At 45.2% G+C, this 553,042-nt stretch overlaps 1 protein-coding gene across 1 annotated transcript; it reads left to right on the top strand.

Moving 5' to 3' along the window:
* The first annotated feature begins 66,592 nt into the window (after positions 1 to 66,592).
* LOC144786057 (cytochrome P450 3A21-like) lies at positions 66,593 to 332,632 on the top strand. The gene is made up of 13 exons (XM_078665003.1): positions 66,593 to 66,877; positions 105,589 to 105,682; positions 132,316 to 132,368; positions 173,331 to 173,430; positions 186,615 to 186,728; positions 194,783 to 194,871; positions 211,453 to 211,601; positions 220,050 to 220,177; positions 252,983 to 253,067; positions 266,894 to 267,054; positions 276,530 to 276,756; positions 318,836 to 318,998; positions 329,532 to 332,632. Exons 1-13 carry the CDS (start codon positions 66,633 to 66,635, stop codon positions 329,628 to 329,630), a joined length of 1,707 nt encoding a protein of 568 aa, XP_078521129.1. The 5' UTR covers positions 66,593 to 66,632; the 3' UTR covers positions 329,631 to 332,632.
* Positions 332,633 to 553,042: the final 220,410 nt, after the last annotated feature.

Raw genomic sequence — 553,042 nt, 5'->3', positions numbered from 1 at the left:
TGCTGTGCTTTACAGTGGGGGAGGTAGTAAAGGGGATTCAGGGCCTGACCAGCAATAAAGCTCCGGGCCCCGACGGTCTTCCTCCCGACCTCTTTAAATCAGACATTCAACTATGGGCACCAGTCCTTACCGCAGTAATAAACGCCGGGATCTCTAAAGGTTGTCCAAAATCATGGGGGTCCTCGACCATAGTGCCTGTATTCAAGAAAGGGGATCGCAGAAGTGTAACATGTTACAGGCCAATATCACTGATCAACTCAATCGCCAAGGTGGTGGGGGGCATTATTCTAAATAGGCTAGTACTTTGGGCCAAGGAAAAAAACATTCTGTCACCCATCCAATACGGGTTCAGACCAGGTCATTCTACGATAGCTCAATGTCTGAACCTGTATCTAATAAATGGCAAATACACCTTGGCCAGAAAAGGGTCCATCCATATGGCCTTTATGGATTTATCATCCGCTTTCGACTGCGTTGACAGAGGTAGGCTTTGGGAGGTTATGCAAAAAATGGGTGTGGAGCAAAATCTAATTAACCTTTTAGCAGATCTACACTCGGACACCAGAGCAAATGTCCGCTTTACACAGGACATGAAAGTAACTAGGGACTTCAGGATAAACCGGGGGGTTAGACAAGGGTGCATCCTAGCCCCGTTTCTTTTTAATCTTTATATTAATGATTTGGAGGAACACCTACTAAAAACCGGCGCTGATTACCCATACATAGGGAGGAAGGGCGTGCCCGTCTTGCTATATGCGGACGACGCCGTCCTAATCTCTAGAACGGCGATCGGCCTTCAAACCCTGCTTGATTCTTTTTTTGTATTTATGAATTCCCGTGGACTGAGCATTAATAATTCGAAATCTTTCATCATGATGACTGGCTCAGGTCCAAAAAAAAGATATCCCCACTCTGTAAACAACGAAAAAATACCGACAACTAAGACCTTCTCGTATCTTGGTGTCCTTTTTGACCACAAACTAACCTGGGCACCTGCAATACAAAAGAAAAAGGGTGAGGTAGTGCGCGTAAACGCAGGTATAATGGATTTTGCAAAGAAAATGGGTAATAGCCCAGTGGCCGCTGTTCTAAAGTTATACCAAGCTAAAAGCATTGCAGTTGCATGCTATGGGAGTGAATTATGGGGATCCGAACCACCAGACACCCTTGAGACCACTGAAAACAACTTTTTAAAGCAAGTCCTAAGGCTCCCCAGGGGTTCAGCAAACTTTTCTGTCCACACAGAACTAGGTATGTTCCATCTAAGCGACAGGATTGCTGTTAACCCCTTGCTATGCTGGCTAAACAGTTGGCTAAATCCAGATATACCCCTCACCAGAAACATCCTGCAAGAGGCATTAGTGTGGGAAGGGAAGTATAAGATCCCGTGGCTAAAATATATTAGTAGATGTCTCTCCGAATTAGGCCGGCCTGATCTTTTCCTAGACCCTGCGAAAATAACTAAGTCTGACGTTATCTATGTAAAGAATACCTTCATGACAACTAGGTACCTAGCAAGGGAGGAGAGAGAGTATGAGAAAAAAAGTGTGAGATTGCATGCTCTCACTAAAACGACCCTCCACATAGAACCCTACCTTGTCTGGCCCTTGTCGGGTTATGAACGATTTCTGCTTACAAGGTTCCGATTTGATATGTTTCATTTTTTGCTAGCCGTACCAAGCGGGGCACACAGGGGTCAAGTGTTGCCAGCTTGTGGCTGCGACAATAAGTCTCCACAAGATCTGGCACACTTTTTATTCTTCTGTTCATATTATACAGTCCCTCGCAAATTGTTTTTAAAACCTTTACTACAACGGCTCCACTTTGCACAATACAGACCAGCACTTTATTATCTTCAAATGTTAAATAGCGACAGCACCCTGTTTTTATGTAGCTTTTTAAAACTTGCACTTAAATACAGGAAAAGCATGGAAGGCTAACTAGCTTTGTTCCTGATATGTATCTCTTCTTTTAACAATGTATTCTTACTGCTTTTAAATTATAAACTTGTCACTCTTGCTTGTGCTCGTGTTTACGTGGTAACAAACTGTACTTTGTGATAAATGTTTTTGATATGTACTTTTATGATTGTTACATGTAAACAATCGAATAAAGAGATTTTACTTACTTACTTACAATAACTATATAAGCAGATTATCAGGGCCAACTCTAGGGTGGTGCAACTGGTGCCACTCCGCCTGGTGCTGACTTCAGGCGGCGCCGAGTTTGCCCGTTTATTTTGCTTTTAAAATCACCTGCTGCAGTGTTTCTTGCCTCCAGCAATTTCCAGGCAACAATAAAAATGTCAAGCTAACTCCAGTGATTAATGTCCTTCCTGAAGAGAGAATGGAGTTTTGTCTAGTTGAGGTTTTGACTATTCATAAAATAACACAGAGGGTTAATGTGCCTGCTGCAAAGAACGTGTACCATGCAGATCACAGAGTTCCCATAATGTAACTAGGTCAATAGGTTACTGCCTTTCTAAGAGACATCCATTTGTTACTTGCAGTTTATTAGTTAAAATCATAATATAAAACAATGAATTATATTAACTGTCATCAAAAAACTGCATGCACACTGCAAAGTATAGATTAGAGCATAGATTAATGTTTCAAAAAGTTTTCATTTGGATAGAAACCGATTCTTATTATTAAAGAGAACGCCCAACTATGGTTTTCCGTTTTCAGTTCTGAGTTTGTGCTTCTCCAGACCAAGGACTCCTAAACTACACTGCAGTAGGGATGATATGTCACTCCTACACCTTGTAATCCACTATTTTATGTAACTTTTCCTAAACAGTAATTTGCACATGTATGATTGGTTGTCTGAGTGTAATGTGTGTGTGATGCAAAGTGTTCTGACACACTTCACTTGTATGAGTGGCACTATATAACTAATTAGGTGCATCTGAAAGAGAGTGGTTAGGGAGACTTGAGGGGCACTGTTAAAAGGTAGTGGTGAGGGAATCCATTGTGGAGGTGGTCACCACCTCCATCACGGATAGCGGGGTGCTAACAAACATTGTTGCACCGGGAGCCACCAGTGCTAAAGCTTGCCCTGCAGATTATTGATATAGTATGGGTCTCAAAATGCAAAGAGTGTTTTTTTTAATTAGCAGACTGGCTTCAGGTTTCTTACTTAGAGCACTGGTTCCCAAAGTTTTTAGAACCACGCCTAACTTTTTAGAATGTCAAACTTTCATGACCCACTTAGCTTTAATAGGCATGAGTCGGGCGTTTTTTAAATTGAACTAAAGCATCAGGTGGTAGCACATTGTCATTAACAGAAAGCTAATTTTTCATTGAAATAGCCTCTAAATTTGCACAGTTTTACTGATCATACTAAGCGTGCAGATGTCGGGTTTCTGTGAATATTTACCATTTGTGCATCGCCAAGTAAGTGTCTTGATTTGTTTTGATCCCTTTAAAATCTGTTTCCAGCACACTTCAGAATTGCAAAACAAGTGATTCATTTTTGCTTTCCTAACTGCTGGATGCATACATTTTTTTACAGGTATTTACATTTTGCTGTGTATTGCCAATAAAATCTCACATTTTCCCATAGTTTACTTCACAAACACCTCTCTCTTTGCAGCTAGAGAAAGTAAAGTAAACACCAGCCCTCATGTTAAAAGAAGAAAGCAGCCTAACATGTGACTCCCTCTTTGCATCACTGCAAGTGTGAAAAATTAAACACAGAATTGAAGGACATCTTTTATTATTGCTCTGACTTTTGTGACCCACCAAAAATCCACTCATAGCCCTCCAGTGGATCGCAACACACAGTTTGGGAAACACTGACTTAGAGGCGGACGGAAGGCTCTGGCTCAAGCCTACGGTCATACTCGACCGAGGAGCTGAAAATGAGCCAAGACTTTTGTGCTTGCACCTCATTATCCAAACCCCTAACTTTCCCGCCGCTCACCTGTACAGCAGATGAAATTCAGGCCAGCACTGGTGCGTTGAAGGATTTCTGCATTCTTTTATTCCACCCTGTGGGGATTCAGATGTGCTTACTGGAAAGATGCAATGAGGTTCTGTGACTAGGCTGTTCTCCACAATTGCTCATGATCGACCCGTCTGCCACTGCCCCAGTGAGCAGGGAATCAAAAGTGTAAGTAGCTGTATGTAGCTGAGGTCTGCACTTCACCTCTGTCTCAGTGAAGAACCTTTAACTGCGGGAGAGACCATTGTTTTTCGAATAGTTATAATTGCCAATACTGATGGTACTAAATCCACCCCTGAAGTCTGCATCTTTGTTAAGTAGGGGAAGTCATGGACAGCAAAATAATAAAAAAACATTACATCTCTGGATTTTACATGTGATGTGTGTGTGTTAATTTAACTCAGTGTGTTAATTTATTTCCTGAAAGAAACACAAGACATTGTGGGGCATATTTACAAGCCCTCAGAGCCACCTGAGCGTCTCTTTTTTTTTTAATCTTCGGTGGAGCAGCACCATTTTGCATATTTTCAAGGTGGCGCTAAGCCACTTTGCGAGGCTTAACATCACCTTGTAAATATGCCCTTTCTGCTGCGGCCCCCCTGCTGCAAAGGGGCGTGCAATGGGTGTTGCTCTGGGAGTTTCACCGCAACACCCAATGCTTTTTTAAGTTGCCCCACATTTAGAAGGCTGAGCCAGCACCAAAAATTAACGCCATGGAATACCTAGCAATTAGAATAGTTATACGAGGAGAAATTATTAACTTCTGCTTGTATTCTGCTCTTTCCATGTGTGCTGCATTCTGCAGTATACATAGAAGGTGCAAATCGCTATCGTTGATTGTTTATGTGCAGAAAGGTGCACTTAAACAATTGTCCCTGCAGCATAGCACCCTTGCAAAAAGGTCAGAAGGGTGTTTGTTATGGCATTAAGGCAACTTTTTTTGCTCCAGCGGAAACACAGGGGTGCGTTGTATTCTGGTGAATATGGCGCATTCCTGCATTTTTTTAAATGTCAGAGCGTCGCGCTGCCAAATTTGCCACAGGTCCACATTTTTTTGTAAATATGCCCCTGTGTTTGGTGTTAAACAGAAGAGAAGGCAAACTCATTCTATGGCTGAATTGCACAGTGTTTGTCTAGAAAACTCGAGTTCAAATCCTATCTTTTGCCCTTGACCAATTTCTGTGTTACCACATAAGCATTGTTACTTCACGTACAATGAAGGCGCACCCTCCATATAGCAGAGGGGCGCCCTTAGTTGTGGTACGGGCAAGAGCAGCCAAGGGTGGAGAGTCGTCCTTCTTTGGTGTCGCCACAACAGAGGGGTCGCGCCCATGACGTCATCGGAGGGCGCCCATGGGGGCAGCAGCTTATAAGGCCCGCAAGGTGAGGGATCGGTCTCTTTTACCCTTCACTGAGCACCGGAATCCATCACACCGGACTCGCACAAGGTCCAGATTTGTGTGCATGGGGCACAAAAGGGGAGCCCGGTAGATGGTGGGGCACAGTGGGTGGGACGACCAAGAGCGTAGCCACGGAGACGATGAGTAATATAGCTTTAGTTATATTATTTAGTTGTTTTGGTAGACAAACAGCTTGCAGAGCAATATGCAACTGTCTCATGACCGAGGATAATTCCTACTTTATCTTTGTTTCATGTCGGGACCACCTCGGGAGATGGTGATAGCACGATTCCAGGAAGTCGACCGGCGGATTCGGAGGATGTCGGCCAGCAAGAAGCGAGAGGCAAGCGAGCTGAAGAGCGTCAAGGCGGCCGAGAGACATGGTTTAAGACACCGAGGTCTCTTTGGTACCAGCAGGTTTGTTGTGTTCCAAAATAGGGAGGACCCGTCCAGGGTTAGGCAGGGACGTTTTGGCACAGAGAATGGAGCCCAACAACAGGGGTAGGCATTAAAAGCATCCAGGAGACAAAGTTACAGTTGTCAGATAATATAAATATATATATATTGGACATAATGATTTATTGAGCCGCATTCACTCGTGGGTTTAGATATGTTAAGGGAAATTACAAGGCGAAGTTTTACATTTCGGGTGCACCCATTCCGTACTAAGATAGAAAGACCATCTTCTACTTCAGTGACGTAACGAAACATGAGGGGGCCCCCCTGCAAACTACATGGAGGGGGCCCCCCTCCCATCCTCCGTGCCAGTCTAGAGCTCTCAGGCCAGCGACCCACCATACTACAGGGGATGCGGGGCTATTGTTACGCCACTGTCACCAATGCAGCCGTTATAAGTAACACTGGATGGTGGAGTCAAAGGTTGGGCTTAGTCTGCCAGCAGGCTATCATAGGTGGTGGCTCATTCATTACAGGGTCCCTGTCATCAGTACGCCGGGGAAGTTTGCCTAATTTTAGGTGTGCTTCCTGATGCAGACTCCTGTCATGATATACAACGTAGGGCCCACTCATCGTTCAGTTTTGACAAAAGTGCATCCAATGCTCCTTCTCGTTTCCGTTTTAAAACATTAGACAATGCGACAATGCAGTATTTCAAAAGCAGATGTAGCTACAAAGAGCACATTTTGATAATACATTTTCATTAGTAGACAATAGCAATCTTAAGAGGCATTGCATAGCTTCATACACACTGAGACCCCAATTCCATCACAGTCTCTCTCTCTCTCTCTCTCTCTCTCTCTCTCTCTCTCTCTCTCTCTCTCTCTCTCAGTGAGTCAGTCTCTCTCTCTCAGTCAGTCTCTCTCTCTCTGTCATTCAGTCTCTCTCAGTCAGTCAGTCTCTCTCAGCCAGTCAGTCTGTCAGTCAGTCAGTCTGTCAGTCTCTCTCTCTCTCTCTCAGTCTGTCAGTCAGTCAGTCGGTCTCTCTCTCTCTCTCTGTCAGTCTCTCTATCTCTCTTTCTGACAGTCTGTCAGTCAGTCAGTCTCTCTCTCAGTCAGTCAGTCTCTCTCTCTCTCAGTCAGTTTCTCAGCCAGTCAGTCTCTCGGTCAGTCAGTATTCAGTCTCTGAGTCAGTCAGTCTCTGCTCTCCCCCCTCCACTCTCTCTCTCTCTCCATTCTCTCTCTCAACTCTGTCCACTCTATCTCCACTGTCTCTCTCTCCACTGTCTCTCCCTTCACTGTCTCTCTCTCCACTCTCTCACTCTCTCTCCACTCTCTCTCCACTCTCTCCCCACTCTCTCTCCACTGTCTCCCTCTACTCTCTCACTCAACACTCTCTCTCCACTCTCTCTGACTCTCTCTATACTCTCTCTGCACTCTCTCTCCACTGTCTCCCTCTACTCTCTCTCTACTCTCTCTCCACTCTCTCTCTCCACTCTCTCTCCACTCTCTCTCTCTCCACTCTCTCTCCACTCTCTCTCCACTCTCTCCACTCTCTCTCTTCTCTCTCTCTCTCTACTCTCTCTCCACTCTCTCTCTCCACTCTCTCTCTCTCCACTCTCTCCACTCTCTCTCCTCTCGCTCCACTCTGCCACTCTCTCTCTCTCCACTCTCTCTCCACTGTCTCTCTCCACTCTCTCTCTCGCCACTCTCTCTCTCCACTCTCTCTCGATCACTCTCTCCACTGTCTATCTCCACTCTCTCTCCACTCTCTCTCGCTCTACTCTCACTACACTCTCTCTCTCTCTTCACTGTCTCTCTCCACTGTCTCTCTCCACTGTCTATCTCCACTGTCTCTCCACTCTCTCTACTCTCTCTACACTCTCTCTCCACTCTCTCTCCACTCTCTCTCCACTGCCTCTCTCTACTCTCCCTCCACTCTCTCTCCACTCCCTCCCTCAACTCTCACTCTACTCTCTCTCTACTCTCTCTTCACTCTCTCCACTGTCTCTCTCTCCACTTTCTCTCTATTCTCTCTCTCTCCACTCTCTCTCTCCACTCTATCTCTCCACTCTCTCCACTCTCTCTCCACTGTCTCCCTCCACTCTCTCTACTCTCTCTCTCTCTCCACTCTCTCTCTCAACTCTCTCTCTCCACCCTCACTCTCTCCACTCTCTCTCTCCACTCTCTCTCTTTACCCTCTCTCTCTACTCTCTCTCTCCACTCACTCTCCACTCTCTCTCTCTCTCCAGTCTCTCTCTCTCCACTCTGTCCCTCTCTCCACTCTCTCTCTCACTCCACTCTCTCTCCACTCTCTCCCACTCTCTCACAAAGTACTGTGCGTTGCCATGGGCGTCTGCAAAAATGTTTCCGGGGGGCAAATTTGTAACTTCATCACCATCCCCCTTACACCCTTCTCCCCTCAGCCTTGCACCCATCTTGCCCTCCCCCTTGCACCGTTCTCCCCCTCCGCCTTGCACCCTTTTCTAACTTGCACCCTTCTCCCCTCTGCCTTGCACCCTTCTCCCCTCTGCCTTGCACCCTTCTCCCCTCTGCCTTGCACCCTTCTCCTCTCTGCCTTGCACCCTTCTCCCCTCTGCCTTGCACCCTTCTCCTCTCTGCCTTGCACCCTTCTCCCCTCTTCCTTGCACCCTTCTCCTCTCTGCCTTGCACACTTCTCTCCTCTGCCTTGCACCCTTCTCCCCTCTGCCTTGCACCATTCTCCCCTTTGCCTTGCACCCTTCTCCCCCTCCCCGTTGCACCCTTTTCCCCTCTGCCTTCCACCCTTCTCCTCTCTGCCTTGCACCCTTCTCCCCTCTGCCCTGCACCCTTCTCCCCTCTGCCTTGCACCCTTCTCCCCTCTGCCTTGCACCCTCCTCCCCTCTGCCTTGCACCCTTCTCCTCTCTGCCTTGCACCCTTCTCCCCTCTGCCTTGCACCCTTCTCCTCTCTGCCTTGCACCCTTCTCCCCTCTGCCTTGCACCCTTCTCCTCTCTGCCTTACACCCTTCTCTCCTCTGCCTTGCACCCTTCTCCCCCGTCGCCTTTCACTCTTCTCTACCTTGCACCCTTCTCCCCTCTGCTTGTGCCCTTCTCCCTCTCTGCCTTACACCCTTCTCCCCCTCTGCCTTGCACCCTTCTCTACCTTACACCCTTCTCCCCTCCGCCTTGCACCCTTCTCCTCTCTGCCTTGCACCCTTCTCCCCTTGCACTCTTCTCCCCTCTGCCTTGCACCCTTCTCCTCTCTACCGTGCACCATTCTCCCCTCTGCCTTGCACCCTTCTCCACTCTGCCTTGCACCCTTCTCCACTCCCCATTGCACTCTTCTCCCCTCTGCCTTGCACCCTTCTCCCCTCTGCCTAGCACCCTTCTCAGGTCTGATTTACACCCTTCTCCCCTCTGCCTTGCACCCATCTCCTCTCTGCCTTGCACCCTTCTCCTCTCTGCCATGCACCCTTCTCCCTTCTGCCTTGCACCCTTCGCCCCCTCCCCGTTGCACCCTTCTCCCCTCTGCACCCATCTCCCCTCTGCCTTGCAACCTTCTCCCCTCTGCCTTGCACCCTTCTCCCCTACGCTTTGCACCCTTATCCCCTCCGCCTTGCACCCATCTCCTCTCTGCCTTGCACCCTTCTCCTCTCTGCCTTGCACCCTTCTCCCCTCTGCCTTGCACCCTTCTCTTCTCTGCCCTTCTCCTCTCAGCCTTGCTCCCTTCTCCCGTCTGCCTTGCACCCTTCTCCCATCTGCCTTGCACCCTTCTCCCCCTCCGCCTTGCAGCCTTCTGCCCTCTGCCTTGCACCCTTCTACCCTCCGTCTTGCACCCTTCTCTACCTTGCTCTCGTCTCCTCTCTGCCTTGCGCCCTTCTCCTCTCTCCCTTGCACCCTTCTCCCCTCTGCTTTGCACCCTTCTCCCCTCTGCCTTGCACCCTACTCCCCTCTGCCTTGCACCCTTCTCCCCTCTGCCGTGCACCCATCTCCTCTCTGCCTTGCACTCTTCTCCTCTCCGCCTTGCACCCTTCTCTGCATTGTACCCTTCTCCTCTCTACATTGCACCCTTCTCCTCTCTACCTTGCACCCTTCTTCCCTCTGCCTTGCACCCTTCTCGGCCCCCCCTTACCCCCCTCTGCGGATGCCCACATGGTGCGTTCTAACAAGAGTGCTTACCTGAGGGCACCATTTTGCTGCCTCATCCCTTCTCATGAGCTTTGCCCTGGAAAATGCTAACTCTGAGGGCCCCCACTCCCACCCTTGTCAGGGTCCCGAACAGTGCTCTGTGCTACCTGCTGCTCTCTGGGGCCTGGAGCTCAGAGCGAGGGGCTCGGAGCAGGCTGCAGCCAGCCTGCACCTGCTTTAGAGGGAGAGAGGCTTGCTTTAGCGCAAGCCTCTCTCACACCTCTCACTGAAGAGCTGAGGGTGCTGGGGCCCCCTTCATTTACTGAAGAGAGTGGGGCCCCCCCCGCAACGCGGGGGCTGCGGGGGCGTTTGTTACGCCCCTGTTCTACTTGGCCCCTTTTGTTTGGTGAATTAGCTTGAACAGAGTGTATGATCAAATGTTCCATATCAAGCCCTTTAATAGACAAAAATGAATGGTGCAGCTAGATAAAGTAGGGATAATTGTTTGTTCAGAACGTGAGCTCCGGGGGACGGGGAGGGGGAGGCCGCGTAGCAGACTGGGGTCCCCTCAGAGCTTTCCCATGGCAGAGCCGAGGGACCGTGGGTTTGGTGGCGAGAGCACCGCCGATTTCAAGCAGTGCGCCCACTCTACAAAATCCAAATGACCCCCATCAAAATGAGCTGTTGAAGGTATAGGTATGTTAGATAATTTTCATCCAACAGCGGATAGCGCAGTGTATTAAGGCATCGTTGGTAGGAAGAATAAAGTTCACTGGTTTGTATACGGGAGTGAACATGCAATCTTTCGGAGGCAGTGATAGGTTGTGAGGCACTTCGGCCTTTCCTGCTGTGCAACCGTAGAAACGATATCTGCGCAAAGGCTGGGGATCAAGTCCCCATGCTTTCTTCAATTGCTCCAGGGTCTAATATGGTGGCAACAGTTAGGCACGTGTATTTAAGTTGTTTGGCCTGTAGGGGCACAGGGGTTGGCACAATGCTCCTTCGCCGTCTCTGAACTACAATAAATCGGTATGCAGGGCTTAGAGCGACTGTGGGCGTTGCTTGGGAGTATTGATATGCGGAGACTAAATAAACCTACCCCTAGGGGGCACCAAGGTTTCTCTCCACCACCCCACGCCCACCTCCCTGACAGGACGCTGGGGGCGGCGGCTTCGCCCTGTGACGCGCTAGGCGTCAGTACAAAAGAAGCTTCCTGGTGCGCAGGCGCCTACTAGGAACACTCCTGAGGCGAAAAGCCGGGAGCGTGAATTGCGTATGCTGCTGATGTTTTTAAAAATTGTTTCTTTTGGATACTGATCCTTTTGTGTTCTTAAACTGCACGTACCTGATTAGAGGTTTGCTGCTCTTTGCTCCGCCGATTAGGTGGGGAGTTACCACCTCGCTGTGAGCCTGCCGGTGCACCCCACGCCCACCTCCCTGACAGGATGCTGGGGGCGGCGGCTTTGCCCTGTGACGCGCTAGGCGTCAGTACAAAAGAAGCTTCCTGGTGCGCAGGCGCCTACTAGGAACACTCCTGAGGCAAAAAGCCGGGAGCGTGAATTGCGTATGCTGCTGATGTTTTTAAAAATTGTTTATTTTGGATACGTATCCTTTTGTGTTCTTAAAATGCACGTACCTGATTCGAGGTCTGCTGCTCTTTGCTCCGCCGATTAGGTGCAGAGTTACCACCTCGCTGTGAGCCTGCCGGTGCACCCCACGCCCACCTCCCTGACAGGACGCTGGGGGCCGCGGCTTCGCCCTGTGACACACTAGGCGTCAGTACAAAAGAAGCTTCCTGGTGCGCAGGCGCCTACTAGGAACACTCCTGAGGCGAAAAGCCAAGAGCGTGAATTGCGTATGCTGCTGATGTTTTTAAAAATTGTTTATTTTGGATACTGATCCTTTTGTTTTCTTAAACTGCACGTACCTGATTAGAGGTTTGCTGCCCTTTGCTCCGCCGATTAGGTGCGGAGTTACCACCTCGCTGTGAGCCTGCCGGTGCACCCCACGCCCACCTCCCTGACAGGACGCTGGGGGTGGCGGCTTCGCCCTGTGACGCGCTAGGCGTCAGTACATAGGCAGATGGGTACTCCTCCGCGCAGCGGACACAGACAGCGGGCGCTCCTTGGGCGCGCCGAAGGTGTGCCTAAGGTAAGCCCGTCTGCGCCCGTCCGAGCCCCGAAGAGCCCAGAGGCATGACCCCTGCCCGATCACAACCTGAGACAAATGCCCAGATGAACATAGCGTAATCATCTATGGAACTCCGTAACATACTGCACTCAGCATCTACCCCACTTGCTGACATACTAGCCTGCCCAGTAAAATTTCCAGACTGTATAGAAGGTCCGGTAGCTTGCAGAAACTGTACCTTCCAAAACAACTAACTCATAAGGGAGATCCCTTTCAATCATTCCCTTAGCACTCCTCCATTACTGGGGCTATCTTACATTTTATGTAATGTGCAATCTCTAGCTGGGCATCCTCGGGAAGTCTGGGATATGATACACTCCCAGGCCCCAGAGATATGCTTTTTGACGGAAACATGGCTGAACCCCGCTAATCTGCCAATGATACACTTGGCTATACCTGATAATTACAGTCTTATACAGTTGGATAGGGAGGGAAAAACCGGGGGGTGGCATCGCCATAGCTTTTAAAAAACACCTCAAAGTTACCTGGGTGGAAACTTTCTCTGATAGAAGCTGTGAGCTGGGTCTTTTCAAAGTTATTTTTTCGCCATCGGAAAGCTGGTCCGGAGCGCTAATCTACCGGCCACCTGGCCCTAGGATGGACTTTACAGACAGATTGGTTGACCTTATAGCGATTCATGCCCTGTCCTCTAGTAAATTCTTATTATTAGGTGATTTTAATTTCCATGCTGAATTACATGCATCCCCGGATGTGAACAAACTAACCACAGACATGGTGCATTTGGGACTTTCACAAAAAATCCTAGGAGCCACCCATAAGGGGGGGCATACTCTGGACTTACTGTTCACGAATATCGCTACCCTCACGTACGACACGGCACTGCCTCTCATGTGGTCGGACCACTTTATGATTAAATTCATGAGTCCATCTTACCTGTCGACACCTATGGGACAGCCCATTGGTAGAGTCCAGCGAGGTCTCCAAAGCCTTGTCGAGCTTTACTACTGAATTGGGGAGAACTCTGGACTTAATTGCTCCAGTGAAAATGAAATCCAAACCCTTGCTAAACCGTCGCTCAGCACAGTGGTATACGTTCGAACTAAGACAGGAGAAATCTGCCTGTAAACGCTTGGAGAGACTTTGACGCCGAAGTCAATCCCCCCAGTCAAAAGCACTTTTTAAACTTTCACAGAAAACTTATCATTTCAATCTGAAGGCAGCAAGAATTACGTTCATAGCGAATCAAATTGAGAACGCTAATAATTCGCCTAAAGTGCTATTTGACATTGTGAACGAGTTTGTGTCACCAGCGGCATGTAAGCAACCGTCTACATAGAGACACAAAGGCAAATGTTAGATACACCATAGATCTTAAGGTAACAAGAAATTTTAGTACCAGCCGGGGGGTCAGGCAGAGGTGCATTTTGGCCCCCTTCCTTTTTAACCTTTATATAAATGACCTTGAAGAACTATTGGTTGAGACAGGGGCTGACTATCCCTATGTGGGACGACGGGGACTGCCCGTTCTGCTGTACGCGGACGATGCTGTCCTTTTAGCCCGCACCCCGAAAGGGCTACAAACCATTCTCGATGCCTTTCACGGGTTTATGGCTAGTCGAGACCTATCCATAAACAACACAAAATCCTACGTGATGCAGGTGGGGAAAGGAGCTAAAAAACAGTACCCCTTTAAGGTTAACGGTATCAGAGTGCCTACATGTACTTCTTTCTCCTACCTGGGTGTTCTCCTAGGTTATCAGTTAAACTGGGCCACATTCTTGAATAAGAAAAGGGGAGAGCGCAGCGCTCTTCGATTTTGCCACGAGAATGGGTAACAGACCGGTGGCGGCTATGTTGAAGGTTTATCGTGCAAAGAGTATCTCGATAGCCAGCTATGGGAGTGATCTATGGGGATACTGCAACCTAGAGGGCCTCCAGGTGGTTGAAAATAAATTCCTAAAGCAGCTCTTGTGTGTCCCTCAGGGGACCCCGAACATATCTGTGCATGAAGAGACTGGCACGCCTTTTATTAGTGATACCCTGTCCCTGCGACCCCTTATTTTTTGGCTACAATGTTGGCTTAATAAACAGCTTGGCCTTACTCACAGCCTCCTAAGAGAGATCTTGAGCCTAGATTGTATGACCAAAATCCCTTGGATGAAATATCTTAAAACTAATTTTAGCAAGGAGGGACGCTTGGATTTGTTTTTAAAACCGGCAGGTATCACTAGTAAAGACATAGCGTATATTAAACAGTCCTTTACCACACGCAAAATAATGGAAAGGGAGGCAAAGGATCTGTTGAAGCCCAATGTGCGTCTCCATTTGATGCTCAAAACCTCGCCTGATGAGGAACCATATCTACTTTGGCCACTACCAGCTTATGAGCGTTTTTTATTAATCAGGTTTAGGTTTAATTTGTTTCATCTTTTATTAGCAGTCCCAAGGGGGTGTCATAAAGGGATAGTGTTAGCACCCTGTGGCTGCGACAATTTGTCTCCACAGGATTTGTTGCACTTTATGTTTTTTTGTAAATATTATGAATTCCCTAGGGCTTTTTATCTTAAACCTATTTTAAAAAGGTTGAATTTTGTACAAGTTCGTCTTGCATTATTTTATTTACAACTGTTAAAACCTGATTGTATACCTTATGTGGCCGGTTTCTTAAAAATCTCAATGAAGTACAGAAAAGGTTTGGACACCTAGAACTGAATAAGTAATCCCCAGATTGATGCTCTCCTTAATGTGCAATAGTTGAAGCTTAACGCTATAATAAATTCGTTCTTTTTTAACTGGTGGACCTTGTATTATGTATTTTAACTGAAAGCTTGAAACGTATTTTGTTCTAAGAACTTTAATGGTTTTGTATAAGAAAACCGAATAAAGTATTTTGAATGAATGAATGAGTCGTGTTGACTTCAAAGCTCTCTTCTTGGTATACAAGGCATTGTTCGGAGGTGGTGCAGATGCAATGAGGCCCCTTTTCACTTTCTATGTACCCACCCGCTCTCTGAGATCCGCCTCCCTGGGTCCGGTCAATACTTTCAAGCTCAAAAGGGCAAGATGGGGCAGCAAACGCTTCTTTCATCTAGCCGCCAAGCTGTGGAACAGGCTCCCTACACATCTTAGGCTGATACCTAACCATCAGCTTTTCAGTAAGCACATCAAGACCTGGCTTTTTGGACATATGCTGTAATCTCGCTATTGTCACACACTACACAGCGCCAAGATGCCTCGGCATTAGTGCTCTCTAGAAATACCCAGTCAGTCAGTCAGTCAGACATGCATTAATTTTGGTACTGGATCTCTATCCTTAGCCTTTCTTTATATATATAATATCACAAACAACATTTGTATTTAAAAACACTCAACTGCCCACAATACGGTGAAGGAGATCTTTTTTTGTAAACTTGATGTCCCCAAGTTGAAACATTAATGACAGTGTTCACTGAGCCTTTCATGCTTCTCAGATTGATGAAATGAGTACCTCTGAGGTAATTGTATCATCTGGTTTGTACAATAAGAGCGTTTTAGGAAAAACTATTATTAAGGCTGTATTCTTTTCTAGAGATCCAAATGGCAGTTTAGATTTGCACTTTTTTGAGTGCAGGATCATCAAGAGGCCACTGCAACTTGCACCAACCACCCATTGCCCCAGCGAGCCCTGCCAGTGACAGTAACAACACAACTACTAACCGTTGCACTCCTACAAGAGTGACAATTCAGACTATTCCAGGTTCCCAAATCTATGAGAATGGCTTAGACAGCAGGAATTGGTCCTATCAAACGCACAAAGACTTAAAAAAAATTGTTTACATTATCTTATGTTGTGGCCAATGCAAAAGATCCGGTTTTACTGGCAGTTCCAGCTTAAGTTTCTCACGCTTCACAGGGGTTGACGTCACAATATTATTGACAACCACATTGTAGGTCTGACATAGAGCTCAGCTATTGGAGAGTTTCAGCATTAGGGAGAAGAGAAGCTCTTTGACAGAATGCATACCTCCTCCCAAACCACCGCCACGCTGTTTAGTATACAAATTGCATGACAGCACAGTGCACTTGTTCAGTTTGTATGTGTGTGTTGAAGCTGTTATTCAGAGGGACTGCACCTGTTCTTGGCACAGCGCTAGACAATACCAGCAAAAAATGAAGAGCAGCGCCAAAAGCTTGAGCGGACTTTTGTTTGGTTTAGAGTGACAGGAGGTCCCAGGCCGGAAAAATATGGCCTCCAGGGCACAAGCCCGCCAGTAAATGGCCTGGTGCCTGGTAAGACCAATCCGCCCATGAAAGCCAATAAGTCTCACCTTTGTAATGACAGTGCTGAGTTATCGGTTTCTCCAATGTTTTTTTGCAAAGTACTGTTTACAAAAGTAAAAGGCCAACACATTTCATAATACTGGGGGAAAATATTGCATTGTATCCCAAAACTGTTTATTGAATTCAGTGTTTTCAATGTGTATACACAACATGTTTTTTCCCCAAAAATTAATTTAGAATTCCTGAAGATATTTTTTTTAAGAAAAACATGTTTTATTGAGAAAGTACAACACAGTACAACAATGGGCTGTGCGCCACATATTTCACCATCAACCCGAACCACCGCCCCCCATAGGGAACAGCATACGGAGATACCTGCCCATGCGGGCCAGCAAAGTAGCATTATGGTGCATGTAGAATCGTTGTCCATACAAGAGTACTGTATCCATAAGCCATCCTGTCTTGAAAATAAAACATACAAAATACCTAAAGAAAAGGAACCAAGAACCACCCCCACCCCACCCCCTGAAGACTCGATAACACAGAGAGCATATCCTCAGACATCATTGGCCGCCGCCTCACATTCCTGAAGATATTTTAAAAAGAATAATGTTTCCAAAGTTTGAAGGGAGCCCCTTGCCAAGGCCTAATTTACTTTTCACAGGATTGAGTCATTTGCTCCTCTGCAGTACCACAGAGCTGATTATGGCACCCAGGGGAAATGTGACGCTAAGTACACCCCACATCGCTTTAAAGGCTTTGTGTGTCAAGGCTTGTGCTTTCATGTAATGTGTGGAATCATCATCTGAAATGCATTCCCCTTTGAAGATAATCAAGTATCATATGTACCTTTCTTATGGATTGCGAAGAAGTGAGAGAAGATAGTTATAATAAAACCCCAGTGGAGTTTCAAATTACCTGTAAATATGTTATTTGAGAAATGTATCTTATGGGGGATTTTATGTTCCATGCACTACTCAAAGAGGTGATTTTATCAATTTCTGAAGTATATATGATGTTTATTTAGGTACACATGGGGGCTATCAATTCGAACTTAAGTAGAAGACATTCAAAAGTCTAATAGAAATAGTTTATCATTGTTTGTGTGTATGTATAGGCATTTATATAGCGCACTACTTACCCGTAGGGTCCCAAGGTGCTTCGACCGCTGCGAAACCCTTCCTGGCTTCCCTGAGAGATGGTCCCTTAATGGGTATCTCCAGGGTGAGACCAGGCATCCCCGGCGGTCTGGTGGGGCCATTAGTGAAGATGAGGCAAGCTAATGCCCAGAGTTGCCGAGTGTGATCGCTGATCAGAGTGGGCACCGAGGCGAGAGAATTATCGAGTCCGCTGACCCTGGTCCAGAAACCTGCCGCGCCGGGAATCGAACCCTGATCCCGGGCCGTCCTCTGCTCTCGGGTCTGCCGCCTCTAACCAGTGAGCCACACTACTTCACTTTGTGGCAGATGTTGTTCTTGTGAATCACAGTGACCCTACCTCTTTTCCTGGCTTTGGTGTTTAGCCGAATGGTTCATTATTTTGGGATAAGAAATTCAATGATTGTTGGAGATGGTTTATTTAACTGCAAAAGATTAAAGCTCTAGGCCTTAATTATATTAGTGGTCAGAAGATGATCTTTGGCCAGTGATTAGAATGTCCATCTGGGCTCTGAGGAATGACCTCTACTGAGATCACAATGAAATGTATGGAATCAATCTTCCTGCTATGTCACTGTTAATGTAATGGTCTGTGCCTGCGTTGGTGCATATGTGTGACAAAGGGTAGTGTAAACATAGTAAAAGGGCCTCTTTTGGAAGTGTTGTCTTCTAATAGGTAAAGGAGATTCACAGAGCACAGAGTAGTGGGAAGCCAGTGATGCTGAAGATAATTCTTGCTTCTGGGTATGGTGTGCATCACCCAAGAAGTAGTTGCAGAGGAGTAATATATTAGGTCAGAAAACAGTTTGATTATATCATATTGATTACCTCAACAGCTTTAGATTAACAAAGGAAATTAATCTGTTAAATGTATCCTTTACTCGATTAGAGAACTAGGGCCTCGATGTACAAAAGATGTTTGTGGTCACAAAGTCTTTGCTGTGCAAAATTGAAGGGTTTTAGCAACCGCAAGAACCCAACTTACAAATGCACAAAAGGTACATTACATTTCAGAATTGTCTTTGCGACTCTTGAAGTACATCTTGTGACTCTGTCCAGTTTGAAGGAAGAGGGGATTGTGAAAGGTGCATGAAATTAAATGTATTAATAGTTTGCAATTTTAACAGTTTTAAAAAAGCACTGATACATTTCAATGTGATTTCTAACGGGGGTGTCCTTTCTCTGCCCCTCACAAATTTCAATGTGTTGCAATGTTGATATTGATAAATGCAAAGACATTTGTGACTTATAATGTAGATTTTTTACACTGAAACGTAGGATCTGGCGATTGTCAAGCCTGTGATTTTGTAAATCGCTGGGTTTGTGAGTACAAATGTTTTAATAAATCAAACCTTTAAGTACTAATGTCTATGTGTTATGTGCAGGTCATCAATTCAAATCCTGGCAGCATCAACGTAGTATTCCCTTCTGAAGTTGATTACCTGATTACCAAAAACAGTAACATCTTTTACTGAAGCTCGATGAAATGCCGAAACTTTTAAAGCAATCACTATATAAGCATATTATCAGGGCCAGCTCTAGGCTGGTGCAACTGGTGCCACTCCGCCGGGTGCTGACATCAGGGGACGCTGAGTTTGCCAGTTTATTTTGCTTTTAAATCACCTGCTGCAGTTTTTCTTGCCTCCAGCAATTTCTAGGCAACAATAAAAATTTCAAGATAATAGCGATTAATGTCCTTCCTGAATAGAGGATGGAGTTTTGTCTAGTTGAGGTTTTGACTATTCATAAAATAACACAGAGGCTTAATGTGCCTACTGCAATGAACGTGTACCAAACAGATCACAAAGTTCATATAATGTAAATAGGTCAATAAGTTACTACCTTTCTAAGAGACATCCATTCGTTACTTGCAGTTTATTAGTTAAAATCCTAATATAAAACAATGAATTATTAACTGTCATCAAAAAATGCATCACACTGCAAAGTATAGATTAGAACACAGATTGATGTTGCAAAAAGTTTTCGTTTGGATAGAAATCGATTCTTATTATTAAAGAGAATACCCAACTATGGTTTTTCATTTTCAATTCAGAGTTTGTGCTTTTCCAGACTAAGGACTCGTAAACTACACTGCCTAACAGTATGGATGACATGTCACTCCTACACCTTGTAATCCACTGTTTTATGTAACATTTCCTAAACAGTGATTTGCACACGTATGATTGATTGTCTGGGTGTAATGTGTGTGTGATGCAAAGTGTTCTGACACACTTCACTTGTATGAGTGGCACTATATAACTAATTAGGTGCATCTGAAAGAGAGAGGTTAGGGAGACTTGAGGGGCACTGTTAAAAGGTAGTGGTGAGGGAATCCATCTTGGAGGTGGTCACCACCTCCATCACGGATAGCGGGGTGCCAACAAACATTGTTGCACCGGGAGCCACCAGTGCTAAAGCTTGCCCTGCAGATTATTGATATTGTATGGGTCTCAAAATGCAAAGAGTTTTTTTTTTAAATAAGCAACCATTCTTTTTCTGGACTGGCTTCAGGTTCCTTACTTAGAGCACTGGTTCCCAAAGTTTTTAGAACCACGCCTAACTTTTTAGAATGACAAACTTTCATGACCCACTTAGCTTTAATAGGCATGAGGCGGCCGTTTTTTTAATTGAACTAAAGCATCATGTCATTGTCATTGTCATTAACAGAAAGCAAATTTTTCATTAAAATAGCCACTAAATTTGCACAGTTTTACTGATCAAACTAGGCGTGCAGATATCGGGTTTCTGTGAATATTTGTGCATCACCAAGTAAGTGTCTTGATTCGTTTTGATCCCTTTAAAATCTCTGTTTCCAGCACACTTCAGAATTGCAAAACAAGTGATTCAGTTTTGCTTTCCTAACTGCTGGATGCATACAGTTTATTTACAGGTATTTACATTTTGCTGTGTCTTACATTGTTCCATAGGTCACTTCACAAACATCTCTTCCTTTGCAGCCAGAGAAAGTAAACACAAATCATCATGTTAAAAGAAGAAAACAGCCTAACATGTGACCCCGTCTTTGCATCACTGCAAGTGTGAAAAATTAAACACAGAATTAAAGGACATCCTTATTTATTGCTCTGACTTTTGTGACCCACTAAATATCCACTCATAGCCCTCCAGTGGATCGCAACCCACAGTTTGGGAAACACCGACTTAGAGGCGGACGGAAGGCTCTGGCTCAAGCCTACGGTCATACTCGACCGAGGAGCTGAAAATGAGCTTTTGTGCTTGCACCTCATTATCCAAACCCCTAACTTTCCCGCCGCTCACCTGTACAGCAGATGAAATTCAGGCCATCACTGGTGCGTTGAAGGATTTCTGCATTTTCTTATTCCACCCTGTGGGGATTAGGGCCCACATGCATCATTGTGTCTTTTTGCATTTCTTAATTTGCGAAAAATAAGGAATCGCAAATTAAGAAATGCAAAATGATATGCATCAATATTTTCGGTATTCTTGTGGGATTCGGTAAAAATCGCATTTTTTACCGAATCCCAAAGAAATACCGATTTCTTAACTTAATTTTCGCAATTCCCATTGATTCCTATGGGCCAAAAGGCCCATAGGAGTCAATGGAAATTGCGAGTGGCACTTAGAAAATTTCATGGGTGCAGGGGGGGGTCCAAAGGACCCCCCCATGCACCCCTGAAATGTACTTTTCAGCATAAGTTACATACACACATGTCCTAAGGACATGTGTGTGTGTAACTTTACAGTTTAAAAAATGCATTTTTGTGCATTTTGAATCAATTTCGCAATTTACCACGAAGTTGAACTTCGTGGTAAATTGCACTTCCAATTTAAAAAAACGCATATTTTTCTATAATGATGCATAGCATTTAAGAAATCGCACAATTGCGATTTCTTAAATGCTAACGCAATTTTAGAAATCGTAAAAAAGATGCGACTTCTAAAATGGCATGATGCATCCCAACAAGCACTTTTGCATTCGCAAACGGCCGATTTTAAGGAATCGCACCGTCTGCGACTGCAAAAATGCTTGATGCATGTGGGCCTAGATGTGCTTACTAGAAGATGCATTGAGGTTCTGTCACTAGGCTGTTCTCCACGAATGCTCATGATCGACCCGTCTGCCACTGCCCCAGCGAACAGGGAGTCAAAAGTGTAAGTAGCTGTATGTAGCTGAGTTCTGCACTTCACCTCTGTCTCAATGAAGAATCTTTAACTGCGGGAGTGACCTTTGTTTTTCGAATACTTATAACTGCCAATACTGATGGTATTAAATCCACCCCTGAAGTCTGCATCTTTGTTAAGTAGGAGAAGTCAGGGAGAGCAAAATAATAAAAAAACATTACATCTCTGGATTTTACATGTGATGTGTGTGTTAATTTAACTCAGTGTGTTAATGTATTTACTGAAAGAAACACAAGACATTGTGGAGCATATTTACAAGCCCTCAGAGCCACCTGAGCGTCTCTTTTTTTTTGACTCTTCGGTGGCTCAGCACCATTTTGCCTATTTTCAAGGTGGCGCTAAGCCACTTTGCGTGGCTTAACATCACCTTGTAAATATGCCCTTTCTGCTGCGGTCCCCTGCTGCAAAGGGGCGTGCAATGGGTGTTGCTGTGGGAGTTTCACCGCAACACCCAGTGCTTTTTTAAGCTGCCCCACTTTTAGAAGGCTGAGCCAGCACCAAAAATTAACGCCATGCAATACCTATCAATTAGACTAGTTATACGAGGAGAAATTATTAACTTCTGCTTGTATTCTGCTCTTTCCATGTGTGCTGCATTCTGCAGTATACATAGGAAGGTGCAAATCTCCATTGTTGATTGTTTATGTGCAGGAAGGTGCACTTAAACAATTGTCCCTGCAGCGCTGCACCCTTGCAAAAAGGTCAGAAGGGTGCTTGCTATGGTATTAAGGCAGCTTCTTTTGCGCCAGCGGAAACACAGGGGTGCGCTGTATTCTTGTGAATATGGCGCATTCCTGCATTTTTTTAAATGTCAGAGCGTGGCGCTGCCAAATTTGCCACAGGTCCACATTTTTTTGTAAATATGCCCCTGTGTTTGGTGTTAAACAGAAAAGAAGGCAAACTCATTCTATGGCTGAATTGCACAGTGTTGGTCTAGAAAACTCGAGTTCAAATCCTATCTTTTGCACTTGACCAATTTCTGTGGTACCACATAAGCATTGTTACTTCACGTACAATGAAGGCACACCCGGCATTTAGCAGAGGGGCGCCCTTAGTCGCGGTACAGGCAGAAGCAGCCAAGGGCGGAGAGTCGTCCTTCTTTGGTGTCGCCACAACAGAAGGGTTGCGCCCATGATGTCATCGGAGGGCGCCCATGGGGGCAGCAGCTTATAAGGCCCGCAAGGTGAGGGATCGGCCTCTTTTTCCTTTCACTGAGCACCGGAATACATCACACCGGATTCGCACAAGGTCCATATTTGTGCCCATGGGGCACAAAAGGGGAGCCCGGTAGATGGTGGGGCACAGTGAGTGGGACGACCAAGAGCATAGCCACGGAGACGATGTGTAATATAGCTTTAGTTATATTATTTAGTTGTTTTGGTAGACAAACTGCTTGCAGAGCAATATGCAACTGTTTCATGACCGAGGATAATTCCTACTTTATCTTTGTTTCATGTCGGGACCACCTCGGGAGATGGTGATAGCACGATTCCAGGAAGTCGACCGGCGGATTCGGAGGATGTCCGCCAGCAAGAAGCGCGAGGCAAGCGAGCTGAAGGGCGTCAAGGCGGCCGGGAGACATGGTTTAAGACACCGAGGTCTCTTTGGTATCAGCAGGTTTATTATGTTCTAAAATAGGGAGGACCCGTCTAGGGTTAGGCAGGGACGTTTTGGCACAGAGAATGGAACCCAACAACAGGGGTAGGCATTAAAATCATCCAGGAGACAAAGTTACAGTTGTCAGATAATATAAATATATATATATTGGACATAATGATTTATTGAGCAGCATTCACTCAAGGGTTTAGATATGTTAAGGGAAATTACTAGGCGAAGTTTTACATTCCGGGTGCACCCATTCCGTAGTAAGATAGAAAGACCACCTTCTACTTCAGTGGCGTAACGAAACTTGAGGGGCCCCCCGTGCAAACTACATGGAGGGGCCCCCCTCCCATCCTCCATGCCAGTCTAGAGCTCTCAGGCCAGCGACCCGCCATACTACAGGGGATGCGGGGCTATTGTTACGCCACTGTCACCAATGCAGCCGTTATAAGTAACACTGGATGGTGGAGTCAAAGGTTGGGCTTAGTCTGCCAGCAGGCTATCATAGGTGGTGGCTCATTCAGTACAGGGTCCCTGTCATCAGTATGCCGGGGAAGTTTGCCCAATTTTAAGTGCGTTTCCTGATGCAGACTCCGCTCATGATATACAACATAGGGCCCACTCATCGTTCAGCTTTCTTTTTCAGAACAAAAGTTTTATTTTATTGTTGAAGGACTACAAAGAGGGCACTGCTCTCCGGGGGCCGGAGGGGCAGTGAGCAGATAGGTAACCATCACTTACAAGCAGTGCAATCAACATTTTGATATAAATGAACATCCCCGAACACCCTTCCCCGCATTCCCTCCCCTTTGTCCCCCCACCCGGATCCCACCCCCATCCCCGCACAGTGTCTACGTGGTCCAAAAGTAAAAGCATATCAAAAACACAGTCAGTGTGTACACCTTTTCACCCAGGGTCAACCAGCAATTGTCCTGCATCAACATCTCGTTGCGCTGGCGGTTCCAGCCACAGTACTCTATAGTCTGCCCATCGCTTCCATATTTTAAAATGTTTTAGGGGGCAGCCTCTGGCCTCGAAAACTGGGTGCTCCAGCCCCATACAAAAGTCCAAATCCCTCTTCCACACCCCTACCAAGGGAGCCTTGGGGTCCTTCCAGGCCTGAGCCACATCTCTTTTGGCCACCGTGAGGCCCAGGAGCAGCAGATGACGTTTATAGATATTTCCCCCACCTGTATCATAACATGAAGAAGGTCCAGTTGCGGCGAGTGGGGGAGGTCCCAGCCCAACACTTCAGACAGGCAATCCCATACACCAGTCCAGAACCTCGTCAATTTATCACACGACCACACCGTATGTATGAATGTGCCCACCGCACGAGCACACCGCAGGCAATCAGGGGAGGCAATCAGACCAGCTCTCCACAGTCATTCCCTAGTATAGTAGGCTCTATGTAAGTACTTGAATTGAATAAAGCGCAGGCGCACTGCAACAGCCGCCCCCCTCGGGGCCTCCAGGGCTTCTCTCCAGTCTCCCTCCTCCAAGTCGCCTATATCTCCCTCCCACACGGATCGTAACTTATCTAGGGGAGAAGAACAGTGCGTAACCAGTGTCTGATATATGTTAGATATTTTCTTATTTTCCAATTCCCCCATAAACACTTTAGCCTCCAGGGGGCTAAACTCAGGCAAAGAGTCGAGGCCGGCCAAGGCGGGGGACAAGGCGTGTCGAAACTGCAGGTATTTAAAGAACTGAGTTCGGGGCATATCATATTCTTCTCTCAATGCTTGGAACAATTTAAGGGTCGTGCCTTTCATTACGTGGCCCAACGCCGATATTCCAATCGCGTCCCAGCCGCGGAATCCCTGTAAGGACGCCAGTGCCGGTAACCGCCCGTTTTGCCACAATGGGGTTTCCCTCGTCAATTTGTTCCACCACCCCATATGGTGTAGAGCTCCGCGCCATACCCGGAAAACCACCTGAGTAATCACTGAGAGCCTCTTTCTTATGGCCGCCGAATACAAAATGGTGTGCAGCGTGTCTGGGTCCATCAGGTATATCTCAAGGGCATAGGCCGGGTCGCCCCGGTCCCCATACCACCATTCGTTCAGTACCAAGAGATGAGACGCTTGATAATAGGACAAAATGTCTGATGTTGCCAAGCCCCCACAATAAGTGGAGAGGAAACAAGTGCGGAGTGCCACTCTCGCCACCCCTCCGGCCCAGAGAAACTGGCTCAATGCCGAGTTCACCTGTCTGAACCACTGTGGAGAAATAGGATATGGATGATTTTGCAGTTGGTAGAGGAGACGCGGGAGAGCCACCATCTTGAATATGGCCGAACGGCCATATATATTCAGGGGCATTCGGGACCATGTCTTCATGTCGGAACGTACGCGGTCCCAAACAGGCAACACATTGCGTACCCAAGAGACCCCAGGTACATCCATTAGGAATACGCCTAGGTCCTCAATGCCTCCAGCCGCCTCTTGCAACGCTGACGCCCAGGATCCTAGGCCCCCGCGCTCTCCCAGCACCCACAGCGTAGATTTTCGTAAGTTTAAATGAAGGCCGGACACCTCACCGAATATCCGCATTATTTCGAGGACCCTGGGCCCCGATCTATTTAGGTCTGTGAGGAAGAAAAGGACGTCATCGGCATAGAGCGCAATTCTATCGGACGGTCCTGCCTCCCACTCAATGCCTCGCATCTGCGCGTCCATTCGTACCCACACCGCCAGCGGCTCCATTGCCAGGGCGAATAAATAAGGTGAAAGGGGGCAGCCCTGTCGGGTGCCCCGGCCTATAGGGAAGGGGCTGGACACCGCTCCCGCCACTCTCACTGATGCCGTCAGATCCGTGTACAGCAACTGCAGGTACGAAAGGAAATGGGGTCCAAGGTTCAGGCGAGACAGGAGCGCACGGGGATAGACCCAACTCAACGAGTCGAATGCTCTATCAATGTCGGCCAGGAGGAGTGCCGCCGGAATCTTGGCAGCTCGAGCCGCCTCCACCACAACCTGCGCGCGTCTGATATTGTGTCTCGTCGCCCTGTGGGGCATAAACCCGGCCTGGTCTGGGTGGACCAGATCAGTAATGTATGGGAGGAGGCGATTGGCCAGGGCTTTCGCCAGTATTTTCACTTCAACATTTAGGAGTGATATAGGCCTATATGATCCGTGCTGGTCAGGAGGCCTCCCAGGTTTACAAATGACCACGATTTCAGCGTGTCGCCAGTCCGCCGGGAGGCGACCACACTCTCAGGCCGCCACCAGTGCCCTTCTGTAGTGCACCCCTAACTGGAGATGAAATGTCTTCATGAATTCACACGGGAATCCATTGGGCCCGGGGGCCTTACCAGTGTTCAGTTCTCCGAGCGCCGCGTACAGCTCCTCAGCCGACAACGGGAGCTCAAGCCGAGCACGCCCTTCATCTAAAAGCGCCCGTGGCGGGAGGTCCGCAAGGAATTTGTCAACATCTACCGCTGGAATAGACTCCCGAGGGATATATTGGGCCGCGTAGTATTCCGCAAAGCTGGCAGCCAGATCTGCCGGGGCCGTCACAGGGTCCCCCGCCTCATCACGAAGTCCCGGTAGGGATTGCGCCTGGAAGGTACCCTCACAAAGCCTATAAAGCAGTGTGCTGGACTTATCACCCCACTGATATATTCTACTTTGTGTAGCCAACCACAACTGACGACCCTCATCCAGCAGCAGAGAGGTATATGACTGTTTCATTAGCAGCAGCTGCCCAACGGCATCCGCATCCCCCCCTGCACTGCACTCCTCCTCCAGGTCCCGGACCCGGACCCGATTTGCTGCTTCCTCTATACCCCCCTACGGGTCCTATGGGCTGCCGCACACCAGGCAATATCCACGCCGCGGAGCGCGGGTTTTAGAGCTTCCCAAAGGGTCATGTCATCAGTTTCGGGCCTATCATTGTTGTCCCAATACTGAGCTATGGCCTCCCTCATATGTGACTGATAACTGTCCTGTTGCAGATGCCACGTAGATAGGCGCCACCTAAAAGGCTTCCGCCTCCTATCTAGATGCAAGTCCATTGTTATTGGGGAGTGATCCGACAGGCCGCGTGGGAGCATGGACGTGGAGGCCACCCTCCCTATCCAGGTATGGGGAATAAACAGGTAATCAATTCTGGAAAAGGACTTATGTACCGCAGAGACATAGGTGTATTCGCGGCTATGTGTATGTTGGTATCGCCATGCATTTATCCAGCCCATCCCCTGCACCATGCTGCTCAATTTAGTGGGAGCATCCGCTATCAGACCCCCTCCGGGTCTATATCGATCCATTCGCCCTTTCATGACATCATTCCAGTCACCGCCCACTATCGCCATCACATTCAGGACCTCGGCCCACACATCAAACAGCTTTTCTATGAGGGCCTCTTGCAGCGGGGGCGGGGCATACACACTACCAAAGACCATTGGTTCATCACCCACCCTCCCTTTAAGGAAAACAAATCTGCCATGGGCATCAACCCATTGTGTTTCATGTACATAGGTCAATCTGCGATGTACCAGGACTGTGACCCCCCGTGACCCCCTAACAAAGCCAGCATGAAATACCTGCTGGTAGCCATAGCGCTGCAAGCTAATGGTTTTAGTGCCCAGGAGGTGCGTCTCCTGTAAGAGTAGCACATCCGCCCGTTCTCTCTTATCTAGCATCCCCCGCACATTCCAACTCACAACACGCAATGACGCCCGTGGAAGGCCTGTCTCGTGGGTGTCAACCGCCATCGATGGGCAGATAGATCAGGGCCCTAGGTGTCTGGGCCACACACACACATTACATTCCATCTGGACTCGAATGGACACTGTGCCGATACAAACTGCCCCAACCCCACCAACCCTCCCTCCAACCCCCTCCCCCCACCTCACCCCCCCAACAGCCCCCCTACCCTCCCCTCACCCCAAACCATGCCCACAACTCCCCCACCACCCCCCCATACCTCAGCAACATTGAAGTACCTGTCGCGGTATAGATTATCTCCAACCCCCAACGGGAGGCTAAAGACCCACTAGTCCAATGGATCCCCACAAACTACCACCCAATCCCAACTTACCACTTACCCAACTAACTTCGCTAACCTCGGGGATTATGTCCGCCCTCCCTCAGGCATCCCCCGACCCACGTCCCACCTCTATATATTTACTGTTAAGCAAAGGTTCTGGTGGTGAGTCTCAAGAATTGTCTGCGCCCCCGATATAATCATGGTCCGTCAGCAGCCATCCGGGGTCTTGCGCCAGAGAGTCGCAGAGTGGCACGGGGCCTCATGGCTCCAGAGTTTGAGTGTCAGCAGCATTGGTGTCCCTCGTCGCCACATCACGGGGAGGCGGGCGCTTCTTAGAACGTGATCTCCAGTTGCTCCTGCTTCGTGACCTCCGAGGAGTCCTCGGGGGCCCTGCTGTGGAAGACGAGTCGGAATCGCGGCCCAGAGGGGTATGCACCCTGATCCGGACTGTCTCGTCTGTCCAAGTAAAGATCTCCTCCGGAGTGTTAAAGAACTGGGTCTGGGACTGGAATACCACCCGTAGGCGAGCTGGGTAGAGCAGGGCGTATTGGATTTAAGGTCTCGCAGTCGCGCTTTAGCTGCAGCAAAGGATTGACGTTGTTGCTGCACCAGCTTAGTGTACTCCGGGAATATCAGAATTTTGTGGTTCTCATACATCAGGGGCTCCTTTGCTCGCGCTTGTCTCAGGATAGTGTCTCGGTCATGATAATTGAGCAGTTTGGCTATTACTGGTCGAGGGCGAGCACCCACCGGTGGCTTTGGGAGAAGTGCTCTATGCGCTCGCTCAATTACAAAGCAGCACGAGAGAGACTCCGGGGGGAGCCACTCCTCCAGCCACTGGGACAGGAATGCCTCCATGTTGCCCTTCTCAATGTCCTCCGGGAATCCCACAAACTGCAGGTTGTTTCTCCGGGCCCGCCCTTCCGCATCCTCAGCCCGGAGTGCAAGGCCCTTCTGTATCCCTTCCATAGTGGCCACTTTCTTCTTGAGAATCGCCACATCATCTTCCACCCCTGTGATTCTGGTCTCAGTTTCAGTTATACGGGCAACAGCATTACGCAAATCCTGATGGAGCAAGGTGACATCAGCCCCAACTGCCTCAATTTTTCCATCCAGCATGTGTCTAGATTGCGTTATAGCTGCCATAAGGGCCGCATTATCCGGTCCCGGTCCCTGTTGGCCTCCGGAGGCCCCCGCTCCACCGGTCGGCCCTGTGAATTTGTCGATTGGGCCCTGTTTCGCAGTGCCGCCACTGTTGCCGCCCCTCGTCATGATGATCTACGGGCGCGGGTATAGGGCCCAACATGGCAGCGGGGGCGCCGGGCAGTAGCTCTCTCCGCCCGGGGTGGGGATCGCCGACAGGTTCTCTCTCGCTCTCTCTCGAGACCAGTGGGGGGTCGCGTCTCAGCTTTCCAGGAGGCCGGTGTGGCTATACGTGCCGTTTCACCATCTCACGCCACCACGGCGACACCCCATCCATTGGCGCCATTTTCAATATGATGTCCCCCAGCGCCGGACTCACACCCAGCTTCTGTCCGAGGTCTGATGGCCATCTTAGAGAGTTGTGCGCCCCCCCGTCAAGGGCCTTCACCGCAAAGTCGTGAAGGCACGCGTGTTCTGCCAGCTCCAGGGCCTGCGGGAGGCGATCTGACCTCGCCTCGGCCGTTCCAATCGTCGTCGCCCAGACTACCATTCGGGCCCAGGTGTCTGTACCCAAACACTCTCACTCCCCGGAGGGGGGGTTTGCCCCACGGCCCCACCTAGCTGCCGAGTGAGGGGCACCCGTAGGTGTACAGCAGCGGCCCACAGCCCGGACCGGGAATATATCGAGCCGCCACCCTCAGCAGCAACACACTTCGTCCCGGAGCCCAGGCATCCGCCGGGAGGGGGGGGGAGGGGGGAAGAAGAAGAAGGGGGGGAGAGGACAGGAGCCCCCGCGGTCCGACGTGACCGCCGAATGGAATCGGCCCGTTTCTGGGGGAGTTTCCCCTCCCCCCTCAAAGCCGCTCGCCAATGGCGGCTTACCCTGCTTCCGCCGGTGCCCCAACTCCAGGGCAGGGCCGGAACCCCTCCGCAGCCTCTTACTGTGTGCTGTCCGCCCGCCGGGGTCCGCGGCTCTGGATCTGCTATGGCCGGAAATTCAAGTGGGCACACTTCACTCCGTCGTCCCCAGTGCCGCCGCACTTCCGGCCGGACCTCACCAAACTCGAGGTCCCGGCTTCCACATGCGCACAGGCCTCACTGCAGCCGGACTCAGACCGCTAGAATTCACGCTCCAAGGGCGGCCACATCACTGCCGGGGCTTACTCTCCACCTCCAACAGTCAGTCACCCAGCTTGGACGTCTTTGGGTCGGGGTGATGCAGGATAATTACAAGGATATTTCGCCGGCGGGACGGAGCTCACTCAGGCTGCGTCCGCCATGCTTGCCGCCTTGGCCACGACCCCACTCATCGTTCAGTTTTGACAAAAGTGCATCCACTGCTCCTTCTCGTTTCCAGTTCCAAACATTAGACAATGCGACAATGCAGTATTTCTAAAGCAGATGTAACTACAAAGCGCACATTTTGATAATACATTTTTATTAGTAGACAATAGCAATCTTAAGAGGCATTGCACAGCTTCATACACACTGTGACCCCAATTCCATCACAGTCTCTCTCTCTCTCTCTCTCTCTCTCTCTCTCTCTCTCTCTCTCTCTCTCTCTCAGTGAGTCAGTCTCTCTCTCAGTCAGTCTCTCTCTCTCTGTAATTCAGTCTCTCTCTGTCAGTCAGTCTCTCTCAGCCAGTCAGTCTGTCAGTCAGTCAGTCTGTCAGTCTCTCTCTCTCTCTCAGTCTGTCAGTCAGTCAGTCGGTCTCTCTCTCTCTCTGTCAGTCTCTCTATCTCTCTTTCTGTCAGTCTGTCAGTCAGTCAGTCTCTCTCTCTCAGTCAGTCAGTCTCGCTCTCTCTCTCAGTCAGTTTCTCAGCCAGTCAGTCTCTCGGTCAGTCAGTATTCAGTCTCTGAGTCAGTCAGTCTCTACTCTCTCTCCACTCTCTCTCTCTCCATTCTCTCTCTCAACTCTGTCCACTCTATCTCCACTGTCTCTCTCTCCACTGTCTTTCTCTCCACTGCCTCTTTCTCCACTCTCTCACTCTCTCTCCACTCTCTCTCCACTGTCTCCCTCTACTCTCTCTACTCTCTCTCCACTCTCTCTCTCTCTCTCCACTCTCTCTCACTCTCTCTCCACTCTCTCTCCACTGTCTCCCTCTACACTCTCTCTACTCTCTCTCCATTCTCTCTCTCTCTACTCTCTCTCTCTCTCTCCACTCTCTCTCTCTCTCTCCACTCTCTCTCGACTCTCTATCCACTGTCTCCCTCTACTCTCTCTCTACTCTCTCTCCACTCTCTCTCTCTCTCTCTCCACTCTCTCTCTCTCTCTCTCTCCACTCTCTCTCTCTCCACTCTCTCTCTCTCCACTCTCTCTGCACTTTCTCTCCACTCTCTCTCCACTCTCTCTCCACTCTCTCTCCACTCTCTCTCTTCTCTCTCTCTCTCTACTCTCTCTCTCCACTCTCTCTCTCCACTCTCTCTCTCCACTCTCTCTCTCCACTCTCTCTCCTCTCACTCCACTCTCGCCACTCTCTCTCTCTACTCTCTCTCTCCACTCTCTCTCCACTCTCTCTCCACTGTCTCTCTCCACTCTCTCTCTCGCCACTCTCTCTCTCTCCACTCTCTTTTAATCACTCTCTCCACTGTCTCTCCACTCTCTCTCTCCACTGTCTATCTCCACTCTCTCTCCACTCTCTCTCACTCTACTCTCTCTCCACTCTCTCTCACTCTACTCTCTCTCCACTCTCTCTCTCCACTCTCTCTCTCCACTATCTCTCTCCACTGTCTCTCTCCACTGTCTCTCCACTCTCTCTACTCTCTCTACACTCTCTATCCACTCTCTCTCCACTTTCTCTCTCCACTGCCTCTCTCTATACTCCCTCCACTCTCTCTCCACTCCCTCCCTCAACTCTCTCTCTACTCTCTCTCTCTACTTTCTCTTCACTCTCTCCACTGTCTCTCTCTCCACTTTCTCTCTATTCTCTCTCTCCACTCTCTCTCTCCACTCTCTCTCTCCACTCTCTCTCTCTCCACTCTCTCCACTGTCTCCCTCCACTCTTTCTCTCTACTCTCTCTCCACACTCTCTCCACTCTCTCTCTCCACTCTCTCTCTCAACTCTCTCTCTCCACCCTCTCTCTCTCCACTCTCTCTCTCACCACTCTCTCTCTACCCTCTCTCTCTACTCTCTCTCTCCACTCACTCTCCACTCTCTCTCTCTCCACTCTCTCCCTCTCTCCACTCTCTCTCTCACTCCACTCTCTCTCCACTCTCTCCCACTCTCTCACAAAGTAGTGTGCGTTGCCATGGGCGTCCGCAGAAATGTTTCCGGGGGGCACATTTGTAACTTCATCACCATCCCCCTTGCACCCTTCTCCCCTCTGCCTTGCACCCTTCTCGCCTTCCCCCTTGCACCGTTCTCCCCCTCCCCCTTGCACCCTTCTCCCCCTCTGCCTTGCATCCTTTTCTACCTTGCACCCTTCTACCCTCTGCCTTGCACCCTTCTCCCCTCTGCCTTGCAACCTTCTCCCCTCTGCCCTGCACCCTTCTCCTCTCTGCCTTGCACCCTTCTCCCCTCTGCCTTGCACCCTTCTCCCCTCTGCCTTGCACCCTTCTCCTCTCTGCCTTGCACCCTTCTCCCCTCTGCCTTGCACCCTTCTCCTCTCTGCCTTGCACCCTTCTCCCCTCTGCCTGGCACCCTTCTCTTCTCTGCCTTGCACCCTTCTCTCCTCTGCCTTTCACCCTTCTCCCCTCTGCCTTGCACCCTTCTCCCCTCTGCTTTGCACCCTTCTCCCCCTCCCCGCTGCACCCTTCTCTCTCTGCCTTGCACCCTTCTCCTCTCTGCCTTTACCCCTTCTCCCCTCTGCCCTGCACCCTTCTCCCCTCTGCCTTGCACCCTTCTCCCCTCTGCCTTGCACCCTTCTCCTCTCGGCCTTGCACCCTTCTCCGCTCTGCCTTGCACCCTTCTCCTCTCTGCCTTGCACCCTTCTCCCCTCTGCCTTGCACCCTTCTCCTCTCTGCCTTGCACCCTTCTCCCCTCTGCCTTGCACCCTTCTCCCCCTCCACCTTGCACCCTTCTCTACCTTGCACCCTTCTCCTCTCCGCCTTGCACCCTTCTCCTCTCTGCCTTGCACCCTTCTCCCCTCTGGTTTGCACCCTTCTCCCCCTTGCACTCTTCTCCCCTCTGCCTTGCACCCTTCTCCTCTCTACCTTGCACCATTCTCCCCTCTGCCTTGCACCCTTCTCCTCTCCCCATTGCACTCTTCTCACCTCTGCCTTGCACCCTTCTCCCCTCTGCCTTGAACCCTTCTCAGCTCCGCTTTACACCCTTCTCCGATCCGCTTGGACCCCTTCTCCTCTCTGCCTTGCATCCTTCTCCTCTCTGCCTTGCACCCTTCTCTCCTCTGCCTTGCACCCTTCTCCCCCTCCCCTTTGCACCCTTCTCCCCTCTGCCTTGCACCCTTCTCTACCTTGCACCCTTCTCTTCTCTGCCCTTCTCCTCTCATCCTTGCACCCTTCTCCCCTCTGCCTTGCACCCTTCTCCCCTCCGCCTTGCACCCTTCTCCCCTCTGCCTTGCACCCTTCTCCCCTCCACCTTGCACCCTTCTCTACCTTGCACCCTTCTCCCCTCCGCCTTGCACCCTTCTCCTCTCTGCCTTGCACCCTTCTCCCCTCTGGTTTGCACCCTTCTCCCCCCTTGCACTCTTCTCCCCTCTGCCTTGCACCCTTCTCCTCTCTACCTTGCACCATTCTCCCCTCTGCCTTGCACCCTTCTCGCCTCCCCATTGCACTCTTCTCACCTGTGCCTTCCACCCTTCTCCCCTCTGCCTTGAACTCTTCTCAGCTCCGCTTTACACCCTTCTCCCCTCCGCCTTGCACCCATCTCCTCTCTGCTTTGCATCCTTCTCCTCTCTGCCTTGCACCCTTCTCTCCTCTGCCTTGCACCCTTCTCCCCCTCCCCTTTGCACCCTTCTCCCCTCTGCCTTGCACCCTTCTCTACCTTGCACCCTTCTCTTCTCTGCCCTTCTCCTCTCATCCTTGCACCCTTCTCCCCTCTGCCTTGAACCCTTCTCCCCTCTGCCTTGCACCCTTCTCCCCCTCCGCCTTGCACCCTTCTCCCCTCTGCCTTGCACCCTTCTCCCCTCCGCCTTGCACCCTTCTCTGCCTTGCACCCTTCTCCTCTCTGCCTTGTGCCCCTCTCCCCTCTGCCTTGCACCCTTCTCCCCTCCGCTTTGCACCCTTCTCCCCTCCGCCTTGCGCCCATCTCCTCTCTGCCTTGCACCCTTCTCCTCTCTGCCTTGCACCCTTCTCACCTCTGCCTTGCACCCTTCTCCCCTCCCCGTTGCACCCTTCTCCCCTCTGCCTTGCACCCTTCTCCTCTCTGCCTTGCACCCTTCTCCCCTCTGCCTTGTACCCTTCTCCTCTCTGCCTTGCACCCTTCTCCCCTCTGCCTTGCACCCTTCTCCTCTCTGCCTTGCACCCTTCTCTCCTCTGCCTTGCACCCTTCTTCCCCTCCGGCTTGCACCCTTCTCTACCTTGCACCCCTCTTCCTTGCACCCTTCTCCCCATCCGCCTTGCACCCTTCTGTACCTTGCACCCTTCTCCCCTCTCTACCTGGCACCCTTCTCCCCTCCGCCTTGCACTATTCTCCCCTCCGCCTTGCACTCTTCTCCCCTCTGCCTTGCACCCTTCTCCTCTCTACCTTGCACCCTTCTCCCCTCTGCTTTGCACCCTTCTCCCCTCCCCATTGCACTCTTCCCTTCTCTGCCTTGCACCCTTCTCCCCCGCCTTGCACTCTTCTCCCCTCTGCCTTGCACCCTTCTCCTCTCTACCTTGCACCCTTCTCCCCTCTGCTTTGCACCCTTCTCCCCTCCCCATTGCACTCTTCTCCCCTCTGCCTTGCAACCTTCGCCCCTCTGCCTTGCACCCTTCTCCCCTCCGCTTTGCACCCTTCTCCCCTCTGCCTTGCACCCTTCTCCCCCTCCCCGTTGTACCCTACTCCCCTCTGCCTTGCACCCTTCTCTACCTTGCACCCTTCTCTTCTCTGCCCTTCTCCTCTCAGCCTTGCTCCCTTCTCCCCTCTGCCTTGCACCCTTCTCCCCTCTGCCTTGCACCCTTCTCCCCCTCCGCCTTGCACCCTTCTGCCCTCTGCCTTGCACCCTTCTCCCCTCCGCCTTGCACCCTTCTCTACCTTGCTCCCTTCTCCTCTCTGCCTTGCACCCGTCTCCTCTCTCCCTTGCACCCTTCTCCCCTCTGCCTTGCACCCTTCTCCCCTCTGCCTTGCACCCTACTCCCCTCTGCCTTGCACCCTTCTCCCCCTCCCCCTTGCACCCTTCTCCCCCTCCACCTTTCACCCTTTTCTACCTTGCACCATTCTCCCCTCTACCTTGCACGCTTCTCCCCTCTGCCGTGAACCCATCTCCTCTCCGCCTTGCACTCTTCTCCTCTCCGCCTTGCACCCTTCTCTACCTTCTACCCTTCTCCTCTCTACCTTGCACCCTTCTCCTCTCTACCTTGCACCCTTCTCCCCTCTGCCTTGCACTCTTCTCGGCCCCCCCTTTCCCCCCTCTGCGGACGCCCACATGGTGCGTTCTAACAAGAGTGCTTACCTGAGGGCACCATTTTGCTGCCTCAGCCCTTCTCAATAGCTTTGCCCTGGAAAATGCTAACTCTGAGGGCCCCCACTCCCACCCTTGTCAGGGTCCGAGCAGTGCTCTGTGCTGCCTCCTGCTCTCTGGGGCCTGGAGCTTAGAGCGAAGGGCTCAGAGCAGGCTGCAGCCAGCCTGCATCTGCTTTAGAGGGAGAGAGGCTTGCTTTAGCGCAAGCCTCTCTCAAAGCTCTCACTGAAGAGCTGAGGGGGCCGGGCCCCCTTCATTAACTTAAGAGAGTGGGGGGCCCCCGCACCGCGGGGGCATTTGTTACGCCCCTGTTCTATTTGGCCCCTTTTGTTTGGTGAATTAGCTTGAACAGAGTGTATAATCAAATGTTTCATATCAAGCCCTTTAATAGACAAAAATGAAGGGTGCAGTTAGATAAAGCAGGGATAATTGTTTGGTCAGAACGTGAGCTCCGGGGGGGAGGCCGCGTGGAAGATTGGGCTCCGGTCACAGCTTTCCCATGGCAGAGCCGAGGGACCGTGGGTTTGGTGGGGAGAGCACCGCCGATTTCAAGCGGTGCGCCCACTCTACAAAATGCAAATGACCCCCATCAAAATGAGCTGTTGAAGGTATAGGTATGTTAGATCATTTTCATCCAACAGCGGATAGCGCAGTGTATTAAGGCATCCTTGGTAGGAAGAATAAAGTTCACTGGTTTGTATATGGGAGTGAACATGCAATCTTTCGGAGGCAGTGATAGGTTGTGAGGCACTTCGGCCTTTCCTGCTGTGCAACCGTAGAAACGATATCTGCGCAAAGGCTGGGGGTACAAGTCCCCATGCTTTCTTCAATTGCTCCGGGGTCTAATACGGTGGCAACGGTTAGGCACGTGTATTTAAGTTGTTTGGCCTGTAGGGGCACAGGGGTTGGCACAATGCTCCTTTGCTTTCTCTGAACTACAATAAATCGGTATGCAGGGCTTAGAGCGACTGTGGCCGTTGCGTGGGAGTAATGATATGCGGAGACTAAATAAACCTAGGTTTCTCTCCACCAGCAAAGTCCAAGATAGCAGAGCAATTGCTCAACTCTATCAGAGATTATAGTGCTGCAGGGCAGTGGGGGCGGGGGGGGGGCGAGACCATAGATGTTAACTTGGCCAAAGTTGTTCATGAGGTCATATCATGTGTGGCAGTTTTTGCTATGGACCCTAGACTTTAAGGTTCCGGTCTTTGAAGAATGTCTTCTCCTTTAAAAAATTAGATATCCCAGCTAGGGGGAGGATGTGGCATAACGGCCTGAGCTGGTGATTCGGGGACCGGTGGGAACCAGGTTCGAGTCTATGCATTAACATCCTGTAGTACTGAAAATTCTGGACCCGTGTCATAAACATCGTCGTATCATGACGATTTTGGTATCAGCAGACCGAGAATGACTAGTATACTATCCACAAGCATTTTCATCATATTCGAGTGACGAAATCACCCTGAAATCAATGTTTCCGTCCTGAACCCTCGGGTTCCATTTTGTGTACAACAGCCATTTTGTGGTTGCCCTCACATAGGCCGATGACTAAGGCCAAGCGAGTCTTAAGGACACGTACACCTTCAGCTGACTTCTGTGTGACCTGGGCAAGCTGTCTCCACTGCCCGAAGCCAAACCTGTTCGACCAGTTCCTTTCCTAGTAGCTGATCAAGATTAAGCATCAAGGCACAGGAGATCATAAACTTTTATTGCACACAACTATGCCTTATCTTACGCACACCTGTCTCTGCTCCTTTCTTTATGGCCTGTTTACGATGGGGATGTGCCAGGTTTTTATTATGGGTTTGTGCAGCTTGTGTAAGAAGGAATGTTGGGTTTTGCATGCTTGCAAAAGCTAGGACTGCCCCTTACTTTTCTACTGAGTCATGTAACGCTAAAAACATATAAAAGGCCTCTGTGTTCCTCAGACTACCTCATTCAGTTGCTACGGCTTCTGTGTGACGTGGCCTCACTATGTTAAGTTTAATAAAAATGTATTTTTCATATTACAGCTTCTGTGCCAAGTTCTTTGTTATATTAGTAAGTATTCCCTGAGAACGAAAATCTCAGTACTTCAAATGGCGCCCAACGTGGGGTTCATCAGGAGAAGTGGCTTTCTGTGGGAGTGATTGTGTTAGGAGACTGAAATCTACTGAGGAGGACAGAACAGGATTCTACTAAGAAGGTACTCTGTGCACAGGGATTCTGGAGATTCTTTGATTCTGCAGCCCAGTATATTTCTGATCTTCCTGATTTTGATCCTCCACATGATGTCACTCCTGACTGAGAACCTTTTTGGCATGAGTATACCGTTAGGTCATGTAGAACTTGACAGTTAGAATCTGGATAACATTTTGATTAGTAAAAGTAAGAGTTAAGTATAAGTGGGTCGCTCCCAGTCCTTTGTTCTTTGGTTCCTTAGTCTGGTTCTTAGTTTGATTTGTCCTTAGTTTTTATTTGAATATTGCAATTTTCAAAAACCGAGGGTCTTGTATATTTACGAGTGTATCGATAGAGATAGCCCCTTGAAGTTTGAAGCTAGATTAGTGAGCTATAAGATGCCTGATCTTAGCAAATTTGGACCTTTGTGTTGGCCAATTTTGTATATGTTTGGATTAGCCGGCTTCCCCTAAAGGGAATATCTAAATAGGTTTAGATTCAAAAACATATTTCTTCCTTGGTGATTTTTGTATCCCCAGGGAATAAAAATATGACATAATACAAAACAAGGATCCTTTGTTCTGTGCAATTTTATGAATGGAGATATGCAGAATGATTTTTGGTGTTCTGCCAGCAAAAGCTAGTGAATTAAGTGTATTGTGGCATCGTGCACATACATACATCTGTTGGGCTGTGTTTTTTTTTGCAGTCTTTTGGAACGCTATTGAGACGTGTTTCTTGTACATATGACTCACAGCTAAGTATTTACAAATGGTTTGGTTTGGGTACAGTCTGTAGGCTGTCCTTTGTTTTCGTCATGAGTGTTTGAATCCTTTCTCTTTATGTCTGCAATGAGCTCAATGTGTGTTTGTGGGTTTCTTGATGTTTTCAGTCTGTTAAGTAAAATGTCAGATTAATTAATATTAAGTAGAAATTAAATAACACTCCAACAATTTACTATGTCACATGGTAAAATGGCTATATGTTGCTATTTAATTTACAGACTAAGCAAAAACGCATATGTGCAAACTGTTAAATGCTTAAAATAGATAAAGTTAAAATCCACATTCACTAGGAATATGAAGGGCCTCAAAAATAATTGTGTGTTTTGTAGCAAAACGAATTTATAGCATTTTTACTTACATGCATTGTAGTACAAGTAAAAGGCAAACACTTCAGCTAAAGTGAACTTTTGCTAGATTTAAATGCATCTTATTGCACGCGCATTTTTTAAACTTGAAATGTCTGTTTTCAGTAAGACTGAAAGCGTGCTCAGGTTTCAGCACTGTGCAGGGCCTTTCCTGCCGTTAAGACAGCAGTTGTTGTTTTTCGAAGGCCATGAATAGCGTCGGAATGTTTATTTAGCCCAGGACTTAGCCGTTAGTTAATCACAGTTGGCCTTTTTCATTTCAGAATAGTGTTTTAGAGGGTTACAAAAATAAGGTTCATCACTTTGTATCACTGGAAGACATCCCAATTGTGGTTTTCTTCTCTTTAAGCATTTTTTTTCAAAGTATATTTTTGGTTCTGTTGCTAAATACTGATTGTCCTTTAAACAATGGCGCGAAAAATGTCATGGTTCAAGTTAGGCTTTTGTGCTTAGACGCATAAATGAATGCATCTAAAAATGATAGGCAAGGGATGCAGCTTACCTTTATATGTGGAATTATCATAAAAACAGATAATTGGTTTCATTGAACGAAAAATTATTAATTATGGAAAAATTATTTGAGAAAAAATAAGTGTTTTTTTATCGTTTTTTGATATTTATAAAGCTTAGTACTCATACTATGACCTCCTAGTATTAAAATTTGATTTAAGTTATGTGTTACTGTATAATTAGGTAATTTTGCATGTTGGTTTTCACTTGGCGCAGGCGTAAAAACTCATTTTTCAAAGGAATTAGATGTGATATGCTTAATGTCCAATCTTTGCAATGTGTAAAGCACATTCTGAGGATGATTAATAAGTAATATAATTGTCGGATTTTTATTTTTAAGTGCCCCAAAGATAAAAGTCGAAATTGAGTTAAATGGATTTTTAACACAGCATTCTTGTCATTTACCATAGCTTGAAAGTGTCTCTGGCTTCAGTAAATGCATACATTTGTGTATAATACAAACTTGCGAGTTGTTATTAAGGTTGTTTTTCATAGCTCAGTGAGCCAATGTTCCCGGTGCAGAGCTTTGTGTTTAATATCAGGGTTGAAGGTTCTAACTTTAGCGGGGCCCATTTAGACGTTCATCCATGTAGGTTGCTAAAATGAGTACCATTGTATAGGGTGGCAACAAGCATTTGTTTAAAAAACTGGTATGTGTGAATTATTCACAGTAAATGTAGTAGGCCTTCTGTCAGCCTCAGAGCGAACAGAAACTGTGGGCTTGGAGAACAGGCTGCTCAAGTTGCACTAAGATGCTATCTTTAGTTTTCCTGTAAACAATGGAGGAGGCTGTCATGTTGACATTTGTGACCTTTTAAATTCGAGGATTGTCTCTGTGAAATACAGAATGACCTTGCTAAACAGGCCTCTGAAAGATGTGATTTCTGGTTCCTCCATAAGAACATCAATACAATTAAAGAACTTAATTCCAAAAGGAAAATATAAAAAAGGTTTCTTTAAACGTCCCAACATCATGACATTTGTATTTCTGCTCTAAAAAATAATGTCTGCTAGTCGCTTTTATTTGACAGAAAACGAAGTGTTGCATTACGTCTTAGACAAAAAAATAAGATGCAGCCTTTTACAAAAATTTTGAAGCCTACATGAATAAGTAAGAACGATTTGCCAATTAAGAATTATTTTTTTATCGTGGAGACTGTGGCACAAGGCTAACATGCAGTGTCAGGGAAAGGGTTTTACTTTTAGAAAGTTAAAAGGGCTTCACTTTGCAAGGTGACTGACAAGATGGTAACAGTTAAGTAATGGAAATTTATTTTTGTGTTTCTTAATGTGTATCATGTTTTGTCTTCTGATAAAAAGTTATCAGAAATGTCTCTCTTTTGTGTGCTGTGTATTTTTTTCTGTTTGCTTCTGCTCACAGATCATTCATGGATTGCTCTGGGGGATTTTAAGCCTAACAAGACACGTGAGTTTGGTTGGTTGAAATGAGATTTTTTTTGCGCAAGTCCTTTGAAAAGAAATGTCCATGCGTTTTCCATGTTTGTGTATTTGGTTCTATCATGAATTGTTCTTGCTGGTTCTGTGTGTCTCTCAGTTGTATTTGACAGCAGATACACACTAATTGGTGATCTACTGTCAAAGAGGAGGGTAAGGATTTTAAACCTGACACGGTATTATGCGTCACCGCTCATTTATATATGCTGTTGTTTTACAGCGAGTATATCTGATGGCTTGACGTCCGTTTTGTGCGGTTTTGCATGTTTTATGTTTTATGTTGCTGCTTAAGAAATTATTACAAGTTCACCTGTGTTGTTGTGAGGGGACATGTATGACGATACGTTTCGCTTCGCTGATACTAAAATTCACAGATATGATTTTCCCTAAATTGTTTGGGATTATTGTTTGCCACAATTGACCAGTGGGGTCCTTATATTTCTGAGTATTCTGGTGATTGGTGATCAGTTGAGCGAGGATTTGGATGACTGCTTCAAGGAGTAGGGTATGCCCGGCCTGAATGATAGAGACAAGTAAATTGATCAGGAATTTACCCTGGTGTGTTGAATCTGTTCCCAAGAAAATATTGCTCTCCTTTTTGATTTACCTGTGGTACCCCTTCTCTTGGTTCTGGGGTCGCTCCCACTGTCTTTAAACAAATTAGTATGAACCCCGCAGCACCTTTGGTTTAGGGTGAGCAGTTCATCATTATCTAACCGGAGGTGCGCATGGGGTAACTTGAATTTGACGATGGCTTCATCCTGCCCCACGGTAAATGGACTGGTTGGTTAATGACCTCGCAGTCTGCCAGCTGCTACCTTTGATCAGGCATATTAATCAGCAGTGATTCAGAGGCTGGGTTTAGTGCTTTGTGCAGTGGCAACAGATGCCCCGCATTGCAAATGATTTGGTGGTTTGCGCCAAGCTGGTTGACCTCCACTGGAAGTACTTTGGTTAGCCAGCTCCACGTGAGGTGCCACGAGCTTCTTTCCGAAATGGAGGAAAGGCATTTTAAAGCCATCCAGATGACATTCGACAATATATTGCGACAGAAATTCACAGGAGGCCTCCCCTCAAAATTCAGTTGCAATGTGAGGAAGTGTTAAGATTCAGTCAAGATTAAGGTTGCTTGACTAATTTACCAAATATATATAGGCAGAACCATCTCTTTTCTTTTAAGGTCTGCAGTCGTTAGTGAGGACTGACGGTGCACAATAAAATCACATAAGGGGCACTTTTGGGCCTCCGTTGACTCGTGAAGATAGCTTTCTCCTCATCTAAGTTCCTTATTCCCTAAGCGAAACTGACCCCCTTTTAACCAACGGGACGGTAAAGGAATGTATAGATGAACAGGCCTTAAGTGCGATGGGATGTTCCCTGACAACAACAAAGGTATTCCCAGCAGCTTCACAGGGGGAAAAGACTCCTGGGAGCTACAGGTACGACTGTAGTCACTAGTGAGGTGGTTATGCGTAGGGGTCGCTGCCCGTAAACAAAATATACGCAGGGGAGTCATGGTCAGGGAATCACATTTGGAGGGGCAGAGCGGGGCAAGAAGGGATAGTCACTGTCCTCGGATCTGCTTCCCTGCAGAGGAGGAAACTCACTCGATCTGTAATTAGAGAGACAGGGAAAGGTCATTGGGAGACAGTCAACATTCAACCCCTATATCAGAAAAAGAAAGTTGGGTAGTGCTTCATTGGTGACAGGGGTTGCTGGTGGAGCCTACCGACACCATTTTTCTTGGCGACAGTGCGAGATGAATAGGTGGAGTGGACCCATGGGTACAAACAGGGTTTTTATCTGCAGGCAGGGTTATGCACCCCTGATCTTAAGTATACTTGGTATTCATAATATTGGCCTGCGCTTCTGGGCAAACAGAGTCCCATGACTTGTTTTCTGCACAGCAAAAGCCTGCTCCTGAGTAGAGAGGTGACACAATTGGAGGGCTATGATTCTCATCACAGAAGTTAAAAAAACCTTTGTGGGCCACAGGAGATAATTTACGATGGCTCCAGAGCCAGGCTCTCCCAGGCACTCGGTTGGCCACAGTCAGGGGGGTGAGGTTCCGTGACGATTTTACTCGTGTTTGTAACATTGTCGTAAATACATAATTTTGGTATCAGTGAACCGCAAATGATCCATTTAGTATATCCTGGTGTTTTCGCTATGCTACGAGCAAGAGCACTCCAGTTACAAACACATTTCTGTTTTACCCGTGGCATCCATCTTAGAACACGGAAGCCATTTTGTATTCCTTGCCCTCACATAGTCAATGGACACGCAATGACCCCCTTTTCATTTAAGGACACGTAGGCTTTAACCGGCAATTCACCTTGCTAGTGACACGTGCACCTTAGGCCAGCAACGCTGTAGCAGCATGACTCGGCAAGAACTGCCTCCCCAGCCTGAGGCCAGTCCTGCTATACTGGTTCTTGTGTTCGTTGGCCTGATCATGATTAGGCGGCCGAAGCTGGTAACCGTGCCCATTTACGACCCACAAACATTTCTTATCCTGTCTTTCTATCTTCTACACCTGGCTCTGCTCTTTTCCTTCTGGGCCTTTATTAGGGGGAGGTAACGAAATTTACGATGAGGCGGTCCGGGTCTTGAATGAAGAATTGACATGGGAGTATGATGGACTAGTGGGAACCCCTCATTTGTAATGTTTTGACATCAGATACTGTTGACGATCCCTGTGCAACGCCAAATATTTATTGTTTAAGACACGAATGTTTAGAACTGTGGTAACATGTAAAGAATTTGCCTGAAGCCCAATATTTAGTATATAAGGAGCAACCCTCTTTGTACAAATCGAACAGGCTCCTAGACACTGCCCATGTGTAGTTTCTGTGACTTCTGTGTCCCTGCAGTAATAAACCTTTGGTCTTTGACGCCACCATCGAGAAGCCCGTGTTTCTGTTTGTTTGTGTACCAAGACAGGTTGAACTCCGGGGTCTTCGGGTGTTGTCCCTGACACCTCTGGACGGAACCAAAAAGTCCAGAACTCCATTTGGCGCCCAACGTGGGGCGACGTCATTCGGTACCGGCCCAAAAGCCTGAAGAGTTCGAGGAGCTTCGTGTGAAGATTTCAGAGGGAGGCGCCCCACTTCATCGATCCCGGCATATCGCAAAAGTGGCCCCGACGTCCTCTTCCACGAGGGTTCCCGTTCAGACGGCTGCAGTGCTCCGTTGCCTTGACCGTCGCCCTGTCTTGGACCCGAGGTGCAGTCCTCAGTACGGCGAAACGTGACGGGTTTCTCCTTGGTGACGTCTTCAGTGCCTCAGTTAAGTATTTAGTGGTTGCTAGTTGATTATTTTGTAAGGGTTGCTCCTATTTGGATAATCCTTTTGGTTCTCAGTGCAGTTCAGTTCTGTAAGGTTATCACTGGTTATTCTGGTTACGATAATCATTCTGTTCAGTTCAGGTATCGATACATTTGTCAGTTCTGGTAGGCCTAAGTTCGTGGTTCGAGTGCGCATCTTTTCTGTTTGTGTCTTGTTTGTCTTGTGTTCCGGATTATAAAATGGTAAGTCGGAAAAATTGTATGTTGTCTTGTTTTAGTTGCAACAGTGATTCCCGGTTGGAGGACTCGTGTTTGGTTCCTCCGATTGGAACTCCCCTTTATGATCTATATTGCAAATTTGGTGTGGGCCCTATCTCTTATAATGAGGTATGGATCCGCTACACAGAGAAAGACGGTGTCCTTAGTTGGCCACTACATGGTAGTTTTGAACCTGAAGTTCTTGATAATCTAGAAAGAAGGTTGTTTAAGAAGAAAGCCCGGCCGGCAATGTTTGATTCTTTCCGTTATTGGCGAAAAGAATCTAAACAGAGAGAAATTAAAAAGTTGAAGAAAGAACAGAAAGAGCAAGAGTTGACTTTAGAACAGTCTGCTAGGCAGCTGCAACTCAACGAGTCTGACAAAGCGATGGAGGTGGCCGATAGAGAGCGTAATTTAGCGATAGACAAGTGCTATCCTGCTTTGCCATCGAGTACGGCTAAGATAGTAGAGGACCCTGAAAAGGATCCCCTGTTGTCTTACTTGTTACGATCACCCCCACCGTATGCACAGGGTGCTACGGCTCCACCTATACCGAATGTTCAATTACCGGTTGCTGGACAACCTGGTGTCCCTGTTCCCGCTCCCCTGAATCTAGTTCCTGTACCTCCTGTGGTCAATATTAATGTTCCTTCGACAACCCCTCTTCTAGGGTTGCCGGCTTCTTTTCCTATGCCTGTGTCACTCACACCTGCCACTTCACAAGCTATTTTGCCTGCTACTCCTACTGTTCCTGATCTATCTATTCCAACTACTACTCTATTTACTGCCTCTGCAAGTATTATGACTCCGCTTTCTGTTCGACGAAGAATCACTGATTCTGTCTCCAATATTCTATCTCCCTTCTATAAAACTCTGATTAAGACTCCTACCTCTGACTCTGTGCAGAGACGTAGTCAGCTTCCCAGTACTGAAGAAAGAGGAATATTAGATTCCACTGCCCTTAGATGGGTTTCGAAAGTTGGAAGATATAATGTGCCAAATGTATTAGATACATTTATGCAATGGAACGAACCGACACAACGATATGTGTTCGATGAAATGTGTTTCCTTCTACGTGAGGAATTGGAAGAGGATGACCCTGAATCAAATTTAGGAGAATTAATTAATGTTCAGAAAGAGTTTGCTACAGGTATGATAGTTGGTCAAAATATAAAAGAAGCGATGGAACTAATTTTAAGTTATAGATCCGACTCATCCCTTCGTTCACCAAGAGAATTAGAGAAACGTAGTACGAAACGAAATCGTCAATATCCAATGAGAGAGGTTCCACCAATTTGGCGTGAAGCTGTGCAAGCTAATGCAAACCTTGGTATTGCAGCCGCTCCGGCCCAATTCCAGAGAGTCTGGATACATATTCCATGGAAACGAGCTGAAGTGTTAGCAGTAAAACAGGCCTTGCCAGATCCGAGTAAAAATCCTGCAGGGTACTACAAAGAGTTGGCTCAAACAGTTGACGCTTGTGTATTGAATCTTGCTGACATAGATCTGCTATTTGGTAACGTAGTACCGCAACCAATTTGGGCTAAAATTCGTAAAGAGAATCATCCAGTTGCCCTAGGTGGTGATTGGGCAGCTATAACTGCAGCGGATGGTCAACAAATAGGTGGTTCCAAACCTGAACCTTTAATTGCTAACTTGCCTGGTAGAATAATCGATTTAATGAAAACCTTAATGCCTGCATTACGCGTTAACTGGGACAAATTGTCCGCGTGCAAACAAAAGAAAGACGAAAGCGTCTCCGACTTTTTCACAAGATTCGAAGAGACTTTCGTGGATCATAGTGGTCAGGATATGAGCACAGAAGGAGGCCAGAGATTATTTGTTGATAAATTTGTGCACAATCTGTTGCCAGAACTTAGTGGTAAATTAAAGAATTCTGAAAGTGCGTGGGCTGTCTCTACGACTGCGCAAATACTTGCGACTGCTCAGTACTACGAAAATAGGGATAAAGAAGAGAAGGAAAAATCAGATAAAAAGACGAAAGATTTAAAAACTAAAGTACTTTTACAGCAAGCTTATCCGCCTCGCATGAATCAAACTAATATGCAGCAAGGGTCATATCAAAGAACGGATTATAATTTCCAAAGGCCACAATACCAATGGAATCAATGTGCTTATTGCAAAAAGGAAGGTCATTACAAAAGTGATTGTCCAGTTCGGGCGCAAAATAATGATGCGGCCGCTCAGAGAGGTCGTGGTAGTTCTATGCAAAACTCTAGAGGTCGAGGACGAGGTGCTATGCCTCCACAGACAAGTGATCGCCCCTCTAATTATTTCAACCAGCGTAATGGACAATCTGCCCAACAGAATAGGTCTCCACAGTATCATGTTGAAGACTATTATGAAGCTAGTGAGGAAGGTCAGCAAAGTGAATACTAGGACAGCCATGGACAAAGAGAGGGAGTAGTATCAGTACCAGTAGATCAGAGTGGGCCTTATGTCACGGTAGCAACATCAGGTATAGTCGAACCGTTTCTGTTGGATACTGGTGCAGCAAAAAGTTCTATCATACATGCGAAACTCCCTGGCGCACCTTTGTCTGGCTCAACAAACGTTTCAGTAGGTTTTTCGGGCGCCCCTGTTCACAACCCTGTTTCTGGTCCTTTGTCTATTTCTGTTGGACCACGTCAATTGAAAGCACCCCTGATTTTGACGACAGGTTGTAACGAAAATCTGCTTGGTTTAGACTTGTTAAAACGCCTGTACGCGACATTGTACTGTTCTCCAGCAGGAGTACAGCTTACGTTGGGTAAAAGAATAATCTCTCCGATATACTTGTCGATGGATGCGCTCCCACCAGAGCTGCGTTCACTCCCTGATACTCTTTGGGCGACTGGTCCTAATGATGTAGGTCTATTGGAAATTCCACCCTATGTAGTAACTTTGAAAGCAAATGTCAAACTTCCACGAATTCCACAATACAGAATCTCTAGTGAAGGTGAGCGTGCGCTCCTACTGATAGTACAAGACCTGATCAAGAAAGATGTTGTAGAAGAGACTAGAGGTAATGTCTGTAATAGTCCTGTACTGCCTATTTTGAAACGAACTGACCCTACAAAGCCTCCAGTATACAGGTTCGTAATTGATCTTAGAGAGGTTAATAAAATTGTGATCCCACAGTTTCCTGTGGTTCTAGACATTACTGCATTGTTAACGTTGATTCCTGCTACAGCAGCATGGTTTTCGGTTGTCGACTTGAAAAATGCCTTTTTCAGCATTCCGATAGCCGAGGAAAGCAGAGATATCTTCGGCTTCTCTCTAGGAGGACGAAGTTTTAGATTTAAACGCGCTCCACAAGGTTATTGTGAAAGCCCATCCATTTACAGTCAAGCATTAAAAAGCCAGTTAGATTCCTTCGTACTTCCTCGTGGTTCTGCTTTAGTACAGTATGTCGATGATCTTCTAGTGGCTGCCGATGACAAGGAAACTTGCAAAACAGCTACGATTTCTTTATTGCATCACTTGTCAGATTTGAATCACAAGGTGTCACCTTCAAAAATGCAATACTGCTGCCAAGAAGTGACCTACCTAGGTCATCTCTTGTCAAAGGAGGGAAGGAAGTTGACCCCAGAGAGAATAAAAGCAATTACACAGATGAACGTTCCTAGCACGCAGAGAGAAGTACGTGCCTTTTTGGGTATTACCTCATATTGTAGGCAATGGATCCCAAATTTTTCTCTTCTAGCAAAACCATTGGTAGCCTTGACTGGGAAAGGTGTCCCGAGTCCGGTACCATGGTCTGCTGAATGTCAGCAGAGTTTTTCTGAGTTACGAAATGCACTGTGTTCAGCACCTGTATTGGGTACACCCGACTACAGTAAGCCATTCACGCTCTATGTCCACGAGAGAGAAGGTTGTGCATTGAGTGTTTTGACGCAGAAATTTGGTGATAAACAACGCCCTTGTGCGTATTTTTCATCAACATTAGATCCAGTAGCTAGAGCATTGCCTAGTTGCTTGAGAGCTACAGCCGCAGCTGCAGCTTCCATTCGACAATCTGCTGGTGTAGTAATGAACAACATGCTAGTAGTCATGGTTCCTCATGCTGTGGATACACTCATGAACCGAACCAAGACGCAACACCTTACCAGTGCTAGATTATCAGGTTATGAACTGACACTGTTAGCTAGTCATATTCAGATCAAAAGATGCAATGTATTGAATCCAGCAACATTGTTGCCGACTAGCGAAGAGTCGAGTGATTCCGAACCACACGACTGTTGTTTCAGAACTGAGGAAGAAACAAAAGGACGAATCGACCTAAAAGACACTCCGTTGTCAGAACCAGATGGCACGTTGTATGTTGACGGGTCTTGCTTCAAATTGGAGAATGGTGATGTGACTGCTGCTTATGCAGTAACGACTTTGAGTACGATTGTGGAGACTGCAAGAGTGAGTCAGAATTCGGCCCAGGCTGCAGAATTGATCGCGCTAACAAGAGCGTGCGTTTTAGCTAAGGGAAAGAGAGTGAATGTGTTCACAGATAGTCAGTACGCGTTCGGCGTGGCCCATAGTTTTGGCCGTTTGTGGAAAGAAAGAGGTTTCATTACGTCCCATGGGACTAAGATTCAACATGGTCAGCTAGTCAATGACTTGTTGGAATCTCTAACCTTACCGACTGAAGTTGCGATTGTGAAATGCAGTGCTCATAAAGCAATTACGGATAATGTTGGTCGTGGAAATGCTTTTGCTGATGAGATCGCAAAACAGACAGCTAGAAATATGATGAGTAGAATGTATGTTGCAACGTCTGCAAGATGGATTTCTGAGTCTGGAATGTGTGAAGACACAGTGGAAAGCGTGAAGGAAATTCAGAAAGAGGCGACTAAGGAGGAAAAACTTGCATGGAAAGAGAGCACGGGTAAATTGGACTCGAGTGGGTGTTGGATTGACTTGTCGGAACAACAGCGTTGGATGTTGCCTGATGCGTATGTGCTTGCAGTAGTGACGATGGCACATGGAACAGCGCACATCAGTTCAAAAGGGATTTGTAAGATGTTGGCTCCGGTCTGGAAGAATGACGGGATTAGTAGGTGTGCAGAGAGAGTGGTGAGGAATTGTATGGTATGCTTGATGCATAATCCTGGCAAGGGAATCCCCACACCTGCAGGTCACTTCGCTCCTCCTTCCTGCCCCTTTGAAGTGATCCAGCTAGACTTCATTCACATGGATCGTTGTAATAACCTGAAATGCGTCCTAGTGGTAGTTTGTGCTTTCTCCAGATGGATCGAAGCATACCCACTGAAGGACAATACTGCCTTATCCACTGCCAAAATTCTTCTTAAAGAATACTTCCCCAGATACGGAATGCCACGGATTGTATGGTCAGACAACGGAAGTGAGTTCGTAGGGAAAGTTATGCAGAGTGTGTGTGCCGGCCTAGGGATTAGACAGAAATTTCATAGTGCGAATCATCCCCAGTCCGCGGGTTTAGTCGAGGGTTACAATGGCACCCTTAAACTGAAACTCGCTAAGATACAAGCATCCACGGGTTTGTCCTGGCCAGACGCATTGCCTTTGGCTTTGCTATCAACAAGAGCAACTGTACATTCTAGAGTAGGGCTTAGTCCCTACGAAATAGTTTTCGGTCGTCCTGCAAATGTTTGGGGGGTACCTAGACCGAAAGAATTTAAGCAGCTGGAATACCCAATGTTAATTGATTACCTTTTCGACTTGACTGCTAAATTGAGTCTTATTCACCAACAGGTTTTCGATGCATTACCAAAGCCACCGGAGAGTCCAGGCCATCAGCTGAAACCGGGTGATCAGGTGGTCATCAGAAACTTTGCAAGAACAAAAAACCTTCAGCCCAGATTTATTGGCCCATTCCAAGTCCTGCTAGCAACAAGAACTGCTATTCGTGTGGCCGGAAGGAGAAATTGGATCCATACGACTCATGCTAAACGTGTGCCTCTGCCACTTCCTTACGACAACTGGGTAAAGAAAGGAATCGGTGCCTCTGAAACGGAACAAATCCCCAGGTTCATACCTTTCAGCGATGCAGAACTGATCACGGATTCACCAAATTCTGACTCTCCTCCTGAAACCGCTCCTTTGAACCCTGAACATTTGTCATCTGTACCAAAAGAACATTTGTCATCTGCGAACGTGAACATTGCAACGCCAGCTGAAAATACATTGTTTCCAGCTCAGACAGCTCCTGCAAAACTGAGATACAACTTACGTTCTCGCAATATGGACAAATAAAGCAGGAAACTGCCTATTTTCAGATTTGAATTTGCTATACATTGCCTCCAGCCAGGAAGTTTGCTAATACTATGTATTAAAATTGCCTTGCCGTCTGGGTAGCCGTAGGGTCGTGGCTGTGTGCCTAGTTGAATCTGCGGGGGTCCGACACAAGGTCGATCTTTCTGTTAGTTCTGGGAACTCCCAGGGCTGATAGAGGCATTTTCATCTACGTACACATCATCAGTGGTCGCGAACGGTCGTAGAAGATGGAGCTTCCTGAGCTACAACGAGAAAATGTAATTTATGTTCGCAGAAATAGACTGAACAGAATACTACACAGCAAATGCTTTCTAATGCAATGTGCAGTTACATTTTTAATTGTTTTAATAACGTTGGTGGGTGGAATCGTCTTTGGTGTACATTTGATTTTTATGCCAGTAACTACAGTACCTTCCCTTGATCCTACTACTTCTACGGTTCCTTCTATGCATTCTTTTCACTCATTTCCTGAACACGAACAAGCTCGACGCTCAGAATTTATGAACAATACATTTGTACAGCTCTTGCATCAACACCAACTGATAGTTAATACTACAGACTGCTGGGTGTGTGGTTTGATACCTCACACTATGGATAAAGGCATTCCCTATCTAGTCTTGCCTTTCAGCTATAATGGATCATTTCAGGCTTTTCAGACCATTTTTTCATATGCCCTTGAGACCTATCCTCCGCGTCCACCACGGTCCACTAAATACAACTCAGCCAACAAAGCTTTAGTCCAGGGAATTATTGATATGATTAAAGACGTCAATAATACCCCATCTTATCCTAGAGATGAATTACTGGTGTATTTGAGTTGGAACTCTACAGAGTATCGCCTTAGTTTGGGAGAAAGCAAGCGTAAAAGCTCCACTTCAGTTTGGGTCGTGCCTCACCGAGGTCAGGTCTGTTTGCAAGGAAATGGGAGAAATCCGAGAGCTCAGCTAGGGAGGAGTGAGTGCGTTGAGACTTACGTATTTCCGTCTGACTCCTCCCCTGCCTTTCTGACTGCTAGGGGTACCTACTTCATTTGTCAGGACAGAGCATATACATGGCTGCCTGCTGACTTTTCAGGTTCATGTTATATTGCTCGATTGTTACCTCCGACATACACTGCTTCTTCAGATTATCACAAAACCAGAGTAGCAAGAGGTGTCTTCAGCAAGGAAGATACCGCTGGTCAAGAAGCTGGAGACTTCTTCAAGGGTTTTCTTCCGTTTTGGGGGCCTATGGCCAATAGTAGAAACCTTCGTCAACTAACACGGGTAGTTGAATCTACTATTACAGAAACTGCTGGTGCCCTGAGTAACTTAACAGCTGAGCTTCAGGCGGATCGTCTCATGACGTTGCAGAACCGTATGGTTCTAGACGTAATACTTGCAGATCGAGGTGGGGTATGCAGAATGGTCCAATCGAGCTGCTGTGTCTTTATTCCAAATAATGCTCCAACAGTCTATGAAGCAATCTCTAAGCTACATAAGATTTCCGACTCTATACACGTAGATAAGGGAAACTGGTCCTTCATGGAGTGGTTTTGGACTCTGGTATCAGAGTGGGGATGGAAGGTTCTGATGGTCATTGGTGTCATCCTAGTATTTCTGTTCTCGTGCTGTCTTATTATCCAATGTGGTCCCGCTCTGTGTAGCCTCTGTGCTGCTACCTGTTTCAGAAAACCACCTACATTAGGAGAAAAGACACGAGACAGGATGATGATACAACAACATGTCACTGACCTAATGAGCATAGAATTAGACTCTGACTCTGATATAGACTGAGTAATTGCCTATGTAAGGGCAAAAGGAGGGTCTGAGGTTCCGTGACGATTTTACTCGTGTTTGTAACATTGTCGTAAATACATAATTTTGGTATCAGTGAACCGCAAATGATCCATTTAGTATATCCTGGTGTTTTCGCTATGCTACGAGCAAGAGCACTCCAGTTACAAACACATTTCTGTTTTACCCGTGGCATCCATCTTAGAACACGGAAGCCATTTTGTATTCCTTGCCCTCACATAGTCAATGGACACGCAATGACCCCCTTTTCATTTAAGGACACGTAGGCTTTAACCGGCAATTCACCTTGCTAGTGACACGTGCACCTTAGGCCAGCAACGCTGTAGCAGCATGACTCGGCAAGAACTGCCTCCCCAGCCTGAGGCCAGTCCTGCTATACTGGTTCTTGTGTTCGTTGGCCTGATCATGATTAGGCGGCCGAAGCTGGTAACCGTGCCCATTTACGACCCACAAACATTTCTTATCCTGTCTTTCTATCTTCTACACCTGGCTCTGCTCTTTTCCTTCTGGGCCTTTATTAGGGGGAGGTAACGAAATTTACGATGAGGCGGTCCGGGTCTTGAATGAAGAATTGACATGGGAGTATGATGGACTAGTGGGAACCCCTCATTTGTAATGTTTTGACATCAGATACTGTTGACGATCCCTGTGCAACGCCAAATATTTATTGTTTAAGACACGAATGTTTAGAACTGTGGTAACATGTAAAGAATTTGCCTGAAGCCCAATATTTAGTATATAAGGAGCAACCCTCTTTGTACAAATCGAACAGGCTCCTAGACACTGCCCATGTGTAGTTTCTGTGACTTCTGTGTCCCTGCAGTAATAAACCTTTGGTCTTTGACGCCACCATCGAGAAGCCCGTGTTTCTGTTTGTTTGTGTACCAAGACAGGTTGAACTCCGGGGTCTTCGGGTGTTGTCCCTGACACCTCTGGACGGAACCAAAAAGTCCAGAACTCCAGGGGCGATTTGCTGTAGCTAGGGAGGAGCATGGGGGGGGTCCGCCCCAGGCGGCACCATTTTTGAGGCGGCCGCGCGGGCCGGCACTGGAGGCCGGTTGCGGCCGCGGCGACCTCTGTGACAGTGTGACGTGAGGTGACCTGACCTGCTTCACTAGCTTCGGTTACTGCAGGCTGCCGCTGCATGCAGTGCACACAAACGCGGGACTTAGTTTTGGCAATTTAAAGTCTGACGTTTGCACTGTGCGGCTATGCCTGCAGTAGTTACCGTAGGAGTGCAGGCCAGGCTGCAGTGTAGCGTGGCCTAAGTCCACAGCGCCGCGTGAGTCGCTCCGACCGTTGTTGGGCAACTCCCCTCCCAGCCTCGCTCGGACTAGTCCTCCAAGGACATTTTTGTCCAGCCCTCGCCTCGCGACGGTAGCAGTGACACGTTACGCGCTCACCGCAACTACGCTCGCCTCTCGTCGTGTCGAGGACGGAGACGTAGACCATTCTTCTTGCCTGCTTTAATTATACAGTATAAATTAAAATATACTGTCTTGCAGCCAGGCACACACCTTTTCAGAGTGACTCAGACTGACTAATTCATAAGAGGTGAGAGAGAATTTAGAACCGTCCTAAAAGATGCCTGAATATTTTACACGTTCTTAGCTAAATTATTTTAATTTGATCCAAAATTAAAACATTATCAAATTGGCAGCATGAAAATGTAAAATATTTTGAATTATTCAAATTCACACTGCGAAATGTAAATTTCAGAAGTTCGAGCCACTCATTGCGGTATGATGTAATGTTTTTACATAGCATTGATAATATTAAGCTTCTTTTTTTTTACTTCAATCGCTGTCACGAGAAAGTAACGTTGTCTTGCGAAACAAATGAGATGTAGGGTTATCCTGATGTTAGCCAAGGAAAAGTTATCTGACTTACTCGAAATGGCATTTTGACTTATAATTCTGGGGTACCAGCGCCACTCACTTAAAACTTTTATGAATGGTCTTTGAATTATTGTAACTGTTAAGCAGATAACATGGAAAACAAAATCTAGGTGCAGGATTATTGAAACATAATTACTGCAAGACGTTCTTGCAGCTCCACAAAGAGGATGTCTGTCCTGGTGCCAAGGCCTCGTGGAAAGCGCACATAAACAAATGAACGGCTTTTAATTTCATTTATTAGTATGTGCACAATGAAGATCATCTAATGTGTGTCTGGAATCTGGCAGCTTTTGTCTTTTCTTTGGGGAGTTGAAGAAATTCTGATTCACGAAAAACACACCCTTAATGGTACGGCAGTTTTCCAACCCCTGCACAAATTTCGAGTTGTGTGGAGTTTACAAGTCCAGGGCGTAACGCAGGCCCCTGCAGCCCCCGTGGCGCAGGAAGACCCCAGCTCTCCGTGAGTGTGGCAGTGAGTAGTCATGGTGCATCGCGTGGGGTTCCGTGCGATGCACGTACATGTTGTTTTCCTTTAATTGTATTGTTCGCGTGTTGCGCACGCATATGTTATCTCTTGAATGTGTTGTTCTCGTGCAGTGTGTCCGCTCAGCTGTGGGCTGTCAACGTTACTTTAGTCACCGTTGAGCTGCCTGCTGAGTGGACGCATCGCGCACTGGGTGGAGCTGAATTTCTGAATAAACTCACCTTTATGAATATACTTCTTTGATGTGGATTCTCCTTCCTTACAACATTTGGCGACGATCGGGAGTCTCTACCCACACCCACGCAAGAGGCTTCGTGAATTTCATCATTTTCACCATTTTCTTCGTGAAGACGCATCTGCCTCCCGACTCTTCCTATTGAATTTCCTTTCTAGAAGTGTTCCGGTAGGATTATCAAGGGTTCGTTTATAATGAGGCGCGATTGGTCCAGGCTGGAGCCTTTTTATTAAGATATTTGTTGTTCAATTCTTGATTGGCTGTTGGAGGTTTTAAAGGCCATTAGCCATTGGAAGCTGCTTGTGACTCATCCTGCCTGTGATTGGATATTTGATTTGGATATTGGATTCTCATTCGCCAGTGGTTCCGGGTATTTGATCAATCAACCTGCACGTTGGATTACTGTTACACCATTGGTTCCAAGTATCAGCCAATCACCTCGGCGTTTCAACGTATTTACTGTGCTTCGCTAAGATGATTCAACTTAATTACTGTGTTTCACTACCAAGAAGGATCTCGTATTAAATCGAGCCTTACCTGCATGTCATTTCAAGGTTGCATTTATTATCATTTCAGCTAAGCATGGGCTGAAAATTCGTTCCGCGATTTTGCGATCCGCGAATTTCGCGACATCGCGGTAAAATCCACGAATCAGCGGGGATGAATTTTCAGCCAAGCACTTACAGGGTTACAGCAGCAGGTGCAAAAGTTGAAGCTAATTTTTTGTAACCTTTCACAAAAGGGTTACAAAGAAATTAACTTCAACTTGGGCACCTGCTGCTGTAAGTCTGTAAGTGCTTCCTGGCGCCTCGTTGCCTACTTGCAACTATTCTCTGACCCTGCTCTGACCCTTGAAGTGGGGTCAGAGAATAGTTACAAGTAGGCAATGAGGCGTCTGTCACGAAAATTAAACCTCAACAGGAAGCACTGACATATATAAAAACAAGCATTTGCAATGCAATAGGTCTTGCATTAGGAAAGTTTGAGCTATTGGTCTTGTAAATGACAATTTTTTTTATTTATGTGTTGGTTTTGAAATTAGCTAAATTAATAGCTTTGTCATTTACAATGCCAATAGTTATAACTTTCGCAAATGTGACACCTATAGCATTTGTAATGCAACATGTTTTGTATTTACGTGACTTAGCTGTAATGATATTACAAATTACAATGGCTTTTAATTTTTTTAAATAATTAATACTTAAATAAAAGAGATTTTAATTTATAATGGCAATAGCTTACACTTTTGTAAATAACTTTTGTGAAGATTATGTTCAGTGTATTTGATTGTGATGAAAATCCAAGAACAGAAGTGAAATATTAACATATTTTTGTGAGATTTGTAATAAAGTTTGAAACATTGAGAGAACATATTTGAACCAGTTGTTGTTGAATGGTTGCGCAGATTGATGCTGGGGTGGCGCTGACTGGTGCTGTGGTGGTGCTGAGTGGTGCTGTGGTGATGCTGAGTGGTGCTGTGGTGGTGCTGAGTGATACAGGGATGGTGCTGAGTGATGCTGGGGTGGTGCTGAGTGGTGCTGTGGTGGTGCTGAGTGATGCTGTGGTGGTGCTGAGTGATGCTTTGGTGGTGTTGAGTGGTGCTGTGGTGGTGCTCAGTGATAATGTGGTGGTGCTGAGTGATGCTGTGGTGGTGCTGAGTGATGCTGTGGTGGCGCTGAGTGGTGCTGTGGTGGTGCTGATTGGTGCTGTGGTGGTGCTGAGTGATGCTGTGGTGGTGCTGAGTGATGCTGTAGTGGTGCTGAGTGGTGCTGTGGTGGTGCTGAGTGATAATGTGGTGGCGCTGAGTGATGCTGTGGTGACGCTGAGTGATTCTGTGGTGGCGCTGAGTGGTGCTGTGGTGGTGCTGGGTGATAATGTGGTGGTGCTGAGTGATAATGTGGTGGTGCTGAGTGATGCTGGGGTAGCGCTGAGTGATGATGTGGCGATGCAGAGGGCAGAAAGGCACAAAAAGCAGTCTAACAAAGGGCAGAAGGGCATAAAAACAAGGGAAAAACGAGTCTAACAGAGGGCAGAAGGGCTAAAAAAACCTGTCTAACAGAGGACAGAAGGGCAGAAAAACAAGGGAATACCAGAGGGCAGAAGGGCACAAAAAACGAGTCTAACAGAGGGCAGAAGGGCAGAAAACAAGGAAACAAGGGAAAAATGAGTCTAACAGAGGGCAGAAGGGCACAAAAAACGAGTCTAACGGGGAAGAAAGGCACAAAAACGAATCTAACAGAGGGCAGAAAGGCACAAAAAATGAGTCTAACAGAGGGCAGAAGGGCAGAAAATCAAGGGAATACCAGAGGGCAGAAGGGCACAAAAAACGAGTCTAACAAAGGGCAGAAGGGCAGAAAAACAAGGGAAAAATGAGTCTAACAGAGGGCAGAAGGGCAGAAAAACAAGGGAAAAACGAGTCTAACAGAGGGTAGAAGGGCACAAAAAACGAGTCTAACAGGTGGCAGAATGAATCCCGCCCTGCGTGTTTGTCCACGAAGATGCCACCTTTTTGTGTAATACCTCTACTCAACTGGAGTACTTTCTACTGTCTAATCAGTAAGTGCTCCCTCATTGGCTAAATGTATAGGGGCAGATTTACAATAACTGGCGCATCCCCAGGGATGCGCCAGTTATTGTGCGCCGCAGCTCCATCACCCATGGTGCGCCGCATTTAAAATGCGGCGCACCATGTGGCAAAAACGGCACAGATGCGTCACACATCTGTGCCGTAAAAGCAGCGCATGGCTGGAGCTGCTTCGCGCTTGCGACGCAGCTCCAGCAATGCTCTGGGGGGCCCTATCTCCCCAATGCTGCATCAAGCCTTGCGCCTGCTTCAAGCAGGCGCAGGGTTTTGACGCAGCATTGGCCTAAAAATGACTGAGTGAATTCTTGTAGATTTCACTCAGCCACTTTTAGGAGGCGTTCCTGCGCAGGAACGCCCTCCCCTGCGCCGGAACGCCTCCTGATAGCGCAGGGCTTTACAAAGTGATGCATCTCTCAGATGCGTCACGTTGTTAATACCCAGCACCATGGCACTTCTTTTGTGCGTCACAAAAGGTCTCGGTAGAGGGTGGCAGTGGTGAACCAGAGGGTGGCAGTGATGAACCAGAGGATGGCAGGGGTGAACCAGAGGGTGGCAGTGATGAACCAGATGGTGGCAAGGGTAACCAGAGGGTGGCAGTGGTGAACCAGAGGATGGCATGGGTGAACCAGATCTTGGCAGTGGTAAACCAGAGAGTGGCAGTGGTGAACCAGAGGGTGGCAGTGCTGAACCAGAGGGTGACAGTGGTTAACCAGAGGGTGGCAGTGGTGAACCAGAGGTGCTGTGATGAACCAGAGGGTGGCAGTCGTGACCCAGAGGGTGGCAGTGGTGAACCAGAGGGTGACAGTGCTGTACCAGAGGGTGGCAGGGGTGAACCAGGGTGGCAGTGCTGAACCAGAGGGTGACAGTGGTTAACCAGAGGGTGGCAGTGGTGAACCAGAGGTGCTGTGATGAATCAGAGGATGGCAGTCGTGAACCAGAGGGTGGCAGTGCTGAACCAAAGGGTGACAGTGCTGTACCAGAGGGTGGCAGGGGTGAACCAGAGGTGCTGTGATGAACCAGAGGGTGGCAATGGTGAACCAGAGGGTGGCAGTGGTGAACCAGAGGGTTACAGTGCTGTACCGGAGGGTGGCAGGGGTGAACCAGAGGGTGCTGTGATGAACCAGAGGGTGGCAGTGGTGAACCAGAGGGTGGCAGGGGTGAACCAGAGGGTGGCAGTGATGAACCAGAGGGTGGCAGTGCTGAACCAGAGGGTGACAGTGGTTAACCAGAGGGTGGCAGTGGTGAACCAGAGGTGCTGTTATGAACCAGAGGGTGGCAGTCGTGAACCAGAGGGTGGCAGTGGTGAACCTGAGGGTGACAGTGCTGAACCAGGGGGTGGCAGGGGTGAACCAGAGAGTGGCAGTGCTGAACCAGAGGGTGGCAGTGGTGAACCAGAGGGTGGCAGGGGTGAACCAGATGGTGGCAGTGGTGAACCAAAGGGTGGCAGTGATGAACCAGAGGGTGGCAGTGGTGAACCAAAGGGTGCTGTGCCCATACACGACCACATGGGTAACTTCGCCATGCAAGCGGGCCGCGAACACTCAAACAGCCCCGCGAACACGCAAAAAAACCCGCAAACACGCAAAAAACCCCGCTAACACGCAAAAAATCCAAAATCCGCAAATTCGCATGAATTCGCGGATTTTGCGGATTGCGAATTCGTTTTGCATTTGCAAATTTCGCCCATACTTAATTTCAGCGACGCGCATGCTAGCATTTCCCAGCGCCTTGCTACAGCGACGCGCACGCTACCATTCCTCAGGCCGTTGCTACTGCGACGCGCACGCTATCATTCCTCAGCGCGTTGCTACAGCGACACGCACGCTTGGTTTGATTCTTTGACATTTGCAGTGCTTCTGTACAACCTGTTGACTCTTCTCAATGGGTCGCTCCCATTGTAGTCGCGCGCAATAAGTCTGTCGAGATTAGGCTTTGCGCTGACTTGCGCGCCTTAAACAAAAATAATATCTTAGATTGTCACCCCCTGCCAAAAATTCAGGAGCTTCTCGCAAATCTGGGTGGCGCGAAATGGTTTTCACTGATTAACTTGAAATCAGCATACCATCAAGTCGCACTGTCAAAAGAGTCCCAAGAATTAACTACTTTTATTACCCCTTTTGGCGCGTATACATTTTTCCGTCTTCCGTTTGGTTTGGCGTCAGCTGGAAGTGTTTTCCAGAAACTCATGGATTCTATTTTTCGAGGGGTTAGGGGCGTTCAAGCATACCTTGACGATATTTTAATTTTTGCCAAATCTTTGGATGAGCATAATGTGATTTTGAGGCGTGTGCTAGACATTCTGAGGTCTAAAGATGTGACCGTTCGCAGTGATAAGTGCAAGTTTGCGGTTAGAGAATTAGAATACTTGGGTCACACCGTCTCTCACAAAGGAATTAAACCAAAGTTTTCAGTAATCAGAGCCATTGTAGATGCTAAGCATCCCACTGATAAGGACTCCCTCTGCTCTTTTCTTGGTTTGGCGGAATACTACGCAAGGTTTGTTCCATCTTATTCTCAGCTAGTGGAACCTCTTCGCATGCTGTTGAAAAGGGTTGTAGTTTCGTTTGGTCCCCAGAAATAGATAAAGTCTTTGCTGGTGTGAAAGAGATGATTGTGTCTGCTAAGGCTCTTCACGCTTTTAGAGATGATTGTGTTTCAATCATAACAGTTGATGCCAGTATGTCTGGACTTGGTGCAGTGCTTACTCAAAGGGTGGAAGGTCACGAACAAACTGTTGCTTTCGCTTCTAGGTCTCTTTAAGCTTTCGAGATGAAGTACAGTACCATTGAACGGGAAGCATTGGCTTGCACCTGGGCTGTACAGAAGTTCAGAACATATATTTGGGCCGGAGTTTTGAACTGGTTACCGACCACAAGCCGCTGATTTATATTTTTTAATAAGGTAGGCTCTTCTTGTATGTCAGCAAGGTTAATGAGACTTGTCTCCAAATTACAAGAATTTCATTTCGAAGTCAAGCATATTCAGGGCGGGAAAAATTTCCGGGCTGACTGCGTTCCTAGATTGTCTATGGTGAAAGATTATGATGAGGATATCTCTACAGAAGATATTGAATGTGTCGCTGTGATTGATGCGGTGCACGAGATGAGCCCAGTTGTGTCTGAGTCAGAGTGGAAATCTGCTAGTGAGAGGGATTCAGTTATGAAAAAGGTCATTGATTTTTCTATTCGTTGCTGGCCCGAACCCAGGAGTTTAGAGAGTGAGTTACGCAAATTTGCGCAAGTATCTGAAGAAATTTCTGTTGAGAATGGAATAGCACGCAGAGGAGATAGATTTATTCCGCCTTTCAAATTACGTAATGCAATCATTAACAAGGCTCCTCAGGGACATTTGAGAATTACTAAAACTGTCATAAGAACTAAACTTCATTACTGGTGGCCCTCTTTAGAAGAAAAGGTTAGGAAGCTAATTGATTCTTGTCCTGAATGTCTCTTATCAGACAAGCATTGGTGTACGTTGAAAGTTCCTTTGCACCCAACTGAATTTCCCAGTAAGGCTTGGGAAGAAGTTAGTATAGATTTTTCGGGGCCATATTCGGTGTTGGATCAAGATAACAAATATGTAATTTTGTTGGTTGACTATTTTTCAAAATGGATGTACCATGAGTTTGTTAAGGCTCCTGATTCTGATTCTACAATCTCTATCTTAAAGAACATTTTTGATGTGGAAGGCGCACCGAGTGTGATTGTTACTGATAACGGTACACATTTCACTTCGGATAAAATTTGTACATTTTTAAATGATTTGGATATTAAACAATTGAAAGTTGCTTTGTACTCCCCCTCGTCAAATGGATTGGTGGAGAGAGGAAATAAAGTGATTAAGGAGGGTATTCAAACAGCTTTAACTTGTAGGCTTAACGTGGTGGATTTTATTAGGGACAAAGTCTAGCATTATAATACAGCACCACACTGTACTACAGGCATACCTCCATTTTCCTTGTTAAGGAATAGGGAAGTGCATTCAAATTTGTTTCCTGTTTGGCTGAGAAATATGTCTAGCGGAAGCAGTATTGACTCGAGTGCCATACGGAAAAAAGTGGAGGGCAAGCAAATTCATATGAAAAAATATTTTGATAAGAAATCTAGTTCTATGAATGTGGACATTTTTGTTGGGGACTGGGTTTTAATAAAAAAACCTGATAGAGTGAAAAAAGGGGAGTCAAAATTGTATGTGCCAGTTCAAGTTCTGAAAAGTCAGTAAAGGAGCTGCATTTGTTGATGGAAAGGGTTGGTGGAATAAGCGCCACCTTGCAAAAGTTTCCCAACAGCAAGTGGGAATCATGCAGATTAGGCGTGGTACAGTTCATGATGATTCGGATTGGAGTCATTGGCTGGATGTTCCAGGGAATCGCTCTGGTCCCATTCCAGCGATTGAGTCCCAGGTTCATTCTAATGTCCACTCTTATGTGCAAAATGTTACTTTATGTTCTTCTCGAGGCAGGAATATCAGAGTTCCTAAGAAATTTGAGGATTTTGTAAGATTCTAGGGAACATGATTTTTTTCTTGTTCATTTGTATTTTGTTATTGTAAGGGGGAAGGTGGTGTGGCAGTGAGCAGTCATGGTGCATCGCGTGGGGTTCCGCGCGACGCACGTACATGTTGTTTTCCTTTGATTGTATTGTTCGCGTGCTGCGCACGCATATGTTATCTCTTGAATGTGTTGTTCTCGTGCGGTGTGCCCACTCAGCTGTGGGCTGTCAACGTTACTTTAGTTACCGTTGAGATGCCTGCTGAGTGGACGCATCGCGCACTGGGTGGAGCTGAATTTCTAAATGAACTCACCTTTATGAATATACTTCTTTGATGTGAATTCTCCTTCCTTACAACAATGAGGCATCATTCTGACCAAGGTTAATGAATGTCTGTGAGATGTGAGAGACTCTGGGCCCCTTATCACTTTCTGCAGAGGACCTCATTATTGTGCGTTGCCACTGTTACAAGCCTGCACCCCTCGTTCAATTCGGAAGGTCAAACCTGTTGGTATTTAACAGGTGAGTATGTGTTCCTTCCAGCACTGCACAGCCTGGGGTATATTACCGGCCCTAAGAAGCCCTTAGGCTTAAATCATAGAGAATGGGAGACCAATACACTCTCTCCTCCCAAAACTCTACTAGTGGAATTAACAATCAACTAAATACTGGTGCCAGAATTTTACAGACAGATGATTGAGAAGTGGAGTTCTGGAATGAGGCCGATTTTTTAAAAATCATTTTTGAAATTATGGAATGTCAGTTCATACAGGTACAGCGCCTAACCAGTGAAAAAAAGCAGTGACAAATAAGCAGTCTTGCTGGGATAAAGGGTGCCGCAGCCTCGTTGTACATGTAGAGAAAAAGTGGTAGCCTTTGACCATGTCATGTATGTGCATGTAACTTGCATGATCGAGGTAACTATTAGCAGCAATACTACGTGTCTCTCAGACATCTTTGAAGTGCTCACCGTCCTTTTTCCCCAGCAACCCCCCCCCAAGGGGCGGCAATCCGAGGGATATCCACAAGCTCTAGCTACGCCCCTGCGTAAGATGGACATCTCGACCAGCAGCCAACAGGTTGTTTCAACCATTTTATTGGAACGGGAGTCTTATTGACCTTTAACGATATGGGTGGGTAATGCATCCCAGCTCTTTTCAAGGGAGGGACAGAGGTCACTTAGTTGCGATACTGGGTATAGTAGGTGAGGTTTTGGTACTATCTACGTTTGATACTAGCTGGTCGGGGAAGTTTGAGCCGCGGGTATAAAACAGAGGACAGCATAGGTTGTCCAGGCTCCAGTTTTACTTTACTCGCCTGGCACTGGCGTGCAATTCACGTTAGGCAGTGTGGGAGCTCGGTTACAGTAAGGGATTGGCATGTTTCATCATGAGGACCCCGCGATGGTCTTAGTGTCTACATCTTGCGGGCATCTAGGTACGAAGCCAGAGGTGCCTTGAGTTGGAGTGGGAAGGAGGTGGGTTCCTCACTTCCTTATTGAGCACTAAGCAGGCTGGCCCACAATCCTCCTATTAAGGAAAGGCGGTATAAACTGAGTGACACTAGGGTTGCAGTAGGTTCCGGCTTCCTTCCAGCAGATCTCCGCTGGGGTCTAAGGTCATTGGTATGCCCGGAGGGTGAACCACTAGGGATCAAGGGATGGAGCAATTGACTCTGGGGGGAGGGAAAGGATGCTGCTGAGGCACTAAAGAAATGTGGTGAATTAACCCCTGATGAGTAAGGGCCATAAGTATCAAGCAAATTCGCATTCGCAAAGGCCGAAATTCGCAGTATTTCGGCCTTTGTGAATGGGAATTTGCTAACTGGTATGTATGAAGCAAAATGTGATGCAAAACAAGGAATCGCAAAATTTGTGATTCCTTATTTTGCACTTGCATTTAAGTAATCGCAAATTTTGCGATTCCTTAAATGCAATGTATGAAGCAAAAAAAATTGCAAAATGTCCTTAAGGAATCGCAAATTACCACCAACTAGAAGTTGCGAATTCCTTGAAAAATTCACATTTTTGCATTTTTCGAAGTGCCATGTGACGCACATACAAGCCCTTAGGGCATGTATGTGCGCCACACGTGCACCCATGCATATTTTAGGGGTGCAACAGGGTGTCCTTTGGACACCCCTGCACCCTTGAAATTATTGTCAATTTACGATTAGCAATTTGCGAATCGCCTCCTGGCCCATAGAAATGAATGGGAAAGTATTCCTTGATTGCAATTCGCAATTTGCTATTTTAAGAAATCGCATACAAAAAGCGATTTTGTACATACATGCCTATTTGCGATTCTCAAATAGCTATTTCGTAAAAATCGCTATTTGGGAATCGCAAATTAGGTTGATGATACATATGGCCCTAAGTGTTATCACCTGGATCAGTTTTTCCATGGGATTCCAGACGCAAGTGCGATGTCACTCAATAAGACCTTCAGTATTCAGCAACCAGCACCCTTCTCACAACTCACAGGCCCACCTGTGTCTGCAGCTAGGTTTCCGTCAGGCAAGGTATGGACTCCAGGGTCAGGTAAGCTGAGCATATCAGCCAGTGGCGGGGACTCATCTGTAGGATACAAAATCCTAGGTAAGCTATGAGGATGGCATGAGGACGCAGAAGAGTATATTAACCCCTAGACACCAGGGGCTCAACAGGTGGAGATTTTTATTAGCCCCCTAGTGTGGAGGAAGCTGAGCTTGGGGGGGGGGGGAATTCTTACAATACTGCAATGGAGCAAACTACGCGGCTAGGTGGGTCCGTAGCCAGATAATAAGGTCTATATGACTTCCAGTTTATACGGTGCAGTCGTAACCAAGTAGTAAATGGGTACCCATTGGAGAATCTGAGGCAGAGACATATCTTTAAGCACCCATAGAGTGTGGGTGCAGGGGATGGAGAGAGGCCCCTTTGGGAGAGGACGCTTTTGGCCATACAAGGACCAGCAGCTCCGTTTTGGGCAACAGCACAATCGTAGTCGTGTTAAAGAGGCCAATCAGTGGTAGGAGGAGGGCGAGTTCGACAGTGACCGACTTGCCCTGTGGCGGAATTTCTTGCAGCAGAAATGGGGCTTACCCCAAATGTGGACTGATTTACTGGACTTTCCCCTTAGAAGGGGGTTGATTAATGTGGGCACCTGGCAGGCAGGAGGGGGGCTGACCTGCTTGTGGTCCTGGACCTTTCTGCCCTACCCCGGGATTCCAAAAATGGAACATTTGGGGGGATTTTGCCTAGTGGCAGGGAGGGACCGCGATGCGGTGCGCTGGAAGTTACTAATAAAGGTATGCCCTTGGTTGAAGGTGAGGGCGATGGATAAGTTGATGGGGCCCGCTTGCACTTGACATTAACCTTTCTGAAATGTTCCTTTGTAAAGGAAGGTCGAGATACTGATGTGTTGCTTGCACAATCTATGAGCTGTTCATCTGCCCTATGTCCTGCTTCTCAAAACAATTATGTATGATCTGGCTGATCTTATGAACGGTGTTCTCATAACAATGTTTGCTCAACTGTGACGAAGGTTGTCACTTATTATTTCACAATGAGTTGTGTCTATGTGATTAAAAGGCTACGCCCTTGGTTAAAGCACAGTAATGACTATTGTCCATCTCCTTGGGAGTGATGCAGTGGGGCACAGGGAGTGGCACGTGAGAGCGCACTATAAACATTATCATATTTTTTCGTCTCCGTTGTTATAATATTTTCATGGGCCTTTAGCTGGCGGCTCATTCTACAGGTCTTGGACCACGTCAGACCCCCTGCTCCACTCGACTGTGCTCTCCCTAAAAACGTCATCTTCCCTCACACGAAAGCTTGTTTGATCTTTTGCTTAATTGGACTCTTTTGAAACTTTGGCACTTGTTTGCCTGTTTAGCTCGCAAAAAGACTGTAGAGGACAGATCAATAGAACTCATTTTATCTACCTCAAAGAAGGGAAGTTTAACTCTTGACTGTGTTTTAAAATCATGGTGAATTTATATAAATATCTGATGAATTTTATAAATAATTATCTGAAGGCGACACAATTAACTGAGGTTGTTTACTAAATAAAAGTGAGGTGGCGTTTGAGAAGTTTATTTTAGTGACATATTCATCGACATTTCCGGGACAAGCATTTCTGGTTGGCTGGTTTAATCTGGTCTGTTTAGTTAAGGTATGCTGCAAGAGACACATTAGCATATCAAAAGACAAGCAGCATGGCAATTGGTTTACCTGCGGACCAACCGGTGACAGGGACGACGCAACAAGACCCAGCACCAGGCCAGAGTTATGCAAACATTCCAAGCAAACAGCTGAGAAGACAGCATTTACCGCAGACAGGTGCAAGCCGGAGGGCAAAGCCAGAGCTGACTCCACCAGGCACCATGGCCATGGACTTTCTACCAAGCCTCTCCATGGAAACGTGGACTCTGCTTGTTGTGCTCGTGACTGTATTTTTTCTGTAAGTACTGTACAGTGACTCCTTACCCTTTCCCTGGCTGTCCAACTAAAAAGAAACGCAAATAATTTTCATAAACTTTAAACAGCCTAAATATCCCTGCTTGAGGGTTGGCAGAGGTTAGTAGGAGGAAGAGGACGGGAAACAGGGCACATTCGTCACCATTCAGGTATTTCAATAGCCCAGTGGGTGGGGCACCAGCTGCAGCGCTCTGTGGACTCTATAACGTGCAAGCCACACGTTTGATCCTGGCAGGGCTAGCAGCCTTTTATCTTTTCAAGGTGAACAAAATGAGTGTTGTGTAAAAATATCTGTTATTAAACTCCGAGTGACAAGTTTGTCGTGTGTGATATAAATGTATTATTGTTGTTATTATTGTGCACTGAATAAAGTACTGGCCGTTGTGAGAATATTGCAGGTCACTAAAGAGTTGTAAGATCACAGAGAGGAACAAGACTTTATGCCCAGTGCCTCTTTAGGACCACAGAAAATGAAGGTGAATTCCACTGTCGTTTTTACAGACAATAGTGTCATTTTATTCTTTATAATAGGTGGCTGTAAAAACTACAACTCCAATCAGAGGCAGTGACTGCATTCATATTTCTTTCATGCCACGGACTATGGGGTGACTCTTGCAGCACGCGATTTTGTACAGGGGAGACGTGGGTAGATAAAGTAATTGCCAGGCCCCAGGATCACACAATGTTGTCACGTGGAAAAGCCAAGATGTAAGGTCTCCTGGTATTGAGGTCTACAACGTAACGACTGCAGGGCATCTGTTATTCCGACAGAATGATCAAACATGTAAAGCTTACTTCTATCTCTACAACATGTGCATTAAACCACTGAGCTACACTTTCATGTACTGGGGCATCAAACTCACTTCTACTTTTTGCAAGACAGAATCTCAGTATTTGACCAGTTGTGAGTGATGGTCTCCTGTTTTTATCCTATTTCAATTAATTCCTTTTTTTAGTGTTTGGGTCTAATGATCCAGAAATGTATTTTGGCTGTAAATGCAAACATAGGGCCTTATTTAGACTTTGGCAGAGAAGGTGGTCCATTTCAACGGTGAATACGTACCCTTCCACCCAAAGCAAAGTTCCACTGGCCTCATTTAGAGTCAGGTGGAACTTCAGTAAGTAGAGAGCGGAGACTACTCCATCTCTGATGGCCCAACGAAGTAAGGGCCGTCAGAGGTTTGGCCATTTGACTCCTCACCCTATTTAGAGTAGGCAGGCAAATGGCAATTTTTCACTGTCTGTAAGCGACATTGAAAACGGTGAAATGACCCACAAACATGGGCTATTTTTTTTTTTTAGGAAAAAAAAAACATTTTGGAATTTTCTTTAAAAAAAAAAAGTATTTAAATAAAAATTTAAAGTTTGACTTACTGCTCTGTCATGTTGACGGAGCCATTCATCAAACTTTCAATGCATTTATAGGAACTGCCATGACAGCGGTTCCTGAAAATGCAGTAGATATCTGCTGGACCGGCGGGCATCTCTAAATTTGGCAGGCACACTACCATCGCCATGACCGGAGTAAAGTACTCTGCAATGGTAGCAGTACTAAGTCCATCGGCCCAAGTCTAAATCAGGCCCTTAGGTCTGAAAACCCGTCATGTTTGTTTGTGTGCATTCCCAAGCTCCAATATATCCTCTTTGCACCCTCAAAATGGTTCCTTGAGGCTGAACGGGTCACCACCCAATTTGCTGGGTGTGTAGGAAGAGCTTTAGAATGGAACACTGCATACCCCTATGTGAATTGATAGCTATGTAGAATACCGCACTGATGGAATGGGAGCTTATGGTAATTGTCACATGATGTTACCATCAGCAGATCTGTGCCTGCTTTCCAAGGTTCTGCTCAGAATGATTGTGATTAGGAAAAATATCATGAAAAGATGTAGATGAACATCTGTGCCCATATTTTTCCTTTATTCGTGATTTGGGCCCATGTATTGTATTGCAAAGCCTTTCACTTTGAGAGGGAATTGCAGCATCAGCTCTAAATCAGGTGAAGATGGTGCCTGTGCCGCAGCTTCATTTGTCCTGGTTGCATCTTGGGCTCCACCAATACAGGTGTTCAATTTGCTGGGAGACAACATTAAAAAAAGAGACACTGCACCTTGCCACACTTAATTTGTCACGCAAGTACATTGAAAGTCACATTTAAACATTATAAGTAAACATGTTCATATAATACAGATGTAGATGGCCTCAATAATTTTATGTGTGGCTCAATTTGTGCCCTCCCTAAAATCAATTTTAGAGATGCCTCTTAGTGAAGGGTATCGGCTCCTTTGAAGTATAAGCAAGTTGCTTACCATGTCCAGACCTTCTGACTCATTGGCTTTCACTGCTATAGTAAGTAGCAGCAAAGCATGAACTCTACTGAGAGGTGGAGCAGAGACCCACAGCACACACTTTTTTTTTAGGAATTTGTATTTTATTTAAATGTACACATTTTTATTGAGAAGCAACCATGTTTGGTTAAAGTATACACTGTTCTACACAATCAATGAGGCTCAATTGCACTCTCATAACATAACTTTTCTGAAAACTTCAAATGTCCCTTCTTCTCCCTTCTCCTTCCAACACACAGAGACAATTTTTGAGTCCAGTGGAAGGATTTCTATCTTCCCCACCATCTGTCCAAATGTGCTATTGCTTCGTTGTTAGCACTAAAGGTTTTAATAGTTCAAATCTATTACTTTAACTCCATGTGACATTGTTAGTCTTGTTCCCAGTCCAGCAGGTGATCAATTGGAGGGTGCAAGATTTGTTGGAACTTACCCCTTGATTATCTAAGCCATACATTTTTTTTCCATGGCTAGACCGTTCCAGACTGTGGGGGATCTGATCTTATCCCGTCTGTCTCTTTAAGCTGATTTGCAGCTGTTAGTACGTGTTGCATTAGTGTTCTAAGTCCAATGTTCATGATTCGCTCTTTAGGACCTCCGAGTCCCAGCACAATGGTCTTCCGCAATGGATACACCTGTTATCCATTTGGTATAGGAGAGAACCTCTTTCCAAAAGTTACACAGTTTATTGTAGGACCATCATATTTGGAGGGCAGCTCCTTCCTCTTTGGTGCATCTCCAACATGTCACCTGCATATTCGGGTGGATCCATTTTAGTTGTTTGGGGTTAGATGCCAGTGATATATCAAACATCAATTTATATCTTTGTTCTCAGTACGAACGTTTTGTGTCCATTAGTTACATCCACACAAAGTTTTTCGCAATCATTTTCAGAGATATCTCTTTCCAGCATTGTTTCCCATTGTCTTTGACAGCCGCAATGATTTGGTTTCTCTGTGTTTTTGAGTATTTTGTAGATGTTGGAATCACTCATTTGGTTTCAGGGCAGGTATTTATGTATTTTTCTCTCATTGCCCCTTCTTTCATTTTTGTGTGTGTTGCCCAGTGGTATAGTTGCATGTATGTGAATCTGTCCATTTATGTGATTTTGGAATCAGCATTGCATTGTAGGAAGGATTTTATGTTTCCTTTCTCAATCATGTGGCTCTGGATAAGACAATCAATATCCCTCCATCTTTGAGAAGCCAACCATTTGTTTGCAGGGGTCAAAGCAGGATTTTGGTGGATTTATGTGAATTGTGAGTGCTAGGTCATGAGCCTGTGTGTGATATCAGTCATGTCCCATGTTTTCATTATAGAATTCAGGATTTCACTAGCATAAGTGTTCTTAAGTCTGGTTTGTTTTGGTAGCCATAGGACGTTCCATGGTGGTCTTCCCATTACCCCTCTTCCCATGGATGTCCATTTTTTGTTCGTTCTTGGCTAGAACAAGCTTGGAGGAGTCAGACATGTGCTGCTTAGTAATTTCGCATTAGATCGGGCATTGCCAGGCCTCCTTTGTCCTTCGGTGCCGTCATACGTTACCTAGATAATCTATCCCTCTTCCATCACCACATAAAATTATCTATACTTTTTATGTAGGTATAAGACTTCATCTTAAGGTGTGCTATAGGGCATGGCCTAAAATATATATAAAAGTCATAGCAGTACGTTCATTTTCACTGTGGCTCTTTGTCTCAGCTAAAAGACTGGGAGTGCATGCAATCTATTGAGATAATGTCTCTTTTGTGGTCCAACCAATTAGCTTGTACCATTTTTGGTAAAGATGGTGTAACTCCAGCACTGCGTCACCTTTACGGCATCAGATGCGTCACGCATCTGTCTATTCTTGCACCATGGTGTGCCGCATTAAAAATGCGGTGCATCTATGGTGGCGCAAGAGGTGTCTGCTGTGATGCAAAATAACTGGCGCATCCCTGCTGATATGCAGGGATGTGCCAGTTATTGTAAATCTGCCCCTATGAGTGAAGTGCTGACAAGAAAGACTGCCCTGAAGATAAACATGAAACGCCCTCAAAAGCCTGCCTTCGCATGCCTGTCCATTCCACCCACAGGCTAGTGAGTCTGCTGGGGGCATTGTGATGTCAGAATTGACATGTATTATGTTATAATGGGCCACAGCCCAATTATGTTTCATGTCAAATGTAGGTTATAAGTTTTATTAAATTAATTACATCAATACAACTAATGGGGCCAATGTGAGCCTAGACCTACGGGCTTTGTCAATGCTTGTTCATGAATGGGATATCATGAAGAAGTAAAACATATCCTCCAATTGCTAACACCCAAAGCAGCAATACCAATAACTCATACTAGTTGTTCCTAAACTGTGGTTTGGGGACAGATGGTGTCCGTGACACCTACTGAGGGATTCGGCTAAAGCTTAGAAGATAAAAAATAATAATTACGAGATTAATAAACTGTGCGAACATAAAGAGGCAAACTGTTTATTTGTTGATGAATGCTTGTTTCTGTAATTTTGTGTATTGTTTTGCGGGTTCACATCATTGAAATTCTGTAGGCCAGAGTCCCCGGATTCCAATAATTACTCAATGGGTGTTCTCCGATTCTAACAATGACTCATTGGGGGACCCAAGGTCCCAGTAATGATTAAGTGGGGTTCCACAGAAGTCACAAAAGTTAAGAACCACTGACGTATACCATTTCCAGGACTTTTGTCCGGCTTTAAACTAATAATGCTAACATTTCTCCCTTCCTAAAAAAGGAACAGAAAAAGGTATTAAACATGTAATCAATGTGTTTTGTTGCATGTCAATTCACAAAAAGAGTTTATATTGCTGTAATTGATGGAATACAAATGGAACTTGCCCCATATGTTTTTTGGCATGATAATAAGGGACCATGTTATTTTAACTGGCATCTTAGTATAGTACTGGAACTATGACCAAGTAGATTTCAGAGTGCTTTGGGGTATATGATGTGGAGGGTTAAGAGCAATATTCATGAGATAGCCAACAAAAAAGCAATAATTCAATAAAAGTCCGCTCCAAATGCATGTCAGATGGAAAAGGTCTTCATGAAATTTTCTGAAATTCGACTCAATGAATGACTGCAGAGTGAGTTCCATGGAATGTCGTCTCGTGGATCCAGGGATCATTCCCACACCATGTGTTTCTTGATGGAGGTAGCATGACACGGTTGTTGAATGCTCACATTAGGTTTCTGGTGTAGAGGTATGGATGCACCAGATTGGAGAGGTAGCCCAAAGCAAAATCACTTAGGACATAGGGGCCTGAGCACAAATAAATACATATATTTACTAATGCGTATATCTACTACAACACCTAGATGCAATTCCCCACTCACTATACCAAGATGTAGCTCACTCTTTTGCTATTCGCGATTTTTTAGTGTAAATTTACATAAAGGTGTAGAGTTACACGTCTCCACTCTCTCAAATATATGAAGAAGCTTCCTACAATAGGATTTACTGTGCCTATTCACAACGGTAAATTTACAATTAAGTAAAACTATACATGTAACTTTACTTTGTAATAATTTTACTACTTTTGGCTATTCACTATAATCTGAATGCAAATTTACTATAAAGTATAGAATTACATGTCCCCACCCGGAAACCAGTGGGTGTAGCCAAATTAATACATTTTAACCTTATTGAATATGAGATCCTATTTTATGTCTTTCCTTCACTATTTCCTAAAGGAGGGCTTTGCAGTACCATTGGTTTTCCATATGAGGTGCTTGACTTACTCCAGATCTGAGCCAGAGTACATTTACAACTGTTTTGGATCCTTTTGGCATTACTAACATTGAAGTGCAGTTGGTGAAAGGGTATAGGCTCACTCTCCCTCCCCGAACTCCTCTTTACCCCTCTCTTTCCTCTCTTTACCCCTCCTTGATCCTCCCCTAAACCCCCTTTTAGTAGTTAGTAATCTCCATTTTTTAGCCACTTCCCCCTATTTTACTCACATTTACTACAAAAACAGAGGTGTACATGTGTGTAGATCTCTGCAGTCAGAGTGAGGATTGCGAACATAAAAATAGAAGAGGCAGAGGCAGGCACCTCTGAATGTAGGTTTGTGAATAGGATTTTCTGGTACTTTTTATAGTACTATTCTATTACCATTAGTTTGTAATTAGGCACCTGCGAGTGTAAAGTTACTAATAGTAACTTTATACCCATAGGTGGTGATTTTTCCCACCATGGCAGAAATCTCCATATGGGTTTATTACTCTTAAAAAAATAATAATATATATATATATAAATATATATATATATATATATATATATATATATATTACCTACTGGCGATAGCCAGTAGGTATATATAGTTAGGATTTTTTTCCTATGGGATTTTTGAAAATTCTATGTCGAATAACTTTGGCGTTTGAGGACAGAATTGGCTGAAATTTTCAGGAAAATGGAACATTTTGTTTCTGAGCAGCCCCTGAAAATTTGGGGGGGTTTCGTCAAGGGGGGGCCGAGAAAAAAGGGGGGTCCCAAAACGTGTTTTTCCCATGCAATTTTCCATAGGGCGGTTGGCCTCACTTTTAGCCTGAACGGCTGAATGGATTTACACCAAACTTGGCAAAATTGTAGGGACTGGTAGCCCGATGTGCCTTTGCTATGTCTCAAGATATAGGCTCCAGTGGTTTTTACGAAAATTAACTTTGAAAAATATATATTGGGCTACATTGGGCTATATATATGTTGGAGCCCAAATGTAGCCCAATGTAGCCCGATGTAGCCCAAAGATGGCCACCAGAGACAAAAAAAACAAATGTAGCCCAAATATCAGCCAGATGTAGCCCAACTATAGCCCAATGACAGAATGTCCCAGAGTGTTCTAAAGAACAACTAGAGTGCTAACAGTCCTACTTATTACAAAGGTATGGCACACCTGAAGCCATCTTGATTGGAATAAAGTGGTAACTCTTAAAACATTTAATTTAAAAAGGAACAAAATGAGGGGGTTCATTTTGCCATAGAAAGTATGATTAGCGAATATATGACGAAATCCCGCATACCATCAGTCCGCAAAAAAAATCCTGCATGTACTATTAGGCCGCAAATTAAAATAACGAAAACTTTTAGAACGAATATGCCTTTAGCATACACTAAACAACTAAACTACCCTAAACCCTAAAACACTACCCCCAGCATGACCCTACACTACACAAACAGTACAACACTACCCTAAACCCTAAAACACTGCCCCCAGCATGACCCTACACTACACAAACACTACAACACTACCCTAAACCCTAAAACACTACCCCCAGCTGGAGTTCTGGACTTTTTGGTTCCGTCCAGAGGTGTCAGGGACAACACCCGAAGACCCCGGAGTTCAACCTGTCTCGGTGCACAAACGAACAGAAACACGGGCTTCTCGATGGTGGCGTCAAAGACCAAAGGTTTATTACTGCAGGGACACAGAAGTCACAGAAACTACACATGGGCAGTATCTAGGAGCCTGTTCAATTTGTACAAAGAGGGTTGTTCCTTATATACTGAATATTGGGCTTCAGGCAAATTTCTTTACATGTTAGCACATTCCAAAACCTTTGTATCTTAAACAATAAATATTTGGCGTTGCACAGGAATCGTCATCAATATCTGATGTCAAAACATTACGAACGAGGGGTTCCCACTATTCCATCATAATCCCATGTCAACTTCTCATTCAAGACCCGGACCGCCTCATCGTAAATTTCGTTACCTCCCCCTAATAAAGGCCCAGAAGGAAAGGAGCAGAGCCAGGTGCAGAAGATAGAAAAGTAGGATAAGAGATGTTTGTGGGTCGTAAATGGGCACGGCTACCAGCTTCGGCCGCCTAATCATGATCAGACCAACGAACACGAGAACCAGTATAGCAGGACTGGCCTCAGGCTGGGGAGGCAGCTCTTGCCGAGTCATGCTGCCACAGCGTTGCTGGCCTAAGGTGCACGTGTCACTAGCAAGGTGAATTGCCGGCTAAAGCCTACGTGTCCTTAAATGAAAAAGAGGTCATTGCGTGTCCATTGACTATGTGAGGGCAAGGAATACAAAATGGCTTCCTTGTTCTAAGATGGATGCCACGGGTAGAACAGAAATGTGTTTGTAACAGGAGTGCTCTTGCTCGTAGCATAGCGAAAACACCAGGATATACTAAATGGATCATTTGCGGTTCATTGATACCAAAATTATGTATTTGCGACTATGTTACAAACACGGGTTAAATCGTCACGGAACCTTAGACCCTCTTTTTGCCCTTACATAGGCAATTACTCAGTCTATGTCAGAATCTAACTCTATGCTCATTAGGTCAGTGACATGTTGTTGCATCATCATCCTGTCTCGTGCCTTTTCTCCTAATGCAGGTGGTTTTCTGAAACAGGTTGCAGCACAGAGGCTACACAAAGCGGGACCACATTGGATAATAAGGCAGCATGAGAACAGAAATACTAGGATGACACCAATGACCATCAGAACCTTCCATCCCCACGCTGATACCAGAGTCCAAAACCACTCCATGAAGGACCAGTTTCCCTTGTCTACGTGTATAGAGTCGGAAATCTTGTGTAGCTTAGAGATCGCTTCATAGACGGTTGGAGCATTATTGGGAATAAAAACACAGCAGCTCGATTGGATCATTCTGCATACTCCACCTCGATCTGCAAGTATTACGTCTAGAACCATACGGTTCTGCAACGTCATGAGATGATCCGCCTGAAGCTCAGCTGTTAAGTTACTAAGGGCACCAGCAGTTTCTGTAATAGTAGATTCAACTACCCGTGTTAGTTGACGTAGATTTCTACTATTGGCCATAGGCCCCCAAAACGGAAGGAAACCTTTGAAGAAGTCTCCAGCTTCCTGACCAGCGGTATCTTCCTTGCTGAAGACACCCCTTGCTACTCTGGTCTTGTGATAATCAGAGGAAGCAGTGTATGTCGGAGGTAACAATCGAGCAATATAACATGAACCTGAGAAGTCAGTAGGCAGCCATGTATACGCTCTGTCTTGACAGATGAAGTAAGTACCCCTAGCAGTAAGGAAGGCAGGGGAGGAGTTAGACGGAAATACGTAAGTCTCAACGCACTCACTCCTCCCTAGCTGAGCTCTCAGATTTCTCCCATTTCCTTGCAAACAGACCTGACCTCGGTGAGGCACGACCCAGACAGAAGTGGAGCTTTTACGCTTGCTTTCTCCCAAACTAAGGCGATACTCGGTAGAGTTCCAACTCAAATACACCCGTAATTCATCTCTAGGGTAAGATGGAGTATTATTGACGTCTTTAATCATGTCAATAATTCCCTGGACTAAAGCTTTGTTGGCTGAGTTGTATTTAGTGGACCGTGGTGGACGCGGAGGATAGGTCTCAAGGGCATATGAAAAAATGGTCTGAAAGGCCTGAAATGATCCATTGTAGCTAAAAGGCAAGACTAGATAGGGAATGCCTTTATCCATAGTGTGAGGTATCAAGCCACACACCCAGCAGTCTGTAGTATTAACTACCAGTTGGTGTTGATGCAAGAGCTGTACAAATGTATTGTTAATAAATTCTGAGCGTCGAGCTTGTTCGTGTTCAGGAAACGAGTGAGAAGAATGCATAGAAGAAACCGTAGAAGTAGTAGGATCAAGGGGAGGTACTGTAGTTACCGGCATAAAAATCAAATGTACACCAAAGATGATTCCACCCACCAACATTATTAAAACAATTAAAAATTTAACTGCACATTGCATTAGAAAGCATTTGCTGTGAAGTATTCTGTACAGTCTATTTCTGCGCACATAAATTACATTCTTTCGTTGCGGCTCAGGAAGCTCCATCTTCTACAATCCGCTCGTGACCACTGATGATGTGTACGTAGATGAAAATGCCTCTATCAGCCCTGGGAGTTCCCAGAACTAACAGAAAGGTCGACCTTGTGTCTGACCCCCGCAGATTCAACTAGGCACACAGCCACGACCCTACGGCTACCCAGACGGCAAGGCAAAATTTTAAAACAACAAAAATAATAGTAAACTTCCTGGCTGAAGGCAATGTATAGAAAATTCAAATCTGAAAATAGGCAGTTTTCTGCTTTATTTGTCCATATTGCGAGGTCGCAAGTTGTATCTCAGTTTTGCAGGAGCTGTCTGATCTGGAAATAATATATTTTCAGCCGACGCTGCAATGTTCGCGTTTGCAGATGACAAATGTTCTTTTGGTGCAGATGGCAAGTGTTCAGGGTTCAAAAGAGCAGTTTCAGGAGGAGAGTCAGAGTTTGATGTATCAGTGATCAGTTCTGCATCACTGAAAGGTATGAACCTGGGGACTTGTTCTGTTTCAGAGGCACCGATTCCTTTCTTTACCCAGTTGTCGTAAGGAAGTGGCAGAGGCACACGTTTGACATGTGTCGTATGGATCCAGTTCTTCCGTCCGGCCACACGAATAGCAGTTCTCGTTGCCAATAAGACTTGGAAAGGGCCGATGAATCTGGGCTGAAGATTTTTCGTTCTTGCAAAATTTCTAATGACTACTTGATCCCCAGGTTTCAGCTGATGACCTGGACTCTCCGGTGGCTTTGGCAATGCATCGAAAACCTGTTGGTGAATAAGGCTCAATTTAGCAGTCAAGTCGAAAAGATAATCAGTTAACATTGGGTATTCCAGCTGCTTAAATTCTTTCGGTCTAGGTACCCCCCAAACATTTGCAGGGCGACCAAAAATTATTTCATATGGACTAAGCCCTACTCTAGAATGTACAGTTGCTCTTGTTGATAACAAAGCCAAAGGCAGTGCATCTGGCCAGGACAAATTTGTGGATGCTTGTATCTTAGCAAGTTTCAGTTTAAGGGTGCCATTGTAACCCTCAACTAAACCCGCGGACTGGGGGTGATTCGCACTATGAAACTTCTGTCTAATCCCTAGGCCGGCACACACACTCTGCATAACTTTCCCTACGAACTCACTTCCGTTATCTGACCATACAATCCGTGGCATTCCGAATCTGGGGAAGTATTCTTTAAGGAGGATTTTGGCAGTGGACAAAGCAGTATTGTCCTTTAGCGGGTATGCTTCGATCCATCTGGAGAAAGCACAAACTACCACCAGGACGTATTTCAGATTATTACAACGATCCATGTGAATGAAGTCTAGCTGGATCACTTCAAAGGGGCAGGAAGGAGGAGCGAAGTGACCTGCAGGTGTGGGGATTCCCTTGCCAGGATTATGCATCACGCATACCATACAATTTCTCACCACTCTCTCTGCACACTTACTAATCCCATCATTCTTCCAAACTGGAGCCAACATCTTACAAATCCCTTTTGAACTGATGTGCGCTGTTCCATGTGCCATCGTTACTACTGCAAGCACATACGCATCAGGCAACATCCAACGCTGTTGTTCCGAAAAGTCAATCCAACACCCACTCGAGTCCAATTTACCCGTGCTCTCTTTCCATGCACGCTTTTCCTCCTCAGTCGCCTCTTTCTGAATTTCTTTCACGCTTTCCACTGTGTCTTCACACATTCCAGACTCAGAAATCCATCTTGCAGACGTTGCAACATACATTCTACTCATCATATTTCTAGCTGTCTGTTTTGCAGTCTCATCAGCAAAAGCATTCCCACGACCAACATCATCCGTGATTGCTTTATGAGCACTGCATTTCACAATCGCAACTTCAGTCGGCAAGGTTAGAGATTCCAACAAGTCATTAACTGGCTGGCCATGTTGAATCTTAGTCCCATGGGACGTAATGAAACCTCTCTCTTTCCACAAACGGCCAAAACTATGGGCCACGCCGAATGCGTACTGACTATCTGTGAACACATTCACTCTCTTTCCCTTAGCTAAAACGCACGCTCTTGTCAGCGCGATCAATTCTGCAGCCTGGGCAGAATTCTGACTCACTCTCGCAGTCTCCACAATCGTACTCAAAGTCGTTACTGCATAGGCAGCAGTCACATCACCATTCTCCAATTTGAAGCAAGACCCGTCAACATACAACGTGCCATCTGGATCTGATAATGGAGTGTCTTTTAAATCAATTCGTCCTTTTGTTTCTTCCTCAGTTTTAAAACAACAGTCGTGTGGTTCGGAATCACTCGACTCTTGGCTAGTCGGCAACAATGTTGCTGGATTCAATACATTGCATCTTTTGATCTGAATATGACTCGCTAACAATGTCAGTTCGTAACCTGATAATCTAGCACTGGTAAGGTGTTGCGTCTTGGTTCGATTCATGAGTGTATCCACAGCATGAGGAACCATAACCAGTAGCATGTTGTTCATTACTAAACCAGCAAATTGCCGAATGGAGGCTGCAGCTGCGGCTGTAGCTCTCAAGCAACTAGGCAACGCTCTAGCTACCGGATCTAATGTTGATGAAAAATACGCACAAGGGCGTTGTTTATCACCAAATTTCTGTGTCAAAACACTCAACGCGCAACCTTCTCTCTCATGGACATAGAGCGTGAATGGTTTACTGTAATCGGGTGTACCCAATACAGGAGCTGAACACAGTGCATTTCGTAACTCAGAAAAACTCTCCTGGCATTCGGCAGACCATGGCACTGGACTCGAAACATTTTTCCCAGTCAAAGCTACCAACGGTTTCGCCAAAAGAGAAAAATTTGGGATCCATTGCCTACAATATGAGGTAATACCTAAAAAGGCACGTACTTCTCTCTGCGTGCTAGGAACATTCATCTGTGTAATTGCTTTTATTCTCTCTGGGGTCAACTTCCTTCCCTCCTTTGACAAGAGATGACCTAGGTAGGTCACTTCTTGGCAACAGTATTGCATTTTTGAAGGTGACACCTTGTGATTCAAATTTGACAAGTGATGCAATAAGGAAATTGTAGCTGTTTTGCAAGTTTCCTTGTCATCGGCAGCCACTAGAAGATCATCGACATATTGTATTAAAGCAGAACCAGGAGGAAGTACAAATGAGTCTAACTGGCTTTTTAATGCTTGACTGTAGATGGATGGGCTTTCACAATAACCTTGTGGAGCGCGTTTAAACCTGAAGCTTCGTCCTCCTAGAGAGAAACCGAAGATATCTCTGCTTTCCTCGGCTATCGGAATGCTGAAAAAGGCATTTTTCAAGTCGATAACTGAAAACCATGCTGCTGTAGCAGGAATCAACGTTAACAATGCAGTAATGTCTGGAACCACAGGAAACTGTGGAATCACAATTTTATTAACCTCTCTAAGATCAATTACAAATCTATATACTGGAGGTTTTGTTGGGTCAGTTCGTTTCAGAATGGGCAGTACAGGACTATTGCAGACATTACCTCTAGTTTCTTCTATAACGCCTTTCTTGATCAGATCTTGTACTATCAGTAGGAGCGCACGCTCACCTTCACTAGATATTCTGTATTGTGGAATTCGTGGAAATTTTACATTCGCTTTCAAAGTTACTACATATGGTGGAATTTCTAAAAGACCTACATCATTAGGACCAGTCGCCCAAAGAGTATCAGGGAGTGAATGCAGCTCTGGTGGGAGTGCATCCATCGACAAGTACATTGGAGAGATGATTCTTTTACCCAACGTAAGACGTACTCCTTCTGGAGAGCAGTACAATGTCGCATATAGGCGTTTTAACAAGTCTAAACCAAGCAGATTTTCATTACAACCTGTCGTCAAAATCAGGGGTGCTTTCAATTGTCGGGGTCCAACAGAAATAGACAAAGGACCAGAAACAGGGTTGTGAACAGGGGCGCCTGAAAAACCTACTGAAACGTTTGTTGAGCCAGACAAAGGTGCGCCAGGGAGTTTCGCATGTATGATAGAACTTTTTGCTGCACCAGTATCCAACAGAAACGGTTCGACTATACCTGATGTTGCTACTGCGACATAAGGCCCACTCTGATCTACTGGAACTGATACTACTCCCTCTCTTTGTCCATGGCTGTCCTAGTACTCCCTTGGCTGACCTTCCTCACTAGCTTCATAGTAATCTTCAACATGATACTGTTGAGACCTATTCTGTTGGGCAGATTGTCCATTTCGTTGGTCGAAATAATTAGAAGGGCGATCACTTGTCTGTGGAGGCATAGCACCTCTTCCTCGACCTCTAGAGTTTTGCATATAACCACCACGACCTCTTTGAGCTGCCGCAGCATTATTTTGTGCCCGTACCGGACACTCAGTCTTATAATGGCCTTCCATTTTGCAATAAGCACACTGATTCCATTGGTACTGTGGCCTCTGAGAATTATACTCCGTTCTTTGATATGACCCTTGCTGTGTATTGGTCTGATTGGTGCGAGGCGGATATGCTTGCTGTAAAAGAACTTTAGTTTTTAACTCTTTCGTCTTTTTATCTGATTTTTCTTTCTCCTCTTTGTCCCTATTTTCATAGTACTGGGCAGTAGCAAGTATTTGCGCAGTCGTGGAGACAGCCCACGCACTTTCAGAATTCTTTAATTTACCACTAAGTTCTGGCAACAGATTGTGCACAAATTTATCAACAAATAATCTCTGGCCTCCTTCTGTGCTCATATCCTGACCACTGTGATCCACGAAAGTCTCCTCGAATCTTGTGAAAAAGTCGGAGACGCTTTCGTCTTTCTTTTGTTTGCACGCGGACAATTTGTCCCAGTTAACGCGTAATGCTGGCATTAGGGTCTTCATTAAGTCGATTATTCTACCGGGCAAATTAGCAATTAAGGGTTCAGGTTTAGAACCACCTATTTGTTGACCATCCGCTGCAATTATAGCTGCCCAATCACCACCTAGGGCAACTGGATGATTCTCTTTACGAATTTTAGCCCAAATTGGTTGCGGTACTACATTACCAAATAGCAGATCTATGTCAGCTAGATTTAATACACAAGCGTCAACTGTCTGAGCCAACTCTTTGTAATACCCTGCAGGATTTTTACGCGGATCTGGCAAGGCCTGTTTCACTGCTAATACTTCAGCTCGCTTCCATGGAATATGTATCCATACTCTCTGGAATTGGGCCGGAGCGGCTGCAATACCAAGGTTGACATTAGCTTGCACAGCTTCACGCCAAATTGGTGGAACCTCCCTCATTGGGTATTGACGATTTAGTTTCGTACTACGTTTCTCTGACTCCCTCGGAGAACGAAGGGATGGGTCAATCCTATAACTTAAAATCAGTTCCATCGCTTCTTTTATATTTTGTCCAACTATCATACCTGCAGCAAACTCTTTCTGAACATTAATTAATTCTTCTAGATTTGATTCAGGGTCATCCTCTTCCAATTCCTCACGTAGAAGGAAGCACATTTCATCGAACACATATCGTTGTGTCGGTTCGTTCCATTGCATAAACGTATCTAATACATCTTGTACATTATATCTTCCAACTTTCGAAATCCATCTAAGAGCAGTGGAATCTAATATTCCTCGCTCTTCAGTACTGGGAAGCTGACTACGTCTCTGCACAGAGTCAGAGGTAGGAGTCTTAATCAGAGTTTTATAGAAGGGAGATAGAATGTTAGAGACAGAATCAGTGATTCTTCGACGAACAGAAAGTGGAGTCATAATATTAGCAGAAGCAGTAAATAGAGTAGCAGTTGGAACAGATAGATTAGGAACAGTAGGAGTAGCGGGCAAAACAGCTTGTGAACTAGCAGGTGTGAGCGATACAGGTATAGGTAAAGGAGCCGGCAACCCTGAAAGAGGGGGTGCCGAAGGAACATTAATATTGACCACAGGAGGTACAGGAACTTGATTCAGAGGAACGGGAACACCAGGTTGTCCAGCAACCGGTAATTGAACATTCGGTATAGGTGGAGCCGTAGCACCCTGTGCATACGGTGGGGGTGATCGTAACAAGTAAGACAACAGGGGATCCTTTTCAGGGTCCTCTACTATCTTAGCTGTACTTGATGGCAAAGCAGGATAGCACTTGTCTATTGCTAAATTATGCTCTCTATTGGCCACCTCCATCGCTTTCTCAGACTCGTTGAGTTGCAGCTGCTTAGCAGACTGTTCTAAAGTCAACTCTTGTTCTTTCTGTTCTTTTTTCAACTTTTTAATTTCTCTCTGTTTAGATTCTTTTCGCCAATAACGGAAAGAATCAAACATTGCCGGCCGGGCTTTCTTCTTGAACAATTTCGTTTCTAAATTATCAAGAACTTGAGGTTCGAAACTACCATGCAGTGGCCAACTAAGGACACCATCTTTCTCTGTGTAGTGGATCCATACCTCGTTATAAGAGATAGGGCCCACACCAAATTTGCAATATAGATCATAAAGGGGAGTTCCAATCGGAGGAACCAAACACGAGTCCTCCAACTGGGAATCACTGTTGCAACTAAAACAAGACAACATACAATTTTTCCGACTTACCATTTTATAACCCGGAACACAAAACAGACGAAACACAAATTAAAGAAAGGTGCGCACTTGAACCAAGAACTTAGGCCTACCAGAACTGACAAACGTATCGATACCCGAACTGAACTGAATGATTATCGTAACCAGAATAACCAGCGACAATCTTATAAAACCGAACCAAACCAAGAACTAAAAGGATTAGCAAAACAGAAACAACCCTTACGAAGTAACCAACTATCAACCACTTAATACTTAACTGAGGCACTGAAGACGTCACCAAGGAGAAACCCGTCACGTCTCGCCGTACTAAGGACTGCACCTCGGGTCCAAGACAGGGCGACGGTCAAGGCAACGAACCACTGCAGCCGTCTGAACGGGAACCCTCGTGGAAGAGAACGTCGGGCCACTTTTGCGATATGCCGGGATCGATGAAGTGGGGCGCCTCCCTCTGAAATCTTCACACGAAGCTTCTCGAACTCTTCAGGCTTTTGGACCGGTACCGAATGACGTCGCCCCACGTTGGGCGCCAATTGGAGTTCTGGACTTTTTGGTTCCGTCCAGAGGTGTCAGGGACAACACCCGAAGACCCCGGAGTTCAACCTGTCTCGGTGCACAAACGAACAGAAACACGGGCTTCTCGATGGTGGCGTCAAAGACCAAAGGTTTATTACTGCAGGGACACAGAAGTCACAGAAACTACACATGGGCAGTATCTAGGAGCCTGTTCAATTTGTACAAAGAGGGTTGTTCCTTATATACTGAATATTGGGCTTCAGGCAAATTTCTTTACATGTTAGCACATTCCAAAACCTTTGTATCTTAAACAATAAATATTTGGCGTTGCACAGGAATCGTCATCAATATCTGATGTCAAAACATTACGAACGAGGGGTTCCCACTATTCCATCATAATCCCATGTCAACTTCTCATTCAAGACCCGGACCGCCTCATCGTAAATTTCGTTACCTCCCCCTAATAAAGGCCCAGAAGGAAAGGAGCAGAGCCAGGTGCAGAAGATAGAAAAGTAGGATAAGAGATGTTTGTGGGTCGTAAATGGGCACGGCTACCAGCTTCGGCCGCCTAATCATGATCAGACCAACGAACACGAGAACCAGTATAGCAGGACTGGCCTCAGGCTGGGGAGGCAGCTCTTGCCGAGTCATGCTGCCACAGCGTTGCTGGCCTAAGGTGCACGTGTCACTAGCAAGGTGAATTGCCGGCTAAAGCCTACGTGTCCTTAAATGAAAAAGAGGTCATTGCGTGTCCATTGACTATGTGAGGGCAAGGAATACAAAATGGCTTCCTTGTTCTAAGATGGATGCCACGGGTAGAACAGAAATGTGTTTGTAACAGGAGTGCTCTTGCTCGTAGCATAGCGAAAACACCAGGATATACTAAATGGATCATTTGCGGTTCATTGATACCAAAATTATGTATTTGCGACTATGTTACAAACACGGGTTAAATCGTCACGGAACCTCACAGCATGACCCTACACTACGCAAACACTACAACACTACCCAAAACCCCAAAACACTACACCCCAGCATGACCCTACACTACGCAAACACTACAACACTACCCTAAACCCTAAAACACTACCCCCAGCATGACCCTACACTACACAAACACTACAACACAACCCTAAACCCTAAAACACTACCCCCAGCATGACCCTACACTACGCAAACACTACAACACAACCCTAAACCCTAAAACACTACCCCCAGCATGACCCTACACTACGCAAACACTACAACACTACCCTAAACCCTAAAACACTACCCCCAGCATGACCCTACACTACGCAAACACTACAACACTACCCAAAACCCTAAAACACTACACCCCAGCATGACCCTACACTACGCAAACACTACAACACTACCCTAAACCCTAAAACACTACCCCCAGCATGACCCTACACTACGCAAACACTACAACACTACCCAAAACCCTAAAACACTACACCCCAGCATGACCCTACACTACGCAAACACTACAACACTACCCTAAACCCTAAAACACTACCCCCAGCATGACCCTACACTACGCAAACACTACAACACTACCCTAAACCCTAAAACACTACCCCCAGCATGACCCTACACTACGCAAACACTACAACACTACCCTAAACCCTAAACCCTAAAACACTACCCCCAGCATGACCCTACACTACGCAAACACTACAACACTACCCTAAACCCTAAAACACTACCCCCAGCATGACCCTACACTACGCAAACACTACAACACTACCCTAAACCCTAAAACACTACCCCCAGCATGACCCTACACTACGCAAACACTACAACACTACCCTAAACCCTAAAACACTACCCCCAGCATGACCCTACACTACGCAAACACTACAACACTACCCAAAACCCTAAAACACTACCCCCAGCATGACCCTACACTACGCAAACACTACAACACTACCCAAAACCCTAAAACACTACCCCCAGCATGACCCTACACTACGCAAACACTACAACACTACCCAAAACCCTAAAACACTACACCCCAGCATGACCCTACACTACGCAAACACTACAACACTACCCAAAACCCTAAAACACTACACCCCAGCATGACCCTACACTACGCAAACACTACAACACTACCCAAAACCCTAAAACACTACCCCCAGCATGACCCTACACTACGCAAACACTACAACACTACCCTAAACCCTAAAATACTACACCCCAGCATGACCCTACACTACGCAAACACTACAACACTACCCAAAACCCTAAAACACTACCCCCAGCATGACCCTACACTACGCAAACACTACAACACTATCCTAAACCCTAAAACACTACGCCCAGCATGACCCTACACTACGCAAACACTACAACACTACCCTAAACCCTAAAACACTAGCCCCAGCATGACCCTACACTACGCAAACACTACAACACAACCCTAAACCCTAAAACACTACCCTCAGCATGACCCTACACTACGCAAACACTACAACACTACCCTAAACCCTAAAACACTACCCCCAGCATGACCCTACACTACGCAAACACTACAACACAACCCTAAACCCTAAAACACTACCCCCAGCATGACCCTACACTAAACAACCACCAAAACTCTACACTACACTAACACAACACTACACTACACAACACTACACTACACTACACAATCACTAACCCACGAAAAAATTAACACAAACCCACTTACCTCTCTCGTCATCGTGGTTTTCACAACGCAAATGCATTTACCATACATGCCTTTAAAACGTAATTCTTTGTAAAAGCATGCGCGATAAATGCACATGCGTTTTGAAAAAATGCGGGATAATGGTATGCGAGGTCAATGACCTTGCGGGATAATGGTATGCGGACTGAAAGTCTGCGGGATAAAAAATGCGGGAAAATGGCTGCAAACCATGATTAGCAGCAGACTTCCCTGGTGAGCACTAGCTTTACTACAGTGATCTAATGAGCAACTAGAGTGCTAACATTCAGAATTTATGGCAAATGTGTGACACATCTGAATGCCTTCTTGATAGAACCAAAGTAAACAAGCATTGAAAATGCAATAGATCTCGCCCTCGTTTAAGTTAAAGCCATTCTGTTTGTAATGAGGTGGCTTTTTAGCTTTGCTTTTATTAGTGTTTTTAAAACTTTCATGTAAATAACATGCATATGTATGCATATATGTATATGTATGCATGCATTTATATTTATATAGATATGCAGATTATATATGTTTATATATGTATATTACCTACTGGCGATAGCCAGTGGGTATATATAGTTAGGATTTTTTCTCCATGGGATGTCTGAAAATTCTATGTCTAATAACTTTGGCGTTTGTGGACGGAATTGGCTGAAATTTTCAGGAAAATGGCACATTTTGTTTTTGAGCAGCCCCTGAAAATTTGGGGGGGTTTCGTCAAGGGGGGGCCGAGAAAAAAGGGGGGTCCCAAAACGCGTTTTCCCCATTCATTTTTCCATAGGGCGGTTGGACTCACTTTTAGCTCGAACGGCTGAATAGATTTACATGAAACTTGGCAAAATTGTAGATATGGTTTGCCCGACGTGCCTTTGCTATGTCTCAATATATGTGCTCCAGTGGATTTTGAGAAATTAACGTTTAAAAAAATATATATATCTGTGACAGCGCTCCGGTTAGCGCCCCGGTTCGCGTACCTGACGCGTAACGGAACTTCGCGAAGCGAAGCTGATTGGCTCTCCGGTGTCTGTCAACATTCTAAACAGTCCGGAGCGGCCGCCATCTTGTCTCTCGGTACGATCGAGAGACAAGATGTGGTGAAAAACGAAGGGGGAAATGAAGGAAAGGGGGCAAGGTAGACCACTCCTGACCCCCTAGGATTGATGAGGGGGATATTAAAGTGCCCCGCGGGGCAAAAAATAAAAAAAAAATGTTTTTTGCGATTTTACGCCGTAGAGGCGCGTCCCGGTACGCGAACCGGGCAGCTCACCAGGCAGCTCACCGGGCAGCTAACCGGGCAGCTAACCGGCAGCGTAGCTGTCAACATTGTAAACAGTCCGGAGCGGCCGCCATCTTGTCTCTCGGTAGGTTCGAGAGACAAGATGTGGTGAAAAAAGAAGGGGGAAATGAAGGAAAGGGGGCAAGGTAAACCCCTCCTGACCCCCTAGGATTGATGAGGGGGATATTAAAGTCCCCCGCGATTTTTCGCAGTAGAGGCGCTTCCCGGTACGCGAACCGGGCAGCTAACCGGCAGCGTAACGGGAGTCCGCCATCTTGTGTTTTTGGAGCGTCCGGTTCGCGTACCGGGTAGCGTCCCGGTAAGCGTAACAAGGGGAAAACCAAGAGAAACAGTAAAAAAAAAATTAAGGGAATAGATTTCCAGCAAACTTGGCAAAATTGTAGGGACTGTTTGTTTGATGTGCCTTTGCAAGGCCTCAAGATATGTGCACGTGTGGATTTTGTCTAATTAAGGTTAAAAAAAATACATATATCTGTAAGCGTGCTCCGGCACGCTTACGTTACGGGTTTTGTTTGCGCTGCAGAGCCGATACGTCACGGTTATGCGACGCGTCATGAGGCGTCTCACGTGGCTACGTGATACGTCACGTAATAAAGAATATATTTTACAGCTATAGATATTAGCTTTTAAAAAACCAATGAAATTCACTGAAACAACCATAGGTTATAGACCATATATAGTTAGGAATTTGCATTTACAAAACCTTGAAAATTCACTGAAAAAACCATAGGTTAGAGACCATATATAGTTAGCTGGACATTTTATTGACATAAAACCAATGAAATTCCATATATAGTTAGTTGCACTAACTATATATCGCGCACCCGCAATCCACTGCTGATGATGTCACATATTACATCATTCATGACATGGTCAGTGACATCACTGATGAAATCACTGATGACATCTCAAATGACATCACTGATGACATCACTGATGACATCTCAAATGACATCACTGATGACATCATGACACACCAATACCAGTTACTACATACGCACTCACTGATTCCTACGTCTACACACACATTCACTCATTCACCCATACAATCACTCATACATACAGTCACTCATTATTACAACACTATCATATGCACTCATACACCTATGCAGACACTCACACACTGCCACTCATCCATGGAGTTACTCACACACCTAGTCAGTCCTGTAAAGAATCAATCACACTTCCATTTCCTCAACTATACAGTTAAACACAGAACACCATACTTCAGTGACATCACTGATGACATCACTGATGACATCTCAAATGACATCACTGATGACATTTCAAATGACATCACTGATGACATCATGACACACCAATACCAGTTACTACATACGCACTCACTGATTCCTACGTCTACACACACATTCACTCATTCACCCATACAATCACTCATACATACAGTCACTCATTATTACAACACTATCATATGCACTCATACACCTAGTCAGTCCTGTGAAGAATCAATCACACTTCGATTTCCTCATCTATACAGTTAAACACAGAACACCATACTTTTCACACATATACTAACACATACTTACTCTCTTATACAATCACTGATACAAGTACACATTGATATGCACAGAGTCACACACCTCCCAGCCAGCCACACACACACTCAGTCTTCCATACATCCACTCATTCTTCAATATGTAAAACATATTTAAACTTTACAAAAACACACAGACACCAGATGATGTCCTCAGTGATGTCATTTGAGATGTCATCAGTGATGTCATCAGTGATGTCATTTGAGATGTCATCAGTGATGTCACTGACCATGTCATGAATGATGTAATATGTGACATCATCAGCAGTGGATTGCGGGTGCGCGATATATAGTTAGTGCAACTAACTATATATGGAATTTCATTGGTTTTATGTCAATAAAATGTCCAGCTAACTATATATGGTCTCTAACCTATGGTTTTTTCAGTGAATTTTCAAGGTTTTGTAAATGCAAATTCCTAACTATATATGGTCTATAACCTATGGTTTTTTCAGTGAATATATATATATATATATATATATATATATATATATATATATATATATATATATGTATATATACATATATATATATATACGAGCAGCCCGTCCCGACGTTGTCCGGGTATAAATTGCTGCCAGCCAGTAGTATATTGTTTTGTAGGATTTCGTTTTGATAGCATTTCATATCTGTGACAGGCCTGTGAAACGCTCCGATTCACAGTGCACTGCTGATGCACTTAAGAGTGCGCGTTCAGTAGTGTGTGAACTCGAGTTTCCCTACTTTATTTTTCCTTGCAATATTATATAGCGCGAACTCGACAACATGGCATGAGCGCAATTTACATTACTGAAGAACTCATTTATTTGTGGTAGGCACGGGGAGACAAAGCGATTTGCCTAGAATCACAGGACGTTGAGGTGATGCCGAGATTCGAACGTAGCTCCCCAGCTCTAAAGTTCGCAATTCTAGAACTTGTGGCGGGAGGTGTGTCTGAAAGTGTATGTCGGTGCTGGCCTTCAATGAGAGAGACCTGTGCATTTTTCAAATGGGTGGTGAAAAAATATGAGTATGTTGCTGGAGATGTGGGCCGCCGTGCCACCAATGTACTTACCGTAGGAGGGTAAACACCCATTATTCCGCAACTTTCTTTCCGCATACCATCACTCCGCATACTTTCATTACGAAAGTACCATGACTCCGCAATGCCATTATTACATTTTATATGCTTTTACCACGCATACATTTACAACGAAATTCGTTGTAAATGCATGAATGGTAAAAGCATGTTTTTTTATGTTTGGATAAGGTAAGTATGGGTATAGGGGTGTATGTTTTGGGGTACTGAGGTATATGTTTTGGGGTGTTTGGGTTTTTTAAGGGTTCAGATATAGTTTTGGATTATGGGGTACAGGGGTAGTTTTAGGGTTTAGGGATATTTATGGGTTTTGGGGTACAGGGGTATTTTTAGGGTTCAGGGCTAGGTTTCAGTTTTGGGGTACAGGGGTATTTTAAGGGTTAAGGGCTAGGTTTTGGTTTTGGGGTACAGGGATATTTTTTGGGTTCAGGGCTAGGTTTGGGTTTTGGGGTACAGGGGTATTTTTAGGGTTCAGGGGTAGGTTTGGGATTTGGGGTACAGGGGTATTTTAAGGGTTCAGGGCTAGGTTTGGGTTTTGGGGTACAGGGGTATTTTAGGATTCAGGGGTAGGTTTGGGTTTTGGGGTACAGTGGTATTTTTAGGGTTCAGGGCTAGGTTTGGGTTTTGGGGTACAGGGGTATTTTTAGGGTTCCGGGGTAGGTTTGAGGTTTGAGGTACAGGGGTATTTATAGGGTTCAGGGATAGGTTTGGGTTTTGGGGTACAGGGGTATTTTTAGGGTTTAGGGATAGGTTTGGGTTTTGGGGTACAGGGTATATTGATAGGGTTAAGATGGGTTAGTGTTTAAGGGTGTTGGGGTATTTTAAGGAGTATGGGTGGGTTATGATTATGGGGTGCAGGGGTATTTAAAGGGAGCAGGGTGGGATTAGTACACGATATGAGACATGGCATGAAGGGCGGAACGTACCACACGCCCCCAGCGTTTGTCACGCCCCCAGCACACGCCCACAGCACAACGCAAACACGCCCACAAGGAACTACTTTGCTGGCACGGTTCTTTTACCTTTTAAATGTATATGGTGGGCGTCGTCCTTCTGCTGCAACTGCCCTTTCCAACGCTGTATTGGCTGTTCTGATTGGTGCTGTGGTTCCTGAGATTACCCGCCTCAGAGGTTTGGGCTCTCTCTTTATTATATTAGTGTGGATATATATATATATATATATATATATATATATATATATATATATATATATATATATATATATATATATATATATATATATATATATATATATATATATATATATGTATATATATATATATATATGTATATATATATATATATATATATATATATATATATATGTATATATATATATATATATATATATATATATATATATATATATATATATATATATATATAATATAAATGTACATTAATTTTGAATATGAATTATTAACCTAGAAAGAATATAGTAAAAGGTTTAACAGAGCACACTAACTCATCATATTAAACGGGTATTCAATCATTATTTTAAATATACAGATTTAATTTACAAATACTTTTATATATTAATTATAAAAAGTCTCATCCTCACCAACATTTGTATTTTTATTTGATAGACATTTTAATATGTAATGACTTAATTTAAATTATTTTCCATTTTTTAAAGGTCACATTTTTTATTACATTTCAAAATAACAAAATAGATTTTAAATATAAATATAAATATATATATATATATATATATATTTATTTATATATATATATACATATATAATTTAATTACAATGTAAATGTCCCAAATCATTATTAATTAAACATCAGATCCTGTCGGGTGTTAATTTATTTCCCTGCCTCTACTGTTTTCTATAGGAGTGTGTTGCTGTACCAGTGATTGGTCATGTGTTCTATTTGACTTTCTCAAAGGCTTGGACTGGAGTATATATGAGCCTAGGTCTACACCCTTAGTGTTGTAGTAACTTTAGAAGTGCAGTCTGTGAATAGTAGAAGACTCAATCTTTTATGGGATTGTGGTTGTATTAGCATGCCCCACCATTAACTTTCCCCATTAAGTACTCTCTATTCTCTAGCAACATCCCCCATTGGCACTCCTGCATTTTCTAGAGAAACAAATGACAGAACAATTGGCAATGTCTCTTCAGAGGAGGAAGGATTTCTAAGCGTTAGCAACGATGGAGGAGCACACTTTTTTTCGTTACATTGATGACAAATGGGAAAAAAGGGATTCTAGAACCATAGCTGACCCACCAAATTGTGAACCATACTGACTAGTGTTGACGAGTTTGGTTGCTTTATTTAAAAATATGTTGACGTAATCTTAGTCTTTTTGTAATAAATCTGGGACAAAAATATGTTATATGTTCAATAGTTTTTGTATACTTTGTGCAAATTGGGCAACTTGTTTATTACTCTTTCTAGGAAACCACACTCGCTCAAACTGGGAGTATAGTGGAATAAAGAAGATGTAACAAAAGAACGTTTGCATTAAACAGTTGATTCTAAGTTAGATTCAATATAAGGCAGTGCAAACATAAATAACATTTCCCAACTACACAATGAACCAGCCTATTTTCTGCTGTTTTCAAATGATGCAAAAAGTAATGTCATGTTTTTGCCTACAGTCTTTTTAACTGCTCTTGCTCAATGTCATTACATTTGAAACTGGGGCTAGTAGATATTGATCAAATACATTTAAAAAGGGATGGGTGATGATTTGTTTTCAGCGTGTGACCTTGTATAGTTATAGTTCTTTTAAGATCCGAGCTGATCAGTAAGGCCGGGTACTCAGTTTGTAATAGTAATTCTGACTAGTTGGCTAAAATAAAAGAAGTCAGAAGACCTGAGTCCAAAAGAATCTTTGATTGTGAGGTAGAAGAAATAGTATTAGACCTGGCATCATTTGCATGGCTTTCCCCCTCACTTTTTGCCTTCAGACCTCCTGTTTTGTGAACGTCATTGTTGCTGGCCTTAGGACTCTGTACACTTTACCACTGCCACCCAGGGCTAAAGTGCTTGTTCTCTTTCTTTAAAACATATTTAATGTACTTGTATGTCCATAGTAAAGTGGCAATACCTGCACCTTGGGCCTGTAAATTAAATGTTACTAGTGGGCCTGCAGTGCTGATTGTGCCACCCACTTAAGTAGCACCTTATACATGATTGCAGCCTATGTGTGTGCAGATGTTAACTGCCATTTCGACCTGGCAAAATAAACCTTTTTCTAGGCCCAAAACCTTATTTCCCAGCTCAGAGGACAGGGTTCAATGTATTTAAAAAGTAGGACATGTACCTTTAAGTTTTACATGTCCTGGTAGTGAAAATCTCTTAACTGTGTTTTCCACTACTGCAAGGTGTGCCTCTCTCATTGGATAGCATTGGAGTTACCTTATTACATTTAATAAGCTGTAATTTCCAAATGGGGGCAGGTAACCATTTAATGTTTGATGTCTTTGGTTTTATATTTAAAAAACCCTAACTTATAGTGAAGTCGGACTTTAAATTACAATTTTGAAAATACCACATTTAGAAAGCTGAAATATTCCTGCCTTAGGCATTTTTGGTGTCTGCAGCCTGGCCTGGGTGACATGACTGGATGTAGTTGATAGGCTTTGTGTATTCCTCCTAGACAGCGACACACAATGGGGGGCTTATATTAGCCATCACTGGAAGGATGGGAGGGAGGAGCTGGGCCCTGCCCCACTTGCACTTGAATAAGCTGTGTCCTGGCTACATGCAAAGGTCTTCATACCCCCTGTAATTAGTCTGGAGCAATAGCAGGTAGGCAGGGCATCTGGGCACTTCAAAGGCATATCTCTAGAAGCTTCTCACAACCTCAAAGGCACAACTGGGTATAAATGCTGGACCTCAGCTCTTCTGCCTGGGTGAGAAGGACTGGAACTGCATCTCTTAAACCCAGAACCTCAGAGTGACTGCAAGGGTCTAGTTGACTGGCCTCCTTGATCTGAAATCTCAGGGGCACAACAGGCTTTCAATAATGTTGCAACTGCTCATGGACTCTCCCATCTGTGAGTTTACCCTGTCAAGTGGTGCCATCCCAGTCCTGGACCCTTTGAATTCGGCTTAAAAGTGCTTTGCCAGCCTCTGTGGATCCAGCTGAATCAATGCATCTCCTCTGCCATGTGCTGCTGCGGCTCATTCGCTAAGGCGCTGGAGCGTCGCCCCACTGCTCAGCGAACAGTTTAAAAAGGAAAAAAAATGATAATAACGCAATGTTATTATCAATTTCTTTTTTTGTTCCTGCTTAGGTGCAGAGCAGGGTGGGGCTGGGATGGCTAGAGTCAGGGCCAGGTGAAGAAGTGGTGAGCACACACTAAGTGCGCTTTACAGTTTGGTTGGCTGTCTTGGGCTGGGGGAAACAGTCATGCACACTTTGCATGTTCTCCACCAGCTGTATTGCACACCCTGGGTGGAGAACATGGACAGCTTCCTAGTCCCTCTCTGAGCCCCCGAACCACAGCACTCAGACCAATTACAATGATGCTGTATGCAGCATCAGGATTGGCTAGGGGAGTGTGGGAGCATGAGTGCTTCCTGGTTCCTGCTCCTGGAATCGACCGAAGAGGACCGAGAGCCAACGGCGAGCCTGCAAGTAAGATTTTTTTAAATAATTTTTTTCCACTGTGTAATCCACTTGTCACCTTGTCAGATGATGCCTTAAGCTTGTAACAACTTTTGAAGGCCTTTTTGGGGACATGATAGTAATACAATGTACTCAGCCTATGTAAAAGTAAAAGTTAAACTCCTGTAAAACTACTAATTGGAGTAGAACCTGATATTCTTGCAATGCCAAAGACAAGCACTGCTTCCATTGCAATGCAAGAGAAGTGCAGAGAAGGCATATTAATAGACTGTGTACAAAATGACTGCTTCGCTGTTTCAGAATAGTAGCTGAACATGTGACACAGGAAATGTAGCAGTTATATCTAGTAAGGATTCTGCAACTCACTTGCAAGGACAATCAGGAAGAGGACCAGAGACATGCTAGGCAGAATCATGAGAATGGCCACTGTTATTGTGGGCAGTATCTTAAGGAGGACCAGAGTCATGCATGGCAGTACTTTGAGGAGGACTAGAGAAATGTAGGGCAGTATATTGAGTGGGACCAGTCATTTAGAGCAGTATTCAAGGAACAAAGTCAATAAAAGTCAGACTGAGGGCTGCCAGTAGACATGCATTATTTGCACAAACTCTAGCCATGGTGAAGAAACTGAGCACACAGAAAAGATTAGTGAAGCTGTAGTGCAATTATATTGTCGGTCACAGATAGCATGCATTTTAAGACAATTTAGGGTGGTAAGGCACCTATTGTAGTAGTTTAAGGGTACCCTGCACATCTCAAAGTATAATACTGAGAAGTATGAGGTGAAGGTACTTGCATCTGAGAACTGTTTGCAATCTCTAATCGTTATAAAATAGCTTTGGATGGGGCAATTAAGGCAATCCTGTAACCCTCGCATGGGGTCAGATAAATGTTACAGAAGGGCCACTGTGATGGCAAGCAATTATCATTAATTAAACATCATCTAAGTGGGACCAAACTAAACGCCCCCACCTGCTCCTTATGAGGCAAAGAAGCAGGCATTTTATGGATGTGAAAATATGGAATGCCAGATGCTTGCATATCAATTATTTCTGTGCAAAAACTCCTCTTGGAACAGCAAAAGGATGCTGTAAACCAAAATATTGGACTGAAGTGTCTGAATGGTGCTCGGGGTGTCACAGGTGGCATCTTGTTGCTGTTAACTGGCTCGCAGGAGCCAAGGGTTCCTTTTTCATGGAGCTTTGTATCTGCACCAAATCTTTTACAAAGCTGGCCCTTTATTTATCCAACAAAGGCTTTTCTCCCGCAGTCCTTTCAAAACCCATTATTTATCATCTGTTTGACCCTGTGTCATAAATTGAGTCCTTTAAATGATATTTTAATGCAGGTGTCTGTCACAGTTTTGGGCTAAGTGGTGTCTAAAGTAATTGCCGAGCTGGAGCACTGGTATTTCACCACTTTTGATAATAGTAAATTATTGTAGTCAGAGGAACTTTAAATTCCTGTGATGCTCTTGGCTGAAAATGTAGCATCCTTTGTTGACATCTGAAGTAGGCAGCAGAACATTACACAATGACATACACAACACGACAACTCAATTAAAATCTAATAGGGCACAACACAGCAAAACAGTCCAAACAGAAGGCAGCACAACAACAACAGTATTGTAATACAGCTACATCACATTGGAATAAAACAGAACAAAATCGCAGCAGCACAAAAAACCAACAGAACCCATCGTCACAGCAGTAAAATGCCACACAACAAATATGTACTAACACTCTTACTGCAGATTACCACCTCCAGAAACCTGCTTCATACTAAGGATGTAAAAGTTATTTGCACCAAGCTCTGCCTTAACTTACCACCAAGTCATATAGTAACACCAGTCAAATTTTTTTGTTATTGGGTCCTCTATCTCCTATCTGGTGGTCACTCTCTAGAATCCTCTTTGGATCCGCTTTAATCCAAATTGTCACTTTGTTCAGAAAAAACTGAATAACTGGATAGAATATTCTCGCCTTAACTCATGGCTCTCTTTGCTTTTTGTCTTAGCGCCAGGGTGCTCCTTTTTAGGTCTTGGCTCTAGACAGCCCATGCACTGTCTTGAAAGAGACATGTTGTATATACTTTGTGGTCTTCAGCCCAGTCTCCTAATCTTTTCCCCATTTGTCCATTTTATGCATGCGTCATGCTATTTCCTGTATTTAGACCTCCCTGAGAGCATGGACAAATTACTACTATACATCCACTCCTCCCATTTAATCACCATTTTAGGAGCTAATTTTTGCTTTGTTTAAGAGCCCACCTCAGGAGTGGTCATGTTTTCACTCGCTCCGAGTGCCGCACCGATTCTGTAAACAGACCTGTAATTCACTTTTTTATCTCATTTCATGAACTGTCTCCCAATCACCCTCCTGCCTCCGTCACTTTCTCCATCTTGCACCCCCATATCTGCTTTCACTGTGATTCTCCGGCTGTCATGATACTGCTCTCCCCCATGCCGCATTTTTTCTTATCCTGTCCCCCAATCACCCTCCTCCCACTGTCGCTTGCTCCCTTTCGCTCCCCTGTGGCTGCTTGCCCTGTGCTTCTCCGACTGTAATGGAGCAGGCCTGTACATCATGTTCTTATCTTGCTTTTCAAGCCACTGCATGTTTTTCAATTACCAGCAGAGCATTTGCAGGAAGAGATCAAAAAAGTTAGCAAACCCCTCCATGGGCTCCATTGCCTTGCAAGGTCACGTGGCCGCTTCGTTTCAGCTGCCCTTCACGCACTCATTCTCATCCCCCTCCCCACCCATGAGATAGTTACAAAAAACAGAAACACATCATACAGGCTCACTGATTACTAATAAAACTGGCTGCGAGAAGGGCTTATTTCAATTCACTGTATGGCCTCATGCCACAAACTGCACTCTTTGGTGCTGGAGTGCATCTGTATAGTAAGAGTTTTGAATACAGCACATTAGTAAGCACAAGGTTAGTTATGTTGCAGAATTACAGATGAAAAGAAAATGATCAGTAAAAGGATTATTGCAAGATAAAATAAACAAAGGTATTTTCAACAGACGGCACCCCCCCCCCTTTGAGATGTAGGTCTGGTAAATGTTGATGTCAGCACCAAAGTAAATTCACATTACTCAGATTTTGAAACTGCAACCTACCAGGGGTACCATAGAGGTACTTTGCATGTGCACAGCCGGTAAGCCCTACTGTGCGATCCAAGATACCAACAGTAGTAAAAAAAAAAGAAACAATACTAAAACACAGTGGCGTAGCTTGGGCGGGGCTGAAGGGGTGGTTGCCCTCAGGGCAGAATTCTTAGGGGCATGTTTAGGGGTGCACCTTTTAATAGGGGCACAACTTTTTAAAAGAAAAATGGAAGGATACTCGCCTTGCCCCGGGCACTGGCAACCCATGCTACGCTGCTGCTAATACATAACACTTTAAGGGAGACATATTTAAGTACTGCAAGAATTTGTTACAGCTACACAAATTTACAGTATTCATTTTATCAACCTCAGAACTTCCAAAGGCCAAGTTGGCCCTGCTACGATCTGGCCATGTGACCCAGTGATAACAGTACAGTGGCCTAATGAGCTGGCTTACTACTTTCTTGCAATGGGCTTGACATCTAGGTGGTGGTTGTAAATCCAATTCACTGACTGGAAGGGAGGTATGGTCAGACTATACCAAGTTTATGTCAAACCAGATAGACACAACAGTGACCTACAAAACATCATGTAGTAGGAAGAGAAAATAGATTTAATAAAGGATTCCTGAATTTGAATCAACGCATGCAGGGATTTCTGCATTTTGATGATTGTTGGTTGGGATACTTCTAGCCAGTTGGATAGCTCAGAGGGTTGAGTGCCTGCAGCCTGCATGCATTTGTAACATGTAAGTCATAAGTATGAATTGCACTAAGGCAGACAGTATCCTCTGCTCCTGAGATGTAAGCAAAATAAGTATCATGATTTTATTAGGTAATTTTGGCAAAACTTGTTAAAGGGATTTGACACATTTCATATTGTGTTTTGCTCTCTACCAAATAGTAAATTTAATTTGGGATACCTTGTTCATGTATGCCAGTGATTACACAAAGAAGTAATGGTGCATCAGTTGCGGGCGTTTAGGTGCAACATCTGCCTGGGGAACACTTAGCTTCTGACCATACAATGCTGAAACACATTGTCATTGACAACGTCAATAGATCTTGCATTGTCGAGTCTGATTGGGTTTGCCAATGCTTGCTGTGTCTTGTCAGGTGCTGTATTATTGCTGCTATTACTACCAGTTTGGTAAGTGAAAAGAAGGCGTGGTCAGCTACAGTAACCCAAGCTGTGTGGGACCAGTGAGAACCTGTGCTGGCTGTCATAAAATCTGTTGGTATTATTAACCAACAATAAAATCAAAGCTAGTATTTCATATGCCCTATTTTCTAAAGCACTAACAATTACTTCACCAACTAGATACGTGTTCAGGATATATTGTTACTCATTCATTTGGGCCTTTAAGAAGCAGGAACTTCGTATTCCCTCCTCCACACACCCCTCCCTCCTTGCACCATCACTGCGCACCAGCGCTTGCGTCATCCATTATTCACTTTTGCAAATGTTCTTCTGAAGTTTCTTGGTAAATTACTTTGAGTTCTCAACAGATATTACTCCTTGCATTTAATGCCTTTTTTGGTTTCATATGGTAGCTGAGTAGGCTAATACGTCAGCTACAGTGATGTGTGTGTGTAAACTGACTTGCCATGGTTCGTATCCTAGTGAGAGGCTCAGCCTTTTATCCTACTGTGGTTGATTAAATGAGGAGCAGGCCTCTTGGATAATGACAGTTGCATCACAAACTTGCCCTTAGGCATACCTGTGACAGCCTTCTGAGACACACAGCAAACATCTCGTAAACATTATCCCTCTTTTAAAGACTTTTGTGCATCGCATTGTACTGTTCTTGCAGACAATCAATGTAGAATCTTTTCTTACAGTCTGGTAAGTGTAGTTTCAGAAGACCCCATTTCATTAAGTTCCAAATGCTGCAGTCGTGGGTTTTTCTTTTGCAAATTAGTTTTCAGACGTGTTAGTTCAAGTGGATAAACTGAAAGGAAATAGAGCAACCCCTCTTAAGCTATAGTTTTTTAACTAAAACCCAGGACCGGCACACCACCTCATTGATGACATGGAGTACTCTGGTAAACTCATTCATGACCTTTGTGGCCAGGCCCCCTGGACCCAGGGACAAAATCCTTTTAGTCCAAAACACTCCCAGTTAAGCAGGTGCTGAAGTCCATTGTGTTATGTAAAGAACAGCTAAAAGTGAAATAAGTACATGTCAGCACTGCCGAGATAAGATAAACCGTAGCCAATCAAAAGCAAGAGTAAACAAGCTTTTGACAAATACTGGAAAGGAGCAGGGAACAGAGATTAACAATCAAACCATCTAATCATGGGCATGGGCTATCGCAAAGCCTACTCTATGTAGTATTGTATACAATATACTGCCTGCACTAGGCACGAATGCCTCATTTCATAATGAGAGGAACAAAGGAGAGGTAATGGGAATGCGCCCTCACGACCATGAATATGGTCGAAGCAGACTTTAGGGGATTTCAGTCCCGGACTTCCACTTACCAATACAGATTAGATCACCGATCATGTACAATCACACAATTGTACTTGTCTTTAGTGTTTTAATAATGTGACCATGAGTAATTTAAATGGTGCTTATGTGAATGGCTCCAATACCTTCGGGTGGAAATTGCATTACCGACCGAATTGGTCTTGCCGGGAAAGAGTGCTCTTAGCTGGAACCCTAGTTTCTGGCCTCCCAGTATGGGAGCTCCCCCATCTAAGTCTTCCTCGGTCAAGAGCTTGGGAATACACATTAGTGAGGACCTCTCTCTTAAAAAACAAGTAGGAGCCGTTGTCTCAGCTAGTTTCTTCCAGCTGAAGAAAATTAAGAAAATCGCCTGCTTCTTTTCCCCAGCAGCCCTCACCCAGATCGTCATCTCCCTGGTTCTGTCAAGATTAGACTTTTCCAACAGTCTCTATTTTGGAATCCAAGTTGGAGAGCTTAAACGCCTCCAGCTTGTTCAGAACCAGGCTGCCAGACTTCTCCTGAATCTCTCCAAAAGGCAGTCTGTCAGATCTGGTTTGAAACAGCTACACTGGCTGCCTGTGGAGCAGCGCGTGGCCTTCAAAATAGGGTGCATTTTATTCAAATCTCTGCATGACTCTGGTCCTCTTTTTATCAGAGACATGTTTAAGAGATACACCCCTTCCCGCAATCTCCGGTCTATTCATAAACTTCTTCTAACTGTTCCACCCTATAAGAGGAAACGTCTTGGAGGCAGCTGTTTTGACCATCTTGCGGCTGGCTTCTGGAACTCTCTCCCCCTTCGCCTGAAACTGACTGATGACATCCTCAGTTTTAGACAATCTTTGAAAACTTGGCTTTTTACCCTGGCGCATTGCTGAGTTGCTCCCCTTCCACTGTGACCTGTGCTTTTGTTCCCTCCGACAGCGCCATGAAGCCTCCGGGCGTACGAGCGCTTATAAATACATACTAACATTAACATTAACATTAACATTATATAAAAATGGTAAAAAAAAGTAATGTGATCGAAGACATACAATCTGCCCAAACACACACACATCCATCCTACACTGTGATACAAACCGCCACAAAACACCCACGTAGAATAAACACATGGGCTCACCAACACACACATACTCACATAAATCTATGCAACATTAGAAATATGATGCAAATAGCCAGTTATAAAAGAGAGAGAGCGATGTACCTGCTCTCTCTGCTACTTGTCATGATGTTGCATGATGCATTAGTACATTAACGCCACGCCTATTGGCTTTGCCAGTGCTTGATGAAATGAAACACATTTAGGCCAAATTACACCCACAACACCCCAAAAACCGGGCAAATGTGCAAACCTGAGCCAAGTTACATGGTTGGCAGCATATCTCCTAAATTGCAAGCACCTACGAGCTTTTAGAATGCAACATTTTTGTGAATTTGCACAATTTACAACTGTAGAGACCTGTGTTTAACCAATGTGGCTCAATGAGAAAAAATATTTTATTGACTGCTTATATGGAGTTTCCTTAATCCTTTGTGGTAATACTACTAATTGGTAGTTGAGTTACTTCAACCAAAAATTGTGATAAAACTGCAAATGTAACATTAAATGCGAATTATATGTTTCCCCATTTTCAGACGTTAAACCAAGCACCCACTTTTTGCAGGTGATGAAAAAAGCCTTCACTTTATGTTTATTACACACGCATAATCTCCCTTAGACTTGGTTGTTGGGTTACCGATGGTTAGCGTATTTTTCTGTTTTCGTTACGCCTACTCCAAGTATATGACTTAAACACCATCAGGGCACCAATGAAACCGGATGTGTGCTTTGTGCTTTGTGCTAGCAACATTCACCAAGGTGTACAGAAACTGGGTGTATGCTTTGTGTTCTGTTCTAGCTACATTCACCATACTGTGCAGAAACTGTGTGTGTGCTGTGTGTTCTGTTTTGGGAACATTTCCCATGCTGTACAGAAACTGGGTGTGTGCTTTGTGTTCTGTGTTGGGAACATTCACCATGCTGTACAGAAACTGGTTGTGTGCTTTGTGTTCTGTGTTGGGAACATTCACCATGCTCCAGAAACTGGGCCTGTGTTTCGTGTTCTGTTCTAGCTACATTCCCCATGCTGTGCAGAAATGGGGTGTGTATTTCGTGTTCTTTTCTAGCTACATTCACCATGCTGTACAGAAACTGGGTGTGTGCTTCATGCTATGTGCTTGCAATGTGCAGAAACTGGGCCTGTGCTCCGTGTTCTGTTCTAGCTACATTCACCATGCTGTGCAGAACCTGAGCATGTGCTTAGTGTTCTGTTCTAGCTACATCCACTTGCTGTGCAAAAACTGGGTGTGTGCTTCGTGTTCTGTCCTAACTACATTCACAATGCTGTGCAGAAACCAGATGTGTGCTTTGTTCTTTGTGCTAGCAACATTCACCATGCTGTGCAGAAACTGGGTGTGTGCTTTGTGTTCTGTTCTAGCTACATTCACCATGCTGTACAGAAACCGGATGTGTGCTTCATGCTTTGTGCTTGCAACATTCACCAAGCTGTGCAGAAACTGGGCCTGTGCTCCGTGTCCTGTTCTAGCTACATTCACAATGCTGTGCAGAAACCGGATGTGTGCTTTGTGCTTTGTGCTAGCAACATTCACCAAGCTGTGCAGTTGGGTATATGCTTCGTGTTCTTTTCTAACTACATTCACAATGCTGTGCAGAAACCGGATGTGTGCTTTGTGCTTTGTGCTAGCAACATTCACCATGCTGTGCAGCAACTGGGTGTGTGCTTTGTGTTCTGTTCTAGCTACATTCACCATGCTGTACAGAAACCAGATATGTGCTTCATGGTTTGTGCTTGCAACATTCACCAAGCTGTGCAGAAACTGGGCCTGTGCTCCATGTTCTGTTCTAGCTACATTCACCATGCTGTGCAGAAACTGGGTGTGTGCTTCGTTTTTTGTTCTAAGTACATTCACAATGGTCTGCAGAAACCGGATGTGTGCTTTGTGCTTTGTGCTAGCAACATTCACCAAGCTGTGCAGAAACTGGGTGTGTACTTCGTGTTCTGTTCTAGCTACATTCACCATGCTGTGCAGAAACTGGGATAGTGCTTCGTGTTCTGTTCTAGCTACTTTCACCATGCTGTGCAGAAACTGGGTGTGGGCTTCGTGTTCTGTTCTAGCTACATTCATGATGCTGTGCAGAAACCGGACGTGTGCTTTGTGCTAGCAACATTCACCAAGCTGTGCAGAAACTGGGTATGTGCTTCGTGTTCTGTTCTAGCTACATTCACGATGCTTTGCAGAACCTGGATGTGTGCTTTGTGTTCTGTGTTGGGAACATTCACCATGCTGTGCAGAAACTGGGCCTGTGTTTCATGTTCTGTTCTAGATACATTCACCATGCTGTGCAGAAACTGGGTGTGTGCTTTGTGTTCAGTGCTAGCAACATTCACCATGCTTTACAGAAACTGGGTGTGTGCTTTGTGTTCTGTGTTCGGAACATTCACCATGCTGTACAGAAACTGGGCCTGTGTTTCGTGTTCTGTTCTAGCTACATTCACCATGCTGTGCAGAAACTGGGCATGTGCTTTGTGTTCTGCTCTAGCTACATTCACCATGCTGTGCAGAAACTGGGTGTGTGCTTTGTGTTCTGTTCTAGCTACATTCACGCTGCTGTGCAGAAACCGGATGTGTGCTTTGTGCTAGCAACATTCACCAAGCTGTGCAGAAACTGGGTGTGTGCTTCGTGTTCTGGTCTTGCTACATTCATGATGCTGTGCAGAAAGTGGATGTGTGCTTTGTTTTCTCTGTTGGGAACATTCACTATGCTGTACCGAAACTGTGTGTGTGCGTTGTGTTCTGTGCTAGCAACATTCACCACACTGTACAGAAATTGGGTTTATGCTTCATGTTCTAGGCTAGCTACATTCACCATGCTGTACGGAAACTGGGTGTGTGCTTTGTGTTCTGTGCTAGTAACATTAACCACGCTGTAGGGCTTCAAATCCCTCAACAACATCGGACCCAAATACCTCAACAACCGAATGAGTTTCCACGCTCCCAAAAGGAACATCCGCTCAGCCGACCTCGCATTGGCAAAGGTCCCCCGCGTTCACCAGAGCAGAGCTGGAGGTAGAGCTTTCTCTTACACCGCAGCCACAGCTTGGTACTCTCTCCCATTAGACATAAGACGCTCTCAAACCCTGCAGACCTTCAAACAGGCACTTAAGACCTGGATTTTCGACTGACCGGAGCAGCCCCCCAACCTCTTTCCCTTCCCCAGCGCCTTGAGACCCTCACGGGTGAGTAGCGAGCTTTACCAACCCCTGATTGATTGATTGGTTGTACAGAAACTGGGTTTGTGGTTTGTATGCTTTGCTAAGGGCATTTACCAATCTGTACAGAATGCTACAACATTCACCATGCTGTACAGAAACTGGATGGGTATATATTTGCACTGGTAACAATGTTCACTCAGACACGTAAAAGCAACAATTCTTGTGAGAAATTTTTGTATTAAGCAAGGAAAAAACTAACCAACTTCACCCAACCCCTGTCCTAGCAGGCACAAACTTTCATGCTGTTAATATCGTATGAACATATTTGTGACTCATAATACTACAGGACTTTACATTGTAAATAAAAAGATAGTGCTATGGATATTTGCTTAATGTTAGCATTTATTCTCTAAATTAAGGCAGAGTTTGGGTTGAAGTGTTTATTGCTGCCATTTTTTGATTCTGAAAAAAAAATCTTTTCCTCCACAGCTATGGAACGTGGACACATGGAACATTTAGGAAAGTGGGGATCCCTGGACCGAGGCCTCTCCCATTCATTGGCACATTCCATAGGTACAGGAATGTAAGTGCAGAAACTTTAAGTTTTCTCTGTGACATTGTCTTGTTTTATTGTTCACACATCCATCAACACTAAAATTGTCAGGAGTTCAAGGAACATGTGGTCACTAGATTAATTTATTTTTGTGAATATAGACCCATATGTATCATGCATTTTACAGGTCGCAAATGGCCCGGTTCGCAGAATCGGGCCATTTGTGATCTGCATTTTGGTATGTATCAATTTCAATTTGCGATTTGGTAACATGTGACCGAATCGCTTTTTGGAATTGCGAATACATACTAATTTGCTATTAGAAAGGGGTGTGTTTAGGGTGCCCTTTCCTAATACAGTATCGCAGTGGCATGTAAGAATGTTTTGCAGCCGAAATGCGGTTGCAAACATTTGTATTTTACCACCTACCTCAAGTAGGTGGTAACCCATTCGCAAATGGAAAGGGGTCCCCATGGGACGCCTTCCCCTTTGGGAATGGTAGCGAAAACGCTTTTTCAGAGCATTTTGTGGTCCCTGCTCTAAAAAAATGAAAAGAGAACGTTTTTACTTTTTCTTTGATGCAGCCAGTTTATGTTTAAGAAAAACGGACTGCATTAAAAAAAATAATGATTGCTTTATTTAAAAGCAATCATGGTCATGGTGATTCTAGCGATTCCTAATTGGTCGCAAATTGTGACCTACCTCATTAATATTTATGAGGTAGGTCGATTTTGGACCATCTAGAAATCACTAAATGAAACTCTATGAGTTTTATACATTAGGAATAGTGATTACCTAATTGTGATTCACATAGAATCACAATTAGGTACTCGCTATTCCCAATGTTGAGACATCTGCCCCATAGTTATGCAGGACAGGGTTGATACCAGCTTCTGGTGGCTGGGGTGCTGCAGCAAAGGAACTTTTGCGGTTTGGCATCCCAGTCAAGGGGCGTGTCTTCCACCTCTACTAGGCAGACAAGTCTTTAGGCAAAGAAATTATGTCTATCAGCGCCTGGCAACCCCGGGCATTATACATTAGGTCCTGTTTTGTGCTAGTTTATTCACTGTCCTTTATCCCACACCTTTTTTGTTTTCTTCCTTGGCAATTCTCTGTATGTCACTCCAGTTAGTCTGGGAAAAATAGGGGCCCCTAGTCAAATTTGGATGAAACCCATGACAGGGAAATAGCAATATGGGAAAAGGAGAACAAGCACTGGGTTACGGTGCTACTATTAATTTTATGCTACAATTGTATCACAGCAATATTGCTAGCTTTGATATGCAACACACGTGTTTATTGTCAAAAATATATCTTTATTTTATCTTATATATTTTTTCTTTTTTCAAAGTTGATGATATATATTTGTATATTTTTCTTTTTTTCTCTTTTTTCTTACACAGTTTACAAAAAGTGATAAAACAGTATATAAAAAAACTTTTTTTCTTTATCAAATCATGATCCGCTCGAAGTGCTTGCCTTTCTGTGCGTGAACCTGTGCTGAAGAATTGAACAGCTTGTGGAGACGCCGAGGACCGCGCTGCTTCTAGGCGCTTGTGTGGATATTGGAGCCCGTGTGCTATATCTGTCAATCTGCGTGGTTGCTGAGGGAGAGAAGCATTGAACTACCCTAGCGGGAGCGGGACTGCGAGGCCCAGAGGTGCTAGCGCTCGATCATCGCGCGCACCTGGTGCCTCTTCCCGCCCCCTCCTCCCTGAAAGCTTCATTACTCCTCGCGGCCCCCGCTACGCCGGTACCGCTCAAAGTGCTTGCCTTTCTGTGCGTGAACCTGTGCTGAAGAATTGAACAGCTTGTGGAGACGCCGAGGACCGCGCTGCTTCTAGGCGCTTGTGTGGATATTGGAGCCCGTGTGCTATATCTGTCAATCTGCGTGGTTGCTGAGGGAGAGAAGCATTGAACTACCCTAGCGGGAGCGGGACTGCGAGGCCCAGAGGTGCTAGCGCTCGATCATCGCGCGCACCTGGTGCCTCTTCCCGCCCCCTCCTCCTCCTACTTAGCCTCGCTATCTAACGCGAACGCGGGACGCGCGCGGACGAAGACCGGACAAAGAGCGGGCCCTCTATGGCCCTCAGTGGCTGAGGTAGGCTGGGCTGGGCCCCGTTATTTTCATTTTGACGTGAGTTCATGTAGAATGCCATTTCGTGACGCTTCATAGGAGATATATGTGAACACCGACGAACAATCAATACTTGCATATTTAAGGACTCAGTATAATAATTAGTGATTGTTATACACACTATCTGAGCTATATTCTGCTGCCTGGTTGTTTCTCTGCTGAGGATGACTGCAAAAAAATTACGTTCCGGAAGAGTTCTAGGGGGAAGGTCATGTATAAAAACTAGATCTAACCCCCTGAGGAATAAATATGACAACGGGGTGTTAATGAAGGGACAGATGCAGCTATTGAAACTATGGGAACAACCCGTTGAAAAATCTGTGGCAATCCCGGAGGTAGGTGGTTCTCAGATGGTGCCTTTGGTGGGGGCGCCGTCTGTCGTGGAAAAAGACTCATTGCTCCCCAAGCCAACATCTCCTGTGGCTAATCTTCCAGTATACACTTCAGGGGGAGAAATGCCTGATAATAAGATAAAAGATACGATTGCACCTCGATCTAACACTTCCACTGGTGCAGAATGTCCCGACGTGGCTATAAAAGGAGAGTCTTTTTTGTCCAGTATTGACCTTGAATTATGTGGCCGTTATATGGAGGATGGAAATCTGATTCATTTGAATCCCAGTAAGACGGCATCGGGAGCAACGCCGTCAGGATTATTGCTATATAGTAGTACTCCCTCTATAACATCTAATGACATTCCTTCATTACAGAATGATTCTAGGAGTTCACTACTTAATCTATCCGGTATTTGCCCCATTGCCGCTTCTGGGTTGCCGAAAGATGATAGACCTATCTCTGATTGTTTAATAGTATTAGAACACTTATTGGCCTCCATATTGTCTTTATTGAGCAAATTCGTTGGGAATTCTGACTGCACCTTGGATTCAGTTACCCAGATACTGAAAGTATTGCTGGCAAAAAGTGCAGAAAATGGTACTACTGTTGTCCCGGAGACTGTTTCTCCTTTTGACAGCAATAATTTATCGGAAAAAAATGCTTCTGCAGGTATGCCAGAAGTAGTTAACAAAAATGAATCCTTAGGGATACCTATTCCTTCTGTTTCTAATGGTATGAAGGTATTAGAACCTAACCTAAAGGAGGAAAGTTTGTTGGAGGTGGACCACACGGCGGGAAATGAGTTATTCCCAATTTTCACCACTGAAAGAAAGGAGCCTGAAGTGAATTCTGAGGAAAACGGAAAAGACATTAAAAGTAGAAAGAATAAAGGGAAAAATAGGAAACCCGTTCGTAAGTACAAGAAGAAAAAACAGAGGCAAATCATTTTCCATAAACATATGAACAGTGAAGACCATAATGAGGCAGAGATTGAAGATAAATCTTTATTGGACATTTTTTCTAACAAGGTGACCGACTGTACTAATGGTTCTGTAGTTAATTGTTCTCGTAATATCGGTGCCAATACTGCGTAAGTCCCTCATCAAGAGAACAATTCAACATTGCCCAGTGTTCCAATTGAAGAAGTGATGAGAATCATGCCTACTGTATCAGGGGTACTTAATCCATCAGCGCCTATTTTTCAACTACCGGTTGATGTTGCCATAAACTCTTCCTCTCTACAATTTAAAATGTCTAATTCACATGTGGATACCTTGACTTTGGACTTCTTGCCATTATTTGATTCGGATTTATACCTAAACAGGTCATGGTTGCTTAACTGTTTTAAGGATATTGAATGTTTAAAACTAATTCAGTCGAATGACATTGATTTGGTTTCCTTAGTAGGGTATGAAAATGGTCTATGTGTACGGGCGAAATTTTACTCTAAAATAATAGTTAATCTTGTGTTACAACAGGCAGAATCATTTCAATGTAGAGGGATTGATGTGTTACTGTTGGACTTGGCCTTTTCCCCCCAAAATTTTTCGCTTTTGACCCCCTTATCTGGATTGTCTCCCCCATGGGATTAAACCTGTATAGGCCATGAGTGGTGTGAGACACCTTGTGAAAATGTAATTACCTGACATAATGTGAGCACTTGTAAAATCCCCCATTTTAAAACTGCACCCCCATTTTAAAACTGCACCTGACTGAAATGTATTGCTTTTAAAATGGATGCCATGGCCATGGGTTTTGCCACTGGACTGACATAGGTCAGCGGTCTAGATAATATTACCCAGCTACCCCTAGCTTTTGGAGGGAAAGCCTGGCACCCAGGGTGCTCACCCCCTCCCCTAGAACCAGTTTAGGCTAGATGTGCCAACATTCTAGAAGGTCCTGGCACTGCCTGGGAGGAGGGTATAAATAGGGAGAAGTGTCACCAGAGAGTCAGTCAGCGCAGGGACAAAGCAGAGAGGGGACCTGCTGTGAGGTGCTACCGCCACATGGGCCTGTGAGCTGGGCCCTGCACCCCTATAAACCCCCCGCTGCTGTCCCCATGGGCCCCTGACAAGGGAGGGCCCCTACCCAGGACACTGACGCTGTGGGACCTTGAACTACGCCAGCGCTGAGGGAAAGAGGTGCCCACATGAGGAGGAATGCTGTGGGCTTGAACCCCCCAAGAGGTGAGGAGTGTGCCCCTGGAGCTGGCTGTGGAACTGTTCGCCCCCTCCGTGAGGTGCGCCTGTCAGACGCTGTTTGGGGAGGTTGGTGCCCCCAGGAAGCTGTGGCCCCTTTGGAAGTGCTGCTGCTGCATTGCCTTAAGCGCTGGATTGGGAGGAGCTGCGTGTCCTTAGAAGCCCTGGACTGACTACCCAGCACTGTGGGAGGAGAAGCGCTGTATTAGTGTCTCTTAGCGCTATCTTGGGTGCCCCTGCGAAGCGCTGTGAAGTTATGAGGCGCTGTACATATGGGTGCTGACCCCAGAGTAGAGGAGTGAGGCAGTGGTGAGAGGAGGTGGACACACTGAGAGCAGCTAGTTTGTCTCTGAGGCTGACAGTTTCTTCAGAGGGTTGTTCCCCCTTCAACCTTTGACCGATCCCTCTCAATCCAACAATTGCTGATAAGAACATTAAGCTACTTGAGGAAGAAGACCCTTCTATATTGGAGCCCCCGTGAATCCTCTCAGGACACCCTTAACTGAGGGTATCCCTGACTTCCCATACTCAGCGCTGCGCTTACCGGTGTTGTGGAGCAGCTGTGGTGAAGGCGGGTGTCTGTGGCACCATAGCGACCTGAAGCGCGAGGGCGCCGTGTGTGCACATCCTTCCTGAGAGGCCGGAGTGGGAAGTGTCTGAGGAGAAGCAGCGGCGCTGTGTTAGCTGATTGCGGGACCCCGGGGGCACCAGCCGCGTCACTCGGAGCAGGAAGCGCTTCCGCGCATGTCCTCGGTGCGTCCGCTATTGAAAGCAGGAGGGGCCTAGGGTCGGGCAGGCCCAGGAGAGCAGCGTCGCCGCAAAGAGTAGCGTCCTTCCTGTGAGCGAGTGCAGAGGCGGGAGAAGAGCGAGCGCTTCCGCGCATGCCCGGCGGAGAAGTGCCATCCGAGGGAAAGTCATCGCGTCAGCCGAGGAGCGCCGCGTTGGAGAGCCAGTCGTCGATTCCCTCAGAAGAGGCAGAAGCGCCACAGCGGACGTCGCGGTAGGGAGCCCTGGGCCGGGAAAGCCTTCCCTGCCTTCCCCCTTCAGCCCGACTGCTGCCAAGCTCCATCGAGCGTGGAGAACACAACCGCTGGGACACTTTCAAACCCACAAGTAAGCCGGGTAGAGAGGGAGCGGGAGGCGGCAGCGTCAATTGCCTGAGAACCGGGACATCGGGGCTAAGCCCCAGGAGTTTAACTGTTTGATACCTGGAAAACTGAATTGGGAAAGTGGGTTAGTGACTCAAACAACCACAGCAAAACCATTAATATTTACCTCAGAGGAGAGAGGAGGAAGGTGTGAAGGGGACAGCAGGGTTCCTGCGACAAGACCCTAATAGTCTATTGGTAATTGAGGGAGTAGATTCTCTACCAGAAAGGTGCAGCCTGTAAATTAACTAGAGGGGAGCCTTGCTAATTCTACTGTGTCTTCCTTTTAGCTACATAACTGGTGGGTTATGCTGTGAAGATTTACATCCAGTAGAGGTCTGTTGAGTTGAGCAGATACTCAAGAGCTGTGGGGTAATGTACTTGTTTATGAGTTGTTGAAAGACATATTGACATTGTAGACTGCACTTTCCTTTCTGTAATCTTATAGTAATGAAGTGTATTGTGACCTGAACAGCAACTGACCACAAATGTACCTTTGATTCTTATAATCTAACCGGGAAAAGTATTGAAGTGTGATTTGAGATTCATGAACAAGGTGTAAAGTAATTGCGTTTACCCTGATGAAATGTGTATGCCCCATGTTAAGGAGCCAGCTGCGCTGATCCATTACAGGTGTTCCTGTCTGGTGTTATATGATGTTTTTCCCTTACAGGGGTTGGGTTGGTGTTGTCACACATGAGGTGTACTTACGCTAATGTTGCAACTTACAATTTCAGCCAACTCCCTAAGGATGAGAGCCCGAGTTGGCCCCGCCAGATTGGTTCTAGGGCTACTGGTCATTTAACTAAGCTTTTCCCTTACAGCATGGACTTTGGACTCAACCCTTTTTGTCCCATGTAAATAATTCCCCATGATGTACTTGGCTCTGGCGCCAGTTGGCGCCTTGTTGTGACTACCACTATTCTATTTCTTTTTACCTTGCAGGTTGGAGACATAACTAAACTTAATCTTTTTCCAACCAAAGGTGGTGTCGTGACTCTTTTGTGGTGTGATTGGTGGGTCGTCTGTGTGTACTGCGTGAATGCTTCACATGTCCTCCAAGTTTGGCCTGCCCGCTTGATGCCATGCTACCCCCTTTGAGACTTGGGCAACCCCCATTTCCAACATTTGGTGGCAGAGCGGTGGGATAGGACTTGTGTTTGCGCAGTACCACAGCGGCCACAGGTTACACCACAAGTAGAGCCTTGTGGTGGGGATTATTGTTTGGAAGATTGTTTGCCAAATTGCTTCCTCCGGAAGAGTGTTCTGAACTGTCCCCTTTTTCCACTGTGGGTGTGTCCCGGGTGTATCTCGCCACGATGGGGTTGATTTACCAGGAAGTGGAACTGATGGAGTACACCGAACAGGAGGTGATAGACTTCCTCCTGGAGAGAGGGATACCCCCAGTAGGGAACATTAGGAGGAATTTGTTTCTCTATGAGGCCCTCAAGAGGGGAGAGCCCTTAGAGATTGATGGGGACTTGTCTGACTACCCTCCCGAAGTTTTGAAGGGTCAGTGGGTTAGAGACCAGAGGGAGGGCTCCCCATCCAGAACCCTGGGAGGAAATTACTCCGATGAGGAGGAGGAAGAGTTTAGCAGGGCAGAGACGCCAGTAGCTGTGGAGGACACCGAAGATAGGGAGTCTCGCACTGGGTCCAGTCGCGGGGGCACTGCCCCATCCCTTTCCCTGTCCCCAGAAGAGTGGGTAGATAGGAGAGAAGTAAGGGAGCATCAGCTGGCGCTGGCAAAGCTCAGGCATGCCGAGGGCTTAGCACAGCTGAGGGTAGAAGAGCAGCGACTAGAGACTGAAAAAGTCCTAGCGCTGGAGAGGATGGCGGAGGCGGAGAGGGCCTTCGCCAGGGAGAGATCAGCTCAGGTGGGTAGGTTGTCCCCTGAGAGTGGTTTTAGGAGTCTGGATTCACCGAAGAGGGTGGGATCCAGTGGTGGCAGCGAGTGTAGGTCCAGTGCAAGGAGTCCCACTCCCGAGACCCAAGAGACTGTGCCTGATTCCCCGGAAGAGGAGGACGGGTTAGTGTTTAGGGGCAGGGGAAAGCTGTTCCATCAGTCCTGGGGAGAGTTCGAGGAGGAGTGTTGGACTGTACTGGAGGATTGGGTGGTGAGGAGAGCAGTGGAGGATTGGGAAGGGCTGTGCCATGCCGTTATCCGGGAGCACATGCTGAGAAGTTGTTTCCCAAGACTGCGTCACCATCTGTTGCGGTGCGGGTTCTCAGACCCCAGGGAACTTGCACGGGAGGCAGACCTCTGGGTAAGTGCCAGAGCGTCTGGGAAGACATTGGGGAGTGATCCAGAAAGGAGTTGTGCAGGGAATTTCCGACCCAGCGTGGCGGGAGAGGTGAGAAGCCCAGCTAGGTCCCAGGATAGTGAGCGGGTTGTAGGGCCTCACATCCCATCTAAAGGAGGGAGTGAGACGGGGAGGTGTCCCGAGATGCCCCAACTGCAGTCACAGGGCCTGGAGAGTTCTTTTAGAGAACCCCAGGCTGGGAGTCTAGGCTGTCCCGATGTGTCATCCAGAGGAAGGGATCCCCTCATGTCAGGAGGACCCGGAGCATCATTAATCAGAGCTCCAGGGGTTCGGGGGTTTGACCAGTCACAGGGTTTAGATCCTGGACTGGGGTTCCAGGTTAAGGGGTTGCCTGACCTGGAGGGTGGGGTACCTGTAATTCAGGTCCCTACCAATTTGACTCCTAGGGGTACTACTCCCAGTGGGAGGGTGCGGAACTCTGGGAGGGGGTGCAGAGGGAGGAAGGTCTCTTCTCTGTCACCAGCTCAGCCACAGGGCGCAGATCCTGGGTTGGGTGGCCAGGGACAGGGTTTGCCTGCCCTGGTGGGAGGGACCTCTGTAATCAGGGTCCCCCCAAAGTTGACTCTCAGGGGTACTACTCCAGTTAGGAGGGTGCGGAACTCTGGGAGGGGGTGCAGGGAGAGGGAGGACTCGTCCCTGTCACCGGTTCAGCCTGTGGGTTTTGGCTCCAGGTTGGGGAGAGAGTTGTGTGAGGGTGTCCCCCAGCGTAGGAGATGGAGGAACCCTAGGAGGAGAAGTAGGGGGAGGAGAGCCTCGCCCCTAAGGGCTGGTCAGTCTGAGGGTGTAGACCCCAGATGGGTGGACCAGTGGCAATTTGGAGAGAGGAGAGTGGTCCAAGGGAATTATAAGCCTGAGGCTAGAGCCTCCCACTCTAGGAAGGAGAAACATCCCACTAGGGAACACCAGTGGGGTGGTTTTGTTGGTGAAGGGAGGGTTGCGAAAGAGAACCATTGGGTTCCAGAGTGGAGGAGAGACTGCAGGTGTTCCTGTAGTTGCAGGCCTGCGTCCACCTTTTTCCGCCCCAAGCAGGGAAGCCCATCAAGGCATTGATATGTCTACCCTGGCTTTTGGCTGGGGGGGAGTCGTGTTGGACTTGGCCTTTTCCCCCCAAAATTTTTCGCTTTTGACCCCCTTATCTGGATTGTCTCCCCCATGGGATTAAACCTGTATAGGCCATGAGTGGTGTGAGACACCTTGTGAAAATGTAATTACCTGACATAATGTGAGCACTTGTAAAATCCCCCATTTTAAAACTGCACCCCCATTTTAAAACTGCACCTGACTGAAATGTATTGCTTTTAAAATGGATGCCATGGCCATGGGTTTTGCCACTGGACTGACATAGGTCAGCGGTCTAGATAATATTACCCAGCTACCCCTAGCTTTTGGAGGGAAAGCCTGGCACCCAGGGTGCTCACCCCCTCCCCTAGAACCAGTTTAGGCTAGATGTGCCAACATTCTAGAAGGTCCTGGCACTGCCTGGGAGGAGGGTATAAATAGGGAGAAGTGTCACCAGAGAGTCAGTCAGCGCAGGGACAAAGCAGAGAGGGGACCTGCTGTGAGGTGCTACCGCCACATGGGCCTGTGAGCTGGGCCCTGCATCCCTATAAAACCCCCCGCTGCTGTCCCCATGGGCCCCTGACAAGGGAGGGCCCCTACCCAGGACACTCACGCTGTGGGACCTTGAACTACGCCAGCGCTGAGGGAAAGAGGTGCCCACATGAGGAGGAATGCTGTGGGCTTGAACCCCCCAAGAGGTGAGGAGTGTGCCCCTGGAGCTGGCTGTGGAACTGTTCGCCCCCTCCGTGAGGTGCGCCTGTCAGACGCTGTTTGGGGAGGTTGGTGCCCCCAGGAAGCTGTGGCCCCTTTGGAAGTGCTGCTGCTGCATTGCCTTAAGCGCTGGATTGGGAGGAGCTGCGTGTCCTTAGAAGCCCTGGACTGACTACCCAGCACTGTGGGAGGAGAAGCGCTGTATTAGTGTCTCTTAGCGCTATCTTGGGTGCCCCTGCGAAGCGCTGTGAAGTTATGAGGCGCTGTACATATGGGTGCTGACCCCAGAGTAGAGGAGTGAGGCAGTGGTGAGAGGAGGTGGACACACTGAGAGCAGCTAGTTTGTCTCTGAGGCTGACAGTTTCTTCAGAGGGTTGTTCCCCCTTCAACCTTTGACCGATCCCTCTCAATCCAACAATTGCTGATAAGAACATTAAGCTACTTGAGGAAGAAGACCCTTCTATATTGGAGCCCCCGTGAATCCTCTCAGGACACCCTTAACTGAGGGTATCCCTGACTTCCCATACTCAGCGCTGCGCTTACCGGTGTTGTGGAGCAGCTGTGGTGAAGGCGGGTGTCTGTGGCACCATAGCGACCTGAAGCGCGAGGGCGCCGTGTGTGCACATCCTTCCTGAGAGGCCGGAGTGGGAAGTGTCTGAGGAGAAGCAGCGGCGCTGTGTTAGCTGATTGCGGGACCCCGGGGGCACCAGCCGCGTCACTCGGAGCAGGAAGCGCTTCCGCGCATGTCCTCGGTGCGTCCGCTATTGAAAGCAGGAGGGGCCTAGGGTCGGGCAGCCCCAGGAGAGCAGCGTCGCCGCAAAGAGTAGCGTCCTTCCTGTGAGCGAGTGCAGAGGCGGGAGAAGAGCGAGCGCTTCCGCGCATGCCCGGCGGAGAAGTGCCATCCGAGGGAAAGTCATCGCGTCAGCCGAGGAGCGCCGCGTTGGAGAGCCAGTCGTCGATTCCCTCAGAAGAGGCAGAAGCGCCACAGCGGATGTCGCGGTAGGGAGCCCTGGGCCGGGAAAGCCTTCCCTGCCTTCCCCCTTCAGCCCGACTGCTGCCAAGCTCCATCGAGCGTGGAGAACACAACCGCTGGGACACTTTCAAACCCACAAGTAAGCCGGGTAGAGAGGGAGCGGGAGGCGGCAGCGTCAATTGCCTGAGAACCGGGACATCGGGGCTAAGCCCCAGGAGTTTAACTGTTTGATACCTGGAAAACTGAATTGGGAAAGTGGGTTAGTGACTCAAACAACCACAGCAAAACCATTAATATTTACCTCAGAGGAGAGAGGAGGAAGGTGTGAAGGGGACAGCAGGGTTCCTGCGACAAGACCCTAATAGTCTATTGGTAATTGAGGGAGTAGATTCTCTACCAGAAAGGTGCAGCCTGTTAATTAACTAGAGGGGAGCCTTGCTAATTCTACTGTGTCTTCCTTTTAGCTACATAACTGGTGGGTTATGCTGTGAAGATTTACATCCAGTAGAGGTCTGTTGAGTTGAGCAGATACTCAAGAGCTGTGGGGTAATGTACTTGTTTATGAGTTGTTGAAAGACATATTGACATTGTAGACTGCACTTTCCTTTCTGTAATCTTATAGTAATGAAGTGTATTGTGACCTGAACAGCAACTGACCACAAATGTACCTTTGATTCTTATAATCTAACCGGGAAAAGTATTGAAGTGTGATTTGAGATTCATGAACAAGGTGTAAAGTAATTGCGTTTACCCTGATGAAATGTGTATGCCCCATGTTAAGGAGCCAGCTGCGCTGATCCATTACAGGTGTTCCTGTCTGGTGTTATATGATGTTTTTCCCTTACAGGGGTTGGGTTGGTGTTGTCACACATGAGGTGTACTTACGCTAATGTTGCAACTTACAATTTCAGCCAACTCCCTAAGGATGAGAGCCCGAGTTGGCCCCGCCAGATTGGTTCTAGGGCTACTGGTCATTTAACTAAGCTTTTCCCTTACAGCATGGACTTTGGACTCAACCCTTTTTGTCCCATGTAAATAATTCCCCATGATGTACTTGGCTCTGGCGCCAGTTGGCGCCTTGTTGTGACTACCACTATTCTATTTCTTTTTACCTTGCAGGTTGGAGACATAACTAAACTTAATCTTTTTCCAACCAAAGGTGGTGTCGTGACTCTTTTGTGGTGTGATTGGTGGGTCGTCTGTGTGTACTGCGTGAATGCTTCACATGTCCTCCAAGTTTGGCCTGCCCGCTTGATGCCATGCTACCCCCTTTGAGACTTGGGCAACCCCCATTTCCAACAGTTACCCTTTCTACATACCGGAAAGGATATCCTCCCTAGAGAAGGGGCCACAAAGCTGGGTGTTAGGCAGGAGAATATGTCCAAATCTATTAAAGATTTACAAATCAGGGTCTCAAGAGGTAAACGTATGGTTTCCCAGATTTTACCTACTCCTCTGAACATGATTGCTCCTATAATAGAAGATAATCATCGGTGGAATTGGCTTCCAGGAGTTTTGTCTAATAATAACTCGGATAATCCAAGACTGTTTCAACATCTTTAGCAGCCAATTAAAAGTTATATCCTGGAATGCAGCAGGGTTGTTTAATAGACCGGAGAAACTCGACTTTTTATTTTCTTTAAATGCGGATGTGATATGCATCCAAGAAACCTGGTGTAAAAATGGTCTATATGGTGGAAAGGATTATTTTGTGCTAGAGGCAGCAGCCGCGCCGGCTAAAAAAGGTCATGCAAAAGGGGGAATTGCCTGCCTCCTGTCTAATGCACTGCAATGGCAATTTTCTCATTATGTTGACAAAAGCAACCTTTTTCAAGCTATAACTATTAATAATTTAACCAGTGTAGGCAGCCTGCGTTCTCTAGTACTCATCAATGCATACATTCCGCCAGAAGATGGTTTTAATATTGTACTGAAGCAAATGTTTTCATATGTTAAACAGCTATTAGAATGTGACCAGCCCCCTTATATTTTACTTGTGGGCGATTTGAATAGTAAAGTGTCCCATTCAAGTGTAAATTTGTTTAGAAATAAGTTTAAAGAAGAGGCTTATAATATACCCCAATCTACTTTTCCAATTAAAATAAAAACCAGCAAAAGAGGAAAAATATTGCTGCAAGAACTTAGCCATTCAGAGGGGTTGATTGTAAATGGTAGGATGGCATCTGATAACCCCGCTAAATTTACTCATAGGTCCCCTAAGGGTGAATCTATCCTCGATTATGTAGTTACGGACTATGTCTCTTTTTTCCTTATTCAGGACTTAATGGTCTCTCAAACTCCTATGAGCGATCATAACGTGATCAGTATAACTCTTTTATTACAACCTCAAGTCACGGATGCCTGGTCTTTAAGTACAGGAGGAGTCTCTTTGCTTTGTAAGTCAGGTAGATGTTTCTGGAACCCGACGACTATGAAGGGTTTGCAAAATATTCTTGCAGAAACCTTACTCGAACTAAAAGAATGGCAGGGTATGGAATTCTTCCACTTTGAAAACTTTATGAAAAAGCTTACTGCGATTGCAAAGAAGCCTAGATACTCCAGGAAAGTGACTTTTGTTTCTAGTTTATTGTTGCCTTTAAATAAAGAAATAAATAAACTAGTGAGGCAACAATTTCTTTCTAGATCCATGGAAACTAAAAATAAGTTATCCCTATTAAAAAGAAGGAGGACCAGAGTGAGAGCAAAATTAAAGAAAGAAAAAGAAGACTCTCTCTGGATTAGCTTAAGGGAGGCTTCTGTCTATGGTAAATCTAGAGAATTCTGGTCCATAATTGGTAAGGGATGTGGTGCAAGAACTTCCCCTATTCCCGTTTCTATTCCTGAGGATGTTTGGCGTTTATATATATTGAACCTGTATGCATCAAATGGCATAGAGGGTGAGGATAGTGATCTTATATGGGACTGTAGGTCTGCTATGGAGCCTCCATCTGAGAATTCCATTGCTTCGGCGATTAAGAGTATGCGCTCTTCCGGAGCATTGGGACCAGATGAGTTGCCCATCTCAGTATTGAAACAGGATGTTACTACTTGGAGCAGGATTCTTTTCCCTCTGTTTAAAGCATGTTTTTTATTAAGATCAGTCCCTACTTCTTGGAAGGGAAGTATATTAATACCCTTATTTAAGAAGGGTGAGCGGGACAAACCCATGAATTATCGTTTGATCGCTCTATTGGATGCGGTTGGAAAAGTTTTCGCTAAATGCCTTCTATTATTAATTTCAGATTGGGTGGAGGCAAATAATATTTTGCCTTTGGTACAGACTGGGTTCCGTAAAAAGCATGGTACACTTGATAATTTGACTGCTCTTCAAGTGATTACGGACAAATATGTGCGAATCCGGGGAGGTGGGGTATACGCTGCATTTATAGACTTCTCCACAGCGTTTGACAAGGTGGATCGTCCAACGCTGTGGAGAAAGCTTGCTGTAATGGGTATGCCGCCCCATCTACTGGAACTTGTAAGATCTCTCCACTCGAATACCTGGTGTAAGGTGTTGCAAGGTGGAGAAAGGGGTCTTTCTCAGTCCATCCCATCTTTAAACGGGTTAAAACAGGGGTGTCTACTGGCCCCCATGTTGTTTTCTCTATATACTGCGGACCTTCCTGCTTCTATTGCTGCAGGTGTTGGTTTAGCCCCGGTAGTTGGAGGTTCATCCATCTCTGTTCTAATGTATGCGGATGATATCCTCATTTTAGATCTGACTCCTAAGGGCTTATCTAATCGCCTACAAGCTTTACACTTATTTGCAGAAGGACATTTCATGAAGATTAATGTCTCTAAAAGCAAAATTATGTGCATTACTGGAAGGAAAAATGTAGATCTGTAGATTTGGATGGGCTATTGGTGGCCAGAGATTAGAGGTGGTTAAAACTTACCCCTTTCTAGGTAAAATAATCTCGGCAAACCTAAGTGAAAGACCTCATATTGAACATAATTCGCGTAAGGCATTGTCACATGGTATGGGGTTATGCTCGCTGTACTCTGCTACAGGGAAAAGACACTTTGCTCGATTTTTGGAAGTGTATAATGCAAAAATCCCTGCAACTCTGCTTTATGGAATAGAATTGGTGGAGTTAAGACATTGGGGTTTTTGCAGTTAATGGAGGGAAAGGTTTTAAGAAGAATTTCTTCCTTTAATACAGCTTGCTCCGTGTCTGCATGCTGGCTGGAATTCGGCCTCCGGAGCTGTTGGGTACAGGGGTTGATTGCCCTAGTAAGATGGGTGGCCTGTTTGGCCAGAGGTGATTCGGGTTCCTTACGGGCATATATAAAAAAGGAACTGCTGGGCAATTTAAATGAGTTCTCATTAATAGTAAAAAAATTCAGAAAAGCTGTAAAATTGTTAGAGTTGGAGGAAAATACTTTGTTTCTACTTTCTCCTTCTCAACTAAAGTCCCAGCTGAAACATGCATCTTGGGAACTCTGCTTTAAATTGGATATGATTGCTTTACATGGAAAGAAGGGTGGTGAATTACTCCTAAACTCGTATTCAATAAAGCAGGCCCAGCAGTATGTCTCCTGGAATATCCCTCATCGAGTACGAAGGTTATGGTACCTCTTGCGACACGATTTACTTCCTTTAAACTCTCTATTAGCAAAGTGGTATGGAACATCTCCAATATGTAATTTTTGTAATAAGGCAATCCAAGACCGAAATCATGTTCTGTTTATTTGTCCTATATTATGCCCATTTCGTTCTAAATGGTTGAGATCTATTTGCTTACAATTGGGAATTCTTAATGTAAATACTTTTTTTCATGCCCTTTATTGTCCACCCAATTAAATGTTTTGCTTCAACATTTTTAATTTTTTTAGGAGTTTTTTAGACATTTATTAATGAAACCAGTAGTGGTAATTTGTGGATTCTCCGGTCAGTGTTCATGTTGTGTTTCCTTAAATGATTCTTATTTGGTTATTACTGTATATTATTATTGTATATTTTGGCGTTTAATTATATGATTGTTATATGTGGCCCTCGTTTGAGAGCCGAAAACATAATAATAAAAACTTGAAAACTTGATCAGATAAATATGAATCGAATCCAATCTCTTTCTGAACTAATACAAATTAATTCCTAAGTCAATACAGCCACTCAAAAAAAACAAAAATAAATGAACAAATTGAATATAATGCTTTTTAAAGATGAGTTTGTTCAATATGTAAACATTAAATGGTTAACAAATACTGTACAAAAAAGCACTAGTATCATACAGCCAGTATCACCAACGCGTTTCGGTATTCAACCTTCTTCAGGGTGATTTAACCAGTGGCATACAATCAGATCTGGAGTGCTTCTTACAAAGATTAGATGAGTCTAGGGGACAAACGATTAGGATGTAAAGATCTAAATTACTGTCATGGTTAGACTATATTGTGTTGATTTCGAGCTCTAGCTTCTACATCCATGTGCTTAAAATGCAATTATATCTGCAAAACATGTCTTTAATGCTTGTGAACGATCAAATTATCTGCTTGAATGTAAGTTCTATCCTGTGATCGTAATGCAATGACTGTGTACTTTACTGCTAAATCTCCAAACAATGACTTTGCAGGATGTGAGTCTTTCATGAGACTTGTTGGAGATCCTGGATTTGCTAACCGTTGTCTCACTGGCTGTTTTTTCAGGAAAAAATTCTATATATACAATAATTCCTTGGTACGGCCCACGGTGACATTTATAAACTATTTCTCATGGAAAAGATTCTTCCTTTTTCAAGCCTAAGTTTCGAATAAACCTGATCTTCTTAAGAGAATAACATGCACAGGGATGAACAGCGCGGACATCCCCGTGCATGTTATTCTCTTAAGAAGATCGGGTTTATTCGAAACTTAGGCTTGAAAAAGGAAGAATCTTTTCCATGAGAAATAGTTTATAAATTTCACCGTGGGCCGTATCAAGGAATTATTGTATATATAGAATTTGTTAAAAAAAAAACAGCCAGTGAGACAACGGTTAGCAAATCCAGGATCTCCAACAAGTCTCATGAAAGACTCACATCCTGCAACCTCATCGTTTGGAGACTTAGCAGTAAAGTACACAGTCATTGCATTACGATCACAGGATAGAACTTACATTCAAGCAGATAATTTGATCGTACACCAGCATTAAGGACATGTTTTGCAGATATAATTGCATTTTAAGCACATGGGTGTAGAAGCTAGAGCTCGAAATCAACACAATATAGTCTAACCATGACAGTAATTTAGATCTTTACATCCTAGTCGTTTGACCCCTGGACTCATCTAATCTTTGCAAGAAGCACTCCAGATTTGTTTGTATGCCACTGGTTAAATCACCCTGAAGAAGGTTGCATACCGAAACGCGTTGGTGATACTGGCTGTATGATACTAGTGCTTTTTTGTACAGTATTTGTTAACCATTTAATGTTTACATATTGGACAAACTCATCTTTAAAAAGCATTATATTCAATTTGTTCATTTATTTTTGTTTTCTTTGAGTGGCTGTATTGACTTAGGAATTAATTTGTATTAGTTCAGAAAGAGATTGGATTCGATTCATATTTATCTGATCATGATTTGATAAAGAAAAAAGTTTTTAATATACTGTTTTATCACTTTTTGTAAACTGTGTAAGAAAAAAGAGAAAAAAAGAAAAATATACAAATATATATCATCAACTTTGAAAAAAGAAAAAATATATAAGACAAAAAAAAGATATATTTTTGACAATAAACGCGTGTGTTGCATATCCAAGCTAGCAATATTGCTGTGATACAATTGTAGCATACAATTAATAGTAGCACCGTATCCCAGTGCTTGTTCTCATTTTCCCATATTGTTACTCCAGTTAGCCCTTCTTGTTCTCTCAGTACTCGCGCATTTCAGCTCCTGTTTTCCACCAGTTATCCATCTGGCATATATGGAAGATTCCACTCAAATCTACCACACTCCACTCCAATCTAACCCACTCCAGTCTATTCAATCTACTCTACTACAATCTAGTTCACTTCAATCTACTGCACTCCACTGAACCCCACTCCACCCCACTCCACTACAACCTACCCAACTCTACCACACTCCAATCTACCTTAATTCAAACTACCCTATTCCAATCTACCCCATTCTACCCCACTCAACTCTACCCAATCTACCCCATCCCATTCCAATCTATCTCACTACATTCAAGCTACCCTACTATAATCCACCCAATTTACCCCATCAAAGAGCCCCATCACATTACAATCAGCCCCACTCCACCCCATCCACATCAACCTACCCCAATCCACCACACTCCAATCTTCCCCATTCTACTCCATTCCAATCTACCCCAATATACATCATTTAACTTTACCACAGTCTACCCCGATCTACCAAACTCCTATCTACCACAGTCCACCCAAATCTACCCCATCAATCCACCCAAATCTACCCCACTCCATTCTACATGACCCCACTCAAATCTATGCCACCCTATTCCAGTCTACCTTACTGCAGTCCAATGTACCTTCTCCACTCAAACCCCACTCTTTTCCACTCAATCTACCCCAGTCAACACCACTGCAGTCAACCTCATTCTACCTCAATATACCCCACTACCATATACCCCAATCTACCCTACTCCACTCTACACCAATATACTCCACTCCATGCTACACCAACCTACCCCACACTACTGTAAACTAATCTACCACACTCCATGCCACCCCAATCTACCCCACTCCAAGCTACTCTAAACCAATTTACCCAAGTCTACCCCACTCCACACTACTCAAATCTGCCCCATTCCACTCTACCCCAATCTATCCAACACCACACCACTAATGTTTCGCTATGCAGAACAGCAGCAACCCTGGTGTACAACATGGCAAAAACACATTGTCAAAGCCAATAGTTCTAGCATAGGCGAGACTTACTGGGTTTGCCAATGCTTGTTGTGAGCGTGATTCCAGATGTGATTTGGGCTGTGCAAATTTCACAGATGATCTCTGTGAGCAGGAGGTGGGTTTTTGTGGTGCGATGAGGGGGGCACAACATGTGATATTTGTAAGGTGGCGGGAAAACTGAAATCACACAATGTACAAGAGAGATGATTTTTAATCCAGGCTTCTGTTCTGCTTTCCTTTCCTGGTATCTGCAAGATTTCACCTTTCTTGCCTCTCACCCAATAGTTTAACACCAGAGCTCTCTAGGGGCTCTTTTTGTTTGTGTTCATGAGAGACATCTATCATGGCCAATGTGTTCTGAAGTAGATAATGAGTGATAGAGGGCAAAACTCTTACACATTTAGGGCCTGATTACGAGTTTGGTGGTCAAAGAGCAAAATAGTGTGTGTTACATAAGTGTGCCCAAGTAGACTTGTTTTAGGTCAGTGCATCGCTTTTGCTGCATTTAGCAGAAAACATTCGCAAATCTAGATGTCTATGTTAACGCACACTGTTTTACTATCAAAATCAGGAGACATGTAAAAAAGATCTGGGTCTTTTATTCTGCCTTTCAAAGGTATATTTTAGAAATGGTCTTTGGTTTTTCTTTTATTCTTAATGCACACTTGGGCTTTTTGAGCATCTCTTTCCTGTAAGAACGAGCCCTGTAGAACCGTAGCATACAGGCCGGACTGGCCTTTTAATTCCACTGGGCATTTCCCTGGTGGGCTGGAGTCTTTGTCACTTTCCACAGGGGCTTAAAGACAGAGACAGAAAGGGAGGGAGAAAGGAAGAAAGGACTGGAGAGAGCGAGAGAGCAGAGAGGGGCGAGAGGGGAAAGAAAGGATGCATGGTGAGAGGGAGAGACAGTGGAGCAACACAGGCCCTCGAAGCCCCCGAGGTGCAGGGGCCCTTGGGGGCCCCCTTCGCACAATACTCTGGCTGGAGATCTCCTGATTGAGGCCGAAGGGGGCCCCTCAACATACCTTGCAGGGGGGCCCCCTTAAGTTTTGTTACGCTTGAGGCGGAACAGAGCAAGGAAGAAGGGATGGTTGCAACATTCTTGTCAGGGCCTGTTTTGGTTCCCAGTAAGGCCCTGGCGGCAAATGTCACATATGTATAATGTGAGTGACACGCTGTGACGGACTGTGAGAATTAAGACATAAGACCTTAAAAGAGAAATATGATAGTGTTTTATGTACTCTGGGTGCCCTCTTGAAGTAGCTGTAACCCTAGCAGCGGTGTCTCTGGCATAGCACGAGTTTTCACGCACGAATAATGCAACAATGTTTTGTTGTGAAAACGAAGGAATTATCGTTTCTACATTTAAATATGTAAACTCCCTTTCCCAGTCCATGAAAGGGAGACATTATTACTGCCTCTAAAGAATGTCACGAATTAGCACCAGTTTAACACCTAAATGTAGCAACCAACAACTGAAGGTGGCCAGTTTTACTTGTTTATATTCAATAAACAAATTATGATAATACATAGCACCGTATGTTAATACATATTATTAAAACACATGTAATGAAATCCAAGATTATAAAACCACAGTCAGTAATGCAAATGGCAACACATTTAATTCAACAAACAATTTAAAGAAAATGTGTGCGTTGGGCAGTGGTGGTTGCCACCAAGTAGTATGGGAGAGGGGGGTGGGGGGGTGTTAGAAAAATAAATAAAAGTGACTTCCCTGGCTGCCAGCTACCACCTCGCCTCCGTCCTCTTGTGTTCCTGCCAGGAGCAGGAAGCATATACAGGCTCCCCTGAAGCAATCACGACTCCGCTGTCACTAATATGACAGCAACGTCTTGATTGGTCTGAGTGCCGTGGTTCGGCACTCAGACAGGGAGTGGGAGCCTATGCATGTTCTCCACTCAGGCCTTAGCGGAGGCGCCACCGCTGGAGTTGGAAGTAGCCAAGATCAAATAGGATGTCACAAGTCCAGTCAATTACTGTCCTTGTACCAGGACTGCAAAGTTATAAACATCCTGCTTATAAATATCATGGACAAAAGGGCAGTCCTGGCTAGTACGACCTTGCAGAGATAAAAAAAGATGCAAACTGTGTTTTTTTGTATCGAGTAAAAGGCGAACTGGGGTTTTAAATACGTTCCATAGGGAGCAGATACATAAATTAACTGAAGAACAGTCTTTAATGTTACTGTACTCCAATCTCCGTCAGCCTCAACTCAAACCACCTTTTGGTGGGAGTGAGACCTACATTTATTTTTTTTTAAACATCTTTTTATTGAAGTAAACAGTTCCATCATAAGACACATCGTGGAGCAGAGAAAGTGCGGTTGTGCTTACATTATAAAAAGACAAATCAATGCAGTCTTAGGCGGATACAATGACGGTCTACCTCCAAGCCAGTGGGTCCTCTACCTCGATCCTCCCCTCCTGCCCTACCCTCCGAGCCATCCCCCCTTGCCCTCCCCTCCTCCTCCTTCCCCCCTACCAGTTGTGCAAAACATGTCAAAAGCTAAGGCCCAGTGCCTCCCGGGGAAGGAAGTGCCAGATGTAAGTTGTGGGCAGTGTCTAGCGAGGGAAGTTCCTACGGCATGTCCGCCGGGGTGTCCAGCCACTCCACCCTGTACCTCCTCCAGGCCTGCCAGATCTTTTCCCATTTTTTGGGGCAACCCCGACTATTGTAGATGACTTTCTCCACCCTCTGACACCAATCCATGTCTCGCTCCCATTCCTCTATTGTTGGTACTAAGTCACTCCCCCAGAGACGTGCGATATTCCTTTTTGCCACCATGCTTGCGATAGCCAGCCACACCCTATCTCCCTTGGGCCATGTTACCTATCCCGTGACCCCTAGAACATGCCACCTAGCCTCCAGCGGTACCTCCGCCCCTACCACTTCCTCCATGATGTCCTTCAGTCCCACCCAGTATGGCCGAAGTTTAGGGCAGTCCCAAAGGATGTGAAAGAATGTGCCCTCATCCCTGCACCCTCTCAGGCAAAAGTGTGATGTCGCATATCCCATTTTAAATTGCACCGTGCGTGGGGTGTAGGACCTACGAAGGACGCGAAGCTGCACCAATCGGAATCTAGCTCGGATCGCCACTTCTCTAGGACACTGCAAGGCCTCATTCCAGTCATCATCCTCCAACAAGCCCAAGTTGGACTCCCACTTTTCCCGCAATGGTCCGAGTGTATCTGGAATATTATTAATTAGCTTTTTATATGTGAGCGATATGGCCTTGTCGATCATTGGTTCAACAGCAGCCGATCTTCAAGTGGGGCGTATTCAGGTAGCTGGTCCCCCTCGGACAAATGTGAATATATAGCTTGCTTGAACTGCTGATAATGGAGGAATTCGCCATCTCCCATATGGAATTCTGACTGTAGAGCCGCGAACTCCACCACCTGCCCTCTCTTTCAGACATCTATCAGTAGATCTATGCCTATCAGGCTCCACTGGCGGAGGTCGCAGAGCCCCACGACCTCCCGGAGGAAGTCGCCCTTCTACAGGGGCGTCTGGGCCGTGAGCTTCCTCTCCTATCCAAGCAATTTCGTTGCCCGTTTCTATATCCCGACCACCGCCGCGGTCTGGGGGGGCAAGGGCTGGCTACGCCGTGGCTTAGAGTAGAGGGCCGCTAAATAGGTATCCGCGCCTAGGGCCATGCGATCCACCCGGTACGCAGGTTCTTCCTGTGGGGCGAATACCCACCCGTTAACGTTAACAAGCTGCGTCGCCCAATAATAGAGGCGGATATCGGGTACCGCCAGTCCCCCCTCATAGGGGCCGCGCTGCATTTTACAAAGGGCAATCCGGGGACACCCCCCGCTCCACAAAAGGGAGCGCTGCTCTGCTTCCACCGTTTTGAAGACATGATCCGGGATCGGGAAGGGGGAGCTCTGCAACACATACAGCAAACGTGGCAGGGCCATCATTTTAAGTAATACAGCTCTGCCCATGAGGGAGACTGGGAGGGTCTGCCAGTGTTGCACGTCACTGTGCAGGTGGTCAAGTTGCGTTTGCACATTGAGTCGGAGAAACTCTGATTCAGATGGTGTGATCCATATCCCTAAATAACGAAACATCTCTCGCCAAACCAGGCCCTCGCATCCGACCACCGTGGGTGGCTGGGGTCCCGCCAGAACGAAGCCCAAGGATTTGCTCCAATTGATATTGTACCCGGAGTACTCCCCAAAAGTATGCAACATAGCCATTAGACGCTGTATGGATGCCGCCGGTCGCTGGGTGTATAGCAGTATGTTGTCGGCATAGAGCGATATGCGCTCTTCCCAGCCGCCCCACATTTCTATCCCCCACACCCCAGGGTCCGTCCTCACCCAGTGCGCCAGTGGCTCCAATGCCAGGGCAAAGAGGTTCGGGGACGGGCTACAGCCCTGTCTCGTGCCGCGCCCCAATCGGAACTCTCATGACATAGCCCCATTAACTCGGACTCGTGCCAGCGGTCCCGAGTATAACAGTTTCACCCAGGAGCAAAAGTTGTCCCCGAAACCTAATTTCTCCTGTACGGCGTAGATGTAGCGCAGAGCCTTCGTTTCATAATTAAGGAGGGAGATGGGCCTGTACAAGCTACATTCGCCCTGTGGTTTCCCCACTTTATGAATCACCACGATCGTGGCTAACCGCAGGTCTCTCAGAAGTTTCCCCGCTTCCTGCGCCTCAAGGAACATACTGCACATATGCGGTGCAGTGTGGCTAGCCACACAACCAAATGCTTCTGCTGGAAACCTGTTGGGTCCAGGGGCTTTCCCTGTCTGCAGGTCCCCCATGGCCTGCTCCACTTCCTTGACCGTAATAACCGCCTCCAGCATGTCTCTATCTGCCGACTCTAATACCGGGAGTTGCAGGGGGGCCAGGCAATCTCAACACTCCTGGTCGTCTCTAGATGTGTGCGACCGGTAAATCTCCTCATAGTAGCGCGCAAAGTCCTCCGCAATGGCCCTGCTCGTGGTACTCACTGACCCGTCCGGGTGCTCTATTCTCGGCACCTAACTACGGTCCCGATCTCTCTTCTCCAACCAGGTGATCATTTTGTTCGCCTTATCTCCAAGGTCATATACTCTCCGCTGGGTGGCCAGAGCATGCGCCCGTGCTTGTTCTGTTAAAACATCCCTTATTTCTTTGCCTAAGAGGCGCGCCCTATGCAGTCTGACCCGGTTCTGTTCTGGGGTAAGCCCCGTCTCACTGTCCAGGGCATGAAGCTCCGATTCCAGTCGCTCCACCTGTGCATGTCTGTCCTTATGTCTCCGCCCTACCTCGGCTTGTACAAAATCCCTGGCCACTGTCTTATACGCCTCCCACACTATCCCCCGGGGAGTCCACCGAGCCTACGTTTTTACTGAAGTATTGACCCACTCTCTCCTTGAATCGCTCCTGAAAGTCTTTGTCCTTAAAGAGAAAGGAGTCGAGCCGAGGGGGGACGCTCCAGTCCCGGGTGGGACCTAACAACTGAACCCCCACCGGTGCGTGGTCAGAAATTCCTCTAGCCTTAAGGTGGCCCTCTCGAAACAGAGTCATGCATTCTATGCGTGTGAGGATGTAATCGATCCTAGAGGAGGATCCATGAGCTGCTGATCGGTGTGTGTACTGTCTCAGGTGTGGGTTGTGTGCCCTCCCTAAGTCAGTTAGGCCCATTGCTTGTGTGAAGTCCCTGAGGTGGTGCACCCCTCCCCCACCCTGTGAGGATGACGATCTATCCACATCTCTAGCCATCACATCATTCATGTCCCCCCCAGCACTAATGTCCCCGGACGCAATTCCAGCAACAACTTCCCTACATCTGGGAGGGTGGACGCGTGTAGCTTCGGAGGTATGTACAATGGTCAGAAGTTTAAAAAACGACCCTCCCACTGCGCAGATAGCGCCGCATAGCGACCCTGGGGATCAGACCAGCTTCGCCCCAGAACCAATGGCAATGAATTTTTAATGAGTATACCTACACTTCTGGAACCTGTCGTGAAACCAGAGTGTGTGCGCAGGGTGTAACCAGATCTATCTAGGGCCCTACAGGGATTTCCCAGCAGATGTGTCTCCTGTAGGAGGACAACATCTGGGGCATGCCTTCGAAGGTATTGCAATACGACAGTTCGCTTGATTTTATTCTGCAGGCCGTTCACATTCCAGGATAAGATGTCTATATGTTGCGCCTTAGGTGAGTGGGAGCCTGCCATTTCCTCCGCCAAAGCTAAAGGGGGAGTGCCACCCCCCTCCATCCCCCTTCCATTTGCCCAGTGAGTGTGTCGATGGTGTCAAACCAATGGAACAATACAAAAACCAAGAGTATGTAACAGTTCCTCCCCTCAACAGCCCCCCACCCTGCTACCCTGCCACTCCGGCCAACCGTGCCAGACATCCCCAATAAGCAGAGCGCCTGTAGCCCTTGAAACGATAAACTTAGGGGTGAGTGATGCAGCCAAGTACAACATCCGGGAGACCTACATTTATTAACAAAAAGATAAAAGATAACATCTTGATGTTGGTTGCACCTGAAATGAGAACATTGTTATAACCGGGTACTAAACCAGGTCCAGTGCACCACTAGTGGTCTTTACCACTGTAATGAGTTCACCTTTAGGGTGTTTATGGGTTGAAGGCACAGTTCTGATGCCAAAGACAGTGTAAACTTCAAATGTCAAATCCGAGATATGCCCTTATTCTTGCAAACACACAAAAACATAATTCTGAAGTTTACTTTATGTTTACACAAGTCTGCAAAATGTTATGTGCACATATTTGATTTGAAAGACGTATATCAGCTACTCCTCTTATTTCATAATCATCCTTGTGTTAGGGTGGTGATTTGTTCATTCAAGAACTCCACCAATACAATTTAAGTTGATCCAGGTGTCACCAGCCTAATCACTTGTTCGGTTGTCCAAAATATTGATTGCCTCTCAGATATAACTGATGTACTTAAGTGGTTCACTATAGAAGCATTATACAGACTTGAATCAGTAAGGGTACTGAATCATGCATGTAGTGAGTTGTGGTAAAACTAATCCAAAGTATTATGTAGAGCATTGACTTAAGATGGCTGTAAATAAACTGGATAAGGTACATCATATTCAGGTTAAATTTTTATTCCCACATTGCGGAAATGTGGGAAAAGTTGTAGGACACTAAGCATATTGTTGTGAGATAGTAACCCTAGTGCAACCTCTGGGTCAGTTTTGGCCTCCAGGTATTCTACCCTTTTGCAATGACTTGTGTTAATATTGGTTAGGCCTGGTATCGTATTTAACAATTTTAATATATTTCCCCTGTTAAAGCAACAAAAGGCCTTCCGACTGAAAAAAGAGAAATACATATTAATTTATATAACCTAACACAAAGGGTTTCTTCATTCTGTTAATATTTGGTGACGGTCAATGTGAGTGGAACAACTCAACATCTAGGTCATTGGGTGTTGCTTATTTGGAGGGCCTACCACCTTTGTGAGAATTATTTGATTCCTTGCCTTTGGACAAAAATAGTTGCCCATATTAGGCAATAGGCAGCCCTATTGATGATATTCTTGCCCGCAAAATTGGTTTGTGACTGAAAACTCTGGATGTTACTATTTGAAGGGGTTACCCCCTGATTAGGTGCTTTAAGGCTTTCCACTATTTGTACTTGGATGTAATTATCACCTTCCCAATAAGCGCCTTTTCCCAATTACGAACCATAAAGCTAAACTTGACCATTTTGTTTATTTTATTTTTGTTTGATGACTTTGTTAATTGCAAATTATTAAGAACTTGTGAGTCAAATTCAAATGGGAATGCTGGAAACGTGTTTACTTCATTGTTTAGAACAACATTATTTAAATCAAATTGTAACCATTGTGTATTTATTTCTCTTAAACTTTCATCTTTAACCACCTTAACGTGTCTTTCTTTTTAGGGTTTGTTGGAGTTTGACATGGAGTGTTTTAAAAAATATGGAAAAGTCTGGGGGTAAGTTTAAGCTGTTAGTTTATTCTTTGGTCATTAGAATTTTTTCTCACCGTTGTTTGATATAGTGTTCGAGATATTGGTCTACGGAATCTGTTTTTCCCAGTCCCTTTTCACATTTTGGAGGTGTGGCAACACCACAGGGTTAAAATGTATTGACATGGTATAGATCCAGTCTAGGGAAATGTATGTAATAAAAGTCTGATATTTGGCCCCTTCATTCAATGATTATTATGCTGCTTTGCCAATGGCTGATATTCTTGAATACAGATTAATGAACCTGTGATAGGCTGGTTTAATTCTTAGAAATAAACAGCCATCTTGAAATGGTCTTTTATATGACTACATGAACAGCAATCTACATATATGAAAAGTGGAACACTCATGAAAGCAAAGTGTCATGAAATCAATGTTTTCTTCTGTTGTGAAAATTACAGCAATTGTTATAAAGTTCTTGTAATATTGCTTGTCATAAATATCTGTTTAGCACTGTCATATGAGATTGATTATTATTTATTTAAAAAAGTCGTAAAGTGTTGGAAAATCTTGAATCATTCATTAGGATGAAGTAACTTCCGAACTTAACATATTTTGTCCCTTAAGTACAGCAACCTCGGCCAGATATTTTGGCATCAAGGTGCTCACTACCAATTAGGTAGGCGAAAACATGTGACATTGCTAGCATTGTCTTCAAACCAATGGTATGGGAGGTCAGGGCACCAGCCTACAAGGAAGGAAGGGAGATATTTCTGTTACACAAAGGAAGAAAAAGGATACGTTCTACTGAAACTAAAGTTACAAAGCCAATAAGGGTATTCCTCTGCCTAGTCGAAAAAGCTAGGGCGCACTTCAATATTCAAAGAGCTCCCATGAATACTGTGAGCCCGTCCTGGCTTTCAGGGGCCTGGATGAACCTGATGATTAAGAATTTGTAACATTTCTAGCTTTGACAATGTTTGGTGATATTGGACTAATTTTGTAAGGGGAATTGTCTAACAGAATGTATCTTATATGGTAAATAGGCATTTGCACCAGCTCTGAGTACCTGACTGCATGTGAAACTGGTGCCCTGCCTTTTTTTTTTGCTGATGGAATCACACCTGTCAATTGTGTGCACAGAGGCGGAGGCCAAGGCCTGTCCCTGACAATGTGGGATCAAGGACCTGTCCTGTGACCTAAAGGGAGGCGCAGAAACCAAGCCCTTAGATCAGGTAAAAGATTACTCTCCTTACCCTGGTTATATAGCATAAAATATTGGTGACTTCATGCCATGTTTGTGAATTTGTAGTATGGCCAGATTATTTTTCTGTGACAGTGAGAAGGCAGCATACTGACCCCCTCATTCCTCAGTGTAATTTTCAGAATTTCTCGAGAAAGAGGAGCAGACATTTTGGGGTTGATTCCGATTCGGGAAACAAATCCGTACGACGATTCGGATTCGTAGCCGTTTCCGTACGAATCGTAAAAATCCGTCCGAATTGCGTAGTACGATCCGTAGTAAAAAAATACGTCCGAATCGTTGCGAACCGTAAGAAAAGCAAGGGAAAATCCGTACGATACGGACCCTGAAAGTGAACCGTACGAATCGTAAACATGCTGTGCGACCCGACAAGTACAATCCGGACTGGGGAATGAGTACGCGATTCGTATGGTAAACATCACGTATGAGCAATTCGTACGGAGAGCCACTCAATCACATAGGGTACGGTTCGTACACCCCATGATCGTAGGGTTACAGTTAGTACACCTACGATCATGGGGTGTACGAACCGTACCCCTACGATCATGGGGTGTACAAACCGTACCCCTACGATCATGGGGTGTACGAACCATACCCCTACGATCATGGGGTGTACGAACCGTACCCCTACTATCATGGGGTGTACTAACCGTACCCCATGATCGTAGGTGTACAAACCGTACCCCTATGATCATGAGGTGTACGAACCGTACCCCTACGATCATGGGGTGTACGAACCGTATTGCACGCACTTCGAGTCAAATTCTGCTTTTCCGGACATTTTGAGCTCTCGTAAAAAAAGAGTCGTACGGAGTGTTGACTGGACGAATCGTACTTGCTGGTTTGGAAAATGATGCTTCGATCTGTACGGACATCGCGTACTGCGCGTTTCGAATGCGATTCGTACGGATTATTGAGTCGTACGGGCTTTATTACGATTCGGACGGAGAACTGCTTTGGGTACCCATCGTACTACATCGTACGTACGGGGATGTTCGAGGATACGATTTGTATGGGAAAAATGCTCGTACGGCTATTCGTATGGGATTTTACCGAATCGGAATCGGCCCCTCTGTGTGTATGTTTGTATCTGCAGTGCCTTTGTAGCGTAATACAAGATGGAGGGTGAGGATATCTTCCCCAGAGATTGGAAATGTACAGCCTGTATTTCTGTGCCTGAAGGGTGGAGCCCCACACACTAAAGTGAGGAGGAGAGAGACAGGGCTACTTTTATATATTCCATGAGGGCCTTATAAGCAAAGAACTGCTAATTAGTTCATAGTTCAATGCCATACTGCAGATGGTAGGGTATGAAAGATGGGAATGCAGGTTCGGTTTCAAGATGAGGATAGTTCTATGCAGGGCCTGCTTATTTATGACTATTGCTTCAGGAAGATGAAGGCAGAAAGGTACAGAGAATTCACACTTCATTGTGCCCATGGTTTGGGTATTTCTGCTTGGAGTCAGTCCCTTTGTTATATCTTGTGAGGACCATACTTTGCACAAAGACTGAGTTTAGAAAGCAGTCTGAACATGAAATTTAAAATATAATTATTCCAATCCAGTTCTATTATCTGTGAATCTGAGATCAGCTTGGAGGCCACCCCTGAGGAGACTGCTTCCCTCTAGTCCTTTACTTAGGGAGGCTGCAACTGCTGAAGATAGGAAACTGCTTGAGGATGCAGCCACAAAAAAACAAAGTCTCCACTTTCCCAGTCAAGGTGACCTGGTGGTCCCAACAGCTCCAAAGCTGGTGCAACAGTGGGAACACTGCACGTGTCTGTCCAGCACAGCTTGGTCTCCAACTGCTCATAGCAGCCTACTGAGAGTCTTAAGAAATGTGTGTGCAGAAGAGACTGTCGTGGGCTGAAGCTGAAACACAATTTAAGACTTTATCACTGATACTGTTGCACTGAATGAAATGTGTGCCGGGGTGTTGGCTGATAGAAGTGTTGGGGGTGAATGAGTGACTGCACTTGAGCCTAGCCAGCACCGTGTCCCACATTAGAAGCCAGAGATCACAAACACTGTGGAACTCCATCATTAGGGTGAGTACAGAAGGATGTAATGCCTAGATTGGGACAGGATGTTACGCCAGTATTGCAAACCCCTAATTGCACTGTGTAGTATTAAGTGATGCTGTGTGACTAAAGTACATTTTCTTACTCAAAATACTAGCACTGGGCTGGACAATACTTTGTTATGTGTGCTCCTTAATTGTTGAGTTCTGCCCTCGACCTGTGCACACTTTGTAACCTAAAGGTCTAGGATTGCTCACCCTTGCTACCCTGAGAGTCAAGGGTTTTACTTGACCCAGTTAGCAGAGCCGTAGCATCAACTGTCTTCCATGTGCCCTCAGCCCTCCCCCGAATGGGGTCTGACAGGTATGGTCATTGGGCAAATAGAGAAGCTCTTTTCAGTTGTTGTTTGGCTGTGGGACCCTCTTCAGTGAAATTAGCACGTGGATGCTGATTGCCTATCCATGTCCCAATTCATTGGATGGTACTCTTTTCATGGTTTGGCTAGGGCAGCTCTTGTCCATTGGTAATTGGTTCTGAGACCACTTTGATGACATTAGCATCGAGAGTCTGGCTGCCTGTGCTTCCCCATCTCAGTGAGCCCATCAATTAGGCCTGATAGCAGCTGGAAGAGACGACTAGTCCCATCAAGTGGATTCAGTGTTGGTGAGTAGAATATTCCCCAAGGTGAGCTAAGTCTAACTTGATTCTACCTCGCAGCAAAGTCTGTGGAAAAATCCTATGCCAGAGTTACCTGGCTTGTATCTGCATCACAAGCCCATCATCTCTTGTCAGCCCCTTCTACTCTGTGCCCCCATTTATACAAAGTGCTCAATTGTTTCTTGTGTTTCACATTTTACCCTGCCACCCTCTTGCATCCTGTGCCTTCACCCATGCTGTGCATGGCTGGTTTTGCTGAATTGATTCTGGTTGCTAGAATATTGTGCTTCCAACTGAATTAGTGTTGTGTGTGTTTGAGAAAACACAAAGCTAACACCATATGATACCTGTTTAGTCTGTGCATTTTCTGCACTGCTGTTTCACATGCTGTACATGTTCTTTATGTACAAGTGAAGCCTGCATCCTTTGCTGCTCCTCTTCCTCCCTCATCACATGATCCTCCCCATTGAATTTATTCATTCACAACATGTGCAGCCACAGTGCAAGTATCCCAACAGAAAGGATTGTGACAGCACAGGTGCCAGCAGTGTGTCTTGTGTGGTTATTTTCTCTCTCTCTCTCTCTCTCTCTCTCTCTCTCTATGTCTCTCTGCCTCTCTGTCTCTGTTTCTCCCCACTCTCTTTCTCTCTCTCTCTCTCTCTCTCTCTCTCTCTTTCAATCTCTCTCACACACACACACACAAATTCATAAGTAGATCAAAGGCAGCATCAATAAGCATCAGCTGTTGCATATTATTTGTCACCTCGTTTGTGTTTTAAGGGCCAAAAGGATTGTCATTGTCAAAGCTTGTTTACCGGGGCGTCAGCAGTTGATATGAACCTCTAGAAATGGATGTACTTAATAAGTTGTTTTGGTACACAGCGCTTCCTCAGTTTTATGCTGCGCCATTGGGATTTTGCCCACTTGGGTGCTCTGCAGAGGTAGCATATTGTGAAAACACTTCTGCGTACAAGCTCTTCTTATCTAAAATCTCCAAACCAAAAAGCTTGCCAGTGTTTACTCCCAAAGAATGGACTATTATTCCTTGGCCACCTGCCAAGAATGTTTCCCACCAATATAACTATGTGAAAAATCTTGAATCACCTCAAGACTTTGGTAAGTTTCCAACATTTAATGCAGAAGTCCTCTCACACCCTGCAGGGCAGGCGACGGCGGTCAACTGCCTCTTCCTTTCAAAACATCACGCCTTCACATTCTTTGTGCTTTGCCACAGTTGTAAAGATGGCATTGTACAGAATTCTAAGCTCAGAACCCAATATATCTCTACCCTTTTGAACCAAAAAATGTACAGAAGTAAAGGGAACTCTCACCCACAAGCAAACACAAGCACAACACAAATAAAATAATTATACATTCACTAATGACCAGTGGGTTTGTGACAAATCTAACTTGAAAATGGCACACCACCCTCTATTATCCCCAAAACTTATTCGTGAATAAACTTTAGTTAAAAACAAATTTTTACCTTTCAGAAGTCAAAAAACAAATGTTTACTCATATTCTTAGGCAGAGTCCTAGTACTTTACAGATTGTCTTCTCACCTCTCCCAATCTCAGACTCCTTGTACCCACACCCACGGGTGAAGATTTTTTCTAGTTGGTAAGAGGGTCTCTATGAGGGTCTCTCACCCATCTTTATTTGGACAGTTTTTTTTGTTCTCCACCTTCCATCAGTTAGTTTAACCACCTGATCATTGACACACACTTTTTCCTTCGGGTTACTGCCTGTACACAATATGCCAGTCAGTTTCTCTTCAACCCAATCTCCAACTTTGAACTCAACCTATTGTCTCCCTTTCACCACCTCCTTGCTCACATATTTCACTTGATCTTATCACAACTGTCCTTCACTTGCTTACATTTCGCTTTATACACCATCAAATCACACATCCAGGGCCTGACCAGCTTGGTCGTAGCCAACCAATGCTTTAACTCAAACGGTGACACATTTGTGGTGGCATTAGGCGTAGTGTGAATGGCCAACATCAAATCTTGGAGCTCTTTCCTCCAAAACAGAACAGTAGCCACAGACAATTGAATGTTGTCATTGATAACTCTGTTGCAACGCTCCACCAAGCCATTGATGTGGGGATCGTTCAAAGAGGTTGTTACGTGTTTTATACCCCGATGAGACATACATTTATGGGACACCTTTGACACAAATTGCACCCCGTTGTCAGGGATGAGCACCATAAAGGCACCCTTTCTCAAAAACAAGGACTGTAAAAACTCCATCACCTCCTCAGTATTAGCCGATATAACAAACTGCACTACCGGCCTTCATGTGCCGTAGTCCATCAGCACTAAACCAAACCTTTTCCGCTCATCGAACACATACTTTGGCCCTATAACATCCAAACTCAATTTATACAAGGGTTTCTCCAGACAGGTATGGCTTTCACCACACTTGGAAAAGTGACTCATGTTTTGTCACTCACCGCTCAAGCCACACATTCTCTCACATAGGGCTCTACACATCTATCCATCCCAAGTCACCAAAATGTTTCTCTAATCCTCCTTTTCATTGCTCTCATCCCCACATGTCCCTCACATTCCAGACTCAGCACATTGCTCTTCAAAACATGTGGGGAAAAAACCTAGAAAATATGTTCTTAATACACCCTCATTTAAACTCAACTCTGAGAACACATGCTTAAATCAAACACGGGCTCACTCGCACCTTCAGACACCCAACCTTTGCTTAACATATTGGCCACGTCTTGCAACACATAATCTTCCTGCACAGCTGCCTTCCTTCCTCCTGCAGCATGCATCCATAAACACAATCCACCAATGCTGCAGCAACACAGAAATCATCATCCAGATCCTTTACCCCACCTACATCTTTAAGTGGCAGCCTGCACAGATACTAAAAATTATTTTTGCACCCTGTATATATTCTTACTGGAACTGAAATTCTAGATCCCAAAGCTTCAACATCACCTATAACGTCAACAGGTAAAGGTTGTAATACCTTCCTCCCTTCTGAGCCCATGGAGTAACGCAATAATGCAACTTCTTTTTCTGTGTAAAAAAGACCCCCTCAATAGCCTCTAAATAGGCTTAAAACCCCTTTAAAATATGGTTCCCAACCCACATGGGACTTCCCAGTGAAGACAAGAAAGTAGGTGGTGGTACTACACTTTGTTGCATCTTATTTTGAGTTACCAGACAGGAATAACAATGACATATTACTCCAAACAATGTAAAATAACCACAGAGACAATTACCCAAAAATAGCTGCCCCTTAATGTGCTGATGGTAATACGAATGACCAACAGGGAAGGCACACTTAGGGAACAACAGATGCAGTTACACTATCTATGGATATGTGGGGCAGCGATTTATGTGCACACAGACTGGTGTTACATGCAGGTAGTAGTAGTAAGGTGTGCGTATCACAGCTAAAGCATGCAACTACACAATCTATTGATATGTGTGGCAGTGATTTATGTGCACACACACTGGTGTTACATGCAGATAGTAGAAGTAAGGTGGGCGTATCACAGCTAAAGCATGCACACTAGGTTTTTAAAAATGATTGCAGTTCATTGAAATATGGTATGAGATTTGTCAAAAGGAATGCATGTCGTAGAAGTATGGTGTGCGTTTCACAGCTATAAAACACACTAGATTTATCAAAATGCTTAGGGTGTGTGCGTCGCTCATGGTGGGTGCACTAGATGAATTTACACAGTACTTAGAGGCAAAATCATGCACGCTGAGACATCAGCATCGATAATCAGTCAGAACATGCCAGTAGTACCCTATGTATATTTTACAACATTGATACCAATAGGTCTGGCATATAGCTGAGGTGTTCGGCCAGACCTAGAAACATGAAAGCTAAGCTATCAGAGAGCAGTGTCCTAGCAGTTAAACTATTGAACTTGACTTCTGATCATTGTAAGGCTCTCCATCTTGAAGAAACAATTGATGATCTATCTTTTCATGGAAACTTTTGACTACTAACCTGATGACCCAAAAGAAAAAGAGCTGTTGCATCGTTAGCCACGTTTCTGGGCTTAAGTACATTTTCAATAACCAATCGTTCTCTCATATTATGGCTAGCCATCTAAAATCCAGATCATCTTTTGTGGGCCTCTTGAATGCTTTTCCCTGTTAGATTAGTGAATATTATAGTAGTGTAGTTCCTATCTTCCCAATAGGCTCTGCGCATTGGAATAATACCTACAGCAGTAAAGGTCTAGGCCAGACGTTAACTAGGTCTACTACTGTCGATACTAGACTTAAAGTTTTGGGTTTGCCAGCTTAGCTCAGAGTTCACTAGAAACTTTCTCGAATGTTCAAGGAGGAATTAACTTCCCTGATTAGACAAGAAGGGATTTAGTTTCTGACAACCATAGAACATGACAACTTTGCTCTCCCCTAATCAAGAGTCAATCTCGAGAGTCGTGTGAACAAAAGGCAAATTATTTTACTCAGTCAGTACGTGCATTCTTAGTCTCATCAGAATGTAGAGAAAAGGAAGAGACGGGCGTGTTCAATAAAAAGGTGTTATTTATTGATCAGTCTCTTTTCTCATACAAGAGAAATGGATCGATATTATTGCAATACTTATAGTTAAGTAAAGTGCATACATTAAAAGCAATAGTATAAAATAATACTGTAAAAACATTGATATGGTTTCTAAGCCATAAGATGTTTTAAGATGAATAAAATATATTACATACACATATACATTTGACTAAACGTACTCAACTGGTGTTTCTAGATACGCCTACCCCGTGTACCTGACCTAGGTCTAATACGTGGGCGGGAATAGATAGTTACAGTTTAAGTTAAGTTTGTTTTTGCCAAGTGAATAACTAAAGAATTCTCTGTGAGGGGTTATTCAGTTCTGTACCTGGAAGTTAGGATGAATGAGGAATGGTATCTCTCTCTCTGGTCTCGATATTCCAGGCTGCCTGCGAGGGCTACCCGGAAACGCCGGTGCTGGATTCTCGGCAGGAGAAAGCAGCGCGTCTCTCAGCGCGTCAGAAAGGCGGGGCTGCTGCCAGCGGGGTCTGCTCTGCTCTTCGCTTCGGCAAGTATGGCTGCTCCGTCTCGTCACCACCGCGTGTGTTTGCATATGGCAAGATCGGTAATATTTATACCTTTAAGGTGCCGAGATTGACGTAAGGATGGACATAGATACGTCAATAAGGATGTCATACGACTTGCTCGTTAGCACATTCTTTTACTAAAGTTCTTGGTGAAATCAAAACAATGGCCGCAGGGTTTTGCCCAGGTTGTCATAGGTTTGATTTGTTATGAGAACTCCGTATGCCTTATCAGGGGCTGGAGGAATATCACTTGTCTAATTAGATCGCAAGTGTTATGACCTAATCAGATAACACGTTCCTGTGCCGTAGTGTGACTGCGTCAGATAACGGTATCTGCATCATGGGGGTTTTCTGCCTCATGGGCTGACTGCTAGTTAACTTGTTGGTTTGTTTAACTAGAATAAGGTCAGGAATAGGGGGATCGATTCAGAACCTATAGGAATACATGACACCCACTCCACGCTAACTATGGACATATTTACTAATCTAGGCATAGTATAACATAGTACAACATACTATAGAGTAGTGTGTATACCTTACCACCCCAAAATACATAAATGCATTTTGAAATTCTTCAAATATACGGAAAATTTGCAGACATATATATATGGTATGCACTCAAGCTGTAGAAAAATGCCAAAGTAATCGCATTTGTATACATTATTGCTTATTTGGTATATGAGAATTACACATGAAATGGTTTCTTAAATACAGAAAAAAGTTTCGAGACCATTCCATCACAGAATAAAATATCTATGAACATGCCAGCGGGCAGCTAATGTCTATAAGTTATTTAAATTTTAGAAACCTTAGTTCTCTAAGAATAGTTCTTACTTTAAGCAGAAGATAGTGTCCCGAAAAATATGCAAAAATATTTGGGGCTGCGGCAAAAACTGCTGTCCGTGAACTGGAGCGAAAATGTTCATGTGACTTTATTTTTAAAGTTGAAGGCCGAATTCAGGGAACGCCGTGTGCAGGCTTGTTCAAAAGTCTCTATTTCTGTTCGGGTGAGAACATCATATCATTTAGGCTTTCGAAGAAACTGTCAACAGCTTCCTGGGAAAGTTCCACTAACTCGGAAATAGGTGTAATCATGCATTCTTGCGCATGATTGTCTCCATTGACATTCTGATTTGCATTACTGACAGAAGGTCGTACCTGTTCGATGCTGCTTTCATCTTGAACTTCACTACCCATCAATCGTAGTGGTGAAGCTTCCACGAATGCCGTCATCAGGATTGGTAGCCTTTGAGGGCAGCACAAAGCATGAACCTTGATCGGGCTCAACAATGTTTCTGCATCCATCGGCGCATCCGATTGTAGCGTCAGACAGGTGTCTAACACGCATTCTTCTCCGCATAGCAGACACCTCAATACAGGTAAAACACATCTTTGCCACATTGGTCGAAATGATAGAAACCAAGTCATGTTCAGGTCTCTAAGCCGGGAGAGTCCCAGGATTTTTGATATCCGGTCCCGGTATCCAATGGCTAGGATTGTTTCTTCCCTTGTCGCAAGAGTTTTGTCTGTGACATGGGTTGCCATAACGAAAAATAAGGACTAAGAATAGGATTCCTGCAATTAGTCCCAGGATCAGGGGAAGTCCGCCAAAAATCGAATGGACGAAATCTGGAAAAATACCCAGTATGGCTTTGAATGGTGTTAATGCCATCGAAAATACTGTCTTAAATACCTTTGAGACCCCATTGGTATCAGAAATATTTAAGATTTCATTCAGGATTTCCGCGAAATGTACGGGGGAATTAGTTGATAATAATGTATGTATCTCTGCAGTCGTCCTTGCGACTTGTAGATCATACGTTTCTTTTGATGACGAGAGCCTGGTAGGCGTCTGAAGAAGCACTGTTTTCATTCTGCTTAAAGTATCTATTCGAATAGAAGTAATTTTCAAATCGGGCCATGCCCTTGCCTCCCTGTCTGGGAAGGAGCTGGGGAACAATGAGCGTCCACAGCACTTGACCTTCGCAGTAGTAGTTACTAGATAAGGAGTCCCGGGCATAAGACTACAACATCTGCGGTCTACAATAAGAATGTAACTCCCATTATAGAGTCTTAGAAAGAATGGTTCTATTTCTGTTGCAGGTGCGCCTTGCTGGTGACATGAAAGGTTGTATGAATTCCCTTCACAGGCTCCATGCAAACTAATTCCGTTACACAGAAGTGTGCCACTCAGTGACATCGCACAATTGTTGCCACTAAGAAACACTTTCTGTCCTTTATTACTGACACATGCATGTGAATAGGGCAGGTTCCATGTTGTTTTAAGGTACCCCTTTCCTAATTTCTCGTACATGCCAGCCTGTATATATTTTTGGCAGTATTGAAACCTGAAGGTTGAGATTGGAATATTTATTATCCCATGTATTATCCATTCACTGACAGGTCGTTCTGACATTGTCATTGGTAATCTTTCTAGTTTTTCAATGCTCAAGATTGTATAATCAGCACCCTTTTGCGCCATACTGATTTGTCTATCAGTAAGGTTAAAGATTTGGAATAGTGACGTTGTGTTGATTAAACGCCAAGGCACATAGCCTGAACGCAGATTTTGTAACGTCCAGCCAAGCTGTACAATAGAACGCAATTGTGACTGACCGTGTTGTAATAACATTAAGTCTTGCGATAATATATCGATTGCTGACGACACAATGCTGTCCAAAGAAAAAATTCTGGAGGACAGAGTCATTAACCCATTGTCCACTACAGAAAGTGATTTTTCCAAATTAATACGGTCAATTTCCCGTATTCTCTCTGCTGTTTCAATTTGAGTAACCTTCCAGGCCTCATTGTATGCTGCATATACAGAGGCTGCTATGAAACGCTTTTGACGCTGTTTGCGTGGTCCCAAAGTGAAATCACGCAAGTCAGCACCATCAGTAAGTAAAGTTAGGTGTTGCTTAATTTCTGCCAGTGTGGAAGTTTGTAGCCACTGAAGGCATAATTTGCCCACACTGTAGGTGGTTATTATCCCTGGGTGATGTCTTTGAGGATATCTAGGGTCTGGCCTGGTCATTTTGAACCCCTGTGTTTTGTTCAGGAATCTGTCTTGACAGTTATTAGTATCTGTGGGCCAGATCAACCACTGTTTCCAATCAGGATGTGTTCTGTTTTGGTTTAATATATGGTTTACGTCTATCTCTTCATCTGTATCAGAGTTATTGCTAAACATTGTTGGCTTTGGAATAGACGGTTTATTTAAATCTTTGATTTTGGCTAAGCCAAGACAGGTGGTCTGTTGAACAGTGTCATTTAAAAATATCATTTGTTCTGGGATCATGCAGGCTCTAAACAAAGCTTCTATACCCTGTACTTGCCATTCTTTTGTACCCCAAACACTTTTCAATTCAACATTTTTGTCCCAATAATCAAATCCAATCATGGTTTTGGTTCCTGTCTTGTTCGACAATTTAAAATAAAATGCTTCAGCATTACTTGTGTTAAAACCTGAAAAATATGAATATTTGTCGTAAACGGTTCTTGAGCTCCCTTTTGGAGGTGTTGCACAATGTTCCCATTGATTATAATTTAAAACATTTCTAGGTTGTGCAGATCTATGTAAAAAGTGGTTACCATAGTGGTTATAGCAATACATACTGTCATAATTTGTAGAACCCTGCAAATAATCATGTTTGGTAAATTTAGCAGACATTACTAAGTCAGACATCATATTATTAATGCTTTCGAAGTCCCAATCATCAGCAAATGAGTTTGGTTTTGCAAAGTCACTCAATGAGATCTTAATTTGGTGTGGATATTTCAGGATCTCGACCGGACCATAAATTTCATAGTCAGTGTTGTCCCAGGCTACCCCACCAGGTATCGGATTGGCTGTGAAGTTGGCTGAAGAAAGTTCTCTTTTCTCGACGTGTGAAGATGTGTGTGGTTTGAGGATCAAGTTGATTTTCTGACTTGCTGTGTCCATTTTTGCATATTTTCCCTCAATGAAGCGTCCCAAAGTTAGTATCATGATGAGCCAAAGTATGAGGATAAATGCACCAAAACCCACCCAAAATTCAATCCATGGGGAAATCAGATATGTTTCTTTCAGTTGTTTCAAAAGTTCTTTAGCTTTATCTTTAAAGGTTTTTGATGATGGCTGTGTCTTTGATTCACTGAAGCCTTCAGAGGAATCATCGAAGTTTATGAAGTAGCCGGATGCAGTTCTGTCAATTGTTCCAATTGGTTCAGGATTTCTGTTTCTTGCATTTTCACTTGGTACTTCATTATAGATTGGTGTGTCTCTGCTAAATGTTTTTATTTGGGTTTTCAGAGGTCTTAGCTCTATTGCATTGTTGCATAGTCCTTGTTGTTCTTCTGTAGGCGTTTCGAATGTGATGAGCCTCTTCGTTAGGACCTCTGTACTGGTAGCAAACCTTGGTGTTCTGCTACTTATTGGGAGTCCACTTGGCCTACTGTTTGTTATCGGCCACATGTTGTGGTTTTACCAGGTCGATGGATACAACTCGGTTCTCCTTTTTACCAGCAAGTGGCGGTAGTACAACTGATCTTGTCCCGTTGACAGACAAGACAGGAACTGCTTTTCTGTAAGAAGGCCCAAATTCCTTCTTTACCGCGATCTTTTCCCTGACTAGATCCCCGACTTTTGGAATCCAGACAGGTCTTGCTGGGACAGGTGGTGGTTCTTCAGTGGTTGTTGGCTGTTGTTTCAACTTTATGTTGCTCAGGTCTTTTCTTGTTTTGTTTAAGTCCTGCAAAATAGCCAAACGGTCTTTGATATCAAAGGTTTTTTCTTTCACCACTGAAGTCTGACTATCAATGTCAGAGATCATCATCCTAGTTCCAAATAATAATTCGTACGCACTGAATCCCTTCAGAGAATTTCTTGGCAAGTTATTGAGACTACGTTGGACACTTATTAGATGTTTGACCCACCCAGCTCCCGAACCTAATATCCTTTCCGTTATAGATTGCTTTATGCCTTGGTTTTTTCTTTACACCGTCCCGTACCCTCAGGAAGGAAGTGAGAAGATTCCCGCTGGACTATGCTCATTTGGCCATGTTTCCCCCCAGGCTGGAGGGCTTGAGTGAAAATAATAGTCAAACGTAGCATGCGCTTAGCGTATATGCCATTTAGACCTGCAAATCTTTGTATAACAGTCCGGACGTCAGCCGAGTGCTGGTGATCTACATTATAAGTGGAACTAGCCTGTATATGTTAATCGCAACCCTTCCTTTTTACTCCTGATTTTTCCTGGAGTAGAACGACGAGGTATTAAACTGTTTCTCTCCCCACTGCGATCTCTGTTGCAGTTTGGGCAGTTTTTTACAAACATGGTGTGACGCAGGCTCATGCCTGGCCACCAGTACCGTGATTGTAATTCTTCCAGAGAATCTTTTAGTTTAAGGTGTCTGAGACCCTCGCCCATATGTGCGTCTGCGATTAACAAGTTTCTCCTGTCCATGTTTGGAATCACCCTATCCCCCACTCCAGGGATTCGAGCAAAAGGGACGGCGTTTGCATCGATTATGTATGTATAATTGAGTGGATAGTTGATCGGTAACGCTGAGCAGTCGCCTTTTGATGACGTTTTCACTGCCAGCACTGTTTCACCGTCAATGTATTTTAATGTACGCTTTTTACGATCTACGGGAGCCGATTTAGTGGCTGCCGCTGTGGCTGTCTCAGCCAATGAATTCCCTGCAACGTGAACGCCATCACGCTGATGACTCAGTGAGTGTGTCACGTGAGTCTTTGGTAGTTCTTTTTGTAAAAGAGCTATTTGTTCCCAGAGCAGTTTCTGCTTTATTGGTGCATCTGTGTCATCTTTGTAACCGTTTTGAATCCATGTCTGCAAATCGCTGTTATATGATTTGACGCAGTAATATGAATCTGACACTATAAGTGTCGGGAATTCGCGATCCGCATTATCTAGCGCCATTTTCAAAGCTAATATTTCAGTTTGTTTTTCTGAATTAGTTTCTACTGAGTGTGATTTTGTTAATAGAGGTTTTAGTTTACCTCCGCGCCACACTTCTTTTGTAATCTCACATGTGGGGTTGTATGCTTGTTCTCCCCAAACGGACGGTTGAGCATGTCCGTCTGTATAGATTACACAGGCGTAATGTCGTAAAGGCAGAATGTCGATTGGCAGAGGATATGTTTCTTCATATTCTAGATTTTTTAATTCTTCTAGTTCTGGATCAAAGTAGTAGTACACTTTGTCCGTTGTGATTGAATTCACCCATTGTATCCATTCCGGATTCAATGCTGTTGTTGGTAAATTACACGGTGTTGTTAGTGCCTCAAAGGCTGATTTTGCTGTTCTGACTGTGATATGTCTACCGTCCGCTTGATCTTTTTCTCTAGCTATTGCGGTTTGAACTGCATGAACAATTTTTTCTTTGTTGCTGAATTTCTGTTCAGCTTCTGTGTACAAGTGTGATTTGAATGCAATTGGTACCTTTTCCCCCTCATTAGAGGTCAGGTATGTGAATCCGCATCTCCCTGGGATGACTCGAATCACAAGATTGCGTGTGTTATCACGTGTTTCTAATTTTGTTTTAATTAGCATGTCTGTTTGTAAGGATCTCAAAATTTCTGTGTGTATTTGAGTCCAATTGGATCTTTTAAAATCTGGTTTAATTAGATCATAAAGGGGTTTGACCCTTTCTGCGTAATTTGCAATGTATGTTCTTCCGAAATTTAGGAAGCCTAGAATCGACTGTAGGTTTTTTAGTGTTCTAGGTGCTTGGAGTACGGCACATTTCTCTAGGAAATTGTCAGCCAGGCTTTTGCCTTCGCTTGATAATTCATATCCTAAGAACAGGACTGTCAGATGGGCAATTCTGGATTTTTTAAAGTTGAATTTGTAACCCTCTGCAGCGAACCCAAGTATTATGGTGTTCACTCTTTTCAAGTGAGTCTCCAAGTCATCATCTGTGAAGTAAATGTCATCGACATAAGATAATGCTTCATCATCATATAGTTGAAGTAATTCTGTTACTCTCGCTGAGAATACCCCCGGGCTGTTCTTGTACCCCTGGGCTAACCGACAGAATTGTTTTTGAGTGCCATTTACTGAGAATGCAGTTAAATATCTGCTCTCTGGTGCTATGTTTTGACAAAAAAATCCATTAGAGATGTCTAAGGTTGTTTTGTATTTTTTGCGCACTATGTTATTCATTAGTGCAGCACTGTGTGAGTTTTGCACTGCAAAAGTTTTGCAACATGTGTTTAGGTGTCGGTAATCCAAAACTAGACGATATGAATTGTCTGGTTTGGAGACCGGAAACAAAGGGTTGTTCATTTGTGAGGTGCAAGTTTCAATCACCCCCTGGTATTCTAGCTGATCTAGTATTTCATTTACCTGTTTTTTAGCTTCTTGCTTAATTGGGTACTGCCTTTGTGCAGTAGGTTGTGATTTTAACTGGATTTTGTGAGGAGGAGAATCCTCATCCCATCCTACATGATTTTTATATAAAGCAGGTGCTAGAGCCACTGCCCACTTTCTAGCAAGTGTGTATTTTTTATGAATTGGAATTTGATTTGAGAAGGCAGGCATAATTACTTCTTCGCCATGAGGGCACTCCCTGACAAACTCTGGTGGCCAGTCTTTTTCAGCTAGAAGGATGTCATAACCCTTGGAGAGGTTATCCCAAAATAGTCCCCTTATTTTCCTAGTCTTATCTCCCTCTATACGTAATGTTATCTCGTGAGGTTTGCTAACCCTGGTGTCTGCAGTTTCCACTTGAAGATATTCATTCGTGTCCACTGTCTCCAGATGATTCATAAGGACTTTGTGAGCTATGCTCACTTCTGCTGCGCTGTCTAGCATTGTCTGAGCCTACTCTCCGTTTTTCAGTTGTGTCCTCAGTATTCTCGGCATTGTTAACTATTTTAATGCTGGCTACCTTCTTTTTTGGAAATTGTAATTTCTTTTTTAGTTGAGCAGGTTCCTTGTCTTTGGACTTGGCGTGCTCTTCTCTTTGTTCTGATCGTCCTCTTCTTTCCGATTTCTGCGAGGAAGTCTGAAAAGATTGAGAGGGACGCGTATCAATGTCTTGATATCTATCAGGTTTTTTTATATTATCCCTATTTCTAAGGTTATATCTTTTCCCAGAGGGGTCACTCTGGGGTGACCTGTGTCTTTGGTTCGGAGATTTCTCTCTTCGCCTAGGAGACCTTCCACTGGACTGGAATTTCTTTTCTTTAGGATTGGATTGTTTGTTTCCATCCCAGTTCTTTTTTGGTGAATTATTATTAAAAAATATTTTTTCTGGACTTTCAGTCAGTTGCGGTTTTACTGGTATTCCACCTAAACTATCTCTGCCTAGTTCCTCATAGGATTTTTCTATGATTCTGGCAATTTCAGCTGGTTGGTCTGCTATATCTGTCTCTTTTAACCTCTGGCGGATCGCCACGTTTGCTGCTTCACCTTTTATGTTGGCTAATAATATAGCCGAGACCTGCTTGAAGTCTTTTAGTAATTTCATACCAAGAGTTAAAGCAGGTTCTGGACCGTATTCGTCTTGAATTTGTTTTAGCACATCTGGTATCACCGAAATGGATGGAACACCGTGCGTTTTTGTGTAGATGGAAGCAAAGACTGTACCCCAAGTGTCACAGTCCTCAATGTGTGGTGCGATTCCCATAGGAAGACAGATAGTCAGAATCCTGTGTTTTTCTAGCGGGGTGGTGTCAGGAAACACCGCCTCAATTTGGGTAATTTTCTGTGCCAACCAGAATGGTATTTGTTCCCGTTTAGCCGGTACTTTACCTAGGCAGGATTGGATGTTCTGTGGTGTAATTTTATTTGTGTTCCCCTGGTGAGGGGTCAGCTGTGGAAGTTTAATCGCTGGCTGTATTGCTGAAGTCCGCATCACATACTGAACTAATTGTCTATGAATTTTTATTAATTGTTTTAGCTGTGTTAACAGCTCTGCTGCAGACATCCCATTGATGTCTGGATGTGGTGTGTATCCGGCTAGGACCGGCCACGTTGCTCCTGGTCTACCTAAAGGACCGAGCCTGGTGATGTGATTATTATGTTTTAGGGCGCCATCAAATAAGAGCAAATGCTCTTGGAATTTGAGTGGTACTTCCACCTCCTCGAAAGGAGTGTACTCATTAGGAGGTTCCTCTATTTTGTAATAGTGGAAGTACTTTGTTACAGCATTTGCTGCTGGAAAATGTATCCATGAATAGTATACCTCTGTCTGCCGATATTCGTGTGCCTCAATTACGAATATGACTGTACCACCTCTAGGTGTCAGTCCATTTTCTATAAGTTTTAAGGTTATAGATTTCCTTTTGATGACCGGGATGAGTATTATATCCCCGTCCGCATCTAGTGCTGCAGCATCAGACGCTGCGAGTTCAGTTGCTAATCTAACTGCCTCTCTTTCTTCTTCATTGTCTGACATTTTACTGTCCTGAAGGTTATTTCTTTTGTTTGCAGATCAGGTTTCTTATGGAAACAAAGATTAGATGCACAATATTTTGGAACTGTTTATCCTTCAACGTTGACTATACCAAGAACCATACATAGGAGTTCCCTCCTGCGAGGTCTGGCGGATATAACCTTTCACCCACTCCAGACGTCTTTGGAGTATTTGGGAAAAGGGGTCTGAGTGAGAAAGCATGACTGAGTTACTCTAAATGTCTTACGTTAGTTTTATCGCCCTTTCCAAACGCGTTGGGCGCCATGTAGTGTAGTTCCTATCTTCCCAATAGGCTCTGCGCATTGGAATAATACCTACAGCAGTAAAGGTCTAGGCCAGACGTTAACTAGGTCTACTACTGTCGATACTAGACTTAAAGTTTTGGGTTTGCCAGCTTAGCTCAGAGTTCACTAGAAACTTTCTCGAATGTTCAAGGAGGAATTAACTTCTCTGATTAGACAAGAAGGGATTTAGTTTCTGACAACCATAGAACATGACAACTTTGCTCTCCCCTAATCAAGAGTCAATCTCGAGAGTCGTGTGAACAAAAGGCAAATTATTTTACTCAGTCAGTACGTGCATTCTTAGTCTCATCAGAATGTAGAGAAAAGGAAGAGACGGGCGTGTTCAATAAAAAGGTGTTATTTATTGATCAGTCTCTTTTCTCATACAAGAGAAATGGATCGATATTATTGCAATACTTATAGTTAAGTAAAGTGCATACATTAAAAGCAATAGTATAAAATAATACTGTAAAAACATTGATATGGTTTCTAAGCCATAAGATGTTTTAAGATGAATAAAATATATTACATACACATATACATTTGACTAAACGTACTCAACTGGTGTTTCTAGATACGCCTACCCCGTGTACCTGACCTAGGTCTAATACGTGGGCGGGAATAGATAGTTACAGTTTAAGTTAAGTTTGTTTTTGCCAAGTGAATAACTAAATAATTCTCTGTGAGGGGTTATTCAGTTCTGTACCTGGAAGTTAGGATGAATGAGGAATGGTATCTCTCTCTCTGGTCTCGATATTCCAGGCTGCCTGCGAGGGCTACCCGGAAACGCCGGTGCTGGATTCTCGGCAGGAGAAAGCAGCGCGTCTCTCAGCGCGTCAGAAAGGCGGGGCTGCTGCCAGCGGGGTCTGCTCTGCTCTTCGCTTCGGCAAGTATGGCTGCTCCGTCTCGTCACCACCGCGTGTGTTTGCATATGGCAAGATCGGTAATATTTATACCTTTAAGGTGCCGAGATTGACATAAGGATGGACATAGATACGTCAATAAGGATGTCATACGACTTGCTCGTTAGCACATTCTTTTACTAAAGTTCTCGGTGAAATCAAAACAATGGCCGCAGGGTTTTGCCCAGGTTGTCATAGGTTTGATTTGTTATGAGAACTCCGTATGCCTTATCAGGGGCTGGGGGAATATCACTTGTCTAATTAGATCGCAAGTGTTATGACCTAATCAGATAACACGTTCCTGTGCCGTAGTGTGACTGCGTCAGATAACGGTATCTGCATCATGGGGGTTTTCTGCCTCATGGGCTGACTGCTAGTTAACTTGTTGGTTTGTTTAACTAGAATAGGGTCAGGAATAGGGGGATCGATTCAGAACCTATAGGAATACATGACAATTACATCAAATGATTGCAGAAGAAAACAGAGTCCAGGTTGCTTACAGGCTAGATTTCTTTGTTCACATTACAATTGATATCTCCAAATGGCTAACTTTATGGCAAGCCTCGGCCAGAGACATAGACACGCTGAGAATCAGAGTTGTCCCTCAGTCTCTCCAGGGATGTGAATAATCCAGATACTTCACAATATAAATCAGGGGAGAACAGGAAGTGAAAGTAAATACACAGTAGCACTTGCTGCCAAAGGTGATGTTGGGAATACACAAAATGGACTGGTGTCTGTTAACTGATAAGAATGCTGTCTTGATCTCAGATGGTATCTGGAATGAATTCAGGATAAGTATGATAAATAACAAAAGGTCAATGAAATGCAAAGTAATATCTGGTGCAGGACGGTGATATCCACAATGGGTTCAGGGCAGTGTATATGGTAATGAAACCACAAGTCAACCAGAATAGAAGCACTGATCCCCAGGATGCCAAGGAGCAAGGGAATTCTGAACAGTTGCAGACCAATGGATGCAAACAAATAAATAGAAAAGTCCTATTGTGAGGAGTCAAGGATTAAACTGAAAAGGGAGCTGACAAGCCAGAAAACAAGAACTGTGGGGGAACGCAGGGTCAAGTGGACAACTAAGCAGGAGCACAAAGGCAATACAACAACCACTTGTTGCCACGCAAGGAGAAATACATGCCACTATTCACTTAGAAATGCATTTCTGATCACAGAAGTTCCCACCCTTGCAGTAGTTAGCTGTTTAGTCTTTCCAAATGCCATTCCCTAATCTTCTACTTTATACAGTCCCTTTCTTGCCTAAATCGGTTAATTCTATTATTAATACAGATTGGAGGGGGAGTGACATTGTATTATTGTGACTGCATATGGAGGGTCTGGACTTCTCTGAATTTTAGTCGATTTCTCTGTGAGCCATTTGATATTCACTCTTGGAGTACAATTCGGACTCCATACTCTTTGTGAGTAGGGTGTATCCCAGTAAGTGTATGCCTCTTCATACTTCTCTGAAATACCTGTGCTAACTAGAACATTTCCACCCATCCAGGACTGCAGGCATGTAATAATACTAACTATACTATTAGCTTACGTGACCTAACAAGATGTTCTTTTTTTTAAGTGTTAACACATTTTACTAAAGAATTCCAATTGCAAGAACTAGAGAACTAGATTAACATTATAGGAATGATATAACAATAAGGATTGCACAAAGAAGAAGATTAATAAACGTAATAGTTAAGGTTATAGTCTTTTACGAAAGTTACCAAGGCAATCGTTTAAACATGGCATTTATATGTGTGTTTCTTTTTAAAAAAAAGAAAATCAAGAAGTGAAAAAGGAAAGAGGGAGAATAAAACAAACAATAAGAAAGAGAAGATACATGGATAAGACAGAAGACATACCAAAGATATACAAAACATAGATGTTGTAAAATTAGAAAAGGTATAAAAGATAATAAATAAATAGACATCCTTACTAGAAGAAGAAAAAGAAGAAGAGAAAATAATCACTATCTAAAGTCGATTTATACAACAGGATAAACATAATAAAAACAGCAGGGAGTTGTTTAGAAATAAACTTTAAGAATCATGGAATCATGGAAGCTGAAAAAATAACACTTGCTGTAGAAGATGGAATGTGTTGTCAAGATACATATTTGGTTAATTATAACCAGAGAAAGTCTTTCTTAATTAATTGCTGGGTTGACATTGCACTCGCTCTATCGAGTATGTGATTATGACTGTGTAAGAGCAAAGAGGCGCACACAGTAAAGTCAATAGTATACAGAAGTCCAAAATGAGTTGTAGTATGTGATTATGACAAAGCATGGTCCACCATCTAGGAAAATAATTTGTTCTGGCCTTTTTCTGGCTATATGTAATTATTTGTAAGGCAATGAAAATAAGTGGGTCAATACATTTTCCAACCACAAAATTGCCATTCGATATCTGTGAGGAACTGCAGGGAAAATATGCAATAAATCAAATTGGAATGAGATTGAACATACGAATGAAATTTTAGCCCAAACTTATAATTAAAATGTATTGACTTAGGAACGATAAAAAAACCTATGCAATAGGTCTGTGATTCCAGTTCCACACGTCCAACATTTATCATCTGTGGTACAATTGTATTTATGAAGAGAAGCAGCACTCAAAAATAACTTTTGTAAAAATAGTATAGTGTTTGTGCAGTTATAGCTGAACATGATGTAAAATTGATTTTAGGCCAGATATTATTCTAGGTCTAGAGTGAAAACGTACATTGAAAATGTTGTTATCATTGTGTCTCCACTTTGAATTTGGTCAGATGAGTATGGAGAATATCCAGGTGTCTATAAATATAAGAAGCAATATAAATGGTGGAAAAGTGAAAAACAACAGTAGACTTACTAAGAAGAAGGGTATTAGAAGAATTAAAGACAGATATGTATTGGAAGATAATTTACTTTAGCAATGCATATTTAGACTTGTAAAAGAGAGCTATATGATATTTACTTTAAAGTTTGGTAAAGGAGAAGAAGTCTTTGGAGGAAGGAAATTAATATACACTGAAGAACTGGGATTTCAAGTACCCAGCGGCGCCAGGGACACGCCCAAAGTCCTCTGGGTTCCCTTGCCTTGGTATACAGAGACACGGAATACTTCTAGGTGGCGTCAGAGATCAAATTTATTAGCTGCATCTAGTAGCAGAAATCCCAGCAATACAACACGGTGTACAACTCAAGAAACTGCTCAATTTTACTAAGGCCAGACATCCCTATTTATACACAAAAAGGTACATTTAAAATGCACGATCCTGCACCAAAATTCAACCAATAGAAAATACATGACATCACACAGCCTCATATAGTAAAGCTCATTTTACAGTGTCCCAACCCACAAGTTAATATTTAGGCATATCTAAATAATAATCTGGAAGGCCCGGACAAACCCTTAATTGAAAGCGTAACCCATGAAATGAAGAAACAGTAAAGAAAAGTAGTTTCAGATAATGTGCAAGATAACAGAAACGTAAAGAAACTTAAAAGTTAACAAATGTCTTGAATGGTGATAACGATCTTGCAGGGAAATTGACTTGGCAGGGTCAATTCCAGGTGAAAGGCCAGCTTCTGAAATTAACTCCAGCGCACAAAGGAAGCCTTAGTTAATGTACACATGACCCACAAAAGGTCAGACTGCTTTGCTCGCAGACTAACTTCTGAGGCCTACGTAAAAGGCAACACCAGATGGCAGTCACGACGCATGGCAAAAACCCATGTTTAGAAAAGAAAGTTGTGCACTTTAAAAGCACGCAAAATCACAGAACCTCAGTCCCTCCTTTTGCCATTACGTAGGCAATAGCCTAAACTCATGTCAATCTGAATCTAGGTCTATATCTATTCTCATCAGGTCATCAAGGTGTTGCTGTAACATCATCTTATTATCCTTCACTTCTCTCGGGACTGGTCTTCTCACACAGATCGTAGCACAAAGACTACAAATGGTGGGACCACACTGGATGCATAAACAACACGAGAAAAGGATAGCTAACGCCATACCAAGGAACATCAGAATCTTCCATCCCCATTTGGACAGCAATTCCCATAACCATCCCATCAACGACCAGTCTCCTTCGTCCACATGAATAGACTCAGAGATCTTATGTAGACTAGAGATGGCTTGGTACACTTTCGGGGTATTATCTGGTATGAAAACGCAGCAACTAGATCTAATCAAGTTGCGTACCCCACCTCTATCTGCAAGTATAATATCTAAAACAAAACGGTTCTGTAATGTCATAAGGCGATCCGCTTGAAGCTCAGCTGTAATATTGCTGAGGGCACCTGCAGTCTCATTTATAGTGGCCTCAACCACTCTCGTAAGCTGACGAATATTCCTACTATTAGCCATAGGACCCCAAAAGGGTAGGAAACCCTTAAAGAAATCTCCAACTTCTTGTGCGACAGTATCTTTCGCATCGATTACACCTCTACCATATCTTGTCTTATGGTAATCGGAAACAGCAGTGTATGTAGGGGGAAGCAAAAATGCCACGTTACATGTGCCGGAAAAGTCAGATGGCAACCATGTGTATGCTCTATCATAACAGAAAAAATACGTGCCTTTAGCTGGCACGAACGGAGGCGATTTCTGGGACGTATAAACGTATGTGTGAACACACACACTCTTACCAAGCTGAGCTCTCGGATTCTGACCATTACCTTGCAAACAAAGATGACCTCGGTGGGGTATAATCCAAATAGGAGGAGACCTTCGCTGTCTTTCTTTCTCCGTCAAGCTAACACTATATGTCGTCTTATTCCAACCGACATATGCTCGTACCTCATCTTTAGGGATAGCATTATACGCGTCAATATCTCTAATCATATCGACTATTCCCAGTATCAAAGCATTCTTGCTCACATTATCGTTAACAGAACGCACTGGAGAGGCTCCGTTCGCATAGATAAAAATCGATTGGAGTGCCCAAACTGACCCATTAGGTGAAAAAGGCAAAACCAATTATGGCATTCCCTTATCTGTAGTATGTGGCATAAGACCACACACCCAACAATTCATGGTATTTATGACTAGCTGATGCTGATGCAACATCTGTATAAACGAATTATTCACAAATTCTGATCTTCGTGTCTGTTCATGTTCAGGTAACGTATGAAACTCGTGTGGGGATGCAGTAGAAAAAGAAAGAGTAGGTTGGGAGGTAGATGTAAGCGGCAATTGTGTGACATAGAAAATCCAACCCACACAAACTAACGTAATATTCACAAGCATAAGGAAACACATTATTAAAAAACATTTGCTACTAACCAATGTACACATTTTCATTTTGAAACCACTTTTCTCAACACCTTTCTCAGACCCAAAAGACTCCATCCTCTAACCGTGCTGTTCGCGGCGGTTGGGTGTTCCGTGCTAAGGAATGCGTCTGTCAGTCCAGGGAACGCCCTGTGACCAACCAGAACCTCGACCTTGTGTCTTCGGCTTGCACTCCCCAGTCTTTACACCGCGACCTTACAGCTGAGTCCGGATGGTGACTCGAAAAAGGAAAAAGCAAAAAAAAAAAGTCTCTTGATCTGACGAGGTGTAATTCACTATATAAAAAATTGCAGTTTCGACTTTATTTGTCCATATGTACAGTCTTTCGCGGTCTTAGATCGTAGCGTTCTTTATTAGGTACAGTTGGATCCTTAAATAAAAGTTCCGGATTGGTGGTGTCAATCTTTAGATGAGGAGGCACAGCAGCTTGCAGAACATCATCATCCTCGCGTTCTGACCGTGTCCATGTCAAATGAGCATCACTAAATGGAACAAATCTAGGAGTTTTTTCACATTCAGAATCGGCTATACCTCCCCTCACCCACTTGTCATATGGTAAGGGCAATGGAACTTTTTTACAGTGGGTGGCATGCACCCAGTTTTTCTTGCCAGCTACTCTAACAGCAGTTCAAGTCACTAAAAAAACTAAATGCGGTCCAATCCACCTCGGCTCCAAATTCTTTGTTCGTTGAAAATTCTTCGTGAGAATATAATCGCCGGGTTGAATTGTGTGTCCTGGATCCGCAGTTGCTGTCGGTAGACTGTCATAGACCTGTTGGTGGAGAACACGTAATTTAGCAGTCAAGTCATGTAAGTAATCCACCAACATAGGGTACTCAATACTGCTGTATTCTTTAGGACGAGGCACACCCCAAACATTCGCAGGATGACCAAACACAATTTCATACGGACTAAGTCCCACTCGAGAATGCACAGTCGTCTTTGTTGACAAAAGAGCCAACGGCAAGGCATCCGGCCATGTAAGACCAGTGCTCGCTTGTACCTTAGCTAAATTCAGCTTCAAGGTACCATTGTAACATTCAACAAGTCCAGCAGACTGGGGGTGATTCGCTGCATGGAACTTTTGATTTATTCCCAATCCAGCACACACTTTCTTCATGATTTGACCCACAAATTCACTCCCATTGTCCGACCATACAATTCTCGGCAAACCATACCTAGGGAAGTACTCTTTGAGCAAAACCTTGGCTGTAGACAAGGCAGTATTATCTTTTAGGGGGTAGGCCTCTATCCACCTGCAAAAAGGCACAAACAACCACAAGGACATACTTCAAATTATTGCATCTCTCCATGTGAATGTAGTCTAACTGTATCACTTCAAACGGATACGTTGGAGGAGCAAAATGACCAGCTGGAGTTGGAGTTCCCTTACCAGGATTATACTTCAGACAAATCATACAATGTTTCACCACGTTCTCTGCACATTTCGGAATTCCAGCATTCTGCCAAACTGGAGCCAACCACTTGCATATTCCCTTCGAACTTATGTGAGCCATTCCATGAGCCATTGTAACCACTGGGAGCACATACGCATCAGGCAACAACCATCGCTGGTGTTCTGACAACTCAACCCAACAACCTGTCGAATCCAACATACCCGTAGTCTCTCTCCAAACACTCACTTCTTTCTCAGTCGTTTCAGCCTGAATCGTTTTCACACTTTCTATTGTGTCTTCACACATTCCACTAGCCATAACCCAATTAGCTGGGCCTGCAACATACATACGGCTCATCATGTCTTTCACCGTTTCCTTCGCAACTTCATCTGCAAACGCATTCCCTCGACCAACATCGTCCACAACTTTCTTATGCGCACTACACTTCACAATTGCAATCTGCTTTGGGAGAGTGAGAGATTCCAAAAGTTCATTCACCAACTGCCCATGCTGTATTTTTGTCCCATGCGAAGTAGGGAACCCACGCTCTCTCCACAAACGCCCAAAACTATGAGCAACACCAAACGCTTACTGACTATCGGTGTAAACATTCACTCGCTTTCCTTCTGACAACACACACGCTCTAGTCAGTGCAATCAACTCTGCTGCTTGCGCAGAAATCTGTGGTATGCGTGCTGTCTCAACAACTGTATGTAAAGTTGTAATAGCATACGCTGCAGTCGTTTCACCATTCGGAAGCTTAAAACACGAAACCATCTACCCATAGGGTCCCATCAACATCCGTAAGGGGAGTATCCCTCAGGTCAACTCTAGCTTTCGTTTCTTCCTCTGTACGAAGAAAACAATCATGCCTGAGGATCCGTCTCTGTAGAGATCGGTAACAACGTAGCTGGATTCAGCACATTACATCTTTTAATGTGAACATGACTAGCCACTAATGTCAACTCGTAACCTGACAGACTTGCACTAGTAAGGTGCTGTGTCTTAGTCCTGTTCAATAAGGTATCCACTGGACCATCACAATCAACGTATTGTCCAATACCAAACCAGCAGACTGTCGAATAGAAACAGCCGCTGCAGCTGTAGCTCTCAGACAACTCGGCAACGCCTTAGCAACTGGGTCTAACGTTGCTGAAAAATACGTGCATGGACGCTGCTTGTCCCCAAATGGTTGTGTCAACACTGACAACGGACAACCTTCTCTCTCGTGCATGTACAAGGTGAAAGGCTTACTATAATCTGGAGTACCCAACACAGGAGCCAAACACAATGCACAGTTCAGAAAAACTTTTCTGACATTCGTCAGACCAAGGAAGAGGATGCGGAGTATCTTTCGGAGTCAATGCCAACAGTGCTTTCGCTAGCAAGGAAAAATTGGGGATCCACTGTCTACAATATGATGTAATACCTAAAAAGGCACGCACTTCTCTCTGTGTGGATGGTACATTCATTTGCGCAATCGCTTGAATTCGTTCTGGGGTCAATCTCCTTCCCTCCTTCGACAAGAGATGACCTAAGTAGGTCACTTCTTGGCGACAATATTGCAACTTTGAAGGTGACACTTTATGATGAAGGTCAGACAAATACCGCAACAAAGAAAGAGTAGCCTCTTTACAAATCTTTTCATCATCAGCAGTAATCAACAAATCATCGACGTACTGAATAAGAGTAGCACCAACAGGTAACACAAAACCGTCAAGCTGAGTTTTCAACGCTTGACTATAGATGGAGGGACTTTCACAATAACCTTGGGGAGCTCTCTTAAACCGGAAGCTTCGTCCTCCTAATGAGAAGCCAAAAATATCCCTACTCTCCTCAGCAATAGGAATACTGAAGAAAGCATTCTTCAAATCGATGACAGAAAACCAAGCTGCCGAAGCAGGAATCAAAGTCAACAAAGCAGTGATATCAGGTACCACAGGAAACTGTGGCACTACTATCTTATTGACCTCTCGAAGGTCGATCACAAACCTGTACACAGGTGGCTGAGAAGCATCAGTACGTTTAAGAACAGGCAAAACAGGACTGTTACACACATTACCTCTCGTTTCCTCAACTACACCCTTCTCGACCAGATCATAGACAATTGCTAAAAGAGCTCTCTCACCATCGCTCGAGATCTTGTATTGGGGAATACGAGGTAGCCTAGCATTTGACTTAAGGGTGAAAACATAAGGTGGAATCTGCAAAAGACCAACATCATTTGGACCTGTAGCCCAAAGTGTATCAGGAAGCGAACGCAATTCCAGTGGCAAACAATCCTTAGACAAATACATTGGAGAAATCACTTTCTTACCAAGGGTAAGTTGTACTCCCGAAGGAGAACAATGCAATGTCGCATACAATCTTTTCAGCAAGTCCAAACCCAACAGATTCTCACCACAACCAGTCGTTAAAATAAGTGGAGCTTCCAATTCACAAGGGCCAATGGTAAGAGACAAAGGGTTAGAAACCGGATTACGAACTGGGGCGCCTGAAAATCCTACTGAAACATTGGTCAAGCCAGACAAAGGTGCGCCAGGAAGTTTAGAGTGCATAATAGAACTCTTCATCGCACCAGTATCCAAAAGAAAAGGTTCTACCACACCTGATGTAATCGCTTCAACATAAGGTCCACTCTGGTCTACTGGAACTGGCACTACTCCCTCACTTTGTCCTTGGCTGTCCTAGTCATCATTATAACCAGAACACTCACCTTCGACATAGTAATCCTCAACATAATACTGGGCAGACTGACCACTCGGAACATTCTGTCTGTCAAAATAATTCGCAGAATTCTGTAGGGAAGAGAACACTCATTCTGAGGGATCACACCACGTCCCCTACCCCTAGGAGCTTGCTGAAAACTACCACGACCTCTCTGACCAGATACACCATTCGCACGCTGTAACAAAGCCGGGCAACTATTCTTGCAATGACCTTCCTCTCTGCAATAAGCACACTGATTAGGGCCAGGAAAGAATCGCTGAACATAAGGCTCAGGCTTCTGTAACAATCTCTGAAATTGTGGAGGTTGCTGAAACTGAGGCTGATTCTGACGAGGCGGATAAGCTTGCTGCAAAAGAACTTTCGTCTTTAACTCTTTAGCTTTCTTCTCCACTTTATCCTTCTCATCTTTATCCCTATTCTCGTAATATTGTGCAGTAGCCAATATCTGGGCCGACGAAGAGACAGCCCATGAACTCTCAGAGTCCTTTAACTTATTAGAAAGTTCGGGAAGCAAATTAAAGACAAATTTATCCACAAACAACCTTTGACCACCCTCCGTACTCATATCCTGACCACTATTGATCAATAAACGTCTCTTCAAACCTAGTGAAGAAATCAGATACACTCTCGTCTTTCTTCTGCTTACATGCTGCTAACTTATCCCAATTTACTCGTAAAGCGGGCATCATCGTTTTCATCAGATTAATAATTCTACCTGGTAATTCTGAAACTAGAGGTTCAGGTTTAGCACCTCCCTCCTGTCTACCATCTGCGGCAACAATATTCGCCCAGGTATCACCTAATTCAGCAGCGTGATTCTCATGACGAATCTTCGCCCACAAAGGTTGGGGGACTACATTACCCATCAACATATCGATGTCAGCTAAATTCATAATACACGCTTCAATTGTCTGGGACAACTCCTTGTTATAACCAGCAGGATTCTTACGAGGGTTAGGTAAGGTCTGCTTAAGAGCCAAGACCTCTGCTCTCTTCCAAGGGACATGTACCCATATTCGTTGAAAATGAGCCGGAGCGGCCTGAATACCCTGATTTACATTAGCCTGAACTGCTTCTTTCCATATAGGAGGAACTTCTCTCATAGGGTACTGTCTTGCTTTTCTTCTAACAGAGGAATCAGGTTCGTACAATGTCTGAGGCGGAAGGCTAGATCTAAAAGCCAGTATCGTCTCTACGGCATCTGTAATATCAGATTCCACTATCATCCCTTTAGCAAAATCCGACTGACCATCAAGTAGTTCCTGTGGGATCAAACCCAAATCATTATCTTCTCATTCCTGACGCAAAAACATACACATCACATTAAAAACATACCTTTGCTTAGGCGGCTCCCACTGAAAGAAAACATACATAACCGCTGGCAAACTATACCTTGAGGCATTTATAATCCATTTACGAGCCAACAAATCCAACACAGCCCGTTCCTCGGAACCAGGAAGCTGACTACGACTCTGCTTACGCTCCGAAACAGGGGTCATATTCAGTGACCCAAACAATGGTAACAACAAATTGGAAACCGTTTCTGTCATTCGTTTTCGAACAGAAGGAGAAGAAGCAGACATAAGAACAGGAGAATAAGTATTTTGAGGCAAAGAAGGTGTAGGGACAAGAACAGTAGAAATCAAAGATGCAGAAGCAGAAGGCAAAGGAGTTTGAGGCAAAGCTGGTAGCAAGGCTGGCGACCCTAGAATGGGTTGCGCAGGAGGAGGCAAAACCATCTGTGGAGCACCGGGTGGCTGAACAACAGCAGGAGGTTGAACAACAAAGGGTGGAACAACCTGGCGTAATAGAGGCGCAGTAGCACCCTGCACATAGGGAGGTGGCAATCTCAGTAAATGAGAGATCAAAGGATCTTTTTCAAGGTCTTCAATCACTTTTGGAGGAGAAGACGGCAAGGCCGAATAACATTTATCTATGGCCATACAACGCTGTCTATCTAAAACTTCACTCGCACGCTCTTCTCCATCTACCTTAAACTGTCTAGCAGCTTGTAGTACTGACATATTCTTATCTTTCCTATCTCTTTTTGCTTGTTTAATTTCTCTCTGTTTGGCTTCCTTACGCCAAAGGCGGAAAGAGTCAAACATTGCCTGCCGGGCTTTCTTCTTAAATAGCTTAACTTCTAGGTTGTCTAAAATCTCTGTTTCAAAACTACCATGTGGGGGCCATTGCAAAACACCATCCTTTTTTGTGTAATGGACCCATACTTCATTATAAGTAATGGGACCCACTCCGTGTTTAGAATAGAGCTCATAAGTCGGAGTTCCAACCGGAGGTATCGGACATGAATCCTCCAATCGGGAATGCCTGTTACTACCACAAACAAACCAATTACCAAATTTACCAAGACCAGGCATCTTGCTCACTAGTCTGGTTTCAAACTTCAAAGGGAATCAAAAAATGATACACTCGTAAATATACAAGCCCTTCGGCTTTGGGTACTGCAGCAACCAAATCAAAACCAAGGAACCAGACAAGGTCGTGGGAGCGACCCACTTATACTTAACCAAATATCTGTCATGCCACCAGAAGACCGTCTATCGTCTCGCTTTACAAACATCAATCGGAGGGTCCAAGACAAGGCGACAGTCAGGGCAGCAGTCCTTCGTAGCCGTTGGAAAGCGGGAAGCCTCGCAGAAAAGACCTTCGGTCCACGTCGACATGCAGGGGTCGATGAAGTGGGGGCCCTCCTCCAGAGTTTCCTCACATGGCTCCTCGCAATCTTCGGGCTTGGACCGGTACCACTGAAGTCGCCCCACGTTGGCCGCGCCAACTGAAGAACTGGGATTTCAAGTACCCAGCGGTGCCAGGGACACGCCCAAAGTCCTCTGGGTTCCCTTGTCTTGGTATACAGAGACACAGAATACTTCTAGGTGGCGTCAGAGATCAAATTTATTAGCTGCAGCTAGTAGCAGAAATCCCAGCAATACAACACGTTGTACAACTCAAGAAACTGCTCAATTTTACTAAGGCGAGACATCCCTATTTATACACAAAAAGGTACATTTAAAATGCACGATCCTGCACCAAAATTCAACCAATAGAAAATACATGACATCACACAGCATCATATAGTAAAGCTCATTTTACAGTGTCCCAACCCACAAGTTAATATTTAGGCATATCTAAATAATAATCTGGAAGGCCCAGACAAACCCTTAATTGAAAGCGTAACCCATGAAATGAAGAAACAGTAAAGAAAAGTAGTTTCAGATAATGTGCAAGATAACAGAAACGTAAAGAAACTTAAAAGTTAACAAATGTCTTGAATGGTGATTGGGAAAGTGGATAACAATCTTGCAGGGAAATTGGCTTGGCAGGGTCAATTCCAGGTGAAAGGCCAGCTTCTGAAATTAACTCCAGCGCACGAAGGAAACCTTAGTTAATGTACACATGACCCACAAAAGGTCCGACTGCTTTGCTCGCAGACTAACTTCTGAGGCCTACGTAAAAGGCAACACCAGATTGCAGTCACGACGCATGGCAAAAACCCATGTTTAGAAAAGAAAGTCGTGCACTTTAAAAGCATGCAAAATCACAGAACCTCAACATGACTGCTAACCTTTGCGATCCATTACCTCTAAATAATTGGTGATTAGATGTTTTTATATTTTTATTGTGCCAAATATGAGATTCAAAAATGGCCAGAAGAGGGGATAACGACTGGATAATAATAAGAATAGGAGAGGAAGAGGATTTGGGATGATGTGATATAAATGCAACCTGCCTAATAGTAAATGGACTTATTGACGATTCTTCCAGTTGACACCAAACTGTGGAAGGAGCTTTATCTTCGCTGGATAACAAAGGGCAAATTTGTTTTAAAGCAAATGCAGAATGATACTAAAAAACTTGGGAAAATTCACCCCACCCAGATCCTTAGGTTTCCTTAATTCAAACAGATATATGTGCCTTCTGTTTATTCCATGAATATTTCATGAGTAAACTATTTAGGGCGCTTAAAAAAACTGCTGACGGAGCTTGACTGGGAGCATTGGAAGATAGAAATAAAAAATGTAAAGCATCATGATTTTGATAGTATCTAATCTACTCCAACGAGATAAAAACAAGGGTGACCATTTCCCAAATAAGTAGATATTTTATACTGAACAGCTACTTGATTGAGGAATTGTTTCTTCCATAGACTTTGAATAAATAATTCCTAAACATTTGAAGGCCTTTAGGTTTAATGTGAATCCAGAGCCTTTGAACATGTCCATCAAATAATACTTATTGACAGTCAATGTATAATTTATATCCAAAAACCATGGAATCTTCCCTGCGTAAATGAAGGAAAACTGAAATAGAACTCTGTGGCTCTGAAACATATAGTAAAACATCATCTACATGTCCAGTAAATTTAACTTTTGTTTTTCGAAGAAAAGAAGAGGCCCTATGAAGAGTTTCTAAAAAAGGTTCCAAGGATAAAATAAACAGTAGTGAAGAAAAAGGACAACCTTGTTGTGTGCTTCTTAGTAGATTAAAATATGAGTACTGTAAACCATTAACAAAAAACAAAGTGCTCAGGGAAGCATCAAGTAAACCAATACATTTTAAGATGCCCGGGCCAAAGCCATGCCGCATTAAGAAGTGCAACGTAAAATTCCAATTTACGTCATCAAATGCCTTTTCAGCATCTAGAGTTATCGCTGCAATAGGAAAAGTACTTTATGAAGCAAGACGAATAATATCTTGATATGTCTGAAAATTATCGGTAATAAACTTACCTTTTACAGAATTTGACTATTCTATATCAATCAAGCCCGGAATAAAGTTATCAATGCATAGAGCTAAAACCTTAACAAAAATCTTGAAGTTGAAGTTAATAAGAGAAATAGGCCTTTAATTGCTACATTTTGGTTAAACCTTTATCTTTTTCTGAATAACGCAGATCATTACTTCCACAAAGGAACCGCAGACTTCTTTCTTTGAAAATAAATATTGGCATAATGATAATAAGTGCAGTATTAATATGTGTGAAAATGTGATTATAATTCCAGCAAAAACAATCTGGACCAGGAGCTTTATCTTTGGGTAATTTGGCTACGGCTGCTTTTATCTTAGGTACAGTGTTGTCAGTGTCTAGGGAGATAAGGTCAACAAGTTGATTCAGACGTCTTGGAATAGAATTGAAAAAGTATCCAATTAGTCCTCTAAGAAAGAGTGCTTCAATGTATATAACTGTTTATAATACTGCTAAAACTACCAGAAATTTCAGAACCTCTATTGTGACTGTTACTCAAGTGATCGTGGAGAAGAGAGTCACTTTCAAGATCCTCACCCACGCCTACAAATGCCTACACAATACCTGGCCCAAATACCTCAACCACAGAGTCACCCCCCACGTGCCCAAAAGAACCTCCAATCAGTCAACCTCACCCTCGCCAAAACCCTTCCCATCCACAGAGCCAAAGCAGGAGGAAGATCCTTGTACTACATCTCTGCCAAGACCTGGAACAAGCTCCCGATAGAAATCAGACGCACCCCCTCCCTGAACACCTTCAGAAAGGCTCTCAAGACCTGGCTCTTCGGTTGAACAGCACTGCTGACCCCCTCCCCCACACCCTCCAGTGCCTTGAGACCCTCACGGGTGAGTAGCGCGCTTAAAATTCCCTGATTGATTGATCCTTATTAATATACATTTTTGACTTTTCCTTCTGTACTTTTAAATAGTTGGCCAAGAGTTTACCCTCTTTACTGCAACCTCTATAGTAATTTGTATTAATTTTGAATTAAATGCCAGGTAGCTTTTCATAGACTTTTTGTTATAATCCAATTTTGCCTGAATGAGACATTTAAGAGTGGTTTCATGTTTGTAGGTGTAATATTCATGTTCAAGTATTTTTAATAGAATTCAACAGGATGGAGGATTCTATGTGCCTTCTGTTTTCTAGCTGCAACATATTCAACAATAAATCCTCTGACAGTAACTTTAAAAGCATCACAAACAAAGCTGAAACTGTTATTTGAACTAATATTGGTGCCAGAAAGTCATTTAGAAACTGATCAAACTTCCCCACAAAATTCTTATCATGTAACAAATTATTATTAAAACGCCATCTGTTGTAACAGGAAACATCCTTTGATAGATCCAGATCAACACTAACTGGTGCACGGTCTGAAACTAAAATGTGCCCTATATCTACTTGGTCGACTGAGCTAAGCAGGCTGAGGGTCAATAGAACATGGTCAATTCTAGATTTGGAATGGTGAACGGGAACGTAGAAAGTATATTCCATTCCATCTAGAATAAAAGCTCTCCAAGCATCAATAAACCTTCTAGAAAGTATTCATTTTTTAAAAACATTTTGCATTTTCATATTTAACTGTGGAATTTCTATCTAAAAAAGCATTCACAAGTTGATTACAGTCTACTCCAACAATAAAACTGGCATCAGAACATTGTATAAGCCTGGTGGAGAACTGCTCCCAAAAATAAACATCCACACCGGAGGGAACATAAACATTTAAAATTGAAATTGTTAACTGTATAATATTAATGGTGAGTTGGAGGAAAAGCCTTCTTCCCATCTCATCCATCACCTCCCTTTTAATAGTCAAATTGAGAGATTTGTGCAAAAGATAATAACCCTATTCTTATGGTTCTGTAGTGGAGATCAAAAAACAAGTCCTATCCAACGTTTTTAAGAGAGTTAAGGCAACTTGACATTTTAACCTAGAAAGATGCGTGAGTACCCTTTGTGTTTTTTTATAGGGTTCTCCAAATCTTTAAGTTTCCAGGAAATAATTTGAAGGTTGCTTGTCATGTCTGCATAAATTTACAAGGATATGTAATAGATAAAAAGTGGACTGTTAAAAATTGCTGAAACAAAATAAATACAAACTTTGACAGAATCATACAGCAAAGCAAAAGAATTCATAAGAGGTTGGTACAAAGATAGAAAACAGACAGGAGGAAGAAGATAAAAGAAAGATAAAGAGAAAAAGAAAAGAAAACCTACTGTGATGGGAGCAGTTGAGATGTTACAAAGTAAAGAAGCTTTCACCATGATATGAAGAAAGAAATGGAACGCTGAAGTGAAATTGTGAGGTGGTTAAACACAGAGATGGCATACATCTGAAGAATAGGCCTCCGAAACCTTATATGAGAAGAGAAAATGGAGAAGGAGACTAACATTCACACTGAAGACAACACCCACATTGCAGTGAGGAAAATGAGAACACTTACCAACTAGGAAGAAACTTAATCTAAGTGTCATTGGGGATATGTAAATGGACTGAACAGCAACATATAGGACAGGGATACATGCCGTTAACACACAACCCTCCCGTAAAAACAGGTAACAATGAGATAATGAAAAAAGGAATGGAGACAAAATAGCAACAATAATTCAGCATACAAAAAGATGAAGTAGACACCATATAAATAAAAAAGTAAATTCTAGGTTTTCCCAAGGTCCATCTTCTCTCCTTTGTGAACTGTTTATCTCACTAGGAGAATAAAAAGATATTGAATTGTCTTTAACAATAATCTTGAACAAACAGGATGAACCATGCCATCACAAGCATTCATGGATCTAAAAGCACGTTATAGTGCAAGAAACTCCTGTAGATGAGCAGCTATTGCTATAGCCACATACTTTGTAAAGAAGACTTTCTGTCCTGAGCATAACATTTGTTTCCTTTGTTTAGCAACTGACAAGACTCTCATGAGGTCAGAATATTGCAGAAAGAGGACTATAATATGACAAGGTCAGGCTTAAGAGTTTGCTGCTGAAAGCCTGAGACCTACAACATGGGCTAGTTGTAAATTAAGATTTTTGAGATGTACTATCTAAGGAATACACATTTTGAGGGAGAAGACTATACCTGTGCCTTCTACACTCTCTGGAATAGTGTAAATTCTTAGTATGTTACATTTTGCCAGATCTTCTGTTTGCCTGAGATGTGAACTGTTACTCAGTGGAAACTATAACAAGAGCACTCCTTGAAATTATAGAAACTTCAGCTTATACCTCTTGTAGATATATGGAATAATAAGTAAGTTCTTCGTTAGTTGTTATTGCATGTATGGATTAACATATTTAAAGCAAAAATACCTGAAGCTGATTGACTGCGGTAGAAAACCAATTAGGTTGAAGACAGCAGTGTTTCCATATTGCTCACAAGTGAATACTATGGTAACATTGTGAGTACTCCCAAGAGACTGAGAGTGAAGTGCATTGCTCTAAGTAAGTTCTCAATAGGAATGCCTCCTTAAAGCAAACGATTTTACAGCCTTCGCACCAACACTCCAGGGAGAGCAACACGGCCTAAAGTGGCAGACATGGCAGTCCATTGTGAAGAATGGCAGTGCACCAATAAAATGTGTCTTACAGAGCCCTAGAAGGTCTAAAAACTCACCAGTCCACTCCCCAACGATACCAGCACCATTGCATCCCCTTTCTGCATTCAAAGAGGAAATAACGACATTGGGACTTCAATCAGTGTCTCCAGGGTTACGGGAGCTCTAAACTCTGGCGGCCATCTTTCTTGCTGCAGTACAGCCATGGCCCCTCATGATATTTTTTTCTTACTTCTACTTCGTTTCACCCATCACTCTGTGATAAACTATTGCTTCTCAGTCCTATGGCCAGTTTGTAAATCAAAAGCCTTCCTTTATTCTTGTGCTAAGTATTTTACCACATAACTTTTGAATTCCCCAACATCATTAATCTAAAGGCATGTTCTCCTTGCCCATGATGCTGACAAAACTTTGATCATTATCATTGATGGCCTTTACTAGCCCAAAGCAAATGTCTCCGCTTGCTTAAGGACCATCTGTGAGGACTCAACTAAGAACATTCAGCTTATGACAACGCATTTGATGGATTTATAATTCGGTACATGTATCTTATGCACCCGGGTCCAATAGTTGAGGGGAACTTAAGTTGGAATGCGGTGATCTTTAAAGGTTGGTTTTCCCTCACTTAATTCATACTTAGCAAATTGAAAAAGAAATCAACACCAGTTATTGACCCTTTTTCTTGAAATAGTTGATGTGCGAAGCAGGGTGATCCCATGCTTCCATGAGCTGTTTGAACATTGCAATCCCATTAGAGGAAGGAGAAGCAGACTGCCATATTAATTGCAACACACTGGCTGCACGAGTCAATTCATAAGCACAGAACATCCTAACAGTAAGATCTTGGAACATCACCAGTGCATCAAGTGGAATGTAAAATCCTGATTGCCCAAATTTTGTCAATGACTCTTTGATCATCAGGTTCCAAGAAACATGGTCACTGACCTCAGTATTCAAACATAGGTCTGCTAACTAAGCATGAGTACAACCAAAGGTTTCAAACGCCGCTCCTCTGGTGGCTGGGAGCATAGTTAAAAGCAGAATACAACTCTGAGGATATTGTAATAAACTCAAACCATAATGTTATCCTCTTTGTTGTAATAGGGCTCAGGCCATAAAATGACTTGTTATAATGAGTACAATAGGCCATGGGAGGGCAACCAGGTGCTACCAAAGGCCTCTAAAATGGATCGACTGATGTTAAGGCAGGACCTCAAAACATAAGGGCCAAGCAGGGTCAAGTTTTGTATGAAAGGATTTAAACACACTCTGAATAATTGGGGAATTTGTCCCACTTAGGAAGTGAGAAAAGGAGACTTACAGCATTGTTAAAAGAAGAACAACACCCACTAAAGGAAAGATTGCTAGAAACCAGCGATCAGTGATACTTAGGAAGAGGATGGGTCTTCAGGGAGGGAACTACCTCAGGCCAACACCTGGACGGATTTAAATTGTCATTCTATCAGGTACATTCCAGTGAATGTGAAATAGTGACATCTGTATTTGGATATGATAGCTATAAATTGGTAGACATCGACCAAGGCTTGCTCTTCTATTCAGTGCAGTCACCCAGTGTGAAACAAGGCAACAACATGTTAACCCTATTATTGCACCTCTCTGACAACCGTGGAAGGATCAAATGAAACCTAATAGATTTGCATTGAGTGCTTCCTTTCCGTTCTGTGAATACTGCCAGTACTAGAAACTTTCTCCACAACAGAGGAAGTAAAACTGAGTATTATGCCTCTGAAGGTAATGGGGATAGCAGAGGACCATCAGAGATGGTCTCAGATACTGAACAGGACCTGAGGAGGAAAAGTAATCTCAGTTGAACACAGAATGCTGCCAGAATTAAACTAAATAGGGCATTAAAGAGTAAATAGTGTAGAAGAAGAAGAATTCCTTTCCAAGAAAGAAGAAATACACAATCCAGGATTTCGAGGTAACGAGGTCTTTAATATGACATCCAAACAGCAATGTCTCCAAGCTCTGAATGCCGATCAACCCCCGCTCCGCGGCCAACCACCATTCGCTCCCTTTCGAAACATCACACCAGCACGCGACCCATACATCCTATATACCCATGGAAGCGCCTCAAAGAAAAACACATCTCGTGAATATTATTCGTTGTTGACGCGCGTGCCTTGCATGCGCGTCAATTACGAATAATAACATACAACAAATAGGCTTGCTGATTTTCTCTTAGTAACCTGCTCGAAGCAAAATAAGGATCTGGTGAATTCAAATTTGAAATGTATGAGCTCCATGGCTGGGGAAGTTTGAGAGAGACACTTGCGAGAAAAGATCAAACACCATTTTATGAATATTGTAGTTCACCTTAGACTCACTTCAGGACATTGTGGATCAAGAGAAATGTAGACATCTACCTTAGCTGTTAGCATGTGCCTAGGACTGGCTAGACTTTCAGTTTGTGAATCTCTGCTAAAATGTGACTGTACCCAGGGAAGACTTGGGATGTAATCCCAGCTTACCCACCTGATTAATCATGTGATACTACACAAATCGCTCCTTGTAACACAGGTCCCTAACATTCCAAAATTGTGATCACATAAGAATAGGCTAAATGCTGGAAACAAGGGGGCAGATTTATGAAGGCCTTGCGCCGCCAGTGCGTCACTTTATTTGACGCAATGGCGGAGCAAACAATGCGCCCTATTTACAACGTGACGCATCTAGGAGATGCGTCACGTTGTAAAGCCATGCGCCATAAGGAGGCGTTCCTGCGCAGGGGGGGGGCGTTCCTGCGCAGGAACGCCTCCTAAAAGTGGCTGAGTGAAATCTATGAGATTTCACTCAGTCACTTTCAGGACAATGCTGCGTCAAAACCATGCGCCTGCTTGAAGCAGGCGTAGGTCTTGACACAGCATTGTGGAGATGGGGCACCCTCGAGCCTTGCTGGAGCTGCGTCGCGCTTGCGACGCAGCTCCAGCAATGCGTCACTTTTACGGCACAGATGCGTCACGCATCTGTGCCGTTTTTGCCCCTTGGTGCGCTGCATTATAAATGCGGCGCACCATGGGTGGCGGAGCAGCGGCGCAGGATGACTGGCGCATCCCTGGGGATGCGCCAATCATCCTAAATCTGCCCCACGATCTATAGGTATAGTAAGATATCTATATTTACATATACTTGAACATACTTAAAATGGCAATTGCATTGGTGATAAATTGATTATTTTTCGGCTTTTTCTAACAATGTTCTTGTTTCTTTCGGAAGGCACTACTTTACTCCTTATGTAACCCACACTCTCAGCATTCTTTGCTCTTACTCCTTCCTGACGACAGACGTTTTTTATGTTTAGCATATGTCCCTGCCTAAGCACGGACTACTACTTGCTGGGCTGTCTACTATAATTGTAAAAACTGCTTTAAATGACGTCAAAGTTTCCTATTGATCCTCTTCAGTAGTTTCTACTGGGACACTGGAGGCCACAGAGCACATGGAAAGTTGAGAAAGTTCTGAGAATCAATGGACGGGTTGTAACCCACGTTCTATGACTGTATCACTGTATCACTGTATCACAAAAGTGTGTTCTGTGTGCTGCTGGCTTCAGTGAGTTTACCGATATGGTTCTTTTTGTTCTACAGGATATTTGATGGGCGGACCCCTGTACTGGCTGTCATGGACCCTATAATAGTGAAAAGCGTCCTTGTGAAAGAGTGCTACACCCACTTCACAAACAGGCGGGTATGTTTAAAAAAAGGTGCACATCTAACTGAAGTGGCCTGTTTATTGAGGCAATACCAGCACAGGTTCAAAGGATAAGACCGTTTAATCTTGTATTTGTTTTACATATCTCTGCTGTTAGAGAGTGGGTGAAAGGTGTAGGGTGATTTGAAAACCCAAGGTCTTCTAGGTGCTTTGGATGTGAAAAAGCTTTATAATATTTAGGAATGTATTTGGGCAGTTACTAGAGCGGTATGCAGTGCATTATACTGTCACTAACATATTACATGACTCCTGGAAGGGCTCCTTGAAAGGAAGTGATACTGGGACGCAGAGCTGTAACGTAAAATGATAGGTCCCCCTGCAGAATGTAGTGAGACTCCCATATCACACAGGAATGCATAGATCATAAGTTGAATCGAAGTCCCCTTGAGCCCTGTGTTACGCCTTCCTGCTTGGAAGTTCTGCTTGATTGGGAAATATGAGATCTACCCCTCATTCTTCCAGCATCTGGCCCGTCATTGGCGCACTGTTTAAACTGTGGCTCCTTTGCAGGAACTAAGCCCCATGTTCTACACCTGTGCAAACTAGTGAGTATGTACCACTCACTATTAGAGTAGGAATTGAATTCTACTTTTTAGATTGTTTCCATTACTCCAAGGATCCAACACAATTTCATTCAATGAGGCACCAGGGAGGTCCTCCTGCAATTCCTATTTGCAAAAATAGAAGTGGCAGTACTCTCCTAATTAAAAATAAGATTAAAGATGGTACATTTCTGATGTGAGTTAATGTTTCACTTTAAAAAACTTTATAATCCGAAAAAGTACTCCTAAATTCCAACATCCTGTGTCATTCAGCAGCCATTAGACAATGTGGCCAGCATATGTGGAAATCTCACTGAAAGAGACTGTCATGGCTCTGCCAAAAGAGTAGTCATTGTGTGGCAGAGTTGCCTTGGTGAAAGACTGCAAAGCAAAAGGTGGCATACTTTTGCACAAAGGTGAGCATAGTGCCCTGAACATGCTGAGAAGTACTCAGTGTGAGCACTGGCCATGTGCACACACTTTGGGGGTACACTATCAGTCCCCATATTTGGTAGCGGAAATTCAGTCATCTGCCTAGGTGGAGAAAGAAAATCCCACACTTCCAGCTTGAACTCAGTTTAATCATATAGCAATCAGTGCAGAATTTTTGGTGGCCATCTATAACCATCAGGCAGTGGTTACTGCATTCCAAAGAAATAACTGGGAAAAGATAGATGTAGCAGCTTTCTTGTTTCTTCTTGGTTGCAAGGGTGAAAATAAAGATGAAGTAGTTGATCTCATGATCACTTTCTTTCTTTTTTGATAAACACATTTTTATTATTTTATAAATAAAACAGGTGCAACACGTCACACTGAGTTGACAGAGCCTCAATCGAGGCAGACATTTGAAGATTACAGTAGAAGCAATTGCCATAATCTCGAACATATGCATATCATTGGTCACATATCCCCCTTTCACAGAAGCCCACTTCCATCGTCCTGTACCACTTTCCCTAATACTTTTGCATGCTTGGCCGGGCATCCCCGTTCCTCATAGATTGTTTTTTCCTGCTGAACCCACCAGTCCACGCCACGTTTCGATTGCGCCAATGTCGGGGGCATGGAGTTCTTCCAGCGGGCAGCAATATCATGTTTGGCTACCCGCAGTGCCGTCCCCAATAACGTACGATCAATATGGGTTACTCACACACCCTCAAGTACTCCCAACAGGATTATTAGCCGGGAAAGGTCTATGTCAAGGTTTAAAATATCAGAGAGATCCCATATCACACTTTCCCAGTAGCGGGTGATCACTGGACAAGACCACACCATGTAAAACAAATCAGCAGGAGCAGCAGAAACATGATGCATTGGGAAGTAACCCAGCTCTGTGTAGCCTGTCTGGGGAAAGATAGGCATTATGTAGGTAATATGTTTGCACAAGGTGTAATCAAGAGGATAGGGTGGGTAACTTCGGGGTCATCAATGGATCTCGCCAATGTGAGTCATCCAAAGGGCCCAGCCATCCATCCCAATGAGTTTTGAGTGCCGTCATCATGTCAGGGGCATTAGTGATTAATGTTCAATGCATTTGGGTGACTCCTCCCCTGCCCAATGTCCCTATCATGACCTTCGCCTCCATCTGGCTAAACTCCAGGAGTGAGGTGTCTAGAGAGATGTGTACTCGCAGTGCGTGCTGCAGTTGTAGGTATTTGTGGAATTTTGTGCCAGACATAGAGTACATCTGTTTGGAGCTCCTGAAAGGAAGACATGTAGGTGCCCCCTCTGAAAATCTCAGAGCAATGTGATTTCAATGGCATCCCATTGGCTGAACCCCTCCAGTGAAGCCAACTCTTTTAAGTATGTACCATGTTACAAGGGTTTTGTTGCATCAATTTGGATCATCAACCTGTGTGTCATTGGACCACTCTCTCTATCCAAGAAATATCGAGCAAGTGACTTCGGGGATCCAGGTGTAAATTGTGCCGCCACAGAGCACTGTGACAATTATAAGAGGGAACTTCTGGAGGCAATAAAGAAAGAGTGGCATAATAATATTAATGTAGGAGGCTGTCTTTCCTATGAGTTTCAGTGGGAGCTTTTCCCACTTTTAAGGTTCTCTTTTGCTTTACTGGTAAGGGCAGAATATTACTGAACCACGTCATTGCAGGATCCAAGGCAACCTGGAGTACTAAGTATCGGAAGTTAAGAAGGAGTATGGGGATTAAAGATACAGAAAGTATGCTGTTCCTAATTACGAAGCAAACACAAGGAGACAATGGTGGCTTGGGACGGTTTCTGGGTAACACCCTTTTGTTTCAGCCAGGCTAGCTTGAATCCAGTGGGTATATCCTGCCAACTTAGGGTGAACAAAACAAACACAAGGAGATGATGGACGGAGTGCTGAAACTTTTCAGACACTCACCCCCAGTCACAGATCTAGGTTAAATCCATCATCATTCTTAAGCTCACTTTGCCACCTCAGTTCAGACTCAGTTATAAGCAAATCAGTCTTGACCCTGTGCCTCTTGGGAACAGTCCAGCCCAAACTGCCAAGCCAGGTCTTCCCTGAACCGGAAACAAGCATCCTGGGACCGGTTTCTGGGTAACACCCTTCATCAGCCAGGCTAGCTTGAATCCAGTGGCAAAGTGAGCAAAGGACCCACGTCTGGGCATACCCTGCCAACTTAGAGCAAACAAAGGAAACACAAGGATATGATGGAAGGAGTGCCAAAACTTTTCAGACACTCACCCTCAGTCACAGATCTGGTTTGAATCCATCATCCTTCTTTAGCTAATTTCACCACCTCAGTCCAGCCCGAACTGCCAAGCCGGGTCTTTCCTGAACCAGAAACAAGCATCCTGGGACCGGTTTCTGGGTAACACCCTTCATCAGCCAGGCTAGCTTGATCCAGTGGCAAAGTGAGCAAGAGAACCACGTCTGGGCATACCCTGCCAACTTAGGGCAAACAAAACAAACACAAGGAGACGATGGACGGAGTGCTGATACTTTTCAGACACTCACCCCCAGTCACTGATATTGGTTAAATCCATCATCATTCTTTAGCTCACTTTGCCAACTCAGTTGAGACACAGCAATATGCAAATCAGTCTTGACCCTGTGCCTCATGGGAACAGTCCAGCCCGAACTGCTAAGTCAGGTCTTCCCTGAATGGGAAGCAAACATCCTGGGACTGGTTTCTGGGTAGAACCCTTCTTCAGCCAGGCTAACTTGAATCCAGTGGCAAAGTGAGAAAGGGACCCACGTCTGGGCATACCCTGCCAACTTAGGGGGAACAAAGAAAATACAAGGAGATGATGGCCAGAGTGCTGAAACTTTTCAGACACTCTCCCCAGTCACAGATTGGGGTTGAATCCATCATCATTCTTTAGCTAACTTCGCCACCACAGTTCAGACACAGCTATGTGCAAATCAGTCTTGACCCTGTACCTCAGGGGAACAGCCCAGCCTGGGGCTGGTACTTCCAAACCCATTTTAACTTCCTTCAGGTTACACACCTCCACTCACTCATCTGCACTGGTTAGGCCCTCACCCCCACAGCACCAAATGGCAATTTGAAATAAAAGATCTCAGCCAAAGAGCCCCTCAGACGGAGCCTGTCAGGTATTGCAGCGCCAACCTGACAAGGAGGAGCCCTATGATGAAGCATGACACCCAGTCGGGTGTGTGAGGGCCTCGAATTCTAAGGGGAGGAATCTCCATCCTCCTACATCTCATGACCACCCAAAACCGGTTCCCCTAGTTTTCCCTTGTCTCATAATTAGAAACAGCATACTTTCTGTATCTTTACTATATTTTAGCACGTGTGTTGGGCCTGGCCAAAAAGCCCAGAGTCCCTCCTTTTGTGACTGGCGTACGGGGATTGACATTGGCCAGTCTCGACAGTCCTGTGTGGTAGCCAATGGTACCAGCACAGATTTCGCAGGATTAACCGACAGCCCCCGATGCATCTGCAAAAAGCCTCTCGATCCAGAGACATCTCGGGCCTCTAACAGCCAGCTGTGTTAGGTGTAGTAGGACGTCCTCTATGGAAATTGCTAAGTGGTCTTCATAGCCCACCGTCCATTCCCATCCCTGCACCTGGGCATCACAACCAATAAGTCTTGCAAGGGGTTCAATGGCCGATACAAAAAGGAGGGAGGACAACCTTGACTGATCCCGTGCTGAATAGGCAACTCGTCTGATACCTCCCTGTTGCCTGGACTCTGGCTGTCAGATTAGAGTAAGGAACTTGCACAAGGCGGCGGAATTGGGGTTCGAATTCTGCCTTCTGCAGCACAGTCGCCAAATTGCGCAGTCCACTGCCTTTTCAAAGTTGAAAGTAAGTATGGGCGAAATTTGTGAATTCGCGGTCTGCAAATTCGCGCGAAATGGCAAAAAAAGTCAGCGAGTTTGCGAATTTTCCCGCAAACTTGCGGATTTTTTTGCCATTTGCACAAATATGTGACCACGTGTGCCTGTAACTTTTCAAGCGCGCCAAAAGGCGCCGAGGTCCCTTGAGTGTGCTGTCCATTATAGTGGGGACGGGTGGGAAGACGTTTCATACCGCTAGTGTGTGGTGGATGGGGCCAAACGGGCGGGGCATCTATGCGAGTTCACATACATCTTGTTTATTAAGGGTCAGAGACCGAGCAGAGCAGCAGATGAGGAGGAAGTAGCCTCCTGGTCACAGGAGCTACACGGGGATGGCGCTCGAGAAACTCATGGATGCAAAAATACGTTTGGCACAGGACCCCAGAATCCTTCAGATGTCCAAGATAGCTCTGCTGCGCGTGTTGGTACAAAGCCATTCTGATCCTGCTCAGTGGGTTCAGGCGCATGCAGCTGCTGCTGCTGGACAATGTCCCATCTCATACTAAACTGCCCCGTACAGGCATATGCTGGCGCTGGGCAGTAGGGTGCAGTGGCATGCGGGTGCTGCACGCCTGGTACATGCGCATACCGGTGCCAGGGGGACACGTGTTTATTGGTGCTGTGTAGCAAGTTATGACTTTACATTTTGACTGCACCAGACGGTGGTACTACCTACACGGATCAGGAGCATCCAGGCACCAGACTTCATGGTCGAAGAGCATAATGGTGCTGTGCGGTACGGGTATATATGTACTGGGGGCAGGGGGCACTTAGCACAATGTGTGCTCACACCCAGAGGGCTCCCAGGCAATTGAGCATGTCACACTGAGAGGGCTTCGGGGCAGTTCAGCAGCACAGGGGCTCACACCCACTGGACCCCTGAACAGCTCAGCAGCGCGGGGGCTCACACCCACAGGACTCCCTGGCAGTTTAGCAGCGCCACCCTCTGGTTCATCACTGCCACCCTCTGGTTAATCACTGCCACCCTCTGGTTCACCACTGCCACCCTCTGATTCATCACTGCCACCCTCTGGTTCACCACTGCCACCCTCTAGTTCATCACTGCCACCCTCTGGTTCATCACTGCCACCCTCTGGTTCATCACAGCACCCTCTGGTTCACCACTGCTACCCTCTGGTTCATCATTGCCACCCTCTGGTTCATCACTGTCACCCTCTGGTTCATCACTGCCATCCTCTGGTTCATCACAGCACCCTCTGGTTCACCACTGGTTCACCACTGCCATCCTCTGGTTCATCACTGTCACCCTCTGGTTCATCACTGCCACCTGCTGGTTCATCACAGCACCCTCATGTTCACCACTGCCACCCTCTGGTTCATCGCAGCACCCTCTGGTTCACCACTGCCACCTTCTGGTTCATCACTGTCGCCCTCTGGTCCTTCACTGTCACCCTCTGGTTCATCACTGCCACCCTCTGGTTCATCACTGCCACCCTCTGGTTCACCACTGCCACCCTCTGGTTCATCACTGTCACCCTCTGGTTCACCACAGCCACCCTCTGGTTCATCACTGCAACACTCTGGTTCACCACTGCCACCCTCTGGTTCATTACTGTCACCCTCTGGTTCATCACTGCCACCCTCTGGTTCATCACAGCACCCTCTGGTTCATCACTGCCACCTTCTGGTTCATCACTGCCACCCTCTTTTTCACCACTGCCCCCCTCTGGTTCACCACTGTCACCCCCTGGTTCATCACTGCCACCCTCTGGTTAATTGCTGCCACCCTCTGGTTCATCACTGCCACCCTCTGGTTCACCACTGCCACCCTCTGGTTCATCACTGCCACCCTCTGGTTTATCACTGCTACCCTCTGGTTCATCACAGCACCCTCTGGTTCACCACTGCCACCCTCTGGTTCACCACTGCCACCCTCTGGTTCATCACTGCCACCCTCTGGTTCATCGCAGCACCCTTTGGTTCACCACTGCCACCCTCTGGTTCACCACTGCCACCCTCTGGTTCACCACTGTCACCCTCTGGTTTATCACTGCCACCCTCTGGTTCACCACTGCCGCCCTCTGGTTCACCACTGCCACCCTCTGGTTCATCACTGCCACCCTCTGGTTCACCACTGCCACCCTCTGGTTCACCACTGCACCTTCTGGTTCATCACAGCACCCTCTGGTTCACCACTGTAGATTATGGGGAGAAAGCACCCCTGCCCAGCCAGCCTCAACCGAGACAAATTAATTTCGGGCTAGTTAATGTGTTACTGAATTTGAGCTTCAAGTCCGGCACCTGCTTCCTTATCTGTAAGTGCTTCCTGTTGCGGTTTAATTTTTATGACAGGAGCATTGTGCCATACTTGTAACTATTCTCTGACCCTGCTTCGAGGGTCAGAGCAGGGTCAGAGAATAGTTGCAAGTAGGCAACGAACTCTGGAGGCCCCGCTCAGGAAGCACTTACAGGGTTACAGCAGGTGCCCAAGTTGAAGTTAATTTCTTTGTAACCATTTTGTAAATGGTTACAAAGAAATTAGCTTCAAATTGGGCACCTGCTGTAACCCTGTAAGTGCTTCCTGGAAAAAAATTGTCCCGCTCGCGGATTTGCGGATTTTTCCGCAATTTCGCGAGATTCGCGGATCGCGAAATTGCGGAAAATCTGCAAATTCCGCGAGCGGAACAAATTTTCGGCCCATACTTAGTCAAAATCATTTCAAAGAGAATCAATAACAGTGCCAAAGGATGGGAAAGGAGGTGATGATGCGCTAGCGCCACATGGATGTGCCTCAGGCAATGCCTTAGACTAATTGCAGGCATAATGCCACATAGGTCCAGGTGAATTTGAGACCACAGTACCTTACGTAAATGGGAGGCAAGAACAGTTGCAAAAATTTTAACTTCACAGTTTATGAGCGATATCAGGTGGTAGTCTGCGCAAGAAGACAATGGGAGAGGCATTTTGCAGTCGGTATGGCTTAGCCCATCAATAATTTCCAGAACAACCCTATTGGCCAGGGGCCTGGAAGCCCACCTAAACAATTTATTCCCATTGTTATCCCCCTGCCCATACACCCGTGCTGTAGAAGTGGGCCAGATTTGCTTCGCCGCCTCCAGGGTTAGAAGTTTAATTTCCTCCCGAATCAGTCCCAGTTGTCTGGTGACATCGCTGTGTGGTGCTGTAGCAAGCTGCGACTCTAAATAAAGGCCCCGAGATGCTAACTGCGTACAACAGTGGAACCTCACTCTCTCATTTCTTTTGAGGATACTCTTGGCGTGCCCACGTGCGGTTTACTCAAATGTCGCCCAAAGGATGCCAGGGAAATGGCTCGACCCATCATTCTCTTGGAAGTAGTGTGTTATCTCCTGCCCTCCCGCATCTCTGTAAGATTTGTCCTGAAGATGCCAGGCAATGAAGTGCCACATGGCGCTGCAGACAGTGCCAGCATCACCAACACCTATGAGGATCAGGGTATGATACGAGATCTCCCATGGGAGAATCTGAATAGTAGACTCCAGTAGCGCATTGGGTGGGCATAAAGAGCAAATCGATGCAAGTATATGTGTGATGTGCAGCGGATGTGTGTGTATATTGGAGCTGTTGGGTATTCCAGATCCTCTATATGTCGCACAGGCCCAGAGCATTCGCCCACTGTTGTAGAGATATGTCTCTAGTGTGATGGACGTCGGAGGCGGGGACAGTGGAATCCATGGAAGGGTCAAGTACAGCATTGAAGTCACCCCCGATAAGGGTGTGTCCAGGACGTAACTGTGTCCCCACCTCAAGAAGCGGTCAGGAATGCCTCTAATGCTACTGGGATGCAGAAATTCATACCAGGTTCAAGGGACCACCTCCCACAGGCCTGTGAGAGAAAGGCAACAACATTAAGGTTCCGTCAGCGTCTGGGTCATCACCAAGGGGAAGGTCCGACGTAGAAGGATTGCAACCCCCTGAGAACCTCTGGTGAACCCTGTATGGTGTACCCTGTCATAGCCCATCCTAGCTAGGAACTGACATTTCGTGCCTAGGTGTTGAGTCTCCTCCAACATCAGGACAGAAGGTGCAAATCCATGGGCATAAAACAACACTGTGGAGCATTTGATTTTGTGTAAGAGACCATTTACATTCCGGGACATGATTCTATAGGGATTTATGGCAGACAGGTGATGACAGTAGAATCAGGAGCAAGAAGTCATGAGACTCCCTGGAGACCCACAAGGAAAAAGTTCCAGCATGGGACATATGAATATAAGGAGTCTGTTGCCATTTATACAGTGTCAGATGAGTGTGACAACCTAGGACAAAAGTCATGAACACAGAAAAACCATAGCATTGTGCATGCATCTTAACAATGAACTTCCCACCCCATACTTCTCCCGAGAAGCATCTATCACCCCATAACAAATACCCCAAATCAAACTCAAGTGTCTAGGTTAGGTGTGGAGTGGTGGACCCCTCCTGTAGATCGGATCAGTGTAGTGCAGTGCCAGAGTCCACATAGGCGATAATAGATTGGTCATAGAATGTTAAGAAGTATTTGTTTGCAAGTGGCGTAGGCCAGCCCCGTCATCCTTTATTCAAATAGGCAACAGGGTCTCACTCAGCCGCTCCTTCACCTGGGCCGGTGACTGGGAGTCCTCTCCATTAGTTGAGGATGAATCTGATCTATGTGTCGGTGGAGGAGCAGACGATCCCGAACTCAAGGAGGGTGTCACATTTCTGCTATTCTGAATATTAACTGGAGATCGGTTGCTGACTCTCTCACAGCACCGGATCCGCTGTGGGCCTCCGGTCAAGGTCTGCCTAGCAGAAGAGGGCGGGGAGAGAGGCGGACCCCGCAGTTGTGTATTATTCGTGAGGAACTCCCAAGCCCACTACGGGGTCTCAAAATATAGGAATGCCCTCAAAAATAATTTCAAGAGGCTTTGAAAACAGAAGCATTTACAATAGTTGGAGAGCTCGAAGCTTTTTCTTGACTGATTCATAGGAACATCTTTTGACCAGGAACTCTCGGTGTAGTCTAGAAAAACCTGGATTTAGAAATTTTGATACCAGAGGTCAGGGCATGCCATTGCTTCTCCCAGGATATAGTCTCTGTCCCTGAAATTAAAGAACCTTGTGATCATGTATCTACGTTGTGCCCCTGGGTGTGTTTCGGGGCAAATGCACAGTGTGCCCCTTCAACCGCAAACCAAGGAGAAAGTTTATCCTGTGGCATCCAGGATTTGAGACACTCTTCTAGGACAGTGGCAGGCTGAGCACCCTCCAGGATGCTGGTACTGGTTGATGGATTTTTGTAGGCAAGGATATCGAGATGTTTATTCTAATTACATACATGTTGGTGGTTGCGGTAGCTGTAGTCCCTCTTTTCAGTCTTTGATTCAAAGGTTAAAGCGTTGTTGCTATCCATTGACCCTGATAAGCTTTGTGGCTTTATCTGCAGCTTAGTCTGCATATTAGAATAGAAGTGGCTCAATAAGTGTGTCTGTTCGGTATGACCAGCTAAAATATCTTGATTGAAGTTTATATATTCATTAGAGAAGGCCTTTTCAAACATTCTCTGCCACTGTTCTAGTACAGAAATATTACATGGCTTGGTTATTGAAGTTCTGATGAGCTTGTTTTAGTTTTTCCAGCCTTTTCTCTTCCCTTCTTGCAGCAGTTTAGAGCCTGTTGTTGAATCCAGAGCCTCTGGAGTTGACAGTATATCACTCACCATGTCCAAAATATTCTCTGTAGTCTGCCCTATGAGGTTCTAACGAGTGGCCAACATTTATTAGCAATAGTTGCTAAAGTTTCTGCATTTTGGTTGGACGTTTCAGCATATAGAGTGGTAATGGCATTGAGGTCAGTGGTGACTTTGAGCAGCCCCTATTGCATCTCATTGGTGGGTTTGTCTATATTCAGGCAACCTATTTTCTTTAAATTATCCACCAGGGGGGTTAGTAAGATGGGTAATGTGAAAAGTATTTCTACCATTAGGGTGAGTGCACATTTAGAATTTGAGTGCGTAGTAATTAGTTTATCTAAATTGATTTCTAAGTTACTGATTTGTTGTCTAAACTACCAATGCAGGTGGCCAAAGATTGTAACTGGTCCACCTGAAGCTCTAGTTTGTATGACTGCCTTATTAGTGTGTTTGATGTAGCACGAAGGGTAGAATTAAGAGATGCTATTATGTTGCCACACAATGATTTAGGAGTGATTAAGGAGAACCCCACAGCACCTTTTTCACACAGCTGCAAATCGTCCACCTCCTATAATAATCTAACAGCTGACTAACTCAGAGCAGCAGTTTCTGTACAGTTTAAAGTATTTTTCCCCTATAGCGGCGTGTGTCGAAGGATTTACAGTTGATGACAGTTCTATTATGGATATTTTGTTCAATTCTGATTACTATACTGAATTTGTGCAATTGTTTCAACAATGCTATGTTGTGTCACTGATTGAGGCATGTCACCAGTTCGAGTGGTTAGTATTATAGAAGTAGAGTTTAAAGTTTCTCTACTTCACTGCTTTTTAGCCCCTTAAAATAGTGTTTAATGGATAGTGGCTCTGTTTTCTCTGGTGGCCATTTACCACCACCTCTACTATGGTGGGCAGATCCCTGATGTCTTCTTTGATTTACACATGACTGGACTTGATCTCAAGGTAAGAGGCTTATTTCATTTTCTCTATCTCCATTACGATGTATTAAAAAATACTTATTTGATAGCTGCTATCTATGTGAAAATTATGAATTGTGACCTGTGTGTTTCTGGCAACTGAATATCCTTGGCCTAAAATAAGGTGTATGACCACTGTACATTAGCTTGTTATAAGCACCGGTTATGATGTTAGACCTTTTGAATCCAGTGCAAACAATAAGGTGATAGTGAAACTGTTTATAAAGGACCCAGTCGGGCCCTCTGAAACTAAGCATATTTCACTCACCTCATCTTTCTTTCGCTGTGCTTCCACCTACTCCTAACACCTGTTGAAATCTGAGGTCCAGGAAGTGTGCAGAAATGAGCAATCGCATTTTTATCTGGGGTATGTGTTGCAACAGCACCCAAGGAACCATGTGCCCTCTGCCTTTTGTGGCACAGGCACGGTTCAGCAGAGCAGGTGCCCTTATGACCAGTGTGTCCTGACAGTAGGACACAGGTCAGCCCCCATGAAACCACTCAAGTGGCAATCTGCTGCACACCCCGCATCCTGGACCCCGTGAGGTAGGAATGCTGTGTAGCTGCTCGAATAACAGGGTTGCCCAGCCTCGAATTTGACTGCTAAGCCGGCAGCTCATAGACTCACACAAACAACATCAACAACAATAAACTAACTCAGAGCTCGGACTCAGTTCAGACTTGGACCAGGATACCCTCCCGGGTGATAGTGCACTTTGCAAAAACACATAACTGAACAGTAGAGCTCAGAATGGTGTCTTGCTGCTTGGTGTGGCATAGTAGGTTGTATGTCGAAGAGTCTGGTCAGAGGATCCAAGCACCAGCATAGCACAGAAAAGGACAAGAGTGTTCAGAGTTTTCCTGATCACATATAGGTGGAGTTAAGTAGAGTAAATCTACAGCTATATACATTTTTTTTAAATGTATTTATTTATTTTGTTTTGGTACTCCACGAATGTCCACAAAAACACACCAACAATTAAAAGGACAAACTTTACATACAATACAAAATTCTTCTTTATAGATTGCTATCAAATTATATCAGACATACTGAGAAATACGCAGATAATGCTATAATACATCAAACAACCACATAACCGACCGATACAAAATTCTTATATCAAACATACTATGAAATGTGCAAATAGTGCTATGAATACATGAAACAATCAGATAACCAACCAATTGGTATTAAATCGTAACCAGAGTACTACTGTTAGACAATGTTCTAATAAATAAGCAAAAATGTCGCAAAAAAATTGATATATCTTAAAACAAACCATTTCATTCGGAGGGGACAAGACCAAAGAACGTGCGTCCTGAGCAGAGTGAATATTAAATCTGATAAAAACTGGTTTTAAAAACACTCGCCTGGCACTTTGCAGCTTTGAACATACAAATAGGACATGATTTAGATCTTGGATTTGCAACTGGCACAATCCACAAATTCTCTATACACATTTATTTGCCTTCAAGATACTGCAACAATCGATATTTGTCTACAAATTTATTGTAAAGTGATCTTTTGGATGTAATTTTCTGTGATAATGCCACTTTTTTCCACTTAATAACCCCTGTGGCTTGCATTCCCATAAAGAATGTGGCTAATGACACTTTTTTTTACTGTGTTTGTTTTTTATCATAATGATTTATTATATCATATTTATTTTTTAGAACATTGGCTTGAACGGACCCTTGGAAGATGCAGTGACTGTTGCTAAAGATGATCAATGGAAGAGGATTCGTACAGTGCTATCCCCAACTTTCACCAGTGGAAAACTAAAAGAGGTAAAAAAGAGTATGTTAAAAATCCCAAATATGAAACTGCAGTTATTTCCATAAGGATCTGCCTCCTGAAAATATTAACTGAGAGGCCGAAACTAAGCCTATGCATATGTTTGTTGCACTCTTCTCCCTGTGTGTGATGTGATCTATAAAAATCTACATTCTTTCTCTATCTCTATAACTTAAAATTTCATATAGTAAGAATAATGCATATAGAAGCACTTTGAAGTTTAGAAAAAATATTTGCATAATTTGAAAGCATTCACTGGTCCCTTCTTAAAATTTTGTGGATCCTGTCCCCACCAGGCAGAGGCGTACAGCCCAAAGCAAGCCATACAGCTGAGTCGCTGTTGGCAGGCTGGTAAATGCCTCACCACTTCTTCAACCTAGGTGAAGCCAGAATCAGCCACATACTCCCTACCTTGTTCAGCACCTCAACTGTCAGAGCCATGTTTCCTGAGGACTGGAAGCACACAGAAGTCAATGCCCTACTAAATGAGCCATCGCATACCCAAGTAAACTCAACAACTACTGATCAATCTCCCTGCTCCCGTTCCAGTCCACAGCATTAGAAAAAGATATCAACCAACAATTCTCCTCACGCCTGGAATGGAACCTTTTACTCGATTCCTCCCAATCCTGATCCTGCAACAACCACAGCACCGAGACAGCCCTCATCGCAGCTAGTGATTACATTCTGAGCCCTACTCAACCAAGGAGAGACTGCAGCTCTGATCCTCCAAGACATCTCGACAGTGTTTGATACAGTTTCCCACCACACACTCATCACAAGACTGCACAACATCCAAGGAGCCGCTCTTAGATGGATCACCTCTTTCCTCACCGGAAGAACGTGAAAAGTCTGCCTTCTCCCCTTCACCTTCAAACCCAAGTGAATCATCTGTGTAGTGTCCCATGGATCCTCGTCCAGCTCCACCCTCTTCAACATTTATATGACACCTCATCCCAGCATCACCAAAACCAACGGACTTAACATCATATCCTTTGCCGATGACACACTACTCATCCTCTCCTTCTCTGAAGACACCACCAAGACCAAATCCACAACTGCTTGACAGACATCACCAACTGGATAAATAACAGCTGCCTGAAGCTCAAAATGGGCAAGACGGAGGTACTGGTTTTCGGAAGCAAAAGCTCCTCATGGGACGCATTCTGGTAGCTATCAGAACTGTTACCTAATCCTACCCCAATGGCCATGCTAGGAACCTAGGCATCATTCTAGACAGCAAGCTAACCATGACAACTCAGTGCAACTACGTCTCCTCATCTTCCTGCTTCTTCATCCTATGCATGCTTCATAAGATATTCCAATAGCTACCCCAAAGCTTAGACGCACCATCACCCAGGCCCTCATCTCCAGCAGACTGGACTATGGCAATGCTCTCTATGCAGAAATCGCTAGCACAACTTACCTCTCCAATGACTACAGACCATGCAGAACTCCGCAGCCAGACTCGTCTTGCACCTCCCTAGACTAACCCTCATTGTCCCCTACATCAGGAAACTCCACTAGCTCCCTGTACTAAAAAGATTCTAGTTCATGCTCCTGGCCGATGCATTCAAGAGCATACACAACTGCGGACCTGCCTACTTGAAACACCACCTGAACTTCCATCAGCCCACCAGACATCTCCACTCTGCATCCCTTTCTCTAACCATCCAGCGTAGCAGATGTGGAGGTCGCTCTATCTCCTACCTAGCAGAGAAGACATGGAATGAGCTACCCTTTCATCTATGGACATCCCCATCTCTTCCAGAGTTCCGAAAGTCCCTGAAGACCTGGCTATTTGGTTAATCATCTGAACCTTGCCAGCAACTGGATTCCCTCATGGGTGACAGGAAGAGCTCTACAAATTTACTGATTGACTGTGTGAGTGAACATGAATCTTTGTACAAAACTCTTGCAGACAAAATCTTCCCCAATCGATAAATCTGTCATTTAACATTCTGAAGGCATCTCGAAGGCTTCCTGTTGATGCCCCATGTGGTCATTCCACAGTGTTCACTATATATGGAAATTTGCATGCAGCAACCTTTGTTCTATAAATACCCTGACATAGCCTTCCCTAGGTGGCAAAATATGGCATGAAGGATGCCATGAGCAGCCGCATCATTTATAAGAGAAACTGTCCAAGTCAACTCGTGCAATATGTTACTGGTACTGCCATCTTTTCCACACTGTTGATCATTCCTGTTCAGAAGATGTAGCTATTAGTGAGTGAGCCTGTCAGAGAGTATGTATGTTTTCTTGTGCATCCAAGACTCCAAACTGAATCCCACCTGAGTCACTTGGGAAGTTTAGCATTTGCAGTGTTGTTCATTAACTGATTACAAACAAAGAAGCCTGAAGCCCTCCTACACTGTGCAGGCTCCTTGCGTTGCTCATAAATGCATCGAGCATCATTGATGTCAATTGTGTGCAATATGTGAAACTGCTTTAGTGGGAAATGGAATTGGGGGAGCATGTGTAATTGTAGGAAGTAGAGATCTACGGTTTTAAGCGTGGTGAAGGAATCAGGTCATCACCGTTAGAAGAATAGAGCCCACAGGGTTAAATGCTAGACGTCCAGAGGACACAGATGGCACATAGATTGAACTTCCAGGAAGGTAGTTACTCAGATAGCACTTGGGTATATTGCTAGTGGCTTGTTGGCACACAGAATAGACTTCGAGCATTGGTTTTGCCTCAGTCAGCACCCTTGATGAACAGTCCCGTGAGTGGGGACACTTTGTTCAAAGACACATCTCTTATGATTTGGCTGGTAGCACCTTCAGCACACAAAACTAATGGGTTTTTTGTGAAAGACAAGGAAATGTTGCTAAATTGAAATGCTTTCGTTTTTGGGTTTTAAAAAAAAGGAAGAAACAAGCATGTTTCACTTTATGCAGATGCTTTGCTTGTATCTGATTTGGTAGAAGCCAGATTGGTTCAGCAGAACTTGAAGGATGTAGGATTCGATGGCTTGCATCCACAGTGTGATCTGAAACAAAGATTGCCAGACCAGGGAGGGTTACCAGACATTCCATCCATATGCATCTAAATTTAGGGGCTTATTTACTATTATTTCATGCAACACAGTGCAGCAAGGGCACTTGCTATGTTGCGTGCATTTCTGCTCCCTCCTTCCACTGGTGGACTGTGTGATGCCTAGCGCCAATGCAGGCACACTTGTACGACAGTGCAAGGGTGCCCGCATTATGGGAAGGATTGTATTTGTGCAGGAGGGGATACCTTCCTGCACAGAAACAATGTTTAGAGGCATATTCCTCTTCCTACCAGTACTGCTGAATGTAGCACACATAGTAAGAGGAAGTGATGAGGAGAAATACAAATATTTCTCTCTACGCCTTTGTCGGGTAGGAGCACCATTTTCGAGCAAACCCAGATTTACAAGTATTTGTTAATCTGTTTTTTTTTCAAAATACATAGGTGGATGTTTGGGAACACCCATGCACCACCCATGTAACGCCTACCTGACACAAAGTAACGAAAGGCTGCTTTAGGTTACTTTTGAATTTACTACACCACTCAAAGTGTCTTTGCATTGCTTAGTAAATGGCAACATTGATTTTGCGTCTGGGTTGTGCCATAAAAGTGATGTGACCCCACACAAAATCATAGAAAATCTGGGCCTTAGTGTTTATGGTCCTGTCACAAACCAACATGTGCAAACTTCACTACAACTGGACTATGATCTTGGCATTCTGTTTGCGAAGTAATCGATGTTCTAATCAGTTGGATCCCAAAATATAGATTTGGAAAATCTTGCCTGTCTATAGAATAATAATTAGGCAGGAGGACCTCTGAGACCCCACTTCTCACTAAACTTCCTGAGAATGCAGGTTGTATGCCTGCACAGGATAGCATATCTCCAAACATTCATTTCCTGCACACACCAAATCTCAAATAAGAACTACGAAACTTCTGTTCAACTTGATATTCGGAGCTGCTTTTCAAATACTAACAAGTCTCCTCATATTTGCTTTGAAACTTATTTTTCAGAGAATGCATTACTTCACGCCTTCAAATTCTTATTAGTACCCAGGACATTATAAATTGTTAGCTCATATTCTCCAGCATTGCTCACAAGACTATCCGCACACACCCACCTAAATATCTAGTGCAAGATTTACTAACGCATTGCTCTGGAGTGGACTTGTGTCACTGCTGTTCACCCTATGTGGGAAGGGTATGCTGAGACGTGGGTCCCATGCTCACAACGCCACTGGAGTCAAGCTAACCTGGCTGAAGACGGCTGATAGCAAGAAACCGGTCCTAGGATGCTTCATTTCGGTCCAGGGAAGACATGGCTTGGCAGTTCGGGCTGGACTGTTCCCATGAGGCACAGGGTCAAGACTGATTTGCATATGGCCATGTCTGAACTGGGGTGGCTTGGTGAGCAAGATAACGATGGATTAAACCCAGATCTGTGACTGGGGGTGAATGTTTTGCCATTGTGCAACATTCCATCCATCATCTTGTGTGTTTTGCTGTTCACCCTATGTGGGAAGGGTATGCCCAGACGTCGGTTCCGTGCTCACTACCCCACTGGAGTCAAGCTATCCTGGCTGAAGACGGCTGATAGCCAGAAACCGGTAATGGGATGCTTGATTCCGGTCCAGGGAAGACATGGCTTGGCAGTTCGAGCTGGACTGTTCCCATGAGGCACAGGGTCAAGACTGATTTGTATATAGCCATGTCTGAACTGGGGTGGCTTGGTGAGCAAAATAACGATGGATTAAACCCAGATCTGTGACTGGAGGTGAATGTTTTGCCATTGTGCAACATTCCGTCCATCATCTTGTGTGTTTTACTGTTCACCCTATGTGGGAAGGGTATGCCCAGACGTGGGTCCCGTGCTCACTACGCCACTGGAGTCAAGCTATCCTGGCTGAAGACGGCTGATAGCCAGAAACCAGTCCTAGGATGCTTGATTCCGGTCCAGGGAAGACATGGCTTGGCAGTTCGGGCTGGACTGTTCCCATGAGGCACAGGGTCAAGCCTGATTTGCATATGGCCATGTCTGAACGGGAGTGGCTTGGTGAGCAAAATAACGATGGATTAAACCCAGATCTGTGACTGGGGGTGAATCTTTTGCCATTGTGCAACATTCCGTCCATCATCTTGTGTGTTTTACTGCAGGGACTGAACCTGGAGCAAAGGGTTTGAGTGGGACTTCAAGTTCAAGTTCAAGTTTATTTATTTGATTTAGTTCTCTACGGATAACAAAAATATTTTTAAAAGAAGATAAAAATACATTTGTTATTAAAAATTGATAAATGATCATTCTAATACAATCTTAAAAAGTTTTTTTAAATGTAAACAGATTATAACACACGACAAAACATGCGTCAAGTCTTGCACACCTCCGTTACAGAGGTCATATATACAACTGGCATTTTTGTTAAGAAGCCACTTGGAGTTAAAAGATTTAAAAGGGAGAATCCCAAGCCGAAGTAATATAATGCATCACCGGACTCCATGCCTTAAAGTAAAATGAGTATACTCTTGCAATTGTTTATATTCTATTGTCTCTGCATAAGGTTCATAATGGTGCATTTAGAGCAATGTTGAATATCAAAGTCATAACTTATCCTCAGCGTTAAATGTTTTAGGAAGAGACTCAATGCGATTTCAGCACTTCAGTTGTACGGTTCGATAATTTGAGTGCAATAATTAAGTTTTGGCTAAAGACCTACTCTGGTGATCCTAGCTCGTAAGTCTCTGTTTTTGGTAAAAATCTTAAGGTGCCTTATTCTGCGTGTACAAGGATGTAGGCCTATCTTATGATGTGGGTAATCCCACCGGCATATGAGCTGACTAAAGAAGGCCAAAGGTGCAGAGCTTGTGCAGGAACTGCTTGGTGCACTTTAATCAGTTTCCGAAGTATTTTCCCTTCTTTAAGTTGTTTTTGTTGCCATTTGTTTTATTGGGATATATTCGAGAGCGTACAATAGAATAGGTGGAATCTTGGAACTAAAAATCTGTAAAAGAGAAGAAAAATGTCTGTGCCCAGTGGAGAAATAAATTATTGGAGACCCGATTTGTACATCTGCTTTACAGCCCAAGTGCTGCAGATGAGGCGAGTTTTGTAAAGTTTGTGTAAATATATCCCCTAAGTAGGTGTATTCGTTTACCACTTCTAGCAGTTTTCCCCCTAGAGTCCAGTTGCATTTTGTGTATCGTTTTCTTCCTCTGAACGGAACTATTTTCGTTTCTGTTATATGTGGCACTAGGAAGTTTTATTCTGCATATTTGGTAAGTACTTGTAAGTTCATTTGTAGGCCGAATGGGGTAAGATCTAAGATAACCACGTCATCTGCGTACATCATGATATGGATTTTGCATAGTGATATTTTTGGTGGAAAATTGATGACCCATGCAAAACATTCGGAAGATCGCTAAGATATAAAGAGGACAGGAGGGGAGCTAAGAGGCAACCTTGCCTAAGACCATTTGGTGTAACTATTGGGTGAATGAGCCCCTTCTCTTTCCCCATTTGTACTTGACACCATGTTTCCGAGTATAGTGATGTAATTATATGAAGCAGGTTGTCCGGGATTCCCAGTTTTCTAAGTTTGCTCCAGAGTGTGGGTCTATCCACTCTGTTGAATGCCGTTGTGAAATCGACAAAGACGGAGTAGGCGACCTGTGATTTTGAGACCACGTATTTGTCTATTATTGTTTGTAGCACCGCTATGCTTTCAGTTACAGGGTGTTTTTGACGGAACCCAGCTTGATTTAGAGGGATCAATCCGATTGAATAAGCCCACTCTTTAAGATGATCCAGGACACTAGCTGCAAAGATATTCCCTGTTGCTTCCAGCAGGGCGCTCTGTCGGTAATTGCAGGGAAGCAACCGAGAACACTTCTTATAGATTGAGATCACAATGCTACCCTTCCATGATTTTGGGATTTCACCAGTGGCATAGCATTGGGAGTAGAGGGGGGCTTAAAACTTACTCCAGTCTTCTGGGTTACTTTGAAGTACTTTTATTGGGATCTGATCCCGACCCATTGCAGCACATGATCTTGCAATTTTTATGTAATGTTCGATTTGCTGAAGTGCTGAAGCACCGTTGTCTAGAATGTTTTCCCATGGCTTGCTTACTACTTGGATCGAACTTTCTTGCCTGAAGTTTAATTTGTATTAATGATGTAGGTATGATTCCCATTCAGTTGGGGAAACTGGTGACGCTCACAGGGATTTTTTTTGTACCTGTTTCTTTAGCAATTATGCTCCAGTAAGCACAATTGTTTTTTTGTTTGGCTGCAATCTGAATATCGACCCATTTTTTATCCTACTGAATTTTCCGATTTTTTTCTTTTCCCTCCGGCAACAATTTTGAGTGGGACTTACTATCCAACACAAACCAGTATTTGCGCTGGACAGTTGCCCAAATTAATACAAAGTTGTGCTATGTGCTACTTTATGCCAAAGGAGCGTTCCATCAAGCCACATGGGTGTTCCCATGCAACCAACTATGCATTTTGACGCAAATCCCAATTTACTTACATTCATAGATAGGAATTTGAGTTAAAACCGTTCGTCTCCTCGAGGCAGACAAGGAGATATGATTTAAATGTACATGTGTGCTGCATTGTACAGCACACATGCAAAGCAGAAGTATTAAAAGATTTTTTTTTGTACTGAAAGGATGCCCTTCCTGTACAAAACCTATACATTAGAGAACGCACACACCCTTGTACTGTAGCACAAAGGATTTGTGTTTTGGAGCATGGCAGCCAAATGTGCACCAGCACTGGTGGGGAGAAAAACTCAATGCAGTGCAGGTGCTTTGGTTGCTGTGCTGTCTTGCGCAAAAATATTAGCAAATCATACACATTTTACTTTAATGCACTCTGCCTTTGCCGTTGGGTTTCCATATCAGCTGTTTCTAGTCCAGCTCTGATATGTGGTTGCCCAAGATGGATGGTCTGTTACTCAAAGGAAGGTCTGGGGATGTTTGCCAGAAATTGCTGATATTTCGACCATGTCTATCAAGCATAATTTGTATTTCTTAATTTTCAGATGTTTCCAATTATGAAGAATTTGGGAGAAACATTGGAAAAAAATATTCAGAAAAAAACAGAACAAGATGAACCTTTAGATATGAAAGTGTAAGTAGGAAATTAAAGAATGTTTGGAAATCGTGGTTGCGTGGCAGGGGTGCTGCAAATTGTCGAGAGGTGTCAGAGGAATGGTGTAATGTGTAACAGTGTTGTGAAAGGAAAGGTTAACATTAGAATGATGAATTCTGATGGTCCTACGAGAATTGAAAATGTGTTGGTAAATATTGCGATTTAAGACTGGGAGCCATATTGAGCTTTGTAAGTCTATTGAGACTTGAACTTGTGTAAAGTTTGAATTGATGTGATTTGTTCTAAGTTCTCTGAGGCTTGATTCACAAAAGTATTTGTGCACCTTTATGTTTGCCTTAGGGGTGCAAACGTAAGCCCTTACTTGCAACCTTGGATTATCAGGTCCCTCTAGGGTAGGGAGCAAGCATTTACAAATGCACGGGGACCATTTATCTAAAGTTTATTACTATTTGTGTGACTTGACTTTGCCTACACATATTGGTGTTAAAAAGGGCAAAATTGTCCCTTTCACATAAAGTTCTCTATACTCTCTCTGAAAAATTGGCCCACCCATTGAGTTGCTGTACATCATTCCTTTTGTTTATTGAACATAAAATAAAGCTATTCACATTAAGCTCTATCTCCGTTCTTCCGAAGTCGAAGGGACTCCTTTGAAACCTCATAATTTCACAATCTCTTTTGGTGATTAAAGTCCTGGCTGCCAGACCCTCTGAAGTTCTCTCTCTTAATGGTGCAAGTGCTGCTTGATACTTTTGATTAATTACTCATTTGTTTACTCCTAGACAGACTTGGCCACAAAAAGAGTCTTTGGTATTGTGGGTCTGTCACAGTAAACACCACTCTTAGTGGAGGAGAATCCACCCTCTCTGTGTCAACTACCCAAGTGGTGTCATTAACAGCTCTCTCCCAGTTTGGACATGATAGCAGTAAACTTCCTAAGCATCCTGTTTCATCTCACTTTGGACAGTATGGATGAAAATGCCATCTCAGCACTCCTAGAGGGAATCTGATACTGGTCATTATCTCCAAACAACCACCCATCACCATGTCCTGGTAATTCAAACCGATTACTTCTCCCAGACTCAGGTGGTCTAAGATCTCTACTACTCCTCTCATCTGAAGATCAATGAAGCAGTGTCCCATCTGGGTGCTTACCCTGATACCTGCAGGTGCACAGTTTCCTGAGGATGTAAAAGGACTATGCTTCATCAGAGCTTCTGGAGCAACTACAATTCATCTCACCTCTAGATAAGGCAACCTCACTTCCCAACGCTGTTCTAATACAAAGGGGCCCTAGACTCACCCTGGGCTCACTCGGTGACCTCAAGTAATCATTCTCCTGTTCTGCCTGGATGGAGCATGGGTCGGATACAATGAGTGATAGGGCCCGGTCAAGTTTTTACCTTTTGCCTTTATATGAACTTTTTCTCTCGACGTCGAGCAAGTCTCCTCTGCAGTTTGGGTTTGAGTTTGACGACTGCGGCTTGCTTTATCATGATGCCACGGTTGATTCCTGGAAGTCTCTTCGACCACGAAAAACTCCAGAGTTTCAGTAGTGCAAACATGAATTTGTTCGACTTCGCCAGCTTGACTCTCGATGATGGCTCAATCAACTTATGCGTCGCTGTAGCGGTAGGCCAGAACCCCACATCAGGAGGATTTGTATCCGTGAAATACTATTATGCAGAAGATATACTAATATTATATATTATCAGCACAGTTCACTTTACTTACGGAATAATGCCTACAATCCAGTGTCTCAATGAAGAATATATAAACCAGTGAGTGAGACAGTTGTCTCTTCAAAGTTATTAAGAAAATTAAGCGTGGACCATATATCAAGCATTGAATTGCTCTAAAATCTATAGCAGACCTTTGGTTACCCCAATATATATCTGTTGGAGATTCCACATATGTTCCAGCTGTGGTCTTCTTCCTAACGAAGGCACCTTGGCGCGTCGAAACGCGCGTAGAAATACCATCAGCCATTTGAATTTGTGCCACATTGTTACCTTTTTGATCGTTTACAACATCCTTGTGCCAATTCATTATTGCACATATTGTACATTTTGTATCTTTTTGTCTGAATGAGAGTGAGATTGATGGACATGAATGTGAGAGTATGAACATCTTAGGTCGCTTTTTGGTAAAAAATAATTAAATAAATGTTTTTTTGTACTTTTTGTTACATATTCAATCAATCAATCAATCAGGTCATTTATAAAGCGCACTACTCACCCGTAGGGTCTCAAGGCGCTGGGTGGGGGGGGGGGTGCCGTTTACTGCTCGAACAGCCAGGTCTTGAGCTTCTTCCTGAAGGAGAGGTGGTCTTGGGTCAGGCGCAGGTCGGTCGGGAGTGAGTTCCAGGTCTTGGCAGCCAGGTAGGAGAAGGATCTTCCTCCTGTTGTCGCTCTTCGGATGCGGGGGACGGCGGCGAGGGCGTGGTTGGTTGATCTGAGGAGGCGCTTGGGAGTGTAGAAGTTGATCCGGTTGTTGAGGTATATTTGTGTTGCCTTGGTTCTTTCTGTTTATCATTGTCTCATTATCAAACCTTATTGTTATTGTTAGTAGGTTGCCTTAGATATGTACATTGATCGATCAACTTATGGAACTTTTTGGTCAAAATGATCCAAATTATCTCAAATGCTGGAGATGCTTCCAGAAGGTTAATTTGGGTGGCTGATGGTCTACAACACCAGCCAAGGTTCCCGAAGCTCTGAGTTGCTCCTTAGAGAGTTGGGACTACAGTTCGATCAATGCACCTGGCAAATTCCTTTAAAGTCCAGGTGAAGGTGGTCAGCTTGTTTCTTCTTAGTGGAGATGATGCAGGTGGACTCTTTTAACCTGTTGCTTTCATGGAGGCCACTCCTTCAACTTTTAGTACAAGGTAATGTCCTATTTTTGCTATAGTTCCAAAGTGTGCAGCAGGTGCAGTCATTCAGAGTGCAGTTCTGTTGGTGCAGGCCAGGGTTTCTGCAGGACAGCCCTTTTTCTTCTTGTTTCTCAGTTGCTGGACAGCTCTCCCATATTTATCAAGGTTTCTGGGCAAGCAGGGAGGCACCCCTGACCAATGGCGTGCAGGTTGCCATCCTCAATGATGACCACTTACCCTGAAGTGTGGCAAATTCGTGTCCCAGAAAGCACTGTTCTTTAAAAACCAAAATGGAGAAAATATCTCCTGGAGCTTAAGGTCTGACTAACCCAACCTAAAGGTCTGACTAACTTCCCTTAATACTTCCCTTCCAGCTCTTCTTCTAATTCAATTACAAGGGTTCCCATCTGGCTGGGGTGCTGGAAGTAGGGGTGGGCCTGGGTCCTGTCCAATGTGCCTTTCTCTCTTTGAAGACATATTTGGCTACCCAGCCCCGGTCCTTCCTTTTGCACGGCAGCTTGCAGATCTCCTCCCATCAGATGTCTCTTTGTTTCATTTTTAAGACACTTCACACCCTCATCAGAGCAGCTTGGCTCACCTTGTCAAAGACTGGCCAATCAGGAGAGGTTACTCTAGAACTGTGGTTAGGGATACAGGTTATCCAATAAAGCCAGCAGCTCAGTGCTCAGTGGGACAATAAGGGAGTTGCACCCAGATGAATTGGTGCAGCTGGCTATGACAAGAGATGAGATGGTGAGAAAGATAAGTTTGGTGTTGGGTATCTATAAACTTTTATGAGCACACATTCTCTCCCAATCACTAACAATCAATGTGGTGGTATGTTACGAGTGTTTAGGAACCTTTCAAGACTATTAATTAGGGTGGTTACTATTTGTTTTGTAGCCCTGATGAAGTTGTTGGTAGATTTACCTTGAGAGGAATCACGTGCTGGCTACGTGTTCATGTTGTACTATTCGAAGATCAGAAATAAAATCAAAACATCAACTGCAACATCTTGTGGACTTTCAGATTTCTGGATACAGATTTGATGCTCAGGAACTTTATTGATTTCTTTTGAAGGCATGTTGTCTTCAGGTTTGGAAGGGTTGAGTGGTGCTTCTGGTTCTTGGAGCACCATTTTGGAAAAATAATTTGGGACACGGTGATGCAAGATTGTAGGCGTTTTTTACCCTGCCACTTCTTATTTATGAAAAGTCCATCTACATTAGTGAAGGCATCTGTGTTTCACTGTTAATTCCATCCCCTGTAGGGAAATGGACCACTTTCACAATTTAGGATTCTCTCCCCTCTTCTGTATGAGCCATCTGAGAGGTCCATGGTCAGTTCGAACACAGAATCGAGTACCAACCAGGTATGGTCTCAACTTCTTCAGGGACCAGATCACACCAAAGACTTCCCTCTCAATGGCACTTCATCTTTGTTCTCTGGGGAAACAGTGTATGCTAATGAAGGCTTCTGGGTGATCTAGGCCCTCCTCATTTACTTGTACAAACACTTCCCCATTCCCTTGTTCTGAAGCATATGTCTGAACCACAAATTCCTTTGTGTAGTCAGGAGCCAGTTACATTTGTGCTGAACACATAGACTCCTTCAGAGTACCAAAGGCCTTCTGAAACTCGGGGGTCCAAATTATTTTCTTGGTCTGCCTTGTAGATGTGAGTTCTGTCAGTGAAGTCACAAGGGTCCCATAGTTTTGAATAAACCATCTAAAATACACAGTCAGGCCAAGAAAGGCCCTGACCTGTGTCTGGGTTTTAGGAGCCTCCCAATCCAGAATAATTTTAATTTTGGGTTGGCAAGATTATACATGGCTTCCACCTACAAGATAGCCTAGATACACCATTGAACTCTGCCCTGTCTGGCACTTTCTGGCCTTGATAGTCAGGCTCGCCTGCTGCTGGGCTTGAAGTATTTCTTTCAGGCCGACCAGGTGATCATCCCAGGTGGAACTGTATACAGCTATGTCATCCAGATAAGTCTCACTGAACTGTTCCAACCCAGACAGGATCCTGTTCACCAACCTTTGGAAGGTGGCAGAGAAAGTCTATAAGCCAAAGGGCATAACTTTGAATTGAAATTGACCTTCTGGTGTGTAGAATGCTGACATCTCCTTTGCTCCTTCACTGAGGGCAATTTGCCAGTAGCCTGATGTCAAGTCAAATGTTTAAGGTACTTTTCAGACTCTATCCTATCAATGAGCTCACCATCTTAGGTTTAGGGTGAGCACCACTCTTAGTGGCTGCATTCAATCCTCTATCATCCACACAGAAACGTAACTCCTTTCTTCCCCCCTTGGGGGTTAGGTTTGGGTACCAGCACCACCGTGCTGGCCCATGGAATATCAGAGAGCTCAATTAACTCCAACTAGCTTCTTATGTACCTCAGCTTGGATGCTGGCTTTGACCTGGTCATACGACCTGTTCAACTGTTTTTTGATAGGTAAGATGTCATCAGTGCCAAGATCATGTACACACCATTTGGTGATACCTGTGGTCAAAGAGAACAGACCAACTGCCCAGCACCTGCTTGCAGTTTTTGTGCTGCTGGTCTGTCAACTTGGGAGAGAGTACTACTCCCTCCACTGGCCCATCCTGCAAATTTCTGGAGAGGTGGTCCGGGAAAGACTCCGTTTCCTTCTCTTCTTTTTCATCAGTGACCATCAGCATGGTCATGTCTGCCCTGTCTTGGTGCAGGACCAAGCTGGCCATGCAGGACCCTGTGAGAATTACTGGTTGTGTTAAGGTCTACCAGGTAGGTAACCTCAGCCTTCTTTGAAAAGTGCCCAGTCCACTTGTCCTGGGAGCCCTGTGAGCTAGAGGCTCCAACTCACATATCAATTGTCCAGAAGTGTACTCAGGCATAGTAGCCTTTTGGTTATACCAGAGTTTCATGAGCTCTTGGTTGGCTGCCAGTTCCCTGCTTGCTTTGTACATGTACTCTGCCATGCAAGATCTCAGGCCTAGTACACAGCCCAGCCCCATCTCCTTGGCTTCCTTTCTTTGGGAGGCTTTCCCCAAGACTCTCCCAACAGACACAAAGGCAGGGTGCCCAAACAGTAACTCAAAGTGGCTGAAGCCAACCCCTTTCTGTTGCACCTCCCTGCATGCAAACAGCAGGCCTTAGAGGAGGATATCCCATCTTCTCTTGAGTTTATCAGACACATCCATGATCATGCCCTTCAGTGTCTTACTCACCCCATCCACCAGACCATTGAACTGGAGATGATATGGGGTGGTGAATTTGTAGATAATACAACATTTATCCCACATTATCTTCAGATAGGCAGTCATAAAATGTGTGCCTCCATCTGAGACCACCTCCTTTGGGAATCCCACTCTGGTGAACACACCAAGTAGGGCCCTAGCCACCGAAGGAGCAGTGACTCTTCTGAGGGCTATTGCTTCAGGATAACTTGTAATGTGGACCACCACCACCAAGATATATCTGTTCCCTGAGGCAGTTGGTGGGTCAAGGGGACCAACAATGTCCACCCCCACCCTTTCAAAGGAAGACCCAACCACTGGCAGTGGTATTGAGGGAGCCTTTAGCTTGTCCCCTGTCTTGCCATTGGCCTGCCAGGTTGCACAGGTGCTGCAAAACCCCTTTACTTTGGCAGTCATATTGGGCCAATAGAAATGGCTAAGAAGCCTATTCCATGTCTTACTCTGGCCCAAATTACCTACCATGGGCATGTCATGGCTCATTGTGAGGAAGACATTCTCTATACTTTTGGAGGACCACAAACCTCATATTGTCCGTTCCTTGGGGTCTCTGGCCTCAGTATATAGGACACCCTCATCCTAATAGGCTTTGTAGAATCCACTGACATCATTCTTCTCTTGCCTGGAGGCAGTCTGACTCAGGCCCTCAAGATTGGGACACTCTTTCTGTCCCTGAAAACACTCCTCTCTGGAGGATCCACCAGCTCCTTGCAGTTCAGCCAAGTCGAACATATCTTGCTGGGTGGAATCCCTATCTCAAAGGTCAGATCCTCCCCCTCAGGGTCAGATTCTTCCTGCACCTCTGGAGTTCTTTGGGTTCGCTCGCTAGATGCTGTGGCCTTTCTCTTGTTATTGGAGGCTTGACCAATTGTTCTAGGGTCCAAGTGTCCATCATTTTCCGTCTGAGTAGTTTGTGACCTGGTCACAGCACATACCCACTCAGGGAGGTCCAGCATCCTTGCACAGACCATCCTCCCCACCCCTGACCAGTCAGAAGCTTCAAGATCCTTTCCCAGTAGACACTCCACTGGGAGGACATGAGACACAACTATCTTTGTAACCTGTTGCACCTCCCCATTCCAAGCTTATCAATGCCATGGGATGGAGTTTGGCTTGCAGTCTGCATAGGTCACATGTGATATGCACCATGTATGAACTGCTCTGGAGAAACCAGTTTCTGTGTGACTATGGTCATACTGGCTCCTGTATCTCTCAGAGCCTCAACCTCAGTTTGGCTTATTTTAGACCTCTGCCTATACCACTCCATACTGGGGGCTGCAATTTCCAACCCACCCAAGGAAACTATGATGGCTTCTGTAAACCACTTCCCTATTTCTGGGACAAACTCCACATCTACACCTAGACTGACAATCCCCCAGAACTGTACACCAGTGGGGGGCTTCTTTGTGCAGACAACATCTCCTCTTTTGTGTCCTAACTGATCACAGTCTAAACACCCCCCACCTTTAAAGGATCAAAGAACTTTCCTGCCTTTGCAAAAGACTTTCCCAGATACACCCTCCCATTAACGTTGGAGTGGCTCGGGCCTCCCTTCCTTGTGCAGGTGTTTGTGGATCTTGTCAGGACAATGTTTGTTTTTATTTTGTTTGTCCAGTACTTTCCCCTGTCCTCCTTTCTTTTGATTACCCCCTGGTAATAATTGGAAACCCTGGCTCATACCCACTGGTCAGCTGTCTCCCCCAGTTCCCTGGGACCAGACAGCTTAGAGTCCACTAGATACTGGCATAGCTTCTCTTGTAAACAATGAGTCAGGATGTGCTTCATAGGGAATACATTGTATAGCCCCTCATTAGTACTCACCTGACTACACGATATCCAGTCCTCTAATGCCTTCTTAGGACTGTGGATTTATTTTCTGGGTGTCCCTGAACTTCACCCTGTATTGCCCTGCGGTGAGACCAAACTTCCTGATCAGACATTTCACCATGTGGGAGTAAGATTCTGCTTCATACCCCTCTAGGGTCAGGAGCCTATCCCTCCCTGCTACTGGGATCAACTTCCACAGGAGTGAACCCTAGTATTTGGAGCTAGTCTTCCTCATCCTAAAGCTCTCTCAAATGTTGTCAGCCATTAGTCAATGTCATCTTCCTCTTGGTACTTGGGAACTATCCCCTTGGGTAGTCTGGAAATAAACCCACCACCCCTGGACATCTCACAATCTTTCTTGTCTTCGCTGACACCATCTTTTTTCTCCTACCTTGCCTACTCCTTCATAGCTAGGTGCACATTCTCCTTCTCTACAGCTATGTAACCTAGTTGAGCTTCCAGCTCCCTTTCTCTGAGGGACATCTCTGGGTTCTCTGTGGGGGAACCTCCCCATCCCCTATGAGCTGAGCGTCTGGACCTGGTGCTAGAAGTAGTAGACAGGCGGTCTTCTTCCTCCTCCTGGAGGTTGTTGGATGGATCACCCTTCCCTTCCCCTTCATCTGTTGGAGCTGACTCTGCCCAGGCCTTCAGGGATCTAATCATCCCTGCTTCTCTGTTAGTAGCTGGTAGCCTCTTGTCCTGCCACTGTATTCTAAGATCAGCTATTGTGAGGTTAGTCAGGTTAGCCAGATCAAGCTCCATGGTATCTATAGTTTTGGGTCACAAAAAAACTTTGCAAATCAGAGCTAAAACTATTTAGAAAAATGTAAAGTGAATTAAAAGCAGTTTAGTCCAAATTAAAAACTTCAGTTTACTGGATTTGAAAAGATGTTCACCTAAATACAGTATGCTGTGGTTTAAACACGGGTACTATGCTTGCTGTTGAACACCACATGTTGAAATGTGGTCTTTTAGTAGGTGTGGATAGGTACCTACCGCTAGTAATAAGGTCACAATCACAATACAGGGTCCAGTCAAGGTCTCCATAAATTATTCTCTTGCTTGGTAGCTGACTGTGAGCAGGCATGCGTAACTTAGGAGACAGGTGTTTAAAGCATTTATAACACCATTACATTAAATACGTAAGACACAACACACTATAAAAATGCAACACCAATTTACAGAAATAGGAAATATTTTTGTGATTTAAATGACACAAAAATTACAAAAATCCAATATAGGAATCCGGTGATATGAATATACACTTTCTAGTGCTCTAAAGTTAAAAGCGCCAACTTGGGACATTTGGTCGTGCTAGACCGGGACAAAGTCAAAGTTTCAGGCCAACCACAATAAAGCATGGGTCAAATATAATGATTGGTAGGGCCTGGTCAAGTTTTTACCTTTTGACTTAGTCACTTTTCTGGAGCTCTTTCTCGCGACTTCGAGTGGGTCTCCTTGGCAGGCCAGGGTTTGGGTTTGACGACTACAATGCACCTGGTCCAATCATTTAAAGTTCAGCTGAAGGTGATCAGCTGGTGTCTTCTTGGTGGAGATGATGCAGGTGGAGCTCTTTTAACCTGTCACATTCAAGGGAGGCCACTCTTTAAAATTGTAGTGCAAAGCAAAGTCCTTTTCTTGCTATAGTTCCAAAGTGTGTGGCAAGTGCAGTAATTCAGAGTGCAGTCCTCTTGGTGCAACCGAGGGTTCCAGCTGGACAGTCCTTCCTCTTCTTGATGCTTCAAACATGGATCTCAGTTGCTGGGCAGGTCTCCCATATTTTTCTAGGCTTCTGGACCTGCAAGCAGGGGGGCACCTCTGACCAATGGAGCACAGGGAGCCACACTCAATGATGACCACTCTCCCTGAAGGGTGCAAATTCTTGTCCCAGAAAGCACTGTTCTTTAAAAACCAAAACGGAGAAAATCTCTCCCAGAGCTTAAGGTCTGGCTAACCCAATCTCCAGTTGTAGCTAACTTTCCCAAACACTCCCCTTCCAGCCCCTCTGCTAATTCAATTACAGGGGCTCCCATCTGGCTGGGAGTGCAGGAAGTCGGCCTGGGTCCTTAGTGTCTTTCCCTCTTTGAAGCCAGTTTAGCTACTTAGCCCCATTTCAGTTTTTGGTCTTCAGCTTGCAGATCTCCTCCCACAAGATGTCTCTTTCTTTCCTTTCAGGCCACTTCACGCCTCATCAGAGCACCTTAGCTCAGCCTGTCAAAGACTGGCCAATCAGGAGAAGTTACGCTACAGCTGGATTTAGGCACCTCAGAAAAGAGAGTTCTATAATGTTTTTTCTGTCATTGTTCAAATCCAACCGTGTCAAGTTATTGGATTTATTCTAACTATTAGTTGGACACTTTGAAGTATCATTTTAGTTCACTCCTGTCAATAGTTAGACTGTATTAACATTTTATAAAGCCTTCCCATGTTAGTCTGTGGAGCTATTGTACTACAATGGGGAATACGAAATTGCCAGTGTTTCCCTCGCCATAGCACGTAAAACATATTTTTTATCATCCCAGCTATAAATGACAGATGGCCACACAGCAGTGTACGTTTAAGTGCATTAAATCTGCTGGGCCTCTAAAATTATATGTCCTACCATTTACAGGGGCTTAAACGTAGGTTGTCTTACCAATTGTAAATACACCTTCTTACCATATGGGAAACAGCCATTACATCACATGTGTTACAATGCATGTGATTACAACGCGGTCGCTACAATGGATGCGTTGTTACATCGCAGTTCATTACAACGCAAGTCATTACATCGACTTGCTGTAGGGGGTGCGCATACATAAGGAATAGTATAATTTACTTTCCCAACACCTTCCCTACTGTTGCGCACACTTAGTTGGCATAGTAAATTATAGCATGGCTTTGTGTCATCCCCCTAGACAGGCACACAACGGGAGCTTAAGTGTGACGAGATAGGCATTCCTTGGAGAATGGGAGGGAGGAGCTGGACTCAGCCTCACTTACACCTGAATAGGTTGTGTCCTATCACCACACAAAGGGCTGCATGCCTCTCTGTAGTGCGTCTGGACCTAGGGGAGGAGGGAAGGACCGCTCTGCTCTTAGAAAACCTGTCTTTGAAATCTCCCCCACTTTAAAGGCACAGCTGGATATAAGTACTGGACCTCTGGTACCACCGCTTCAGTACACTTCTGGACCTGTGAAGAATCTGCCAGGAAGAAAGACTTGTGTGCTGCTGAAGGACTGCCACTTTGCGAGACTGCTGCTTTGCTGGACTCCGGCCTTGCTGTGCTGCCCTGCTGCCTGCTGTGTCCCTGCTTGGGTGAGAAGGACTAGACCTGCATCACTTGATTCCAGAATGATTCCAAGGACTAGCTGGCTCCCCTCCTGATCTGAAGTCTCAGAGACATGAAAGACTTCCAATTCACCTGCTGCTACACCTGGGCTCTGCCATCTATGAGTCTGCCCTGCCACGTGATGCCACGTGAGTCCTGGACCTTTGGAAGTGAGGCATAAGATGCTTGCTCCAGTGAAGCCCACGCATCCGGTCTTGAACCAGCGCACTGGCACCTTGCATGGATTGGAACCGGTGCATCCCCTCTGTTTTGTGGCCAGAACTGGCACATCGTCACTGCTGCGAGAATTGACAGGACGTATTCACCTTCTGAATCGTCACTACTCTACTTGAGTTCTTCACATCTCCAGCGATGGCAGTCTTGGGAACGATGCAGAGAACTATGCATCAAAGCCCCAGTGCTAATTAAAGCTGACGCATCATCGCTACTGCGCAGATCAGGACCAGCACATTGTCGCCACTGCCACGATCAACACCAATGCATTGCTTCGACATACACTCATCACTTTGGCTGTATCCCGAATCTTCAACGTCAACAGGCTCTTCAACATCATTGCAACCTGGAAAAGGGTACTTTTGTTCATAGGGTCCAATATGTTCCCTGTAGCCAACCCAGCTCCTCCAAGGTGGGCCTGAACTTTTGACTTTGTAACTGTCTAGCATGACAATAGATAATTTGTCGATGCTTAGTGCTGTTAGGTGCTATTTTCAATTTATTCTTTAAAACTTCATAACACAAGTTCTGCTTATTGGATTTGTATAATTTTGTCTTGTTCTATTTATTAAATTAAGCTTGCTTTTTCTAAACGATTGTTGAATTTTATGTGTGGTGTTTTCACTATTTTACTGTTTAATGTTTTGTATACATACTTTACATATTCCCCCTAAATTAAGCCTGACTGCTCTCTGCTGAGCCACCAGAGGGTGAGCACATATTAATTAAGTGTTTGCCTGCTTCTTACCCTGACTAAAATTGTGGTTGCTGCCTGAATTGGGCTCAGACCCTAGTCAACCAACAACCCAATTTTGATCACTGTGTCATATTAATGTTTTCCTTTCTTTTAGAAAATCTTTGCGAACCTGGCACCGCTAAGCAGGAATCTGGTGATAAGGGTTGTCCTACTTTTTCCTCTAGCCATTTAAAACAGACTTTTGAAAATGTCTGATTTTGTTACAGTCCCTAGTATATATTTCAAGTTCCCAATCGCTTTAAAGCATCTCCTAATTGTAGCTGGTATTGAGTTGTTAAATGTAATAATATAAGCTGGCATTAACTACAACTGATACTGCATACTGCATGCACTGGAGATTAAAACTTAAAGGTATGCAGATATCTGAGTTTAGCCACCCCTATCCTGCTCTGAGAACTGAAAACTTAAATCTATTTCCCATGCTGTTCTAGTTTTAGTATTAGTTACTTTTTCTAGAGTCACAAATTGTGCAGGAACTTGTGCTGTGCAGCCTTCATGGGCGGGGTGGAGTATAACATCTCCCTACAACTATCTGACTCTTCTCCAAGCAGTGTGTCTGTAAAGTCATTTTTCAGCTGCAAATACTTTATTTTGTTGAAATATTGATTTTGTGTCCAGTGCATTAAAGCTTTCATGATTCCAAAATTGTTTAAGTTCCCATTAGCCTTTCACTGCCTTTTCAAATATTAAACTAGACAGTTCTTCAGGGAGGTCCGGATTGTTCCATAACCGTAGATATTCCTGCTTACTATCTGTCTTTGATCATCTGATCCATAATGCATATATTTGACAAAGGTGTCTGAGAACTTGAAACTTAATGGTTATATATGTTTCAACTTTTTAAGAATTCACAAGCAAAACCCTTTACAACATATTTCTCTGCCATTTCTTCATACAAATTGTACAATATTGCCAATTATTCGCCTTGATCACGAGCCGCATAACCAACTGTGATATGGTCGCTGAGTGGAATGACCCCACCTCTCTTCTTCGACAGTAGACCTAGGGGGATATTTACAAGGGAAGTGACGGACTTAGGCGTTAGCCTTCCTGACTTAACTCCTCACTCTGCCACTTCAGAAACAAACACAGGGCTGCACCATATTTACAAGAATATGGTACAGCCCTGGGTTTCCCCCTGTGCTGGAGCTACACTTAACAACTTAGTGCCAATCGAGGCACCCTTGCACCATAGTGCAAGGGTGTCTGCGTGTGAAGATTCTTTATGTGCAGGAAGGTCCCCCTTCATCACATAAACAATCATTAAATGCTGTTTTGTAACTTCTATGTGTCCTACTCAATACAACACACACAGAAGTTGCAAAACAGGATTTTTGAAAAAATTATTGTTTATGTGCAGGAAGGGGACCTTCCTGTACATAAACATTCATTGGTCTTTTGATGTTTTCATGTGTGCTGTCACAACGCAGCACACATGAAATCAGCAAAAACGAGGAGAAATGAAACATTTCTCCTCGTTGCACCAGGTTAAGACCAGGTTGCTGGTTCCTATTTCCGCTTCCCTTGTAAATAGGGGGCAGCGTCCGAATCAATGGGTGTTGCGGTGGAATGCCCACAGCAACACCCATTACCCTCCCCTTTCACGCTAGACATAGCGTGAAAGGGGGGCTTAGTTACAAGGCAGCGTTAAGCCGTGTTAAGTGGCTTAACGCTGCCTTGTAAATAAGGTGAAGGCCCTATCGCCACAGGAACTTTGTAAAAAGTGTCGTCCCCTTGGTGATAAGGGATTTTAAATATGCCCCCTAGAGTTTTCCTTGGTACTCTGGGTCATTTTAATTATCATATGAATGATGTAATCATCCCATTGATTCTTTTAAAAAACATTTTTAAATAACAGGCTAGTGTCTGAAAAAGGAATATATACTACAGTAGGGTAACCACTGTAATTATATTAATCCTACTTAATATCAAGAGAGGTAATTTGTAATACGTATTGAAGTCTTGCTTTATTTCATCCAGAAGTCAAGCATAACTAATATTATTTATAATAATGGAGAAAATAGTATCCTAAAAACTGATTGGGTTGGTGGTCACCATGCTTCAGCATTCAAGGGTTAGATTATAGTTGTTCAAAGGTTATCAATAGAACCCCTCTCTTGGTAGCAATTACCTTATACCCGGAGATGATACAAAACCTTTTTTTATGGCCTCGGAAACTGGCTCAATATTACTCAACTCTGAAGTAAGAGTAAGAAATAATGCTATATCATCTGCATATATTGTACTGATTTTTGGAGTATGTTTTGGTCAGTATTGTTAGTGCTTATAGTTTGTTTTTCTCTATTCTGGAAAAAGTTCTTCATTTATGTCTGTTGATCTCGGATCAGTGCTTCTTGATTTTCAAAAGCTTGAGTGTAACTCATGAAGCAAGTTCTGTTCATCTACAAAGTCCTGTAGTTGACTAGCCACCTCCAGTTTGTGACTTTATGGTTGAATGAATACTGACAAGTTTAGAACTGAACATTGGTTTTAAAGGAATGTTTGATTGGTTACAGCATTAAGAGAAGTTGAAGAAGTTACATCTGTGTGAGCTTAAAAGGCAAGAAAAATGATTGGTCTCTGTTTTATGTAGTTGGTGTCAGAGGTTTGTGGGCATGGACCTCATTTAGGGGTCACAGCTGTGACCACTGGCTTGCCCCTGCTACCCCTAGCACTGCTTTTGCACTCCCTGGCCTTAGAGGTGGCAAAATCAGTGCCTGGAACAAAGGGGTTCCTAATAGACGTTGTTTGGAGCTCCACTTGCCTGGTTTCTGTAATTTTTTTAAATTATACAATTAGTGAATAATATTATTCACTATTAGTGTAATAAAACATGGAGTACATTCGCTGGAATATGACCCTATCTTGAAGCTATGGTAAGTAAAAAATGCTGTTAAATATATGTGTATTCATGCTTGCAGGTGAGAGTGTGTTTATGTGTGTGTGAGTGTGTGAATGTGTTATTATGTGTAAGCATGTGTGTTTTTGTCAAAGTAAAGGTCAAATGTGTGAGATGTCACTTTCACTATCCCTGGCATTTTGGCGAATTGACGCCCATGTTAGTGGGATGTGAGGAGGAGGTTAGATACTAACAGTGTTGGGGCTGAATGCACTATGGTGGGTACTAAATGGCTGACAGTGTAAAGAGTAATAGTATTTCAACACTGGTGGATTTTAAAGGTGTGTGGAGCATGATTTAGTTTATACATTCTTTGAAAGAGGAAGGACTTGAAAATGGAATTGGAAAAGCTTTGTTGGGTTTGCAGAGTTTTCAAAGAGGGTTAAGTAGTGTGGATGCATGATGAGTCCTTGTTATTGAAACCACTTGAAGAATTTGGAATTTAAAAGAATGTGCTGTATTTAGTTGAAAATGGGTGTGGGCCAGTCTGGGAGTATTAAAGAAGGAGGGTTGTGGGTATGGTCAAACTGATGGGTGAACATCTAATATAAAGATGGTTCCAACATAAACATTAAGAGAAGTTTCCAATGGGATTGGGATTTGAGTTTTGCAGTAAACACCATACCTCCCACAATATTCACCTGATACATTTCAGAAGTCAATACCTGCGGAAATTTACCATGGGAAAAGCGGGTAAAAAAGCACAACATGTGCAATTTTTCACGGTAAACACCGGCCCTGCAAGTTATAACTAGTTTTCCCCCAAAAAAACTCAGAATAGTAGGTATATACCACAGAAGATAAATACCACACACTGGTGTAAAGCGTTTACCAGGTGCTATTCTGACCCACTCAAGATTGGGGCTGAAGTTATTACTGTCAATGTCATCCTTTTAGCAAAGATATGTTTATGTTGACCATCCTTGCAGAAAGATGTGAGGACGTGTGGTATGTTTGTAAAACTGTGAACAGATATGAATAAACCACCAGTTCAAGGAAAGATCTCTAGTAAAGGAGAATTTGGTATTTCATGCTGATAATGCTCCAGACATCGATAGAGAAAACTATTTCTTTTTCTCATTATACATTGCTCTTTAAATTTGTATGTCTGTTGATTGTATGCTAGACTTGTTGCACAGGATGGAATTGCCACAATAACAAAATAAAAATATTTACTTGGACATTATGAAAACCATATAAATTCAATGTAATAATAAATCTCTGCTCACCCCCATTCCCTTGGTACCGAGGTTTTAGACATTGTACAGTTGTATAGACTTTCTGTTGCGACTTATGGATACGAAGGTGGGATAGTTTCACATAGCACAGTATTTGGAATCAGCACATACATATCACCTAAAAGTATTGCCTGGCTAGAAGATAGTGATGGTTTTGCTCTAGAATTAGATTTTGAGCTTCTTAATGAATAACTCCATTTACATTTCCTTTCTTCCCAGGATGTTTTCCTCCTACAGTATTGATGTGGTCATCAGCACCTCCTTTGGTGTGAACATAGACTCTATGAACAACCCGAAAGATCCCTTTGTTACTTATGGAAGAAAACTTTTTAATTTCAGATTCTTGAGCCCATTGTTAATTATCGTAGGTAAGAATCCTGAGTCACTTAGTAATGTTGAAGAGTACCATACATAATGTAGCTTAAAATCTATTTGATTCCAGCATATGCTGTTATTCTTGTCTGATTTTCCTTTTCATTTCTCTGAGGTTGTGACTGGTCACGCAGTACAATGGAACTGCCTTCAAATGGGATGACACGAGCATTTTTAGTCAATGATGTGGCATTCACAGCTAGGTTTACATAGCCTCAAAGCATTGAGGGGCTTTTGACTACAAAACTGATATTCCTAATGATGATTATAATACCAGGCTCTGATACCTGACCAGTACCAAAAACTAGCTATCTCCACAGCCAAGCCCTCCAGATGACTACTAATATGACTTCTCATTCCGGTCTGGCATCTCTTGCATAATCATTTACTCTATGTCCCTGCTAAAATTACGAAAGCTTATTGGAGATAGAGTTACGGCTGGGTGTGGGTAGGAGTGTTGTCCTGTGACAGGAAGGCATTGTAAATAAACATGTTATTAGTTTGATAGGTAGACAAAGAATTGTTCTAAGTAAATCTAGAGTAAATGACTGGGTTCTTTAGTCCCCATTTTGCAGGTTTCAATACACATAATGCCAAAAAGGATGAAAGATGTGGGCATCTTAAATGTATCTCTCAGTGCTCTCTTAATACCTATTGTGGCTGAAAAACACCTGTTATCAAGATTCGAATTTTACTCTTCAATAGGAAGATTTTTTGCTCAATGTTAGAGTGACACAGGTATTGTTCATATTTGACCTATAGTCTCTACCATTTGTCCATAAACTCTCTGATCTACCAACTTTATCAAAATAACTTAATTCCTAAGGTTCTAGACAGCTCTGAAATCATCTGGAAAGTTCTGGTGCCCTGGGCCTTTTGTCTTAGCACAAACTTTAGCATCTGTGTCATAAATTTGCATCAATCTCCTGGCTTATGTTTGGGCTAGCCAACCTAGCTTCCCAGCATTAAACACAAAAGGAAGTTACTTAAAGAGATCAGCTTGCACAATGTGAACTGACTCCTCCTTAGTTGGTCTTCATGTTTTAAAACAGTACAAAGGGCAATTAAAGAAACCACTGAAGCCTACGTTTGCAGGAGCTATGGGTGCCCTCTATTAGGCCTTTGGGAAAGTACTTTGAACCAAGTTCTAACTGTCATGATTATTTTTTGTCAAATTAGTTTATTAAACGTAACAAGCTTTTTTGTAAAGGGGATGAGAAGATTGCAACAGTTGCAGCTTTCTTGTGGGTTTTGTAAGCTGTGCATTGTAAAGGTCGGAACTTGCAGCCATTATGCCAGGTATTTTGGGAAAACAGCACAGGACTCAGATGCCCCAATTAGCAGTAACCTTCACAAAGCTCTTTAGAAACTCAGAAATGAGCAACGCTTGAGCGCAAAATGGATGGAGAACAGGAGCAAGGCTTACAGGATACTTTGAGAGAAAGGATAGAGTGAAGACCTTGGTCGGCTTGGCATGCCTTAAAGAGCCTCAGCCGATCCTACTAATTTAATCACAGCCTACTATAACATTTGTGGCATTTAACAAGGCTCAGCCTTAAACTGTTAGCACCAGGGAGTGTTTTCTTGTCGCTAGATATCCAAGACTGTAAATTGTCCCTTGTGAGTCACAGGCATTTGCCTGCGTGCTGCGAGCATTAATTACTGACTTGCATTCCTAATTATTCCAGGACACAATGGTGAAGTTTGGGATGCAACGTCACAGGCTCAAACACTAGTAGTTTCCATCATTGTTCTAAAAATCTAACTTACCGATAAAGTCTCACATTTATCACATAACCACAGTTAACAACTGAATGATGGTTCTCGTTCAAGTATGCAAAACCACATAAATTTGACAGTTAAGGTATGCAAAGCCCTCAATCAATTGAATAACTCACATCACCCGCCATGCATAAATTGCCCAATTGCAAGTCCTAGTGGAAAATGACATCACTGAGGACATCCAATGAGTTTGTTAGTTTGTTTCATAGTTTACATAGTGGCTGGTAGCTACCTTATTACTTCTTTATTTAATTTTGTACAACCTATGTCCAACTGTTGGTGTTTACAAAACATGTGCTGCTAATGCATCATAGGTGTGTAGAGGTACTGAACACGTTAAAACATCTTTGTATTGAAGAGTAACTCTGTGTGCAGGTGACAGTTGACAACTTGTGTGCAGTATGTTCACAACAAGTTTTTGGTTCTGCAGAAAAAAGTTTCCAACAGGGCAAAGATTCTATGTACTACATACTAACTATCATAAGCAGCCTTGAGTTATTAGACAGCATAATCTCAGCATGACAATTTTACATAACATAGAAGACTGTGTGCACCAGGTACTAACCCATGTACATGTGCTTCATTTGCTTCAGAATATGGACTATCTGTGAAGTTTTCACCACAGCATGAAGGCTGAAGGCACCTTCAGACGAGAAACAACCTTAACCACAATGGCCAAACCACGCCCTGCAGTTACAACAGAGTCATAGCTACAAATGAGTCTTTACCACACACGTCATGATAATGACATGCCTTAAGGAAAGTGGCCTTTGACTTTAAAGTCCAATGCTTTCTATACTGTTGCGCAGACTGGAGTTGGAATAGTAAATTTTACAGCTCCAAAGTCCAGCGATTTTCCTGAGGCATGTTGTTGTACCGATATGCGTGGTAAAGGAATGCGTGGTAGAGAAGCAGCTGTTGTCAAGGCTGCAGATTATCGACATGCATGGTAAAGGCATGCATTGTTCCGACATACATCCTTTTCAGACCTTGGTTATTTTAAGTAAAGAGTGTATTTTTTGCCTCATGTTGCGTAGAGTGTACACAGTTCTTAGTAGATACTTTTTAATACTGTGTAGCATATTTTTCATGAAAGTTTCTCTGTCTTCAACAGTGTGGTACAGATTAAACTCTCTCCATAGAATAAACACTGTTTTCTGTACCCGCTTTTCTAGTCACATTAACTTACTTTCTAAATGAAGTTTCGGTGACTATGAGGGGTTTGATACAGACAAAGGATGCCTGTAGTAGGATATTAGTCATGTAACAGAAGTTGAGTATCTGGAGGAACTTGGTTTTCTCTGAATAGTTGTATACAGATAGAACACAATGTGCAATAGGAGTTACTCTTCTATCTGTGGTTGATGGTCAATAAAAACTCAGGTAACCATAAAATGTATGGTTTAGGGTCAATATTGCACATAACACAAGCTTGGTTCACCTAAGGGGGTTGTGTATGTGATGGCATTAATAATGCTTCATACCATTATGATCTATTTTGTACTTACTTTCAGGCCTCAAATGCCATACTCTTTTATAAAACAATGTCTGCAAAAGAAGCTTTGATAATGTCATCAGTGATGTCATCAATTATGTTATTTGGATTTGATGCCAACATAAATGATGGCATAGAAAATGTCATGAGTGAGGTTATCAGCAGTGCACGGCTGGGGCACGAGTTATAGAATTTCTTTGTTTTTTTTTATTTCAAAACGTTAAAGTTGTCACCGAGATATTTACCTAACTATAACATCACTTTAACCTTTGTTTTTTTTCAGTGAATTTCTTAACTTTTTGTTAAAACAAAAACAAAAACAGATCTTTCCATTAGACCTAACTATAATGTTACTTCAACTTTAGTTTTTCTCAATTCAGCTGATTAGTTGTGTGAGGCATCCTAAGTTCAGATAAGGGATTACCTTTATTCCCTGACGCTTTTGCACACATCCATTCAGAGAGAGAGAGACGTCCTCAGCCATATAAACTTTACCTTCTGGGGAACTTTGTACATCACTTGGTTATAAGTGTTTGGATTAGACAAGTAAATAATGTCCTGATTTCATTAAACATTGACTCAGACATCAAAGTTCTACAACCCTAAAATGGAAATCTGCCTTGTTCTTCTTTATGGTAACGAAACTCCTCAGTGAGTTGCAATATCCTTATAGTGGATGGTAATTTAACCCTCATCATCATCATCATATCAATCTTTATTGGATTATGCATCATAACCATAAAAATAGAGACATAAAAATCACATAAAAGCATTATAATATACAGTCCGACCTATTTCATTAAAATCACACATTCTATAAATATTAAGAACAGTTTAAAAACAGTGAGCCAGCCTATCGTTCACATCATTATATGCAAGGCACACATTATTTTATTCCAGAATAAGTCTCCTTTTAAATAGTCGGTGACCACCAACATCACAGCAAAATCAGGTAATAACTGTAAATGTAAAAAAGCAGGTCGAAATTGAATAAAACAATTCGCTTTTAAGAGCGGCAATAAATACTTCTTACGCAAAAAATCATGACATTTACAGAATAAGACCAGGTGTGTTAAGGTTTGGGGCAAGCGATCATCACAGGGACAAATTAAAAGTGCATGTGGAACATACTGGCCCGGAGGAAAACAGATAAGTGTACGGATGGAACCCAAGTGAAATTTTGTGAGCAATGATCTGTCCCTAGGATGTTTAACTGCTGTAAGATAGATTTGATGCCAGTGACAGATTTCAACAGCAGGCAGGATCTATTGGAGTGTTTCTCTAGTGCCCTAGCTTCCCTCTCATCTTTTAATCTATTTCAAAATTGTTCCCTAAAAAGGCTCCGGTCACCTTTTTTAAGAAGCTGTGGCCTGTTAAAAATGTCCATACAATCTAGGGAGTGGGAAGCTCTTTTAATATAATCTAACCAAGGGATCTTTTGACCTTAGGTACACCCCAAACAGTCCTCGAGCACACTCCTGTTAAACCTCAATCTCTCACCTACGCAAACTGAAATCCAAAGTAACAATGGGGCCAGTTTAACTTGGTCCTCCACATAATCCAGACCCAATTCCTCGTGAGCAAAGAAGGATGCACTATTGGGACCCAGGTCCACTCATTTTCTACAAAATCGGTCCTCCTCCTGCTGGATCACCTTACAATTATGGTACCCCCATATGGCTGCACCGTATGTCAGGACTAAGAGACATTTCATTCTATAGATTTGGAGCAGGGGCAGAATGGGCTTATTGCCTATCGATAGAGAAAATTTAAACAGGGCACTACAATTGTGGCTAGATTTAAAACATTGGTTAGAGGTACAATGAAGCCAATTGTTCTGTTGGTCAAATAATACTCGCAGATAAGGAGAAGTAGGGACCCTAGTAATCTCTCACCCCTTAATATCAATAGGTCTGATTTTAGCAGCCTTCTTCCCACAGGCCATGTAATGAGTCTTTGAGATATTTATATCCAAATCCAGATCATTCATAAAGCTGACAAACATATCGACCAATAGGTTTAACCCATTTGCCGTTCTGGCCATCAAAACTGTGTCATCGGCATAAAGCAGGGTGGGCACACCTACTGACTTTATCTTGGGCAGGTCCACCCCATTTTAAATCAAACAGCTGTTCAATCTATTTATATATGACAGGAACAAAATTGGCGCCATCACATATCCCTGCCTTACCCCCGTGGTAGGCTAAATGATTGGAACGTCTCCCCGTCCATGCAATATCTAGCACAGGCATTTATGTCCATGTGTAAGGCTCTAAGGAAATTGATCAAATTAACTGATAATCCCAATACACCGAGGGTGTCCCAAAGCTTTGACCTGTTAACCCGATCAAAGGCGCTACTGAGGTCCATAAAAGCAAGAAAATGGACCCCTGTTTCGCCACTACATATTTCTCTATTATGAGGTTAAGATTCAGGAATTGTTTCAGCATGCCCATCCATTCCCTAAATCCATATTGGACAGGGCAAATAATGTTATTAGCCTGAGTCTATACTTCTACACGCTTTAAAACAATGAGACCTACCAGCTTTACAACTGAGTTTAACAGGGAAATTGGTCTATAACAGAAGGGGTCCTGCCTGTTCCCCTTTTTAAAAACTGGGACTAGAGTATCAGACTTCCAGGACAACGGTACACCTGTCTGTGTCACAGCATTAAGTAAATTAGTTAGGACTGAAGCCCAGAGGTGAGGTTCTGCCTTATATAAGTCCATTGGTATCCCATCTGGACCAGAGGCTTTATTGGAAGGACTTCCAATAATTGCTGCATTAACCTCCTCATGTTCAAACCTGATCTCCAGTGGGTACAGACCGCCATCATTACATTTGTCTATGGACATATCTGTATCCAGTGCACACACCTAATAGTAGTGGGACACCCAGAGAGCTGAAGAGATGGAGGAACTGATGTCATCTTGGGCAGCCACATTGGGCTGCCTTCCATTGACCACGGCCCAAAAACCCCTATAGTCTCTAGTGATACAAGTAGACACCAACCGTTCCCAAGAGGCTTCTTTGAGCTCAGCTTTCCGCTGTCCAATAGGTACTAATACATGGTACCCGTGACAGAATAGCTACATAAGGTCAGCAATCAGGAGGTAGGCTTAAACATGGATATCCTGCAGCCGGTTGCACCCTCCTTCCCACCACCCCCCGACTCCAATCGGTATATTTGTCTACTTGAGATCCTGTCCTCTTCCGGTATGTTCCTTAGTGTGGGCAATATCGGAGGTGCCAAAGACTGGGCAGGCAATAGAGGTGGATTAGGAGCACGAATAACCGAGCCTTCCAAGTCTTGACATTGAGACAAAGGTTCTCTCCCATTTGTATTGTTTGAATCTGGAAATGTTGGTCTCACGGGGTAAAGGGAGTTAATAGATTCCATAATTGGTTCAATCCCTTTAGTCAGTTTTGTAACAGCCGATTCCAATGTGGACTGTCTTTCAATCAAACGGGTAATACTGTGCAGTATCACGTCCTTGAATTTGCCAAGCCCTGTCGGCCAGTCCATGTTTATAATACTCACTGACTCCGGGTAGTGAAGGCTAACCTGGTTTGTTGGTAAGTTAGAAGAACCTTTCAGAACCTTTAGTATTTCCGGACATTTAGCTTGCCGCTTCCTTTTGGGCAGGGGTGAGCAGATACTATTGTTTGGAGTTTCCAATATGGCGCTGTCCTGGGGGTGATCCACTAAAAAGACATGCTGGGGAGGTTTTGATTGCTCTGCACTACTGGATGAACTAGAGGGGCAGACTGTCGATCATGTGTTACCCTGGCCCCTAATATAGCTGCAGGGCCCCCACCTCTATCGATAATCTACTTTCGGGCAGGTCGATTTCAGTGGTAGTAACCCTTACTGCTCGGGCCATGAAGAATCCAAAGTGCTGCTGTTTGTACATTTAATGGCAGTCTCTTTGCGGCCCGGTACTTTGCACCTAACCATTTTGTGCTATAGTCACCTTAAGCCTGGTAGTTAGGTAGTCGAACCTGATCTAGATGCCAATACGTCCAACAAACCTGCAAACGAGGTATGGGATACAAAATAAATAAATGTTGTATTGGGACTCACCCACTCGTTCTACTGGCTTCTCTGGCTACGGGCAAAGACGAGTCCGCTCTTGATCCGGTCTTCGCCCGGGCATGCACCTGTGCAAGTCTCTCGCGACCTGCGGTGCGGGAGACCCAGGAAGCTTAAATGCGCGCCTCCAGGCAAGGAAGAGGTGTGGCGCTCCGGCCAGGGCGGTTGACACTGGAAGTTGGGGCTCGCGGTTCGATCCCTGGCTTCGGCGGCAGGGGTCTGCCCAGCACCATGTGACTCTGTGCAATAGCTTGCTTAATCTTCCCAACGGCCCCCAGCGTCGGGATGCCACCGGGTAGCTGTGCGCTTTACAAATACTGGATTTACATTTACAGGTGCTGGAGTATGTTGGGGTGTCTGCTGTGACTGCTTCTGGGGCTAGTGGTCCTGCCCCCATCTCCTCTCAAATACCCGTGGTCCCGCGCTGTGTGAGCCCCAGGAAGCTTAAATGTGTGCCTCTCGGTGCAGGAGTATGTTGGCAGCATCTGCCATGACTGCTGCTGGGGCTTGTGGTCCTGCCCCCACCTCCTGTCAAACACTGGGCTGTCATCAGCTAGGTATATTTATCTTCATAACATTCAGTATTGTTATGAAAGGTAAATTAAATGATCCTTCACTATAGATTTGAAGATCAGAAGAATAGGAATCAGTGTAAGTAGTAAAGGAGGGGGAAGGGCCTTTCCAGATCCTAGGAGCATTCTCTAAGCAGTTATGTTTGAGGGTGAAACTTATTTCTTTTTTGTGTTCGTATTTCTATATTGAATTTTTATAACACAAAAACGGTCTTGAAACAGCAAATAAAATATTACTAACTCCTTATTATTGTTACAGTAAACACTATTCTAAAGAGGTAGTTTGAGCTTCTCACAATAAAGTAGACTACATTTGACACCCAGTCATTCCTCCTTCATCCTCACAGGCTTCTTCCAACATGTTTTGTGATCTGATTTGCTTCCCTTCCTACATCTGTTAATTATTTTGATATTCAGGGTTAACAGCATATCTACTAGTTTGAACACTAGGTACCACAAGAGATAGAAAGTTGCCTTCAATATCTTTTTTTCTTTCCAGTCCTATTTCCGTTCCTCGTTCCGGTTCTCAAAAAAATGAATGTCAGCCTCTTTACCAATGACATGGTGCAGTTTTTTACAAGTGCTGTCAAGAGCCTCAAGGAAAAGAGGAAAAAAGGCAATCACGAGGTGAGTGCAGCCCAATATCAGAAAAGGAAAAAGAAATGGCTTTCATAGATCATTTGTCTAAGAGGGGCCTTGTAATGTTTCCAGCAGACCAAATAGCATCCCAGGCCCAAAGTATTGATTCTTAGTGTAGGGAGTGCAGTAATAAAAAGCCCCATAAAAAAACGTTTGAGCTCCCAAAATGTTGCTCATAACAAATGTATACACACATAAAATGATATAGATGAAAGGAATGCATATATGTGTAAACATCTCATTTCAATTGATTATAAAATATTGTAAAGGAAATTGTATTAATTGAGTTGATGATCTCTTTGTTCTTCTTGAGCTATACCTCCTGCTGATTGTCCATAGTATGAGAAATATAGAGGAGACAGTAAATCCAATTAGTGCATTTTCATATCATACATTTTTCTCCCCTGGAAAATGTTTTTCTTGCTAGAGAAAGTTTCAACTCAGTGGCATCCTAAAGCAGTCCTGCTACATCAGCTGGAGCACTTAGAAGACTGGTGGGGTGAAGTTTGACTGCAACCAAGGGAGTAGCCAGAATAATAAAATACCCCTCACTTTCAACCATATCGTACTGAGTAAGGAAAGCATGACATCTCAACCCTTTCAAGGAAGGTCTGATGGTCCTCCACACAGCGGTTCCTTCTTTCCTTGTTGCTCTCTTTCCTTTTGTTCTCTTTTCTACATCTTTTGTTCCTTCTTTGCAGTCTGTTTTCCGTCCTTTTGCGCCAATTTTCCTTTTGTCTCTTACTTACTGTTAATTTCTTTTTGCAATGTGTATCATGTTTTGGCTTCTTAACATGTTTGGTTGCTTCACCACTCTTTGGGTCCCTCCCCATTGAACTGTCATGGTATATTCTTTCTTTCTTGTTGTGTCACTTATTAGCTTCAGCTTGGATCTTTGACTTGTGAGTCACAGATCAAAGTTAAGAGGGAAATTAAAAACTATTTCATATGTTGTTATAAATGGAAATACTGGTTGTCTGAGGTATGCACCCAAGCAAGGCGAGAACCACCACTCTAGTCAGGGCAAACTATACACACACTAAAAGATAACCTGTGCTCACCCTCTAGCAGCTTGACACAGAGAAGTCAAGCTTATCTAAGGAGGCAATGTGTTAAGTATTTACGCAACAAACCCAGAGGGTAACACAATGCAATACACCACAAAAAGACTCCACACAGGTCTAGCAAAATAGAGAATTTTTATCTGAGCAAACTGAGACCAAAACGGCAAAACTCCAATCAGTAGAAGTGGAGATTTAAATTTTTATAGATTAAATCCCAAAACAGTGTTTAGAAGTCAAAAGCCCAAAAAAGATTTATTTAGGTTGCGCTTGACCGGGGTAATTCCAAAGTTCAGGCTGACTGCGAGGGAGCTCAAGTCGTAAGGTATTCCTTCTCAAGTTGAGCCCATTCACGGGGGAGAAGGTCTGTTGGAGCAAATAGAGTGTCACAAGCGATGATCCTGCGGGCGGGAGAAGTCAGCTGGGCATCACTTATAACAGATGGGACCTCACAGTCACTGGCGCCAATGCTTGCTGTGCTAGAAGATGATGCTGCTCCAGCTCGTGCTGATCCTTTGAGAAAGCGGCGCAGTCCCAGTCCAAACAGGCCATGAAAAGCCCCAAAGCTTAATTTCAGAGACCCAGGAGCTGTAGGTGATGGAAGCAGCTACAGACCCACTTCTGATGACCAGAGCTTGAATGGGGCTCCACTGACAAGGGTAGGACTCACAGAAGGCAGCAGCACCAGCAGAATTGATGGAAATCTTTTGGGTCACTGAGATTTCAGAAAACAGGAAGCAAGCCAATGCTAAATCAGTGCTTTGTCAGAGGACAGAACACAGCCTATTAAGATATGAGTGTCAGACACCTGTCCCACTTCCTGCCCAGGAAGGCCCATCAGAATGCAGATGAGTGCTCAGAATGTAGATAAGTCTCATCTTCCTATGTTTGTGGCTGTCTAGAGGGAATACACAAAGTGCAGCTGTCAGCCAAGCCAGATGTGTATTGCAGACAGATTATCAGGCCATAAGTAGAGAGAAATGTTCATTTTCTCAAAGTAAGAGCAAGAAGTGTTCTAGACGTCACATTTCAAATGCTGCTACATTAATTTAACAGGCTATGAACCAACAGTTCAATTGATATTGGCTTAAGGCATTTATTTGCGGCTCATTTCTATGTACTTTACTCCACATTTGAATCATGGGTCAGAAAATTTAGATATGTTTCAGTCTAGAACAAATTACACTTACTTAGGCCATAGATCAAACAAAAACATACAAACTTTGTGGTGAAGTAGTGTGATGTAAAAAAAAATACATGAACAAGTGATACAAAACAACAACTTATACAAACATTATGTCACCACTTCTAATTCACAAACAAAGCAGCTACTTGGATATCCTTTAACATCCATATAGTATAACTGAGTTAAGTAGCTGCTATCACAGGGAACAAAACAATCAAAACCAGTAGTGAGACAATTCAAAAAGCATTTCCACTGGGTGGAAACATTTTATCAAATACAACAGCCCCCGTGTTGTGTAATGCTGACGTGTTTCGATTCCCAGGGTGGCTTATGGGATTCTCTTCAGGGCGCAGACTGGTTTATCTGATTAATTTGAGTAAGCCCAGGACGGTCAGCCCAAACTTGGTGAGACCCGTAGTGTTCAGTCACACAAGGGAGTTGATAATATCATGGTATCGGAGTTAAATGTGGTGGCAGATTTAAGTCTGACCACCGAGTGTGGGGCCCAGAGCTATGGAAACCAATATGAGGGGGATGCCAATAATGGTCTTTTGGTGTCGGATGGCACAGGAACAAGGGGTAAAGGGATTACAATCGTTAGTTGGAACGTTGCAGGATTAAAATCCAAGGGGAATGTTCGGGAAACAACGTTTACAACGCAACTTTTAGAACGCACTACCATTACAACGAAACTTTTACAACGCAAAAACTATTACAACGCATACATTTACAACGTATGTTTTTACAACACAGATACCTTTACAACGCATACCATTACAACGTAAGTATTGGTAAGTATATAATTATATTTAAAATGTTATAGTTTTGGGTTTTTGGGTAAAGGGGTATTTTTAGGGTTCAGGGTCAGTTTTGGGTTTTTGGGTAAAGCGGTATTTTTAGGGTTCAGGGTCAGTTTTTAGTTTTTGGGTAAAGGGGTATTTTTAGGGTTCAGGTCAGTTTTTAGTTTTTGGGTAAAGGGGTATTTTTAGGGTTAAGGGTCAGTTTTTAGTTTTTGGGTAAAGGGGCATTTTTAGGGTTCAGGGTCAGTTTTTAGTTTTTGGGTAAAGGGGCATTTTTAGGGTTCAGGGTCAGTTTTGGGTTTTTGAGGTACAGGGGTACAGTGTAAAAATAAAGTAAAATTAAATTTAAATTAAATTAATTTAATGAAATGTAATTAAATTAAATTATATTATATTAATTTTAATTAATTTACATTAAAAAAATTATTATATACTTACCAATACCTACGTTGTAATGGTATGCGTTGTACAGGTATATGCGTTGTAAAAATTTGCGTTGTAAATGTATGCGTTGTAATAGATTTTGCCTTGTAAAAATGTTGTTGTAATGGTAGTGCGTTGTAAAAGTTGCGTTGTAACGTCATACATCCGAATGTTCTAGGTTGGACGAATTTTATTAACACCTACGACATTCTCTGTTTTCAAGAAACGTGGTGTAGTGATGATGTTAGTTATGAGGGATTTGTTTCTTATAATGTGCCAGCGCAGGGTACCGGATCAGGGAGAGCGAAAGGTGGTTTACTGATACTAGTATCTATTCTTCGCCCAATAGTAATAAAAAAGTATATAACTGTGGGAGATTATGTTCAGATTCTCTGGCTTCTTGAGGACAAAGGTTGTAATATCCTACTGTTAAATTACTATAACAATATTTTTAATAATACCAGGGTGAAAGTAGTAACTGACCTGGCCAGTGCCATTGAAAATGTATGTTTGGAAGGGAATGTTACTTTTGATTTCATTTGGGTAGGTGATTTTAATATTACATTATGTGAACTGTCAACACAAAAGGTCTGTGGAATCACAAACAATGCCGGATGAGATGACTTGCATTTTGGACATAATAGCTATGGGGAAGCTCTACATAAATTTATGTGCTGTTTTGACCTGGAAATTTTGGACCATTTGAAAGATGTAAATGGCAAACCCATCCCGACTTTTAAAAACCGGCACTCCAGCTCTGTTATTGATCATGTGATTGTTTCCTCTGATATTATCTTGTGTTGTGCCCCCCTAGAATCGAAGTAACCTCATTAAGTGATCACAATTATATCATCCTGGACACTACTTTTTGGGGTAGCAGCTCGGTTAAAGTAGGAATCACAATCACAAATATTGAGCCACACAGACCTAGTGGAGTGAGATTAAGATGGGTAGGGGACAAAGCCCATGATTTAATCAGCTCTATAGTAAAGGATAGTTTGGTAGATATTATTTTCATCCTTGAAAATAGCACGGATTATGAGATGATTTTAACTTCTTTCCTTACATTAATAATTCTATCGATGCCAGGTTCACTAAACATAATAGTGGTTTGCGTAGAAACGAACCAGGTTGGTTCGATCACCTATGCACTACCTCATTAACTAAACTCAAACAGGCGCTTGCAAAAAAGCCTAGGGATACCGCTTCAATTATCAAATTAAGAGCGGACTATAAGCTCGCACTGAAACAGCGGAAGAGTGAGTTACAGCAGCATGCATGGGACTCCCTCAATCAAGCAGCGGAGTTATCCAATAATACCCTGTTTTGGGCGACGGTCAATTCTCCTTTCCTTAAAGATGAAAAGATACCAGAGTTGACCTCTAATGTTCCGAGTGAAGGGTGGGTTGCTCACTTTTCTAATATCTTTGATACCAATGTAAGCGTAGATATCGACCCTAGCAGGTGGATTGTTTTACCGTTGGACATAACAGTTGGTGAGGTTGAGCTTGGCATACGTGCAAGTAAGGGGGGCAAAGCCCAAGGCCCTGACGGGGTGCCGATTGATGTATACAAGGCAGCATCTGAGATGTGGGGACCTCTCCTGGCTAATGTTTTCAACGCAGCTGTGTGTACTGAGACACCTAAAACCTGGGGAGAATCTATCATTGTCCCGATTCATAAAAAGGGCAGTAGGTCTGATGTGAAGAATTATCGTCCCATTTCTCTTCTTGACTCCTCAGTTAAGATAATGAGTAGAGTCATGCTTGCCAGGCTAGAGGAATGGGTTGAACGAGAGGGCATCCTGGCTGACAGCCAGTATGGCTTTAGAAAGGGTAGGGGTACACTCGATCAGTGCATCAATCTTGATTTACTGATCGGGAAATATACTGAAGCAAAATCTGGCTCACTTTACCTCTGCTTTGCTGACCTCAGTAGTGCCTTTGACATGGTAGACCACTCTATCTTATGGCCAACCTTGCTACAGTTGGGAGCTCCTGAGGGCATAATTTTCTTTCTTGCCAGGTTGTATGGGGACCAACAAACATGTGTGCGCTTCGGTACCAAAGGCGAATGCACTCCAAAATTTAGTGTTAAAAGAGGGATCAGGCAGGGCTGCGTATTGGCCCCCCTTCTTTTTATACTATTTATTAACGGGATCGATGCCATTCTGAAAAAGATCAATGCAGATGCCCCCCAGATCAAAGGTGTCTCTGTACCGGTGTTATTATACGCCGATGACGCCGTCCTACTTTCTAGAACCCCCTGGGGATTGCAGCGTTTGTTCGATGGTTTTTCTTCCTTTATTAAGGATAGAAAACTAGTTATCAACAAGGGGAAAACACACACCATGACCTGTGGGGTTAAAAATACATTTTTAAATGCCTTTTTTATTGATAGTGTAAAGGTGCAGCAGGTAGAAAAATTCTGTTACCTTGGTATCACCTTCTCCAAAGACAGGAAATGGACCGAAGAATTTAATAATATTCGGAACAAAATGGCCAAAAATGCCTATGGAGTTTTTAGATTTGCTGCTAAGGTTGGGGACCGACGAACCAGTGATATGCTTAAGATTTATCAAGCAAGATGTGTTTCCATCGCATTATATGGGGCGGGTGTATGGGGTCACAGATGAGACTATAATCTGCAAATAGAGGAAAATTCCATCTTAAAAAAAATCCTGTGCCTACCAACTTCAGCTCCTACTGAGCTTATTCATCGAGAATTAGATATAAACTATTTAATTGATCTGTTATCCCTGAGGCCACTTATGATCTGGCGTTCTATTTGGCTTAAGGCGGAAAAGTCTTTTAACAGGTCTATAATCGAGGATTGCTTATCATTGGATAAACATCTTAAGATACCTTGGATAAAATATGTTGTCGGTTGTTTTTTCGAGGTATTTAATTTGAATATTTTGCTTGACCCAAGTGCAGCATCTAGAATACCCAAAGCAGTGCCGAAAAGTAATTTCCTGGCTTCTAGGGCGAGGAAGCGGGCATTAGCCCACGGATCCTTGATCACCGTCGTGCTCTATACTAGATACAGCATGATGGAAGGTTTTCCTTCGTATTTATCCTTGGTGACTAGGCCATCCCATAAGTTTGTACTCACTAGACTTAGATTTGGTGTGGCCCATCATTTGGTGGCCTTTCCGACCTTTAAGAAACATCCGTCGGGGCCATGCATGTGTGGCGGAGTTTCTATTCAGAGCACATTGCACCTTTTACTGTTCAGTAAACTGTACTCGAATTTACGCACAGCCTTCTTAAAACCAATGTTCATAAAATATGGTGTACGTACAGTTAATCAGGCAATGATTTAAATTTTTAATCTGCAATCGGCCGATATCTGTTTTTATACAGCTACGTTTTTAAATTATTGTGTTAATGCCAGGAAAAGCATGTGTTTTTAATGAATTATATCTGCAACATTTTTGTAAACCTTTTTAGATATTGATGTACTTGTTATTACCATGTTTTATATCTTTGTGCTTTTATGGTCATTTTATATGTGCCGAATAAAGCTACATGAAATGAAATGAGTAAGCAATTCGTGTGTTGCAGGCATCACGACTTGAGCCAATCGGGCGATACTATTACCAATGCAGCAGTTATGCTTATTGGCGGTAAATGGAAGCTTAGTTGAGCTTTCATGGGGCGATTAGTTATTGAAACTGGGAATGATGCAGTCAAACTAAAAAAGTGGAAAAAGGAGGAAAAGATATCTAAATGCTTGAGTAATAGGGGATTCTAAATTCTCATATCTTTGTGACATTTGTCCACTTGTCTGCTATTATCAAAATACAATAACCATCACTACTGTGTGAGGACGTGATTACATATTTTATTTGTTGTAATCACATGGGATTATTCTCCGAAACTTTCTGTATCCAATTTTTACACTATACACAAATATAGATACATATGTACACAAATATATACAACAAATAAAGATAAAATACACCAAATTTGTACAAGCAAACGTAATCACAAATAATTTCTTTTTCACCCAGCAAAAAGTATTAAAGCAACAGCTAGGTGTCCTCCTATTAAGTCTAGCGGGTACACTCCGAGGTAGTCAGACACAGTTGGTTCAAGAAATAATTAAACAGAACTCAAATCAGAAGATGTGTCAATGGCAATAATTCGCATAACATTTCAAAGTTAGGACTTCTCTTTATGGAAAGTGTCGATGCGGTCACGTTTCGGCCTTCCAACAAATCTGGCCTCCTCAGGACAGGGTGATAAAGAACTCTTGGAAATCAATCCAGCAACGCCCTACGTAAAGTCTCACAGCAGTGAGGAATGCTAAAAAGTTGCAGGCACACGCCTGCTGGGGGAATGCTCTCACAGGTATCTTGCTCGGGGTACTCAATTTACCAGGGCAAACAACTTCATAAGCAGCTGTTCCTGTCACTCAATCATAGCGTGGGGTCGCCATAACGGTAAATAAATCACCAGCGTGAAACTGGGAATGAGGCACCACTAGAGACTCGCTTAGCTGAATTCAAAGAGACGCGATGCGGTCCGTTCTTTTGTGAACTTTAAAGTAATCTGAGCCCCCGCTGACAAAACATGCTGCGGAACAGCCTCAAACAAAATATCCAACATCGCTGGCATGGCAAATATCGCCCCATGAAAGCTCAACTAAGCTTCCATTTACCGCCAACAAGCATAACTACTGCATTGGTAGAAGTATCGTCCGATTGGTGCAAGCCTTGATACTTACATTTTAATTTGCATCTTTTCACCTGCAACATGCAAATTGCTTACTCAAATCGATCAGATAAACCTGTGTAGGAACCTTGCCTTTTGGCCAATGACTTATTGTTGGTAGAGGGAAGAAGGAGCAGGACCTTGTGTAGTATTTCAAGAAAGGTTCTTCAGACTCAAAGTTTAATCGTGATAAAGGATCCAATCCATCTAGGCTCACATCAACTGACAACTGGTTCTTGACTCAAGAATGACATACCTAAGCCCTAGAATTGCTATGACAATTTGAGATTCCTTGAACTGTAGAGGACCCACTATATCAAGCGCAACATCCACCCACAGACCTTTTGGATGACTTCTTATTATCATAGGTTGTACTCTCGTAACTCTGGATTTATCACTCATGTTACAACTTACAAGCACCACAATCACGTATTATTCTCTAAACCACTTTATCCATTCCTGGCCACCAATAGGAAGAACGTATTCTTTCATTAGTTTTAGTAATTCCAGGGTGACTTTGATGAGCCAAGCGAGTTATATCTTTTCTAGCACTAAGATGAGGAACAAGTTTGGTACCACTAAATAAAATGTTCTCATCAACACTCAACTCATCTCTCATAAACCAGAAAGGCTTGGTATCATCAGAACCTTTCTTGAAACTATACCATTTCTCCCTGATCAAATCCATAACTTCTTTAATTGTGCTATCAGATTCAACTTTTTCTATCCACTTTTCTTTAGACATATGTTCAAAATCTAGAGCACAAAATGAGCTCTGTTTCCCGTGGGAGCAGAGTCCCTCCAGTGCACTCTGGGAGAACAAAGTTCTTGAAATGATGATGATACACGGTAAGCTTATAGGGTTTATCATTTCAGAACCCAACACGGCACAATCTGTATCACGTCAAGCCGTTTGACCTTTTATATCCATTTCAGGTGACACTTTGCTGACATTGATCAAACGCGACTATGTTCGTCATTTACAAAACTGCAACGCATGAAATGTACAATTTAATTTGATGCTTTACTTTTAGACCCTAAGCCCCCTGATGAAGGGCAAATGCCCGAAATGCATTTGGCGCAAAACAACAATGTAATGTAACATTATGATGGAATAATGTGAAATTTCGACATCTACAAAGAATAAAAATGAACTTTGATATCATATACCCAGAACTGTGATTACATAATTTCAAGAACTTTGTTCTCCCAGAGTGCACTGGAGGGACTCTGCTCCCACGGGAAACAGAGCTCATTTTGTGGTATAATTGACTCCTAGCACAGGGAGTATTACTCCAGCGCACCACCTACCTATCACACCATCGGCAAATAAAGACAATCGAGTGCGGTTTCCACACCCCACAATTTGGACAACTTTTCATAGCACTGTGCTACTTGTGGAACCGGCACCATGCAATTCGACGATATTCTACAAACATCCAATCAAAGAGCAGACACCTTAGCATTTACAGACGCAGATTCGCTACGCATATACGCACTAATTCAGGAGGAGGAAAACCAGAGTGGAAGCACTGGCTCAGCACAAGCCAACCTAAAACAACTACTCTACATGTCAAAAAGAATTGTTAATCAACGTCTTCATGCAAGTATGTTAATAAAGTATCATAAAGCTCAACGGATCCCACGTGGCCTCAGGATATCCTTAAAATCAACCCTATGCAAAAACAATGCTCGTTTCACAGGGAAATGGTTCGCCATATTGAACAAGTGTTCTCTAGATCTCATACTTTTAATAATCGAAGAATTGGCGAAATTGTTGGAAGATCTTAATAAAGAAGCATCTCAACTAAAAGAAGAACTTAACACCATGATGACAAAAGATGAATGGGATCAGGCACTCAATGACATAAACATTCAACTATGACACCTACACCAAGGAGATAAATGAACGCAAACTAAGGAAATTCAAAAGAGATAGCACTGACTATCGCACTGGAGAGGTATATAGCTGGGCTGACATCTATGCCCGTCGACGCCAACAAAGACCGACATTTAACAGATCATCAGATGAAACCTCATCAGACGATTCACAACAACAAAAACAAAGAAGAGGTCCATCATCCCAACAGAAAGACACACACCAACCGGGAGACAAACCTTCTGAAGAGAATCGTAGACAACCATCGACGATTCCTTTTTTAGAGAGAGGCCTAGGACCCCAGGAAGAACCAGGAGGGGCAGGAGTAAGAACAGGACCCACAACAGAATCAGTGGCCAAAAACACGAGGAGTCACAGGACTTAATCATAAACATATCGAAATACTCCATCACCAATTTCAAAAACGAACGCTACAAAAAGGAACGTCATTCGTTCCCACGAATCATTCAAATCTTCTGGAAACACAGATTTGCCTGTACAAATTCTTAAGGAGTTTACGTCTTAGACATTTTTTTGCAAACATTGTGGAGAAAACAGAACTAGGAAACATACAAAAATCAGACACACTATTGGGACTTAGGAATCCCAGCAGATTTCAACCTCCAACAAGTCACAAAGTTCTGGATGTTTTCGAGAAAGTAGTAACCCAAGATATAATTAAGATTTTCAAATCTCCAAGATCGAAAAAAAACAACATGACGCAAAAAGAAAGACAAGCTATTCAAAATCAAGCAAACAACAAAGATATCACGATACGTCAGGCAGACAAAGTTGGAGCCATAATCATCATGGATACTGAATTCTATAAGAAAAACGTCATACAACATATCAATGACAAAGATACTTACATGCATTTGGAAAGCGACCCAACTCAGGAATTCATGAAAATTCTAGTCACCATCATTGACAATGCAATCGACAAGGGCACCATCACGGTTAAAGACAAAGAATTTCTGTTGAAGAACAATCCATCCATTCCTTACATCTACATGATCCCAAAAATCCATAAACACCCTACCATTCCACCATTCCGCCCAATTGTATCTACCGTTAATTCCATCCACGAACCGGTGGGTCAGTTCATCGATAAACATCTACAACCGATTGTTCAAAAAATTCCCACATACATCAAAGATACCGCGCACTTTCTGAACATTTTGGATGACCATAAATCAACATTCACCACAGATATGATCCTCAGTACCATAGACGTCAAAGCATTGTACACTTCCATCCCTCATAATTTGGGCCTATGAGCCATTGAAAACGCACTGCTCAACTGCGAAAAAACAGACAACTTGAAACTTTTGCTAATGGAGCTCGTGCATTTCATGCTGTTCCACAGCTATTTCCAATGGGAAAATCAATTCTACGCCCAATGTTCGGGTACATCGATGGGAAATTGTGCGGCACCCTCGTATGCAAATCTCTTCATGCACCAATTTGAAACAGAACACATACTAAACAACAACGATTGGCAGGAGAATCTCATCCTATACAAAAGATACATAGACAACATTTTTGTCTTATGGAGAGGATCACATTCCGAATTACAAACAGCAATCCATAACTTGAATGAAGTCAATGATCGGATCTAATTTACATCTAACATAAGCCACACGCAAGTATCCTTTCTGGATGTTCTGGTAACTAAACAGCAGAATACATTAGAAACCAGTGTTTACCAAAAAGCAACCGACAGGAACAATCTACTCCAGTTTCACAGTTTTCATCCTCCCTCACTCAAAAAACATTGACCATTTTCACAACTGCTTCGCGTTAAAAGGATCGCCTCCACACAAGCCACGTACGAACAACATAAGGAAATCATCTTACAAAAATTTCATGACCGAAAGTATCCTGAAACCACACTGGTTGAAGCCGTTGACAGAGCACAAGGACTAAATAGAGATCAATTGTTAAAACCATCACAAACCAAAGACGAACAAAGAGCTGTATTCGTATCAAAATACTCAACACGAAGTCATCACATTAAAAAAGTGATCTTAAAAAACTGGCCATTACTAGCCCTAGAGGAAGATTTCAAAGGACTATTCACCAGCAATCCACGTTTTGCTTACCAAAGAACTAAGAACATTAAGGAGTTACTGAATCAAAGAAAAGACACTTCCATAATAACATACAAAGGAACAATACCTTGCCACAACTGTGGAAATTGTAACGTATTAAAGGGAATGAAATCACACACCCACTAAAAGGGACAAAAATCAAATTGAATGTCAATGGAACGTGTGATACTACGAATTTGATATACATGCTAAAATGCCCATGTGGCCTCGCATACGTGGGAAAAACAGCAAGGAAAATAAAAACGAGACTTTTTGAACATAAAAGCAATATTTGATTAAAAACTTTGAAATCTACTGTGGCTACTAATTTCAATGAACAAAATCATAATTCAGTCAACTGAGATTCTGCATCCTAGAAATGGTACCGATACTACCAGGAAGAGACAACACCCAATATTTACTTAGGAGAGAACTTTTTTGGATACACCGATTGTCATCTACACAACCAAAAGGGCTTAATGAACGTTTAGAGTACAGCTGTTACTTATAATTTGTTTACTGTTAAATCGCCACGTGATTTATGTATCCTGATTACCAAGTAGATATGTTTTTACACTCCATCTAATCCTTTGTGTATATGTTTGTGATGTACAGCCTTTCATTACAGCATGGTTCATTATTTATATGATCGTATTCAACCAAATTCATTATATCACCTACACCAGCAATTTCTTGTTCACCCAATTTTTGACCGTTTAACATTTATTTTCTGTCCTTCACACACCGTGTTTGGGATCATAAAGTTCACTTAGTTGAACAAAAAAAGATTGCACCAAGCGTTTTTTTCATTTGACATGGTCTACACCAATACGAACCGTTCTCTTTTCAAGTTTAGTCACGTGATTGATCCGAAACCAATCGGGAAGCACGCTAATGATTCGCCGGCCAAAACATTACTGGCACTAACAATGCTATCATTTCACATCGCACCACGATATCGACACACGTCCGACCGTCCCAAGATACACGGTAAGCTTATAGGGTTTATCATTTCAGAACCGAACACGGCACAGTCTGCATCACGTCAAGCCGTTTGACCTTTTATATCCATTTCAGGTGACACTTTGCTGACATTGATCAAACGTGACTCATATTCGTGTGTTCTACGAAACAGGTCAGAACTCACTGCATACCTGAACGAATAGTTTCATTCACCGGGTGTTATCTTTATTTGCAAGCATGCAAATTTAATGGAAGAGACATGCTTTCTATGCATGCACACACGGAGACTCTCGGAAATCACATAACTTTCCCATTCAGATCTTTTGAGTTTCCAAGTCTCTTTCTCACTTTTAATTTTTTCAATCCTCCACCTTTTCACATGAATTTATCACCAATTGCAAGTTTAATCAGCATACAGCGTGTATGTTCGTCATTTACAAAACTGCAACGCATGAAATGTACAATTTAATTAGATGCTGATGAAGGGCAAATGCCCGAAATGCATTGGGCGCAAAACAACAATGTAATGTAACATTATGATGGAATAATGTGAAATTTCGACATCTACAAAGAATAAAAATGAACTTTGATATCATATATCCAGAACTGTGATTACATCATTTCAAGAATTTTGTTCTCCCAGAGTGCACTGGAGGGACTCTGCTCCCACGGGAAACAGAGCTCATTTTGTGGTATAATTGACTCCTAGCACAGGGAGTATTACTCCAGCGCACCACGTACCTATCACACCATCGGCAAATAAAGACAATCGAGTGCGGTTTCCACACCCCACAATTTGGACAAAATCAAGAGCACACACCCAATCATACTCTTCTTCAACATCTTCATCAGCTTTACCTTCTGTAGGAATCAGGCGAGATAATGTATCCGCAATCCTATTATTCACTCCAGGAATGTATGTAACCTTGAAAGAATATTCCTGTAGACCAATAATCCATCTAGAGATTCGACTTGAGATAAGATCTACACCCTTCTTTTCAAAAATTTCAATTAACGGTTTATGATCGATATAAGTTCGAATTTAAACCCAAATTAAGACTTTCTACGTTTTTATATAGCCCAATAAATGGCCAAGGATTCACGCTCCACCACTGAGTACCGACTCTCCGTATCCTTCAAACGTCTTGGCAAAAACATCCCTGTACTTTGTCCTTCAGGATCAACTTGGTGTAACACCGCACCTAAGCCTTTCTCACTTGCATCAGTGGTTAAAATAGATGTACACTTAGAATCAAAACTTTTGAGAAAAGGCGCACAACAAAGTTTATTCTTGATCTCCCAAAACTCCTCTTGACACTCATTTGACCACACAAAACACTTGCCTCTCTTTAACAACGATCTCAAATTTGAAGTCATATCCCTTTACGAATTATAATATTCAATCATGCCCTAAAAACTCATAAGCACTTCCTTACGGGAAACATACTTTACAACAAAACTTTTACAACGCAGTGCTTTTACAACGCAGGTTTTACAACAAAAACCATTACAACGCATTGCGCTGGGGGGCGCTCTAGGATAGGGAATAGATTTAAATTACTATCCAACACCTTCCCTAGTGTCCACGGGGACTGGAGTTGTAATAGTAAATTAAACTATTCATTATCCAGCACCCCAAAGCGCTATGCGTTGTAAAGGTTTGCATTGTAATACTTGCGTTGTAACAGCATGCGTGGTAAAAGCATGCGTTGTTACGTCATACATCTCTTCCTTACAAGTGGGAGCAGACATTTTTTTTATGATCCCAATCAAATCCTCCTTTGGTCTGATTCCATTCGCAGAAATGTTATGACCCAATAATTAAGTGAGTCAGAACCAGTTACATTTTCCAAGCTTGAAGGTCAAATTACTATCACTCAATCTTTCTAACACCGATCTGAGGCGCTCATTGTGTTGGATAACATCATCTCCATATATAAGCACATCATATTGATAGATGCATACACCTTCCAAACCTTTTAAAACCCCTTCCATCACCCGCTGGAAAACTGAAGAGAGAGAAATTAGGCCAAAAGGCATTCTTTTGAATCTATAAGTCCCAAATGGAGTTATGAACACCGTAAAATCACTATAACCCTCATCTAACTCCACCTGATGATTGGCTGATGTCAAATCTATGGTACTAAATAATTTTGCCCCACCCAACAACATTAGTAATTCTTTAATATTGGGTAAAGGATATTTGTCCACAATTACACACTTCTTCAATTGGCGCAAGTCAATGCATAGACGAAGGTCACCATTAGGTTTGCGTGCAGCAACCACCGGAGCAAGCCATTCCGTACCTTCCATCTCCTCTATGATCCCACCATCTTTAAATTTGGTAATCTCATTTTCATATCTTCCTTAACCACTATAGGTACACTTCTCACCTTGCAAGATACAGGAATGGAGTCATCTTTAAGCCTAATCTTATGCTTGTAACCCTTGAGACACCCAAGATCATCTCTAAAAACTTTTGGAAATTCTTTTTGAAGAGAGCTGGCCAAATCAAAATTCATAACTTTATCCACACCTTGATACTTACCCTTAACAAAATCTGGGGATTAGAGTTTGGATCTAAATATACTCCCATATCTCCTTGATGCATCCAGCTTATAATGCTTTCGCTCATCTTTGAAATGTAGATTTTACCTGAAACCATCCTATCTTTATACTCTACCAAACCATGAAAGTAACCACGCAACTTAATAGGCTCACCACCGTAAGCTAATGGAATGTTATCAGGTTTAAGTACCTTAATTTTCCCTATCAAATTGTTCACATAAAATTCATTCGAGATGATGGTTATCTTTGCACCAGAATGAAATAACACCAGTGTGTTGCAACCATCTACTTTGATCTCGTCAAACGGACATGATTTTGATATTGTAGATGTCACATTACTCACTGAAGACAAAATCTGTCCACATTCAGGATTAAAATTACTATCTTCATCATTGAAAACTGCAATTCTTTTCACTCTGGGCGTTAATTTAGTTTTGCAAACAGAGGAAAAATGTCCTTTCTTTTTGCATTTACTACAGGTAATTCCACGGGCAGGGCATTTCTTATCGTTAGCTAAGTGCCCAATCTTGTCACATCTGAAGCACTTTTAGACTACATAGCCACTACTGTGCTTATCTTTCTTAGCATCATCTTTTATATGTACCTTGTTTATCACATCTTGAACCTTTCGCATCATATTACCTTGCCCTTTCACATTTACAATTTGAACGTTGCTCTCATTTGCATTATGATTTTTTTTATAATGGCCACACATTTCAAAGAATGTTCAACTCTTTTTGCAACAAGAATTACCAAGAGTTGGCTCATCACGTAGCCACAACTCTTCCCGAACCCTATCCATATTGCACCCTAACATAAACTGGTCACGGATATGTTCATCTGTTAAACCTTCAAATTTGCATGACGAAGCCAGCTTTCTTAAATCCGTTAAATATGTTTCTATTGTTTTATCTTCTTTTTGTACTCTTTTCCCAAAATTATACCTTTCTAAAATAGTGCTAATCTTGGGAAGGTAATGTATGTCAAGTTTACGAATACTAATTTCATATTCATTGGGACTACTAGACTCTGAATCTGGTAATTCAGGCAGGTGATCGAATACATCGTGCCCTTCAGAGCCAAGACAATGCAGTAATAGGGCAGTCTTCCTCTCAGCGCTAAGCGAAGTACCACACACCTTGGCATAATGTTCAAATACACTCTTCCATTTTTTCCACCTATTGGGAGGTTCCCCTGGATTTTCTAGAAAGAACGGTGCTGCAGTAACATTCTGCATGGCTTAAAATGGAAAAAAGTTTGAGAATTGTTACCTCATAAAAAGCTATGCAAACAATAGGTATGCCTATAAATGTCAGTTACAACTCCAAAATATGCTTCTCAAATAAAACTCTAATATCTGACTATATCAGAAATAAATTAGTTCAGAAAGGCACATATAAAATAAGTACAAATATGATGTTGTTAAAATATATACTGAGAGTAGACTCCAATAAAAAAAACATCAGCTGTGCATTTATTAAATAGGCATATAAAATGAAAACATGCAAAGCTTTGAGGAGTTAATACCAAAGAGTCCAAGTGTGCGAGTCGCTGAGGTGATAATACCAAAAGAGCTGAAGCGTGCGAGTCGCTGTCAACACTTGTATTTAAAATATGAAAGAGCTTTAATACGGTTGACTCGCAGACAAAAGAGTTATCTGTTACCTTGCTCGGTACTTCAAGCCTGTGAGTCGCTGGAATGTATTCGAAATAAATTCTCCTCAATCCGCTCTGGATCACGGGACAGAGAAATTAAGTTGGACGCAACTACTGACGATGCAACAATGACGGTTCACGCCATGTCTTTGCGTACCGCCGTAATCAAGAACATGAGCTTCTGTAACTCCTGACGAAACATTGATGACAGGTAACACTTGGATTATGTTGTCGTCACAAAGAACATGAGTACACTTGCGTCACAGCAACCACCGGCGAAGATAGGAGAATCAATGCGGTAAATTAGAATGTATTTTCTGGATTTTTAAAACTCGCATCAACCTGTGCCATCATGAAAGTTGCGATTACTTCAACAAGAGATTTTTTTTTAAATCGGAATTTTACAGGTTGCTCAATAGGGTTGGCAATCACTAGTGCAAGTAGCATAAGGCAACCTCTATACGTGGGTGTGAACAATGAAGGACATAGCACATCGATCCGCTCCCAACAAAATATGTTAATGACAAATTCTTAGTTCCACACCAATCAACATATATATGAGCATGTGCCAAATTAGCCCAAATCACATTAAAAGTAAAGAGGTGTCACCCAAAAATTAAATTGTTTCTTTCTTTCTTCTTTTCAAAATAAAGATAAATATCTCTCACCGGATAAAATTATTACTGTCCTTAGGTGTTGAGATCCTTTTGAAGATACCGACTACGCCAGTGTAGTATTTCAAGAAAGGTTCTTCAGACTCAAATGAAGATCTTCAATAAGAAAGTTTAATCTTGATAAAGGATCCCATCCATCTAGGCTCACATCAACTGACAACTGGTGCTTGACTCAAGAATGACATACCTAAGCTCTAGAATTGCTATGACTCAATACCATAGAGGTTGCTAAAAGAGAAGAACAATACCATGAATAACCATAGAGAACAATGTAACACATAGGGAATAATGTGACACATCACACCATGTCTCCGACCTGGAAGCGTCTTAGTACTGCTCTTTGGTCTACCTACTCTTCTGTTTATCTTGGGCCATCCCCAGTTTCTGCCTCACTTCCTCCAACAATGTGGATAGCCGTTCCTTCAGTTGAGCGTCATAATCAAGAAGACCCCTCCCTCCATCTTACTTGTCTTCCCACCTTTCCGCTGCCATTTCTAACAAGGTCCGGGATTTTCTCCTAAACACGAGTTTGCAAGGGCTGTAGCTGGTCGAGGACTGGGTATGTGTACGGATCGCAAAAAGGGTTAAAGGCAGCTGTTTGTCCCAGTCCTTCCCTGTTTCTAGGATGGTCTTTTACAGGATGTTTTTAATGGTGCGGGTGTACCACTCCATCAGGCCATCCCTTTGGGGGTGGTAGACTGAGGTACGTATTTGTCGTACTCCCAATACTTTGCAGATTTGAGCCATGAGACGAGACATACAGGGGGTGCCCTGGTCAGTGAGGATTTCCCTGGAAAAGCCCACCCGGCTGAAGAACCCTATCATCGCCCGCGCAACACTACTGGTTGTCATGCTGGTGAGAGGTATGACCGCTGGGTATCTGGTTGCGTAGTCAGCCAGCACTAATATGTACCGGTACCCCTGGGTGGAAGCGATCAAGGGACCCACCAGGTCCATTCCCACCCTGGTAAAGGGTACCTCTATTATGGGGAAGGGTCACAGGGGTGCCCTGGGAATGCGGGAGGAGTTGCACCGTTGACACAGGGGACAAGCTGTACAAAAGCAGCGGATGCCAGTGAAGACCCCAGGCCAATAGAAGAGGAACAAAAGGTATTCCTCAGTTATTTCTCTTTCATAATGGCCCCCCTGCTTGTTTATGTGCTAAATGGAGAACCAGGTCATGAAAAGGTGCCGGGACTAGGGGTTGTTTTATTATCTTGGTTGGTTTTCTGACCCTCCTGTACAGTAAACCCCGTAACACAATAAAACAGGGCCCTACCTGATCATCTTCCTCCTCCACTGTCAGAGCCCAGGCGTTCCCCAAGGTGAGATCTTCCTTCTGTGCTTCTCTGAAGCTGCGAGGGGGCCCTGTTCTCCGTCTGCAACTGAGGAAGTAGAAGGGTGGTCAACCAACTCATGCAACTTCACAGACCGGTTGTGTTCCCTTTTCTCCTAGTGGGTTTTCTTTGAGTGATACCTACCCCTTTCGGTATGCTCGGTAAAAAATATAGAGCCCCCTTCCACCAGGTCTGGGAACCCTATGTAGTCAATGCACATAATCATGTCCTCTGCCAAGTTTGGTATGCCTCTGACTCGCAGGTGTCTCTTTTCCCCTTTTTCCTCCATGTCAACCACAGCCACTGGGAAGATTTTACGGTCTCCGTGAACACAGGTGATAGATACCTCCTCCCCTTCCTGCCACTGATGGTCCCTTATCCGTTCTTGGCTGATAACGGAGTGGCGACATCACGAATCAATGAGCACCTTGGTCGTGACTCCATTCACGGTCAGATACAGGTGATATGCCTCTTTTCTGACACCCGCCCAGAGCACTCGGCCTCTTGTATACCCCACCTCCATAGGTTTGCTGGGATTGGTCTTTTGGGGACAGTTCCTCACTATGTGGCTTCACTCAGCGCAATGGTAACACTGGGGTCCCTGACCGCTCTCCCTCACGCTGGGACGATGTGGGAGTCTTGGATACAGGAGGGTCCATTGAGGGGATGCCGAAGGACCAGGAGCAGAGAACCTCCATTTCAGGGCAACCGGGGTTGGCATCCATGGCATGGGAACCCTGACCTCTGGTCCTCTCTGGTTGGCAGAGGCCAGTTCGATGGCGCTGGTAACGGTGCTGTTGGAGTGTTGTTTGTCCCATGCTCTTGTAGGGCTTGGGAGCCCCTCCAAGAACTGCTCAAGCAGGATCATGTCCAGTACTTCCTCCATTGTGGAGGTGTGTGGTGGCAACCAGCGGGTGCCCAGATCTTGAATCCTATAGAAGAGGGCATGGGGATTGACCTGTGGCAGCCATTTCTCCTTCCTGAATTTCACATGATAGTGTTCCTTATCGTAGCCGAGCCTCCCTAAAATGGCCTTCTTAATCACACTGTAAGGGGTGTTACCTTCAGGGTTTGCAGCCTGGTAGACAGTTCGTAACTCCCCCAACAGAAGGGGAGCAATGTATTGGCCCCAGCGCTAAGCAGGCCACTGGGCTGTACTGGCCACTCATTTGTGAAGATAAAGTCTGGTTCCCCCCTGGCTGGTACTTTTGCAGCACGGAACTTGGCACCCTGGGGTGTACCTTGCTACTAGTGATTTTGTCGGTTAAGCGTTGTATGGCATAGTCCTAACCCACCTGGTTCTTGGCGATAAGACCGGCTTCCGCCTGCAGAGCTTCCTGTGTGGTTTGTACCTCCACCACCACTGGAGGTGCCGTTGTCCTTCAGCCAGCTGCTTCATCATGTCGTCCAGGCTGATTGTCTGGATCATGGTGTTGTCCTGGGTCGGTAGGTTGAGGGCGAGATATCCACCTCTAACACCACTTGTCACAGGACAACAAACCACTGGAGACAACTGTGATTGCGTAAACGGTGCTTAATTGTCAGACTGGTCACTATATCGATCAACAAGACGTAAGGGGATTCCAGCATCAGTCCTTGGTCCCGGGGCCTCAGGGTTCCTTCTCGGTAAGGTTCCTGTTTGGTATGGTCCCTGGCATTGCTTCCCCCTCGGTAGAAAAACAAAACAAAAGGAAGAGGTTATTAGTGCTCTTGTGGTTGTCCCTTGCCACTAACACAGTAACAGATTTCCTCAGGGGTGTAGGGAGTGCTCGGGTCAGGGTTCTATGTGTCACTTCACACTGATTGATAGTGGTAAGTAGGTTAAAGAAAAAATAGAACTACACGACAGTGAGTTATGGGAAAGTGTGGGGTCCATTCTAGTTCCCGGGTATCCCCTTTCCGCCCAGGGGTCCTCTCTATCCTTAAACCTGGGTCTGGTTATATCTCCTTTTTGCCTTCAGCTTATAGGCCTGTAAAATAGCTTGGGTAAAGGCCCACCTGCCCACGATTCACCTGGTTGTTTGAGCCACTTGCCTGGAGCTGTGGCTCCATGACAGAGCCACGGCTGCCTCGATCGTAGTGCATTCCTCAGGGGAAACGATCACCGCTGGTCCGTCGTCAGCTATGGGTTTGGTGGTTGGCAGGAAGTCAACTTTGTTCTGTGTCCTCTGCCCTCTCCTCCACGTCACTCACCTGCTCTGCCTCCTCCATGTCGCTCACCTGCTCCGTCTCCTCCGCCTACTCCTTGACAGGTTTTCCTGGTGTTGCTGCTCACCCTCCTCCACTTCCACGATCAGCACACCTCCTCTCTCTGCTGTGGTGCAAGTCAAGATCATTTCCGGCAACACATAAGGGGTGGGTCTCCGCCCTTCTGAGGATGCAGAGCACACCTCAGTGGTACCCCCGGGGCACCAGCAGTCATCACCCGAGGGTGCCCTATCACACATTCCAAACATATCAAACATGAAAAAGCTACTCCTCTCTGATCAGGAATTACAACTTAAAAGTATATTAAAGAATTCCCAATATTGGCCTTTGAGAAGGGTAGGCCTCACAGTAGTGAAAAACTAAATAGGATGTTTGTCACTACCAGGTCATGCAAAACATAAAGATGCACATCCTACCTTTTACTTACATGCCAACATGCTCTTAAGGTTTCTTAGGGCCTACCTTACATTTGACTTATATGCAATAACAGGGTAATTTCGTTTTAAATGGCAAGTCGAGGTGGCAGTAAACTGCAAGCACAGGTACTGCAGTGGCAGGCCTGAGAAAGGTTTGAAAAGCTACTTCTGTGGGTGGCACAATCAGTGCTGCAGCCCACTAGTAGCATTTGAAGTACAGGCCCTGAGTACATGGTACACCACTTTACAAAGGAATTACCAGTACAACATATATGCCAATCAGGTCTGCGTAAAATGTCAACGTTGGTTAGCAGTGGTAAAGTGTTTAGAGTCCTAAGGCCGACAACAAAAATCAAAAGATTCAAAAGGCAAAAGGTTGAGGGAAAGACTTCCCTAAGGATGACAGGCCCAACACGCCCCCCCCCCAACCCCCAGTGGAAGTGAGGAGATCTATCCAACCTCTAGGCAGTTCTGATCACTAAGGTGGAAAAACCGGGAAGGACCATCAGAATTGGTGTTTTCTACTCCGGGTCTGTTTTCCACCCTGAAAACCATAACCTGTAGGGAAATGGACCACATCAACAATTTCTGATTTTCGTTCCTGATTTGCATGAGCAATCTGAGGGCCTGTGGTCTGTCTGAATCAGGAAGTGAGTGCCAAACTGGTATGGCCTCAACTTCTTCAGTGCCCAGACCACAGCAACAGCTTCTCTCTCAATAGCACTCCACCTCTATTCCCTACGAAGTAACCTCCTGGAGATGAAGGCTGCAGGTTGGCCTAGGCCCTCATTTAAGTTGGGATAGTACTCCTCCTATGTCATTTTGTGAGGCATCTGTTTGATTGAAAAACTCCTGGGAGATATCAGGGGCCTTGAGCACAGGAGCTGTGCACATGGCTTGCTTCAGGGAGTCAAATGCAGATTGACATGCCTCCGTCCAAATCACATTTCTGGGCTGCTTCTTCAAGGTCAACTCAATTAAGGGATCAACAATAGTGCCCTATACATTGACAAGCCTCCTATAGTACCCTGTGAGGCCCAAGAATGCTCTGACCTCAGTCTTGTCTGAAGGGGTTGTAAGTCCTCCCTGGCCACCAGGTGCCCCAAGTACACCACAGACACCTGCTCTATCTGCCACTTACTTACTTCGATAGTTAGGCCTGCCTGTTGCAGAGCCTGAGGCACTTCCTGGAGCCGAAAAAGGTGGTCTTTTCAGCTGCTACTGAAGACAGTTATATCATCCAGATAAGCAGCAGAGAAGGCCTCCATTCCAGCAAGGTCCTAGTTTGCCAGCCGCTGAAACGCGGCTGGGGGCTTTCTCTAATCCAAAAGGGCATCACTCTAAACAAGTAGTGGCCCTCTGGAGTGGAGAAGACTGACCTTTACTTTGCTCCCCTGTTAGGGTGATCTGCCAGTACCATGATGTAAAAACAAAGATACTTGGGTCCTGGACAGCCCCTAACCTGTCAATGAGCTCATCTGCCCTGGAGATGTGATGAGCATCAATCTTTGTCACAGAGCTTAGTCCTCTATAATCCACACAGAACCTCGTTTCAGGTGTGGTGCCAGCTGGGGCAGCTTTTGGTACCAGAACCACAAGATTGGACCAGGGGCTACTGGAAGGTTCTATCACCCTCCAACTCCAGCATTTTGGACACTTCCATTTTAATGCTGGGCCTCACCTTATCTGACAACCTGTAAGATTGATTCTTAATAGAAAGATTGTTCCCTGTGTCCACATCATGGGTACACAGGTGGATAGTCCCAGAGATACGGGAGAAAAAAGAAGAGTATTGCCCCGGCACTTGGTGGCAGTGTCTGTTGTTCAGGAGTTAGAGTGGGGGAAAGGATTTCTCCTTTTACAGGCCCATCCTTCTTCTTGAAGTCCAAGAGGTCAGGAAGTTTCACTCTCCTCTTCCTCGTCTCCATCAGTCACCAACAGCATGGTAAGTTCAGACCTTTCAAAGTGTGGTTTGAGGCGATTTGCATGCAGCACGCTGTAGGGTTGCTTAGGGATCTTGAGGTCCACCAGGTATGTGGTCTCACCCTTTATTTCAGCCACCTCAGATGGTCTATTCTAGCAATCCTAGAAGGCCCTTGGCTCTACCAGCTCCATCACTCACACTTTTTGACCAGGTTAAAATTCCACAGTGGTAGAATTTTTGTTATACTACTCCTTCATGACTTGCTGGCTGGTTGACTTCAACGTTATCGGAAGCTTGCTTCTATAACTTAACCATCTGGCTTCTGAAGGCCAGCATGTAGCTCAATCCATCCTGGTATACCTTCCCGGGAGCTTGTTCTCCCCCCTTCTTTCACCAGATTCAGAGTTCCTCTTACTGGGTGCCAAAACAACTGAAAGCTGAAACCCACTCCTCTCTGCGGCACTGCACGGTAAGCAAACATTAGGCATGATAAGGAGATATCCCACTTTTTACGCAGGGCCTCAGGCAGGCCTTTGATTATGCCTTTCAGGGTCTTATTGAACCTTTTAACAAGCCCATTGGTTTGTGGATGGTAAGAGGTGGTGTACATATATGTTAACCCACACTCCTTCCACATTGACTGCATACAAGCAGACATGAAGTTTGTGCCCCTGTCAGACACAACTTCCTTGGGGAAACCCACTTGGATAAAAATCCCCATCAGAGTCTTTGCAACTACAAGTGCAGTAGTAGTCCTCAGAGGGATTGCCTCTGGGTAACTAGTGGCATGATCCACCAGAACCACTATAATACTGTTGCCTGATGCAGCCTGGGGATCCATAGACCCAATGTCTATGCCCCCGTCTCAAAGGGGGTGCTAACGACAGGTAGTGGGTTAAGGGGTACTTTCAGCCTCTGCACTGTCTTCCCACTAGCCTGGCAATTCACACAAGTCTTATAGAATGCATCTGAGGAATTCTTGATTGTAGGCCAATAGAAGTAGGGGAAAAAGCCATGCAAAGATCATGTCTTGACCTAGGTGTCCTGTCAGGGAAACCTCGTGAGCCATCTCCAATAAGAAGGCCCTGAGGCATTGGGGGACCACCAGGGCCCTTGATGTCCCATGCCTTAGGCTACCTGTACAGATGGTTGTCCTCCCGGTAAATGTGGTGAATACCATAGGCATCACCTGTGCTTGGGCTTCAGCCTTTTGCCTCATGCCCACAAGGGTTGGGCTCTCCCTTTGTGCCCTTCTTGACTCCCTTCCGGGGCAGCCTTTGACCTTGTCGTAGCACAGATCCACTCAGGTAACCCTAACATCTCCACATCAGCCTTGAGCTCCACTTCCTTCCAGGTAGTGAGCTCCAGGTCATTACCTAACAAGCAGCCCACAGGCATCGCAGAGCTCACTGCAACTTTCAGTTGACCTGAAACGCCTCCCCACTCGAAGGGAACCAGTGCCGCAGTTTGCCCATTGATGGTGACCCATTGCCCATACTTTGTAGTATTTGAGGGCACATGGATCGTAAAAACCACCTCACTGTCACCCCTGGGCACTAGGGTAAACCCTGTAACCCCCACCCCCCAATTAACTGGGACAAACTCATCCCCAAGCACTATACTTTTACCACCTGTGTAACTTTTGCTTAAGTGAGAGGTGGTACTCTTTTTGGATACATGCACCTGCACATTTAGATACAAGATATGCACGGGCATGCACGCATGTGCAGTTTTCTCAAACATTACCGGTATGGCGAGGAAGAGGAGGAGGGCAGCCCGGGGATGCCGCAGCATACAGGTAAGTGGTTTTAAGTTTATTTTTAATTAATGTTAACTTACTTCTTAATAGGGAGGTGGAGGCGGGCGGCGGAACGGAACAGAGTTCCAAGGAGTTTGTTTGCAACTACGTGGACCTCCACGTAGCCCCGCTACACCCACTACACCTGGGGTTACTAAATTGTCATTTCCTAATATGAATTCACACAAAAAAACACATATAGTCTTAAACCCCTAACAAATCAGGTCCTGCTATATCACTCAGCTCATAATAACATGTTACCTACAAGATGTTGATCATTTATAATAAAAAAAAAGAAAACAGCGAACCTCACTGGAAATCTGTTTTGCTTTCTTTGAAGAATTACTGTTTCTCTGAGGACAGCCTCCTTGCAGACACACTGCCGTCCTGCTCCAGAGTGGACCACTGGTCCTGGGAGGAAATTGCTCTGCCCTCTGTAGGCTGCATGTCAAGACCCTCTGGCAAGTCTCGCTCTGATCTTTCCCCACAGATCCCTCATCATCCACTTCTCCTTCTGGATGGGCCTCTCCCCATGGTCTTAAAGGCTGTCTGAAGCTCTGTTTTCTTGGCACTTCCCTTGTGGATCGTGCCTTTCTCCTGGCAGAACTCCTTGAACTAAGCCACTGTGAATGATTCAAGGTTGGCCAGCTCAAAATCAATCTTGCCAGGTAGGACCGCAGACATTCTAGAAAGAAATTGGACTTTAGCAAACGGACTCTGGAAACATCAAATGATTTCAGAACAGGGAGAATTGAGAAAAGGCTCAAATTGGCCTCAGTATAGAGGTGTAGTGAACAATGAATTACTGTATGGTATTGCACAAACACAAGTCCTATCCTCACCACTGATCACCAATTTTAGAAATGGGATTCCTGTTTGGCTGAGATATGCACCCACACCAGGCAGGAACCACCACTCTAGTCAGGCTAAGCTAGATACACACCAAAAGATAATCAGTGCTCACCTTCTGGTACCTTGGCACAGACCAGTCAGGCTTAACTAAAGAGGCAATGTGTAAAGTATTTTGCAAAACACCCACACCGTAACACAATGAATACACCACAAAAAGGCTCCACACAGGTTTAGAAAAACAGAGAATATTTATCTGAACAAGATAAGACCATAACAACAAAACTACAATCAGTAGAAGTCGAGATATGATTTTTTACAGCTTAAATGCAAAAACAGTGCTAGAAGTCAATTGCGCTAAAAGGTTGCTTTAGATAATGCTAGAACGGGATAAATGCAAAGTTTAGGCCGACCGCAATGGACAGGTCTGGCTGAAGTTTTTCCTTCTCAAATTGAGCCAAGAGCAGCGTTCGCGGGGAGACAGTGGCCGGGAGCAGGTAGAGTGTCGATAGTGATGAACTTGTGGGTGTACAGAGTCGGCCGGGTGTCGCAGATGGACGTCACGCTTGTTGATGGCAATGTTTACTCTGTGAAGAGAGGATGTAGCGGCGGCTCGCTCTGATCCTTTGAGTGAGCGCCGCAGTCCCTGAATGAACAGGCCCGTTCTTCAATCGATCAATCCAACAGGGTTCTGTGAAGCACACTACTCGCCAGCGAGGGTCTCAAAGCGCTGGGGGGGGTACTGGGGGATTCGAGCAGCTCTGTCTCATCCAAAGAGTCAGGTCTTGATGCTCTTCCTGAATGCATGCAGTGTTGGAGTTCGTCTGATGCTGAGGGGGAGTTCGTTCCAGGTCTTGGCCGCAATGTAGGAGAAGGCTCTTCCTCCTGTTCTCGCTCAGCAGATGGGTGGGATTTCGGCGAGGGCAAGGTCGGAAGAGCAGCAGTTTCTCTTGGGTGCATAGAAGGAGATTCTTTTGTTGAGGCATTGGGGTCCAGTGTTGTGGTGGGATTAGTATGCATGAGTGAGTAGCTTGAAGGTCATTTGCTTTTTAACGGGGAGCCAGTGGAGGTCTCGTAGGTGATGGGTGATGTGGTCTTGTCATGGGATGCAGAGGACGAGTCTGGCTGCTCCATTCTGGATGGTCTGGAGTTTGAGAAGTAGAGATCTGTTGATTGAAGCATAGCGGGCATTCCCGCAGTTCAGCTTGCTGGTTCCAAGTGTCTGGGTGAGTCTTTCTGGATTTGGAGGGATCCATTCGAAGGTCTTGCTGGGATGCGCAGGGTGTCGAAGCATGTGAAAGATACAGTGTTGACCTGACGTTTCATGGTGAGGGAGGAGTCGATTATGATGCCAAGTTTGTGAGCATGGTCTGTGGGAGTGGGGGGGATGTCGAGGGCGGTGGGCCACCATGTGTTTTTCCATCCAGAGGGGATGGATATGAAGAAAAGGACTTCCGTTTTCTCTGATTTGAGCTTTAGGCAGCTGCTGCTCATCCAGGATGTGACATCTTTCATTCCTTTCCGGAAACCGTGCCTGGTGATGTTGGGGTCCTTGGTGAGGGAGAGGATGAGCTGGGTGTCTTCGGCGTAGGATACTATGCTGAGTCCATGTTTTCTGACCATAGTAGCGAGAGGGGCCATGTAGATGTGGAAGAGTGATAGGCTGAGTGAGGATCCTTGGGGTACTCCACAGCTGATCTCTGTGGGTTCAGAGATGAAGGACAGGAGTTTGATTCTTTGAGTTCCGCGGGTAGGAAGGAGTGGATCCAGTCTAGGGCAGTACCCTGTATGTGGGCGTTGTAGAGTCTGGTCGTTAGTATACGGTAGGAGACAGGGTTGAAGGCTGCTGAGGGGTCTAGTAGGATGAGGGCAGCCGTGTGGTCTTGGTCGAGGAGGGTGCGGATGTCGTCCATGGCAGCTAGGAGGGCGGTCTCTGTGCTGTGGTTGCAGCGGAATCCACATTGAGGGGTGTGGAGGATCAAGTTGGATTTGATGAAGTTTGTGAGCTGGTTGTTCATGATCTTCTCAGTGACTTTGGGTGTGAAGGGGAGGAGAGAGATGGGTCTGTAGTTCTTGAGGTCCATTGGATCTGCGGAGGACTTCCTGAGGAGGAGTTTGACTTCTGCGTGTTTCCAGTCATTGGGGAACTTGCCTGTTTCGAGGGTACAGTTGATAGTGCATCGTTGTTTGAGTGCTATAGCGAAGGCAGCTCTGTGAAGAGGTGCGGCGGGCAGGGGTCGATGGGGGCTCCTGAGTGTATGCTCCTCATGGTCTTAGAGGTGTCTTCTGTGGTGACAGGGGTCCAGGGGTGATGGTAGGCTGGGTGGCATTGCCGGTGGTGGGTGTAGTGTCAGTGCCTTGGTTTCATTCGGCGAAGTTGTTGTAGAGAGTCCTGATCTTGTGATGGAAATAGGAGCCAAGTTTGTTGCAGAGGTCCTGGGAGGGAGGGACATCAGTGGATTCGCTGGGGCATTTGTTGAGTTCTTGTATGATGCTGAAGAGTTCCTTAGAGTTACAGGAGTTGGAATGGATTCTGTCCTGGATGAAGCACTTCTTCGTGGTTCTGATGAGTTGGTGGTGTTCTATCATTGCGGTCTTGTAGTATGTGCGTGCTTCTGAGGTTTCGCTGCTCCTCCAAGCATTCTCGAGTCATCGGCACATGCGCTTGGATTCTCGGAGGTGAGTGCTGAACCATGTGGCTTTCTTGGTGCGTTGTCTGTCAGAGTTCTTGGTAGCAAAGAGCCCAAAAACGTGATTTCAGGGATGTAGGTGATGAAAGCCCCTGTAGAACCCATGTCTTTGACCCAGAGCTTGGACGGGCCACCAGTGTCAAAGATAGGACTGACACAATACAGAGTCCAGCTGCAGCAAAGTGTTTTTTGTCCCTAAGAATTCAGAAAACAGGAGGCAAGGCCTTGGAGATCACTCGGAGGAAAGGCAGAGTCCCCCCAGCAGAGTCAGGAAGTAGCAGGCAGCAGGACAACAAGCAGAAAAGCAGTCCTTCCAAAAAAGAAGTCCAGTTGTGTCCTTTAAGTAGGAAAGCAATCCCTCTGACTGAGGTTCAGTTCAAGATCCAGAAGTGTCTGCTTTGTGGTAGTCAGGCACCCAGTACCTATACACAAAGGTACCATTGATGTAGGGGGTGACTTTTAAGAAATTTCTGAAGTGCACAAGGATCCCTTTCAACCCAATCCTGTCAGCCAGGCTAACCCTGGGAGGTAAATCGGGGATTTGTGTGAAGACAGGACACAGCCTACTCAGAGATAAGTGGGATCCATCGCTCCTCCTTCCTACCCACGAAGCACCATCAGTATTCAGATGAGGCTTACCTTCCAGTGTTTGTGGCTGTCTAGAAGGAATGTAAAGTGTAGCTGCCACTCAAATCAGATGTGTATTAGGGCTAGGCTGTCAGGCACAAAGAGCACGAAGTACAAAGAAATGTCCACTTTCTAAAAGTGCCATTTCTAAAACAGTAGTGTTAAATCCAACTTAACCAGTAAGGAGGATTTATCATTATCATTCCAAACACATCAAAGATGAAAAAGCTACTCCTGATCAGGAATTGCAGCTTAAAAGTATATTAAGGGATTCCCAATGCTGGCCTATAAGAGGGGTAGGCCTTGCAGTAGTGAAAAACAAAATAGGCTGTTTGTCACTACCAGCACATGCAAAACATAAAGGTACATGTCCTATCTTTTACTTACATAACACCCTGCCCTTAGGGTTTCTTAGGGCTACATTAGGGCTGACTTATATGTAATAAAGGGGGAGTTTAAGGCCTGACAATAGGTGCAGTAAACTACACACACATGCACTGCAGTGGCAGGCCTGAGACAGGTTTGAAAGGCTGCTTCTGTAGGTGGCAAAACCAGTGCTGCCCACTAGTAGCATTTGAAGTACAAGACATGGGTATATGGTATTCCACTTTACAAGGGACTTACCAGTACAACAAACATTCCAATGAGGTATACACCAATGTTATCGGGTTTAGGGAAGAAGCACAAGCACCTTAGCACTGTTTAGCAGTAGTAAAGTGCTCAGAGTCCTAAGGTCAACTAAAAGAATCAGCAAAAATGAGAGGATAATGGGAAAAGGTTGGAGGAAAGACCACCCTAAGGATCACAGGTCTAACATGTGTTCTGTGGCACTCTTTCAGAAGCTGTTATCGTGGGTGTTCCACTACACCCTTGAATGCAGCTCGGCTTCTCACATATCTGAGTTATGCTAAATCCTTGAAATGTTTTAATGGTTCCCTTCCCCTTAGATCATAGGAGCTCATAAATATCACAGTTAATGATTAGCATCACAAAGTTGAGGGATGTTAGTTTTAACGTTAAAGCAATCAAATTCTGTGACAAACAGAAATATTGAAAGTTTGAAAAAAAACAAATAAAAGCCAGATGCAGTTAGTAGTACAGAAAAACAAAGAAAGAACGATAGAGAAAGAAACCTAGACAAGGAAAATAAACTGAAAGTGGGCTATAAGGAGAAGAGAGCAAGAAAGGAAGAAAGAAAAAGGAATAAAAGGGAGCAAAAAGAAAAGGGAGAAAGGAATGAAAGATTGAATGGATATGGGAAGGAGAGAAGGATAGAAAGGATGATGAAATAAGGACGGGGTGAAAAGAGGGTAAAATAAAGAAGTGATCGAAATTAGGCAAAAAGGAAAGGTATATTAAAGAAAGGATGAGAGAAAAAAGAGTGAATAAAAGAAAGGGAAACATAAAAGACAGAAATAAAGGACGAACTAAAGGAAGAAGAAGGAAAGAATGGAATAGGTAGGAGAAGGAAAAGTAAACTAAATGGATGGATGAAGGGGGGGAACTAAGCTAAATGGAAGGAAGGGAAAATTAAAGCAAGGAGGACGGGAGAAAGAAAGCAAGAAAAAAATAGGGAGGAGGAAAGGGAAAATGCAAATCATATGAAGATGTAAAGAAAGGTGGAAAAGAAGGAAAGACAGGAAGAAACGTGAAAGACAGTGACTAATTTTTGTTTATTTATGACATGCAATGATATCTATTTCCTGTCTCCACACACAAAAATTCTGAGGCCCTGATTACATGTTTGTTGGAGGAGTAAGTGCTCTCTATCGCACCTGATAGGTAATGATATCCTGGGGTGCATTATTTATCAGGTGTGTGGAATAGGACCTGTTATGCGTTTCTGAGGAATAATGTACCATTTTAGTTTTCACCACACCAAATCTGCATGGTACGGTACATACTTTACACATTTCCCCTGTTAAATTCCAGTAGGTTTGACTTGCTGAAAATTAAAAAAAGAATATATTTAATGCACTTGGTAATTACCGGGTGTGGTAAATATCACTTAACTCATAATTCTGACTCCGCTGCAAATAGGGGTTTACATAGGAGTTGGAAAACACTGACCCACTTTCAACCAGGGCCTAAGTCAAGTTATAAAAGGGTAGTAAGGAAGAGAGAGAGGTAAATGGAAGGATAGAAGAAAGAAGAAGGAAACGTCAGATGGAAAAGAAAGAGAAAAGGATGAAAGGCAAGAAAGAAAAAACTAACAATCAAAATAGACATGAATGGAGGTAGAAGGAAAAAAAGGGGGAATTAGAAAAAAGTAAGAGGAGGCTGAAAGATAGAAGTGAAGAAAGAAATGCAGGAAGGAATGAAGACAAAAGGATGATAAGGAAAAAGGGAATGAAAAGCGGGAAGAAATGGAAAGAGGAAGGAGAGGAAAAACGAAGTAAATTAAAGGGAGAAAAATGAAATACAATGTAAGATGGAAAATACATTAGGAGAGAATAAAGAAAGAGAGAAGGTTAGAAGAAAGAAAAAGTTATTAGTAATAAAGTAAGAATCTATTTGAGGCCAAAGATTGAGGCTCACCTTCTAGCCAAATGTTTCAGATATTGCTGTCCTAGACAAATGCATTATCAAACACTTATCAAACCAGAGGCATCTATGGCTGCCCATTAAGAAACCACAGATAACCAAGGTATATTAGTGGACATTAAAATAGGGCAGTTATAACAAACAGCTCTTGCTTTTTCGTTAATGACTTTATAAAGTAAAATATTGGAGTGTGATACCTGATCATAAACTAAGATTGACACGTTTACTGTCACTTGCGTAGATGCCATACCTTGATACTCCTAGTATTGCTGTACAATTAATAATATCCTTAACAAGCTAGCTAAATGGCTAGAGACTGTACATATGTGTATAGGATTTGTTTTACTGATAGGATACTGTGTATCTTTCCTTCTATTCCCAGAACCGAGTGGATTTGTTGCAATTGATGGTTGATTCTCAGACAGAAGACATTTCAGCATCCAATGGCATACATCATGGATACAAAGGTAATACCCTAGAATACAACCAATCATTAAGTGGGCTTTAATGTCTAAGACGGTCATGGAGAATAGCAGGGCTGACAAGTAGAGTAAGTGAGTAATTTGTTCTTTAAATATTTATAACATACATCATAACACCATAAAAAGCATATTTTTAATGCTCAAAACTTAAAAAAAGGACAATGAACGGTTGAAGAATAAAAACACACTTATAATATAAGAGATGCAATTAACGGAAAAGGTGAACGGTGGACAGTTGTTACATTAAAGAAAATGGGCCTTCATTTGAGATTTGAAAGCACCAATGGAGGTCTCATCCTTCAAATCTCTAGAGCTTGAGTTCCACAGCTTAACTCTAGCCTTCTTATAGTATATGCATTCTAAACAAGATTTAAAATCTCTGGCTGATGGCAATTTCCAAATCCAGGTTTCAATGTGGGCTCTGGTGGGGAACATGTTTAGGTTTGGACAACATTCATTACCTTTATGACCTCAGGACGTCAATTCTTCAAAAAAGTATACATGAGTGGGCTTTGGATCAGTTCCCTACAGCCACTGCCCTTCCTGTAGCTATCATGCTTTGAATTGCTTGGTCAGGCTATCCATGAAGCCCATGTCTTTTTAAGGGCTGTAACATTAACTTATTTGTATTGCCATTTGGTTTTGTGGATGGGACATCAGGTAGTCCTTTTGTTAGATTGCAGATGCAACATGATATGTAGCTTGTAATAGAGAGAGACAGTTTGTTTTTCATGTAGGTACTTGGCTGACATAATGACACTACATAAATCAACACACCATAACAAGGCATAGCTGAGCATGGCACAAAATAACAGATCATAGGATAACTGCAAAGTACAACACAATCGCCCAAATGTAAAAATCATGGCATAACATACTGTATCAATACACAGTATAACACTCCCTGAAACAACCCATCACCACACACCATAATGCAACAGAGGACAGCATTACTCAACATAATACAATATGTAATACCATAACACAGCAGTATGACACAATGCAACACTAGATAACATAAACCATAATGTGGGGGATGTGGTCAGAAACATGGCAGACAAGACGAGAATGGCCTAAACTGCAAACCCTGCCTATAAAATCTGAACAAAGTTGGCCAACTGCGAGAGGAGCTTGGGTCCTTGTGCTGAAAAACAACATGACACAAGTGGAATCACTGTAGGAGGCAGCACAGAGCAGGAAAAGAAGGAAGCATGAAGCAAGCTCAAGAAGGCATCAATACAAGATGGTGCCCACGCAACAGTCATGGAGTAAGTCGCACAGGGACATGCAAGGGGCAGCATGAAGCAGTGAAATGTAGTAGATTCGGAGCAGTGAGGGAATTCTACACACTGTTGGTGCTATAATTTGTGGGCTGTGCATCTCCCTGCACTCGCATGAAGGGAAGAGAGAGAAGGCAGCCCCAATGTATGGATCCGGTGTAGTGGGGGTTCCCAGGTGGCATTAAGAACTTGTGTGTCCCCGGGTGCACCAACGCAGAAGGGTGGAAACACTAGGTGTGGTTAACTAAGTAAAAGTAAAGTAAGTAACCATATTATAGAGTGCATTGTATGCTAGAGAATCTTAGTGCTAATGGTTCCAAAATTGAGACATATTCTTTCCTTAGTATGACTAAAAAACAGTCGAGTTTTAAGCTGCTTTCTGAAAGAAGATAGATTAGATTGTGATCAAAGGTACAATGACATAGAATTCCAAAGCTTGTCAGCTAGGAAGGAAAAACCTCTCTCCCCATCTCGTTTTCCTGATTATTTTTACTGTAACTAATCTTGCCGCGCCAGACCTCAAATTCTTTCCAGGGACACACCATTCAAAGATCTTCTTAAAGTAGCCTGGGCCACTGCTGTGCACAGCTTCATGAACTAGGCACAAGGGCTTGCATTTAATTCTGGAATTTACCAGGAGCCAATGTAGGTCCCTAATTCCTTTGGTGATGGAAGCAACTGGGTACCCAGTATAGTGCATTACAATAATCTATGCCCGACTATCACAATCTTCTGCATTTCAGTAGGGATGAAAGGAAATACTTTCCGGAGTACCCTAAGAAGGAAAAAACAGGACGGGGTAACCTGGTTGACCTGACCCGAAAACAGCAATTATTTATTAAATAGCACTCCAAGGTTTTTTGCTTTCTGCACAGGGCAAGGAAGCAGTCCAAGGTTACCCGACCACTAGGACCTGTTTCAAAAAGAGATATCAGCACCAAAGATAATCAGCTCTATCTTATCTGAATTCAATCGCAAACAATTTTCCTGCATCAAGGTGGACGATAAGGATGAGCCGTGTGGCACCCCAAATGGAATTGAGAACTGCTCCGAAAAAAAGTCACCAAAAGAAATCATTCGTTCTCTCCCTAAAAGGACTGGCCTAAGGATGGTAGGGGCTTTGCCCCTTATCCCGATACTCTCTAGCCTACTGATGAGTACGGTATGATTCACCTTATCGAAAGCAGCTGTGAGAACGAGAAAAATTAGAGTGGCCCTACCTCCCTGATCTACCTGATTGCGAATCTCTTCCATCGCTATCAACATTCTGTACAGTGTTGGGATCTAAAGCCCTGTGGGACGGCATCCAAGACACTGTTTGCATTCAGAAAACTTTGAGTTTCTCATTAAGCACAATCTCCAGAATTCTTTGCAGGTCAGGGAGCATGGATATGGGTCGATAATTTTTTCCCTCATTTGGGTACAATGATGTTTTTTTCAGTAATGGGCGTAATATTGTTTTTTTCCAAGCTGTAGGATATATTCCAGAAACCAGTACTTTATTTAGAAGAACAATCAGCTGGCTGGAAATTGTGCTCGATACCATGTGCAGTACATAAAGCGGACAAGGGTCCAATGGAGACCCTGATTTCATAGTCTCCAAAAGATTAGTTCCTCTATCCTCTTTCAAAACCACAAAACTATCTAATATGCTCCTATTGGCTTCCATAGATTCATGGACAGCTACCGTCACTACAGGAATATTCTCTACACTATCTATTTGATCCGTCCCATGTCTAGGGGAGAATTCAATTATATACATCGTAGACCTTAGCTTGAAAGAACTTCGCCAACTTAGAGCAAAAAAGTTGTGATGGAATAATATTCTGAGTTTTGTTACATTTTAAAAGCAAATTAATCATTTTAATTCACTCCATGAATCCTTGGCTGCACTTATTTTTTGATTTATATTTTTCTCTTTTGACCTCCTGATATTCCTTCCTCCACCCATTCTCCTGGGCCCTGCATTTTTGATTCAATTTTTCAAGAAAACCAGAGTGCAAGGTATTAAATGGCTGATAGTGACACGGTGTGGCCAAGATGGTGAAAAGTAGTGTTTTCGCTACAGCACAGGTGGACTGGTACAGATTGCCCAGACGGGCACTGGTGAGCAGTACAGAAGGGTGTTTCTCCACCAACCCCAAAATTCACCTACAACCCAAAAGTAACCATGAACTAACGTAAGTAGTAGAGAAAAGATTTGCAACCCATATTGTAGCCACTAATGTGACCCACGGTTAGGGCCAATAAACACTTCACGTGCTAACAGCCGGAACCAGTGGGTCATCAGGGAACGAAAAAATGGAGTAAACAACCTGTGATTGGAACAGTGGTTAAACTCAAGAGCAGAGGGCAAACTGTGGTAGTGGCATCACTGATGTCTGAGTCCAGTGCCAAAGGAGGACTAGTAGCAGAAGCAGATAAACAGGGTAGCATCATCTGACCCAACAGACAGCCTGGATAGCATATTGAGCAGTGCATGGATCGCAAACTGTCCTTGAATTCAAAATCGACACAGTAGCCATAGATATAGGATCGCTGTGGTCCAACCAAAAGGAATATGGGCTGACAGACATTGCAGTGCGAAGTCTGAAATTTCTGAAATCAGCAAAAATAGGTCAGAGTTACTAGAAAGTGTACAAGACTTAGAATTTCACGCAGAAAATACGGAAGGAAGAGCTTCTAGAAGTACCAGTGGAATAGTTGTGCTCCAAGAGCATGCATAGGGTTGGGACAAAGCTGCCTACCTGGAAAAGTAGCTGCCAATGGTGGTTGTGCTTTAGGGTCTCTCTAGATTCTTTGTGATTGAGAGGGTTAATAAAGCACTGGTCCTGCTACTTCCTTCAAGTGCCCCCTTACACACCCATCCATCGAATGCAAAGCTCCTGAACTATAATGACCAGGATATTATCCTGCAGAATGATGCCCACTCATGCTGCACACAGCTCCTACAAAGTGGACAATGCTACTGTTTCTCTATTTCCAGATTACCTGACAGCAGTGGTAGCACAAAGGCGGTATTTCATAGAAGTGAAAAGGAAGCTCTGAAAAGCTTTGCTACATGCTGTTAAACTAGGTGAAGTTAAAGGTGATACATGAGGGCTGTGCCCTATTCTTCATACAGGTACAAAAGGGGGGTGGTAATGGACGGAGCATCTGAACCAATCAAACACTCACACCCAGTCAAAAGATCTGGGTTTAATCCATCACCGTTCTTTAGCCCACTCTGCCACCCGAGTTCAGACATGGCTATATGCAAATCAGTCTGACCCTGTGCCTCATGGGAACAGTCCAGCCCGAACTGCCAAGCCATGCCTTCCCTACACCGGAAACAAGCTTCCGAGGACCGGTTTCTGGCATTGCAGCCGCCTTCAGCCCGGCTTGCTTGAATCCAGTGGCAAGGTGAGCAAGTGACTCACATTTGAGCATACCCTGCCACACTTATGGCGGCCAAATGCGGTACAAGAGGGGGTGGTAATGGACAAAGCATCTGAACCAATCAAACACTCTCACCCAGTCAAAGGATCTGGGTTTAATCCATCACCGTTCTTTAGCCCACTCTGCCACCCCAGTTCAGACATGGCTATATGCAAATCAGTCTGACCCTGTGCTCATGGGAACAGTCCAGCTCGAACTGCCAAGCCATGCCTTCCCTGGAGCGGAAACAAGCTTCCGAGGACCGGTTTCTGGCATTGCAGCCGTCTTCAGCCCGGCTTGCTTGAATCCAGTGGCAAAGTGAACAAGGGGCTCACGTCTGAGCATACCCTGCCACACTTATGGCGGCCGAAAGCGGTACAAAAGGGGGTGGTAATGGACGGAGCATCTGAACCAATCAAACACTCACACCCAGTCAAAGGATCTGGGTTTATTCCATCACCGTTCTTTAGCCCACTCTGCCACCCCAGTTCAGACATGGCTATATGCAAATCAGTCTGACCCTGTGCCTCATGGGAACATTCCAGCCCGAACTGCCAAGCCATGCCTTCCCTGGACCGTAAACAAGCTTCCGAGGACCGGTTTCTGGCATTGCAGCCGTCTTCAGCCCGGCTTGCTTGAATCCAGTGGCAAAGTGAGCAAGGGACTCACGTCTGAGCATACCCTGCCACACTTATGGCGGCCAAAAGCGGTATAAAAGGGGGTGGTAATGGACGGAGCATTTGAGCCAATCAAAAACTCACACCCAGTCAAAAGATCTGGGTTTAATCCATCACCGTTCTTTAGCCCACTCTGCCACCCCAGTTCAGACATGGCTATATGCAAATCAGTCTGACCCTGTGCCTCATGGGAACAGTCCAGCCCGAACTGCCAAGCCATGCCTTCCCTGGACCGGAAACAAGCTTCCAAGGACCAGTTTCTGGCATTGCAGCCGTCTTCAGCCCGGCTTGCTTGAATCCAGTGGCAAAGTGAGCAAGGGACTCACGTCTGAGCATACCCTGCCACATTTATGGCGGCCAAAAGCGGTACAAAAGGGGGTGGTAATGGACGGAGCATCTGAACCAATCAAACACTCACTCCCAGTCAAAAGATCTGGGTTTAATCCATCACCGTTTTTTAGCCCACTCTGCCACCCCAGTTCAGACATGGCTATTTGCAAATCAGTCTGACCCTGTGCCTCATGCGAACAGTCCAGCCCGAACTGCCAATCCATCCCTTCCCTGGACCGGAAACAAGCTTCCGAGGACCGGTTTCTGGCATTGCAGCCGTCTTCAGCCCGGCTTGCTTGAATCCAGTGGCAAAGTGAGCAAGGGACTCACATCTGAGCATAAGCGGTACAAAAGGGGGTGGTAATGGACGAAGCATCTGAACCAATCAAACACTCACACCCAGTCAAAGTATCTGGGTTTAATCCATCACCGTTCTTTAGCCCACTCTGCCACCCCAGTTCATACATGGCTATATGCAAATCAGTCTGACCCTGAGCCTCATGGGAACAGTCCAGCCCGAACTGCCAAGCCATGCCTTCCCTGGACCGGAAACAAGCTTCCGAGGACCGGTTTCTGGCATTGCAGCCGTCTTCAGCCCGGCTTGCTTGAATCCAGTGGCAAAGTGAGCAAGGGACTCATGTCTGAGCATACCCTGTCACACTTATGGCGGCCAAAAGCGGTACAAAAGGGGGTGGTGATGGACGGAGCATCTGAATCAATCAAACAGTCACACCCAGTCAAAAGATCAGGGTTTAATCCATCACCGTTCTTTAGCCCACTCTGCCACCCCAGTTCAGACATGGCTATATGCAAATCAGTCTGACCCTGTGCCTCAGGGGAACAGTCCAGCCCGAACTGCCGAGCCATGCCTTCCCTGGACCGGAAACAAGCTTCCGAGGACCGGTTTCTGGCATTGCAGCCGTCTTCAGCCCGGCTTGCTTGAATCCAGTGGCTAAGTGAGCAAGGGACTCATGTCTGAGCATACCCTGCCACACTTATGGCGGCCAAAAGCGGTACAAAAGGGGGTGGTGATGGACGGAGCATCTGAATCAATCAAACACTCACACCCAGTCAGAAGATCAGGGTTTAATCCATCACCGTTCTTTAGCCCACTCTGCCACCCCAGTTCAGACATGGCTATATGCAAATCAGTCTGACCCTGTGCCTCATGGGAACAGTCCAGCCCGAACTGCCAAGCTATGTCTTCCCTGGACCGGAAACAAGCTTCCGAGGACCGGTTTCTGGCATTCCAGCCGTCCGCAGCCCGGCTTGCTTGAATCCAGTGGCAAAGTGAGAAACCTTTTAGAAGTATTGCTTTAATCTATGTGAGCCATTCTGAAACCTGTCTTGTTGATCCAGAATTACGTGGACCGCTCGATATTCATTGAATCCTACACGTGCTTGGGAACATCTGCATTTGACCGATCTTGAAATATTCCAGTTTTCCATATATTAATTGATACTTTCAGAAAGCCCTGACTAAGTTCCCGTGGCACTAGGGAACGAAATGAGTTGGTTGTGTGCCGGTTTTAAAACGAACAAGATTAAATAAAAAGAAGAAACTTTTTTGGACTACAATTGTGTCTCCTGATTGACTTCTATCCAGTGCACCTTCCTTTTGTGTGAACATAACAGACCTTAACATAACACAGGATAGCATAGCACAACACACCCTCACATAGCACAGCATGACCAAACTTTAGGGACCCTATCAATTAATTTCAATGCAAGAACTTCATTCGGCACGTATAAACTGCCATAAAAGTACATACAATTAAAAGGCAATTCAAATAATATAATTCGCAGAACAATAAAATCCTTTAAGATATCATCACATAACAATCATAAACCCCGGACGGAATCTAACACAATACATTTCCTTAAATAAATAGCTTTTACAATAAAATGGGCAACACTAAAACACAAATTGATTGTTTCAGGCAAGCAGAAATATCAGTGCATCTTTGTAGATTCTTGGATTCTGCATAATAAAAACGGGTTTCCAATATTGGCATTGTAGCGCCTTATAAAACTTACAGAATAAATTAAAGTGCTGTGTTGTGAGAAGTTGGCCTGATGTGCAGTGCTCACTATTCTAGTGATCACTATATATCAGTCCAAACAACCCTTATTGATGATTGGTTGTAAGTCAACCTTATAGACCAGCTATCCTAGTAGCATGGATACGAGCAGTCTAAGGCTAAGACTCTAGAGGGCGTGTTAAGCCAGCTGTTTTAGCCTTAGACTGCTCGTATCCATGCTACTAGGATAGCTGGTCTATAAGGTTGACTTACAACCAATCATCAATAAGGGTTGTTTGGACTGATATATAGTGATCACTAGAATAGTGAGCAGTGCACATCAGGCCAACTTCTCACATTGGTGGCAGCGGTGGGATGCTGGGGGGCTGCTCTTCGGTGCTGGAGCTGCTCAGGGTGGGGGCTTCTCGGACCCCAAAGCACTCACCAGGAATTCACTCGGCGGGCTGGTTGTTCAGAAGTCGTGCAGTCTTGAAGATGGCCGGTCCCTCGAGGTCTCGTCACACCCACGAATCTCAGCGTGACTGATGATGTAGGTAGAGGTCAGAGGTGCCAGGGAAGCCGGTTCTCGTCGAGCTGGGCATTCGGATTCCGGAGGAAGGACTTGCAGCAGACCGCAGTGTTCTGTAGATGGTGCCTGCGGATGCAGGGTGACTACTCCTTAGTCACAAGGGAGAAATCTTAGGAAGAAGTCTTGAGTTCCTTTCGTGGAAAGTAGTTTCAGGATTCAAAGATGATCTGATTTGGAAGGGGGCCAGTTCCTACCTTTATCCTGTAAAAGGGGGCTGGCACGCGACTAGGTCCTGCCCTATGGGTGGGACCAGGAGGGGGGTGGTTACACCCACTTCCTTGGCGGGCTTTCCCCAGGCCAGGGGCTGGAGTGCCCCTGGAACTGGTTTCAGCCGGCCTATGCACAGTGAGCACCGGGGTGCCACTTGCAGTCACCTTCCTCTAAAGCCCTGCCTACCTACAATACACAAAACCCTGTCTGGGACGGTGCTGGCACCGCCCCTGGCAGGAAACCCTTTGTCCTTATCTCCTGCTCTGGGAGGACTCCCAGCAGCAGGAGGGCAGACTCGTGTCTCGGTGGCAGCATCCATTTTGTGGATGCTAAGGCTCTGTCTGACTTTAACCGGGGTTAGGGGTTACATACATGTCGTGTCCCTCTAGAAGGGTGGAATGCTAACCCCGTCGCCAGAATTGGCGAGGGGTTAGTATTCCAATTCGTATGACACCTTACTCGACATGTTTTGATAAAGCGATACCAGAGTTGGCACATAACCGCGAGGATTATAATGCACTTAAGAGTATATGGTATGCGATATCATGGAAACGGCTAAGGGATAGATCCCGAAAGCCGCAGACAGGCTCAGCTCATGCCAGAGCACCATCTCACACGATTCCAAGCACTCTGCCTTCAGGATTGTTAAGGCCTGCCATAGGAGTGACTGATAGGAGATCTGTGCGTCCATTTTTAGGGTTAGATATAGGTATACGATATCTAAAGCAAAGGGTGATTACACCACCTTGCCCCAGCTGTCAAGCAGCCAGTTGTGTCAGATTTGGATGGCCAGCCAGGGGTGGCATAATACATGCTGCAGCCCCTGGTAGGCCCTGGGTACACCTATGCCCTGGGTACCTAAGGTACACTGTACAGGGACTGATAAGGTGGCTCAGTATCCAATTTAGATATGTACCTAAGGTACATGGAATCCATTTTACAGAGAGAGCAGTAGGCCTGGGGTCCTGAATGGCAGGGCCCCAGGTCAACTAAGTCAGAAAACCAGCAAAACACCAGGAAAAAAGTTGGGGGCAACCATAGTCAGGCATCTACCTTCCTACATGTGTGCTCTGCTTACTCATTTCATCACAGGTACAAGGGGTTTTGTCAGGGGTACAGGCATTCATCTTTGGAAATTAAACCAAATGGTGCACTGTTGGACCTGGCCCTTTTTGGCAGGTTCACCCCGAAACTTTTTGCTTTTTCCTAGCCTGTCTCTGGGACCTGGTGTTGGTGATTTTAGGCCTCTGCGCACTTTTTCACTGTGGTACAGTGTAAAGTGCGTGAGCTCTCTGTGTATGTGTGGTGAGTGACCTGCCCTCCCATAGGAATGAATGGGGAATATGTATGCCCATGGTAGTTCCTGATGTGTGGGGAGTGCAGGGTCGAGTTTGATATGTGCGAACTCGTGAGATTGAATGCTGCGTAATGGTGTATGCGGCATGATTGTGTATGACAGGGGCTGGGGAGCCCCAGGAGGTTGTCTGAGTCTCCCGTGGATGAAAGGCAGCATCTGCTGCCAGGGAAGTGGGAGGAGATAGCACCTGATAGTGAAGGGCTGTGCCTGCCTGACCACAATGCTGGCTCCACCTCCCCGCTGGGCGACTGTCACCTCTGTCCCTGACTCTGAAGAGATTTCCCTATAACCAGTTCTAGCTGGTTCTCACACTGCCTGCACAAAGACTTCAAAGACTTTTCTCTGGATAAGAAGGGGCTGTGTCCCCTTCCAAATTGTTCTTGTTGCTGACTTGAATCTACCAGGGGCGGGCGCTGCCCAGCCCCTGGATGCCTGGAGGACTTCTGGGGGACCCCTCTGCCTTGCCTGGGCTGAGGGGGGAACTTGGCTTTGCCCTGGATTCCTGCTGTTTTCCTGGACTCTGGAGACCCTTTTACTGGGTCCCCTTTGCTTCACCTTCCTGAAGGACTTTGTGGAAGACTTTTGGGGCACTAGCGCCTGAGGAGCGCTTTAATTGTACTTTTTGCTGGACTGGTGACCTTTGGTTGCCTTTTAGCGCTAGGAGCGCTTTATTTTTCGGTTGTAGCGCTTGGAAGCACTTGACTTGCTATTTTAGCGCCTGGAGCGCTTTAAATTTCCTTTAGCACTTGGGGAGCGCTTTATTTGTTGAAGCCGGTGCCCACCCGGCATTTGCCCCGCGGCCATGCCGCTAGTCTTAACTTTCAAAAAATTCACCTCGAGGGAGCCCACCCCTAAGTGAAGTGATTCCCCGCCTGCCTAAGCGAGGCTGCTGCGCTGCCCGCAGCGACCCGGAAGTGGTTGGCCGGGCAGCCAATCCTGGCGCGACCGTCCGGAAGTCCCGCCTCGCAGCCCAGGGGAAGAAGAAGCATGTGCCGGTGAACAAGGCTCCCGTGTGCCGAGGGAGCACTGCAGCGAGAGAGGAGACAAGCTGTCTCGGAGCCACGACGGCTCCACCTCGAGTCCTGGTCCCGAGATGGGGGACCGGGTGAACGGCGACGCGGGCGCTTTTGTGAAGGCGGGGCTCCCATGAGGAGGGAGAGCCCCGCCATGCGCTACCGCCGCTGGCAGAAGAGGCAGTGCGGCGATGTCCCAGCGAGGCTCCTGTGAAGAAAGAGGAGCCCCGCCTGCTGCCCCCGAGGAGTCCCGCGATGGGGAGAAGCCCCGCCCGAGGCCCGGTAATTTAGGGCTGGGCCGGGTAGTGCGGGGGGCAGTGCTGTTCGGCTTCACGAGGGAGCCTGTGGATTGTTTTGGGGCCAGCTTGGAGGCACTGAGTCAGGGCAGCCCCGGATGGTAGTGGGCCGCCCCACCGCGTTGACGAGTCTCTGAGGCTCGTGGGGGCATTTGGCTATGTTTAGCCCACGAAGGGCTCAGGAGGTACTTTCAGAGCCTCAAGGGCTCCATGAGGAGCCATGCCAGTGCGAAGCCCCAAGATGGTGGTGGGAGACAGGGCGGTCCCGGCTGGCAGTGGACCGCCCCAGCGTTGCACAGAGTCTGTGGCCTTAGGGGACACGAGTGTTTTAAGAGCCTGTGTGGCTCCAACGTTTGGAGCCTGTGTGGCTCCAGCAGTGGGCGCAGTTCGCGCCTAAGGGTCAGTGAGGACCCAGTCGCAGTTTGAAGTTCCCCAGCTGCCCAGCAATTAGTGGGCAGCTGCACCGTTTAGGTTTTGGGATGTCCACAGGTGCCCAGCAAGTAGTGGGCACCTGCACCGTTTAGGCCCCTGACATTGAGACACAGGGCGTCCTAGCCCCAACAAGGCCAGTTGGCCTAGGGACTGCCACAGGTGGTGGCTTATGTAAGGTTTTGCGCAATTGTGTGGTTTTTCCTTGCACCTCTGAATGTTTTAGGCATCATGTGTCTTTGCGCTATTGAGTTGTGTCTTTCTTTCCCTGCGCTGCACCTCTGAATGTTTTAGGCGTCATGTGTCTCCTAGCACTGCACCTCTGAATGTGTTTGTGATGCATCATGTGCTTTGTTCTTAACACCGCTGAATGTGTAGGTTTATGCATCATGTGTAATGTGTTCTTTCCTAGACCCCTAAAGGCTGTGTGATACTTAGGTGGTTGTCCGTACACCTCTGAATGTTTTTAGGCATCATGTGTTTTCCTTTACTACTCCTCTGAATGTGTTTCATGCATCATGGGTAATGTGTTCTTGTTTATACCCCTAAATGTATTTTATTCTTAGGTGGTTGTTCTTTCTAATACAGGTGGTCCTAGTGAGGTCCTGGTTCCCTGCGTGACATTCTCCTAAGGTGGTTAGGGTTGCGTAGGTGGTACTTACATGTTACCAGTAGATACTGGTTGTGATTTATAACTGTTACTTTGTGCTACAGTGACTTTATATCCTTTTATTCTAATTTCTGACAGTATTTCTATTTCTAAAAGTGTTGATTTTGACAGTGGCCCATGTGGCCCTGTCCTGTAAATAATCCCTTATGAATATTGCCCGTGCCAGTTGGCACAATGTACATGTGTGATTTCTATTTGATGTGATTTTGACAATACAGAAGTAATTTTTATATAACCTTGTGTGGAGTTCCTTTTGTGGTGTGCCTAGGATGTTGTTGCTGTTGTGTACTGGCGCAAATGCTTTACACATTGCCTCCGAGTTTAGCCTTACTGCTCGGCCAAGCTACCAAGGGGGTGAGCAGGGGTTATCTTGGCGTGTGACTCCCTTGCCCTGACTAGAATGGTGGTTTCTGCCTGGCTTTGGCGTCAGCCTTAGCCTATCAGAAATAGCCAGTTCTAACATGCCCCATGCCACTTCTAAATCTATTTAGGACATACGTGTGTTGGTTGTTTTTAACACACATCAAATACTCCTGACACCCCTCCCTTTCCTCCAAGGACATATACACAGCAACCGTCGTTTTCTTTGTTTCTTCACAAAGTCTAGCTTCAGACCTACGCAGAGAAAAAGTGGCCTTAATGTGACTCTTACTTAATGGTAATACTTGGGTTGGCTCCGCCCCCACTGCCAAATTAAAAACAGTCTGAAACGTGGAAACTATATAGGCCAGCCATGGAATGCAAAAAGCATAATCCAGTTTTAAACAATCAAGTATTATCAGTTTAGTAAAGCTACTTTCTTCTTTCATTCAGATGGAGAGGTAAAGCAGCAATGGTTTTATTAAAAGAACATCCTCCCGATAAAACAACCTCACCTCTTGCACAATCAGGATGGGGCTGTGGCAAGCAAACAGAGCAGCCTACGGATCCCATCATACCACAGCATATCACTGCATGACACAACATATTACACCACATTATAACACAGAACAATACAGCATAGCAAAAAAGTAACACACTTTAACATAATGCAGCACACAATCACACAACATAACTCATGAACAACATAACAAAACAGCATAGTACAGCATGACACAACATAACACACCCTAAAACAACAAAGTACAGCACATCACACAACACACCTTAACAGACCATAACATGCTGTAACATAACACATCCTAACATGATACAGCATAGCACAGCATGACAAAGCATAGCACTTCCCAATACAACATAACACACCCTTATATACCATAGAATAGCACGGCAACATATTATAACATAACAAAGTATAGCTGTGCCCAACACATCACATCACACACGTGAATAGCACACCATAGCACAGCATGACCCAACATAACACCTTAGCATAACATAGCACAGCATAACATTATACAGCATATAATAACACAGCACAGTGCAGCACAGAACAACATAAAACATCCTAACATAATAAAGCACAGCATATTCACTAACTCACTCTTTGTATCTCACTTTCCTGTTGATCTTCTTTCCACAGCACTATCTGATAGTGAAATTCTGGCCCAATCCATGATCTTCATATTGGCTGGCTTTGAGACCACCAGCACCGCCCTGGCATTCCTGTCCTACAACCTGGCTACCCATCCTGATATTCAGCGGAAAGTACAAAAGGAGATAGATACTCTCCTACCAAACAAGGTGAGCCGAAGTTACCTGCCCAAGGAGGATGCTAAAGGGACTACTTTGAGGGACATGGGGGAAGGGTGAAAGGATATCTCCTGGTGTTTGGAGGATGTTCCATTCCCATCCACCTTTAACTTGTGGCCTAAGTAGTTTTATTTTGTTTTAAAATTTGCATAGGCAAATTTAGCTACTCAAATGTAAACACATTGTCACGCAGTGCCTGGTGCCATTGGTACCTTTCTGAGTGTGAGTAAGTGTCACTTGCCTGGCCCTCTTTTAATCTCATAAAATATAGTTGAAGAAGGACTATGACAGCTAACAGCCACCCTGATGCCCTGATCACAATTGTGTAAATTACTCAGGGGAGCAGTTATGATAATGATAATGTGTCCCTAATGCCCAGAGAGCTTTGCAAAACATCTGAATTCATTTATATAAAATCAAAAAGGACCCAGATGGCAGAAGCTTCTGTCCTCATGCAAAGTCTGGTCTTGATCTGTCCAAACCTTTTTCTACTGCCTCAGCTGAAGCTTACATGTAGGAACCAAAATGAGAAGCTAATGTGCTGGGGATCATCCGCCCTATGTTTTTTCCTGCTTCACCAAATCTGGTTGTAACTTTTCCAGTATTGAGTAAGAGAATTGTATCTTTTTACCACTTAATTTCAGAATAATCAAATGGAGAAAACCAAAGACGAAAACAAAAACCGATCGTATGGATTCAATTATAAGTGATCATTAGGGTTTAACTGATAAAACCTAAATGGAATGACTTGAAAATGGCTAAATTAATGTTTCCACTACACATTAACCCAGTACTTTATCTTCTGAACTTGACCACATTTATGACATCACAGTAACCTCAGAAACGAAAATGATTGATTTAGTGCTTTTCCACCACTCCTTACAGAAATTTGACAGGAGTGGAGACTTTAGGAAATGCTGTTTCATTTTGAAATTAATAATGTCTAAAATGTTACTATAATGTGGACCTTTGGATATTTTAGTTTTTTAGCCTATTTTGCCATGTATATGCAAAGCAGAACACAGCCTCCCAAATATCGAGGTGAGGAATAATTACAGCTATACCAAAATTGCACGTACATTTAAAAAACAAATGAGGGAAACTATGTTTCAGTAAAGCAGCCTTTTAAATGTAAAAATCTGTTATTGGTAACTCTTATCCAAAAACAGTAATGACGCCAATAGTCCAAGTAAATGTAAGTATAGAAGTCCCGAGCAAACTGACAGTGGTGCAACACTGAATGGGTGCTTGTCAGAGGTCCATGTGGCTTATTTGACACACTTTACGAAGATACCATTGGCATTCTCATGGAAACAGATAATTCCGTCAAGAATGTGTACAAATTCAACAACGGTTCAATGTTTTCATCAATGAATGTTATATGCAGTGATGCTATATAAATATGCAATATGTTATATGAAGCATACTCAGAAATATATTTGTCATTAGTTCAGCTCAAGTCTCTAAACTCACATTGGAAAAAAGTAGCCAGTGCAAACCAAAATGCCAGAAACATCATATCAAGTAACAAAACACAACGAGAAAAAAACTCAGTGTGGCTGTTATATGGAATCTCTGATAGAGCAAGATATTAGTAGAAGAGAGTGTGATAAATACTTAAGGATGTTTGAGTTCATGAATCTAAACATCACATAGCTCATTTAATGATGAAGACCTAGTTAAGGAAATCCACTATGAAAATGGTAAAAATCAAATTGATGAAACTAAATCTACGAGGAGCCAATATTAGCAGGCAGTACTAGATGCAACTGAAAATTGAATTCAGTAATCCGGTAAAGTTGGCTGGAAATTCTACCAGAGATCTGTTTTACTAGTTCCGAGGGAGTTAGGAAGATCCATCAGTTGGACATAACCTCTGAATTTACCGCCCAATATTAAGCTAATTGGCAAGATGTTATACGGTAGCCTACATCTATTTAGGTATCGTACCAATAAGGTAAAGAAGGGTTGGGTATTAACAACAATTCATAAATAGAGGAAATATTAACTTCCAAATTACTTCTACTATTTTTTCTTCCATGTTGTTCAGTCCATGAAAAAAAGAGTTCATTTTATCACTCTACCCGCATTCTCTTCTGTTGAATATTGCAGCAATCTCACCTCTTACAGCTAGTCGTTTTGACATATCAGTAATTATCGAGGAAAACTGTTTTCACTGTAGCTGGATTGTGTAAAATGTGCTACTAGAGGAGCATTTTCAGACTTTTAGCATATACTTCTCTGATGTGAAATTTGCAAACATACCCTTTGTGCTTATACCACATAGATGAGTTTAGAAGGGCGACAAATGCTATACTTTGTTTGTATTGCAAGTACAGTGAAAGTTTACTTGTAGGATATTCGCCTATGAGTCAATGTTTTTGTATTCATAGAGAATTAACAAGCAATAGAGTTGCCATGTTTGTAGGGGCCAGTCACTGTCAAGAGGCCCAATTGGGCCATAAGTGTGACACTCTGGATTGTGGATCTGTAGGTTCCTTGTGATTCCTTTTAGAAGCAAACATAGCCACTGCTATATGTGCTTCACCAACAAACATCCAGAGCTTCCATAGGGCATACCATATCCTTGTGAGAGCCTGCCTACTGAGGTTTTGGGATATCCCCTGCTGCATACTCCTTTTAAATAGTTTTGATACAACTTCTATGGTAGTTGCATTAGAACTGTGTGTGGATAGACTCCATTGCTGCATACTAAGTGGGTCTAGACTACTCTAACATGTACAACTTGCTACACTAGATGCTAACTCTGTAACTATTCTTCTCATAAATACAATTTAGAGTAAACTATACAAAGTATATTCTACCACTGCATTAATTAAATACAAAGTTGACCAAAACAAGTCTATTGTCACGAGTCCATAAAATTCAACACAGTGTAGTAATAAAAAAGCTATTACCTTTATAATATTTTTTTGATAAACATTTTTCTTGGTTTTCAAACAAAGAATACCAGCCATAGTAAAATACAATATACCACAGCAGTCGTCTGACATTTCCATTTGACATGTTTAGGGGAGGAAGGTGTGCAGTACATGAACCCACAGATTCCCACACAGTGTACATCGTTCAGAAGGGGATATATTCATTCTATCAGCCCCAGCCATTTGCCCCAGACCTTCCGGTATTTAGCCAGACACCCGCTGGCCTCGAACAACGGTTTCTCTTGTGCTGCGCACCAGTCAACACCTCTGCGCCATTTCGGTACGCCTGGGGGTATCAGATTTATCCAACTAGCCGCAATGTCCTGCTTGGCCACCATAATAGCGGTAGTAAGAAATTGTTTGTCAGCTCGGGAGCCATCTAGCCCGTCCGTGATTCCCAGGAGTATATTTTAGGGGTTATGCAGAACTTCCCAGCCCATGACCTCTGTGAGCTCTTTTTTTTGGAGTCCCAATAGCGTCCAATGATAGGGTAAGCCCATACCACGTGAAAGAAGTCTGCTTGGTCATGAGCGCAGCGCACGTAAAAAAGCATTTGCCTCTCATACCTGCTCTAAAAAGGCGCTTGGGTGTTAGGTAGGCAGAATGTAAATAGTATAGCTGGACCAGACGGAGTCTGGAAGAGGTGGTGACTGTTTTGGGTGCCATTAAAGCGTCTCTCCAGTCTTCCTCTTTAAGAGGTCCCACCCATTGCTCCCTTAAATTTCTTAACCATTCTAATGTGTTAGGTGTGTTGGTGATGGAGAGGTAGATACAAGATACACCCCCCTTCCCAGGTTACCTGTCATAATTTGTGCCTCTAGGGGCTATGTTCTGGTAGGGATGAGCCATGATGTACATGTATGTGGAGGGCGTGACATAGCTGCAGGTATCTATAGAATTGGAGGGGTGCAGGGAATAATGGGTGTGTAGGTTTTGAAAGGTGCACATGTGGTTGCTCGCCCAAGCTGCGAGATACCAATGAGATCCCATGACCAGAATCCCTCCATGCCGCTGACCTCCTGAAGCCAAGTCCCCTGCCAAAGTGGAGTGTATTGGGTCAGTTTGCTTGTCCATTGGGTGTGGAGCAGGAAGGCGCACCAGGCCAAGAGAACTGCCTGCATCACCGTTGGCATTGTCCTGGGAATAGTTCCCCCGTACATCATCGTCTGGATCCTGGGTAGACCCAGTTAGCCCAGTTCCAGTCTGAATGCTGGGTCCGACCAGCCACCATTGAACCAGTCATGTAGCGTGAGTAAGCGGGTTGTCACATAATATAGATATAAATTGGTCATGCCCATGCCACCATCAAAGGACGGAATCCGGCACTGGGATAGGGCTAGACGGGGTTTGCGTCCACCGCAAAGAAATTTAGTGGTCAGAATGTCAAGCTCCCTAAACCAGGACCATGAGAATTGAAATGGGGTGTTTTGGATCATGTAGAGGAACCTGGGGAGTATCATCATTTTAAAGAGGGTGACTCTGCCCAGGGGATTAAGCGGAAGTGCTTGCCATTTGTGGAGTTCAGCTTGGACTGTCTTAATCAGCGGGGTGATGTTAAGTGGCAAAGCGAGATCAGGAAGTAGGACCACCCAAAGTCCCAGATATATGAATGATTGCCTTCTGATAGGTATCGTGGATTGCAATCGAAACAGTCTCTTGATAAGTAGAGAGGGACCAGGACGGATTTTCTGGAATTTAGCTTCAGACCAGAGACCTGCCCAAAGAGGTACAGAGGCCGGAGGCAGCGAGGGCCCGATTGGGCCAGTTCGGCCAAGAAGAGCAAGACATCATCCGCGTGTATCGGGATTTTGTCTTCCACAGAATTTGGCCATCTCCAACCTTGAATGCGATCATCAGATTGCACAAGACATGCCAAGGGCTCCATCACTAGGATTAAAAGGAGCGGTGAGAAGCGGCAGCGCTGCCTTGTTCCCCTTTCAATGGAGAATAGCTCCGAGTGTGCCCCGTTGACTTGGACTCGTGCTTGTGGTTGAGAGTATAGTACTTTGACCAGGCTATACAAGTGTTGGCCCATGCCCATCTCGATTAGTACGTCCTCTAGATATTGCCAGTCTACGGAATCAAACACATTTTCAAAGTCCAGAAGAAGAAGCGCTAAATAAGGGGTTAGTGATTGGCGGTGCACTATGGCTACATGGAGGCGTCTGAGGCAGTGTCTAGTTCCCTGGTATGGTATGAATCCAAATTGGTCGGAGTGGACCAATTTGGAGAGATATGGTTTCAGGCGGTGGGCCAGAATCGAGGCAAAGATTTTGACTTCCATGTTTATGAGGGAGATTGGGCGATATTCTGTGCAATATAATGAGGGAGGTTGCATTTTGGGGATTACCATGATGATGGCGGCGTCTGTTTCAGGTAGAAAGGGGACCTTTTTGGCTGCTTCCTCATAGATGTTTAACAAGTGCGGAACAATTGTCTCTCGGTAGGAGGTATAGTATTCCTGAGGGAAACCATCAGGACCCGGGGTTTTACCTGGAGCGGAGCGTGATATAGCATCACAGATTTCTTCCAGGGTAATATGAAGGTCCAGGTCTAGTGCCTCAGCCTGGCTTAGCTGAGGGTGTTGGAGATGCGTCTGGGTGATCAAGCTTGACAGAGTGAACTCTGGGTTGTTGCCTCGAGTACAGTTTGGATTAATAGACGGCGAAGGTCTGGGCTATCACCGAAGGTATGCGATGAATGGTGCCTTCCGAGTCTATGATCCAAGAGATGATGCGATTGGCTATTGGATATGTGGCCAAACAATGTAAAAGTTTCCCATTCTTGTCCCCCAATCCGTACACCCTGGCTACAGAGGATCGACATAGTATTTTGGCAGCTTCTATGGAGACTTGTTTTATTTCCTCCCCCAAGTGCCTGAGTTGCCTCTCTTCTGTACCTTCCAGCTGGGCAGCTGTCCGGCTTTTGAGGAGAGTCGCCTGGGCCTCTAAGAGAGTGACCAGAGCATCCTGGGATAGGCGCTTGAGTTTGAGTTGGCCCTTGGCAAAGCCGCAGATATAGGCTTTACCGGCTTCCCACAGAGTTCTTGGGGAGGGGACCGAATCACAATTAGTGAGAAAGTATTGTTGAAGTTCTGTTCCAACAGCCTTTTTAAGGTTTTTGTGTTGGAGAAACCATGCATTGAACCTCCACATAGGACGAAGTGTATCAGGGGGTCCCCTAGTCTCAGGATGATAGGCAAGTGGTCAGATATCCCTGGGAAGGATAGTGATATGTCTGATTTTCTGGCAGTCTAGCTCAGGCATAAAGTTATGGTCAATGCGCATGTGTGTATGATGCGCTGCGGATGCGTGAGTGTATTGTTTGGTCGGGGGATGCCAAATTTTCCAGGTGTCACATACAGCAAGTGTGCTTGCCCAGTTAGTGAGGAACGGCATGTGGGCATACCTTGTGTTAGATTATGAGCTTGTGGTGTCGGGATTTGGGTGCATAACTGGGTTGAAGTCTCCACCAATGATCGTCAGCCCGGGGGTAGTGAGGTGATAAGGTCTGTGGTGCGTTTTAGGGTTGAAGTGAGCAATGATGGAGGGGAGTATATGGAGAGCAGGTTGAGGGCAGTTCCTCCTATGGATCCTCTAATGGCAATGAAGCATCCCTGGGGGTCGGTAGTGGTCATCATCGGTGTAAAGGGGAGATTGCGGCGCATGAGGATTGCTACACCTCGTGAACCCCGGGTGAATCCAGAGTTCCAGGCTCTATCGTAACCATAGCCGCTAGAAAGTGGCAGTAAGTGCCCATAAGGTGTTTCTTGAAGTATCATTATATCGGCTGCCTGGCATTGGGCATATCGCAGGACTGCAGTTCATTTAACCTTTTCTAATAATCCATTAACATTACATGACAGTATGCGGAGAGAATCTCCGCCATTATAAGCATGGCGGAGAGTGGCACAGATGGAGACTTGCATGGCATGAGCGGGGTGTGGAGTTATCTACACTGTGGGCAGACTGTGGAACCGTGAGCACCCTCTTGGGCCATGTGCAATGTCTGAGAACGATCTGCTTTTGAAGGAAGTGGTTGGTGTGGTAAACATAACGGAAGAACTGGAACACGGGACAACGCCCCCCCCCCCCTTCCCTGACCCTCCGCCCCACCCTATACTTCAAGGATGGAAGTATCTGCCGCCCCAAATGAACTAAAGGAAGAGAACCAAACTAAAATGCTTGGTTATGGGTTTGCTTGAAGGACCCCTCTTACATAAAGATATTTATCGCTGCATTATGAGAGAAAGTAAAAATTACAGCGAAAGTCATCTCCAAGAGCATTTACTGCAAGCGTCTCAGAATGGCATACAGGCAGCTCAGGAGTTCATCCGAGAAGTGATGGGCTTTGAGAGAGGTCTGAATCTGCTGAGTCCAGATGGAGATCCTTGGAGGAGGCATTGTCAGGTTCCGAGCGGACCACAGGCTCGGACCTTTGAATTGATTGGGAGTGGTCGAGCGCTGCATGGTCTCTATGGTGTAGTCCAGGGCTCGTGGGTGAATTCGATCTGGCCCAGCTCATTCCTTGTCCTTTACGGGAGCGTGTGCCTCTTCCACCTGGCTTGAGTGATCTCTCCTGGGTGTCTCCACCTCGAGTTCTCTTGGGTGGAATCAAGGCAATTGCCCTTATTGGTCATTCCTCAGTCATCCAAGTCCAGGCCGCCTCAGAAGAATCAAAGAAGAGGGATTTGTTCTGAAACTCCACCCAGAGGCGTGCCTGGAAGAGCAGCCGATATTGACGGGCCAAAGCACGCATTTTCCGTTTCACCTCAGTCAATGATCGCCTTTGGGTTTGGACTTCCTGTGTACAATCGGGGAAGATCATTATTGGCTGCCCTCGATACGATAGAGATCTGTGGTTGCGTGCCTCACTGAGGATAAGGTCTCTATCTTTGAAGTTGAGGATCCTGGCGATGATGGCATGTGCGGTGCTCCCTGTGGGGGTGGGGGTCTTGGGGCCAGAGAGCGCAAACCAAGTGGAGACGGAGACCTCTGGCATCCAGGATTGTATCCATTGTTCGATGAAGTTACACATCTGGCAGTGTTCTGAGCCCTCCGAAAATCCCACCAGGTGGAGGTTATTGCATCTCGACTGATTTTCAACATCTTTTGCTCTTTTGTTTAGCTCATTGGTGTAGGATTGAAAGCGCGTGACTTGCTCCTTCAGTTGGCTGATGTGATCTTCGACTGAAGAGATGCGAGATTCAGTCTCCGCAATCCGGGCCATATCTTCGCAGAGGTCTTGTCGAATAGGAGCCTTGTCAATCCGGACTTCTCCAATTTTACTCTCGACCGGGGCTTGGGAGGCATTGATGGTCTGTAGTATGGTGTTAAGATCCACAGCCTCAGGGGGCAGTTTGTCTGTGGGCCCACTCACCACCCCAGGATTATTAGTCATGAACTGGTCCGTCTTGGTTTGCGTTGGGGGAGGTTTAGGGTCTCGGACTCTCCCCATGTTGGTGATAAGGTGTGTGCCTTACATGTGGCTATCATCGCAGAGAGCCGCTTGGCGTGCCTCAGAGGAAGGGCAGTGTGCCTCTGTGACTTTGAGTCTTGGGCGGAGTGGGAAAGCGCTAGGTAAGTCACTGCAGGGTTCGCCTCACTATATCCAGTAGTTAGCAGAGCCTGGATAGGATGACCAATGATTTAGCAGGCTTTGTATGTGTGTGGAGACAAAGGGTGCCATTGCTGGCATACTCATATTGGGAAAGTAGATTTTGCAAATATTTTAAGGAGATTCATTTTTCACATTTTACTACTTGTTGGATTTAAATGAGGGGATTCAATTTAAGATCTTTTGGGAGGGGACCAAAGAGGGTTATTATAGTATGGAGATCCCATCACCTCCTTAAAGATTCTATAGAGTCCTTGTGACAAGTTTTTCAGTTTTGGCAAGGAGGGACAGAAAGTGAAGCTGCTAAGAATGACCTATTTGTACTTGCAGTAATGAATATGGTATTACTTTCAATCAAGGGAAATTTCATGTTCTTCTATTGCTGTATTAGTGTTTTGCAGTGGCACTTCAGTTGTCACGTGTGAACTATTGGTTGGCCATAGATTTTGCTCATTTGAACCCTTTACATTTAAATTAAGTTATGTGCTCAAGGGCCCACTGTCTACATAACATCTACACAACAAATATTTGTTTCCATCTTTCTTAAGCCAATCAACTCAAAGGTCAATGGTGGTAGCTCCCAAGCTCCTAAGAAAACAGTAGGCTAATGCTTGTTTTAGAAGCCGTGCTTAGGAAATAGAAGGTGTGTGTAGATGTGTATGGACAAGGTTTGGTAAATCTTTTAAAACTGGTGCAAAGATGAATGACCCAGAAGGGGGAAGGCATCAGATTTGTGAATCGTCCACTTCAAGAGGGAATGCCTATACATCAAAAGTGCTGTATTGAACAGATGATTAAGTAATAAGATTGCTTGCACTCTATGGGTGACGTATTTGTGTAAAATAGGAAAACTGTATATCACGTACAGTGTTTCACCTCTAATCTATGATATTTTCCATTAACTGTAGGCTCCTCCCACATATGATGCTCTGATGCAGATGGAGTACTTGGAGATGGCAATTAACGAGACCCTCAGAATGTACCCTCCTGGAGGACGACTTGAAAGAGTCTGTAAGAAGACCGTGGAAGTGAATGGTGTGACAATCCCAGAAGGAGTGGTGGTATTGATCCCGGTATATCCGCTGCACCGGGATCCCGAGTATTGGCCAGAACCAGACACGTTCAATCCAGACAGGTATCCTTTACATATGAAGGGTGCAAGAAGGGCAGACAGAGTGGTAGCAAGGAAATCCATTAATATTATGGCCAATTATCAATAATTGAAGTTACGGAAGAAATTACAGGCAAAGTGGATAAGAAATCAGTACAAGTTAAGATTGAAAGAGTTTCAAGTAACTTTTTTTAGCACAGTTAGATTAAACCAAAATTGCTGCCTTTTACAGCACACATTACAGATCTAAATTGAGTTTTAACTGAGCACAAAACGTATATGTTAGAAAACATTGTGAGACTTTGTGTTTTACAACTTCAGTTAACTTTAATCACTCAATTAGTTACACTGTTCCTCTCCTGGCTTAATTCAGTTTGTGTAGGCAATGTTCTGTAATTTTCACAAAGTGTGTTAAATCTAAGCCCAATGAACTGAATAAAATTGGCTTAGAAAATGTGGTAAGTTAAGAGTAACTACAGCGCCATTATAGTTCAATCCTAAAAGTTCTCCAAAAGACTGCAATCTATGATGGTCACTGCAGGTCAATTTTTTTAGACTTCAGTTCTAATGATGTCTGGGATTTATTTTTGCACTTTGTGACATGGAACTTAGGCCCACATGCATCAATCTAGGATTTTGCATTTCTTAAATAGCGAAAATTAAGGAATCGCTATTTAGGAAATGCAAAATCCTATGCATCAAGAAATCCTAAAAGTTTTTAGGATTTCTTAATTCTCGGAAATTGCAATTCCTTAATTGCGAATCGACCCCCCCCTGCACCCCTGAAATGTATTTTCAAGTGCATGTTTCACACACACATGTCCTAAGGACATGTGTGTCTGTAACATGCAAGTTTAAAAAATGCATTTTTTTGCTTCTTTTAAAATTTTCGCAAATTAACACGAAGGTCAACCTCGTGTTAATTTGCACTTCCAAATTCAAAATTCGCTATTTTAAAAAAAATGATGTATTGCATTTAAGGAATCGCACACATGCGATTCCTTAAATGCAAACGCATTTTTTAGAAGTGCAAAGAATTCCTAAAAGTTTCATGCATAGCAAAAAGTGATTTTGGAATCGCAAACGGCCGAATTTTCCGATTCGCACCGTTTGCGATTCCAAAAACCTTTGATGCATGTGGGGGTTACTGTGCTGTCTGCAAGGGGGAAAAACAAGTGTTGGTAAACCTGGAGATGACAACAACACCGCTGTTATATATGGCTCTTTAGAGCCAGAAAAAAAGCCTACTAAACAGTGTGTCGTTAAATCCTCACATCTTCTAAGGATGTACTCAAGAATATAAACATCTGCACCATAAACGTGGATGTAAACATATGGGGACCACTTCACAAACGTATTTACGGTAAGGAGTTCTCTTGTATGTAGTCTTAAACGCCATTATAATGCACAAGTCTCTAATAATAAAAGTGCAAAGAGGACACGGTCCTTTCTCACTTGCATATAAATATTCTTATTTTAGCCCCATTTTAGATGTTTTGGGGCAAATTTAAAGGAGTAGAAGAATACAGGAATGAATACAACAGCAATGCTACCTTACCTATTCCAACATTTCTTCGTGAATACCCCCATGTATGTCTCACTCATAGGGGACGATTTTCACAAAATACACGCAACATGCATGAGAGCACCGTATTTACAGGGATATGGCTCTCTCTTACCCTTTCCCTTTCGCCAGCGCTAATTTCAGCTGCTGTGCGCCATGGACACACCTTAGCGCCATTGCACTAGGGTGTGTGCGGGAGTCTAGCATGAGTTTTGTTCAGGAAGGCTACCCTTCCGGTACAAAATACCATGCTTAGACAAGTTTAAACGCTTTTCCCACTTTGTATGTGTGCTGCACAGTGCAGCACACGTGCAAAGTCGGAAAATAAAGGAGAAATAAAGACATTTGAAGTGGTGTTAAATGTTAGCGCAAAACCCGGTCTACAATTCTTTGTAGATAGAGTTTTGCATCAAAAGGCATGGGTGGGTGCATGGGATTGCCCATCGTGATTCACCCATGTCATGCCCCCTTGTTGCTAAGTAATGCAAAGCAGTGCTTCGTGCTACTATGCAATACTTTTAGGGTACTTTATAGAGCAAAACACATTTTGCACTGGAAAGTAAATTCCCCCCAAAAACCTTTTGTTCTGGTTAGCGTCACTTTTGTGAAGCTATCCCAGGGAAAAATGTATGAAACTACCCCAAAGTGTATTCCTGGACAATAAGTTACAATATGGGACTCCACAGCAGGGTGTCAGGAACAGGAACAGAAAGGACCTCATTACAAGCTTCCCCGTAAATTGCAATATGAGTAGTAACTCCTGTCAGGTCAAACCTGCCAATATTTGTAGGGGGAAAAACGCTCAGAATTTTCCGGAACATGCTGATTTAGTTTTAGCAAGCACCAAAATCCTCCTGTTACTTCCCAGAAAGTTGTAATTGGCTGCTATTTACCACAACCGATAAAATGTCAACTTAGATTTTATCACGTGCAGTAAATATCACACCATTTTCTGGCCACTCACAATGAGGGCCAACATTTTTACACACACATAAGTTCATGAAGAAATTGAATTGCCTCACTGCAGTTGTGCTGAAGACAAAGGAATGTATTGAAGACTTGGTGGCAGATAGTGCATTTAAAGCACATTGGGGTACATGCATCAAGCTAATTACCAGTCGCAAACTGGCCGATTCGCAGAATCGGCCCCTTTGGGCCCGGTAAATAGCCTTTTGGGATGCATCAACCCCTAAGGCATTCGCAAAATAGGTAATCACAATTTTTGCTATTAACTATTTTGCAAATGCAGTTAGGGAATCGCATTTTGTGATTCTCTAAATGCAATGCAAGAAGCATGCTCAGAATGCGACTTTGCATTAAGGAATCACAAATTACCATCAACTTCAAGTTGATGGTCATTTGCAATTCCTTAGAAAAATGCACAGAATTGCATATTTTTAAGTGCCAAGTGGGGCATTCACATGCCACATATTCAATATTTGGTGGTGCATCAGCCCCATGTGAACAGGCCTGCATCACCCTTATGCCTGCTGCGAGGCAGGCATATGGTTTTGACGCATTGGCGTCCTAGAAGTGGCGCAGTGAAATCTCATAGATTTCACTGCACCGCTCCTATGACCCTTTCTTGTCGGGGTCCGTCCACAATGCATACATTATACCTGACGCAGGAATAATGTAACGCAGGGGTTTACGAAGTGACGCATCTGCCTAGATGCCTCACTTCGTAAATATGGCGCAACATGGTGCATTATTTACGCCGCCACTGCATCATTAAAAGTGGTGCAACAGCGGAGCAGAAGTGATGCCGGCCTATATAAATAAGGCCCTATGTTAGAAAAAGGGTTGGAGGCTCTCTCCTTTCTTAATCTTTCCCTATTGTCTTCTGCTTCGCTCTCAATCTCTCTGCTCCTTTATCCTGCTTCATATAATTTTCACCCTGTTTCCTACCTTTCCATCATATTCCCTCTCTTTGCATGTAACCCACTTTTCCATTGTGCCTTATCTGCTCCTTTATTCTCAGCCTCTTTTTGGCCTCCTCTCGCCTTATATGCATCATAAACCACCAATGATGCTTTTAAAATGTCTAACAAACAATCACTGCCTCGATGTAATTAGAAATTATAATCAGCAGCGCCATGTGTAAGAAATTCAAGCTGGCTATAATTTCATAAACCCAAGTGGCCGTATCATATAAAGTCTCTGGTACAGTTTTAGACTGAAGTGGTAAAAATCTACAGCGGAGATATTTTACCACTGTATACAGTTGTAAATGGTTGTTGACTTGGGGCTTACAAGGTATGGTCTGCATTCAGCTGGAAATCTTGCAGGATTTGCTGACATCTCAGTAGTAATTAAAGAGCACATCAGAACACAACATACTAACATTTGGGCTGGGCGTAGTTTGCGAAGTAGCGCTTCGCGAAGCTACGGAAAGTGCACTTCACACTACGCAAGCTACGCGTAGTACTACACAAACTGTGTAGTAGCATTTTCGCACTGTGCAAGATGCCGTTTTCAATGATTTCACAGTGCGGACATGCATCCGGCACTGTGCAATTATTGAAAACGGCATCTTGCACAATACGAGCTGTAGTTTTCTGCCGCTCGAGTAGATTTTTACTCGAGCAGCAGCTTTCCAACGCGGACTGGTAGTTTCTCATCGTGAGCGGTCGCGAGCATACGTGACCACTCGCAATGAGAAACCTGACCTCCCCGCGTTGAGAATTTAGCTGGGAGGTTTATTTTCCACGCTCGCGATCAGCAACTTGATGTTGCTGTTCGCGAACGAGGATAAAGTCTTGCCGGGATGTCATTTTGCTTGCTCGCGGTCGCCAACTTGACGTCGAGGACTTCGAGCAAGCAAAAAATTACCGCTGCACTACGCTATGCTACGTTACGCGTGTTTGCACTGTGCTATGTGCAGTTCGCATAGTGCGAAGTAGCGCAAATTTCGCAAACTATGCGAGTGTAGCGTAGTGCTTTGTCCAGGCCTAACTAACATAATACAAAGCGAAATAGGAGCACAATCAACACATAACAGGGCACAGCCCAAGGAAACAGTCACAACAGAATGCAACCCAACAACCAGAGTACAGCACAATAACACAATGAGATAATTGATCACAAAAACAAAGCAGCCCAAAAAACAACAAATCACGTCACTACCACAACACAATGAAACACACTAGATATACACAAATATTCTTCTTACACATTAATACCTCCTCAAATTTGCTCTGATAATACGCTGGTAACAGTTTGTTTGTACCACGCACTACCTTACTTGCAATCTATGACATGTAACATCACCAGTCAAAAATATACCAGAGAAGGAGTATTATAATTATTGGGGGGGGGGTTCTTGTTATTTAGGAAAACTGTTAATATTTCAGTTATGTATTTTCAGTCCCATGGCCATTAGTAAACAGAGTGAACAACTCCCTATTGTCCTTAGGAAAATAAAATGTTAGAACCACGTAATAATGCACATTTATCAAACCAGCTTCAAAAATGTGTCAGAAATATCTTTTTCCTCCTTTAGTAATTGACCCCCTTCTGAAATAGGGAAGGTCATTGATTGTTTATTGTTCTAAGGCCCTATGATTCTGGCGGAGCAGAATTGGTGCATGAAATTCCTCTCCCCCTCATTCTGAGTGTACCAGTGTTCCTGCAACCAGTGTTCCCGGGAGTTGGAACACTGTACCAGATTTTACTGGGCTGTTATTCTGTCAGGAAACATCTCATTAGGCTTTGACTGCAGCAGAAACAAGACTCTATCATAGCTTTTCTGGCATGGGGAGCAAGCAGTGCTCCCACATCCTGGCACTTGCCCCCAGATTCATCATGCTCCTCTTTTGCGAGTCCTTAATAGCGATTATTAAGGAATCGCTATTAAAGACTCGCAAAACGGGATGCATGTAGAAATCGCAAAATTAATAGCGATTTCTACAGCTTCCTTATTTGCGATGCGCTAATTGCTAATCGCAAATAAGGAATGACTCCCCATTCATTCCTGGAATGAATAGGGGAGTCATTCCTTATGTGTTGCGCACACACATGTCCAAAGGACATGTGTGTGTGTAACATACAACTTAGAAAAATGCACTAAAGTGCATTTTTCTAAGTTTTCGCTATTTACCACGAAGTCAGACTTCGCGGTAAATAGCGGCCCAGAATTGCGAATTCGCAAATCTAAAATGGTTCATGAATTGCATTTAAGGAATCTCAAATAGAGATTCCTTAAATGCAATTCCTCGCAATTTAGCGATTTCAAAATTAGCGATTTTTGCATTTGGGATGATGAATCCCAAATGCAAAAAAAGCGCTCGCAAAGGGCCAGATTCGCAGAATCTGGCCCTTTGCGTGACGATTTTTGCTTCATGAATCTGGCTGTTGACTTCTACTTCGCTACCCTACTCCACCCACCCCCCTCCCTGCACTCTCACCACACACAGAGATCCCTGAATACATTTACCCCAATGTTAAACCCCCAAAATGAGATATTTTGAGTGGTTCTATGAACGGTCAGTCCAGTGCCACCCACCAGTACTGCTGTGAAGTTCCCACACAGTAACGTTAATTCTGCATGTGGACTTTGAATCCTGGCGGTACTGTGCAGGTTGTAATCAGGGCCAAAGAAGATACAAATCCACATTTTATAAAGTGAAGCACTTGAGAGTGGGATTGGCTTTGACTACTATTTTCTCCTGCTGCCCTAACCTCATCTTTGTTTCTGGGAAGGTTCCTAAGCCATTGAAACCTCTTGTCACAAAAAGAGCAAAATAAAAAACCTCTACAGCTGAAACAAACTTCAAAGTTTTGAAGCTATAAAAATTCCGAATGTAAATGAGAGCCATTCCAGATTCGGCTACTTTCCGTAATGTAGTATTAACGGAGAGAATTTTTTTTGAGGCCTTATCTTTTTCCAATAAAAGAAAGCTTTCTTCAAAAAATAAATGTGGAAGAACAGCTATCACCCACTTCAGCTTCTTTCTTAATGCAAAAGTGACACAGGTTCTTACGAATGAGACGTTTGTAAAATTCATTATGGTCTGCTGAAGATATAATCGTGGTACAGTGTTGACGTTATCTCATCAGTCTTTTCTGTCTCTCCCTCTAACTCCAACAAATGATTCTCAGATGTTTTCAAACACCTCATAGCAATTTTTAGTTTTTGAGAAGTTAAACATTCTTCCACTTTCAATCCAGCACAATCGAACTCACTGAAATTGGCATTTGTATTTTTGTCTCCAAGTATCAGTGAGAACATTATTGAGAGGAAGAGTTCGGAGCCCTCATGGAGCTCTCAATAATGAGGGTAAAGAAGACCAAGGCACCTAAATAGGGTTGATTGAGAATTTCCTCTTTACAAAGCTTCCAAGCAATTCTGTAGCAATTTTATTAATATTGACCTCTGCTGCATTTGACACAGTCTGTTACGCAACACTACTAAACAGTTCTCATGATATGGGTATTCATGGCAAAACATTTCCTTAGAATTACTCCTGTATGGCAAATATATTCTACAACACCTCCCAACCACCATATACCTCATCCTGCATGCCAAAAAACTTGCGTTCCCCTCCTTAACTCTCCTCCGAACATGATGCAATCCTTCTAGCCTGTTTTAATTACGCTGAAGGTAAAAATATTATTGCTATGTTACAAAGTCTCTATGACACCATGTTGTCATTGCTTGTGCATGCTTTGTCAATGTCACTAACTAGTTGACTGCAAACCACCTTACCCTGTTCAGTGGCCTTGAACATTACAGCTTATAAAATGAGGGAGTCATTGCAGATGTCTCATCCTTTTTATACTTTTCTTACAGTGTCTCTACTCCTTTGTATGCTATACTAGCACATGATCACAGTAGCTTTGTACATTCCATGAATATTGTTCTGGTTACCAGGTTTCTTTTAAAGGTACCTCTATCCAAAGTTGTACGGCTGCAGGAGGTGATCTTTCACTCGCATTTATGGGTTGAGCAATATGAGATGTACATTTGGCAGCATGAACATAAGGGTTCAGTTGCATTTTAATTACCAGAATATTCAGGCCTAGTGTGATGCACCTTTATCAGCAGCTATTTGTGTGGGTAGCCATTAATAGTGCTGTGCCTGATGCCATGAGATATTGTCTGTCTTAACTCTTAAACAACTATTGCATCAAATTCTAAGTCTGCCACAACCGAGCCCAAGAAGGGTATAGTTTGGATACTATGTTTAGTTTCCTGAGTCCTCCATGCTCGACCCTTGATATTTTACGGATTAGTGGATGTGTGCCCCTTTCCACTCCTGCTTGCTGTCCTTAACTGGTGACCTCCTCATAGCCCTTGAACTGGAAAGTTTTAAGCTTGAAGCATGGTCTTCCCTTCTAGCATGTGGGCATCTTGTCTCTGACAGAGATGTTTCAATCTATAGGCAAAGTGACTGTTGACACCCGTATATTCTATTTCATTATCTATAACTCTGTCCCTTTCCACCGTCCTCTGCCTCTGACTCAGTCTCCCTACTGAGGGCCATTTTAAGGATTTCTGAGGTCCCAGACAAAAAATATGTTGATTATTTTTCGGTGATCCTGTTAAATTTTAACATATAATTTAGGGCCTCATTATGATGGCGGAGGGACCGCCACAGACATGCTGTTGGTGGCAGTCACACTGCCATCTCAATGTTGTTTTCCCACCGCCATATTATGATGGCGGGTGGAAGCGTGGCAGTCGGAAAGACCACCCGCCATGGTTCCGACAGGCAGTCATTTTCTGACTGCCTGTCGGAGCTCTCACATTGCCCAGCATTGCGGCGGTACCTTCCAGGCACTGCCGTTGGGATTATGACAACACTTTCTGCCGGTCTTTTCGTGGTGGTCAACCGCCACAAAAAGGCAGTCGTAAACGGATTTATGGGCCCCCAGCGGGTCCCCCTTCATCCCTGGGCCTGGGGCAAGGGCACTGAGGGGCACCTATGGTGCCCCCCTACATATCCCTGCACCATGTGGCAGGTACCACATGGTGCCTGCCACATAGTGCAGGGATATGTTAAGTGTCCCTATTTTGCATTGCGGCGGGTGCTGCAGCCAGCAGCACCCGCTGCAATGCAAAACATAGTCATTGCGACCGCATGATGGCGGTCGCATTGTAATGCCTTGTGCGGGCCAGCCGACAGCATGTCTGGCGGTCCCATTTCCTTTACGAAGGCAGGCGGAATTAAGTCCGCCCGCCATCGTAATGAGGCCCTTAGTTTTGTTTGGCACATGTGGGCTTGAATTAGCAAGTAATGGATAATAAAATTAAAGCATGTTCCGTACCAGGGCCCCCATACTGTCTTGCTCATGGCCCCAAAATCCTAAAGTAGACACTAGTCTCTAAGGGACAGCCAGCACCACATGATCTGTGAGTGCAGTCTGCTGCATACACCTGTGCCAGGCTTGACAACTGTCACACCTGCAATCCAAGGTCCCCATGAAGCGCTTCTTTAACCTTCTTAATCACAGGCTCGTCTTTTCATCCAGGGATATAAGGTGATTAGATCTGTCTCTGCACTGCTCCTCAGGGTTTGTGTAATTTGAGATGTACAAATACATGTAACCCTCTGCCAGAAGTTATGACATAGCATCTGTCCTTGTCCTGTGCAGCCACAACTTCATTCAAATCAATCCCTGTTATTTTCTCATTGTTTGTATCAAGAAATCAAAGGGGCATCTTATCAACAACTAGCGATATTTATCGCTAAATGAGCTTAGCGATATTTTTTTCATTGCCCCGCATCGCCGGATTTTATCGCAGAGATAACGTGCTATTAGCAACGTTAACTCAAATGCGATAAAATAACCGGCGATAGAGGCTCAATGCGTGAATATCGCTGGAAACCCAGCAATATTCAGGCATTAACGCCAATAGGGTCTTAACCTGAATATCCAACTCCCATTGGATATACAGGTTAAGAAGTGGTCTGAGCAGGCGTTAGTTTTTGGCAATATTCGCGTTTAGCACGAATTTCTTTATCGCTGCGCCTGCGTTGATAATAGGTGATAGCGATGTTAGCGACTGCTTTCAGTCTCTAACAGGTTGGGTACGCCCACTTTGCATGTCATTAGCGATAAATATCGCTGACATGCAAAGCGGGCCCCAAACCGCTCGTTAGTGCCTACAAACTGTCGCTAACTGCTGTTAGCACCACCTTGCTAATAGGGCAATGAAATTATCGCCGCTTTAGCGGGAAAAAGTCCTGCTAAAGTGGCGATAAGGCCCTTGATAATATGCCCCAAAGTTTCTTGAGAATCCAAACAAGAGCATCCATTTTGCTAAGTAGTCGCCACGCCCAGATCATTTTGTAATGTCAAATTAGGACATATGTGGAATCTATCATTATGCATGTCATGATTTATATATATATATATATATATATATATATATATATATATATATATATATATATATATATATATATGAATCCTGGCAAAAATCTTCAAAAGCAATGTGATATTTGCAAAGATACGTTTATGTATTGATATATTTTTTCTTTGTAAATATTTTCTAGTTTAAAAGAAATGTTTTATTTATTTATTTAATATTTTATTTTATATAATATTTGTAGGTTTTTGTTATACGTAATTAAACTATGTTTTCTTTTATATATTTAATATATTTGATTTTACATTTTTTAAATATTGTTTATTTATTTTCATGATTTGTAATTTAATTTTAATATAGATATATTTTTAGGTATTTGAGTGTGAATAGTATTTTTTGTGGCTCCGCTATCTAACAAGTTCCCTAATGTTGCACTCACTGGAGTGGTAATAGTAATTTTTACCTCTCCGCTATCCAGCACTTTCCCTACTGTTGCACTCACTGGAGTGGGAATAGTAATTTTTACCCCTTCGCTATCTAACAAGTTCCCTAATGTTGCACTCATCGAGTGGCTATAGTAATTTTTACCTCTCCGCTATCCAGCACTTTCCCTACTGTTGCACTCACTGGAGTGGGAATAGTAATTTTTACCCCTTCGTTATCCAACACTTTGCCTACTGTTGCACTCACTGGAGTGGGAATAGTAAGTTTTATCCCTCCGCTATCCAACACTTTCCCTACTGTTGCACTCACTGGAGTTGAAAAAGTAATTTTTACCCCTTCGCTATCCAACAGTTTCCCTACCGTTGCACTCACTGGAGTGGGAATAGTAATTTTTACCCATCGCTCTCCAGCACTTTCCCTACTGTTGCACTCAGTGGAGTGGGAATAGTACATTTTACCCCTCCACTATCCAACACTTCCCCTACTGTTCCACTCAGTGGAGTGGGAATACTAATTTTACCCCTCCGATATTAATCACTTTCCCTACTGTTACACTCACTGGAGTGGGGATAGTTAGTATTACCCCTCCGCTATCCAACACTTTCCCTACTGGTGCACTCATTGGAGTTGAAATAGTAATTTTTAACCCTTCCCTATCCAACACTTTCCCAACTGTTGCACTCACTGGAGTTGGAATAGTAAATTTAATTGCTGCTCAATCCAACACTTACCCTACTGTTGCACTCACTGGAGAGGGAATAGTAATTTTTCCTCCTTTTCTATCTAACATTTTCTCCACTGCTGCACTGATTGTATTTTGAAATTTAAGTTTAAATATGTTTTAATAGTTTAATGTTTTTATTTATCTTAGATTTTTGTTTTTTTATATGTTAAATCATTGATTTTTATTTTTTATATTATTTTAAATGTTTAACAAATTAAATATAATAGTCTATTAATTGTTTTAAAGTAAATATATATGTATCAATTATTATGTGTGTGTGTTTATTTATTATTAAGCTTATTTGTTATATTTTATTGAAATGCATAATAAATGTGTTATTTTGTTAAAATGATATTTAATATTTATTATATTTAATATGTATTATTTTATTTTATATTTATATGAAAGTTGGTATGTTATACATCTATATTTTTTAATTCAATATTTTTTAGTACATATTTTTGCACTTACCTGTTTAAGTATAGGAGTCGATATTTTTTACATCGATGTTGTGTCAGTGAACCATAAGTCATGTCAACAGTGATGTCATTTGAGATGTCATCAGTGATGTAATCAGTGATGTCACTGACCATGTAATGAGTAATGTAATATGTGAGGCCATAAGCAATGCATTGTGGGGGTGTACGTTAAAGTTAGCTCTGGTAACTATAACTGCTGAATTTCTATGGTCTTGTATGAGTGAAATCCGAGCCTAACCATAACGCGGCTGTAAGCTTTCCTTTTTTCTGCGAATTTCTAGGGATTATTTAATATATTTCCTATAAGGCCCCTGTAACCTTTTGTTTTTTTAGTACATTTCTAAAAAAAAAGTGTTCTATTTCCTAACCATAATGTCCCTGTAACCTTTGTTTTTTTCAGTTAATTTCTACGTGTTTTTAAAGCTATTTCCTAACTCTAACCTTTAAAAATTGAGAGTGAGTGTGTGAGTGAGTGCATGAGTCTCTCAGTGGGTGTGTGAGTGTCTCACTGGGTGTCTGAGGGGGTGTGTGAGTGTCTGAGTTGTTCTGTGAGTGGGCGCATGAGTGCCTGAGTAGGTTCTGCTCATTTTCTGTGCATTTTCTGGCTTTTTTCTTTTTCCTTATGACCTTTAGTTTGATTCTTTCTGCTTGTTGCTGACCTTTATTTTTCCTCTTTCTGCTAGGCCTGGGTGGAGCATGTGTTGTTTCTCGTAACTGAATTCCGTGGAGTTACTGAAAAACACTGCCAAATTCCACAGAGTTCTGTGAGCGGATGGAGTATTGCTCTGCCACCCCTAATTAAGTTCCCTTGGATGCTGAGAGTAGTTAGGGGCCAGAACCCCTCCTGTTACCACCAATAAGTAACCCACAGCAGAATTGCCCCCTTTCTCAATCACTCTGCAAATCCACCTCCTGGCGCACTACTGGTTGGGGGATGAAGTCCCCTTGGCAGCTGAGGGCCCTTGGGGGCCTGTTAGGGAACTACGCCAGTCCCAGACTCCGCCATGCTTTATTTGTGCCCACCCGTTAGGCTCCTTGGTTGCCCATGTGTATTTCTCTGCCCAATAAATGCTGCTTCTTCCTTCTCCTGCAGAAGTAGTGTTTATGAGCAGCCTAAATGTCCTTGGTTTTAGCAGTGCTTGCTTATTCTAGGTAGCAATGCTTGTTGTTTTCAGCATTGCTCTTTCCCTGTGGCAAGCCTTGTATTGGAGTCATGTTCCAGCATGTGGAGGGGCAGGGTTTGCCTCATGTTTGCAAACACCTGTTCTTTTACCTATAAATAGACAAGCCTCGCACATACCTGTGCTTGGCTTACTTTCAGCAATCCAGAAGGTTCCTGTTCCACTGGTGTGATCGGCCAGCAAGGGGATTCCTCTCTTCAGCTGCAGAGTGGCCTCAAGGGGATTCCCCTGGTCAAGCCTCGGACAACTAAGTGCCCTGCATTTCTTCCGCTTGTCATGTCTTCATTTCTTTGACCTTTTGAACTTGCACTTGAAGCTCTCTTACGTGCTTGGAGATGAACAGTGCTTAAGGAGACTATTTCCCTACTTTATTTGATTCTTCGCTCACAAGACTTTCAAGAACTGAAAACTAAGAGGCTTGGATATTTCACCGAGCTTTTATTATTGACATGTTAAACTGAACTCTTTAGTATTTACATATTGTATGATGGTACGCTATTAGGATTTTGGCTACTCTGATACAAAGTGTCATTGATATTATTGTCTCTTGTTTTCTAAGTGCAAGGATGAATGGTGCATTGTGTTTTGAGTTCCGTTTTATTTTCTTTAGCCTTAATTTACTTTTCACTTCAAAACTATAGTATTCTTAAACATTAGACAGTGGAAAAAAGAAAACAAGCATCATGTTTCACCAGTGAGTTAGCATGAACTGTTCTTTCTTAAGTGTACATAGTGAACTCCTCAACGCAAATCCCATGGACAGAGATATTAAGTAAGTGTGAGCGGAAAATTTGTTCCGCTCGCGAAATTTGTGGATTTTCTGCAATTTCGCAATCTGTGAATCGCGGGACATTGCAGAAAAATCTGCGAATCCGCGAGCGGGACGAATTTTCCATGAAGCACCTACAGGGTTACAGCAGGTGCCCAAGTTGAAGCTAATTTCTTTGTAATCATTTACAAAATGGTTACAAAGAAATTAACTTCAACTTGGGCACCTGCTGTAACCCTGTAAGTGCTTCCTGAGCGACGCATCCAGAGAGTTTGTTGCCTACTTGCAACTATTCTCTCACCCTGCTCTGACCCTCGAAGCAGGGTCAGAGAATAGTTACAAGCATGGCACAATGCTCCTGTCACAAAAATTAAACCTCAACAGGAAGCACTTACAGATATAAATAAATCAGGTGCCCGAGTTGAAGCTCAAATTCTGTAACGTTTTAATCAGCCCAAAACATTAGTGAGCACGGTCGAGGCTGGGCAAGTGTGCTTTAACCCCATATCTGCCATCGGAAATTAGCTGTAATACTCGAGGGAGGTCTTTGCATCCATGAGTTTCACGAGCGCGATCCCCTTGTAGTGCCTGTGACCAGGAGGCTGCTTTCTCCTCACCTGCTTCCCTGCTTGTTCTCTGACCCTTTATACACAAGAGGCATGTTGACACGCATAGAAGCCCCGCACCACACACTAGCGGCATCAAACGTCTTCCCGCCCTTTCCCAACTATGATGGACAGCTCACTCAAGGGACCTCGGCGCCTTTTGGCCCGGTGGCAAAGTTACAGGCACACATGGTCAGTGGAGACAAATCTTCTGGCCCTTTACACAGCTGCAGTGTAGGAAAAGCACTTTACATTTACCCAACGAGGTAGCACTTACTGGATTAGCCAGTAGAAAGTACTCCAGTTGAGTAGAGGTATTGCACAAAATGGTGGCATCTTCGTGGATAACTATGCAGGGCAGGATTCATTATGGCACGAGGCTCCTGTCACAAAAATTAAACCTCAACAGGAAACACTTACAGATATAGCAGGTTCCCAAGTTGAAGCTCAAATTCAGTAACATTTTAATCAGCCCAAAACATTAGTGAGCACGGTCGAGGCTGGGCAAGTGTGCTTTAACCCCATATCTGCCGTCGAAAATTAGCTGTAATACTCGAGGGAGGTCTTTGCATCCATGAGTTTCTTGAGTGCGATCCCCTTGTAGTTCCTGTGACCAGGAGGCTGCTTTCTCCTCACCTGCTGCCCTGCTCGCTCTCTGACCCTTTATACACAAGAGGCATGTTGACAAGCATAGAAGCCCCGCTCGTTTGGCCCGCACCACACACTAGCGGTATCAAATGTCTTCCCGCCCTTTCCCAACTATGATGGACAGCTCACTCAAGGGACCTCGGCGCCTTTTGGCGCGGTGGCAACGTTACAGGCACACATGGTCAGTGGAGACAAATCATCTGGCCCTTTACGCAGCTGCAGTGTAGGAAAAGCACTATGCATTTACCCAACGAGGTAGCACTTACTGATTAGCCAGTAAAAGTACTCCAGTTGAGTAGAGGTATTGCACAAAACGGTGGCATCTTCGTGGATAACTATGCAGGGCAGGATTCATTATCGCACGAGGCTCCTGTCACAAAAATTAAACCTCAACAGGAAGCACTTACAGATATTGCAGGTGCCCGAGTTGAAGCTCAACTTCAGTAACGTTTTAATCAGCCCAAAACATTAGTGACCACGGTCGAGGCTGGGCAAGTGTGCTTTAACCCCATATCTGCCGTCGAAAATTAGCTGTAATACTCGAGGGAGGTCTTTGCATCCATGAGTTTCTCGAGCGCGATCCCCTTGTAGTTCCTGTGACAAGGAGGCTGCTTTCTCCTCACCTGCTGCCCTGCTCGCTCTCTGACCCTTTATACACAAGAGGCATGTTGACACGCATAGAAGCCCCGCTCCACACACTGGCGGTATCAAACGTCTTCCCACCCTTTCCCAACTATGATGGACAGCTCACTCGAGGGACTTCGGCACCTTTTGGCACGGTGGCAAAGTTACAGGCACACATGGTCAGTGGAGACAAATCTTCTGGCCCTTTACGCAGCTGCAGTGTAGGAAAAGCACTATACATTTACCCAACCAGGTAGCACTTACTGGATTAGCCAGTAGAAAGTACTCTAGTGCAAATCAAATCGCAAAAGAATCTGCGATTTTGCAGGAAAATCCACAAATTCGCAGATTTTTTTGCGATTTCACGTGAATTCGCAGACCGCAGATCCGCAAAATTCGCCCATACTTAATATTAAGGGATTGAAGTTATCTCTGCAATAGGTGATTACGTTTTATTTATCTTTATATGTTCTATGTGGATGTATGACGTTACAACGCAGGCTATTACAATACCTGCCTTTACAACGCGGTTTTTACATCGCATACCATCACAACGCATAGTGCTTTTAGGCGCTGGATAGTGATTTATTTAATTTACTATTCCAACTCCAGTCCCCGTGGATAGTAGGGAAGGTGTTGGATAGTAAATTAAATATATACCCTATCCTAGAGTGCCCCCCAGCGCAATGCGTTGTAATGGTTTGCGTTGTAATGACCGCGTTGTAATGGTAGTGCGTTGTAAAAGTTTCGTTGTAAGTGATATTTACCGTTCTATGTCATTTTGTGCATGTGCTTGTGTGTGGAGAAGTTCATCAGTACTCATCCCATCAGGTTGAGTGAAGAAGCAGTGTTTTTCTCTTCTCTTCTCTTCTTTCTCATCCAGTTCCCCTTCCCTTTGACACTGCAGCAACACTAGAATTTCCTAGTGATGCTGCTAAGGTAGCTTTTATAATTTCTTACCTCGGGGGAAACACAGCATCCTAGCCCATACCACTTGTAGAACAAGATGACCCTCTTCTTTATGATTTCACTAGATTTAAAGACGCAATGCATAAACTCTTTGAAAAACATTTATTTGTTCAAGCTAGTGACAACGAATTACTTAATCTGAAACAGGGAAACTAGGATTTTTTGACCTATAATACTTCATTTAATAGGCTCATCGTAGAAACCTCTTGGCCAGAGGAGAAAAGGATGTCTCTTTTCTACCGAAGGCTTTCAGATGACCTAAAGGACGTCCTGACTCAAATAGTAGATCCTACTACCGAGTGTTCTGAATTTATAGACTTGGTGGTGAGGCTAAACAATCATTTAGGAGAGCACAGAGATGAGAAAGGCCGTGGTGAGCAATGTCTTTTATTTGTCAGAGCCGACAAGAAAGAGACAAACTCTTCTACCTCTGATGCGGGAGAACCCATGCAAATTGGTAGTGTAAGAGCCCCCTTATCGAAGGACGAAAAAGATCGTCAACGTAGATTCAGTATACAGCTGTCCAGGGAGGTGGCAGTCCCTGGGGCTGCGTGGGGGGGGGCTGTTTGGGGGTCCGCACTTCGTTTTTAAAAACATTTTCAGCAGGATTCGTGGATCCACAGTGACTCCCACTGAATATTTTTTTCATCAATTCTATTTTTGGCCCAGGGGTCCCTGTGGGACATTTGAACAGGCCTAGGGGGTCAGGGTGTTTCTACCCTGCCTCCTTTTCATTTTTTTAAATCTTAACCGAGTCACAAGATGGCTGCCGACATTTCCTGTTTTGATGTGTTGGCAATCTATCAGATCTCAGGCACTAGATCGGTAGGGGTCACTGATCTACCGCAGCCACAGTAGTATATCTGAGAAATCTTAACATTCCTCAGAAACTACTGAACGGATTTACACCATTTAACAACAAGCATTAGCATAGCCAATAGGTCTCTCCTTTGGGACCTTATAAGTGTGTAGCTAGAGCTAATGATTTTTGTAATATTTGTAATTTGTGCTATATTTTGATGGAATATTGCAGTAATGGCAATGGAGTTTATTAGTTTGAATTTAGCATAATATATATAGAAGAATTTATGTTAGAGATAGAGAATGAAAGTTTGCATATGGTGCTAGTGTGGGGGCCTCTGGCAGTTACTTTTGGGAACCAGCAGTACTTTTTTTCATAAGAGATTTATTAATAGCATTAGATGTAAAAATATAAAGGGAAAAAAAGGAGGAAGTGAAGAAAAGAAAAGCAGTTTGAAAGGTAGAATGCAGGTACTCGCGAGTAAGAGATAAATTCACAGAGAGTGTGTGGTTGCGGTTTAAAGAGGCATGAAGTGAATGGACCGGGTGTAGCATATGAGCAGAACTTTGCGCACCGCACTGATCATTTTACAAATTCAGCACTGTTGTAGAGAGTATAGACAAGTGAGGGCTGCTTTAAGGAGTAGATAAAAGAGAGATGAGGCTTTTGCAGGGATTATGTAGAGGAGAATGGAGGAGAATGTCCGATGTGAAATACAGAACAAAATAAAACAAGAAAGATTTGCCTTTTTCTGGCAGTGTTCCTGCCCCTCCAGCCTTTAGAACATAGTCACGTAGAACCTACTAATTTTGGTAAATCTACCTCCGAGAATGTATAGATACGTAAAATGTATTACCATTTATTAAAAGGAAGCGAAACCAAGTTGGTGTTTTTTAAAGGCTGGAGGGGCTGAGATAGTGTCAGTAAACCCCAAGTTCTACTTTAAATTTTGATTTAACATCCAACACGTAGGAAACATATTTTTTAACGTATGCTGTTAGGGTTGTTTATAGTAAGTAACTTGTAGCAAGTATTTTAAAATGAACAACACAAACGCATCTGTATTTGAACTGCTTTTTTACACAGAGAGAGAGGGGGCTAGTGGAGAGAACATTGATGGTGATGGTTTTCTGCAAGCAGTATATAGAACATGAGCAATTGTGTGTTAGGAACATTGACGGTTAACTATTCACACCTTTATGTAAGATATAGAGGTGCTACAGGGTGGAGACAGTCCGGCTGTGATAAAGTAGAGGATTAAAGGCTGCTTCTTTGTATAGAAACCTGTAACTGGGCTTACATCCAGTGATAGGTTGTAAAAGTTGAAAACAAGTGAGATAAACATCACTGCAGTAAAGAACATGGGTTTGAGACTGAAAACATTTGTTTACATTTAAAGGCCTGGGAAGTACTGTGATGTAAGTGCCTAGGAAACAACCACATATTGTTAAACATTGCACACATGTTGTAAAATTACATATTTTGTTGCATTGGTTGTTCGCTTGCTCTTGCATAATATAAATTATTGTATATTCTACAATAGTATTAAATGTGCATGGTTACAAATACATATGTAATTGTAAACAGCATATGAAAACAGCTCTTTTATGAAAACTGGAGCTACCATGGTATTTGGTGTGTAACAGGATCCTGTGTGCTAAGCAGGGTCTAAAAACATAATTTCAATAAAGTATAAATACCTCCAGCATGCATGTTCAGATTGGAAAGACATTTGGTACATAAATAGTTCATTGACTGAGCAATAAACATAATATGAATTTGATTAAAAACTAAATGGATCATGATTGAAATAGAAAGAGCTAGTAAGGTGGCGAGAAATCAGTTCATAGGAAATAGTTAACCACTTTTAAATGAGAAAGCAAATACATAATACATGCTAATACGACCTGGATTAGAAATATAAACACACAACTCCCAGCGGAAGTGGAAACATTACTATGTAAAATATGATGCAGTGAGGGGCTCCTGCTGTCGTGTATTTCTATAGGTTCTGAATCGATCCCCCTATTCCTGACCCTATTCTGGTTAAACTTACTAGCTAGTTAACTAACAGTCAGCCCATGAGGCAAGAAATCCCCCATGATGCAGATACCGTTATCTGACGCAGTCACACTACGGCACAGGAACGTGTTATCTGATTAGGTCATAACGCTTGAGATCTAATTAGACAAGCGATATTCCTCCAGCCCCTGATAAGGCATACGACGTTCTCATAACAAATCAAACCTATGACAACCTGGATAATCTGTGCGGCCATTGTTTTGATTTCACAGAGAACTTTAGTAAAGAATGTGCTAACGAGCAAGTCGTATGACATCTTTATTGACGTACCTATGTCCATCCTTACGTCAATCCCGGCACCTTTAAGGTATAAATATTGCCGACCTTGCCCTATGCAAAACACACGCGTGGTGACAAGACGGAGCAGCCATACTTGCCGAAGCAGAGAGCCGAAGCAGACCCCGCAGGCAGCAGCCCCGCCTTCCTGACGCGCTGAGAGACGCGCTGCTATCTCAAGCCGAGAGACCCAGCACCGGCGCTTCTGGGCAGCCCTCGCAGGCAGCCTGGAATATCGAGAGCAGAGAAAGAGATACCATTCCTCATTCATCCTAAATTCCAGGTACAGAACTGAATAACCCCTCCTAGAGAATTCTTTAGTTATTCACTTGGCAAAAACAAACTTAACTTAAACTGTAACTTTCTATTCCCGCCCACGCATTAGACTTAGGTCAGGTACACGGGGTAGGCGTATTTAGAAACACCAGTTGAGTACGTTTAGTCAAATGTATATGTGTATGTAAATATATTTTAATCATTTTAAACATCATATGGCTCAGAAACCATATCAATGTTTTTACAGTATTATTTTATACTATTGCTTCTAATGTATGCACTTTACTTAACTATAAGTATCGCAATAATATCGATCCATTTCTCTTGTACGAGAAAAGAGACTGATCAATAAATAACATCTTTTATTGAACACGCCCGTCTCTTCCTTTTCTCTACATTCTGATGAGACTAAGAATGCACGTACTGACTGAGTAAAATAATTGCCTTGTGCTCACACGACTCTTGAGATTGACTCTTGATTAGGGGAGAGCAAAGTTGTCATGTTCTATGGTTGTCAGAAACTAAATCCCTTCTTGTCTAATCAGGGAAGTTAATCCTTCCTTGAACATTCGAGAAAGTTTCTAGCGAACTCTGAGCTTAGCTGGCAAACCCAAAAATTAAGTCTAGTATCGACAGTAGTAGACCTAGTTAACGTCTGGCCTAGGCCTTTACTGCTGTAGGTACTATTCCAATGCGCAGAGCCTATTGGGAAAATAGGAGCTACACTACATGGCGCCCAACGCGTTTGGAAAGGGCGATAAAACTAACGTAAGACATTTAGAGTAACTCAGTCGTGCTTTCTCACTCAGACCCCTTTTTCCAAATACTCCAAAGACGTCTGGAGTGGGTGAAAGGTTATTATATCCTCCAAAACCTCGCAGGAGGGAACTCCTATGTATGGTTTTTGGTCTAGTCAACGTTGAAGGATAAAACAGTTCCAGAATATTGTGCATCTAATCTCTGTTTCCATAAGAAACCTGATCTGCAAATAAAAATAATACCATCCTGTCAGTAAAATGGGAGACAGTGATGGAGAAAGAGAGGCAATTAGATTAGCTACTGAAATAGCAGATGCTGATGCTACCATGCAAGCAGCAGACGCGGATATAATACTCATTCCGGTCATTAAAAGGAGATCTATAACCTTAAAACTTATAGAAAATGGACTGACACCTAGAGGTGGCACAGTCATATTCGTAATCGAGGCACACGAATATCGGCAGACAGAGGTATACTATACATGGATACATTTTCCAGCAGCAAATGCTGTAACAAAGTACTTCCACTATTACAAAGTAGAGGAACCTCCTAATGAGTACACTCCTTTCGAGGAGGTGGAAGTACCACTCAAATTCCAAGAGCATTTGCTCTTATTTGATGGCGCCCTAAAACATAATAATCACATTACAAGGCTCGGTCCTTTAGGAAGACCAGGAGCAACGTGGCCGGTCTTAGCCGGATACACACCATATCCAGACATCGAAAGAATGCCTGCAGCAGAGCTGTTAATACAGCTAAAACAACTACTAAAAATTCACAGACAATTAGTTCAGTATGTAATGCGGACTTCAACAATTCAGCCAGCGATTAAACTTCCACAGCTGACCCCTCACCAGGGGAACACAAATAAAATTACACCACAGAACATCCAATCCTGCCTAGGTAAAGTTCCAGCTAAACGGGAACAGATACCATTCTGGTTGGCACAGAAAATTACCCAAATAGAGGCGGTGTTTCCTGACACCACCCCGCTGGAAAAACACAGGATTCTGACTATATGTCTCCCAATGGGAATCGCACCACACATTGAGGACTGTGACACTTGGGGTACAGTCTTTGCTTCCATCTACACAAAAACGCACGGTGTTCCATCCATTTCGGTAATACCAGATGTGCTAAAACAAATTCAAGATGAATATGGTCCAGAACCTGCTTTAACTCTTGGTATGAAATTACTAAAAGACTTCAAGCAGGTCTCGGCTATATTACTAGCCAACATAAAGGGTGAAGCAGCAAACGTGGCGATCCGCCAGAGGTTAAAAGAGACAGATATAGCAGACCAACCAGCTGAAATTGCCAGAATCATAGAAAAATCCTATGAAGAACTAGGCAGAGATAGTCTAGGTGGAATACCAGTAAAACCGCAACTGACTACAAGTCCAGAAAAAATGTTTTTTAATAATAATAATAATTCACCAAAAAAGAACTGGGATGGAAACAAACAATCCAATCCAAAAGAAAAGAAATTCCAGTCCAGAGGAAGGTCTCCTAGGCGAAGAGAGAAATCTCCAAACCCGAGACAAAGGTCACCTCAGAGTGAACCCTCTGGGAATAGATATAACCTTAGAAATAGGGATAATATTAAAAAACCTGATAGATATCAAGACATTGATACACGTCCCTCTCAATCTTTTCAGAATTCCTCGCAGAAATCGGAAAGAAGAGGACGATCAGAGGAGCACGCCAAGTCCAAAGACAAGGAACCTGCTCAACTGAAAAAGAAATCACAATTTCCAAAAAAGAAGGTAGCCAGTATCAAGGTAGTTAACAATGCCGAGAATACTGAGGACACAACTGAAAAACGGAGAATGGGCTCAGACAATGCTAGACAGCGCAGCAGAGGTGAGCATAGCTCGCAAAGTCCTTATGGATCATCTGGAGACAGTGGACACGAATGAATACCTTCAAGTGGAAACTGCAGATACCAGAGTTAGCAAGCCCCACAAAATATACGAGATAACATTACGTATAGAGGGAGATAAGACTAGGAAAATAAGGGGACTATTTTGGGATAACCTATCCAAAGGCTATGACATCCTTCTAGCTGAAAAAGACTGGCCACCAGAGTTTGTCAGGGAGTGCCCTCATGGCGAAGAAGTAATTATGCCTGCCTTCTCGAATCAAATACCGATTCATAAAAAATACACACTTGCTAGAAAGTGGGCAGTGGCCTTAGCACCTGCTTTATATAAAAATCATGTAGGATGGGATGAGGATTCTCCTCCTCACAAAATCCAGTTAAAATCACAACCAACTGCACAAAGGCAGTACCCAATTAAGCAAGAAGCTAAAAAACAAGTAAATGAAATACTAGATCAGCTAGAATACCAGGGGGTGATTGAAACTTGCACCTCACAAATGAACAATCCTTTGTTTCCGGTCTCCAAACCAGACAATTCGTACCGTCTAGTTTTGGATTACCGACACCTTAACACATGTTGCAAAACTTTTGCAGTGCAAAACTCACACAGTGCTGCACTAATGAATAACATAGTGCGCAAAAAATACAAAACAACCTTGGACATCTCCAACGGATTCTTTTGTCAAAACATAGCACCAGAGAGCAGATATTTAACTGCATTCTCAGTAAATGGCACTCAAAAACAATTCTGTCGGTTAGCCCAGGGGTACAAGAACAGCCCGGGGGTATTCTCAGCGAGAGTAACAGAATTACTACAACTATATGATGATGAAGCATTATCTTATGTCGATGACATTTACTTAACAGATGATGACTTGGAGACTCACTTGAAAAGAGTGAACACCATAATACTTGGTTTCGCTGCAGAGGGTTACAAATTCAACTTCAAAAAGTCCAGAATTGCCCATCTGACGGTCCTATTCTTAGGATATGAGTTATCAAGTGAAGGCAAAAGCCTGGCAGACAATTTCCTAGAGAAATGTGCCGTAATCCAAGCTCCTAAAACACTAAAAAACCTACAGTCAATTCTAGGCTTCCTAAATTTCGGAAGAACATATATTGCAAATTACGCAGAAAGGGTCAAACCCCTTTATGATCTAATTAAACCAGACTTTAAAAGATCCAGTTGGACTCAAGCACACACAGAAATTTTGAGATCCTTACAAACAGACATGCTAATTAAAACAAAATTAGAAACCCGTGATAATACACGCAACCTTGTGATCCGAGTCATCCCAGGGAGATGCGGATTCACATACCTGACTTCTAATGAAGGAGATAAGGTACCAATTGCATTCAAATCACATTTGTACACAAAAGCTGAACAGAGATTCAACAACAAAGGAAAAATTGTTCAAGCAGTTCAAACCGCAATAGCTAGAGAAAAAGACATAGCTGACGGTAGACATATCACAGTCAGAACAGCAGAATCAGCCTTTGAGGCATTAACAACACCGTGTAATTTACCAACAACAACATTGGATCCAGAATGGTTACAATGGGTAAATTCAATCACAACGGACAAAGTATATTACTTCTTTGATCCAGAACTAGAAGAATTAAAAAATCTAAAATATGAAAAAACGTATCCTCTGCCAATCGACATTCTGCCTCTACGACACTACGCCTGTGTAATCTATACAGACGGACATGCTCAACCCTCCGTTTGGGGAGAACATGCATACAATCCCACATGTGAGATTACAAAAGAAGTGTGGCACGGAGGTAAACTAAGACCTCTATTAACAAAATCACACTCAGTAGAAACTAATTCAGAACTACAAACTGAAATATTAGCTTTGAAAATGGCGCTAGATAATGCGGATCGCGAATTCCCGACACTTATAGTGTCAGATTCATATTTCTGCGTCAAAGCATATAACAAGGATTTGCAGACCTGGATTCAGAACGATTACAAAGATGACACGGATGCACCAATAAAGCAGAGACTGCTCTGGGAACAGGTAGCTCTTTTGAAAAAAGAACTACCAAAGACTCACGTGACACACTCACTGAGTCACCAGCGTGATGGCGTTCACGTTGTAGGGAATTCATTGGCTGAAACAGCCGCAGCGGCAGCCAGTAAACCGGCTCCCGTAGATCGGAAAAAGCGTACATTAAAATACATTGACGGCGAAACATTGCTGGCAGTAAAAACGTCATCAAAAGGCGACTGCTCGGCGTTACCGATCAACTATCCACTCAATTACACATACATCATAGATGCAAACTCCATTCCTTTTGCTCGAATCCCTGGAGTGGGGGATAGAGTGATTCCAAACATGGACAGGAGAAACTTGTTAATCGCAGACGCACACATGGGCGAGGGTCTCAGACACCTTAAATTAAAAGATTCTCTGGAAGAATTACAATCACGGTACTGGTGGCCAGGCATGAGCCTGCACTACACCATGTTTGTAAAAAACTGCCCAAACTGCAACAGAGATCGCAGTGGGGAGAGAAGCAGTTTAATACCTCGTCGTATCAAGGCAGATAATATTACCAGTAAAAAGAATGGCTTGCGATTAACATATACAGGCTAGTTCCCACTTATAATGTAGATCCACAGCACTCGGCTGACGTCCGGACTGTTATACAAGATTTGCGAGTCTAAATGGCATATACGCTAAGAGCATGCTACGTTCGACCAATTTTTTCTTTTTCTCAGGCAATCCAGCCTGGGGGGGGGAAAGAATGGCCAAATGAGCACAGCCCAGCGGGAATCTTCTCACTTCCTTCCTGAGGGTATGGGATGGTGTAAAGAAAAAACCAAGACAGAAAGCAATCTATAATAGAAAGGATATTAGGTTCGGGAGCTGGGTGGGTCAAACATCTAATAAGTGTCCAACGTAGTCTAAATAACTTGCCAAGAAATTCTCTGAAGGGATTCAGTCCGTACGAATTATTATTCGGAACTAGGATGTTGATCTCTGACCTTGATAGTCAGACTTCAGTGGTAACAGAAAAAAGCTATGATGTCAAAGACCGTTTGGCTATTTTGCAGGACTTAAACAAAACAAGAAAAGACCTGAGCAACATACAGTTGAAAGAACAGCCAACGACCACTGAAGATTCACCACCTGTCCCAGCAAGACCTGTCTGGATTCCAAAAGTCGGGGATCTAGTCAGGGAGAAGATCGCGGTAAAGAAGGAATTTGGGCCTTCTTACAGAAAAGCAGTTCCTGTCTTGTCTGTCAACGGGACAAGATCAGTTGTACTACCGCCACTTGCTGGAAAAAAGGAGAACCGAGTTGTATCCATCGACCTGGTAAAACCACAACATGTGGCCGATAACCAACGGTAGGCCAAGTGGACTCCCAATAAGTAGCAGAACACCAAGGTTTGCTACCAGTACAGAGGTCCTAACAAAGAGGCTCATCACATTCGAAACGCCTACAGAAGAACAACAAGGACTATGCAACAATGCAATAGAACTAAGACCTCTGAAAACCCAAATAAAGACATTTAGCAGAGACACACCAATCTATACAGAAGTACCAAGTGAAAATGCAAGAAACAAAAATCCTGAACCAATTGGAACAATTGACAGAACTGCATCCGGTTACTTCATCAACTTCGATGATTCCTCCGACGGTTTCAGCGAACAAAAGACACAGCCATCATCAAAATCCTTTAAAGACAAAGCGAAGGAACTTTTGAAACAACTAAAAGAAACATATCTGATTTCTCCATGGATTGAATTTTGGGTGGGTTTTGGTGCATTTATCCTCATACTTTGGCTCATCATGGTATTTACCTTGGGACGCTTCATTGAGGGAAAATATGCTAAAATGGACACAGCAAGTCAGAACATCAACTTGGTCCTCAAACCACACACATCTTCACACGTCGAGAAACGAGAACTTTCTTCAGAACTTTCTTCAGCCAACTTCACAGCAATTCCAATACCTGGTGGGGTAGCCTGGGACAACACTGACTATGAAATTTATGGTCCGGTCGAGATCCTGAAATATCCACACCAAATTAAGATCTCTTTGAGTGACTTTGCAAAACCAAACTCATTTGCTGATGATTGGGACTTTGAAAGTATTAACAATATGATGTCTGACTTAGTAATGTCTGCTAAATTTACAAAACATGATTATTTGCAGGGTTCTACAAATTATGACAGCATGTACTGCTATAACCATTATGGTAACCATTTCGTGCATAAATCTGCACAACCTAGAAATGTTTTAAGTTATAATCAATGGGAACATTGTGCTACACCTCCAAAAGGGAGCTCTAGAACCGTTTATGACAAATATTCATATTTTTCAGGTTTTAACATAACTAATGCTGAAACATTTTATTACAAATTGTCAAACAAGACAGGGATGAAAACCATGATAACCAACACAAAATTGATATATTCAGATTCTTTCTTTGAAAAAAGGAATACCTTTGGATTTGATTATTGGGACAAAAATGTTGATTTGAAAAGTGTTTGGGGTACAAAAGAATGGCAAGTACAGGGTTTAGAAGCTTTGTTTAGAGCCTGCATGATCCCAGAACAAATGATATTTTTAAATGACACCGTTCAACAAACCACCTGTCTTGGCCTAGCAAAAATCAAAGATTTAAATAACCTGTCTATTCCAAAGCCAACAATGTTTAGCAATAACTCTGATATAGACATAAACCATATACTTAACCAAAACAGAACACATCCTGATTGGAAACAATGGTTGATCTGGCCCACAGATACAAATAACTGTCAAGATAGATTCCTGAATAAAACACAGGGTTTCAAAATGAACAGGCCAGACCCTAGATATCCCCAAAGACATCACCCAGGGATAATAACAACCTATAGTGTGGGCAAATTATGCCTTCAATGGCTACAAACTTCCACACTGCCTGAAATTAAGCAACACCTAACTTTACTTACTGATGGTGCTGACTTGCGTGATTTCATACTGGCACCACGCAAACAGCGTCATAAGCGTTTCATAGCAGCCTCTGTATATGCAGCATACAATGAGGCCTGGAAGGTTACTCAAATTGAGACAGCAGAAAGAATACGGGAAATTGACCGTATTAATTTGGAAAAATCACTTTCTGTAGTGGACAATGGGTTAATGACTCTGTCCTCCAGAATATTTTCATTGGACAGCATTGTGTCTTCAGCAATCGATATATTATCGCAAGACTTACTGTTATTACAACATGGTCAGTCACAATTGCGTTCTATCGTACAGCTTGGCTGGACGTTACAAAATCTGCGTTCAGGCTACGTGCCTTGGCGTTTAATCAACACTACGTCACTATTCCAAATCTTTAACCTTACTGATAGACAAATCGGTATGGCGCAGAAGGGTGCTGATTATACAATCTTGAGCATTGAAAAACTAGAAAGATTACCAATGACAATGTCAGAACGACCTGTCAGTGAATGGATAATCCACGGAATCATAAAGATTCCAATCTCAACCTTCAGGTTTCAATACTGCCAAAAATATATACAGGCTGGCATGTACGAGAAATTGGGAAAGGGGTACCTTAAAACAACTTGGAACCTGCCCTATTCACATGCATGTGTCAGTAACAAAGGACAGAAAGTGTTTCTTAGTGGCAACAATTGTGCTATGTCACTAAGCGGCACGCTTCTGTGTAACGGTATTAGTTTGCACGGAGCCTGTGAAGGGAATTCATACAACCTTTCATGTCACCAGCAAGGCGCACCTGCAACTGAAATAGAACCATTCTTTCAAAGACTCTATAATGGGAGTTACATTCTTATTGTAGACCGCAGATGCTGTAGTCTTATGCCCGGGACTCCTTATCTCGTCACTACGACGGCGAAGGTCGAGTGCTGTGGACGTTCTTTGTTCCCCAGCTCCTTTCCAGACAGGGAGGCAAGGGCATGGCCCGGTCTGAAAATTACTTCTATTCGAATAGACACTTTAAGCAGAATGAAAACAGTGCTTCTTCAGACGCCTACAAGGCTCACGTCATCTAAAGAAACGTATGATCTACAAGTCGCAAGGACGACTGCAGAGATACATACATTATTATCAACCAATTCCCCCGTACATTTCGCGGAAATCCTGAGCGAAATCTTAAATATTTCTGATACCACTGGGGTCTCAAAGGTATTTAAGACAGTATTTTCGATGGCATTAACACCATTCAAAGCCATACTGGGTATTTTTCCAGATTTCGTCCATTCGATTTTTGGCGGACTTCCCCTGATCCTAGGACTAATTGCAGGAATCCTATTCCTGGTCCTTATTTTTCGTTATGGCAACCCATGTCACAGAACAAAATCTCACGACAATGGAAGATACGATCCTAGCCATTGGATACCGGGACCGGATATCAAAAATCCTGGGACTCTCCCGGCTTAGAGACCTAAACATGACTTGGTTTCTATCATTTCGACCAATGTGGCAAAGGTGTGTTTTACCTGTACTAAGGTGTCTGCTATGCGGAGAAGAATGCGTGTTAGACACCTGTCTGACGCTACAATCGGATGCGCCGGTGGATGCAGATACACTGTTGGTTCCTACCAAGGTTCACGCACTGTGCTGCCCTCAAAGGCTGCCAATTCTGATGACGGCATTCCTGGAATCTTCACCACTGCGATTGAAGAGTAGTGAAGTTCAAGATGAAAGCAGCATCGAACAGGTACGACCTTCTGTCAGCAATGCAAATCAGAATGTCAATGGAGACAATCATGCGCACGAATGCATGGTTACCCCTATTTCCGACTTAGAGGAACTTTCCCATGAAGCTGTTGACAGTTTTTTCGAAAGCCTGAATGATATGATGTTCTCTCCGGAACAGAAATAGAGACTTTTGAGTAAACTCGCACACGGCGTTCCCTGAATTCGGCCTTCAACTTTAAAAATAAAGTCACATGAACAATTACAATCCAGTTCACGGACAGCAACTTTTTTCAGCAAGCCCCTAAAATATTTTTCTATATATTTTTTCCCGGGACACTGATCTTCTGCTTAAAGTAAGAAACTATTCCTAGAGAACTAAGATTTCTATTTTTTTTAGATACTTTATAGACTTTAGCTGCCCACTGGTATGTTCACAATATATTTTATGTGATGAAATGGTTTCGACTTTTTTTCTGTATAGCCATATTAAGAGCCATTTCATGTGTATTTCTCATATACCAAAAAGCAATAATGCATTACAATGCGTGTTTACTTTTGCATTTAATTCATAGCTTAAGTGCATACAATATATATGACTGCAATTTTTCAGTATATTTGAAAATTTCGAAATGCATTTATGTATTTTGGGGTGGTAAGGTATACACTATACTCTATAGTATGTTGTACTATGTTATACTATGCATAGATTAGTAGATATGACCATAGTTAGCGTGGAGTGGGTGTCGTGTATTTCTATAGGTTCTGAATCGATCCCCCTATTCCTGACCCTATTCTGGTTAAACTTACTAGCTAGTTAACTAACAGTCAGCCCATGAGGCAAGAAATCCCCCATGATGCAGATACCGTTATCTGACGCAGTCACACTACGGCACAGGAACGTGTTATCTGATTAGGTCATAACGCTTGAGATCTAATTAGACAAGCGATATTCCTCCAGCCCCTGATAAGGCATACGACGTTCTCATAACAAATCAAACCTATGACAACCTGGATAATCCGTGCGGCCATTGTTTTGATTTCACAGAGAACTTTAGTAAAGAATGTGCTAACGAGCAAGTCGTATGACATCTTTATTGACGAACCTATGTCCATCCTTACGTCAATCCCGGCACCTTTAAGGTATAAATATTGCCGACCTTGCCCTATGCAAAACACACGCGTGGTGACAAGACGGAGCAGCCATACTTGCCGAAGCAGAGAGCCGAAGCAGACCCCGCAGGCAGCAGCCCCGCCTTCCTGACGCGCTGAGAGACGCGCTGCTATCTCAAGCCGAGAGACCCAGCACCGGCGCTTCTGGGCAGCCCTCGCAGGCAGCCTGGAATATCGAGAGCAGAGAAAGAGATACCATTCCTCATTCATCCTAAATTCCAGGTACAGAACTGAATAACCCCTCCTAGAGAATTCTTTAGTTATTCACTTGGCAAAAACAAACTTAACTTAAACTGTAACTTTCTATTCCCGCCCACGCATTAGACTTAGGTCAGGTACACGGGGTAGGCGTATTTAGAAACACCAGTTGAGTACGTTTAGTCAAATGTATATGTGTATGTAAATATATTTTAATCATTTTAAACATCATATGGCTCAGAAACCATATCAATGTTTTTACAGTATTATTTTATACTATTGCTTCTAATGTATGCACTTTACTTAACTATAAGTATCGCAATAATATCGATCCATTTCTCTTGTACGAGAAAAGAGACTGATCAATAAATAACATCTTTTATTGAACACGCCCGTCTCTTCCTTTTCTCTACATTCTGATGAGACTAAGAATGCACGTACTGACTGAGTAAAATAATTGCCTTGTGCTCACAAGACTCTTGAGATTGACTCTTGATTAGGGGAGAGCAAAGTTGTCATGTTCTATGGTTGTCAGAAACTAAATCCCTTCTTGTCTAATCAGGGAAGTTAATCCTTCCTTGAACATTCGAGAAAGTTTCTAGCGAACTCTGAGCTTAGCTGGCAAACCCAAAAATTAAGTCTAGTATCGACAGTAGTAGACCTAGTTAACGTCTGGCCTAGGCCTTTACTGCTGTAGGTACTATTCCAATGCGCAGAGCCTATTGGGAAAATAGGAGCTACACTACACTGCAAGGAGTAGAGAAATACACACATTCTATAGATCACCCAGCATGTTTTCCCTATGCCTACTAAAATATCAAAAGAAAGAATGTGACTTTTACTGACATTGTTCCATGCCTCTCCAGCCTTTAAGACACGGTTGTGTAGCATTTACTAATTTTGGTAAAGCTACCTCTGAGAATGTATAAATACGTAAAATGTATGACAGTTTATTAAAAGAGAGATACTAAGTTAGTTGTTGAAAAGCTGGAAGGGCTGATATAGTGTCAGTAAACATTAAGTTCTAATTAAAATCTTGTTTTGCCTCTATACAATGGGCAACTTTTAGCCTAGTGTTGGTTTTACCCCAAGCCTTTGAAAATACCAATAATTGGTCAAAGAAACCATTTGCAGTTTTGCGTGCCTAAGAGATAATGAGTAAGCATTTACTGACAGTGTCCAGCCCCTCCAGCCTTTAAGACACAAACAGCTAGTATCTACTTATTTTGGGAAAGCAACTTCCAACTGTATAAATATGTATAATTAATAAGCTTTTATTAAAAGGAAGAGATACTATATTAATTTTATTGAAAGGCTGGAAGGGCTGAGATAGTGTCAGTAAATATCAAGGGGCTCATTAGGATGGCGGATGGACTGGAGTCCGTCCGCCATCCTTTTGTAAACCGGGACCGTCTGCCATGCCTGTGGCGGTCCCGCAACACAAATTAGAATGCGACCGCCACCACGGCGGTCGCATTCTTCATTTTAACATTGCGGTGGGTGCTGCTAACAGCAGCATCCGCCGCAATTTTAAAATCACATGTGTTGCATTTCACTGCACTACATGGCAGGCACAACATGGTGCCTGCAACTTGGTGCGGTGAAATGTAAGGGGATACCATAGGTAATCCCCAAATGCACCCCACCTCCCCCCAAAACAAGGGGGGCCCACTACAGGCCTCCAAATCCGTTTCCTCCTGTCTTTTTGCTGTGCGATGACTGCTGCGAAAAGACAGGAGGAAAGGGATATCCTAATCCCTATGGCGGTGCCTGCAAGGCAGCGCTGCAATGCTGCCCTATGCTTTGGTTCCACAAGGCAGGCGGAAAAGGATTGCCTTGTGGAACCATGGTGGACGGTCTTTGCGTCCGCCACGCTTCGCTGAGGATTCCCCCCACCATCATAATCTGGCGGGGTAAAACTGCTATCAGATGGCGGAGGGCCTGCCACTGCACAGCTGGTGGTGGCGGTCCCTCCGCCATCGTAATGAGCCCCCAAGTTCTTATTAAAATCTTGTTTTTACTTGGATGAATTGGGCAAAAGTCTGCCAAGCATTGTTTTTCTCCAAGCCTATAAAAATACCAATAATTGCTAAAAACAAACCATTTGCTGCTTTTCTGTGGCTGAAAAATAATGAACTATTATTTATTAAAAAGAAGACATACTATGGGGCTCATTACGATGGATGCACCAACACCAGCTGTGCGGTGGCGGCTCCTCCGCCATCTGACAGCAGTTTTCCCCTGCCAGATTATGATGGCGGGGGAATCCTCAGCGAAGCGTGGCGGACGGAAAGACCGTCCACCACGGTTTCGCAAGGCAGTAATTTTCCACCCGCCTTGCAGAACCAAAGCATAGGGCAGCATTGCAGCGGTGCCAGAATTAGGATATCCCTTTCCGCCTGTCTTTTCGTGGCAGTCATTCCTAACCCTGGGCGTAGTTCGCGGAGCCGCACTCCGCGGAGCTACGCGAAGACGCAGTTGCACTCCGCGACCTTCGCGTAGCTCCGCGGACATGCGTAGTAGCTTGCTAGACCCGTTCGCGCGCCGTTTTTCGTCTTCGGGAGCGCGGTGCGCGTGTTCGGGGCGCTGCCTGCATGCTCGAGATAGCTGTGTGTTAGACATGTTCGGGAACTCATCTTCTCGTTCGCACTGCCAAAGTGCGTGATCGCGTCAAATATCGCGCAAACTTACCCCGGCGCACGCGATAATGTTATTCAGCGCGCGAGAACTACGCTACGCACCGGATCGCGGAGTAATCGACAGCTTCGCGTTCTCCGTAGAACGCGGAGTTGCCAAAACTCCGCAAGCTCCGCGAACGGAGCGTAGTTCTTCGCCCAGGGTTAGTCATTCCACCATGAAAAGACAAGCGGAAACGGATTTGGGTGTTGGGAGGAGGTGGGGTGTATTTGGGGGTACCTATGGTATTCCCCTACATTTCACTGCACCAAGTGGCAGGCATCGTGTGGTGCCTGCCATGTAGTGCAGTGAAATGCAACACATGCGATTTTAACATTGCAGCTGGTGCTGTTGTCTGTCGTGTATTCCTATAGGTTCTGAATCGATCCCCCTATTCCTGACCCTATTCTGGTTAAACTTACTAGCTAGTTAACTAACAGTCAGCCCATGAGGCAAGAAATCCCCCATGATGCAGATACCGTTATCTGACGCAGTCACACTACGGCACAGGAACGTGTTATCTGATTAGGTCATAACGCTTGAGATCTAATTAGACAAGCGATATTCCTCCAGCCCCTGATAAGGCATACGACGTTCTCATAACAAATCAAACCTATGACAACCTGGATAATCCGTGCGGCCATTGTTTTGATTTCACAGAGAACTTTAGTAAAGAATGTGCTAACGAGCAAGTCGTATGACATCTTTATTGACGTACCTATGTCCATCCTTACGTCAATCCCGGCACCTTTAAGGTATAAATATTGCCGACCTTGCCCTATGCAAAACACACGCGTGGTGACAAGACGGAGCAGCCATACTTGCCGAAGCAGAGAGCCGAAGCAGACCCCGCAGGCAGCAGCCCCGCCTTCCTGACGCGCTGAGAGACGCGCTGCTATCTCAAGCCGAGAGACCCAGCACCGGCGCTTCTGGGCAGCCCTCGCAGGCAGCCTGGAATATCGAGAGCAGAGAAAGAGATACCATTCCTCATTCATCCTAAATTCCAGGTACAGAACTGAATAACCCCTCCTAGAGAATTCTTTAGTTATTCACTTGGCAAAAACAAACTTAACTTAAACTGTAACTTTCTATTCCCGCCCACGTATTAGACTTAGGTCAGGTACACGGGGTAGGCGTATTTAGAAACACCAGTTGAGTACGTTTAGTCAAATGTATATGTGTATGTAAATATATTTTAATCATTTTAAACATCATATGGCTCAGAAACCATATCAATGTTTTTACAGTATTATTTTATACTATTGCTTCTAATGTATGCACTTTACTTAACTATAAGTATCGCAATAATATCGATCCATTTCTCTTGTACGAGAAAAGAGACTGATCAATAAATAACATCTTTTATTGAACACGCCCGTCTCTTCCTTTTCTCTACATTCTGATGAGACTAAGAATGCACGTACTGACTGAGTAAAATAATTGCCTTGTGCTCACACGACTCTTGAGATTGACTCTTGATTAGGGGAGAGCAAAGTTGTCATGTTCTATGGTTGTCAGAAACTAAATCCCTTCTTGTCTAATCAGGGAAGTTAATCCTTCCTTGAACATTCGAGAAAGTTTCTAGCGAACTCTGAGCTTAGCTGGCAAACCCAAAAATTAAGTCTAGTATCGACAGTAGTAGACCTAGTTAACGTCTGGCCTAGGCCTTTACTGCTGTAGGTACTATTCCAATGCGCAGAGCCTATTGGGAAAATAGGAGCTACACTACATGGCGCCCAACGCGTTTGGAAAGGGCGATAAAACTAACGTAAGACATTTAGAGTAACTCAGTCGTGCTTTCTCACTCAGACCCCTTTTCCCAAATACTCCAAAGACGTCTGGAGTGGGTGAAAGGTTATAATATCCTCCAAAACCTCGCAGGAGGGAACTCCTATGTATGGTTCTTGGTCTAGTCAACGTTGAAGGATAAAACAGTTCCAAAATATTGTGCACCTAATCTCTGTTTCCATAAAGAAACCTGATCTGCAAATAAACATAATACCATCCTGTCAGCAAAATGGACAGCGATGAAGAACGAGAGGTTACTAGATTAGCTACTGAAATAGCAGATGCTGATGCTACCATGCAAGCAGCAGACGCGGATATAATACTCATTCCGGTCGCCAAAAGGAGATCTATAACCTTAAAACTTATAGAAAATGGACTGACACCTAGAGGTGGCACAGTCATATTCGTAATCGAGGCACACGAATATCGGCAGACAGAGGTATACTATACATGGATACATTTTCCAGCAGCTAATACTATAACAAAGTACTTCCACTATTACAAAGTAGAGGAACCTCCTAATGAGTACACTCCTTTCGAGGAGGTGGAAGTACCACTCAAATTCCAAGAGCATTTGCTCTTATTTGATGGCGCCCTAAAACATAATAATCACATTACAAGGCTCGGTCCTTTAGGAAGACCAGGAGCAACGTGGCCGGTCTTAGCCGGATACACACCATATCCAGACATCGAAAGAATGCCTGCAGCAGAGCTGTTAATACAGCTAAAACAACTACTAAAAATTCACAGACAATTAGTTCAGTATGTAATGCGGACTTCAACAATTCAGCCAGCGATTAAACTTCCACAGCTGACCCCTCACCAGGGGAACACAAATAAAATTACACCACAGAACATCCAATCCTGCCTAGGTAAAGTTCCAGCTAAACGGGAACAGATACCATTCTGGTTGGCACAGAAAATTACCCAAATAGAGGCGGTGTTTCCTGACACCACCCCATTAGAAAAACACAGGATTCTGACTATATGTCTCCCAATGGGAATCGCACCACACATTGAGGACTGTGACACTTGGGGTACAGTCTTTGCTTCCATCTACACAAAAACGCACGGTGTTCCATCCATTTCGGTAATACCAGATGTGCTAAAACAAATTCAAGATGAATATGGTCCAGAACCTGCTTTAACTCTTGGTATGAAATTACTAAAAGACTTCAAGCAGGTCTCGGCTATATTACTAGCCAACATAAAGGGTGAAGCAGCAAACGTGGCGATCCGCCAGAGGTTAAAAGAGACAGATATAGCAGACCAACCAGCTGAAATTGCCAGAATCATAGAAAAATCCTATGAAGAACTAGGCAGAGATAGTCTAGGTGGAATACCAGTAAAACCGCAACTGACTACAAGTCCAGAAAAAATGTTTTTTAATAATAATAATAATTCACCAAAAAAGAACTGGGATGGAAACAAACAATCCAATCCAAAAGAAAAGAAATTTCAGTCCAGAGGAAGGTCTCCTAGGCGAAGAGAGAAATCTCCAAACCCGAGACAAAGGTCACCTCAGAGTGAACCCTCTGGGAATAGATATAACCTTAGAAATAGGGATAATATTAAAAAACCTGATAGATATCAAGACATTGATACACGTCCCTCTCAATCTTTTCAGAATTCCTCGCAGAAATCGGAAAGAAGAGGACGATCAGAAGAGCACGCCAAGTCCAAAGACAAGGAACCTGCTCAACTGAAAAAGAAATTACAATTTCCAAAAAAGAAGGTAGCCAGTATCAAGGTAGTTAACAATGCCGAGAATACTGAGGACACAACTGAAAAACGGAGAGTGGGCTCAGACAATGCTAGACAGCGCAGCAGAGGTGAGCATAGCTCGCAAAGTCCTTATGGATCATCTGGAGACAGTGGACACGAATGAATACCTTCAAGTGGAAACTGCAGATACCAGAGTTAGCAAGCCCCACAAAATATACGAGATAACATTACGTATAGAGGGAGATAAGACTAGGAAAATAAGGGGACTATTTTGGGATAACCTATCCAAAGGCTATGACATCCTTCTAGCTGAAAAAGACTGGCCACCAGAGTTTGTCAGGGAGTGCCCTCATAGCGAAGAAGTAATTATGCCTGCCTTCTCGAATCAAATACCGATTCATAAAAAAGATACACTTGCTAGAAAGTGGGCAGTGGCCTTAGCACCTGCTTTATATAAAAATCATGTAGGATGGGATGAGGATTCTCCTCCTCACAAAATCCAGTTAAAATCACAACCTACTGCACAAAGGCAGTACCCACATGTCGACAGCACCCACCGTAATGATAAAATGAAAAATGCAATCGCCATGGTGGCAGTCACATCCTAATTTGTGTTGCGGGGCTGCCGCAGGCATGGCAGACAGTCCCGGTTTAAAACAGGATGGCGGACGGACTCCAGCCCCTATTTACTTGTTTTGAAAGGCTGAAAGGGTTGTGTCAGTAAAATGAAAAGTATGCTTTAAATTTTGGTTTTACGTACATGATGTGGGCAACTGTTCGGTCAGTGTTGGTTTTGTCCGTGCCTACAGAAATTAGATAAATTGGTGAAAAAAACATCTGCAGCTTTTGCTTGCCTAAAAGATAATAAGCAAGCATTTACCAACAGTGTTCCAGCCCCTCCAGCTTTCAAGACACAGACTGCTAGTATCTATTACTTTTGGCAAAACAACCTCTGCCAATGTATAAATACATAAAATGTATAACCATGTATTAAACGGAAGAGAGAATATATTACTGTTCATAAAATGCTTGAAGGGCTGAAATAGTGTCAGTAAACACTAAGGGGCCTATTAGGATGGCGGGCGGACTTACGTCCGTCCGCCACCCAAGCGGTGCTGGGACTGGCTGCAAGTGGTGCGGCGGTCCCTCACCGGCAATTAGGATGCCACCACCGTGGTGGCATCCCCCATCAACATCATTGTGGCAGGTGGTGCACACAGCACACCCGCCACAATGCTGGGGCTGCACACTGTGCACGTGCATGCACAATGTGGCAGGCACCGCGCGGTGCCTGCCACATCCTGCATGCAAATGCCCCCATGTGCCCCCACCACCCTCCCAACATCCTGGGGACCAACAACAGGCCCCTAACTGAGAAAACCGTATGCCTTTCCGTGGCGGCAATGCGCCACAGAAAGGCTGCTTCCCTCATTCATCATAATATGGATGGCGGTGTCTAGCAGACACCGCCACCATATCAGGCCCCTTTTCCGCCCAGTCACCTGTGTGACCGGTGGAAAACCGGTGGACGGTCTTTCCTTCCGCCGGGGTCCCCCCGGCATCCTAATATGGCGGGGGAAATGGGTGGCGGGTGGAGGTTATTGTCGGGCGTATCACCACCACCATGCGGGAGGTGGCGATCCGCTCTACATTCTAATAGACCCCCAAGTTCTGATTAAAATCTTAGTTTTACGAACATAACCTGCACAAATGTTCGCCTAGCATTGTTTTTCCTTATGCCTATAAAAATGGCAATAATTAGTAAAGGAAACCATTTGCAGCTTTTTCACTGCCAACAGATAAAGAGCAAGCGTTTACTGACCGCTAGGAGCACTTAAGTATTTAGACTGCCTTTTTACAGGGAGAGAGGGGATTTGTGAGGGAATAAAGATGATGGGGTGTTTGTGGAAAGAGTACAGATGGGCTGCTGCAGGAAGTACATAGAATAGATAGGAGCTATATGTATGAAGTGAAATATTAGAAAACCCACAAAGAATGTGACTTTTAATGACAGTGTTCCAGCCCCTTCAGCCTATAAGACATAAACGCTTAGGGGCCCATTAGGATCTCGAGCGGATCGCCACCGCCCGCATTGCGGTGGCGATCCACCCGAGATCGGTCCCTGCCCGCCACCCATTTTCGCTGCTTTTCTGCCCGGTCAACAAGTCAACTGGGCAGAAAAGAGTTTAATATGGTGGCGGTGTCTGTTAAACACCGCCAGCCATATTGTGATGGGGGCATAAACATGCCTTTCCGTGGCAGCATTGCCGCTATGGAAAGGCATGCAGGAATTGCATGTGGGGGCCCGCTGCGAGCCCCCGGGGACTCTGGGGGGTGGGGGGTGCACATGGGGGATACCGATGGTACCCCCTGCAGTTCCATGCACAACATGGCAGCACCATGCTGTGCCTATCATGTTGTCAGGTATGCAGGATGCGCCCGCTACTGTGGCGGGGCATCTTAATGGCCCCCACGGGACCCCCGCCCTTATAGCGGTCGGTCCTATTTCCCGATAGGATGGCAGCCGGACAAAGTCCGCCCACCATCCTAATAACCCCCATAGTATTAATTGCACCTAGATCTCAAATATAAACACACAACACACATGGAAATGATAACATTTCATAAATCATCAACTGTCTGTTTTCCCATGCCTACCATATAAAATATGATGCAGTGAGGGTCTTCTGCAAAGTTGAAAGAAATAAACACATTCCATAGTTTGCCGGTCTTCTGCACAGCTAAGAGATAATGAGCAAGGCTGCCTTCCTTCCAAAAGCAGTTGAAAACAGAAAACAAAAGTGTGAAAACGTACCAAAATAGAGATGGGGATAATACCTGTAAGAGGGCCAGTCGCAAGGGATTGTAGTGTAGTTCCTATATTCCCAATAGGCTCTGCGCATTGGAATAATATATCCTATAGATTTCACGAAGGACTTATGTCGACTAGGTCTCTATCGAATATATTAAACTTAATTGTGAGTGCCAGCTAGCTCAGAGGTCACTAGAAACTTTCTCGAATACACAAGAGGGATTAGTTCCTGACAACCGCATAAACATGACAACTTTGTTTCCCCAAGAATAAACGTATCTTCAGAGTCGTGGAAACAAATAGATAGATATTTTACTCGGTCAATCGTGCATGCTTCGTTTCATCAGAGGTGCAGAGAAAATAGAGAGACGGGCGTTTTCAATAAAAGGATTTATTGAACAGTCTTCCTTCTCATGCAAGTAAAGTGAACTGCTACAATCGTAATGCAGGCTGCAAAAGTATAATGCGTACAGCGAGAAGAGTATTATAAAATAATACTGTAAAAGCATTGTATGGTTTCTAAACCATAGATAAATACATACATAAATAACGAGGCTAAAAGTACTCAACTGGTGCTTCTAAAATAATACTACCCCAATGTACCTAACATAAATCTTAGTACTAGGGAAGAAGTAAGTGTGGTGTAGCGTAGGTTTAGTTTCTTTGCCAAGAAGCTATCCAAGATTTCTCTTAGGGTCTAATCAGCTCCATACCTTAGTTTAGAATGAAGGAGGTCTGAGATCTCTGTTTTGGGACTCGATTTCCTAGCACCCCGCGAGTGGTGCTTGGAAACACTGGAGCTGGATTCTCGGCGAGAGAAAGGACAGCTTCTCGATCAGTGCGTCAGCTGGACGGTCGGCTTCCTTCGGCACTTGCTGTAGCGAGCTGCGTCGGGCAAGTAGATAGTCGAACTGCTCCGAACCGTCGTGTCTTGCTAGAGCAAGTGAAGGCATATTTATACCTTGAAGGTGCCTAGTTTGACATTAAGTCGGGCATACTAACGTCAGAAAAGAACCCCAAGGGAATGGTAGTTCTTTGTAAACTCCATGAGTTCTTGGATAAATCTATATTCAAGCAAGGGGAGGTCCCTGACTGCTTAAGCCAATTTTCCAAGAAATCGTTGTGACCTTTTGGTATGGGTGGAAGTAGCCATGCCTGTATTTGGACTGCATGGGCTATATCTAAATATGGGTATGATTTCTATGCCTATATTAGGGCAATGTGAATTGTACCTATATAAGGGCATGAATCAGGAAATTTCACTCGGATCCTAAAACGCCATACAGCAGGACAGAAACTACCCACTAAAAGGAGGGACAAATGAAAAATGTAGACACAGAAAGGAAAGAAAATGTAACAGCTGCACAAAGGAGCTAATGGGGAGTGAGGGGTGTAAATAATTTCCCTGGAGAAGATACAACAAGCCTCGCAGAGCAGTGCATGTGCAAGTGCATAGGCTCGACATAAAAAGAGTGCTTTCTGGACAAAGAGCTACCTTTCTGGCAATTTTGGTGTAATTCCATTCAGCAGTTCAAGCTGCAGCTGTGTCTAAAGTTTCCTATGGAAATCAAAATGTAAAAAAAACTTTTTGGGGAGTCCCCCTTTTTCTCGGCCACAGCTTGACGAATCACCCGGAAATTTTCTAGTCAGCACCTGAAGCGACTGCATCAACAGTTTTGACAATTTTGCGAAGAATCCTCAAACGATGCCAACGTATTTGTATATATGCTTTACATGAGCACTACTTCCATTACATAAGAATGCATATCACATTTACAGTAATATGTGATCAAAATACATTATTTACATTACTTTTACTAATTAACACATATTCAGCCATTTTTTTTTTCATTTTTATTTTATGGAGTTTTATATTGTGCTAACTTGACCAAAGGAATCGGAGCGCTTTACATGAGTACCAGTTGCATTACACGAAGACACATTAATTTTTTGTAAGGCACGGGGAAATTAAGTGACTTGGCCAGAATCACTGGATGTTGCGCGTCCTTGCCGAGACTCGAACCTGGTTCACCAGATTTGAAGTCGAACACCCTAGCTGTCAGGCTATATCCTCTCCCCAAATATTACCATTTATTAATGAATTACTACAGTGAAAAGGTCAAAATCGAGAGTATTACCAGAACAGTGAATATGACATCCGAAAAACATCCTGCCTCACAGAAGGGAGGTAACAATGTATTTACACATGAAAACAGATCTCTCAAGAGTCAGGATATCTCTTCAGTGCGATTTTTACCTTGATGCCCAAATTTAACTCTTTGACTACATACATTAGTTACAACAACTACACATGGCATGGGATAAACTACATATGCAGAAGCATAGCAAAATAATATGCTACTTCTTACCATTGTCAATGTGGGAGGGAAGGGGCATCCTGATCAACCAAGGCTTCACTGCTCGTCAGCTGTGCCTCTTCCCCACACTTAATAATGGTGAATAATAGCATTTTATACTCTGCACATCTGTTTGTAATATTTAATGTGTTCATTAGGATGAACAACAGTAAACAGGATTATATACATGGGTAGTTAACCACATTATTATCCAAAACGTGTCATAACACCTAGCTCCCCACATGTAGCAGTGCCTCTTAAAAGGATCTCACGGTGGGTTCCTCTCTTTCATATCATTTAATTTCCAGGTTCAGTAAGGAGAACAAAGACACTCAGGAGCCATACACCTTCCTGCCCTTTGGAAGTGGACCCAGGAACTGCATTGGAATGAGGTTTGCCCTTCTCAACGTGAAGGTTGGAATAGTTAGCCTGCTGCAGAACTTCAGCTTCCAAGTCTGCAAAGAAACACCGGTGAGGAACCAAATTCTAGTATAGCATGGCTTTCTTCTGTGGGGATTAGTCTATTGAAAAAATGACTCACTCAGCTTGTGTGCTGTGTGCTGTGGGCCCAATTCAGAACATAAATTGAAAATCTGCAGTCACAGGTCTGTGGCCTCACATGGGTGAAAGATTACAACCTTTTGGAATTCTAAAGGTTTCCAAATGTATGGCTGGAAATGTATAAGAGTTGCAAGATTCCATACCTACTACTCAAAATGTTTTTGTGAATTCCTTTTTCACAAGTGTGGAAATTGTTTTGCCCGTTAATTTTACACCACATTGTGCAGGTATGCCTGGTGAAATGCCAGTTTATTTGTACACCACATTGTGCAATTATGCCTGGTGAAATGCGATTGCCTAGGCACAGTGCAACATTATTTTCCACCTAAAAAAAGATTTTCTCTTGCAATTTGCCTAGATCGCACACATTGTGCACTATTGTGTAATGCAATATATGAGTACAGGTCATCTTTGCACTGGTAAATGGAGCCATTTGCACCTACAAGTCTGACTTACACATGTAAATGGTATCAGAAACAATGGGCCCGAATCACAGAATGAATTTAAGACTAAATCCTAAACTTACTACTATTTGGTATTCACAGAATGCACTTACTACTTTCGGCATTCACAGAGTGAACTTACTACTTTCAGTATTCACAGAATAGATTTAAGACTCCTAACTCTAAGTCCGAACTCGGGCCGTAAAATCCGATCCGGAGGCGGAGCTTCCGGCTTGGGGGCGGAGCTTGCGGCCCGGAGGTGGAGCTTTTGGCCCGGAGGCGGAGCTTGCGGCTTGGAGGTGGAGATTTCAGCCACGGCTAAATCCCCACCTCTGAGCCGGAAGCTCCGCCTCCAAGCCGCAAGCTCCGCCTCCGGGCTGCAAGCTCCGCCTCCGGGCCGGAATTTACGGCCCGAGTTCGGACTTAGAGTTAGTAGTCTTAAATCTATTCTGTGAATACCGAAAGTAGTAAGTTCATTCTGAGAATCCCGAAAGTAGTAAGTTCACTCTGTGAATCCCGAAAGTAGTAACTGCATTCTGTGAATACCAAATAGTAGTAAGTTTAGGATTTAGTCTTAAATTCATTCTGTGAATCGGGCCCAATGAACTTATAGAAAACAAATATTTCTAGAAATGCAAATTTGGCACTTTTGTGCTTCTTTGAGCAACTACTTTCACCAATATTTCAAAAGTGGGCAGGTTCTCACATTCTATCTGCTTTCCTGGAACTCCGTTTTTATGAAAATCTTTTTGTTACAAGAGTACAGCATATTATTTAAAAATATGAAGGGACACTTGATATTATTGATGGAATAAGCCTTTATATAGTATGGACGTACTGTGAATAAACACATTCCAGTTGTGGCTTTGAAATTATCAAAATAGGCTCACTGTACAAGGCATTGAATTCACAAGTTAACAGAAAACGTCCTATTTAAATCTCAGTGTCCAGCATCATAGAGCCTATAAGGTCATACGCAACTCTTCACCATGGTTAGTGTAAAACTACAGAAATGATCCCTGAAAGTGTGGTCTTAGTTCATACCATAATCTTAGAACTATAGCATTTAATGTTTGTCCACATCCTTACAACATATATTAATCTAAATGTCCTGAATTAGATAATTTTCAGTTTGTCTCACAATATGAATGATACCCAGTACCTAGCTTCCTTTAGTATTAGTTTCCCTCAGACCCACGTTGTCTGTTTCTTCTTCACATTCCTCACATTTAAGACTAGGAGGTAATGAAGGAATGAGTAATAATGTTTACTAGTGAGTAATCTTTCAGAGTAATAAGTAATGAAGCTGCTACCAACTTGTCCATCTTTCTCATCACATTTCCTATTTAAATAAGACTTTCTATTGGATTAAGGAAAATTTCAAGTAAGTAATTGATCTATTTCTGACTCTTCCATCTTCCTCATCACACTCCTTACTTATTGAAGTTTTAGACTTCGAGTAACGAAGATTTCTTGTAAGTAACCAAGCCATTACCAACTCCCAGTCTTTGTCGTCACTAGCCATCCTCATTTAAGATCTGGACTCAGAATAATAAAGATTTCAATTAGCATTTTTTGTGTTTCTTTGGCGTGAGGACGGTAGGGGCTTTGAAAACCCACAGAGGCTATGTGCCCCATTTTGGAAAAAATTACGATCACCTGCACACGTCCAAACACTCCTTCTGTGGATGTGAATAGGAGTGTAGAAAGTGACGGAGTGGCAGATGTATAGGATGGTCTATCATGGTGTCATGAGCACTGAAACTTTTTAAAAGTACCCTTGAAGCTGACTATAGATCATGACTGTACACGCAGGCCACGTTAAAGTCTGGTGTGCTTTCCATATAATAGATGGACAGTTCAGTTGGACAGAGTCCAAATTGTGATACCAAACTGTGGCATCTGCATGGGGCACACAATATGTATTATCTGGTTTGAGATCCAAACACAGTTTTTAGCAATATAGTTAAACTGTGCAATAAAAAGAATGCCTCCTTTTATTGGAAGGTAGACCACTTTCACTATCCTTAATGTCCCTCGAAGGAAAACCAGAACTTTATATCTTCATTACTCTCAGGTCCACTCAGAAAAGCCACTAATTCCATTGATTCTACTTTGGCCATCATGAGTGCTCCTCAGAAAATGCATTAGTTGCAGTGTCTGGGAATTCCCCTTTAGCCTTGCCCATGTCACTAAGTGTGGCACCGATGTCATTTTGAGCTTGTTTTTTTTACAAGCATGAGTTGACCTTTCCACTTGAAGTCAGAAACACATATCACCGGAGTCCACTGCAAATTGGCCATTAGCTATATGGCATTATGCCTTAACCTCTGCAACCTTAAAATGTAACTAACCCGAGCCATGTCCTGGTATATGCATGTCAATGCAATAGGAAGAGTTCCACGTTGCAAGACTAGGCCTACAGCTTAACACACAAGGCCCACCATGGACTGACACTGGAATTTAAGATCAGGCATAATTCTGAGCAACATATGCAAAATACGTGGTGGAATTGTGATGGGAAGCATAAGATAGAATGTTCCTCATTGTACCATGGTATGAAACCTCTGGACGTCTCACTTGGGAAAAGTGAACCAATGGGTCTAGACAATGTGGTTGTGGCCCTACAGATAAAATGCAAAAACAACAGTTGATGGACAGAATGCAGAACAATGTCATACATTCACCCCAGTACAGAGATCTGGGCCTAAATCCATAGTTTTTTTTGCACTCCACACCACCCCAGTTCAGATATGGCCATATGCAAATCAGTCTTGGCCCTGTGCCTCATGGGAACAGTCCAGCCTGAACTTCCAAGCCATGTCCCCCCTGGACCGGAATCAAGCATCCTAGGACCAGTTTCTGGCTATTAGCCGTCATCAGCCAGGATAGCTTGACTCCAGTGGTGTGGAGAGCACGGGACTCACTTCTGAGCATACCGTCCCACTCGGGGTGACAAATGCAAAAACAACAGTTGATGGACAGAATGCAGAACAATGTCATACATTCACCCCAGTACAGATAAAATGGACCACAGATATAGAATGCCCATGTACCCATGCCCAGATCACAGAGAAATTATTTAAATGCACATTACAATATGATAGTCAACCATTCAAGTAAACTGTCATGATAATAGTCTGCAAAAAGGCTGTGAGTGTATTAATGGTGCAGTCAATCTAATATTGATCCCATAAAAAAGCCGAGCCCTGCTTATCAAACAGAGACTGGAATTTTGACACTGGGAATGATCAGTGTTATTCTTGCACTTGTTGTTCACTAGTATTGTCCATTAAATAAATAGTTTCACAACTCATTCCCACTTGGTCAGTTTACCTCTGCACCTCCACTTTCTTTTAAGTCTTACAACTCTCTATTATACATGCCTCTCAACAAATTAATACCTCTACTCTCAGTGACCCTCGACAAATTATTATTAATTTGGTATAACCCAATAATTACTTGTTTTTAGTAACATCCATCAGTTTCACAACTGTCTCTGATACAAGATGTGATTTTCAGTGCTATTTGGAAAGTTCATTCGTTTTAATTTTGCATATTACATTACCCACAGAACCCAGATATATAATTTTTCTAGTTGCCCGGCAAATACATGTGTGTGTTAAGTAGCTGATGGTCATAACTGCTGCTGGATACATTTCTAGCCAGTGCAATGCTTTTATGGTCAGTTAGTTATGTATTGAACCCCATGGCATGTGAATTAGAGCGCCTAACATACCTCTCATATTTCAGCATATGTCTCAAGGTCCCGTTTAAACTGGGGCAGATTCTCCATTAGGGCTCTGTGGCTGAGCTCCCCTGAAATTATTTCCTTCACATTCCTGTACAAATATTAAATAGATAGATTGATTTAGAGATATGATTGTATTGCTAAATAAATCAATGTATTTAAGTCTAAGCTGTCTGTTCCAGGCTGCTTTCCCTGCATCGCTCTGAATCAGGAGACGGAAGCCAGACAGTAAATCAACTTTCTGAACTGTGACGCACGACGCAGGGATTTCTGTTCTAAAACTTTCATAATAAATCAATGACATTGTAGTCTATGGCAGTATTCTCCATAGGCCAGTGACACTGTCAGAGTCATGGTTTGGGGCGTTGGAGTCTCCATCCCTGTGTGAGAGCAGCTGTCTGTAATTCACAGGCATAGATCTCATCATTTCCCATTTGTCACATGTAGGAGTGGATGCAAGCACCGTCCAAGTGTGTTTTGGTGCCTTGTTCTAGGTAATGGTAAGTCTCAGAATGCTAATCCTCTATTAAGTATTTTGTTCTGATACCCCTCGCCATGCTAATCTCCCTCACTGTGACACCCCAGGCCCTTGCTGCACATCGCTGGCTGCTTAGAAGTGGAGCTGCAGCATGAGTCAAGGGCAAAGACGAGATATGTGCTTAAAATAGGCAGTTATCTGCTGTATGACATTAAAACTGGCCTGATCCTAATGCCCTTCACAACAATAATGTCAAAAATATGGATTGATTTATGAAAAATTAGTGTTAAAAACATGTGTGTGCGCAACACCAGTGTACTTTACCATTTCAGGGGTGCTACAGGGTGTCCTTTGGACACCCTGGCACCCTTGAAATCGCTTCCTTATTTGCGATTCGCTAATTGCTAATCGCAAAGAAGGAATGACTCCCCATTCATTCCTATGGGCCTTGAGGCCCATAGGAATGAATAGGAAAGCCATTCCTTATTTGCGATTAGCAATTAGCGAATCACAAATAAGGAAGCAGTATAAATTGCATAAAATATTGCGATTTCTACATGCATCCCGTTTTGCGAGTCTTTAATAGTGATCCCTTAATAATCGCTATTAAGGACTCGCAAAAGAGGACTTTGTTGAATCTGGGGGATAGTTCCTCTCTTAATTACTTAATCCTGCCTCATTCAAAAGTTAGCTGTATAACCATGTTGTGTTTCTTTCTGTATTGTTTTCCCTGCAAATTTTGAGATGTGCAGGAGTTTATGAAGGGCTTTGATTGGGAGCTCAGACACTGAAGCCTAAGCATAGTGCCCGTTAGTGGTTTGACCTCTCTGCAGAGCACACAGAACAATGATTATGTTTTCCAGTCGTAAATATGTGTGTGAAGGGGGTGGACAGTTGGCAAAATATTTACAGGGCAAAAGCAAAAGTAAAATAAGTTTCAAGTTTTCAAGTTTAATGTTTATTGTTTGATTAATTAAAATCATCACAATACCCCCCCCCTACATAAAAAGAATAAGTTTCATCTTCTCAAACAGCTAGAGGTAAAATACATTTCTTAACACCTTGGCTGTGGCGCAAATTCCGCCGCGGTGCTGTACATTCCAATCAAGGGTCCCTCTGTCCCTCCCCCCTGGCAATCTACTTCAGCTGGGCGAGTCCTGACCCCTGATACTGACTAGATCTCCCAAGACTTTGCCGGGAGCTACAACGCTGCCGAGGCGCAGCGCAACTTCGCTTTTAAAAATCACGAGACTGTTTTAATTTACCTTGCCTTCATTGTACAGGGGCTGCGCTCGGGACATCGCGCACCCCCTGACGCCTCCTGACTCCCCTGCCTGCCGCCGCCAGAGCGCCCCACGCTGCTCGTTCCCTCACCCTCTGACGGGCAGGTCACGAGGGTGGGGACGGGCGTGCCCACCATCTCGGGCTGCTCTGTGGTTGGCGGGGCAGCTCCTCTGTCCCTCCCCCCTGGCAATCTACTTCAGCTGGGCGAGTCCTGACCCCTGATACTGACTAGATCTCCCGAGGCTTTGCCGGGAGCTACAACGCTGCCGAGGCGCAGCGCAACTTCGCTTTTAAAAATCACGAGACTGTTTTAATTTACCTTGCCTTCATTGTACAGGGGCTGCGCTCGGGACATCGCGCACCCCCTGACGCCTCCTGACTCCCCTGCCTGCCGCCGCCAGAGCGCCCCACGCTGCTCGTTCCCTCACCCTCTGACGGGCAGGTCACGAGGGCGGGGACGGGCGTGCCCACCATCTCGGGCTGCTCTGTGGTTGGCGGGGCAGCTCCTCTGTCCCTCCACCCCCTGCCACGCCCCCTTTCAGACTCCCCCCCATGTGTCCCTATATTACAACTTCCCCTTACAGCCGGCGCAGCGGGCGGGCGCAGCGGGCACGACGGAGGCGCGCCCAAGTTGCGCCTAAGTTAAGCCCGTCTGCGCCCGTCCGCGGCCGACCGGGGCTAGGGGCGCGTTACTCGGCCCCGCTCATCACCTATACCCCGGTCCAACTACGCCGCCTCCAGGGACCCTGGCCCCTCACAGCCCCCATTTGTTCTCACATTTCTTCCCTGGGTCTTACCCCTGCTGTTTCCCCGCACATCCCCCTCCCTATAGCTGGCCCCTCTTTTTCGCCTATAAGCACCTCTCATTCTACAACCCCTAAACCCTTAACGGCTTTCTATCTTAATACACGGTCCGCTGTCGCCCATACGCACGAACTTTCGGCCCTGCTTGATCTTCATACCCCAGATCTTCTTTTTCTAACGGAGACCTGGTTTGGCGATGACTCCCTCCCCGCCCTACTAACCACCTTACCGGCTACTTACTATGCCCTCCGGGCAGATCGCCCTTCTGGCAGAGCTGGGGGCGGTGTGGCAGTCATCGCACGCACCGATCTCCCTTTTCAAACTCTGTCCTTGCCTGACATTGCGACCACCGAATATTTGGTTATCCGCACCACCGCCACCTCTCCCCCTTTGACCTGTTTTCTTACCTACCGCCCCCCGCAATCCCCTTTACAGTTTCTCTCTGATTTCTTGGAAGTCTTGGCCACCATTACAGTCAACAATTCCTCTATTCTACTTCTCGGCGACTTCAACTTCTGGCCTTCTGACCCAGCTGAATGTGCGTCCTCTAAGGAATTTTCTGAAACCCTTCAATCTCTCAATTTCACACCCCATGTTCACTCCCCCACCCACATCAAAGGTCACAGGCTTGACCAGATCTGGTCCCTGAATTGTCCTGTGGAATCTCTTTCTATTTCACCTTGCATATGGTCCGACCACCATTTGATTTCATTTTCTCTGCCTATTCACCCCCCAGCCAAACCCCCTCGCCCCAAAAACATTTGGGTCCGAGCATGGGGCCGAGCTAACCTGGATGATCTCTCTTCCCTTCTTACCACCTCCCCCCCTTCCCTGCAGGGCCTTTCCACCCTTTCCCAGGTCGAGGTCATAGATCAGTGGCTCTCCGCTGGTAGTGACTCGGATGTATGACGTTACAACGCATACTTTTACTCCGCATACCATTACAACGCGGTATTTACAACGAATACCGTTACAACGCATAGCGCTTTGGGGTGCTGGATAGTGGTAAGTATAATTTACTATTCTAACTCCAGTCCCCGTGGACCCTAGGGAAGGTGTTGGATAGTAAATTAAACTTACCTCTTATCCTAGAGCGCCCCCCAGCGCAATGCGTTGTAATGTCATGCGTTGTAATGCCCGCGTTGTAATGGTAGTGCGGAGTAAAAGTTGCGTCGTAACGGGTGTATACCAGTGACTCTGTTGCCCCGCTCAAATGCATTACCTCCAAGCACGATAAGGATGCCAACCGGTGGTTCAATGCAGAGCTTAAGGCCACCAAACTTACAGTACGTCGCGCGGAGCGGGCTTGGAGGAGAAGCTATTGCCCCATTTTAAGACTGGAGTACACCAATATCCTTACCCAGTATAAAAAAGACATCTTGGAGGCTAAAACCACCTACTTCTCCTCCAAAATCCTTGCTGCAGAAAACCAGTCCAAGGAGATATTTACGATTGTTCATAACCTTGCGTTCTCAGACAGAACAACCCTTAAGCCCGCCCCGTCCGAAGAACTCTGCCATTCCCTCAATAACTATTTCATTCACAAAATCACTACCATTAAAGCCAACATCCCGCCCCCTTCTCCTTCCTTTGTTGACCCTCAATGTCCCCCTCCTAAGGGAGAACTCGCCACCCTCCCTCTTATATCCAAGGAAGCCTTTACTGCCTTAGTACCCTTGGTTAAATCTGGCTCTCCACTTGACTCCTGTCCTGCTCATATTCTCCGCCATATCTTTGTTACCTGTCCAGACCCCCCCCTTCATCTCCTTAACAGCTCCCTGGCCCAAGGCGTAGTACCCAACCCCTTGAAGTCCGTTGTTATTGTGCCGATTTTTAAAAAACCCGGGGCAGACCCTTCTGTCCCAGCCAATTTCCGCCCCATCTCCCTTCTGCCATTTCTTGCAAAGGTGCTCGAGCGCCATGTCACCTGCGCGCTGAGCTCCTTTGTGGAGACGCACGGAGTTCTTGCTCCCCGCCAGGCGGGTTTCCGCCCCGCACACTCCACGGAGTCCGTTGTCATCTCGGTCCTGGACAACCTCAGGGAGGGTATGGATACTAACCAGCGCCAGGCCCTTGTGCTCCTCGATCTCTCAGCCGCCTTCGACACGGTGGATCATACCATCTTACTTTCCTGTGTCGGGGCGGCGGGGATCGGGGGGACTGCTCTGGTCTGGTTATCCTCCTTCCTGAGAGACCGCACCCAGGCTGTCCGCCTCGGTGACTTTACAGCGGACGTCCGGAAAGTTCAGTGCGGGGTTCCCCAGGGTTCCTCCCTTTCCCCCCTCCTGTTTAATCTTTATGTTGCCCCTCTTATCTTTTCTCTTCAACAAATGGAGGTCGCCGTATTTAATTATGCGGATGACCTCCAGCTTGTCTTCAACCTGTCCTCTTCCCCCTCTTCTGTTCTTAATTTTCAAACTGTTATGCTCCACATCCGGGACTGGATGAACCACAACCACCTGAAACTCAACCCCGATAAGACCGAGCTGGTGTTGACGGGTGGTTCATCCAGCCCCTGGTCTTCTCTTTTTTGGCCCCCTTCACTTGGCCCTTCTCCTGCACCCACTACCTCTGTTAAAACCCTCGGCATAAAACTCAATTCTCAACTCACCCTTCACTCCCATGTTAGTTCCGTGGTATCTTCCTCTTTCCTTTCATTGCGCACTATTCGCAGGGTGTCCCGCTTTTTTACTTTCTCTGCTCTCAAACTTATCATCTTGGCCATGGTGGTATCCCGCCTGGATTACGGCAACGCCCTATATGCAGGTATTCCTGCATATAGCCTACGGCGTTTGCAGCAGATACAAAACCAGGCGGCCCGCCTGGTCTTCAATCTTCCGAAATTTCACCAATCCTCTCCCCTCTTGAAATCTTTACATTGGCTCCCTGTGCGAGCTCGAGTTCAATTCAAGCTCGCCTCCATCACCTTTTTGGCTCGACTGGGCTTGGCACCCGCATTCATCTCTTCTGAGATCTCCCCCTACGTTCCCACCAGGGAACTACGCTCTTCTTCCCAGTCCCTCCTCACCATCCCTTGCTATCGGAGAAAGAAGTGGGGAGGCTCGAAATTTGCCACCCTTGCCCCGACCTTGTGGAATTCCCTCCCCCTTGAACTCCGCACCATCACCCTGTACCCTCAATTTCGTAAACACCTTAAGGCTCACCTATTCACCAAGTCCTTTGACTAAATCCCCAACAGCTTCCCCTGTCTCCTAGCCCCGGATCTGGTTCAGTTGTAGCGCCAAGAAACCGCTGGTGTATGTGCGCTGTATAAGTAATTTTAAACTCAAACTCAAACTCAAGGGTGTGGCTCGGAAGCCCCCCAGCCCTCATGCACACAAGCCCACCGTGACTCAAGAAAACAGAAGGGGTTAAATGTGAGTGAGTGCAGTGTATGTTTGGATGTGGTGAAGCGAGGGAGATGCAAGGAAGTGCATTCAAGAAAGAGTGAAAAGAGGACGCTGAAGAGGAAAGACAGGTGGTAGAAGATGAGCAGATAAAAAAAAAAAAAATTCTGCTGTAGGAGAACCCAGCATGGACCCCATGTTTGTTCATTAAGCTTGCCCGCATCGCTCACTACATAAAAGTCATACCAAACTTTTACAACACACCACTTTCAAATGTCACCAGCCACCACTGTGTTTAAACGTCACTAATAATTGTTTTTCTTTCCATTATTGCAGATTCCACTTGAGTTGGACACCAGGGGCTTCATAAAAACCAAAACGCCAATATATCTTAAACTTGTGCCCAGGACAGCTGCACCGGTAGAAGATAAATGATTGACACAAACCACACACGTTCTTCCACAAAGCCTCCATACTAACAGCATGCAACCAATTGCAACTATCACACTGGAAAATGAAAACACAATATATTGGCAAGCAACACCCACCCTTGAGGTCTTTTGCAAAGCTCCTGTTCTTGAACCCCTATCAATTTTACTCTTCCACTTTGGATTTTGGTGCTTTGTGCCTTCCTCAGTTGCTAAAATCAGCATTGCATCATTTTTTTACATAATTATGCCTCGGATACGGTGTTTTATATTCAATGCAACCAATTATTGTCTCCTGTTTCTCAGTTATGTGTCTGTAACAGCATGGCTGCTGGCTTGAAACAATGAGGAGAGCAGCACTCATCGGCATGCTGAGCCCTACGCATGCGCCAACCTTTTGTCACCTCTGAAAAACTTGTCAAAACTGCACTTCATATGACTCCTCTATTTTTTTCTGGCAGTTATGTCTTCAAGAACATTTTATCATTTAAGGGAGCTGCTGAGATCTGGCACTTTCAGCTGGTAGTTAATGTTGCAGATGCGGTGGGACCTCCCCCAAAGTCCATACAGCTGATGCTGGAAACCCCCAGAGCTGCACCCGCTCTCCTTGGGATGCGGCTGCCAATGCCTGGCAGTCACCCTCCATCGCCTTGGTAGACATCATAGGGCGCGCAACCTTGTCACACAGCGTGTCTAACTCCGGGGCCTCCAAAGTAAACAAGGATCTCTTGGCAGCATAAAGGCTGTGTCATTCACCAGTTGAAATTTTCAGCTGATCCGCCTGACAGGCGCGATCTGCTCTGTGTTAGGCAAAATGGAAGAGTGACAGTGGGAGTTTCTCCTTCTGTAAACTTTGACAGAAAGGTATAGTTCTTGCTAATGTCCTATGCCCAGAAAAATTAATATTTTTCTATGCCTGACCAAGAATTATCTTCTGGGCACAGGCAAACAGACTCTGAAAGATTAGCATTGATTTTGGTATTAGAAAAAGTATTGATTTAAATTCAGATACAATTAATTGACAGAAGAGTGATTAACAATAATATGAGAGAATATCTTACAGTATGAGTGTCACTAGAAGGAATGCATCTTGTCTGAAAGTCACTGCTTAGCAGCTAGTGTGTTGCACATTGTTAAAACAGTAAATAATCTGTGTTGAGCCCATCCCCAAAGTGATTTTTGCCATCAGGGAAAGATAGGATTGTTTGATATGTTGGACAATAGTGGGGGTTTTTAATGAAGGATGATAGGCAAGTGCCATAAGAAGGATTAACATTTGCATCCAACTATGGGGCTAATTTATACTTTGATGGAGGGGTTCCTCCGTTTCTACACCGATGGAGTACCCTCTCTTTCAAACTCAAGGTCTGAAAGCTCAATTTAGAGGAAGGCGGCCCTTAAGAATGTCAACAACAGAGTTTACGCCGGCTCCATTGCTGACATACTCCTCCAATTAGCCTCTTGACTGCCCTCCAATTTAAGAGAGGGTGATCAGATATATTTTATTTTTTGCTGTCCATCACCAAAAGGTAAAACATCGTGGTGAGGGACAGTAAAATAAAAACGCCAACACCATGGGAGAAAAGTCCCATGCTGTTGGATATTGACTGCAGCTGCTGTGAAGCCAGTTCCTGACAATGTTTGGAGTTGTCCATGAGGGTGGTGGACATCTTTACATTTGGCAGGCAGGTCCCTCAGGATGGTGGAGGAAATGTCATCCACCATCCCAACGGACCCTCTGCCCCTCCAAAGTCTATGTCAGCCCCCATGACACAGCAGAATCGGAGACTAAGATTAACTGTATAAGTTTACTGGAAACAAACCCATTTGAAAGAGCTTTTACAACAAAGACAATTTTTATTAAACACAAACAGAATTGGAACAATACATTTTGAAACCTAAAAGTGATTTTCAGCCACTCATACAAACATCCTTTTTTCCAAAAAGGCATTGCTATAATGTTATTGAAACTGAAAAAAGATCACAAAAATATGAGAAGATCCGAATTTAAAGCAATACAAGAATTACATCATGTCGTACTCAACAAAAAGGGATGTTCTGATGTAAAGATAGGCATGTATTGGCATAAAGAACACACCGTACCCTTGCTACAAAAAGGAGGTTACATTAACTTAAATAGTGATCCTATATTCTGTTTCTTCTAGATGAAAGATTGATAAAGAATAGATTACAAAGAAAACTGTTCTCAAACACAAGTTCTTTCTAATTTATACGCAGAGATTAGAAACAATCAAGGAAATGTTGATCTTACTTTTCGAGAGGTGAATGTGCTTTTTGTGGTGAAATTGATACATCTTATAACTTAACTTCATTATTTTCTTTACACGCTATTATTTACATGTACATTTTGTTTGAGGAATTTAGATTACATCATCATGATTGGGAATACAACTTGGGACTTGGTGTAAATTTATTGACGTGTATAGAGTTGTTTCATATGATTTATGTTTTAATACAAATGTTTAAAAAAATTCATCTATTCCTTTTTACATCATATGAAATCTGTGTTTATAGGTTGATTAGACATGGCAAAAGATTTGGAAGAGTTCCGAAAATATTTAGATATTGTTCGTCATTCCATTAAACTAATTTTGAAAAGATGATGTCCAAGAGCTAACTTTTTACAATTGCAAGTGAGAGTGGAACAAAATCAACTGATCAAGAGAAATCTTCAGTCACACAACTCTGCCGAATTGAATCATTTCCCTTGCATGCAGACTGCTTTAATTTCAGCATATGTGCAAATTTTACATGTGATTTAAAAAAGTTCGAATCATTTGTTATTTATGGCTTTTTAAATCAATTTAAACAAAGGTTTTAAGATCTATGCTATTTGTTTTGCGGTCACTTAAGTGAGCCCGTACTATTTCTTAAACGTTGCGTTTTGTCATTATTTGTATTGTTAACCGGGCTTATGTACTGTATTTTATTTCTGATTTGTGACTTTTATGATCTATGACCGAAATAAAGATTACAACTGGCACTCGATCACATATCTCTATGGTATATAGAAATATTGCAACATCTTATTACTGGCAACAAGCTTTAATCCAAATTTCATTAAAATGGATTCTGTACAGTCAACTACAGTGTAAATTCAGCGTCCAACAAAGAACAATGAGTAATTCATGAGGGAGAAGTGCTTCATAAATTTCATACATGTGCATGAGGCTATTCAGAACAAATATTAAAACAAATGACAGATAATCTTCCCTGGATTTCAAGTTGGGATCCATTGAAGGTGTCAAGTCAGAATGTAGGATAGGATAAGAGGATAGGATTGCCATTTGTAGAGCGAACGAATGTCGAGGTGTCTTAGCGTTAGGGTGAAAGAGAGAGAGGACCAGTGTCCACAGAACTGACACCTTAAGCCCTGGGGAACAGACATGTTTTTATTAGCTTCCTAAACACTGTGTGGTTTGGTTGGAGTCTCACTGTGATAGGTAGTTGGTTCCACAGCCTAACCACACAGTGAGATAGACTCTTAACACCCCATCTGGCTCTACAAACTTTCGTGGCACAGATGAGACCAGAATTAGCTGATCTAAGACTTCTAGTGGGAGCGTACCAGTGAAAGATTTTTCGAAGGTCAGCAGCCCCTCCGCCATAAAGTGTCTTATGAACCAGACATAAGGCCTTGAATATTAGACGTTGCTGTATTGGAAGCAAATGCAGTGACTTAATGGCATAAGATGTGGGGTGAGCTTTAGGAATGTTCAATAGTAGGCGCACCGCAGCATTTTGTATGGACTGTAATTTAGTCTTCTTTGCCTTGGCAATGCCTATGAATAGAGCATTACAGTAGTCTAGACGGGATAAGACTAAGGCCACTACCCCTGTTTTCCTTAACTCCTGCGGATACCAATCCTGCCAATGTACAAAGTTATGTATTCAATTTAGCGTTCATCCTTGAATAATTCAATAAATAAAATAGCAGAAAGCGTGAGCCGCTGCATAATTATGAGCTGTTGCCAAATAGTGAGCTGTTCCTAAATAGTGGGACGATGCTAAATAGTGAGCCGCTGACAAATAGTGAGCCGCTGCTAAATAGTGAGCCGCTGCCAAACAGTGAGCTGCTGTCAAATAGTGAGCCACTACCAAATAGCGAGCCGCCTAATAGTGAACCGCAGCCAATTAGTGAGCCGGTTCCAAATAGTGACCAGCCAAATACTGAACACTGAAAAATAATGAGCTGCTGCCAAATAGTGAACCATTGCCAAATAGTGAGCCACTGCCAAATTGTGAGCCACTACCAAATAGTGAGCCACTGCCAAATAGTGCGCCATTTGCAAATAGTGAGCCATTTGTAAATAGTGAGCCATTGCCAAATAGTGAGCTGCTGCCAAATAGGAGCTGCTGCCCAATAGGAGCTGCTGCCAAATAGTGAGCCGCTGCCAAATAGTGAGCTGCTGCTAAGTAGTGAGCCTTGGCCAAATAGTGAGCCGCTGCCAAATAGTGAGCCATGGCCAAATAGTGACCTGTATGCCAAATAGTGAGCTACTGCCAAATAGCGAGCTGCTGCCAAATAGTGAGCCATTACCAAATAGTGAACCACTGCCAAGTAGTGAGCCACTGCCAAATAGTGAGCAGCTGGCAAATTCTGAGCCGCTGCCGAATAGTTACTAGCCAAATAGTGAGCCGCTGCAAAATAGTGAGCCACTGCCGAATAGTGAGCCGCTGCCAATATTGAGCTGCTGCCAAATAGTGAGCGAATGCCAAATAGTGAGCCGTTGCCAAATAGTGTTCCCGGTCTGCCCAGTTGCTTAGGAGTCCTGCAGAGGGACTGGCATCAGCAATCTTAGAGATACATTATGTACAATTCAGAACATAATAAGGCATTCCCATTATGGAATTTTCCAGGCAGATGCACCTAAAACAAAGGGATACAGGAAGATAAGTTTAGATTCTGAGGCCGGGCACACACTATCTCTATCTGAAGATTATTCTGTCTGTGCCTGCCACAAGACTGGTGGTAGAAGGCCTCTATCTAGTTATGTTATGTTATGTTAACAAGATTTTATATAGCGCTCGTACACCCAGAGGTTTCATGGCCCTGACCGACGGAAGCTCTGAAGGCTAAAGGCTCTAAAGGCTCGAAGGGAGGTTAGGCATGAGCCTGGACAAACAGCCAGGTTTTTAGATGTTTCCTGAATGACAGGAGATTGGAACAAGAACGAATTTGTGAGGGAAGGGAGTTCCATAGTTTGGAAGCAAGGGTGGCAAACCTGCACCCTCCCTTGCGTTGAAATTTATAGTGGGGACAGTGAGGAGATTTTGAGTGGCAGAGCGGAGGCTGCGGGAGGGGGTGTATCTAGGCAGCAGGTCACGGATGACTTGGGGGCTACGAGCATATAGAGATTTGAAGGTGATGCAGGCCGTTTTAAATGTGATACGTTGAGAAATAGGGAGCCAGTGGAGTTGTCTTAGCAGAGGTCTAGCTGACTGCCAACGTGGCAGTCGATGGATAAGTCTGGCTGCCTGATTCTGGGCCATCTGCAGGCTTCTGCTAAGGGCGACAGAGAGGCCCAAGTAGATAGCATTGGCGTAGTCCAGGTGTGACAGTACTAAGGCTATCACCACCTGGATCAAGGCTGGCTGAGTGAGCATCCGACTTATCTTTTTTATCTTGCGAAGCTGAAAGAAGCATGTGGACACAACCGAGTTCACTTGGGTCTTTAGTGATAGATCTTTGTCAATAACCACCCCCAGGCTTTTAACCGAGCTGGAAGGGGTGGGAGGAGAGCCAAGTTCAGGTGGCCAATAGTGTGGGCCCCTGAATAGTTGGCTTTTACCAAAGAGAACCAATTCGGTCTTGTCGGGGTTTAGTTTCAATTGATTGCAGTCCATCCAATGACGGATGTGGAGCATAGTATTCTGGAATTCATGGATTGATTCTGGGGAATTGTCAATGGTGAAGGTAAGTTGGAGGTCGTCTGCATAGTTGAAAGTGACAACTTTAAAAGTTATGAGAGACCGAATCAAAGGAAGCATGTAAATATTAAATAAGATGGGGGACAACGAGGAACCTTGGGGGACCCCACAGGAGGTGCGGAGTTTGGGGGCCGAAAAAGGGGCCAGACAGACCGACTGAATACGGTCGCTAAGAAAGGACCTGAGCCAGTCGTGGGCTGAACCACAGATGCCGGCTTGTTTGACACGGTCGAGAAGGATGTCATGGTCGACCATGTCAAACGCTGCCGAAAGATCTAATAAGACCAGGGCCTGGGGGACTCCCAAGTCCGCATTATGACGCAGAGAATCCAGGACCGCCGTGGTAACTGACTCAGTGGAATGAGCCGGTCGAAATCCGGCTTGAAAGGGGTCCAGAAAATCGGATTGCTCAATGAAACTAGAGAGGTGTGACGTGAGATGTGATCTAGTGGGAAAGGTATGCGCTAATAAGAACATTGTATTCATTAGCAAGCAATGGCCCAACCAGAGAAAAATGCCCCAAGAGCTGCTTCTCGGAAAGGCAGAGATTAGTTTTGTTCATGGTACAAAATAGCAGCAAAACATAAAATGGTGCAGTGAATGCTAACTTCACATAGAACAATGCACAAGCAATGGAGAATAAAACATTTTCATTTTAACAGACCCTCCTTTTAATAGTAGCTAACTATTTTATTTTAAAATGTGGTCAACTTTTCAGTAGACTCTGATGTTTTTTGCTTGGTCACCTTCCCATGGCTGTAAATCAAATTCACACAGACATGCATCAGGAGACTTCAAAATGCAAAATGCTACAAAGTGATTTTAGCTTTTATGTTATTAAGTATTTATTGCAAATATGCTTTTCTAGTGTTTTATATATGTGTTGTGACAAACGTTAGACAGTAGCAGAGATATATATTCAGCAGTACAGTGAATATAAAAGGATAGTACAGTTCTACCATTTTGCAATAGTCATGAACACATACATAAATATAAAATGCATGATAATTGAAGGCACACATACTCCTACGATGCCTATCTAGATGTACCTAAGTGTACCTAGGATGTGAGTAGGTGTGAAGTCAAAAATTCCTCTAGGTTTAGTCTAACCCCATTACCTCAAGCAAGAGAGTGTGGGACCTCGTCCTGGTCTCGAGTTGAACACCCCGCAAGTGATGTTTAGACCACTGTCAGCTGGAGCGTCTGCATGCTGGAACCTCAGCGTCTCTGGTCAGTGTGTCGGCCAGGAAGTCTCGGTTCCCTCTAACTACTGCTAGCAAGAGGTACTGTATTTATACAGAAAAGTATCTAGGGTTCCTTGTCCCTTGTTTCTTGTTTTAGCCATTGTTGGGTATGAGGTTGACGTATGGGATGAACCTTGTACGTAGATATTATGCAGATGTTATGCAGATGGATATAGCCCCAGCCTGGTTTCCAAAAACCCTTCTGAATATTTATTCATACAGTGGCAGTCTAAGGATGAAGTTATAGAACCCCATTGTTCAGGGAAACCCTCCTTCTGCGCCCAGGACTAGAACTAGGTAAAGGTTCAATCCTAATAAGCTTGTTACTGTGTAGGTGATGTAGATGATGTAGGTGAAAGGACATGATGTTACCCGGGCCTATATTAGGGTACCTATATGAAACATAACACTACCCTTCTCTTACATGTAAGGCACCCCTAAGGTAGGCCCAAGGTACCACCATGGGCAAGGTGCAGTGTATGTGAAAGGTAGGACATGTACTGGTGTTTGTGACATGTACTGATAGTGAAATACTGTGGGCCTCATTTATGAGGCATTGCGTCACTTTTACGCCACCGGTGCGTCACTTTTTGTGACGCACCAGTGGCGTAAAAAATGCGCCTTGTTGCGCCATATTTACAAAGTGACGCATCTAGGTAGATGCGTCACTTTGTAAACCCCTGCACCACATTATACCTGCGCCAGGTATAATGTATGCAAGGGGGGCGTATTGACGCAAGGAAGGGTCGTAGAAGTGACGCAGTGAAATCTATGTGATTTCACTACGTCACTTTTAGGACGCCGTTGCGTCACAATCTTGCGCCTGCCTCACAGCAGGCGTAAGACTGACCCAGGCACTTTCAAATGGGGCTTGTCCCATGTGAAAGGACGCATTTCTGGAGTTGCGTCACTTTTGTGACACACTCCAGCAATGCGTCACTTTTGCGCTTACAGATACGTCAGAAATACTGACGTGTCTGTAACTGGTGCGTCATACATTAAATGGTGCGTCATACATTAAATATGACGCATCAGGAATGTCGCAAGGAGTGCGCACTGAGAAGTGACGCATCGCTGCTTTCACGCAGCGATGCGTAATTTCTCATAAATGAGGCCCTGTGTATTTTGTTTTTCACTATTGACAGGCTTTCTGTCTCATTGGCTAACATGAGAATTGCTTTGTAACATCTTACAAGCCTAACTTTCAAGTGGGACAAGATAGAAAAATAGAGTTTAATATGCCTGAACTCAGAATTTTAAAATACTTCTTTCAGTAAAGATGATTTTTATATTATGTGTTTGATAATACCAATTTAAGAAAGGGAGTATTTTCTTGCCTAACCATTATGTTTCCTCTGCTGGTTTGTGTATCGAGGCCCAGCTGATCCTCTCCCTCACCAAAGACCCCCACACCTCCAAAACCAACCTCCACGATGAAGGAATGAAGGCCGTCGCCGACTGGATGAGAAACAGCTGACTGAAACTGAACTCGGACAAGACAGAGGTCCTCATCCTCGGATCCACCCCCTCGGCCTGGGACGACTCCTGGTGACCAACTAGACTAGGAGCACCTCCTACACCCACCGACCAGGCACGCAACCTAGGGGTCATCCTCGACTCCACCCTTTCCATGATGAAGCAGGTCAACGCTGTCTCCTCCTCCTGCTTCAACACCCTACGCATGCTTCGCAGGATCTTCAAGTGGATCCCCACCGAAACAAGAAGGCCGGTTACCCAGGCCCTCATCAACAGTAGACTGTACTACAGAAACGCACTCTAGGCAGGAGCCCCATCCAAACTCCTGAAACGGCTCCAACGCACCCAGAACGCCTCCGCACACCTGATCCTTGACATCCCTTGCCGCAGCCACATCATAGCCCACCTGAGAGACCTGCACTGGCCCCCTATAGACAAGAGGATAACCTTCAAACTCCTCACCCATGCACACAGGGCACTCCACAACACCGGACCAGCGTACCTCAACAGTCGACTCAGCCTCTATACCCCCACCTGCCAGCTCCGCTCTGCAGACCGTGCCCTCGCCCGGTCCCCCGCGTCCAAAGAGTGCCCGCCGGTGGCAGATCATGCTCCCCCTTGCCGCCAAAACATGGAACACCTTCCCCATCTGCCTGCAGCAGACCGAAGACCTTCTAACCTTCAGGAGACTTCAAGACCTGGCTCTTTGAACAGTAGCAGCCATCGCCATGAGACCCTCACGGTGCTATGATTGACTGATTTATTGATTTGGAGTGACAAGGGCTGGGGATGTGCATTCACTGTAGACAGCCAACTGGGAGATTGACGTGTGTCCTGCCTTTCCTGTGTGACTCATAGTTGGGCTGAATAGGCCTGGTCCGCATTTAGAGTGGAGGGAGGAATTTTCACTTGCACCTGAGAAGGCAGTGTCTCTTATGCATAATGCTGTCTTCACCTCCTGTAGTGAAGCTGGGCCAGAGAGGGCCGAACTGGTATGGACTGGGCTCAGAAACCCTTGCCACACTTTGTACTGTAGCTCCGAAGTTTGCTGATGCCACTTCTGTGACTTACTGTGGAAAGTATTGTTTATGAGATGCAAAGTGGGTGTTCCTCCCAGGATTATCAAGCCTTACGCAAAGCAGCATAGCGACAAGAAAAGTAGCAATAACCTCTGTTATCGCTACTTCCCTTACACCTGCTTTGAAACTGACTTAGCCATGACATCCTATGGAAGGTGGATATCATGGCTAAGTATGTGAGGCCCTATCAGCAAGCTATCGTCAAAAGTTGTGTGATTATCGCTGGATTTACAGAGTTAATCACACAGTCAGGCAGCTTGCACTCTGAATTTTATCGCTCTGGAGATAAGCGTTGCTGATAGCGTGGTATCTCCACGATAAAATTCAGAGTTAGGTGGCGATGATTAGCCTAGCGCTAAGTACGCTTAGCGATAATTATCGAACCCTCTTGATTATATGCCCCTTGGTGTTTACTTTTCTTTCTCTGACTTCAAAGTGAGATGATTTATGTGACAATCATGTTGGATTACAGGGGGTTTGCTTGAAGAAGGCTGTACAATGTTATTTTGTTTTAGCACACAATAAAATTTAAATGTCTGTAAATGAACTGTGCAAGTGTTTCAGAATATATCACAATTAGGAGTATTAATGAAGCACATTTTTTGTGGCAGGTGAACTGTATTCATCTATGAAGTTTTCTCATCTTGCAATATTAGTTGATTAACCTGGATCTCAACCTCTGCACCTTCTACTACTGTGGAAAGTATCGTTTTGTGTTTTTCACATGATCCTCCCTCTGGATCACACACCAGTTGAGTGGCAGATGATCTGGTTCAGGACTGCGGTGGGACCATTTTTAGGTCGAAGCCTACTAGACAGCACTGCTATCTGGTTTTCAAAGTCTACTTGGTGACATTCTGAAAGCTGATTTAAGAACATATTCCTCCCATTGCTGACCATTAGCTTTGTGTTCTGTAACTTACAGTTGCTTGCTTTTTATTTGATGGCTTTATTTGTTTTAGGCGGTCCAGTATGTCTTTGTCCCTCCTGTGGGGTATTGCCAGTTTACTGTATTGTTTCACAAGGGCTTGCTTTCTATAACTATATCGGTCTCCCCATCTCCTTCTCCCCATCTGTCTCCCCATCCGTCTCCCCCATCTGTCTGCCCATCTGTCTCCCCATCTGTCTCCCCATCTGTCTCCCCATCTGTCCCCCCCATCTCCCCCTATTATCTCCCTTTTATATCCATACTAGCTTACCCGTCGCGCGTTGCTGCGATCTCTGTTTCCAATCTTGATTCTCGTTGCTTGTTCCTTTGAGGAGAATGGACTTGAGCAGTGCGTACTCGATCGGCTTCCAATCTTGATTCTCGTTGCTCGTTCGTTTGAGAAGAACGGGCTTGATCAGTTTGTATTCGAACAGCTTCTAATCTTGCTACCCATTGCTCGTCTGTTTCTGAAGCTCGTAATGCCTTTTTCGTTCGTGCTGCAGATCTAGATCGACCAATCGATTTCGGTTTGGGGGGCATAACTGTCGACAATGCTCAGAAATTCGCTGACAATTTCAGTATTCGAAAGCTTATGAGGGCCCTGGGGGGCCGATATTTAAATAACATTCATGCCAGAAACCCTCGCAGGAGCGTACTCAACAACTTCCCAAAGTTTCATGGCGATCGGATGAATGGTGTAGTAATGCATAAAGGACAAACAGACAGACAGACATACATTCGTTTTTATAAATATAGATTATCCCCCTATTAGCTCCATTATATCTCCATTACTCCTCCATTACATCTCTGTTTTATCTCCATTTGCGCTTTGTTTTATTTCAATTATATCTCCGTTTTATCTCCACTTTATCTCAATTTTATCTCCACTTTATCTCCATTTTGTCTCCATTTCTTCTCCGTTTCATCTCCATTATACCTTCATTTTTTCATCATTTTATCTACATCTCATCTCCAACTGTCCATCCCATCTCCATCTCATCTCCATCTCCATCGCTCCATTCCATCTCCATCCCATCTCTAGTTGTTTAAATTGTGCTCTTATCTTCTCACATTTGCTATACATTCAAAATCAGACGCCAAATGTTGGGCTCTGTCTTATGAGGGAGCGTGGTGTTTACTTTTCTTCCTCTGACTTCAAAGTGAGAGGATTTATATTACAATCATGGGGCATATTATCAAGAACGGCAATATAATTATCCCTGCTTTAGCAATAGGAAACTGCTGCTAAAGCGGCGATATTGGGCTTGATAATATGTCCTTGTGAATTCCTATAGAAGTTCTGGTGTTAACCTGTGCTTCTATGGGAATTCACAAGGGCATATTATCAAGCCCATTATCGCCGCATTAGTGGCAGTTTCCTGCCGCTAAAGTGGCTATAATTTTTCCGCCAGTCTTGATAATATGCCCCATGCTGGATACTGGGTGTGTGCTTGAAGAAGGCTGTACAATGTTTTTTTGTTTTAGCACACAACAAAATTTAAATGTCTGTAAATGAACTCTGCAAGTTTTTCAGAATATATCACAATTAGGAGCACTAATGAAGCACATTTTTTGTGGCCGGTGAAGTGTATCCATCAATGAAGTTTTCTCATCTTTCAATATTAGTTGGTTAACCTGGATCTCAAACTCTGTACCCTATACAACTGTGGAAAGTATCGTTTTGTGTTTTTCACATGATCATCCCTCTGAATCACACACCATTTGAGTGGCAGATGATCTGGATCAGGACTGTGGTGGGCCCATTTTTAGGTCGAAGCCTACTAGGGAGCACTGATAAGGTATTTTGAAATTGAATTAGAGACGAGGAGCAACAGGATAGGTTGTCATAGTGAGTTGCATTAAATTGGGTAATACTAGTAACATCTGTTGTTTGCAGCGCTGGCCTTAAAAGAAGCGCGGTGTAGTGGAAATGCCGCCTGTGAATCCTCTTAATGGCTGCACGCAGAGATAAGCAGGAACATAGACACGGTGCCCTTTTTGGGCCCCGGGGGCATCATAACAAACGGAGAATCTGGAGATATGTCCTCGTGGATAAGCTGTTGCATTTCGGGGGTTGTACGCTATGGTCTGTGTGTTTTATAGAGTGTTACTTTCCAGTTATTTTTGGGTTTGGACAGAGGCTTTCTCATGTATACTCCCCAGGGTATGGCCTCACAAAGAGGTTAACAGGTTAACGTTTATCTCAGACTCTCCTTGTTGTCCAAACATATCAGTTTCCTTGCAAAGAATGAATGCCTGCCAATGTCTCTGTTCTAGTCTGTCCAGCTTTTAATTTTTCAGAGACAGGATACTTGCATATCCCAGCTGAAAGGTAGTTTGAGATGATGAATAAAAAATTAACAAATATCGTAGCCATAGTTCAGCTCTAAAAATAACGAGTTCAAGAGTGACTGACGGAATGCAAGGAGCAGTGTTTAACTACTGTTTTAGCAATTGGCCTGTGCCCTGTCGGGTGATGTCAACTATAGTATGTATGTCTACATTTTCACAATTGCTTTATAAACCGTTTTGCATTGCTTTGTCAAATGGTCTTTAAAATGCACCATTTGCACTCTTTTTTCTTGGGATAATCTCCCCCACCCTTCCTATAGAAGTTCTGGTGTTAACCTGTGCTTCTATGGGAATTCACAAGGGCATATTATCAAGCCCATTATCGCCGCATTAGTGGCAGTTTCCTGACGCAAAAGTGGCTATAATTTTTCCGCCAGTCTTGATAATATGCCCCATGCTGGATACTGGGTGTGTGCTTGAAGAAGGCTGTACAATGTTTTTTTGTTTTAGCACACAACAAAATTTAAATGTCTGTAAATGAACTCTGCAAGTTTTTCAGAATATATCACAATTAGGAGCACTAATGAAGCACATTTTTTTGTGGCCGGTGAAGTGTATCCATCAATGAAGTTTTCTCATCTTTCAATATTAGTTGGTTAACCTGGATCTCAAACTCTGTACCCTATACAACTGTGGAAAGTATCGTTTTGTGTTTTTCACATGATCATCCCTCTGAATCACACACCAGTTGAGTGGCAGATGATCTGGATCAGGACTGTGGTGGGCCCATTTTTAGGTCGAAGCCTACTAGGGAGCACTGATAAGGTATTTTGAAATTGAATTAGAGACGAGGAGCAACAGGATAGGTTGTCATAGTGAGTTGCATTAAATTGGGTAATACTAGTAACATCTGTTGTTTGCAGCGCTGGCCTTAAAAGAAGCGCGGTGTAGTGGAAATGCCGCCTGTGAATCCTCTTAATGGCTGCACGCAGAGATAAGCAGGAACATAGACACGGGGCCCTTTTTGGGCCCCTGGGGCATCATAACAAACGGAGAATCTGGAGATATGTCCTCGTGGATAAGCTGTTGCCTTTCGGGGGTTGTACGCTATGGTCTGTGTGTTTTATAGAGTGTTACTTTCCAGTTATTTTTGGGTTTGGACAGAGGCTTTCTCATGTATACTCCCCAGGGTATGGCCTCACAAAGAGGTTAACAGGTTAACGTTTATCTCAGACTCTCCTTGTTGTCCAAACATATCAGTTTCCTTGCAAAGAATGAATGCCTGCCAATGTCTCTGTTCTAGTCTGTCCAGCTTTTAATTTTTCAGAGACAGGATACTTGCATATCCCAGCTGAAAGGTAGTTTGAGATGATGAATAAAAAATTAACAAATATCGTAGCCATAGTTCAGCTCTAAAAATAACGAGTTCAAGAGTGACTGATGGAATGCAAGGAGCAGTGTTTAACTACTGTTTTAGCAATTGGCCTGTGCCCTGTCGGGTGATGTCAACTATAGTATGTATGTCTACATTTTCACAATTGCTTTATAAACCGTTTTGCATTGCTTTGTCAAATGGTCTTTAAAATGCACCATTTGCACTCTTTTTTCTTGGGATAATTTTTTTGTTTTAGCACACAGCAAAATGTAAATGTCTGTAAATGAACTCTGCAAGTGTTTCAGAATATATCACAATTAGGAGTATTAATGAAGCACATTTTTTGTGGCAGGTGAAGTGTATTCATCTGTGAAGTTTTCTCATCTTGCAATATTAGTTGATTAACCTGGATCTCAACCTCTGCACCTTCTACTACTGTGGAAAGTATCGTTTTGTGTTTTTCACATGATCATCCCTCTGCATCACACACCTGTTGAGTGGCAGATGATCTGGATCAGGACTGTGGTGGGACCGTTTTTAGGTCGAAGCCTACTAGACAGCACTGCTACCTGGTTTTCAAAGTCGACATTCTGAAAGCTGATTTAAGAACATATTCCGCCCATTGCTGACCATTGGCTTTGTGTTCTGTAACTTACAGTTGCTTGCTTTTTATTTGATGGCTTTATTTGTTTTAGGTGGTCCAGTATGTCTTTGTCCCTCCTGTAGAGTATTGCCAGTTTACTGTATTGTTTCACAAGGGCTTGCTTTCTATAACTATATCTGACTCCCCCATCTCCTTCTCCCGATCTGTCTCCCCATCCGTCTCCCCCATCTGTCTGCCCATCTGTCTCCCCATCTGTCTCCCCCATCTCCCTCTATTATCTCCCTTTTATATCCCTACAAGCTTACCCGCTGCGCGTTGCTGCGATCTCTGTTTCCAATCTTGATTCTCGTTGCTTGTTCGTTGGAGGAGAACGGGCTTGAGCAGTGCGTACTCGATCGGCTTCCAATCTTGATTCTCGTTGCTCGGTCGTTTGAGAAGAACGGGCTTGATCAGTTTGTATATTAACAGCTTCTAATCTTGCTTCCCGTTGCTCGTCTGTTTCTGAAACTCGTAATGCCTTTTTCTTTCGTGCTGCAGATGTAGATCGACCAATCGATTTCCGTTTTGGGGGCATAACTGTCGACGATGCTCTCAAATTTGCTGACAATTTCAGTAATCGAAAGCTTATGAGGGCCCTGGGGGCCGATATTTAAAAAACATTTATGCCAGAAACCCTCACGGGAGTGTACTCAACAACTTCCCAAAGTTTCATGGCGATCAGATGAATGGTGTAGTAATGCATAAAGACAAGCAGACAGACAGACATACATTCGTTTTTATATATATATAGATTAGCTCCCTATTAGCTCTATTATAACTCCATTATACCTCCATTAATTCTCTGTTTTTATCTCCATTTTGGCTTTGTTTTATTTCCATTATATCTCTGTTTTATCTCATCTTTATCTCAATTGTATCTCCAATTGATCTCCATTTTTTTCTCCATTTCTTCTCCGTTTCATCTCTATTATACCTTCATTTTTTCATCATTTTATCTGCATCCCATCCCCAACTCTCCATCCCATCTCCATCACATCTCGATCTCCATCTCTCCATTCCATCTCCATCCCATCTCTAGGTGTTTTAATTGTGTTCTTATCTTCTCACATTTGCTATAAATTCAAAATCAGAGGCCAAATGTTGGGCTCTGTCTTATGAGGGAGCGTGGTGTTTACTTTTCTTCCTCTGACTTCAAAGTGAGAGGATTTATGTTACAATCATGGGGCATATTATCAAGAACAGCGATATAAGTATCCCCGCTTTAGCAGTAGGAAACTGCCGCTAAAGCGGCGATATTGGGCTTGATAATATGTCCTTGTGAATTCCTATGGCAGCCCAGCGTCTGGTGTTAACCTGGGCTTCTATGGGAATTCACAAGGGCGTATTATCAAGCCCATTATCGCCACTTTAGCGGCAGTTTCCTGCTGCTAAAGTGGCAATAATTTTTTCGCCGGTCTTGATAATATGCCCCATGCTGGATACTGGGGTTGTGCTTGAAGAAGGCTGTACAATGTTTTTACGTTTTAGCACCCAACAAAATTTAAATGTCTGTAAATGAACGGTGCAAGTGTTTCAGAATATATCACAATTATGAGTACTAATCAAGCACATTTTTTGTGGCAGGTGAAGTGTATTCATCAATGAAGTTTTCTCATCTTGCAATATTAGTTGGTTAACCTGGATCTCAAACTCTGTACCCTCTATTACTGTGGATAGTATCGTTTTGTGTTTTTCACATGATCATCCCTCTGAATCACACACCAGTTGAGTGGCAGATGATCTGGATCAGGACTGTGATGGGCCCATTTTTCGGTCGAAGCCTACTAGACAGCGCAGCTATCTGGTTTTCAAAGTCTACCTGGTGACATTCTGACAGCGGATTTAAGAACACATTCCGCCCATTGCTGACCATTGGCTTTGTGTTTTGTAACTTACAGTTGCTTGCTTTTTATTTGATGGCTTTATTTGTTTTAGGCTATCCAGTGTGTCTTTGTCCCTCCTGTGGAGCATTGCCAGTTTACTGTACTGTTTCAAGAGGGCTTGCTTTCTATAACTATATCTGTCTCCCCATCTTCTCCCCATCTGTCTCCCCATTTGCCTCCCCATCTCCCCCTATTATCTCCCTTTCATCTCCCTATTAGCTCCACTATCTCTCCATTATACCTTCATTATATCTCCATTATATCTCCATTAAGTCTGTTCTATCTATGTTTTATCTCAGTTTAGATCCATATTATCTCCATTACATCTCAACTTTATCTCCGTTTTATCTCTGTTTTATCTTCATTTTTATCTCCATTATATCTTTAATTTACCTCCATTTTAGCTCCATGTTATCTCCATTATACCTCCACTATATCTCCATTTTATCTCCATCCCATCTCCATCTCTCTATTCCATCTCCATCACATCCCATCTCTCCATCCCATCTCCAGGTGTTTAAATTGTGTTCTTATCTCCTCCCATTTGCTATGCATTCAAAATCAGAGGCCAAATGTTGGGCTCTGTCTTATGAGGGAACTTGGTGTTTACTTTTCTTTCTCTGACTTCAAAGTGAGAGGATATATGTAACAATCATGCTGGATACTGGGGGGGGGGGTGCTTGAAGAAGGCTGTACAATGTTATGTTGTTCTAGCCTACAACAAAATTAAAATGTCTGTAAATGAACTGTGCAAGTGTTTCAGAATATATCACAATTAAGAGTATCAATGAAGCAAATGCTTTATGGCAAGTGAAGTGTATTCATCTAAAAAGTGCTCTCATCTTGCAATATTAGTTGGTTAACCTGGATCTCAACCTCTGCGCCTTCTACTACTGTGGAAAGTATCGTTTTGTGTTTTTCACATGATCATCCCTCTGGATCACACAAAAGTTAAGTAGCAGATGATATGTATCAGGACTGTGGTGGGCCCATTTTTAGGTCGAAGCCTACTAGACAGTGCAGCTATCTGTTTTTCAAAATCTACTTGGTGACATTCTGAAAGCTGATTTAAGAACACATTCCGCCCATTGCTGACCATTGGCTTTGTGTTTTGTAACTTACAGCTGTTTGCTTTTTATTTGATGGCTTTATTTGTTTTAGGCTGTACAGTACGTCTTTGGTCCTCCTGTGTCTAGCATTGCCAGTTTCCTGTATTGTTTCACAAGGGCTTGCTTTCTATAACTATATCTGTCTCCCCCATCTCCTACTCCCCCATCTGTCTCCCCCATCTGTCTCCCCCATCTGTCTCCCCCATCTGTCTGCCCATTGGTCTTCCCCATCTGTCTCCCCCATCTCCCCCTATTATCTCCCTTTTATCTCCCTATTAGCTCCATTATGTCTCCGTAATACCTCCATTATATCTCTGTTATATCTCTGTTTTATCTCCATTTTAGCTTAATTTTATTTCCATTATATCTCCACTTTATGTTCATTTCATCTCCACTTTATCTCTGTTTTATATCCACTTTATATCCGTTTTTCTCTCCTTTTTCTCTCTGTTTCATATCCATTATACCTCCATTTTATCTCCATCCCGTCTCTCCATCCCATCTCCATCCCATCTTCATCTCTCCATTCCACCTCCATCCCAATCCCTCCATCCCATCTCCAGATGTTTAAATTGTGTTCTTATCTTCTCACGTTTGCTATGAATTCAAAATCAGAGGCCAAATGTTGGGCTGTGTCTTATGAGGGAGCTTTGTGTTTACTTAACTTTCTCTGACTACAAAGTGAGAGGATTTATGTGAAAATCATGCTGGATACTTGGGGTGTGCTTGAAGAAGGCTGTACAATGTTATTTTGTTCTAGCACACCACACAATGTAAGTGTCTGTAAATGAACTGGGCAAGTGTTTCAGAATGTATCCCAATTAGGAGTACTAATTAAGCACATTTCTTGTGGCAAGTGAAGTGTTTTCATCTATGAAGTTTTCTCATCTTGCAATATTAGTTGGTCAACCTGGATCTCAACCTCTGCACCCTCTACTACTGTGGAAAGTATCATTTTGTGTTTTTCACATGATCATCCCTCTGCATCACACACCAGTTGAGTGTCAGATGATCTGGATCAGGACTGTGGCGGGCCTTTTTTTTAGGTCGAAACCTAGTAGACAGCGCAGCTATCTGGTTTTCAAAGTCTACTTGGTGACATTCTGAAAGCTGATTTAAGAACACATTCCGCCCATTGCTGACCATTGACTTTTTGTGTTTTGTAACTTACAGTTCTTTGCTTTTTTTATGGCTTTATTTGTTTTAGGCTGTCCAGTATGTCTTTGGTCCTCCTGTGGAGCATTGCCCGTTTCCTGTATTGTTTCACAAGGGCTTGCTTTCTATAACTATATCTGTCTCCCCCATCTCCTTCTCCACCATCTGTCTCCCCCATCGGTCTCCCCCATCTGTCTGCCCATCTGTCTCCCAATCTGTCTCCCCATCTCCCCATATTATCTCCATTTATCTCCCTTTTATCTCCCTATTAGCTCCCTAATAGCTCCATTATGGCTCCATTAATCCTCCATTAAACCTCCATTATATAATAATAATAATAATAAAGTAATTTATAAAGCGCCTGGTGACGCCTTCCCGGCGTAACCCGCGCTGTGGAGATAATTTTCGTACAACAGCCGTGACAGCCTCCACCGCCCATCAGTGTTTTATAGATTGTACAGGTGGGTTTTTAAGAGACTTCTGAACTTGACCTCAGAACCTTCCAGTCTGAGGGCAACCGGGAGCCTATTCCAGTTGCGAGCCGCTAGGACTCTAAATGAGCGGCCTCCCAGTTTGGCTCTTTTTGTTCCAGGTCTTGGAGATAGGATGGAGCTTTATGCCATATTATTCTGTGGCATATTAGGAGCGCTTTATACATAACTCTTTTCCTGACCGGCAGCCAGTGTAAAGCTGCGAGAGCAGGTTTGGAGGCTGCTCTTTTTGGGAGTCTCAGGACCAGCCTGGCGGCCGTATTTTGAAGGACTTGCAGACGTTCCATACTTTTTTCTGTGGTGCCTAAGAACAGGACATTTCCGTAGTCCATACGGGATGTCACCAATGCTTGAGTCATGGTGCGTCTGGCCTCCAGCGGGAGTAAGTCTAAGGTGTGGTTGAGGGGTTTTAATACCCCAAAACACTTTCCCACTAGGCGGCGAATGTGGCCTTCATAAGATAGCGTGGGATCAACCCATATCCCTAAGTTCTTAGCCTCCTTACAGGGATTGGGCGTTGGACCCAGGCATGATGGCCACCAATCCGCCGTCCAACTCAGGTTGCTCCAACCAATCACCATTACCTCCGTCTTGGAGCCGTTAAGCTTCAGACAGTGCGAGCTCATCCATTCTGCCAAAGCCTGCATACAGGCCTTGAAATTAGATGCCGCCGTAGATGGTGCTTGGGACAAAGAGATCAGCAGTTGGGTGTCGTCGGCGTAGGAGACTAACTCCACTCCATACGCTTGCACCACTTCTGCCAGAGGGGCCATATATAGATTAAACAAAGTTGGGCTCAGGGCAGAGCCCCGAGGCACCCCTTGTTCTAAAGCTCTCACTGAAGATTTAAAGGAGCCTCGTTGGACCTGGAAGCTCCGGCCAGTAAGGAATGATTTCAGCCATCCCAGTGCGGACTCAGTGACACCTGCTTTGTTTAGACTCTGCAGCAAGATGGAGTGAGCTACAGTGTCAAACGCCGCACTGAGGTCCAGCATCACCAATGCCATGGTCTGTCCAGCATCCGCCCCTTGACGCAGGGTCTCTGTCGCTCTCAAAAGGGCCGTCTCTGTGGAGAAGCCCGATCAGAAACCTGATTGAGAGGAATGTAGGAGGTTGTTCTTCTCTAAGTGTGCCATCAGTTGAATATTGGCCACTTTCTCCGCCACTTTGGCTAGGTATGGTAGTAAGGAAATCGGTCTTAAATTTTCAAGTACTTCATGGCTTATATTGGGTTTCTTTTTTATTGGAAGAACTACAGCTTTTTTCCAATATTCAGGGAGTGTTTCGGAGGCAAATGAGAACTGAAGCACATGCCTGAAGTAAGGTTCCAGCACCGTGAGGCTCTCTCCCAACACCCTAGGTGGTGCCGGGTCCCGAGGGGAGCCAGATTTAATACCCTGACAGATGCTGCTAAGTGTCTCTGGAGGGGGAACCGAAAAAGACTTCAGACAGTACTCCACATTACCTGCCCCCGCAATCTCCTCAAAGTCAAGTCCACGTTCCGTGGTACCAGAGAAGGTCGCATAAATATCACTGACCTTCCCTGCAAAATAGTCAGCTACTCTGTTACACTCTTCTATCGAGTCATTGTCTGGGGTATTAGCGTTTGCTACTACTGAGATCTCCTTAAAGATTTTAAAAAGTTCTCTCGAGGAGTTTTCTGCCTCCCCGATACGATTTTTATAGTGCCTGGCCTTAGTTCCTCGCAACATAGTTTGATAATTTCTCTGAGCTACCTTATAAGTTAACTTCATTTGAGGGCAGAAGTGCACCCGCCATCTACGCTCAAGTCTTTTACATTCCGATTTAGCAGCCTGCAGCTCGGGAGTAAACCAAGGAGCTGACTTTTTTCCTCTGCTCCCTACCTTGGATAAGCACATCGGGGCCGTTGTATCTAGGGCATTTTAAAATACGCCTCTCTAGTTTACTATTTGCGCTTTCACAGTCAGCGCCTCCCGGAGGACCCCCTTTCTGTAATAATTTATTGAAAGTGTCCTGTGAGAAGTCTTTCCATTTGCGTCGTGGATAGCTCTTGTTATCCCCCCTATGAGTATCCGTAGCTGGAGTGTATAATTTAAGAGGGATTAAAAAATGATCCGACCAAGGTACAGGTAAGGGAGTATCCACCCTCACTCCATTTTAGCTCTATTTTATTTCCATTATATCTCCATTTTATCTCACTTTATCTCCATTTGTATCTCCGTTTTCTCCCCATTTTATCTCTGTTTTATCTCCATTATACCTCCATTATATCTCCATTTTATCTCCATCCCATCTCCATCTCTCCATCCCATCTCCATCCCATCTCCATCTCTCCATTCCATCTCCATCCCTATCTCTCCATCCCATCACCAGGTGTTTACATTGTGTTCTTATCTTCTCACATTTGCTATGCATTCAAAATCAGAGGCCAAATGTTGTGCTCTGTGTTATGAGGGAGCGTGGTGTTTACTTTGCTTTCTCTGACTTCAAAGTGAGAGGATTTATGTTACAATCAAACTGGATACTGGGGGTGTGCTTGACGAAGGCTGTACAGTGTTATTGTGTTCTACCACACAACAAAATGTAAATGTCTGTAAATGAACTGTGCAAGTGTTTCAGAATATATCACAATTAGGAGTACTAATGAAACACATTTTTTGTGGCAGGTGAAGTGTATTCATCAATGAAGTTTTCTCCTCTTGCAATATTAGTTGGTTAACCTGGATCTCAACCTCTGCACCTTCTACTACTGTGGAAAGTATTGTTTTGTGTTTTTCACATGATCATCCCTCTGGATCACACTCCAGTTGAGTGGCAGATGATCAGGACTGTGGTGGGCCCTTTTTTAGGCCTAAGCCTACTAGACAGCTCAGCTATCTGGTTTTCAAAGTCTACTTGGTGACATTCTGAAAGCTGATTTAAGAACACCTTCCGCCCATTGCTGACCATTGGCGTTGAGTCGGGGCAAGTACTGGGGCAAGATGGCGGCGGCGTGCTAGCCGCTGAGAGATGAATCCTGACCGCTGCCGGCAGTGATGACCGTATGGAAGGGAGGCATCCTAGAACAAGCGATGATTAACGACCTGTAACCCGAATATGCCCTTCATCTCATAAGCAGCTTTATGCCGTAAAGAATAATTGATCCTAAGCGAATTACAGTTAAACAAAAAGTATCCGGCGTCTCTCATGGAGGTAACGGAGCCCGGAAAGCTGTTAGATGAGAAGAGGGCTGTGTTTCAATCACAGCTCTCCCTTGTTATTTTCCTGATTGGCGCTGCCGTGCTAAGGATTCTGAAGGCTTCCAGAGCCGCGCCTTCAACCGCGCTGTTTTCGAACACTCACCTGCCTTCTAGGCGATCCTCCGCTCTGATTACTGAACCTACTGAGCACACCGAACACACTGCGGCTATGGCCCCGAAGAACTCCGCGGCAGTGGCGGCGGCAGCAGCAAAAACAAGAGCGGCGAAACAGGCTCTCAGGGACAAGGAGCTTCTACTTAAGCGTGGCGCACCTGTTTCTATCGGCGAGGGAGACTCGGCTTCCGTGTCAAAACCTGCAAGACTACCAGGCGTCTAACCCGGACCCTCGGTTGTGGAGCTGCTTCGAAGAACTCCTATTGCCTCAGCTGTTAAAACAAAGCCAAAGCTCACTCTAACCTGCATTGAAGATGTACATTCGGATGTTTGCTTGGGCTTAACACAGCATTTAGAAATCGGGGGCGCTATTTCTGAGAATCATGATCGCCTTGAATCTGAGCTGATTTCTGACCCCGCTCCTGCCGCGGTTTCATTAGCGGAGATCTCTCCCTTGAACATAATGACAACTGCTGCGGATTTCATGGACCAGACTGCTAAAGACTGCAAAGCAAAAGGTACGATCCCACAAACTATTTCTATGGACCTAGACAAGGAGGGTGTGATAGTAGCAGATACTTTGATAAGCGTACCGTCTGCACCTAGGCAAGGTTCTGTGTCAGTTGCAATGAATAATGCAGTAGTACTTGGTCTGGGGGGGGGCGTCTTTTGCACCGATAGCGGTTGACTCCCATGACACCCATGACACCCATGAGTCTCCCGTTAGCAATCTAGAGACGCTGATGCTGTGTGAAGCAAGTATGAACATGACTACCCCTACTGGTCCGGCAATATCCGACTATACAGAGTCAGTTGTGGGTATTCCGATCGAGATGCTCTCAGATGTATTCAGATTACTAACTCCAACCGGGGGTACTTCAGCTATGCTGATTTCGACTTCTACCAACAACAAAACCACACCTGTAGCGAGTCCCGAGGACAGTGAACTCGAGCCACTCATTACTACAAACTCCTCTGGGATTTCGGGTGCAGGGACATCTGTAGAGACAGTAGAAACCGACAGGGACCCCACTGACTTCTACTCTTTTTCTGAGGATGCTGCCTGGTCAAATGATATTGAAGAAGACCATGAAGGAGACACAGAATCCAATACTACTACAGATAGTGATTTAGTCTAAAAAAGAAATGATCCTAAGACTTCTCGTAGAACTGTTCTTAAGAAGAAAAGAAGCTATCACGGAACAACAGAGCTAACCTGGGACTATTCACCCTCAACCCAGACTTTAAATCAAAACCCGAGCCACTCTCATCGTGCTACTCGACCTGTGTCATCAGATCATCCTGAGAACCATCCTGAAATCCCTGCGGCCAGCCTGAATACAGTTATGGACACGGTGCTTCAAGCCATTGCCTCTCATCGGGAGGAGACATCAAAAGACGGTCGCAAAGCACAGGTTGCCATCCAAAAAGTCCAGGGGGTCGTACGCAAGCTAAATCAAACAGTGAGCGCCTTTAACGATCGAATGACGGAGATGGAAACTCATATTCTGTCTAACAAGACGGAAGCAGTAACAACTCGGGAGCGTGTTGATTCTCACGAGGCCGAGTTAGCGGATATCAGATGGAAACTTGAAGACTCCGAAAACCGGCTACGCCGAAACAACCTGCGCGTGTTAGGCATCCCGGAGAAAGCCGAAGGTGCGGATATCCGCGCCTTCATCTTCCAACTCTTCCGTGATACACTTCCAGAACTCTCTACCTGGAACTGGGACCTTGAGGTTCAACGTGTCCATAGAGTACCATTGACCCTGAAACCGTCAACTAAACAGGGAGGCTTTCCTAGAGCAGTTTTAGTTTTCTTTGGAAATTTTCTGTTAAGACAGGCTATCTCAGACAAAGTAAGACCTGAAGCACGGCGCAATAGAGATACCATCACATACTTTGTACGGCCAGACTTTTGCCATATAACAGTGGAGAGAAGATGGCGTTTACGCCAACTGATTAAACCATTTCTGGACAAAAAAGCACAGGCTTATCTTAACAACCCTGCTAAATTAAAAATTATAATTGGGGGACAAACAAGATTTTTTACATCAGAAATCAAAGCAAAAGAATTTCTTGATAGCCTGAATTAACTTGTCATGTGTCTGAGGGTTAATAAGGGAAAGTAGAGATTATTTTTTTTTCTTATTATTAATACTACTCCTTAGTGGATTGTTTTCTCCTCTTGTGCTACACTGGGTTTTAGTCTATAACTATGATGTGAATTTATATTGGCTATCAAAAACACTAGAACAAAACTACTATGTTTGTTATTATTTTGTTAGAAAGACTGTTCCCAGACTATCTGGAAAAAGTATGAGGATTTTCTCGATGTACATCTTCTGTATATCCTCTCTCACTCTGTTCTCATAATATATTTGGTGAAAGAGTTCACCTGTTCTCTTTTTTTTCTTCCTCTTTTTCTCTATCGTTTCTTGTGACTCATTTTTTGTTTTCCCTTTCTCCACTGATAGGATCCCTTTTTTTTCCCTTACTTTATAGTTCACTTATCAGGTCAGATCTGAACGGCACAGGTCAGGAAACATCTCATCATCGCTAGAGACTCTTTTAGAGTCTAATTGCCCTTTTTTGGGGGTGTGCAGGGGGGGGTAAGGTGGGAGGGGGAGGAGGGTGGTTCGGCTTAAAAAAATTAAAAAGAGCAAGTTTGTACATTTGAGTATCGTATTGTTTACCACTAGTCATACTATTCGTTTATGCATCAAGATTTTGGAACATTTGCTATTATGCCTCCAAATAATGATCTTTTTGTTAAGGATGATCAGGATATACATTGATTCGTTAAAATGGGGAAGTTAAAACTTTGTTGTTGGAATATTGCTGGCCTTAACGATAGGGGTAAAAGGGACCAACTGTATCAGGCAATCTATCAAGAGTCTTACGATTTTATATGTCTACAAGAGACCCATATTGCTGTGGGGGATAAAGAGTTGCTATGTATACCTGGCTATAACCTATTAGCCACGACATCCCAAACCTCTAAAACGCGAGGCGTTGCCATTTTGGCAAAGATATCTTTCGGATTGCCAATTCGGCAATTAGTAGACCCACATGGTAGATGGGCCATAGTACATCTTGATTTCGGTCTCACCATCTGCTCGATTTATGGCTCTAATCTAGATGACCCCCAGGTATTTCTAGATTTAGAACTAGAATTAGCTTCATGGATTGGCCCACTAATCTTCTGTGGAGACTTCAATTTAGTACTCGGTGTTACATCGAGTACTCAACTTCAACAGACATATAGCGGGCGCAAACCTAAGGTTTATAAAGCAGTGAAACAACTTATGATCACTTACAACCTAACTGACATTTGGGGGTCTTAAAAATGCAAACGATCCAGGTTACACCTATTTCTCTTTCCCCCACAGCAAATATGTTAGGATAGATTACGTACTAGTTTCTAACGAACTCATATCTAATTCCAAGATAGCTAAATTGCCCAAAACCATATCTGATAACAATGCCCTAGCCCTTATCTTCGATGTTCCCAACTATAGGAAACCTCCTTCTCAATGGACATTTGACCGTGAACTCCTAGTTAACAGGGATTATATAGCATATATAACAATCTGGGCTCAGGAATTTTTTGACCACAATCAATACAGTGCCCCTAGATTTGTGGTCTGGGATTGCTTTAAGGCGGCCCTCCGTGGGGAGACTCTAGCATTTGTGGCTAAACAAAAAAAGAATCAGAGCAACTCAAATCAACAACTTAATTTAGAGTTAGCAAACCTAGAAACCCTCCATGCCACCCAGATACATCTTGGACAACAAAGTGAGAACACCCTCCAACAAATACTAGTCCTTAAGACAGAAATGAATGCTAGTCTTACACAAAAAGCGGCCGAGACCTTTCAGGCAAATCAAATAAATATCTATGAGCAAGGAGAAAAAATTGGTAAACAACTTGCCCTACGAACACGCCAAAAACAATCCCACAGAGCGATCCAAATTATTGAGTTCGAGGGGCAGGAATATACATCTCCTGTTGGTATTGCGGGCGCTTATCAACGCTATTATCAAAAGCTCTACCAAAATGAAGATCAAGTGCATACATTAGATACTAAAAGCTTCCTACACCTCTGGCTGTCTCAGACCGAAATTAATACAATTGACTCCCTAGTCAGAGAAGATCTTGACAAAGAAATCTCGAAGATAGAGCTAGAATTAGCATTATCAGAACTAGCTAAAGGCAAATCAGCAGGTCCCGATAAAATCCCTCTCGACCTCTAAAAAATTCTTGGAAAACAGATTATCCCCTATTTATTAGACCTGTTTCTGGGAGTTCAATATAGTGGCACCCCACCCAAATCTTGGAAAAATACAAAGATTGTCATGTTTGCTAAAAAAGACAAGCCACATAAACTACCATCTTCATATCGCCCCACATCATTGATAAACTCTGATTCGAAACTTTATGCCAAGATACTAGCTAACCGGATGAGCAGGGTGGTTGAGCGTCCTGTCTCCCCGTGGCAACACGGCTTTATTCCCGGAAAGGGAACAACAGATCAGATCCGGAGAGCTGTTTCCCTTTTTGACATCATGGGAGCCACGGGGGGCCGGATGTCAATGATCCTGCTCGACGCCGAGAAGGCGTTTGATCGCATCTCTTGGCAGTTTCTGTGGGAGATATTAGAATTAAATAACTTCGGAAAGGCTTTTATTAAGGCTATCAAGGCTCTATATGTAAAACCTAGAGCTAAACTCTCCATAGATAGTTTCGAATCAGAGTTTATTAATATCCAAAGGGGCACGAGGCAGGGATGTCCGTGCTCCCCTATTTTATTTGCTCTATACATCAACCCCTTAATAATAAAATTACTTATATCCCCAGTAATAGAACCCATAATTACAACAACATCTAGTACAAAAATTCTAGCCTATGCTGATGACGTGGCGTAACTCCTAACCCCACCGAGGCCATTCAAGAAATAGAGCAAATTACTCAGTCGTTCGGGTCTTATTCAGGATACTCCCTGAATAGGGCTAAAACCATGGTCCTATGCACGGAAAACACTGTTTTTCAGAGCCCTCATAGAACTAGCCAGGCTACATATTTAGGCGTAGTCCTTTCCCCTACAATTAAGGAAATTACACAGATCAATTATGATCCTCTGATCAAGAAAATAAAAGCAGATCTTATCAGAGTTAACAATCTTCGGTTGTCAATAATAGGCAAAGGGAATTATCTCAAAATGAATATTTTCCCGAAAACTGTATACTTATTTCGAGCAATTCCCCTGTTTGTTGAGGACAATATCATCAAGGCTCTTGATGCTAGTATGTCAAAGTTTATGTGGAACTTTGGCAAAATCAGGAGAGCATTACCACTCTTATCATTACCTCAACATAGGGGAGGCTTAGCCATTCCTAATTTAACATTATACTTTTGGGCAACTCTTATTCAGCAAATGGCACCCTTATTTGACACTAAACCTGTAGTCACTTCCACCATACATCAATCTATACCGTCAATTTACAAACTAATATTGGGAGAAACAGCTAGAGGGCTATTACTAAGACAGGTAGAGCCTTCATACTTTAAAAAAACCAAATTTAAGTTAATAACGGACGCTTGGAAAGTGTGGAGACAGGTTTCGAAGCATCTAGCCATACCAAAATACACCAAATACACCCCTCTTTGGCATAGCTCTATGATACCATCGTATCTTAACGACAATATCTCTAGAAGGTGGCAACAATCAGGTATTATTACCTTGGGCAACTTTATCGGACACGGACCTACACCATCATTTGAGAACCTACAACAAAACTTTCAGATACCTCCAACCGACTTTTTAAAATACATTCAAATTCACTCATCTATTCGATTCAACTTACCACAGATCAAATTAGATAATATTCCTCTTTTTGAAATCTTAGACAGGCGATCGACTAGGATAGGGGCTATCTACGAAATGTTAATGAAAACTTTTGGTGATGTTATGGAGCGAGTTGAGACATTATGGGCTACTAAACTAACCAACCCAAATATAGATATCGATACCTCACTGGCCCTATCATCCAAATTATTTCTAGCCTCCAATTTGAAAGCCCAACATTATAGAACACTTTACGATCTGTACTTTACTCCTTCCAAATTATTTTCATGGGGTCTCCGGTCAAACGACAACTGTCCAAGGTGTGGTCAATCTCCGGCGAATTTAATTCATATGTTTGCCGAATGCCCCAAGTTAGATATAATTAAACTAATGATCTCAAAATTTTGGGTTGAAATTTTTGGACATGAATTAAGAGTCTCAACGACGATATATCTTTTGGGTCACGATGAGTCTATGGGATATAGTAGGGAGGAAGTACCCACAGTTTTCTTGTGTATGGCAGTCCTTCGAATTATCCTGGCTGCCCGCTGGAAAGACTCAGAACCCCCTACTTTCCAAATGTGGTTATCTCGGTTTTTGGGAATTTATAAATATGAGTTAGCAATTTATAAAATGAGAGGAAGGAATTCTAGAGTATTAGGAACCCGTATTTGGGCTCCGATTACCAGTTGGTATAACAACAAAATGAATCCATAAGAAATGATAATGATTTGAATGTGATTCTTAACTATTTATTTCTGCTTCATCCTTACTATTATTTCAATTGATGTTTTTCATCTTTCGTCAAAAATTTATTAATTTATTAATTTGATGATTATGTTATTATTCTTTTTATTGTCTTTTCTCTTTTTCGTAATGTATATCATTATGATTTAGTAATCTAGTTGGTTTATATTTGATACATGTATTTGTTACTTGCTCAATAAAATATAATAAAAAAAAAAAGGAAAGTATTGTTTTTGTGTTTTTCACATGATCATCCCTCTGGATCACACTCCAGTTGAGTGGCAGATGATCAGGACTGTGGTGGGCCCTTTTTTAGGCCTAAGCCTACTAGACAGCACAACTATCTGGTTTTCAAAGTCTACTTGGTGACATTCTGAAAGCTGATTTAAGAACACCTTCCGCCCATTGCTGACCATTGGCTTTGTGTTTTGTAACTTACAGTTGCTTGCTTTTCATTTGATGGCTTTATGTGTTTTAGGCTGTCCAGTATGTCTTTCTCCCTCCTGTGTAGCATTGCCAGTTTACTGTATTGCTTCACAAGGGCTTGCTTTCTATAACTATATCTGTCTCCCCATCTGTCTCCCCCATCTCCCCCTTTTATCTCCCTTTTAACTCCCTATTAGCTCTATTATATCTCCATTATACCTCCAATATGTCTCCATTATATCTCCATTGTATCTGTTTTATCTCCATTTATCTCCATTTTATCTCCATTATATCTCCACTCTATCTCCATTTTAGCTCCATTATACCTTCATTATATCTCCATTTTATCTCCATTGCATCTCCATCTCTCCATCCCATCTCCATCCCATCTCACCATTCCATCTCCATCCCATTCTCTCCGTCCCATCTCCAGGTGTTTAAATTGTGTACTTATCTTCTCACATTTGCTATGCATTCAAAATCAGAGGCCACATGCTGGGCTCTGTCTTATGAGGGAGCTTTGTGTTTACTTTTCTCTCTCTGACTTCAAAGTGAGAGGATTTATGTGAAAATCATGCTGGATACTGGGGGCGTGCTTGAAGAAGGCTGTACTGTCAGATGAGACTCCAGCCACTCACCTGAATGTCCAGGAAGATTTGCAGGGGCGATGCTGATTCTCCTATCCTCTTGAAACAATCCCAAGGCTACTGAAGTAACAGCAGGCTTGGCAATTATTTCAAAAGGGAAGGGAATTGGGATAACAGAGAGATGTTGTGATCGTCAGCAGCGCAAGAATAATTAAACGCCACTAACCTTTCTCTTGTGACCAGCAGAGACGAGGCCCGAAGATATTCCCCCCAATTCCCCCTAACACAACCTCCTACAGAGGAAGGCAATCCTGCACTGGCTTCCTATCTCCAGGCGCATCCAGTTTAAGATGCTGACTCTTGCTTTTCGGGCCCTTAATGGGTCAGGCCCAGGATACTTGCGAAAGAGACTGGTACTCTCCCAATCGGTCAGATCTCTGCGTCTAATAATCTACGTCTTCTCACAGTCCCTCGGTTCCGCCACTCCAGAATGGGCGGTAGAGCTTTCACTGTCATGACGGCCAAACTATGGAACAACCTTCCTCTAGATCTTAGGTTCATTCCCTCTGAATCCCTTTTTCGCAGCCAATTGAAGACCTGGTTATTCTCTACCTCATAATCGCCCTTTCCATTTTCAATCGGTAGTCTACAGCGCCGGGACACCCCCTTTGGAGGTAGCCGTGCGCTTTATAAGCTTCATAAAATAAATAAAAAAAATAAATTCTGCATGATATTGTGTACAAGGGGAAAAGGGTAGTGGATAAAATAATCAACTAGCTGTATTGTCTGTAATCCCTTCAAGGTCTGGTCTGAGAAGCTGCACGGCAACAGGAGGGTTTGTATCACACTGCAGGACAGGAAGACAAGACAGCAGGACTGAAGTATACTCATCGATGATGTCACCAAACATATAACATTACCCCTCTATGTGCTCACCAGAAATACATGCAGCTAGAAACCAAGGGATAAGTATGTATGCCATGACTTTCCAGGGTATAGAGAATCCTCCCCAGAGTAGTAGGCATAAATGTAGAGCAGGGTGACCAGAACGTAACAATGCAGTAGTAACTGAAAGGAAATAATACGAGAAAAGAGTACCAAGACTCCTCTAAAGAAAACAGTATCTAGCAACTTCTGTCGTTAACCTCACAACACCATGAGCGGTATCAGAATGACAGGAACAGCGTCACGTCAGGAAAAACAACTCAAAATATCCAATATAACATGAAGCAATGTCACGGCTAGAAGGAGAGCTGCCTAGCGCAAGGATAATTCGAGCAGATAATTATCAAAGATCTCCATGTGTCTTGTACTCAGCAATCCTTTTCGAGAGGCAAATGAAAAGTATAACGATTTCCAAAACACAACTGAAAACTGCGGCGTAGGATTCCGTAGGTAATGCATCTTTTGTATAGCAGACGCAAAACACAACAATTCCTGCCTAAAAAGTGACGTAACAAGTAAACGCCAAGTTACCGCGGCTCACTAGCATTAGAACTAACAAGTTTGTTAGAATGGAGGAGGCGGTCCCGCACTCCTCCCGAATACCTGGTAACAACGAAGCACACTCCGGAGGGCTGTAAATCCACTGGAAGAAATGAGCAAGAACGGGCTTTACACGGGAACCACGGCTGTTGTCTTCTTGCTGGGATCTGGCGGGGACACACCATCCGCAATTCCAACTCGGGCTGAAGATTGTCAAGCACCTTCCCATTGTGGAGGAGGTGCTTATAACAAGACCGCCCGTTCCTCTCTCTGGCTCGCCCCTTGGCCTTCTGGTAGTTGTAGTTCCCGTAGCCCTTCTGCACTCTAAAACGGGAAATAACCCTAGAATTGGCACGAGGTAGGGTCAGGGTTCTGACCCCTGAGTAGGAAAACGCTACAGTACCTCCTCTCAAGGACTGCGGACTCGGCGGTCGACCCGGTTTACCAGGGTGTTCTGCATGGAAACGTTCGACCAAATCTGGGCAATGCAAGTTGTTTTCAGGCTCCAATGTTCTGTCTTCCGCCCCATATCCAGTCCAGTCCACCAGATATTGAATTCTACCCCTAACCATTCGGGAGTCGAGGATTGTCTGTACATCATACTCTTCCTGACCTTCTACCTCTATAGGAAGGGGTTTATCAGGTAATCTCATACTCGGGGGACATGGTTGGAGCAGGGAGACGTGGAATACGGGATGGTTTCGCCATGAAGCAGGTAGGGACAACTTCATGGCTACAGGGTTGATAACCTCCTCTATACTGTAGGGCCCTGCGTATTTGGGTTTCAACTTGTTTTTCCCTCTCAGATGGAGATTTTTTGTGGACAGCAATAATTATCCCCTACTTGGTAGTCAGGTCCCCTTAACCTTTTCTTGTCTGCAAAATGTTTCTGTGTGGTTTGAGCAGTGGCAAGACTATGCTTGGCTGCTATCAAGACAGCTCTAAGATGTGCATGATGTTCGTGCATGCTAGGTAATGGAGAGCGGACAGGCCATTCAAAAGGAAGCATGTTGGGCTAATGGCCATTTATACAGAAGAAAGATGAACAACCCAACGTGGAATGCGTAGCGTTATTGTAGGCAAATTTTGGCATCTATAACAACGTAGTCCAGTCCATTGCATTCTGCAGGGTGAAGCAGTGGAGATACTGTTCCAGTGTCTGGTTCAGACGTTCTGTCTTCCCGACCGTTTGGGGGTGGTAACTGGAGGAGAGCCGAGCCTCTATGTTCAGGGTTCTACAGAGGGCCTTCCAAAAACGAGAAGTGAATTGAGTACCCCGGTCATTGATCAAAACACAAGGAATCCAATGAGCTCGGACTAAGTGCTGGAGAAAAATCCCTGCTAATTCTGAGGATGTAGGCAGGCCTGTTAAGGGGATGAAATGTCCCAATTTTGTTAAGTGATCCACAACTACCAGTATGACGGTTTTACCTTCACAGGGTGGCATCTCCACAATGAAGTCCATTGATAAGGTATGCCAAGGACATGGAGGTGTAGGTAATGGTCTTAGGAGTCCGGTAGGTTTTGCATGGATGGCTTTCCCTTGCGCGCAGACTGCACAATTTTTTACGTAGTCTTGGACATCTTTACGTAAACCGGCCCACCAAAAGGAACGCTCCACACATGCAATAGTTTTGTATATACCCATGTGCCCACCCAACACAGAATCATGGGCCCACTTTAGTGCTTGTTGTTGCAGTGTTTATTTTGGAATATATATAGCGCATGGTAATGGTATGCGAGGTCCTCTTTTTCGGAGCGGTGTTCTGGGTCTTCTTGTAAGCAGGCTTGTATATCCTCCTCAGCTAAAGCGATTTTCAAATCCTCTAAATAATCCTGTGAAGTTAGCAAGGCTAGCGTCTGTTTTGGAATTCCTGCTTCGGTTAGGATAAGAGGAGGGTCCAGAGCAATGGTTGCATTCTCTTCTTCCGTTTCTTCCAGACGAGAAAGGGCATCTGCCTTCCCATTTTGTGGTCCTGGTCGATACCTAATTACAAAGTCTAAATCGGAGAAGAAGAGAGTCCACTGCAGTTGTCGAGGAGTCAAGGCCTTTGCGTTTTTTAAAAACAACAGGTTTCTGTGATCTGTATAGATCTCCACAGTGTGCAAGGCTTCCAGAAGATAGTTTCGCCACTCTTCACACGCCCTCTTTATAGCCAGTAGTTCCTTATCGGAGATGGTGTAGTTCACTTCACACGGAGTGAGTTTCCGGGAGTAGTAGGCTACTGGGTGTAGTTGTCCAGTTATGGGATGACGTTGGGATAGCACTCCTCCCACGGCATGTTGCGAGGCATCTGTCTCAAGAACAAAGGGTATTTGCGGATCGGGATGGCGAAGGATGGGAGCCTGCGTAAACTTTTCTTTTAACATCTGGAATGATCTAGCCACCTCTTCACCCCACACAAAAGAGGCGTTCTTCCGAAGTAGACTGGAAATGGGTTGGATAATTTTCGAAAAGTCTTTTATGAATCGCCTGTAGTAATTGGCAAAACCAAGGAAGCGTTGCACTGATTTGACGTTCTGGGGTGTTTTACAGGTGGTGATCACCTCGACCTTACTCATGTCCATCTGAAACCCCTGGGCGTTGATGATATAACCAAGAAAAGCAACTTCCTGGACATGAAAAAGGCATTTTTCACGTTTGGCGTATAACGAATGCTGTTGTAATTTTCCAAGAATGGTTTTATATGCTCCTGTAGGGTTGTAGAATAAATCAATATATCATCAATATAGACGATGCAGAATGTCTCCAGGCAGCCTCGCAATACCTCATCCATGAAGAACTGTAAGGCGGCAGGGGCGTTGCAGAGCCCAAAAGGCATCACCCTGTACTCGAAGAGGCTGAACTTTGTCCTGAAAGCCGTCTTCCATTCATCGCCTTTCTGAACCAAATGATAGGCTCCACGAAGGTCAAGTTTCGTCAAATAACGAGCACCTTTCAACTGGTCCAAAAGCACCGGTATCAATGGAAGAGGATAACGATTCTTGATTGTTACCCTATTGATGGCTCTATAATCAATACAGGTCCTTAATTCTTCACAGTCTTTCTTCGGTATGAAGAAAAGAGGAGAGGATGCAGGCGACGTTGAGTGTCTGATGAACCCGGTGGCGAGGTTTTCGTCAAGGTATGTTCTCAGGTATTGTGTATCTTTTTCCGTCAGAGCATACACCCTGCTGCATGGGATTTCAGCGCCTGGTATCAAGTCGATCCGACAGTCATAAACCCGGTGAGGTGGTAACTGAGCAGCCTTCTGTTTATCAAACAGAGGTTGGTACATGTGGTATTCATCAGGTAGGACGGTGGCACAGCAATAATGTTCCTGGGGACAAGCAGTTGCCAGATATGCCAAAGGTGTTTTCTCATGGTTTTCAAGAAGGATTGTTCCCTTGTTGCAATGCTCATTACAATAATCGGATGTCATGGTGACGGTGTGGGCTGCCCAACTGACCACGGGATCATGCAGTGTTAGCCACGGCATTCCTAGAATGAGTCGGAACTGGGGTGCATCAATGAGGTCAAACTAGATGTGTTCATGGTGATTATCACCTTACTTCATCAGAAGAGAATGGGTATGGTAGACCACGGGACCTGAGGACAGAGCCATCCCATCTACTGCTTTCACCATCTCAGGAGTCTCCTTCTTTTCACAGGCAATCCCTATTTTCAGCGCACACTCCTGGTCTATGTAATTTCCGGTGGCGCCGGAATCAATCAAGGCATCCACCTCCAAGACATCCTGGGAAGAGATCCATAGGGAAACACCAACATTAAGATGGGCAACGGCAGGGTGGAGAGTATTGGCAAGGACTGCTGAGATCATTCGACTATGTCGTCCCAACTCAGAGATCTCTTCCTGACTTGGGATCTTCAGTTTTCCGCCGACTCACCAGGTTTCGTGATCGCTTGTATTCGTGGAACAAAGGGTCTCCCTGGTAGGGCATTCCTAGCCCGGCATTCCTTGATAAAATGTCCTCCGTTCCCACAATACAGACACTGCTTCAACCTTCGCCTTTTTTATTTTTCCTCAGGGGTGAGGGGCCCCCTTATTCCACCAATTTGCATTGGTTCGACCCCTTCAGTGGTTTTGGGGTGTTCTTCCACTGTGCTTTTTGATCTGGGATAGAAGAACCAATTGTCTCCTTTGTTCTTGTCCCCTTTTCTCTCTTGGAGTCGATGGTCTAACTGAACAGTTAGATCTATTAGTTCCTCGCATGTCTGTGGCAGCTGTACTACCTGGGCTAGGACGTCCTTGAGCTCTCCTCGGAGTCCTTTTTATTTTGTTAAACTTTTTATTAACTGCATAGACAGAGACAGTAGTGTACATCACATTTTGAGCATTTTCCTCATTTCCGTACCAGACAAAAGCAAGGCTTAGCACATGAAATCACAAATACAAGCTTTACAGTGAGTAGGATTACATCATTTATGCAACATTTCGAGTGGTTCGTCAAACCTGGAAGTCTCTGGGGGCTCGCAGATATGTCCCCTATACTCATTCCAGCTGGACCAAATATCAACCCATTTCTGTGGGCAGCCCCTCGCCACGTAGACTGTCTTCTCATGAAGCATACACCAGTCCATGTCTTTTTTCCATGGATCAACCTTTGGGGGCATACCAGCTCAAACGGTTCAAACCGGTTAAAACCGGCTGAAACCGGGTTAAACCCTCTCAAATCGGTTCAAACTGGCTCAAACCAGTTTAAACTAGTTCAAACCGGTTTAAACCAGTTAAAACCAGCTCAAACTGGCTTAAACCAGTTCAAACCAGTTAAAACCGGCTCAAACCGGTTCAAACTGGCTCAAACGGTTCAAACCAGTTAAAACCGGCTCCAACCAGGTTAAACCCTCTCAAATCGGTTCAAACTGGCTCAAACCAGTTTAAACTGGTTCAAACCGGTTTAAACTGGCTCAAACCGGTTCAAACTGGCTTAAACCGGTTAAAACGGGCTCAAATCAGCTCTAACTGGTTCAAACTGGTTCAAACGGTTCAAACCGGTTAAAACCGGCTCAAACCAGCTCAAACCGGTTCAAACCGGTTCAAATTGGTTGAAACTGGTTCAAAAGGCTCAAACCGGCTCAAACTGGTTTAAACCGTCTCAAATCGGTTCAAACTGGCTCAAACCGGTTTAAACTGGTTCAAACCGGTTCAAACTGGCTCAAACCAGCTCAAACAAGCTCAAACCAGCTCAAACCAGTTTAAACTGGTTCAAACCGGTTTAAACTGGCCCAAACCGGTTCAAACTGGCTCAAACTGGTTTAAACCAGCTCAAACCAATTCAAACCGGTTCAAACTGGCTCAAACAGTCCAAACTGGCTCAAACCGGTTCAAATCAGTTAAAACCAGCTCAAACCGGTTCAAACTGGCTCAAACCGGTTAAAACCAGTATAAACCGGCTCAAACCTGTTCAAACTGGCTCAAACGGTTCAAACCGGTTAAAACCAGTTAAAACCGGCTCAAACCTGTTCAAACTGGCTCAAACGGTTCAAACCAGTTTAAACTGGTTCAAACCGGTTTAAACTGGCTCAAACCGGTTCAAACTGGCTTAAACCGGTTAAAACGGGCTCAAATCAGCTCTAACTGGTTCAAACTGGTTCAAACGGTTCAAACCGGTTAAAACCGGCTCAAACCAGCTCAAACCGGTTCAAACCGGTTCAAATTGGTTGAAACTGGTTCAAAAGGCTCAAACCGGCTCAAACTGGTTTAAACCGTCTCAAATCGGTTCAAACTGGCTCAAACCGGTTTAAACTGGTTCAAACCGGTTCAAACTGGCTCAAACCAGCTCAAACAAGCTCAAACCAGCTCAAACCAGTTTAAACTGGTTCAAACCGGTTTAAACTGGCCCAAACCGGTTCAAACTGGCTCAAACTGGTTTAAACCAGCTCAAACCAGTTCAAACCGGTTCAAACTGGCTCAAACAGTTCAAACTGGCTCAAACCGGTTCAAATCAGTTAAAACCAGCTCAAACCGGTTCAAACTGGCTCAAACCGGTTAAAACCAGTATAAACCGGCTCAAACCTGTTCAAACTGGCTCAAACGGTTCAAACCGGTTAAAACCAGTTAAAACCGGCTCAAACCTGTTCAAACTGGCTCAAACGGTTCAAACCGGTTAAAACTGGCTCAAACCGGTTAAAACTGGCTCAAACCGGTTCAAACTGGCTCAAACCGGTTCAAATTGGTTCAAACTGGCTGAAACCGGTTCAAACTGGCTTAAACCGGTTCAAACAAGTTAAAACCGTCTCAGACCGGCTCAAACCGGCTAAAACCGGTCCAAACCCGCTCAAACCAGCTCAAACCGGCTCAAACCAGCTCAAACCGGTTCAAACTAGTTCAAACAGGTTCAAACCGGTTCAAAGCGGATCAAACCGGTACAAACTGGCTCAAACTGGTTCAAACTGGCTCAAATCGGTTCAAACTGGCTCAAACGGTTAAAACCGGCTCAAACCGGTTTAAACCCTCTCCAATCTGTTCAAACTGGTTCAAACCGGTTTAAACTGGCTCAAACTGGTTCAAACTGGCTTAAACCGGTTCAAACCAGTTAAAACCAGCTCAAACTGGTTCAAACTGGCTCAAACGGTTCAAACCGGTTAAAACCGGCTCAAACCAGCTCAAACCGGCTCAAACCAGTTCAAACCGGTTCAAACTAGTTGAAACTGGTTCAAACCGGCTCAAACCAGCTCAAACTGGCTCAAACTGGTTTAAACCGTCTCAAATCGGTTCAAACTGGCTCAAACCGGTTTAAACTGGTTCAAACCGGTTCAAACTGGCTCAAACCAGTTCAAACTGGCTCAAACCGGCTCAAACCGGTTCAAACCGGTTCAAACTGGCTCAAACCGGTTTAAACTATCTCAAACCGTCTCAAACTGTCTCAAACCGGTTTAAACCGGCTCAAACTGGTGCGAACCAGTTCAAACTGGCTCAAACCGGTTCAAACTGGCTCAAACGGTTAAAACGGTTAAAACCAGCTCAAACCGGCTCAAACTGTTTCAAACCGGCTCAAACCAGCTCAAACCGGCTCAAACCAGCTCAAACCGGTTCAAACCAGTTTAAACAGGTTCAAACCGGTTCAAATCGGCTCAAACCGGTTCAAACTGGCTCAAACTGGCTTAAACCGGTTCAAACCAGTTAAAACCGTCTCAAACCGGTTCAAACTGGCTCAAACGGTTCAAACCGGTTAAAACCGGCTCAAACCAGCTCAAACCGGCTCAAACCGGTTCAAACTGGTTCAAACTGGTTCAAACCGGCTCAAACCAGCTCAAACTGGCTCAAACTGGTTTAAACCATCTCAAATCGGTTCAAACTGGCTCAAACCGGTTTAAACTGGTTCAACCGGTTCACACTGGCTCAAACCAGTTCAAACCAGTTTAAACTGGCCCAAACCGGTTTAAACTGGCCCAAACCGGTTCAAACTGGCTCAAACCGGCTCAAACCGGTTCAAACTGGCTCAAACCGGTTTAAACTATCTCAAACCGGCTCAAACTGGTGCGAACCAGTTCAAACTGGTTCAAACCGGTTCAAACTGGCTGAAACCGGTTCAAACCAGTTAAAACCGGCTCAAACCAGTTAAAACCGGCTCAAACGGTTAAAAACGGTTAAAACCAGCTCAAACCGGCTCAAACCGATTCAAACCAGCTCAAACCAGCTCAAACCGGCTCAAACCAGCTCAAACCGGTTCAAACCAGTTTAAACAGGTTCAAACCGGTTCAAAGCGGCTCAAACCGGTTCAAACTGGCTCAAACTGGCTTAAACCGGTTCAAACCAGTTAAAACTGGCTCAAACGGTTCAAACCGGTTAAAACCGGCTCAAACCAGGTTAAACCCTCTCATATCGGTTCAAACTGGCTCAAACCAGTTTAAACTGGTTCAAACCGGTTTAAACTGGCTCAAACCGGTTCAAACTGGCTTAAACCGGTTAAAACCGGCTCAAATCAGCTCTAACTGGTTCAATGGTTCAAACGGTTCAAACCAGATATTGAATTCTACCCCTAACCATTCGGGAGTCGAGGATTGTCTGTACATCATACTCTTCCTGACCTTCTACCTCTATAGGAAGGGGTTTATCAGGTAATCTCATACTCGGGGGACATGGTTGGAGCAGGGAGACGTGGAATACAGGATGGTTTCGCCATGAAGCAGGTAGGGACAACTTCATGGCTACAGGGTTGATAACCTCCTCTATACTGTAGGGCCCTGCGTATTTGGGTTTCAACTTGTTTATCCCTCTCAGATGGAGATTTTTTGTGGACAGCAATAATTATCCCCTACTTGGTAGTCAGGTCCCCTTAACCTTTTCTTGTCTGCAAAATGTTTCTGTGTGGTTTGAGCAGTGGCAAGACTATGCTTGGCTGCTATCAAGACAGCTCTAAGATGTGCATGATGTTCGTGCATGCTAGGTAATGGAGAGCGGACAGGCCATTCAAAAGGAAGCATGTTGGGCTAATGGCCATTTATACAGAAGAAAGAAGAACAACCCAACGTGGAATGCGTAGCGTTATTGTAGGCAAATTTTGGCATCTATAACAACGTAGTCCAGTCCATTGCATTCTGCAGGGTGAAGCAGTGGAGATACTGTTCCAGTGTCTGGTTCAGACGTTCTGTCTTCCCGACCGTTTGGGGGTGGTAACTGGAGGAGAGCCGAGCCTCTATGTTCAGGGTTCTACAGAGGGCCTTCCAAAAACGAGAAGTGAATTGAGTACCCCGGTCATTGATCAAAACACAAGGAATCCAATGAGCTCGGACTAAGTGCTGGAGAAAAATCCCTGCTAATTCTGAGGATGTAGGCAGGCCTGTTAAGGGGATGAAATGTCCCAATTTTGTTAAGTGATCCACAACTACCAGTATGACGGTTTTACCTTCACAGGGTGGCATCTCCACAATGAAGTCCATTGATAAGGTATGCCAAGGACATGGAGGTGTAGGTAATGGTCTTAGGAGTCCGGTAGGTTTTGCATGGATGGCTTTCCCTTGCGCGCAGACTGCACAATTTTTTACGTAGTCTTGGACATCTTTACGTAAACCGGCCCACCAAAAGGAACGCTCCACACATGCAATAGTTTTGTATATACCCATGTGCCCACCCAACACAGAATCATGGGCCCACTTTAGTGCTTGTTGTTGCAGTGTTTATTTTGGAATATATATAGCGCATGGTAATGGTATGCGAGGTCCTCTTTTTCGGAGCGGTGTTCTGGGTCTTCTTGTAAGCAGGCTTGTATATTCTCCTCAGCTAAAGCGATTTTCAAATCCTCTAAATAATCCTGTGAAGTTAGCAAGGCTAGCGTCTGTTTTGGAATTCCTGCTTCGGTTAGGATAAGAGGAGGGTCCAGAGCAATGGTTGCATTCTCTTCTTCCGTTTCTTCCAGACGAGAAAGGGCATCTGCCTTCCCATTTTGTGGTCCTGGTCGATACCTAATTACAAAGTCTAAATCGGAGAAGAAGAGAGTCCACTGCAGTTGTCGAGGAGTCAAGGCCTTTGCGTTTTTTAAAAACAACAGGTTTCTGTGATCTGTATAGATCTCCACAGTGTGCAAGGCTTCCAGAAGATAGTTTCGCCACTCTTCACACGCCCTCTTTATAGCCAGTAGTTCCTTATCGGAGATGGTGTAGTTCACTTCACACGGAGTGAGTTTCCGGGAGTAGTAGGCTACTGGGTGTAGTTGTCCAGTTACGGGATGACGTTGGGATAGCACTCCTCCCACGGCATGTTGCGAGGCATCTGTCTCAAGAACAAAGGGTACCTGCGGATCGGGATGGCGAAGGATGGGAGCCTGCGTAAACTTTTCTTTTAACATCTGGAATGATCTAGCCACCTCTTCACCCCACACAAAAGAGGCGTTCTTCCGAAGTAGACTGGAAATGGGTTGGATAATTTTCGAAAAGTCTTTTATGAATCGCCTGTAGTAATTGGCAAAACCAAGGAAGCGTTGCACTGATTTGATGTTCTGGGGTGTTTTACAGGTGGTGATCACCTCGACCTTACTCATGTCCATCTGAAACCCCTGGGCGTTGATGATATAACCAAGAAAAGCAACTTCCTGGACATGAAAAAGGCATTTTTCACCTTTGGCGTATAACGAATGCTGTTGTAATTTTCCAAGAATGGTTTTATATGCTCCTGTAGGGTTGTAGAATAAATCAATATATCATCAATATAGACGATGCAGAATGTCTCCAGGCAGCCTCGCAATACCTCATCCATGAAGAACTGTAAGGCGGCAGGGGCGTTGCAGAGCCCAAAAGGCATCACCCTGTACTCGAAGAGGCTGAACTTTGTCCTGAAAGCCGTCTTCCATTCATCGCCTTTCTGAACCAAATGATAGGCTCCACGAAGGTCAAGTTTCGTCAAATAACGAGCACCTTTCAACTGGTCCAAAAGCACCGGTATCAATGGAAGAGGATAACGATTCTTGATTGTTACCCTATTGATGGCTCTATAATCAATACAGGTCCTTAATTCTTCACAGTCTTTCTTCGGTATGAAGAAAAGAGGAGAGGATGCAGGCGACGTTGAGTGTCTGATGAACCCGGTGGCGAGGTTTTTGTCAAGGTATGTTCTCAGGTATTGTGTATCTTTTTCCGTCAGAGCATACACCCTGCTGCATGGGATTTCAGCGCCTGGTATCAAGTCGATCCGACAGTCATAAACCCGGTGAGGTGGTAACTGAGCAGCCTTCTGTTTATCAAACAGAGGTTGGTACATGTGGTATTCATCAGGTAGGACGGTGGCACAGCAATAATGTTCCTGGGGACAAGCAGTTGCCAGATATGCCAAAGGTGTTTTCTCATGGTTTTCAAGAAGGATTGTTCCCTTGTTGCAATGCTCATTACAATAATCGGATGTCATGGTGACGGTGTGGGCTGCCCAACTGACCACGGGATCATGCAGTGTTAGCCACGGCATTCCTAGAATGAGTCGGAACTGGGGTGCATCAATGAGGTCAAACTAGATGTGTTCATGGTGATTATCACCTTACTTCATCAGAAGAGAATGGGTATGGTAGACCACGGGACCTGAGGACAGAGCCATCCCATCTACTGCTTTCACCATCTCAGGAGTCTCCTTCTTTTCACAGGCAATCCCTATTTTCAGCGCACACTCCTGGTCTATGTAATTTCCGGTGGCGCCGGAATCAATCAAGGCATCCACCTCCAAGACATCCTGGGAAGAGATCCATAGGGAAACACCAACATTAAGATGGGCAACGGCAGGGTGGAGAGTATTGGCAAGGACTGGTGAGATCATTCTACTATGTCGTCCCAACTCAGAGATCTCTTCCTGACTTGGGATCTTCAGTTTTCCGCCGACTCACCAGGTTTCGTGATCGCTTGTATTCGTGGAACAAAGGGTCTCCCTGGTAGGGCATTCCTAGCCCGGCATTCCTTGATAAAATGTCCTCCGTTCCCACAATACAGACACTGCTTCAACCTTCGCCTTTTTTATTTTTCCTCAGGGGTGAGGGGCCCCCTTATTCCACCGATTTGCATTGGTTCGACCCCTTCAGTGGTTTTGGGGTGTTCTTCCACTGTGCTTTTTGATCTGGGATAGAAGAACCAATTGTCTCCTTTGTTCTTGTCCCCTTTTCTCTCTTGGAGTCGATGGTCTAACTGAACAGTTAGATCTATTAGTTCCTCGCATGTCTGTGGCAGCTGTACTACCTGGGCTAGGACGTCCTTGAGCTCTCCTCGGAGTCCTTTTTATTTTGTTAAACTTTTTATTAACTGCATAGACAGAGACAGTAGTGTACATCACATTTTGAGCATTTTCCTCATTTCCGTACCAGACAAAAGCAAGGCTTAGCACATGAAATCACAAATACAAGCTTTACAGTGAGTAGGATTACATCATTTATGCAACATTTCGAGTGGTTCGTCAAACCTGGAAGTCTCTGGGGGCTCGCAGATATGTCCCCTATACTCATTCCAGCTGGACCAAATATCAACCCATTTCTGTGGGCAGCCCCTCGCCACGTAGACTGTCTTCTCATGAAGCATACACCAGTCCATGTCTTTTTTCCATGGATCAACCTTTGGGGGCATACCAGCTCAAACGGTTCAAACCGGTTAAAACCGGCTGAAACCGGGTTAAACCCTCTCAAATCGGTTCAAACTGGCTCAAACCAGTTTAAACTAGTTCAAACCGGTTTAAACCAGTTAAAACCAGCTCAAACTGGCTTAAACCAGTTCAAACCAGTTAAAACCGTCTCAAACCGGTTCAAACTGGCTCAAATGGTTCAAACCAGTTAAAACCAGCTCCAACCAGGTTAAACCCTCTCAAATCGGTTCAAACTGGCTCAAACCAGTTTAAACTGGTTCAAACCGGTTTAAACTGGCTCAAACCGGTTCAAACTGGCTTAAACCGGTTAAAACGGGCTCAAATCAGCTCTAACTGGTTCAAACTGGTTCAAACGGTTCAAACCGGTTAAAACCGGCTCAAACCAGCTCAAACCGGTTCAAACCGGTTCAAATTGGTTGAAACTGGTTCAAAAGGCTCAAACCGGCTCAAACCGGCTCAAACTGGTTTAAACCGTCTCAAATCGGTTCAAACTGGCTCAAACCGGTTTAAACTGGTTCAAACCGGTTCAAACTGGCTCAAACCAGCTCAAAGAAGCTCAAACCAGCTCAAACCAGTTTAAACTGGTTCAAACCGGTTTAAACTGGCCCAAACCGGTTCAAACTGGCTCAAACTGGTTTAAACCAGCTCAAACCAGTTCAAACCGGTTCAAACTGGCTCAAACAGTTCAAACTGGCTCAAACCGGTTCAAATCAGTTAAAACCAGCTCAAACCGGTTCAAACTGGCTCAAACCGGTTAAAACCAGTATAAACCGGCTCAAACCTGTTCAAACTGGCTCAAACGGTTCAAACCGGTTAAAACCAGTTAAAACCGGCTCAAACCTGTTCAAACTGGCTCAAACGGTTCAAACCGGTTAAAACTGGCTCAAACCGGTTAAAACTGGCTCAAACCGGTTCAAACTGGCTCAAACCGGTTCAAATTGGTTCAAACTGGCTGAAACCGGTTCAAACTGGCTTAAACCGGTTCAAACAAGTTAAAACCGTCTCAGACCGGCTCAAACCGGCTCAAACCGGTCCAAACCCGCTCAAACCAGCTCAAACCGGCTCAAACCAGCTCAAACCAGTTCAAACTAGTTCAAACAGGTTCAAATCGGTTCAAAGCGGATCAAACCGGTACAAACTGGCTCAAACTGGTTCAAACTGGCTCAAATCGGTTCAAACTGGCTCAAACGGTTAAAACCGGTTAAAACCAGTTAAAACCGGCTCAAACCTGTTCAAACTGGCTCAAACGGTTCAAACCAGTTTAAACTGGTTCAAACCGGTTTAAACTGGCTCAAACCGGTTCAAACTGGCTTAAACCGGTTAAAACGGGCTCAAATCAGCTCTAACTGGTTCAAACTGGTTCAAACGGTTCAAACCGGTTAAAACCGGTTAAAACCAGCTCAAACCAGTTCAAACCGGTTAAAACTGGCTCAAACAGTTCAAACTGGCTCAAACCGGTTCAAATCAGTTAAAACCAGCTCAAACCGGTTCAAACTGGCTCAAACCGGTTAAAACCAGTATAAACCGGCTCAAACCTGTTCAAACTGGCTCAAACGGTTCAAACCGGTTAAAACCAGTTAAAACCGGCTCAAACCTGTTCAAACTGGCTCAAACGGTTCAAACCAGTTTAAACTGGTTCAAACCGGTTTAAACTGGCTCAAACCGGTTCAAACTGGCTTAAACCGGTTAAAACGGGCTCAAATCAGCTCTAACTGGTTCAAACTGGTTCAAACGGTTCAAACCGGTTAAAACCGGCTCAAACCAGCTCAAACCGGTTCAAACCGGTTCAAATTGGTTGAAACTGGTTCAAAAGGCTCAAACCGGCTCAAACTGGTTTAAACCGTCTCAAATCGGTTCAAACTGGCTCAAACCGGTTTAAACTGGTTCAAACCGGTTCAAACTGGCTCAAACCAGCTCAAAGAAGCTCAAACCAGCTCAAACCAGTTTAAACTGGTTCAAACCGGTTTAAACTGGCCCAAACCGGTTCAAACTGGCTCAAACTGGTTTAAACCAGCTCAAACCAGTTCAAACCGGTTCAAACTGGCTCAAACAGTTCAAACTGGCTCAAACCGGTTCAAATCAGTTAAAACCAGCTCAAACCGGTTCAAACTGGCTCAAACCGGTTAAAACCAGTATAAACCGGCTCAAACCTGTTCAAACTGGCTCAAACGGTTCAAACCGGTTAAAACCAGTTAAAACCGGCTCAAACCTGTTCAAACTGGCTCAAACGGTTCAAACCGGTTAAAACTGGCTCAAACCGGTTAAAACTGGCTCAAACCGGTTCAAACTGGCTCAAACCGGTTCAAATTGGTTCAAACTGGCTGAAACCGGTTCAAACTGGCTTAAACCGGTTCAAACAAGTTAAAACCGTCTCAGACCGGCTCAAACCGGCTCAAACCGGTCCAAACCCGCTCAAACCAGCTCAAACCGGCTCAAACCAGCTCAAACCAGTTCAAACTAGTTCAAACAGGTTCAAATCGGTTCAAAGCGGATCAAACCGGTACAAACTGGCTCAAACTGGTTCAAACTGGCTCAAATCGGTTCAAACTGGCTCAAACGGTTAAAACCGGCTCAAACCGGTTTAAACCCTCTCAAATCTGTTCAAACTGGTTCAAACCGGTTTAAACTGGCTCAAACTGGTTCAAACTGGCTTAAACCGGTTCAAACCAGTTAAAACCAGCTCAAACTGGTTCAAACTGGCTCAAACGGTTCAAACCGGTTAAAACCGGCTCAAACCAGCTCAAACCAGCTCAAACCAGTTCAAACCGGTTCAAACTGGTTGAAACTGGTTCAAACCGGCTCAAACCAGCTCAAACTGGCTCAAACTGGTTTAAACCGTCTCAAATCGGTTCAAACTGGCTCAAACCGGTTTAAACTGGTTCAAACCGGTTCAAACTGGCTCAAACCAGTTCAAACTGGCTCAAACCGGCTCAAACCGGTTCAAAGCGGTTCAAACTGGCTCAAACCGGTTTAAACTATCTCAAACCGTCTCAAACTGTCTCAAACCGGTTTAAACCGGCTCAAACTGGTGCGAACCAGTTCAAACTGGCTCAAACCGGTTCAAACTGGCTCAAACGGTTAAAACGGTTAAAACCAGCTCAAACCGGCTCAAACTGTTTCAAACCGGATCAAACCAGCTCAAACCGGCTCAAACCAGCTCAAACCGGTTCAAACCAGTTTAAACAGGTTCAAACCGGTTCAAATCGGCTCAAACCGGTTCAAACTGGCTCAAACTGGCTTAAACTGGTTCAAACCAGTTAAAACCATCTCAAACCGGTTCAAACTGGCTCAAACGGTTCAAACCGGTTAAAACCGGCTCAAACCAGCTCAAACCGGCTCAAACCGGTTCAAACTGGTTCAAACTGGTTCAAACCGGCTCAAACCAGCTCAAACTGGCTCAAACTGGTTTAAACCATCTCAAATCGGTTCAAACTGGCTCAAACCGGTTTAAACTGGTTCAACCGGTTCACACTGGCTCAAACCAGTTCAAACCAGTTTAAACTGGTTCAAACCGGTTTAAACTGGCCCAAACCGGTTCAAACTGGCTCAAACCGGCTCAAACCGGTTCAAACTGGCTCAAACCGGTTTAAACTATCTCAAACCGTCTCAAACTGGTTTAAACCGGCTCAAACTGGTGCGAACCAGTTCAAACTGGTTCAAACCGGTTCAAACTGGCTGAAACCGGTTCAAACCAGTTAAAACCGGCTCAAACCAGTTAAAACCGGCTCAAACGGTTAAAAACGGTTAAAACCAGCTCAAACCGGCTCAAACCGATTCAAACCAGCTCAAACCAGCTCAAACCGGCTCAAACCAGCTCAAACCGGTTTAAACCAGTTTAAACAGGTTCAAACCGGTTCAAAGCGGCTCAAACCGGTTCAAACTGGCTCAAACTGGCTTAAACCGGTTCAAACCAGTTAAAACTGGCTCAAACGGTTCAAACCGGTTAAAACCGGCTCAAACCAGGTTAAACCCTCTCATATCGGTTCAAACTGGCTCAAACCGGTTCAAACTGGCTTAAACCGGTTAAAACCGGCTCTTATCAGCTCTAACTGGTTCAATGGTTCAAACGGGTCAAACCGGTTAAAACCGGCTCAAACCAGCTCAAACCGGTTCAAACCGGTTCAAACTGGTTGAAACTGGTTCAAACCGGCTCAAACCGGCTCAAACCGGCTCAAACCGGTTCAAACTGGCTCAAACCAGCTCAAACCAGTTTAAACTGGTTCAAACCGGTTTAAACTGGCCCAAACCGGTTCAAACTGGCTCAAACCGGCTCAAACCTGCTCAAACCGGTTCAAACTGGCTCAAACCGGTTTAAACCATCTCAAACCATCTCAAACCGTCTCAAACCGGTTTAAACCGGCTCAAATTGGTGCGAACCGGTTCAAACTGGCTCAAACCGGTTTAAACTGTCTCAAACCGGTTCAAACCTGTTCAAACTGGTTCAAACCGGCTCAAACCAGCTCAAACCGGCTGAAATCTCAAACCAGCTCAAATCGGTACAAACCGGTTCAAACCAGTTCAAACTGGTTCAAACCAGTTCACAGAGCAAAGGAGAAATTTGGAGGGAAAACAGATTTGTCACCAAGGAATGAGAGGGAAAAACTACAGAGGTTGGACTGCAAATCCCAAACTTCAAAACAGTAAATGCAAGCAATCATGGGCAGGGAAAACCACAAGTTTCAAACACAAAACAGGTGATAAAACATGCAATCACAGGCAGGTAAAAGCTGCAATTTTAAACTGTAACAACCACATGCAAAGACAGTAATCACTTTTTGAGTTCTTCTGGAAATATTCCAGTAGTTAAGGAATCATTGATGATTCTTCTTACTGGAATGGCAGCAGAGGTTGTTAAAAAATTGTCTTGAAAGTTTGTGGCGGACAGGGGTGAGAAGGGATGCCGGCAGGCCTGCTTTCTTTGACCAGGCCCATAAATTCATTGTGTGAGTTGTGTTTGAAGGAACGGAGAGACTTGATTAGAGCATTCGTGGATAGTTGTTTTGTACAAGGGTTAGTGCTGGTGCTTTGTTTCTGTTTAAAGTACGCGTTCAACGTGTCTGCTTTGTCCGTGTAATGATTTGCCAGTTTGTCTGTGAAATCTTGAGTAACAGGATGAATTCCTTCTACGCAATTTGGTTTTCGAAATTCATTGAGTATTTTATAGAATTCTTTATTTGCACATTTAGCGTTTTGAATTCTGTCAGAATAGTACCTTTTCTTAGCTTTTTTGATAGCCGATTTGTATAATCTGTTAATTTTCTGTAGGTGAAGTTTGTCTTGTTTGGTGTTTGTTTTGAGCCAGGTACGTTGCAGCTTTCTAATTTGTTGTTTTATGTCTTCTATTTCTATGTTTCGCCACGGCGCTTTTTTTCTGTTGTGTGGTTTTGAGTGGTATCAGGATGTCAAAAGATTCCTGTAGCCACTCATAAAGATTCTGAACATAATTTATGGTTTCCAGATTCATACTGGATGTTAGTTGTGTTTCCAAGTGTTCCAAATTGAGTTTGTTCCATGGCCGATAGGTGGATGGATGTAAGGTAGTTTTAGGTGAGTCGCTTAGTGTTGTTTTATGTTGGAAAGCAAGCAGGTGGTGGTCTGACCATGTGACTGGAGTTATAGTTTGAAAGGTAACTAGTTCAGTATTACAAAAATGACATCTAGGATATGTCCAGCGGTGTGTGTCGATTTGTGGACAATCTGATGCAGGTTCAATGCGTCTAGGCCGGTGATTATTGCTTTTGGATGGGTCATATTGGTTTTATCAAACCAAATGTTGAGGTCACCCAGAACGAATAGGTTGGAGTGTATTGTTATAAGGTTTGAAACTTTGTCTAGAAATGCGTCTGGGAATGTTGCCTTGCTAGGTGGAGGTCTGTAAAGGAGCAGGAAGTTACAGGTGGAAGACGGTGTAGGATTGCATCTTGCAAGAAGAGCCTCACAATTCTTTATGGAGATGTTGTAAACTTTAGTGATATGTATTGTTGGCCTGAATACAACAGCTAGACCACCTCCATTTTTGGCAATACGATTTTGGGTGATTATTTGATAGCCTAGAGGAATGGCTTCATGGAGGACTGGAGCCATATCCTCTCCCAACCATGATTCGGTTATGAATAGTATGTCTGGTTTTGCATCAGTGAGAAGGTCGTAGGTGTGATGCTTGTTTTTAGAGAGGGATCAAGCATTTATTAGTAGACAGTGTAGAGAGTGGCCTTTGGTGATAGTTGGACTTTGTTTTGTAGAAGAGTGATCGGTATTGTGTGGGTGTGTAGCAGGTGAGTTTTTAGTGCTGGTATTAGCTGTATTAGGATAGCAATCGTGTAGCTGTTCTGTGTCGTGTTCCTCATACAGCATGCTAAGAAGACATTTTGATGGGTCTGCATGTGTATGTGTTGGAGGTGGTGTTTTAGAGTGAGTTGGAGTGCTGTGTTGCTTTCGTGGTGTAACATTGTTGTGAGGTAGACTTGGGGAAGCAAAGTTGTGAGGTGTGGCATGTTGCTTATTTTTTTGCGTGTGTTTAAGGCAGAAGGTGTAAGAGTCAGGGGAGGTGGTGCAGCATGTGGGTCATGTTGTAATGTTCTAAATTCTCCAATGGATGAGAGGCAGTTAGAAGAGAGGTGCTGTATTGCTGTATCTGTGTTAGGTGTGGTGGAAGAGTGAAAGCATGGCATTGGAGTTTGTTCCTTTATGTGGTTTGAAAGGTGGGTATATGTATGTATTTTGTGATGGTAAGTGTTAGGAGGTGTTGTGCTCTGAAGATCTTGTTGTGCTGGTGTGTGTGATATGTTTTGCTTTTGAGGTGTAGTGAAAAGGGGTGCTGATGTATAGGTTTCATGCACTGGATTGGGTTGTGTAGTGTTTGTGAGAGGAGGTTGTGACGTAGAGGGGGTGGTGATGTGCTTATGAGTAGAGTGTAGGTTGTGTGTAGGAGGGAATGAAGTAGACGTGAGAGTTTTTATCTTGGACTGGTTTGTTTCAAGAGTTACAAAGTATGATGGTGTGCAGTGTGTGTGTTGTGTGTTAGTGTTATTATGGTAGAAGGGAGAGGAGGGTGTTTGTTGGACAACTGATAGAAGGATCATTCTATGTTTGTTATTGATAAAAAGTGGTCTGTTAGGTGTAATTACAGCAGGGAGAGTGTGTCTGAATGAGATGTAGTTATGTACGGTGTCGATTGGCGTTGTGTTAGTGATGAGTGTATTGGTTAGTGGTATAGGATAGAGTTGTGTACTGTTTGTGGGTGATGGTGGATAAGTGTGGTAGTTCGGATAGTAGGGTGTGTAGATGTGGTTTGATTGGGTTAGTGGGGCATGCTGGTACATTAATCTGTGCATAGTGTTGTGCGTGGTGTACATTTGGTTTGAGTGTGTTGCTCTGTTTGTGGATGTGGATGGTGTGGGCTGGGTATTTCTAAATGAGAAAAAGGGCAGCATTTCTGACCCTAGTCCCGAGCCGGCTCAAACCGGCTCAAACTGGTTCAAACTGCTTCAAACTGGTTCAAACCGGCTCAAACCGGTTCAAACTTGCTCAAACCATTCAAACTGGTTCAAACCGGCTCAAACTGGCTCAAACCAGTTCAAACTTGCTCAAACCGTAAACCGGTTCAAACCGGCTCAAACCAGCTCAAACTGGCTCAAACCGGTTCAAACTGGCTCAAACCAGTTCAAACCGGCTCAAACCGGTTCAAACTGGCTCAAACCGGTTCAAACTGGCTCAAACTGGCTCAAACCAGCTCAAACCGGCTGGAATCTTGAACCGGCTCAAACCGGCTCAAACCGGCTGGAATCCAGAACCGGCTCAAACAGGCTAAGGCTACTACCCTTGTCCTCTCCGCCCTTAACAGTCTCAAACAGGCAACTACCCTTGTCCTCTCCGCCCTTAGCTGAGACGCCCCAAGCCTGGCCTTTTCTATAGCCCTAGTAATCAGGTGACCCCTTCAGCCAATGGGAACCCTAGCCCTAACACTATCCAATCACAACACTTGCCCTAACATCTAGAACCAATAGGAGACCAGTACCTTACAGCCAATCTTAGCCCTAGTCCAAGCACCCAATCAGTTAAAAAACCCTGATCTCTATGTCCATTTAAAGGCCCTACCAGTAGTCCCAATCCAAGTCCAAGCAGCCAATGGCACAGGTAGCCCTAGTCCCTACAAATCAGTTCAAACCGATTCAAACTGGCTCAATCCGGATCAAACTGGCTCAAACCGGGATAAACCGGCTCAAACTGGCTCAAACCCGTTCAAACCGGCTCAAACTGGTTCAAACCGGCTCAAACTGGCTCAAAACAACTCAACCCAGCTGGAATCTCAAACCGGCTCAAACCGGTTCAAACTGGCTCAAATTGGCTCAAAACGGTCCAAACTGGCTCCAACCAGTTCAAACCGGCTCAAACCAGTTCAAACTGGCTCAAACCGGTTCAAACTGGCTCAAACTGGCTCAAACCAGCTGGAATCTCAAACCGGCTGGAATCTCAAACCGGCTCAAACCGGCTGGAATCTCGAGCCGGCTCAAACCGGCTGGAATAAAGAACCGGCTCAAACAGGCTCAAACAGGTTCAGGCTACCACCCTTGTCCTCTCCACCCTTAGCAGGCTCAAACAGGCAACTACCCTTGTCCTCTCCACCCTTAACAGGCTCAAACAGCAATAGCTACTTCCACTTAAAGGTCTAACCCTAGCTCTAGTCCCATCCTACTCCCAACAACCAATAACATAGGAAGCCCTAGTACCTACTTCTAATAGAAATCCTAACCCTAGCTCTAGTCCCAACCCTACAATGATTGAATCACAGACCCAGAAACCAATCAGAACCCTCAAATACCCAACCAATGACCCTAACGCAATAGAAACACCAGATACAACCACCAATCAGTGTACACATGTGCCAGCCACTAGCAGACCATATAAGGTCCCAGCGACCTCAGACAAGGTTTGCTGGCCAGGGAGTTGGAAGCTGCTTCTCCTGTTTAGAATATAGTTGTGTACTGTTTGTGGGTAATGGTGGATAAGTGTGGTAGTTGGGATAGTAGGGTGTGTAGATGTGGTTTGGTTGGGTTGGTGGGGCATGCTGGTACATTAATCTGTGCATAGTGTTGTGCATGGTGTACATTTGGTTTGAGTGTGTTGCTCTGTTTGTGGATGTGGATGGTGTGGGCTGGGTATTTCTAAATGAGAAAAAGGGCAGCATTTCTGGCCCAATACCGAACCGGTTCAAAACGGTTCAAACTGGTTAAAACTGGCTCAAACTGGCTCAAACCGGTTTAAACTGGTTCAAACTGGCTCAAACCGGTTCAAACTGGCTCAGACTGGTTTAAACTGGCTCAAACTGGTTCAAACTGGCTCAAACTGGTTCAAACCAGTTAAAACCGGCTCAAACGGTTCAAACTGGTTAAAACCAGCTCAAACCGGCTCAAACCGGTTCAAACCTGTTCAAACTGGTTCAAACCAGTATAAAATGGCTCAAACTGGCACAAACCTGTTTAAACTGGTTCAAACCGGTTTAGTCTCATACCGGCTCAAACCGGTTCAAACTGGTTTAAACCGACTCAAACCGGTTCAAACCATTTAAACGGGCTCAAACTGGCTCAAACCGGTGCAAACTTGCTCAAACCAGTTTAAGCCGGCTCAAACTGGTTCAAACTGGCTCAAACTGGTTTAAACCGGCTCAAACCAGTTTAAACTGGCTCTAACCGGTTCAAACTGGCTCAAACTGGTTTAAACCGGCTCAAACCAGTTCAAACCGGTTCAAACTGGCTAAAACAGTTCAAACTGGCTCAAACCGGTTAAAACCAGTTAAAACCGGCTCAAACCTGTTCAAACTGGCTCAAACGGTTCAAACCGGTTAAAACCGGCTCAAACCGGTTCAAAACAGCTCAAACCGGTTCAAACCAGTTCAAACTGGCTCAAACCGGTTTAAACTGGTTCAAACCGGTTTAAACTGGCTCAAACCGGTTCAAACTGGCTCAAACCGTCTGAAACCGGTTCAAACTGGTTCAAACTGGCTCAAATCGGCTCAAACCAGTTCAAACTGGCTCAAACTGGTTTAAACCGGTTTAAACTGGCCCAAAGTGGCGCAAACCAGTTCAAACTGGTTTAAACTGCCTCAACCCAGTTTAAACTGGCTCAAACTGGTTTAAACTGGCTCAAACTGGTTGAAACTCGCTCAAACCGGTTCAAACCAGTTCAAACTGGCTCAAACTGGTTTAAACCAGCTCAAACCGGTTCAAACTAGTTCAAACTGGCTGAAACCGGTCAAACTGGCTTAAACCGGTTCAAACAAGTTAAAACCGTCTCAAACCGGTTCAAACTGGCTCAAACGGTTAAAACCGGTTAAAACCGGCTCAAACGGCTCGAACCGGTTCAAACCGGCTCAAACCAGCTCAAACTGCCTCAAACAGGCTCAAACCAGTTCAAACCGGTTCAAACTGGTTCAAACCAGTTAAAACCGGCTCAAACCGATTCAAACTGGCTTAAACAGTTCAAACCGGTTAAAACCGGCTCAAACCATTTTAAACCGTCTCAAATCGGTTCAAACTGGCCCAAACCAGTTTAAACTGGTTCAAACTGGTTTAAACTGGCATAAACCGGTTCAAATGTGCTTAAACTGGTTCAAACCAGTTAAAACTGGCTCAAACCAGTTCAAACTGGCTCAAAAGGTTCAAACTGGTTAAAACTGACTCAAACCAGCTGAAACTGGCTCAAACCGGCTCAAACTGGTTCAAACCGGTTCAAACTGGTTCAAACCGGTTCAAACCTGCTCAAACCAGCTCAAACTGGCTCAAACCGGTTTAAACCGTCAAATCAGTTCAAACTGGCTCAAACCAGTTTAAACTGGTTCAAACTGGTTTAAACTGGCTCAAACCGGTTCAAACTGGCTCAAACCGGCTCAAACCAGTTTAAACTGGTTCAAACCGGTTTAAACTGGCTCAAACTGACTCAAACCGGTTCAAACTGGTTCACATCGGCTCAAACCGTCTCAAACCGGTTCAAACTGGTTCACATCAGCTCAAACCGGCTCAAACCGGTTCAAACTGGCTCAAACCGGTTTAAACCATCTCAAACCATCTCAAACCGGCTCAAACCGGTGCAAACCAGTTCAAACTGGCTCAAACCGATTTAAACCGTCTCAAACCGGTTCAAAGTGGTTCAAACCGGCTCAAACCACCTCAAACCGGCTGGAATCTCAAACTGGCTCAAACCGGTACAAACCGGTTCAAACCAGTTCAAACTGGCTCATCCCAGTTCAAACCGGCTCAAACCGGCTCAAACTGGTTCAAACCGGCTCAAACTGGTTCAAACCGGCTCAAACCCTCTCAAACCAGCTCAAACCGGCTCAAACCAGCTCAAACCAGCTCAAACCGGCTGGAATCTCAAACCAGGTAAGAGCCAGGCACTTTAGACACTTCCGCCAGAGCAGAGGTCAGCGCTCTAGCGGTTCTTGAGACTGGGCTATTTAGCCACGCCCATACAGCAAGCGCGCAGCGGTTGCGCGCAGAGTGCGCCTATGAGCGCGCCTAAGAAGCGCCAAAGAAAAGCCTGTCTGCGCCCGTCCGCGACGGGACGCCACGGGACCAGGGGCTATGGATTCTATACCTAGGATTCCAGGATCACAGGATAGCAAGATATCCTCTTATTCGTCCCAGGTACTACGAAATTTAAAACCTATTCTTCCTGCAGCTTGTACTTTTGAGACTTGGCCATACCTTGAGGGCCCTTTTTCCTGTAGACATTGTCGTTTCCAGACTTCCCTCACACCTAGCGACTAGTAGACAAACAACTGCCTCCATTTCGACTCCTGAAGAGCAGTATTTTCAGATATCTCCCGCAACTCACACAGTTGGGAGACAGTCAGAGGGATACCCTGTCAAAAAGGGATTAAGAAGCTTTCTATTGAACATTCGTTCCCTGCCCAAACACTCTCAGGAACTATGGGACCTCATTTTAACACAGACATACCAGATATTTGCTTCCTTACGGAAACCTGGCTAAAGCCTCACACAGTCCCTGCCATTATGCTGGGAATACGCTGAATATAAGATCCTTCACTTAGACCGCCCTATTAAAACAGGCGGGGTGTTGCTATTGTTTTTAAAGAAAGCCTGAAAGTCTCTGTACTTGATCAAAGATATAGTACTAATATGGAAGTAATGATTTTCAAGATTTCTTCCTCCTCTAAAATGCATTGGAAGGGAGCATTAGTCTATCGACCTCCGGGTCTGTGCACAGGCTTCTCACTTACCCTTATGGAGCTTTTAGTTCCATATTTTAAAGCCAAGGAAGATTTTGTTCTCCTTGGAGATTTTAACATACACACTGATTTACTTAATCATTCAGAGACCACAGCCCTGTTTGCTGATCTCTCTATGTTGGGACTTACAGCCCAGAATAGTGGTCCAACGCATTCGGGTGGACATACACTTGACCAAATTTTAACTAATTGTTCCAAAATAAAATGTCGCCCCCCCACCCCTATCAACTGGTCCGATCATTATGTATTGAGATTCACTCTATTAGGTTTTCTATTGCCATACTATAAATCACCTCCTGCTATATAGGGAAGAAAGTGGCATAATATTACCCTTGAAGGACTCCAGAAGGTATGGATCGAACCTATTTTCTCCGAGTATGATGACATTGAAATAGGCCGGCCAAATTTATAAAGCGCTTCTGGAGGCAGTGGACTCATTAGCACCTTTGAAACTGTTTAAACAACATCCTAAATTGAAACAGGAGGTATGGTATACGGAAGATCTGAGAGTAGAAAAACAGCAATGCCGGAAACAGGTGAAAGTATGGAGGAAAGTACATACACCCTGCAGTAAAAAGCTCTATCTGGAGACTCTATCCAGGTATCATAAAAATATAAAACTGGCCAGAAAAAATAGTTTGACGCTACAAATAACGGAAGCAGGCAATTCCACTAGAGAACTTTACAACATTCTCAATCTATTTGTCAAACCTACTGCCTGTGAAAGCCCTGATGACTTTACTCAAATCCTATGCGATTATATTTCCGCATTTTTTGAGAGCAAGATTGAATTAATCTATGAGAAAATCATCAGGGCATCATACACCAAGAGTAGTATAGTTGATCCTCCCCTTCTCCGGACCTTACAGAGTGAAAGCTACTGTCTCACTACGATCCAGGAAATTAGTCTGTCCGAAGTTACTGTCCTGTACAATCAAATCAAATCAGGGTCACCTACAGACCTCTTGCCTGCAAAAATGATGGCCCCGCTGGGTAGCTTGTTGGCCCCGAGCCTTCAAACTTTGATTAACCTTTCCCTTAAGGAAGGGCTGGTGCCTAGTATCTGGAAAAGGGCAGTTGTGAACCCTATTCGTAAAAATACGGCGTTACCATGGTCAGACAATAACAACCTTCGTCCGATTTCTCTCTTGCCCCATCTGAGTAAGATGGCTGAGAAACATGTCAACACCCATGTGTCCAAATTCATCGAGGCAGCGGACGGTCTGGACCCTTCTCAATCTGGGTTCAGACCTAATCACAGCACCGAATCAGCTCTCCTCTCCGTGACCGATACCATCCGGATGGCACAGGATAGAGGAGGCTCTATGATTCTGGTGCTGTTAGATTTATCCGCTGCCTTCGACACTGTGTCACATGACATTCTCGTCAGCCGTCTGAAGAGGGTAGGGATAGGCTGAATGGCTCTTTCTTGGTTATAGAGTTTTATCACTGGCCGCTCACAGACTGTTAGATTGGGCTCCCATATGTCCATCTCTAGGGAGCTCACCAAGGGGGTTCCACAGGGCTCATGCCTAAGCCCCACATTGTTCAATGTGTAAGTGGCCCCCTTGGCTGGTATTGTGAGGGAACATGGGTTAACACCTATATCCTATGCTGATGACACCCAGCTTTTGTTCCCTTTCCAGACCATGACGCCAGCAATTAAAAGCTCCTTTGCCGCAGGTATGAGAGCCATATCCAATTGGATGACCTCCAATTGCCTACAGTGTAATGTGGGCAAGACGGAGGTCATGCTTTTTGGAGATGCTCCGCTCCTGTGGTCACCTGAGTGGTGGCCTCCAGATCTAGGCTCTGCTCCCTGTCCAAAGGAGATAGTGAAAAACTTGGGGGTCAAGTTAGATTGATCCTTGATACTCAAGGACCATGCTGCCCAGGTAACAGGATCCTGTATGAGGGTCATCGGACTATTGAGGAGAGTCTTCCCATATTTAGCAGATAGTCACAGGAAAACTCTAGTGCAGGCATTGGTGATCAGTAGGCTAGACTACTGTAATGGGCTGCTTGTTTCCACTAATGAAGAACAGTTAGGCAGGCTACAAGTAGCCCAAAACACAGCAGCCAGATTAATTTCAAATGTACCAGCCAGGTCTTCATCTCGTCCCCTATTAAGCAAGTTACACTGGCTGCCTGTTCGTCAGAGGGTGAAATTCAAGATCTGTTGTATTATTCACAAATGCCTGTTTGGTGTTGGCCCTAAATACCTATCTAAAATATTTAAACCTTATGAACCTGGCCGCTCCTTACGCTCCAAGAATCAAGCCCTACTCCAGATACCTAGGATCAAAAAAGAGATACAGGGAGGCCGAGCTTTATCATATAAAGGCCCCACTCTCTGGAACTCCCTGCCCCTCACCCTCAGGCTAAATCCCAATCTGACTGCATTTAGGAAATGCCTTAAGACCCATCTGTTTATGACCTGGTAATGTCTCACTATGTCTGCCTGATTGTCTTTATGCTAACCAGCTTGTTGTAAGAACGCAAGCGCGGAGATACCCCTTCAGGGGTCGAATTCCTGCGCTATGAAAGCAAATAAATAAATAAATAAATAAAACCGGCTCAAACCGGTAGCCCTTGTCCCTACTTCCAATAGAAAGCCTAACCCTACTCTTAGTACCACAACTAGTCCAACAACCAATCACACCAGAAGCCCTAAATAGCTACTTCCAATTAAAGGTCTAACCCTAGCCCTAGTCCCACCCTACTCCCAACAACCAATAACATAGGAAGCCCTAGTCCCTACTTCCAATAGAAATCCTAACCCTAGCCCTAGTCCCAACCCTACAATGATTGAATCACCGACCCAGAAACCAATCAGAACCCTCTAATACCCAACCAATGACCCTAACGCAATAGAAACACCAGATACAACCACCAATCAGTGTACACATGTGCCAACCACTAGCAGACCATATAAAGTCCCAGCGACCTCAGACAAGGTTTGCTGGCCAGGGAGTTGGAAGCTGCTTCTTCTGTTTAGAATCTCCTAGGAGACAGACAGGCTCAATCCACACTCTGGACTTCTGCAGGTAAAGTCTTCACTAACTCGAAATCAAACAATACTGTTTGAATAAAACTTTATTCCCCCTGCTGGCCAAAAAAAGAAGTGCACAGGCCCCAGTTAAGTACAGTTAACCGCTCACAGAAGCACCCTCTGATGTAGAATATCCCCGTTGCGGGGAGGGGGGCAGAGGGGCTGGCCTCACTGGCTTGTGAACACAAAATGGTGGCTGGGGGTGCACTGTTTTAACACACAGGTCTTAGCACAGAGCAAAGGAGAAATTTGGAGGGAAAACAGAGTTGTCACCAAGGAATGAGAGGGACAAACTACAGAGGTTGGACTGCAAATCCCAAACTTCAACACAGTAAATGCAAGCAATCATGGGCAGGGAAAACCACACGTTTCAAACACAAAACAGGTGATAAAATATGCAATCACAGGCAGGTAAAAACTGCAATTTTAAACTGTAACAACCACATGCAAAGACAATAATCACTTTTTGAGTTCTTCTGGAAATATTCCAGTAGTTAAGGAATCATTGATGATTCTTCTTACTGGAATGGCAGCAGAGGTTGTTAAAAAAATTGTCTTGAAAGTTTGTGGCGGACAGGGGTGAGAAGGGCTGCCGGCAGGCCTGCTTTCTTTGACCAGGTCCATAAATTCATTGTGTGAGTTGTGTTTGAAGGAACGGAGATACTTGATTAGAGCATTCATGGATAGTTGTTTTGTACAAGGGTTAGTGCTGGTGCTTTGTTTCTGTTTTAAGTACGAGTTCAACGTGTCTGCTTTGTCCGTGTAATGATTTGCCAGTTTGTCTGTGAAATCTTGAGTAACAGGATGAATTCCTTCTAAGCAATTTGGTTTTCGAAATTCATTGAGTATTTAATAGAATTCTTTATTTGCACATTTAGCGTTTTGAATTCTGTCTGAATAGTACCTTTTCTTAGCTTTTATGATAGCCGACTTGTATAATCTGTTAATTTTCTGTAGGTGAAGTTTGTCTTGTTTGGCGTTTGTTTTGAGCCAGGTACGTTGCAGCTTTCTAATTTGTTGTTTTATGTCTTTTATTTCTATGTTTCGCCAAGGCGCTTTTTTTCTGTTGTGTGGTTTTGAGTGGTATCAGGATGTCAAAAGCTTCCTGTAGCCACTCATATAGATTCTGAACATAATTTATGGTTTCCAGATTCATACTGGATGTTAGTTGTGTTTCCAAGTGTTCCAAATTGAGTTTGTTCCACGGCCGATAGGTGGATGGATGTAAGGTAGTTTTAGGTGAGTCGCTTAGTGTTGTTTTATGTTGGAAAGCAAGCAGGTGGTGGTCTGACCATGTGACTGGAGTTATAGTTTGAAAGGTAACTAGTTCAGTATTAGCATAAAATGGCATTTAGGATATGTCCAGCGGTGTGTGTCGATTTGTGGACAATCTGATGCAGGTTCAATGTGTCTAGGCCGGTGATCATTGTTTTTGGATGGGTCATATTGGTTTTAAGTAACCCTGGGCTTTGAACTACGCTCCGTTCGCGGAGCTTGCGGAGTTTCGGCAACTCCGCGTTCCGCGGAGAACACGTAGCTGTCAATTACTCCGCGATCTGGTGCGTAGCGTAGTTCTCGCGCGCTGAATAACATTATCGCGTGCGCGGCAATGGCTTACCTTGGTTCTGCGTTCGCTTTTTCCCGGTCGTGTGTGCCACCATGTTTGTAAACCCTCCCGCACAATCCCGTGCGACTGTGCGAACGCATTAACGTCATTTGGATGCGCGATAGCGTCATAAGGACGCGCGAGGATGCTTGTTGGTAAGATCGAGTTGCCGAACACGCAGAAACTGAGTGTGAAATCCAAGATGGCTGCGCCCGTCGCGACCGCGTGGGTAGGTTCGCGTGATATTTAGCGCGATCACGCACTTTTGTAGTGCGAACGAGAAGATGAGTTCCCGAATATGTCTTGCACAACCCGAACACATTACTTGTGACCCGGAACAGGAAATAAGGGAACGCAAGCGGGCGGGACAAACCTCTTGGGTAACTTAGCGTGCTAGCCATCCCGAGCATGCAGGCAGCGCCCCGAACACGCGCACCGCGCCCCCGAAGACGAAAAACGGCACGCGAACGGGTCTAGCAAGCAACTACGCATGTCCGCGGAGCTACGCGTAGGTCGTGGAGTGCAAGTGCGTCTTCGCGTAGTTCCGCGGAGTGCGGCTCCGCGAACTACGCCCAGGGTTAGTTTTAACAAACCAAATGTTGAGGTCACCCAGAACGAATAGGTTGGAGTGTATTGTTATCAGGTTTGAAACTGTGTCTAGGAGTGCGTCTGGAATGTTGCCTTGCTAGGTGGAGGTCTGTAAAGGAGCAGGAAGTTACAGGTGGAAGACGGTGTAGGATTTCATCTTGTAAGAAGAGCCTCACAATTCTTTATGGAGATGTTGTCAACTTTAGTAATATGTATTGTTTGCCTGAATACAACAGCTAGACCACCTCCATTTTTGGCAATACAATTTTGGGTGAATATTTGATAGCCTAGAGGAATGGCTTCATGCAGGACTGGAGCCATATCCTCTCCCAACCATGATTCGGTTATGAATAGTATGTCTGGTTTTGCATCAGTGAGAAGGTCGTAGGTGTGATGCTTGTTTTTAGAGAGGGATCGAGCATTTATTAGTAGACAGTGTAGAGAGTGGCCTTTGGTGATAGTGGGACTTTGTTTTGTAGAAGAGTGATCAGTATTGTGTGGGTGTGTAGCAGGTGTGTTTTTAGTGCTGGTATTAGCTGTATTAGTATAGCAATCGTGTAGCTGTTCTGTATCGTGTTCCTCATCCAGCATGCTAAGAAGACATTTTGATGGGTCTGCATGTGTATGTGTTGGAGGTGGTGTTTGAGAGTGAGTTGGAGTGCTGTGTTGCTTTCGTGGTGTAACATTGTTGTGAGGTAGACTTGGGGAAGCAAAGTTGTGAGGTGTGGCATGATGCTTATTTTTTTGCATGTGTTTAAGGCAGAAGGTGTAAGAGTCAGGGGAGGTGGTGCAGCATGTGGGTCATGTTGTAATGTTCTAAATTCTCCAATGGATGAGAGGTGGTTAGAAGAGAGATGCTGTGTTGCTGTATCTGTGTTAGGTGTGGTGGAAGAGTGAAAGAATGGCATTGGAGTTTGTTCCTTTATGTGGTTTGAAAGGTGGGTATATGTATGTATTTTGTGATGGTAAGTATTAGGAGGTGTTGTGCTCTGAAGATCTTGTTGTGCTGGTGTGTGTGATATGTTTGCTTTTGAGGTGTAGTGAAAAGGAGTGCTGATGTATAGGTTTCATGCACTGGATTGCGTTGTGTAGTCTTTGTGAGAGGAGGTTGGGACGTAGAGGGGGTGGTGATGTGCTTATGAGTAGAGTGTAGGTTGTGTGTAGGAGGGAATAAAGTAGGCGTGAGAGTGTTTATCTTAGACTGGTTTGTTTCAACAGTTAAGTATGGTGGTGTGCAGTGTGTGTGTTGTGTGTTAGTGTTATTATGGTAGAAGGGAGAGGAGGATGTTTGGTGGACAACTGATGGAAGGATCATTATATGTTTGTTATTGATAAAAGGTGGTCTGTTAGGTGTAATTACAGCAGGGAGAGTGTGTCTGAATGGGATGTAGTTATATACGGTGTTGATTGGCGTTGTGTTAGTGATGAGTGTATTGGTTAGTGGTATAGGATAGAGTTGTGTACTGTTTGTGGGTGATGGTGGATAAGTGTGGTAGTTCGGATAGTAGGGTGTGTAGATGTGGTTAGATTGGGTTGGTGGGGCATGCTGGTACATAAATCTGTGCATAGTGTTGTGCGTGGTGTACATTTGGTTTGAGTTTGTTGCTTTGTTTGTGGATGTGGATGGTGTGGGCTGGGTATTTCTAAATGAGAAAAAGGGCAGCATTTCTGACCCTAGTCCTGAACTGGCTCAAACCGGCTCAAACTGGTTCAAACTGGTTCAAACTGGTTCAAACTGGTGCAAACCGGCTCAATCCAGCTCAAACCGGTTCAAACTTGCTCAAACCATTCAAACTGGTTCAAACCGGCTCAAACCGGTTCAAACTGTCTCAAACCATAAACCGGTTCAAACCAGCTCAAACCGGCTCAAACTGGCTCAAACTGGTTCAAGCATTGGAATAACATAAACAATAGTTTAGACGTAGGACTGAGGTCGACTAGGTCTCTATTGAATATGTTAGACTTAATTAGGTATGCCAGCTAGCTCAGAGGTCACTAGAAACGTTCTCGAATGAACAGGAAGGAGTTAACTTTCCTGATTAGACAAGAAGGGATTAGCTTCTGACAACCGCATAAACATGACAACTTTGCTCCCTCCAGAATAAGGAGTATATCTCCAGAGTTGTGTGAAAACAATAGATAGCTATTTCACTCAGTCAATCGTGCATGCTTAGTTTCACCAGAATGCAGAGAAATAGAGAGACGGGCGTTTTCAATAAAAGGTGTTATTTATTGAGCAGTCTTCTTTCTCATGCAAGAGAAATGAATTGCCACAATTGCAATACTTGTCATAAAGTAAAGTGCGTATAGTAAAAGGAGTATTATGAAATAATGCTGTAAAAGCATTGATATGGTTTCTGAGCCATATGATACTTAAAACGGATAAAATATATACAATACATACAATGATAAAAGTTGAGTAAACGTGCTCAACTGGTGTTTCTAAAATACGCCTACCCCGGTGTACCTGACCTAAGCCTAATACGTGGGAAGGAGTAAGTAAGTTAAGATAGTTTTGCCAAGAATCTGCATCAAGAATTCTCTGAGGATCTAATCAGCTCCGTACCTTGGTTTAGAATGAAGGAGGTCTTGTATCTCGTTCTCAGGACTCGATCTCCCAGCAACCCGCAAGGGTGACTGGAAACACTGGAGCTGGATTTCTCGGCAGGAGAAAAGACAGCGTCTCTCTCAGTGCGTCAATGGGAGGGTCGGCTTCCTTCGGCACTCGCATCAGCTGGGCGTCGGGCAAGTAGATAGCCGCTCTGCTCCAAACCACCGTGTGTTTGCTTAAGGCAAATGCCGGTATATTTATACCTGAAAGGTGCCGAGTTTGACGTACGGTTGGACATAAGACGTCACTAACAACTTACAGTTCTTTCTGGACTCCAGGAGTTCTTGTGCAAATCAAAACAAAATCAGGGGGAATTCCTGGGCTGCTGGAGGCTTGGTTTGTTTAAAGAACGCGTTGTACTTTGTAGGAGTCTATGGGGGTAGCCTTGCCGTATTTGGACTGCATGGGCTATGACTAAATATGGGTATGATTCTTATGTCTTTATAAGGATATTGTTTGGTATAACCACATAAGGGCATGAATCGGGAATATTTAATTAGGGTCCTAGATACGTTTACAACAGTACCAGCATGCCCCACCAACCCACCCAAACCACATCTACACACCCTACTATCCCAACTAACACACTTATCCATCATCACCCACAAACAGTACACAACTCTATTCTATATCTGGGAAAAAGGCAACAGGGCCCCTGTAAGTAAGGATAATACCCTAACAGGGAAAACAACTCATTGGAAAAAGATTGGCACTGGGCAAAAGTGCTGTTAATCCATCTGTGCTAACAACTATATCATAGACATACAGACAAATAAATAATTACTCTAGATCCACATGATATACAAAAATATATACTATTTATTATTCTTATGAATTTTTTTGTTTTCTTCTTATTATTTTTTTGTATCTTTGATTTTTGATTATTTATCAAAAGATATTAAATATCATTACATACAATCAAGCGACAATAAAATTGGTCAGAGACAACAAATTATTCCATCATTTGATATATCACCCAATATAATGAGGTATGACCACACACAAAAACAACATTAAAAATATGAAAAAAAGACTATTTGTAAACACGAACAATAATATGTCAGTAGATCCTGGGATATCAGATAGGAATTAGATGTTAATATCCATAATTGATTTGGAAACACTGGTTGAAAGACATAGATGTCACCAACGTGTTTCAGTCTTGGACCTTCCTCAGGGTGAATCTACCAGTGGCATACTAACAGATTTGTATATGAAATACTATCATACAAAGAATCTTGTGGACACTGTTTTTGATATCCGCTTTCTCACTTTATTTGCTCTCAATACAGGATATGATACCTTCAAGATTGCTCGTTATGATACTCTGAAATTGTTGAGCAGCAATATTGCTTCAAGTTAAAATGTATTCAAGCAAGAAGAATGAAAAACCTGTTAGTTTTTTCTGCAAATTCTCCTATTGATGACCGTCGAATTTCCTTAATCTAAAGCCTCAGGATAAGTGAAGTTTAAATTGCAGTCAGAGTTCAGATGGATAAACAGGATAATGTCAATTCCAAAAGAAAGGGGGACACTGTCCATCTCGCCCGGTGTGTTGATAATCCAAAAAAAAGCCAGTTTGAACCAGTTTGAACCAGTTTGAACCTGTTTGAGCCGGTTCGGGACTAGGGCCAGAAACGCTGCCCTTTTTCTCATTTAGAAATACCCAGCCCACACCATCCACATCCACAAACAGAGCAACACACTCAAACCAAATGTACACCGCGCACAACACTATGCACAGATTAATGTACCAGCATGCCCCACCAACCCAACCAACCCAACCAAACCCCAATCTACACACCCTACTATCCCAACTACCACACTTATCCACCATCACCCACAAACAGTACACAACTTTATTCTAAACAGCAGAAGCAGCTTCCAACTCCCTGGCCAGCAAACCTTGTCTGAGGTCGCTGGGACCTTATATGGTCTGCTAGTGGCTGGCACATGTGTACACTGATTGGTGGTTGTAGCTGGTGTTTCTATTGCATTAGGGTCATTGGTTGGGTAATTGAGGGTTCTGATTGGTTTCTGGGTCTGTGATTCAATCATTGTAGGTTTGGGACTAGGGTTAGGGTTAGGATTTCTATTGGAAGTAGGGACTAGGGCTTCCTATGTTATTGGTTGTAGGGAATAGGGTGGACTAGGGCTAGGGTTAGACCTTTAAGTGGAAGTAGCTATTGCTGTTTGAGCCTGTTAAGGGCAGAGAGGACAAGGGTAGTTGCCTGTTTGAGCCTGTTAAGGGCGGAGAGGACAAGGGTAGTAGCCTGAGCCTGTTTGAGCCTGTTTGAGCCGGTTCTGGATTCCAGACAGTTTGAGCGGGCTCGAGAGTCCAGCCAGTTTGAGCCGGTTTGAGAATCCAGCCGGTTTGAGCTGGTTTGAGCCAGTTTGAGCCAGTTTGTACCGGTTTGAGTCAGTTTGAGCCAGTTTGAATTGGTTTGAGCCGGTTTGAACTGGTTTGAGCCGGTTTGAACCAGTTTGAGCCGTTTTGAACCAGTTTGAGCCAGTTTGAACCGGTTTGAGCCAATTTGAGCCAGTATAAACTGGTTTGAGCCAGTTTGAACCGGTTTGAGCCAGTTTTAACCGGTTTAAACTGATTTGTATGGACTAGGGCTACCTGTGCCATTGGCTGCTTGGACTTGGATTGGGACTACTGATAGGTCCTTTAATTGGACATAGAGATCAGGGTTTTTAACTGATTGGGTGCTTGGACTAAGGCTAAGATTGGCTGTAAGGTCCTGGTCTCCTATTGGTTCTAGATGTTAGGGCTAGTGTTGTGATTGGATAGTGTTAGGGCTAGGGTTCCCATTGGCTGAAGGGGTCACCTGATTACTAGGGCTATAGAAAAGGCCAGGATTGGGGCATCTCAGCTAAGGGGGGAGAGGACAAGGGTAGTTGCCTGTTTGAGCCTGTTAAGGGCGGAGAGGAAAAGGGTAGTAGACTGAGCCTGTTTGAGCCTGTTTAAGCCGGTTCTGGATTCCAGTCGGTTTGAGCCGGTTTGAGATTCCAGCCGGTTTGAGCCGGTTTGAGATTCCAGCCGGTTTGAGCTGGTTTGAGCCTATTTGAACCGGTTTGAGTCAGTTTGAACCCGTTTTACCTGGTTGGAGCCGGTTTGAACCGGTTTGAGCCGGTTTGAACAGGTTTGTGCCAGTTTGAACCGGTTTGAACTGGTTTGAGCCAGTTTGAACCAGTTTGAGCCAGTTTGAACCTGTTTGAGCCCGTTTGAACCAGTTTAATCGGTTTGAGCCAGTTTGAACTGGTGTGAACCTGTTTATTTATTTATTTTGAAAGTTTTGTATAGCGCGAACAAGATCTTTACAGATATCAGAGCGCTTCACATAGTAAAGGGGAGCATGAGGGAACATAGTCAAACAGGTAAGTAAAATGCTAGTAGTACAAACACGTGGCAGCCAAGAAAATCACATAAAACATTAATACATATAAAACAAATAAGCCACGGGGTCGAACAAGGAGTACAGAACAGTGCGGGGTCTTAACAAAGTTCAGAATAGCACTTCAGGTGTATTTAGCCATGAATATAGCTTTTACTTCTTTCTTAAACAGTGCTGTGGAGGAGATAAGCCTCGTTTCAGGGGGGAGTGAGTTCCAGATCCTGGGTGCCATTCCTGAGAAGGAGCGTTTATAAGTTTTTTCCTTCCGGAATCTTCGAGGCTTCAGCAGAAGATTGTTTGTGCCTCTGGTGTTTCTAGAGCCACCAGAGATTGTCAGCTTCTGAGTGAGATAGCTTGGTGAGCTCATGTGGACAGCTTTGTGCGAAATGCAGGCGATTTTCAGATGTATTCTGGCTTCGAAAGGCAGCCAGTTCAGGTTTTTAATGTCCGGGGAGATATGTGAGTGTTTTCTTGAACCAGTGATGAGTCTCGCTGCAGTGTTTAGAGAAGCTCTTAGTGGGGCAGTAGTAGTTAGGGGGAGTCCGCAGAGGGCGATGCTGCCATATTCTATTCGAGGGATGACTAGTGCTTGTAATACCCCCACCAAACCATACAAACACTCATACTGATACTAACAAAAACATCTAATAACCCATATACATACACATGTAGCTACTCACCAACCCATGCAACCACGTATACACAAAGTGAAACACTAATACATATATTTAAATATTTAAACATTACTCTCTAATATATGTATTCACTAAGATACACTTAATAAACCAGTTAACCAATCAATTTAAAAAAACAAAACATCCAAGTAATCACTTATTTAAACATTTATTCTTCCATCAACTTTTACATATACATATATAACACATATTTTTTTTTTTTTAAAGACACACATTCACTGGATAGTGTCATCAGTGATGTCATGACTGATGTCACTGACCATGTCATGAGTGATGTAATATGTGACGTCATCAGCAGTGCATTGCACGCGCAAGTTATAGTGAGTCCAACTAACTATAACGTGGGAATTTCATTGATTTTATGCGAGTAAAATTTCCAGCTAACTATAACTGGTGTCAAACCTATGTTTTTTTCAGTGAATATATAAATATATATATATATATATATATATATATATATATATATATATATATAGAACTAGTTTGAGACAGTTTGAGCCGGTTCGAACCAGTTTAAACCAGTTTGAGCCAGTTTGAACCAGTTTGAGACAGTTTGAACCGGTTTCAGCCAGTTTGAACCAGTTTCAACCAGTTTGAACAAGATTGAGCCGGTTTGAACCGGTTCGGGACTAGGGCCAGTAATGCTGCCCTTTTTCTCATTTAGAAATACCCAGCCCACACCATCCGCATCCACAAACAGAGCAACACACTCAAACCAAATGTACACCACGCACAACACTATGCACAGATTAATGTACCAGCATGCTCCACCAACCCAACCAAACCACATCTACGCACCCTACTATCCCAACTACCACACTTATCCACCATCCAAACTGTACACAACTCTATTCTAAACAGGAGAAGCAGCTTCCAACTCCCTGGCCAGCAAACCTTGTCTGAGGTCGCTGGGAACTGATATGGTCTGCTAGTGGCTGGCACATGTGTACACTGATTGGTGGTTGTATCTGGTGTTTCTATTGCGTTAGGGTCATTGGTTGGGTATTTGAGGTTTCTGATTGGTTTCGGGGTCTGTAATTCAATCATTGTAGGGTTGGGACTAGTGTTAGGGTTAGGATTTCTATTGGAAGTAGGGACTAGGGCTTCCTATGTTATTGGTTGTTGGGAGTAGGGTGGGACTAGGGCTAGGGTTAGACCTTTAAGTGGAAGTAGCTATTGCTGTTTGAGCCTGTTAAGGGCGGAGAGGACAAGGGTAGTTGCCTGTTTGAGCCTGTTAAGGGCGGAGAGGACAAGGGTAGTAGCCTGAGCCTGTTTGAGCCTGTTTGAGCGGGTTCTGGATTACAGCCGGTTTGAGCCGGTTTGAGCCGTCTCGAGATTCCAGCCGGTTTGAGCCGATTTGAGATTCCAGCCGGTTTGAGCTGGTTTGAGCCGGTTTGAGCCGGTTTGAGCCAGTTTGAACCAAATTGAATTGGTTTGAGCTGGTTTGAACTGGTTTGAGCCCGTTTGAACCGGTTTGAGCCGGTTTGAACCTGTTTGAGCAGGTTTGAGATTCCAGCCGGTTTGAGCTGATTGAGCCGGTTTGAACCAGTTTGAGCTGGTTTGAACCAGTTTGAGCCGGTTTGAACCAGTTTGAACCGGTTTGAGCCAGTTTGAGCCGGTTTGAACCAGTTTGAGATTCCAGCCGGTTTGAGCTGGTTTGAGCCGGTTTGAACCAGTTTGAGCCGGTTTGAACCGGTTTGAGCCAGTTTGAGCCAGTTTGAGCCGGTTTGAACCAGTTTGTGCCGGTTTGAACCAGTTTGAGCCGGTTTGAGCCGGTTTGAACCAGTTTGAGCCAGTTTGAACCCGTTTGAGCCGGTTTGAACTGGTTTGAGCCAGTTTGAACCGGTTTGAACTGGTTTGAGCAGGTTTGAGATTCCAGCCGGTTTGAGCGGGTTTGGGCCGGTTTGAACCAGTTTGAGCGGGTTTGAGCCAGTTTGAGCCGGTTTGAACCAGTTTACAGTTTGAGCCAGTTTGAACCAGTTTGAGACGGTTTGAACCGGATTCAAACCGGCTCAAACTGGCTGTTTGAACCGGTTTGAGCCGGTTCGAACCGGTTAGTGTCAGTTTTAACCGGTTTTAACAGGTTTGAGTCAGTTTGGTACCGGTTTGAACCAGTTTGAGCCAGTTTGAACCGGTTTGAACTGGTTTGAGCCAGTTTGAACCTGTTTGAGACCGTTTGAACTGGTTTGAGCCGGTTTGAACCAGTTTAAACCAGTTTGAGCCAGTTTAAACCGGGTTGAACCAGTTTTAACCAGTTTCAACCAGTTTGAGACGGTTTGAGCCGGTTTGGGACTAGGGCCAGAAATGCTGCCCTTTTTCTCATTTAGAAATACCCAGCCCACACCATCCACATCCACAAACAGAGCAACACACTCAAACCAAATGTACACCACACACAACACTATGCACAGATTAATGTACCAGCATGCCCTACCAACCCAACCAAACCACATCTACGCACCCTACTATCCCAACTACCACACTTATCCACCATCCAAACTGTACACAACTCTATTCTAAACAGGAGAAGCAGCTTCCAACTCCCTGGCCAGCAAACCTTGTCTGAGGTCGCTGGGACCTTTTATGGTCTGCTAGTGGCTGGCACATGTGTACACTGATTGATTGTTGTATCTGGTGTTTCTATTGCGTTAGGGTCATTGGTTGGGTAATTGAGGGTTCTGATTGGTTTCTGGGTCTGTGATTCAATCATTGTAGGGTTGGGACTAGGGTTAGGGTTAGGATTTCTATTGGAAGTAGGGACTAGGGCTTCCTATGTTATTGGTTGTTGGGAGTAGGGTGGGACTAGGGCTAGGGTTAGACCTTTAAGTGGTTCAAACCAGCTCAAACCGTCTCAAACCGGTTCAAACTGGCTCAAACGGTTGAAACCAGCTCAAACCGTCTGAAATCTCAAACTGGCTCAACCCGGCTGGAATCTCGAACTGGCTCAAACCGGCTCAATACCAGACCAGTGATGGATTTTCAAAGGATCGTCGTCACAGGGCTACTAGCCAACTGGCCAGCAACCGGGACAACGCGTCGAGCAGAACACAAGCAGAAGGGCCTCTGGTCTTCGGTGCAGGTGGATGTCGGTGTCGGGCTGTCTCAGTCCCCAGTGCACAGGTTCGAGGCTGCCTCAGGAGCTGCGCTGTTAGCAGGTTGCAGGCTTTCCAAGATGTCCAGGGCCATGTGTTCCAACGCCTTCCATGGTGCTCAGTTGTGCTGGAGTGGTGCAGTGGTGTCAGAGAGGTCTGGGAGTCTGGATCTTGTCAGGCTCTGTGCTCGGGACAAAGCAAGCCGTTGAGTTGCTGGATGGTGCCTGGCTGCCCAGGGTGGTCACTCCTTGGCCACAAGGGAGATTCTTCAGTCTTCAGCTCAGGTGAATGTCGAAGGGTCCAGAGTTTCGTCTTCAGTTCGATTCCAGGATTAATCTAACTTCTCCTGGATCAGCTCCTATCTTTATAAAACTAAAGGGGGCTGGTTTAGTTTCTAGGTCCCTCCTATGGGTGGGACCAGGAAGGGGGGTGGTCACACCCCCTCTCCTTTGTTCAGTTTCGTGCCAGAGCTGGGGCTGGAGTGCCTCAGCAACTGGTTTGAACTGGGGTATGCATGTAGCACCTAGTGTGCCTCAGGCAGTGTCTCAATCTATTCAGCCCTCCCTGTCCCAATACACATCCTCCTGTCTGGGGTGGTGCTCGCACCTCCCCAAGCAGGAAACCTATTGTCCAAACCTCCGTGACTGGAAGGACTCCCAGCAGCAGGAGGTCAGACTTGTGTCTGTGGCGGCAGCATCCATTTTGTGATGCTGGGGCTCTGGTTAAATTTAACCGGGATCGTTGGACTTAACATGTCTTCTCCCTCTAGAAGGGTGGAAGCTATCCCCGTTGCCAGAATTGGCGAGGGGGTAGTATTCCAAAGCGTATGACACCTTACATGACATGTTTGGATAAAGCCAAACCAAAGTTTGCATCTAACTGTGAAGATTATAATGCACTTAAGAGTATATGGTATGGCGATATCATAGAACAGCTATAAGGACAGGGTTCCGAAAGCTGCAGACAGGCTCAGCTCATGCTAGAGCACCATCTCACACATAACCAAGCACTCTGCCTCCAGGATTGTTAAGGCCTGCCATAGGAGTGACTTATAGGCGACTGTGTGTCTATATATAAGGGTAGATATAGGAATACTATACCTAAGCAAGGGGTGATTACACAACCTTGCCCCAGCTGAGTGATCAGCCAGTTGTGTCAGTTTGAGTGGCCAGCCAGGGATGGCATAATACATGCTGCAGCCCCTGGTAGGCCTTGGTTACACCTATGCCCTGAGTACCTAGGGTACACTTCTACAGGGGCTGATAAGGTGAACCAATTCCCAATTGTGGATGTACCTAGAGTACATGCTGTGCATTTAGAGAGAGTGCATCTGGGCTGTGGGTCTGATTAGCAGGCCGACATCCACATCTAAGTTGAAAACCAGTAAAGCAAAAAATGGGGGTGACCATAGGAAGCAGACCCTACTCTCCTACAAGCCCCCCCCCCAACTTAGGGACATTAAACTAACCTTGACCAGTTGAGTCTTCATGTTCTAAGTGGAAATATCTGGAGAGTCCATCTGCATTGGCATGGTCAGTCCCAGGTCTATGTTCCACTGTAAAGTCCATCTCCTGTAGGCAAATGGACCACCTAAGAAGTTTGGTATTTTCACCCTTCATCTGATTTAACCAAAGGATTCCAGCCGGTTTGGGATTCCAGCCGGTTTGAGCTGGTTTGAGCCAGTTTGAACCGGTTTGAGCCCGTTTGAACTGGTTTGAGCCAGATTGAAATGGTTTGAACTGATTTGTAGGGACTAGGGCTACCTGTGCCATTGGCTGCTTGGACATGGATTGGGACTACTGGTAGGGCCTTTAATTGGACATAGAGATCATGGTTTTTTAACTGATTGGGTGCTTGGACTAGGGCTAAGATTGGCTGTAAGGTCCTGGTCTCCTATTGGTTCTAGATGTTAGGTCTAGTGTTGTGATTGGATAGCGTTAGGGCCAGGGTTCCCATTGGCTGAAGGGGTCACCTAATTACTAGGGCTATAAAAAAGGCCGGGCTTGGGGCGTCTCAGCTAAGGACAAGGACAAGGGTAGTTGCCTGTTTGAGCCCGTTAAGGGCTGAGAGGACAAGGGTAGTTGCATGTTTGAGCCTGTTAAGGGCGGAGAGGACAAGGGTAGTATCCTGAGCCTGTTTGAGCCTGTTTGAGCCGATTCTGGATTCCAGCCGGCTTGAGCCGGTTCGAGATTCCAGCCGGTGTTAGCCGGTTTGAGATTCCAGCCGGTTTGAGCTGGTTTGAGCCAGTTTGAGCCATTTATAACCGGTTTGAGCCAGTTTGAGCCGGTTTGAACCAGTTTGAGCCAGTTTGAACTGGTTTGAGCCGGATTGAACTGGTTTGAGCCAGTTTGAACCGGTTTGAGCCGGTGTGGGCCGGTTTGGGCCGGTTTGAGATTCCAGCCGGTTTGAGCTGGTTTGAGCCAGTTTGAGCCGGTTTGAACCAGTTTGACCCAGTTTGAACCGGTTTGAGCCAGTTTGAGCCGGTTTGAACCAGTTTAAACCTGTTTGAGCCAGTTTGAACCGGTTTGAACAAGGTTAAACCAGTTTGAACCAGTTTAAACCAGTTTGAACCGGTCTCAAACCGGCTCAAACTGGCTCAATTTGAACCAGTTTGAGCCGGTTTGAATTGGTTGAACCGATCTCAAACCGGCTCAAACTGGCTCAGTTTGAACCGGTTTGAGCCGGTTTGAATTGGTTTGAGCCGGTTTGAGCTGGCTTGAACCGGTTTGAGACCGGTTCAAACCGGATCAAACTGGTTTAAACTGGTTTAAACTGGTTCAAACCGGTTTAAACGTAACCGGTTTGAACCACTTTAAACCGGTTTGAACCAGTTTGAACCAGTTTAAACCAGTTTAAACCGGTTTGAGCCAGTTTGAACCGGTTTGAGCCGGTTTGAACCGGTCTCAAACCGGCTCAAACTGGCTCAGTTTGAACCGGTTTGAGCAGGTTTGAATTGGTTTGAGCCGGTTTGAACTGGTTTCAAACTGGCTCAGTATGAACCGGTTTGAACTGGTTTGAGCCGGTTTGAACTGGTTTGAAACAGTTTGAACCAGTTTACGGTTTGAGCCAGTTTGAACCGGTTTTAGCCAGTTTGAGCCAGTTTGAACCAGTTTGAGCCAGTTTGCACCAGTTTGAGCCGGTTCGGGACTAGGGCGAGAAATGCTGCCCTTTTTCTCATTTAGAAATACCCAACCCACACCATCCACATCCACAAACAGAGCAACACACTCAAACCAAATGTACACCATGCACAACACTATGCACAGATTAATGTACCAGCATGACCCACCAACCCAAACAAACCACATCTACACACCCTACTATCCCAACTACCACACTTATCCACCTTCACCCACAAACAGTACACAACTCTATACTATACCACTAACCAATACACTCATCACTAACACAACGCCAATCAACACCGTACATAACTACATCCCATTCAGACACACTCTCCCTGCTGTAATTACACCTAACATACCACCTTTTATCAATAACAAACATATAATGATCCTTCCATCAGTTGTCCAACAAACACCCTCCTCTCCCATCTACCATAATAACACTAACACACAACACGCACACTGCACACCACCACACTTTGTAACTCCTGAAACAAACCAGTCTAAGATAAACTCTCACGTCTACTTCATTCCCTCCTACACACAACCTACACTCTACTCATAAGCACATCACCACCCCCTCTACATCACCACCTCCTCTCACAAACAATACTACACAACTAAACCCAGTGCATGAAACCTATACAGCAGCACCCCTTTTCACTACACCTCAAAAGCAAAACATATCACACACACCAGCACAACAAGATCTTGGGAGCACAACACCTCATAATACTTACCATTACAAAATACATACATAGACCCACCTTTCAAACCACATAAAGGAACAAACTCCAATACCAAGCTTTCACTCTTCCACCACACCTAACACAGATACAGCAATACAGCACCTCTCTTTTAACCACCTCTCATCCATTGGACAATTTAGAACATTACGACATGACCCACATGCTGCACCACCTCCCCTGACTCTTACACCTTCCGCCTTAAACACACACAAAAAATATAAGCAACATGCCACACCTCACAACTTTGCTTCCCCAAGTCTACCTCACAACAATGTTACACCACAAAAGCAACACAGCACTCTAACTCACTCTCAAACACCATCTCCAAAACATACACATGCAGACCCATCAAAATGTCTTCTTAGCATGCTGGATGAGGAACACGATACAGAACAGCTACACGATTTCTATCCTAATACAGCTAATACCAGCACTAAAAACACACCTGCTACACACCGACACAATACTGATCACTCTTCTACAAAACAAAGTCCCACTATCACCAAAGGCCACTCTCTACACTGTCTACTAATAAATGCTTAATCCCTCTCTAAAAACAAGCACCACACCTACGACCTTTCACTGATGCAAAACCAGACATACTATTCATAACCGAATCATGGTTGGGAGAGGATATGGCTTCAGTCCTGCATTAAGCCATTCCTCTAGGCTATCAAATAATCACCCAAACTCGTATTGCCAAAAAAGGAGGTGGTCTAGCTGTTGTATTCAGGCAAACAATACATATCACTAAAGTTGACAAAATCTCCATAAAGAATTGTGAGGCTCTTCTTACAAGATGCAATCCTACACCGTCTTCCACCTGTAACTTCCTGCTCCTTTACAGACCTCCACCTAGCAAGGCAACATTCCCAGACGCACTTCCAGACACAGTTTCAAACCGGATAACAATACACTCCAGAGGAGGAGCTTAGCGCGCACCCAAGATGGTCGCGTGAGCTCAGAGCTCCCGGACCTTTGCCACCTCCATCAACTATCCTGCAACTAATCCTGATTTGGACGACGGGCTTTTGAGGTCGAGAACCTGCTGATCACTTATCCGTTTGCGAATTTTGATTTGGTCTCCGGGAACCGAAGATATGGATTTTTGAATATCTGCGGCCTGCTCCATGGGACTGCCCTGGGCTTGTCTACTCTGCCAGCCGGGTAGTAATTGAATAACAACGGCCTGCGCTAACCTCCCTTGCCCGGTCTTCTACTTTCAGTTTCGATTCTGACGATCCTACGTCATTGACCTTGCCTTGGTTGCCCTGGTTGCTTGCTTCACTCGACTATTCGCAACATCGCTCGGAGATCCGGACTTTCATTGCTCTTTGCCTAGTGCCTGGTCCTCACTTTATTCTCTGAGCTTCTGCTGGCACATCGAGTGTAGCCATTTTCACTAGGTCTCAGAATACCCTCCGGGGCACACGACCTAAGATGGCCACCAAGCCTGAAGCAGAGAGGCGCAAGACCAGACCGGTAGCTCGAGGAGGTTCTGTCCAATCCAACGTAATGGACCGATATACCCTCACTAAGAGCTCTCCGAGCGGAATGGCTAAACCCCCGGCTGGCATTGAGGACGAATCCCTGCTGGGTGATGACCCATCGTTGAAAGACGTCATGTGCGCCATTGCTGGGATGAAGGCCGCGATGGGACAACAGTATGAGGCCCTAACCCACAAGCTGGACACTGTTGCCATAGATGTCACTCTGATCAGGGCGGATCTTGCAAAAACCAACGAAAAGGTCAAGTCTCTCGACCTGAAGACAACTAGTCTCGTCACCGACGTCTCTGACCTACAGACGGAGGTCGGTAATCTGAGATCCGCCCGTGACTATCTCTCCCGTTGCTTGGACGATTTTGAGGGCCGAGCACGACGGAACAACGTCCGACTGGTCGGTGTCCCGGAGAAGACAGAATCGTCAGCTGTGGACCTACTGGTGGAGGACCTTGTCCTAAATCATTTGGCGCCCAAGGGCCTGAGCAAGTTCTTTGCAGTTGAACGGGCCTACCGTGTCCCGGGTGGCCCGCCCAAGCTGGGAGCCTCTCCGCGCCCCATCATTGCGCGGATTTTTAACTTTCGTGACAGAGATGTGATACTGCAGGCTTCCCGCACATCAGGCCCCACGGAATATGAGAACGCTGCGGTCAGCTTTTACCCGGACTTCACCCAACAAGTCCAGAAGCAGCGGCTGGGGTTTCAAGGTGTGAAGAAGAGACTGAGAGACAGGGACATGAAATATGCCATGCTTTTCCCGGCTCTATTGCGTATCGTCCACAACGATAGAACATTTTTCTTTGATCATCCTGAAGCGGCTAATGACTGGTTGGACTCGCTGCCTACGGGACGAGGGCGATTTGAACACTCGGAACTTTCCGGTGGAGCGGAGGGCGGCCCGACGGAGCAGGAATAGGGAGCGACATCGGCTCCCGGACCGACGTTTTGACTTTCGGCAGTGGTTCGCTGCTACACTGATAATGATTGCTACTCCATTGTCTTACTGGGGTGTGGGTGAGGGGCGGGTGAGACTTCCTCCTCTGGGGTTCTTTTCGTAGATTAGTTGTACGTTAGGGCGACAGGCACGCTGCGAGTTGGGGTGGCTTTTGAGTCTAACGCAGGGGTGCCGGGTGGGGGGTATGATGTTGTTCTGGGGGGTTGGGAAGTTCAGGGGTGTGTTTCTTTGTTTTTTTCAAGGCATAATGCTGACGATCTTCTGTGTTTTGGTGTCGCGGCTGGTGTGGGGGGGGACTTGGGGTGGACTCTGGGATGGGGGGTAGGGGACTACGGATACTGTGTTGGAACGTAAATGGTCTGGGAGATAGAATTAAGCGGGGAGTGGTCTTGCAATTACTGAGACGCTTGTCCCCTGATGTGGTTTTGCTTCAGGAGACGCACTTGCTGGGTAATACGTGCCACGCCATGAATAGGCGTGGCTACCGTCTCGTTGCACACTCAGGTTTCACTTCTGGCTCCAGAGGGGTGGGCATTCTAGTCCGGACCTCCCTCCCCCTCGCTGTTGACGACATTATACTTGATGATAGAGGGCGGTACGCCGCCATTGTGGGGCGGTGGGAGGGTAGGGTGGTTACATTATTTTCTGTTTACATACCCCCAGGTCTTCAAACAACGACCTATGCAGATCTGGGAAGAGTGATTCTGGGAGTCCCCGAGGGTTTGCTTGTAATCGGGGGAGACTTTAATTCAGTAGTATCTGGGATGTGCGATCGTTACCCTCCCCGAGTTCTCGCTAAGTTCCAATCCTGGCTTGGGGACTTCATGGGGGCGCTGGGGCTGACCGATTGTTGGCGCTTACATCATCCTGGGCAACAACAATATACCTTTCACTCTGGGGCCCACGGCAGCCTTTCGAGATTGGATTATGTCTTGATGCCCTCCTCCCAGACTTCCCGTATAGGGGAGGTGAAACATCTTGCCAGGGGTATTTCGGACCATTCCCCACTGTGGTTGGTTGTGAACGCACATGGGGGATCGGAGGGTCGAGTGGCCCCGATCAACCCGTGGTACCTCCGTGATCCTAAGATTAGAGCGGAACTACTTAAAACAATTGATCAATACTTTGCCAAAAATGTGGGGTCTGTATCCTCTTCTGTCTCTTTGTGGGAGGCGTACAAAACTGTGATTCGGGGGCAGGCCCTCTCGTCGATTGGCGATGTTAAGAGACGTAGACGAGAGGAGGTTGTTCGTCTTGAGGCTGAAATTACCGTTCTTGAGGGAGAGTTTGATGCTGGGGTCTCCCCTGAGAGGCTTCATCTGTTGGACCTAAAACAACATGAGTACAGAGCACTGGTGACTGATGCAGCGAAAGAGATGAGTCGTGAACAGCAGGGACGTCTGTATGATGTGGGAGATAAGGCTGGGAAGTTGCTTGCTTGGTTGGATAGGAGAGAATGCGCGAGTCGAGTGGTTCCTGTTATAGTTGACGCGAATGGTGAGAGTATCACGGACCCTGCTGGAATTGTTGAGAGGTTCGCCGATTATTTTCGGGCAGTGTACTCCCCTGTGTCTGATAGACCGGAGCAGGACTCCCACCTGCTTTTACGCGATATCTCGCTACCATGTTTGTCTGATTCAGAGAGGGACCTGCTGGAAGTACCGCCCACGGCGGATGAAGTTGCGACCGCTATCCGTTCGATCCGCTCCGGGAAGGCTTCTGGCCCTAACGGACTCCCTATAGAACTCTACAAGCTCCGTCCGGATGTGCTGGCACCATATATGCGATCTATGTTTTTGGAATCATTGGCGGAAGGGTTTCTTCCTCCTGACCAGAGATTGGCTTTCATAGTGGTTATTCATAAAGAGGGTAAGCCACGTGACCACTGCGAATCATACAGGCCTATTTCCCTAATAAATGCTGAACCCAAGATCCTGGCCAAAGTTCTTGCTAATTGTCTGGTGACTGTTATAGGCGATCTGGTTCATCCAGACCAGTCCGGATTTATACCGCATCGCAATACGGCACTTAATCTTCGGCGCTTGCATGGAGTCCTCGCGCGAGCGGGGACATTGAGAGAGTCGGCCATCTTGGCGTCTTTGGACGCCACCATGGCGTTTGACACGATTAAATGGCCCTATCTTTGGGCGGTCCTTTCCAAATTCGGGTTTGGGCCCACCTTTATCCGTTGGGTTCGATTGCTTTATGCCGATCCCTTAGCCCAGGCAGTGGTGAATGGACGTGTCTCGGCCTCCTTTGCTCTCGGTAGAGGTACGCGACAGGGCTGTCCTCTGTCCCCACTCTTGTTTGCCCTTGCTTTGGAGCCACTGGCGGCTTGGCTGCGATGGGAGCCATCCATGAGGGGCCATTTAATGGTTTCCGGACTTTGAAGACCGTGTATCTCTGTATGCAGATGATATCCTTTTGTACCTCACATCGCCACGAAAGTCGTTAATCGTCCTTTTCGACGTTTTGACTTCTTTCCGTAAGAATTCCGGCTTAGTTATAAATTGGTCTAAATCTTGCGTTTATGTTCTCTCCGGTGATACTCCTCTCCTGCCCCGTGATTGTCCTATTCCGGTGGTACTAGATGGTTTCAAATATCTGGGAATCTTTGTCACCTTGGACCCCACACTTCGGTATGAGCGCAATCTGCTGCCCCCTCTCAGACGCCTTCGGGCGGATGTCGGGACTTGGAGCAGACTCCCCCTTTCTCCCTTGGGACGAGCTGCGTTGTTTAAGATGATGTCGCTCCCCCGATTCCTTTATGCGCTTCAAAACACGCTTGATGTAATACCAGCGGATTATTTTCGTGAGATTGAGAGTCTTCAGCGGCAATTGTTATGGCGGGCCGTCCTCGCATCGCCCTCTCGAAGCTTACACTCCCTTGGTACGATGGCGGCATCGCTCTCCCGGACATTCGTCGCTATTACTGGGCCTCTCAATTGGGGGCCCTCAACCATGGCACCTACACTCCCCCACTAAACCCGGCTTTTGCGATGGACAGATGGTTGCTACCCGGTGGGGACTACAATAGGGCTCTATATGCGAAATCAGCTGGCGGGACTCTTACGGGCCCCACCAAAACAGCAGTGCAGGTATGGCGTAGAGCTACGGCGGCCACGGGATGGGCCGACAGGCCGACCCGGGCTACCCCACTATATGCTTCGGATAAACTGGGCTCCCTTTGGCAATCGAAGGGATTTGATCGGTGGGACATGATCGGGATCAGTAGGGTAGATGACGTATGGATCAAGGGCAGGGTCAAGACGTTTGAGGAATTGAAAGTTGAGTATGGGCTGAATGATAAGGAATTCTTCAGATATGCGCAAGTCCGGCATGCGGTCTTGTCTGTTTTCCCACTAGGCTCGGACGTGCCGGAGGCATCCCCGCTTGAGGATCGGATTCTGGATGGTCACGTTCCTGATAGCACGATCTCGCTAATTTATAAAAAAGTTGATCAATACCAGGACTGATCTGCTAGTTAGTCTTCGAGGGTTGTGGACCAGAGATGGTCTAGAACTCGATGATGAGGACTGGCAGTCCGCGATTTCTTCCCCGAAGGAAGTGGCTATCCCGGCACGTCTTCGGTTCGTCCAACTAAAAATTTTGCATAGGGTGTATGTAACTGGCCCGCGTCTGGTTCGAATGGGATTTTCGATGGATGGACTGTGCAGGCGCGGATGCGGTATGGTGGCTACATTCCTTCATATTATCTGGGAATGCCCTGCTGTGATACGTTATTGGAACCGCGTGCATGAAGTAATGAGTGAGGTCACGGGAGTGCGATTGGTACCTGAAGCGCGAAGATGCTTGTTGAATGTCTGGGAGCCGAATGACTACAATCAGGCGCAGCTCCGCTGGGCGACCTTGGGCAACATGGTTGCCAAGCGTGACATTGCCCAATTGTGGGGCGCTCAGAAGCCTCCGACACTTCTGGGGTGGACACAAAACATGGATTGGTGCATGTTTCGAGAAAAAACTGTGTATGTATCCCGTGGCAAACCAGGCAAGTGGGGGAAAGTGTGGACCCAATGGAACGCATACCGTGGAGATATATGTACTCCCCCACTGTCGGACTTTGATGCTGATTTGTCTTCCTCCCAACCTGACGTTTCCTCCGCAGGAATATAGTTGTTTTGTATATATTTTGGTCTCCTTTCCCCCCCCCCAATCCCCCCCAATTATCGATTGCACTAATGCTTGATTCCTTTATGTACCTCCCCCACGGGCCACGTGATGACACGTTTTAATGTACTGCCTTGTTTTGTGTTGTTCTTTTGTTCTGGTTTTAAAATCAATAAAAAGTTTTCACAAAAAAAAAACAATACACTCCAACCTATGCGTACTGGGTGACCTCAACATTTGGTTTGATAAAACCAATATGACCCATCCAAAAACAATAATCACCGGCCTAGACGCATTGAACCTGCATCAGATTGTCCACAATCCAACACACACCGCTGGACATATCCTAGATGTCATTTTTGCTAATACTGAACTAGTTACCTTTCAAACTATAACTCCAGTCACATGGTCAGACCACCACCTGCTTGCTTTCCAACATAAAACAACACTAAGCAGGATCCCAGGCCAACTAAGTCGAAAAACAGCTAAACACTAGGCAAAAAATCTGGGGTAACCATAATCAGGTATCCACCTTCCTACACTTTCATCTAACCGCCTCTCATCCATTGGACAATTTAGAACATTACGACATGACCCACATGCTGCGCCACCTCCCCTGACTCTTACACCTTCCGCCTTAAACACACACAAAAAATATAAGCAACATGCCACACCTCACAACTTTGCTTCCCCAAGTCTACCTCACAACAATGTTACACCACAAAAGCATCACAGCACTCCAACTCACTCTCAAACACCATCTCCAACACATACACATGCAGACCCATCAAAATGTCTTCTTAGCATGCTGGATGAGGAACACGATACAGAACAGCTACACAATTGCGATCCTAATACAGCTAATTCCAGCACTAAAAACAGACATGTTACACACCCACACAATACTGATCACTCTTCTACAAAACAAAGTCCCACTATCACCAAAGGCCACTCTCTACACTGTCTACTAATAAATGCTCGATCCCTCTCTAAAAACAAGCATCACACCTACGACCTTCTCACTGATGCAAAACCAGACATACTATTCATAACCGAATCATGGTTGGGAGAGGATATGGCTCCAGTCCTGCATGAAGCCATTCCTCTAGGCTATCAAATAATCACCCAAAATCGTATTGCCAAATAAGGAGGTGGTCTAGCTGTTGTGTTCAGGCAAACAATACATATCACTAAAGTTGACAACATCTCCATAAAGAATTGTGAGGCTCTTCTTACAAGATGCAATCCTACACCGTCGTCCACCTGTAACTTCCTGCTCCTTTACAGACCTCCACCTAGCAAGGTAACATTCCCAGACGCACTTCTAGACACAGTTTCAAACCAGATAACAATACACTCCAACCTATGCGTTCTGGGTGACCTCAACATTTGGTTTGATAAAACCAATATGAACCATCCAAAAACAATAATCACCATCCTAGACACATTGAACCTGCATCAGATTGTCCACAATCCGGCACACACCTCTGGACATATCCTAGATGTCATTTTTGCTAATACTGAACTAGATACCTTTCAAACTATAACTCCAGTCACATGGTCAGACCACCACCTGCTTGCTTTCCAACATAAAACAACACTAAGCGACTCACCTAAAACTACCTTACATCCATCCACCTATCGGCCGTGGAACAAACTCAATTTGGAACACTTGGAAACACAACTAACATCCAGTATAAATCAGGAAACCATAAATTCTGTTCAGAATCTATATGAGTGGCTACAGGAAGCTTTTGACATCCTGATACCACTCAAAACCACACAACAGAACAAAAGAAAAAAACGCCTTGGCGAAACATAGAAATAAAAGACATAAAACAATAAATTAGAAAGCTGCAACGTACCTGGCTCAAAACAAACGCCAAACGAGACAAACTTCACCTACAGAAAATTAACAGATTACACAAATCGGCTATCAAAAAAGCTAAGAAAAGGTACTATTCAGACAGAATTCAAAACGCTAAATGTGCAAATAAAGAATTCTATAAAATACTCAATGAATTTTGAAAACCAAATTGCTTAGCAGGAACTCATCCTGTTACTCAAGATTTCACAGACAAACTGGCATATCATTACACGGACAAAGCAGACACGTTGGACTCGTACTTAAAACAGAAACAAAACACCAGCACTAACCCTTGTACAAAACAACTATCCAAGAATGCTCTAATTAAAACCTCTCCATTCCTTCCAACACATCTCACACAATGAATTTATGGACCTGGTCAAACAAGCAGGCCTGCCGATAGCCCTTCTCACCCCTGTCCGCCACAAACTTTCAAGACAGTGTTATTTAACAACCTCTGCTGCCATTCCAGTAAGAAGAATCATCAACGATTCCTTAACTACTGGAATATGTCCAGAAGAACTAAAAAAGTGATTACTGTTTTTGCATGGGGTTGTTACAGTTTAAAATTGCAGTTTTGACCTGCCTGTGATTGCATATTTTATCACCTGTTTTGTGTTTGAAACTTGTGGTTTTCCCTGCCCATGATTGCTTGCATTTACTGTGTTGAATTGTGGGATTTGCAGTCCAACTTCTGTAGTTTGTCTCTCTCATTCCTTGGTGACAAATCTGTTTTCCCTCCAAATTTCTCCTTTGCTCTGTGCTAAGACCCTTGTGTTAAAACAGTGCACCACCAGTCACCATTTTGTGTTCACAAGCCAGTGAGGCCAGCCCCCCCTCCCCCCGCCCCTTCAGCAACAGGGATATTCTACATCAGAGGGTGCTTCTGTGAGCTGTTTAAACTGTACTTAACTGGGGCCTGTGCACTTTGTTTTTTGGCCAGCAGGGGCAGTAAAGTTTTATTCAAACTGTATTGTTAGTTTTCGAGTTAGTGAAGCCTTTACCTGCAGATGTCCAAAGTGTGGATTGAGCCTGTCTGTCTCCTAGGAGATTCTAAACAGGAGACGCAGCTTCCAACTCCCTGGCCAGCAAACCTTGTCTGAGATCGCTGGGACCTTACATGGTCTGCTAGTGGTTGGCACATGTGTACACTGATTGGTGGTTGTATCTGTTGTTTCTATTGCGTTAGGGTCATTGGTTGGGTATTTGAGGGTTCTGATTGGTTTCTGGGTCTGTGATTCAATCATTGTAATGTTGGGACTAGGGCTTGGGTTAGGATTTCTATTGGAAGTAGAGACTAGGGCTTCCTATGTTATTGGTTGTTGGGAGTAGGGTGGGACTAGGGCTAGGGTTAGACCTTTAATTGGAAGTAGGTATTTAGGGCCTCTGGTGTGATTGGTTGTTGGACTAGTTGTGGAACTAAGAATAGGGATAGGCTTTCTATTGAAAGTAGGGACTAGGGCTACCTGTGCCATTGGCTGCTTGGACTTGGGTTGGGACTACTGGTAGGGCTAAAGCCTTTAATTGGACGTAGAGATCAGAGTTTTTTAACTGATTGGGTGCTTGGACTAGGGCTAAGATTGGCTGTAAGGTCCTGGTCTCCTATTGGTTCTAGATTTTAGGGCTAGAGTTGTGATTGGATAGTGTTAGGGCTAGGGTTCCCATTGGCTGAAGGGGTCATCTGATTATTAGGGCTATAGAAAAGGCCAGGCTTAGGGCGGTGAGGACATGGGTAGTTGGCTGTTTGAGTCTGTTAAGGGCAGAGAGGACAAGGGTAGTTGTCTGTTTGAGCCTGTTAAGGGCGGAGAGGACAAGGGTAGTAGCCTGTTTGAGCCTGTTTGAGCCGGTGTGGGATTCCAGCCGGTTTGAGCCTTTTTCAGCCGGTTTGAGCCGGTTTGAGCTGGTTCGGGATTCCAGCCGGTTTGAGCTGGTTTGAACCAGTTTGAACCGGTTTGAGCCGGTTTGAGATTCCAGCCGGTTTGAGCCTGTTGAGCCGGTTTGAGCCGATTTGGGATTCCAGCCGGTTTGAGCCTGTTTGAGCCTGTTTAAGCCTGTTTGAGCCTGTTTGGGATTCCAGCCGGTTTGAGCCGGTTTGAGCCGGTTTGAGCCGGTTTGGGATTCCAGCCGGTTTGAGCCGGTTCGGGATTCCAGCCGGTTTGAGCCTGTTTGAGCCGGTTTGAGCCGGTTTGAGCCGGTTCGAGCCGGTTCGGGATTCCAACCAGTTTGAGCCGGTTTTAGCCAGTTCGGTATTCCAGCCTGTTTGAGCCTGTTAAGGGCGGAGAGGACAAGGGTAGTAGCCTGTTTGAGCCTGTTTGAGCCTGTTTGAGCCAGTTCGGGATTCCAGCCGGTTTGAGCCAGTTTGAACCAGTTTGAGCGGTTCGAGCCGGTTTGAGCCTGGTCGGGACTAGGGCCAGAAATGCTGCCCTTTTTCTCATTTAGAAATACCCAGCCCACAACATCCACATCCACAAACAGAGCAACACACTCACACCAAATGTACACCACGCACAACACTATGCACAGATTAATGTACCAGAATGGACCACCAACCCAACCAAACAACATCTACACACCCTACTATCTCAACTACCACACTTATCCACCATCACCCACAAACAGTACACAACTCTATCCCATACCACTAACCAATACACTCATCACTAACACAACACCAATCAACACTGTGCATAACTACATCCCATTCAGATACACTCTCCCTGCTGTAATTACACCTAACAGACCACCTTTTATCAATAACAAACATATAATGATCCTTTCATCAGTTGTCCAACAAACACCCTCCTCTCCCTTCTACCATAATAACACTAACACACAACACACACACTGCACACCACCACACTTTCTAACTCTTGAAACAAACCAGTCTAAGATAAACACTCTCAGGTCTACTTCATTCCCTCCTACGCACAACCTACACTCTACTTATAAGCACATCACCACCCCCTCTACGTCACAACCTCCTCTAACAACAATACCACACAACCAAATCCAGTGCATGAAACCTATACAGCAGCACCCCTTTTCACTACACCTCAAAAGCAAAACATATCACACACACCAGCACAACAAGATCTTCAGAGCACAACACCTCATAATACTTACCATCACAAAATACATACAAATACCCACCTTTCAAACCACATAAAGGAACAAACTCCAATGCCAAGCTTTCACTCTTCCACCACAACTAACACTGACACAGCAATACAGCACCTCTCTTCTAAACGCCTCTCATCCATTGGAATATTTAGAACATTACGACATGACCCACATACTGCACCACCTCCCCTGACTCTTACACCTTCCGCCTTAAACACACGCAAAAAATATAAGCAACATGCCACACCTCACAACTTTGCTTCCCCAAGTCTACCTCACAACAATCTTACACCGAAAAAGCAACACAGCACTCCAACTCACTCTCAAACATCATCTCCAACTAAGCTTGGGCATAAAATCTGTTTCGTTCGCGGAATTTGCGGATTTTTGGCAAATTTGCGATCCGCAAATTGCGTGAATTTGCTCAAAAATCCATAAATTCGCAAGCTGCAAATTATTTTGCTTGGTCGTGCTTGAAAAATACAATATCGCGCGCGCGGCGTTGACTTACCGTGATTCTGAGTCCGCCGAGTTGTTTTTCTCCCGGTTTGCGTGTCCTGCGCCATTTTGGATCTTGCTGCGTGATCGCGCGAGAGTTTTTCGAATGCAATTACGTCATTGCGGCTCGCCATCTTGCACAGCGAGAGTTTGACAACGCGAGTACGTCATAAGGGCCCGCGATCACGCATTGCGGGAGTAAACAATGCCGAACGCGTAGATACGACACGCAGCTGACTTCCGGCGGGAGATTTGAACAGCTCGCTTTCTCGAAATTCCAAAAATTGCAATTCTGCACAAGAAATCCATTGCAGCAAGCATACACCTTCTGAAAATGATGATTCTGATCAGAGTAACTCCTCAGATTGACATTTGGCTGCACTTTTTGGTGCAAGGAGTCCATTTTTTGGGGGGGGTGGGAGGAAGGAAGTGCCCCAGAGTCTCCAACTTCCTGTTCCTGTCCAGCAGGATCCTCCCAGTGCTTTGTCCCTGTCCTGGTCACTTTTGATTTGGATCTGGAGCTGGAAGGATTACTTTTTGTGGCTACTGCTGGATATTTGTATTTGAGGACTTTTTGGACTTTGGAGTTTGGATCACTTTTGGACTTGAGATTTTACAAGTAAGTTGGTGTTGTTTGTTTGGGGAATTGCAGTTGCTGCAACTATAGTTTTACAACTTTTTTCACAACTAATATAAAATATATATTGTGGGTAGCCACAGTATCCAGTAGGCCCAGGGTTAGTCATGGGTGCATGATACAACTGTTTCTGTGATTATTCTTAACTTCATTCTCATTTATGTCATGGAATTTTAGCTCACTGTTATATGTTGATTTTTAATTTTTGGGGTGCCTGTAAAGCCTCACTAGCCAGTAGGCCCAGGGATAGTGAGTGGTGCATGGACCAAGTCTTTCTGTGGGGTGTCTTTAATTTAGACATCATTGAGGGCATGGATGGCATTGGATTGTGGTGATTTCTGTGTGTTTTTTGACTTTTTGGGGTGGTGTTGGGGCCTGGCCATGTGGCTGGGGGTCAAGGGCCCATTTTGAAGCCAGGCAGTGTGCTCAGGCCTGCACCCAGTTTACCTTGCTTTCTTCCATTAGGCCCAGGGCTACTCAGTGGTGCATGGACCAAGTCTTTCTGTGGGGTGTCTTGAATTTAAACATCATTGAGGGCATGGATGGCATTGGATTGTGGTGATTTTTGTGTGTTTTTTGACTTTTTGGGGTATTGTTGGGGCCTGGCCATGTGGGTGGGGGCCATTTTGAGGCCTGGTCCAGGCAGGGCCTGGCCATGTGGCTGGGGGACAAGGGCCCATTTTGAAGCCAGGCAGTGTGCTCAGGCCTGCACCCAGTTTGCCTTGCTTTCTTCCATTAGGCCCAGGGGTACTCAGTGGTGCATGGACCAAGTCTTTCTGTGGGGTGTCTTGAATTTAAACATTATTGAGGGCATGGATGGCATTGGATTGTGGCGATTTTTGTGTGTTTTTCGACTTTTTGGGGTGTTGTTGGGGCCTGGCCATGTGGGTGGGGGCTATTTTGAGGCCTGGTCCAGGCAGGGCCTGGCCATGTGGCTGGGGGTCAAGGGCCCATTTTGAAGCAAGGCAGTGTACTCAGGCCTGCACCCAGTTTGCCTTGCTTTCTTCCATTAGGCCCAGGTGCACTCAGTGGTCCCTGGACCAAGTCTTTCTGTGGGGTGTCTTGAATTTAAACATCATTGAGGGCATGGATGGCACTGGATTGTGGTGCTTTATGTGTGTTTTTCGACTTTTTGGGGTGTTGTTGGGGCCTGGCCATGTGGGTGGGGGCCATTTTGAGGCCTGGTCCAGGCAGGGCCTAGCCATGTGGCTGGGGTTCAAGGGCCCATTTTGAAGCCAGGCAGTGTGCTCAGGCCTGCACCCAGTTTGCCTTGCTTTCTTCCATTAGGTCCAGGGGTACTCAGTAGTGCATGGACCAAGTCTTTCTGTGGGGCGTCTTGAATTTAAACATCATTGAGGGCATGGATGGCATTGGATTGTGGTGACGTTTGTGTGTTTTATTAAACTTTTTTGGGTGTTGTTGGGGCCTGGCCATGTGGGTGGGGGCCATTTTGAGGCCTGGTCCAGGCAAGGCCTGGCCATGTGGCTGTGGGTCAAGGGCCCATTTTGAAGCCAGGCAGTGTGCTCAGGCCTGCACCCAGTTTGCCTTGCTTTCTTCCATTAGGCCCAGGGGTACTCAGTGGTGCATGGACCAAGTCTTTCTTTGGGGCGTCTTGAAATTAAACATCATTTAGGGCATGGATGGCATTGGATTGTGGTGATTTTTGTGTGTTTGTTGACTTTTTGGGGTGTTGTTGGGGCCTGGCCATGTGAGTGGGGGCCATTTTGAGGCATGGTCCAGGCAGGGCCTGGCCATGTGGCTGGGGTTCAAGGGCCCATTTTGAAGCCAGGCAGTGTGCTCAGGCCTGCACCCAGTTTGCCTTGCTTTCTTCCATTAGGCCCAGGGGTACTCAGTGGTGCATGGACCAAGTCTTTCTGTGGGGTGTCTTGAATTTAAACATAATTGAGGGCATGGATGGAATTGGATTGTGGTGATTATTTTTTTTTTTTTACTTTTTGGGGTGTTTAACTGATGTTCCTCTGGCTTCCATTGCTTTTAGGTGCACAAGAGAACAACCAGTGCCAGAAAGAAGTCCTGCAGCGGTGTGTGCAGCACAACGTCACGTGACGTCACGTGTGGCCACAGACAAGACAACTCTGCAACTCGTGCAACTGCGACCTGCTGTTCTGACATCTGAAGAAGATGGGCCCAAAGAAAGGTGGCGTAGCGCCTCAGCGAAAATATTGCCCGTACCACTGCCAGTAAGAAAGGAGCAGAAGAAGCAAGAGGCACCACCTTCCAAGGAGACTGGTGTGCCCACCGACACTTTTTTGGGGGAAAAAAAACTACGCCTGCAGCAGCAGCGGTTTCCGCCGGGGACCAAGCTGGAAGCAGCACCTCCACTACATTGGGCTCAGTGCCACCATGCCAAGTTAGGTCCAAGACCAGAGTGCTGCTGAGGCAACCACTTTACTTTCTCAATCACCATCGACCAGGGATGTTGGCTCATCACAAGAAAGTACCATCCAATCAACGCCGGGTGTAACTCAGCTGACGAGTGTTCAACAACCACAGCCACAACAACAACCACAGGTGCAACTAGTACAAGCGCAAGTACATGGGCAAGGAGAGGCGCATGTAGAGGCACAAGGAGAGGCGCAAGGAGAGGCGCAAGGAGAGGCGCAAGTAAAGGCGCATGGAGAGGTGCATGGAGAGGTGAAACTAGAGGTTAATGGAGCGGCACAACTGCCTACAATGCTTGTTCCTCCAGAAGTAGGGGCACATCAGGAAATTGATATTCAAGCGTTATCATCCGAGGAAGCCCCTCCTCCTGATGATGATCCATTGTCTTCCAGATCCCCAGCAAGAAAAAGGTCAAGGAGGGCTACTACTACTACTACAAGTTCTTCTTCAAGCCCCCTTCATTCTGATGATCTTGATCTTGATTGGAACCCAGCAATGCAGTTTGAGAGTGAGTCACGCCATGAGCCGACAAAGGTAGCTAAGCCTAAAAGGAAGGTTTTCGCAAGGCTTCCACTTATGGGTGATGACGATGAACAAGAAGTGGTGTCTTCTGCTGCTGATGAACAGTCTGACGATGACCCAGTCATCACAGTCGTCACTCCAGCCCCAATGGGCATGCAGCAGACAGACATTTTCACCCTATCCCGAATGGCTGCTGAGGGGGATGTGGGCGGCGTGGCACTGGTACCACCACCAACGCAATTAACTACAACCTACAGCTTCCATATCTTTTAGTCAGAAGGGCCGGCAGGGACCTCCATCCAGCTGGACCTCAAGTAGTGCTGCTGTAAGTGAACAACAGAAACTAATTCAGCCCCGCCCATCCTCCACTTCATCTGGCATTGAAAGTCAAAGTAGCACCTCCACCACCAGCAGACATCACCAGTCCCCAGTTTGGGACTTCTTTACTGTTAGCGAAAAGGCGGAAAACATGGTCGTTTGTTTGATTTGTAAAGTATTAGTTAGTCGGGGTAAGCTTGGTACCAACTATGGTACCGGAGGCCAGAGAGGTCATCTAAAAAAACACCACACTATCCAGTGGGATGCGCACCTAAGGAACATCCGGGAAGCCCAAAGTAGAACTGATCCAAATGTATCCATTCACATTGCATCTGATGCTGACGAGGGGCTGATTGTTCAGAGGGGAAGTCAAGAACCGACCAACATTTTTTCTGGTACACCCAGTACCCCGGGTAGCAACACTTCAGTGGTAGCGCCCACACCCTCTACCCCTGCAACATGTATGAGGCACACTAAGAGTCTGGGAGAGACACTAATGCGAAAAAGTACATCACTGGGCCTAACTGGTTTGAAGAAGTCATCATCATCATCACGTGAAATGGTCCAGCCCACTATTAGCAGAATGTTTTGGTCGGAGGCGCCATTTGAACGCATCCACCCAACAGTATGTCTGTATAACGCAAAGCTGGCTAAAATGCTAGCGCTGGACCTTCTCCCTTTTTCTTTCGTGGAAGGGGTGGGTTTTCTAGAATTTGTGGCGACAGTCTGCCCTAAATGGAAGGTTCCTAGCCGGTTCTATTTTGCCAGAGTTGCGGTTCCAGCACTATATCAAGATGTGCTGGAGGTGATTGGGGCAGCTTTGCAGAAGAGTGCTGTTCACACTATCCACTTGACAACAGACATGTGGACCAGTTGCCAAGCCCTTGATTACATGTGCATCACTGCACACTGGGTCTCTTTTGCAGGGATTCGAGACAAGACAAATGCAGATGTTGCCCCGGACACAGTTTTTCAAGCTACTCGGAAACATGCAACAGTAGCCATGTTTGCCATGGAGAAAACTCATACTGCACCTAACCTTTTGGACAAGTTTGATAGGAAGGTCTCTGAATGGCTGCATCCAAGAAATCGCCTAGTCGGTTATGTTTCCACGGATAATGGCAGTAATATAGTTAAGGCCATGCAGCAAGGTGGTTATTTCAGAGTGCCGTGTTTGGCGCACAGTATTAACATCGTGGTGCAAGATTTCTTGAAAAATGAAAACGCAGTCAGCAAGTTACTGACCACCTGCCGAAGAATCTGCACACATTTCTGCCATTCTTTTAAGGCCCGGAAGCAGCTGAGGAGCATTCAACATGAACGTAGACTGCCAGTCAAGGACTCATCCAGAAGGTCGCAACACGTTGGAACTCAACCTTTTACATGCTTGAGCGTCTGTCTGAGCAGTGCATGGTAATCAATGAGTATGTCTTTCAACGGGGTTCTACTATGAAAGACATGAGGCTAGAGTTGGAGGTTTGGAAGCTAGTTGCAAGCCTGACAGACATGCTTCGTCCTTTTGAGGTCTTCACACGTGAAGTCAGCAGGGAGGACTGTTCTTTGGGCAAAGCTATCCCATTGTTGATCATGCTAGAGCACCAACTGAAGGCGGTGTCTTCAACGTTCAGAGATGATGCTGAAAAGCAAGACGCATATCAGTTGGCGGAGAGGTTATTAAGCCGCCTAGTTGACAATGAAAGGCTTAAAAACATACATACAGAACAACATTACATTTGTGCCACTATTCGGGATCCACGGCACAAAAAGGCAGTGGCCAGCAAAGCATTCATTCCTTTTGATGAAGCAGATGTTTCAAAGTACAAACATTGGCTAGCTGTGTCAGCCACTTGGTACGAAAAAGATCGGCAGAAAATTCAAGGAGCCGGCAGAAGTCCAACTGAATCAGCAGGCCATTCGGCATCAAGTTCCACTTCTGAATCTGTGGCCGAAGGTAGTCACTTTCCCTCACAGCCGTTGATGACACCAGCAGCAACCGTATCATCATCCTCACCTGCACCAGGCCCAGCCATAATATTGTCGGAAACGGATTGGCTAACTCATCAAGGGTTTGCTCGTTCCAGTGCTGCAAAGGCCACCGATGGTCCGCAAAGTGGAGCAACCGTGGAGAACCTTGAGTCGATGGTGCAGGCCTATCTGGATGACCCAACAGAGGTCTTTGTTAATCAGAACCCATTGCTGTATTGGTATAGGAAAAGGCCTCTATGGCCACTGATCACCAACCTGGCTCTAAATTATTTGTCTTGCCCACTCGCAAGCGTGTCTTCTAAACGTGTTTTCAGTGCTGCTGGTGCCATTGTAACTTCAAAAAAGGCCCGCCTCTCGCCCAAAAATGTGGAGAGGTTAACACTGATCAAGATGAGTCAGCACTTCATACCACCAGATTACAAAATACGTGAATGCACCCAGGAAGAAGAGGACACCGACTTAGGTGACGGAAGTTCTTCTCTGTTAGCTGACCTACTGCCATCTCAATTCATAGAGTTTGAGGACGAGCTCTACTTCCCTGACACCGAAGCCTGAAAATGACTTCCTTTTTTTGTCCTTATTCACTTTTATTCCTGTGTGTCTTTCTTTGTTTTGCAACTTTTACCACAACAAAACTCTCATAACAAGTCCATCAGCAGCACTGTCTTCATCTTATTTTCCTTTTTGATTTGAAGGTGCCGCAGTCTGCATTCCTGAGGTTCACACGTTCACAACTCAATCATGCTCCTCTATCTTCCTCCTCCAGACTCCACCTATCCATTTCCTTCAGGGCAGATGGATGGATTACGAATAATAAAGAAACTTTGTTTTAATAGACGAGTCCCCTCAAGTAGGACTGAAATTACTGACTGACTACATGCTTGCTGATTGCTGACAGAGTTTCTTCTGAGATTGACAGTAGAGGCTGCCCTGTGGGCCCTCACTTTCCGAAGAAGATGCGGACAAAAAGTAGAACAGGTAATGAATAATTGAGAAGATGGCATGCAGTGGACAGCAATGGCTGTCTGGCTCTGATGAAACCAATTGTTGTTTGTTTGTTTTTGTGCATGAAATTAATCATATGTCTTGTCTTAGTTATTATTTAATCTTTCACACAGTATCATGTCTACTACTCTTTTTTTTTACCTTGCTTAATTCAAATTGTACTTCAAATTCAGGGGCCACTATGTTGCATTTTACAATATGCAAAATGTCCTTGGAGTGGACTCACTTGCCAATATACCATGATGATTGATTAAATAATATATCTTTTTTCTTTACATTCACTCACTGGGATGGATGGATCATCAGCGTCGGTTTACGGAAGAACTATGGCCAATTCGTGAGTGGCAAACAGGTAAACCAGTCTACAACAACTACTACAGCAGAACTACACATGTTTGTCTATTCGTGGTATGTAGTGGTCGAGGGCGAGGCAGTGTACTGTTGTTGTTATGCCAGGCAGAGTCCACTCCAGACAGCAGTTCATGTAAAATTGGGGCTATGTGGCTTTGTCTGTCTGACAAAGAGCCTAGGTATGCTACATCAGGTTGCTTCACTCAGTGGTGCCTGCCTTGACCGTCTGCATGGTACTGCCTCAAGCTTTCGCCAAACATCCGTTATGTGTGCAAAATGTGCTGTTTTTCGGTTTTTCGCGAATCTCGCGAAATTACCGAAAAATCGCGAATTCTGGAGCTGAACGGATTTTTGGCCCATGCTTGCGGCAGGGCCATGTACACGGTCAAGGCAGGCACCACTGAGTGAAGCATCCTGATGTAGCATACCTAGGCTCTTTGACACAGACAGACAAAGCATAGCTAGGGTTTAGGGTTAGGTGCGATTTACTAGGGTTTTTGGGTTTAAGTTGGTAGGGTTCCCGCTAAGTCTAGGGCTCAGGGCCCAATGCAGGCTCGTTCATAATGATGTTGGCAAGGTTTTAGGGGGGTTTGGCGTTCTTTGGTCCAGAATTAGCAGAATTTTGGCCTTTTCTGTTGTTTTGCGGGCGTGTGTGTTTGGGTGAAAACCTAGTGAAAACTAGTCATAGACCTTCTTCTTCTTCTTCTTCTTCTTCTTCTTCTTCTTCTTCTTCTTCTTCTTCTTCAAAGAGCACAGTGGTTCAATTTTGTTCTGCTTTGCTGAGATTCTTGGGAATAGCTGGAACAAGTGTCCAGGTAAGTTTCAAGAGGATCGAAGTAGTGGAAGTGCTGGAAAAAGCAATTTTTTGTGAACAGCGCAATTTGCCATGTTTTGAATATACCAGTATTGCATGTTTTTGGGGGGCTCTTTGGGGTGTTCTAGATTTGTGGGGGTGGGTCGGGGGGTCTTGGAGCACTGCTGGGAAGGTCTAATTTTGATTGCAAGTGGTTTGAAGAAAATCCATGGTGGAAAAGGGGGGTTTGGGCCTAGTTGCAGACAGCGTTTTGGCACAATTTAAACTGAGGCCTAGCAGTATTGCGTGTGTTTGGGGGGCTGTTTGGGGGGTTCTAGGTTTTGGAGGGGTCTGGGAGCACTGATGGGATAGTCTAATTTTGATTGCAAGTGGTTTAAAGAAAATCCATGGTGGAAATGGAGAGTTAGGGCCTAGTTGCAGAGTGGGTTTTGAGTGATTTTGACTGGTAGGCTGAACATTTTCTAAGTGTCAAATTTTCCATTTTTGCTTTTGGCCTGTTTAGGGGTGTTCTACCTTTGTGCGGGTGGGTTGAGGGGTCTGGGGGCATTGCTGGGAAGGTCTAATATCGGATGCAAGTGTTTTTGCTCACTTGCTTGTTTTTGGGGGGCTGTTTGGGGGGTTCTAGGTTTTTGGGGGGGTCTGGGAGCGCTGCTGGGATAGTATAATTTTGATTGCAAGTGGTTTGAAGAAAATCCATGGTGGGAAAGGGGAGTTAGGGCCTAGCTGCAGAGTGGGTTTTGGCACGATTTGGAGTTAGGGTTCAACCTGGTAGCAGTATTGCATGTTTTTAGGGGGCTACTTCAGGGGTGTTCTAGATTTCTGCGAATGGGTTCAGGGGTCTGGGAGCACTACTGGTAATGTCTAATTTGGAATGCAAGTGTTTTGAAAAAAATCCATGGTGGAAAAGGGGGGTTTGGGCGTAGTTGCAGAGTGCGTTTTGGCACGATTTGGAGTTAGGGTTAGCACTTTCGCATTTTTTCTGGGGGATACTTGGGGGTGTTCTACATTTTTGCGACTGGGTTCAGTGGTCTGGGGGGACTCCTGGGAATGTCTACTATTGAATGCAAGTGTTTTGAAGAACATCCATGGTGGAAAAGGGGGGTTTGGGCCTAGTTGCAGAGTGCTTTTTGGCACGATTTGAAGTTAGGGTTCAACCTGGTAGCAGTATCGCATGTTTTTAGGGGGCTACTTGGGGGTGTTTTACATTTTTACGACTGGGTTCAGGGGTCTGGGAGCACTCGTGGAATGTCTAATTTTGTTTGCAATTTTATTTAAGGAAATCCATGGTGGATCCGCAGAATTCAACCATAGTTACTATTACTATCCTTGTAAAGGAGAACCAGGTTACGCACTTTTGAAGTGATGATTGTATATAATAATAATGTCAGCTCTGAAAACTGAAAGTGTTATTTTTGCACTACACAGTGTACCTTAGATTTTTTTAAGTGGTTCACTTCCTGTTTTTTTCCATCAAAAATTACAGGACGGCTTTTACCATGTGCCATGGAACAAACGCTGAACTCAGACACAATCAGCAATTACTCATCAGGCAGCCAGTGGACAGTGTGTCTGGTCACCAATATTGATCGACGGAGAATAAGATGGAATGGAGGAGTATATCGCGAATAAGAGGAATGGCTGGATGCATGCAACTTCACCAATTCAACAGGACAACTACAACATAAAGTTACAGTATTCTCTCTTAACTTCTCCTTATCTTTTTAAAGTTATTGTTGTAAACTTGAACTTCTACGAATGTGACTAGGTGCGTTTCTTTGTTCTCTGCTTCAAAGTATTCTCTCCAGCTATTTCATACGTTTCTTTGCTATTTTTATAACTAACTTAATGTAATGATAATAAGTGTTTATTCTCTATGAGGGCAGAAAGGCAAGTGAAATTGCGTTATTAATGCAGCCCTGTACTAGTGTCAATGTCAAATTGTTTCCTCATACTTACTAATAAGATGTAGTAAGTACAACTTTTCAGTAATCCATCCGTTTAGCAAACAACTTCATGCATGCAGTAGTGCACTACCTTTATGTCCCTTAAAAGATTTATGGATATCTTTGAATCCAAACATTTGTTTCTCTTCATTTGTTGTTTATCCATACAGTGATTTTTTTCTTCTCTCCACAATACTTTTCCCAAAAAAACCCATTCCCATCCAATCTTCAAAAACCCTAATGTCATTATTACACATCTACATAAAGGTATTTCATAGATCAAAATCAACATTTGTCAAATGTTATTAAAAATTTTAATAGTTTTAAGATCTTCTGCTTCAACACTCCTCTTTATCTGCATTTGCAAATTATCATCCTAGGTCAAACTGTCAAATCCTTATGCAATTATATAGATGCATGGACTTCTATGTTGTATAGCATGATACAACAAATATTTTACACACCATTTCAGGAGTGCCACCAGATTGATCGTACAATGGAATCCTGATTTACAGATTTCAAAACGGCTTGTGACAATACCTCTAGGGCCTCATTTATGAAGGCCTTGCGCCGCTGGTGTGTCACTTTTTCCCATGTTAAAAGTGACGCACCGGCGGGGCAAGACCTTCATAAATAAGGCCCCTAGTGTTCTTGCCCACAGAATCTCTTTTCAGCCAAAGTCTTGGGATTTCTTATTGGTGCCATACCTCGTGGCTCTAGGGCAAAGCCATAATACCCTAAGATTAAAATGTGTCAATATATTTTCTCAACTTAAACATTAGAAATATTTATTATTTTGACATTTTTAGAAAACAACTTCACATTAACTTGTTTTCTCATTCAGACAAAAAACAATACTTAAATGTAAAATATTATTCATTATTGAAGTAAAGTATAGTAAAAACAAAAACATGGATGAAGTTCCCCGCATTTTAAGATTATAATAAATCATTTTGAAATACATTGAAATGTTCAAAATGTTTTTTAAAAGAGACATTTAGTTACAGTGATGTCGTAAGTGATGTCACTGACCATGCCATGAATGATGTAATATGTGACATCATGAGCATTGCATTTCGGGGGCACGAGTTATAGTTACCTGAACAAACTATAACAGTGGAATTTCTATGGTTTTGTAAGAGTAAAATGTCCAGTTAACTATAACGTCCCTGAAACCTATGGTTTTTTCAGTTAATTTCAAAGGTTTTTTAAATGCTAATTTCTAACTATAACTTCTGTAAAACCTATGGTTTTTATCAGTGAATTTCAAAGGTTTTTTTAAATGCTAGTTTCAAACTATAACGTCTTAAAACCTATGTTTTTTCAGTGAATTTCAAACGTTTTATAAATGCTAATTTCTAACTACAATGTCCCTGAAACCTATATTGTTTTTAAGTACATTTTAAAAAGACATGCATACTTTTTGTAGTGAAAAACTAACTGTAACAGTAGTCTGTTATAAGTTATAACTTAACAATGTTTAAAACTTAATTAGCAGTGATTAACATATAATTATGGAAAAAGTGTGACGCAGCAGCTATGATACCTGACTTCGAACAACAGTGTTCACAGTTCGATTTCAGCTCTAACGGCACGTTAGCCCACCACTAGGTCACTGTGGGCAACACCTTGCTTAATCTTCCCGATGCCCCCGAGCGCCGGCACAGCTTTTAGGGGGTAGTTGTACGCTTTACAAATGCTGGCAATTTTTTTATTTAGAACTATAATGATGAGAAATATTAGCACATATTTTTTTTTCTTCTATATTGAATGATAGTTTTTCCTATGTCTTCTATTTAGAATTATGGCAAGTAATAGATGTTTTTAGTCATGAGAATGCAAATGACACAATTTACAGGGTAACAGTTTTTAAGCTCTCCAACGTATGTACATATTAAGGACATTATATGTGTTAAGATAGAAATCGAAACCTTTACCGCTTCACATTTTGTAACTTTTCTCAACACGTGCACAAGTTAAACAGTTATTACGTAGGCACGTGTGAACTGTAAAATGTGACATCTAAATGGGCAAAGCCGCATCTTCCTTACATAGACTACTTAATAACCAAAAAGTATATAAACCACACCTGTTGTCAATTAGTTTCGTTTTTGCAAGTTATTTACCTGTGTCTATTTTGTGATGCAGGTTCCCTTTTCTAGCCTCGGATTCTTGTTTTGCGGCAACAAAACATATTCCAGAGTTGTAAGTTGTTTGATTATGGCATAGTATATATTTCTAATACGTAGCTATTTGTGAATATTTACACATTTGTATTTAGAAAAAAGTGTCATTGATGTTTTTTGCCTTTTTTCTGTAACGTCAGCAGCTTGTTTTCAGAAACAGACAGAATACAGCAAACATTGCTCCTTTTCTGGATCCTTTGAGCGCATATACTGTGACTTTGTGTACTACAATATTGACACTGTACTTAACTTCAGAGGTGTTGGTGACCAGTCAGTGAGAAGACTAAAGATTTATACGTAATGTCACCAGCTTCTGGTTGTTACTGTGTTTCTCCCTTGAGATCATATACTGTCCATATGTATATTATAATATTAACAGTGATGCTGATCTCAGAGGAGTTCATGACCCGTCGGTGCGAAGAGTAAAGATTTATATGGAATGTCAGCACCTTCTGGTATCTGAGTCTGTTTCCCCCTTGGGATTATATAGTGTGAATATGTATATTATAATATTAACAGTCATTGTGATCTCAGAGGAGTTCTTGACCCGTGGCTCGACACTCAAGATTTATACATAGGGAGGAGCCTAGCTCGCGAGCGTGATGGTCGCCTTTTAGCTCGGCTCCGTCAGCCCTCCGGCCTGACTCGTCTATCCTGTATTGTATCCTGACCGGAGACGACACATTATCGCAGAATTGGGAACATAATATTTCGCTCATACTCACCGTCTGGCCTGGAAGCTCCGATTTGCAGCGGTTCCGAAGCTGTGCCCCCCGACAGATCGGGCCTCCGTGGAACCCAGTCCGGGACCTAGCCTGTGGGACCTGGCCCGGTGTCGCCGCGACTGTCGGCCCCGGCCGAGAGAGTGAACCACTGGTGAGAGCCGTTGTGCGAACATCCCGGTGATCCTGAGCCGGGCCAGCCCTGGTCCGGGGACTGATTCTGTGAAGGGGTCCACCCCCCGCCGCTGCTGCGTCCGGCGACCCTGGACCCTCGCGCCCGGACTTTGCTCGTGAGGGGCGCCGGTGGTAATATAGGTGGGCCCCCACATTGGGCGAATATCCTGTTTGTACCAAGGCCGCCATTGCTGGGACCCCCCGGAGCTCTGTAAAGTCCTACATTTTTGAACTGTTTTTTGGCAGTTGCGGAGGGTGGTGAGGGGGCTGACTTCACAAAATGGCTGCCAACTCTCTGGAGCGGGGCCCGCCTCGATGCGGCGGACTGGGGTTACCGGATTGCGTGGGGGCCTGGACTTGTGTTCATGAGCCTACGGTTGGTGATATCCTTGATGCCCTGAGATCCCTGCGCGCATCCCTGGCCCCCGATGCCCCTGTATGCTCGCCGCGGTCCGCCGCCATTTTGGATGGACGCTTCTTCATGCCTCTCTCTTGTCCCAGTGCCTCCACTGCCACGCCCCCCTCGGCTGCTTCGAGTGTTGTTACCGATGTTCATCGACCGTTTTGTGGGCCAGTGGTTATGGAGCCCCCTGCTTCCCGAAGTGTTGAGTTCGAGGACTTGGACGTTGTGCTGAGGCCCTGTCCGGCTTGGATGCCTGAGAGGAATGGTGGGCTGCTACCTGTTTCTGCACCGATGAGTTCGAACTTTTGCATCGCATGGACCCTCCCGAGTTTCCGACTGGCAAAACTGTACTCCTGTTTTTCATCGCCCGTGCTGTTGTTGCTGATACATTTGAACTGTCTACTCGGCCTTTGGCGCACCTGTGGACCGATTGACCCCCCTTGTCTACGTCGTAATTGTAATTCCCTTCAATTGTGTGCTTGCCTCGCATCGAATAGCTCGCTTCATATTGTTATGTGGTTGGTGGGATTTGTGGTTAGAAAGGGATTGGGGTAATGTGCACAACTCCCGGTGGTTTATTGGTATGCGACTTCGTGGTGCAGTTGCTTATATTTGAGACACATTGGGGGGGTCCCTCTTCTGTACGTTTTCTGGCGCTTGAGATCACGTCGTCCTGGTTTACTTTTAATGCGATTGTGTGGTTGGGCGGAGGGCTGCGGCCGACCGTATTTGTTTTTGTCCTCATGCTCCTCCCTCCCCATTTCTTTCCTATGTCTCTTTGTCCTTTTTTGTCTCGTTCTTCTTTCTATCTTTTCTCCCACTGCATTTCGGGTTCTGGTTTAGGGCGACAGGCACGCTGTTTGAGGGGTAGGCCGTAGCCTTCTACAGGGGTGCAGGGTGGGGTGGGTGGGTTGGGCTCTATTTGATGTTTATTTTCCTCAGTTCTATGGCCCTTTTGTATCTCTTTTTCTGGAGTGCCGCGTCTGTCCTTGCCTTCCGTGGTATGATTGGGGTGGGGTCTGTGTCATCGTCGATCTTCCTCTTATAGTTCTGCTGTTTTCCATATCGATTGCCGCGCCCTCCTTGTGGTCCATCCTCCTGCTCTCTCCTGTGATGCCCGCCGCGGGACGCCTGTTTAGACGTGGTGTTCTTCTCTTCCTTTGTGTTTTCAATTTCCTTTTTCTTTCTTCTCCCACCTTATCCTCCTTCCCCCCCTTTCCCCCCCCCCTCTTTTTCCTCCCCTTCCCTTTTTTACCTGAGGTTATTACGATGGGCTGGTCTTGACATAATCTTTATCCGATCCCTTTGTTTTGGCTCTGCTGTACTATTGGGTGGTGGGCATGCAAAGTTGATAGTGATTGCATATTGAATGTCATTAATGTATCCCTTTCTATCTATGCGTGCTGTGTTGCCTCTTCTGTATTGCGGCCTCATACCCCCTTACTGTTGTTGAGGGTTTGTTCTGGGTACTCGGACTCTTCCACATGGGTGTTGAGCCTGTCGTACTCCTTCTCCCCATATCATAAAATTCACCTTCTCTGCTCCTGTTTCCTGGCCATCTAGACTCTATGTGGTTTTTTTTCCCTTCTAGGATTGTATTACTCATGCTCCTTGATGATTGCCTCTGTAATGCTCGCTTTGGTACTCTGGACTACTTTTCGTATTGTGGCCGGCCGATTTGGTTGTAGGCCTAGATTTGTATATCTTGTTGACACGAATAAAGGTATTAAAAAAAAAAAAAAAAAAGATTTATACATAACGTCACCAGCTTATGGTTGTTAGTCTGTTTCCCCCTTGGGTTCATATACTGTGAATATGTATATAATAATATTCACAGTCAATATGATCTCAGAGGAGTGTATGACCCGCCGCCATGAAGATGAAAGATTTCGAAGTCCCAGAGAAAAGAAGCTCTGAACATTTTCACCGCTGGAAAGTATTTCGTTATTGTTCTTGTTTTGTATTCATAAGTTTATTTTCCTTTTCCTTTTTGTGTACCATCAGTGACACTCTCTATATTGTAATAGAGTGTTATGTTGTCACACAACAGGAATTGGAGATTTGTCAGCACCAGGAGTAAACTATCTGAAACACAGCTTACTGACATTTATAACTTACTTGATCGATATTTTTACAGTGAGAATATTTTTCGAAATTGCAGTCTAAAAAAAGATACTTTGCCTAGATACTTTCTTAGTGAATACCTTTGATAAAGCCTACATTTCTATAAAGTAATTTGAGTTTAACAGTTTTTTACTTGTTATTGTTCTTGTGACCGTAGATGATGTAGTGCTGGAGTGTTTCTTGTAGCAAATCTTTTCTACTTCATCTAAAAGTAACTTGTGCCCTCTTATATTATCAAGAATATGGAGCAACACTTTTACAAACTATATCAGGAAAAAAGGGAGGGTGTGGCCACGCTTAAGTGATATTTTATGAATTGCGTTTTTATTTGTCACCCCTTTGATATATACAGCGTCAGTTTACGAAGAAAATCTATTTGTAATTTCTTAATAAAAACAGTTTCAAACCTAGACTGAAATATTTGCTGCGCAACCAAACCTCCCTGTCAGAAAAGTAAACACCATAATAAATAAATAGTGCTCCTGGGAACTTACCCACCTGCAAACTTAATAAAAAGAAGATCGCAACACACTCTGCTAAATAGTGAGCTGCTGCCAAATAGTGAGCCGGTACCGAATAGTGAGCCGGTGCTAAATAGTGAGCCGGTGCTAAATAGTTTGCCAGTGTTAAATAGTAAGCCGGTGCTAAATAGTGAGCCGGTGCCAAATAGTTAGCCGGTGCTAAATAGTGAGCCGGTGCTAAATAGTGAGCCGTTGCCAAATAGTGAGCCGGTGCAAAATAGTGAGCCGGTGCCAAATAGTGAGCCGGTGCTAAATAGTGAGCTGCTACCAAATAGTATTGTATTGTATTTTATTGTAATTGCATTTATATAGCGCTTACTACCCCTGACGAGGCGTCGAAGCGCTTTTTCGGCGGGTAGCACGCTACTCCGGGACCCACAGAGGATTAGTGTTGAATTAGTATAATGAAACATGCAAGTACATTTTAAGTGGTGGATAGGTTAGTTAGTTATTTGGATTTGGAATTATAGCAGAAGGATAGATGAAATATGAGGTAATTTCAGTGGTGTATATTAGTCTGTTACTTGGAGTGAGAAGGATAGCGGATGGATAAAAGGAGAAGAAAGATTTGCATTCATATAGCACCTGTTACCCCTGATGGGTGTTGAAGCGCTTTTTGGCGAGTAGCACGCCACTCCGGGACCCATAAAGGATTAGTGTTGAAAATTAGTATAGTATAAATATGAAGTAATTTGAGTTGTAGATATGTTATTCAGTTATTTGGGCAGTATATTAGTATAGTTGAATATGGAACATGGAATTTGAGAAGTGAACATGTTAGTCTGTTAATTTTTATAGAAAAAAGGATAGTGGAGGGATAAAAGAGTGAAGGTTTTTTTTTTTTTTATGAGAAAAAGGGCAGCATTTCTGTCCCTAGTCCCGATCAGTCTCGAACAGGCCCAAACAGGCAACTACCCTTGTCCTCTCCACCCTTAGCATCGACGCCCGGGCTGAGACACCCTAAGCCTGGCCTTTTTATTAGCCCTAGTAATCAGGTGACCCCTTCAGCCAATGGGAACCCTAGCCCTAACATTATCCAATCACAACATTAGCCCTAACTTCTAGAACCAATAGGAGACCAGGACCTTGCAGCCAAACGTAACCCTAGTCCAAGCACCCAATCAGTTCAAAAACCCTGATCTCTACGTCCAGTAAATGCCCTAGCCCTACCACTAGTCCCAATCCAAGTCCAAGCAGCCAATGGTACAGGTAGCCCTAGTCCCTACTTCCAATAGCAAGCCTAACCCTACTCTTAGTCCCACACCTGGTCCAACAACCAATCACACCAGAAGCACTAAATAGCTACTTCCAATTGAAGGTCTAACCCTAGCCCTAGTCCCACCCTACTCCCAACAACCAATAACATAGGAAGTAAGCATGAGCGCAAAATCCGCGCCGCTCGCGGATTTTGCGGATTTTCGGTAAATTTGCGATCCGCGAACTCTCGCGAATTTACCGAAAATCCGCAATCCGCGAGCGGCGGATTCCTCGGTCAAAAGTTCAAGCCTAATTTACGATGGCGCCGGCAAGCTGCCAGCGCCATCCTCAAATAGTTACTTAATTAGCTTCAACAGGAAGCTCTAATAGATAAGATAAAGCAGGGGCTCGAGCGCCTGCTTTATTTTACCAATTGGAGCTTCCTGTTGAAGCTAATTAAGTAACTTTTTTACAATGGCGCTGGCAGCTTGCCGGCGCCATCGTAAATTATTTACAGCAGGGGCACAAAACGGTGGTGTCTTCTTGAATAAATATGAAGGGCAGGGTTCATTCTGGCACGACGGTCCTGGCACAAAAATTAAACCTCAACAGCAAGCACTTACAGATATCAATACAGCATGTGCCCTAGTTGAAGCTTAAATGCAGTGACTCATTCATCGGCCTTTGAAACCTTTGACATTCACGAGCGCAATCCTCGTGCTGTTCCTGTGGCCAGGAGCTTGTGTATCTTTATCTGCTGCTCTGATCGGTCTCTGACCTTTTGTACACACAAGAGGCATGTGCACTCGCATGGAAGCCCCGTCCGTTTGGCCCCGCCCACACACTCGACGAAGGCCCGCCCCCAAATCCGCCGATCCGCAAAATCCGCGGATTTTGCGGATCCACGATCCGTGAATTCGCAAATTCGTGAATCGTGGATTCGCAAAATCCGCCCATGCTAAATAGGAAGCCCTAGTCCCTACTTCCTATAGAAATCCGAACCCTAGCCCTAGTCCCAACCCTGCAATGATTGAATCACAGACCGAGAAACCAGTCAGAACCCTCAAATACCCAACCAATGAGGACATTAACCCTAACCCAATAGAAACACCAGATACAACCACCAATCAGTGAACACATGTGCCAACCACCAGCACACCATATAGGGTCCCAGCAACCTCAGACAAGGTTTGCTGGCCAGGGAGTTGGAAGCTGCTTGCTCCTGTTCAGAATCTCCTAGGAGACAGACAGGCTCAATCCACAACTTTGGACTTCAGCAGGTAAAGGCTTCACTAACTCGAAATCTAACAATACTGTTTGAATAAAGCTTTACTCCCCCTGCTGGCCAAAAAACGAAGTGCACAGGCCCCAATAAATACAGCTCACAGAAGCACCCTCTGATGTAGAAAATCCCTGTTGCTAGGGGGGCCAGGGGTGCTGGCCTCACTGGCTTGTGAACACAAAATGGTGGCTGGGGGTGCACTGTTTTAACACAAGGGTCTTAGCACAGAGCAAAGGAGAAATTTGGAGGGAAAACAGATTTGTCAGCAAGGAATGAGAGGGACAAACTACAGAGGTTGCACTGCAAATCCCACAATTCAACACACTAAATGAAGGCAAACATGGGCAGGGAAAAACCAGACATTTAAAACACAACACAGGTGATAAAATATGCAATTACAGGCAGGCTAAAACTACAATTTTTAACTGTAACAACCACAGGCATAGACAGTAAACACAGAAAGTGAAAATCGTTTTTTAAACAACTTTTTGTCTTGGGAAGAGACAGCACTAGTCTGTCTCCTTACCACTTCCTGGACTCTGCTCAAAACAATCTGGGGCACATGTGGGCTGCAGCTCACAAGATGGAGGAGAATGATTTGGGGTGCACCTAGCAAGGCCTTCAGGGGCCTGGGCAGGTGTGAGAGGAGGGCTCAGACTTGCCTGGTAGCTGAATAGCCAATGGTCTGCTGGCCTGGGGGTGGGGTTTGGGCAGCTGCTTGCTCCTGTTCAGAATCTCCTAGGAGACAGACAGGCTCAATCCACAACTTTGGACTTCAGCAGGTAAAGGCTTCACTAACTCGAAATCTAACAATACTGTTTGAATAAAGCTTTACTCCCCCTGCTGGCCAAAAAACGAAGTGCACAGGCCCCAGTAAATACAGCTCACAGAAGCACCCTCTGATGTAGAAAATCCCTGTTGCTAGGGGGGCAGGGGGGCTGGCCTCACTCCCTTGTGAACACAAAATGGTGGCTGGGGGTGCACTGTTTGAGCACACAGGCCTAAGCACAGAGCAAAGGAGAAATTTGGAGGGAAAACAGATTTGTCACCAAGGAATTAAAGGGACAAACTACAGAGGTTGGACTGCAAATCCCACAATTCAACACACTAAATGAAGGAAATCATGGGCAGGGAAAACCAGACATTTAAAACACAACACAGGTGATAAAATATGCAATTACAGGCAGGCTAAAACTACAATTTTTAACTGTAACAACCACAGGCATAGACAGTAAACACAGAAAGTGAAAATCGTTTTTTAAACAACTTTTTGTCTTGGGAAGAGACAGCACTAGTCTGTCTCCTTACCACTTCCTGGACTCTGCTCAAAACAATCTGGGGCACATGTGGGCTGCAACTCACAAGATGGAGGAGAATGATTTGGGGTGCACCCAGCAAGGCCTTCAGGGGCCTGGGCAGGTGTGAGAGGAGGGCTCAGACTTGCCTGGTAGCTGAATAGCCAATGGTCTGCTGGCCTGGGGGTGGGGTTTGGGCAGCTGCTTGCTCCTGTTCAGAATCCCCTAGGAGACAGACAGGCTCAATCCACAACTTTGGACTTCAGCAGGTAAAGGCTTCACTAACTCGAAATCTAACAATACTGTTTGAATAAAGCTTTACTCCCCCTGCTGGCCAAAAAACGAAGTGCACAGGCCCCAGTAAATACAGCTCACAGAAGCACCCTCTGATATAGAAAATCCCTGTTGCTAGGGGGGGCAGGGGGGCTGGCCTCACTGGCTTGTGAACACAAAATGGTGGCTGGGGGTGCACTGGTTGAGCACACAGGCCTAAGCACAGAGCAAAGGAGAAATTTGGAGGGAAAACAGATTTGTCACCAAGGAATTAGAGGGACAAACTACAGAGGTTGGACTGCAAATCCCACAATTCAACACACTAAATGAAGGCAATCATGGGCAGGGAAAACCAGACATTTAAAACACAACACAGGTGATAAAATATGCAATTACAGGCAGGCTAAAACTACAATTTTTAACTGTAACAACCACAGGCATAGACAGTAAACACAGAAAGTGAAAATCGTTTTTTAAACAACTTTTTGTCTTGGGGAGAGACAGCACTAGTCTGTCTCCTTACCACTTCCTGGACTCTGCTCAAAACAATCTGGGGCACATGTGGGCTGCAACTCACAAGATGGAGGAGAATGATTTGGGGTGCACCCAGCAAGGCCTTCAGGGGCCTGGGCAGGTGTGAGAGGAGGGTTCAGACTTGCCTGGTAGCTGAATAGCCAATGGTCTGCTGGCCTGGGGGTGGGGTTTGGGCAGCTGCTTGCTCCTGTTCAGAATCTCCTAGGAGACAGACAGGCTCAATCCACAACTTTGGACTTCAGCAGGTAAAGGCTTCACTAACTCGAAATCTAACAATACTGTTTGAATAAAGCTTTACTCCCCCTGCTGGCCAAAAAACGAAGTGCACAGGCCCCAGTAAATACAGCTCACAGAAGCACCCTCTGATGTAGAAAATCCCTGTTGCTAGGGGGGCAGGGGGGCAGGGGGGCTGGCCTCACTGGCTTGTGAACACAAAATGGTGGCTGGGGGTGCACTGTTTGAGCACACAGGCCTAAGCACAGAGCAAAGGAGAAATTTGGAAGGAAAACAGATTTGTCACCAAGGAATTAGAGGGACAAACTACAGAGGTTGGACTGCAAATCCCACAATTCAACACACTAAATGAAGGCAATCATGGGCAGGGAAAACCAGACATTTAAAACACAACACAGGTGATAAAATATGCAATTACAGGCAGGGTAAAACTACAATTTTTAACTGTAACAACCACAGGCATAGACAGTAAACACAGAAAGTAAAAATCGTTTTTTAAACAACTTTTTGTCTTGGGAAGAGACAGCACTAGTCTGTCTCCTTACCACTTCCTGGAATCTGCTCAAAACAATCTGGGGCACATGTGGGCTGCAACTCACAAGATGGAGGAGAATGATTTGGGGTGCACCCAGCAAGGCCTTCAGGGGCCTGGGCAGGTGTGAGAGGAGGGCTCAGACTTGCCTGGTAAATAGTGATCCGGTGCCGAATAGTGAGCCGGTGCTAAATAGTGAGCCGTGCCAAATAGTGAGCCGGTGCTAAATAGTTAGCCGGTGCTAAATAGTGAGCTGGTGCCAAATAGTGAGCCAGTGCTAAATAGTGAGCCGGTGCCAAATAGTGAGCCGGTGCTAAATAGTGAGCCGGTGACAAATAGTGAGCCGGTGCTGAATAGTGAGCTGGTGCCAAGTAGTGAGCCGGTGCTAAATAGTGAGCCGGTGCCAAATAGTGAGCCGGTGCTAAATAGTGAGCTGCTGCCAAATAGTGAGCCGGTGCCAAACAGTGAGACGGTGCGAAATAGTGAGCCGGTGCTAAATAGTGAGCCAGTGCCAAATAGTGAGCCGGTGCTAAATAGTGAGCTGGTGCTAAATAGTGAGCCGTTGCCAAATAGTGAGCCAGTGCCAAATAGCTCTGCTTCAAAATAGTAGATAGATTTGTGTAGGTTATGCGTTGGATTTGTGTGGTTCTTTGCATCTTGCATACATTAAAAAAGGTCTTCAAGCAAGTGTGTCCCATCACAGTTTTTGCCTCATGCCAGGGGTAAAAAAATCATGCTACTCCTATATTGCACATCTTAGGATATATTGATTTACCCACTATGCTGAGTTGTGTAATGCAAAAACAATACAAAAGCTTAGTAAATCTGCCCCTAATTGTTATAATATCTTTGATGGGATGATTGAATGGATTTATTTGAGGTCTGACAGGTTCAGATGTCTCATTGGTTTGGTTGATAGGTGTAGGGTATCCAGAAAAGGCCCTCTCGTCTTCAAAAAGTCTTCCTATATTGAAGTAAATGTAATGGACTGCATGTTATGCATCTCTTGTTTTTGTAGAGTAAACTTGGTAATGTTACATTTCTTTGTCTGGGGAAAGAGCCCAGTCCCATTGACTTTACTATCACAGCCTCACGTTGACACAACATTTATTTCTAACTCAAGCTCCTTATGTTTCCAATGGCAACTTTTGAACAATGACATGCATTTATAAAAAAAGTTAAATACATACATTTCACATATAGTACAAACACAGAAGCCTGTGGAAGTCAGCCCAGCACTTTCCATCATGTTTTTTCACATCAATAATATTTTTGGATAAAACACATGCACTGGTTAGATTGCTTTACTTTTGACAAAGCAGCAGTCTGATACAGCAGCACATTTTTGACAATCACCTGTCACAGTTTGGAACTAAACGAATGACTGCAGGGCAGATTAACAAGCCCCTTGCATCACTTTTGCCCTGCAGTTGAGTCACTTATTGGTATGCCGCGGCGGTGGAAACAATGCGCCACATTGCGGCCCATTTACAACAAGACTCATCTAAGGAGCTGCCTCACGTTGTAAAGCCCTGCATCACATTATTCCTGCGTCTGGTATAATGTATGCAGGGTGGCCGTTCCCACGTAGGAAAGCCTCATAGAAGTGACGCAGTGAAATCTACAAGATTTTACTGCTCCACTTCTAGGATACCACTGGGTCAAAACCTTACACCTGTTTGAAGCAGACATAAGAAGTAATGCAGTACACTAAGTACCGGCATTTATAGAGCGCACAGCTACTTCCCTGAGGCAGTGTCCTGGCGCTGTACGTATACCGCTTAGGAACCCTTCCTGGTTTTCCCTGTGAGTGTCCACTCCTGGGCACCCCCAGGGTGAAACCAGGCATCCCAGCGCTTTTGGGGCCGTTGTGGAGATTAAGCAAGCTATTGCCCAGACTCGCAGAGTGGGACCCATGATTAGAATAGGCACCGAGGCGAGAATTATCAGGTCCGAGGAAACTGAGCCCAAGACCCGCCAAGGCGCGTATTGAACCCTGGTCCCGGGCCAGACCTCTGCATCAGGGTCTGCCGCTCTAACCATTTGAGCCACACTTCTCCACTTCTCCAGTATAGGCCTCCTACGCATTGCTGGAGTTGCGTGGGTGACTTTGGCACGAACAGATGCATCAGAATTTCCAATGCATCTGTCAATCCTTGCGCCATTGTGTGCTGTATTGTACATACGGCGTATCTATGGTGGGGCAAGGCTATTGCAGGGAGGTGCAGGAAAACTGACGCATCTCTACAGCTGCCTCAGTTTATTGTAAATCTGCCACTACATGTTATTTTCGTGATAAACAATGGGAGAAAATGCTGGGCAGAATTCCTGCAGTAGTTTTGGAACTTCATGAGTCCTGTATTTATTCTTCATTCAGCAGGAGCTACTGTCTGGCACTGTCAAGGCCCAGGTGAAAAGTCTGTTACGCTGGGCTAATTGCCTATAATTTTGCATTACACTTGGTACGAAAAATGTCCAAAATACTGCTATTATCCAACATTGTGTAATTAATTATGCATAGTTCACTCAAATAATTTTGTGCATGCGCAGAGAAGCATAGAAAAAAAAACAGTAGGCGAGTGGCTGCTGTTTGTCGATGCTTAATAGTAAGCCGGTGCCAAATAGTTAGCAGGTGCTAAATAGTGAGCTGGTGCGAAATAGTGAGCCACTGCCAAATAGTGAGCCGGTGTTAATAGTGAGCTGGTGCTAAATAGTGAGTCAGTACCAAATAGTGAGACAGTGTCAAATAGTGAGCCAGGGCTAAATAGTGAGCCGGTGCCAAATAGTGAGCCAGGCTAAATAGTGAGCCAGTGCAAAATAGTGAGCTGGTGATAAATAGTGAGCTGCTACCAAATAGTGAGCAGGTGCCAAATAGTGAGCTGGTGCTAAATAGTGAGCTGCTGCCATATAGTGAGCCAGTGCCAAATAGTGAGCCGGTGCCAAATAGTGAGCCGGTGCTAAATAGTGACCCAGTGCCAAATAGTGAGCCGGTGCTAAATAGTGAGCCGATGAGAAATAGTGAGCCGGTGCTAAATAGTGACCTGCTACCAAATAGTGAGCCAGTGCCAAATAGTGAGCCGATGCTAAATAGTGAGCTGCTACCAAATAGTTAGCCGGTGACAAAAAGTGAGCCGGTGCCAAACAGTGAGTCGGTGCTAAATAGTGAGCTGGTGCCAAATACTGAGCCGGTGCTAAATAGTGAGCCGGTGCCAAATAGTGAGACAGTGCTAAATAGTGAGCTGCTGCCAAATAGTGAGCCGGTGCCAAATAGTGAGCCGGTGCTAAATAGTGAGCCGGTGCCAAATAGTGAGCCGGTGCCAAATTGTGAGCCGGTGCTAAATAGTGAGCCATTGCCAAATAGTGAGCGGGTTCTAAATAGTGAGACGGTGCCATATGGTGAGCTCTTGACAAAAAGTGAGCCGGTGCTAAATAGTGCGATGTCAAATAGTGAGCCGGTGCTAAATAGTGATCCGGTGCTAAATAGTGAGCCAGAGCTAAATAGTGAGCCGGTGCTAAATAGTGAGCGGGTGCCAAATAGTGAGCCAGAAATAAATAGTGAGCCGGTACCAAATAGTGAGCCGGTGCTAAATAGTGAGCCGGTGCCAAATAGTGAGCCGGTGCCAAATAGTGAGCTGGTGCCAAATAGTGAGCCGGTGCTAAATAGTGAGCTGCTGCCAAATAGTAAACTGGTGCCAAATAGTGAGCCGGTGACAAAAAGTGAGCCGGTGCTAAATAGTGAGACATGCCAAATAGTGAGCCGGAGCTAAATAGTGAGCTGCTGCCAAATAGTGAGCTGGTGCCAAATAGTGAGCCGGTGCCAAATAGTGAGCCGGTGCAAAATAGTGAGCTGCTGCCAAATAGTGAACAGGTGCCAAATAGTGAGCCGGTACTAAATAGTGAGCCGGTGCCAAATAGTCAGCCGGTGCCAAATTGTGAGCCGGTGCTAAATAATGTGCTAGTGCTAAATAGTGAGCCAGAGCTAAATAGTGAGCCGGTGCCAAATAGTCAGCCGGTGCTAAATAGTGAGCTGGTGCCAAATAGTGAGCTGTTGCTAAATAGTGAGCTGCTGCCAAATAGAAAACCGGTGCCAAATAGTGAGCGGGTGACAAAAAGTGAGCCGGTGCTAAATAGTGAGCCGTGTCAAATAGTGAGCCGGTGCTAAATAATGAGCTAGTGCTAAATAGTGAGCCAGAGCTAAATAGTGAGCCGGTGCCAAATAGTCAGCCGGTGCTAAATGGTGAGCTGATGCCAAATAGTGAGCTGTTGCTAAATAGTGACCTGCTGCCAAATAGAAAACCGGTGCCAAATAGTGAGCGGGTGACAAAAAGTGAGCCGGTGCTAAATAGTGAGACGTGCCAAATAGTGAGCCGGAGTTAAATAGTGAGCTGCTGCCAAATAGTGAGCCGGTGCCAAATAGTGAGCCGGTGCCAAATAGTGAGCCGGTGCTAAATAGTGAGCTGCTGCCAAATAGTGAGCCGGTGCTGAATAGTGAGCCGGTGCCAAATAGTGAGCCGGTGCCAAATAGTGAGCCGATGCAAAATAGTGAGCCGGTGCAAAATAGTGAGCTGCTGCCACATAGTGAACAGGTGCCAAATAGTGAGCCGGTACTAAATAGTGAGCCGGTGCCAAATAGTCAGCCGGTGCCAAATTGTGAGCCGGTGCTAAATAATGAGCTAGTGCTAAATAGTGAGCCAGAGCTAAATAGTGAGCCGGTGCCAAATAGTCAGCCGGTGCTAAATAGTGAGCTGGTGCCAAATAGTGAGCTGTTGCTAAATAGTGAGCTGCTGCCAAATAGAAAACCGGTGCCAAATAGTGAGCGGGTGACAAAAAGTGAGCCGGTGCTAAATAGTGAGCCGTGTCAAATAGTGAGCCGGTGCTAAATAATGAGCTAGTGCTAAATAGTGAGCCAGAGCTAAATAGTGAGCCGGTGCCAAATAGTCAGCCGGTGCTAAATGGTGAGCTGATGCCAAATAGTGAGCTGTTGCTAAATAGTGACCTGCTGCCAAATAAAAAACCAGTGCCAAATAGTGAGCGGGTGACAAAAAGTGAGCCGGTGCTAAATAGTGAGACGTGCCAAATAGTGAGCCGGTGCCAAATAGTGAGCCGGTGCTAAATAGTGAGCTGCTGCCAAATAGTGAGCCGGTGCTGAATAGTGAGCCGGTGCCAAATAGTGAGCCGGTGCCAAATAGTGAGCCGATGCAAAATAGTGAGCCGTGCTAAATGGTGAGCTAATGCCAAATAGTGAGCCGGTGCTAAATAGTGAGCCGCTGCCAAATAGTGAGCCGGTGCTAAATAGTGAGCCGGTGCTAAATAGTAAGCCGGTGCCAAATAGTGAGCCGGTGCTAAATAGTGAGCAGGTGCCAAATAGTAAGCCGGTGCCAAATAGTGAGCCGGTGCCAAATAGTGAGCCGGTGCTAAATAGTTAGCTGCTGCCAAATAGTGTGCCGGTGCCAAATAGTGAGCCGGTGCTAAATAGTGAGCCGGTGCCAAATAGTGAGCCGGTGCTAAATAGTGAGCTGCTGCCAAATAGTGAGCCGGTGCCAAATAGTGAGCCGATGACAAATAGTGAGCCGGTGCTAAATAGTGACCTGCTACCAAATAGTGAGCCAGTGCCAAATAGTGAGCCGGTGCTAAATAGTGAGCCGATGCTAAATAGTGAGCTGCTACCAAATAGTTATCCGGTGACAAAAAGTGAGCCGGTGCCAAACAGTGAGTCGGTGCTAAATAGTGAGCTGGTGCCAAATACTGAGCCGGTGCTAAATAGTGAGCCGGTGCCAAATAGTGAGACAGTGCTAAATAGTGAGCTGCTGCCAAATAGTGAGCCGATGCCAAATAGTGAGCCGGTGCTAAATAGTTAGCCGGTGCCAAATAGTGAGCCATTGCCAAATTGTCAGCCGGTGCTAAATAGTGAGCCAGCGCTAAATAGTGAGCTATTGCCAAATAGTGAGCCGGTGCTAAATAGTGAGCCGGTGCTAAATAGTGAGCCATTGCCAAATAGTGAGCCGGTTCTAAATAGTGAGACGGTGCCATATGGTGAGCTCTTGACAAAAAGTGAGCCAGTGCTAAATAGTGCGATGTCAAATAGTGAGCCGGTGCTAAATAGTGATCCGGTGCTAAATAGTGAGCCAGAGCTAAATAGTGAGCCGGTGCTAAATAGTGAGCGGGTGCCAAATAGTGAGTCGGAAGTAAATAGTGAGCCGGTACCAAATAGTGAGCCGGTGCTAAATAGTGATCCGGTGCTAAATAGTGAGCCAGAGCTAAATAGTGAGCCGGTGCTAAATAGTGAGCGGGTGCCAAATAGTGAGTCGGAAGTAAATAGTGAGCCGGTACCAAATAGTGAGCCGGTGATAAATAGTGAGCAGGTGCCAAATAGTAAGCCGGTGCCAAATAGTGAGCCGGTTAACAAAAGTGAGCCGGTGCTAAATAGTGAGCCGGTGCTAAATAGTGAGCCGGTGCCAAATAGTGAGCCGGTGCTAAATAGTGAGCTGGTGCCAAATAGTGAGCCGATGCTAAATAGTGAGCTGCTGCCAAATAGTAAACTGGTGCCAAATAGTGAGCCGGTGACAAAAAGTGAGCCGGTGCTAAATAGTGAGACATGCCAAATAGTGAGCCGGAGCTAAATAGTGAGCTGCTGCCAAATAGTGAGCTGGTGCCAAATAGTGAGCCGGTGCCAAATAGTGAGCCGGTGCAAAATAGTGAGCTGCTGCCAAATAGTGAACAGGTGCCAAATAGTGAGCCAGTACTAAATAGTGAGCCAGTGCCAAATAGTCAGCCGGTGCCAAATTGTGAGCTGGTGCTAAATAGTGAGCCGGTGCTAAATAGTGAGCCGGTGCTAAATAGTGAGCCGTGTCAAATAGTGAGCCGGTGCTAAATAATGAGCAAGTGCTAAATAGTGAGCCAGAGCTAAATAGTGAGCCGGTGCCAAATAGTCAGCCGGTGCTAAATAGTGAGCTGGTGCCAAATAGTGAGCTGTTGCTAAATAGTGAGCTGCTGCCAAATAGAAAGCCGGTGCCAAATAGTGAGCGGGTGACAAAAAGTGAGCCGGTGCTAAATAGTGAGCCGTGTCAAATGGTGAGCCGGTGCTAAATAATGAGCTAGTGCTAAATAGTGAGCCAGAGCTAAATAGTGAGCCGGTGCCAAATAGTCAGCCGGTGCTAAATAGTGAGCTGGTGCCAAATAGTGAGCTGTTGCTAAATAGTGAGCTGCTGCCAAATAGAAAACCGGTGCCAAATAGTGAGCGGGTGACAAAAAGTGAGCCGGTGCTAAATAGTGAGACGTGCCAAATAGTGAGCCGGAGTTAAATAGTGAGCTGCTGCCAAATAGTGAGCCGGTGCCAAATAGTGAGCCGGTGCCAAATCGTGAGCCGGTGCTAAATAGTGAGCTGCTGCCAAATAGTGAGCCAGTGCTAAATAGTGAGCCGGTGCCAAATAGTGAGCCGGTGCCAAATAGTGAGCCGATGCAAAATAGTGACCTGGTGCTAAATGGTGAGCTATTGCCAAATAGTGAGCCGGTGCTAAATAGTGAGCCGCTGCCAAATAGTGAGCCGGTGCTAAATAGTGAGCCGGTGCCAAATAGTGAGCCGGTGCCAAATAGTGAGCCGATGCAAAATAGTGACCTGGTGCTAAATGGTGAGCTATTGCCAAATAGTGAGCCGGTGCTAAATAGTGAGCCGCTGCCAAATAGTGAGCCGATGCTAAATAGTGAGCCGGTGCTAAATAGTGAGCCGGTGCCAAATAGTGAGCCGGTGCTAAATAGTGAGCAGGTGCCAAATAGTAAGCCGGTGCCAAATAGTGAGCCGGTGCCAAATAGTGAGCCGATGCAAAATAGTGAGCCGGTGCTAAATGGTGAGCTATTGCCAAATAGTGAGCCGGTGCCAAATAGTGAGCCGCTGCCAAATAGTGAGCCGGTGCTAAATAGTGAGCCGGTGCTAAATAGTGAGCCGGTGCCAAATAGTGAGCCGGTGCTAAATAGTGAGCAGGTGCCAAATAGTAAGCCGGTGCCAAATAGTCAGCCGGTGCCAAATAGTGAGCCGGTGCCAAATAGAGAGCCGATGCAAAATAGTGAGCCGGTGCTAAATAGTGAGCTATTGCCAAATAGTGAGCCGGTGTTCAATAGTGAGCCGGTGCCAAATAGTGAGCCGGTGCTAAATAGTGAGCCGGTGCCAAATAGTGAGCCGGTGCTAAATAGTGAGCAGGTGCCAAATAGTAAGCCGGTGCCAAATAGTGAGCCGGTGCCAAAAAGTGAGCCGGTGCCAAATAGTGAGCCGGTGCCAAATAGTGAGCCGATGCAAAATAGTGAGCCGGTGCTAAATAGTGAGCTATTGCCAAATAGTGAGCCGGTGCTAAATAGTGAACCGCTGCCAAATAGTGATCCGGTGCTAAATAGTGAGCCGGTGCCAAATAGTGAGCCGGTGCTAAATAGTGAGCAGGTGCCAAATAGTGAGCCGGTGCCAAATAGTGAGCCGGTGCTAAATAGTGAGCCGGTGCCAAATAGTGAGCCGGTGCTAAATAGTGAGCAGGTGCCAAATAGTGAGCCGGTGCCAAATAGTGAGCCGGTGCTAAATAGTGAGCCGGTGCCAAATAGTGAGCCAGTGCTAAATAGTGAGCAGGTGCCAAATATTGAGCCGGTGCCAAATAGTGAGCCGGTGCCAAATAGTGAGCCGGTGCTAAATAGTGAGCTGCTGCCAAATAGTGAGCCGGTGCCAAATAGTGAGCCGGTGCTAAATAGTGAGCCCGGTGCCAAATAGTGAGCCGGTGCCAAATAGTGAGCCGATGCAAAATAGTGAGCCGGTGCTAAATAGTGAGCTATTGCCAAATAGTGAGCCGGTGCTAAATGTTATGTTATGTTATGTTATTTATTCTTTTGTATAGCGCAACGGTTACTCAAAAAGAGTGTCCCGGCGCTTTAGGTAAAGGAGAGCTGCTACACCATAACATAACACAGTAAAAGAAGAAAATAGAAGAACAAACGCAGTAAAAAGGGGATACTGAGAGGCCTACTGGGTAAACAACCAGGTTTTAAGACCTCTCCTAAAATCAAGAAGACTAGTGGCCCCCCGGAGTGGGAGCGGAAGCGAGTTCCACATCTGTGGAGCCAACAAGCCGAAGGACCGGCCACCCAGGCGCGCTCTCTTCACTCGAGGGACAACCGCCAAGAATAGAGATTCTGACCTCAGAGAACGAGCCGGATGGTAAAAGGCAAGTCTCTTTTGGAGGTACTTTGCTCCCACCGCGTGGAGAGCCTTATAGGCCAGAGTCATAGCCTTAAAGGCAATCCGTTTGCGGATGGGTAACCAGTGCAGCGTCCGCAATAGACCCGATGCGCTGGCACGTCTATTAAGACCAAAGATGGCCCTGGCCGCCGCATTCTGCGCAACTTGGAGCCGCTGCAACAGGTACTCTGGTAGGCCCAGGTAAAGAATGTTGGCATAATCTAACCTGGAGCCCCAGGGCCTGCACGGTCAGCTTCCTGTGATCCTCCGACAACAGAGGCAAAAACCTCCGCAGCATCTTTAATAGACCAAAACAGGTACCAGTCACCCCAAGGATCTGGGCTTTCAACGTCAGCCCCTTGTCCATCTTGACCCCCAAGGTTTTAGCCATAGGGGCGGAACAAGACGGAGGAAACATATCGGTGGGCCACCAGGCCTGCCAGCTGGGCTCCGTGTCGCATCCAAAGAAGAGTACCTCGGACTTATCGGAATTGCACTTGAGGCTGTTCAGTTGGAACCATTTAAAAACAGCCCCAAGGCAATCCCGGATACTCTCCCCGTCAAAGTCTGCCCCTCTCTTACAAGAAAAGAGGAGCTGGGTGTCGTCGGCGTAAGATACGATCCGGGCACCAAACGACTCCGCCACCGCCGCCAAGGGGGTCAAAAAGATGTTAAAGAGGGTCGGGCTCAATATAGAGCCCTGAGGGACCCCCACTCCCAAAGGCTGCATCACGGCGGTGTCAGGAGATGCCCAGATCGTTTGCCGGCGGCCAGCTAGAAAGGAGGAAAACCAGCTGAGCACCGTCCCCGGAGGCCGATCTCATAGAGTCTTGCGAGAAGGCCATCATGGGGGACGGTGTCAAAAGCCGCCGACAAGTCCAACAACACCAGCATGATTTTGCCCCCGGTATCCAACGCCCCTTTGATGGTTTCAGAAACCTCAAGGAGCGCGGTCTCGGTGCTAAGATTTGAGCGGAATCCGGACTGGGTGTCATGCAGGATCTCGTGGGTCTCCAAAAAGTTGGAGAGCACCGACTGAACGTGCTTCTCCAAAATCTTTACGAGAGCCGGCAGCAAAGAAATCGGCCTGTAATTGGCTGGGACCTTTGGGTCAAGACCCGTTTTTTTAAGAAGCGGGATGACCATTGCCTGCTTCCAAACTGGCGGAACCACTCCCTGACTCAACGAGAGATTCAGAAGAGGGTTTGCCAGTGGATTGATCACTTCTGCGATCTTACCCAAGAGCTTAGCTGGGCAAGGGTCCAAAGGCGACCCCGATTTCAAATTGCCCATAAGCACTAAGGAAGCAGGGGCTGACAAAGATGGAAACACAGCCAACGTGGCACCATGCGAGGCCGGAGGGAGCATGTCAACCTCAGCAGATGCTCCGGATGGAAAAGAGTCCTGTATGAGTTTTATCTTGCTTGTGAAAAAACAAGCAAGGTCCACCGCCCAGGATTCAGAGGGCCCCTCTTCCAATGTAATGGTCCGAGGAGAGATAAATTCTCTCACTATGGTAAAAATCTCCTTGCAGGAGTTAGAGGCCGCTTCAATCCTCCCTGCAAGATAGGCTTTTTTTTCAAGGCGAATGTCCCGATGGTAGGCCTTAACCACCGCCTTGTAGGTCAACCTGTCCACACTATCATAGTGTGCCCGCCAGACCCTTTCGGCTACCTTACACTGCTGCCGCTTAGCCCACAGTGCAGTGGTAAACCAGGGGGCCGAGACCCGCTTCGATGTCAAGCGGGGGGGCAACACCGGGGCAAGGTCGTTAAGCCTATCTGCAAGCCGTGCTTGCAGGGACTCCAGATCTCTCTCCAGCTCACCGGAGGAAGACAGGGATGATCCAGAGCAGCCTGGGCCAACATCTCCGGGGTCACTCTATTGAACGCTCTGAACGCTCGTCCCCGTTGCTGTGGTGCTGAGATGGACGATCTGGCAGTGCCGCGGATCGCGAATTTGGCAAGCCAGTGATCAGACCACAGAACCGGGAGGATCTCTTTCACCACAAGAGCGGATGTAGAGAAGACCTGGTCGAGGGTGTGCCCCTTAACATGACTCGGCCCCTGCAGATAAGGGATAAGGCCCAGTGGGGTCAAAGCCTCAGAAAGCTTCATAGCAGCCGGGTCAGACGGATCGTCCATCCGAAAGTTGAAATCCCCCGCTACTATGCAGTGTTCTGCTATCAGGGCCAGTCCCAGCAAAACTGAGTCAAGATCTTCAAAGAACGTTCCGGGCGGGCCGGGAGGTCGATAGACTAATAATCCCTTCACTGATTGGTGCGGCGCTAAAGTGATCGAAAAAGCCAGCGATTCAGAGCCGCGGATGTTCTCCGCCGACAAGATGGTACACTTCGTGCCCTTCTTCACCACCAGTGCAACCCCTCCGCCCCTTCCCTTGGCTCTATCCTTCCTGAAGATGTCATAATCAGGCGGGATTGCCAACGCCATGTCAGGGTTAGAGGCATCTCCCCACCAAGTCTCAGTCAGCAAATAGTGAGCCGCTGCCAAATAGTGAGCCCGTGCTAAATAGTGAGCCGGTGCCAAATAGTGAGCCGGTGCTAAATAGTGAGCAGGTGCCAAATAGTAAGCCGGTGCCAAATAGTGAGCCGGTGACAAAAAGTGAGCCGGTGCTAAATAGTGAGCCGGTGCTAAATAGTGAGCCTTGCCAAATAGTGACCCGGTGACCAATAGTGAGCCGGTGCTCAATAGTGAGCCGGTGCTAAATACTAAACCGGTGCCAAATAGTGAGCCGGTGACAAAAAGTGAGCCAGTGCAAAATAGTGGGACATGCCAAATAGTGAGCTGGAGCTAAATAGTGAGCCGGTGCCAAATAGTGAGCCGGTGCCAAATAGTGAGCCGACGCAAAATAGTGTGCTGGTGCTAAATAGTGAGCTGCTGCCAAATAGTCAGCCGGTGCCAAATAGTGAGCCGGTGCTAAATAGTGAGCCAGTGCCAAATAGTGAGCCGGTGCCAAATAGTGAGCCAATGCAAAATAGTGAGCCGGTGCTAAATAGTGAGCTATTGCCAAATAGTGAGCCGGTGCTAAATAGTGAGCCGCTGCCAAATAGTGAGCCGGTGCTAAATAGTGAGCTGGTACCAAATAGTGAGCCGGTGCTAAATAGTGAGCAGGTGCCAAATAGTAAGCCGGTGCCAAATAGTGAGCCGGTGACAAAAAGTGAGCCGGTGCTAAATAGTGAGCCGGTGCTAAATAGTGAGCCGGTGCTAAACAGTGAGCCTTGCCAAATAGTGAGTCGGTCCTAAATAGTGAGCTGCTGCCAAATAGTGACCCGGTGACCAATAGTGAGCCGGTGCTCAATAGTGAGCCGGTGCTAAATACTAAACCGGTGCCAAATAGTGATCCGGTGACAAAAAGTGAGCCGGTGCTAAATAGTGAGACATGTCAAATAGTGAGCTGGAGCTAAATAGTGAGCTGCTACCAAATAGTGAGTTGCTGCCAAATAGTGAGCAGGTGCCAAATTGTCAGCCGGTGTCAAATTGTGAGCCGGTGCTAAATAGTGAGCCGGTGCTAAATAGTGGGCCGGTGCTAAATAGTGAGCCATAGCCAAATAGTGAGCCGGTGCTAAATTGTGAGCTGGTGCCAAATAGTGAGCCGGGGCTAAATAGTGAGCTGCTGCCAAAAAGTAAACCGGTGCAAAATAGTGAGCCCGTGACAAAAAGTGAGCTGATGCTAAATAGTGAGCTGTGTCAAATAGTGAGCCGTGCTAAATAATGAGCTGGTGCTAAATAGTGAGCCAGAGCTAAATAGTGAGCTGGTGCCAAATAGTCAGCCGGTGCTAAATAGTGAGCTGTTGCTAAATAGTGAGCTGCTGCCAAATACTAAACCGGTGCCAAATAGTGAGCCGGTGATAAAAAGTGAGCCGGTGCTAAATAGTGAGACGTGCCAAATAGTGAGCCGGAGTTAAATAGTGAGCTGCTGCCAAATAGTGAGCCGGTGCCAAATAGTGAGCCGGTGCCAAATAGTGTGCTGGTGCTAAATAGTGAGCCGGTGCTAAATAGTGAGCCGTTGCCAAATAGTGAGCCGGTGCAAAATAGTGAGCCGGTGCCAAATAGTGAGCCGGTGCTAAATAGTGAGCTGCTACTAAATAGTATTGTATTGTATTTTATTGTAATTGCATTTATAGAGCGCTTACTACCCCTGACGAGGCGTCGAAGCGCTTTTTCGGCGGGTAGAACGCTACTCCGGGACCCACAGAGGATTAGTGTTGAATTAGTAGAATGAAACATGCAAGTACATTTTAAGTGGTGGATAGGTTAGTTAGTTATTTGGATTTGGAATTATAGCAGAAGGATAGATGAAATATGAGGTAATTTCAGTGGTGTATATTAGTCTGTTACTTGGAGTGAGAAGGATAGTGGATGGATAAAAGGAGAAGAAAGATTTGCATTCATATAGCACCTGTTACCCCTGATGGGTGTTGAAGCGCTTTTTGGCGAGTAGCACGCCACTCCGGGACCCATAAAGGATTAGTGTTGAAAATTAGTATAGTATAAATATGAAGTAATTTGAGTAGTAGATATGTTATTCAGTTATTTGGGCAGTATATTAGTATAGTTGAATATGGAACATGGAATTTGAGAAGTGAACATGTTAGTCTGTTAATTTTTATAGAAAAAAGGATAGTGGAGGGATAAAAGAGTGAAGGTTTTTTTTTTTATGAGAAAAAGGGCAGCATTTCTGTCCCTAGTCCCGATCAGTCTCGAACAGGCCCAAACAGGCAACTACCCTTGTCCTCTCCACCCTTAGCCTCGACGCCCGGGCTGAGACGCCCTAAGCCTGGCCTTTTTTGTAGCCCTAGTAATCAGGTGACCCCTTCAGCCAATGGGAACCCTAGCCCTAACATTATCCAATCACAACATTAGCCCTAACTTCTAGAACCAATAGGAGTCCAGGACCTTGCAGCCAAACGTAACCCTAGTTCAATCATTTGTGCTTGTTTCAGAGTCTCTCCCCGTGTAAAGCGTTTTGTCAATCATTTGTGCTTGTTTCAGAGTCTTTCCCCGTGTAAAGCGTTTTTTCAATCATTTGTGCTTGTTTCAGAGTCTTTTCCCCGTGTTTAGTGTTTTCCCGCTGTTTTCCAATCTTTTGTGCCTGTTTAGCAAGTGCGCTTTGTTTTTCCATCTGCGCCTGCCCCTTCGTCATCTCGGCCCGCTCTGTCTCCCGCCCTCCTCGCCGCCCCCCGCTTCCCGCCACTACCGCCGACCCCGCCCCTTTTCTCCTTCTGTTCCCTCCCCGCTCCCGCCTCCCAGCTGCTCCGCCCACCCGCGCACTTGGCCTCATAAGGCGACCGTGCGACACAGGTGAGTGTGACCCACTTGTGGGACACCCCCGCGCCGCACGGCCACCAGCTGCTGCGTGTGCCCCCTCGCTGTGCCTAGCTGCCTCGCTGCCGGCCGACCCGGCTGTAGTTTGTTTTGTTTTGTTTTGTTAATCAATTGTGCCTGTTTTCTTGACTGTCTTTCCCCGTGTTAAGCACTTTTTTCAATCATTTGTGCTTGTTTCAGAGTCTTTCCCCGTATAAAGCGTCTTGTCAATCATTTGTGCTTGTTTCAGAGTCTCTCCCCGTGTAAAGCGTTTTGTCAATCATTTGTGCTTGTTTCAGAGTCTTTCCCCGTATAAAGCGTCTTGTCAATCATTTGTGCTTGTTTCAGAGTCTCTCCCCGTGTAAAGCGTTTTGTCAATCATTTGTGCTTGTTTCAGAGTCTTTCCCCGTGTAAAGCGTTTTGTCAATCATTTGTGCTTGTTTCAGAGTCTTTTCCCCGTGTTTAGTGTTTTCCCGCTGTTTTCCAATCTTTTGTGCCTGTTTAGCAAGTGCGCTTTGTTTTTCCATCTGCGCCTGCCCCTTCGTCATCTCGGCCCGCTCTGTCTCCCGCCCTCCTCGCCGCCCCCCGCTTCCCGCCACTACCGCCGACCCCGCCCCTTTTCTCCTTCTGTTCCCTCCCCGCTCCCGCCTCCCAGCTGCTCCGCCCACCCGCGCACTTCGCCTCATATGGCGACCGTGCAAACGCGCAGCGGTCACGCGATTGTGCGCCGAAGGCGCGCCAAAGGTAAGCCCGTCTGCGCCCGTCCGCGACCGGATCGCGACCAGCGCCAGGACCCCTGGTCCCCACCGACGGAAGCCGACCCGACGAACCTACAGCGCCGCCGACCTCACCGCACCCAACACCGGCCACATCCCAGGATGTCACCGAGCCGCCCCGAAGCACACCCACGGACCCTTCAGCTGCCTCGCCTGCAAGTTCACCTGCATCCGGACCTTCCCTGCACCCGACAAGCCGAACTCCAGCAGCACCCACCTCAAGTGCATCCTGCTCAACACCCGCTCCGTCCACAGACACGCCGTAGAACTCTGGAACCTGCTCGACACCACCGCCCCCGACGTTGCCTTCATCACCGAGACCTGGATGAACTCCTCCTCAGCCCCTGACATCGCCATCGCCATCCCAGAGGGCTACAAGATCACCCGGAGGGACCGCGACAACCAGACCGGAGGAGGCATCGCCATCATCCACAGAGACACCATCCGCATCACGACCAACACCGACGACACCCTCACCACCGCTGAACACCTGCACTTCCAGATCCACACCAACCCGAAGACCACCCTCAGAGGCACCCTGATCTACCGACCCCCGGGACCGCGCACACGATTCAGCGAGGACATCGCCGACTTCGTCAGCCCGCACGCTCTCCCCTCCGCCGACTACATCCTCCTGGGGGACCTCAACTTCCACCTGGAGAACAACAACGACCGCAACACCATCACCCTGCTCGACAACCTCGACAACCTCGGACTCAAGCAACTGGTGACCACCCCCACCCACCTCGCCGGACACACACTCGACGCCGTCTTCTCATCCAGCAAAGACGTCACCTTCAGCCACGCAACAGGACTCCACTGGACGGACCACAGCTGCGTCCACTTCACCTTCAGAAGAACGACGATCCACCACCTCCAGCAACAGGTTGCTCGAAGAAGCTGGAACAAGATCACAGCCGACCAGCTCACCACCTCCCTGAGCCAGCACCCTCCCGCCAACTCAGCGAACCCCAGCCAGGCCGCCGACAACCTCACGAAGTGGATCAGCAACTGCGCGGACGAACTCGCCCCTCTAAGGACCCCGCCCAGCAGATCCCGCAGCAGAAAAACACCATGGTTCACCGACGAACTCAAGCGCTCCAAGAAGAACTGTCGAGCCCTCGAGAAAGCCTGGAGAAGGGAACCAACGACGGACAACATGACCACCCTCAAGCTCGCCACCCGGAAACACCACCAACTGATCCGCGCCACCAAGAAAAATGCATACAAGGACCGGCTGGACAACAACGCACACAACTGCAAGGAACTCTTCAACATCGTGAAAGAGCTCTCCAACCCCAACGCCGGAAACAACGACATCACACCGTCGCAAGACCTCTGCAACTCCCTCGCGTCCTACTTCCACAACAAGATCACGGACATACACAACAGCTTCAACAACCAACCAACGCAAGCCACAACCGCAACGACGCCACCATCCACCACCCTCCGCACCTGGACCCCGATCAGCACCGAAGACACCATCCGCACCATGAACTCCATCCATTCCGGATCTCCGACTGACCCCTGCCCTCACCACGTCTTCAACAAGGCCGACGCTGTCCTCGCACCCCACCTGCGAGACATCATCAACACCTCCTTCGACTCCGCCACCTTCCCTGAGAGCTGGAAGCACGCCGAACTCAGCGCTCTCCTCAAGAAACCCACAGCAGACCCCACCGACCTCAAGAACTACCGTCCCATCTCGCTCCTCCCGTTCCCGGCCAAAGTCATCGAAAAGACCGTCAACAAACAGCTGGCCGCCTTCCTCGAGACGAATGGATCCCTCGACCCCTCACAGTCCGGCTTCCGAGCGAACCACAGCACCGAGACCGCCCTCATCGCCGCCACCGACGACCTTCGAACTCTGATGGACAACGGAGAAACAGCGGCCCTCATCCTCCTGGACCTCTCCGCGGCTTTCGACACTGTCTGCCACCGCACCCTAGTACAGCGCCTCAGCAACATCGGAATCCAGGAGAAGGCACTGGAATGGATCACCTCCTTCCTCGACGGAAGAACACAAAGAGTCCGCCTACCACCGTACAAGTCAGAGGCCACCAAAGTCATCTGCGGCGTACCCCAAGGATCCTCGCTGAGCCCAACCCTCTTCAACGTCTACATGAGCCCCCTCGCGGCCATCGCACGCCAACACAACCTGAACATCATCTCCTACGCCGACGACACCCAGCTGATCCTCTCCCTGACCAACGACCCCGCCACCGCCAGAGCCAACCTGCACGAAGGGATGAGAGACGTAGCCGAATGGATGACGACCAGCCGCCTGAAACTGAACTCAGACAAGACGGAGGTCCTCATCCTGGGCTCCTCGCCCTCCGCCTGGGACGACTCCTGGTGGCCCCCCGCCCTGGGCACCGCACCCAAACCGACGGACCACGCACGCAACCTGGGCTTCATCCTGGACTCCTCCCTCTCCATGACCAGACAAGTCAACGCCGTCTCCTCGTCATGCTTCAACATCCTGCGCATGCTACGTAAGATCTTCCGGTGGGTCCCCACCGAGACGAGGAAGACGGTCACCCAAGCCCTCGTCACCAGCCGACTGGACTACGGCAACGCCCTCTACGCCGGAACCACTGCCAAACTCCAGAAGAGACTCCAGCGGATCCAGAACGCCTCGGCGAGACTCATCCTCGACATCCCCCGACGCAGCCACATCTCCGGACACCTGAGAGATCTGCACTGGCTCCCGGTCAACAAGAGAATCACCTTCCGGCTCCTCACCCACGCGCACAAAGCCCTGCACGACCAAGGCCCAAGCTACCTCAACAACCGGATCAACTTCTACACTCCCAAGCGCCTCCTCAGATCAACCAACCACGCCCTCGCCGCCGTCCCCCGCATCCGAAGAGCGACAACAGGAGGAAGATCCTTCTCCTACCTGGCCGCCAAGACCTGGAACTCACTTCCGACCGATCTGCGCCTGACCAAAGACCACCTCTCCTTCAGGAAGAAGCTCAAGACCTGGCTGTTCGAGCAGTAGCGGCACCCCCCCCCTCCCAGCGCCTTGAGACCCTACGGGTGAGTAGTGCGCTCTACAAATGACCTGATTGATTGATTGATTGATAGTCCAAGCACCCAATCAGTTCAAAAACCCTGATCTCTACGTCCAGTAAATGCCCTAGCCCTACCACTAGTCCCAATCCAAGTCCAAGCAGCCAATGGTACAGGTAGCCCTAGTCCCTACTTCCAATAGCAAGCCTAACCCTACTCTTAGTCCCACACCTGGTCCAACAACCAATCACACCAGAAGCACTAAATAGCTACTTCCAATTGAAGGTCTAACCCTAGCCCTAGTCCCACCCTACTCCCAACAACCAATAACATAGGAAGCCCTAGTCCCTACTCCCTATAGAAATCCGAACCCTAGCCCTAGTCCCAACCCTGCAATGATTGAATCACAGACCGAGAAACCAGTCAGAACCCTCAAATACCCAACCAATGAGGACATTAACCCTAACCCAATAGAAACACCAGATACAACCACCAATCAGTGAACACATGTGCCAACCACCAGCACACCATATAGGGTCCCAGCAACCTCAGACAAGGTTTGCTGGCCAGGGAGTTGGAAGCTGCTTGCTCCTGTTCAGAATCTCCTAGGAGACAGACAGGCTCAATCCACAACTTTGGAATTCAGCAGGTAAAGGCTTCACTAACTCGAATTTTAACAATACTGTTTGAATAAAGCTTTACTCCCCCTGCTGGCCAAAAAACGAAGTGCACAGGCCCCAGTAAATACAGCTCACAGAAGCACCCTCTGATGTAGAAAATCCCTGTTGCTAGGGGGGGCAGGGGGTCTGGCCTCACTGGCTTGTGAACACAAAATGGTGGCTGGGGGTGCACTGTTTTAACACAAGGGTCTTAGCACAGAGCAAAGGAGAAATTTGGAGGGAAAACAGATTTGTCAGCAAGGAATGAGAGGGACAAACTACAGAGGTTGCACTGCAAATCCCACAATTCAACACACTAAATGAAGGCAATCATGGGCAGGGAAAAAACAGACATTTAAAACACAACACAGGTGATAAAATATGCAATTACAGGCAGGCTAAAACTACAATTTTTAACTGTAACAACCACAGGCATAGACAGTAAACACAGAAAGTGAAAATCGTTTTTTAAACAACTTTTTGTCTTGGGAAGAGACAGCACTAGTCTGTCTCCTTACCACTTCCTGGACTCTGCTCAAAACAATCTGGGGCACATGTGGGCTGCAACTCACAAGATGGAGGAGAATGATTTGGGGTGCACCTAGCAAGGCCTTCAGGGGCCTGGGCAGGTGTGAGAGGAGGGCTCAGACTTGCCTGGTAGCTGAATAGCCAATGGTCTGCTGGCCTGGGGGTGGGGTTTGGGCAGCTGCTTGCTCCTGTTCAGAATCTCCTAGGAGACAGACAGGCTCAATCCACAACTTTGGACTTCAGCAGGTAAAGGCTTCACTAACTCGAAATCTAACAATACTGTTTGAATAAAGCTTTACTCCCCCTGCTGGCCAAAAAACGAAGTGCACAGGCCCCAGTAAATACAGCTCACAGAAGCACACTCTGATGTAGAAAATCCCTGTTGCTAGGGGGGCAGGGGGGCTGGCCTCACTCCCTTGTGAACACAAAATGGTGGCTGGGGGGGCACTGTTTGAGCACACAGGCCTAAGCACAGAGCAAAGGAGAAATTTGGAGGGAAAACAGATTTGTCACCAAGGAATTAAAGGGACAAACTACAGAGGTTGGACTGCAAATCCCACAATTCAACACACTAAATGAAGGCAATCATGGGCAGGGAAAACCAGACATTTAAAACACAACACAGGTGATAAAATATGCAATTACAGGCAGGCTAAAACTACAATTTTTAACTGTAACAACCACAGGCATAGACAGTAAACACAGAAAGTGAAAATCGTTTTTTAAACAACTTTTTGTCTTGGGAAGAGACAGCACTAGTCTGTCTCCTTACCACTTCCTGGACTCTGCTCAAAACAATCTGGGGCACATGTGGGCTGCAACTCACAAGATGGAGGAGAATGATTTGGGGTACACCCAGCAAGGCCTTCAGGGGCCTGGGCAGGTGTGAGAGGAGGGCTCAGACTTGCCTGGTAGCTGAATAGCCAATGGTCTGCTGGCCTGGGGGTGGGGTTTGGGCAGCTGCTTGCTCCTGTTCAGAATCTCCTAGGAGACAGACAGGCTCAATCCACAACTTTGGACTTCAGCAGGTAAAGGCTTCACTAACTCGAAATCTAACAATACTGTTTGAATAAAGCTTTACTCCCCCTGCTGGCCAAAAAAACGAAGTGCACAGGCCCCAGTAAATACAGCTCACAGAAGCACCCTCTGATGTAGAAAATCCCTGTTGCTAGGGGGGCAGGGGGGCTGGCCTCACTCCCTTGTGAACACAAAATGGTGGCTGGGGGAGCACTGTTTGAGCACACAGGCCTAAGCACAGAGCAAAGGAGAAATTTGGAGGGAAAACAGATTTGTCACCAAGGAATTAAAGGGACAAACTACAGAGGTTGGACTGCAAATCCCACAATTCAACACACTAAATGAAGGAAATCATGGGCAGGGAAAACCAGACATTTAAAACACAACACAGGTGATAAAATATGCAATTACAGGCAGGCTAAAACTACAATTTGTAACTGTAACAACCACAGGCATAGACAGTAAACACAGAAAGTGAAAATCGTTTTTTAAACAACTTTTTGTCTTGGGAAGAGACAGCACTAGTCTGTCTCCTTACCACTTCCTTGACTTTGCTCAAAACAATCTGGGGCACATGTGGGCTGCAACTCACAAGATGGAGGAGAATGATTTGGGGTGCACCCAGCAAGGCCTTCAGGGGCCTGGGCAGGTGTGAGAGGAGGGCTCAGACTTGCCTGGTAGCTGAATAGCCAATGGTCTGCGGGCCTGGGGGTGGGGTTTGGGAAGCTACTTGCTCCTGTTCAGAATCTCCTAGGAGACAGACAGGCTCAATCCACAACTTTGGACTTCAGCAGGTAAAGGCTTCACTAACTCGAAATCTAACAATACTGTTTGAATAAAGCTTTACTCCCCCTGCTGGCCAAAAAATGAAGTGCACAGGCCCCAGTAAATACAGCTCACAGAAGCACCCTCTGATGTAGAAAATCCCTGCTGCTAGGGGGGGCAGGGGGGCTGGCCTCACTGGCTTGTGAACACAAAATGGTGGCTGGGGGTGCACTGTTTGAGCACATAGGCCTAAGCACAGAGCAAAGGAGAAATTTGGAGGGAAAACAGATTTGTCACCAAGGAATTAGAGGGACAAACTACAGAGGTTGGACTGCAAATCCCACAATTCAACACACTAAATGAAGGCAATCATGGGCAGGGAAAACCAGACATTTAAAACACAACACAGGTGATAAAATACGCAATTACAGGCAGGCTAAAACTACAATTTTTAACTGTAACAACCACAGGCATAGACAGTAAACACAGAAAGTGAAAATCGTTTTTTAAACAACTTTTTGTCTTGGGAAGAGACAGCACTAGTCTGTCTCCTTACCACTTCCTGGAATCTGCTCAAAACAATCTGGGGCACATGTGGGCTGCAACTCACAAGATGGAGGAGAATGATTTGGGGTGCACCCAGCAAGGCCTTCAGGGGCCTGGGCAGGTGTGAGAGGAGGGCTCAGACTTGCCTGGTAGCTGAATAGCCAATGGTCTGCTGGCCTGGGGGTGGGGTTTGGGCAGCTGCTTGCTCCTGTTCAGAATCTCCTAGGAGACAGACAGGCTCAATCCACAACTTTGGACTTCAGCAGGTAAAGGCTTCACTAACTCGAAATCTAACAATACTGTTTGAATAAAGCTTTACTCCCCCTGCTGGCCAAAAAACGAAGTGCACAGGCCCCAGTAAATACAGCTCACAGAAGCACCCTCTGATGTAGAAAATCCCTGTTGCTAGGGGGGCAGGGGGCTGGCCTCACTCCCTTGTGAACACAAAATGGTGGCTGGGGGAGCACTGTTTGAGCACACAGGCCTAAGCACAGAGCAAAGGAGAAATTTGGAGGGAAAACAGATTTGTCACCAAGGAATTAAAGGGACAAACTACAGAGGTTGGACTGCAAATCCCACAATTCAACACACTAAATGAAGGAAATCATGGGCAGGGAAAACCAGACATTTAAAACACAACACAGGTGATAAAATATGCAATTACAGGCAGGCTAAAACTACAATTTGTAACTGTAACAACCACAGGCATAGACAGTAAACACAGAAAGTGAAAATCGTTTTTTAAACAACTTTTTGTCTTGGGAAGAGACAGCACTAGTCTGTCTCCTTACCACTTCCTTGACTTTGCTCAAAACAATCTGGGGCACATGTGGGCTGCAACTCACAAGATGGAGGAGAATGATTTGGGGTGCACCCAGCAAGGCCTTCAGGGGCCTGGGCAGGTGTGAGAGGAGGGCTCAGACTTGCCTGGTAGCTGAATAGCCAATGGTCTGCGGGCCTGGGGGTGGGGTTTGGGAAGCTGCTTGCTCCTGTTCAGAATCTCCTAGGAGACAGACAGGCTCAATCCACAACTTTGGACTTCAGCAGGTAAAGGCTTCACTAACTCGAAATCTAACAATACTGTTTGAATAAAGCTTTACTCCCCCTGCTGGCCAAAAAATGAAGTGCACAGGCCCCAGTAAATACAGCTCACAGAAGCACCCTCTGATGTAGAAAATCCCTGCTGCTAGGGGGGGCAGGGGGGCTGGCCTCACTGGCTTGTGAACACAAAATGGTGGCTGGGGGTGCACTGTTTGAGCACATAGGCCTAAGCACAGAGCAAAGGAGAAATTTGGAGGGAAAACAGATTTGTCACCAAGGAATTAGAGGGACAAACTACAGAGGTTGGACTGCAAATCCCACAATTCAACACACTAAATGAAGGCAATCATGGGCAGGGAAAACCAGACATTTACAACACAACACAGGTGATAAAATATGCAATTACAGGCAGGCTAAAACTACAATTTTTAACTGTAACAACCACAGGCATAGACAGTAAACACAGAAAGTGAAAATCGTTTTTTAAACAACTTTTTGTCTTGGGAAGAGACAGCACTAGTCTGTCTCCTTACCACTTCCTGGAATCTGCTCAAAACAATCTGGGGCACATGTGGGCTGCAACTCACAAGATGGAGGAGAATGATTTGGGGTGCACCTAGCAAGGCCTTCAGGGGCCTGGGCAGGTGTGAGAGGAGGGCTCAGACTTGCCTGGTAGCTGAATAGCCAATGGTCTGCTGGCCTGGGGGTGGGGTTTGGGCAGCTGCTTGCTCCTGTTCAGAATCTCCTAGGAGACAGACAGGCTCAATCCACAACTTTGGACTTCAGCAGGTAAAGGCTTCACTAACTCAAAATCTAACAATACTGTTTGAATAAAGCTTTACTCCCCCTGCTGGCCAAAAAACGAAGTGCACAGGCCCCAGTAAATACAGCTCACAGAAGCACACTCTGATGTAGAAAATCCCTGTTGCTAGGGGGGCAGGGGGGCTGGCCTCACTCCCTTGTGAACACAAAATGGTGGCTGGGGGGGCACTGTTTGAGCACACAGGCCTAAGCACAGAGCAAAGGAGAAATTTGGAGGGAAAACAGATTTGTCACCAAGGAATTAAAGGGACAAACTACAGAGGTTGGACTGCAAATCCCACAATTCAACACACTAAATGAAGGCAATCATGGGCAGGGAAAACCAGACATTTAAAACACAACACAGGTGATAAAATATGCAATTACAGGCAGGCTAAAACTACAATTTTTAACTGTAACAACCACAGGCATAGACAGTAAACACAGAAAGTGAAAATCGTTTTTTAAACAACTTTTTGTCTTGGGAAGAGACAGCACTAGTCTGTCTCCTTACCACTTCCTGGACTCTGCTCAAAACAATCTGGGGCACATGTGGGCTGCAACTCACAAGATGGAGGAGAATGATTTGGGGTACACCCAGCAAGGCCTTCAGGGGCCTGGGCAGGTGTGAGAGGAGGGCTCAGACTTGCCTGGTAGCTGAATAGCCAATGGTCTGCTGGCCTGGGGGTGGGGTTTGGGCAGCTGCTTGCTCCTGTTCAGAATCTCCTAGGAGACAGACAGGCTCAATCCACAACTTTGGACTTCAGCAGGTAAAGGCTTCACTAACTCGAAATCTAACAATACTGTTTGAATAAAGCTTTACTCCCCCTGCTGGCCAAAAAAACGAAGTGCACAGGCCCCAGTAAATACAGCTCACAGAAGCACCCTCTGATGTAGAAAATCCCTGTTGCTAGGGGGGCAGGGGGGCTGGCCTCACTCCCTTGTGAACACAAAATGGTGGCTGGGGGAGCACTGTTTGAGCACACAGGCCTAAGCACAGAGCAAAGGAGAAATTTGGAGGGAAAACAGATTTGTCACCAAGGAATTAAAGGGACAAACTACAGAGGTTGGACTGCAAATCCCACAATTCAACACACTAAATGAAGGAAATCATGGGCAGGGAAAACCAGACATTTAAAACACAACACAGGTGATAAAATATGCAATTACAGGCAGGCTAAAACTACAATTTTTAACTGTAACAACCACAGGCATAGACAGTAAACACAGAAAGTGAAAATCGTTTTTTAAACAACTTTTTGTCTTGGGAAGAGACAGCACTAGTCTGTCTCCTTACCACTTCCTTGACTTTGCTCAAAACAATCTGGGGCACATGTGGGCTGCAACTCACAAGATGGAGGAGAATGATTTGGGGTGCACCCAGCAAGGCCTTCAGGGGCCTGGGCAGGTGTGAGAGGAGGGCTCAGACTTGCCTGGTAGCTGAATAGCCAATGGTCTGCGGGCCTGGGGGTGGGGTTTGGGAAGCTGCTTGCTCCTGTTCAGAATCTCCTAGGAGACAGACAGGCTCAATCCACAACTTTGGACTTCAGCAGGTAAAGGCTTCACTAACTCAAAATCTAACAATACTGTTTGAATAAAGCTTTACTCCCCCTGCTGGCCAAAAAATGAAGTGCACAGGCCCCAGTAAATACAGCTCACAGAAGCACCCTCTGATGTAGAAAATCCCTGCTGCTAGGGGGGGCAGGGGGGCTGGCCTCACTGGCTTGTGAACACAAAATGGTGGCTTGGGGTGCACTGTTTGAGCACATAGGCCTAAGCACAGAGCAAAGGAGAAATTTGGAGGGAAAACAGATTTGTCACCAAGGAATTAGAGGGACAAACTACAGAGGTTGGACTGCAAATCCCACAATTCAACACACTAAATGAAGGCAATCATGGGCAGGGAAAACCAGACATTTAAAACACAACACAGGTGATAAAATACGCAATTACAGGCAGGCTAAAACTACAATTTTTAACTGTAACAACCACAGGCATAGACAGTAAACACAGAAAGTGAAAATCGTTTTTTAAACAACTTTTTGTCTTGGGAAGAGACAGCACTAGTCTGTCTCCTTACCACTTCCTGGAATCTGCTCAAAACAATCTGGGGCACATGTGGGCTGCAACTCACAAGATGGAGGAGAATGATTTGGGGTGCACCCAGCAAGGCCTTCAGGGGCCTGGGCAGGTGTGAGAGGAGGGCTCAGACTTGCCTGGTAGCTGAATAGCCAATGGTCTGCTGGCCTGGGGGTGGGGTTTGGGCAGCTGCTTGCTCCTGTTCAGAATCTCCTAGGAGACAGACAGGCTCAATCCACAACTTTGGACTTCAGCAGGTAAAGGCTTCACTAACTCGAAATCTAACAATACTGTTTGAATAAAGCTTTACTCCCCCTGCTGGCCAAAAAACGAAGTGCACAGGCCCCAGTAAATACAGCTCACAGAAGCACCCTCTGATGTAGAAAATCCCTGTTGCTAGGGGGGCAGGGGGCTGGCCTCACTCCCTTGTGAACACAAAATGGTGGCTGGGGGAGCACTGTTTGAGCACACAGGCCTAAGCACAGAGCAAAGGAGAAATTTGGAGGGAAAACAGATTTGTCACCAAGGAATTAAAGGGACAAACTACAGAGGTTGGACTGCAAATCCCACAATTCAACACACTAAATGAAGGAAATCATGGGCAGGGAAAACCAGACATTTAAAACACAACACAGGTGATAAAATATGCAATTACAGGCAGGCTAAAACTACAATTTTTAACTGTAACAACCACAGGCATAGACAGTAAACACAGAAAGTGAAAATCGTTTTTTAAACAACTTTTTGTCTTGGGAAGAGACAGCACTAGTCTGTCTCCTTACCACTTCCTTGACTTTGCTCAAAACAATCTGGGGCACATGTGGGCTGTGAGGTTCTTTGAAATCTGAACCTGTGTTTAAAATATCATTATTCTGCTTTGATTTTGATATCAGAGAAACGAAAATGGCAAGTTTTATATGTGTGTGTATTTTCATCACAATACAATGATGCATGCAGGAGTTATTGGCAAATTCATTCTGAGCCCACAGGCACCCATGTTGTGAACAGCGTCCATTTTAGGTGTTGCCCTTTACATAGGCATATACATGAGCCAATGATTCTGGTAGAGCAAGTATGAAAGGACACGTACCCCTTAGCTTGAGTTCTTCCTGATTCCCATTTGACCTGAACAGGCTGAATCTGCCTACGTGATGTTGGCCTCACCAAACCAGTCCATGCCCTCTAGTCAATCTATATTAAAGATCTGAGCAACTTGTTGTGTACATTGGCCTGAGCAAGATAAGAAGGCCGAATACAGTAGCCATGCCTGTTTATGGTCCATAAGCACCCCTTATCCTACATTTCTATCTTCCACACCTGGCTCTGTTTCTCTGCTTCTGGGCTTTTACAATGGGGAGGTGACTGTTTATATGATGGGGAGGAAACCAGTTCTATTGTGAGCTTCTCCGGCCTGCACAGGAAAATATGTGAAGTTTGACATATGTTCATGATGGAAGATGGGTTGGTCAGTTTGGGCAAGTAGAATGGAATTCATAATTATAGCCTGCTTTGTTATGGTACCATGGGAGCGACCTACAATGATGTGTGTCACAGCAAGAATGTGAGCCTAGGGGCAAACTTTTTGTATAAAAGGCCTGCCTGAGAAAGCTCAGGCAGGCTCCCTCTTTCAGCTGTAGAACTACGGTTGGACGACGAAGCCTCATAATTAATTATAATAAAGATGTCTTTTAATTTTACAGATTGCCTGTCAATTCCTTTGCTACTTTATTATGCAAACTGCTGGATAGATCCCTGGTGGGGAGAGTGAGTCATTTTCTACTTTTCCTCAAATGGCGCATCCAACTGTGGGCCTTATAATGGAGTGGTTATCTTCAGTAGTGTTTTGTCAACGGATGGAAAAACTGCTGGGGAAGACAAGACAGAATTCTACCAAAAAGAGGTACTCTGGGCACAGGGTTTTCTGGGGGATTATTTGTCTCTGCGGCCCAGTATGTTTTTTTGATTTTTCTGACTTAAAACTCTCCTGAAGTTGCCACTCCTGACTAAGGAACTCATTTTTTTGCTGTAAGTTTTTTTTAACAGACTGTTAGTGCAGTGGGGAATTGACAGTTATAATTTGGACAAATATTTGTGTATATGCAAATTGCAATTTGTATAGGCAGTTAATGAAGAGATATTTTCTCCATCTGCTTTAATTGAAGAATAAGTGGGTCGCTCCCACTCCTTTTTGGTTCTGAGTCCTTAGTTATTTATTGGTCGCGGAAATGTGACGCAGTCCTCAGTTATTTATTGGTCGCAGAAATGTGACGCAGTCCTTCGTAAGATTCTCGGTTCAGTTCGGTTTTGTAAGATTATCTGGTTACGATAATCATTCGGTTCAGTTCAGTTCAGTTCGGGTATCGATACATTTGGTTCGTTTGGTAGGCCTTTGGTTGCTGTGGTTCAGATTATCGCCGGTTGCTTTAGTTGGATAATCTTCCTCAGTATTGGTTCCTTAGTATTATTTGAACACTGCAGTATTCAAAAACCGTGGGTCACGTACATTTGCGTGTATATCGTTGGAGATAGCCCCATGAAGTCTGAAACCCGACTAGTGAGCGCAGATGCCTGGTCGCGGTATTTTGTTTTGTATTAGTATTGACTAGGTTGCAACAAAGGATTCCCGGTTGGAGGATTCGCGTCTGATACCTCCGGTTGGAACTCTAATTTATGAGCTCTCTCTAAAGGTCTGTGAGGCTGTCCCTTTTGCAGCCTTCTGGAAATCTGTTGAAGAATTTAACAACAAAAAAACGAAAAAAAATAGGAACAAAAAAGTTTTTGTTGTAAATATGGTTTACAACTAGTATTGGCAGGTTATTTTTGAAGACAGTCTGTAGGCTGTTCCTTGTTTCTGTCCTAAGTGTTGACCTATGGGTTAAAATGTGTGTTTAAATGTCTATGTTGTTTGTGGGTTTTGTTGTAAATTGCGACGGCGCTATTTACAAGAAATGGTTAGAGCACGCTGTTTTGTGTATCCTGAATGTTTGACCCCCCTTCTGTTTTGTGTCTGGAATGAGCTCAATGTATGTATGTGTATGGGTCACGTTCAATAGATGTAAATAAGGCTCCAAAGAAAAAAAATGAAAAAACGAAATTGCCTGTTCTTTAGACGCACGGTGTTAGATGTTCACAGCCAAGTCTTTTCAGCTGCAGTATATCTAATAAGAATGTTCATTCAGCCAACACCTCTTTAGTTAAACACGGGTGGTGGAATTTTGCAAATAGTCCTTTTTACATAAATATGGCGCAGTAATCTCACGCAGTCCCAGTTAGGCAGCTGCGCCTAAGCTTGTGTGTTAATATGTATCTAAATAATAGGCTAGGGATATAGTGAGCGTTTTACATGTAGAACAGTCACAAATAGCAATAATTAGGCTTCATTAGGAGAAAAAAATTATTAATTATGAAAAATAATAATTAAAAACAAGTGCTACAAAAATCGTTTTTTAATATTTGTGAAGCTTAACACTCATACTATGACCCCCTAGCATTAAAATGTTTGATTTAAGTTATGTTGTACCACGAAAATGACCAAACACTTCTGTGCGCAATTTCCCTTACCCTAGGCGCAAACAAGCTCATTTCTATAAGGTATAAATAATTATTTTCAAATGTATGACTCCTAAATTTGATATTAGACATTCTAGTAATACCCATTATGCAAAAAAAATTGTATGATATTTATTTCTTAGTATCCAGAATGCAAAAGTCGATTTTCAGATAAATAGACTGTTTTGAATGGTTACAGGGCCCCTTTTAAAGCGTCACTTCAGTAAAATGCATACATTTAGGTCATAATATATGTTTGCAGGTTGTGCCTTCTTATGATTCAGTGAGTCAATGTGTCATAGAAATTGTTTTAAATATAGTGAAATATTGCAGGTTATGTGGAAGTGTTTAAACTTACTGGCTTTCGTCAGCTTCAGTTACCATGAGCAGGGGACTGGCAGAACCTGTATAACGTGTTCCAGCAGTAGCGGCCGAGATGTTATCTTGTAAGGCTGTCTTGTTGACATTTGTGACCTTTTAATTAGGGCCTCGCCTGTGGAATGCAGCATGACATGGTTAAACATGCATTTGATGCTAACTTCAGCTGCCTCTTTATATTTAAATCCCTGCCCCTGCCACGGTCCTGACCTGAGGTCACTTGAATAGCCTGACTTGCTCCGATAAATTTAATTCCTGCTCATGTTCATAATTTAAAAGTGTCTTCTTAAAGCGTTACAAATTTGACATTAGCTGGGATGGGGTTTCTGTTTTTGAACTAAAATGAGCAGAGGATGCAGGGCACATGTACAGCAAATGATGATTGCATTTTAGCCAAAGAATAAATAATAGCTCCAGCATGTTCCCACAAAACGCTTGTTGTTCGGTAAATTATGTCATCAACACATTTATCTCAAATTAGAAATACGGCAGGGCTGACACAGCATTGCATCCCGCTAATAATAATAAAAGGAACACTATTTAATTTGAAAAACTGCAGCCTCATTTGTCAGTACCCTGAAGGATTCTAGAGCCCACACGTGGTTTGCATAGCTCCCAGTTGCTTTCAAAATGCTGCACACAAGCGCTTTATATGAGATGTAGTTGCTTGTATATGATTTAAATCTGTAACCTTCATTCATTGCAGGCTGGCTTGTTCTCATTTGCCGCATTCACATTACATCTGCGTTAAAAGCGCACATCTGAGATAATAAACAAATAGGAAAGGTATTCCTCATGCAAAATTGTAGCACCTGCACTTCATGTCTTACAAATTAAGCACTGTGTAAAATGAGGGAACATGATTTAAAAAGGGCAAATGCAAAAGTGATTTCTTTAAAAAAAAATATCAAACATTCTGCTAAATGATCTGTAGAACTGGTATATGTGTGTCTCCATGCTAGGAACTAATGATTTTTTTTAGTTAAGTTTATTTGACAAAAAGAAAAACGAAGTGTTACATTAAGTTTTAGATAGGCGATAAGTAGAAGCCCTTCCCCAAAATTCTGCAACTTAAAGGCCTTAGGCCTGAGTGAGAATGGGCGTTTTTGCAAGGTGCATGGACAAAAAGTTACAGGTAAATAATGAAAAGTTTTTGTATGTCACATTGTGTCATGTTTGATAAAAAGGGTTATAATTGATGTTGTATTATGAGAAATGTGTGTGTTGTGTATCTTTTCTGCTTCTTCCAATAGATAATTCATGGATTAATTCACAAGACACGTGAGTTGGCTGGTTGAAGAGAAATGTTTTTTTGCGTAATTTCTTTAAAAAAAAAAAATGTGTGTTTATGTTTCATTTATACATTTGGTCCACTGAAACGCGTTATTTGACACAGCGACATAATATTTTTACAGCAGAGTATCAATTACCTGATGCCCTGCTGTCAAAAGTAGGGTATAGGATTTTAGACTTGACAATTGAGATTGGGCTGCAGGTTTATAGTATACAGTACATGTGCCATGGTATTATGCATGACCGCTTATTCATATATGCTGTTTGTTTGTCTGGGCTGTTTTTTTCCTTGTGCTTGATATACAGCAAGTATATCTTATGGCTTGAGATGGCTTGATATGTGTATTTTTTTATCCCCTGTGCTGTGAAGGAACACATATGACGATATGTGTTATTTCACAATAAATTGGATGAATATTGTATTAAGATAAATTTCACAGATATGGACCTCATACTGTGAGCGAGTAAGGCAGCAGTTTTTCTAGTGCATGCCTAAATTTGGCTGTAATGATATTTAAGAAAACTAAAATGATATACTGGATCAAAGTGTGCCATCCGTTGTTAGTCACTTAACTGCCCTTTTTCCTTAAGGACAGGCAGCTCTGCATTTATGTATCCTTGATTGGGCCTAAGGATGGAATTATAGATCCGTGACTAAAGGTGGCCTAATTTCGATATCGCATTTTTTGATCGCATTTTTTGATTAGCCTATGGATTCATTTTTTTCTTTCCCTGAAGAGACAACTGAACATTAGTTGGAATTACCGTGTAGGGTATAGATTGTCAGCGGTAGAGTTAAATTTCTGTAACATTGGTCTTTCATGTATCCCTGTGCTCTTGGTGCTGCGTCACACGCCTTAGGCCACCCAAGCAAACTCTTGTCCTTCCTATAGATTTTTCTTTTTGCTTCTTACCTGACCAATGTTGCATCATGTTTAGTTATTGAAGATTTTAGTTGTGTTCTACGTCCATTTTCCCTTCTCCATCTTCCTTTCACCAGTCAGCCCATTTATTATTATGGGTGTATTGTTCATGTTCACACTTCTAGACTGCAGTGATGTATTAGGAACCCCCCTTATGCTACATACTATCCCCTTTTGTGTGACCAGACTGGTTCTCAAGAATTTTCTTTAGGCCTACTTCAAATGTCTTTTCAGACTGACTGTCAGGATAGTGATAGCCTGGTTAATTGACCCAATACAAGTTTTCCATCTCAATAGGAGATATCTCAAGTTTACATTCTTTTTAGTACGACATATTTTTAATGTCTATTTTTAATTTTTCAGTTCTCTTCTGTTTCTGCTGTTTCAATTTTTTTAATTAGATGTGTTCTAATCATGCAAATACCAGGACTTTCTAGTGTTTGTTCTTTGTCTTCACATTTGATCATTAGCCTTTGTGTTGCATAGTGCACTTAATGCACATTTTTAAGGGACTTTTCTTCATGTCCTTGATAATCTGAATCATGTTATTTTTCTATTCGAGATGTTCTAGATAAGGAATTTAGGAACACCTAGGCTTAGTCATTGAGGGAACACATGTATTTACCCCATTAGACAATGCCACTGTGTGAGGAAATTCATTTGGATAGAATTCCTGTGTAGCTATAGATGACAGAGAATAATGAAAAGAACATAAATGAAGATTCTAAAGATACTGTTTTGCCCTTTTGCCTTTGCTCTTGTATTTTATGCCAATGGCACATTGTCACTCCCTTGCAGAATTACAGGCCACATGCTTACCAGTCCCCTTGTTAAAACACATGAACTGCTTCTTGTGCTTGATTTGAAGGAAACTAACAATTGTGTTACATTCCCTGCATCACTAGGCTCTGCTAGACCTTCCAGAGTTAAAGGAAGAGTGATTCCCTGTAGACCTGTGATCAGCACTAAGCTCACTCCCCATCAGTGACCGCTCTGAGATGAATAGATTTCCTGGCTCTACAATTCGTGCAACAAGAAAGTCGCGAAGCTTAACAGCGATCATCAGCGCGACATCAGTGGTACCTCCAAAGCAAGGCATTTGATTTGCGAAAGGCGTTGCAGAAGAAAGGAGGAGCTGGTTCTTTTATTTGTTGTTTGGGCTCTGTACCTGTTATGTGCTGGAAACCTCTGTCAGTGTACATTCCCTTGAGCCCTTGGCCCGAGTTTTGGCCACATTCACACCTCTTTTGCACCAGTGCACCAGTGGAACGGCAGTACACCCAAGCATCCACGTTTGGAAAAAGGCACTACATTTTGGTGCCCATGAGAGAGCAGCTTGAGCGTCCTCTGACACTAAATGATGAGTGTTGGAGTCCGAAGATGCTGCTGATCTTGCTAAGTAGTGCTTGGATCTGCACGAGATGCTTTGTGCCCTTGATCAATGAACAGCACATCATTTGTAGCGTCTGCCACAAAGAACAGACACTGGTGCATTGTTTTGAGACATTGAGACTTTCGAGTGAGCTGTGAGTGTTTTGCCCGGAGAGCACTCCAACTAAACAGTATTGTTTTCTCATGAAAAGCCTGACTTGAAGAGGCCCAACGCGAAGAAAACACTGGAAGCGGATTTGATGGATAATAGAAGCCTGCCAGGAGAGGCTTTGACGGACTTTGGGTATTTTCTGTGAGCTTGTATAGACTTGAAGTTTGGAAACTAATTTTTGCTGCTTTTCTGGCATTGTTTTAAAGTACTATTCTGTTTAGTAGAAGCAGAATAAAGTCCACTCTCTGTGGAACAGTATCCCTTTTCATCTGAGAGCATTGATCAGGAACACCAGTGTTTCACTTAAACATATAATGAATTACTGAAATGCATAGGAAGCTATATAAAATGTTATTAGATAATTCTAGGATTTGCTTTCTGTTTAGGATTGTGCAAGTATTTTGCATTTGACTTTTGTTTTTATTTTTCTCTTGCTTTTTCTGAAATTGTATTATGTTTGTTTGTTTTTTTTGTTAAATTTTTGATTGGTTACCATTTGCCAGTTGCAGGGTCACGTAGGAGTACAAACGGTTCAGTTTGTGACCTGAGTAGTGGCAGTAGGCCTGCAGGACTTGCAGTGTCCCTATGACCTGCTAATAATCACAGCTGAAGTACTCTACCAAGATTGCGTGAGCGACATTAGAAAATGGAGATTGTATTGAGAAATGACGATAAAAAGCAAGAGATTATAGAATATTGTTCTCTAAGTGCGGTATTGCTCTATCTATTTTAATACTTTTATGTATTTTATTGGCTACTATATTTTGGTTTGTTTCTTCTACACAATTGACGTCTGCACCAACTTCCCAACATACTCTTTCTTTTTTTTCTACTGTTTCTTCACATGAGTTTCATATTTTACCTGAACATGAACTGGTTAGGTCAGAGTTTACTGATAATTCCTTTTGTACAATTTCTACATCAACACCAGCTAGTGATGAAGATAGACATGGACTCAGATTTAGCATGAGTATAGGTTATTGCCTATGTAAGGGCAAAAGGGGCGTCTGAGGTTCTTTTAAATCTGAACCTGTGTTTAAAATATCATTATTCTGCTTTGATTTTGATATCAGAGAAACGAAAATGGCAAGTTTTATATGTGTGTGTATTTTCATCACAATACAATGATGCATGCAGGAGTTATTGGCAAATTCATTCTGAGCCCACAGGCACCCATGTTGTGAACAGCGTCCATTTTAGGTGTTGCCCTTTACATAGGCATATACATGAGCCAATGATTCTGGTAGAGCAAGTATGAAAGGACACGTACCCCTTAGCTTGAGTTCTTCCTGATTCCCATTTGACCTGAACAGGCTGAATCTGCCTACGTGATGTTGGCCTCACCAAACCAGTCCATGCCCTCTAGTCAATCTATATTAAAGATCTGAGCAACTTGTTGTGTACATTGGCCTGAGCAAGATAAGAAGGCCGAATACAGTAGCCATGCCTGTTTATGGTCCATAAGCACCCCTTATCCTACATTTCTATCTTCCACACCTGGCTCCGTTTCTCTGCTTCTGGGCTTTTACAATGGGGAGGTGACTGTTTATATGATGGGGAGGAAACCAGTTCTATTGTGAGCTTCTCCGGCCTGCACAGGAAAATATGTGAAGTTTGACATATGTTCATGATGGAAGATGGGTTGGTCAGTTTGGGCAAGTAGAATGGAATTCATAATTATAGCCTGCTTTGTTATGGTACCATGGGAGCGACCTACAATGATGTGTGTCACAGCAAGAATGTGAGCCTAGGGGCAAACTTTTTGTATAAAAGGCCTGCCTGAGAAAGCTCAGGCAGGCTCCCTCTTTCAGCTGTAGAACTACGGTTGGACGACGAAGCCTCATAATTAATTATAATAAAGATGTCTTTTAATTTTACAGATTGCCTGTCAATTCCTTTGCTGCTTTATTATGCAAACTGCTGGATAGATCCCTGGTGGGGAGAGTGAGTCATTTTCTACTTTTCCTCAGCTGCAACTCACAAGATGGAGGAGAATGATTTGGGGTGCACCCAGCAAGGCCTTCAGGGGCCTGGGCAGGTGTGAGAGGAGGGCTCAGACTTGCCTGGTAGCTGAATAGCCAATGGTCTGCGGGCCTGGGGGTGGGGTTTGGGAAGCTGCTTGCTCCTGTTCAGAATCTCCTAGGAGACAGACAGGCTCAATCCACAACTTTGGACTTCAGCAGGTAAAGGCTTCACTAACTCGAAATCTAACAATACTGTTTGAATAAAGCTTTACTCCCCCTGCTGGCCAAAAAATGAAGTGCACAGGCCCCAGTAAATACAGCTCACAGAAGCACCCTCTGATGTAGAAAATCCCTGCTGCTAGGGGGGGCAGGGGGGCTGGCCTCACTGGCTTGTGAACACAAAATGGTGGCTGGGGGTGCACTGTTTGAGCACATAGGCCTAAGCACAGAGCAAAGGAGAAATTTGGAGGGAAAACAGATTTGTCACCAAGGAATTAGAGGGACAAACTACAGAGGTTGGACTGCAAATCCCACAATTCAACACACTAAATGAAGGCAATCATGGGCAGGGAAAACCAGACATTTAAAACACAACACAGGTGATAAAATATGCAATTACAGGCAGGCTAAAACTACAATTTTTAACTGTAACAACCTCAGGCATAGACAGTAAACACAGAAAGTGAAAATCGTTTTTTAAACAACTTTTTGTCTTGGGAAGAGACAGCACTAGTCTGTCTCCTTACCACTTCCTGGAATCTGCTCAAAACAATCTGGGGCACATGTGGGCTGCAACTCACAAGATGGAGGAGAATGATTTGGGGTGCACCCAGCAAGGCCTTCAGGGGCCTGGGCAGGTGTGAGAGGAGGGCTCAGACTTGCCTGGTAGCTGAATAGCCAATGGTCTGCTGGCCTGGGGGTGGGGTTTGGGCAGCTGCTTGCTCCTGTTCAGAATCTCCTAGGAGACAGACAGGCTCAATCCACAACTTTGGACTTCAGCAGGTAAAGGCTTCACTAACTCGAAATCTAACAATACTGTTTGAATAAAGCTTTACTCCCCCTGCTGGCCAAAAAACGAAGTGCACAGGCCCCAGTAAATACAGCTCACAGAAGCACCCTCTGATGTAGAAAATCCCTGTTGCTAGGGGGTCAGGGGGGGCTGGCCTCACTGGCTTGTGAACACAAAATGGTGGCTGGGGGTGCACTGTTTGAGCACACAGGCCTAAGCACAGAGCAAAGGAGAAATTTGGAGGGAAAACAGATTTGTCACCAAGGAATTAGAGGGACAAACTACAGAGGTTGGACTGCAAATCCCACAATTCAACACACTAAATGAAGGCAATCATGGGCAGGGAAAACCAGACATTTAAAACACAACACAGGTGATAAAATATGCAAATACAGGCAGGCTAAAACTACAATTTTTAACTGTAACAACCACAGGCATAGACAGTAAACACGGAAAGTGAAAATCTTTTTTTAAACAACTTTTTGTCTTGGGAAGAGACAGCACTAGTCTGCCTCCTTACCACTTCCTGGACTTTGCTCAAAACAATCTGGGGCACATGTGGGCTGCAACTCACAAGATGGAGGAGAATGATTTGGAGTGCACCCAGCAAGGCCTTCAGGGGCCTGGGCAGGTGTGAGAGGAGGGCTCAGACTTGCCTGGTAAATAGTGATCCGGTGCCGAATAGTGAGCTGGTGCTAAATAGTGAGCCGTGCCAAATAGTGAGCCGGTGCTAAATAGTGAGCCAGTGCTAAATAGTGAGCTGGTGCTGAATAGTGAGGCGGTGCCAAATAGTGAGCCAGTGCTAAATAGTGAGCTGCTACCAAATAGCGAGCCAGTGCCAAATAGTGAGCCGGTGCTAAATAGTGAGCGGGTGCTAAATAGTGAGCTGCTACCAAATAGTAAGCCTGTGACAAAAAGTGAGCCGGTGCTAAATAGTGAGCTGGTGCCAAATAGCGAGCCAGTGCTAAATAGTGAGCTGGTGCCAAATAGTGAGCCAGTGCTAAATAGTGAGCCGGTGCCAAATAGTGAGCCGGTGCTAAATAGTGAGCCGGTGCCAAATAGTTAGCCGGTGACAAAAAGTGAGCCGGTGCTAAATAGTGAGCCATTGACAAATAGGGAGCCGGTGCTGAATAGTGAGCTGGTGCCATGTAGTGAACCGGTGCTAAATAGTGAGCCGGTGCCAAATAGTGAGCCGGTGCTAAATAGTGAGCTGCTGCCAAATAGTGAGCCGGTGCCAAACAGTGAGCCGGTGCTAAATAGTGAGCCGGTGCTAAATAGTGAGCCAGTGCCAAATAGTGAGCCGGTGCTAAATAGTGAGCTGGTGCTAAATAGTGAACCGTTGCCAAATAGTGAGCCAGTGCCAAATAGCTCTGCTTCAAAATAGTAGATAGATTTGTGTAGGTTATGCGTTGGATTTGTGTGGTTCTTTGCCTCTTGCATACATTAAAAAAGGTCTTCAAGCAAGTGTGTCCCATCACAGTTTTTGCCTCATGCCAGGGGTAAAAAAATCATGCTACTCCTATATTGCACATCTTAGGATATATTGATTTACCCACTATGCTGAGTTGTGTAATGCAAAAACAATACAAAAGCTTAGTAAATCTGCCCCTAATTGTTATAATATCTTTGATGGGATGATTGAATGGATTGATTTGAGGTCTGACAGGTTCAGATGTCTCATTGGTTTGGTTGATAGGTGTAGGTATCCAGAAAAGGCCCTCTCGTCTTCAAAAAGTCTTCCTATATTGAAGTAAATGTAATGGACTGCATGTTATGCATCTCTTGTTTTTGTAGAGTAAACTTGGTAATGTTACATTTCTTTGTCTGGGGAAAGAGCCCAGTCCCATTGACTTTACTATCACAGCCTCACGTTGACACAACATTTATTTCTAACTCAAGCTCCTTATGTTTCCAATGGCAACTTTTGAACAATGACATGCATTTATAAAAAAAGTTAAATACATACATTTCACATATAGTACAAACACAGAAGCCTGTGGAAGTCAGCCCAGCACTTTCCATCATGTTTTTTCACATCAATAATATTTTTGGATAAAACACATGCACTGGTTAGATTGCTTTACTTTTGACAAAGCAGCAGTCTGATACAGCAGCAAATTTTTGACAATCACCTGTCACAGTTTGGAACTAAACGAATGACTGCAGGGCAGATTTACAAGCCCCTTGCATCACTTTTGCCCTGCAGTTGAGTCACTTATTGGTATGCCGCGACGGTGGAAACAATGCGCCACATTGCGGCCCATTTACAACAAGACTCATCTAAGGAGCTGCATCACGTTGTAAAGCCCTGCATCACATTATTCCTGCGTCTGGTATAATGTATGCAGGGTGGGCGTTCCCACGTAGGAAAGCCTCATAGAAGTGACGCAGTGAAATCTACAAGATTTTACTGCTCCACTTCTAGGATACCACTGGGTCAAAACCTTACACCTGTTTGAAGCAGGCATAAGAAGTAATGCAGTACACTAAGTACCGGCATTTATAGAGCGCACAGCTACTTCCCTGAGGCAGTGTCCCGGCGCTGTACGTATACCGCTTAGGAACCCTTCCTGGTTTTCTCTGTGAGTGTCCACTCCTGGGCCCCCCCAGGGTGAAACCAGGCATCCCACCGCTTTTGGGACCGTTGTGGAGATTAAGCAAGCTATTGCCCAGACTCGCAGAGTGGGACCCATGATTAGAATAGGCACCGAGGCGAGAATTATCAGGTCCGAGGAAACTGAGCCCAAGACCCGCCAAGGCGCGTATTGAACCCTGGTCCCGGGCCAGACCTCTGCATCAGGGTCTGCCGCTCTAACCATTTGAGCCACACTTCTCCACTTCTCCAGTATAGGTCTCCTACGCATTGCTGGAGTTGCGTGGGTGACTTTGGCACGAACAGATGCATCAGAATTTCCGATGCATCTGTCAATCCTTGCGCCATTGTGTGCTGTATTGTACATACGGCGTATCTATGGTGGGGCAAGGCTATTGCAGGGAGGTGCAGGAAAACTGACGCATCTCTACAGCTGCCTCAGTTTATTGTAAATCTGCCACTACGTGTTATTTTCGTGATAAACAATGGGAGAAAATGCTGGGCAGAATTCCTGCAGTAGTTTTGAAACTACATGAGTCCTGTATTTATTCTTCATTCAGCAGGAGCTACTGTATGGCACTGTCAAGGCCCAGGTGAAAAGTCTGTTACGCTGGGCTAATTGCCTATAATTTTGCATTACACTTGGTACGAAAAATGTCCAAAATACTGCTATTATCCAACATTGTGTAATTAATTATGCATAGTTCACTCAAATAATTTTGTACATGCGCAGAGAAGCATAGAAAAAAAACAGTAGGCGAGTGGCTGCTGTTTGTCGGTGCTTAATAGTGAGCCGGTGCCAAATAGTTAGCAGGTGCTAAATAGTGAGCTGGTGCGAAATAGTGAGCCACTGCCAAATAGTGAGCCGGTGTTAATAGTGAGCTGGTGCTAAATAGTGAGTCGGTACCAAATAGTGAGACAGTGTCAAATAGTGAGCCAGGGCTAAATAGTGAGCCGGTGCCAAATAGTGAGCCGGGCTAAATAGTGAGCCAGTGCAAAATAGTGAGCTGGTGATAAATAGTGAGCTGCTACCAAATAGTGAGCCGGTGCCAAATAGTGAGCTGGTGCTAAATAGTGAGCTGCTGCCACATAGTGAGCCAGTGCCAAATAGTGAGCCGGTGACAAAAAGTGAGCCGGTGCTAAATAGTGACCCAGTGCCAAATAGTGAGCCGGTGCTAAATAGTGAGCCGATGACAAATAGTGAGCCGGTGCTAAATAGTGAGCTGCTACCAAATAGTTAGCCGGTGACAAAAAGTGTGCCGGTGCCAAACAGTGAGTCGGTGCTAAATAGTGAGCTGGTGCCAAATACTGAGCCGGTGCTAAATAGTGAGCCGGTGCCAAATAGTGAGACAGTGCTAAATAGTGCGCTGCTGCCAAATAGTGAGCCGGTGCCAAATAGTGAGCCGGTGCTAAATAGTGCGATGTAAAATAGTGAGCCGGTGCTAAATAGTGATTCGGTGCTAAATAGTGAGCCAGAGCTAAATAGTGAGCCGGTGCTAAATAGTGAGCGGGTGCCAAATAGTGAGCCGGAAGTAAATAGTGAGCCGGTACCAAATAGTGAGCCGGTGATAAATAGTGAGCAGGTGCCAAATAGTAAGCCGGTGCCAAATAGTGAGCCGGTGAACAAAAGTGAGCGGTGCTAAATAGTGAGCCGGTGCTAAATAGTGAGCCGGTGCCAAATAGTGAGCCGGTGCTAAATAGTGAGCTGGTGCCAAATAGTGAGCCAGTGCTAAATAGTGAGCTGGTGCCAAATAGTGAGCCAGTGCTAAATAGTGAGCCGGTGCCAAATAGTGAGCCGGTGCTAAATAGTGAGACATGCCAAATAGTGAGCCGGAGCTAAATAGTGAGCTGCTGCCAAATAGTGAGCTCGTGCCAAATAGTGAGCCGGTGCTAAATAGTGAGCGGGTGCCAAATAGTGAGCCGGAAGTAAATAGTGAGCCGGTACCAAATAGTGAGCCGGTGATAAATAGTGAGCAGGTGCCAAATAGTAAGCCGGTGCCAAATAGTGAGCCGGTGAACAAAAGTGAGCGGTGCTAAATAGTGAGCCGGTGCTAAATAGTGAGCCGGTGCCAAATAGTGAGCCGGTGCTAAATAGTGAGCTGGTGCCAAATAGTGAGCCAGTGCTAAATAGTGAGCTGGTGCCAAATAGTGAGCCAGTGCTAAATAGTGAGCCGGTGCCAAATAGTGAGCCGGTGCTAAATAGTGAGACATGCCAAATAGTGAGCCGGAGCTAAATAGTGAGCTGCTGCCAAATAGTGAGCTCGTGCCAAATAGTGAGCCGGTGCCAAATAGTGAGCCGGTGCAAAATAGTGAGCTGCTGCCAAATAGTGAACAGGTGCCAAATAGTGAGCCGGTACTAAATAGTGAGCCGGTGCCAGATTGTCAGCCGGTGCCAAATTGTGAGCCGGTGCTAAATAGTGAGCCGGTGCTAAATAGTGAGCCGTGTCAAATAGTGAGCCGGTGCTAAATAATTAGCTAGTGCTAAATAGTGAGCCAGAGCTAAATAGTGAGCGGTGCCAAATAGTCAGCCGGTGCTAAATAGTGAGCTGGTGCCAAATAGTGAGCTGTTGCTAAATAGTGAGCTGCTGCCAAATAGAAAACCGGTGCCAAATAGTGAGCGGGTGATAAAAAGTGAGCCGGTGCTAAATAGTGAGACGTGCCAAATAGTGAGCCGGAGTTAAATAGTGAGCTGCTGCCAAATAGTGGTCCGGTGCCAAATAGTGAGCCGGTGCCAAATAGAGAGCCGGTGCCAAATAGTGAGCCGATGCAAAATAGTGAGCCGGTGCTAAATAGTGAGCCGCTGCCAAATAGTGAGCCGGTGCTAAATAGTGAGCCGGTGCTAAATAGTGAGCCGGTGCTAAATAGTGAGCCGCTGCCAAATAGTGAGCCGGTGCTAAATAGTGAGCCGGTGCTAAATAGTGAGCAGGTGCCAAATAGTAAGCCGGTGCTAAATAGTGAGCAGGTGCCAAATAGTAAGCCGGTGCTAAATAGTGAGCAGGTGCCAAATAGTGAGCCGGTGCCAAATAGTGAGCCGTGCTAAATAGTGAGCCGGTGCCAAATAGTGAGCCGGTGTTAAATAGTGAGCCGCTGCCAAATAGTGAGCCGGTGCTAAATAGTGAGCCGGTGCCAAATAGTGAGCCGGTGCTAAATAGTGAGCAGGTGCCAAATAGTAAGCCGGTGCCAAATAGTGAGCCGGTGCCAAAAAGTGAGCCGGTGCCAAATAGTGAGCCGGTGCCAAAAAGTGAGCTGGTGCCAAATAGTGAGCTGTTGCTAAATAGTGAGCTGCTGCCAAATAGGAAACCGGTGCCAAATAGTGAGCGGGTGACAAAAAGTGAGCCGGTGCTAAATAGTGAGACGTGCCAAATAGTGAGCCGATGCAAAATAGTGAGCCGGTGCTAAATAGTGAGCCGCTGCCAAATAGTGAGCCGGTGCTAAATAGTGAGCCGGTGCTAAATAGTGAGCCGGTGCTAAATAGTGAGCCGCTGCCAAATAGTGAGCCGATGCAAAATAGTGAGCCGGTGCTAAATAGTGAGCTATTGCCAAATAGTGAGCCGGTGCTAAATAGTGAGTCGCTGCCAAATAGTGAGCCGGTGCCAAATAGTGAGCCGGTGCTAAATAGTGAACTGCTGCCAAATAGTGAGCAAGTGCCAAATAGTGTGCCGGTGCTAAATAGTGAGCCGGTGCCAAATAGTGAGCCGGTGCTAAATAGTGAGCTGCTGCCAAATAGTGAGCCGGTGCCAAATAGTGAGCCGGTGCCAAATAGTGAGCCGGTACCAAATAGTGAGCCGATGCAAAATAGTGAGCCGGTGCTAAATAGTGAGCTATTGCCAAATAGTGAGCCGGTGCTAAATAGTGAGGCGCTGCCAAATAGTGAGCCGGTGCTAAATAGTGAGCCTGTGCCAAATAGTGAGCCGGTGCTAAATAGTGAGCAGGTGCCAAATAGTAAGCCGGTGCCAAATAGTGAGCCGGTGCCAAAAAGTGAGCCGGTGCCAAATAGTGAGCCGGTGCCAAATAGTGAGCCGATGCAAAATAGTGAGCCGGTGCTAAATAGTGAGCTATTGCCAAATAGTGAGCGGGTACTAAATAGTGAGCCGCTGCCAAATAGTGAGCCGGTGCTAAATAGTGACTGGTGCCAAATAGTGTGCCGGTGCTAAATAGTGAGCCGGTGCCAAATAGTGAGCCGATGCAAAATAGTGAGCCGGTGCTAAATAGTGAGCTATTGCCAAATAGTGAGCCGGTGCTAAATAGTGAGCCGGTGCTAAATAGTGAGCCACTGCCAAATAGTGAGCCGGTGCTAAATAGTGAGCCGGTGCCAAATAGTGAGCCGGTGCTAAATAGTGAGCGGGTGCCAAATAGTAAGCCGGTGCCAAATAGTGAGCCGGTGCCAAATAGTGAGCCAATGCTAAATAGTGAGCTGCTGCCAAATAGTGAGCCGGTGCCAAATAGTGAGCCGGTGCTAAATAGTGAGCCCGGTGCCAAATAGTTAGCCGGTGCCAAATAGTGAGCCGATGCAAAATAGTGAGCCGGTGCTAAATAGTGAGCTATTGCCAAATAGTGAGCCGGTGCTAAATAGTGAGCCGCTGCCAAATAGTGAGCCAGTGCTAAATAGTGAGCCGGTGCCAAATAGTGAGCCGGTGCTAAATAGTGAGCAGGTGCAAAATAGTTAGCCGGTGCCAAATAGTGAGCCGGTGCTAAATAGTGAGCTGCTACCAAATAGTATTGTATTGTATTGTATTGTAATTGCATTTATATAGCGCTTACTACCCCTGACGAGGCGTCAAATCGCTTTTTCGGTGGGTAGCACGCTACTCCGGGACCCACAGAGGATTAGTGTTGAATTAGTATAATGAAACATGCAAATACATTTTAAGTGGTGGATAGGTTAGTCAGTTATTTGGATTTGGAATTATAGCAGAAGGATAGATGAAATATGAGGTAATTTCAGTGGTGTATATTAGTCTGTTACTTGGAGTGAGAAGGATAGCGGATGGATAAAAGGAGAAGAAAGATTTGCATTCATATAGCACCTGTTACCCCTGATGGGTGTTGAAGCGCTTTTTGGCGAGTAGCACACCACTCCGGAACCCATAAAGGATTAGTGTTGAAAATTAGTATAGTATAAATATGAAGTAATTTGAGTAGTAGATATGTTATTCAGTTATTTGGGCAGTATATTAGTATAGTTGAATATGGAACATGGAATTTGAGAAGTGAACATGTTAGTCTGTTAATTTTTATAGAAAAAAGGATAGTGGAGGGATAAAAGAGTGAAGGTTTTTTTTTTTTTATGAGAAAAAGGGCAGCATTTCTGTCCCTAGTCCCGATCAGTCTCGAACAGGCCCAAACAGGCAACTACCCTTGTCCTCTCCACCCTTAGCCTCGACGCCCGGGCTGAGACGCCCTAAGCCTGGCCTTTTTTGTAGCCCTAGTAATCAGGTGACCCCTTCAGCCAATGGGAACCCTAGCCCTAACATTATCCAATCACAACATTAGCCCTAACTTCTAGAACCAATAGGAGACCAGGACCTTGCAGCCAAACGTAACCCTAGTCCAAGCACCCAATCAGTTCAAAAACCCTGATCTCTACGTCCAGTAAATGCCCTAGCCCTACCACTAGTCCCAATCCAAGTCCAAGCAGCCAATGGTACAGGTAGCCCTAGTCCCTACTTCCAATAGCAAGCCTAACCCTACTCTTAGTCCCACACCTGGTCCAACAACCAATCACACCAGAAGCACTAAATAGCTACTTCCAATTGAAGGTCTAACCCTAGCCCTAGTCCCACCCTACTCCCAACAACCAATAACATAGGAAGCCCTAGTCCCTACTTCCTATAGAAATCCGAACCCTAGCCCTAGTCCCAACCCTGCAATGATTGAATCACAGACCGAGAAACCAGTCAGAACCCTCAAATACCCAACCAATGAGGACATTAACCCTAACCCAATAGAAACACCAGATACAACCACCAATCAGTGAACACATGTGCCAACCACCAGCACACCATATAGGGTCCCAGCAACCTCAGACAAGGTTTGCTGGCCAGGGAGTTGGAAGCTGCTTGCTCCTGTTCAGAATCTCCTAGGAGACAGACAGGCTCAATCCACAACTTTGGACTTCAGCAGGTAAAGGCTTCACTAACTCGAAATCTAACAATACTGTTTGAATAAAGCTTTACTCCCCCTGCTGGCCAAAAAACAAAGTGCACAGGCCCCAGTAAATACAGCTCACAGAAGCACCCTCTGATGTAGAAAATCCCTGTTGCTAGGGGGGGCAGGGGGGCTGGCCTCACTGGCTTGTGAACACAAAATGGTGGCTGGGGGTGCACTGTTTGAGCACACAGGCCTAAGCACAGAGCAAAGGAGAAATTTGGAGGGAAAACAGATTTGTCACCAAGGAATTAGAGGGACAAACTGCAGAGGTTGGACTGCAAATCCCACAATTCAACACACTAAATGAAGGCAATCATGGGCAGGGAAAAACCAGACATTTAAAACACAACACAGGTGATAAAATATGCAATTACAGGCAGGCTAAAACTACAATTTTTAACTGTAACAACCACAGGCATAGACAGTAAACACAGAAAGTGAAAATCGTTTTTTAAACAACTTTTTGTCTTGGGAAGAGACAGCACTAGTCTGTCTCCTTACCACTTCCTGGACTCTGCTCAAAACAATCTGGGGCACATGTGGGCTGCAACTCACAAGATGGAGGAGAATGATTTGGGGTGCACCCAGCAAGGCCTTCAGGGGCCTGGGCAGGTGTGAGAGGAGGGCTCAGACTTGCCTGGTAGCTGAATAGCCAATGGTCTGCTGGCCTGGGGGTGGGGGTTGCGCAGCTGCTTGCTCCTGTTCAGAATCTCCTAGGAGACAGACAGGTTCAATCCACAACTTTGGACTTCAGCAGGTAAAGGCTTCACTAACTCGAAATCTAACAATACTGTTTGAATAAAGCTTTACTCCCCCTGCTGGCCAAAAAACGAAGTGCACAGGCCCCAGTAAATACAGCTCACAGAAGCACCCTCTGATGTAGAAAATCCCTGCTGCTAGGGGGGGCTGGGGGGCTAGCCTCACTGGCTTGTGAACACAAAATGGTGGCTGGGGGTGCACTGTTTGAGCACACAGGCCTAAGCACAGAGCAAAGGAGAAATTTGGAGGGAAAACAGATTTGTCACCAAGGAATTAGAGGGACAAACTACAGAGGTTGGACTGCAAATCCCACAATTCAACACACTAAATGAAGGCAATCATGGGCAGGGAAAACCAGACATTTAAAACACAACACAGGTGATAAAATATGCAATTACAGGCAGGCTAAAACTACAATTTTTAACTGTAACAACCACAGGCATAGACAGTAAACACAGAAAGTGAAAATCGTTTTTTAAACAACTTTTTGTCTTGGGAAGAGACAGCACTAGTCTGTCTCCTTACCACTTCCTGGAATCTGCTCAAAACAATCTGGGGCACATGTGGGCTGCAACTCACAAGATGGAGGAGAATGATTTGGGGTGCACCAAGCAAGGCCTTCAGGGGCCTGGGCAGGTGTCAGAGGAGGGCTCAGACTTGCCTGGTAGCTGAATAGCCAATGGTCTGCTGGCCTGGGGGTGGGGTTTGGGCAGCTGCTTGCTCCTGTTCAGAATCTCCTAGGAGACAGACAGGCTCAATCCACAACTTTGGACTTCAGCAGGTAAAGGCTTCGCTAACTCGAAATCTAACAATACTGTTTGAATAAAGCTTTACTCCCCCTGCTGGCCAAAAAACAAAGTGCACAGGCCCCAGTAAATACAGCTCACAGAAGCACCCTCTGATGTAGAAAATCCCTGTTGCTAGGGGGGGCAGGGGGGCTGGCCTCACTGGCTTGTGAACACAAAATGGTGGCTGGGGGTGCACTGTTTGAGCACACAGGCCTAAGCACAGAGCAAAGGAGAAATTTGGAGGGAAAACAGATTTGTCACCAAGGAATTAGAGGGACAGACTACAGAGGTTGGACTGCAAATCCCACAATTCAACACACTAAATGAAGGCAATCATGGGCAGGGAAAACCAGACATTTAAAACACAACACAGGTGATAAAATATGCAAATACAGGCAGGCTAAAAATACAATTTTTAACTGTAACAACCACAGGCATAGACAGTAAACACGGAAAGTGAAAATAGTTTTTTAAACAACTTTTTGTCTTGGGAAGAGACAGCACTAGTCTGTCTCCTTACCACTTCCTGGACTTTGCTCAAAACAATCTGGGGCACATGTGGGCTGCAACTCACAAGATGGAGGAGAATGATTTGGAGTGCACCCAGCAAGGCCTTCAGGGGCCTGGGCAGGTGTGAGAGGAGGGCTCAGACTTGCCTGGTAAATAGTGATCCGGTGCCGAATAGTGAGCCGGTGCTAAATAGTGAGCCGTGCCAAATAGTGAGCCGGTGCTAAATAGTGAGCCAGTGCTAAATAGTGAGCTGGTGCTGAATAGTGAGCCGGTGCCAAATAGTGAGCCAGTGCTAAATAGTGAGCTGCTACCAAATAGCGAGCCAGTGCCAAATAGTGAGCCGGTGCTAAATAGTGAGCGGGTGCTAAATAGTGAGCTGCTACCAAATAGTAAGCCTGTGACAAAAAGTGAGCCGGTGCTAAATAGTGAGCTGGTGCCAAATAGTGAGCCAGTGCTAAATAGTGAGCTGGTGCCAAATAGTGAGCCAGTGCTAAATAGTGAGCCGGTGCCAAATAGTGAGCCGGTGCTAAATAGTGAGCCGGTGCCAAATAGTTAGCCGGTGACAAAAAGTTAGCCGGTGCTAAATAGTGAGCCGGTGACAAATAGTGAGCCGGTGCTGAATAGTGAGCTGGTGCCAAGTAGTGAACTGGTGCTAAATAGTGAGCCGGTGCCAAATAGTGAGCCGGTGCTAAATAGTGAGCTGCTGCCAAATAGTGAGCCGGTGCCAAACAGTGAGCCGGTGCTAAATAGTGAGCCGGTGCTAAATAGTGAGCCAGTGCCAAATAGTGAGCCGGTGCTAAATAGTGAGCTGGTGCTAAATAGTGAACCGTTGCCAAATAGTGAGCCAGTGCCAAATAGCTCTGCTTCAAAATAGTAGATAGATTTGTGTAGGTTATGCGTTGGATTTGTGTGGTTCTTTGCCTCTTGCATACATTAAAAAAGGTCTTCAAGCAAGTGTGTCCCATCACAGTTTTTGCCTCATGCCAGGGGTAAAAAAATCATGCTACTCCTATATTGCACATCTTAGGATATATTGATTTACCCACTATGCTGAGTTGTGTAATGCAAAAACAATACAAAAGCTTAGTAAATCTGCCCCTAATTGTTATAATATCTTTGATGGGATGATTAAATGGATTGATTTGAGGTCTGACAGGTTCAGATGTCTCATTGGTTTGGTTGATAGGTGTAGGTATCCAGAAAAGGCCCTCTCGTCTTCAAAAAGTCTTCCTATATTGAAGTAAATGTAATGGACTGCATGTTATGCATCTCTTGTTTTTGTAGAGTAAACTTGGTAATGTTACATTTCTTTGTCTGGGGAAAGAGCCCAGTCCCATTGACTTTACTATCACAGCCTCACGTTGACACAACATTTATTTCTAACTCAAGCTCCTTATGTTTCCAATGGCAACTTTTGAACAATGACATGCATTTATAAAAAAAGTTAAATACATACATTTCACATATAGTACAAACACAGAAGCCTGTGGAAGTCAGCCCAGCACTTTCCATCATGTTTTTTCACATCAATAATATTTTTGGATAAAACACATGCACTGGTTAGATTGCTTTACTTTTGACAAAGCAGCAGTCTGATACAGCAGCAAATTTTTGACAATCACCTGTCACAGTTTGGAACTAAACGAATGACTGCAGGGCAGATTTACAAGCCCCTTGCATCACTTTTGCCCTGCAGTTGAGTCACTTATTGGTATGCCGCGACGGTGGAAACAATGCGCCACATTGCGGCCCATTTACAACAAGACTCATCTAAGGAGCTGCATCACGTTGTAAAGCCCTGCATCACATTATTCCTGCGTCTGGTATAATGTATGCAGGGTGGGCGTTCCCACGTAGGAAAGCCTCATAGAAGTGACGCAGTGAAATCTACAAGATTTTACTGCTCCACTTCTAGGATACCACTGGGTCAAAACCTTACACCTGTTTGAAGCAGGCATAAGAAGTAATGCAGTACACTAAGTACCGGCATTTATAGAGCGCACAGCTACTTCCCTGAGGCAGTGTCCCGGCGCTGTACGTATACCGCTTAGGAACCCTTCCTGGTTTTCCCTGTGAGTGTCCACTCCTGGGCCCCCCCAGGGTGAAACCAGGCATCCCACCGCTTTTGGGACCGTTGTGGAGATTAAGCAAGCTATTGCCCAGACTCGCAGAGTGGGACCCATGATTAGAATAGGCACCGAGGCGAGAATTATCAGGTCCGAGGAAACTGAGCCCAAGACCCGCCAAGGCGCGTATTGAACCCTGGTCCCGGGCCAGACCTCTGCATCAGGGTCTGCCGCTCTAACCATTTGAGCCACACTTCTCCACTTCTCCAGTATAGGTCTCCTACGCATTGCTGGAGTTGCGTGGGTGACTTTGGCACGAACAGATGCATCAGAATTTCCGATGCATCTGTCAATCCTTGCGCCATTGTGTGCTGTATTGTACATACGGCGTATCTATGGTGGGGCAAGGCTATTGCAGGGAGGTGCAGGAAAACTGACGCATCTCTACAGCTGCCTCAGTTTATTGTAAATCTGCCACTACGTGTTATTTTCGTGATAAACAATGGGAGAAAATGCTGGGCAGAATTCCTGCAGTAGTTTTGAAACTTCATGAGTCCTGTATTTATTCTTCATTCAGCAGGAGCTACTGTCTGGCACTGTCAAGGCCCAGGTGAAAAGTCTGTTACGCTGGGCTAATTGCCTATAATTTTGCATTACACTTGGTACGAAAAATGTCCAAAATACTGCTATTATCCAACATTGTGTAATTAATTATGCATAGTTCACTCAAATAATTTTGTACATGCGCAGAGAAGCATAGAAAAAAAAAAGTAGGCGAGTGGCTGCTGTTTGTCGGTGCTTAATAGTGAGCCGGTGCCAAATAGTTAGCAGGTGCTAAATAGTGAGCTGGTGCGAAATAGTGAGCCACTGCCAAATAGTGAGCCGGTGTTAATAGTGAGCTGGTGCTAAATAGTGAGTCGGTACCAAATAGTGAGACAGTGTCAAATAGTGAGCCAGGGCTAAATAGTGAGCCGGTGCCAAATAGTGAGCCGGGCTAAATAGTGAGCCAGTGCAAAATAGTGAGCTGGTGATAAATAGTGAGCTGCTACCAAATAGTGAGCCGGTGCCAAATAGTGAGCTGGTGCTAAATAGTGAGCTGCTGCCATATAGTGAGCCAGTGCCAAATAGTGAGCCGGTGACAAAAAGTGAGCCGGTGCTAAATAGTGACCCAGTGCCAAATAGTGAGCCGGTGCTAAATAGTGAGCCGATGACAAATAGTGAGCCGGTGCTAAATAGTGAGCTGCTACCAAATAGTTAGCCGGTGACAAAAAGTGTGCCGGTGCCAAACAGTGAGTCGGTGCTAAATAGTGAGCTGGTGCCAAATTCTGAGCCGGTGCTAAATAGTGAGCCGGTGCCAAATCGTGAGACAGTGCTAAATAGTGCGCTGCTGCCAAATAGTGAGCCGGTGCCAAATAGTGAGCCGGTGCTAAATAGTGCGATGTAAAATAGTGAGCCGGTGCTAAATAGTGATTCGGTGCTAAATAGTGAGCCAGAGCTAAATAGTGAGCCGGTGCTAAATAGTGAGCGGGTGCCAAATAGTGAGCCGGAAGTAAATAGTGAGCCGGTACCAAATAGTGAGCCGGTGATAAATAGTGAGCAGGTGCCAAATAGTAAGCCGGTGCCAAATAGTGAGCCGGTGAACAAAAATGAGCGGTGCTAAAAAGTGAGCCGGTGCTAAATAGTGAGCCGGTGCCAAATAGTGAGCCGGTGCTAAATAGTGAGCTGGTGCCAAATAGTGAGCCGGTGCTAAATAGTGAGCTGCTGCCAAATAGTAAACTGGTGCCAAATAGTGAGCCGGTGACAAAAAGTGATCCGGTGCTAAATAGTGAGACATGCCAAATAGTGAGCCGGAGCTAAATAGTGAGCTGCTGCCAAATAGTGAGCTCGTGCCAAATAGTGAGCCGGTGCCAAATAGTGAGCCGGTGCAAAATAGTGAGCTGCTGCCAAATAGTGAACAGGTGCCAAATAGTGAGCCGGTACTAAATAGTGAGCCGGTGCCAAATAGTCAGCCGGTGCCAAATTGTGAGCCGGTGCTAAATAGTGAGCCGGTGCTAAATAGTGAGCCGTGTCAAATAGTGAGCCGGTGCTAAATAATGAGCTAGTGCTAAATAGTGAGCCAGAGCTAAATAGTGAGCCGGTGCCAAATAGTGAGCCGGTGCTAAATAGTGAGCTGCTGCCAAATAGTGAGCCGGTGCCAAATAGTGAGCCAGAGCTAAATAGTGAGCCGGTGCCAAATAGAGAGCCGGTGCCAAATAGTGAGCCGATGCAAAATAGTGAGCCGGTGCTAAATAGTGAGCCGCTGCCAAATAGTGAGCCGGTGCTAAATAGTGAGCCGGTGCTAAATAGTGAGCCGGTGCTAAATAGTGAGCCGCTGTCAAATAGTGAGCCGGTGCTAAATAGTGAGCCGGTGCTAAATAGTGAGCAGGTGCCAAATAGTAAGCCGGTGCTAAATAGTGAGCAGGTGCCAAATAGTAAGCCGGTGCTAAATAGTGAGCAGGTGCCAAATAGTGAGCCGGTGCCAAATAGTGAGCCGGTGCCAAATAGTGAGCCGGTGCTAAATAGTGAGCCGGTGCCAAATAGTGAGCCGGTGCCAAAAAGTGAGCTGGTGCCAAATAGTGAGCTGTTGCTAAATAGTGAGCTGCTGCCAAATAGGAAACCGGTGCCAAATAGTGAGCGGGTGACAAAAAGTGAGCCGGTGCTAAATAGTGAGACGTGCCAAATAGTGAGCCGGAGTTAAATAGTGAGCTGCTGCCAAATAGTGAGCCGGTGCCAAATAGTGAGCCGGTGCCAAATAGTGAGACGGTGCTAAATAGTGAGCTCTGCTGCCAAATAGGGAGCCGGTGCCAAATAGTGAGCCGGTGCTAAATAGTGAGCCGGTGCCAAATAGTGAGCCGGTGCCAAATAGTGAGCCGATGCTAAATAGTGAGCTATTGCCAAATAGTGAGCCGGTGCTAAATAGTGAGCCGCTGCCAAATAGTGAGCCGGTGCCAAATAGTGAGCCGGTGCTAAATAGTGAGCTGCTGCCAAATAGTGAGCCGGTGCCAAATAGTGCGCCGGTGCTAAATAGTGAGCCGGTGCCAAATAGTGAGCCGGTGCTAAATAGTGAGCTGCTGCCAAATAGTGAGCCGGTGCCAAATAGTGAGCCGGTGCCAAATAGTGAGCCGGTGCCAAATAGTGAGCCGATGCAAAATAGTGAGCCGGTGCTAAATAGTGAGCTATTGCCAAATAGTGAGCCGGTGCTAAATAGTGAGCCGCTGCCAAATAGTGAGCCGGAGTTAAATAGTGAGCTGCTGCCAAATAGTGGTCCGGTGCCAAATAGTGAGCCGGTGCCAAATAGTGAGCCGATGCTAAATAGTGAGCTGCTGCCAAATAGTGAGCCGGTGCCAAATAGTGAGCCAGTGCTAAATAGTGAGCCGGTGCCAAATAGAGAGCCGGTGCCAAATAGTGAGCCGATGCAAAATAGTGAGCCGGTGCTAAATAGTGAGCCGCTGCCAAATAGTGAGCCAGTGCTAAATAGTGAGCCGGTGCTAAATAGTGAGCCAGTGCTAAATAGTGAGCCGGTGCTAAATAGTGAGCCAGTGCTAAATATTGAGCCGCTGCCAAATAGTGAGCCGGTGCTAAATAGTGAGCCGGTGCTAAATAGTGAGCCGGTGCCAAATACTGAGCCGGTGCTAAATAGTGAGCAGGTGCCAAATAGTAAGCCGGTGCTAAATAGTGAGCAGGTGCCAAATAGTGAGCCGGTGCCAAATAGTGAGCTGGTGCCAAATAGTGAGCCGGTGCTAAATAGTGAGCCGGTGCCAAATAGTGAGCCGGTGCTAAATAGTGAGCAGGTGCCAAATAGTAAGCCGGTGCCAAATAGTGAGCCGGTGCCAAAAAGTGAGCCGGTGCCAAATAGTGAGCCGGTGCCAAAAAGTGAGCTGGTGCCAAATAGTGAGCTGTTGCTAAATAGTGAGCTGCTGCCAAATAGGAAACCGGTGCCAAATAGTGAGCGGGTGACAAAAAGTGAGCCGGTGCTAAATAGTGAGACGTGCCAAATAGTGAGCCGGTGTTAAATAGTGAGCTGCTGCCAAATAGTGAGCCGGTGCCAAATAGTGAGCCGGTGCCAAATAGTGAGACGGTGCTAAATAGTGAGCTCTGCTGCCAAATAGGGAGCCGGTGCCAAATAGTGAGCCGGTGCTAAATAGTGAGCCAGTGCCAAATAGTGAGCCGGTGCCAAATAGTGAGCCGATGCAAAATAGTGAGCCGGTGCTAAATAGTGAGCTATTGCCAAATAGTGAGCCGGTGCTAAATAGTGAGCCGCTGCCAAATAGTGAGCCGGTGCCAAATAGTGAGCCGGTGCTAAATAGTGAACTGCTGCAAAATAGTGAGCCGGTGCCAAATAGTGCGCCGGTGCTAAATAGTGAGCCGGTGCCAAATAGTGAGCCGGTGCTAAATAGTGAGCTGCTGCCAAATAGTGAGCCGGTGCCAAATAGTGAGCCGGTGCCAAATAGTGAGCCGGTACCAAATAGTGAGCCGATGCAAAATAGTGAGCCGGTGCTAAATAGTGAGCCGGTGCTAAATAGTGAGCCGGTGCCAAATACTGAGCCGGTGCTAAATAGTGAGCAGGTGCCAAATAGTAAGCCGGTGCTAAATAGTGAGCAGGTGCCAAATAGTGAGCCGGTGCCAAATAGTGAGCCGGTGCCAAATAGTGAGCCGGTGCTAAATAGTGAGCCGGTGCCAAATATTGAGCCGGTGCTAAATAGTGAGCAGGTGCCAAATAGTAAGCCGGTGCCAAATAGTGAGCCGGTGCCAAAAAGTGAGCCGGTGCCAAATAGTGAGCCGGTGCCAAAAAGTGAGCTGGTGCCAAATAGTGAGCTGTTGCTAAATAGTGAGCTGCTGCCAAATAGGAAACCGGTGCCAAATAGTGAGCGGGTGACAAAAAGTGAGCCGGTGCTAAATAGTGAGACGTGCCAAATAGTGAGCCGGTGTTAAATAGTGAGGTGCTGCCAAATAGTGAGCCGGTGCCAAATAGTGAGCCGGTGCCAAATAGTGAGACGGTGCTAAATAGTGAGCTCTGCTGCCAAATAGGGAGCCGGTGCCAAATAGTGAGCCGGTGCTAAATAGTGAGCCGGTGCCAAATAGTGAGCCGGTGCCAAATAGTGAGCCGATGCAAAATAGTGAGCCGGTGCTAAATAGTGAGCTATTGCCAAATAGTGAGCCGGTGCTAAATAGTGAGCCGCTGCCAAATAGTGAGCCGGTGCCAAATAGTGAGCCGGTGCTAAATAGTGAACTGCTGCCAAATAGTGAGCCGGTGCCAAATAGTGCGCCGGTGCTAAATAGTGAGCCGGTGCCAAATAGTGAGCCGGTGCTAAATAGTGAGCTGCTGCCAAATAGTGAGCCGGTGCCAAATAGTGAGCCGGTGCCAAATAGTGAGCCGGTACCAAATAGTGAGCCGATGCAAAATAGTGAGCCGGTGCTAAATAGTGAGCTATTGCCAAATAGTGAGCCGGTGCTAAATAGTGAGCCGCTGCCAAATAGTGAGCCAGTGCTAAATAGTGAGCCAGTGCCAAATAGTGAGACGGTGCTAAATAGTGAGCTCTGCTGCCAAATAGGGAGCCGGTGCCAAATAGTGAGCCGGTGCTAAATAGTGAGCCGGTGCCAAATAGTGAGCCGGTGCCAAATAGTGAGCCGATGCTAAATAGTGAGCTATTGCCAAATAGTGAGCCGGTGCTAAATAGTGAGCCGCTGCCAAATAGTGAGCCGGTGCCAAATAGTGAGCCGGTGCTAAATAGTGAGCTGCTGCCAAATAGTGAGCCGGTGCCAAATAGTGCGCCGGTGCTAAATAGTGAGCCGGTGCCAAATAGTGAGCCGGTGCTAAATAGTGAGCTGCTGCCAAATAGTGAGCCGGTGCCAAATAGTGAGCCGGTGCCAAATAGTGAGCCGGTGCCAAATAGTGAGCCGATGCAAAATAGTGAGCCGGTGCTAAATAGTGAGCTATTGCCAAATAGTAAGCCGGTGCTAAATAGTGAGCCGCTGCCAAATAGTGAGCCGGTGCTAAATAGTGAGCCGGTGCCAAATAGTGAGCCGGTGCTAAATAGTGAGCAGGTGCCAAATAGTAAGCCGGTGCCAAATAGTGAGCCGGTGCCAAACAGTGAGCCGGTGCCAAATAGTGAGCCGGTGCCAAATAGTGAGCCGATGCAAAATAGTGAGCCGGTGCTAAATAGTGAGCTATTGCCAAATAGTGAGCCGGTGCTAAATAGTGAGCCGCTGCCAAATAGTGAGCCGGTGCTAAATAGTGAGCCGGTGCCAAATAGTGAGCCGATGCAAAATAGTGAGCCGGTGCTAAATAGTGAGCTATTGCCAAATAGTGAGCCGGTGCTAAATAGTGAGCCGGTGCTAAATAGTGAGCCGCTGCCAAATAGTGAGCCGGAGTTAAATAGTGAGCTGCTGCCAAATAGTGGTCCGGTGCCAAATAGTGAGCCGGTGCCAAATAGTGAGCCGGTGCTAAATAGTGAGCTGCTGCCAAATAGTGAGCCTGTGCCAAATAGTGAGCCAGTGCTAAATAGTGAGCCGGTGCCAAATAGAGAGCCGGTGCCAAATAGTGAGCCGATGCAAAATAGTGAGCCGGTGCTAAATAGTGAGCCGCTGCCAAATAGTGAGCCAGTGCTAAATAGTGAGCCGGTGCTAAATAGTGAGCCAGTGCTAAATATTGAGCCGCTGCCAAATAGTGAGCCGGTGCTAAATAGTGAGCCAGTGCTAAATAGTGAGCCGGTGCCAAATAGTGAGCCGGTGCTAAATAGTGAGCAGGTGCCAAATAGTAAGCCGGTGCTAAATAGTGAGCAGGTGCCAAATAGTGAGCCGGTGCCAAATAGTGAGCTGGTGCCAAATAGTGAGCCGGTGCTAAATAGTGAGCCGGTGCCAAATAGTGAGCCGGTGCTAAATAGTGAGCAGGTGCCAAATAGTAAGCCGGTGCCAAATAGTGAGCCGGTGCCAAAAAGTGAGCCGGTGCCAAATAGTGAGCCGGTGCCAAAAAGTGAGCTGGTGCCAAATAGTGAGCTGTTGCTAAATAGTGAGCTACTGCCAAATAGGAAACTGGTGCCAAATAGTGAGCGGGTGACAAAAAGTGAGCCGGTGCTAAATAGTGAGACGTGCCAAATAGTGAGCCGGTGTTAAATAGTGAGCTGCTGCCAAATAGTGAGCCGGTGCCAAATAGTGAGCCGGTGCCAAATAGTGAGACGGTGCTAAATAGTGAGCTCTGCTGCCAAATAGGGAGCCGGTGCCAAATAGTGAGCCGGTGCTAAATAGTGAACTGCTGCCAAATAGTGAGCCGGTGCCAAATAGTGCGCCGGTGCTAAATAGTGAGCCGGTGCCAAATAGTGAGCCGGTGCTAAATAGTGAGCTGCTGCCAAATAGTGAGCCGGTGCCAAATAGTGAGCCGGTGCCAAATAGTGAGCCGGTACCAAATAGTGAGCCGATGCAAAATAGTGAGCCGGTGCTAAATAGTGAGCCGGTGCTAAATAGTGAGCCGGTGCCAAATACTGAGCCGGTGCTAAATAGTGAGCAGGTGCCAAATAGTAAGCCGGTGCTAAATAGTGAGCAGGTGCCAAATAGTGAGCCGGTGCCAAATAGTGAGCCGGTGCCAAATAGTGAGCCGGTGCTAAATAGTGAGCCGGTGCCAAATAGTGAGCCGGTGCTAAATAGTGAGCAGGTGCCAAATAGTAAGCCGGTGCCAAATAGTGAGCCGGTGCTAAAAAGTGAGCCGGTGCCAAATAGTGAGCCGGTGCCAAAAAGTGAGCTGGTGCCAAATAGTGAGCTGTTGCTAAATAGTGAGCTGCTGCCAAATAGGAAACCGGTGCCAAATAGTGAGCGGGTGACAAAAAGTGAGCCGGTGCTAAATAGTGAGACGTGCCAAATAGTGAGCCGGTGTTAAATAGTGAGCTGCTGCCAAATAGTGAGCCGGTGCCAAATAGTGAGCCGGTGCCAAATAGTGAGACGGTGCTAAATAGTGAGCTCTGCTGCCAAATAGGGAGCCGGTGCCAAATAGTGAGCCGGTGCTAAATAGTGAGCCGGTGCCAAATAGTGAGCCGGTGCCAAATAGTGAGCCGATGCAAAATAGTGAGCCGGTGCTAAATAGTGAGCTATTGCCAAATAGTGAGCCGGTGCTAAATAGTGAGCCGCTGCCAAATAGTGAGCCGGTGCCAAATAGTGAGCCGGTGCTAAATAGTGAACTGCTGCCAAATAGTGAGCCGGTGCCAAATAGTGCGCCGGTGCTAAATAGTGAGCCGGTGCCAAATAGTGAGCCGGTGCTAAATAGTGAGCTGCTGCCAAATAGTGAGCCGGTGCCAAATAGTGAGCCGGTGCCAAATAGTGAGCCGGTACCAAATAGTGAGCCGATGCAAAATAGTGAGCCGGTGCTAAATAGTGAGCTATTGCCAAATAGTGAGCCGGTGCTAAATAGTGAGCCGCTGCCAAATAGTGAGCCAGTGCTAAATAGTGAGCCTGTGCCAAATAGTGAGCCGGTGCTAAATAGTGAGCAGGTGCCAAATAGTAAGCCGGTGCCAAATAGTGAGCCGGTGCCAAAAAGTGAGCCGGTGCCAAATAGTGAGCCGGTGCCAAATAGTGAGCCGATGCAAAATAGTGAGCCGGTGCTAAATAGTGAGCTATTGCCAAATAGTGAGCCGGTACTAAATAGTGAGCCGCTGCCAAATAGTGAGCCGGTGCTAAATAGTGCCTGGTGCCAAATAGTGAGCCGGTGCTAAATAGTGAGCCGGTGCCAAATAGTGAGCCGATGCAAAATAGTGAGCCGGTGCTAAATAGTGAGCTATTGCCAAATAGTGAGCCGGTGCTAAATAGTGAGCCGGTGCTAAATAGTGAGCCACTGCCAAATAGTGAGCCGGTGCTAAATAGTGAGCCGGTGCCAAATAGTGAGCCGGTGCTAAATAGTGAGCGGGTGCCAAATAGTAAGCCGGTGCCAAATAGTGAGCCGGTGCCAAATAGTGAGCCAGTGCTAAATAGTGAGCTGCTGCCAAATAGTGAGCCGGTGCCAAATAGTGAGCCGGTGCTAAATAGTGAGCCCGGTGCCAAATAGTTAGCCGGTGCCAAATAGTGAGCCGATGCAAAATAGTGAGCCGGTGCTAAATAGTGAGCTATTGCCAAATAATGAGCCGGTGCTAAATAGTGAGCCGCTGCCAAATAGTGAGCCGGTGCTAAATAGTGAGCCGGTGCCAAATAGTGAGCCGGTGCTAAATAGTGAGCAGGTGCAAAATAGTTAGCCGGTGCCAAATAGTGAGCCGGTGCTAAATAGTGAGCTGCTACCAAATAGTATTGTATTGTATTGTATTGTAATTGCATTTATATAGCACTTACTACCCCTGACGAGGCGTCAAATCGCTTTTTCGGTGGGTAGCACGCTACTCCGGGACCCACAGAGGATTAGTCTTGAATTAGTATAATGAAACATGCAAATACATTTTAAGTGGTGGATAGGTTAGTCAGTTATTTGGATTTGGAATTATAGCAGAAGGATAGATGAAATATGAGGTAATTTCAGTGGTGTATATTAGTCTGTTACTTGGAGTGAGAAGGATAGCGGATGGATAAAAGGAGAAGAAAGATTTGCATTCATATAGCACCTGTTACCTCTGATGGGTGTTGAAGCGCTTTTTGGCGAGTAGCACGCCACTCCGGAACCCATAAAGGATTAGTGTTGAAAATTAGTATAGTATAACTATGAAGTAATTTGAGTAGTAGATATGTTATTCAGTTATTTGGGCAGTATATTAGTATAGTTGAATATGGAACATGGAATTTGAGAAGTGAACATGTTAGTCTGTTAATTTTTATAGAAAAAAGGATAGTGGAGGGATAAAAGAGTGAAGGTTTTTTTTTTAATGAGAAAAAGGGCAGCATTTCTGTCCCTAGTCCCGATCAGTCTCGAACAGGCCCAAACAGGCAACTACCCTTGTCCTCTCCACCCTTAGCCTCGACGCCCGGGCTGAGACGCCCTAAGCCTGGCCTTTTTTGTAGCCCTAGTAATCAGGTGACCCCTTCAGCCAATGGGAACCCTAGCCCTAACATTATCCAATCACAACATTAGCCCTAACTTCTAGAACCAATAGGAGACCAGGACCTTGCAGCCAAACGTAACCCTAGTCCAAGCACCCAATCAGTTCAAAAACCCTGATCTCTACGTCCAGTAAATGCCCTAGCCCTACCACTAGTCCCAATCCAAGTCCAAGCAGCCAATGGTACAGGTAGCCCTAGTCCCTACTTCCAATAGCAAGCCTAACCCTACTCTTAGTCCCACACCTGGTCCAACAACCAATCACACCAGAAGCACTAAATAGCTACTTCCAATTGAAGGTCTAACCCTAGCCCTAGTCCCACCCTACTCCCAACAACCAATAACATAGGAAGCCCTAGTCCCTACTTCCTATAGAAATCCGAACCCTAGCCCTAGTCCCAACCCTGCAATGATTGAATCACAGACCGAGAAACCAGTCAGAACCCTCAAATACCCAACCAATGAGGACATTAACCCTAACCCAATAGAAACACCAGATACAACCATCAATCAGTGAACACATGTGCCAACCACCAGCACACCATATAGGGTCCCAGCAACCTCAGACAAGGTTTGCTGGCCAGGGAGTTGGAAGCTGCTTGCTCCTGTTCAGAATCTCCTAGGAGACAGACAGGCTCAATCCACAACTTTGGACTTCAGCAGGTAAAGGCTTCACTAACTCGAAATCTAACAATACTGTTTGAATAAAGCTTTACTCCCCCTGCTGGCCAAAAAACAAAGTGCACAGGCCCCAGTAAATACAGCTCACAGAAGCACCCTCTGATGTAGAAAATCCCTGTTGCTAGGGGGGGCAGGGGGGCTGGCCTCACTGGCTTGTGAACACAAAATGGTGGCTGGGGGTGCACTGTTTGAGCACACAGGCCTAAGCACAGAGCAAAGGAGAAATTTGGAGGGAAAACAGATTTGTCACCAAGGAATTAGAGGGACAAACTACAGAGGTTGGACTGCAAATCCCACAATTCAACACACTAAATGAAGGCAATCATGGGCAGGGAAAAACCAGACATTTAAAACACAACACAGGTGATAAAATATGCAATTACAGGCAGGCTAAAACTACAATTTTTAACTGTAACAACCACAGGCATAGACAGTAAACACAGAAAGTGAAAATCGTTTTTTAAACAACTTTTTGTCTTGGGAAGAGACAGCACTAGTCTGTCTCCTTACCACTTCCTGGACTCTGCTCAAAACAATCTGGGGCACATGTGGGCTGCAACTCACAAGATGGAGGAGAATGATTTGGGGTGCACCCAGCAAGGCCTTCAGGGGCCTGGGCAGGTGTGAGAGGAGGGCTCAGACTTGCCTGGTAAATAGTGATCCGGTGCCAAATAGTGAGCCGGTGCTAAATAGTGAGCCGTGCCAAATAGTGAGCCGGTGCTAAATAGTGAGCCGGTGCTAAATAGTGAGCTGGTGCTGAATAGTGAGCAGGTGCCAAATAGTGAGCCAGTGCTAAATAGTGAGCTGCTACCAAATAGCGAGCCAGTGCCAAATAGTGAGCCGGTGCTAAATAGTGAGCGGGTGCTAAATAGTGAGCTGCTACCAAATAGTAAGCCTGTGACAAAAAGTGAGCCGGTGCCAAATAGTGAGCCAGTGCTAAATAGTGAGCTGGTGCCAAAGAGTGAGCCAGTGCTAAATAGTGAGCCGGTGCCAAATAGTGAGCTGGTGCTAAATAGTGAGCCGGTGCCAAATAGTGAGCCGGTGACAAAAAGTGAGCCGGTGCTAAATAGTGAGCCGGTGACAAATAGCGAGCCGGTGCTGAATAGTGAGCTGGTGCCAAGTAGTGAGCCGGTGCTAAATAGTGAGCCGGTGCCAAATAGTGAGCCGGTGCTAAATAGTGAGCTGCTGCCAAATAGTGAGCCGGTGCCAAACAGTGAGCCGGTGCTAAATAGTGACCGGTGCTAAATAGTGAGCCAGTGCCAAATAGTGAGCCGGTGCTAAATAGTGAGCTGGTGCTAAATAGTGAGCCGTTGCCAAATAGTGAGCCTGTGCCAAATAGCTCTGCTTCAAAATAGTAGATAGATTTGTGTAGGTTATGCGTTGGATTTGTGTGGTTCTTTGCATCTTGCATATATTAAAAAAGGTCTTCAAGCAAGTGTGTCCCATCACAGTTTTTGCCTCATGCCAGGGGTAAAAAAATCATGCTACTCCTATATTGCACATCTTAGGATATATTGATTTACCCACTATGCTGAGTTGTGTAATGCAAAAACAATACAAAAGCTTAGTAAATCTGCCCCTAATTGTTATAATATCTTTGATGGGATGATTGAATGGATTGATTTGAGGTCTGACAGGTTCAGATGTCTCATTGGTTTGGTTGATAGGTGTAGGTATCCAGAAAAGTCCCTCTTGTCTTCAAAAAGTCTTCCTATATTGAAGTAAGTGTAATGGACTGCATGTTATGCATCTCTTGTTTTTGTAGAGTAAACTTGGTAATGTTACATTTCTTTGTCTGGGGAAAGAGCCCAGTCCCATTGACTTTACTATCACAGCCTCACGTTGACACAACATTTATTTCTAACTCAAGCTCCTTATGTTTCTAATGGCAACTTTTGAACAATGACATGCATTTATAAAAAAAGTTAAATACATACATTTCACATATAGTACAAACACAGAATCCTGTGGAAGTCAGCCCAGCACTTTCCATCATGTTTTTTCACATCAATAATATTTTTGGATAAAACACATGCACTGGTTAGATTGCTTTACTTTTGACAAAGCAGCAGTCTGATACAGCAGCACATTTTTGACAATCACCTGTCACAGTTTGGAACTAAACGAATGACTGCAGGGCAGATTTACAAGCCCCTTGCATCACTTTTGCCCTGCAGTTGAGTCACTTATTGGTATGCCGCGGCGGTGGAAACAATGCGCCACATTGCGGCCCATTTACAACAAGACTCATCTAAGGGGCTGCATCACGTTGTAAAGCCCTGCATCACATTATTCCTGCGTCTGGTATAATGTATGCAGGGTGGGCGTTCCCACGTAGGAAAGCCTCATAGAAGTGACGCAGTGAAATCTACAAGATTTTACTGCTCCACTTCTAGGATACCACTGGGTCAAAACCTTACACCTGTTTGATGCAGGCATAAGAAGTAATGCAGTACACTAAGTACCGGCATTTATAGAGCACACAGCTACTTCCCTGAGGCAGTGTCCCGGCGCTGTACGTATACCGCTTAGGAACCCTTCCTGGTTTTCCCTGTGAGTGTCCACTCCTGGGCACCCCCAGGGTGAAACCAGGCATCCCAGCGCTTTTGGGGCCGTTGTGGAGATTAAGCAAGCTATTGCCCAGACTCGCAGAGTGGGACTCATGATTAGAATAGGCACCGAGGAGAGAATTATCAGGTCCGAGGAAACTGAGCCCAAGACCCGCCAAGGCGCGTATTGAACCCTGGTCCCGGGCCAGACCTCTGCACCAGGGTCTGCGCTCTAACCGGTGCTAAATAATGAGCTAGTGCTAAATAGTGAGCCAGAGCTGAATAGTGAGCCGGTGCCAAATAGTCAGCCGGTGCTAAATAGTGAGCTGGTGCCAAATAGTGAGCTGTTGCTAAATAGTGAGCTGCTGCCAAATAGAAAAACGGTGCCAAATAGTGAGCGGGTGACAAAAAGTGAGCCGGTGCTAAATAGTGAGACGTGCCAAATAGTGAGCCGGAGTTAAATAGTGAGCTGCTGTCAAATGGTGAGCCGGTGCTAATTAGTGAGCCGGTGCTAAATAGTGAGCCGGTGCCAAATAGTGAGCCGGTGCCAAATAGTGAGCCGGTGCTAAATAGTGAGCAGGTGCCAAATAGTAAGCTGGTGCCAAATAGTGAGCCGGTACCGAATAGTGAGCCGGTGCTAAATAGTGAGCCGGTGCCAAATAGTGAGCCGGTGACAAAAAGTGAGCCGGTGCTAAATAGTGAGCCGGTGACAAATAGCGAGCCGGTGCTGAATAGTGAGCTGGTGCCAAGTAGTGAGCCGGTGCTAAATAGTGAGCCGGTGCCAAATAGTGAGCCGGTGCTAAATAGTGAGCTGCTGCCAAATAGTGAGCCGGTGCCAAACAGTGAGCCGGTGCTAAATAGTGACCGGTGCTAAATAGTGAGCCAGTGCCAAATAGTGAGCCGGTGCTAAATAGTGAGCTGGTGCTAAATAGTGAGCCGTTGCCAAATAGTGAGCCTGTGCCAAATAGCTCTGCTTCAAAATAGTAGATAGATTTGTGTAGGTTATGCGTTGGATTTGTGTGGTTCTTTGCATCTTGCATATATTAAAAAAGGTCTTCAAGCAAGTGTGTCCCATCACAGTTTTTGCCTCATGCCAGGGGTAAAAAAATCATGCTACTCCTATATTGCACATCTTAGGATATATTGATTTACCCACTATGCTGAGTTGTGTAATGCAAAAACAATACAAAAGCTTAGTAAATCTGCCCCTAATTGTTATAATATCTTTGATGGGATGATTGAATGGATTGATTTGAGGTCTGACAGGTTCAGATGTCTCATTGGTTTGGTTGATAGGTGTAGGTATCCAGAAAAGTCCCTCTTGTCTTCAAAAAGTCTTCCTATATTGAAGTAAGTGTAATGGACTGCATGTTATGCATCTCTTGTTTTTGTAGAGTAAACTTGGTAATGTTACATTTCTTTGTCTGGGGAAAGAGCCCAGTCCCATTGACTTTACTATCACAGCCTCACGTTGACACAACATTTATTTCTAACTCAAGCTCCTTATGTTTCTAATGGCAACTTTTGAACAATGACATGCATTTATAAAAAAAGTTAAATACATACATTTCACATATAGTACAAACACAGAATCCTGTGGAAGTCAGCCCAGCACTTTCCATCATGTTTTTTCACATCAATAATATTTTTGGATAAAACACATGCACTGGTTAGATTGCTTTACTTTTGACAAAGCAGCAGTCTGATACAGCAGCACATTTTTGACAATCACCTGTCACAGTTTGGAACTAAACGAATGACTGCAGGGCAGATTTACAAGCCCCTTGCATCACTTTTGCCCTGCAGTTGAGTCACTTATTGGTATGCCGCGGCGGTGGAAACAATGCGCCACATTGCGGCCCATTTACAACAAGACTCATCTAAGGAGCTGCATCACGTTGTAAAGCCCTGCATCACATTATTCCTGCGTCTGGTATAATGTATGCAGGGTGGGCGTTCCCACGTAGGAAAGCCTCATAGAAGTGACGCAGTGAAATCTACAAGATTTTACTGCTCCACTTCTAGGATACCACTGGGTCAAAACCTTACACCTGTTTGATGCAGGCATAAGAAGTAATGCAGTACACTAAGTACCGGCATTTATAGAGCGCACAGCTACTTCCCTGAGGCAGTGTCCCGGCGCTGTACGTATACCGCTTAGGAACCCTTCCTGGTTTTCCCTGTGAGTGTCCACTCCTGGGCACCCCCAGGGTGAAACCAGGCATCCCAGCGCTTTTGGGGCCGTTGTGGAGATTAAGCAAGCTATTGCCCAGACTCGCAGAGTGGGACTCATGATTAGAATAGGCACCGAGGAGAGAATTATCAGGTCCGAGGAAACTGAGCCCAAGACCCGCCAAGGCGCGTATTGAACCCTGGTCCCGGGCCAGACCTCTGCATCAGGGTCTGCGCTCTAACCGGTGCTAAATAATGAGCTAGTGCTAAATAGTGAGCCAGAGCTGAATAGTGAGCCGGTGCCAAATAGTCAGCCGGTGCTAAATAGTGAGCTGGTGCCAAATAGTGAGCTGTTGCTAAATAGTGAGCTGCTGCCAAATAGAAAAACGGTGCCAAATAGTGAGCGGGTGACAAAAAGTGAGCCGGTGCTAAATAGTGAGACGTGCCAAATAGTGAGCCGGAGTTAAATAGTGAGCTGCTGTCAAATGGTGAGCCGGTGCTAATTAGTGAGCCGGTGCTAAATAGTGAGCCGGTGCCAAATAGTGAGCCGGTGCTAAATAGTGAGCAGGTGCCAAATAGTAAGCTGGTGCCAAATAGTGAGCCGGTACCGAATAGTGAGCCGGTGCTAAATAGTGAGCTGCTGCCAAATAGTGAGCCAGTGCCAAATAGTGAGCCGGTGCTAAATAGTGAGCCGGTGCCAAATAGTGAGCCGGTGCCAAATAGTGAGCCGGTGCTAAATAGTAAGCCGGTGCCAAATAGTAAGCCGGTGCCAAATAGTGAGCCGGTGCCAATAAGTGAGCCGGTGCCAAATAGTGAGCCGGTGCCAAATAGTGAGCCGATGCAAAATAGTGAGCCGGTGCTAAATAGTGAGCTATTGCCAAATAGTGAGCCGGTGCTAAATAGTGAACCGCTGCCAAATAGTGAGCCGGTGCTAAATAGTGAGCCGGTGCCATATAGTGAGCCGGTGCTAAATAGTGAGCCGGTGCCAAATAGTGAGCCGGTGCTAAATAGTGAGCTATTGCCAAATAGTGAGCCGGTGCTACATAGTGAGCCGGTGCTAAATAGTGAGCCGGTGTCAAATAGTGAGCCGGTGCTAAATAGTGAGCAGGTGCCAAATAGTAAGCCGGTGCCAAATAGTGAGCCGGTGCCAAAAAGTGAGCCGGTGCCAAATAGTGAGCCGGTGCCAAATAGGAAACCGGTGCCAAATAGTGAGCGGGTGACAAAAAGTGAGCCGGTGCTAAATAGTGAGACGTGCCAAATAGTGAGCCAGAGTTAAATAGTGAGCTGCTGCCAAATAGTGAGCCGGTGCCAAATAGTGAGCCGGTGCCAAATAGTGAGACGGTGCTAAATAGTGAGCTGCTGCCAAATAGGGAGTCGGTGCCAAATAGTGAGCAGGTGCCAAATAGTAAGCCGGTGCCAAATAGTGAGCCGGTGCCAAAAAGTGAGCCGGTGCCAAATAGTGAGCCGGTGCCAAATAGTTAGCCGGTGCTAAATAGTGACCGGTGCCAAATAGTGAGCCGGTGCTAAATAGTGAGCCGGTGCCAAATAGTGAGCCGATGTAAAATAGTGAGCCGGTGCTAAATAGTGAGCTATTGCCAAATAGTGAGCCGGTGCTAAATAGTGAGCCGCTGCCAAATAGTGAGCCGGTGCTAAATAGTGAGCCGGTGCCAAATAGTGAGCCAGTGCTAAATAGTGAGCAGGTGCCAAATAGTAAGCCGGTGCCAAATAGTGAGCCGGTGCCAAATAGTGAGCCGGTGCTAAATAGTGAGCTGCTGCCAAATAGTTAGCCGGTGCCAAATAGTGAGCTGATGCAATATAGTGAGCCGGTGCTAAATAGTGAGCTATTGCCAAATAGTGAGCCGGTGCTAAATAGTGAGCCGCTGCCAAATAGTGAGCCGGTGCTAAATAGTGAGCCGGTGCCAAATAGTGAGCCGGTGCTAAATAGTGAGCAGGTGCAAAATAGTGAGCCGGTGCCAAATAGTGAGCCGGTGCTAAATAGTGAGCTGCTACCAAATAGTATTGTATTGTATTGTATTGTAATTGCATTTATATAGCGCTTACTACCCCTGACGAGGCGTCGAATCGCTTTTTCGGCGGGTAGCACGCTACTCCGGGACCCACAGAGGATTAGTGTTGAATTAGTATAATGAAACATGCAAGTACATTTTAAGTGGTGGATAGGTTAGTCAGTTATTTGGATTTGGAATTATAGCAGAAGGATAGATGAAATATGAGGTAATTTCAGTGGTGTATATTAGTCTGTGACTTGGAGTGAGAAGGATAGCGGATGGATAAAAGGAGAAGAAAGATTTGCATTCATATAGCACCTGTTACCCCTGATGGGTGTTGAAGCGCTTTTTGGCGAGTAGCACGCCACTCCGGAACCCATAAAGGATTAGTGTTGAAAATTAGTATAGTATAAATATGAAGTAATTTGAGTAGTAGATATGTTATTCAGTTATTTGGGCAGTATATTAGTACAGTTGAATATGGAACATGGAATTTGAGAAGTGAACATGTTAGTCTGTTAATTTGTATAGAAAAAAGGATAGTGGAGGGATAAAAGAGTGAAGGTTTTTTTTAAATGAGAAAAAGGGCAGCATTTCTGTCCCTAGTCCCGATCAGTCTCGAACAGGCCCAAACAGGCAACTAACCTTGTCCTCTCCACCCTTAGCCTCGACGCCCGGGCTGAGACGCCCTAAGCCTGGCCTTTTTTGTAGCCCTAGTAATCAGGTGACCCCTTCAGCCAATGGGAACCCTAGCCCTAACATTATCCAATCACAACATTAGCCCTAACTTCTAGAACCAATAGGAGACCAGGACCTTGCAGCCAAACGTAACCCTAGTCCAAGCACCCAATCAGTTCAAAAACCCTGATCTCTACGTCCAGTATATGCCCTAGCCCTACCACTAGTCCCAATCCAAGTCCAAGCAGCCAATGGTACAGGTAGCCCTAGTCCCTACTTCCAATAGGAAGCCTAACCCTACTCTTAGTCCCACACCTGGTCCAACAACCAATCACACCAGAAGCACTAAATAGCTACTTCCAATTGAAGGTCCAACCCTAGCCCTAGTCCCACCCTACTCCCAACAACCAATAACATAGGAAGCCCTAGTCCCTACTTCCTATAGAAATCCGAACCCTAGCCCTAGTCCCAACCCTGCAATGATTGAATCACAGACCGAGAAACGAGTCAGAACCCTCAAATACCCAACCAATGAGGACATTAACCCTAACCCAATAGAAACACCAGATACAACCACCAATCAGTGAACACATGTGCCAACCACCAGCACACCATATAGGGTCCCATCAACCTCAGACAAGGTTTGCTGGCCAGGGAGTTGGAAGCTGCTTGCTCCTGTTCAGAATCTCCTAGGAGACAGACAGGCTCAATCCACAACTTTGGACTTCAGCAGGTAAAGGCTTCACTAACTCGAAATCTAACAATACTGTTTGAATAAAGCTTTACTCCCCCTGCTGGCCAAAAAACGAAGTGCACAGGCCCCAGTAAATACAGCTCACAGAAGCACCCTCTGATGTAGAAAATCCCTGTTGCTAGGGGGGGCAGGGGGGCTGGCCTCACTGGCTTGTGAACACAAAATGGTGGCTGGGGGTGCACTGTTTGAGCACACAGGCCTAAGCACAGAGCAAAGGAGAAATTTGGAGGGAAAACAGATTTGTCACCAAGGAATTAGAGGGACAAACTGCAGAGGTTGGACTGCAAATCCCACAATTCAACACACTAAATGAAGGCAATCATGGGCAGGGAAAAACCAGACATTTAAAACACAACACAGGTGATAAAATATGCAATTACAGGCAGGCTAAAACTACAATTTTTAACTGTAACAACCACAGGCATAGACAGTAAACACAGAAAGTGAAAATCGTTTTTTAAACAACTTTTTGTCTTGGGAAGAGACAGCACTAGTCTGTCTCCTTACTATTTCCTGGACTCTGCTCAGAACAATCTGGGGCACATGTGGGCTGCAACTCACAAGATGGAGGAGAATGATTTGGGGTGCACCCAGCAAGGCCTTCAGGGGCCTGGGCAGGTGTGAGAGGAGGGCTCAGACTTGCCTGGTAAATAGTGATCCGGTGCCAAATAGTGAGCCGGTGCTAAATAGTGAGCCGTGCCAAATAGTGAGCCGGTGCTAAATAGTGAGCCGGTGCTAAATAGTGAGCTGGTGCTGAATAGTGAGCAGGTGCCAAATAGTGAGCCAGTGCTAAATAGTGAGCTGCTACCAAATAGCGAGCCAGTGCCAAATAGTGAGCCGGTGCTAAATAGTGAGCGGGTGCTAAATAGTGAGCTGCTACCAAATAGTAAGCCTGTGACAAAAAGTGAGCCGGTGCCAAATAGTGAGCCAGTGCTAAATAGTGAGCTGGTGCCAAAGAGTTAGCCAGTGCTAAATAGTGAGCCGGTGCCAAATAGTGAGCCGGTGCTAAATAGTGAGCCGGTGCCAAATAGTGAGCCGGTGACAAAAAGTGAGCCGGTGCTAAATAGTGAGCCGGTGACAAATAGCAAGCCGGTGCTGAATAGTGAGCTGGTGCCAAGTAGTGAGCCGGTGCTAAATAGTGAGCTGGTGCCAAATAGTGAGCCGGTGCTAAATAGTGAGCTGCTGCCAAATAGTGAGCCGGTGCCAAACAGTGAGCCGGTGCTAAATAGTGACCGGTGCTAAATAGTGAGCCAGTGCCAAATAGTGAGCCGGTGCTAAATAGTGAGCTGGTGCTAAATAGTGAGCCGTTGCCAAATAGTGAGCCTGTGCCAAATAGCTCTGCTTCAAAATAGTAGATAGATTTGTGTAGGTTATGCGTTGGATTTGTGTGGTTCTTTGCATCTTGCATATATTAAAAAAGGTCTTCAAGCAAGTGTGTCCCATCACAGTTTTTGCCTCATGCCAGGGGTAAAAAAATCATGCTACTCCTATATTGCACATCTTAGGATATATTGATTTACCCACTATGCTGAGTTGTGTAATGCAAAAACAATACAAAAGCTTAGTAAATCTGCCCCTAATTGTTATAATATCTTTGATGGGATGATTGAATGGATTGATTTGAGGTCTGACAGGTTCAGATGTCTCATTGGTTTGGTTGATAGGTGTAGGTATCCAGAAAAGGCCCTCTTGTCTTCAAAAAGTCTTCCTATATTGAAGTAAATGTAATGGACTGCATGTTATGCATCTCTTGTTTTTGTAGAGTAAACTTGGTAATGTTACATTTCTTTGTCTGGGGAAAGAGCCCAGTCCCATTGATTTTACTATCACAGCCTCACGTTGACACAACATTTATTTCTAACTCAAGCTCCTTATGTTTCCAATGGCAACTTTTGAACAATGACATGCATTTATAAAAAAAGTTAAATACATACATTTCACATATAGTACAAACACAGAATCCTGTGGAAGTCAGCCCAGCACTTTCCATCATGTTTTTTCACATCAATAATATTTTTGGATAAAACACATGCACTGGTTAGATTGCTTTACTTTTGACAAAGCAGCAGTCTGATACAGCAGCACATTTTTGACAATCACCTGTCACAGTTTGGAACTAAACGAATGACTGCAGGGCAGATTTACAAGCCCCTTGCATCACTTTTGCCCTGCAGTTGAGTCACTTATTGGTATGCCGCGGCGGTGGAAACAATGCGCCACATTGCGGCCCATTTACAACAAGACTCATCTAAGGAGCTGCATCACGTTGTAAAGCCCTGCATCACATTATTCCTGCGTCTGGTATAATGTATGCAGGGTGGGCGTTCCCACGTAGGAAAGCCTCATAGAAGTGACGCAGTGAAATCTACAAGATTTTACTGCTCCACTTCTAGGATACCACTGGGTCAAAACCTTACACCTGTTTGAAGCAGGCATAAGTAACTGAGACATAGAGGCAAGATGGCCGCTTGAGCCTTTCTCTCCTCCGTGGCGACTGGCTCATCAAAATTGTTGTAGCCTTGCCGCAGATACTGGCAACACCAATTTGGCTGATGTGGTGTCGGAATGCATAGGGAATGTGAAGATGTGTCCGGGACCACCTGAAACAGGAGAGAGTGGCTGGGGATCTGACCAGCCCCTGAGACCTGCCGACCGGAGACCATTACGGGACTCCGCCCAGTCCACGGCGAAGAAGACTACACTTGCTTCGGGGTAGCTGTGGAGAAGCGCACCTACTGCAAGCTGGATGAGCGTTGCGGACCAGGAGTCCGATCTTCACTCCGTGTGCAGGGGTGGTGACTAGCGCTGGACAAACGATTTAAGGTACCGCGCTCCTCTGATTAAAATGGCGGCCGCCGCACTTTATCCCAGCCCGATACCGTAAACCCACACAGAAGGCTGCCGGCACTCGCTCATCCAAGCGCAGCTCACAGAAGAGACTCAAGCGCTTACGCGATATGGGGCATGTCCTGTAACCCTCATATGCGCACGCTGTTGAGGGGAGACTCCTGCTAAATAAAAATACAGGCGGGGCTCTGCCGATCTAAATACGACCCCATACCCTGAGAGGGATTGTTCCTATGTGGGCAAACAGCAATGGGGTTGTGTGACTAATAATAACGATTAGGGTTGGCTACATAGCGCACAGAACTGGCAGGCTGTCTATCATCTAAATTGCCTGACCTCAAAATGGCCGACAAGCGTGACGTTTCGTGACGAGGAATGCAAGCCGGAGGCTGAGTGCTGACTCTGAGGCCCTGACCAAAGACAAGGTGTACCCACTGGTGCTCACCTGATTAAGTAAAGATGTGCTGAGGGGCCTAACAGAATCTGGATCTGTATGGGTGATCGATACAATGCCTGACCCGTAACGCCTGACCCGCTGAGACGGCACATACTACTGCCGCACCGTCATTCTGCCTCTGGCTCCCGCCCGGAGATCGCAGACACCGCTGAACCGGCACATAGTACTGCCGCACCGTCATTCTGCGTCTGGCTCCCGCCCGGAGATCGCGGACACCGCTGAGCTTCCGCCCATGAGGGCGGCGTCCTTCGTTCCTCGCCCTGGCTGTCTACACTACTGCCCGGAGCCACCCTTCGTCCCCCTTGAGGCTGCAGACCCCGCAAGGCTCCCACTACATCGGGCGACGTCTCCCGCATCTTGCCGGCACCTTCATTGTCATACCGGCACCTACACGATCCGCGCTGCTGATCTAGGACAACAAGAGACTCCTGGGGAATGCGTTGTTTTCCCGCATCGACCTGATGGACAGTCGGAGCAAGCTGGAGTCCTGGGAACTCCGAAGTCGGCACCGTTGAATACACTGTACAAACGGATGACATCATCATGACTACTCCTCTTTAATTTCTCAAAGTACTTTTCCTGCTCCTTTCTCTCTCTCTATTTTTGTATTTTCGTATTCCTTTTGCCCATTCAACCGGAAAACTATGGCCCAAAATGGCCGGGGCCATAAAATACAGCAATAAACTGCCTTCATCTTCTACCAGGCACACACAAGCCTGAATAACAATCCCACTGGCTATAAGCTACATCAAAATAGAAATAGGACTTGTACTCCCCACTCAGTCACTCAGAAAGCTAGAAACTGGACTATCCTAACCGGCCCAGGATCAGGAAACAAACAGAGGACTACCTTATTCTTCTTCCCTACTATCTATAATCATAGAAACAAACAGAGGACTATCTGAGATGCCTTTGATTTTATTCAATAATCACCGTTGTTTATACCCCATCACCTTAAATATTTTATCTATGACCCCCACTATCACTCTTACTCCGCTTTACATCTTACTACTCCCTGTCACTCTTTTCTATTTCAATTCTCTCCTATCTATATTCTTCACACGCAGTGAACTAACTACTATTTTTATCCTATTTATTAATCAAATTCTACCTATCATATATCTATCGCATTTTATCTATATTGTCTTATACCTATTTTACTCTCATTTTGTTATCTTGTTAGATATGCTACTGTATTGTGACGCCTCCTAATTCTTTTCATCGCTATTTGGAATGTTCATTGTGTTATTTACTATTTTACGTCATTATGTATAACTTCTATTCTTATCCGATTTATTAATCTACTCTACCTATCATATGCTATCACATCTATATTGTTTTATACTTATCTTGCTCTCATTTTGATATCATGTCAGATATGCTATTTTATCGTGACGCTGAGTTTAAAAATTGTCATTTTCTCTGTGCTTGATTTTAAAAAGCATTGAGCATATTAGCACTGAAGCGCTGACTCTCACGCGCTAAAGCAGCAAAGTGATTTTGAAAACTGTCATTTTTCTCTGTGTTTGATCTAAAAAGCTTTGAGTATACCTGCACTGAAGCGCTGACTTCTCACGCGCAAAAGCAGCAAACTGATTTTAAAAAACTGTCATTTTCTCTGTGTTTGATCTAAATAGCATTGAGCTTTCCTACACTGAAGCGCCAACTTGTACGCGCTAAAGCAACCCTCCCAGACCCCCCCTGACACAGCGACTTCCAGCGCTGACACAGGGGAAAACGCCCACACCGCCAGCGCGGGCCCAAGGAGGAGCCACACCCACTGCGAGGCCACGCCCATAACACTCAATACAAATGTGCAGGCCATACCAGCGCAGCGGACGAGCGCAGCGGGAGCGCCGTTTGCGCGCCGGAGACGCGCCTAAGGCAAACCCGTCTGCGCCCGTCTGCGCACGGCCGGGCCTAGGGCCAGAACCCCTGTCGGATAAAACTGCCCCTAAGATAACCTACTCTCGTCGGGACCTCCTAAGTCTCAGACCCCCCATCGCCTCCTCTTGTGAGTTTGTTCACGATCTAGAGGGACCATTTATCAGCTGCACTTACTGCCACCCAGTCCTACTCAAACTCCCCATCCAACCCTACAAACCCTCAGCCCTCAAACTTGCGTCTCTGAACTGTCGTTCTCACCCTAAACATGCGACGCTTATTAACCATCTTATAGAAGACCATGAGATCGACGTTCTATTTTTGACGGAAACGTGGCTTTCCCCACACTCGGCATCAGACATGGTTCTAGCTACCCCTCCGGGCTTCCTCATTCAGTCCCTACCTCGCCCTTTAGGCAGAGGTGGTGGGGTCGCCATTATTCACCGGGACTATCTCCCCTGCAAATTCAACGACGCGCAGGTTCCCGACTCTGAAAGCCTACAGTTCACAATTAAGTTAGACCCGACTAACTCTCTCACAGGCATCCTACTGTACCGCCCCCCCCGGTCACCCTGGTTCCTTTTCTAGCGCTCTCCTGGACACGGTAGCAACTCAGGCCCACTCCATCACCAACTTCATGATACTAGGAGACCTGAACATTCATTTCGATGACCCTTTAGATACTGGGGCAGCCGACTTGATCACCGATCTAGCGGCTCTCGACCTCCACCTCCTAAACTCCGGAGCTACACACAACAAAGGTCACTTGCTGGACCCGGTGTTTACAAGCACCCCCACCATGCAATTCAACGAGTCCCTCCCCCTCCCCTGGACGGACCACTTTTTAGTCTCTTTCCAACTACTAGGACCTTTCAGGAAATCTCAAAAACCTTCCTCTTACACCAGGGACAGGGCCTGGTCCAAGCTCCCCACCGAAGACTGGGCCAGGACCCTAGAGTCAACTATCCCCGCCCATGCAGAAGACCCGGCTATCGCAGATAGTAAATTCAGAGACTGGATTACTACCTCCCTGGATTCCGTACTCCCATTTAGAACCCGAGAGGACAAAAACGGGAAACCAGGTTCCGCCCCGTGGTATACCCCGGAACTTCGATTACTACGTAAAAAATGCGAGAAAGCCGAACGGCTATGGAGGAAAGACTGGCAGCACGCCAGCAAGGAAGCCTACCAGAACTCTGTTAGATTTTACAAAGCCTCCATTAAGCACTCTAAAGCCTCCCACTACGACACTCGGATAAGAGAATCTACCAACTTAGCTAGGGAATCCTTCCTAATCGTAAAAGAGCTACTGAAAGTACCAACCACTCCTTCCTCCAACGCCCCCCCTGTTGACCGAAGCAACGAATTAGCCACCTATTTTAATGACAAAATTGCCCGAATCTTAACATCCCTTCCCCCCCCCTGTCCCTCTAGTCACACGGACAATGAATCACCCTCCAGCCAATCAGGAAGCAGCATGCGCCCCCAACTAGCTACATTTAGGGCAGTAACCTGCAACGAGGTAGATGCAACCTTGGCCAAAATGAAAAGCGGATCACCTCTGGATCCAGCACCAATTAGATTCCTCAAAACCGTAGCCCCTGTCATAGTTCCCACGATCACAGAGCTTATTAACAGCTCGCTTGCCCAAGGATCTGTCCCCGATAGCTGGAAGAGCGCAGTCGTGAAAGCACTCCTTAAAAAACCCCAGCTAGACCCAGCAGACATGGCAAACTACCGGCCAATCTCACTCCTCCCTGGCATCAGCAAGGTAGCTGAGAAATTGGTCAACAGACAATTGTCTCAGTTTCTCGAGGCAAATAACATCTTACGGCAATCCCAAACTGGGTTTCGCCCGGGTCATGGCACTGACACCGCCCTTCTGACCGTTATCGAGGAGGCAAGGCGCATTTTGGATTCAGGAGGGTCAGTGGCAGTGATCCTCCTGGATCTTAGTGCAGCCTTCGACACAGTCAACCATCGTGTCCTCCTCCAACGGCTGGCGGCAGCAGGGCTCACCGGGATGGCGCTCAGGTGGATAGAGTCCTTCCTTGCCGGGCGCACGTTCCAGGTATGGGACAGCAATCACCACTCGTCCACCCTCCCCCTCACGAGCGGAGTCCCCCAGGGATCATCTCTAAGCCCTACGCTTTTTAATGCTTATATGGCCCCCCTTGAAGACGTGGTGACACCCTTCGGCATCAAAATTGTGAGTTACGCGGATGACACACAGCTGGTCGTCTCCCTATCCCAACTAGACGATCACCCAGACAATTTGGCAAATTGCCTTACGAAAATCTATAGCTGGATGTGTGAATCTTCACTCAAATTAAACGGGTCGAAGACCGAAGTGATGCTCATGGGAAAGCAATGGGTGACCATCCCCCCATCAGCCTGGCCAGACGTGTTCGGGGAAATTCCCACCCCGAAAAAAGAAATTAAGACCCTAGGAGTCTGGCTAGAACCCGAGCTATCAATGAAAACACAAGCGGCCAAAACTGCAGGAACCTGTTTTGGGCTTATGCGCACCACCCGCAAGATTCTTCCCCTACTCCCGCCCACCTCCAGAAAACTCCTAGTCCAAGGGCTAATACTGTCACGGCTGGACTACAGTAACATGGTTTACCTGGGTGCCCCTGAGGCCACCTTGGCTAAAATACAACGAACACAGAACGCTGCAGCCCGACTACTCATGAACCTTCCCTCCAGAGTGTCAGCTAAACCTGCCCTCAAAGCCCTGCACTGGCTCCCGGTGCGTCAAAGGGTGGAATTCAAAGCCATGTGCACGGCTTACAAACTGATTAATGGAGCTGGCCCCCCGATTCTCAGCGACCTGGTAACGCATTATATAGCTCCCAGATCCCTGCGGTCCGAGAATGAACATCTAGCCATCATCCCCAAATTTAAAAAGACACGCACTGGTGGCCGACGCTTCTCTGTGAAAGCTTCCACCAGATGGAACTCACTCCCCCGTACCCTCAGACTGGAACCCAGCTATCTTATTTTTAGAAAAAAATTGAAAACACTTCTATTTCCGAAATAACGTCCCCCCCCTTTTTTCTTCCTTTTTTCTCCTCCATCTCATCTGGATATCAAAATCATTACAGCGCGGGGATGCCTTCGGGTCACCAGGCGCTCTACAAGTCGTTAAAATAAATAAATAAATAAATAAATAAGAAGTAATGCAGTACACTAAGTACCGGCATTTATAGAGCGCACAGCTACTTCCCTGAGGCAGTGTCCCGGCGCTGTACGTATACCGCTTAGGAACCCTTCCTGGTTTTCCCTGTGTGTGTCCACTCCTGGGCACCCCCAGGGTGAAACCAGGCATCCCAGCGCTTTTGGGGCCGTTGTGGAGATTAAGCAAGCTATTGCCCAGACTCGCAGAGTGGGACTCATGATTAGAATAGGCACCGAGGCAAGAATTATCAGGTCCGAGGAAACTGAGCCCAAGACCCGCCAAGGCGCGTATTGAACCCTGGTCCCGGGCCAGACCTCTGCATCAGGGTCTGCGCTCTAACCGGTGCTAAATAATGAGCTAGTGCTAAATAGTGAGCCAGAGCTGAATAGTGAGCCGGTGCCAAATAGTCAGCCGGTGCTAAATAGTGAGCTGGTGCCAAATAGTGAGCTGTTGCTAAATAGTGAGCTGCTGCCAAATAGAAAAACGGTGCCAAATAGTGAGCGGGTGACAAAAAGTGAGCCGGTGCTAAATAGTGAGACGTGCCAAATAGTGAGCCGGAGTTAAATAGTGAGCTGCTGCCAAATAGTGAGCCGGTGCCAAATAGTGAGCCGGTGCCAAATCGTGAGCCGATGCTAAATAGTGAGCTGCTGCCAAATAGTGAGCCGGTGCTAAATAGTGAGCCAGTGCCAAATAGTGAGCCGGTGCCAAATAGTGAGCCGATGCAAAATAGTGAGCCGGTGCTAAATGGTGAGCTATTGCCAAATAGTGAGCCGGTGCTAAATAGTGAGCCGCTGCCAAATAGTGAGCCGGTGCTAATTAGTGAGCCGGTGCTAAATAGTGAGCCGGTGCCAAATAGTGAGCCGGTGCTAAATAGTGAGCAGGTGCCAAATAGTAAGCTGGTGCCAAATAGTGAGCCGGTACCAAATAGTGAGCCGGTGCTAAATAGTGAGCTGCTGCCAAATAGTGAGCCAGTGCCAAATAGTGAGCCGGTGCTAAATAGTGAGCCGGTGCCAAATAGTGAGCCGGTGCCAAATAGAGAGCCGATGCAAAATAGTGAGCCGGTGCTAAATAGTGAGCTATTGACAAATAGTGAGCTGGTGCTAAATAGTGAGCCGCTGCCAAATAGTGAGCCGGTGCTAAATAGTGAGCCGGTGCCAAATAGTAAGCCGGTGCCAAATAGTGAGCCGGTGCCAAATAGTGAGCCGATGCCAAAAAGTGAGCCGGTGCCAAATAGTGAGCCGGTGCCAAATAGTGAGCCGGTGCTAAATAGTGAGCTGTTGCCAAATAGTGAGCCGGTGCTAAATAGTGAACCGCTGCCAAATAGTGAGCCGGTGCTAAATAGTGAGCCGGTGCCAAATAGTGAGCCGGTGCTAAATAGTGAGCAGGTTCCAAATAGTAAGCCGGTGCCAAATAGTGAGCCGGTGCTAAATAGTGAGCCCGGTGCCAAATAGTGAGCCGGTGCCAAATAGTGAGCCGATGCAAAATAGTGAGCCGGTGCTAAATAGTGAGCAGGTGCCAAATAGTAAGCCGGTGCCAAATAGTGAGACGGTGACAAAAAGTGAGCCGGTGCCAAATAGTGAGCCGGTGCTAAATAGTGAGCCGGTGCCAAATAGTAAACTGGTGCCAAATAGTGAGCCGGTGACAAAAAGTGAGCCGGTGCTAAATAGTGAGACATGCCAAATAGTGAGCCGGAGCTAAATAGTGAGCTGCTGCCAAATAGTGAGCTGGTGCCAAATAGTGAGCCGGTGCCAAATAGTGAGCCGGTGCTAAATAGTGAGCTGCTGCCAAATAGTGAGCCGGTGCTAAATAGTGAGCCGGTGCCAAATAGTGAGCCGGTGCCAAATAGTGAGCCGATGCAAAATAGTGAGCCGGTGCTAAATGGTGAGCTATTGCCAAATAGTGAGCCGGTGCTAAATAGTGAGCCGCTGCCAAATAGTGAGCCGGTGCTAATTAGTGAGCCGGTGCTAAATAGTGAGCCGGTGCCAAATAGTGAGCCGGTGCTAAATAGTGAGCAGGTGCCAAATAGTAAGCTGGTGCCAAATAGTGAGCCGGTACCAAATAGTGAGCCGGTGCTAAATAGTGAGCTGCTGCCAAATAGTGAGCCAGTGCCAAATAGTGAGCCGGTGCTAAATAGTGAGCCGGTGCCAAATAGTGAGCCGGTGCCAAATAGAGAGCCGATGCAAAATAGTGAGCCGGTGCTAAATAGTGAGCTATTGACAAATAGTGAGCTGGTGCTAAATAGTGAGCCGCTACCAAATAGTGAGCCGGTGCTAAATAGTGAGCCGGTGCCAAATAGTAAGCCGGTGCCAAATAGTGAGCCGGTGCCAAATAGTGAGCCGGTGCCAAAAAGTGAGCCGGTGCCAAATAGTGAGCCGGTGCCAAATAGTGAGCCGGTGCTAAATAGTGAGCTGTTGCCAAATAGTGAGCCGGTGCTAAATAGTGAACCGCTGCCAAATAGTGAGCCGGTGCTAAATAGTGAGCCGGTGCCAAATAGTGAGCCGGTGCTAAATAGTGAGCAGGTTCCAAATAGTAAGCCGGTGCCAAATAGTGAGCCGGTGCTAAATAGTGAGCCCGGTGCCAAATAGTGAGCCGGTGCCAAATAGTGAGCCGATGCAAAATAGTGAGCCGGTGCTAAATAGTGAGCAGGTGCCAAATAGTAAGCCGGTGCCAAATAGTGAGACGGTGACAAAAAGTGAGCCGGTGCCAAATAGTGAGCCGGTGCTAAATAGTGAGCCGGTGCCAAATAGTAAACTGGTGCCAAATAGTGAGCCGGTGACAAAAAGTGAGCCGGTGCTAAATAGTGAGACATGCCAAATAGTGAGCCGGAGCTAAATAGTGAGCTGCTGCCAAATAGTGAGCTGGTGCCAAATAGTGAGCCGGTGCCAAATAGTGAGCCGGTGCTAAATAGTGAGCTGCTGCCAAATAGTGAGCCGGTGCCAAACAGTGATCCAGTACTAAATAGTGAGCCGGTGCCAAATAGTCAGCCGGTGCCAAATTGTGAGCCGGTGCTAAATAGTGAGCCGGTGCTAAATAGTGAGCCGGTGCTAAATAGTGAGCCGGTGCTAAATAGTGAGCCGTGTCAAATAGTGAGCCGGTGAAAAATATTGAGCTAGTGCTAAATAGTGAGCCAGAGCTGAATAGTGAGCCGGTGCCAAATAGTCAGCCGGTGCTAAATAGTGAGCTGATGCCAAATAGTGAGCTGTTGCTAAATAGTGAGCTGCTGCCAAATAGAAAACCGGTGGCAAATAGTGAGCGGGTGACAAAAAGTGAGCCGGTGCTAAATAGTGAGCCGTGTCAAATGGTGAGCCGGTGCTAAATAATGAGCTAGTGCTAAATAGTGAGCCAGAGCTAAATAGTGAGCCGGTGCCAAATTGTCAGCCGGTGCTAAATAGTGAGCTGGTGCCAAATAGTGAGCTGCTGCCAAATAGTGAGCCGGTGCCAAATAGTGAGCCGGTGCCAAATCGTGAGCCGGTGCTAAATAGTGAGCTGCTGCCAAATAGTGAGCCGGTGCTAAATAGTGAGCCGGTGCCAAATAGTGAGCCGGTGCCAAATAGTGAGCCGATGCAAAATAGTGAGCCGGTGCTAAATGGTGAGCTATTGCCAAATAGTGAGCCGGTGCTAAATAGTGAGCCGCTGCTAAATAGTGAGCCGGTGCTAATTAGTGAGCCGGTGCTAAATAGTGAGCCGGTGCCAAATAGTGAGCCGGTGCTAAATAGTGAGCCGGTGCCAAATAGTGAGCCGGTGCTAAATAGTGAGCAGGTGCCAAATAGTAAGCCGGTGCCAAATAGTGAGCCAATACCAAATAGTGAGCCGGTGCTAAATAGTGAGCTGCTGCCAAATAGTGAGCCAGTGCCAAATAGTGAGCCGGTGCTAAATAGTGAGCCGGTGCCAAATAGTGAGCCGGTGCTAAATAGTGAGCCGGTGCCAAATAGTGAGCCGGTGCTAAATAGTGAGCAGGTGCCAAATAGTAAGCCGGTGCCAAATAGTGAGCCGGTGCCAAATAGTGAGCCGGTGCTAAATAGTGAGCCGGTGCCAAATAGTGAGCCGGTGCTAAATAGTGAGCAGGTGCCAAATAGTAAGCCGGTGCCAAATAGTGAGCCAATACCAAATAGTGAGCCGGTGCTAAATAGTGAGCTGCTGCCAAATAGTGAGCCAGTGCCAAATAGTGAGCCGGTGCTAAATAGTGAGCCGGTGCCAAATAGTGAGCCGGTGCCAAATAGAGAGCCGATGCAAAATAGTGAGCCGGTGCTAAATAGTGAGCTATTGCCAAATAGTGAGCCGGTGCTAAATAGTGAGCCGCTGCCAAATAGTGAGCCGGTGCTAAATAGTGAGCCGGTGCCAAATAGTGAGCCGGTGCTAAATAGTGAGCAGGTGCCAAATAGTAAGCCGGTGCCAAATAGTGAGCCGGTGCCAAAAAGTGAGCCGATGCAAAATAGTGAGCCGGTGCTAAATAGTGAGCTATTGCCAAATAGTGAGCCGGTGCTAAATAGTGAACCGCTGCCAAATAGTGAGCCGGTGCTAAATAGTGAGCCGGTGCCAAATAGTGAGCCGGTGCTAAATAGTGAGCAGGTGCCAAATAGTAAGCCGGTGCCAAATAGTGAGCCGGTGCCAAATAGTGAGCCGGTGCTAAATAGTGAGCTGCTGCCAAATAGTGAGCCGGTGCCAAATAGTGAGCCGGTGCTAAATAGTGAGCCCGGTTCCAAATAGTGAGCCGGTGCCAAATAGTGAGCCGATGCAAAATAGTGAGCCGGTGCTAAATAGTGAGCTATTGCCAAATAGTGAGCCGGTGCTAAATAGTGAGCCGCTGCCAAATAGTGAGTCTGTGCTAAATAGTGAGCCGGTGCCAAATAGTGAGCCGGTGCTAAATAGTGAGCAGGTGCCAAATAGTAAGCCGGTGCCAAATAGTGAGACGGTGACAAAAAGTGAGCCGGTGCCAAATAGTGAGCCGGTGCTAAATAGTGAGCCGGTGCCAAATAGTGAGCCGGTGCTAAATAGTGAGCAGGTGCCAAATAGTGAGCCGGTGCTAAATAGTGAGCAGGTGCCAAATAGTGAGCCGGTGCTAAATAGTGAGCAGGTGCCAAATAGTAAGCCGGTGCCAAATAGTGAGCCGGTGACAAAAAGTGAGCCGGTGCTAAATAGTGAGCCGGTGCTAAATAGTGAGCCTTGCCAAATAGTGACCCGGTGACCAATAGTGAGCCGGTGCTCAATAGTGAGCCGGTGCTAAATACTAAACCGGTGACAAATAGTGAGCCGTGACAAAAAGTGAGCCGGTGCTAAATAGTGAGACATGCCAAATAGTGAGCTGGAGCTAAATAGTGAGCCGGTGCCAAATAGTGAGCCGGTGCCAAATAGTGAGCCGATGCAAAATAGTGTGCTGGTGCTAAATAGTGAGCTGCTGCCAAATAGTCAGCCGGTGCCAAATAGTGAGCCGGTGCTAAATAGTGAGCCAGTGCCAAATAGTGAGCCGGTGCCAAATAGTGAGCCAATGCAAAATAGTGAGCCGGTGCTAAATAGTGAGCTATTGCCAAATAGTGAGCAGGTGCTAAATAGTGAGCCGCTGCCAAATAGTGAGCCGGTACTAAATAGTGAGCTGGTGCCAAATAGTTAGCCGGTGCTAAATAGTGAGCAGGTGCCAAATAGTAAGCCAGTGCCAAATAGTGAGCCGGTGACAAAAAGTGAGCCGGTGCTAAATAGTGAGCCGGTGCTAAATAGTGAGCCGGTGCTAAACAGTGAGCCTTGCCAAATAGTGAGTCGGTCCTAAATAGTGAGCTGCTGCCAAATAGTGACCCGGTGACCAATAGTGAGCCGGTGCTAAATACTAAACCGGTGCCAAATAGTGAGCCGGTGACAAAAAGTGAGCCGGTGCTAAATAGTGTTACATGCCAAATAGTGAGCTGGAACTAAATAGTGAGCTGCTGCCAAATAGTGAGCTGCTGCCAAATAGTGAGCAGGTGCCAAATAGTCAGCCGGTGTCAAATTGTGAGCCGGTGCTAAATAGTGAGCCAGTGCTAAATAGTGGGCCGGTGCTAAATAGTGAGCCATAGCCAAATAGTGAGCCGGTGCTAAATAGTGAGCTGCTGCCAAATAGTGACCCAGTGACCAATAGTGAGCCGGTGCTCAATAGTGAGCCGGTGCTAAATACTAAACCGGTGCCAAATAGTGAGCCGGTGACAAAAAGTGAGCCGGTGCTAAATAGTGAGACATGTCAAATAGTGAGCTGGAGCTAAATAGTGAGCTGCTGCCAAATAGTGAGTTGCTGCCAAATAGTGAGCAGGTGCCAAATTGTCAGCCGGTGTCAAATTGTGAGCCGGTGCTAAATAGTGAGCCGGTGCTAAATAGTGGGCCGGTGCTAAATAGTGAGCCATAGCCAAATAGTGAGCCGGTGCTAAATTGTGAGCTGGTGCCAAATAGTGAGCCGGTGCTAAATATTGAGCTGCTGCCAAATAGTAAACCGGTGCAAAATAGTGAGCCTGTGACAAAAAGTGAGCTGATGCTAAATAGTGAGCTGTGTCAAATAGTGAGCCATGCTAAATAATGAGCTGGTGCTAAATAGTGAGCAAGAGCTAAATAGTGAGCTGGTGCCAAATAGTCAGCCGGTGCTAAATAGTGAGCTGTTGCTAAATAGTGAGCTGCTGCCAAATAGTAAACCGGTGCCGAATAGTGAGCTGCTGATAAAAAGTGAGCCGGTGCTAAATAGTGAGACGTGCCAAATAGTGAGCCAGAGCAAAATAGTGAGCTGGTGCCAAATAGTGAGCCGGTGCCAAATAGTGAGCCGGTGCTAAATAGTGAGCTGCTGCCAAATAGTAAACCGGTGCAAAATAGTGAGCCCGTGACAAAAAGTGAGCTGATGCTAAATAGTGAGCTGTGTCAAATATTGAGCCGTGCTAAATAATGAGCTGGTGCTAAATAGTGAGCCAGAGCTAAATAGTGAGCTGGTGCCAAATAGTCAGCCGGTGCTAAATAGTGAGCTGTTGCTAAATAGTGACCTGCTGCCAAATAGTAAACCGGTGCCAAATAGTGAGCCGGTGATAAAAAGTGAGCCGGTGCTAAATAGTGAGACGTGCCAAATAGTGAGCCGGAGTTAAATAGTGAGCTGCTGCCAAATAGTGAGCCGCTGCCAAATAGTGAGCCGGTGCCAAATAGTGTGCTGGTGCTAAATAGTGAGCCGGTGCTAAATAGTGAGCCGTTGCCAAATAGTGAGCTGGTGCAAAATAGTGAGCCGGTGCCAAATAGTGAGCCGGTGCTAAATAGTGAGCTGCTACCAAATAGTATTGTATTGTATTTTATTGTAATTACATTTATATAGCGCTTACTACCCCTGACGAGGCGTCGAAGCGCTTTTTCGGCGGGTAGCATGCTACTCCGGGACCCACAGAGGATTAGTGTTGAATTAGTATAATGAAACATGCAAGTACATTTTAAGTGGTGGATAGGTTAGTTAGTTATTTGGATTTGGAATTATAGCAGAAGGATAGATGAAATATGAGGTAATTTCAGTGGTGTATATTAGTCTGTTACTTGGAGTGAGAAGGATAGCGGATGGATAAAAGGAGAAGAAAGATTTGCATTCATATAGCACCTGTTACCCCTGATGGGTGTTGAAGCGCTTTTTGGCGAGTAGCACGCCACTCCGGAACCCATAAAGGATTAGTGTTGAAAATTAGTATAGTATAAATATGAAGTAATTTGAGTAGTAGATATGTTATTCAGTTATTTGGGCAGTATATTAGTATAGTTGAATATGGAACATGGAATTTGAGAAGTGAACATGTTAGTCTGTTAATTTTTATAGAAAAAAGGATAGTGGAGGGATAAAAGAGTGAAGGTTTTTTTTTTGTTTATGAGAAAAAGGGCAGCATTTCTGTCCCTAGTCCCGATCAGTCTCGAACAGGCCCAAACAGGCAACTACCCTTGTCCTCTCCACCATTAGCCTCGACGCCCGGGCTGAGACGCCCTAAGCCTGGCCTTTTTTGTAGCCCTAGTAATCAGGTGACCCCTTCAGCCAATGGGAACCCTAGCCCTAACATTATCCAATCACAACATTAGCCCTAACTTCTAGAACCAATAGGAGTCCAGGACCTTGCAGCCAAACGTAACCCTAGTCCAAGCACCCAATCAGTTCAAAAACCCTGATCTCTACGTCCAGTAAATGCCCTAGCCCTACCACTAGTCCCAATCCAAGTCCAAGCAGCCAATGGTACAGGTAGCCCTAGTCCCTACTTCCAATAGCAAGCCTAACCCTACTCTTAGTCCCACACCTGGTCCAACAACCAATCACACCAGAAGCACTAAATAGCTACTTCCAATTGAAGGTCTAACCCTAGCCCTAGTCCCACCCTACTCCCAACAACCAATAACATAGGAAGCCCTAGTCCCTACTTCCTATAGAAATCCGAACCCTAGCCCTAGTCCCAACCCTGCAATGATTGAATCACAGACTGAGAAACCAGTCAGAACCCTCCAATACCCAACCAATGAGGACACTAACCCTAACCCAATAGAAACACCAGATACAACCACCAATCAGTGAACACATGTGCCAACCACCAGCACACCATATAGGGTCCCAGCAACCTCAGACAAGGTTTGCTGGCCAGGGAGTTGGAAGCTGCTTGCTCCTGTTCAGAATCTCCTAGGAGACAGACAGGCTCAATCCACAACTTTGGACTTCAGCAGGTAAAGGCTTCACTAACTCGAAATCTAACAATACTGTTTGAATAAAGCTTTACTCCCCCTGCTGGCCAAAAAACGAAGTGCACAGGCCCCAGTAAATACAGCTCACAGAAGCACCCTCTGATGTAGAAAATCCCTGTTGCTAGGGGGGGCAGGAGGGCTGGCCTCACTGGCTTGTGAACACAAAATGGGGGCTGGGGGTGCACTGTTTTAACACAAGGGTCTTAGCACAGAGCAAAGGAGAAATTTGGAGGGAAAACAGATTTGTCAGCAAGGAATGAGAGGGACAAACTACAGAGGTTGCACTGCAAATCCCACAATTCAACACACTAAATGAAGGCAATCATGGGCAGGGAAAAAACAGACATTTAAAACACAACACAGGTGATAAAATATGCAATTACAGGCAGGCTAAAACTACAATTTTTAACTGTAACAACCACAGGCATAGACAGTAAACACAGAAAGTGAAAATCGTTTTTTAAACAACTTTTTGTCTTGGGAAGAGACAGCACTAGTCTGTCTCCTTACCACTTCCTGGACTCTGCTCAAAACAATCTGGGGCACATGTGGGCTGCAACTCACAAGATGGAGGAGAATGATTTGGGGTGCACCCAGCAAGGCCTTCAGGGGCCTGGGCAGGTGTGAGAGGAGGGCTCAGACTTGCCTAGTAAATAGTGATCCGGTGCCAAATAGTGAGCCGGTGCTAAATAGTGAGCCGTGCCAAATAGTGAGCCGGTGCTAAATAGTGAGCCGGTGCTAAATAGTGAGCTGGTGCTGAATAGTGAGCAGGTGCCAAATAGTGAGCCAGTGCTAAATAGTGAGCTGCTACCAAATAGCGAGCCAGTGCCAAATAGTGAGCCGGTGCTAAATAGTGAGCGGGTGCTAAATAGTGAGCTGCTACCAAATAGTAAGCCTGTGACAAAAAGTGAGCCGGTGCCAAATAGTGAGCCAGTGCTAAATAGTGAGCTGGTGCCAAAGAGTGAGCCAGTGCTAAATAGTGAGCCGATGCCAAATAGTGAGCCGGTGCTAAATAGTGAGCCGGTGCCAAATAGTGAGCCGGTGACAAAAAGTGAGCCGGTGCTAAATAGTGAGCCGGTGACAAATAGCAAGCCGGTGCTGAATAGTGAGCTGGTGCCAAGTAGTGAGCCGGTGCTAAATAGTGAGCCGGTGCCAAATAGTGAGCCGGTGCTAAATAGTGAGCTGCTGCCAAATAGTGAGCCGGTGCCAAACAGTGAGCCGGTGCTAAATAGTGACCGGTGCTAAATAGTGAGCCAGTGCCAAATAGTGAGCCGGTGCTAAATAGTGAGCTGGTGCTAAATAGTGAGCCGTTGCCAAATAGTGAGCCTGTGCCAAATAGCTCTGCTTCAAAATAGTAGATAGATTTGTGTAGGTTATGCGTTGGATTTGTGTGGTTCTTTGCATCTTGCATATATTAAAAAAGGTCTTCAAGCAAGTGTGTCCCATCACAGTTTTTGCCTCATGCCAGGGGTAAAAAAATCATGCTACTCCTATATTGCACATCTTAGGATATATTGATTTACCCACTATGCTGAGTTGTGTAATGCAAAAACAATACAAAAGCTTAGTAAATCTGCCCCTAATTGTTATAATATCTTTGATGGGATGATTGAATGGATTGATTTGAGGTCTGACAGGTTCAGATGTCTCATTGGTTTGGTTGATAGGTGTAGGTATCCAGAAAAGGCCCTCTTGTCTTCAAAAAGTCTTCCTATATTGAAGTAAATGTAATGGACTGCATGTTATGCATCTCTTGTTTTTGTAGAGTAAACTTGGTAATGTTACATTTCTTTGTCTGGGGAAAGAGCCCAGTCCCATTGATTTTACTATCACAGCCTCACGTTGACACAACATTTATTTCTAACTCAAGCTCCTTATGTTTCCAATGGCAACTTTTGAACAATGACATGCATTTATAAAAAAAGTTAAATACATACATTTCACATATAGTACAAACACAGAATCCTGTGGAAGTCAGCCCAGCACTTTCCATCATGTTTTTTCACATCAATAATATTTTTGGATAAAACACATGCACTGGTTAGATTGCTTTACTTTTGACAAAGCAGCAGTCTGATACAGCAGCACATTTTTGACAATCACCTGTCACAGTTTGGAACTAAACGAATGACTGCAGGGCAGATTTACAAGCCCCTTGCATCACTTTTGCCCTGCAGTTGAGTCACTTATTGGTATGCCGCGGCGGTGGAAACAATGCGCCACATTGCGGCCCATTTACAACAAGACTCATCTAAGGAGCTGCATCACGTTGTAAAGCCCTGCATCACATTATTCCTGCGTCTGGTATAATGTATGCAGGGTGGGCGTTCCCACGTAGGAAAGCCTCATAGAAGTGACGCAGTGAAATCTACAAGATTTTACTGCTCCACTTCTAGGATACCACTGGGTCAAAACCTTACACCTGTTTGAAGCAGGCATAAGTAACTGAGACATAGAGGCAAGATGGCCGCTTGAGCCTTTCTCTCCTCCGTGGCGACTGGCTCATCAAAATTGTTGTAGCCTTGCCGCAGATACTGGCAACACCAATTTGGCTGATGTGGTGTCGGAATGCATAGGGAATGTGAAGATGTGTCCGGGACCACCTGAAACAGGAGAGAGTGGCTGGGGATCTGACCAGCCCCTGAGACCTGCCGACCGGAGACCATTACGGGACTCCGCCCAGTCCACGGCGAAGAAGACTACACTTGCTTCGGGGTAGCTGTGGAGAAGCGCACCTACTGCAAGCTGGATGAGCGTTGCGGACCAGGAGTCCGATCTTCACTCCGTGTGCAGGGGTGGTGACTAGCGCTGGACAAACGATTTAAGGTACCGCGCTCCTCTGATTAAAATGGCGGCCGCCGCACTTTATCCCAGCCCGATACCGTAAACCCACACAGAAGGCTGCCGGCACTCGCTCATCCAAGCGCAGCTCACAGAAGAGACTCAAGCGCTTACGCGATATGGGGCATGTCCTGTAACCCTCATATGCGCACGCTGTTGAGGGGAGACTCCTGCTAAATAAAAATACAGGCGGGGCTCTGCCGATCTAAATATGACCCCATACCCTGAGAGGGATTGTTCCTATGTGGGCAAACAGCAATGGGGTTGTGTGACTAATAATAACGATTAGGGTTGGCTACATAGCGCACAGAACTGGCAGGCTGTCTATCATCTAAATTGCCTGACCTCAAAATGGCCGACAAGCGTGACGTTTCGTGACGAGGAATGCAAGCCGGAGGCTGAGTGCTGACTCTGAGGCCCTGACCAAAGACAAGGTGTACCCACTGGTGCTCACCTGATTAAGTAAAGATGTGCTGAGGGGCCTAACAGAATCTGGATCTGTATGGGTGATCGATACAATGCCTGACCCGTAACGCCTGACCCGCTGAGACGGCACATACTACTGCCGCACCGTCATTCTGCCTCTGGCTCCCGCCCGGAGATCGCAGACACCGCTGAACCGGCACATAGTACTGCCGCACCGTCATTCTGCGTCTGGCTCCCGCCCGGAGATCGCGGACACCGCTGAGCTTCCGCCCATGAGGGCGGCGTCCTTCGTTCCTCGCCCTGGCTGTCTACACTACTGCCCGGAGCCACCCTTCGTCCCCCTTGAGGCTGCAGACCCCGCAAGGCTCCCACTACATCGGGCGACGTCTCCCGCATCTTGCCGGCACCTTCATTGTCATACCGGCACCTACACGATCCGCGCTGCTGATCTAGGACAACAAGAGACTCCTGGGGAATGCGTTGTTTTCCCGCATCGACCTGATGGACAGTCGGAGCAAGCTGGAGTCCTGGGAACTCCGAAGTCGGCACCCTTGAATACACTGTACAAACGGATGACATCATCATGACTACTCCTCTTTAATTTCTCAAAGTACTTTTCCTGCTCCTTTCTCTCTCTCTATTTTTGTATTTTCGTATTCCTTTTGCCCATTCAACCGGAAAACTATGGCCCAAAATGGCCGGGGCCATAAAATACAGCAATAAACTGCCTTCATCTTCTACCAGGCACACACAAGCCTGAATAACAATCCCACTGGCTATAAGCTACATCAAAATAGAAATAGGACTTGTACTCCCCACTCAGTCACTCAGAAAGCTAGAAACTGGACTATCCTAACCGGCCCAGGATCAGGAAACAAACAGAGGACTACCTTATTCTTCTCCCCTACTATCTATAATCATAGAAACAAACAGAGGACTATCTGAGATGCCTTTGATTTTATTCAATAATCACCGTTGTTTATTCCCCATCACCTTAAATATTTTATCTATGACCCCCACTATCACTCTTACTCCGCTTTACATCTTACTACTCCCTGTCACTCTTTTCTATTTCAATTCTCTCCTATCTATATTCTTCACACGCAGTGAACTAACTACTATTTTTATCCTATTTATTAATCAAATTCTACCTATCATATATCTATCGCATTTTATCTATATTGTCTTATACCTATTTTACTCTCATTTTGTTATCTTGTTAGATATGCTACTGTATTGTGACGCCTCCTAATTCTTTTCATCGCTATTTGGAATGTTCATTGTGGTATTTACTATTTTACGTCATTATGTATAACTTCTATTCTTATCCGATTTATTAATCTACTCTACCTATCATATGCTATCACATCTATATTGTTTTATACTTATCTTGCTCTCATTTTGATATCATGTCAGATATGCTATTTTATCGTGACGCTGAGTTTAAAAATTGTCATTTTCTCTGTGCTTGATTTTAAAAAGCATTGAGCATATTAGCACTGAAGCGCTGACTCTCACGCGCTAAAGCAGCAAAGTGATTTTGAAAACTGTCATTTTTCTCTGTGTTTGATCTAAAAAGCTTTGAGTATACCTGCACTGAAGCGCTGACTTCTCACGCGCAAAAGCAGCAAACTGATTTTAAAAAACTGTCATTTTCTCTGTGTTTGATCTAAATAGCATTGAGCTTTCCTACACTGAAGCGCCAACTTGTACGCGCTAAAGCAACCCTCCCAGACCCCCCCTGACACAGCGACTTCCAGCGCTGACACAGGGGAAAACGCCCACACCGCCAGCGCGGGCCCAAGGAGGAGCCACACCCACTGCGAGGCCACGCCCATAACACTCAATACAAATGTGCAGGCCATACCAGCGCAGCGGACGAGCGCAGCGGGAGCGCCGTTTGCGCGCCGGAGACGCGCCTAAGGCAAACCCGTCTGCGCCCGTCTGCGCACGGCCGGGCCTAGGGCCAGAACCCCTGTCGGATAAAACTGCCCCTAAGATAACCTACTCTCGTCGGGACCTCCTAAGTCTCAGACCCCCCATCGCCTCCTCTTGTGAGTTTGTTCACGATCTAGAGGGACCATTTATCAGCTGCACTTACTGCCACCCAGTCCTACTCAAACTCCCCATCCAACCCTACAAACCCTCAGCCCTCAAACTTGCGTCTCTGAACTGTCGTTCTCACCCTAAACATGCGACGCTTATTAACCATCTTATAGAAGACCATGAGATCGACGTTCTATTTTTGACGGAAACGTGGCTTTACCCACACTCGGCATCAGACATGGTTCTAGCTACCCCTCCGGGCTTCCTCATTCAGTCCCTACCTCGCCCTTTAGGCAGAGGTGGTGGGGTCGCCATTATTCACCGGGACTATCTCCCCTGCAAATTCAACGACGCGCAGGTTCCCGACTCTGAAAGCCTACAGTTCACAATTAAGTTAGACCCGACTAACTCTCTCACAGGCATCCTACTGTACCGCCCCCCCCCGGTCACCCTGGTTCCTTTTCTAGCGCTCTCCTGGACACGGTAGCAACTCAGGCCCACTCCATCACCAACTTCATGATACTAGGAGACCTGAACATTCATTTCGATGACCCTTTAGATACTGGGGCAGCCGACTTGATCACCGATCTAGCGGCTCTCGACCTCCACCTCCTAAACTCCGGAGCTACACACAACAAAGGTCACTTGCTGGACCCGGTGTTTACAAGCACCCCCACCATGCAATTCAACGAGTCCCTCCCCCTCCCCTGGACGGACCACTTTTTAGTCTCTTTCCAACTACTAGGACCTTTCAGGAAATCTCAAAAACCTTCCTCTTACACCAGGGACAGGGCCTGGTCCAAGCTCCCCACCGAAGACTGGGCCAGGACCCTAGAGTCAACTATCCCCGCCCATGCAGAAGACCCGGCTATCGCAGATAGTAAATTCAGAGACTGGATTACTACCTCCCTGGATTCCGTACTCCCATTTAGAACCCGAGAGGACAAAAACGGGAAACCAGGTTCCGCCCCGTGGTATACCCTGGAACTTCGATTACTACGTAAAAAATGCGAGAAAGCCGAACGGCTATGGAGGAAAGACTGGCAGCACGCCAGCAAGGAAGCCTACCAGAACTCTGTTAGATTTTACAAAGCCTCCATTAAGCACTCTAAAGCCTCCCACTACGACACTCGGATAAGAGAATCTACCAACTTAGCTAGGGAATCCTTCCTAATCGTAAAAGAGCTACTGAAAGTACCAACCACTCCTTCCTCCAACGCCCCCCCTGTTGACCGAAGCAACGAATTAGCCACCTATTTTAATGACAAAATTGCCCGAATCTTAACATCCCTTCCCCCCCCCTGTCCCTCTAGTCACACGGACAATGAATCACCCTCCAGCCAATCAGGAAGCAGCATGCGCCCCCAACTAGCTACATTTAGGGCAGTAACCTGCAACGAGGTAGATGCAACCTTGGCCAAAATGAAAAGCGGATCACCTCTGGATCCAGCACCAATTAGATTCCTCAAAACCGTAGCCCCTGTCATAGTTCCCACGATCACAGAGCTTATTAACAGCTCGCTTGCCCAAGGATCTGTCCCCGATAGCTGGAAGAGCGCAGTCGTGAAAGCACTCCTTAAAAAACCCCAGCTAGACCCAGCAGACATGGCAAACTACCGGCCAATCTCACTCCTCCCTGGCATCAGCAAGGTAGCTGAGAAATTGGTCAACAGACAATTGTCTCAGTTTCTCGAGGCAAATAACATCTTACGGCAATCCCAAACTGGGTTTCGCCCGGGTCATGGCACTGACACCGCCCTTCTGACCGTTATCGAGGAGGCAAGGCGCATTTTGGATTCAGGAGGGTCAGTGGCAGTGATCCTCCTGGATCTTAGTGCAGCCTTCGACACAGTCAACCATCGTGTCCTCCTCCAACGGCTGGCGGCAGCAGGGCTCACCGGGATGGCGCTCAGGTGGATAGAGTCCTTCCTTGCCGGGCGCACGTTCCAGGTATGGGACAGCAATCACCACTCGTCCACCCTCCCCCTCACGAGCGGAGTCCCCCAGGGATCATCTCTAAGCCCTACGCTTTTTAATGCTTATATGGCCCCCCTTGAAGACGTGGTGACACCCTTCGGCATCAAAATTGTGAGTTACGCGGATGACACACAGCTGGTCGTCTCCCTATCCCAACTAGACGATCACCCAGACAATTTGGCAAATTGCCTTATGAAAATCTATAGCTGGATGTGTGAATCTTCACTCAAATTAAACGGGTCGAAGACCGAAGTGATGCTCATGGGAAAGCAATGGGTGACCATCCCCCCATCAGCCTGGCCAGACGTGTTCGGGGAAATTCCCACCCCGAAAAAAGAAATTAAGACCCTAGGAGTCTGGCTAGAACCCGAGCTATCAATGAAAACACAAGCGGCCAAAACTGCAGGAACCTGTTTTGGGCTTATGCGCACCACCCGCAAGATTCTTCCCCTACTCCCGCCCACCTCCAGAAAACTCCTAGTCCAAGGGCTAATACTGTCACGGCTGGACTACAGTAACATGGTTTACCTGGGTGCCCCTGAGGCCACCTTGGCTAAAATACAACGAACACAGAACGCTGCAGCCCGACTACTCATGAACCTTCCCTCCAGAGTGTCAGCTAAACCTGCCCTCAAAGCCCTGCACTGGCTCCCGGTGCGTCAAAGGGTGGAATTCAAAGCCATGTGCACGGCTTACAAACTGATTAATGGAGCTGGCCCCCCGATTCTCAGCGACCTGGTAACGCATTATATAGCTCCCAGATCCCTGCGGTCCGAGAATGAACATCTAGCCATCATCCCCAAATTTAAAAAGACACGCACTGGTGGCCGACGCTTCTCTGTGAAAGCTTCCACCAGATGGAACTCACTCCCCCGTACCCTCAGACTGGAACCCAGCTATCTTATTTTTAGAAAAAAATTGAAAACACTTCTATTTCCGAAATAACGTCCCCCCCCTTTTTTCTTCCTTTTTTCTCCTCCATCTCATCTGGATATCAAAATCATTACAGCGCGGGGATGCCTTCGGGTCACCAGGCGCTCTACAAGTCGTTAAAATAAATAAATAAATAAATAAATAAGAAGTAATGCAGTACACTAAGTACCGGCATTTATAGAGCGCACAGCTACTTCCCTGAGGCAGTGTCCCGGCGCTGTACGTATACCGCTTAGGAACCCTTCCTGGTTTTCCCTGTGTGTGTCCACTCCTGGGCACCCCAGGGTGAAACCAGGCATCCCAGCGCTTTTGGGGCCGTTGTGGAGATTAAGCAAGCTATTGCCCAGACTCGCAGAGTGGGACTCATGATTAGAATAGGCACCGAGGCGAGAATTATCAGGTCCGAGGAAACTGAGCCCAAGACCCGCCAAGGCGCGTATTGAACCCTGGTCCCGGGCCAGACCTCTGCATCAGGGTCTGCGCTCTAACCGGTGCTAAATAATGAGCTAGTGCTAAATAGTGAGCCAGAGCTGAATAGTGAGCCGGTGCCAAATAGTCAGCCGGTGCTAAATAGTGAGCTGGTGCCAAATAGTGAGCTGTTGCTAAATAGTGAGCTGCTGCCAAATAGAAAAACGGTGCCAAATAGTGAGCGGGTGACAAAAAGTGAGCCGGTGCTAAATAGTGAGACGTGCCAAATAGTGAGCCGGAGTTAAATAGTGAGCTGCTGCCAAATAGTGAGCCGGTGCCAAATAGTGAGCCGGTGCCAAATCGTGAGCCGATGCTAAATAGGGAGCTGCTGCCAAATAGTGAGCCGGTGCTAAATAGTGAGCCGGTGCCAAATAGTGAGCCGGTGCCAAAAAGTGAGCCGATGCAAAATAGTGAGCCGGTGCTAAATAGTGAGCTATTGCCAAATAGTGAGCCGGTGCTAAATAGTGAACCGCTGCCAAATAGTGAGCCGGTGCTAAATAGTGAGCCGGTGCCAAATAGTGAGCCGGTGCTAAATAGTGAGCAGGTGCCAAATAGTAAGCCGGTGCCAAATAGTGAGCCGGTGCCAAATAGTGAGCCGGTGCTAAATAGTGAGCTGCTGCCAAATAGTGAGCCGGTGCCAAATAGTGAGCCGGTGCTAAATAGTGAGCCCGGTTCCAAATAGTGAGCCGGTGCCAAATAGTGAGCCGATGCAAAATAGTGAGCCGGTGCTAAATAGTGAGCTATTGCCAAATAGTGAGCCGGTGCTAAATAGTGAGCCGCTGCCAAATAGTGAGTCTGTGCTAAATAGTGAGCCGGTGTCAAATAGTGAGCCGGTGCTAAATAGTGAGCAGGTGCCAAATAGTAAGCCGGTGCCAAATAGTGAGACGGTGACAAAAAGTGAGCCGGTGCCAAATAGTGAGCCGGTGCTAAATAGTGAGCCGGTGCCAAATAGTGAGCCGGTGCTAAATAGTGAGCAGGTGCCAAATAGTGAGCCGGTGCTAAATAGTGAGCAGGTGCCAAATAGTGAGCCGGTGCTAAATAGTGAGCAGGTGCCAAATAGTAAGCCGGTGCCAAATAGTGAGCCGGTGACAAAAAGTGAGCCGGTGCTAAATAGTGAGCCGGTGCTAAATAGTGAGCCTTGCCAAATAGTGACCCGGTGACCAATAGTGAGCCGGTGCTCAATAGTGAGCCGGTGCTAAATACTAAACCGGTGACAAATAGTGAGCCGTGACAAAAAGTGAGCCGGTGCTAAATAGTGAGACATGCCAAATAGTGAGCTGGAGCTAAATAGTGAGCCGGTGCCAAATAGTGAGCCGGTGCCAAATAGTGAGCCGATGCAAAATAGTGTGCTGGTGCTAAATAGTGAGCTGCTGCCAAATAGTCAGCCGGTGCCAAATAGTGAGCCGGTGCTAAATAGTGAGCCAGTGCCAAATAGTGAGCCAGTGCCAAATAGTGAGCCAATGCAAAATAGTGAGCCGGTGCTAAATAGTGAGCTATTGCCAAATAGTGAGCAGGTGCTAAATAGTGAGCCGCTGCCAAATAGTGAGCCGGTACTAAATAGTGAGCTGGTGCCAAATAGTTAGCCGGTGCTAAATAGTGAGCAGGTGCCAAATAGTAAGCCAGTGCCAAATAGTGAGCCGGTGACAAAAAGTGAGCCGGTGCTAAATAGTGAGCCGGTGCTAAATAGTGAGCCGGTGCTAAACAGTGAGCCTTGCCAAATAGTGAGTCGGTCCTAAATAGTGAGCTGCTGCCAAATAGTGACCCGGTGACCAATAGTGAGCCGGTGCTAAATACTAAACCGGTGCCAAATAGTGAGCCGGTGACAAAAAGTGAGCCGGTGCTAAATAGTGTTACATGCCAAATAGTGAGCTGGAACTAAATAGTGAGCTGCTGCCAAATAGTGAGCTGCTGCCAAATAGTGAGCAGGTGCCAAATAGTCAGCCGGTGTCAAATTGTGAGCCGGTGCTAAATAGTGAGCCAGTGCTAAATAGTGGGCCGGTGCTAAATAGTGAGCCATAGCCAAATAGTGAGCCGGTGCTAAATAGTGAGCTGCTGCCAAATAGTGACCCGGTGACCAATAGTGAGCCGGTGCTCAATAGTGAGCCGGTGCTAAATACTAAACCGGTGCCAAATAGTGAGCCGGTGACAAAAAGTGAGCCGGTGCTAAATAGTGAGACATGTCAAATAGTGAGCTGGAGCTAAATAGTGAGCTGCTGCCAAATAGTGAGTTGCTGCCAAATAGTGAGCAGGTGCCAAATTGTCAGCCGGTGTCAAATTGTGAGCCGGTGCTAAATAGTGAGCCGGTGCTAAATAGTGGGCCGGTGCTAAATAGTGAGCCATAGCCAAATAGTGAGCCGGTGCTAAATTGTGAGCTGGTGCCAAATAGTGAGCCGGTGCTAAATATTGAGCTGCTGCCAAATAGTAAACCGGTGCAAAATAGTGAGCCTGTGACAAAAAGTGAGCTGATGCTAAATAGTGAGCTGTGTCAAATAGTGAGCCATGCTAAATAATGAGCTGGTGCTAAATAGTGAGCAAGAGCTAAATAGTGAGCTGGTGCCAAATAGTCAGCCGGTGCTAAATAGTGAGCTGTTGCTAAATAGTGAGCTGCTGCCAAATAGTAAACCGGTGCCAAATAGTGAGCTGCTGATAAAAAGTGAGCCGGTGCTAAATAGTGAGACGTGCCAAATAGTGAGCCAGAGCAAAATAGTGAGCTGGTGCCAAATAGTGAGCCGGTGCCAAATAGTGAGCCGGTGCTAAATAGTGAGCTGCTGCCAAATAGTAAACCGGTGCAAAATAGTGAGCCCGTGACAAAAAGTGAGCTGATGCTAAATAGTGAGCTGTGTCAAATATTGAGCCGTGCTAAATAATGAGCTGGTGCTAAATAGTGAGCCAGAGCTAAATAGTGAGCTGGTGCCAAATAGTCAGCCGGTGCTAAATAGTGAGCTGTTGCTAAATAGTGACCTGCTGCCAAATAGTAAACCGGTGCCAAATAGTGAGCCGGTGATAAAAAGTGAGCCGGTGCTAAATAGTGAGACGTGCCAAATAGTGAGCCGGAGTTAAATAGTGAGCTGCTGCCAAATAGTGAGCCGCTGCCAAATAGTGAGCCGGTGCCAAATAGTGTGCTGGTGCTAAATAGTGAGCCGGTGCTAAATAGTGAGCCGTTGCCAAATAGTGAGCTGGTGCAAAATAGTGAGCCGGTGCCAAATAGTGAGCCGGTGCTAAATAGTGAGCTGCTACCAAATAGTATTGTATTGTATTTTATTGTAATTACATTTATATAGCGCTTACTACCCCTGACGAGGCGTCGAAGCGCTTTTTCGGCGGGTAGCATGCTACTCCGGGACCCACAGAGGATTAGTGTTGAATTAGTATAATGAAACATGCAAGTACATTTTAAGTGGTGGATAGGTTAGTTAGTTATTTGGATTTGGAATTATAGCAGAAGGATAGATGAAATATGAGGTAATTTCAGTGGTGTATATTAGTCTGTTACTTGGAGTGAGAAGGATAGCGGATGGATAAAAGGAGAAGAAAGATTTGCATTCATATAGCACCTGTTACCCCTGATGGGTGTTGAAGCGCTTTTTGGCGAGTAGCACGCCACTCCGGAACCCATAAAGGATTAGTGTTGAAAATTAGTATAGTATAAATATGAAGTAATTTGAGTAGTAGATATGTTATTCAGTTATTTGGGCAGTATATTAGTATAGTTGAATATGGAACATGGAATTTGAGAAGTGAACATGTTAGTCTGTTAATTTTTATAGAAAAAAGGATAGTGGAGGGATAAAAGAGTGAAGGTTTTTTTTTTGTTTATGAGAAAAAGGGCAGCATTTCTGTCCCTAGTCCCGATCAGTCTCGAACAGGCCCAAACAGGCAACTACCCTTGTCCTCTCCACCATTAGCCTCGACGCCCGGGCTGAGACGCCCTAAGCCTGGCCTTTTTTGTAGCCCTAGTAATCAGGTGACCCCTTCAGCCAATGGGAACCCTAGCCCTAACATTATCCAATCACAACATTAGCCCTAACTTCTAGAACCAATAGGAGTCCAGGACCTTGCAGCCAAACGTAACCCTAGTCCAAGCACCCAATCAGTTCAAAAACCCTGATCTCTACGTCCAGTAAATGCCCTAGCCCTACCACTAGTCCCAATCCAAGTCCAAGCAGCCAATGGTACAGGTAGCCCTAGTCCCTACTTCCAATAGCAAGCCTAACCCTACTCTTAGTCCCACACCTGGTCCAACAACCAATCACACCAGAAGCACTAAATAGCTACTTCCAATTGAAGGTCTAACCCTAGCCCTAGTCCCACCCTACTCCCAACAACCAATAACATAGGAAGCCCTAGTCCCTACTTCCTATAGAAATCCGAACCCTAGCCCTAGTCCCAACCCTGCAATGATTGAATCACAGACTGAGAAACCAGTCAGAACCCTCAAATACCCAACCAATGAGGACACTAACCCTAACCCAATAGAAACACCAGATACAACCACCAATCAGTGAACACATGTGCCAACCACCAGCACACCATATAGGGTCCCAGCAACCTCAGACAAGGTTTGCTGGCCAGGGAGTTGGAAGCTGCTTGCTCCTGTTCAGAATCTCCTAGGAGACAGACAGGCTCAATCCACAACTTTGGACTTCAGCAGGTAAAGGCTTCACTAACTCGAAATCTAACAATACTGTTTGAATAAAGCTTTACTCCCCCTGCTGGCCAAAAAACGAAGTGCACAGGCCCCAGTAAATACAGCTCACAGAAGCACCCTCTGATGTAGAAAATCCCTGTTGCTAGGGGGGGCAGGAGGGCTGGCCTCACTGGCTTGTGAACACAAAATGGGGGCTGGGGGTGCACTGTTTTAACACAAGGGTCTTAGCACAGAGCAAAGGAGAAATTTGGAGGGAAAACAGATTTGTCAGCAAGGAATGAGAGGGACAAACTACAGAGGTTGCACTGCAAATCCCACAATTCAACACACTAAATGAAGGCAATCATGGGCAGGGAAAAAACAGACATTTAAAACACAACACAGGTGATAAAATATGCAATTACAGGCAGGCTAAAACTACAATTTTTAACTGTAACAACCACAGGCATAGACAGTAAACACAGAAAGTGAAAATCGTTTTTTAAACAACTTTTTGTCTTGGGAAGAGACAGCACTAGTCTGTCTCCTTACCACTTCCTGGACTCTGCTCAAAACAATCTGGGGCACATGTGGGCTGCAACTCACAAGATGGAGGAGAATGATTTGGGGTGCACCTAGCAAGGCCTTCAGGGGCCTGGGCAGGTGTGAGAGGAGGGCTCAGACTTGCCTGGTAGCTGAATAGCCAATGGTCTGCTGGCCTGGGGGTGGGGTTTGGGCAGCTGCTTGCTCCTGTTCAGAATCTCCTAGGAGACAGACAGGCTCAATCCACAACTTTGGACTTCAGCAGGTAAAGGCTTCACTAACTCGAAATCTAACAATACTGTTTGAATAAAGCTTTACTCCCCCTGCTGGCCAAAAAACGAAGTGCACAGGCCCCAGTAAATACAGCTCACAGAAGCACCCTCTGATGTAGAAAATCCCTGTTGCTAGGGGGGGCAGGGGGGCTGGCCTCACTGGCTTGTGAACTCAAAATGGTGGCTGGGGGTGCACTGTTTGAGCACACAGGCCTAAGCACAGAGCAAAGGAGAAATTTGGAGGGAAAACAGATTTGTCACCAAGGAATTAAAGGGACAAACTACAGAGGTTGGACTGCAAATCCCACAATTCAACACACTAAATGAAGGAAATCATGGGCAGGGAAAACCAGACATTTAAAACACAACACAGGTGATAAAATATGCAATTACAGGCAGGCTAAAACTACAATTTTTAAATGTAACAACCACAGGCATAGACAGTAAACACAGAAAGTGAAAATCGTTTTTGACCTAGCTCTAGGACACCCCTGCGCCGCACGGCCACCAGCTGCTGCGAGTGCCTCCCCTGCCTGACTGCCTCGCTGCTGCCTGCCCCGCGTGACCACGCCCCCTGCCCCCGAGCGGCGTGGTCCGTGACCGGCTGACCTGCCCCTGCTGTTTTTTGCCGTTTCTGTCTGTTTTTGTCGTTCGTTATTGCTTGTTTCTCTGTGATCGTAGTTCCCTGCCCCTGCCGTTTTTTGCCGTTTTCTGTCTTGTTTTGCCGTTCCTTATTGCTTGCTTCTCTGTGATCGTATTTCCCTGCCCCTGCTGTTTTTTGCCGTCTTTAGACAGTTTAGTCGTTTAGTATAGCTTGTTTATTTGTAATTTGTTTTCCCCCTGTTACCTGCCGCCGTTCGCCCTCCCTCCCTCCCCGCTTCCCGCCACCGCCGCTTACCCCGCCCCTTTTGCCTTCTGTACCCTCCCCGCTCCCGCCTCCCAGCTGCTCCGCCCCCCCGCGCACTTGGCCATATATGGCGACCGTGCGGCACAGGTGAGTGTGACCTAGCTCTAGGACACCCCCGCGCCGCACGGCCACCAGCTGCTGCGAGTGCCTCCCCTGCCTGACTGCCTCGCTGCGGCCTGCCGCCGCGTGACCACGCCCCCTGCCCCCGAGCGGCGTGGTCCGTGACCGGCTGACCTGCCCCTGCTGTGTTTTTGCCGTTTCTGTCTGTTTTTGTCGTTCCTTATTGCTTGTTTCTCTGTGATCGTAGTTCCCTGCCCCTGCCGTTTTTTGCCGTTTTCTGTCTTGTTTTGCCGTTCCTTATTGCTTGCTTCTCTGTGATCGTATTTCCCTGCCCCTGCTGTTTTTTGCCGTCTTTAGACAGTTTAGTCGTTTAGTATAGCTTGTTTATTTGTAATTTGTTTTCCCCCTGTTACCTGCCGCCGTTCGCCCTCCCTCCCTCCCCGCTTCCCGCCACCGCCGCTTACCCCGCCCCTTTTGCCTTCTGTACCCTCCCCGCTCCCGCCTCCCAGCTGCTCCGCCCCCCCGCGCACTTGGCCATATATGGCGACCGTGCGGCGCAGGTGAGTGTGACCTAGCTCTAGGACACCCCCGCGCCGCACGGCCACCAGCTGCTGCGAGTGCCTCCCCTGCCTGACTGCCTCGCTGCTGCCTGCCGCCGCGTGACCACGCCCCCTGCCCCCGAGCGGCGTGGTCCGTGACCGGCTGACCTGCCCCTGCTGTGTTTTTGCCGTTTCTGTCTGTTTTTGTCGTTCCTTATTGCTTGTTTCTCTGTGATCGTAGTTCCCTGCCCCTGCCGTTTTTTGCCGTTTTCTGTCTTGTTTTGCCGTTCCTTATTGCTTGCTTCTCTGTGATCGTATTTCCCTGTCCCTGCTGTTTTTTGCCGTCTTTAGACAGTTTAGTCGTTTAGTATAGCTTGTTTATTTGTAATTTGTTTTCCCCCTGTTACCTGCCGCCGTTCGCCCTCCCTCCCTCCCCGCTTCCCGCCACCGCCGCTTACCCTGCCCCTTTTGCCTTCTGTACCCTCCCCACTCCCACCTCCCAGCTGCTCCGCCCCCCCGCGCACTTCGCCATATATGGCGACCGTGCGAACGCGCAGCGGTCACGCGCAGCGGGTGCGCCGATTGTGCGCCGAAGGCGCGCCAAAGGTAAGCCCGTCTGCGCCCGTCCGCGACCGGACCGCGCCCAGCGCCAGGACCCCTGGCCCACGAAGACCCCGACCGACCCGCTTGACGTACTCCGCCGCCACCCTCACCGCTCTCAACACCGGCCGATTCCCAGGTTGCTACCGAGCCACTCCGAAGCACACCCACGGACCCTTCAGCTGCCACGCCTGCAAGTTGACCTGCATCCGGACCTGCCTCGCACCAGCACCAGCCAAGTCGAACACCAGCAGCACCCACCTCAAGTGCATCCTGCTCAACACCCGCTCCGTCCACAGACACGCCATCGAACTCTGGAACCTCCTCGACACCACAGCTCCTAACGTTGCCTTCCTCACGGAGACCTGGATGAACGCCTCTTCAGCTCCCGACATCGCCATCGCCATCCCAGAGGGCTACAAGATCACCCGGAGGGATCGCACCGCCAACCAGATGGGAGGAGGCATCGCCATCATCCACAGGAACACCATCCGTCTCACGACCAGCACCGACAACACCCTGACCACCGCCGAACACCTGCACTTCCAGATCCACACCCGATTGAAATAATAATCGCGTTTCATTCTTAAAAACTGTAATATATTTTAAACTGTGTGATTTTAAACATTGTCCCTACCTCGAGACGAGACTACTTCGCCGAAGCTTATCTACTCGCAACATGCTCAATCAGGGCATGCAGGCAATTGGCAGCTGGATGGCCCACAATTGCCTGAAATTAAACTCTGATAAATCAGAAGTTGTAATTTTCGGCAATCTCTCCCCGGACTGGTCCTCTTTATGGTGGCCTTCGTCTATGGGCCAGCCTCCTGACCCGGTCGATAAGGTTAGGAACCTGGGTGTCCTGTTCGACAATCGTCTGAACTTCCTACCTCATGCTAACCAGATCTCCTCCTCCGCCTTTTACAAACTACGGCTCATTAAGAAAATCTTGCCCTTTCTACCTGAACATCTCGCCAAATCATTGGTGAGCGCCCTGGTTCTCTCCACCCTAGATTACTGCAACGCCTTGTTTCTAGGTGCCCAGGAGAGAGTGCTAGCTAAAATGCAGGTTATCCAGAACGCAGCCGCAAGGCTTCTAGGGCGAATTTCTAAATACCAACCGGTCTCACCCACCATAAGACAACTTCACTGGCTCCCGGTGAAAAAGAGGATTAAGTTCAAGGCATTGTGTCTGATATACAAGGCCTTACATAATGCCGGACCAGTGTTCTTCACTCGGAACCTAACCCCCTACTGCCCCTCCAGAACACTGCGCTCCTCCAATTCCTCTGATCTGGTGGTCCCTCGATCTAAAACTGTCAACTGGGGTGACAGAAGATTCCTGGTAGCTGCACCGAAACTGTGGAACACACTCCCCCTTTCAATTAAGACCAGCACCTCCCTCTGGTCTTTCCGAAAAAGCCTCAAAACTTGGCTTTTCAACCTCTGATCTTTTCTAATCTTGTATTTTAACACCTCCGTGGGTTGGACACAGCAGTTATCTAGCGCCGAGATGCCCTAGGGCCGTCGTTCGCGCTTTACAAATGTTATAAATAAATAAATAAATAAATAGTGCTAAATAGTGAGCCAGAGCTAAATAGTGAGCCGGTGCCAAATAGTCAGCCGGTGCTAAATAGTGAGCTGGTGCCAAATAGTGAGCTGTTACTAAATAGTGAGCTGCTGCCAAATAGAAAACCGGTGCCAAATAGTGAGCGGGTGACAAAAAGTGAGCCGGTGCTAAATAGTGAGCCGTGTCAAATAGTGAGCCGGTGCTAAATAATGAGCTAGTGCTAAATAGTGAGACAGAGCTAAATAGTGAGCCGGTGCCAAATAGTCAGCCGGTGCTAAATAGTGAGCTGGTGCCAAATAGTGAGCTGTTGCTAAATAGTGAGCTGCTGGCAAATAGAAAACCGGTGCCAAATAGTGAGCGGGTGACAAAAAGTGAGCCGGTGCTAAATAGTGAGACGTGCCAAATAGTGAGCCGGAGTTAAATAGTGAGCTGCTGCCAAATAGTGAGCCGGTGCCAAAGAGTGAGCCGGTGCTAAATAGTGAGCTACTGCCAAATAGTGAGCCGGTGCCAAATAGTGAGCCGGTGCTAAATAGTGAGCCGGTGCCAAATAGAGAGCCGGTGCCAAATAGTGAGCCGATGCAAAATAGTGAGCCAGTGCTAAATAGTGAGCTATTGCCAAATAGTGAGCCGGTGCTAAATAGTGAGCCGCTGCCAAATAGTGAGCCGGTGCTAAATAGTGAGCCGGTGCTAAATAGTGAGCCACTGCCAAATAGTGCGCCGCTGCTAAATAGTGAGCCTGTGCTAAATAGTGAGCCGCTGCCAAATAGTGTGCCGGTGCTAAATAGTGAGCCGGTGCTAAATAGTGAGCCGGTGCCAAATAGTGAGCCGGTGCTAAATAGTGAACCGGTGCTAAATAGTGAGCCGGTGCTAAATGGTGAGCTATTGCCAAATAGTGAGCCGGTGCTAAATAGTGAGCCGCTGCCAAATAGTGAGCCGGTGCTAATTAGTGAGCCGGTGCTAAATAGTGAGCCGGTGCCAAATAGTGAGCCGGTGCTAAATAGTGAGCAGGTGCCAAATAGTAAGCTGGTGCCAAATAGTGAGCCGGTACCAAATAGTGAGCCGGTGCTAAATAGTGAGCTGCTGCCAAATAGTGAGCCAGTGCCAAATAGTGAGCCGGTGCTAAATAGTGAGCCGGTGCCAAATAGTGAGCCGGTGCCAAATAGAGAGCCGATGCAAAATAGTGAGCCGGTGCTAAATAGTGAGCTATTGCCAAATAGTGATCTGGTGCTAAATAGTGAGCCGGTGCCAAATAGTGAGCCGGTGCTAAATAGTGAGCCGGTGCCAAATAGTAAGCCGGTGCCAAATAGTGAGCCGGTGCCAAATAGTGAGCCGGTGCCAAAAATTGAGCCGGTGCCAAATAGTGAGCCGGTGCCAAATAGTGAGCCGGTGCTAAATAGTGAGCTGTTGCCAAATAGTGAGCCGGTGCTAAATAGTGAACCGCTGCCAAATAGTGAGCCGGTGCTAAATAGTGAGCCGGTGCCAAATAGTGAGCCGGTGCTAAATAGTGAGCAGGTTCCAAATAGTAAGCCGGTGCCAAATAGTGAGCCGGTGCTAAATAGTGAGCCCGGTGCCAAATAGTGAGCCGGTGCCAAATAGTGAGCCGATGCAAAATAGTGAGCCGGTGCTAAATAGTGAGCAGGTGCCAAATAGTAAGCCGGTGCCAAATAGTGAGACGGTGACAAAAAGTGAGCCGGTGCCAAATAGTGAGCCGGTGCTAAATAGTGAGCCGGTGCCAAATAGTAAACTGGTGCCAAATAGTGAGCCGGTGACAAAAAGTGAGCCGGTGCTAAATAGTGAGACATGCCAAATAGTGAGCCGGAGCTAAATAGTGAGCTGCTGCCAAATAGTGAGCTGGTGCCAAATAGTGAGCCGGTGCCAAATAGTGAGCCGGTGCTAAATAGTGAGCTGCTGCCAAATAGTGAGCCGGTGCCAAACAGTGATCCAGTACTAAATAGTGAGCCGGTGCCAAATAGTCAGCCGGTGCCAAATTGTGAGCCGGTGCTAAATAGTGAGCCGGTGCTAAATAGTGAGCCGGTGCTAAATAGTGAGCCGGTGCTAAATAGTGAGCCGTGTCAAATAGTGAGCCGGTGATCAATATTGAGCTAGTGCTAAATAGTGAGCCAGAGCTGAATAGTGAGCGGGTGCCAAATAGTCAGCCGGTGCTAAATAGTGAGCTGATGCCAAATAGTGAGCTGTTGCTAAATAGTGAGCTGCTGCCAAATAGAAAACCGGTGCCAAATAGTGAGCGGGTGACAAAAAGTGAGCCGGTGCTAAATAGTGAGCCGTGTCAAATGGTGAGCCGGTGCTAAATAATGAGCTAGTGCTAAATAGTGAGCCAGAGCTAAATAGTGAGCCGGTGCCAAATTGTCAGCCGGTGCTAAATAGTGAGCTGGTGCCAAATAGTGAGCTGCTGCCAAATAGTGAGCCGGTGCCAAATAGTGAGCCGGTGCCAAATCGTGAGCCGGTGCTAAATAGTGAGCTGCTGCCAAATAGTGAGCCGGTGCTAAATAGTGAGCCGGTGCCAAATAGTGAGCCGGTGCCAAATAGTGAGCCGATGCAAAATAGTGAGCCGGTGCTAAATGGTGAGCTATTGCCAAATAGTGAGCCGGTGCTAAATAGTGAGCCGCTGCCAAATAGTGAGCCGGTGCTAATTAGTGAGCCGGTGCTAAATAGTGAGCCGGTGCCAAATAGTGAGCCAGTGCTAAATAGTGAGCCGGTGCCAAATAGTGAGCCGGTGCTAAATAGTAAGCCGGTGCCAAATAGTGAGCCAATACCAAATAGTGAGCCGGTGCTAAATAGTGAGCTGCTGCCAAATAGTGAGCCAGTGCCAAATAGTGAGCCGGTGCTAAATAGTGAGCCGGTGCCAAATAGTGAGCCGGTGCCAAATAGAGAGCCGATGCAAAATAGTGAGCCGGTGCTAAATAGTGAGCTATTGCCAAATAGTGAGCCGGTGCTAAATAGTGAGCCGCTGCCAAATAGTGAGCCGGTGCTAAATAGTGAGCCGGTGCCAAATAGTGAGCCGGTGCTAAATAGTGAGCAGGTGCCAAATAGTAAGCCGGTGCCAAATAGTGAGCCGGTGCCAAAAAGTGAGCCGATGCAAAATAGTGAGCCGGTGCTAAATAGTGAGCTATTGCCAAATAGTGAGCCGGTGCTAAATAGTGAACCGCTGCCAAATAGTGAGCCGGTGCTAAATAGTGAGCCGGTGCCAAATAGTGAGCCGGTGCTAAATAGTGAGCCGGTGCCAAATAGTGAGCCGGTGCTAAATAGTGAGCCCGGTTCCAAATAGTGAGCCTGTGCCAAATAGTGAGCCGATGCAAAATAGTGAGCCGGTGCTAAATAGTGAGCTATTGCCAAATAGTGAGCCGGTGCTAAATAGTGAGCCGCTGCCAAATAGTGAGTCTGTGCTAAATAGTGAGCCGGTGCTAAATAGTGAGCCGGTGCCAAATAGTGAGCCGGTGCTAAATAGTGAGCAGGTGCCAAATAGTAAGCCGGTGCCAAATAGTGAGCCGGTGCCAAATAGTGAGCCGGTGCTAAATAGTGAGCTGCTGCCAAATAGTGAGCCGGTGCCAAATAGTGAGCCGGTGCTAAATAGTGAGCCCGGTTCCAAATAGTGAGCCTGTGCCAAATAGTGAGCCGATGCAAAATAGTGAGCCGGTGCTAAATAGTGAGCTATTGCCAAATAGTGAGCCGGTGCTAAATAGTGAGCCGCTGCCAAATAGTGAGTCTGTGCTAAATAGTGAGCCGGTGCCAAATAGTGAGCCGGTGCTAAATAGTGAGCAGGTGCCAAATAGTAAGCCGGTGCCAAATAGTGAGACGGTGACAAAAAGTGAGCCGGTGCCAAATAGTGAGCCGGTGCTAAATAGTGAGCCGGTGCCAAATAGTGAGCCGGTGCTAAATAGTGAGCAGGTGCCAAATAGTGAGCCGGTGCTAAATAGTGAGCAGGTGCCAAATAGTGAGCCGGTGCTAAATAGTGAGCAGGTGCCAAATAGTAAGCCGGTGCCAAATAGTGAGCCGGTGACAAAAAGTGAGCCGGTGCTAAATAGTGAGCCGGTGCTAAATAGTGAGCCTTGCCAAATAGTGACCCGGTGACCAATAGTGAGCCGGTGCTCAATAGTGAGCCGGTGCTAAATACTAAACCGGTGCCAAATAGTGAGCCGTGACAAAAAGTGAGCCGGTGCTAAATAGTGAGACATGCCAAATAGTGAGCTGGAGCTAAATAGTGAGCCGGTGCCAAATAGTGAGCCGGTGCCAAATAGTGAGCCGATGCTAAATAGTGTGCTGGTGCTAAATAGTGAGCTGCTGCCAAATAGTCAGCCGGTGCCAAATAGTGAGCCGGTGCTAAATAGTGAGCCAGTCCCAAATAGTGAGCCGGTGCCAAATAGTGAGCCAATGCAAAATAGTGAGCCGGTGCTAAATAGTGAGCTATTGCCAAATAGTGAGCAGGTGCTAAATAGTGAGCCGCTGCCAAATAGTGAGCCGGTACTAAATAGTGAGCTGGTGCCAAATAGTTAGCCGGTGCTAAATAGTGAGCAGGTGCCAAATAGTAAGCCGGTGCCAAATAGTGAGCCGGTGACAAAAAGTGAGCCGGTGCTAAATAGTGAGCCGGTGCTAAATAGTGAGCCGGTGCTAAACAGTGAGCCTTGCCAAATAGTGAGTCGGTCCTAAATAGTGAGCTGCTGCCAAATAGTGACCCGGTGACCAATAGTGAGCCGGTGCTAAATACTAAACCGGTGCCAAATAGTGAGCCGGTGACAAAAAGTGAGCCGGTGCTAAATAGTGTTACATGCCAAATAGTGAGCTGGAACTAAATAGTGAGCTGCTGCCAAATAGTGAGCTGCTGCCAAATAGTGAGCAGGTGCCAAATAGTCAGCCGGTGTCAAATTGTGAGCCGGTGCTAAATAGTGAGCCAGTGCTAAATAGTGGGCCGGTGCTAAATAGTGAGCCATAGCCAAATAGTGAGCCGGTGCTAAATAGTGAGCTGCTGCTAAATAGTGACCCGGTGACCAATAGTGAGCCGGTGCTCAATAGTGAGCCGGTGCTAAATACTAAACCGGTGCCAAATAGTGAGCCGGTGACAAAAAGTGAGCCGGTGCTAAATAGTGAGACATGTCAAATAGTGAGCTGGAGCTAAATAGTGAGCTGCTGCCAAATAGTGAGTTGCTGCCAAATAGTGAGCAGGTGCCAAATTGTCAGCCGGTGTCAAATTGTGAGCCGGTGCTAAATAGTGAGCCGGTGCTAAATAGTGGGCCGGTGCTAAATAGTGAGCCATAGCCAAATAGTGAGCCGGTGCTAAATTGTGAGCTGGTGCCAAATAGTGAGCCGGTGCTAAATATTGAGCTGCTGCCAAATAGTAAACCGGTGCAAAATAGTGAGCCTGTGACAAAAAGTGAGCTGATGCTAAATAGTGAGCTGTGTCAAATAGTGAGCCATGCTAAATAATGAGCTGGTGCTAAATAGTGAGCAAGAGCTAAATAGTGAGCTGGTGCCAAATAGTCAGCCGGTGCTAAATAGTGAGCTGTTGCTAAATAGTGAGCTGCTGCCAAATAGTAAACCGGTGCCAAATAGTGAGCTGCTGATAAAAAGTGAGCCGGTGCTAAATAGTGAGACGTGCCAAATAGTGAGCCAGAGCAAAATAGTGAGCTGGTGCCAAATAGTGAGCCGGTGCCAAATAGTGAGCCGGTGCTAAATAGTGAGCTGCTGCCAAATAGTAAACCGGTGCAAAATAGTGAGCCCGTGACAAAAAGTGAGCTGATGCTAAATAGTGAGCTGTGTCAAATATTGAGCCGTGCTAAATAATGAGCTGGTGCTAAATAGTGAGCCAGAGCTAAATAGTGAGCTGGTGCCAAATAGTCAGCCGGTGCTAAATAGTGAGCTGTTGCTAAATAGTGACCTGCTGCCAAATAGTAAACCGGTGCCAAATAGTGAGCCAGTGATAAAAAGTGAGCCGGTGCTAAATAGTGAGACGTGCCAAATAGTGAGCCGGAGTTAAATAGTGAGCTGCTGCCAAATAGTGAGCTGCTGCCAAATAGTGAGCCAGTGCCAAATAGTGTGCTGGTGCTAAATAGTGAGCCGGTGCTAAATAGTGAGCCGTTGCCAAATAGTGAGCTGGTGCAAAATAGTGAGCCGGTGCCAAATAGTGAGCCGGTGCTAAATAGTGAGCTGCTACCAAATAGTATTGTATTGTATTTTATTGTAATTACATTTATATAGCGCTTACTACCCCTGACGAGGCGTCGAAGCGCTTTTTCGGCGGGTAGCATGCTACTCCGGGACCCACAGAGGATTAGTGTTGAATTAGTATAATGAAACATGCAAGTACATTTTAAGTGGTGGATAGGTTAGTTAGTTATTTGGATTTGGAATTATAGCAGAAGGATAGATGAAATATGAGGTAATTTCAGTGGTGTATATTAGTCTGTTACTTGGAGTGAGAAGGATAGCGGATGGATAAAAGGAGAAGAAAGATTTGCATTCATATAGCACCTGTTACCCCTGATGGGTGTTGAAGCGCTTTTTGGCGAGTAGCACGCCACTCCGGAACCCATAAAGGATTAGTGTTGAAAATTAGTATAGTATAAATATGAAGTAATTTGAGTAGTAGATATGTTATTCAGTTATTTGGGCAGTATATTAGTATAGTTGAATATGGAACATGGAATTTGAGAAGTGAACATGTTAGTCTGTTAATTTTTATAGAAAAAAGGATAGTGGAGGGATAAAAGAGTGAAGGTTTTTTTTTTGTTTATGAGAAAAAGGGCAGCATTTCTGTCCCTAGTCCCGATCAGTCTCGAACAGGCCCAAACAGGCAACTACCCTTGTCCTCTCCACCATTAGCCTCGACGCCCGGGCTGAGACGCCCTAAGCCTGGCCTTTTTTGTAGCCCTAGTAATCAGGTGACCCCTTCAGCCAATGGGAACCCTAGCCCTAACATTATCCAATCACAACATTAGCCCTAACTTCTAGAACCAATAGGAGTCCAGGACCTTGCAGCCAAACGTAACCCTAGTCCAAGCACCCAATCAGTTCAAAAACCCTGATCTCTACGTCCAGTAAATGCCCTAGCCCTACCACTAGTCCCAATCCAAGTCCAAGCAGCCAATGGTACAGGTAGCCCTAGTCCCTACTTCCAATAGCAAGCCTAACCCTACTCTTAGTCCCACACCTGGTCCAACAACCAATCACACCAGAAGCACTAAATAGCTACTTCCAATTGAAGGTCTAACCCTAGCCCTAGTCCCACCCTACTCCCAACAACCAATAACATAGGAAGCCCTAGTCCCTACTTCCTATAGAAATCCGAACCCTAGCCCTAGTCCCAACCCTGCAATGATTGAATCACAGACTGAGAAACCAGTCAGAACCCTCAAATACCCAACCAATGAGGACACTAACCCTAACCCAATAGAAACACCAGATACAACCACCAATCAGTGAACACATGTGCCAACCACCAGCACACCATATAGGGTCCCAGAAACCTCAGACAAGGTTTGCTGGCCAGGGAGTTGGAAGCTGCTTGCTCCTGTTCAGAATCTCCTAGGAGACAGACAGGCTCAATCCACAACTTTGGACTTCAGCAGGTAAAGGCTTCACTAACTCGAAATCTAACAATACTGTTTGAATAAAGCTTTACTCCCCCTGCTGGCCAAAAAACGAAGTGCACAGGCCCCAGTAAATACAGCTCACAGAAGCACCCTCTGATGTAGAAAATCCCTGTTGCTAGGGGGGGCAGGAGGGCTGGCCTCACTGGCTTGTGAACACAAAATGGGGGCTGGGGGTGCACTGTTTTAACACAAGGGTCTTAGCACAGAGCAAAGGAGAAATTTGGAGGGAAAACAGATTTGTCAGCAAGGAATGAGAGGGACAAACTACAGAGGTTGCACTGCAAATCCCACAATTCAACACACTAAATGAAGGCAATCATGGGCAGGGAAAAAACAGACATTTAAAACACAACACAGGTGATAAAATATGCAATTACAGGCAGGCTAAAACTACAATTTTTAACTGTAACAACCACAGGCATATACAGTAAACACAGACAGTGAAAATCGTTTTTTAAACAACTTTTTGTCTTGGGAAGAGACAGCACTAGTCTGTCTCCTTACCACTTCCTGGACTCTGCTCAAAACAATCTGGGGCACATGTGGGCTGCAACTCACAAGATGGAGGAGAATGATTTGGGGTGCACCTAGCAAGGCCTTCAGGGGCCTGGGCAGGTGTGAGAGGAGGGCTCAGACTTGCCTGGTAGCTGAATAGCCAATGGTCTGCTGGCCTGGGGGTGGGGTTTGGGCAGCTGCTTGCTCCTGTTCAGAATCTCCTAGGAGACAGACAGGCTCAATCCACAACTTTGGACTTCAGCAGGTAAAGGCTTCACTAACTCGAAATCTAACAATACTGTTTGAATAAAGCTTTACTCCCCCTGCTGGCCAAAAAACGAAGTGCACAGGCCCCAGTAAATACAGCTCACAGAAGCACCCTCTGATGTAGAAAATCCCTGTTGCTAGGGGGGGCAGGGGGGCTGGCCTCACTGGCTTGTGAACTCAAAATGGTGGCTGGGGGTGCACTGTTTGAGCACACAGGCCTAAGCACAGAGCAAAGGAGAAATTTGGAGGGAAAACAGATTTGTCACCAAGGAATTAAAGGGACAAACTACAGAGGTTGGACTGCAAATCCCACAATTCAACACACTAAATGAAGGAAATCATGGGCAGGGAAAACCAGACATTTAAAACACAACACAGGTGATAAAATATGCAATTACAGGCAGGCTAAAACTACAATTTTTAAATGTAACAACCACAGGCATAGACAGTAAACACAGAAAGTGAAAATCGTTTTTGACCTAGCTCTAGGACACCCCTGCGCCGCACGGCCACCAGCTGCTGCGAGTGCCTCCCCTGCCTGACTGCCTCGCTGCTGCCTGCCGCCGCGTGACCACGCCCCCTGCCCCCGAGCAGCGTGGTCCGTGACCGGCTGACCTGCCCCTGCTGTTTTTTGCCGTTTCTGTCTGTTTTTGTCGTTCGTTATTGCTTGTTTCTCTGTGATCGTAGTTCCCTGCCCCTGCCGTTTTTTGCCGTTTTCTGTCTTGTTTTGCCGTTCCTTATTGCTTGCTTCTCTGTGATCGTATTTCCCTGCCCCTGCTGTTTTTTGCCGTCTTTAGACAGTTTAGTCGTTTAGTATAGCTTGTTTATTTGTAATTTGTTTTCCCCCTGTTACCTGCCGCCGTTCGCCCTCCCTCCCTCCCCGCTTCCCGCCACCGCCGCTTACCCCGCCCCTTTTGCCTTCTGTACCCTCCCCGCTCCCGCCTCCCAGCTGCTCCGCCCCCCCGCGCACTTGGCCATATATGGCGACCGTGCGGCGCAGGTGAGTGTGACCTAGCTCTAGGACACCCCCGCGCCGCACGGCCACCAGCTGCTGCGAGTGCCTCCCCTGCCTGACTGCCTCGCTGCGGCCTGCCGCCGCGTGACCACGCCCCCTGCCCCCGAGCGGCGTGGTCCGTGACCGGCTGACCTGCCCCTGCTGTGTTTTTGCCGTTTCTGTCTGTTTTTGTCGTTCCTTATTGCTTGTTTCTCTGTGATCGTAGTTCCCTGCCCCTGCCGTTTTTTGCCGTTTTCTGTCTTGTTTTGCCGTTCCTTATTGCTTGCTTCTCTGTGATCGTATTTCCCTGCCCCTGCTGTTTTTTGCCGTCTTTAGACAGTTTAGTCGTTTAGTATAGCTTGTTTATTTGTAATTTGTTTTCCCCCTGTTACCTGCCGCCGTTCGCCCTCCCTCCCTCCCCGCTTCCCGCCACCGCCGCTTACCCCGCCCCTTTTGCCTTCTGTACCCTCCCCGCTCCCGCCTCCCAGCTGCTCCGCCCCCCCGCGCACTTGGCCATATATGGCGACCGTGCGGCGCAGGTGAGTGTGACCTAGCTCTAGGACACCCCCGCGCCGCACGGCCACCAGCTGCTGCGAGTGCCTCCCCTGCCTGACTGCCTCGCTGCTGCCTGCCGCCGCGTGACCACGCCCCCTGCCCCCGAGCGGCGTGGTCCGTGACCGGCTGACCTGCCCCCTGCTGTGTTTTTGCCGTTTCTGTCTGTTTTTGTCGTTCCTTATTGCTTGTTTCTCTGTGATCGTAGTTCCCTGCCCCTGCCGTTTTTTGCCGTTTTCTGTATTGTTTTGCCGTTCCTTATTGCTTGCTTCTCTGTGATCGTATTTCCCTGCCCCTGCTGTTTTTTGCCGTCTTTAGACAGTTTAGTCGTTTAGTATAGCTTGTTTATTTGTAATTTGTTTTCCCCCTGTTACCTGCCGCCGTTCGCCCTCCCTCCCTCCCCGCTTCCCGCCACCGCCGCTTACCCCGCCCCTTTTGCCTTCTGTACCCTCCCCACTCCCACCTCCCAGCTGCTCCGCCCCCCCGCGCACTTCGCCATATATGGCGACCGTGCGAACGCGCAGCGGTCACGCGCAGCGGGTGCGCCGATTGTGCGCCGAAGGCGCGCCAAAGGTAAGCCCGTCTGCGCCCGTCCGCGACCGGACCGCGCCCAGCGCCAGGACCCCTGGCCCACGAAGACCCCGACCGACCCGCTTGACGTACTCCGCCGCCACCCTCACCGCTCTCAACACCGGCCGATTCCCAGGTTGCTACCGAGCCACTCCGAAGCACACCCACGGACCCTTCAGCTGCCACGCCTGCAAGTTGACCTGCATCCGGACCTGCCTCGCACCAGCACCAGCCAAGTCGAACACCAGCAGCACCCACCTCAAGTGCATCCTGCTCAACACCCGCTCCGTCCACAGACACGCCATCGAACTCTGGAACCTCCTCGACACCACAGCTCCTAACGTTGCCTTCCTCACGGAGACCTGGATGAACGCCTCTTCAGCTCCCGACATCGCCATCGCCATCCCAGAGGGCTACAAGATCACCCGGAGGGATCGCACCGCCAACCAGATGGGAGGAGGCATCGCCATCATCCACAGGAACACCATCCGTCTCACGACCAGCACCGACAACACCCTGACCACCGCCGAACACCTGCACTTCCAGATCCACACCCGATTGAAATAATAATCGCGTTTCATTCTTAAAAACTGTAATATATTTTAAACTGTGTGATTTTAAACATTGTCCCTACCTCGAGACGAGACTACTTCGCCGAAGCTTATCTACTCGCAACATGCTCAATCAGGGCATGCAGGCAATTGGCAGCTGGATGGCCCACAATTGCCTGAAATTAAACTCTGATAAATCAGAAGTTGTAATTTTCGGCAATCTCTCCCCGGACTGGTCCTCTTTATGGTGGCCTTCGTCTATGGGCCAGCCTCCTGACCCGGTCGATAAGGTTAGGAACCTGGGTGTCCTGTTCGACAATCGTCTGAACTTCCTACCTCATGCTAACCAGATCTCCTCCTCCGCCTTTTACAAACTACGGCTCATTAAGAAAATCTTGCCCTTTCTACCTGAACATCTCGCCAAATCATTGGTGAGCGCCCTGGTTCTCTCCACCCTAGATTACTGCAACGCCTTGTTTCTAGGTGCCCAGGAGAGAGTGCTAGCTAAAATGCAGGTTATCCAGAACGCAGCCGCAAGGCTTCTAGG

The sequence above is a fragment of the Lissotriton helveticus genome, chromosome 10, assembly GCF_964261635.1.
Source record: "Lissotriton helveticus chromosome 10, aLisHel1.1, whole genome shotgun sequence".
Classification (NCBI taxonomy): Eukaryota; Metazoa; Chordata; class Amphibia; order Caudata; family Salamandridae; genus Lissotriton; species Lissotriton helveticus.
Note: the sequence above shows the minus strand (reverse complement) of the source record. Positions and strands in the feature narration are given on the sequence as shown.

Coding starts and splice junctions, on each gene's coding strand:
- LOC144786057 (XM_078665003.1), top strand. CDS start 66,633: ATGGCAATTGGTTTACCTGCGGACCAACCGGTGACAGGGACGACGCAA. Junction 132,369..173,330: donor AAATATGGAAAAGTCTGGGG/GTAAGTTTAAGC, acceptor TTTGTTCTACAG/GATATTTGATGGGCGGACCC. Junction 267,055..276,529: donor ATACTCTCCTACCAAACAAG/GTGAGCCGAAGT, acceptor CATTAACTGTAG/GCTCCTCCCACATATGATGC.